At 39.7% G+C, this 576716-nt stretch overlaps 15 protein-coding genes across 21 annotated transcripts; 6 read left to right on the top strand and 9 right to left on the bottom strand.

Annotated features, from left to right (window-relative positions):
- Positions 1-2882: 2882 nt before the first annotated feature.
- Positions 2883-64352, bottom strand: pip5k1ca (phosphatidylinositol-4-phosphate 5-kinase, type I, gamma a). Of its 2 annotated transcripts, XM_042482431.1 has the most exons (18): positions 64016-64352; positions 39434-39465; positions 38495-38581; positions 37508-37638; positions 36109-36226; positions 32522-32674; positions 28007-28306; positions 26451-26659; positions 25173-25256; positions 24485-24533; positions 22793-22877; positions 21526-21687; positions 20647-20788; positions 20393-20425; positions 19998-20117; positions 15766-16030; positions 8190-8279; positions 2883-5922 (listed from the first exon to the last, which is right to left on the bottom strand). In XM_042482431.1, exons 1-18 carry the CDS (start codon positions 64146-64148, stop codon positions 5920-5922), a joined length of 2196 nt encoding a protein of 731 aa, XP_042338365.1. In that variant the 5' UTR covers positions 64149-64352; the 3' UTR covers positions 2883-5919. The 2 variants fall into 2 exon arrangements, with proteins under 2 accessions (XP_042338365.1, XP_042338373.1); XM_042482439.1 differs by lacking the exon at positions 8190-8279.
- A 1168-nt stretch (positions 64353-65520) lies between these two features.
- On the bottom strand, positions 65521-75438 carry gpx4a (glutathione peroxidase 4a). 3 transcript variants are annotated; one of them, XM_042482421.1, is made up of 7 exons: positions 75400-75438; positions 67848-67942; positions 67608-67752; positions 67153-67304; positions 67000-67024; positions 66227-66286; positions 65521-65866 (listed from the first exon to the last, which is right to left on the bottom strand). In XM_042482421.1, the coding sequence occupies exons 1-7, from the start codon at positions 75421-75423 to the stop codon at positions 65834-65836; spliced, it is 534 nt and encodes a 177-aa protein (XP_042338355.1). In that variant the 5' UTR covers positions 75424-75438; the 3' UTR covers positions 65521-65833. The 3 variants fall into 3 exon arrangements, with proteins under 3 accessions (XP_042338355.1, XP_042338345.1, XP_042338348.1); XM_042482411.1 differs by lacking the exon at positions 75400-75438 and adding an exon at positions 71195-71316; XM_042482414.1 differs by lacking the exon at positions 75400-75438 and adding an exon at positions 68599-69169.
- polr2eb (RNA polymerase II, I and III subunit E, b) lies at positions 71546-75280 on the top strand. The gene is made up of 8 exons (XM_042482405.1): positions 71546-71706; positions 73205-73379; positions 73547-73662; positions 73821-73901; positions 73997-74055; positions 74275-74353; positions 74833-74905; positions 75097-75280. The coding sequence occupies exons 1-7, from the start codon at positions 71650-71652 to the stop codon at positions 74896-74898; spliced, it is 633 nt and encodes a 210-aa protein (XP_042338339.1). The 5' UTR covers positions 71546-71649; the 3' UTR covers positions 74899-74905; positions 75097-75280.
- Positions 75439-75694: 256 nt separating the features above from the next.
- Positions 75695-102423, bottom strand: arhgap45b (Rho GTPase activating protein 45b). The gene is given in 27 exon segments (XM_042482397.1): positions 75695-76615; positions 77829-77931; positions 79180-79268; positions 79271-79324; positions 79327-79415; positions 79511-79647; positions 79649-79777; positions 81259-81396; positions 81478-81666; positions 82248-82411; positions 82588-82689; positions 82902-82988; positions 83198-83319; positions 84503-84699; positions 84825-84962; positions 85655-85822; positions 85932-86012; positions 86720-86830; positions 86967-87028; positions 87705-87836; positions 88382-88457; positions 89229-89301; positions 91407-91491; positions 92518-92661; positions 97040-97222; positions 98586-98832; positions 101865-102423. Coding segments are annotated over 27 exon segments (3837 nt in total). The 5' UTR covers positions 102150-102423; the 3' UTR covers positions 75695-76163.
- A 930-nt stretch (positions 102424-103353) lies between these two features.
- tjp3 (tight junction protein 3) lies at positions 103354-138982 on the bottom strand. Of its 2 annotated transcripts, none has more exons than XM_042482384.1 (30): positions 138805-138982; positions 126702-126758; positions 126017-126141; positions 124572-124674; positions 124166-124457; positions 123974-124077; positions 123206-123395; positions 122783-122858; positions 122155-122279; positions 120782-120872; positions 119839-120021; positions 119624-119727; positions 118030-118114; positions 117321-117388; positions 116720-116813; positions 114779-114867; positions 114586-114658; positions 113953-114020; positions 113614-113677; positions 110879-111035; positions 109914-110022; positions 109607-109826; positions 108771-108976; positions 108589-108684; positions 108393-108466; positions 108074-108284; positions 107829-107929; positions 106248-106820; positions 104297-104355; positions 103354-104198 (listed from the first exon to the last, which is right to left on the bottom strand). In XM_042482384.1, exons 2-30 carry the CDS (start codon positions 126747-126749, stop codon positions 104078-104080), a joined length of 3909 nt encoding a protein of 1302 aa, XP_042338318.1. In that variant the 5' UTR covers positions 126750-126758; positions 138805-138982; the 3' UTR covers positions 103354-104077. The 2 variants fall into 2 exon arrangements, with proteins under 2 accessions (XP_042338318.1, XP_042338324.1); XM_042482390.1 differs by lacking the exon at positions 138805-138982 and adding an exon at positions 126889-126922.
- A 6488-nt stretch (positions 138983-145470) lies between these two features.
- si:ch73-63e15.2 (protein strawberry notch homolog 2) lies at positions 145471-223902 on the bottom strand. The gene is given in 33 exon segments (XM_042482374.1): positions 145471-145654; positions 145657-146444; positions 148038-148228; positions 149173-149249; positions 151128-151259; positions 151439-151531; positions 153047-153141; positions 154165-154308; positions 154467-154538; positions 154643-154751; positions 155182-155253; positions 157565-157677; positions 160143-160278; positions 160405-160536; positions 160875-160996; positions 161182-161364; positions 161606-161688; positions 162357-162454; positions 163167-163343; positions 163475-163628; positions 163820-163925; positions 164019-164136; positions 164235-164378; positions 164563-164653; positions 165896-166029; positions 166138-166298; positions 166450-166555; positions 168444-168530; positions 170478-170654; positions 194338-194461; positions 203720-203808; positions 205342-205568; positions 223758-223902. Coding segments are annotated over 32 exon segments (4470 nt in total). The 5' UTR covers positions 205450-205568; positions 223758-223902; the 3' UTR covers positions 145471-145600.
- Positions 223903-229102: 5200 nt separating this feature from the next.
- On the top strand, positions 229103-247681 carry tm6sf2b (transmembrane 6 superfamily member 2b). Its single transcript, XM_042512261.1, has 10 exons — positions 229103-229182; positions 232590-232693; positions 237876-237973; positions 238827-238930; positions 240642-240724; positions 241113-241237; positions 242428-242529; positions 244509-244601; positions 246281-246400; positions 247445-247681. The coding sequence occupies exons 1-10, from the start codon at positions 229103-229105 to the stop codon at positions 247679-247681; spliced, it is 1146 nt and encodes a 381-aa protein (XP_042368195.1).
- Positions 247682-254932: 7251 nt separating this feature from the next.
- On the top strand, positions 254933-266638 carry hapln4 (hyaluronan and proteoglycan link protein 4). The gene is made up of 7 exons (XM_042483824.1): positions 254933-255046; positions 256935-257067; positions 260433-260622; positions 261124-261296; positions 261461-261576; positions 262390-262576; positions 265398-266638. The coding sequence occupies exons 1-7, from the start codon at positions 255044-255046 to the stop codon at positions 265787-265789; spliced, it is 1194 nt and encodes a 397-aa protein (XP_042339758.1). The 5' UTR covers positions 254933-255043; the 3' UTR covers positions 265790-266638.
- Positions 266639-287571: 20933 nt separating this feature from the next.
- Positions 287572-513889, bottom strand: ncanb (neurocan b). The gene is made up of 19 exons (XM_042483584.1): positions 513783-513889; positions 513313-513441; positions 505864-505939; positions 464526-464663; positions 418246-418328; positions 403590-403819; positions 403297-403465; positions 396494-396668; positions 393961-394088; positions 390178-390471; positions 387272-388123; positions 378758-379945; positions 351840-351956; positions 323944-324057; positions 306153-306311; positions 302472-302554; positions 301893-302037; positions 290209-290391; positions 287572-287846 (listed from the first exon to the last, which is right to left on the bottom strand). Exons 1-19 carry the CDS (start codon positions 513823-513825, stop codon positions 287716-287718), a joined length of 4437 nt encoding a protein of 1478 aa, XP_042339518.1. The 5' UTR covers positions 513826-513889; the 3' UTR covers positions 287572-287715.
- Positions 513890-514134: 245 nt separating this feature from the next.
- On the top strand, positions 514135-517199 carry LOC121939279 (nuclear receptor 2C2-associated protein). The gene is made up of 5 exons (XM_042482345.1): positions 514135-514228; positions 514455-514545; positions 515607-515712; positions 515833-515900; positions 516718-517199. The coding sequence occupies exons 1-5, from the start codon at positions 514191-514193 to the stop codon at positions 516838-516840; spliced, it is 426 nt and encodes a 141-aa protein (XP_042338279.1). The 5' UTR covers positions 514135-514190; the 3' UTR covers positions 516841-517199.
- rfxank (regulatory factor X-associated ankyrin-containing protein) lies at positions 517194-520705 on the bottom strand. Its single transcript, XM_042482339.1, has 9 exons — positions 520489-520705; positions 520282-520386; positions 519990-520103; positions 519194-519259; positions 519006-519106; positions 518302-518427; positions 518097-518163; positions 517934-518014; positions 517194-517551 (listed from the first exon to the last, which is right to left on the bottom strand). The coding sequence occupies exons 2-9, from the start codon at positions 520379-520381 to the stop codon at positions 517499-517501; spliced, it is 708 nt and encodes a 235-aa protein (XP_042338273.1). The 5' UTR covers positions 520382-520386; positions 520489-520705; the 3' UTR covers positions 517194-517498.
- Positions 520706-520756: 51 nt separating this feature from the next.
- borcs8 (BLOC-1 related complex subunit 8) lies at positions 520757-526430 on the top strand. 3 transcript variants are annotated; one of them, XM_042482355.1, is made up of 6 exons: positions 520757-520894; positions 521113-521225; positions 522439-522503; positions 522592-522699; positions 523632-523723; positions 525547-526430. In XM_042482355.1, exons 1-5 carry the CDS (start codon positions 520858-520860, stop codon positions 523699-523701), a joined length of 393 nt encoding a protein of 130 aa, XP_042338289.1. In that variant the 5' UTR covers positions 520757-520857; the 3' UTR covers positions 523702-523723; positions 525547-526430. The 3 variants fall into 3 exon arrangements, with proteins under 3 accessions (XP_042338289.1, XP_042338297.1, XP_042338292.1); XM_042482363.1 differs by lacking the exon at positions 523632-523723; XM_042482358.1 differs by lacking the exon at positions 525547-526430 and having other exon boundaries at positions 523632-523829.
- On the bottom strand, positions 523909-529599 carry tmem221 (transmembrane protein 221). The gene is made up of 3 exons (XM_042482366.1): positions 528964-529599; positions 526172-526257; positions 523909-524969 (listed from the first exon to the last, which is right to left on the bottom strand). The coding sequence occupies exons 1-3, from the start codon at positions 529263-529265 to the stop codon at positions 524431-524433; spliced, it is 927 nt and encodes a 308-aa protein (XP_042338300.1). The 5' UTR covers positions 529266-529599; the 3' UTR covers positions 523909-524430.
- Positions 529600-536909: 7310 nt separating this feature from the next.
- On the top strand, positions 536910-552882 carry mef2b (myocyte enhancer factor 2b). Its single transcript, XM_042516854.1, has 9 exons — positions 536910-537064; positions 540745-540816; positions 543345-543548; positions 543780-543908; positions 544506-544695; positions 545939-546087; positions 546232-546346; positions 549480-549591; positions 550780-552882. Exons 2-9 carry the CDS (start codon positions 540763-540765, stop codon positions 551090-551092), a joined length of 1266 nt encoding a protein of 421 aa, XP_042372788.1. The 5' UTR covers positions 536910-537064; positions 540745-540762; the 3' UTR covers positions 551093-552882.
- Positions 552883-558030: 5148 nt separating this feature from the next.
- tmem161a (transmembrane protein 161A) lies at positions 558031-565885 on the bottom strand. The gene is made up of 11 exons (XM_042484146.1): positions 565803-565885; positions 564600-564703; positions 564428-564511; positions 563845-563936; positions 563494-563650; positions 562972-563187; positions 562647-562790; positions 562037-562150; positions 561727-561901; positions 561489-561585; positions 558031-560803 (listed from the first exon to the last, which is right to left on the bottom strand). Exons 1-11 carry the CDS (start codon positions 565803-565805, stop codon positions 560499-560501), a joined length of 1491 nt encoding a protein of 496 aa, XP_042340080.1. The 5' UTR covers positions 565806-565885; the 3' UTR covers positions 558031-560498.
- Between the last annotated feature and the right edge of the window lie 10831 nt (positions 565886-576716).

The following is a 576716-nucleotide window of genomic DNA, read 5'->3' as shown; positions in this document are numbered from 1 at the left end:
CTGTAGATTGAGCAACAACCACACAGACTATGGCAACAACATCCCAAATTTTCAAGAAAGCTGTTTCACAATGTTCTCTGAAAGGCGAGAACGTCAAAATAAGTACATTAAATATTAATTTGAGCAGTGTACGTTCTTCATTGGAGCTTTTACTATTAGTGGTAGTAGTTTTACTATTATCTATTTATTTTATTTTATTAAGTTTTTTTTAGTAGACCCAGGGGGAATATGTTACATTGTCACATCATACACATATTTTATATTTCTAACTTTACATACTAGTTTTATACATTGTAGCATAAAGCACCTTTTTTTTTACACACTTGACATACTCTGCACATTACACTTTCTATCATGAATTTATGTTTTCTTTCATGAATGTATCTGTACAGTTTGATTGCTATAATTGCCCTATTATCACTTTATGTCTGTAAGTGTTTTTTTCTTTTTTGTTATCATGTCTTAGACTAGGATTTGGTACTGAGTTTATATTTTCTATTTTGTATTCTTCACATACATCTAGCCATCAAAATTACAGACTTGATATGCAAATGAAGCTAAATTGAATGCTATAATACAAACTAAAGCCCCCAAAACATTTTTGTTTCAACATTTTGTCATAGTCATAAAATTTGAGGTCCCATTCGCTACCCTTGTGTCCCCTGAACTCTGGAAAGACCCCACATTCATGTGGTTAAAAATAATCGAAAAATGATTTCTCAACTGAAAAAAACTAACAGGACTGCTGGCTAAAGTCACTAGAACTTGAAAAGTTCACAAAAACTTTGGTGCACTAGTTAACGAGTTTAGGTCGTATATGCAAAAACATGCTGTAATCTCCATACTGCATGTCAGTTAGTATCAGTCCACCTAAAGTGACATAGATAAGTTAGAAAAGTGATTTATTAGCATGAGTCAGGTTAAGCATTATTTTAGCAGTTTTAGGGAATGTAGTGGTGCATCAACAAGTCTGGGACAAAATCACTTTGTAGTAAGCCTCAAACTGTTCATCAGAGGATTGTTTCAACGCTCCACGCTTCTTCCTAGCATTAATATTGTTCTCACATTGTGGCTTAAAGCTCATGAATGCACCAGAAGAGGAGGAACAACTTCCAAAGTGAGTAATATTTATGTCCAATTAAACATCTGATGATCTCAGCAACAAATCAATAAAAATATGTGACATGATCTCCATGAACAACAATTCATAGAACTGCTTTATTTTGTATTCATTCTGATTGAGTCCAAACACACACACATACAGCCATCTATTTATCCTCACGTATAAATAGATGAATATACACAGATATACATAAATACACATTTCTGATATGCATATTCATTTTGAAATCATGCTATGTCTCTGCAAAGGACTCTCCCTATTGGATGAAGGGCACACAGCGATTTGAAAACACGTACACGACACAGCTGAACAGTTGGAAGAATCCCTACTGATTTGCATGTACAGTAAAACCCACAAATCGTTCAACGTCTGGATATCTTACAAAGAAACAGCCGTTGCTTTACAGACCATAAATATACAGCAGCTGCATCTCGATAAACACACTGAAGAATATGGTACAGTAAATTATGTAGATTGCAATCATTTCTTGCCCAGCAGCAAAAATAAAACCAAATAAAAATAATATTCTCCGATTCAAATGGAAAATATATTTGTATATCTTTATATATGTATTTATAATTTTATGTACACATTCTCAGGAGCACAACTATGAGAAAGAAAAATAAATACAACAGCACGAGTGAAAAAAATATAAACGCTAGGCCTACATGTAAAATTTCTCAATAAGGCAATAAAACTTAAAAGCTAGACTGTACAAAATATTGCTGCTATGGTCGCCATCTGATGAACAACAGCAAACTGATTACAACTGGCCACTGCACGTCATGGGAACAAACTGATTTTTTAATTTTTTAATTTTACAATGTCTGACGTTGATGTGTCCTCCCATACACACAAACAAACATAAAAAACAACCGAAGATACTGTTTCTGAAGTAAAAAAAAAAACAAACAAAAAAAACTTGCTGAACTTACTTGAGAGTCCTAGGATGTCAGCCACAGAGAGACTACAGTTAACACTAACCCTACAATGACTGTGATTGACTTCACCAACACACACACTTGATAATCCGAAAAGAAACGCTGCCTAAATATCAGCCTGTGTGAGTGGAAACGAAGATAATAACGTGATGCGTGTTTTTATTTGGCCTCTATCACTAGATCACCTTCAGGTCCTCTTTATAAGTGCAAACAACATTCAACCCATTTTACAAACCGCCGTGTCTCACCGAGTCAACACCGCAACGCACTGTGTTCATTCAAATATACAGATAACAGGTACGATATCAAATACTACAACTGATGCTCTACATCTACAAACATCTGAAATGTCCAGTCGATGGATTTCCTATTGTGAGGAGGCAGGAGCAACTGTCACTGATATTTTTCCAGCTAAAATAAAACATGATTTTTTTTCTATTATTACAAATGATTTGTGTCCAAAAATAGAACAACACTGGAAGACGCTGCAATGATGTGAGGGTTACTATATTGACCGAATGTCTGCTGCCTTAGTGTTGCAATTGATGTCTTCTGTTTTGAAGGCGGGAGTCATAATCTTCGGACTTTTCCACAGAAGATGTGTAGTGAAAAAACACTGACTTTACACGGCAAACACGTGATTTAAAAACAAACTAAAATCTGCGGGAATGGAAATATCAAAACAAAAAGTTCTTTGGATGCAAATAATTTTTTTTAAGCATTTCAGAGTGAAAAAAGTACCAGAAAACAGTGAAAATTAGAATAAAATAGACTAAATAAATAAAAGCTCACAGTAGTAAAAGAAGTTCAGAAATAAAAAAAAATGCTGCAAAAAAGTTTGATATAAATAATATTTATATTAATTATTCTGCAATTCAAGATTCTGAATTAAATCTGTATATATTCACTAAAGGAAATGATGCATTTTAATCTTTCCTCTTAAAACTAAACTGCATATATTCACGACTGCTGGAAATGTGACGACAGCAGATGTTGTTTTGGCCAAACGATGGTTATCAACTCCAGTTCTATGAGCACAACAAGAGCAGTCCTACCACAGACTGTATAGAAGAAGTAGGAGCATCATCCAGGCATGAAAAGCGAAGCCAATAAGGAAGTGACTTAAAGCTGCATACTTTCTAATGGCCAGCAGGGGGCGACTCAACTTGTTGCAAAAAAGTGTTCGATTGTATAAAACAGCGGTTCCCAACCTTTTTCCCTTAAGGGACCCCTTTTTTATCGAGTTACCCTACGACCCAAACCAAATGATATTTTTTGATATAATATTTAGTGTATGACAATAACAGTTCAGAACAACTGATGCACGGTACAATTGACAAAAATAGTGAGCACAATTTTCATAAAATGAGGGATTTTAATGAGTTTTAAACAGATTATGAATGCTGCATCAGATATTAGTTTTCCTGTCTCTCTTAAATGAACTTTTAATACTATTAATAATATTTTTTTTGAGTTTTTATTAATTATACATCTTTTTTTTTCATTATTCTGTTAGCATTTTGCTTCTTTTAACTGCACAGTTTTCTAATGCAGGACGAGGCTGTTTAGCAGAGAGCTATAGCGCTATAAGTATAGCTTGTGTTCAGGTCTTCACCGTGACCATAGCCTGTTAGATTTCTTGTAAGTTTGTATCTTGAATAATAATATAAACTTCAAAATAACAACTTTAGTTTCCCTCACAGATATGAATGAATCCTGAGATATAGGCTTACTCTATATATATTTCTAAAAAATTTTCTTACCCCCTTTAATATCAAGAAGGCCTTGTTTCCCACCGGGAAGCTTTGGCGACCCCTGGTTAGGGTCGGGGTCCCTAGGTTGGAAACCAGTGGTGAGAAAGTAAGTATGAAAATTAGATTTTCACACTTACATTCTCATTTGATTTATTACATCAGTAAACCTTTTAAAAATGAGTTTGTGGTCTAAGTTGTTAGTTTCAAGTCTTCTTAAATGCAGCATAATGTTGATTTTGAAAATTATGGTCCCATTTAGTGTGAAACAGATGATGAAGCAGGATTTGCTTTAGAGCATGGCTATCTTGTGATTGACAAATCACTACCACAGCGACCTGTCAATAATGACAAGACGTTTAGCAATGTGTGTCCTCCACAGTTCAGAACCGGAGGCAACGCCCTGTTCATTCCCATGAAAGTTGCTCAGTGGCACATGAAGCCAAAAAAGCTTGATTTCCATGGCATGAAATTAAGGAGATCTTCTGCATTGTGGGGCCCAAAGAGCAGGCGCACTAGAGACTTAAAGCAGCCAAGCAGCTAACCTACAGTTTAGCCCTCGGCTAACGTGAATGGGGATAAAAATTATTTTACTGTACTTCTAGACTTCTGAAATGTCATCGGACTGAATGGATCAAATCCTGATAGTGAAACGAGTCATTTCTCAGGGGTTGGTGACGCTCAAAAAAATGTAACCACTGATTTACAGATGTCTCTTTCACATTGTAAGTCTATGGAAAAAAGTCTTTTTGGGCCCAATGGCATCACCTGACAGACCTGGCAGCTATAATTTCATGATGGACCTCTACAAAAATTGGCTACAAAGCCCGGTGTTGTTCCTGAGGGCTTGGTCCAAATGGACACTTGATGTCAATGTCTGGAAGGGCAAACTCAAAGCTTCAAAACGGTGGTCCACAAACCAAGAGGTGAAGTCACGTTGGCTACATCCACTTATTTTATACAGTCTATGCCTCTAACACCACAGGCTCGACGGCTCACTCAGCACACTGAAATCTACATGAGGCCACAAGTGCTGCTCTCAGGCAACGAAGAGACCTGGGCAGAAAAAGCAGCATTGGATCATAAAAGTTGAAGCCAATCTTGACCGAAAATGCGCCAGATGTTTCCGTTGACGAAGCCAGTTGAGGAGGGGAGTCAGTACCAAGAAGGGTTAACGGGCTTATCCAGGTAAATACAGTTAACACAAATTTCAGTGTGCTGCTCTGCAGACTGAGCCTGTTAGAGGGTTGTGCCTGTGTGAACTAGAGCTGACTGTACAATGCCTATAGGTAAGTATCCGCCTCACTTGGAAGTTATCATGTTTTATTGTCTTATGTCATTGAATCAAAGGGGATTTAAATTGAAAATAGACTTTTTTTTGGTTTAACTTATCATTATGGAGTAAATGTTGATTGCACAATGTAATAACTATAGAATTATGACACTGTCGATGCTTAGATTGGTTTCTGTCTGACACCTCGTGCAATCTTCCGGGAAAATTAAGGCTCAATTACGGCACAAGGGAAGTGCGTCAACCACTGTTCAACCAAAACAGGAAGAGGACACGGTTTTTGTTTTCCGCAGTAATTATTCCGAGTTAACAAAGAGTATCAATGTAAAGTTTAGTTACTATCTTAAGTAGTGGACATGGACAAAGTAACTGTTGTCCTTGAACAGCGACACCAGAAACACTAAAGGAGTTAACTTAAATGTGTCCATGAAAACTTCCAAGTGGGATGAATACTTTTTGATAGGCACAGCGAGTTACTACGGTCTTCCATGTATGTCAAACATATAAGACTACAGCCGTATACGCACTACTGTACGTCACACATACACATTATTATTAAATTGATATTATTTTCATTTTGTCAAGGGTGGAAGGCAGGGATGGTTGGAAATCAGTGATGTTCATCACTGTCAGGATTTTTTCCCCCCTCTCTGGTACACAAGTCACTTTCCCCTTCATTGTGTTCAGTTTCTGTATGCATGTTTTAAAATCCTGGTTCAGACAAAGATCCTGCTGCTACCTCTGAGGTCTGGACTTCAGACCGACGAGTCCTCTCCACTGAGACGTTCACTCCTCTCTGCCAGAGAACGGGGCTTACTGTTGGAGACAGACACAGTCAGTGTATTAGGCATTAGGTGTACACAGCACACACATTTTTACCTCCCCCAGGATGTAAGATGTGTCTTGTCATGCATTACTTTCTCATGATAGTGAAACAGTGAGGGATCTAATTAGAGTGCATTCATAAAATGAAGGGGTAACAACGAAAACAGAATAGGTAAAGTGAAATCTCATAAGCACAGCGCACACCCCTGCAGTAACTAAAAAACCTGGAAGTGGACATCTGTGACTCATCAAACAATAAAAGAGTGTAAGTTAGACTTCCCTGCTGTCTACAGTCTGATCAGAGCCATTTAATCTGAGTGAGAATTATTACGACAATTTAAAAATATCTGCTGAGGATTTAGCGAAATATATGGAATCAACTAAAGCTGTAAGGAAAGTCGAAAAAGTGTCTTTCAGCTTGACTAATATGATACGATCATATATTTAAGGGAAACTTCTGTATTTTTCAACCTGGACCCTATTTTTCTATGTTTTTGTGCCTAAGTATCTCGTGGAAACAACAATCTTTTAAATTGGTCTAGTAGTGAGCCAGCAGACACGCAGGATGCAGTAACGGGACTTAAAGCTGGTGCACTTATTTAATTTCCATCCACTCAAAGCTTGTTTTTGCCACTGACAATCTCAGATCGTTATTATGAGTGTCTTGCAACATTAAAGAAAAGACCCCACAAAGAAATGTTTTTCTGTACCTTTCACTTGTTATGGTCTGTTTTGTGTCCAAGTCCCACTAATTAGAGGTCTTGCTCTGAAATCTCGTGAGAGATGACTTGTTGCAGGAAGAAAACAGTGGAAACGCGAGTAAAAGTTGATTTTCAGTGTCAAGGCTGAATGTTAAGCTGATTTTGACAATGTAAAAAGTCTTGCAGGATTTCTTTGTCTCCTTTAGTGAGAGTTCAATACAAAACAGAACGTAACGAGCAAAAGGTACAGAAAAAAATGGGCTGCACAAATATTTGAAATATTATCAAAATTGCATTATTGGGAAGTGTAATATCCAAATCGCAGGTGCTCCAGTTTTTTTAATAAAGGTAAAATGTGTCATAACACAGACCCCAGCAAATATCACATCTGCTCTATATATTTTTTCAATGAAAGTGAAATGCAAAAATTAAAATCCCTATTAAAGTTGCGACATATAACGACCTCGATATCTGTGGGGAAAAAAAAACATTACATTTTTTTGCATACTGAGCAGCCCATGGAAAAATGTTTAATTTCTCTTCAGGGTCCTTCAGGTAATGTATGATATTCCTGAACGACCTGAGCTTGTTATTGGTAAAAAAAAGATCTTTTATTGGATGCACATTGACAGTGCCAACATGCTCAGAGTGGGCTGGTTCCCCTCTAAGTACAATTTTATGTTTAGATCATATTAAAATTAATATTTCGTAATATCTTTTGTACCATGTGTACCCAAACCAAACTGGTTATTACATGAATTGATCAGGAATGTTGGCACAAAACTTGCTTACAAAATCAGCAGTGTTATGATGCATCTTAGAAGATGAAAAATAAAATGAGTAGGGAAAAAAAATCAATGGTTGATGACACCTTATCGGAGCGCAGTGCGGGGAAATGCTGCTCTGCTGAACAAAGTAGACAAACAGCCTGCGAATCTAAACGTCACATAAAACCTCTGAAGGAAAACAGTCCCAGCCAAAGGATGCCATTTCTTATTTGAATCCATGTTTTTATAACTCTGTCTAATTTGTCAGATTTTACCTGAGGATATATTGCATAATAAATCTAACACTAAATATTAACTCTCTTAGTACACTCAAATGACCTTAAACGCTTAAAATGAGAATATAGATGCGTGTGAGTTTATCGTACATGTCTTTGGTTTGAGCATTGGCTGTAGGGGTCTGGTGATGCATGAGTGTAACGCCTTCACACAGGCCAATGCAGTGACAACGGGGTGTAGTAAATGCTGAGCAGCTTGTTGTTGGAGGGACACAGGATGGCTGGTCGTGGACTAAATGGTCCCGCGAGCTGCAGGTGACCATTTCCACCCACTTTATCAATGAGGAATGGATGCTGTAATGTAGAGGTGGGGACGTTGGGGGTCATCGTGGGCTTTTGACTCTGAGAAGCTTGATCTACATTTACCGTTGAGACTTCTCAACAGATTCTTTCCACTCTTGTTAACCCGAATGAAGACTGAACTCAACTGCTTTTACGCCTCGTCTAAGAGATTTTCCTGTGCTTTATATTTTAGTCCGATGCTTCTCACTTACTGTCTCTCTTTCCCAATCCCCATCTGGCAGGGCCTTAGACTCTGAGCCATAGTGTAGCGGAGAGTACACCCAGGTCCTGTCCTCTTGAGGCTGTTTTTACACACCCAGCACAGCAGAGGGGGCCAAAGGGACAGAGGAAAGGCCAGAGGCACAGAGACAAGCAGCAGGGGCAGGCAGGAGAAAAGACACGGGAGATCACAGGAGAAGAAAAGACAAGACAGGAAATGAAAATTAGGGATGCATATAGGAGGAAATGTTGCTGAGAGAGACATTGGAAAGTGCGAATATCAAGTAAGTGTGAATGTGTTAATTTTACAACACAGAGATGAAAAATTGGGCGAAAAACAGGTTGTAGCAGTACGGAGAAGTGCTGTTACGGATGTAAATATTATGATGGATCTTACTGACATGGTTAAAATCATATCTTTTTTTGCCCCAGGACTAACTCCTGGGAAGCAAGGTGAAGTGTGCAGAGCGAGGGATGAGTCGTCAGCCAAACAGGGAGGATGAGGAGCGGGAAGGAGGCGGAGGAGGGAATGGGAACAAAGCCAGGATGCCAGGACAGTCAGACACAGAGAGCATCCTCAATCAAAGCAAAACACAACAGGAGGATGTTTTTTTTCTCCTTTCCAACAAGCACAAGCGCTCTTTGCATAACGTCTAAAGGCTTCAGTAGGATCCTTGTTATTTTGTTGGTACCGGCCCTTTAAGAGAGGGAAGCAGCTGCAACGCGGTATGTTTGTGACGGAGGTGGAGGTATTGTGGGTTGATGTCTCACACACACATATACACACACGTACACATGTACAAACACACACACACACACACACACACACACACACACACACACACACACTCACACACACAGCTCAGCATGTTGGAGTGTAAAACATAATGTAATAATTTACTGAAAATGCAATAAATTTATACTAATAATCTCAAACATTTTCATTTTAATAAATGTCTGTTCAGCTACTATCTTACCAGCAGCAGCTGCAGTGAGCTGTCAGATGATGAGTTGAGGTTGCACACCTCCAACATAGTAAGGTAAGCAACTCTGTTCACTGTGCCCTGCTGTCTGCAGAATCATGCCAGGTGCAGCGTAAAATCAGATCACGGATGCTCACAGAATGATGGAAAAATCCCAATTATTGCCCGATTTCCATATTAAAACAACAATAGTTTATTCTGCTATCCCAAAACTCTGTGAACTGTTGTGTTAAACCTTTTGCTGTTACCACCAGTAACTACGTGTCGCCAAATTACTCAGGACTGAAATCTCCAAGATTGCCTCTTTAAGTGCATTTTTTTACATTCTGAGGCATTATTACATTTTCAGCAAATTGTTATATTATTGGATACAACACGGAAGTAACACACTATCCACAAAGGTGCACGAAGGAGGCTGTCAGTGAGTGAGGAAACAAATTTAAAAGAAAATGAAAAACAGAAAGACAGACTGTCAAGATGTCTTTTGTTTACCCGCCTCCCACACTTGGTTGTCGTCGCTATTTGGAGAGTAGGTATTGTTTTTTAGTTTCAACACAATCACAAAACACCTGCAGTGAATAATACAAATTATGACAAGCTGCAGAAACACTGTAATCATATGTTTCATCAAACCGACAGCGCCAACGTCGTCTAACACCAGCCGGGCAGAACAGCGCCCACCTACACGACTAGCAACATCTATCTCACTTACTGGCCAACTGGGCTGGCATGTCCTCCTCTGTCGGAAAGGAGAGACCACCCAGGTCCTCCCATCAGGAAACTGACAATAACAGGAGTGTATGGCACAGGGACAAAAGAAAAGAAGATGAGAAGTGAGATGGAGAGGAAAAAAGGAGCGAGATGACATAACACAATGGAAAAAAAGAATCACGCTGAGGTGAAAATGGAAAAGATAGTTCTGACTGTGCGTAACCTAGCAGAGATACACTGGATGAGTCAGTGGTGACAGTTAGATTAACAAGTCTGGCAGCCACTCAGTGTTCACCCCCCTCTTCCATACAACACGCGAGTATCTCACCACTTTCATTATGAGTCATGAGCATAATCACAGGACTGAGAAAAATATCAGAGAAAGAACTAGAGGAGAAGATTTCCGATGCAAACGGAGGGATGTGAAAATTATTTAAGGGAAGGGATGAAACGTGCGAAAAGAGGCAGAGGATGGAGGTGAAGATGAGGGACAGAAGAAGGAAAGCAATCAGATGTGGACGACAGAGGTGAAGGAGAGCAGAGAGCAGATCATGAAAAGTGGATGCGGAGGCTGCTGATAGTGGATGAATAATTTAGTCACGAGTCACTCTGAGGGACCTGTGAAGTGACGACACACACTCACACACACACACACACACACACACACCTGTGTCCCTCTGAGTCTTGAGCAATCACTCCCATCTCACAGCTAAATGGTGTGCTGTGTTTCTCCCAGGAGCTGCATGGTCACAAATGCTGTCATCTCTTGTATAAAAATTTAAACATATTCCCTGACCCTTCTTTTTAAACATACTTTGTAATTTAAAGCTTTGAAAAATGTGGACCACTGCCTGGATGCTCCTGCAGTTTGTCTTTACACTAAACAGAGGACAACAGGACAGAATCATTTGTTACATAGAAAAAGAAATGCAAGTTGTTGGCTGTTTTAAGGACTGAAATTAGATTTTCTCCTGCAAAACTCAAGCTAGCAGGCCCTAGTGTGCTTGGAATCAGGCAGTATAAACATAAGCTTACCAAACCCAATGAACACTTCACCCCCCTAAAATGACCATTTATACATCAATCACTTAACCCGTGTTTTGTTAAATTCAGTAAGAAAATGTTGTTTTTCTTGCATGTTTCAATGTTGAGCAAAAGTTCAAAAAATTTAAAAAATCTTGATAATTGATGTTATAGGGGGTGGCATTTAACAACAGCAAAATTTTACCAAAACATCTGTTTGCAAACTCTAAAACAACTCGTGCAGACTAATCAAAGTCTCATTTATCTCTTAATATGCTCAGTACCTCCCAAACAGACAGCCCTTTATGATTGGGAATTGAACAGAAAGTGGGACTTGTCCATGCAGTCTTTAAAGCCAGACTCCATTGACAAAAAAAGTAATTTTACCTCGCTGAACACAGGAGTTGCTAGTACGTTAGTTTCACTTTCATTTCAGTTCCCCGCTGAAATAGGGCTGTCTGTCTGGGAGGTACTGAGCATATGACGACGAGTTGCCTGAGAGTTTTGATATAGTTTTGCGGTTCTTAAATGTGAACCCTATGACTTCAGAGCACAGAAATTTCTGTTTTTGGATTCTTCATTCATCTTGGAGGCGCATGAGAAAAGTTTTCTTCACACGGGATGAAAATGACACAAATGTTTTTTTAAGGGGTGAAGTATTCCTTTAAATCCGATTGTTCTCTGTCTTCAGCCAGTGTTTGTTTTGTTTTTTTGCAGTAATGGCACAATTGTTTTTCTCTCGCTTACAATCACAAAAGACGTCAATATACAAGCAGCAATTATGTAAGCAATGGATCCTGAGAAAATACTGCTGGGAGACGCTGCTCAACAATGCACATTAATAAAGATTTTTTGCTGGTTCACAGAGTGTTTCTGCTAGCTGAAACTCCTGAAGGATTTAAAAAGCAATTAGAAAAGCAATACAGGGGTATTAACACTGAAAAGTCTCGTGGTTCTTGCTGTTTCTGTGTCAATGTTGTGGACCAGCATGAGAGGCATTTAGCAATGGAAAAAAGCAGGTTGGGCGGCCATGCAGGAACGTGATTTGTGTGGGATGTCAGAAGTAATGATGATGATGGAGATAGCAGAAACAGAGAGGGAGCACAAAGGATGATCAGATGGCGAGTTGGCTGACAGAGCTGCTGAATGACCAAACTGAGTGAAGCCACAGAGATCCTGACACTTACAATCTACCTGCCCACAATCCTCACACAAGGCTGTGTGGATCTTTCATGCTACAGTTTGGAACTCTGTTATATCAGAGCCTTAAGTCTCAGTCCCACTGCACAAAAAAAACATTAACACCCAACTTAACTCAACTTCCTTATTTTAATGCTTTGCAATGCAATGAGAATGCATGCAACTGGCATTCACACCCGGGTCAAATGCCTCTGCAGTAGACACGTATCGCCTCCGGCTCCAATCAGCTTTGACGGTAATAAAACACTCTGGTGAACGTGGTAATTTAAGGTCCTTAACCAGTGAGATGCAATGACACGCCTTCACTAATTACTGTCCATCTTCCCCTAAGCGGCATTTAAAAACCAATCCAAATACATCTGCACCAAGTCTGAAAGACAGACTGAATAAGTAAGATATATTAAGAAAAAAAAACTGAAAAGACCTCTGTTCCTGCTGCTGTCTAATGTTTACCTGCTCTCCTGCCTATCCATGAAGGAGCACAGACACACCAGCAAAACAGCCCCCCCCCCACACACACACACACACACAAAAGCTGACAGAAAGGCAGACTCGTGTAATGCAGTGGTGTATTCACTGGCCGTGGGAATACAACCAATCGCCTATATTTAGCAGGTTTACTCACGTTTGAGTGCACTCACTAATTTTGGTGGAAAAGCAGTATTACTCTAGAGGAGTGTCTTTTCCTTTGTGCCGCTGCATCACGTCCACTGCAGCCAAAAGAGTAGCGTGAAAGTCAAGACCACTCACTCCGCAGCAAAGTCCGAGGACCAAAACGTCTCCAGAAGTACACTGCACAGTACACCAGCAACTAGCCAAAATCTCAAGTTAACTGAGGGGTCTCCGGCTGTTGATCTGAATCTCAGACATTCAGGGGGCAGCCCTGGATCTCTGACAGCTTTTGAACAGCTGATCTAACAACTCACTTTCCCTCGAGGCCACTTGTGACTGCACTGCCTGCAGCGTGTTTCTGTGTAGTTAAACTTCAGTGTCACCTCACCTTATGCAGCGCTACAGACCCCCTGCTGCTGCGTACAGAGGGTGTCCGGCTTTTGAAGCATCAGCCAGTTGGTCACATGAGAGGGCTGTTAAATAACTGAGGGAGCTCTCTGACTAACCTGCTGGCCATTAGGATTCCTCTGTGCTGCATTAGAGGGTGTTTGATTCCTGATAAGAGACACCCAGTAGGAGCACGGCCAGGTGGGAACGTTTCTATCTGTAACTGTGATCACTCCATTCGCCATCCTCCACCTGACACTCATACATTCATTTATAGGCGTGCATTTGGGCACATTTAGACCTGCCAACACATTTATCTGATGATAGCCAGTTGATTTAGTGGTGCAATCCTGTAGACTGAACAAACTCCAAAAGCTTTGGGTGTTATTCACACAAAATGAGCTGCTGTGTGTGTCTGCGGCCTCATATTAGACAGGATGTGATGCTGACATGCTATTATCACTCTGCAAACACTCAAAAATCAGAGTGCACACTGCAAAACACTGTAACAAAATAAATCTACAATTTGGGAAATACTCATATTTGCTTTTTTGCTGTGAGAACATTACATGAAAAGACTGATACAACTTTCATGTCTGTACATCAAATATGAAGCTGATGTTGAAATGTTTGAAAAAAAGAATCCATAAAAAACAAAGTGGACAAGAAGAGGTCAATCTTCTCATGAAACTCCCTGCGAGAGGGCGAATGAGTCTATTTCCCAAAATGTCAAAATATTCCTTAAAAGCAACTACAAGGAACTTTCTTTTTTTTGGCTGATTTTGGTAACCTCTGTTGACAAAAGTGGTAGTAATTCCCAGAATGAGGACTGCATTTCCCATGAGTACATCAGCCTTTTGTCGTAAAGATCCTGGTTAGCGCATGCATTTGCTTGGGAAGCGAGTGAAATAAAGATTAAACTCATTTTTAATACTTTTTCCTTTTTTTAAACACCACTGTTTCCAGGATGTAGAGCAATGAGGTCATGTATCTATATTTGGAGAAACAAATTAACATATTGTATTATTACATGTAAGCCTACAAAACTGTCTGCTTTTTGAAGTTATGATGCCTGACGCCCAGAAACGATCTAAGAAACAGTGTAACATGCCATAAAAAAGAACCAGTGTCACCGTGTTTCTTTTTGTAAACGCTGTCCGACCTAGCAACAATAATGATGAGAGGGGACGGGACTTCGTAAGGGTCAATTCAGGATTGGTTTTGGATCCTTTTACATCCAAAAATGATCTTTCCATCTGCTGAATGACCAACCAATTTTGACTTGTTTTTCATCTGTGCTCGAATGTGGAGACTTACAAAAAACTGCTAATAACCGTGTGAAATAGAAGACATCCGTCAATGGCCTTTGCTCCCTGGAGGAGCACTGTCCCTTTTAGCTTTTCTTTTGTTCTACAGTCCAATCTTTTCTTCTCATCTTTGCTGATCATGCCCCAAATATCTGCCATGACCACAAATTATAACATCAAAAATATAAGTCTGCAATGCACTGCGCAATTTTGTCTTGGGAAATAATAACAATGGCTATTCTGGTCTATGTGCAATAAATTGTTTTATCTGATATTGCAGTATATTGTACCCGGAAACAGATACTAAGAATATCTATAGTTATATAGCCAGTCTTCTCACTGATGGTCTCATAGAGACTGTTTCAAAAGCAGTTAAAAACTCCTTGTAGTTGCTTTAATTAAATGCACCACACACTGCAAGCACACACTCTTATTCCCATACCAGCCTGAGTTGCTACGCCCTTTCTGTGGTCCATCAAGTCAACGCCTCTGTGGGAGATCATACAGCTCAGCCCTATACTTTATCATCAGAAACGCACTGTTTTAATATATCTCATGTCAGCCAATATGCATTGACGCTGATTACATACTGGAGATGATATGATGGCTAAATAAAAAAGGCAAACTCAAAACAGATGAGAGATGATGGAAGCCTGCAGAGCCCGAGAGGTGCCACGGAGAGAAAAAATAAATTTAGATATATTTAGTTCCCTCAATTTGACTAATTTTTTACCTTGTTTTGGTTAATTTGTTTGCACAAAATAAGTATAATGTTTGATTACGTTACATCGAGCAAGACAGTATAATGCTGACGATATAATACACAAGCTCCCAAAATTCTACATAACTGCCTTTAACTATAATCCTTGCAAAGCAAATTTGTCAACGTCTTGATAAATCACCCCCACAATAAAGTAATACTTTAGACTTTACTTTTTTAATTAAAGAGTCTTTCCATATCAACCCAGGACACGTGCCTTACGCAGGTGGCAGCTGGATTAAAATGATTTGATCATCCTATCTAATTTGAGGCCACAAATTAATCAAAACGAAGGAACGATTTCTATCTCAATTGATGAATTAACCAAAATAAGGGAATGAATTAACCAATCTTGAGTCCAGTCTATAGTACAGCAAAACGACAAGGCTGCACAATAGCATCTCAAGCACTCGATTTAATTAAACATGGCCTCAGTTTTTTCTTTTTTTCTCTCCATGGCACCTCCCGGGCTCTGCAGGAGCCAGTCCTAGTGTCTGAGATGTGCTTACTGAGTCTGTGTGTGTGTGTGTGTGTGTGTGTGTGTGTGTGTGTGTGTGTGTGTGTGTGTGTGGAGGGTTTTACTCACAAAGTAGATATCTGTGATTGGCACGTCATCTTCATCATCGACTGAAGCCTGGCTGGTGCACCCTGAGCCGGACACCTGGCTGACCCTGTCCGCCTCCACCACCATCACCTTGGGACTGGATGGGGCTTCTTCGGCTGCCCCGGGAGAAGAGGGAGCAGCTGGGGCAGACGAGGAGGACGAGGCAGCTGCTTCAGGTGCCGACGTAGAGCTGGAGGGTGCTGCTGCAGCCTCTGCAGCCTCGGCGCCTGCTCCTTCCTGGACCTCACTGTGGGAAGGTGGAAATGGGATTGTAAGTGAATAAATGTTGAGCCGGGGATGTCAAAGTCTGACTCTGTGGGAGCTTCTCAGAAAAAATCAAGACAATTTTGCCCTCCAATAATGTTCGAGGAGATGTAAACAGGAGGTGTAATTTTTCCATGGATTCAGTCACGCTGTGGGCTATAATTTGGTTTTTATTTGTTTACATTCTGGCACATTGGCACCATTAAAAGTGAACCAAATTAGCTGTGAACAGTTCCTGTTTGCAATTCACCCGCAGGTGTTCAGACAACTATGAGTGGATTGCTTTGACTCTGACGGAAACTTTAAAATGTGATGACTTTTTTAACGATTTCTAAGCGAACTTATGAACGTTTATTCATGATGAACATTGGAAATATTGATTTCCCTGTAAAGTGTAAATCACACTGAATCCGTTGTACATGTATCATTTCTGCGTGCTCGGACTGTACCGAGGGGCAACCTCTGACGCTGAAAATGAAGCCAAGTGGTTTTTAAGTACTGTAGTCGCCTTCATGCCCTGCCTCATAGCTGCTGCTGCAACTGTTGACTGATTTTATAACTGGCCAAATAAGCTCCCCAAACTACAAAAATGAACTTAATGTTGTTTTTAGAACACATGCATCCGTCCATCTCACCACACACAGTATACTTGGCCTTATGCAGGGGTAGAAAAACAAAAATACAACGTTAATCTTTAAAATAGCATTGTGAAGTCATCTCTGTGTAGTTTAAGGAGTAAATAAACGACCTGGTTACCGATACAGACAGACACACACACACACAGCAGTTGCCAACGAGAGCCATTAATTGGGTCACTTGCCATAAGCTACTTTGCTGCAGGAGGACAGACGAACAGCACCGAGCTATTAGAGAAAACTGGTTCTGGCTAAAACTCAACAGATGTGTGTGTGTGGGTGTTTGTGGTTAGCTGCTTAAGCTGAAAGATTTGCCAGCTGGCTGTGTGCTGCCACAATCCTCTATTGTTCCTGGCCAGATCATCAACTATTAGGATGGATTTGGGCGCATCCACATTGCTTTCTCAGCTTCTGTGTTTGAGCTGAGCTCCAGCGGAGGAAAAGCCCAGCAGCCGGCCGCTGAGGCAAAAAAGCTGAGCTGGCATCTCGAAGAGAGGTACGATTGGCTGAGTTTATGAGGGGGGGTGGGATGGGGGTTGCGATGCAGAAACTCTCTCTTCTGCCCCATCATTCATTTGGATATATCCTTAAAATCTCTTTTGTCACTCTTTATAAATGACCCCCTTTGTTTGTTTACTGCTCTTTTCTTTCTCTGTATTTCTGTTTTTACTTATTTACAACATTTTTATCTTTCTCACTCTCCCATTGTTTTTTGTTTTCTTTTCTTTTTTCTGTAGAGAGATTTTTATTTACAGGCTAATAATAATATACACAGCATAGATGACAACATGATGGCAAAAATATAATCTCACAAACAGAAAAAAGAAAGAAAAAAACCCAATTAGACCAATATAAATAAAATGAAAAGGACAAAATAACGATAATAGGATCACTTGATCACAGTGATTAAAATATTAAGTTGATAGTACTAGTGCATTTAATATATATATATATATATATATATATTTATATATATGATAGGTAGAGCATAATTACAATTCCCACTCTGAACTAAAGCCAATTTTCTCCCATTTTTGTTGTGTTGTGCATTTCTACAATGATTTGTAGCAATATTTTTTTCATAAGAAACTCATTTCACACTGAATTTTTCACATTATCTGGAGACAGTTTTCATCCAGGACCCCTAATATAATTGTTAATAATAAGGCGTGACTTCACAAGAAATGTCCCGGCCAACCTCCACCACCATGCAACACACGGTACAAAAACAAATGCACCTGTTTTTTCTCTTTTTCATTAAAGAATCTACATAATGATTAATTGTTATTGCTAAAAACAGCCACTTTATAGAAAATCTTCAGTTAAAAGATTCTGAAGTAAAAATTGATTGTGTTTTTTTGAATTTTTATATAAAAAAGGTCCAAGGTTTCAAAATGTTTCATCTTCCCTTTGTTTCATTTGCTACTCTTTTTTCCTCTATATATTTCTGTAAATTCAGTCGCACCCTCAGCTGCTCTCACCAGCCCCCTCTCTCCTCCCCGCCAACCAGCTCCTTCCAGACCCTCGGGCCATATGTCTAGCCGCTGCCGTCTCAGCATCAGACCCAATTATTCACTTGGTTTCCCTCTGCAACCACACCCTCATCCTCGCTGACCTAACGAGGGCGAAAATGTGAGCCCCACTTCCATCAGCTCTGTTTGCCTCATGCAGCTCACACATGGCGTTTTTGTATTTGCTGTTGTGTTTTTGAGTTGTGTTTTTGTTGTTTTCATCTTCTGATGCAATTTTACTTTTAAATAAGGCCAAACCAATAAACTTTAATGCTTTGAAATCTGAGTTAATTGCAAGAAATTTGTAAAAAGTACAAGAAAATTACCTAAGTATTAGTCGAATAACAATTTAATAAATAATATACAATTTTTAAAAAAAAAACAAAAAAAACAAGGAAATGACCTAGAAAAATTGCTTAAAAATTATATCATTTCTGTAAAAATTAATTAGTAATATGTAATTATCATAATCATTAATGTGTTTTTTCTTTTTTTTTCTTTGACTTTTGCCTTTATTTTAATAAGACAGTTTAAGCGTGTAAGGGGGGAGAGAGAGGGGATGACATGCAGCAAAGGGCTGCAGGTTAGAGTTGAACCTGCTGCTGCTATTGTGGCAGGGAGACAGCTGCTGTACATGGGGCGCCCGCTCTACCAGGTGAACTACAGGGAGTCCCTTCCCTTGGTTTTAAAAATCATTTCCTAAATTTACTAATTCCTTGCAATTTCTGACACATTTCATAGCTCATTGCCTCTTTTGTTATGTTTTTGAAAGAAATCGCATTCAGGGTTTAAATACTCGTGAAAGGCATCTGAAAGCAGCACAAGAAAAAATGTTGCTCCAGGTTTCAGCAGGTTAATTAAAAAACAGGTTATTATTTGCAAAGTATCAGGTCACCCCAGCTTCATGGGAGCAGCCCCAGCAGGCCTGCAGGCTTGCTGCCCCACTGCCCTACTTCCACTGACGGGTTCCCACATGTCAGGGCTCCTTCGGCCCCGTGTCTGCCTCGCAGTGTCACCCCCATTAAAGAACACACACTGCTCACACACACAAATTTACATGCATGTGCGCACTCTCTCATAACCTAATTACTGTAGAGATGATGCCTCTTCCACAAAGTGCCTGCAGCATTTATCTGAGGACCCCAGAGTCCCATAAACAAATGGGTCAAGCTGCTTTCAGTGTTTCTCTGTGGGCCATATCAGATATTATGTGTGTGTGTGTGTGTTTGTGTGTGTGTGTGTGTGTGTGTGTGTGTGTGTGTATGTGAGAGAGAGAGAGAGAGACACACACACAGGTGGGATGTGCTACTTTAACAGCTGGCTGAGCTCAGGTGAGACACCGGCGACAGGTTATTTATAGTGCGGCATCAAACTGAGTCACGGTGGTGATCGAGGTCATGAGGGACTCATTACATCGCCACAGCTCATCATCCTGTATCGGGGTCACATGTTCACTGTATGACAGAGCTCTTTTTGTTTATTTTTCAGAGAAAAAAAGATCACAGACGTGTGTCTTAGTTATATTGATGGTCTATTTAGTGTATATAGACAAATGGTATATTTAATATATTATGTATAACATATTAAAAGATATTTTCATAATGGAGAGTTGATGTGTTTACATGTGTGCTGAATGTGGCAACATGTTTCAAGACAGACTAACGGCCGGTTTCCATTACAGATTTGCGCAAAATGTGGACTCAAACTGGATGATTCGCTTATTTGTTTCATCATTTTTGTAGTTTTGATGCATTGTAGTGTCTAAAAGATGTCGTTTCTGTTTAGCATCGTGTTGTTTGTGTACCTGGTTTCAGTTGACGGCTGTGGAACGGAGATGGTTGGCTCGCTGTCGGGTCTCTTCAGCTCCACCTCCACTGTGATGGTCTGTTGATCCTCCTCACGCACACGCAGCTCCTCCTGAGTCCTGAACATGAACAAATAACACACACAGGAAATGAAACACGTGTGAAAAAACAAACACAGCCACATCTTAGCAACAGGAAGAATGGGCCCTCTCATAAAAGCACCGACCAACAGTCTGACCTCACATTTTCTTTTCTACACACCCACCACACCCAGAAATGTCTAATGCTGTGAAAACATGAAGCTGGCAACCCGCAAAAATGTGTAAAAACACTACCGTTAATGCTGCCTCAAAAGGTTTATGAAGTGAAAGTAGCATTCATGCTCTCAACTCACCTCCCATCATGGCTGAGAGACTGGGTGTGCCTCCTGGAGACAAAAGACAAAGTGTCAGAACAAGCTGTTTATGACAACTGCAGCAGCTAGCTCACATGCAACATGCAGCTGTGGCTCCTAAAACACCAACATGAGCAACTGCCGACTCCACAACGCACATTTTCTCTGTTTAAACAATAAAGTAATACCCATTGCTTCAATAAAGTAATGTCAAATGTTTCGAAGTGTGTGTGTCTGTGTGTGTGTGTTAGCACCTGTAGCGGGGGTGCTCAGCTGTGTCAGAGGGGGATCTCTCGGGGATGGACAGAGAGGTGGTGGAGGAGAGAGTGGTGGCGATTGATGCTGTAGTGGCCTCTTCAAACGACGGAGGAGTACATGGAAGAAGATCTGGTCGCCCTGGAGAGGAAGGAGGAGAGAGATATACACACACACACACACACACACACACACGTATATTATTTATCTCTGAGAGAGCTGTTAATTTTTATTTTTAGCCCTTATCTTAACTTTTTCGTAAGTGCTGTTCTGATTGTGTTATCTTTTCATTCCCATGACAACAGTTTAACTTGCCTGTTGTTTAGGTGAGGCAAGTTTATTTTTAGTGTGGCATCAAAGTGCAAAAGAAACAGATATAAAAGGACATTTTAACACAATTAAAAACAGTTATTAAAGAGGAAAAAACCTAAAACACAATAAGACGGGTATAAAACACAAGAATAAAAGTCACTCCGAGATAAGAAATGAATAATTATTTGACTTAATTAAAAGAAGCGACAAACACAAAAGTCTTCGGTCTCGTTTTTAAAAGAAATGAGAGCCAGCACACTTGCAGTTTTCTGGGAATTTGTTCCCGATATGTGGCGCTTAAAGCTAAATGCTGCTATCGTTTACAAGACGAGACTGCGAAACATTTTAATGTCAAGTGGACAGAAGCTGCAATCCTTCTCAACGTGAGCTGAACTACATTTAACTCTGAGCTGCAGTGAAGTGCAGAGCCAGTGAAACGTGTCAGAGGCCTGCTGGCAAAGTCAAAACTCCCCGACAACTGATGGTGAATCTGCACCTGTGAGAGACTTTGCTTCCTATTATCTGTGTCTGGTTATGTTTTGTTCAGTCACTGCAGAGTTATTTACCCTCGTCCTCCAGCGTCGGGAAGCTGCGAGCTCCTCTCAGGTCGTAGATGTTCTCGTCTCTCTCAGAGGGCAGCTGGCTGGCGGACCAGGCTGCACCGGGACCAGCACACTTAGGCACCGTCAATGACACACGACCCTTCTTGGATGGAGATGACTTCAGAGCTGGAGGGATATTGTACAATGACGTATTCAATAACTTGGGAAAACAAGGATGCGTGATACGTGGATACTGATCTTTCAGAGAAAAAAGACTCAATAAGCAGTTTACCCCAAAATCACAATTACATATTTTTTCCACTTACATGCGGTTCTGCTTATCAGTCTAGGTTGTTTTGGTGTGATTTGCTGAATGTTGGAGAAATCAGCCAGAGAGATGGCTCACCAAAATACTAGAATTATTTGGCACTCAGCCTGTGGTGCACCAAAAAAACAAAACTCTCTCCAAAAACTGTGATCCGGTTACTCAAGATAATCCACAGATGTTGTGAGCCAATTCACGTAGGAACTATTTTCTTTTTACCAAACTATGAAGGAAGTGTGCATCTACTGCTAGCTCAGCTAGCACCACTGAGCTAGCTGACTCTACAGCTTAACTAAAGAGGACGCCATTAATGTTTAGATTTCGTGCTGTCCTGAGCAAAACAGACACTTACAGCCAATAAAACACTCTGCAACTCACACCAAAGCATTTCTTTACTTTTCTCTTTTCTAAGAAAGCAACTTTGTATTTTGTTTGAATCCTTTTCTGATTTACAGTCTGATGTTATATTTAAAATAAAAATCTCAAGTCATAAAGAATAGAGGAAATCCCAAAGTTTTTAAAGAGTCAGTCTACACAAATCATAGTAACTCGAACCATCAGACTGACATGGAAAAGAGCCGTGTACCAGCATGTGAATTTAAAGTATTACTGAGTGGCTCTACAGGATTTTCACCCTGTGAGGCTGCAGTTTAATAATACAATATAAACTGGAAGTAGAAGTAAAAACTGAGAGGTTTTACGCCTGCCTTCCTCCCTCATTACACAGAAATCTTGGGAAGGTGATGGAAAAGAAAACTGCGCAGGGATCAAACAGATGTTAAACTCTCACATGACACGGAGCAGCGCCTAATAAGGCAGTTAGCTCCTGTATCTGATTTTCCTGTCAAGGCTCGGCAGTAAAAGAAGACAAAAGCCTGGCATCTGACATTTGCGCCTGTGGCTCTTCCCACACAGCCCCGAGACTCTGACTATGTAAGGCAGTGTGTGGACGTAAATTGAACTCACAGGAGCTCTTCTTGAACACCGTGCTGCTCATGAACTTGAAGAACCTGTCGGCGTAGAAGCCAGGCCGGTGGACTGACACCGTGTCCTGAGGGAGAGATTAATGAGACAATCAGTGCATGGACAAAATGATCCGACCGGTGTTTACAGGAGATTAAACTGTCCATTAGTCCCGTTTCAGTAATTCTTTTCTCTAGGTCAAAACCAGCAGACAGAACGACACAGAAACAAAGCCAAATGACAGACAGAGACACAGTCGGACAAGAGTACAGACACGTCTCTGCATTATTTATGTTGCAGCAGGCTGAGATCACACTGCCTGCAGCAGACTGACAGATGACACTTGGTGTTTGGTTGACTGTAGGATGGAGGATCTGCATCATCATCACTGGACTTCACCATGAGTAACATCTTTCACCCAACTGAGGCGACTGCATGGAACAGAGAGTGAGCGTGTGTGTGTGTGTGTGTGTGTGTGTGTGTGTGTGTGTGTGGAGTACCTATTATCATCAGCAGCTGTGACGCACAGGAGCCTGTTACAGGGTCGCTCGCTCTCCCACGTATATCTTGCATATAGGTGTTTTTCCGAGTGGGAGAGTGGAGTGAGTAAGGAGAGATTTATGGGACTGATTCTATCTTGAGAAAAGTCTGATGATGATGTTCAGCGTGAAGCCCCCAGTAGATGTGAGGTGCTTTTTTAAACTTTATCCATTTGCTCATCCTATCACAGGGTGTTCTGACTGTTTTGGTACATTTATGCAACAATGACTTGGCAGTACACTATTTGAAATATTGCATGTATGAGCTGGCAGTCCTCATGGTTCAGGTCTTATCTGTTTATGGTAGTGTACTAAAATGACTGTGATACACAGTCATTAATATAAATATAGGTGCACACATTTAATTAAATAGTAAGAATTTATGTTTGTCATCAGAAGAGTGTGCAGGTTCACTGTGTGTGCGTCCGTGTCTGCTGAAACAAAGGTTGACTATTCATAAAGGTGATTTAATACAAACAAACCTCACTAATCTTTCCGACAGTGAAAGAAATCAATGAGAATGAACTCGTGTATACAGCTATAAGAAAATATTAGCTCCATAAAAGACAACTGTGGCTGCTGATAGGCTTATAATTCACATTCGAGTAACCTGCAGCTCTGCTTATAAAGCTTCAATACACAGATACATCCACAGACATTAACGAGTCCACATAGACTTGTAACCTCTTCAATAACTGTGTGAAGTCCAGGGAGGACAGAGCCGCTGGGCCTGAGGATATTCACAGTTTTAGTTGTGGAGGTTGAAAGAGTGAAATAGAAATACACAGACAGACAAGCTGTTCTTCAAATAAAAAAACAGAGTTCGCCAAACTTGAAGCTAATAAAAGTCCTAGCAGGCACTAAGATCCCAAAACTGCTTGAGGCTGTTTAATGGAGTCTGGGCTTCGCTAAATGTAACTGTTGTTCCTCTGTGTACTCTCCTCAGAGAGGACCAGACGGTATGTAAACAAAACCAGTCACATGTCTGAGTTATGCCGTAATACAAGACAGTTGAGGCAATTTCATGTTTTTTGGTACCTGAAGAATCAGTGTGTTTTAGTTGATACACGTATTGAGAACGAGTGCCTGTAGGAGTGTCTGTACTTTATGTTTCTGACCATCAGTGTCTCTGTGTGACAAGCTATTAAAAACTCACCCCGTCATGAACCAGAGCCTTCCACGTGTGCTCCAGTTTCTTGATTAGCCTGCAGAGACAAAGAGAGGCACAGTTTAACACGGTGACGTTAAACATGTCTTATATATTGGGATCAAAGGCAAATTAATATAGGTGACATGCCTGTCGTACCGTCTGAAGAGATTAACTTCAGTGTGTATGTGAAAAAAAGCCCAACACTGCAGCAGACAGGCACAACATGTGCATAAAGATGAAGAAGATTTATAGCTGATGACCTGTGATGATCACTACTGTGAGTACTGCGACGATCACTACTGTGATGATCACTACTGTGAGTACTGTAACAATCACTACTGTGAGTACTGTAACAATCACTACTGTGAGTACTGTGATGATCACTACTGTGAGTACTGTGATGATCACTACTGTGAGTACTGTGACGATCCCTACTGTGAGTACTTTGATGATCACTACTGTGAGTACTGTAACAATCATTATTGTGAGTGCTGCAATGATCACTACTGTGAGTATATGATGATCACTACTGCAAGTATATGATGATCACTAATGTGAATACTATGACAATCACTACTGTGAGTACTGTAACAATCACTACTGTGAGTACTGTAACAATCACTACTGTGAGTACTGCGATGATCACTACTGTGAGTACTTTGATGATCACTACTGTGAGTACTGCGATGATCACCTGTAGGACTGCAGGATGTCGATGATTCCGATGTAGAGAAGAAGTCTCTCCCCTTTTCCGTTCACAGCCGGGATACCACCCATCCTGAAATGAGAATCAAAATAAATCTGAGATGAAAACTACTACTATATGTTACTATAAAATACACACTTCCTTGAGTAAACTAACAGTAAAACCTGTCCAGTAACAGGAAGTATTCAATGTTTTTCGACATTTTTAAGCATTATTTTCTAGTCTTTCAGACTACATTCATTAATTCATCCCCAGCTAATCTCTGCCTGCCTTCACTTCACAGACCAAAGGTTTTGACCTCTCGTCGTATTGCCAACCTTATAATCTCCGCTGAACCTGAGCGCAGCCTGAGACCTCGCGGCTCGACATCACTGACTGTGTGATGGGTAAATCTCAAGTTTGCCATCAGGCTCAATGAAAGTAGAGCAACCTGCTTCAGTATCACCTTTTTAAGCTCTCAAGTGTTGTTTTAAAAGCTCGTTTCAAATTTTAGACTGTAAATTGCAAGTTTTAAATCTTGTTAAAAGTAAAAAAAAAAAATTTAATAGTTTGGCTGTGAAATTTTGTCTGAGAGTTGTGATTTAAATCAGAGTCCGAGTTGGTAACATGGCAGGTGACCCCAAAAACAAAAGGTAATTCTTGAATGGTATTTTGTCTTAATTTTGTTTCCGTGTTTGGCTTTGTGTGAAAAAAAAGAACGTGAGGGTTGGATTTTAGCATTTAGATGATAAATGTATTACAATAGAATAAAAATCACTTCCTGAATTAGCCTTTTTTTTTTTAATATATAACGTCTTAGTTGGCCCAAAATAAAGACTTAAAATGTTCTGCCTCACCAAAATATTTGAACAACATATGATTATTATGGGATTTGCAGTTTTGGGTTGGGCAGTAAATCTTGTGTCAACAGGTTCGGGCTGCTGAAGTAATAAGCCGTTTATATTTGGGTGGTGGAACAGGTGTGGTGTTGCACTTCGCTGTTTCGGTTCACCGATGTTGAACATCAGACCTGTGCAGGACTCGTTTAAACTGAAGCACTAAAAGCAGTTGAGGTGTCAGATGAAGTGTGAGCATTAACATGAGTGGAAACTGTCTTGATTTGAAGAGGTCTGAGAAATGGATGAAATAATTTCCATTGAAGTGCTCTAATCAACAAAAGGTTATTATTCATTTATATTGCACTGGTGATATGGCAAGAAGTCTGAGTGTCACATTTTTTAACTGGTTCTTTTACCAACCGCCTCTTGACCCTCTGGCTAAACTCACGTGTCGTCGGTGTCGATGGACCCTCCGCAGGCAGCTCCTCCCTGGATGGACTCCATGGCGGTGGAGTACAGGGCCTTCTGCTGGGCCACTGGCCTCTTCTCATCGCTGCCGCCCTGGGAGCCCTCCATCTGCCTCTCCCTCTCCGCCTGGTCCATGTTGTGAACCCCGAGCAGCAGACTGTAGTCCATGATCTTAAAGCTTTCCAGCACCTGAGCAAAAGACACATCCAGATTGACTGACGTATAAATCTGGGTGAAAGCTTTCAGGGGGAATAGAGAGACAGGGAATGAGAACCATAAGAAGTTTATGCAGAAGAAAATGAGCTATACAAACAGTGATGTACACATTATTAAACAATGCAGAACAAGCCAGTGTGTGCACATATTCCCTCCGAGCACATGCACTATAAAAGTAAATGTGAGGTGATGATTTACAAGACAAGGGCAAGCCTGCTACCAGACCAGACACCTTGTTAAACCTGGTGCTCGTAAGAAAGCTTTAATTCATAGTTAGGGATCCTGGGAATGTCAAGCAGTCTCATAAATATCGTATTCTCTCTTTGTCTCTTTCACTTCCATCCATGACCCTCTCTTATTAACCAGGGCACCACAAAATCCTGGTTTATCCAACTCTGTTTCCATTTCCTCTTGCGGACTTTCTACTCTATGTCTCTTTATCTGTGTTTCCCCTCGAGATGCTGCATTACGGCATCACTTCATCCTTCCTTCTATCATCCCTCTAATCCTTCCTGCGAACCATTTCTGCCCACGATCCCTCTCCCTCTCTCTCACTGTCTCTCTTTCTCTCTCTGGAGGATCCCTCTGAGGACTCTTGATGAGGGTGTTATATGGATCCTCCTTCAGAATCACTAAACCGCCCTCAACATCTCCCTCTAAGCTCGTTCTCCCTTCTTTCTGCCATCTATATCGCCTTTCCAGATAGAAGTGGAGCAAGTGAAGAGTCTTTACATTGCAGCTGCAATGTAACTCAGTGGTTCCCAACTGGTCCAACCACTGGGTCCAGATTTCTCCCTAATCATTGGTTAAAGATCCACACATAAGAGAAATTACCACATATTCAATTTTATTTGACCAAATGCAAATAAAATAAGGGTTTATTATAAAATAAAAAAATACATATTGCAAGAATAAAGTGTAATTAGTGGGTTTAGGAGGCATGTTTACTTTGAGGTGATTATTATTTTTTTAAATTTTATTTTTCGCTTGTTTTTCCTTTAAATTTTGGGGTAAATTTCAAAAACATTTGGCAATTTTTTCCTTCTAAAATTTTTGGATTTTTTTTCCCTTTTAAATTTTTTCTTTTAAACATTTTTAGTAATTTTAAATTCTTTTTGGTGATTTTCTTTTTCTCTTAAGTTTTTTGTCAATTTCTTTTTCTCTCAAAGTTTTTGGCTGTATTCAAAGAAAGCATGCCTTCCAAACCGCAGGCCCACCAATATGAAAATCACCAAAAAAAAAAAAAAACCAAGCTATCGCAGTCAAAAACTGTAAAAACAGAAATTATCATTGACTTTTCAAGATGGACCCGCAACTCACCAGGCAGTCTCTCTGTAGGGTCTTGACCAGCGCGTTGTAAGTATCCTGGTCCAGCATCAGTCCGTCCTGCAGGTCTTGCATGAAGTCCAGGTCTTTGAAAGTGGGCCTGGCCTTCTCTCGCTCCTTCTTGGACGCTCGCCTCTTGTAGGTGGAGCCCTTCAGGTCATATTTGAGGTGCATGCGAACCACGCGGGGAAGGACGTTGTTCATCACCACCACCCGGATGTTCTTCCCACCCGACTGGACGCAGTAAAGGCCGAAAAACTTGGGCAGCAAAGTGCGGGGGTTCTGGTTCAAGTTCTGGAGAAGAGAGCAAGAGAGAGACAGAAAAAAGTCCTTAAAAGTCTCAGGAACTGGTTTCTGCTGCTGTGCTTTGACAGGATGTAGAGGCAGGACTTAACATTTGAGGAAACTAATTTGAGGGATTTAACTGCAGATAAAAGCTGGCTGAGTCACCACAAAATGTATGATGACATTTTACAGGATTTAATTTTATAAATGCCCAAGAAGAAGATGTGCTAAGTAAAGATATTTTTGCAGAGGGGGAAAAGGTTGTGATAGATATCTGAAAATGCTCCTTTTTTGGTGTACAAATGCAGGAAAAAGTAACACACCCAAGAGCATGACATCAGAATTTTTCATTTTAGAGATTAAAGGGTTAGAAAATACACAGGCAGCAGGATAAGAGATACAAGTTCTACAAGTAGTTAGATAAACATTATAAAATTCCCAGTGAACACACACTGTCATAATATGGACAAGGTCACATTTAAACTGCAATTACTCTTTTCAGCTATTTTGATATGTAATTAATTGTTGTCATTTCCTGATTTCACCCTCTCGATTGTACAGGTTTTGAAGCTTTTTTTGTGAGATATTAAGCTCAACATTTTTGGGAGTCGGTCTGTTCATCAGACAAAAAAAAAAAAAAAGGATTTGAGGATGTCACTGTTCTATTTAAGGTGAATGTGACAACAATTTTTACCTGCTTTCTAACATTTTATTAACCAAATAAATAATTTATTAGAAGAGAACATAACTGGCAGATTATCCAACGGTGGGAATAATTGTTGCAGATCTAATACAGACATTAAAATGTTAAATCAGACTAAAACCATGTTAATATCATATGAGTTACATCATATTCAATGCAGGAATGGCAGGATGATGACACCCTATATGGATGAATTAAAAAAGAAACAACATAAAAGTGAAACATTATGTAAGAAGGTGCCTAATTTACAATGCATGCAACTGTCAGGTAAATGTGCCTAAAAAATCTAATAACATAATTTCAGCTTTTCAAAATAAATCTACTATTACTTTGCAATCTGTGCAACATTTCTTTCCTGGTTATTATGTGCCTTTTCCCCCGTATTTTAAAGAGAAATCAGACCATTTTACTAAGGATTCAAAGGCTTAAATATTACACCTATGACTATGTTTGCACTGTTAGCGCAACTAGAACTGCTAGTTGCTGCCATTTTGGCTCAGCCACCTCCATGTTTACTTGTAAAGTCAGAGGTGAGAGTCATGTGCAGTCAGTGCTTTGACTGCTCCAAGTATTTTTCTCTTCTTTCGACATGATTCTGCATTTATTGAATTCAAGACTCTCCCCTCAAACACCAGTCTGTGGTGAATATTTCAGTAGTCTCTCCACACAAACGAGGTTAGTCTGGCTGGGTGCTCGGTTAAAAACCTGCTTTGACCTTGGGACCCGGGCCAGCTCAGTCCCATTAGAGAATTGAGGCAAGAGAAAGAGAGAGCGGTCCATACAGCGATAACACACAGCATTCAGGAGAGGAAACAGACAGAGGAGAGATGAAGGATGAATGTGGAAGTATGACTAAAAAGCTCAGCACTTGTGTGAGTGACCTTCAGATGAGAGAAACCGGTGGAGAGAGCAGAAAAATGAGAGAGAGAGATTTCAGAGAGAGAGAAAGAGCATCCTCTGCCCTCAGCCACACACGACCCTTCCGTCAATGTTAAGAGGGCAGAGCGGTGACGAGCCAACAACACAGACACGTGAGCGGGAGGAGAGAGAGGGGAGCACACATGAGCACGGAAAGAAAGGCTGGAGAAAGAGTGGATTAAAACATGAGGCGGGCAGAGCGCGAGATAAAAGGGAAATAAATTACAGTGAGAGCGTCGTAGCAGCAGGGAGAGTGATAAGCCATTAAAACGTGAGAGAAGGCGAATAATAGAGGGGCAAATACACAGGAGGGAGAGAAGTGGCAGCAGTGGAGTCGGTTACATCACTGAGATCTGTATGCTGCCCAGAGCCAGACTCCTCAGCCAGCCCACGACCGTCAGCCAGTCAGCTTTGGGAGACACGAAGAGCTCCACCAATGACGGCCTACGTGTGTTGTGTTTGCTACAAATGCAGATGCACAACTGCAACTACAGTTTGGCGTTAGGTGTACAGCGCTTTGTGGGGTTTTTTTTTGTTGTGATTTCTACTCATATATTTTTACCAATAAATTCTCTAAAGACTTTGAGGCAAATTTTTAAGAGCGTACGTTCTCTTGACCCCTTGAAACCTGGAGCGACATCATTTTTTTTAGTGCTTTCAGATGCTTTTCACTTGGATTTTCTGAGAAATTTGGTTTGATTTCTTTGTTATAAAAAATGGGGGGAAAAGAAAGTTTGCAACAAAGAAATGTTTCACAGTTTGCAGGAAATGAGTAGATTTAGAAAATTATTTTAGAAAAGCTAGTATAAACTGACATCACAGAATCACAGAAGCATTGTATTTTTAAGACTTGTTTCCTTTTTTTTTTGTTGTTTTGTTTTAGTGTTGTTTTTTTTGTTATTTTTTGCTGTTGGTTTTTTTTTTTTTTTTTACACATTTTCAAGTAATTTTTATGTTTGCTTTGCTTTTTCTGGCTATTTTGGGGGTCTTTTTTCACTGCTTATAACTTTCTTCCCATGTTTTTGAAAGAAAAAAGTTAAATTGCTCGATCGCATGATTAGAGCTGAACATTCAAATATAACTCACTCTATTAATAACTTGATATTTTTAGGAGGGGAGGATGTGGTGCAAAATTGGCTTAGGGGACGGGCACACAACAGCTGACTATTACAGCCGTTCTGAAAAATGTGGCAATTTTTTAAAGAAACAAAATTTTTTCTTTAAAAATCACCCAGAATTACACGATTTTCCCAGTAAGAAACTTTAAAATTAGAGATTATCTTTGGATTTTTAAATTTCCGATGGTCATATTTGAAACAGATTCCACGACTTTTCGAAAACCTTCAGGATATATTTAATTTTCCAAAAACTTTTGTGGGCCTGGAAATTGCTATTTGCAAATTCCATGACTTTTCCAGGTTTTTCATGACGGTAAGAACCCTGTAGTCTGTGTTTATCTCAGCGTGGGTTTGATTCACCTGTCTGTGCAATTCGGTGTCTTTTCCTCATTCCACCTGCTCTGGCCTCGGGCAACAGCCCTCTTACATGAGCCTGAATCTCTCTGCCTTCATTAAACTCATTTTCTCAGACCAATTACACCTGCAAAAATGCTTGAGAGCATTTCAGGCTGACGGAAAAGGTCACAGTAAATGCGCTGAGCCTTTAACGACTCTAAATGATTAAATGAATCCCTGCAGTGGTCTTTGGCCGCGGCTGTTGGTGCATGAATAAACACAAGGCTGAAGGCCGTGAACCTCTAGAGGCTGGAATAGTAGCATGGACATACATGGAGCTGTTTGCTGGTTGAGTTCATTCAGACGGTGGAGCGAGTGGGAGGAGGGGTTACTGTTGGTGCAAGTCAGGCTCTGTTATGTGAAACACAGCGGCCAGTCTCTTATGAAACAGCATGGCCCAAGGTTTCAGTCAGAGCTGATCGAGCTGTTATGTCTGCTTTATATGAAAACGATGTCATGCTCGCAGGACAGATTTCCAGGGTCTTATATAAAACTGAGCTCTAAAAATATGACTCATGATAAGAACATCAGAGGTGGAGGTCAGTATTTATGAGTGTGTGCAGCAGCCGCTTCGGACCGAGATACATGAACACTGACGGGCCACCACCTTTTGTTAAATAAGAATAACTGTGTGTTTTCTATATGTGCATTGGCCTTCATAACTGGATAGACAGGCTCAGTGTTTTGTTTGAGTTTGTTTTTTGTTTGTCTTTGTTTGAGCTCCTTTTATGTCCGAGTAATATTTATTCACCATGCATGTGTGATTCCTAACACAAAAACACAAACACACACATACACACACATTAGGGCTGCACAGTTAATCGAATATTAATCAGGATTATGATTTCGGCTTCCCACAATTAAATGAACATGACAGAGATATTGACTTAAGTACAACGTCCCCCCAACATGCAAGGCAGATTGTAGCACAACATTGATATGAAAGCAGTGTAATAAAAATATTTTGTCCCCTTAAATCAATAATTATTGTGATAAATAACCATGATCTCAATACTGATCATAATAACTGATTATCATTTTGGCCATAATTGTGCAGCTCACACCCACACACACACACTCTTTGCTTACCATGTAGTATCCAGGCAGCAGTTTCTGTAAGAATTCAGCCTCTTTATGCATCACAGTCTTGATGATGAACTCGTCGTCCTTCGTAAGATAGAAGACCGAGCCACTCGCTCCCGGATTGGACAGCTCGATCAGTGGCTCATTACATAGGGAGTACTGCAGATGTGCAGGACACACACACACACACACACAAACACATACACACAAGAAGAGAGAAACACTGGTCAAAATATTGAAAACCATAAACAAATTGACAGTTACAAAAAACGGTGAGCGTGACCATCCCTCCCAGCAAGATATTGAAATGTGAGTGGGATTTAAATAAATAAATGGTCTGCATCGGCTAACAAATGGGAAGCTGCTGAATGGTTTGTCGTCTTTGCTAATGAGACAGAGAGAGAAGAGATAACAGTTTAGTTACCGTCGAAGCTTAGAAAATCTGCGTGTCAGAACAGAAGCAATCAGCGGTGTGACCAAATATATTTGCACATTTCCACACTCTAATTTTCATTCAAATATGCAGCCAAATGCTCGCAGAGTGAAGCAACGCACTGCAACACGAGCAGTTGGAAATCGAGAAAGCTTTATTTCAGCTGATACTGATCCATTAAAATTGGAACTTTTTTCATGAAGTAGTACTGCAGTGCTGATGAGCGTCTTTTAAAAACTCCGGTGATCAAACACAAACAACAGCATGCTGAGACACATACACACTATGAAGTGGAGTCCAAGATCAACAGATAAAAAATATTTAACAGGAGCACACTCATCAGGTTGAGACATGCAGATACACACAAAAATGCAGATAATAGCAGAATTATGACAAGAATTTAAGTGGTTGACAGAGAAAAAAAGAGGAACAGAACATGCTGTAGAAGAACAGAGGTGGCAATTACAGATAAGACGCATTTAGATGTCAAATAATGACTGCTTTTGAATTCTTGCTTTTTAAATGCACACACCAGACTCCTGCAGATATGATGGTTAGCTCAGCTAATTAGCCCGCTCTCTCCCTTTTCTCCACTGCTTAAAAGCAAGTAATGACAGACATCATGTTCAAAAAAGGTGAAGCTGCCCTCACCTACCTCCCGCTAATGGCTCACTTTTCAGAAATGTCTCTCTCCGAAGAGCCTGACATTTAATTTTGAAATATTTTTTCACATCAAAACACAGCTGAACAGGGTTAAAGGAAAATGTGAAAAATGGTATGGCTGACATTCGCTGTAACGCGTAAAAGGATGTTTTCATTAATTTGACACCACCAAGGCCAATTAGACAGACAGGAAAGTGTTTCTGTTGATGTGATCAAACAACCTTAAAAGTGATGAAGTTGTGTTGGGAAATAGGATGAAAATGTTTACAATTTCATCTATTAGCTCCGAATTTCAATGTTAGCTGATTTTTATCGTCACAAAAAGGAGTGCTATGCAGATAATGTAACTACAGCATTGTGTTTAATCCGTGTTTTGAACTCTAAATCATGTCTGTGCAAACAAGATGATTGCTTCAGTTTGTTAAATCACATAATTTCTCTACAGCTGCAACCATGATTGGAATAATTTGATAGCTGACAGAAAGAAAATTAACCTGCAGCTATTTAGATAACCGGTTCATAATTTTAGCCATTTTTCAGGCATTTTCCCCAATGTGAGGATGAGAATTTGACGTTTAAAACAGAATATCTTTGGGTTTAAACACTGTCATTCAAATAACATTAACATAACAAAAACATAATGTAATCTTGGGCTGCAGGACATTAAAAAAGAGCATTTATCATGATTTTAAAACAAAAAATGAACTGAGAGCACAATTGGCAGATTCATCTCTAATTAAAAAAATGTTATAGTTACAAAATCTCTGCTGGTAAATCCTAAAGAGTGACATCACATGAAACAGCTGTGAGAAACACTGCAGCTGTGAAAAAGCTGTGACCCTGGACAAGAGACTTAATGAACACCGTTAACAAACAACATCAGCTGTCTGTGAACATCTGCCCAAACAGTGGGACACATTTAACCTGAAAAAGGTGTGCACCATATTGTTATGAAGTGAGTTTATTTGATGTTTCCTCAAAAAGGTGTGCAACAGGCTCTGAGATATGTTTTTACAGTGTTGTGTTAAAAAAACGCACTGCCTTCTAGTACAGTGGTGTTGATCAAGTCAATCAAAAGGAGCTTTACTGGTGTGGGAAACATACGTTTACATTGCCAAAGCAAGTGTGAAATAAAAAAGCTACTGACGTGGCCACCAAATCAGAAAAAGGGTTCCTAAAAGCTCGTACAGGACCATAATTTAGTCTTATTAGTCTGTTTGCTTGGCAGCAGTGTTAAAACATTTTTTGTCATTTTGTTTCCTATTCAAAATCCTGCTTACAGCCAAAGCAGTGTTTCAGCCTGACATGTTACACGTAAATGAATAAATGAATAAATGAGAACATAATACCCAGCTGCTATAGAGATACTCCCAAACGCCTCATTAAGACCTCTATGGTGGACTTATCTATTGTGGAAAAGTGTGGAAAAACTCCCTGAACGTTAGCTGCTCTACGACTATGAATGTATATCATAGTTAGTTTTATTTGTGTTTTTAATATTCTACCTCTGAAAGAGGTCTAAATTTACGATCAGATAGAAATCAGTGCTGCTGGATCTGAAAGAGATTCATGGTCTCCCTTTCAAATAAAAAACGGCAGGCGAACCACTAAGGATGCTCTCTATCAATTCAGCCAATGAGGTTCAGTTAGAAGACCCTGTCCCTGCTCAGGTTTTGTATTTCCAAAACTCCACAATGAGTGCACTGACATGGATGTAGCAAGAGAGAGACAGAAATAAGAGATTCTGTTTCTAAATAAACTAACTCCTACCTACATCAGTGTAACCGGACATAAAATCTCAAAAAATCAGTCTGGTCGTCTGGTGAGAACATGCAAGTCCCCAGATGGCTCGTGTGGACATATGGTGATTGGTGACCTCAGGCTGGCTGAGAGAGACGGGAGAAACAAGGCAGGATGTGGTGTTTCCACGTGGCCAGAGAGCTGATGCATTAAAGATATGTGCACATGGAAAACGCAGAAACACAGACTAAGCAGTGTATGTACATTCTGCGAGACGGCTCAGGGCAGAGCGGTGAATCATGGCGCCTCCAGGTCCGCCACGCTGATGAAGGGTGACAAGCTGCAGACCTCTTATCCCTCTCTTCTACCGTCCTCTCTCCTCCTCTCTGCCCTCTGTTGTGTCGTTTCCTGGCCTTTTTTTCCCTCGCTCAGCTCTCTCTCACCATCCTGCTTCTCATCTTATTAACTCCTTTTTTATTTTCTGTCGCCACATTTTTGTGTATATTTACTTTGTGTTTTTGATCGGCTTTTCCTGGCCTCCTCTCCAGTTCTCCTTACATCCCTCTTGATTGCTTGATCTGATTTGAGCTCATACGACGCAACTGTTGAGGTTCGTAATTCAATTTGCATCTTAGTTATTTAGATCGGTGCATCTTTTTCTTTCATTTTGTAACATATAGTTCTAATATGAAGACTTCCGAGAGAATGCTGAATTCATCTTAATCAATTTAGGGAAACAGACACCATAAAGTCTTACCAGGTAGTCATCCGGCCTGATGCCAAACAGTTCTCTGAAGTAGCGGAAGGCCACGGGGGCGTATGTTTTAAAGCGGAAGTCCGGGAAATGGTGGGCTGGAGTGAGGTTGCTGCCTTCACTAAAGTAAAGAAGAATATCAGAGCACATGAGATGAACAGACAGCAACTACATTTATATTTGTCTTCAAATGAACATCAGACAGGTAGGTTAAGAACAAAATATCTGCAAAATTAAACAATATAGTACTATATGTGCACTGGAAACTATAGTGGTTTATTAGGGCCATTGTTGCTTAAATTAAAGAAGTACAAAGCCGGGGGGAGGGGGGTAATCTTCAGAGAAAAAACTCTGTGATAAAGTAAGAAATATAAGAGAAAACAACTTGGACAGTCTCTAAAATTTAAAAGGCAAATTTACAAAAAAAACTCAAATATTCTCTGAGATTATAAAGCAATACATTTACAAGTAAAAATGCCAAATTTATAAGGGAAAAACACTATTCTCTGAGACTTAAGTGGTAATTTCAAGAAAAAAGACTCACATTTTCAGGAAGAAAACTTGAATGTTCTCAAAGATTATAAAGTCAGAAATTTACAGGAAAATAAATCACAAATTATTTGATCTTTAAGTCACTCATTTACAAGAAAAAAAAAGAAAAATATGCTGTTGTTTTGTTTTGTCAAGGAACCATATCGCTTCTCTTTTCAAGTTTGGATCAAGCTCTTCACCGCACAGATAAAGAATCCCAGCAAACATTAAGACGTCAAATGACCATTTGAGAGTCAAATCAAAATGTCTCATTATCGCTCAAAAATAGTTCCAAAGTAAAAGTTGTTTAAGTGGCCATCAGATAGACGTCCTCACGTGGTGCAACTTCGAAATATAACATTAACAGAACGGGCCTATTCAGCTTTTCTGCTTAAAGTGTATGCACACAGTGTGCATTCAGCGGCACCTAAGTCTTTAAAATAAGTCACCTAAAGTCTTTAAATAATAAGCAAACACTGACTTACATAGGACACAAACCACGGTCTCATGGGTGAAAGTCCTGTGCTTGACCCATTTATCCATCACTTCACATCACAGTGTGGACTGTATAACTTTGTATGCAACGTCACTGAATTTCTGGAAGAAAAGCCCTGAAGACAAACTTCTCCCTTGTGTGATCAAAGACATCCTGGCTCCAAAATATTCAAGTTTTTTTCTCTTATAAATTCATAAGGATTTCTATGGTAAATTTACAACTTGAATTTTGGATTTTTTTTAAAATTTATTTTACCCCTCCTCCCCAGGCTCTGTAATCATTATTTTTTTACCTAAAAGGGCCCTCAGACCCTGTCGTAGGAAAAAACAGCATGTATACAGTATATTTGTGTGTGTGTCTGGCTGCAGTAAAGACCTGGGGAAAAAGATGCTCTCCACCACGTAGAAGTCCTGCATCAACACATCTCTCTCGGGCTTGGAGCTCAGGTTGCCCACTGTGTAACCGATGCCCAGCTGGATGGCACCTTTCAAGGCTGAGGATGTGGTCTGTGGAGAGAGGGAGGTGCGGTGAGTGAAAAACCTGCCCCGTCTTTAACCCTTCGGGCTCACTTTAATATTACACACACTCGTATTGCTCTGTGCACAAAATGCACTTTTCAAAATCTGGCTATAAATATCAAATATTCATTAATTTTCAGAATTTAAACATCTTTAATGCCAGGTTTTTGTCATAATGCCACTATGTTTTTAGATTTAAAAAAACACTTAGTTACTTTAAAATTTTCACAGCCTGGGATATGTCAATGACCTGCAGCAACACTGATTGTGACAGTGCGCCTAGTGGAGATGCTAGCATGTACTTTCTCAATATACAAAATATGGTAAAAAATGACAGACAAATCACAGGTGGAAAATAGCAAAAATTACAAATTCAAAGGCAAACGCCCAAAATGACACCCAGAAATAAGACAATGCAATGCTATGCCATTATGCTTTGATGGTTGTGGGATCAAAAACTGCAGTTTGCATGGCGCATTTTTTGCACGTAACAGTATGAATGTAACAATTTTGTCTACACAGTGTATTTTAGACTTAGTGTAGGAGCTGAGCTGGAAATTCAAAGTATAAACAAAAATACACAATCTTGCCAAAATGTATGTCATATGCATGAACACAGCGAAAATCGTCAAAAAATGAAGAATTAAAAGCGCATAAAATGCACCAAACAGTCCCTAGGGTTAACCCTCACAGTCAGTAACCGATGCTACTAATGAGCTGAAGCAGAGCATTTTAAAATACATTCATCATTTCCTTTTACCATTTAGTGCTTTTAAAATGCAATAAAATCAAGTACATGTTTTTGTAATTTTTTTTATGCAAACCAGAGAATACATAACGGTACCTTCTTGTAAGTAGTTTCTCCTGATGCATCCACCCCTCTGTGGCCAATCTTCTTTCCCTGACCAGGCTGGCCTGAGGATGAGGGCATCTGGTGAGACAAAGACAGAGACTCTTATTATGGGGACAGGTGGATTTGCACCTGTTCATTAACACTGATTATTTAAACATGAAAAAGTGGGGAGTGACACGGTATTCATGCATGAGAGCGAATTCAAGCTTTGATGTGATGAACTGAGCAGAACAGGGGTTCATTTTGAAGCAACATGCACTTTGGTTCCTCTGTTTAAGGATCTTTTAATCAGTGGAACTTCATCAGTCTAACTCAAACTGTGCGTAGCATGAGGTCTGTCAGCACAGTGTGTAACCTAATCTGATTTAGAGGCTGTTTTAATGGAAGAAGCTGAAGTGGATATTTGAAATCTTAAATCCAGACATCCAACGTAAATATTTCCTGTTGTCAATAATGTTCAATGCGTGTTTTTTTGGTTTAAAAGTAGAATTAAATGTCCTCAGTGGACTCAAACTAAACAAACTGTGAAACACTTGTAATGATTGCTTTAACGTACAGTAGAGTAGCTGCAGTGCCAGATGGAGGATTTTATAAATTAGGAGGATTAGCATAACGTGAGCCAAATTGTCTAGCAAAGACAAAGAATACTAAAGCGATATTTAAATACTTTCTGGTACTTTGTAGTCTGTTGATTTTTGTGCCAGTGTTCATGCACCAAGCGATGAAAATACCGTCCAGCAAATATTAATTGCCCCAAATATCAGTTGACCCAAATATAAATTGCCTGAGATGCTCACTTCAAACCGTTGTGGGGAAACGGTTTCATTAGCGTCTGGCTTTAACCAAAAAAGTGGCTGTTATTGATGCAGAGGATCAAAAAAAAGAAGTGAAAAGAGAAGCGGATGATCACAGGGACAGATGGCAGCTCACCTCTGTGATGAAGGCTTTTCTTGCAGCAGCATCTGAGAGAGAGAGACAGAAAAAGGAGACAGACAGAGATGACTGTGTTAGTCGCTCTGAGACGGGGAGGCTCCATTACTCAGCATCATTAGTTTTCTCCGTGACAAAGACGAATGCCAAAGGGTGGACACGGCGGTCCAACATTATGTAATAACAGTGTCAAACACAAGTAGGGGCCTGTCAGCTAGAGGAAGAGCAGGAAACAGTAACGTCAGCTACAAGGGAACAGAGTCCTTTTTGAAGCCCTTTGCTCTGAACATGAGGTGTAATACATTTTTAGCCACGGTGACAGCTCTACACATGTAATGTAAGTGCAGAAAACATGGATGGCAGCACGGGATTTGAAAATAAAAAAATTTAATCGACTGTAACACGCAGTATGTTAGCAGTCGACAGATACTGGCTTTTCAGGGCTGATACCGATAACCGATTATTAGTACTTAGATAACCGATATTTGGAGCCGATATGCATTCAAAATAAAATGAGAATTTTTCTGTCAATTTTTTCATACATGAGAGTCATCCTTTGTCATGTTTCTTTTTTGTCATTATGTTTTGTTATTCATTCAGCTTTTACCAGTCTATCACGTGACTACATGATCATTTGTTACTGGGTCCTGCCGCAATGTAGGCAAATTATTATATTAACAAATTTCTCTTAGAAACAACTATATTTATTCAAGTTTCAGACCAAACACGACATTTTACAAGATTACATTGAACACATCATGATAATGGCATTATTTACCTTCTCTCAATACTTAGTTTTACCTAATAGAGCTTGAACGCATCATAATATAACTCAGTGCAACCTCTGTGAACTGTTAATTTTGGCCACCGGCTGCTAACAGCTAACATTAACTTGCTCTCCTCCTGATGTCCGTGCAGATTTGTTTTTCACAAAGTAGCATTATCAGGGAAACAATAGCATTTTTTTCCCCTGACTTGTCTATACTGAGTTTACGTCGTCCTCTGTCCCAACTGTGTCCCTGGGGAGATCTCTGTTCATCATAATCACGTTTTCCAACATCCCCAAAATGATGGGACACCGTTATTTTCAAGCCCCACTTTTAATGTAAAATGTATGTGACACAACAGAAAAACATCTGCCACTGCCATTGGTATGTCATTTCAGACGATGACAGTCGACAAGACAAATATCAGCCAATACCAATGTTTGGCCGATAAATAGGTGCAATAATAATGACTTTGTTGAAATGGTAGTAAACTAAATGCTCTCCCTCTTTACAAACCTAATATTATCTAAAGTGAAACTTGTTTCATCAAGAGACCAACAAATGCAAACATCACACATTACAAATGGCTGTCTACCAAATCTCATAAGCACATCAGTCTTACATCTGTTATGTGATCATTTTTAGTCTAATAGCAGGATGTAGGCGGCAATCAGAGGACTGTTTTTACCAGGAAGGCCTGAAATAGATGCATAATTATAGAAGCTCTGCATAAAAATGGAGACAATACCCAGGAAGGCAGGAAAGAGAGAACAAAAAATGAGCAAATGAAAGAGTGGAAAGAGACAGAGAGAGAGGAGGAAAGAGGGCTTCAGATAATACGAGTGAGGCAGATTAATTCTCTCTGTTATCTTCACATCCAATATCACAGTCAGACGCCCAGATGGTGGAATTTATAAACTGCAGATATGTCTACAACAGTCTGACTGTTGTGAATAAATAAATGATGATACAAATATCAGTACTGTGAGATAAAATATCCCGAATTAAGCCGACAGTTTGACAGAGCACCAGTTTTTTTGTTTACTTGTCATTTTTCTTTCACTTCTTCTTAATAGATGTGTTATTGTTTATGACATTTCAATCGTTTGGTTTAACAGATTTCATATCTCACTGCTGCTGTAGACTAGACTTACAACTACATAATATGCCTTTTTTCACAGGAGACATTTTGACTTCTCATACGAGGAAAAGCACAGGTGTTACAGACAATGTGATGATGGCTCTGTTACGTCTTACTGGGACACTCGGATGTAACAGTGCGACAGTGAGCCTGCAGGCACAAGACGCAGGATCCTTAAACCTTTACCTACCATTAATTTTTATTATTTTCACTACTATTTACTTTGTTTTTCCTACTCTAGCTTAAAATGTCTGCTAAAAAAAACAGGCCTCAAAAAGTTGGTGTAGCTACTGTAACATGTGTAAGTATACATGCTTAATTTCAAATACTATTTACCACTTTACCAAAGTATTTTCATTTTTTCCTGCAAAACTTGTTAGACCTCCTCTTATAAAGGTTGTTTGTGAGGTTATAAAAATTATGTTTTAGCACAGAGTCAAATGGCTTTGATTGGTTCAAACTGGGAGCTTCGCTGCTTCTGACAACTGACTGTATGAGAAACTGATTTTCTTGTGTGTGTGTGTGTGTGTGTGTGTGTGTGTGTGTGTGTGTGTGTGTGAACGGCAGAACAGTAATGAGTCTTCATGGACTCTGTATACATCTGTAACTAACAATGTTTCAATTAACTAAAACAGGGGGTGATCATAGTTATGATGACAGAGTGCCAATTCAGGGAGCCAGAATTTGATTAAGGGCCGCATGGGAAAAGTGCACTTGCAAGTTACCAATTAAAATCGCTAATTTTAGCAAACAGCACTCGAACTGAAGACAGAACGTCATCAACACTCGTGAGTGCCACTTGTTGCCATGCAACCAGTAGCTTTCTACAAGCTGTCATCCCTCACCTGACAGAAGCCTGTCAGGAAATGAGGTTTGATGCAGAAACTGAGTGGTGTATAAGGAATATACTATGCAGGATTTCCTAAAAAAAAACAATGTCAAGACTCACAGTAATTCCTCTCAATCATTCACCTTCACACAGCACGCATCAGCAGTGCGTGACAGCAGCCTTGCCGGACTGCAGCGTGTGTCATGCTTGTGTTGTTCACACATGCGTTTTTGTAACGTCGCTGCTGCGTCGCTGACTGCTGCTATGAGTTCTGTATTTCCACATTTATAAGCACAAATTTCACTCATTTATGAAATTGTGCAAGCTGCTGCACTGCTAACAACACTGTCCTGCAAATGTTTCAAAATAAAATGCCTTGTGTCAGCAACTGATGGGATTCTGTCCACAGAGATGTTGTCAGAGGGTTTTTATTTTGAAACAGAAGAAGACAGGAAGACATCTTGTATTCTTGTATTTCTTGTAATCTTGTATTTCCTCATCTCTGTGACAGAGACTTTTAAACTGCAGTAAAAGGTGATCTAGAGTCAAAATAATCATCAAAACACCATTTTAACTGTCTATTTCTGCTGACAAACACACACGACGCGTAAAAAATCGTCGAGCCACCGTTTCTCTGGATGTGCTGGAGCTTCTATTCTTCTTTTTACTGCACTGTTTCTCATGTATTCCCTTGTTTTTATTGGATTGTTTATTTATTACTTAGTTTTTCTGCTCATTTTTTGCGCCTCTTGTTGTCATTTATTTTCTGCTGCATTTTCATAAATTCTGTTTGCTTGGGTTTTTCAATTTTTTTAATTTCATTATTTTCCTTTTTTAAGTTTTTTCACAATGATTTCTAAGCCTGTGAATTTTTGACCCCACCCGACACATTTCTCATTTTTCATTTCATGTATGTGTGCAAAACAAAAACTCAAAACAACAAAAAAATCAAAGCAATTTTAACAATCAAAAAAAAAAAAATGTGACAATTATAAGATTAATTTCACTTGTGATTCTTCAACTATGTCACATCAAAATGTCTGCTGAAAACGAGTCACAATTCAGGACAGGCTAAATAAGGATGACGGAAAATGAAACACGGCTGCAATCTTTGGAGGCTTCGGCGTCTAACCAGTACAAAATGAATCAGTCTGCCTCACCAGCTGAGGCACTGGCAGCTAACCTCTATAACCCAGTGTCAGTCAGGAGTGGGATAGCATCTTCACAGCTTGACTCTTGTGTTTGCAGCTGAATTGATAGCCAGCCTCTCTTCTCTCTCCGTGCGCCTGTCTGCCTGCCTCTCGTGGACGCCCATGTGACTGAGCCACAGAATAGCCTGTTTGCCACCCCTCCTCCTGCTCTGAGTCTCTATCTATCTCGCTCTATCACACACGCACACATTTGCACTGGGATGAGCAAGCCAAAGCGTGCCAATGCAAAACCCGGCAACGCTCCCAAGCTGGAACATCCAGGGGAAAAAAATCTGAGAAAAAAAAAAGAAAAACCTGCTGGTGAAGGAATGTTTGCAATGCAGAAAATTAAAAAGGAGGCTCTACTGCTCTTTACCATCCCATACTATTTATTTATGTGTGTCCCTCGGTCAAACTGTGCGGATGCATGGGATTGGCTGGCTGAGTGTGTTTTTTTCACATCCCCCATGTCATTTCCAAATGCCTGCTCCCTGTGTGTACACGTATTTGTGTGTATATCATGTATCTTACTGCAGCCACAGCTCTTCCTTTACGCATGCCTGCACCTGTTAAGACTGCCCTCAAGAGTGTGTATGCATACGGAGGTATATGTGAGGGGGTGTGAGTGTGTGGCTGCTAGCTAAGACTACAGGTTTTAAGAAACAGTGTATGTGCAGTGAATGTGTAAGACTGTGTGTGTCCAAGCACGCGCTTTATCACCCTCCTGCTCGTCTCTGAGCGAACCACTATTGTGACAGTTTAACCAGAAACACAGACTGATTTGTACCCACAGTACGGTACAGTTAGATGGCTGCCATTGTGTTCAGTTAATCTCACTTGAAACAGAGCACTTGAAACCACCATGCTTCCAAAATTCTGTATTATAGAGTACCCCAGGGACGACATTTTTCTGAAGGCCAACCTGGAAGCTACAGCGCCTTGGTTCCCTCGTCAAAAAGCCTGTGGGATTTTTCAGTTGGATTTTGGATCGTTGCAGAAAATAAACTCTGTAATTAACAAACATTTATGATACTTGCACATTTTGTTAAGCAGGATAATCTTCACAAATGAAGACCAACTTCAGGATTATTGAAGCCTTAATGCTGTCGCCAAAGTAAAAAGCTAATGTTAGGCTATAAGCCAACTAACACTGCCTTCATGTCGTCAACACTACGAGGCTGTAAATCTGTGTCCGGCTCGGTTCAGCACGGCTCATCTTACTGACGTTCTGTAGTATCTTTCAGTAACTTGTTAGCAACTGCCTTTTTACAAGGCATGTAAAAGCTTCAGAGTTCACTAGTGAAGTATTTACTAGGGTTGCAAATTTAAGCACTTTCTTCAATCAATTCATCCATAAAATTAGCAAATGATTAATTGTTATTTGTAAAAACATGAAACTTTGCAAATGTTTTTTTCCTCAATTAAAGCTCACAGCAACATATTGCATCAATAGTATTTTGACGGCATTTCATAGCCTATCGAATTATCGGTTAAATTTCACGTTCGTCGATTATTCATTATCATTCTTAGTATTTACTGTTGTAAATACAGTATTTTATGTTGTAGAACAAAACGTGAGAGTAAGGTTTCTGGGTCTTCTGCATCTGTTCAGTCACGTCTATGTCACTGTAATTGCAGGAAAATGACTGTAACTGTATAGGTTTCCCTAATGTTAGCATGTTGCTACATGTAGCTGTGTACTTGCCTCTACAGAACGACTATAAGAGAGTGAAGCAACACTTTTTACAGTCATCAATAAAAGCTTCTAAACCAAAAATTTCACAACAGGACATGTTCCAGCAGGAATATGATCAAAAATCGGGGAGAACTAAACATAGAGTGTGCCTGCAGACCATATCAAAAAATCTCTGCTCAACTCGAACAGGGATGAAACTTTGGCCAACTTTACTATGAACAAAAGACATTTTAACATGTTATATTAGACAGAAAACAAGGAAAAGCATAATAAGTCCCCTTAAAACAACACAAATACGCTGCTGTTTTGATTTCTTGCAATATTTCCAATGCATTTTGCTGTCTTTTAAACTAATAAAAAGCACACAGCAGACCTTTATGTGACCTCTGTGGATTAACACCTCATTCAAATATTCATCTATTATCCCTGTGCCCAGCTGTGTGAAGTAAAACACAGACACGAACACCATTACTACAAATTAAATTACAGCAGAACAGAGATGAAAGAAGAGACGTGTTTGAACACTAAAATACGGGCCACACAGAACTGCATTTAAATTTTCGCCATGTATGATTGTGCCAGACTGAAATGTAATTACATTATGATTACAAGCAACCAATTGCGGCTGCAAGTGACAAAACCATGATGTCCCGCTGCTTTTTCTACAGCGCTAGAGCAATAACATTACAGAAATAGAGGCATAAAGAAGATGAGAGAATATTGCAGAGGAATGTTGACATGATGAGATAGAAAAGTGGGGTTTCATAAGGTACGGACTGCCAAAAGAACTCATTTTAGTATTTGAATATTGAAGGGAAAGAATGATATTATAGAGAAAGTATACTAGAGTTCATTTATAAATATTTCTATGAGGGCTTTTTTTTACCATATATCATGATGATTTCCCTGTAAAAACTGTGTGAAAAACATCTTCAGAAATGTACCTTTACCTAGCAGCGCAGCAGCCGGATGTGATAACATATCAGAGATAACATCTCTCCATTTACCGTTAACAGGTACCCAAGTGATTTCATCCTTGACAATGTAAAGAGGCTTCGAATGAAGAAACGAGGAAAAATAGGTCCTACTCCACCATCATGCTGCAGCAGCAGTCTGTGGCGTCCTTGAGGGGATGGAACAACAAATAGACCCGTACAAATAAATAGCTTCTAGCTGAGACTGTTGCCTAGCCGGACTGCTATGTGCTGGTTTTAATGGCCCACTCTCACACCTGTAAAAGAGTGGTCTATGAGCAGCCATGAGAGGTGAAGCAAAACACAAGCCTATTTATATCATTTTCACACACAAACCTTGCATTTGATGCAGGATATATGGTCACATGATCAGCCGTCATCTGAGCTGTTCATGTGTCACAGTTTAATTCCTACTTGTTGCCACTTCACAGAAGACCATTCATACACCTCGCTGCTAAACCACTGAATCATACCAAAACCTGAACATCTGCTTAACAGAGCTTCATCAGTTCATTAAAACTGTCACCACAGCGTAAGCATTTGAAGTTAAAAATAGCCAGGAGATTTTTGATTCCAATACCACACATAAAATTAAAGTGGCAGGTGCAAAATAAACAATATTAATGCCAAAAACAGCTGTATCAGACTGTCTTTATACTTTTAAACACGCAGCTGAACAGATCAGTAAATACAGGCCCAGTCAAGTGGTAGTGTTTGAAATCTTCCCCTAAAAAATGGGACAACGCTTCAAGACCATGATGAGTCATTAGTGTTTGTCTATGGCATTTACGCAAACAGACGCATTAACGGCAATAGTGTGAAATCACAATGACATTTATCTGAGAGAGATAGAAAAGCATGAATGCTTGCAACTTCACAACTTAAGTTTGATTCTATAAATTAATCAAACAAGTCATCAAATCAACACTGCTTCATTACCAGACCACTGGCAAACGGTGCTTTGTAGGCTAATGTTAGTTATCTGTGCTCCTTCCCTATCAGTCTGTGCAGATATTAGAGCAGTAACCAGTGTAAAAGCGGGAATGTGACATGGAAATGTTTTAAAATGCGGGACTGTCATACACAAATCAGTGATAACAACGTCATCTAGTTAGCTACCGAGACATCAAGACAGAGCTGGCAATTCTCCCTTGTGATGCCTATTATGCACAAATGGACTATGATAAATTGAACTAAGATAATAAGATGGTTATGATCATTTTTAAATCTTTATTAAGGAAGAAAATACATTTCTGTATACTTTTGTTGCTTGTGCAGCCATGTCACCAATGATTTCTCACAACTGGAGGTTTGGAGGGCCATGTAACCCTCCCTCTTTATCCCAACAAGAATTGGGACACTTTACCCCTTGACGCTAACGTGCAAAACTGAGAGGTTCTCTGAAAAACTAATCAAAACTAACCCTAACCCAGGAAAAAAACCCTTGTGTGATAAAGTGGTCACTGCTTATGGATATGAAAGTAATGTAAACAATAATCTGCACGTTGTGATCTGCTTCCACACAAACATATGGTGCTCTGCTTTCTTCTCAAGTGTATAGGCCCCAAATAACACCCTGTCATATGAAGTTCATTCTCTTCAACACTAACACAGTCATTTAAAAACACACACTTGAAACCACTTCTTGTCCAAACATGTTTTGCGATGTGCAGGATAGTGCAGATCCTTGAAGGTCTATTCTTAAAAAAACGTATAGATCACAAGGCATCTCAGGATTCTGCTCTCTTTTCATGGTCCATTTTCATTAAAACCTTAACATGACAGTGTCACTTTGCTGTGACACTGAGCTGTTATAAGAACCTGTGTTACAATCTGTGTCCTGGACTTGAACAGTAAGTAACTGCCCAAAGGTTAGTAAGCAGATGTATAAAAATATCTGCTCTGGACTTGTGTTTATATTCCCAAACACACTCGTGTGATGTTGTATGTTGCAAAGATCTCTGAGGCTAATTGTGATTTCTGATATTGCACCTTATAAATAAATCTGAAAGTGAATTAAAATTACTATTTCTACAGCTGTTTAGGGCATGCCCTGTGACTGGCCTACCATGAACTCTGACTTCACCCATTTGTATTGCACTTTGGGTATAAAATGTGCCATATAAATAAATTTGCCTTGCCTTGTGTGCACACGCACTTTTTCTCTCTCTTGTTTCCATGGAGCCCCAATTGAGGTCAACCAGCATTTTTATGAGTAACGCACGTGAGGCTGGAATCAACAGACAGATGCTGCCGTCCACATGTCCTTTCATGCTGCTGTTAAATAGGGCATTAGCACAGCTACACCAAAACACAGTATAAAATACAATTTACAGATACACATGCAGACAGACTGTACTCTGACCCATTCAATATTAACGTTCTGTTATTAAACTACATTAACCAAAAAAAAAACCAGCAATCTTATATGATGGCTTAGAGCATCTGAGTCACCTAATCGTTAACATCACATACTGTACAGTAGGAAGCACTGATGTGCCACTGACAGCGATGTCCGAGCCTGATGGGATCAATACTGGAAATCCCAGAGGATGAGCTAAGTAAGAGGCCGTCTTTGAGATGATTGCTTGTTATCTTAACAGAGGCTGAGTGATGGCTCTGCTATCAATTGGGTGTTAATTTTTCATGCCACAATAAAGCTTGTCATGTCACAGTGCATCTGACCTGACCTACAGAAAACCAAAATCCATAACAATGTCAAATTTTAAAGAGCAGGGAAATTAACAGGGCACCCTACTCAATACAAAGTGGAGTAAAATGCAGTCAGCTCTTGTGTCAGTGTTTTGCCTGGTACACAATGCTGTGGGTTTGTAATATTATCTCTGACAACAGCGTGAGAATGAGAGGCGTGTTGGAGGAGTTTTTTGTTGTCTTTTGTGCGGGATACTGCTGAAGTTCGGCTGTACGGAGCCGCCCGGAGGACCTCCTTTTTTTTAGAATATGTTAATTCATGGTTAACCTCAGCCTAGTTCACTTCACACAGGAGAGTTATGCAACAGTGATGGCTGCTGTTTAAACTGAGGGAAGGCAAACTGATCCTAAATCAGTGTCATCAGGCCATTCCACCCTTGAGCTCTTGATCTCAGTAGCCAGCCAGCAGGCTGTGGATTTTTCCATGAGGCCACCAGTCAACCAGTGTGGTCCTCATCGTCTGTCTGCGGCCCAGAGTGGAAAAAAACGGAGGAAGTAAAGAGGTCTTTCTGAGTACGTGTGGATGCACACTGGTGTTACGAGTCTTATCAGTGCGGATATGATGTTTACTTGGCACACATGTATAATGACCTCCAGGCTTCTGATAACTCTCTGTTGTCTGTTTCTCTTTATTTTCAGACACCTTGACATCTCATGTGAGAGTGAATGTTTTTTGTTGCTTTTATGCATTTTAACACTATGTCAAAATGTTTCTATCTTATTACGGGAAAAGCAACAAGTAAAACTTGGAGTTTAACATTAAATTTTATACTTTTTAAAGGATTCATTCAACATTTTGTAAGATGTGCTTCATCACTTCCTTGGCATGTTTTAAGAGGAACAATATAACTTTAACGTTATTAAAGTAAATATGAAGTTAGATTCGGGAAATGATGATCTTAGCTTAGCATAAAGATTGAACATGGGGAAAAAAGCTGACTGGCTCTGTCTGAAGTAACAAAACCTGTGTATAACGAACTCTTAAGGCCCGGAAACACCAAATCGGTCTTGATGAACTGAACCATTTAAAAAAAGAAAGACCGACAGGACAGATTCACGACACTAGTTAGCCAGTTAAAAAGTTAAAAGAACAAAGGTCATTTACCGCGCCGGAGTGAACAACAGCACAAAAAATGTTAATGGCTATAAACATGATCTCACCTTTTATAACAAGTTTGTTTCAATCTTAAGTCCTTTTGACTTATGTCATTTGTTTGCTTTCCTAACTTAAAGTTTGTCTTCTCGTGCACTGACCTGAACTGCCATCACACTGATTTCTCTCACTAACGAGCTCCGCCACCGATTCAACATGCTGAATCAGCCGAAAAAAGCAGACAAAGGGCCAACGGTGTGGGACATACCACAGTAGCTACGAGGACAGACAACCTGTTGTAACCCTAAAGTTTACTAACTAACACATTTTGCATTTTGCGGCAATGAGATTGCCAGGAAACCATCAGAGACCTGAGAAGAAAGTTAGCACACCTTACTACCGATCACACCACAAATTTTCATTTTTACACGTCTGTTTGTGTAAAAACAGAAGCTACTCGGGTGGCAGTGGCTCAGTCTGTGGGGACTGGGCTTGCGGACCAGAAGGTGGCTGGTTCAAGTCCCATACAGACCAAAAACAGAGTGCAGACTGGTAGCTGAAGAGGCATCAGTTCATCTGACATCCCTCCAATAATGCATGTGTATAAGTCCTGTTTGTGCATGTTTTTTCAGGCGTGTGTAGGTTATCTGTAAAACACCACCATGGTAAAAAACTGAATTTCCCCTTAAGGGACTTATAAAAGAATGCTTACAATTATTGACTTTTTCATCAAACTTTTGGTAAAAATGCCAGTAAGCATATTGTGAAACCTTCAATTCAAAGGCACACCTGTGCAGATTTTTGTTTATATGTCACAGGATCCTGGTGTTATTCAGAGTAATCCAGCCCAACCTAACCAGCAAAAGAGCCTCTCTGTGTTTGTGTAACTAGGACATGATGAAAGGATGCACCAACACATTAAAAGGATACTCCAAAAGCCCGGCACTAATGTAAACAAACCCAGTGACTCCTAATCGTGATGATGTAGATATCTGTGTGCGCATCTAATTGTTCCAATAATTCCTCTCAAGTGACCGTTCCTTCTCGATCAGTGCGGGGCTACTTGGAAGGCGACACTAATAATTAGGGAGTCATCAACTTCCTAATGCTAAGCCTTTCAAAGAGGCTTTAAGCGTTCCTCGCAATTACGGCACTCTGGCTGAATAATATCCTTACAGCTTATCCTAACTGCTGCTGCATGTAAACACACACAGAGGCAAACACACAGTAACAGACACAGACAGAGATACACACACAAACACACAGTAATGTCAGCTACTTAGAAACTACAGCATAAAGTATGGTTGAACTCTAAATACATTAACGCATCTTAAGCTGGTGTGGTGGTGTCAGCACTCAAGCGCAACCTTCTCCCTGAAATGCATTTCCCCTCAGCGGTCCTCTGAAAAGCCGTGTGCATTGAGAGGCAAGCTGCTCTGTCCTCTGCTGTCAGTGCGTATCATACTCTTTGTACAATACAGTGAATGTGTGGAGGAAGCAGCAGCTGGGGAGGACAGTTTTTCACTATGCCAAGTCATCCATTACGATCAATGGCGAGCAATAGGGGCTTAATAAAAAGCTTCCTGCCCTCTTCTGACTCAAAAGAACATCCTTTTGAGGCATTTAGCTTGAAGCCAGATGAAGAGCAATGCACATCACTGTCTGCATACAGGCTAACTGCTGCAGAGTCGAAACTTAAGATTATTTTCATTAGGGCTGTGCAAAGTTTAACAGTTTGAACAGGCTCAGGAGGACCTTCATTGTGACAGTGGCATTTATATCAATATAGTCAACAAGTTAATGATGCTAACAACAGATCGCAAATGCTGAGGCTGGATATCAAACAAAAGCAGAGAGACTTTTTAAGTTGCTGTAAGCTGTAAATTCACCACTTCTGAGCAAAAGAGAGAAGATAATGGACAAAAAACAAAACAGACAAAGAAATATAAGTTAGTTAATAGCTAGCTAACACAGCCTGTCATTGCATACGAGTTGAATGATGGGAAAAACAGCAACAGTACTGATTTTACATTCCTTGTAATCTGATAAAAACAGGGCAAGCACCACTTAGCTTCTTAAGTCAACAAACATTTGCAGAGCTGTAACAAAAACATGCCACAATCCAAAACAGGCCAGCACCTATCATTTTCAGATCAGGCCTTTTCCGTCGTCTCAGACCTGGAAACAACCCCAGTGAGCCAGCTTGACTGGGTCACCCAGAGACACAAGCAGACAGAAACCTGGATGCAAATCCAGCCAAATCACGGCCACTATTACTTTACTATCACTAATCCCAATCCCATTCTCTCCAGGCTACTAGACTAACTGTCTGGATTATCAGGCTAAAATGGTACCAGTGCAAGGACAGATGGAAGTCAAGAGACTGTCTGTCTGTTTTTCTGGGTTGCTAGTTTCTCTGCTCTGCTTGTGCATTAAGACAAAAACATAGACTGGATAAAATAAGTGAATGTAACTTCAGCAAAGTCAAGCCAATGTGAAAGTGCCTTAAGCCTGCATAGTTTGTACTGGCTAGCAGGGGGCGGCTCCACAGTTTGCAAAAAAAGTCAGTTTGTATAGAAGTGAAGGAGAAAATGACTGTACTTCTAACTTGATTTATTACATCAATCAACGTTGGCCTGAGAACTTTATGGTCTCAATCGATTGTCTCAAGTCTTCCTCAGTTCAGCAAGATGTTCAATTTGTAAATTATGGTTCCAGTTAGAGTGAAACAGACAATAAAAGAGGGTTTGATTTAGGACGCAGCTACTTTGAGATAGACTGACTACTACCCCGGGAAGCTGACAATCAGGATATAGAGGCATAGCAATGGGTATCACCTCTATTCCAAATTTGAGGTCTAAAAACAGTAGCGCACAAACCAATGGGTGATATCACAGTGATGACTGACAAATCCTTGAATAGTTATCCAACATTATTCATTATGCATCAGGGTTTCTTACACATTTATTTGTGGTGGTCCACCACGATTAAAACATATGCTGCCATGTACTGATTTGATTATCTGGAGATGGACCATTCTTTAGGAGTGCTGTTGGTGCATATATACTGTTTGATTATTGATTGGACCACACTCTCTGAGAGCAGAGCAAACAGAGCAGAGGAATGTCAGGCGCAGTGAAAGCGGAACTTAACTGTTAATTTCACTGGGCCTAAAAGTTTGCTGCTCCTCTCATCCATTGATCTGATCAGCTCTGACTGGATCAACAGGTCAAATATCCACCCCCTGAATCAAACTTCTCAAACAGCTGTTAAAGGAAAAAAGACCTCACGATGAGTTCGTGGACCCACAAAAACAACCAGTTATAGAAAGGACACACGAGATAAAGGAAAGTTTGCTGACTACTGTCACACATGAATTCTTATTTTGTGAGAAACATTGATGCATCAATTTTAATTACTTTTTTGTTATTCTCACATAAAGACATTTAAACTTACAGATGGTCTAGTGACTCCAACTTATCTAACATCAGCCACGAGCATGACTGAAACCGTGACAGCGCTAGGAAGACGTTTAAAAGATTAACTGTGAAGATGACCCCCAAAAGTCGAGAGTCAGATATGCCAAAGGAAACTGATATGTTGCAAATCCATCAAGAGCTTGGCAAATCATGTGAAAACTATAAGAAATAGCTTAGCCATCTTAAAAAATGTCCTTTTTTTTAGCTATTATGGCTAATGTGCGACCTGCACACTAACAAAGTGTTTAAATGTCATGTTATGTTTTTTGCATCGACTGATGTCTTTGTCTCTTTACCTCCCCTCATAGAAGTTTTGTTTAATCGCAAATATTTCTTACTGAAGCGTTGATGCCCAAAAACTGGGATTCAGGACAGCCCTGCAGGTAATGGCTCTATATTTGTTATATAAACAGGCACATTTTCCACATTTCTCTGCAGTTAAAACAAATATCTTCTGATAAAAATGAAAACATCATTAAAATGCCACACCTGCCAGTACTCTGCATCTACCTTCTGCCTCCACCACCGAAATCAATCAATTTAGCTTTCAAAGTGACAACGAGAAGTGGCTGAAATGACTGGCTAGGCAATAACTGACAGCAGCTAATAACTCTGGCCTAAATCTCTCCTCCGTTCAGGAAAGGCTGCGACAGCTACATCTTCATTTCACACTGTGGATCCCACTAATGGAACAGGTGGGTATGAAAGTGTAATTTTACCTTGGAGAGGCCTGAAAGCTCAGCAGACTTTGAAATGGAAATTCAAAGTGAGGAGATGTAAAAAAAAAAAAAAAAAAAAGGCGACTTTATTGAGGTGTCTAGCTGCTCAGCCGCAGAATATTAGGAGCACCACACAGTGATAGTAGCATGTTTTTACACACGTCATGGGGACACAAACACGTGCACACACCTGCAGATGTCAATACTGCAGCAATTCCTGACTGTCAGCTGCAGACGTCTACCTGTGTGTTTGTGGGAATGTGATGCCTGCCCACGGTGTGAGTCAACATGAGTCAGTACAAATACACATCAGGGGGAGAGTAGTAACATTCACAACATCAGTGGACATTTCTCCTGGACACAAGGCTGGTGGGGATGTTGTATTGGATTGATATGTCAAGAGTGTGTGCGTCCTATACTCCCTCAGGGAGGTTTTGCTGCTCGTGAAGAAACTGGCAGGGTTCAGTAGCAGCACCCTGTTCTCTGGGCAAAGCTAAAAACAGCTCAGTCCTCTCGGCAAAATCACACACAAACACACACAAGTGCTCAAACTCTTATGCAATTTCAGTATGTTTTTTTCATTACTGAGCTCCCAGATCAGAACCAAGCTTAGTGATCCTCACTGATCCTCAAAATGCAGTCAAAGCAGAGAGAAAAAATATCCTTTTACGGCGAGAGGAGAGGAGAGGAGGGGAGAGGAGACTGACTAAAGTCATGGGAGCGGATCATACAAACAAACAGGTTGGTAATCAGCCTGTGACTCCCGTTATTGCTGAGAGCAGCATCCTCTGCCACTAGTGACTCAGTAGAGGGTAATCTGCTCGAACTACAGAGGGAAAACAGTTGCACAACAGTGAGGGGAACTGTTGCTCATATCTGTACAGAGCGATATACACAAACATACACCTGCAGATGTAGTGTGACATCTAGGGCTGAGTGTAGACAAAAGTCAAAAACTCCTCCTTCCTGTTGGAGCACTGTTGGAATATATATATATGTACAGTTCAGTTTTTGATTGAATTACACTCTCGCAGCACAGACTGTACTCTGGGCACAGACGAAGCAGCAGAGCAGCAGGTGCAGTGAAAGTGAAACTGAGCTGTTCATTCTACTGGGTCTAAAAGTGTGCTTTCACTCACAGAAAGCTGCTCCTCTCATCCAGCAACTTGATCTGATAAGCTCTGATCTGATCGACTGATCAATTATCCACTCTGCATCTCCACAAACTGCTGCTGAGGGGGAAAATAAAAGGAGAGGCTGCATTCACAGACCCACAAAAACTGATACAGAAGGACACGCAGCCAAGGAAAAAAATGACTTAAATTGCTTCATATTCATCATGTGCTTCAGTTTTAACAAGGATAACAGTCTGCTATCATCCACATGCCGTCAGCCATTGCGTTTATCCCAGCATTTGAACGCTACGCAACACAGACCACCTCTGCAGGCTGCAGTCTGAGCGAACACATAGAGTGCAGATCATCTGATGCCGCTGTTATGTAGCAGCCTCAGGTATACGGTTGGTTACTCAGCAAGGCGTACTCTATCATTTACCATCTTACCTACAGAAAGCTGCCTCTCTGTGCACAGTGTGATGCTGAACTGCCTGTGGTTTCAAGGAGAAATCCTTTCCACAGCTACCGTATATACACGGATGAATGCCCGCAGATATACTGATAGGCAGAAAGCAGCCTTGGCCTTTTGGAAAATACAGTGCAGCAAATAACAGTGTGCAGCCGCTGATCTACCTTCAGAGTGTATAGAAAATGAAACCTCTTCTACAAGCTGCTCCCAGAAAAACGGAGGACAGGGAGTCTGGAGAGGAGTGAAGAAAGTATTTTTCCCTGCAGGGCAAGGAAAGCAATAATCACACACTGATGGGATTTTGAAGCAGAACGTGTCACAATTTGGACGCAACACAACCTTGTAACTGTGACATCACAAACTAGGAGGCATCAGGGACAGAATTATGGATGTAAAAGCATAGGCAGCGGTGGCTCCTTTCTTTCAGTTTCTGTTTACAATATGCTTGTAACTACAATACAGGAACAGAGTAATGATGTAGTCAGATTTAATTTATGAGTGCAATATCTAAAAAAAAACAACACAGTTAACCAGCAATGAGATCAGCAAACTTAGAAAAAACATATATGTACTGAAAGAGAAATAGTCATTAAGAATCAATAGTAATTATTATTGCACCAAAATTACTCTGACATTTGTTACAAATTCCCAAAGCATTACAGTATTAAGTAACTCATAAATCTTCAAATCTGACCAACCAGAACAATAAATTCAGCACAGAAACTTTTTGTCAGTTCTTACCACACTGTGTAAAATTGAACATCAGTTGTTTCTTAATAATCATTTTAATCAATTCGATTTTCGAAAAAGCTTATCTGGGGCTTATCTCAGCATCTACTGGGCGACAGGCAGGGTACACAGAGTACAGGCCACCAGTCTATCACAGGGCTGACACACATAGACAAACAAATTAATTACAAGTAATTTAGAGTTTCCGCCTCACCTCACACGCATGATTTAGGACTGCGGAGAAAACCAACACAGACACAGGGTAAACATGCAAACACAGAGAGGCTCCAGCTGGCTAGAAAAGGTTCGAATCGAGGACGCTGTTACTGTGAGGCTACCATGAAAAATTCATATGCAATAATGACAATTGGGGGTTGACCGATATTGGTGGAACTGGAGCCAATTCAGTGTTGTGGAATAACTGCCGTCTTTTGGCCTGAGCGTCCTGAATGTTGTAAGTTACAGCATGAAGAGCAGAGGACAAATGAAAGAGCGTACAGGTCCGAGTGGAGAAAACAACCAAGAGACAGAGACTGCCTCTTGATTTACTGTATACATGTACAATTTATAGTTTCAAGGTTATATTTTTGGTATTTTGCAACTGTGGTACACTGTGTAATTTGTGGCTCATTTTATTTTACAGACAAAGAACTGAGAGATCATTTTGATCAGATTTTCTGAATATCTGAAGGCGAATCATTTATGTTAACATATACAACTATAACTCTTATTTTGTTGTAATTGTATGTTCTTATAATTAACAAATATTATCAGTGTTTCTGTCATATGATCAAGAATATTATCACAAAAATGCCCTGAAATACTGTGATATTATTTTAAGGCTATATTGCCTACCCCTAGTCCACATATCTCTGTAGCATCATGGTACTTAGTGTAGCTCTGCATTACCCCGGTTCATGACTGCTGCAGTGAACATCCCTCCTTATTTCCTCTACACCAGATAGGCTATAGGTGTAATTACTGAAGCAGCCACCATCCAAACTCTAATTCAGTGTGGCTGTATAAGATAACTTTGACAGCTTCATGCTCCAGGTGCTGCTTATGAAATAATAATAGCCTGCGCAGTGGGCACAGTAACTCTCCTAATTGAAAACAGCAGGTCTTTGCCTTATTTCTCCTCTGGGGGAAGGCAGGGCAGTGTGACACTGCAGTCATTTAAGAGTAAAACTGAGCTAGGGCCTAAACCAGTGGCACATATAACCTTTTACAGCTGCAAAGTCACCACGACAGAAGAAAATATAGCCTTGGATTCTTTCTCTCCTCCCTGTCTGTATCTACTCTCCCCCTCACTCATCTTCCCAGCAGCTATCACTCAGAAAAATGAGAAACCCCGGCCAAGCAGCACAAGGACAGACAGAAGCAAACAAACGCTGTGGTGTCTATAGCTCCTGTAGAACACATCCCCCCACTTGCAGACAAATCAGCAGAACATAAGACGCAACTGAACTGCGTCATCATCTGCGTAAAATAATATGACATCAAACAACCTGGCAGAGGGTCAAAATCCCATATAAACCCTGTGCATTGGCCACCGGGATAGAAACGGATACTGGCACTGGCACGCGCAGCCCACAGAGGGAGAAAGAGAGAGAGGAGGGAGACCTTGCAGAGCGAAGAAGGTGGAAGCAAATAGATGGTAAATTCCACAGAAGGCAACCACCCTTTGTGCCTCTGTCAGCAATTCTGACGGGCCTTGCCTCAAGCGGAGGACAGAGGAAAACACAGACGGGCTGATGGATGGGGACAAATGAGAGAGGAGAGGAGAGGAGAGGAGAGGAGAGGAGAGGATTGAAGGTTGAAGGTTGAAGGTGAGAGGTGTTGAGTACGAGGGAGATAAATGCTGTCGTGCTGAGAGCAGACTATAGGGACAAATTACGACGGCCTGCCTGACGATGAGGAGATTTGAATGGTACTAAAGTCTCAGACTGATATTTAACAGCCAGCTGTGACACCCACAAACAGAGTTGTATTCACACAGTCAGAGCAGCTGAGCCGCTGCAATTACACAAGATCTGACTTTAACCCATCTCTCAGTTTGAGCACTTTGACATGAACATCTACAGCAGTGATACTCTTACTCTCCTCTCCAATATGTCGCTAGGTGGCCCACCAAAGTGATTCACACTGGATACTGTTTTTTGTACTTAAGGTGCATAAAACAGTTTAAAAATAGAGCTTGTTTATCAAAACAGTGCTAATGTAGGATCCCTGCAGCTCCCAACAGAGGTCCTATAGCTAAGCCCCTATTGTCCTAAAATCCTAGAAACGTCCTTAATTCCAAGAAACGTGCTAAAATTCTAGAAATGTCCTGTAATCCTAGAAACATCCTACAATCCGAGAAACGTCCTAAAATCAGAGAAACATGCTAAAATCCTAGAAATGTCCTAAAATCCTACAAACATCCTAACATCTAGGAAATGTCCCAATATCCTAAAAATGTCTGAAAAACACAGAAACATGTAAGGCGCTGATGCAACTGGCCCCTGGCCTTCTATCATTTTGCAAAAGTGACCCCAAAACAAAGCAAGGTGAGTGTCTCTAATCTACAAAATCTCTGTCAAACAAGACAAGACCTACTTAGATGACATTTCCATTCATTCCTATTGACCAGTGCCAATGCCAGATTGTTATTATACTGCCACAGAAATGAGCACAATCACTAGGTTTTACTCATATTAGTTGAATAGTCTTTAATGGACTCTCCCCTTTAAGACCCTTTGCTAACAATTGTTGTTTGGGCGTCACAGTGTGAAGCACGCCTACCCCTCCCTGCTGCAGGGTGACAACAGCTTTGCGTCAGACGAGGAGACACTCAGAGCTACTGTAGATTACCAACACAAATACTGAGATCAGGTTAAATGTAGGTTCACCTTTACTGTGCTAATTAATTCAAACAGATTGAATCAAAGCTAAAGCAGTGTGCTGTCTGATAATATCACTCACTTTAAGCTGCACATTTATTGGTGAAATAGATTAATGTGCTGTAATTCTGATTTAAGAATTTGATAGCATCTCCTCTTAACATTATGATTAAAAGAACAGAGTTTAAGTGAGTTTTCCCCAAAGATCTCCAGAACAATTTTGAGGCTTTAAAATACGTCAGAAAAAAACATTAATAAAATCCTATTTCGCATGTCTGAGCATTTTTAAAACTTTTGAAAGATGAATTTAAGTCACTTTTAAACCAATTAAAGCCTTATTTTAAGTTTTATGAATTCAATGCATTTTAAGGATCCCTGGGAATCCTGTACTACATTTCTGCCCATTTATCCCTCTGAATAGTACACACTTGAACTTTAAGCTCACAAGTTTTTAGAGCACATATTGGATGATTTGGCCCAAAATTTAAAGACACATGTTGGTAATAAATATTAAGTGTGAAATCACACACATACACATTTTTCTGTATATTGGAAATTGCATCCCTTTCTGTATGTTTTACGTAGTTTAATAGCTGTGTCAGCAGAATAACTCCACGTTTGTTTCACTGGATGACTTCTTACAAAGTATCGACTAAACAGGCTTTTTCTTTAATGGGACTTTAAGCACTCATAAAATGCTGCCCTAATTGCATATTGGAGCAGCGCTATAACGTTGATGGGCATAATTGAAATATGCCTTGCCTCAGCAATATTTACAAAAAACTACAGCATTAGCCGATTCATAGCTTAATAAAGCTGAGGTTAAATGGGGTAACAAGGTTGCAGATGTTGCTGTGTTAAAAAACAAGAAGCTTAACAGTCAGTGGCATTTTTCAGTCTGATATACTATCCAATGTAATCTCACTACAAATCATATCATGCTGTGAAGGTTAGCTTTTACCATATTTTGACGTTCTTTCTCAGCCAATGTCATGTCAAGCAAAAATACAAAACAGATAGGTAAAATGCTGATTGTCTGTAAACCCATTGACCTGAATTAGTTTGGCAGGGTGGAGGCGTACTCAATAATGCATCAGTTTGACGCTGTTTATCTGGACATGCAAGCTCACACTCTTTATTCAGTAGGGTCTGTGTTTTCCATTGCATGCAGAGGAGCACTGACTGAGAAGGTGCACACTTATGAAATCAACCCGGGTACATGAGACACGTGCCAGTGAGCATGCTGGAAAAAAAGCATCTGCAGCCAAAGGCATCTAAAGACTTTTTCATTTTTCACCATCTGATACAGCTAAGCTCAACCACAGCAGCCCTCACAAGACAGGCCTTTGATTCATGAGCCTGTTCTGAGCTCTTGTCAGAGTCAGCACTTTCCTCACCAGGGACAATGAAACTAAACTATGATGTACAGTGAACACAGGCAGTGAACACGACATGACTGACTGCTGTTAGACTCCAGAGCCCGACATTTAGCTTCAGGCAGCTGTATGCACATACAGACCACATCTATTAGTATTCTTTACAATCAACACTTGGCTATATCAAATATCATTGTAACACTGAGTGGCACTCAGCTCTATGCTGATGATGCAGTGTTTTATCACAATGCTCATTCTGTGAGCTTGGCTATTGAACAACTGCCGCTTGCTTTTAACAGTCCCAACATGTGTTGTTTTAAATGTGTGTGAAACCAAATCTAAGTTGATTTTCAAAATAAAAACCGATTAGCTCACTCCTAACATGTGACCTCTCTCTGTAAGAGGAGGGCATCATTAGGCAGGTTTCCATTAACCCTGACGTTTATTCGTGAAGGCATTTGTAAAAAAAAAAAAAAATAGTCAAACTTGTTCCACAGATTAATCTCAGCTACATAAATAAATCCAGAAGTGAGAAAGCCTACTTTCACACACGCTGCTCCATCAACAGATTTTTGAACCCAAGCAACAGCTGAGAGGAGGGTTTTTATATCTTAGCATAATACCCTCCTCATCTCTCATCACTGATACCCCGACAGCAAATGCAGTCTGTAGCTTTATAATACAAACAGCCTCAACATACAGCAGTAAGAAAGCAGCTAACGACCTCAAGAAACCAGGTTTGGGAAAACTCTGACTGCACTGAAGTGCCTGAGAAAACTCTCTAATTGTCTCCTGAATTACACAATCAATGCATCCCTGTTACAGATATTTGAGAGTTTAAAAAACTGATGTTGGCTTTTCATTTTTTAAACATCAACACATAACATAAACAAGCATTTCAATGTGGATCCTTAAAGTTTGTAAGTCTGTACTGTAAGCACTAAGCAGGACATTTACCACTGAATAAACTTGTGCTAAATCTGGCTTTTCTGTACTGCAGTTTCTTGTTACTTATCAGCCAACATAATGCACACACAATACCAATATGATTAAAAAATAAATAAAAGTCTGCTTATACAGCAACCTGAGTTGAGGTCTGATCATTTTCATAAAATATGATGGTCTCAACTGCTCATAGGCGCTTTAAACTAAACTCATTTCTGCTATGTCAGGACAGGATCAGTGCAGGTATTAATGATAAAATGAATGGTGGCTGAATTCCATTTAGCCGCCTCAGTTTCAGGGTCCCTAGAATTGTGTCACACTGTCATGACATTATTGCAAAATGAGCCATAGTTATTGTTATTAGAAGCTGTGTTTTGGCAACTATGAATGAATAAATGACTATTTTATTTTCGTGTCTGGTCATTTACATAACCCATCCCTCATGGGATTCTTCAGACACATTAACCAAAAACAAACTGACAGTTCTGAGATGTTAACCATCATCCAACAGCACAACACATAGAGACCATCATCAAGCAAAAAAAGACAGAACTCACACAACCAACGCTTAGAGACATATATCAAAAAGACACAAAACACAAACACGACCCAGAGTACAAGATACAATACAAAGATCCAAACAAGACAAAAATACATCTAAATGAATCACTACCAAACCGATCTGAACACTATTTGATCCAGTTCACATCACAAAAGACCGCAGTCCATACAAAACAGAGTCAGAGGGATGCATCAAATGTTACCTTTCTTCTCCATAGCTGAAGCCTCCTACAGACTGTGAGATTTTAGTATTCTTCTAAGTTTAGTGCAAACTACGCTGTGCAACATGCATCTAATAAACTTGGGTACAACGTCACGTTTGATGTATGTATACTGTACGATAACAATGCCTACTCAACAGCAGACTACCACATGTGCCATCAACGGTAATTTGCAAGGACATAGCGTCACTAGCCTGCATCATCCATCTAGTGAAAAGACAAAACTGAAAACAAACATGAAGCCAGCCCTCGTTATAGTGCTGAAGTAAGAGATTAGTAGATGCAGGTCGTAACAGCAGTCACACAGCGCGATGCTCGCCCCCGTTTTTGAGTCACAACCAAAGATATTGCCATGTGCTCTGCATGTTTGGCCTCTTTTTTTTTTACAAAAATATTTAATTAATGTACAATTTTCCATACCTATCAAATCTAAATCAGGAATGCAAACTTAGAAAAAGAGAGAGATGACTGGTTGCTCTGTAGACTATAACCAAACGTGGGTCAAAAACTTGTGTTGGGTGCTCATGGAAAACAGGAACCAACAGGAAGGAAATCCAGGCACCCCAAAAATGTGAGGAAGAATCCCATTAAAAAGCCGTTATTGTAGCTGCTAAATCATTAAAAAAGCCAACATGTCTACTGGTCTTCGTCAGGGCTTTAAAAACAATGTGAACTTTTTAAACAATATTTGTCGTAAATTATGACATATAGGGTACCATAGAAGAAGATCATATTCATTTTCCACCTCATTTAGTTCACAATACTTGCAAATTATTTCATCTTCAATCACACCTCTGGGTCTTTCAGTTTCAATAGATGGTGGTTATATATCACATCTAAGTTCTGCCCAGAGTGATCTCTGACTTTTAGGTGAGGGGTTCTTGACATTTTAGGCTATGAGATGTAAAATGTCAGCTGAAAACAAAAGTCTATGTGTGTTTTAGTGCCGATAACAAGAAAGCACTCATAAAATATATCAAAATATCACAATGTCTGGTCTAACTGCTAAGTGTCTCAGCCTGTCATAGATAGCCACAGTGGCTGCAGCTTGTGCATCTGCCCTCCTCATTGCAGAAATGTGTATTTTCTGGTTCCAGTAAATGCCAATATGGTGGTAAATGGTGCACCCAAATTGAAGCTTTAATGTTGTTTCTGGAGACATAATGGGTTACAGTCGTGTCTTTTTGTTTTCTGCAGTCTGTGGGTGACAGGTGGTGATAAGTCTAAGTGCCGAAGGCTGGGGAAAAGGCAAGAGGAGGGGTAAGAGAAATTTTGTTCCTGAGGAGAAGGTGGTCATAAATCTTAGCTACACCCCTGGCTCTGTCTATATGTCAAACCTAGTAATAAGATGTACAGCTATACTATGCACATATCATATTACTCTTTCAATATCGATTCATTTCGTAGGGTTGCTGAGTTGCTGACTTGACACGACTCTAACTACATTAATGCACCACACACATTACACAGTAAAACATATTAAAACATTAGTGTGTAACTTTACCTGCCTCTCATTCATTTAGCTAAGTTAGCTGCTAGCCTAGCTTACCGATTCCTTGCTAGCAAAGATGAGTCGGGAATTTCTGTCCACAGCATCAGATGCAAATGGATGTCAGGGATATTAGATAAACATTAACGACGGGTATGGTTTATTTTTTTTTTTAAAAAAAAGGTAATAAAGTACCCATGTCTGCGGCGTCCATCCCGTAGCTAACTCCAACCACCGTGTCCCCATCATCGGATGCTGCGGCCCCGGATAGCGGGCTCCCGTCCCTGGCCTCCGACAGCCCGACCGCTCCCTCGGCTGCTGCTTCCATTCAGCCTTCCGGAGGAAAAACAGGCAAGCCCTCCGAATGAAAGTCCCACAGCGGCGGCGCGATCCCGGCGAGAGGACGGGGAAGTGTGTCGCTTGATACGCGGCGGTGTTCACACGGAGGAATATGTGATAGTTATCCACAACGGTCCCCTCATCTGTGCGGTGTTTCCTCACGACGGCGGAGCAGCGTCCGTCCGCTCCTCTCAGGTCCACTGCACCGCACTTGCTGCTGCCTCTGTGCCGCTGCTCACAGGGTTTTGTTGCCGGGCACGGTGGCTCCCTCTGCAGGAGGCCGAGGGAGCTGCAGCCAGGAGCTCAGAGCCTCCTCTCTGAATCACATGCAGAGGTCAGCTTTATTTATTTATTTTTATGTGTCTCTTTCTGTATTCATTTTGCTGGTTTTACTCTATTTATCTGTTCTTTATCCTTCTGATGCCCTGTTCTTACATCCTTTTATTTTTTAAAATGTATCTACTTGTTCACCTATCTCTTTTAAAACTGTTTTTATTTTCTTATCCTTGCTTTATCCCTACTGATGTGATGTGATGTCATTGTCTTGTATTATTTCTTTTTTGCTTTTATTCTTACATTAAAAAAAATCTTCATCCGTAGTACTTAACTTGCCTTTTATGATCTGCCTGTTTTATTACTTTTATTCATTTTATTTGCTTTATACTTGTTGACCATTTGTATTCACATTTTATTCTTGCCTTTTTGTTTGACTTCGGCAGGCCTTTCTCTGTTTGGCCTGACTGTTAATTTGTGGGGTGTTTTTTTTATTTATTTTCTTATTCTCTCTATATATACTCTCTATTTCTTTATTTCTATCTTTTTTGTTCTGAATTAATATCAATATATTATTATGTTATGTTATGTTATGTTATGTTATGTTATGTTATGTTATGTTATGGCAATCAGTCTCCTGGATTTTTTAAAGTAAAATCCTATTCTGTGTCACAGCTATCTCTACTGTGTTTATCTCCCAAGAAAGCACTAATTTGTATCATAACAGCGCCTGTCAAATAAATACGTACTGCATTGCTGTACTTCTGAATGAGACCAATGTCCAAAAGAAAGACTGTGACATAAAAACATTGTTCTGCCCACAAGAACAAATCTCACAGTTTCATTTTAAGCTCTAGCGCTCACTCATAAATGGTTTTCTGACACACACTTGCATTTTTCAAGGTGACAGAAATGGATTTTCTGTCTTTTTTTTCCTCCACCATTTCCACAGAATGAAAGATCACTGAGCACTACAAAATTGCAAAACACAAACACATCTGTTCTATTAGCAACACCAATCTAATACCACATGATATGACTGAAATGTGGATGTTTTCCTGACAGACAATAAACAACACAGACAAAAATACCATTAGAACAATATCTTTTATTATGAAAGAAATGCCACGCATTAATCTACTAAAAGAGTTAATGAACCATTTAGAGCCTATTTCTCCTTCTCGCCACAGAACCAAGTGGATACAAACTTGGTAATCCTCCCAGGAGGTTTGCACGCCATTTTCATCAGGCCTGCTCTGCCCGCCATGCGGGTTTATGAACAGGCCGTCACTGGTCTGGGGTGGACTCAAACTATATCCACTGGTGTTTGGAGAGAAGGAAAAAAGAGCTATAAAAGGCGTTAGGAAGACAAAATGGAGGCATCAGTCATCAGTTAGATGTTTACAAGTATCTGCCAAGATCCTTTTCCACCACCTGGAAGGAAAGCAAGAGAAGCTGACATCAGTTGTGCTAATGAAAATACATAAACAACTGGAGAGACACAACAATATGCACAAAGTGTGTGAGTTATGGCAGTAAACAAATCTTGCAAAGTTTTAATGAATTGTGGACTACAGATGTCAGTTTATATAAAAAAGGTCAATTCAAAAGAAAGTAATCTCTCAGTTTTTCCCTTTTGTTTATTCATTCAACATATTAATTATGTACACAGTGTTATATCTAGTGGTTTCACATGAGAAGATGCTTCCCAGTGTCTCATGGCCTCTGAGGGCAAATATTGACACTGCCACATATTGTTTATTATTGTTATTGTTATTGTATGTTTGTACGTACACTCGGATCATCCAGGGGTCCATATCTCTTCATCACCTGACCCTCTCTGTTGATCAAAAACTAGAGAGGAAGAAGAACAAGAGAAAATTTAAATTGAGTGAACATGAAATTTACAAACTAAAAAAGTACCACAGCTAAGCAAATGGAAGGCCAGGATTAACAAAATCTAGATCATAATAAACAACAGGATTAGGAATCTAGCTAAACTGTTTCATGTGATATGGAAGAAAATACTGAAAGCAAATATGATACACAAAAAAATCCTAAAAATATGTATTCTTGAACCAAATGTTTTTTTTTTATGTACTTTTATTGATTTTATTACTATAATAATAATAATAATAATAATAATAATAATAATAATAATAATAATAATATTTTTTCTTTTTAACTTTTTAAATGTTGGATCGTGAATTGGGATGGGAGCTAAATACTGTAGGTACTGTAAAAATGGATTACTCCATTCTCTTTTTTTCTTTTCTGAGAACTTTATTAAGAGATTTTAGTTGAACAAATAAAGATTATTATAAAAACTAAAACAGCATCAGCAACAACAACAAACATTTTTTTGAAAAGCATTTAGGCTTCCTCCAGTAATTATTTGATACCGGGAAAATATGGTATATTGTTTCATGATGACAACAATATAGATAAAGAACACCTTCTTAGCATTGATGATGCACAAGAATAAGAATAGAAAATTAATTGTCAGCTCTATCAACTCTAAATCTATCATCAATATCTGTCTTTCTATTAAAATAAAAAAAATTTACCTTGGTGAAATTCCACTTGATACTACTGCAGGAGTGGAAACAAATCACATGTTAGGAAATATTCACAATAATTATCAATTGATGTAGAGGATCTGGCTCTTATTCTATCAAAGGTATCATGTCAATATAGTATCAGTATATATCATCACTTACTTTCCCAGGAAGCCTTTCCCATTAGGCTGATCTTTCAACCACTTCCACAAAGGATGAGCATCGTCCCCGTTCACATTGATCTTACTGAACATGTCAAACTGGGCGTTGTGGGACTGAGCAAACTGCTTGATCTGAGCATCAGTGCCGGGCTCCTTCAAAGGAAAACAAGTTGGGAGAAATGAGTGGTCGACTCTATTCAAGCCCTCAGCTGAAGTGTCCTTCTAAACCAGTGAGTAAAAGCTGACTTCATTTCTTATATTATGTTGATTTTCCTTGGTTACATGTTTGTGAATGTCATGGTTACAAAGTGTTTTGTGAATAAACACATCTGTATCAGTAAAAAATACATTATAAGGTCTCTTTTGTAAAACGCACATTCCCAGTGATATGACATGCTCAGTTCACAAGCTCAGACCTGTCCTAGCGTTGCCTTTTATCAAAACACTGTTACACACCTGGTTCCCAAACTGGTTAGAAGGGAAGGCGAGGATGCGTAAACCTCTCTCAGTGTACCTGGCGTGCATGTCAGCAAACTGAGAGTAGTTTATTTCGGTTTTACCTCATTTAGAGGCAACGTTGGTGATGATGACAACATTCCCCCTGAAAATACAAAGAGACACACACAGTGTTTCAGTGATGGCAGGCTTGTGTTACAGGATGCTGCAGCAAAGTTAGGCAGCCACAGATACATTTACCTGTATTTTTCCAAGGAAACCAAATTGCCATCAATATCTGTTGCTGAGAAGTCATAAATAGACGTAGCCGTCTGCCAGTCCTCTGTCGGAGCAGACTTAAAAAAACAAACAAAAAAAACAACTTGAGAAATGGGAGCTTATTTTAAAATACACTTTTATCCTGCTTAATGCATATTAGATAACAAGTAATGTCGCAGATACTGCACAGATATACACATTTACCCAGAAAATATACCTTTAAAGATTCTAAATATCTCATAAAAAAAAAGTTTGCAACTCATTTGAAAATGAAAACAAATATCTCACAGGGGTTCATTTATTTGCACAATAATAATAAGATATAAATTATATAAAATAGACGTAACCTAATTTCAGTGCCAGTGAGGAGGAACACTTATTTGTTCAAAGTCCTCCCCTATTTAAATAACAAAAAAACACTGACATAACTCCTCAAAATGAAAAACAAATAATAAAGAAACAAACAACACATAAAAATACATCTAAAATAGCACAAAAATATTTATACACACACAAGAAAACAGTGATGAAAGAAGAAGAAAAAATAGCATAAATAAATAAAAAATGCATAATAAATGGATTAAATATCATATATAATAAATGAAAATAAAACTAATGAACACATCCAATGATCAACAAAAATTAAAGTTCAACAAAATCTGAAATTGTACAAAAGCAAGTTCCCTTTTGCAATATAAGCCAGAGTTTCCGTCCTACTCTCATTTTTTCTTACCATAGCCTGCAGCAGGACAGAGAAAAGGACAGCGGACCCTATCAGACGCATGACTGCCCTTCAGTAAGGTCCTCTGAAGGCAGGACGCAATCAAATCTGTAACCTCCCTGAGGGGCTTAAGGTGCAACTTCACTGTCAGATCACAAATCAGCTACTGAGAGAGAGAGCACGATCCAGCGTCCTCATGTAAAGAGAGCGGGTGATCATTAACAGAATTGATAGGCTGTGATTCTCCAATAGGTCCCTCTCTGCTGCTGACTAATAGATCCACATCAGAGCTGCACATGAACTGCAGTCCACAGTCCACAAAGTTATCATAATCTCTTCACAAAACATGACTCCTTTTAAAGGCAAAAATTAGGCTGTGTGGGGTTGAGCCTCACGTGGCTGGAGCAAAGGACAACAGTCTGAAGAAACACATAAACTTGTTAGGTAATGACCTTAATATCACGATGAAAAACAAAATAATTACACCAGTAAATCAGCACACGTGATAAACTCAGAAATCTTGCCCCATAAAGTCATAAAGACTGAGCCCAGTTCAGTCAAATAATCATAATCCGAGAAAACAACAGAGTTGGTGTTTCAAGCAATTACAAAATACTAATCCACGGTATGTTTTCTGAACTCAAACAGGTCTGTACTCGCCCACAAAAATCTAGGCTGCAATAACAATCTGGGAATATCAGTACAGCCAAAGCAGTAGTTAGGCAATACACTGATCTGATTTTTACAAGATTATTTCACAGTTTTCTGGCTACGTGGGAATCATGCTTCTTGGCTTGGCTTTGACTAAAGGTTACACCCTATTCCATTAAATCTTTACAGCTGGGCAATGTATCAATATTATATGAAAATTGTTATATGACATTAAATATCATCTAAAACTTTGGATATCACAATATTGGAAATTATGTCTTTTCTTGGTTTTGAAGGCTACATTACAGTAAAGTGACGCAATTTTCTGAACTTACCCAACTGTCCTAGTTGATCTGTTATTTGCTTTTCATAATATACACATTATTGATGATTAATTGTCAAAAATCTCATTGCCTAAATATTTTGTTAAAGTACCAAGTCAACCCTAAAATCTTATTGCAATATAAATATTGAGGTATTTGGTCAGAAATATTGTGATTTTTGTACTCTCCATATTGCCAGCTCTAATAGATACTTTACTGTGCAATTCAAATTTAGAATTAAGCCGCAAAAGATATGTGTTAATGAAAATAACAAATGAAATATGTTTTGAGAAAGAATAATGTTTTAAGAAGTACTATTGTCGATTGACAATATGGAAGATAAAACAAAGATTTCTATGGGTTGTGCAAACTTATTTTTGCATGATAAGAAAAAGCAAGCAGAGGAGTCCCCTTAATATTCATGTAGTAGCCAAACTCTATGTTCAGTTACATACATATTTTTACACATCATGTACAGCTTATTCTAATACAGCTACATTGGGCATATTTAAAATAAGACTTTATTAATCCCACACTGGGGAAATTCACATTACAGCAGCTCAAGAGTCAAAAGCAGGAGAAAATGAAAAAAAAGTGATTTCAGTGCCAAATGATAATATAACAAAAATGCAAGTTAGATAAAATAAAATAATATGAAACTTATATACACCTTTTAGTCATACAGATAGGCCTATAGTTTATCCTTGATTGATAGTTGCACAGGTTATTATGTTGTATTCCTTAATAGTACAATAGGTCTAACATAGTACTTTGCATTTTCTATTCAATGTGTAAGTTTTTGACTGTTGCAGTACTTTGCCTTATTTCCATTTTTCTTAATATATCTATTGTATATTTAATGTATGCAACAAAAAACAAAGCAAATTCTGTGTAAGTGAAACCTGATTTGCAGTAAATCCTTCTCTGGTTCTATTCTGGTTCTCCAATTTCCTATTAAGAGAACTTCATAATTCTTCCCCACACATTTATTTTTCAGATGTATTACTTATTTTACTTCACAAAATCCATATTTTATTACGATAGTTAGTGAAACTTTGTTGCATAAAAGATGCTGATCAGCTGAGCTTAATTTCCATTGCTTGCATAATAAAGCTTCATCTGTAACAGGCGACGACCTTGTGTTATAAAACCTATCAATGACTGAACATGACTGTTGAGCCTATCAGCTGGAGGCAGCAGGCAGATGAGGGTACTGCTGCACAAACATCCGGTTTTACAAATCACATCAGCTACCTCTGTGCTATGTTCACACTTTAAACACCCTTTATTAAATAACATGCAGGAACATGCTAAGATGCACTGCCTGTGTAGTGTTTATAATCGTGCACCAGCAGTATTGACAGACAAGAAAGGATTATAAACTGTATGAGACCGTAGATCGTTGTGCGAAGTCACGAAAATACCGAATGGACATATCGCCCTGGAGACACTAACTTCACCCCCCAAAAAGCATTATTACTTATTTACAGATTTATGCGGTAAAACAGTGGTTACAGCTGTTTCAAACATTTCTGTCATGCAAATTAGAAATCAAAGGAGCACCCACACCACACATACCAAGCAGCTACCATGTAGGTTTACGTTACCGTTGGGGATAAAACAAAGTACAGTACCATCGCCAGTAGTACTCCGCTGGTCGCCACAGCCCCAAAGATCAAAATAACAATTAACGGCCTCATTTTTTTCTAAATTGAGGCCACATTTATTCCAATCAATAGCTCTACTGTCGCTGCTGACTCCGCCCTGCAGTTTTGTTGTGAAACATCGGTGTGTCTGAATACAACCATTCATAGAATTTATTATTAATATTATTATTATTATTATTACCACGGTAGGTAATATCATTATAATGAGAAAAAAGTGTAAAAATTATTTAATAAATAATTTAAAAAAAACAAAAAAACAACTAATCTTTTCCAAAACTCCACCCATACACTACTTCCGTCATCAACCTGCGTCGCTCAAATCGGTAACGTGCGTCGCGTTGTTCACAGGAGCTGAATTGACAAATTAACAAAATAAATAAACTTTCAACTAAATCCAGAGTAAGTGAACCATTTGAGACGATATGGATGACGAAGAAGAAACTTACAGACTATGGAAGATTCGTAAAACCATCATGCAGGTGCGTTAAATGTTTATTTTTCTTTTTCACAGCTTGCTAGCTTAGCATGTAGCTTAGCTGAAGCAGAGGTTCCGCTCTGTGCTGTTGGATACTGGAGGTTTTGTTGATTTGTTTATTGATCATTTGTCTCTAGCTGTGGATTTTGTCTGTGTGATTAAACAGCAGGAAGTGCCATTTAGTTTACAGAACTGGCATTTTCTTTAAAGAGTCACATAATCAAAAAGAAATAATATAGAAATAATAAAATAAGTTAGTCGTAAATGAAAGTAAAAAACACACAATGCTCCTACGTGAGAAGAAAACAAAAATTAACAAACGTGCTAAGGCTTGACATAGAAATTAGTAGTTAAATAACAATGTGACAGAGAGAGTAAGTGTAGCCACATCACGCAGGAGCAAAGTTGTCAAAAAACAACGTACACGAGGAAAAAGTAACGCAGCTCACTTAACGCCGCACAAATTTAATGAAGACAACTTTTCCATCCTACTTGGATCTTCGTCAGTTCAAAATGTTTAAAAAGATGAAACAGCACCTGTATTTGTACGTTATGCACAGCTGGTTAACCGTCTGAACCACTCATGGTGGTTAAACAATTAACAATCAATAAGAAATTACCTAAAACAACAACAGAAAAGGTATAAAGAGAAGGAAAACAGTGATGTAGAGGCTGTATTGCAAAATATTTAACATGTCTCAATTAATAAAAAATATAAAGATTCTTTATTTCACCGTTCATTTTTATATCAGAATACTTTGAAATTCATCATCGGTTTACCTAACCTGTATTAAATTGTATTTCATTAAGGTTGAAGTTAAATAAAGCATTGCATCTTAAATAAAGGTATAAAATACATCAAAAGTAGCAGTAATGATGACATTCACAGTAGCTGTTCTCTTTTATTCAATAAAATAATTCCATATTTTGATAAATTGTTATGTTTTCCACTTCACAATACATGGCAGTCTCTCTAAAAGCCACGTAGTTTGCAGTCTCTTTCAAGCATAAGCTCACAGGGGATATTTGCATATTTTTCCAGAACAGCAGAGTCATTATCCTGACATGAAAAACGCAACAGTCTATCAGCACTGACTGCTGCATAGTGTTGACAAATAAGTTCTTTACCTAAAAAGAAAACTTAGGGGTGTTTACCTAAAATGCATAGGTTTGCTTGTAGGGGAACATTCTCACTCGCCATCTGGGATATGCTTTGCAGATCAAGTTAATGCCAGTAGAGTTTTTCAGAGAGCACTAACCTTACTCCGTCTGTAAAACCCACACCCCAGGACGGAGATTTCAAACCCTAAATAAAGACCTAGCGTCAACCGTAAAGACCAATAATGGAAACCCATACATTGCCCTCTAACTACTGACAGAGGTGGTTTAAAAGCTGGTGTAAAACCCTGCCTGAGCACACTCGCTTTTTCAAGTTTGCCTTTAAATATTATAAACTGTTCTGTCCTTTCATTGACTTAACAGTCTCAACTTTACACCCTCAGCTGTGCCATGACAGAGGCTACCTAGTGACACAGGACGAGTTAGACCAAACACTGGAGGAGTTCAAGAGTCAGTTTGGAGACAAGCCCAGCGAGGGTCGACCCAGACGCACAGACCTCACAGTGCTGGTGGCACACAATGATGACCCCACTGACCAGATGTTTGTTTTCTTTCCTGGTACGTTTATACCTATTAATAGATACTAGGTCTAGTATTTCTTTATGAAGATACACAAATTTTCCTGGAATTAAAGATGATGCCAGAATATAGCCTTTAATGAGCAAAAAATGTGATCTATTTATGGCTATGCCTATGTCACATATGTCTTTGTTTTCACTTTTCAGAGGAGCCCAAGGTGGGAATCAAGACGATTAAGATGTACTGTCAGAGGATGCAGGAGGAGAACATCACACGAGCCATCATTGTTGTTCAGATGGGCATGACACCGTCAGCCAAACAGGTAAACATCTACATGACATTTAACAAACACAAAAATATATACAAAAAAGATAAAACGTGATTTCTGACCGTCTCTTGCAATGATTCTTTTTGCTATTTCACTCTCTGTCTGTTTTGGTTCTTGCTCTCTCAGTAAATTCATTTAATGATTCCTTACAGTCTCTAGTTGACATGGCCCCCAAATACATATTGGAACAGTTTCTACAGCAGGAGCTGCTTATTAACATCACAGAGCACGAGGTAAACAACAGACCGTAATAAATTCCCAAATGATTTTCTGGCTCAGATCTATAGTTACATTTTTGGTTTGATGCATTTTTCTTTGTTTCTTTCAGCTTGTTCCAGAGCACATTGTTATGACAAAAGAGGAAGTGACTGAACTGCTGGCAAGATAGTATCCTTACACACACACTGTGATATTTAGTTATTGAATTTAAGATTTTTTAAAAATCAGATTTGCCTGCAGAAAATGCACTTGGGTCATTTTCTTGGGATTTGTAAGAAACGGCAGTTGATTTAGCTAAAAAACACCACTGAGCTATATCTAGTGTCTTTATGAGACTCAACTCTAAATGAAATGATATATTTGTTATCCCTAACATTTTTACCTCAGTAAATTGAAGGAAAGTCAGTTGCCGAGGATCCAGGCTGGGGACCCTGTGGCTCGCTACTTTGGCTTGAAAAGGGGGCAGGTAAACGTGTCCAATAATGATAATAGATACAAATTTTAATTATTACAAGCGTGCATGGTGTTGTGTGACCTTGGATTGCTTCTCTGATAAAGTGCTTTTCAATAAAAGAGTGTTAGCACTAAGATAGGTTTTTAGACCCCTGATTTTTTACAAGACATGTTTTAGACATTTAAAGGCTTATTCTGGCTCATAATGATTTGAGTCTCTTAGGACTTGTAGCAATGTTGCAGGTTTTCAAACCTCAGCAATTACTTTGATTAAAACAATGTTCTTAGTATTGATAGGAACGGTGTCCAAAGACTGTAATATACAGTACTTTTGTAAACACACCGATTATTTGCATGTAATGTGTCAGCAGCTGTAATTCAAATGAACCTAAACCCATATTCAAATACAAGAAACATGCAGATTGTATTGAAAGTTTGCCCAGAAATCCAACAATAACAGTCCAGTCTAACATTCTGCTTTTTTTTCTCCAGGTAGTAAAGATCATCAGACCTAGTGAAACAGCCGGGAGGTACATCACATACAGACTGGTTCAGTGACAAACAGGTGAGTGCAGTTTGTTACAAAAGGTTGAGACAGTCACGCTGATAAAACACAACCTGTGATTTTAGGTGCATATATATATAAATATGTACACATACACACTTGTGCACAGTGTTGTATTTTTGTACTTTTTGTTTTGAGCTAAGACGATGATGACAAAACTCTACTCTCAACTTTTTTGTTTTCTATTCCAGATATTTTCCCGCCTCTACCTTTAAGAGGTACCGTGAAGGAAGCAGACCGCGTTACATCTCTCATCTCTCATCCATGGATTATTCCTTTGATTCTGACTAGAGTTTAAATTTGAGTTTTTCTTGTAATTACCAATTTTGTAAAATAAACTGTTGAAAAAGACATCAAATGGTTTACACAAGATGATTTAGTTTGCATAGTCTCATCCATTCTGTACATTTAAAAAACAACTACATTTTTTAAACTTTAAGAAGGACATAACTTAATTCTATCTGCATCATACTGTGAGGAGTTTAGAAGCCTACCTTCTTTTTTCTTTTGAAAGGCATGTTGTAGCTGCTGTGGACAGAAACTTTTAGGACTGAAGCAGCTGAAAACCACCACCCACTGTAGTGAACAGTTCCCTTAGTGCCCTCCCAGCTACCAGGGAAGTGAATACATGCGTCACTGAGAATTTTTGCCAGTGATAGCGCCTACACTCATTTTGTTCCTGCTCACCTTTAGTCACTTGTTCCCCATTTCTCTTTACATGGACCTGCAAAATACACAAAGATGATATTAAAGCAAGACTGCAGATGGAATAACAAAACTTTAACAATATTAAAATAAAACGTTTATTAAAACAGACCAAACATCCATAACAAGGCAATACAGGCAACATTCATAAGAGACTGCTAAATTTATTCTTTAAAATGTTAGTGCTGAAATAAAACCAGCAGCACTTTAAAGTGGATTTGCTCTAAAATTCTGCATGTTCTGATATGGCTTGTTACCCTCTTCTCCTCAAGCTTGCAAGAATAAAAGGCTATAAAATACAAACTTTTTATAAACTACAATTTTAAATCACTTGAGTGAAAAATATGTTGTATTGCATCAAACAGCAGTAAGCGCGCAGAAGTTTAGATAGATCAATCGGGCTGCAAACACCCACATACACGAAGAACTTTAATCTTGATGTACACAACACAATAGCGCTCTCAGGTGCAGGTTTAGCTGGATTTTAATTCATAAAAACCACATTGTTCTTTTCACTCTGACCTCTCACACACACACAATGACTTAGATAATATCAGACAAACTCAGGCTCACTGTCCCTGTTTCTGGTCAGGGGTAATTTCTTCCCACACAGACGCGCCAGTGGGAGCCCCGACAAGCTTAAAATGGGGGAGCACGGGTAGTTGTTGTTGGACTGGTTCACATTGAGCTCTGCCAGAGAGGCGCTCAGGTCCTGCTCCGCACTTGTGTCGTCATCTGGGGGCCCGCTGTCTGGTAGCGCAGGGGGCTCTGCTCTGTTGGGGTTGTGACTGTCGGTATCTGCATCTTGTTCCGGGTCGGTTTGGGTTGCAGACTGGCTGGACAGGTCCAGACTGTCCCTGTAGCTCAGCTGGTCTTCGTCCATGCTGACTTCGCTCTCCTGCTTCAACAGTCTGAGGGACAGTGCAGTCCGCTGGCCGCTCTCGTCCAGCTCAGAGTCGGAGTCAGGGAGCTGTTCACTAGAGCCCAGCGACCCTAAAGAACTTCCTAAATGGAGATAAAGAGGCCAATGGTTGCACAGAAGTGAAAAAAAAACTAAACACAGTTCATCCCAAAATAAGAAATACATATTTTCCTCTTAGCTGTTGTGCCTTTTATCAGTCTAGATTGTTTTGCTGTGAGCTGAAGAGTGTTGGAGATATCAGCTGAAGAAATGTGCGCTGTTTCTCAAATATAATGGAACTACATGGTACTCAGCTTGCGGTGCTCAAGGCACTAAAAAATAGATTTGGGTGTTGTTCAGTATAAAGAAAATAGTTCCTTCATTAACTCTTTAACACCTGAATTAACATCAGTTTTCTTCACTAGCGTTTATGAAAGCTGAGAAAATGGATTTGATTTCTTTCAAAAACCTGTGAAAAAACATGATGAGCAACATGGCAAGAAATGTCCTGCAAACTGCAAAAAAGATAAAAGGGGACAAGAAAATTATTGGAACACAAGCTGGGGGAATATATCTTAATATGAGGAAAAAATATGTAAAATCCCTTCATAATTATCTCAATTATTGATTTAAACTTATATTAAAGAAAAAAAAAGTGAATTTGTAGCACTTTCTTGAGGTCATTTCCTTATTGTTGTTTTTTTACTTTTCTTTCTTTTTTTTTTTTTTTGCTTATTTTCATCTAATTTTCTTGCTATTTTTTTTTTTTTTACTAATTTCTATTTTTTTATTGCAACTTCTTGTTAAGTGGTGCGTCGCCCTGCCATGTTTTTTTTAAAGAAATCAAGGATAATGGCTCAGGTATTGCTAACAACAAGGTCTGTGGATCATCTTGAGAAAGAGGGTCATGACTTCTGGAGAGAGACATTGCTGCAGAGTTTGTTAAATGCATGTTTTTAGTGCTTTGAGCTTCACAAGCCGAGTTGCTTGGTTTCATTATAGAAGGTGGAGAGAAGCTGGACATCTGTACAGCTGATATGTTTAACACTAAGCAACTCACACCAAAACAATGGAGACTGATAAATAGCACTACAGGTGAGAGGAAAAAATATGTAGTTTTGATTTTGTGGTGTCCCTTTAAAAGTTAAATTACATTTCAGAGATGATACACGTGTGTATTCCACCTTCTGTACTTTTAAATACCATGAACTCAGTGAGTTACAAGAACATGACTATGATTTATGTGCATTAAAAGAGGAAGTTAGCTTATTTGCATTTCCATCAGTGTGATACAACGCAGGCTTTACGAAAGCTTACCACATCCCTCCTCCATCTTGTCAGATTCTTGTTTATTTGGCTCCTCTCTACCTCCATCCTCTCCATCAGCAGAGCTCCCAATCTTGTCGTCTCCAATACTCCCCTGAACCAGGAGGGGAAGGAAATGAAGAGATCGTTATCACGGAAAACAAAGTGTAAGTGTTCTTTGGTTTTATAGGCTCTTTTCATCATTGACAGCATGTCTAACATGCAAACCATGAGGGAAAGCTGTATTCAAATGATTTTCTGATGTTAAAATATTATTATTATTTCTTTTTGGCTGTTGCGTCTCCACAGGATATGGTCCACTGGATTTTGCTTCTAAATTTATAGGCAGCTTTCATTCGTTAGAGTAAAACTTATGTTTGGTGAACTGACATTTGACAAATCAGGACTCCAAAGGTTTAAATTCTCAACTTCTCGTAAATAAAGGTAGAAAAATCTTAATATACAAAGATTCATTAGCTGGCCAAAAAAATTTAAAAAATTAAGATTTTCGTGAAAAGGGGCAGAAGGGGAAGAATTTGCAGCGAGGACACAGCCTCATAATGGCGCCCTATTCTGTCCAGTGTTTGCCCTCTGAGGCGATCACGTCATCACTTTAGTTCAACTGAATGAAATGCTGAGACAGAAATGCAAAAATGTGACTGTGGCTTCATAAATCAACAGAGACATAAAAAACATAAAACACTGCACAAAGGCTCAGCTGTGTGTTTCGGTGTCCACCACCTACAACACTAAAAAAATAGGATTTAGCCTGACCCCCACACTCTTGGACTTCACTTTGCCATGAAATATGATTAACTTCCTTCGAAATATATATATTTTATATATATATTTATATATATATATATATATATATATATATATTTATTATATATGTGTGTGTGTGTGTGTGTGTGTGTGTGAGTGTGTGTGTGTATATATATATATATATATATTTCTTTTTTTTTTTTTACATTATTGTGTGACTATTTTCCACTTCTGTTTTTTTTTTCCTATTGGAAATTCAAAATATGTAAATAAAATTACACATTACATTATTGCTCTAATGTTTAGCATCGATTTCATGTGGCTACATTTAATAAGTATTTGCTAATGCTGTGCTAAAAACCCTGTTACATATATACATGAACCATCCTCTGTTGAGAAACCTATTGCAAAAATAAATAAAATGGCCTAAGATTGACCATTGCACATGTTAAGATCTAAATGTGTGTATGTATGTGTGTATGTGTGTGTGTGTGTGTGTGTGTGTGTGTGTGTGTGTGTGTGTGTTATTAGATACAGTGCTGAAAAAAAGCTATAAAAAGTTACAACATGAAAATACTGTCACCACACAGAGTCGTACCTGCTGAGTGGAGGTGGAAGCAGAGCGACCGGTTTTGTGGGACTGGGAGGTTTTGGACTGGAAGATGGACGAATAGAAGACTATTAAGGCTCCACGATGCGTGCCTGGTGGGGGTAATCAACCAGAGAAGACAGAGATATCGTGGCCCGGTGGGACGGGGACGCATCAGGGAGGGACCAAACACAATACCCAGGTTACTGGGACTCATCTTGTTGTCATCCTCCAGCTCTGCAATCCTGGAGGGAGAGAGACGGTGAAGGATCAGCATTCAGTAAAGAGAGCCCGGTGTTTTATTTTCCTTTTTTTTTTTTTTTTTTTTTAAATTACTGACTTTCGGAGGTGGCGAATAATGTAGCGCAGCGTGGCGATGTTAGCTTTGGGCAACTCCTTCAAAAGCTCCTTCAGCTTCTCCACCAGGACCAGGACCTCAGGGTCGGTTTCAGGGCCCAGATCCACCAGCCCCTTCCCCCACTGCCGGGCTGACACTGTTGGACTCGGCCTCCTCTCCCTCTGGTGTGTCCGCTTCACCCTGCAGACTCTCCTTCGCCAAACCCATCAGGCTGTTGTACAGGCGGAACGGCATGATGGGCTCCGGCAGCTGGAGGTGATAAAAGTGTTAGAAAGCTAAATTAAGCAGGAACAGATAACCTTTGAAAGGTCCCATAATGTAAAAAGACAGATTTCCATGTCCTTTTTTTAATATAAAGCATGTATAGGCCCTATATAAATACTTCAAAGTATGAAGTATCAAAACACTCAATCCACAGAGAAATACATGCTGTCCATATTCAGAAACTGTGTCTTTATCCCTTTCAAATCCAAAGGACATCACTGTCCACGTGCTGATCTCAGATGCCTTTCAAAAAAGTATTTAACCCTTTGAAATCTGAGCAAACTGGTTTGCTTTCATATGAAAACATGAAAAAAGGCATTGAGCAACTTAACTCAGAATTATTATTTTTAAGCACACTTTTTTTGAGGTCATGTCCTTTTGTTTTTTGTTTTTTTTTTTCACTTTTTAAAAAAAATATTTTTTTGGTACTTTTTACTTCTTTGTATTGCAAATTTTTGAATTTCTTCTTAAGTTGTTGAAAGAAATCTAGCCAATTTGCTCAAATTTTTATGGGTCAGAAAAGCCCTTTAATACAAGTATGACCCTGAAATTGAGCATGCATGGGACCTTTAAAGTATGGAGGTGTGCAAATAACTAGAGCAAAGTTTATCATGAGCAATTTCATTTTAACAGATAATTAAAAGAAGGAGTTTGAAAAAACAAACAAATAAATTAAACCTATAAGCTAACACTTTGTTCAGGTAAAAAAAAATGCAATTTTCACAAAACAATGCTCACTTTTTTTCCACTCATTTTCAAAACTATTTGTGAGTTTAGCAATCAATCTGATGCCTTAACAATTTATCTGGTTTGTAAGAAGCATCCAAAGTCCCAAAAAATAATATTTGTATTAAATTGTGAATGCAAGATTTAAAAAAAAAAAAGGAGTTAAATGATTCCATAAGTTTGCTTTTAATTAATTGGGTTTTTCCCTTACTTGTTGATTTACTATGGAGGGATTTTTTTTCATTTGTTAAGAATTTTTTGTATTAAACTATAAATGAATATACTACGTATAATAACCATAATAATTACATTTTCTCTCTCTGAGGAGATTAAGTTTGCCAGCGCATTACTTTTGCTTACTGCTTAAAACACATTTCCATGAAAAACCTTTTTAAAAATCCTCTTGTTTGATTTCTTTTTGTTCCATTTGCCTTTCTGCGCGCAATTTTTTCTTAATTCTTAACAATGTTTCACCATTGTAACTATCAATTTTATTGTTTTATGCTCATGGAATTTGTGAAGAATTTTGTAAAATTTAGAAAAGTGCTATACAAATAAAGTTATAATAAAAAATACCTTCACTGATTTCAATTATTATATTTAAACAAACCTTCAACATACTGATTTTTAAAGCAATCGTCTCTTGACCATACTTTGAATTGACAAACTAATTTAATAAAGTACCACAAGTCACTTATTGAGCACGCTGTGTTTTACTCGTGCACGTGCTGTGCGTGTACCTGTCTGAGGTAAAGCTTGAGGACGTTGCCGATGTCATGTGGTGAACACTGGGACAGCTCCACCAGCTCCTTGCCGTTCTCAAAGGCCTGACACAGCTTCTCCACACGAGTCTTCACCCCGTTCACCCTGTAGATGCCCTGCGAGGAGCCGGACGACAGTTTAAAACTCCTCTGTGGCAAAAAAGTATCCAGCACTTACACAAACAGTCAGTTTCTCACCTTCATCTTGAGCGCCCGCCTCTCTATCTCAGAGATGCACTTAGTGATGATGAAGGGGATGCCGTCACTGGCGCAGCTGGCGACCTGAGAAAAGTCCCTGCCGAAAAGCTGCAGGCGGCCCGGCAGCTTCTTGTGGCCGCACTGGATGGCCAGAGTCTCCAGACAGCGCTTGTGACACGGCAGGAAACACTGTGAGGAGAGGAAAATGACGTCATAAACTCAGGTATCAGACACTTTAATGTTATCAAAGATTCTTTCAAGATAATTTTAGTCCAAAAATTTTTGACAGATTTTTGGACTAATTGTCTTTTGTAAGTATTGCAGATTAAGTCTATATGTGATTATGTAGGAATATGGTTATTAGAGTCAGTTATGTTAATCTAAATTTTACCAACAGGTAAATGCTAGCATGAAGTAAAAAGGTAATATTATTTATTTATCATTATTTTAATATCTTTATTTATTTATAATATTAATTATTATCATGATTTTAGGAATTTTATTTTTTCTTATAGTGTGGATTTATGTGCTTTTTGACCTGAGCTGGGTGAGGGAATATGTGTTGTTTTTGTTTCGTTTTGTACTGATTGCACTGTACTGACTTTTAAACAACTGAAAAATCAATTAAAAAAAAGACTTGTAAAAAAGTTAGAATTTAAGACACTTTGAGAATGTGAGAACACATCGATAAGATGCTTTGATAGCTGCATAGATGTATCCTGAGTGTCTCCCTGCATGTTGGACATTAGGAGACAAAATGAAGGCCTCACCTCCTCACACTCGGCCCCCTGGAAGTAAACGTAGCTGTCACACTCGCGGCACTTTGCAGGAGTCCGTAGTTTCCTCAGTCGGTGGGTTCTGGCTGCCTTCGACAGGCCGATGTTACGGAAAGGTCTGGTGGACACCACCACATCAGGATCCATGCCGTTCATGTCTGAGGACAGAAACAAACATCAACACTCTCAAGAAAAATCATACAAGACTCCAAACTGCCGATTTGCAGAGAAATACTGGGACAAGAGGACAAATGAAGTGTTTTTTGTTTCTCTCTCAGTCTTGTCCTGCTATTGAATCATCACATCAACACTGATTACAATCTATAAATCTTACTTGGAGATTCAAATGAGGTCACGTTTCCCTCTTTCTCATCTGCGTCCTCGTTGGATGACATTGTTCCAGTGGATGACGTCCGAGCAATTTTACTGATGTCACCTAGAATAAATACACAGTTTCAGTATCACCTCTCATATATGAAGACATCCACACATCCTGGGGAGAGGGAAGAAGTGCTAGAGAGAAACTGAATTAAATATGAATACATATATTGTGTGCCCTTAAGGGTGGAAAAAAAACATGAAATTCTCCGTTATGGTTATTTATGAATGAGATATTCTGGTGGATGTTACTGTGAATCTGTCACTCACTTGTGCTGGCAGTCGGAGACTCGAGGCCTCCTTCTCCTCCAACACTGTCGTCACTCACTGTTGAACCCCACGACTTGTGGCCTTGCCCTGAAGGATGATGACAAAGAGACAGGAATATGGTGAATAGTGAGTGTCAGAATTACAAGTAAACAGCCATGTTGTCGACTGTTATTTACATTTAAAATATGGAATGAAATGAGCAAATGAACTACAAAAAAGCCTGGAGGTCTCTATAATAATCATCTTTATGAAGCTACAGCTCATTAACATCTGCAGCAGCTGCAGGCGTCACTTACTCTTGCGTTGAACCTCTGCGTCTCTGCTTTCTCCAGCTGTGGTGTCCACACTGATGGACGGACTGTCCGTTTGGCTCGTCTGCTCCGTGTTGAAACTGTCATTCCTGGGTCTGTGGCCATGCCTAAGAATCAGAATCAACAGATTTATTTTTAAAAACCTTTTTTGGTAAACACACATATTGCTGAAACTTAGATACGAAAATTGATACCACTGTCATGTTTTCACCATAAATGTGTAGCTGCAGCAACAGTCAGTTCGCTCTGCTGAAGTGCTGAAAAGCGGGGAAACAGTTCGCCTGGGCTCCATCCATAAGATAGTTTGGCTTTATTTTGAACTTTATCTATTGACTATTTATTCATACATTTTAGTTTGTTTCACTGTTTCACTATTTCATATATCATTTTATTTTTATTAGCACATTTATTCGTTATTTTACTTTATGCTGTTATTTTGTCATTTACCTCTTTTTACATTTTGAGTATTTTACTTATTTATCTTTTATTATTACTGTTGTCATTTATGTATTTACTTTTTTTAATCTTTCTATTTATAGGTTTTATTCTGCCTTTGGTGTTTCTTCACTTATGGTGGCGTTTCCTCAGTTCCTGATTTTCTTGTTTTACTGTATAAAGCACTTCGTGTTATAGTCTGTGTGTATGAAAAGTGATTGATTTGTTTTACTTATTGGCTGGACGCAGTAAGGACGTATAAAGAGAGCTGGATATAGTGTTGCTAACTTGTGCATGAAGCCAAAAGAGTTTCATCGTAAAATGAATGGGATATTCTGCAGCATTGGGCCAGTCGAGCTGGCTACTTTCCTCTGCTAACTCGAATAGGAATAAAAACGATTCAATCTTGTGGCTCCTCCGGTCTTTCTAAATGTTATTTGACTGAATGGATCAAATTGTGATCGTGAAACAAACCATTTTGCGGGGGGTAAAAAACATTTTATCTGGTGATTTTCAGATGTCTTTTCCCAAAGTAAGTCTATGGCCAAAGTCTTTTTGGGCCTAATGGCATGGGACGGACCTGGAAGTTGTAGATACACGTGTTAAAACTGGCCTCAAAGCATTCAGGAGGCCTGCATCCAGCAGCAGGCAGAGAGCAGATTCTGTTACCTTTGGGCAAAGCTAGGCTAGTCATTTCCCCATTTCCAGTCTTAATGCTCAGCTAACTGGCGCAGCTCTGTATTTTATGTGCAGATGTGAGGGAGATATTAATCTTAGCATGATGGCAAATGTTCCAAAACTTGCATTTTTTATTCAAGGTTTAAAGATAATTGCAGCTCTGACGGAAGCTCTTACTGTGACGATGAGCTGGAGGGACAGTAATTCTCAAATGTGTACTGAACAGTCGGCTGCCCCGGTAGCTGCAGGTCTCGCACGTGGGCGGCGTACTGCTGGCCCGGGTCATACAGCTTACTGCTCTCACACAGAGTCTGGTAGTGGACTGGCAACGCTACCGTCTGCATGTGCATGAGCTGGTAGTAGGAGATGGTCGCCTGGTGGAGGAAAGAGTTACAACAACATGATGAAAGAGTTTTTATTTGTCAAAAACCTAACAGGAGTATGGGGCATTTTTCTAAAAGAGTTTGACAATAACAGCGAGTTTTGTGTTTGTTCTGACCGAGCGGAGGGTCTGGTCGCTCTGTTTGATGATGTCCTGCAGTTGTCTCAGCACTGTGACCTTTGTGTGCTCCAGCTCCAGCTGCTGAGCGGTGGCGTCTGCTATACACGTCCGGTACGTGGCCTCCGCCTCATCTGACTGCACACAAACAAACACACACACACACACACACAGCACACAATACACAAACTTTTAATTAACTTCCCACGTTTGATTTTTGTCTGTTTTAATCTGTCAGATTAGTTCAAAGAAACATGAGGAGTCAGTGTCAAATTGTGGCAGCTGGATAAATGTCATTTCATTTCACCACAACCACACATGACTGGAAAGGTCTAGTTTTTGATTTAAAAACTATTGATGATGATGATGATGTTGTGTGTGTGTCTATATATACATATATATATATATATATATATATATATATATATATATATATATATGTATAATATATAATGTTTGTCTTTTTTATTATTTCTTGCCTTTTTTTCTGTCTTTTTTTCCAGTTTTCCTTCTTTTTTAAACTAATTTTCTAATATTTAATTTATTTTTTATATTTAATTTTTTTTTTAAGGTTATTTGTGAAAAAAATATTTTGTAAATTGGTTTGCTGTGCTCAATGTGTACAACAGCTTACCCTTTAGGTTTGTTTTTTATTTTTTCAAACAATGTTTTCAAAACATTGGTATAAGAAATGCCTTTTTCAGTCATATGTTAACTTTAAAAACCCCAATAAAAAAGGAGTTAAAAAAATAAAACGCAATTGATTTTTTAATCCACAGTGAAAGCGCTCAACACATTTGCAGCAGTAAAAAGAAGTTATTGATATGAACCTTGTTCCGAGCCTCCTCCTCTACTCGTTTCTTCTTCTCCACAGATTTCGCTGTAGATCCTCCTCCCTCTTCCTCGGCGCGGCTGGCTGCTGTTTTGGCCTTGTCGTACTCCTCGCAGCGGGCCATGAAGGCTTGCTTGGCTTTCCGCAGGTTCACTTCACACTCCATCTGAACAAAGACAAATCGTGTTTTGTCCGAACAATTTCTTATTGTTCATAAGAGATAAATACAGTCTACTGCTAACGTGCGCGCTCATATACAAAATAAAAGGTCGCACCAGTTTTCTCTTTGCTCGAATCCATTGCTCCTTGATCTCCTTCCGTCTCTTCTCATGCTCCTGTTTACGCTGCATCAGAGGCTGCACAGAACCCAAGGAAATGTTTGTGATGAGATTTTACTAAACAAAAATGTTTATGAAACATTGTGGTCATGGAAAAACTAATTTTCATGAAAGATTATTTTTTTTTTACAATATTAAGTCTTCATGTAATTTGGAGCAACCACTCATGATGTGGTGAGACCAATAAAATCAATACTTGTATTAAATTTAAAATGAAATATCTTATTTCCGGGGCCGAAATATTAATCACTGATACAGTATATTTAAGTGAATGGTATTTAAAAAAAAACAAACATTTTCACTGATTTACACGAAAAAAAAAAGACTATTAACTACATTTTAAGTGACCGACATTATAAAACAAAAATATGAGATTATTATTTACAAAAATTTTAAATAAATGCAAATATTTTGTTTTTCGTACACTTTACAGTACTGATAACTTGTGAAAAAAAATGTTAAGCATGCTAAAGAAAAGGAATTAATTTTAAGATAAATCATGGTCATACCATGTGGCTTAAGGTTATGGCCAATTCATCCAGATAAAAATAAATAAATAATTAAAAATAGAACTTAATTAATACATTTCATTTGATTTTATGTGTACATAGCAGTCTTAATATTTGAGCAGCTGCTCAAAATGAATTTATATTTTTTGTGTTTTAAAATTGGCTTTTTGAAAATGTGTGGCTGACTCAGAACAGTGTTTACTGCGTGAGGTTTACCTGGATGAAGGTCTGGCTGTGCAGCGTGTTGCTGGCCTGCTGCAGCCCCACACTCTGCTCCTGGTCCTGCTCCAGAGCCAGAGAGTAGATGGAGAAGAGGGGCATTTGTGGCTGGAGGGAGCAAACATGAAAAGAGAAGGTTTGATATCCAAAATGCTGTATTGCTTTGAGTTTATCCCAGTTTTTAACATTCAGTATCACAGATCATCGGTGAGACACATTCAGAGGTGAAATGAATGATGTTTACATGTGTTATGCTGTGTTTGCAGGACTGGTATAATCTCTGGAGGCCTTTGGCGAACTCAGTTTCTGGTCAAATAGAAGAAAAAAAAAGGACTTGTTAGTTTTTCTACTTATTCGGGCTGCAGCTATTTATTAACTGAAATTGCTGATTAATCTACATCTATTCACAATTCATCAATTAGCTGATACAATGACAACAAAATTTCAGCGATCCCAATTTTTGTAAACCCTGATCTGTGTTATGTATTTATTTGGTTTCAGTCACAAATGCCATCATTAAATTTACAATATACAACAGAATACAACAGGCAAACCTTCACATCTTAAAGCCATGAATAAGTCTTTTTGACTGCAAAAACATCAATTATATTTCTGTTGATTGACAATTTTAAGGAGTTGAAACAATTAATTGATCTTTCCAAAAGAAATATATAATTTATAGAACAAAAAAAGTTAAAATCTTCTGATTCCAGCCTCTTAATGGAGGTTATTTTCTGATTATTACTCCTCTGTGACAGTAAACTAAATATCTCTAGGTTATGGACTAAACAAAACACTTGATGTCCTCTTAAACTTTGGGAAACACTGACTGATATTTTTCACAATTTTCTGATATTTTGTTGACCAACAACTAATTAATGAATCTAATAAACAATCAACTTATTAATCAACAGTTAAAATAATGGTTAGTTGCTGCCGTAATTTTATTAATCCATTAACAGACTAAAGCTTTGGCACTCACCCAGTGAAGTCCTCTTCTCCACGTAGCTTATCAGGTCCTTCATGTACTTGGAAATGGTTTTGGCGTAGAGCAGAGCCGAGTCCACCCCTCCCTCGCTGTTCTGGAGGATCACATCCACTTCCTCAACTCTGCCTACGCATCGACACACAAACAGAGGTCACTCAGTTCGTCACTGTGACAACATGAAGTGTTTTTGCTGATTAGGATTTGTGAGAGGTGAAAAATCTGCAGCCGGGGTGCGAAGATTCAGAGCTGAAGTGATGATCTCCAACATCCTGTGATTATTGTGGTGATGAATTTATGTTTGTCACTTTTGTGTTTCAGCTCGGCGTGGTTGATATTTTAGTTTTTGATACAGTTTGTAATTTTTTCTCTTTGATTTTTCTGTGGAGACTGAGAGACTATTGATGGATGTACCGCAGTGTTTACGTCAGCAGGGGGAGACACACCAAACATCCAGTGCATGGACAACATGTAAAAGCTTTCATGATCCAAATCAAGGTCTGATTGCTACTTTTAATTCAAATAGATGACAGGGAGTACACAAATATATGAAAATATCATGACAATGTAGAATTTTAACGAGACAAAATGATCAGGAATGCAAAGCATCACGAACAGCAGCTGTGAGAGACTGAAAGATGTCAGATTGAGCGGGAAGCAGCTGATGGTCCTACCCATGTCCTGCAGGTCGCTCCTGAACTGTCCCCCGTCCCCTCCCTGGCCAGTTGCAGCGTACAAGTTCTCCATCGACTGCAGAGCATAAAAATGATTCATCACTGACAAACACATCAACCCTCGTCATCAAATGAGCAATTTCTTTTCGTCATCCAGTGTAAAGTTGAAAGTGGAAATCACCTCATGTGCACTGGGATCTGAATGACATATACAAAACTGGATCTCAATTTCACATAATTATTGAATAAACCAAATTAGTTTGATTGTTTCAGGGTAAAAAGAAAACAACATGGAAAAAATTAGCAGAAAAATGGCCAACAAATGGCAAGAAATTAGTAAAATGTGACAAGAAAATGTCTTGACAATTAAATTTTTTAAAAAATATTATAAAAATGGAGAAAAATTCCCAGAAAACTATTTTCCATTATTATAATTTTATATTTAAAACAATGTCACAGGAAAGCAGATTTTTTTTTTTATTTCAGCACCTTTTGGGTAATTTTCTAAACACTATTTTTTAAGTTAATTGTCACATTGTAACATTTTACTAATTTCTTATTCATTTACCATGTCTTTTTAAATTGTTCATTACCTCCATGCCATTTGGAAAAAATCAAACCAATTTGGCCATATGGAAGACAGGGGACCATCTCTTTGGCTGTTCCAATAAATAAACAATTTGATTGTATTTTGCATGAAAGGAATTAAAAGCCCGTCCCATATAGGTGTCTGTCCCATATAAAAGCCTGTTAAATTCAGTGGTTACTGAAGTTTTATGTGTCAGATAACCCCACTATTTTTAATTGTGGGGAACAGAAAATACTGCAGCCTGTGAGATAAACTCACCCTGCTCTTCTCGGTGGGCAGCAGGGAGAGCAGCGTGCTGCTGTCCACCTCTCCCATCAGCAGCTCAGACACACTGAGGACAAACACAGCAGAGACACTTTTACATTTGATGACATGACAGAAGGAAAAACACACTGTGAATATGATATGGAGGTTGATGAGAGGTCACAGTGGAAAGATTGAGGCAGTGACAGGACTGCACGATAAGAGGAAAATATGCGACTATTGTTGCTTACTGTAAATAAACTGATTAAGTGTACTCAGTTCTGCCTTTTTACTGCCTCGGTATACTGCTAAAATACAATAAATTGCTTGCCGAATTTCAAAAAATGGAATAAAGACCTCTCTCGTATTGCCTGCTACACATGCAATCAATGGAAATGTATTGGGAACAAGTATAAGAAAAGCAATATGAGGGTCTCTGTAACAAAATGTTGCTCTTTGTCCCAATAAATTTCCTTTTATTGCAGCAGAAGCAGATAGTGCGCAGAAGTTCTTTGTTCTGTTGAAACTGGCCCATTAGCTTTTGCCTGTCAACTTTCAGGTGGGCACAAGTTTTACATTTGGAATTTAAAAAAAAGTAAAAGGAAATTATTTCCAACTAGGGTTGCATCGATATATTGGTCTCAAGGTGTACTGCAGTATGAAAACTGACAGTTACCTTATCGTGTACTTATCTACTGTATTGAAATAAAAAAAATGCAACTGAATGGACAATCTCATTTTTACTTTAGCTATTTTCAAAAGGGAGACTTTCTACACATCCTTAATTAAAAAATGGTTTCAAGTCTCAATTATTGTAATAAAATGTTCAACCTCATTTAAAGGTCATTGTAGCTGACAATTACGATTACTCTTTAATACTGTGAAAGTGCAATATTTTCTGAGACGGTTATTTTTCTGTGGAAATCTTATACCATTTCTGATGAAAAACTGTTATCTGAACACAAAAGCAACCAATAAAAAGCAATGAATGATACATTTTAAAATGCAGTTTTCATCTGGTACTCTCTTTCATTAAACTGAAATAAATCCGAGTGAAATATCACAGACTTTCACAACAACAATAAAAAAGATATATCGTGCAGCCGAGGGCAGTAATAATAATCTGCGTGTGAAAAAATGGCTGATTTTAAAAATGGAAAAAAAAAAAGAGGAAGGGGCCCTCGCAGCAAGTCTCAGACAGGTAAAAATGTGCAGGAGACAGGAAGTAATAAAAGATGTTAAATTTGAGATACTTTTCTCTCTTTCTCTCTCCAACATTTATTCTCTAAGTCAAAGACTCGTTTTTTATTCTTTAACATATCAGTATTATCCTCTCAAGCAAAAAACCTCCTGACGTCTCATATTTATTCATTCTCTCGCTGTAATACGGGCTAAACATAAAAGCAGCATCTCCATCTTGGTGTTTTTCTGTTCATGACAGAAAAGGAGTCGAACAGAGGAAGAGAGGAGGAGAGAATGAGGAAACAGACACGTCAGACAGATTTCAACTGTCTCTGCCAGCTCACTTCCTCCTGCAGCTCTGTGACACGTCTAAACCCTGAAATGGCACAGGCTAACCTTTGATAAACTGTCGCTGCAATGCACTCAAATAACACATACAAGTGACAAACCGCTCTGCTCCAGGCTCATTTCTTCTAATCATGATATTATTTTTAATGATTAAAAAATATTTAGGTGAAAGTAAAAAAAAAGATTTGATGATTTCGTAGTGGACACGTTTCATAATACGTATGGTCGCCAAGTGTCTGAAAACAAGAGAACGTTTTCACGGTTCATTATCTCCATAGTCAAACAATCTGTTCACTTCAGGTAGTCAACAGCATTTTCAAGTTTTGGTTTTGTGTCATACGGTAAAAGAAAAGAACCACTTCCTGTTTTCAGCTCTGCCTCATGCAAATGTGTCACCATCGCTGCACTTCTCTGTCCAATTCCCAACAACAGACGGCTTTGTGTGCATTGACAAACTCACATTACACACTACCTAACACTTCTGTCTGTGAAAGAGGTAATGCCGGATCAGACACCGTTTTGCATCACTATCATTCTAGTTCAGTCTTTGTAACAAGGACAATAACTAAATCAAGTACCAGCTGTAGTCTCCATATGTTGTTTCTGGGACTCAAAGGCTAGAATTTGACAATCACATATTGTAAAGGTGTATCAGATACTTACTTGCTGCTAAAGGCAACTGCGATGGTTTCAATGGCCTTCTCAAAGTCCTGTTTATCGGCCTCGTTAGAAGCCTCATAGTGGAAACCTGTAAAATCACAACCGGGAATCTGTTCAGGTTTCAGTTATGCTTTAAAACACAATGCTGACCAAAAAAAGTCACATCAAAATATATTCACAGTAAACAACACCACCAAAAGATGTTGGAAGTATTTTTTAATTATTTTTAAAAAATGAGTAAATGTAGTTAGGGCCTGCTTTAATATCACTCTGTGCCCAAAATGCACTTTTTAAAATCAAGCTTTAAAAAAACATTATATATTAATATCATATTCCAACATCTGTCTTAATTATAATAGCAAATATTCACTAATTGACAAAATTTTAAACCCTAAATGCTGGGTTTTTATCATGATGCCACTATGTTTTAAGATTTAAAAAACACGTGGCATCATGATAATAAAAAAACATTATATATTAATATCATATTCCAACATCTGTCTTAATTATAATAGCAAATATTCACTAATTGACAAAATTTTAAACCCTAATGCTGGGTATATTACTTTACTATTCTATTTTTTATTTTTTATTATTATTATTATTATTATTATTATTATTTATTATTATTATTATTATTATTATTATTATCACAGCCTCGGATATGTCAGTGATTAGCAGCAACACTGATTGTGACAGTGCACCTAGTGGAAATAGCATGTATTTTCTCCATGTGCCAAATATGGTAAGAAATTATGTCATCAGGTGGAAAATAGTAAAAATTACAAATTCAAAGGCAAAAGCCCAGAATGACACCCAGAAATAATACAATGCATGTTTTTTATGCTTTGATGGCTGTGGGATCAAAAATTGCAATTTGAACGGGGTTCAATAGCACATTTTTGGCACTTAACCGAATGAATGCAACAATTTTGTTGACATTGTATTTCAGACTTATTGTTGAGCTAGAAATTCCAAATTAACAAAAATACAAAATATTACCAAAATTTAAAGAACGAAAGCATGTAAAATACGCCAAACAGTCCCTAAGGTTTCCTGTCTACATTTGTTGTCATTAAATTTCACTGCATGGTTGCAGGTTTCTCCAACTGACCTTTGACCTTGGATATGAGCTTGCCGGCAGCGGTGAGGATCTCCACGGTGTTGAGCAGAGGGTAGGTGTTAATGACCTGACGCAGCACCCGCAGGACCTCCCCCAGACACTCGTGAGCCGCAGGCCGCTGACCCTCCTTCTTACCTGGAGAAGAGGATGGAGGAGCGACAACAGAAATGCAGTAATACCGGCTATAAAGACCACAGTTTTGGATGTAATATCTCATAAACTACAAGGCAAATGGAAGCCCACCATATTCTAGTTTCCCCAGAGGCCATTCATTTTTTTATTTTATTTCAGCACAGCATGAACTAATATTGATTTGCATAGACTTGTAGCTTGTTTCAGACAAAAAGCCTGTCGTATCAAAGTTAAATTATCATTGTAAATAACAGAGTTGCAAACTGGATCAATCCATAATCCTCAGATGTTAATGTGTCTTTGAATGCATCAGTTAGGGAGACGTCAGTCCAGCTTCCCAAATCCATTTCAGTGGAAGCCCATTTCCCCCAATGTGATAGAAAAAAAAAGTCCTGGAAGTCATTACAATGAGAAACTCTCTTGAAATAATGACTTAGAATTTCAAAATAATTAGAATATTTCTCAAAACTAGAAAAGTGCCTCAGCTGAGTGCAGATCTCCGCTGATCGCGGCCACTCTGGACAGTTTTTGTCTTTCCAGCAGACATGCTGCAGCGCAGGTTTCAGTTGAGACAACATAATTGGGACGATGAACATAATTTTTAAGACTAAAACACAGTCACAAATCTTTGATCAACGTCATCCATAACTGGACTTTTTTTTTAAAAGAGCATTAACTTTGTAGGCTACAGCACAACAAACAAGTAAATTATAACAACAAACACAAATAATTGCCTTACACTGCCTTTGTCTCTGGAATGTACCATTTAAATACATTTACCTTACCCAAAACAGACAAAAGTAAAAATCATTTAACTGTGCTTGAACCATAAGTACTTAAGTAGGCGAGTATCAAAAACAAAATTAACCAAAATCTGTCTATTGTGCCTAACTTTAGTACATCCTAACATTTCACATATGGGTTAATCTGCAGATTATCTCAGCCAAAATAAATTTAAATAAATAAGGATGAGTTTATGAAAATGCATGTCTTTGAGCCACAAAGAAGGCCAAAATGTGACCAAACGCATGCTTTCGCCTGGTGAGACTAATAATTACTGGGGATAAAAAAAAAAAACTAAAAATAATGACTCAATATCTCAAAATAATGTGAAAGTTATTTAGAGGCCAAAAAAGGAGCAGAAAATAAGTAAAAAATTTCAAGAAAATCACCTGAAAATAACCACAAAAGGTAAACACTAAAAACAAACCAAAAAAAAATAAAAAATAAAATAAATAAAAGAAAAATAGAAAATGACCTAAAAAGCACTGGGAAGATTTATTTTATATATATGTATATATATATATATATATATATATATATATATATATATATACACACACACACACACACACACACACACACACACACATACACATATATACAGTATTTATATACATATGTATATATATTTTTTTTTTTTCTTCTGTAACATAATTTTAGATATTAACTATTAGAATGATTATAGTTTGGGGATATCTTAGTTTTCTAATAATCCCTTTTTTAAAACAAATTTTTAGGTAATTTTCTTGTCACCCTTTGACTAATTTCTTGCAATTTTCGGGACATTTCATGAACATTTGGTCATTGCCTTTTTCTCCAGTGTTTTTGAAAGAAATCAAACCAATTTTTTCTGATGTAAAAGGGTCAAATAGCTTATAAGAGGCATCTTAATGCAGCAAAAGTGAATCCAGGTTTCAAGAAGTTTAAAGTTTACTTGAGTGAATTTTCTTCCTTCGTTTTAAAGGAATAGTTAATAGAGATGGTCTTTTTATGTTCTCGCCCAGCATCTAGTGGGGAGTATGTTGTGGTATTTTGCGTATTAAAAGAAAAAATATTTATAATGTCTTATTAGTGCGCTTTATAGGTGCCAGATTTTGATCTTTCTAGTCTTTATTCTCAGATAAGTTAAGAGGCTGTAGCTTCATATTTAAATATAAGAGAGGTAATCAATCTTCTCTTCCAACTCTTGAAGAAAGCAAAAAAGCTAATTTTCCAAAATGTTTGTCTCTGCCTCTTCTGCATAGGATCACAGCGGACGGGGGACGACAGGGAGACGGACAGTCTGAGTACAGACAGACAGGTCAGTGATAACGGACAGACATGTCCAGAGTGTCAGACAGGTCGGGTCAGGCTCCGGTGTCAGCTCTTCTGCTTTGATGTCACTGGTGACACATTTGCAGCCTCATTTCCTCCTGACACACACACACGAGTTTCGCTCAACTTTTATCCGTCTAATGTCGCAAGCTCCCGCTCCTCAGTAGACCTTTCTTCTGATGGAGGTGGCTCGCTCAGGGAGGAGGCCAGAGGGCAGCAGATCCTCCGTCCTCCCACAGCGTGTCTGAAAATGTGTGTCAGAGTGTCTCAGACAGTAAGAACAGAGTGACCTGAACGTTGTGCCGCAGAGGATGTGGTCTCCTCTATTGTTTTGTAAGATTAGAAACTAATTCTGGGGCTGTGCTACATCTGCTTTCTGTGAAAACAAATCACATTACTCTCGAAGTGTTTGGTTTGAGGAAACAAAGTGTGGCCAAGAAGCCACAAGGAGCTCCATATGAAGCGGTGAATTGGATCTCAGTGAGGAGGAGACTCTCTGATTGAGCTCCTGATTAAGAAGAGGAGGTGCAGGCCGCGGCGATGCAGCCAGCCTATCAGAGGAGGAAGTGTGGACGAGGCCCTTCTGTCAGAGGCTATCCATCATGGCTTCCTGTTTAGAAAGCGTACTCTGGGTGGAGAACAAGACAGAACAGAGCCCGATAACGGCCGATGGAAAGACACAAACAAAGAACTTTCTGTTTCACCTGAACCACAAAACTCTGATCTGAAAAAGACAAACTGATGAAACTCGACGCGAAAAAACACCTGTTCTCCTTTGCTCAAACTTTCCGTTTGTTTCAGAATCATTCTGAGCTTGTTTTTTCTTACTCCATGAAGAAAGGTGTAGGTGTTTGGTCATTTTAAGCCTCGTTACATCACACAGGAGGCAGGAAATAAGAAACAGGCCTCTGTAGCATTCTGCCATAATCCGTACAAATGCCTGGACAAACTTTTGCTCCTTGTTCGCACATGCATACTAATGAAATGGATTAAAGGTCCTCCTCCCGACTCATTATGGCCTTCATGGCTAATGAAACATGTATCACTGACTGAAAAGCAAATGTTATATGGATAACATGAAAGTATTGATCCAGCCTTTTATTTGATTTTATTAATTTTATCTCATTTTATTTTATTACTTTGATGTTTGTTATATGACTTTACTATTCTATTTTTAAATTTTATTTATTATTATTATCATTATTATTATTATTATTATTATTATTATTATTATTATTATTATTACCACAGCCTCGGATATGTCAGTGATTAGCAGCAACACTTTGTGACAGTGCACCTAGTGGAATAGCATGTATTTTCTCCATGTGCCAAATATGGTTAGAAATTATGTCATCAGGTGGAAAATAGTAAAAATTACAAATTCAAAGGCAAAAGCCCAGAATGACACCCATTATTATTAAATTATTATTATCATTTTTTTAAAAATTTTTACAGCCATATTTTAACTGTAATTTTATATATTTATATCTGTGTGCTTGTTGGTGGTGGGGTGTGACCATATAACTGCTTTGTCTATACATGACAGATTTGTTTTGTAATATTATTATGAACCTTTTGTTGTGGAAATGATAATAACAAATATGTAAAAAAAAAAAAAAAAAAAAAAAAAAACTGGCTTCCTGCTGGAGACCAGAGTGCGGTCGAATGTCGCTGCAGCGGAAACTCAGCCCTTCACTTGGAGAAAGGACGCCACTTGTGAGCTTGCTTTGTGCACGGTGGCTCCACCCTTGTTTCCCTCCTCCCCTCCCCCAGAAGCGCTGTGCACACGTGTCAGTAAAGAGGACTAAGTGAGGTTGTGGATACCTCATGTCCTCTTCGTGTAAGTCTTGTCAAAATGGACCACAGTGTGCAACACAAAGGGGAAGAGGAGAGGCCAAACAGTATTGTTCTGTCTGCAGATGTAGTAAAAATACACATGTGCACAACACAAAGCAATGACACCAAAAGGAGACAACGATAAACTGTCAAAAGGTCAGAAGACGAACATCATAACTGGCTTCACACGCAAAAAGAATCATGTATTGTCTCCACGGTGGAGAAACAAGCATCATTCGTGTCTTTAATTCTGTGATCGCAGCACGGAGAGCCGACCAAAAACACGTCCTCAAACCTGCACCAGCTGATGATACAGACGGGAGCCCGACTCAGTATGAAGGTGAATATTTGGGATCCTCTAAATCACACATCAGGCCAGTGTCTCTATGGGCTAATTTTGTGTCTGGTGGAAGTTTGAAAACAAATCTTAATCTGCAAAAGAGCTTACCTTCAGCAAGCACGACATCCTTCAGTTTTTCCACAGCCTCGGCAAAGCGTGCCACGTCCCTCAGCAGCGCCGGGATGTCCTCAACCTCGATGGCCGTGCTCTCAGGACCTTCAGACGGAGTCGTGGGGGTCAGGGCCCCTCTGCCCTGGCCTTTAGTGAACACCCACGACTGGAGCGGGAAACCTGAGGAGACATGGAGAGTTATCCATCAAGCAAATGTGACACGTTTCAGTTCCACAATAATAAAAGGGAAATTTTGACATTTTGGGAAATTATTCACTTTTTGGTGGAGGGTTGGATGAGAAGATCAATTCCACTCTCATATATGTCTGTTACATATTGCATAACGAAGGACTACATTTTTAGCTTAGCCTGAAAGGAATACGTCTCAGACAAAATCATATTTGTATATTTCTGAAGAACGCCTCCACCAACACTCCAAAAACCTAGAAAATCCTTGACAAACTGAAGTCATACGGGTCTGCGTTTAACAACGGCAAAACTACATCAAAACATCCATTTACAAACTCACACAACTTGTGCAGTAATCACCAGGTCACATATATCCACACGTATGCTCAGTGCTTCCCAAACACCTGTATTTTCGATTAAACCGCACTATTTAAAAACACTTCCACATAAAGTCATGCATGGAAGCGCAGTGCACCTGGACATTTAAACTTTGCTCAGTGAAATGCAGGAGCAGAGTTAAAGCGCACACACTCGCCTTGGCACACTACTCATGTGCAAAAGTATTTTAAACAGTAAAGTTTTAGTGAGTATTTGGGAAGTACTGAGCGTACAACTGGATAAAGGAGACTTGCATTATACTGTGCACGTTCTGTAAGAGATATTTTGATAAAAGTTTTGCTGTTGGTACACATGGTCCCTGTTTACTTTTCATAAAGAACTCCATTTTTGGATTCTTCGTCCACTGTGGAGGCTCGTGCTTATCAAATTCAATGTATCAACGAGTAACTGATTTACAAATGATCATTTTATAGGTGAAGTATTCCTTTTACAAAATCGACCTACCAAAACCTCAAAATTTCACTAATTAAGACTTTCAACTTTAACTTGTACAAAAAAACCAAAGACTAAAAGTAGCAGTTTTATGGTCTGGACTGTTTCTTCTAAAATTTAACATTTAACATGTGATTTCAAGTCAAATATGTATTCAAATATCTATATAACATATTAGAGAGTTTTAAAAGGTGGGGGTTGGCGAATTTGTTTACATGTGGCAAAGCCAGGGAAGCTGTCCCTCCTTGACAACGTCCCCTCTGTCCCTGTGACACGGTGATGGGTATTTGCCACTTTTTTGTTGACATTTTAGAGACTAAACAATGTTCTGAAAAAGACTAATCAACAAATCAATCAGAAATAAAAACTGCATCCCTGGGACAGCCTCCTTTCCATAGCTCAAGACTTCAACTTGCCCCTTTACATGTTAAAGTTAATATAGAAAGTAAGTAAGTAAGTTTTTTCCTCTAACTTTCTAAATTTCATCAACTCAACAAGGTGACGAAGGACGTATTGAGCTGACCTGCAGCGCTGGCGTGTCTGCTCAGTGCGGTCGGTCTCTTCAGGGTGGACACAGGGGACGGACAGCCCACGCCTTGCATCGCTGCCAGCTTGCTGTGCTGGATGCTGGGGGTCCCCGGGCAGGACAGGGAGGGGTCCTGGAGTCCGGCGGAGGACGGGGTGAGAGTTGAGGATGAGGAGGGTGCGGGTGAAGATAAGAGAGTGATGTCGCCCGCATCTTTCCGAGGCTGCTCCTGAAGGATGGACAACTGAGCGGGAGACAGACAGGGACAGGAAGACATAGGAATTGATGAGATTTTAATGATATCAATGATATTATTGATTTTGCTTCACTATTTGGTCTTATTTTTTTGTTTATCATCTTTTATCTATTATCATCTTTTAGTGGTCTATTTATCTTATTTTATTCTACTTTTAGTTCTTTTATTCATTTAAAATCACATGTATTTTCCTCTTTTAATGATCTACTGTTAGTATAATTATTCAATTTAATTTTAATTTTTTTTTTTATCAGTTCTGACTCACGTCTTTGTATCTTGGTTTTTTTCTTCATCTTCATTTTAATTTTAAAATTTTTATTTTTAACGGATTTGATTCGCTTGAATGGTCAGTTGACGGCTTTGTTGTGTACCTGCAGCTTGTACCTCACACTTTGTGCTGCAAATTGTGCTCCCAACGGTAACGAAATGTGCTACATAAATAAAGTTTTGCTTGCTTGCACATAGGTCTTATTCTTTATTGATTTCCTTATTGTTTAATGATAAGTTTTCTGCACGTAAAAAAAGTAGACAACACACATTTTAAGCATCAGAGCGTCTTCTTTATCACCTCTGAGTGTGAACACAGTGTAGGATCATTTCCCTCTGCAGCTGCTTGTTTGGGAAGCAGCTCGTGCAGAGTGTTAAATACATTCTGCTCCGACAATTTAAGCCCATGTTTCATAGAGATGTTTCAGCACATTTCGGGTGTTTCTACCTTCACTTAAAATGATCATCTTACAGACTTTACATGCAGCACCGACTGTTCGTAAAATGAAGCCACGCTCAAAGCGTTTCTTCCTCTCTGTCATGACACCTTCTTGTTTCCAGCCATGTTGATGCATGACTTTGACGACAGTGGCTACGGACACATGCACACAGATCTGCCTCTATAATTCCGAATATGACAATATTTTTTAATATGACATGGGTCATATAAACAGCATATTTCATTTGGATAATTCTACATTAGGCCTTTTTTCCCAGATTTAGCATCTTCTAATTTTGATCTGTGGTATTATTCGGGTTTTAGGAGCATCATTCGGGTATGTATATAGTCTATTTGCAGTATGCATCCCAATTTACTTTTTTACCTCAGTTGTGACACACATCCTTCTGTCGGCTCTGGGTGTTGTCATGGATACATTGTACACAAACCAACTAGCAAACAGTTTGCAAAGCTGCAGGGTAGAGATGCATGCAGAAAAGCAGAAACACCTGCTTTTAAACTTTCTGGAAGACTTTGATATAAACAGGTTTTTGGATATGTGCAAATATCTCGACAAATACCTTTTCAAGAAGGTGAAGGAAAGAAAGACCACTGGTACAAAACCATAAAAAAATCCTATTTTGTTGCAGAAAGGCAAAAAGACAAGCAGCTCCAGCTGTTCTACTTCTCCACATTTTGACATGATACTTTGCAGCATGTTAATCAGAGTACGCAGAGTTGCATATTCATTTTCATTAGACATGTAAACAGTTTAGTAGGGATTATTTTTTGGCATGAGGATAAAAAACAGACTAGTTTGTGCATGCAAATATACTCAATGCACAACTGTCAGAAAAACGATAAAAGAAGTCAAACTTATTAGGGACGCACGATATTGGACTTTTGACCAATATGCCAATATAACAACTCATTTGGCCAATAAACGATATCAGTATCAATATCAATATATCTGCTTCTTACCACCTAGTTTTAATGACCAAGTCTCTTTTGTGGTGGAGCTTACATCATATTATGCAAACTCTTATCGTGATTAGTAGATGGAGACATGAAATACAATGTTTGTCAACTTACGTAATATTCAATCATTGTGCAAAATAAGAATAAACGTGTTGGTCAATCCTGATTCATTTTAGTCAGGTTCATTTAAAAGCAGATATTGGTTGAAACTGATGACGTGCCGATATTATCATCTCTAATAAAAACAATCAAACTTTGAGGCATTCAAGTGAGGTGAATCGGACAATTTAGAACCGATTCTCAACTGAAACCGGTTCTCGATTTCCATCCCTACACAGGAAGACAGAAAAAAGTCACAGCGATGGTCATGAGCTCGACCTGAACGGCATGAGGCCTTCAGCTTTACTCATCTTTGCTTTTGTGGCCTTAAAAACCCAGCAGCACAGCGCTGTTGTTGGTAAACACACATGAGAAGACTTTCACAAGATCCTGTGTTGCGTTGTGCAACACTTCCTGACTCCAAGCTGTTGTCGGGTGTGGCGAGCAGAGCAGGGGGGTAGAAACACTGAAATGTCATTTACTGTTTGGAATATGAACAGTGATATTTTGCAGAGAAATGACCTTTTCATCTGTCTACAAAACGCATTAAAAGTCATGTCAAAGTTGTGTTTTTGGCTGCGCCTTCCGCCTCATGGTTCACAGTTTCGGCCTTGACAAGTGTATATCGGGCAAAGCCAAGGAGCTCGACCAAAGAGTGCAAACATTTTACGAGAAAAGCATCCCTATACATTTGAAGTTTGGACACTTAAGATGAGGACACACTCACACATACCTGTTTAAGCCATACGTTGTGCTTGTTGGGCAGTATGTCCAGTCTGTCCTTGCCTTTCGCCTCAGCTTTCTTAACTCTCTGACTGGTAGAGTAAGGATTGTAGCTGCTCTTACTACCACGTTTCAGCATGCTCCTTCCCTCCTACAGCTCCGGCTCCATTATAACTAACTTTGAAACTAAAGAGCGTTCACACACATACACACACAGTCACACACTGGACCCTGCCACAGCTTTAGTGGTGAAACCTCGCAAAAGATGTACTTCCTATGAGGCGAATGAGTCAGTGTGCTGTCAGTCACACATCAGAACATGAAGAATCATCATGAACTATAGTTTCTTACAGTCTGAGTAATTTCTCATGAAGGCATTTTACACAAGTATCTAACACACGCACACAATTCCCTCTTGTCTGGAGCCTTCTCTGTAGCCCTGCAGCTGAAGGTCATCTGACACACACACTCACACACACATACAGTCAGAAACCAGAAGTGATGCTCCACTCACAGGCTGGGCGCTGCTCTGCGGCCCGGGGCTTCCTGCTCGGCTCTTCTTCGAGATGGATGGCGTCTTAATGAGTTCCCGTTTCTTCCTGGTGAACATTTTGAGCGTGCCTTTTCCGTCCATCCCGACTTCTTTGAGTTTCACGTACAGCCCCCCCACCCACCCCCCGACTCGCCACTTGGGTGCTCTGCCGCTCGCGCTCAGCGGGAGCTCGGTGCCATCCGGGCCGAGCTTCAGCCACCGTAACTGTCTGTCTGTCTTCCTCCTGCTGCTGCTGCTGTCGCACATCGAGCCGCGCAGGCTCACTGACGGAGAGACAGACAGCTCACCGCAAACTGTCTGTGCGCTCCCGGCATCCGCTCTGCGCGCCGCTTCCTCAACCGTAGGAGGAGGAGGAGGGACACAAAAACGACTTTTCACCAAGTTATGGGAAGATTAATTGTGTTTAAATTACACTTCAGAAACTGTAAACCAGAAGTGAAACGTTCTCATAATTCAAACTAACTTCAGAAGAGCAGCGCGTCCTGACGCAAACCAAACAAACTGTTGCTTTGTTCACATTCACAGTAATCAGTTGGTCCTGACACACGTGCGTCTCCAACATGTGACCTGAAGCTTTTGATGGCAACCTCCCGCCTCCGCGTGCACCTCAGAACATCCAAAGTGCACCTGCTTCATGCATCAAATTTAAAAAAAAAGGATATCTGATGTATGTTGAATAGTCTGCGCCTTTTATGGAAACAGAAGCTAATTATCTAACTAAAATAAAATGTTGAAATCACTGCACAATTTAAGGGGATTTAAAATATCCTTTTTTAAAAAATAATAAATAATTACCAGTAAATCTGCACAAGGTCAAAAAAATAATAAAATAAAAAAGTATAGCAAGTAAAACAACAAAAAGTTACTTAAACTGTGGGAAGCTGGATGAAAACGTCCCCCAACCTTTTAATCATTTTCTTTTTAATTTAAATTTCTCGTATCTTTTCCTCTCTGTCTTTTCATGTATGGGTAGGCTGAACTGTAATTGACTATTTAGGTATATTAAGATCTGATTGTACTGCGCTAGTTGTCTTTTAACTAATACTTTTTTTAGGGTTAAATTCTATTGAAAGGTAATGCATTCACCTGCTTTTCTGAAAGATTATCTCAGCATGATGAGAAAAGTTTTTAAGATTTTTGAATAAATGATATGAAGGAATATGATAATAAGCCTGTAAAACTTTTCATTTTTTCTGGATTAACAAGATCATCTTGTTCATTTCAGAAACGAATGGACTTTTTTTTTTTTTTTTTACATGAAAACTTATCCATTACACACTGTAAAATCAAGACATCAAAATGTTGTGATGAAAAAATAAATAAATAGAGGGCCAAATTAACCCACAAGGAGTTTGTAATAATTTGATGACATTCAAATGTATTTATGAATATTCAGCACATGAGCATAACATCAGATTAATATGAAGTAAATAAAAGAAGTCATGTTACATTTCTGTTCATACTGCGCTTTAGTTGTATCTGTTAACAAATACATTTTAATTCATAAAGTAAAGCACAAAACAATTGCAACAGAATGAGCCTGCTGCCTTTGGGGCCCCTGAGGGTCTCAGCTGATTGCTCTTTTTCCCAGTTTTAAAGATTCATTTTCTAATTATCGGTCGTCCACACAAATACAAGTCATTTTCACATCAGTAGTAGCAGAGATCATCTGTTAGCAGAGTGTGTTTACTTTTGGGAACCCTGGCAAAAATGTAAAAGCAGTATCGAACAAAGCCACATTTGAAGTCAGGAAAACAAAGTTTAATGTAGAAAAATTTAAAGAGGCATTCAAACATTTCATAAACGTGCATATTTCTATGAAGACATATTAGTATGATTTTTAATAAAAACTAACATTTGTTTATATGTTACATACAGTAGCAAAGGACAAACTGATTTGTTTGACATTTAAATACAAACATGATAAGAAATCAGGCACTTTGATCTTAACATTCAGGTGAGAACCTTTCTTTAGATGCTTTAATAATCTGTGAAAGGTCGTAAAAATCTCCAACATCCACTCCTGAGCGAAGCCTCAGGCCGACCAACATCTTCGGCCAAAACTTTTGTTCTGCAGAGAAAATACAAAATGATCCAACAGTTTCTTGGGGAGTGAAATAGTGTCTCTGTCCATGTTAAAATCAGTCGGCTGCATCTTAAATCCTCTATGCAAACTACAGTTCTGTTGCAGGACCCCATTCAATGTCATCCACCTCGTCCTCGTCGTCCTCGGAGCTGTCGCTGCCTCGGATCTGTGTGCGTCTGTACTGCACTGCTTGGTGATGATGTGCTAGTCTATCAAAGAGCAGGAGAGAGGGGACGAAATTAGCACACAGCCTCAGCAGTCTGGCTTTCCTCTTAAAATACCAAAACTGCTAAATAAGAAGACTTACACGATGAACTGAGGGCCCTTCTTCTCCTCGGGTTGTGCCTGTGGCTCCGCAGAGCGAGCCTGCAAGAGACGACAACAAGAACTGCTCTTCAGTTTGTTTTTTTATGATTCTCGACAATAAAAAATGGGTTGAAACTAATTAAAAATAAGTAATACAAACACAAACAGCACTACACTGGTGTTTTTAGATTTCCACATGCATTTACAAATGTTTTCAAAAGAAGTTATTGTTGCATTTATTAGTTTCCAGGCAAGAAAAGCCAACATAAAGAGACTTGAAACTTGCTTAAAGAGTAAATATTTTAGATAATCTTTACATTTGATTTAAAGTTAGATTGTTTTTGTGTGGTAATAATGCAGCTTTGGACATCTTATGGTTGCTGGTGCATTCAATTGCTGCTGGGAAATTCAGGTCTAATTCAAACAGAAATTGATTTTTTTTTTAACAATTTTTTTTTCTTTCTCAGAAGAAATTCTCCCGAACAAGTACTGAATCTCCGTCCAAATGAAAATACAAAACACAAGCGTAGCACTGCCAAGAGGATGTCAAACCAACAGGTGGAGATATGAAATTAAAGCCACGCCAAGAGGAATAAGAAGACGTTGACAAATTAGAGGCCAGAAAAAAAAGCTTTTACCAGAAGACTTCTGGCAGCAGTGACCTTTGTGTCTCATTCTGATGTCACTGTTCATCAGTATAGTGTAACTGTATGTTTATGTGTAAATATGCAAAAAGTCCTGTTAGCAAGGTTAGAGCCGGCATTATTTTGGCCTCGAAATACCACCTCATTTGTGACGCCCTACAAAGGAGATAACGGTGCTCACTCTGACGTCACAAACCAAAAACTCGGTTTTCCCTGACTGCACGTCAACACTGATAACTGAGTTTCTGAACATCTTTATCTTGCATAGAGTTTTACAAAACGTCTATTATCAGTGACCCGAAATACTGTGTACATGTGGCCGAAAGGCCAAAACTCAGATCAAGCTACTTTTTAAGAGATGCCCATGTACACGGGGAAAAGGAAGTCAAAGAAGTGGGCTATCAAACAAGGGACAAAAGGATAAATGATAATAATGATAAAAATAATAATAATAATGTAACTTTTTCTAATTAAAAAAAGTTGACGTTTGACAGCCACCTCTCACATTTTGCATGTTTTTCCACCAGCAGTTATACTACACAGTACAGAAACAGTTATGTAAAGCCCTCTTGGGCTATAACCATAATTATTATTTTTATGATCAATTAATCTGCCATTTTTTCCTGAGATAATCAGTTAACTGTTTGGTCTATTAGATTTTAGAAAAATGCAAATAATGTCCACCACAGTGTCACCAGAGTGCATGTTGCTATATTTAAATTTTTTGTTTTGCCCAACCAACAAATCTTAATATCTCTGCAAAACCCAAAGATATTCAATTTACTATAATAAAAGACTAATAAACCGGAAAATATTTATACATTTGTGGAACTAAAATTAGATCGAAAAAACACACTCGACTAAAATTAGTCGAGTGTGTTGGATTTAATAGCATTTAGCGGTAAGGTTGCTGAACTGAAACTTCTCTTGCCAAGCATATAGGAGAACTATGCTTATCTACCCTAAATTATGGCCCTTTCTAGAGCCACTGTTTGGTTTGTCCATTCCAGGCTACTGTAGAAACAACATGGCGGACTTCCTGGAGGAGGATCCGCTCTGTATATAGAAATAAACTTCTCATTCTCTTCTTTGAGCTAAGTTACACACTAAATAAAACATATTTATTATATTGTATTCCATTCCTGGACCTTTAAATTAATTGATTATGAAAAATGTTGATTTTGTCAATTTACTGACCATTTACTGATTAATCATCTAACATTTCCAGTACTTTTGGTTTGAGGTAAATGGTTTAAATGCAAAGAAGTGCAGGTACGGTGCTTTGAATAGGAGCAACATTTTCTTTACCTGTTGTAATTTCTCCTCGATAGCAGACAGGCTGGCTTGTTGAGGGCTCTCAGCCGGAGCCTCGGCGTATGAAGGCTCGTTTGAAGAGTACCGAGTGGTGGGGTCGGGGGCTATAAAATCGGGGGGCCCTTCTGATGGAGTGGCAGGTGGAACTACATCGAGGGCGCTGAAATCTGAGTCTGTAAAGCTGCGATGAGAGCGCTCTTCCTCCTCAGCAGGGCTGTGAGGCGGGCTGTAACTCTGCCGGCGGGGGGCCCTGGGCTCCGGCACGTGCATCAAAGGAGGGATTTCTCTGGCTGAGCGTGTGTTGTCGTGAGGCTCCACGTCCACGTCGGAGCTGTGCTGCTCAGAGGCGGGCTCAGACGATCGGGCTAAAGCGGCTCCAGCTACTCTGGAGCCTCTGGGGAGCGTGGCTTCGTTGTGATCCCTGTAAGCCTCCTCCAGGTCCTCGTCGGTGTAGGCCTCGTCGGTGAAGGCCTCTCCATCAGTGTCCTCCAGGTCACTGGCAGCGCTGAGGTAGTCGGACTGAGTTTGGTCCAGAGCATCCAAGTCCTGTTCTCCACCTCTCTCCAACTGGACAAAAAAAAACATATTTCAGTCATTAGTTTGGCACTGGACCATAAGAGATGTTCAAAGGGACAGTTCACCCCGAAATCAAATATACACATTTTTCCTCTGTAGTGCTTTTTTTCAGACTACACTGGTTTGTTGTTAGGTGCTGAGTGTTGGAGATTTCGGCTGTAGAGGTGTCCGCCTTCTCTCCAAAATAAAAGAACTAAATGACACTCAGCTTGTGGTGCAGACCTTGTTGTGAGCAGTTTCATGTAGGAACTATTTTCTTTTGACCGGACTACACCTGCCAACTGGATCACCGTGCAAGAGGAAGCATGCATCTACTCACGGATGAGAGGCTCATTCCCATTGCGTAAAAGCACAAGATGTTAACATTAATGGCGTCCTCCTCGACTGAGCTGTATTGAGCTAGCTCAGCGTTGCTAGGAGAGCTAGCTGCATGCTTCCTTCTGTGCAGTGATTTGGTTGGCGGGTGTAGGTTGGTAGAAAGAAAATAGTTCCTACATGAAACTGCTCACATCAAGGTCTGTGGATTATCTTAAGTAACCAAGTTGTGATTTCTGGAAAGAGACATTGCTGTTGAGTTTTTCAAATTTTTTTTTTGGCGCTTTGAGCACCACAAGCACCACAGGCAGTACACATTCCTTTTTTACAAATCTTTTTAAATTTAATATAAATAAATAAGACTTTTTTGTAAGAAATACATTTAAAAAAACAGTACATGCAGTTACATATTAAAATCTTACTCTCTATTAGCAAAATAATTTTAAGCGCATAAATTAAAGTATCTCATGATCCCTTTTGAGCTGATTAAATTTCATAATCAATCATCAACAGTAAATGATTTCCAAAACTGATCACATACTAAATAATTTATTTAAAAAATCCATTAGTACTTGCAAGGTTGTAAATCTTCTTACTGTAGTCGATACTGTAGCAACATACATAACTTAAAACAAAAGAGAAGAAGTGTTTAAATGTGGAAAAAATCAGGTTTGTGTGTCGTACCGTCACTTCAGACACCCAGACAGGTTTTGACTGTTGGTGGCGGATCTTATCTTTCAGACTGTCGTACCAAATGTTAGAGCCGGGCTGCAGGTCAACACGTGCTGCACGAGTCAGGAGAAAAACATGTTGTAAAGTTGTGAATTATTACCAGATAAATAGACAAATAAGAAAAAAAAGCTACCTGTACATAGTCTTATTGTATTTTCACAGATGATATATGCCAGGGACATGTTTAGTGTCCGTACCTGAGAAAAGGTGGCTGCAGTGTTTCCTCAGCTTGAGCGCCTGTGAGTAAAGGCGTCTGGAGCTCTTGTTGGAGTTGGGGCTGTACCTCTGCCTCATGGCCTTGACGTCTTTGCGGCTGTGAGGGTCCAGGAACAGCACCATGGGGTGGTACTGGATGTAGTTCAGCCTTTCCACTGCAGTGGGAGTGATGTCCAGGAGAGGGTGCTTGTCCTTCAGATACGAAAGAGCAAAAAACGGGTGTGAGGGGGAAGCAAGTAGGCAAACAAAACAAAATTGTTGCTGTTTAAAGTGACATTTTTCCATTAAAAACTGGCTCACCTTCTCTGCTATTCTCCTCACAGTGTCCAGTTTAATAACTGTGGAGCTGCTGTCTCCACTGCGAGGAACCATGTCTGCAGAAAAACAGTGTTTATAATGTGAACATCAGATCAGGAGAATTACTGAGAGGCAGAAAATAACTGTACATGTTGAGCATGAGCCTCAGATGAGAAAGAGCGAAAAAGGAGAAACAAACCTGCCACTTCGTATTCATCGGGCATCTCTCTGGCCAGCTTCTCCATGGCAATATCATTAAGAGGACCCATAATGACAATGGGTCGCTTGAAATTAGCTGGAGACGAAAACAGATCGGAAATATTGAAACTCGAGTAAGAACGTAAATCTACGTGACATCATCTGTGTGAAAAACACGCCAACCTTCTCTGAGCAGGACTTTCTCATAGGCCGGGAATTTGCCCTGAATGGTGAGATGCAGCAGGTCGTCACGAGACCGCCGGACGTTTTTCTCATTCTTTTTGTTCCCTCTGAGCCCCCGTAGCTTCCAGAACTCAGCTCTCGGTGCCGACGGCTGCCTCTCTCCGCTTGACCGCTGCGCCTGCTCTATGCTGGCCAGAGTCTCAGCCCTGCAGGAGGTAAAGACAGATTTGAAGTCCCCATCAAACAGAAGCTGATGAGAAAAGGTGCATCTTTAGCTTCTGAACAGTTGTAAAAGCTCCTGAGTGCAGCATGAGTCATAAAACATTTGAAGCCTTTTTGTTTCAGAAGGTAAAAATGAAGGGATTTTGATATAAAAATACTCTGATACTTATTTTTTAAATTTTATTTTCATATTTTTGGCATTAAACAAGAGAGGAAGATCAGTTAACCCAGGGACAAATGATTAAAACTGTGAAAGTGTATTTTTCATTTCGTGGGGATTTTAACCCTTTGAAACCTGGACTGACATCACTTTTTTTGTGCTACGTTCTGACACCAAATGTTCTGCAAATTGCAGGAAATTGTTAGATTTTTTCAAAGCTAGGGATAAATGTACTAAAACTACATCCGTAATTCTCATAATTATTATATTTATTTTACAGAATTATCATTATCTAAGCACTTTTTTCAGGTAATTTCCTTGACTTCATATTAAGTTCCTCATTGCATCTTTCCCATGTTTTAGGGTAAGAAAAAAACAATTTACTTAGGTTTCAAAGGGTTAGGAACTGAATCATGGTTCCTGGTTAAAGTAATAATCTGAGTCTCATCCTCACCTGGCCTGGTTTGGGATGGTGCCTTTATCCATCTCGCGCAGGTCGTTCCCCATGCGGCTGGCCAGCCAGTTTCCCAGCTTCCCGCGGTGCATCGTGTCCACCACCCTGAACACCTCTCCTCTGGTGAAGCTCAGACCGATGGGGCCTTCTGCCTCGTGGTCAAAGTGGGTACGAATGTAGAAGTTGTCTGCCAGGTTGGACTTGATGATCTTCTTATAAACTGAGGGGAGGAAACAAAAGATAAATTCAGTCACTGATTCACAGGAGCTAATAATTATCATCTGCTCAGGTTTAGTTATACACTTACTGTCCATTTTGTGCTGAGTGCAGATTTCAATCCGCTCTCCTTTCTTGATGTTCAGGAGGAAATTTGCAGCCTCTTCTCGTGTGAAATGACCAAAATCCACTTTATTTACCTGAACACACACAAAAAAAGACAAGTTTAAGCCCTAAGAAATTTGATTTTAGAGGGAACTTTATTGTTTACTTTAATGTTCAGAAGATATTTGTAGCTGTTTGGCCCTTTGTGTAAAAGGAAATTTCCCTACGGAGACAGACCTTTTTGTTTAACAAAAACAGCCCAGAAATCTCCATCACCACACTCACCAGACTCCATTTACATTAAAAGTCATTTTAATATTCATAGAGTTGGCTTATTTTCACATCTAACTGAGTGAAATAAGGATTTATTTCAACCAAATCAGAGTTGGTGATTGCTGGAACATTGAAAACAGGAACCAAGACAATTGGCAAAAACAAAAAAAACAAACTTTCAGTGAAGATAATTTCCGGTGCACAGATGTCCAGAGTGGTTAAATTGTAGCCTACTCGGTGGTTTCAAAAATTGTTCTTCCCATTAGTCCCTTTAACACAAAAATATTATTTTTAAATTCCAAAAAACCTATTAAGACCTCTCACAGCTGACTTTTGCAGATTATAGTCTCAGAGAACTCATTGTATTCAGATTTCATCTTAAATTCAAGTAAATTCTAATTGTAAATTCATAACTTTGACTTTAACTCTGAAGCTCAAATGGTGTTGAGATTTGGTATGAAACCACAGCACACATAAAGATTTCTGTGCTGACTCATGGTGACCTGAGTGATGAATATCAGCTGACATAGACATAAAGACATAGACATAAACTGAGCTTTGGAGTTTCCGGTTCTAGATGTTGAAATAAACACTAACCTCTTCATTACTGCTCAGCTTTAAAAAAAAAAAAAAAGTTATTAATGAACTATTGCACCGTGTAGAGCATCATTTCCTCACCTGCATGATCTGGTCTCCCTCTTTCATCCCCTCTTCGTACGCGGGGCTGTTTGGTTGAACTCCACCCACAAATATACCGACATCGTTTCCCCCCACAAGCCTCAGACCCACACTGTTCTCCTTCACAAACGACACTTTGTAAACGTCCGAGCTGTACCTGAGAGCGAGAAGAAGAATTAGAAATAAGTTCATGGCTTTTAAGATTACGCTCATTCCCGACTAGGTTTGGGTGGTATCACAGTATTAGGGTACGCCAGGGTATTCAGAAATACCAAAGATGTGCTTTTCAATACCATCATAAACAACATGCACTCCTGTTTCTATTTAATGCATGGTATCTAGTGCACAGCACGCACCACCAGTCTGCTGTCTCTACTGGTGAAACAGGCAGCTGAGCTGAGAGACACCTGGACGCCTAGTTGTGCAGGAGTAAGTTACAGGACTGTCAACAGTCGGCGGCGAGCAACGGCAGACAGAGTCCATGGGAAATAACGGCATGATTTTAACATCTGACTTTTTGAAATCAGGATTAATTTCAATGAAGCTGGAACTGGTGATTGTTGGAACAGTGGATTTACTAACTAGATTAGCAAAAAGAGTAGCCAAGACAGTTTGGGTGAGTTTTATTTTGTTTCTGTGGAGATTAAGTGTGTTTGATGATGAGTTAATGAGGCAATTAAGCCTCGTCAGTCTTCCAACAATACCAAGAGAAAGTCTACCAAGAGAAAGCTGAATTCAAGCTATGACTAGGAAACAATGTCATTCACCAAAATCTGTTGGATTTTTTGAAAAACAAAACAAACAAACAAACAAACAAAAAAAAGGACCGTGAAGAACCAGGTCTGTACCGCTCAGTAATGTAGATGCAAAGACTTTGGCTAAGGTCTTGACTTAACTAATATAACTAGTAATATCAGTTTTAGTAAAACCTGACTGAACAGACTAGTAATAAAAAAGGACTTCCTTAATAACATCCTAGAGAGTTTCTTGACTCACTGAAACCTTTAATAAGGTTGAATGGCCCTTTCTTTTTTATTGCCATTGAAAAAATTAAAATGGGGCAGAATTTATTGATTAGGTGGAATTGTTGGATTTGCTCTCTGAAGCAGCGATTGTTATTAATTCCTACTGCTCAGATACTTTACCATTAGAGTGTAAAACATGCCAGGGATGTCCATTGATCCCCCTTCTGTTCACTTTGGCCACTGAGCCTCTAGCAGAGCTCATTGTAGCTACCTTAAAGATTAAGAGCTTCAGTGGTGAAGACTGTAATTTTGCAGATGATGCCTTGCTTTACTTTGTTAAGTTAGATACTACCATCCCTTTTCTGCTTGATTTTTTTCCAGCAATTTAGGCACATACCAGGTCTTAAGGTGAACTTCTTACAACCCCAATTTCTTAAAAGTCGAGACTGTAAAATGTGCATAAAAAAAGAATGCATTGACTTATAAATCCATTTTGACCTATATTCCATTGAATGCATTACAAAGACAAGACATTTAATGTTCACACTGACAAACTTTATTGTCTTTTGTAAGTATACACTCATTCTCAAATTGATGTATGCAACATGTTCTAAAAAAGTTTGGACAGGAGCAACAAAAGACTGGGAAAGTTGTTGAATGCTCAAAAAAATACCTGGACCATTCAACAGGTAAACAGATTAACTCGTAACAGATTAAAGTATCATTATTGGGTATAAAAGGGAAATCCCCCATCATGCCAAGATGTAGTGTTTAGGGGCTGGCAGGAAAACGGTCTGGACCGGCTTGTCAAACTCTATGAAGGAGGAACAATGGAGTCATTTGAAGATTTGAAGTGTAAATATTCTTTACAACAGTCTCATTTTTTTCCGCTAGCTAAAAATATGACATTATATACCAAAAAACATACACGCTCCAAATGTGTCTTTCTTGGAAGACATTCTTAAATAACCCAAACCAAAACATATATTTCCTATATTTTCAAAAACATTGGCTTGGATCGAAATTATTCCACAGATCACACTCGAAAGCAGTAGCACATTGATATAAAACATGTTATAGAGGAAAATTTTGGGGCATTAGTTAAAGAAAATACTATTCTGAGTTGTAATACCTATAAAGAGATGCAGTTTAGAATTTCACACAGGCTTCATTGTACACCATTACTGAGCGGCAAGCTTGGTATAGGCTCTTATAAATGTATTAAATGCATTTCAGAAATCAACATACATGTACACATGTTTTGGAAATGTGCAGGGATGCAGAAATTTTGGGGAGAAGTGAAAGATGAAGTGGTTGCCTTGATAGGACAGAATATGGAGCAACACCTCTGGACGACTGGTATAAGGAGATATAGAAAAGTTGATCTACACCCCTTCATGATGATGTTAAGGGATTTATTGAGATATGGCAATTCACCTTGGACATGGTGGACTCCTCAGGACTGGATTTGGTTATAAACAATTAAAAACACTGGAACTGACTTCAAGAGATCCTAGCAATTTGAATACTATTATTTTGTTTGGTGATTTGTGTTTTTTTTCTCTGTATTGTGTTTGTAAGTTTGTAACTCTGCTGTTTTTCTGATTTGTTAAAGGTAGTTCAGAAACTATGAAAAGTGGTTCAGTAAATATTATAAACTAGAAGTGCATGTTATCAATTAAAAAAAGTGTTAATATCTTTTAAGATGAACTGACTAGCTCTATATCTAAGATGAAGATAAACATGAATAAACAAATGAGTGTTACTCACCCTGGATTAGGTGATGGGTAGGAGTCTGGAGGTAGGGAGTAGATCGGCTCCTCTACAGGCTTTGCTGGAAGAGACATGGAAATGTTGAGACTCCCTGACAGTGCAACTAATACATATTTCCTTTGTCGTCAACTAATCCGACTATTTAGTCAAAAAAATGTCAAATGCAGAAGTCATCACAGCTTAAGGTAAAAAAATTTAGAGGGAGCAGCTCTTCTAATGTGCAAATCTGAAACCAGCATAAGTTTAAGTTGAGTTTTTTACTTGGCAATTTACACAAAAATCAATCTGTAAATGTGTTTTTCTGTAAATCGCAGTAGTTTTAGTCTTGAGGCTTACTGTGGGCTGGTGGGTTGCTCTTCACTGAAATCCCAGACCTGCCGGTTCCATTAGCAGTGCGGGGAGCTCTGTGAGGTGGAGAAAACATAATCTGTGATATTTGTGTAAATACACATTTTCATGTAAAACAGCACAAAAGTACAGTGGTCAGCAAGGTAAAACGCACCACAGCGGCCCAAAACATTTCCATTAGGAGAAAGGTGCTGCCGCTTTAAAAACACACACATACGTCCAAAACAAACAAAACAAAACAGAAACTATGTATGTAAATTTATCAAGATAGCATAAACGCTCTCTCGGGTCCAAAATCAAGTTGTTCCACTTAGCACTTCCCCCAGAGGCACGGAGAACTTGTGTTGTGTTGCCTGCATATGCAGCATTTTTCTCTTGTGTGTGTGTTTTTGAGTTTGTGTGTTTCTGACTTTGCATTGTTTCTGTTTTTGCAGCATGTTTGCTCCTGATGTAATTGTTGTGGATTTCTGCAGCACATTTTTATATCTACAACACATTTGAAGAGTATTTATTTTGTATATTTGTGTATGTTTTTGAATTAGCATTGTTGATAAATTGGCTGCAAGTTTCTTCTAATGGAAACGTTTTGTGCCGTTGCAGCAGAAGCAGATGTAGCCGTACCTGCGGTGGCTCTCCTCCCTCTCAGAGCTCCCAGACCTCCTGAGATGTGACAGTTTGTCGGACTCCGAGGAATCTGAATCAGGTGAACAGAAAAAAAAGGCTGTGATCAGGACTAACTTTCGACCTTTCTGCTCTAAAACGTAATATGACAATACAGAGGAGGAGAGTGTGTGACACAGGAGAGTTAACTGACCATCAGGAGGAGGTCTGGCAGGTGACGGGATGCGACGAGGACGCTCCTGCTTCACAGCGATGGCAGCGGGTTTGATGTCAGGCAGGACTCTAATTGTAAGACAAATACATGTAATGAACAATGATGCGTAATTCAACCTTTTTAATGATCTTGTGATACATTACAATAGTGTATAGACTGATTTTTAAATCAATTATCTCATTGAAACTAAAGTTTCTGTACATGAGTGGTTGATATGAAACCTTATGTGATGCAATCTTTGCAGGAAGTAATGTCATGTGCATCAGTGTGTTTTACAACGAGACATCAGTCATGTTTGTCTTGAGCAGATAAACCAGTCAGACATCCTGTCACTATCATTTCACACATCTCCACAGTGTACCTGCGAGGTACATTAACATTTCTCATTTTCAACTGTGCCAGAGTTCATTCTGCACAAAACACTGCAGCAGAGTTTTACTGGTGCATTCAGTGTTTATTACAGTTTTTTAAAATTCTAACTTTTAATAAAATATCTGTCTTCTTTATTTGTTATTTATATAACCCTAATTCATATGACCTTTCCCTGTACAACAATTTCCCAGCAAGGATCAAGAGTTTAACTCTATTTCCAATAAAAGACGTCACTTTCAGTGAGAAACACTTTGAGGAGTCGAGTGTTGACTCTTTACAAGACCATGTATTTTAAGGGTATGTTTTAAGATTTTCCTTATTTTCTGTCCTGGACACTTTTTTATTTGGTGATTTCTCATGGTAGAAAAGTGTCACTTTACTGCATTGTCATTCCCTCACTGCCCTCACACTGCTACATGCAGCTACATGTTGACATTAGAAAACCTTTAATTCTGGCTGCCAATATTGATTTTTTAACACTTTCTGATCATACTCGTGCTAAAACATGTCCCTTTGGGGAGATTTTAGTTGAGAGGGTTTTATTGTGGATTTTTCACTGTAGAAAGGTACTGGTATAGTCATTCCCCAGCTGCAGTACACTGCTACATATAGCTACATGCTAAAATCAGGGAAACATGTAATCTTGATGTTGATTTTGTTACTTTTTCCCTGATTTCCTGCTGGAGCGTGACTGATGAAGACTTTAGTTTAGAAGCTTTAATTTATGAATTTCAAGGTAGAAAGTGCTGCTTTACTATAGAAAAGTCATTCCTCAGCTGTAATGACAGCGCAGAGATACTGAGATGCAGAAGACGTGGAAACGATCAGAGCAAACTGGGCTTTACTGGGAGGGGAACTCAAAGAGACAGGTGATAAAATGGGGCATCTCAGACTGAGGGTGAATACAGATGTTCCATACAGACAGTATGAGGAAAATTACATGTTTTTTGACCATTAAAGCAGATAAACATGTTCTGTTAGCAACCCCAAATACAAGTATGAACCTGAAAATTAGCAGAATAGGCTTTAAAGGGGAGCTACTAAGAACTTTAGTTGACTATCAACAAACTGCAGGGGTATTATTTGATCTGCGTCTGGGTGTGCACCTGCTCAGGTTACTATCAATAGCCTGCTGGTTTACTGTCAACAGAGCTGGTTGAGATCAAATACAGACCCTCAGAGGCACCTGATAAGTTTAGAGTTGGGTTTCTGGTTAGTGCCACAGGCCATGTTTATGAAAAAGTTTTGAGTTATGCAATTTCTGTATGAAGAAAGGTGCTTCTTTAGATGCTGAGATTTGACTATTGAGTTGTTGAATACTATGAACTTATCTGATGGGAAAAGTCTGGCCAACAGAAAAGACACCTGACATGTTGAGTTTTGTGGATGTATTTCCTTTCCTTTTTCTATTCTGTAAAAAAGCCTCCTTTTGACAGGTGTTGCAAATTAGCATCTGGTTCCTGTGCATAAATGTAAAAATTCTAAAGCTTACGTGATGCTCATGTCACATTAAATTAACTATAACAAGACCTTGCAGGTGTCTCTTACCTGTATCTGTTGTGAGTTTTGGAGTTTGTACTGCCAGTAGATTCCCTGCGAGGGACGGATGTGTAACTGTCCTCGGATTCAGACTCTGAACGAGCTGTGAAGATTAATAAATACATTATGAAATCAATTTTATAAATCAACACATCATCTTCACACTTGAACTTTACCTATTAATTAATAGACTAATTATTCATACATTTTAGTCTGTTTAACTAGATGGTATATCATTTTATTATTTTTATCTGTCATTATACTTACAACAAGGCAAACAAGACTTGGAAAAGGTGCTTAAAAATATTATTCTTATGTTTATGTTTTATATTACTCTTACCAAGCTGTTCATTGCCTTTTTTTTCATGTTTTGAAAATAAAACAAAACAAAACAAAAGCTTATGTTGCAAATGTTTAACTACTTTTGAAAGGCATCTGAAATCAGCACAAGAAAAGTGATTTTGCTCCAGGTTTCAAAGGGTTAATGTAATGTGAAAATGTACATAAAACTCTTTAAATACAAACAGCAACACACAGATGCTCCCTTGTCAGAGGTGCATAATGCTCGCCACCCAGTACAAACTTCAAATGAAACAGTATGTACACACACCTTCCTGTGGCGGATCGATCCATCGTGTTGGCTCCACCTCCGGCTGCAGAGCGACATCAGGCAGGACTCTGGAAGAGAAGAGAGGGAGGCGGGAGTGAGGGAAGAGGAAGACAACAAATCTCAGTTACGTTTGGAGAGGGGGGACTCGTGGCTAATATGATGATTATTGATGAGAGGATGAAATATTCACCTTAGTGTCTCTGAGGGAAGCTCTCTCTGTGATGGTTAACTGCTTTGTGACTGATCAAAAGTCAGTAGCATTAATAATATTTCCTCGTCTGGTTTACTATCTATTTTTATGACATGCTAAATAAAACGTGCAGATTTGGGGAGCTAATCTACTCATGTTTGATTGGAATATACGGGTCCTTAGCCACATACAGGAAGAGGGACGTTTTCAGTGTAAGTCACTTTTATTTCATTGATTAACAAAAACATAAACACTTGATACAAAGTCAAAAAAAACTCAAACAAAATCATAAGGCTACAAAATGAGACTTAAGGCACAAAATCAGCAAATCAACCAAAATCACAACACAGACAGAGTTAATTTAAGTTTGAAAAGGTAAATAAAAACATGATTAGCTAATGTTAAAACAAGAGAGGCGTGCACGGTCTGCTCAGAGTCCCAGTCCGTGAGAGCTCGTTGGGTTTCGGGGAGGGGTTTTGGGGGGCGGGGGTTGGAGGTTGGGCAGATGTTCATCTGTACCTGTATCTACTGAGGGAGTCCTGACTGTAGGTGGTGCTCTGCCTCTGGGGACGCCCCACGCTTTCTTCTGACTCCGACCCAGAGTCTGGAAAATGAGGAGAACGACAGTTTTAAAATGCAGCAGATTAAAACAGCAAAAGTATTAACAACAAAAGTAGTATTGCTTTCACTGTGTTGCATCACAAGTATTTTAATTAAAGATATACACTATGCTGGATTTACCTGATAAACAATGTATTGACTCATGCAGAAGTAACTGCTCTCAGTTTTCACTTATGACCCGTTAGAAGTGTGTGGTGGGGTATTTTCCTGCAGAAACTCTGCCCTCTTCCTGTATTTTTTTCTATTTTCTGTGAGTCGTTTATGGGCGTGTACACCCAAAGTGCTCAGCTGAGGGCTTTAAAAAAAGGTAGCAACCAGATGTTACAGATGTAAGGAAAAGGCATCTGAGAGACCCAGGGCTGAAATATAAAAAAAGATAGCAAGGTGCAAAGCTAAACCAGAGTGAATGTGGGGATGGTTTTTAACTTCACTGGCAATCCTCCATTCCTGTATGGCATATCATAGATAATGTAATATATTCAATCATTGTACTGTTTTTGCCTTCTTCCTTCTACCACTTGATGGTGCAATAATTTACAAATCTGACACATAGCAACATCAATGATATACTATGCAGGATTTTCCTAAAAAACAATGTATAGACTCATACAAAAGTAATTTCTCTCAATCATCACTTGTGACCCACTACAGGTGTGTATTTTTCTGCAGACACTCTGCCCACTGCCTGTATTTCCTTATTTTACTTCTTATGTTTCTGTGAGAGTTGCATCTTTTGATTACTTGTCAATTCTAAAAAAATAATTCCCAACTAATTTGACAATCATTCATTGGTTTGAGTATTTTTTTTTATGAAAAATGACTAAAAAATTCTGATTCTAGCTTCTTAAATGTGAATACTTTGTTTTTTTACTCTTATTACAGTTATTTTTTTCACTATTTCTGACAATTTACAGACCAAACAACTAATCAGTTAATTGAGAAAATAATTGAAAGATATATCAACACTGAAAATAATAGCTCCTTCAGCCAAAAAAAACGCGCAGGTATGGTCAGGGCTTTATAAAAGCAAAAAATAAAACAAGGGCTCCTGCATAGTGTACCTTTAATACCATTTTAAAGTTAATATATGTTATCCTCATAATTAATAAATCTTTGAAAAAATTTAAAAACATTTTAGAGTCACTCAAACATAAATTTTGTGATTCTGGTGAAGTTTTCCTTTAACATGCAGAAATTGTAAAATTGATCATTTCAAGCTTCTGTCAGCCTCCACGCTGCCTGTTACACGTGTGTCGTGGTTTGTAATTAAATACCAAAAAAACATATTGCCTCAAACAGGTTGCTGATTACCAACATGGTTTCAAAAACGTTGCACAGAGCACCTCTCATGTTTGCTCTGGCTTTGGCTTTATTTGACCATTGACGCCTTTTCAGCAGCAAGTATTAAAGCAAATATTGTCAAAGAGGTGACAGAAAAAGTCCGGGATGTGAACCATCACATGAAAGGTGGATTGTTTTTGTGTGTACTGACCCGGCAGCGGAGCTCTGACAGGAGAGTTGACCCTCCTCGGTGGCTCCTGGCGAATAGTGATGGGGGAGCCTCTCAGTCCTGGGAGAGGCATGTCAGGAAGAACTCTGAGAGGAGAAAATTGTGAGAAACAGAAAATTTAAAAAAGGTTCATGGTGCTCTGTAATACAAACGGTTTTCTCAGTCAAACTTTGAGTTGAATGAAGAGTTGTCTGTACTTGTATTTGCTGTCTGGGCGGGGGCTCTCTCTGCGTCGTGGAGGGGAAGCGCTGCGGTCAGAGTCTGACTCCGACACCGGCCTGCGAGGGCGCGAGGCGGAGGAGGAGGCTCGAGAGGCGGTCCAGTTGGGGACTACGGGAGAGGCGTGAGGGTTGGGGAGAGTGGACATACCAGACAGAGATCTGCAGAAAGAGAAAATCAAAATATTTCAGTGAATTATTTTTCCATCCAATCTAAAACAATTAATTTAAAAAAATAACGTGCTTTCTCAGAATAGAACCTAACCTCTGTCTTATTAGCATGTAAACAGAAGAAGTGTGAGACTTATTACTGTTAATTCTTAGATAAATATTATTTCATTTGATGTTTGGGACATTACTGTATACCCTTCAGGCGTGCTTTAATATTACACACTCGTATCACACAAAATGCGCTTTTCAAAATCAAGCTTTAAAAAATATTATACAAGTCTATCATTTTCTTATTTGTTATAATTTAAAAATTTTAGTAATTAGTAATTTGTTTTTTAATTTTTCAACCAACATCAGTCCTAATCATAAATATCAAATATTGATTAATTTTCAGAATTTTAACCCTGTATGTTTTTAGATTTAAAAAAAAAAATCTTTTGAATATAATACAAGAAAAACAGATTTAGAAAAAACATGATGACAGCCTGTGATATGATTTGCAGCAACATTAATTGTAGAAGCTGAGTTGGAAATTTCAAGATTAAACAAAAATAGACAATCTTGACAAAATTATTCCATATGCAATGAACAAAAAAAAAAACGAAGAATGAAAAGCACGTAAAATGGTTTATAATCTGTAATTTTTCATCTGGTCACCATAAATGCACATAAATGTCTTTGATTATTCTCATCACATACAGGTGATGTGCACAGACGTTGATTTATTAAACAGAAATGAAGCTGAACTGACTTGTATTTGTTGGAGTGATCCCTCACGTCTGGACTCTCTCTCCTGGCAGGACGTGGAGAGGCACTGTGGTCCGACTCCGACTCAGACGGAGCTGAAGAAACAATAACAGATAGTAACAATCATTATTGTGTTTTTATTGTCCTACTGTTTATTTTCATTGACATCTTTTGGATTTTAATCTCAATGTGAGTCCGGGCAGCTACAGAAATATTAAATATTTGCTAACACAGCATTAAGTCACAGCTCAAGTTAAAATCACTACGGATGGGAATTGATAAGACTTTAAGGATATCAATGCCTCTATCTATTCTGCTTATTGGGCCAGGTCTTTATTGATTACCTTATTTGTTCCTGATCAATATTCTGTGAGGAAAAAAAGTAAGCCTATACAGGTTTTTAGCTTCAATGCAACTGATTTATGATCTGAGTCTGAACACAGTGTAAATGCAGATCAGAGACGAGGCGTGCACGTGATTCAGGCATGCAAGAGCGACACAGTTTTCAGTAAAAGAATAAACATGCTAAGCCTGCCAGCAAGACGCTAATGTTATTGTAACGTTCTGAATGGATAATTAACCCTGATAACAGATGTGCTGCTTGGATTTCGCAGACAGATGTTTCAGCATATTGCTGGTGTTTCTACCCTTCCTTAAAAATGATCATTTTACAGACTTGTATTTTTTTGCAGCCACCTCTTGGATTGTGTCCTGCTCTGCACCATGACTCCTTCTTATTGCAAGTTTCCACCAGTGCAGACCTAATGATTTTGACATCATTGTTTTTGGGTGCTCAACTGTCCATAAAAATGCCAGCATCAATAAAGATATTGAGAAGCTTTTCTGAGGCATACAGTTTGGAGCTGGTTCTTAAGTGGAACAGTTCTCTATTTCAGTCCCCGAAGTATCTCATCCCAAAAATATGAACGTCTCGTCTGAAAGACTATCAGAAAAGATAATATTTTGTTGCCACCATAAGTTGCCACCATCACTTAAAAAAAAGGAGGAACTTACAACCAAAAAACTGTGGTGTAAAAGATGACGGTCCAGGCAGCATCGGCTTGTGCCTTCTTCAGGATGTAGTGACACAATACACCCTGAGGAAGGCGCACGCCGATGCACATTGGTGTATTGGTAATGTTTCTAGCTCTATGAATTTAAGGCCTTTTATGGTTTTCAAACCATCCTGAGTGCCTGGTCCTGGATCTTATAACCACAGTTTTTTGGTTATAAGTTCCTCCTTTTGTTGAAGTATTCCCTTTTATGAGCACTGGTTTCAGGGACACCAGTAGCGCTCCCACTGCCTCTCCTCTGTATCACCATCGCTGTCTGTCTGAGTGTGTGATCAACAGCTTTTTAATTCTCGGCAGGACTGACCTCTGCGAGGGGCGTAACTTTTTGGGGGAGGTCGAGACAAGGTTGAGCGCACCGGCGATGAATCCCGAGACTTGGCTGGAGGAAGTTCAGCTCTCTCTCGCTCTCGCTCTCTCTCTCTCTCTCGTCTGGGCGAAACAGAAAAAAGATACAGGAATTTTTCTGAACCTTTATTCTTAAAATAGCAGATTTATTCATTTTGGTTTTACATTATGAGCTAAAAGAGTAATGTACTGTGCTGATACATGTCTAAAAAACAGGACACAATGCAACGTACATTTTACTATATAATGCCGAGCACCACAAACTGCAGCTAAAAAATATATTTCATGATAAAATATATCATTATATATCATATTACAGTTACTGTGTTCACCACCTGTTGGTTTGCAACACAAACATATCAAACAATAATTGGGCTGTTTGAAAAATGACATGGGTTAGGCACATATTAAACAGACATCAGACTGCCTGCTGGTTACATAATGAAACTAATATGTCAGTGGTGAGATGAGTTTTGACTGATGGAAGAAAAATCCTTTCCCAAAATATACTGAACTGCTATAACATCAAAACTATGACTTCTAATTTACGTTTTCCTTTAGTAGGTCAGTGGGTGTTGTGTGTGTACCTGCGTGTCCGTCTCTCTCTGTTTGGGTGACGGGACGTTCTGTGAGTGGGGATCTCCTCGTCAAGGTCTGAAATGTCTGATGGGAAATTAAAACAAATTCACTTAGTCCATTTATTTTCTTTCATTTAAAAAACTGCCAAAAACAGTATCAAATGACTTGGATTGGGATAAAAGGTAAAAAAAAAAAGATCCAAATGTGTTGTTTAAGAAGAGAGACGTGTAATATGCATTAACAGTGTTTTTAATCACATTTTACAGCCCTACTAACATGTTTTTACCATCACAAATAATAATCGCCATTCTCTTTGGTACTAGTTTTTAGTACTACTTTCACTCTTATTATATACTCTCACCTCAGCCCACTGAATACTCAATCCCTCCCTCCCTCTCTCCCTCTCTCCCTTCTCCATTTCAATCCCTCACCCTCCAGTTCAGAGCTGCTGTCCCGGCGGCGGTCGTCCTCACTGTTGGGGGCGCTGTCCTCCACCTCTGGGATGGTGACCAGGAACTTGCGGTCGTCCCTGAGGACCGTCATGGTCAGTTTGCCTCTGCTCTTCTCCACCAGGTGCTTCGTTTCCAGCAGGGACAGATTCTCCGTCGTCATGCCATTGATCTGGTCGAGAGAGACAAACCATTTAAAACGAAGAACAAAAACTCCTAAAAAAAAGCAGGTCAGTTCTACAGTCTGGCAGCGTCATTGAAATAATTTTAGACCTGATTCCTTTGTTATTATTTTACAGGAAGTGTCCTGAAACATGAACTCATAAACAACACTTTTCTTGTGCTGCAGAAGTATTTAACCCTTTGAACCTTGAGCAAATTGGTTTGACTTTTTTCGAAAAATGGGGAAAAAACACAATGAGCAAGTTGTCAAGAAAAGTCCTACACATTGCAAGAAATTAGTAGATTTGGAAAATTGTTTTAAAAGAGCTAGTTTGTTTGTTTTATTTCATTTTATTGCTAATTTGTAGGTAATCTATTTGTACTTTTTGCAATATATAATATATTTTTGGGTTATTTCCTCTCACATTGCTCGTTGCCTTCTTTTCATGTTTTTGAAAAAAATCAGGCCAGGTGCCAGGTTTCAAATGGTTAAAAAAAAGAAAACATGACTTACAAAACTGTTTGCGTTGAGTTTCCTAACTTTAGTGTTAAGATTAATCATGCAGATCTTAATTCCTTTTTTTATACCTTGAGAATAAGGTCTCCCTCCTGCAGCGTTCCCTCCTTTGCAGCCAGACCTGTGTCTGTCATGTGCTTGATGAAGATCTGACTGCCGAGCTTCAATCCGTACTCTGCAGAGAGACGAAGAATTCAATAAGATATCAACAATCTCTTCATGAGTTTGTCAGAGCAAACAGATTCTCTAGTTCCTCGTCTTACCATCTGTGATTCTCTTTTTCACAAGTGTAGTTTTGATGGGTTTCTCTGCTACATCCTGACGTGGCAGCCTCTTGTACCCCGACGACATCAGCGGTAGTGTGTTCCCGTGCCCGTTGCGGTCAGGCGAGGTGCTGCGGGCGCGATAACGGTAGCGGCTGTCTCGGTTGTCGCTGCCGTCAGAGTAGCGTCGTGTTCGTCTGGGAGGGTCTGCGTCCAGCAGGTTGGAATGGGAGGCAGCACGAGTCGGTCTGGTGGTTGCAGGGATCTGGATTTTTCGAGGACGTTTCACGGTCTGAAAAGACAAAACAACAGAGAGGGCCGGAGATTTAGATCAAAGGTGAGCAGTGATACATCATCGATTAAAAGTCATTCAGATGTTAAAGTTGGTGCTTCCCTCCATACTTACTATGTTTGCAGTCTTGCCACATGATTTGAGGGTCTGGATGGTGAAGTTAGAGTGAACGTTTTCCATAGAAACTCCATTGACCATGACAATCTGGTCTTTGTTGCTGCGGAGCACAAACACACATGTGAGTCTGGTTCTGTTGGAGAGTCAATTTACTTTAGGATTGATTTTAAAGCCTCTGGAAACTTGGCTTGAAATAGTAATAATGCAAACATTTTATCAAAGCTGAGTGTCTCATTAAGTATCTACAAAAACCTGAGTGAAAATAAATGTTTCCAACTCTTAGAAAACCGAGTTCAAACAGCTAATTTTGGGGATAATAGCATTTCTCCAGACTGTGTGGACGCGGCAGATCACGTTTTGATCGACACTTCATTGGATCCCACATTTGTCAACTGTCTCTCATCTCCACTACAGCCATGGAGCAAAGCAGAGTCTGCTGCCATCTGTTTCAGAGGTTTAAATGCTAGTAAAAAGGCATGTGAATGCAGCACAATAAAACTGATGTTGCCCCGGGTGTTTAAGGGCTAAACAAAAAAGATCTATCTTTGAGGGGATGTCAGCCTTTAAAACATTAATCTGAGCCTGTTGGTGGCAAAGACAAGAATGTTTAGTGGACATAAATTGATGATAGGTACAAGCCATGCGTGGTTACACTGCAGCCTGTTTCACCGCTGCTGGCTGCAGCCCTCTCGCTCAATATTGGACCAAATTTAAAAAATGTCATTCCCAGTAGTCACTGAGGCACAGAAACATGGGACAAAAGGGTTCAGGTTGAAAGATACTTAACTTACCCTTCAAGCCCTGCATGGCAAGGCCCCACGACATACATATGACCTGCTGTTCCCATAGCGACTAGTGCACAGCCTGAGCTCCTCAGATAGGAACCTGCTACACGTTCCACTGCACATTTGATGACTAAAGGCGGCCGGATGTTTGCTGTTAGAGCTCCGCTGCTATTGAATGATTTGCATGAGGACTCCAGCTTGTTACGTCAGTATTTTGTTGTAAATAACCTTTGAAGACTTATCTTTATCAAAAGGCTTTCTTATAGTTTTTCCTTAAATTTTTAGGGTTTTTTTTATTCTTACCTAACGAGTTTGACTGTAACTTATTCTTGACTTTGCTCCATTTTAAGTTTAATTCACCCATTCACTCCGGCGTTTTATTTATGGTTTTTAATCAACCATTGTTCTGTAAGTTCATTCATCTTTTATCCCCTAAGTTTACCTGTCGATTTACACACTATTGTGTACTTTATTGTGTTTTATGTGTTCGCTGTAAAGCACTGATAAGTGCTATATAAATAAACTTTTGTATTATTATTCAAACCTCCAGCCTTTTCAGGTAAGTTAACAAGTGTATGCAGACAGAATATCACGTTTTTTATATAAACGGTTTTAAAAGTTTCTGCAGTTACGTGAGGGGGATGGTAGTCAACTTACAAAAGGCGTCCTAAGGCCGGTCCATTTGGCAGCACATCTGACACCACCACAGCTGTATCCCCGTTGTCTGGGTGAGGCTTGTCCTTGCCTCCAGAAATGGCAAAACCAAACCCCACTTTGGGGTCCTGCCATGATGAAAGAATAGAAAAAGGATTTTAGAAAATGACAGCTTGCACATGCTAAACAAACAGACAGTATGCAGGAGAGTGTGAGCATGTGCAGAGAGACAGAGGGAGGAAGAGCACATTCCAGCGGCGCTCAGTCTGAGGACAGTGAAGTCGCAGCCGGAGCTGCGGGGTGCAGCAGGGTGTGTCCCTCTGAATTCCTGCTGGAGTCTGTGCTGTGAAACTGAGAGGTCTGAAGCACAGTCCAGCTCAACCCCCGCACTAAAGCTCTCTCACAACACCCACAGACACGATACTGAAGGTGCCTCTGTGCCATACATCGAGCATCGACTTTCACTTCTGTATTTGTGCAGCACAGAACAAACAACACTGATGCACCGAAGATAAGTGGCCTGCACTTTAAGTTTACTTTAGCTGCTTGTGAATTTAATGTAAAATTTATTGATGTGGAGTAAGAAATTACATCAACATCGTCATCATATCTCGTAACACTTCCACATTTGAAATAAATATAATTCTAAGCACTTTATATATTAAATATTGAACAAACAAGCACTTACTTTGCTCAGTGTTATTGTATGTTGCTCCCATATTGTTAGCTCCTCCATGCCTGGTTTCTGTGAGGAAAAAAACAACACAGAAATTATGATAAGAAACTCATGCTTTAGCAAAGGAATATTTAACTCATCTGTCTCGACAACATTAATCCCAGTTAATTAACAATAATAATATGTTTCAGGTCCTTACAGGGAGGACAGTAGAGCCTCAGCCAAGCAGGTAAAGAGTGTACGACTCAACCTGATCTCGACATGCTCTCACCTGTCTCAATCCTGCCGGACCGGTATTGAGGAGGGGCTACAGGCTGTGTGTGCCTGTGTGTGTCATAAGTCCCTTTAGTGCTGACAGCATATAACACCCGGGGCTTGTTCAGTGAGCATACACACAGAAAAAACACTGTATAGAGGAAAGTAGGGCAGCAAGGAACAGTTATTTTTATTTATTGATTAATCAGATTTATTTTTTTTACATAAATCATATACAAAATGACATTTTGTAAAATGACATTTTCAAAACCTTGTTACTATCATACATAATAAAGAAAAGTGTTTAAAGGAATACCTGAAACACAAAATCATCCATTTGGGAAGAAATCTTTTTTTTTCTCGAATGCCTCCACTATGAACGAAGAATCCAAAAACAGAAAATTCTTGATGAATTAGAGTAACAAGGGGCTGCGATTGGCTAAAGTGAAACCACATCAAAACATCTGTTTACTAACTTACACAACTCCTGGAGTAAAATTCAAGTCTCATTCATCCAGTCGTATGCTCAGTACTTCCCAAACACGTGCATTTTTGGTCAAACATTACTATTTAAAAAACTTCGACTAAAAAAAAGTCTTATGTGTACAGACGAGAAGTGTTCCTGGGCAAGCTTGAAGTTTTTTAAATAGTAAAGTTTTCGAGAAAATGTATGTATTTGAGAAGCACTGAGCATACAAGTAGATAAATAAGACTTAGATTATGATGCATGAGACGTGTGAGAGACAGACCGATGTTTTACAGTTGTTAAATGCGTCCTTTTAATGCAATTGATCACATATTTTTTGTGTTTCTGGATTCTTCGTTCACCATGGTGGCACGCCAGAAAGTTTTCAATGCAACATGGGGTGAGTTATGGTTACAAAATAGTCATTTTGTGGGTTGTTCTGTTAACATTCGAGAGGCTGGAACCAGAAAATGTTTGGCATTTTAAAAGAGGATTATTCGATTATCAAAATATTTGCCAGTTTATCTTCTGTTGACTGACTAATCTGTTAATCTTTACAGCTTTAGAGACAAATATGTCGTCTTACAGTGACACAGACACATTGTGCCTGCATACAAAGCACATTTCTACATTTGACTCTGTAAACACTCAGCTCACTCGGCCCTGCAGGCTGAAATATTAGAGCCATTGTAGACACTCAAGTCCTCAGACTTAAATTAGTTTGAAACGCTTCTTTAAACCACCACGTTATTTCTGTGAAGGAGCTTCATTCATGTCTGTTATTGAAAACTCTTTCTAAGGGCGATGAGGAAACAGGCCTTACTGTTTAATCTCAGACTTTTAAATCTCTGTGGGTCGATTAACCTTCATTTTACATGGGAGTCGCTATTATTAGAGTCACACAAATTAAGGTGCACATGGAAACCACCTGAGAAAAGGTGTGATGACGCAGTGAGCCCTCTCACTGTTACATAAACACTCCTCTTTACTCCGTCATCTTTCATGTGGAGCTGAAACAATTAATCGATTCGATATCAACTATCAAATTAATCGCCAACTAATTTTTATATTTAATTCATCGTTTTTTTTTAAAGAAAAACAAAAGTAAAACTTCTCTGATCCCAGCTTCTGAAATGTGAATATGATCTAGTTTCTTTACTCCTCTATGAACATAAACTGAATATCTTTGGGTTATGGACAAAACGAGACATTTAAGGACGTCATCTCGGGCTGTTTTTCATTTTCTTATATTTTATAGACCATACAACTAAACAATTAACTGAGAATATAATCAGATTAATAAACAATGAAAATACTTTTTAGCTGCAACTCTATGTCTTGAACAAATTTCTACATTTCCGTTCACGCAAACACGACTTTATTTCTTCGATAACAATATTACACGAGCCATTAACTAACACACTAAACCACAGATTTTTACTCTCTGCACTAACACGTTAACACGCCTCTGTGTTTATCACTTTCCACATAGTAGCTCTTTTCACAACTAAAACAAAGCGCGGGCTGGCTGTGGACTATATTTCATCAAGCATGAAGGTTACAGTGCTGCTGAGTTACAGTGAGAACGGGTAAAGCGAGCTACTCGAGTCAGAGACACAGAGATGTATTGTTGTTGTCGAGTGATAAAAACAGTTTGGAGTTTGTTCAAACACTCTGGTAGAATATGCAGGTCACACAACCAGTGCACGGCTGTGACACGTCTTAAACCTGGCACTGCAACACAGACATTTACATCTTCAATACTCACTGATCAAAAACACCAACCAAGTATCTGATGTCCTGCCACACCCAAACACAATGGCAAGAAATAATACAAATATACCTTTTTAAAGCTTTTTTTTTTAAATATTAACCCTTTGAAACTTGAGAAAATTGACTTGGTTTATTTTAAAAACAAAAAGGCAATGAGTAACTTACTAACAAATAACCCCAAAATAAGCAAGTAATTTTAAAAAAAGTTATGAGAAAATTTCCTGAAGCAACACTAACAAAAAAAGAAAGATAAAGAAAGAAGAAAATGACTAAAAAAGTTCTACAAATTTTTAAAAAATTGTAGCATATTTTTAAATGTTAAGTCATAATAATTATAAATAAATAAATTTTCTGGACATTTTTCCCTTTTTTCTTAAAAAAAAAAAAATTCTTATAATTCTTTCTCCAACTTCCTTTAAAGCAAATTTTTCAGATCATTTTCATGTCACCTTTTGCTAATTTCTTGCATTTTGCAGGGACATTTCTTGTCATGCTACTCATTGCCTTTTTTCCATGTTTTCGAGAAAAGAAATCAAACCAATTCACTCAGGTTTAAAAGATTTAATTACTTGTGAAAGGCGTCTGAACGCAGCACAAGGTAACTGTAACGGGTTTCAGGAGCAGAAATCTCACATATGATCACCACAAAAATCTCAGACTCGCTGGTGGAGGTAACCACGAGCGCAGGTGTACAGTGTGTGTGTGACCTGTGAACAGTGGGCTATTTGTTTGACCGAGTTAATCATAAACCAGAGGGGGGAAGAAAAAAAATTACACAGCAACTGACCTGATTGCTCAAATAAAAGCTGGCTGTGGATTTTCTTAATCTACTGAAACCTAAAGAGGTTAATGTTTGATAGTTATAGCTGCAGGGTGTACGAGGCAGCGCGGGCAAAGCAATAAACAGAGCTGAATGTGGACAGCCTGATGAGAAACACATATTTGTCAACCTAAAGGCACAGATTAGCGGAAGATAAAGGTTCAGTGATTCAAACAGAGTAAAGACATCAAAAAAGGATCAAACCAGAACTGGCAGTGGTATTAACTGATATCTGTAATACAACTTAAAAACTGTACTACTGAGAAAACTGAAGGTAAAAATTCAAAATGCATCCACCTCTGAATGTATAGAAAGAAAATATGCAAATAGGTGTCATGCTATCAGTGATCAGTGGAGGGAATTTCCTAAAAATAGGTTGAGATTTTGATCGCCAAAACCAAATCAGGCTTTTAAACCAAGCAGAGCAATGCCTTTCTGCTCTGAAAATCAGTAATCTCAATCACTATGTATAATTATGTCATGAACTAAGACCTCTAACTATGTAGCTGCACTGCAGAAGCTCCTGTAAAAATCAGATGAACATCAAACTGAATTAAGCAAATAAAAGTGAGAAAGGTAAAGACCGACAAAGTAATGTACAGTCTACTGATGTAGGGCTGATATGAGACTAGATGTTGTCTTAGACTTTAGATATCATAATATCATGTAATGTTTTCAGGGATTTAAAGGCTGCATTACAATAAAGTGATGTAATTTTCTGTGCTTATTATGCTGTTCTGTTATTTGCCTTTAGCCACTAACGTCCACATTACTAATGATTATTAATCAAAAATGTCATTGTGTAAATATTCTCTGAGCTACAGTCAACCCTATAATATTGTAGCAATATTTCTACCAAGGTATTTGGTCAAAAATATTGATATTTGATTTCTCCATATCGTCCAGAATTAATATTCTGTCATAATTAAAACAAATCAGACTTTTAAACAAGGGAGAGCAACACTTGTCTGCACTGAAAATCTCAGACACACACGTCATTTCAGTGAATCACGATGAGTTTGATGAGTCACTAGATTAAGTCATCTAACTTTAAAGTTGCACTGCAAAAATCCAGTATTTATTATACTGACTTTAGCCAAAAAAGTAAGAAAGGTCAGGACAGATTACGTAATTTACGATCTACTGGTCTGATTTGGGTTGCACCAAATTATAGTTTTTTTTATCAGTTAATCTGCTGATTATTTCTACATTAATAGATTAATTGCTTAGCCTATAAAACGTAAAAAAATAAATAAAAATTAAAAAGTGGGAAATACTGATTACAGTTTCCCAGAGTCCAATGTGACGTCTGCAGATTACCCCTCAGTCCAAAAACCAAAAATGTATTATTTACTATCATATATGACAAAGGACAGCAAAAAAGTGTTATATTTAAGAAACTGGAGCAAGCAAATATCTGACATTTTATCTTAAAAAACGAATGACACAATCAATTAATTATACATAGTTGGCAATTCCTTTCCTCTCAATCAAGTGATCAATAATTCAGCTAATCGTTGCAGCTCTGGATGTGAGCCTGGTTTACGAACACTGCCTACACTGCTTTCTGACACTCCTGCAGCTTTATGTTCACCTTGCAAGCTCAGAGGAACATTTAGCTGGAGGTCTGAACGCATCAGGGACAGTTTTTGTCCTTTGTTTATTTTTAACAGCTACGCTCAGGCTTTACTATACTGTAAGACCACTAACGCTTTGTGTTCCTCCATCTCCACTTACCACTTGGTCTTTGAACCTTACTTCCATTTCCCACCGGGATCTCTAAGCTGAACAAAACACCTGCGGCCTTCGGCGCTCAATGAACAGCCAGTTCTTTATATTCCATATGGCAACACCAGAAGCAAAACAGTCACAGATCCCACAGTGATCCACATCCAGTTACTTCCAGCTCTGTGAGGATGGTGGCTGCTGTCCAGAAGAACCGCCCCCCTCCTGCTGAAATTATTTGTAATATGACCAGCTGTGTGGCGTTTCTGTCTCTCAGCAGGGAGAGGAGAAAAAAAACATCTCGGAGCGACCTCACCTGGAGCGCTCCTCCCCCACACAACCTTTGCCCACTCTCAGTCACTCTCCAGTGCCCTTTAATAATCGTGGTTTTAAGGTGGAGCTGCAGTGCCTCACACAAATCCCCATACACACACACACACACACACACACCAGAGCAGCAACGGATCTTAAATGTGACATGTAGCATTACAAAAAGAGCCTCGAGTGATGAAAATTAGCCGCTTCCAGATGCTGACATTGGAAATTCAAGGGTGCTTACACAAAATGTAAGCAAGAGGCAAAAAAGTAATCGACCTACTGAACTGCATATTTTCCTACACAATAAAACTGTTCTGTCACTGCTTATTCCAACCATCTGTTGAAATTATACTGACTTTTGCAATGCTAAAGTCATCATGCCCCATGCAAAACTTTATACGTGTTTCCTTGTATATCAACGTGCCTTTCACTTAAGGCTGCAAATTATGCAGACTATTGTTTTTGTTTAATAAATAAAATGTTGAAAAATAAAAGTCATTTATCTTAGGATTCCTCAGTCTGTTAAGCAGCCAAAAAACTGTGGAACGACCCGCCGGAGGAGATCAGGCTGGCAGAATCAGTGACTTCTGTTCAATCACTTCTTAAAACCCATTTTTATAGACTTGCTTTTATGTGAAGTCGTCTTTTTAGTTCTTTTTATCTATTTTACCTTTTTACATAATGTTTTATCTATTTTTTTTTTAATTGTGGGTTTCATTGCTTTTATTGTTTCTTTTTGTTTCTCTGTATTAGTTTATCTTGACATTATTCATCCTTTGGTTTTAATTTTATCCTAACTTTACCTTTGTCTCTTCTTGCTTGTGTTAAAGAGGACTGTTTGGATTTCTGTTGTATTATTCCTGTCTATGTATCCCATTTCTGCTTTGCTGTTTGTCAAAGCACTTTATAAACTCTTTTTTTAAAGGCGCTATATGAAGTTATTATTATATTTATAAAAACCTTCTGCATTCTGTATGATGAATAAGGCTGCCACATGGGTGTGCCAGTTTTATTGCAGGTAGTTTCTTTTTGTTATCTGTGTATTTACTGGCAGATATGCAAAGACTGCACTACTGCAAATGTATATTTTATCTTTTTGAAGGTTCAAGGGATAGTTCTGACCTTTTGAAATGGGACTGTATGAGGTTCTTATCTATAGTCAATGTATGACCTACAATAAATGTCGGTTTGCATGACCCCAGTTTGGAGAAGCAAACAGGAGTACTGACACAGAAGCTAAGCAATGAACTGCTGAAGACGGAGGACAGCAACAAAATACTTCAGCGACCTAAAAAAAATCAATATCTGTTGTCAACCCTATATTTAGAATATTTTCACTGCTTTACCTTTCCACAGACAGCCCTTTCTGACTATGCTTGCGTCAAAGCCACCAGACTCCATTTAGAAAAACAGTCATTTTAACTGAACACAGGAGGTTAGTTAGTTCGTGTTAGTACATGTCTTGGTGACTCCAAATGAACCCATTTAAAAGCTAGTCACACAATAACTGATGACAAAACAACTGATTCAGGCATTAGTGTTCAGCAATGTTAAATTGCTGTTTTTCTCAACGGACTCTGGCTTTGATGAGAGCAATGTAGCAGCTTTAGTTTTCCATCAGAAACTACTGTGCCGAAAACATACATTTATAATGATGCACCTGTCAAACGATCTGTAGGAGGTGATGAAGTTTAAAATACACCGACTTTAACATCAATGTTGCTCCTGCTGTATATGCAAACTAATGAACTGCAATACAAATTAATTAAGACACAAACAAAGACTATAACAACCCAGACAGCACCGAGCATTAAGAGGTTAAAAACAGGTTGTTTGTACAGTATTATGCATCCACTTACAGGCACCACCAGCAGAGGAGGAGGAGGCTCTGGAGGCATAGAGCCAAAGTGCTTCAGAAGTTTCATTCGCTGTGTCAGATTCATGATGAAAACAGTGCTGCTTTCTGTCTCCTATTAAAAAAAACACCTGCCGACTACCTCAGTCACTTTAGACAGAACATGTAGTCTGATGCAGGTCTCTAAATCGCAAAAAAAATCCACGGAAAAAGACCGGAAGACAATTGAAAACTTAAAATATAGCAAATGAAAAGCAACAAATTGACATTCCTCTGCATCCAACAGAGTCCACAGTAACGATCTGTATCCTCAGTTATTTCCTTCCTGACGGGTTCATAAAGTCAAACGGGTCCACTTGCTCCCACTGTCAGTGGTCTGTGCGTGTCTTGGTGAACTTCTTTCCCACAGCAGGTCCCAGTCTGTTGGCTGGGTTTCAGGCTGCTGGGTGCTATGGTTACGTCAGGGGAATGAGAGCACTGGGCTGTTAATAATTGACGGGCTGTTTGCTACACTATAGGTCTGCTTGCTCTGAGTAAAGTTTCCTGAGTTCCTCCACAGGCCCTGCGGTGTTTCAGGATCAGGAAATGACACTGAGGCAACAACACAGAGCTTCGATGGCATCTCTGCTTCATCAGGGACATTTGCGCACGCCCCAAAGCATGGGCGTGCTGCAGAATATTTCTGTTTGACTCTGATTATCAGCGCCCTGCCTCGCCAAGAGTCACAGTGACCCGATTTGTTTACCAGAAGGAGGCACAAGGAGGTGGAGCGGTTGTGTACCTGAGGGGCGTTCAGGAAGTGAGAACAACATCAAACAGCGAATCAAAACCTGAAACCAGGCTTCCATCACAGGTCAGCGTCTGGCAGTTTAACCCTTTGAAACCTGGAGCAACACCACTTTTCTGCAGCTGCTTTCAGACGGCCTCAACAAGAATTTTAACCTTTGAACCTTGAGCAAATTGGTGCAATTTCTTTTTGATAACATGGAGAAAAAAGGCAATGTGCAACACAGACTGCAAGAAATGAGTAGATAAAAAATATTTTTAAAAGATAAAAAAGGTAGGGAAAACTATATTTGTAATTATTACGTATTTAAAATTAAATTACAGAATTATTATAATTTTTAAGCATTTTTTCATTTCTTGTTTTCTTTTTTGTTTTGTTTTTGTTTCTTTTTTTACTTACTCTTCTTTTTTATTGGTGGTAGTCGTTTTTGTTGTTTTTTTTGGGTAACTTTTTGTACTTTTTACCAATTTCATGCTAATTTGGGGCTAATTTCCTCTTTGGCTTCTTATTGCCTTTTATGAAGGAAATCAAGCCAATTTGTTCAGGTTTCAAAGGGATAAAAATAGTAGAACAACAGATGTAACATCCTCGGTTTGGGTTCAGTCAGGTGTAACAGGTGGCCTCTGTTCAGCCGGGGCACCTTTGCTGAATTATTAATCGGTCTGAGGAAAAAAGAGAAGTGCCAGCAACGACTACTGTTCCTAAAACAAACACTTAGCTGAGGTGTGCCCCCTCCAGCAGGTAAACGATCACTCATTCCTGCGTCACGTCTGTTCAGCAGCAGAGCCACCTCAGAGGCCGTTCTGTGTTTCTTGCTTTTTAAAGGGACAGCTAAGATTTTTTTTAAGTTTATAGTGTACTTTTCCATATTCATAGGTTGTATAACATACATTTGATTTCAGTCGGCGCGCCCACAGTTTGGAGAAGCAGGCTGGAGTCAAACATGGAAGCAAAGCAATCTACTGCTGTGGGGGGTCAGCGACACAATATATTTTGGTCACCTAAAAAAAAAAGGTTCCACTTAAAAAGAATCAGCATCAGTTTCAGTGTATGCTATATTTAGCATATTTTCACTGTTTCGCCTTTGTGTCAGATAAAAATGACTGAAAACGAAAATGAAGCTGTTTAATCGCTCCCTTCAAAGCCAAACTCCACTGAAGGAAAAATGGTGATTTAACCCTTTGAAACCAGAGCAAATTGACTTGATTTCATTTAAAAACATGGGAAGAAGGTAATGAGCAACTTAATAAGAAATTGGCCATAATTAACAAGATACTGGTAAAAGGTTTGAGGAAAAATCACCTACAAATAAGTAAAATAAACAAACAAAAAAACAACTTAAAAAAAATCTTTTCTTTTCTCTGTAACATAATTTCAAATAAATATATTTAAAAAGAATTATAAATTAAGTTTTCTGGACATTTTTCCTCTCTGTATTCATCATTCTTTTTTTTTTTTTAGTTTGCCTGACATTTCTTGCCAAGTTGGTCATTATATTTTTCCTGTGTTTATATACAGGAATCAAACCAATTTTCTCATATTTCAGAGGTTTAAATGATAGTGAAAGATGCCTGAATGCAGCATAATAAAACCGATGTCGATCTAGGAGTTAAGGGGTTAATGTTCCTAAACACATTGCTGAGCTGCTGGTCTACCGCTAACTACAAACACTGCGTTTATTTGTATTACTGTGTAACTTCTGTGTTTAAAAGGGTTAGTTTGGATTCACCAAAGTCACAAAACAACACAAACTAACGAACTGACCGAAGCAGCGTCAGACTGGCAGCTTCTGTGAGCTAAAATTAGTTTTTGTGAATGGAGTCTGGCGGCTCTGACGGGAGCATAGATGGGGAACTGAAAGCGTTGACGGCTTCCCCATCAGAGCGAGCTGTCTGATGTAAAGTTAAAGAGGTGAAAATATCCCCACTTTAGCGTCCACTCAAATGATTTCTCTGATTTCTGTTTTTTTTAAGGTGGCTAAAATATGCTCTGTTGCAAACCTCGTCCACAGCAGCAGATTGCTTAACTCCAGTGTCAGACTTCTCCAAACTGAAGGCGCCGACTGAAATCTACTGTATGTAAATCTCTGACTTTGGATAAGCGCCTCATACAATCCCACTACAAAACTAACCATTTCTTTAAGCTTTGGTCACTCCTGTTGGCCTGCCAACATGCAAACTACCTGCTCTGAACTCAGCACATTGTTGTTCAAATGAAAACAGAGGCCTACTTTTACGCTACGAAATAACTGAAATTCACGTAAACAACAACAGATATAAAGCCTTGAGAGGGCTGCAACATAAAGCCGTCGGCGGTTAATGAGGCGCTTTGAAGCTTTCCTTCGTGAGTAGAGCGATTGGAAAGACAAACACTCGAGAGGTTTACAGAGCCCGCAGAGTTGCTGTAATTATACAGGTTTGTAGCTTCCACTCACAGTGGAGTTACTCATGGCATGTACTGTCAACAGTGTTTAAGTACTGCAAACACCCACTTTATAGATACCTGCAGTCCCATACAGATGTTTTCCCCTGGGTTGTGGAAACACACAAACACACACACTGACACACACACAAAGGAAAAGTGACTCAAAGATGCATTTTGAGTCAGGCAACTAACGATTCTTTTCACTGTCGATTAATCTGTTGACTAGTTTCTTGATTGATCAATAACTTGTTTGGTCTGTAAAGTGAAAAGTATCTGTTTTACAAAGCCCAATATAACATCCTCAAATGTCTTGTCAAATCTTTTATCCAAGATATTCAGTTTTCTGTCATACCGGAGTAAAGGAACGAGAGAACATTCGAATATAAGACGCTGGATTCAGAGAAATTTTACTTTTTTTCTTTAAAAAAAATACTCAAACCAATAAATCAATAATCAGATCAGTTGGCTTTAAATTAAGTTGCTGGCAACTAATCGATTAATCACTGCAGCTCTATTCTTTAATAGTTAAACATCGATGCAAAAAATTCTTAATCAGAATTTAAAAAAAAAAAAAACTTTCATAAATACAAGTTTAAATATACAAAGAGCAAATATATAATTTGTGTTTGGTGATTAAACCAATTGGACTGTGAAATGTAAGACAATAATAACGGCACTATATGTCCATCAGTTAGTAAATGCTTGTTAAATAAGAATAGAAATAAATTTATTATGAAGAATATTGATAGGATATTGACAGTGAATATATGAAATAAAATTAGTTTTTGCCATTGATTGTATTATTGCACCTAGTTGAAATAGCATCTATTTTCTCCATATGTCAAACATAGTTTAAAAAATGACGTCATCAGGCGTCATCAAGGCAAAAACCCAAAATGACACCCAGAAATAATAAAACATATGAAGGAAAGAAAAGTGCAGAAAACGTGTCAAATAGTCCCTGAGGGTTACAGCGTCCAAGATATAAAAAAAAACGTATTTGTCCCATTTTAAATCATGTCCTAATTTACCTGACTTCATCCACACTGTCCACAAAAACACACTTCAGAGGACAGAAAGACTGAACTATAGAGGCAAAATCCGAAACTTTACACAAGGATGCATCAGTGTGAAAGCATTTGGGTCACTGATAATCGCTCAGAGGACTGCAGTCAAGGTAAAGGAGGACGCAGCTGTTTGGGAATGCAAAGTCGAAACTGTTGTGAAACTTTCTGACAGGCAGGTAGAAACTTGCATCTGTGGCAGAACCAGAAAGGTGAGGAGGAGAGCAGCTGACAGTCACCAACACACACACACACACACACACACACACAGAAATAATATAAAACATGTAACTGAGCAAACACGTGATCAACAACCACAGCTGACATTTAAGAAAATAACTACACAAGGATAATTAATGAAGCTATCAGGCTGTTAGTGCTGTAAGCGTGCAGTCAGGTGACTCCTCAGAGCTAGCTCCGTGGCTAAATTTGTTTATTTATTCGTTTATTTTGGTCTAATTTAACCACAAAATTGCGGAGTTTAGTTTTGAGTTGTTTCAGAAACACGTTTCACTTCTAAAATGTTTTTCTGAAACTTCTCCCTCGCCTCGTCAGACTGCTGCTGTGGGCTGACAGCCGCGCTTCACCTGTACAAGGAAACATTTGACAGCAGTTGAAGCTAACTCACCTGTAAACTTCCGCTCCGCAGGTGAAACTCTCCGTCACCGCTCACGCGACTCGTCCAAAAACAAAAAACAACTCTTAAACTCCTCTTCAGACTCTCACTTGTTCGCGGTGTCTGTTACAGCAGTTTGAAAACTTTCTCCTCAATCTTCCTGAAACAGGTGAGGAGGTGAGGAGGAGGAGTGGCGTCAACGTCTCTACGTTCACACGTTCAGGTGAGTTTCATGACGTCATCACGCGAGTGCAGCGTCGCTGACAGGAAGTTGGTCCTCCTCATAAATAATTCCTCCACCCAGTTTTGGTTGTGATAAGAGCGTAGACTATAAAATGTAGACTGTAATCATCTCATTGATAAAGTAAAGTAGATGTTTTTAAAATGAATTAAAATGAATATAATAATAAATTAGTCGGCTACTACTGTACTCGTGTGAAAACTTTATGTACTTGTATCTTACTTTATTAGAGTATTTTAATGTCATGACAGTTTGTACTTCTACTTCACTTCAGAGGGAAATATTGTAGCTTTTACTTCACTGCAGTTAATTAAATTAGGATTTTTGCACACAAAACTTAGTCGACTCATTAACTGACAAAATAAAGAATTAAATAATTTGCAACCATTTTGAAAAATTGTGCAAGGAATTTCTGATGCAAATTAAATAAATAAATAAATAAATAAATAAATAAATAAATAAATATAAATAAATAAATAAATAAATAAATAAATAAATAAATAAATAAATAATGGTTCAAGCTTCTCAAATAGGTTATGGGGATTTCCTAATATCTTTATAATTAAAAAAAAATATTTTATTTCTGAGTTAATTTTACTGATTTTACTAATACATTATCACTTAAGCAACATTTTCAATACAGAACTTTAACTCGTAAAACATTTGTTTAACAGTGTGGTACTAGTACTTTTACTAATATAAAGGATCTGAATACTTTCTCCAGCAATGACTGTATTGGCTACAGTGGGTGCACCCCAGCAAGGCTGTGCGCTTTGTGTAGTTGTCATAGTTTCTATCTTAATTTTGACTTGCTTGGCTTTGAAAAAAGAAAAGTACAATGGATGATAATACTTTTGTTCCCTTTTTAAGTAAAAAGGAATTGAAAAGGACTATTTCTACTTTTACTTAAATAAAAGATCAGAGTACTTCTCCCACTACTGCACACATTCCTAAAAGGCCCCTCATCCCTTTAGGATGCATCGCCCCAGAAAAGGTTTTTGCTCGGACACGTTGAAAGTGAAGATGTTTTTCAGACTGACTTTTGACTGTCTGGCAAGAAATATCAATAACAGTCCTTCACACAGGCGGCTTATAAGTCCCCCGGGTCTTTTTTCTGCATCTGTCGTCAATGATTCTTCCAAGACTGTGTGACATTTATCAAATCATATCCAGGTTTAACCCTTTGAAACCTGGGCAAATTGGCTTGTTTTCTTTCAAAACATGGGAAGACGGCACTGAGCAACTCAAAAAGAAATTACCTAGAAATGAGGAAAAAATTAGTGGAGTACAAGAAAATTACCTGAAAAACATATACAAAAAAAAGTATACAAAACAAACAAACAAACAAAAAAAACCCCTAAAAACACAACAACAACACAAAAAAGGACAACAACCTAAAAAATGCCTAAAAATCATAATAATTCTGTAAAATAAATTTAATTACTTAATTAATATATTTATAAATGTATTTCTCTGGTAATTTTCCCCTGGCTTTTGTAAAAAATATTTTCTAAATCCATTTCTCTCATTGTGCTCATTGCCATTTTTTAGAACAAAATTGCACCAATTTGCTCAGGTTCCAACGATTTAAATACTTGTAAAAGGTGTCTGAATATAGGTTTTCAAGGTTTTTTATTTATTTATTTTTTTTTTTTTTGTTTTGGTGTGTTATTTTCTTCATTTTCTTTTCTTATTTAATTCGTTTTGTGGCATGTTGATGGTTTGTGATGTGTTGGTAAAATGGCGAATTTTGTGTGTGTTGTTTTAGTGTTATAAATATAATAAAAAATAAATTTAAAAAAAGAAACTAGTTATGTTTATATTTTTTGTTTCTTCTCTTCAGTCTCTTTTCTTCATGTTAATAGTTTAAATAAATGATTGTTGCCATATGCTGCCTCGAGGGGTGCGGATAAAAGTTTCGGATGAAAAGAAAAAAAAAGACTCCATTTCAGCAATCTTCAAGTTTTTATTTGTTTACAAAGTTAAGATTGCAATTTCATATAGTCCTTCCTTTAATGAGTAGAAAACCTTTTTAAAGAATTAGTCGAAAGGCACAAATTTTACAATATATACATTTGGATCTAAATTATAAATATATAGAAAACAAAAGCACAACCCAGAATAAAAGTGCTGAACACAGTTTTTCTTTTTTTTTTTTTTTTAGAGAAAAAAAATATGCTTTGTTTAAAAATACATACAATCAGTAGCATGTTTTTTGTTTCTTTTTTTGTTAGCAATAAATTATTTTGAGAGTGATAACATGTATGTAATATGCAAACGGTGGAGAAACAAAAAAGATGGTGACAGTATACACAGAACTATCCATCAAAGATCCGAAAAACAACAGGCTTGCAACACTCAATCATAACCAACAAGAAAACAGTAACTTGATTATGCCATTCTTAGTGCAAAATAATAATGATAAAAATGATAAAAGGCCTAACTACGCTATAACTACAAATTAAAATAAAAAAGCTTTTTCTTCCTAGAAACGCGGTCCATATCCCTCAAATGCATAAAGCTTTATTTGACTATAAAACAAAATCGAAGGCAGATCTTTTGCAGACTGATGTTTAGGAATGTGCCTGATGAGGAATATTATAAGCAGAATTAATGATTGTACCAGAAAACATGCTAAAGTACGATGCAAATGAAAAGAAAAGAATTGGATATTTGTGTCTAAACCTAAATATGTCAAACTGAAGGAGAAGGAAGGCTTGGACAGATCAATTGCACATATCAGTATAACCCAGGTGCAAATCGACTCGAAACATCTGTCAGCTTTAACATGAAAAATGAAAAAAAAAACTGTCCACAGAAAAAAATAATGTTTCTTAAAAAAAGAAACAGCCTTTGATCTTTGCCCTAAGAAGGCATAAACATTTAGAATCACCGACATGTTCACAAGGACAACAAACCCATCACATTAGGTCTAAAAAAACATAAATACAGCAAGAGTCACAGCACAGTTAAGAACAAAATAGCACATGTACTGGTTAGTTTCACCACTATTATAAGGAGAAATGATATATTTCTGCTAACGCCCCGCCGTTACACCTCCAATAGGTTTCTTCCTGAGATTGATAAAAAGGTCTGATATCGTCGTAACTTTAGGGGTGGAATACTTTGGTATCTCTCTGCGAACTGACAAAAGGTCTGCGGGTTGGAGATTCGTTTTGAGAAAATGAGCAGAAATAAATCCAGACGCTGTACAGCAGTACAGAACAGTGCAATCTTATTTGGTGGCAGGTTATAATAGAATTTGCTTTATAGTAATCTTGAAAACTAGAAACTTCCCTGACCAAACATTTCGTCGACTACTCTAATAAGCAGGATAACATATCTAAAATCTAAATATCCCTTAAATATAAATAACAAGAACTTTTATAATAACGATGACTAAAACATCAAGAACGCATTGCGCTCGTCCCGTGAAAACTTACTATACAAAGGTTGTATGCATTGTTGTATCCTGTTTAACTAAAAGACTACGAAGCACAAACAGAAAAAAAACGAAGATTCATACCATGCGAAGGTAACCACAAAGCTTTGCCTGTTGAGCGTAAACAGTACGTAGGCGTTTCTGTCACACGACAAATGAATATGGTTTTATTGCTTGTAGATCACTTGAACGTATACCGAGATTTTCGTCACGATCCCACTACAGTGCATCGTTTTCACACCAAGATGACCAGATCTCACAGGTTTAAAAAAAAAAAAAAAAAAATCACACAGAGAACATCACAAATTTGCACCTTTCTAATGTTTTTATAGCCTTGACGTCTGAGACGGAAACACGTTTAAACCTCTGAGACCCACAGAGACCTTTTATTGTCTTTTTTTTAGGGAAGTCAAAGCTTGAAGTATTAAAAACAACTCAACAGTAAGACCAATGTGTTTTCATCAGGGTCATCCACCACAAGCTGAAGTATCTAACAGCCATTCTCATGCTCACTTACATCAGCAATTCTTGAGTTGATGCAGTTCGTGATACAAAATTGATAAACTTTGTTAAAAATCTCTCTAAAATAATAGAGCAGTGGGAAAAAATCGATACAGTATAACTGTGATATTTTTGTGTGGTAATGTTGTACTGTCACACGGACACCAAGTAGCATTTTTTAAAATTATATAAATTATCAATATTATAAATACAATATTATATCAATATTAAAATACAAATTTCTTTTGTTAGACAACTGGAATAATATAATAAATGGCTTTTTTAGTCCACTAAAAACATTTTGCTGCAATAAAAATGACTGAGGTGATATGAACGGACTGAAAACAAGGTTTTCCTTTTGGGACAAAGTTTTGTAGTTAAAAAAGGTCAAACATTGCAATATATTTTATCGCAGTAACTAGGCATATTGCAACACTTAAAATCACGACAATATTGTATTGTGGTTTCACCCCTACAATATACCACATGAAGACACCAAGAACTCAAAAAACATGACAGAAAAATCCATGCTGCTGCAATTTGGCATAAAAAAAGTTCTGAAATTTGGAGATTTCTGTAAGTATTGCAGTTTTCAGTGAGAGAATTTATACTGAATGCAAAAAGCTGTATGAATTTTGCCCTAAACTGCATGGAACAAGCATAAAGTTAGTATGTTAATAAAGGGGAGACTTGTGAGTATCCATCAAACGCTTCATTCAGATCCATGCCAGTGTTTCCTTGACGATATTTTGCCTTACTCTGGAGAATTATTTAGCCCCCATGCATGACTTTGTTGGTACCACTGGATTACTTAAGTTTCATATAATACCAGAATCATCACTGTAGATTTAAAATCAGCCCACTGTATCCTCTTAAAGACAGAAATGATGGTCGGGAGCCTCAGAGGAGTAATGAGAAATTTGTCTCAGACTTGTGAAGATTTTCTTTTCAGACCTCAAGGCGACAAAAACTTGAAATTCTCTGTTATCCACTGAAGACTTTAAAACTAATTTGTTGGTCAAAATGACACAAAAAAAAAAACAACAACAAAGCACTCGAGACTTTCCTGAGAGAAATTCAAAATCAGATAAAACCAGGAGTCACATCACTAAATGCTTAAAAAAAAATTTTGGACACTTTTTTGTTTTTATCCACGCTGCTCAATAATAATCTGTGCCATACTGACCACGTAGCACACTGTCGCATCAACAGGCAGGGACAGGAGGACACAGAAAAAAAGGACGATGCTCTTGTTCTGAGAGCACAGACAATCATAACGAGCACAAACAGGCTTAATGGAGGCTCCTTCCTGAATCCCGCCACCAGCATAGTGTAACACAAACGACGACTGAGGGGACTAAAAGTTAAATACAAATATATCATGTTTAAATTAAAACGAAAACCAACGCTCAAGAGTACAAATCTATACATTAGGCTACACAGATTTTTTTTAAACACTGCATTGAAAGATTTCTCCAAAGGCACTGTTTGCAACAGCAGACTGCTCTTCCTCTCCCTTTTTCCTCACACTAGTGTTCATACAAGCCGGGAGAGAAACAAGAGGGAGCACGTAGAAGAAAAATAAATGAGGCATTTCATGGCTAATCAGCTAAAAGATTTCATCTGTTTGTTTTTCTTTCTTGTCTTCCAGTTCAATCTTTTGTTTCACTCAAACCAAGCCTTGCATACAGCCTTGTTTTAGTCAAGACAAACAGCCATGAAGCGGAGTAACAGTAAAGCAAAGTCTAAAAGATGTGGTTTCAACCGGTGAAAGGCATTTCGAGCTTCCAGCAACTTCACCAATCATACCTCGTAAAATCAGCAGCGGGAGGTTTCGTTAAAGATTTCCACACCTCGACGAATGAGCTTTTGTTTTGACAGCTCGTATGTTCAATATGTTCAGTAAAATACAGTTTTTTTTCACTTCTTTCTTTTTTTCTTTTTTGTTTTTACAGCTGCCTTTTCACTGTGGAGGACACACTTTGGTGCAGAAATCTGATATTGATGGAGCCCGCTAACACAGCCTCAAGCAGGTGAACGCTACGGGTGGATAAAGAGAAGGGTGAGCCGAGTGCAGGACAGGCAGTGACGTGACTATAGGCCCTGAGGGGAGAGGGAGTAGGTCCGAGGGTGCGATCGTAAGACAGCAGCAAACAAGACACAATCTGCTTTAAAAGACAAAACAAACAAACTAACAAAAAAAAAAAACAACAAAAGTCCAGACGAGCTGTTGAAGCTCTTAGTCTTGCGGCCGGTACTTGATGACAGACTTGCGGTCCGGCCCCTGCAGCATGCTGTTCAGAGCCTCGCGAACGTCAAGAGCGGCAGAGTGGCCGTTGGGTAAGGTTAGTGAGTCTGGCTGGGGGAGGAGATAGTTGGAAGAGAAGTGAGGGGAGGAGCTGGAAAACAGAGAGGAGGACGGGGACGGGCTGGAGAAGAGAGAAGAGGAGGATGATGTCGGGATGAGGGCGGATGTGGGCAAGAGGCCGGCATGTGAAACCAGGTTGTTTGAGGCGGAGGATGCAGAGGAAGAGCAGGAGGAGGTAGAGGACGAAGGGCTGGCTTTCTGTGTGGGCATTGGTGGAGTAAGGGGCAAGTCAAGTAAATCTAATAAGTCTTGGTGGTTATTGGCCAGCAGGTTGTGGTTCTGCTGCTGTGGCGTCGTCGCCTGCAGATGCTGCTGCTGCTGCTGTTGCTGTTGCTGTGGTAGCAAAAGAGGCTGCTGTATTTGTGTATTCGCTGCAGTCTGAGAGATCAGAGACTCCAGATTAAAGTCGTCTCCGAATGCTGCAGAGTGTCCCGCCAGACTGTCCAGATTGAGTCCGCCCTCTGTGGTGTCCGGAGAGGGCGACGGTGAGCTCACAGTCAGGTCCAAGATCTCGTCCAGGGGATTCTTGGAAGACAAGTTTGGAGACAGTGTGGTCTGATGGAGTGGAAGTGACGGGTTCTTCAGTTGTGGGAAAGAGGGCATAAAGGACTGGGGGTAAAACTGGGAGAAATTGGAGCGGATGTTGACCGTGTTGGGGACAGCGCCCTGGCTGTTGGTGGTGGTGGAGTTGTTGCTCCAGCTGTTCTGGGTCCTTTGCTGCGTTTGGCCCGGGTTCCTCTGTAAAGACAACAGGGGGAGTTTCTGCGAGGGCTGCTGTAAAGTGGACTGGAGCTGCAGTCTCTGCAGCTGAGAGATGCTCCCAGTTTGAGTCCTTTGCAGAGCGTTTTGGTTCAGTTTCTGTTTGAGGATCTGGCTCTGGACGAGGGACTGAGCGAGGGACTGGTTCAGCATGGGTTTCTGGTTAAACAGATTGGCCAGGAGGTGTTTGTTATCCAGCTCCATTTTACGCGCGCGCTCCTCGGCCAGCCGCTGCTCCACGGCCTGCTGCTCCCTCTCCTTTCTTCTCCTCTTCACCTCCTCGTCCATGAGGATCAGCTCCTCCCGCACACGGGCCACGCAGTTCTCTGGGATCTTAATGCCTGGGAGGGAGGAGGAGCACGGTCATGTCACAGTTATCAGTGAGGTAAATACAAAAAATACTGTTACGCTTTCCACATGCTAATCCACATGTACGCTGCTAAAGGCTAACCACTGCAACTACAGCTTTGGTAAAAATTGATTTATGGCTGAAATTAAAACTTTGGATATCTTTTGATATCTGCAGTTCTCGTGAGTGAATAGCAGGAGTTGAATGGGATTAAATCAAGTGGAAATAAAAGAGTGTTGGTGATTTGGTGAGAGGGAGCATGATGGAATAACAAAGAAATATATACTGGAAACCTGGTGAGAGAGATAGAGCACAAGCAAAAACGGGGAAAAATTGAGAGAGGGAGAGGGGGGCTGCGAGGCAACTTGGTTGGCAGTGTTTGCTTCTGCCTCTCCTGCTTTTGGAGGAAAGTGTGTAACATGCAGCGGAGAGCAGTGATCATCATCTGTGCACTGCATCAGCATGTGCACTCAAAGCCAGGGGCGCACCGAGGGGTGCGGCCTGTTCTGTCAAACGTGTTGAGTGCGAGACGCAGAGCTGACGACAAAGTATTGAAACAACAGCGGGAAAAGAAGAAGGAGAAGTAGAGCAAGTAAGAACGTCAGCTCTTAGGTTCTAATAAATGTTTCAATATTAGAAATTTTTATTTTTCTGGGGTGCCAGGTAGCTCTATTAGTAGAGCGTGCACCCCATATTCAGATGCTATTTGTTTTCGTCGTTTGCTGCATATCATCCCAACTCTCTTTTATCTCCATTTCCTTTCATCTCTGCAGCTGTCCTATCAAAAAAAGTTTTGAAAAAAAGAAGAAATATTATTTATTTTACAATATAAGTTTGAGTTTTTAATCAGCCTCATGCCCAAAACTGCTGCTGTGGTCAGGGGTCAGGGGTCAGGTCGGCTTGGACAGAAATTGTGTGAACTCATGTAGGCTTAGGCCTCATTTTCTGGACCTGATTAAAGCTGTAGTTTAATCTTGTTCTGAAAATAGGGTGTAAAAATTGTAACTACAAAATCCAACCAAAACCCAAGGCAGTAAATAAAGGTACCACGCTCTGCCTTGACATTCTCTCAGGCCATGGATAACCACAGTAAGCATGTTACAGCGAATAGTGAATATGAAAATGAGGAGCATCTGTGATGCCTGCTTCATTACATAATTATAAAAAAAACCCTTATCTACAGTCTTTTCTACATGTAGTGCAGAGAAAACAGACCAGATGATGAATGACCAGCGACTGTCCTCTCACTGTTGGGTTTACATGGATGTCAGGCTGAATTGCAACATGTTGTGTGTTTCATAACTGACAGTTATCGTCAATGTAGCGTTCACAGGAGTTCATGGGGAGGCAAATATGGAATGTGAGCGACAATTTCATTTCCTCAATTTGTCATAATGAAATGTCAGCACTTTAACAGCATCACATTTGACCATCAAAACAACCCACTCATTTTAAAACTCCTTCTTCTCTTTTATAAATGTTTGGAGAATATTCCAACCAAAGTAAAGTGTGACATGTAATTTTCTAAACGCCAGTTAAAATATATATGTTGTGTTAATAAATTTTATCAGGAGGGTATACTAACCGACTTGCTTGTTGTGCTGTTTGGTTTTAAGTCGGACGATCTGCAGGATGCTGGAGCTGGTGATGTCAGACACCACATCAGATACGCGCTTCCACACACGCAACAGCGCACCACACAACATGTGGTACTGACGGAGACGCATGCCCTGCAGACACTCCTGACCTTCCTCTATTTTCTTACACTTCCCATTCCTGCAGACAAGGACAAGAAAGAAAAAGTCAGTTTTTTTATACAGACAACAAAAATACCCACAAATGTCTTGCATGTCCCTCTTTGAAGAAAACTGTATGGCAGGCTGAGCGCATTTTAAACACAGTCCACTGGTCACTTGGTGGTGAGGGCACATGTGAGACTTGCAGGTTATTTCTTCATGACTAGTCCTCAGGTGATCTGTAAATCCCCGGGAATGGCATCTGACCTAAAAACCACCCTGACTGAATCCTAATGAGTTCCAGGCTGATTGGCTGCATTGAACCTTTAATCCCAAGGGACATTGTGGACAATAATTGGCTTTTTATACAGAAATAAGAATTGTTTCCTTTTTTTTTTTAAATTTAATCATTTTAAAAAATCTGTTTTAGATTATGGGGAAATGAAAAAGGTGCCACCTCTACATTTCAGTCACTGGATACCTTTTATGACTCAGCCTTAAGATTCAGAATTACAGATCCCTACAGCACCCATCACTGACATCTTTATCAACAGGTCGGCTGGCCACTTTGAGCTGTGAGGCAGGATCAGCATTTTTTGTTTATCCATCGATAAAGCTTTGAAACAGGTGCTTCCTCCTTATATTTCATCTCTTTTGACTCTAAACTCCCATAAACTCAGTGCTTGGTTGCAGAATAGCTTTTTTGCTCCACATTCCCCAAATGAGAACAGAAGTAGGAAAATGTCATTCTCTTACAGTGCACCATAACATCATCGTTGTCCTGTATTTTTATCTAAATTGCTATTATTGTTCGTTTTTTTTATATGATGTTACTTCTATTTTTCCGGTTATTTGTTTGCTTGTTGATTGTTTTTAATGTCTTTGTTCAGGCTCGGCATCATTGAAAATGAGGGTCTCCCTCAAATTAATTTCTCAAGTCTTAAATAAAGGTTTCAGTGAATGAATGAATGAAGTCCTGCTCACCAGTTGGCATGGCTGCACTTCTTGAAGGAAAAGGTGAACTGGTTCTCCCAGCTGTCCCGGGCTTCCTCGGGAGTCGCCTGGAAAAGGGAACGTACAACGCCAAAAATCAGAAAAGAACTCCATTGTTTGATGCTGCAGAAATAAGCAGCTTTAAAAATACATCTTTATCAACACAAAAGCTTTTGCAATAAAGAGGTGTTTTTAAAGTCCCCCTCAAGACACGCTTTCTGCAAAGATTAACATTTTGTTAGATGTAGTTTTCACACATAAAGAGTTTTTTACATATCTTTGTTATTCTATGCCTTCTCCCTTATTGAAAAATTCAACATCTGGCCAACGACCCTCAACCACGGCTGCTTGCTGTAACTTTAGCTTTCCGCTTTCTCCAATGCTGCTTGTGCATTTTAACCAGTAAAAAACTGACATGCACAGCACGATGGCTAACGTTAGCATTACAAGAAACTTCAGAGAGATTCAGCTATTCTCATTTAAGACTCAGTAAGACTTCTTTTTTTTTAAAATATTTTTGGGGGGATTTCTTCCTTTATTGATAGGACAGCTGTAGAATGACAGGAAATGTGGGAGAGAGAGGGGAAATGACACGCAGCAAAGGGCTACAGGCTGGAATTGAACCCGTGTCACTGCAAAGGCCTCGGCACATGGGGCGCACACTCCAGCAGGTGAGCTGGAGGCCGCCCCAAGACTCAGTAAGACTTTGATGAGTAGTCTATTGTTCAGAGACTTGCAGATGTATCAGAGTGGTAAGCATAGATAGGATTTTATATTTGTTCATGTTGTTTTCTTGGCTTATTAGCTTGTAGGCTAACTGGCAGTGGCTGACACAATGTTTGTGATTATGAAACAAGCAATAATATCTGCTACAATAGGGTTTTTGCTGCCAAAACTTTTACTATACTAATGCAAACTTTGCACTCTGCACTGACAAGTCGCTCTGCCCTGGAAGTTTCAGGTTTCTTTGCTGGTGTTAAAGTGGTGTGATAAAGTCTGTTACCTAATTGAAATGTGCTTCCAGTATTAGACAGTGATTGGCTTTTGTATTAGTGTTGTGGCTTATCTAATTAGCCAGGCGTATGTTTCAAGCTCAGTTTTTAAGGAGGTGCACAGACATTGCCCCCTTTAGTAAAGTGGAAAGTGTGAGTACTCAAGTGTGAAAATACCTCTACAGTGACAAACAAGTCAGTATAGTCAAGGTCAGACATTTTTGGGGCCATAAACAGAAGAAAAGCACATTTTTGAGTGGAGGGGGGATTTAACTTTCTACCAAAAGGCACATCATAGTTTTATCTCATTTATATTCCTTTACTGTATCAAGGAGAAGATAACTATTGTGTGCAGTGGAGGTATGGTAACAGGTCTTAAATCATCAACCTGTAGGAGACTGGGTTCAGCTCTAATAAACTACAATAATATAAAGGAACTTTATCATCCCCATCGAAATATACTTTCAGTTTCTTATGTGGCTCATGTTTTTTTTTGTTATCGAGTTCAAGAGTGATATATTGTCCCATTGTTTAGCTCTAGAGTGCCTGGTTCAGTACTCCTCTCCAGCCACAAGGGGGCATTAGACTCCATATATTTTTTGCTTTGCATGCTCTGTCAAAGCACTTTGTAAACTCTGTTTTAAAAGGTGCTATATAAATAAGTTATTATGATTTATAGTATACTCCAAAAGGCAAATGCAGATTGAGAGAAAAATGTCAGTTCTAAACATGTCCAGCTCAAACTTCAGTCAAACCTTCCCCATATTAAGGAGATGTTTTTATTTTTAGACCTTTTTATTGTTGTCTTGAAAACTTAAAACTCAAAAGACAAAATTTGTGACAATATAAAGAAGCTGAAAGATGACCTTTGTCTTACTATGATGAAGGTAAAGATGTGTAACAAACACAACTACAAGCCTAACTGATTCATCGACACACATTCAAGCCATTTACCTTGCGGTAACGCTGCTGCAGGTTGTCCAGACTCTCAGGGTGGGTCTGCTTGCCAATATTCGGCTTGTAGACAATGAAGTTCCTGCCTCTTCCTTGCTCAGCTAGCAGCACACATGGGTGGTTACCTCGCAGCTGTGGAGAGGCCGCACAGAAAGTAAATTATTTGCATCTTCTTCGGGACTAATAAAATCTTTTCAGTGAACATCCATTGTGTCATCACATAACTATTCTGTATTAAATAATAAATCATAGACATACAGTGCCTTTTACAGTAGACAAGGTTTAGTTTTCTTATGATAACATGAACTCACCTTTACGGACAGGTAGAATCCCTCTTCAGGGCCGCTGAGCTTCAGGGACCTGTTGTAGGCCTCGTCCCAGGGCATGCCTCTGTCCACACTGATCTACAGGGACAAAAAGCATCAGAGACTAAAGCATGTGCTGTGAAAGAGGAGGAACAGAGCAGCTATGCAACCGTACACTGCTGTCTTAAAGCTGTGCTGTAGTTAAGACGACCGTAACTGAGACCAAGTCATGACCAAGATCAAAGACAAGACCAGATCAGTGTGAGTCCCACACTGTATGACACACCAACAATAAAATGTGGAACATGCAAACCATCAGCACTCCTTAGATTTATCAGAAAGATACACATTCCCATGAAAACACCCATGGGAAACAAATGATGATTCCTCTTCATGCATCTCTTTGCATGCATATTGTGTATTTGTGTTTGTATGAGAGTACCATGAGAAATGGTACACTCGTGGCAAAGCAGAGGAGAATCTTAAGTGTAGGAATTTCCCTCTATTTTCTAGGAGCAATTACGAAAACACACTAATGAGCTGAAATTAACTTCTTTATTCAACACACCTATTTTTCAAAGGCAATTTACTGATATCCCTGCATTTGTGGTCTTGACCGGTCTTAAAACAAAATCCTAAGTCTTCTTTGTGTGAGACCGAAGTAAGAGACAAGGACCGATCTCTAGTACTTAACTTAAAGGTGAGACAGACACTTGCATAGACACCTAAAATTACTTTTTCTAACATTTATTTAAAAACACACAGTGAATAAAACTCAGTGTCTAACAGTCATGCATGTACACGACACACTCTCTCTTTTTAAAAACTGGTCCTAGCTGTGCAGCTTCCTGCTTGACTGCCAACTTTGAAAGTCAAATGCAGGTTAGTCTGCAGCCGACAGCTAAAAGCAGAAGATATCGGTAATTATCCTGTTCCCACCTGCCACTGGTGTCTACATGGGCCCCTCAGCCCTGGGCTAAGCCTGTGTGATAACAGTCTCACTGCTGGCAAAGTGACATCAATCATCACATAATGCAGAGGTAGCTACTTGTGTTACATCTGGGACTGCAGGTTATGTGGAACACATTTCACAGATCTCTCTGTATGCAAAAAATGTGCAAAGAGCAAACCTTGTCACAAAAATCTTCATGAATTTGTAGTCGCTGGTATTTGCTACCTAATCTGTGAAGATTGCTCAGCTGCCATTGAACGTGAACTTTTAATTGCTTTGGTCTGCTGGGAGCTGACAAGTCCGACTGGATTTAACTCAAAAGAGAAAGAGCACAAGATTTGCATTTTTAGGCATCATGTATATTCATTGAATCACTTCTGGTTCGTGACGTGCATTGCCTCAAGATCAGCCTGGGCCTGTAAATTTGTCTGTCTGCTGCCCTTCTGGTGGCCGCTACATCAGGCCACACTATATTGCTCATGTGTTCTTAGTTTGTGCAAGATTTCTTATTTTGGATCCTTTTAAACTAGGGCTGGACATTGTAGAGTATCTAAAGATATGATGCAATAATAAAATTTAGTTGAGATGTTATTAAAAAAAAAAAAAAAACAGATAAAAAAACATACATATATATACTTCAATCACGGTTATGAGGTGCCTACCTTATAGAGAACGACCTGACCATCCTGAGGGTTTCCAGCTGTCAAAAAAGTTTCCTGCCTCTCCTCATAGATCTCGTCGTTACCCGGGGCAAGGTCTGTCAGAGACACAAGAGAGCCAAAATAATTACTCACATTAGAAGATCAGGAGCCATTTTTCTTTTTAAATGAATCCCTTAGGGGCCAATCCAATTTAAGGCGTGTTGACAGACAATTGAAGAAAGGAAAATAAACTATAGTTAGTGTTTTGCAGCATTACGGATGTAATTTATTAATAAATTATATTGTTTTATAGTTTTTTTTGTATTGTAATGTGTCTTTTTGATACTGTTTTTAAAAAAGCCCTCCAATAGATCCTTAACAGTGATAGGAGATACTCATCTTGTATTTTTATTTTTGCTTAGGATTTGTCATCAGGGCTCGAAATACTTTTTTTCTGTGTACGTGTAATTGTTAAAAATACATGCACCATTGTTTTAAAGGTAATATTTCATGTATTTGTCCGTCTTTCTACAGCCCGTTGGCATGGTCAAGCAACATTTTTTTGATAACAGTTCAAATATGAGGAATCTTCAGTGTTATGATGCAATTTCAGTCTTTTTTTTTTAAACTGCAAAGTAAAATAACTTTTACATGGTCATAGTCAGAACCATACTGAACAGAAAGAATTTGGCAAACCTCTGAAGGAAAACATTTATTAATTAAACTTAGAAATGTCAAAAAATGGGAGCATTTTAGCGTGTTTATTTGAGCTGATACATGTTGTGTAAGATATTATTGCTACAATGCGAGTCTTTCTCCTTTTTGGCTGCTCCTAGTAACTATATTGTAACAGCGCCAGTAGACACAAAATCCAAGCAGCAGCTGGATTAACTGGGTTTTACACGCTGCTGCTGTTGTGCTGTTTACTGTGAATGTCATGTTCAATGCACAAGAGCTGACAGCCCTGAACAGTTACATGAAACACTGCATGTCAAGCTGAGAATTAAGTGCACAGCTCAAATTTCACATGCACTAGCATGCACATGGTATTGAACCCTGTTTATGTTTACATTTTGGATTACAAATTAAACTGCTTTGTAAAGTCATGCTGTGTTTTGAGTGACACATGACCTCCATACCTAGGATTCCCATGTCATATTTGCCCTCCTTCTTATCCTTCTCGATTAGGTAGTCAAAGTTGTCAGTGAAGTATTGGAAGAGACAGTTCTGCTTGTGAACCTCGAGGCCCAGGATGCGATTTAAGAACTTGGTAATGCTGCAGTCTGAAATAAAAACACAACACAAAACAGTTAATACAGCTGATTTTGTGGTGACAACTGAACAGAGAACAGCTAACTAAAGTTTGAAGTAAGGGGCCTGGATCGACATACTTGTCTTATGAATACTGCCTTACAATATGGCCTAATAATAGGTACTCTACCTTTCTCAGTACTGATCCCAAAGCGAGGCTCTCTACAGAAGATGCCTACATCCATCATTCCGAGCTTCATGTCTGAAATAAAGAAAAACAAAGATGTTTTACTGATGAGTCACACTAAACTTTGTGCTAGCAAAGTTGTTTACAGATACTGACAATCAACCAAAGCTCAAACATACCTCTGAAGAACATGGCGTCACCCCCGGGGTATGCTTTGGGAGGGGGCACTTTGTTCTCTATGTGGCCAAGGATTGCTTTGGTGATTTTATCTAGAGCCTTGGTACCATACTGCAAGAGAGGGGACATAGAATTGATATACAAAGTTTCTGAAAGGGTTCATTTAGCAACTTTGCAATGCAAATTAACAGTTTAAAAAAAAGAAATCTTGTATACCACTACAAGTGAGAAAAACCTTAAATAGCTAAAGGGTGGGTCTATTGTGTTTTGTTTTTTAGTTTTTATATCATTCTGTATTTTCCCATTAGTGTTCCTTCTGTATTTAAATACAAACATTATATTCTTAGCAAAATATTTATTTATGTTTTAAACTAAACTACCACTACTTCATGCTCTAAAGTATGTCACTACTTTTTGCTAAAGGCTGAGTGGACTTTTCTATTTGAAAAACCAAAAGACAGACCACCCTTAAAAGAAGAATTATGTTTTGACACTATAAAAGGTCAGAATTTTATTTTCAGAGGCTGTTTAGTTTGCTTACCTTGTTCTCAAAATTGTACTTGCTCAGGTCTCTGGATTCTGTGGCTCTTCGGTCTCCATGAGTTAATGCACCCTGCAAAGTGGATTAGCAACAGTATTATTATTAGTATTAGCGGTTTTAGGATTTACAGCCTTCAGAGCATCATCACACTAATGCAGATAGACAAAGTGACGTGGGATAAACCTGTGTTTGCTGCTGATCATCCTTACACCACCTGACTTCACTGCTCTACCTTGGCACGAGCAAATTAAGTTGAAATTTGTGTGTGGTTATACAGTCATTTTATGGCCATTACAACCACACATTTTCATGGATAACATTTAAAAAGCTTTTCCACGACTTTTCAAAGACCCATACTTTTTTTCTACCCTACCTGCCCTGCATTTTTCAAACATATCAGATTTAAACTCTATTCAAACATAATCTCAACTAGCTGGCACACATGGGACAGAAGGAAAGTGGGGAGAAAATTAAGAAATAAACGTGACGGTGAACAAAACGTTGTCACACACTGATGCATAGTAGAGCTACGTTATGCCAACAGCTACAGAAAATAAACTTGAAAATTATTTTAACTAATTCCATGACTGTTCCAGGCCTGAAATATGTTATTGTGAAATTCCATTCACAATCTGCAGACAACACCTTTAATTACCAAAAATCTACAACTATGTAAGGCAAATATGTTTAAAATGACACATTAGTACAAAATCCCGGTCAAAGAAGCAGGAATTCAACCTGAGATCAAACTCTTTAAGGTGCAAATACATTCACTCTGCATCATGTGCAAAAAGCAGCAGCATATGAAAGCTTCATCACATAAACACAAACCAGATAGTGTGACTCCACAGCATGGTTTCTGCCTAATGTAACAAGAGGAAACACATGAGGTTGAGGTGTGAAATGAAACTATTTCTTCAACTGACATCATAAGATAGAGAGAAAGCTGGAAGTGACTTCTTTTAAATCACTTAAAACCCATTTTATTGACTTGCTTTTATGTGATGTCGCCGGTTTTAATTGATCTATTTTAGTTTTAATGTATTCATTTATTCTGTCTTGATCAGATTTATTTCTATTATTAGGGCTATTATTTCTGTGTTTACCGCAAATATTTTTTGAATTGTATTTATGCTTATTGGTATGGGTTATTATTGTTATTTTGTTTTGTAATTTGTTTCTCTCTTGTTTAATTCTAGTTTAAATTTTGTATGAGCTCGGCATTATTGTTTGGCTCTTATAGTTACGTTGCCACTGCGGGAAACCCTTCAAGCTTCTGCTTTGCTTTGTTTGTCAAAGCCTTTTGTAAACTCTGTTTTTAAAGGTGCAATATAAATAAAGTTGTTGTTCTTCTTATTATTATAGTTATTATTATTATAATTTTGTGCCTCAATAGGACTTCATGCTACACATAAGTGACACAGATGGAACATAATTTAAACACAATCTTTACTTAAATTTTAATGCTGGGTTTATCTAAGATCTCAGCCTGTGTTTGACTGTTTTCCGTTATTGAAAATAAACCATGAGGGAGGTAAGGGAAATTTTAGAAGAAACAAAATCAACAGCAGACCAGCATTGTCGCCAGCTGCTGGCTCTGCCCACGCTGAAAAAAATGCCTTGAGATACCAAAACAAAGGGATGCCTTTGCCAAATATGACTTCACTGCTGATCTGGAGTCTGCCGGTTACAAAGGTATTCAGCAACTGTTTGTGTGTGTGTGCATTTGTGTTGTATCTGGTTCAGGCAGGCATGCAGGCGAGATGTGACCTATTCTTGATGCGGATTTACCGAACACGGCTGGCAAACACATGAAGACTTCCTGGAACCTTCGTCCTGTGGCACCCCGCTTGCCGTTTTCCCAAAAGAACTGTCATGCTGTGTCACTATGGAAATAAATGACTGCTTGTGCTGAAATGCATTGATAATTATGGAAAATAAACCTAGGGTTATAAATTATCCAGACGACCTCCTTTGCTTTTTCTGCTTATTCAGTTTTCCGTTATTTAACTGGAGAAGGGAAAGACCCGGAATCTCTTGGGGTTTGCGGAGAAAAGTTGGTGTAACTTCAAGCGAACCAATAATAAAAGAGACTCTATGGAGAGCTTCGAGGTCAGGGAATACCCCGGGATACAGGAAGGACAGAGAGTGAGGACCGGGCGAAGAGACACATAGCAGAGTCGATGGCAACCCGGAGCATGACAATCAAAAAACACAAAACACAGATCCTCTCTGTTTACAGTAAAACAATTCCTCTTACACAAAAAGATGAAGGATTATTTTCCTACGAGACAAATTCAAAACAGTTAAAAGGAAAAAATGTGCAAAATAAAAAGCAAATACAACACCCACACAAACACTTCTACAAGGCTTTGATATTTACCAGGCTCTCTAGTCTCTTAGCCACGATGGAGGCAAAACGTCTCTCCCCGGCCAACTCTGAGATGAGAAAGATGTACTCTGGGGCCGTCACCTGATTGGACCGATGGGTGCGACCTGGAGAAACACGGAAAATATTATAAGACAGAAATTATACCACAAACAGGGTTGCCACGCATTTTCATGGAAACTTTTCTAAACTTTTTCATGACTTTTCGAGGACCCATAGCATAAATTTCCTTGGTCATTTATAACATATAAATAACTTAATGGACAGAACTTTGAAGTGCACTGTATTTCAATTCAAATATTAATTATTCGATTGTATTCATTTTGACAATAAACAAAACAAGATGTTTCGACACATATTAGAGTTTTGATATATCAACAGCTGCAGAAAATAAATTTGCAGACATGTTGCATTATGTGTAAAGATTATCTAAAAAGGATTAATACCATGACTTTTCCAGGGCTTAAAAATCTAATTTAGAAATTCCATTTTATTTTCTTTTTTTTCCCATTTGTAATGACAGTGGAAACCTTTAAGATTCAATTTTATATGTTAAATACATGATTAAAATTAACTTTTTTTTTTTTTTACATTTAAAAACTGAAAAGTAAAGACAGAGTTCACATAGCAGTCTTTGCTCCAATATATATTTAATCAAATTAGGTAGCTTCATGCTTGTTCCTCTATCACCTAAAGATGCCTGAAAGGCGACAGTGAACAGAGATGATGAAGAGATGTAGTTGTTTGCAAATACCAACAAAGCAAGGATAAACCACAGATCTAGCGAATACAGTCATTTGTTCATCTCTAGAAATGGTAGAAACTGGTCATACCAGTGCAAAATCCACAAATAAATAAATAAATAAATAATTCACTAAATAAATAAATTCATTCATTCAGCAACTCAAAAATTCACTTTATATGCCACCATATCTGTAATGATTTTTTCACCTCTAAAATTGGTCTTGGTTTTAAAAATCCCACTTGGATCAGGCTCTAGAGAGAACTGAAACAGTAAAAGAGATGAAGGCTACAGCCCAGGTGTAGTTTCTTAATTCCTTTAGGCCCAAATCCATAATTTTACAACCATTTTAACAATTCTGATGGATGAGCAGCTTGTGTTGTGCTTGTGATGTTGTGGCCAAACAGAAATCTAACCAGACATATAAACTGACTGGGAAAATCCTTGAAAAACAAGGTAATCAAACCCTTAGATGGTCTGAAATAACACCATACTAGTATAAGCTGATGGAATTAATTTCACCAATGTGTCTCTGGTTTCAACAGACTTTTATCAGCACCAACAGCCAGACAGGCGAAATTCCTTCTAACACAGGCTGCTTATTAGGAGCAGAAAAGAAACAAGGGGATATTCTTGGTGACAGGATAAGATCTGCAACATCAAATGAGATCTGATCTGATCTGAAGCTAATCTGATATTTAGACTCTGATTTCCCCTCGAGGATCAATAAATACTTTCAGAGGAGATCCCCTGCTGAAACAGTCTTATTCTCTATCAACCCAAAAAAAGAAACTTTCCCTGAGGTTTTTATATGGAGTTTGAGGAGAACTCCTTTGAATCTCTTTTGAGGAAATAAATACAACTGTCTGTGTGAATTTGTACAGTGTGTGTGTGTGCACTAACCTGCCAAATAAGAATTAAGCATTTCACACTAAGCAGGAAGGCTGCTAATGAAAAGAATTACTTAATCAGTTTGCTAATTACTGAAAACAATTTATTCATCCACTCCTCTGTAATGGCGTGTGTGTGTGTGTGTGTGTGTGTGTGTGTGTGTGTGTGTGTGTGTGTGTGAGAGAGAGAGCTGAAGCATAAATAAGACCTAATGGATGCAAACACACAGAGTTTATTTTACTAAATCCTGGTGCCTTGCAGCAAACTGATACTAAATATATCTACTTATGTAAAATGACAGGTGAAACAACTGCAACCCTTTTTAGACCATGTGGTCTAAATAAAGGCAGCCACAACCTCATATTACCAGCAGTGTTTCAGTGAGACAAGACAACATTTGTTCTGATTTGGAAATCTTTGACCTAAACATAGCAGTGGGGGATAAAACCAGGCAGGGCCCCTTTGAGCCACGCCCTTCTGACCTTGAAGGAGGAGCTACTCCTCTACAAATTTCTCCTCAAACAATCCTGATACCCTTTGACCTACTGAGTTGCTGCATGTTTGGGCAAATATGTAGAAACCTGTAAATACTAGAAAGCTGAAGTTACGCACAGCAACTAGAAAAGTCCAGCCTGTTACGTCATGAAGAGCAACAGTAAAAGAATTTACAACTCATTGACAAGTAACACTACTGGAGACTTGTAAGGAGTACATTTTAAGACAGACTTTAAGGTGTGTTTGATATTTTATGTTATGGTAACAATAAAGAATGTAGGGAAATGATACACTTACATGTAACATCCAACAAACAACAGCTTTGAATTCATTTTGTCACAAAAAGCCCCCTGTCAGTTTTAGTGAGAATATGTGTTTTTTTTTTTAAATTCTCAAGCATTTACTTTTGAAAGACTCATTGTACGACTTCATTTCCTGACTCACCAAATTGCTGAATGGCCCTGTCTGCACTCCAAGGCAGCTCCAAGGTCATGTGGACCCTGCGCCTCTGGTTTTTCACTCGCTTGTCCGCCTGCAGGGAAATCCCGGAGCTGGCTGCCTCTGAGATGATGGCCACGAACTGGAGGACAAAGGTTTGGATTATTAGTGGAGATCTCATTAAACAATGTTTATGAAGCAATAAATTTCTCCTAGCCACAGATTGGATCATCAGTTTTCATATGAAGGGTCAAGCAGTATAACCGACCTTCTCTGCGCCCATGAAGCGATCTTTCTCCTTGATGTTAATGTGGTCAATGGTGAGACCCTGCTCAGCCCGTGACTCGTAACGGACGCTGCCATCAGGACGCCGCACCACTCGACCCTTACGACCAGTCATCTGCAGAAAAAATATTAACCACATTGTCATTTAAAACATGTTTTGAAAGACATTTTGCCTAAAAAAATAACAGCATTGTTTATTTTTGGTGCGTGTGTGAACACTGATTTAAGTGGTGACAGGTGAAGAACATGCAACCTGCACCACTTAAACTTATTAGATATGAGATTTATTACAACTTTAGTAATATCTGCTGCCATATGCTCACCGGAGCAGCTCCAGTTGGAAATCGGATAAGATAAATATCAATTTCCATAGTTGTAAAAATGCTGAAAATCATTGCTTGTAATTTGTCAACCGGGCCAGAGAGTTTCTATTTCAGGGTCTGAGCTTCGTACCTCTGAGACTTTATCTGGTCCCCCAAACTTATCGATGAGCTCGTCCAAGGTATTGAGAGGTAGTTCTTTTCCCAGTATGGATATTTTATTGAGGAGGCCCTGCTTCATCTCCTCTATCCTGGCTGTGAAGAGAAAGCAGGGGAAATGTTATCCACGTGACACTGATAGACAAGAGTTACAAAAACAACGGAACATGAAAGTTAGTTTCACTGTCTAGACATGCATACGTTTGATCCAGACTGGACACACCTACATTTGCTAAAATATCTTCCTACTGTAAACACAAAAAAAGAACACATCTCCATACCTGTCTGACAGCTAGTGTGGTTAACAAAGATGACATCATCGTTGTCTAGCAGGGAGTCTGGTGAAGAATTTGAGTCTGTGTCCATGCCATCAGAGTCACTGCTGCTGTCATCGCTGATGTTGATTACACCGCCGCTGTCCACAGTGTGCTTGGGTACCTTGGGCTGGCGACCTCGAGGCTTCCCTGATCGTGAACCATGACGCAATATTAGAATGAGAAACAAGAGATGACACCTTTTGTCAATGAGAGACAAAGACAATGAAGGAAACTGCAAGAAAATTGCCAGATGGTGTGCAAACAAGATACACACAGATAAAACAACACTTAACTGTTAACTGTTAAATTAAAAGGAAGTTTGAAAAACAGAAATGGGGGCTATTTTGAGACTACTTTAGGGTATGACTACTGCATTCTTGTCACTTACGTTTTCTCTTATTCCCTGGTGCCTTTTCCCTCCTCTGTTTCTCTGAAGGAAAATGTTTCATCACGAGAGACTGGAATACTCCCCTACAGGAAAGAGGAAGAGAAAAGGAGAAACTTTTATTCTGACTGCAAAACAAAGAGGAAAACACAGGACAGTTGTGAAAGTTCGACACTCCATATATTCCTATTTGGCCTCATTATATCTGTCAGGTGTTGACAGGCTGATGAACATGTTTTGTGTGAGCTAATACACTCAAACCTTCAGGCATGTCTGCTGCGAGACGTTCAGGGTCAGGCAAGTTCAGAACACTCATCGCCTCTATCCTCCCTCCCTTGTTTTTTGCATGAGCCGTTTCATAATTAAATGGCTGATAATAACTAAAGAGACTGTTTGGTTTAATTGAGGATAAATGGTGAGGACTTCTGGTGAGGATTAATTATTTATCATTTTAAAGAATGTAGGTGATGAGGATGCCTTCGTTTTAAGATTGGCAAATCATTTGGTAGTTTTGTAAAACAACAAAGTAAAACAGAGGAAAACACAAACTGAGATAACTTCCGGTAAACAGACAGTAACCTGACACACAGGGTTAAAAGTATCAGAAAACCTTTACTGTTTTCCTGCAAAACTTTGTTGTTGCCAGTAAGAATTTAGCTGCTCAGACAATGAAGTCGTTTTAGTGAATACTCTTTTAAATAAACCTATTAATGTAAAAACAATGGTAAAAACAAACATATTCCTTTTTACTTACTCTGCTGCGGAAACAAATCTATCAAGATGCCCGTCATTCTCATCCAACACTTCTCTGGTGCGGGACTCGCCAGTAGACTGCAGCCCGATAACGATGCACTGTGGTGGAGAGAAACAAATACACATCAACAACCAAACAGGTCTGCTGTGTTACCTAAGTAAAATCAGTCATGGACTAATTCCTGGCATCATGATGCCACAAATTATGACATCCTTGAGGAAATAAAATGCACTCAACTCAACCTGTGTACAGGGAAGTGCCAAATAAAGGCTTTAAGGGACAGTTCTCCCTAAAGGCTAGGTGAGCTGGCAGTAGACGCATGCTTCCTTCTGCGCAGTGATACAGTTGAAAGGTGTAGCTCAGTAAAAAAAAAAATACCAACATGAAAATGCTAACAACAAAGTATGTGGGTTATTTTGAATAATCGGGTTAAAATGGAAAAAGACACCTTGACAGCCAGTATCTCCGACACTTGATAACTTACATCAAAACTAAACTAGATTAATAAACAGCACTGCAGGTAGTATGTAATATGAAGTTTTGATTTTGGGGTGAACTGTCCCTTTAATGAAACTTGTAAATCCAGTGACATTCAAAGCTCTGCTTTTCCTGTGCAGACGAAGCAAAGTATCAGCAAAACTATGCTTTTACAACAGCATTCATTTACTAGAGGAAAAGTAAGTATTTTGTCCTTAAAATTCTCACTCCGTAACACAACATCTATAGAATTTCAGTTCCTGCTTGGTCAGTTAGACTCCTCCAGATTAAACATACTATATGACTCAGAGTTCAAGAGTGTGTTGTACTGACCTTTCCAGCCTGCAGCTCTTTTTGAGCCAGCTCCACCAGGCAGCGGACCTTGGCAGCGATACAGAGGTATTTGAAGAAGCGCTGGTGAGCTGACCAGAACTGTCCCCACAGAGACTTCCTGCTGACCAGGCCCAGCTCATCAGCTGCACGCATGAACACCTGCAACGCCTCTGCCCACTGGACACAGATTTAAGATGTCAATAGTCATTTTAAAGTATAGTATTTGTGTTTTTTTTTTATTTTATTTAAATCTCACATACAACACCATAAGCATGCACAAAATTAACTAGCACAAGCATGACACTCACCAGTTTGGCAGCTTTGTTATAAACCAGTTTGAAGTCATTGTCCAGTCCGATCTCTTCAATGCGGAAAGACACCCCTGAGAAGCTCAGCTGCCTGGCAATGTACATCCCGCTCACTTTCATGTCCATGGCAACAATCTCCATGGCACCGACACCTCTGTTTACAAACAGCACATAAATTATTAAAAATAACTCAATCACGAATCAACCAGCTATAACCACAAACTGATTGTAAGGTATTTTCCAGTAAGTGCAGTGATTTGAAAATATGTATCCACATGATTGAAAGGCTCTCGAAAAACATATTACCTCTGTGGGAAATTTTGCTAAATTTCATCCTATACAAACCTCTTCTCGATGGCGTGCAGGAAGTCATCAAAGGTTCTGAAGGGTGTGCCCTCACCCCAGATTCCCAGGCGACTCATATAGATCATGTTCTTTGGCTCAGAGGCACCTGGGGCAGAGACGACAAAAATATATCCTCTTAAATCCTGGGTTGTCTTGCATGTAAGTGCATTAGTTTGTGCTTAGTTATGTGTCAGCCTACCTGTGGCACTGGCGTACACCACTCTGGCCGACCGCAGTTTGTTTTGCAGGTCAAGCACTGCCTTGCCCATCTTTGTAGATGTGGCATTCTTGGCTTTGTGGCATTCATCAAAAATAATCTGTAATTAAGAAAGGTCAAGGGCAAGCAACACAGACATGGAATAGCAGTTTGTGTGAGAAAACTATAAGATACAATGCTGTTAAAATGAAAGGATACAACTCCATCAAAGTCTGGCTTGCACCAATCGAGGATCTGTTTGATTCTCGTCCGGTGCTGCCCTCCTGCCTGGCTCTCTCCAATCAGCGCAGAGTAAGTTGCAAACAGGACTCCTTCTGAGGTAGCTGTGTCTCCATACTTAATCTATAACAACAAATCAAACATTCAAAACAGGGGAGTATTAGCAAGATATGTGTGAACATTTACAGAGCCACACTGTCACCAGATATAGCTCCTTTCCTTTTCTGCTTGAATGCACATATACAAACAGTTGCCAAGAACAAAACTCGTTCTCTCAGTATGTTGTGCTAATTCCACTGTGACTCACCTTGTTTAAGGCATGCACAGGAATATTCGGTGCATCTATGTCTTTGAGATCTCTCTCTGCATCAAATTTCAGGTCATTGGATATGCTGAACCTGAGGGTAGAAGCAGGAAAGTCAGTAATTCAGTCAGCTTTTACACAGACTATCCCAATGTCTAGTTCACTCTACAGGACTTTAGCTCTGGGCAGCATGGTGTTGCAGTGGTTAGCACTGTTGCCTCACAGTAAGAGGGTTCTGGGTTTGAATCTGCCAGCTGGCTCTGACCCCTCTGTGTGGAGTTTGCATATGGGTTTTCTCTGGCTTACTCCCACAGCAAAGACATACAGGCAAGATTAGTAGTGACTCTAAATTGCCCATAGGTGTGAATGTAAGGCCTATGAAAGTCTGATGACCTGTTAAGGGTGTACCCCACCTCCGCCAGTGTCAGCTGGGATAGGCTCCGGCCCCTCACAACCCTGAACCTGCATAAGCCGTTATGGATAATGAATGGCTGACTTTGGTTTTCTGCAAACTGATAGCTTTTGGAGTGCTCTGAAGCATATGTACTTGCAAATTGGAGCTTGAGCGCTATGTATAAATTTGTATATATTCAAAGACTGGGGTCCTTCTGTGTACTCGTACACTTTAACAATCTAAATTCAAAGGAGCAGGCTGAGAGGCTGGCTGAAACATTGCAGACACTCCCCAAATATCTAACAGGCTAAATATTTTGACCTATCAGGTACTTTGACTTATCAAGATTAGAGTGCAAGACACAAGTTAAGGACAGGGATGGGTGGCCCTGCAGTGCTTTTCTAAGGTTTGAGTGTGTGTGTTTGACAGAGAGAGAGGGAAAGAGAGAGGATGAGAAGGTGGAAGGTGGACTATTGCATGCATTTTTTCTGTACGCCATTGGCCTAAAAACTTTCACCTCAGACCCATGCATCACATCACATACTCTGAAGGGATTCCTCCTCATGAAAGATAATGTAGTGCATGACCCATTCACTGGTCAGTTATGTAGTTTGAAAGCCACAGTGAGTTCAAGATTCCCGAGAAGAAGACGTAGCGCAACAGTTCAAAGATAAGACGACTTTAGAATTTGTCTGGTGTGAACAAGCAATTCTTTACAGTAAGAACACACTTCTTTTAAACCACTGTGTGAGGTTTTAAGGTACTATGCTGTTATGGAGCACAGAGCTAGCCATTGTGCCAAACTTATAGGGTGGGGGAGGACAGTTGTGTAGTGTGAGCTTTGCTTACATGCTCAATACATTCTGATAGAAAATTGGACACAAAAATCATATAAATAAATAACTGAGAGAGAATAATAACAGAGTGGTAAATCTGTCTCACCATAGTGCTTTCTTCCTTCCCTTCAGGTAGTTTTCCAGGATGATTCCTGCCACAGTGCGTCCTTTTCCGACCCCTGCCCCATCTCCAATCAGAAAACCTGCCCTCTGTTGGTTCTGAAGAATAACCTCATGTTGCTGAGGGTGCACAAATAAAAATTAATGCGTGAGCAAAGATCACCAATCATTCATAGATTGAAAATGAATAAGTACTTCATGTTCTGTGTGTATGTGAGCCTGGTGTACCTGGCAGGCGTAGATGATGGCCTCGAGCTGCAGAGCGGACAGCAGGCCACTGTTAATGGTTGACTCAGGGATAGAGAGAGTGTATGTGATGTCAGGAGGAGGGACACTGGATAGCGTGTTGGTCTCCACCACTATGTCAGGATGAGAAATTCCTATAGTGGCTGAAGAGAGGAAAAACAGAACGGCAGTTTAGAGAGGGGAAATTTTACAAACACATTAATAGCAAACTGCTTGAGTGTCATGCCACATTAAGAGGAAAAATGTGGATGAATTCATCATTAGTAGATGTTGACATTCAGTCTAGTGACCTACATTTGGAAGGTCTGTACTCAGCATATGTGTCTACATGTCCCAGTTCCTCTGTTTCCTCTTCCTCAGCATCCTCTTCCTCCTCTGGGGGTGACTGGGTTCTCTGAGGCTAGGAACACCAAAGAGACTTTAATAATGTAATCCACATTAATAACAGCCACATATGGGAGTTATGCTTCTTGTTTCAGCTTGTTTCAGTCAGGGGCAGGTGAGCAGTTAGTAAAAGGTTGGCACAGCACATCTAAAGCTACTTATCAGAGAATGTTAACCAGTCAAACAGTAAAATAACAAACAACATTGACAGGTGTGTAAAACCAGCTGAAGCAGGATGAATAAGAGCTTGAAACATGCTTGTAACTGTAGAAAAAAGGGTGTTTTACATATTCAGGCAATGTCAGATTAATGTTATCTGAGAAACTGAAAATGCAAAAGGGTCCCATTTTGACAGACAGGTTTATACCACAGTGCCTCTGTTCTTGTCACATAGACTATTCACAAAGACAATGCAGTGTATGAAATAATCCATTCTTTTTGCAATGTGCATTTGCAGAATGTCCAATGCATCCAATATGCAGCAACAATTTCATCATCTGTGGCAATACAGACATGCCAAAGAAGGCGCAAGCAGTCTCAATTATTATATGCTACCGCAATGTCAAAATGTGGCCCTCAGTCTTAGATAAGTGGCATGTTATGCTGCTATGAGAAAACTCTTAAGTCCTATTCGCACAGGACTAATATTACCTGAAGACCTCATATGAGTTACAAATTACCCCCCCATGTCTGTGTTTCATGCAGCATAGTCGCACGGGATAGGTAAAGTCTGTATTTCACTTGAATTTACTGACATTATGCCCCCATATGATGCCCACTGTCATTACTAAACTCCACTTTACACATAACAGAAACAATACAAAGCACTACTAGCTGTAATGTACAGTGTTAACCTGCTTTTTTCTTTTAAATGTGGGTTGACCCTTGAAACTTTAACAAATTAGTTTGATTTCTTTGGGGAAAAAACATGAGTTAAAAAAGCAATTACCAACTTTGCAAGAAATGTCACACAAATCGGAAGAAATAAGTAAAAGGTGACATGAAAATGACCTGGAAACTAGTTTTAAAAAAGGGATGGTTATTTGACAATTACCAAGATTATAATAATAATAATTATAATCGTGTATTTAAAATTATGTCACAGAGAAAATGCATACAGAGATATTTTTTTAAATCTCTTTTTCTACTTATTTTTGAGATAATTTTGTTGTCACTTTTTTAAAACTAATTTCTTGCTCATTTTTGAGCCATGCCTTTTAAAGGTTCTCATTGCCTTCTCGCAATGTTTCTGAAAGAAATCAAACCAATTTTCTTAGGGTTCAAAGGGTTAAATAAACAGAACCGACTCTGCTACACATTGTCACAAGTGATCCATCTCATCATCTTTTGAGATTTTACTCTTCTGATGGATTTGAACTTGCTTTTTCAGCAAATGAGTCTTCATTCCATGTAGCGAAATGAGCCTGCTGCATCCAAAACGCTGTCAGAAATTTCATTTATAATTACTAACACAGCCTCCATAATGCTTGAACGGGAAAGAGGTAGGAAAGACATGCAGAAAAAACAGAAAACCTTAATACAACTCCATATCATTGATCCCCAAATTCGCACAGGACTAATACTGACACATGACCTCGGTGTTTGGTAAAATATGGTAGGTAATTAACGTTGGAAAGTTTACTTGAAAAATTACAAACATGGCAGACTCACATGAATTAAGATCATAGACATGTTTTAATTATCACAAGTAACCAGAGGTAATACTAGACCTGTGCGAATAGGGTGTAAGCCTTATCTTGTGTTGCAAACACAGAGGGCAAAAGCACCTGCACCTTAGACATATAACATAAACTAAATGCATTTTTATCAACTGCCCATAGGCACATCTAGTTAGAGAGTTTGGTTTCATTTTAAAATCAGACTGGAGAGGTCGGTGTGGCTACCTGGAATCCTCCTAAAGGTGGTGTGCTGATAATAGCAGTTATATCATCCAAACTGGCCAAGCCATGAAACCTGCTGGTGCCATTCAGCTGTCGACAAACATAAAATGAAAAAATATAAAGACAAATGAAAACAGTGCCAAATGCATAAGAAAAGAGTAACAACAAAAAGATGAGTAATCACTGTATGTGTGTGTTGTGCATATAAAATTGTTCATGAGAGAGTGTGGGCACTTCATGGATGTCTGATGGAGCAGCACTCAACAAAATGCAATTTGTCGTCTGGCGGTGAAAAGCCAACGACAACAACAACAGGCAGATATAGCTGAGTGTGTCTGGGAAACATAATGGATGAAATGAGGGCAGAATGAAAAGGAAAACATAAAAGGCTTTCAGAAGGCAGGAGAAATGAATGTACTCTGATTCATATCAAAGAGATATCCTTGGACCCGTCTCAGTCAAAGACGACTCAACAGCAGTGACACAAGCAGGGATGGAGGATTAACACTCACAAACAAAGTTGCTCGTCTTAGATCAGTGACTTGGAGACCATGACATAATACAGTTCAATGAGTTTCTTTGAAGGGCCAGCCCATCAAAAGGAAAGACGATTTTATTATTTACAGCCACACACAGATCTCTGTAGCAGTAGTGATAGTGGAGAAACTATTTTTTTATACCACTAAGAAAATAGTAGAAATATTTAGAGAAGAAATATGTTTTGAAAATGAAATAATGTTTTTACATTTCGGTGCACTCTAAGTGTAACTATAGACCAATTCACACTTGACAACAAATACTCTCTAAATGGGTCACATTTTATTTCCTGTTGGAAGGTTTTGCAGTCTATGTGAGTGACATCAGCTGACAGGAAGTAAACATAAACCCAAACTGTTGCCTAGAACTGTCAGTCATGACAAAGTGTGCTCCTCACATGCTCTGCATGCAATTTCAAAACAGCTGGTCACAAAGGTTTGCATTTATTTAATCTATTTAAGTATTTAAATGGCGTGAGCATGAAGTCTTTAACTCAGCACTTTCTCACTGTTAAAATTACACAGGTTCAATTTTTGTCAATTGTTCAAGTCTTTGTAAAGTTAGTGTGTTTTCACGATGTTACAAATTACCTAAGAGTGAAAGCCAAAAAGGACAGCCAACTTGGTCACACTTTTGTCTCGTTTGTAATACACGACTTTAGCCCTGATTTTCCGCCTCCCCAAAGAAGCTTTCTGAGAAAAGTCCCAGAACAGAAGCAAATTGAATTGAGCAGTTTGTGTGAACTATTTGAAGAACTATTTGAAGAAGAAGAAGAGGAAAAAGGCTATTTATAGTAAAGAATAATCCTATTTTGTGAAAACATGGGCCAACGACAACAAGAAAATCCTAGTAGTAGTTTGGAGACCAGACAAACTAAAAGATCTTGTAGTGTGATAAACACTATGACTTCAAGACTCATGAATTCAAGAGAGCAAGTTCTGTATTGTGAACAATACAGCGATCTGACAACTTTGAAAGTCGTGTAGTGTGAACTAGCCAATATACTGTAGGAATAAAATTATGTTAAACTGCTGTATAACGTTGTACAAAACTGGTTGTTATGGAGAAAAGATTTAAGTACTGTGTCACACTTATGAAGGTGTCAGAGAATGACAACTTTATAAAAGCCAAGTAAAGACTTATTGTATTAAGTATCAGGGAATAATGATTTGTCTAAAGCTGAAACAGAGTTGAAGGTGTTGGCCTTTGGTGTATGAACACAAATCCAGCTCCACCATGAAAGTCCCATCTGAGAGCGAAAGTTGGCTGAGAGCCAGAACAGGACTAATGTTTACAGAGCAAGAAAAACACTCTGACACTTGCTTCATAGTTCCTAGTGTCCACCTTACCCTGTACAGACATGCGTGTGCAGATATTAAAAAGTTTGTATGACATAGTAGCTGTAAGATGAGCTGTCGGTGTGGTAATCAGTATTAGTGGTAATGACCTGTGCTTGTGCGTGTATGTGTGTGTGTGTGTGTGTGAGTGCTTGCTACGGACCTCTAGCTGGCTCTGTGCTGGTGTGGTGGTGGTACTAGTGTTGACGTCCCAGAGGGTGGGCACTGTGTTCAGGTTGTCTGGGCTGATGAAGGGCTGGGCATCAGCATACTCCGACAGTGAGTCAGCCGGAGAGGAGAACAGAGAGTTTGTGGAGAGGTCATCAATGCAGGACAGATCCTGAAGGCAGAAAGAAGAGAAGGGGTTAAGTTTAACCTCTGAAACAGTGAAACATATGGGGCAGAGTAGCGAGTCAAACTGATTGTCTTAATTCTAAAAAGAGTTTAATATTGTGAAAGTGACATATAGATTACCAGTTCAAGTCCTAAGTCTTTGCAGCCTTTGCAAATACTCCCATTAAGCCTCATGGGAAAAGAAAAGACTAAAAATCAGATTCAATATCCTATATATAGCAGATACAACACGCAGGTTGTGCAGCAGATTAACAGTAAGTGTATACCTGATAAAGAAAAAAAGGTGTGTGGATGGGAGTGAACTACAGACAATAAAGGTGGCCCATTCATTCTGGATTTCAGCCAATACTGCACTCTTTTGGGAGTAACACGAGTAGCCCAAACAAAATCTAATCACACACAGATGTGTGAGAGCGAGCACGTAAAATAGAAAGCGAGGGGCAGGCATAATGAAAGTGCTTGTGTATGTGTGTGTCATTTCAGCTATGGCTGCCTTCCAGTCGCCCCTCTATTCATATCCTTTCCAAGCCATTAGCATGCCATGTTCTTTAACTAGCCTCTCACAGGCACCCCCGGGCCCCCTGAGACTTATAAACATGGATGTGGGGAGATAGGGATTGAGTGATGACGGGGGAGGGAAGAGAACACGGTGGACAATGACAAGCTGTACAGAGGAGAAACTGTTTTTAGAAATGGGAGTATGGATGTTCGCTTTATTGTGTGGTTGTCTGTGGGTAGTCCTCACTGTGTGCGATTGTGTGTATGTATATTTATACTCAGCAGACCATGTGTGGAAGTTCCCACACCCCCATGTTCTGACTACACCCTCAAGAGGACCATGAAGCAGCCTTGAATACTACAAGAATACAATGTTTACCTCACTTTAAAGGGATAGTTCCACACTTTGGGAAACATGCTTATTCGCTTCCATGAGAAGACAGATATCTCTCTCGTGTGTATGCTGTATATTTGGATGCACCACCAGCACCCAGCTAAATTAGCTTAGCACAGACTGATACTGTTCCTGGCAAAGAAATAGTCCATCATGTACCTCCATAAAAGAGTACTTATTTTACACTTGGATTTTTGTGAGGATTAAACAAACTAAATAAAAGGTATTTAAAGCTTCAGAAATGCTGCTAGGCAAATTTTGTTGCCTTTAAGTAGAGTCAAGCTCACCGTTTCCTCCCATTTCCAGTCTTGGTGCTAAGCTAACTTAGCAAGCTGCTTACGGTGCCTTCATAATAAGCACAGACATGCTAGCTGTATCAATCTTTTCATCAAACTCACAGTAGGAGAGCAAAAAGCCCCAAAAACCTTTCCTTTAAAGCTAAAGTTGGTAACATGTAAAAAAAAACTGTCACCATATTTACACAGCATTAAACAAGACAGAAAAGCTGGGGGGAAAAGAACAAAATCATATCCCTCTGCCTGCTGTATTGCTTTGAACCCCATCTAATGGCCTTATTGTATGTGAACGAAAACAATCAATCAGAGCCGAGGAAACTCTCACACATCTGCCAATCGTGTCAATCACGGCTTGTGAACTTCAGTCAAATTGTCAAATTACGTAGCATTGATTGAATATGACTCAGGATTCTGTTAATGCATTGCCTATTTCTTGCCTCAAATGTTTTCAGAAACCTATTATAGTGTACTTTTTCACTGTAAAATGAGGTAGTTTGTGACCAAGCCACCATGTTGTATACAGCTGAATGGGAACACCAAACACCACTCATCAGCCTGACCAGCTTTTTCATTTTACAGGTTAACAGTACTCTAAAATATGTTTCTGAAAATGTTCGAGGGGAGAAATACGCAATGCAGTAACAGAATCTTGATTCATATTTAGTCGGCGCTGCCTAGTTTGACAGTTTGACCATAGTTCACGGAGTGACTGACATGACTGACAGCTGCATTAGAGACTACTCGGCTCCGATTGGTTGGTCTAGCAAATGGCATCAGAGGCAGAAGGAAAAGGGGGAGGGACATGATTTTTTTTCACAGATTATCCGTCTCATGAACTTCTTTCAGGATGTAGTGACAGTTTCAGCAAATATAACACAAAGTTATTTTCATAAAAGATACCAACAGCTTATTAAAGGCCTGGCTGTATGTGCTGTAAACTATTGTGTTAAGTAACATGCAAGCAAAGAAAATATTTATACAGGTAGATTACACATCTCTGTAACTGTCCTGCATTTAAAGATGCTTACATGGTTTTGTTACAGCACCTCGACATTGACACTTTCTCAGATAAATGTACTGCACAGCCATAAGCAGTGATGAGTAGGGTTGAAGCACAATATGTTATCATGACTGAGGGTGACTTTTAAACAAAAAGGAAAATCTTTGCTGTGAAAAGTGAAGTAAAACTTTTCTTGAAACAAAGATAAATGAGAAATTGTGATGCTGCCGCAACCTCAACAATATGCAGCTACTGATTAATACCGAGAAGCTGTGCTGACTTCTGTCATAGCTGCCTGTTAGCCATTAATCACAGCTCAGCTGAAAATGTTTCACAGGCATGAGAAGACAGGACGTGGATCTCTTAGTGTTAACATGACTAAATCATGCGGGAATGGAGCCTAGTGAGGACGGTAAACAGCAGGCAGACACACGTGAATATTTTTGCCCTCTGACGTTAGAGAATCAACTCGATGTCCATTGCGTGTGGATGTTTGCGTATTGGAAATAGTGCTTTCTCAAGGGCACAGCACTCAGCTTATCAGTGTTTGCTTGGAGCTCTACGAGTATGCCTTTCTCTTCAACTCCCTCACTCTACCTTTCTCTTTCCTTTTCTGCCTCTGTGAGTGTGTGTGTTTGTGTTTCCTGAGGGCAAGATCAGGCTTGAGCTCTGAAAGCAGGCTCTCCAAAGTTATTCTGCCCTGCTGGCAGCTGAGTGGAACCAACTGCCTTTTCTAGGGTGACACAAGAGGGGAAGATGTAGAGAGGGTCCCTGTAAAATATCTCTAGCACTCCCTCACACAAACCTGTCACTTTCTACCATGTTTCCTTAGTCCATTTTCTTTGTTTATCCTATCAGCTGGGTGTCTTCCCATCCCATCCTATTCTGTCTCACCCCTTGCTCTCATCCCTCCATTTTTGGCTCTACTGGCTGCGGATAGATGAGTAAACAACAAGGCTCGGAAAAAAAGGGACACTGTGTCACCAGAGGCATCATTCCACAGAAGCATAATGGTGGAAACACACAGATGAGCACATAGACACATGTATTTCGCCATGGGAAACCACTGCTGTTTTTTTTTTCCTGCAGTGAAGTAAATCACAAACAAAGATAAAAAAAAAAAGTTAGAGGGGATTTTTTTGGTGGAAAAAAATCTACTTCATCAGATTTTAGATGAAAACAAATCTTAATTTGGATTAAAATTACAGTGATGAGCTGTCATAATAGCTTTGCTTGTAAAAAATGGTTATGGTAATGAAATACCTAAATGACTTTTATGAGCCGAAGCTAGTCCTAAATCCATTTTGGTTGCAAATATGCAATTTGTATTTAGACCCAGAGGTCATTACTCTGTGTGACATTATGCTGTAACTTCTAGGTTTTCCGCATCATGTAAATTCATGTAACAGAGCAAACTGTGTTGTTGCTGCAGTGTTGTATATAAAAAGGACCAACAGTGCTGATACAGAGAAAATCACAGAAAACTGCAGCAGGTTGGTCGGTGCTAACCAAGACGTGGCCGACCTCAGTACCATGCTAATCGAGTTGTTAAGCAGAGCGTAACAGAGGCAGCAGTGTTTGTCCCTCGGCAGGCCCGTACCGAGGGCTAGTTCATCTACTGTTCCTAAGACTGGGCCCTGCCGAGCAGAGATAAGGCTTGAATTCCAACTGCTCTGATGGTAATCAGGCTCCCTCCACAGCACGCAGCCATGCAACCGTATAGCTACTAATCCTGCCTCTCTCTCTCTCTCCCACTCTCTTTTTCCTCTGCTACACATTAAAAAAAACATCTGAGTGTGTGTGTGCTTCTTTTAAAATTGTTTTCTGGGAATTTAATCGACTTGAATTGAAATTTCTGAGAATAGGCAGTAGATATGTGTGTACATGTACACAGGAGAACATGTGAAAACCCATGTCAACGTGATTTTACCACCCTTTGGTGTGCATGTCACGTGTTCCTTCTCCCACCTCAATTTCTCCTTTTCTATAAATACTAAAGCCAGCAGCATATCCTGCCCCTACAACCCAGTAAAGTTGAAACTATATACAAATACCATCATCCTTCCGACCACTTGTTTATAACATGGTGCAATCTAAACAACCGTGTACTCACATGAATATACTGTGAGAAGCTCTGTATAGAAGCTTAACACACATGAGCATGTGCTGTACATTACATCATGTATCCACAGAAGCGGTAAATTGTATTTCACTGTCTGGATAATGACAGTTGTCTGTCTGCAGATGATTAATAAAGATACATGGCAGCGAAAAACTGCAACAATAGTGCAGAACTGCGGAGATCCTTGATGGTTGCGGTTGAAGGTGGTGGTTATCAGCTCTGAGAATCACAAGTGGAAAAAATACACCTCTTAACACAAACCACCCACTAACAGCTTGGCTTCATCATCTAATAGTCGATTTATTTGCAGTGTGATGAGTAATCTGAAAGTGTCACAACATACCCCGCTAGTTTAAAAAAAAAAAAATCATGGGACAATCATGGGACATAACTGCCATAAAGTGCATCCAGGCTGAAATAAAAGTTAGCAATTATAAAACGATGAAAGAGCATTTATCTGTACTGCTCATGCAGTTTCAACAGTGGTTTCAGAAGAACTGAGTAACAGCCATTCCTGATATAATGACTACAATGACACTGGTTATGACACAGCCTCTATGATAAGGTCAGGCGCTACCATACAAGGAGGTCTAACAGCCCTATCTTTGTTAGCCTTATAAATATAATTTCCATGGTGTGTGTGCTTCTCTTTGTGTGTACATGTGGTGCCTTACTATTAAAGGAAAAATGATTTCTAATCACAAATCCCATCATCGCTAGGTGTGGATCATAACATGGACCACTTGTATGGTTTATTAGATGAAAATCTTTCCAAAGCACATGTCCTTAAAAGAATATGTTCAGAGGAAGCAGCTTGTGTTTCTAAAGAAGCTTTATTATGGCCTCTCAAATGAAATAAAAGGTCCAATGTGTTGGATTTAGAGGAATATATTGGCATAAATGGAATATAATATAAGAGTGCTTTCTTTAGTGTATAATCACCTGAAAATAAGAATAGCAGTACTGTTGTTACCCTAGAATGAGCTGTTATAAATACAGAGAGGGTCTTCATCCATGGAGTCCGCCATGTTGCATTGCTATATTTCTACAGCAGCCCTGAATGGACAAACCAAACACTGGCTCTAGAAAGGGCTGTTAGCATGTTGGTGCTGGCCGCTGTAGTTAGCAGCCCCTCCATGACAAGCCAAAGACTGCTGAAAACCAAAGATTTTTTTGTGAAATTACTTTATTCTGTGATTTGACTGGTTTAAATCACCTGGTCCGTTAGTTTTGGAGAGGAAGCCAATAATTTATCTCATGGAAAACCTCCTGAACCTCTGACTCTTAAGTTATAAGTGGAAAGCTGGTTGATATCTGCAGGTTGCAATCTGCAGTTTTCACCACTAGATGCCTCTAAATCCTACAAAGTGTTCCTTTAAGGATAGTTGTCTATACCTTGGACGTTATGTAAAACTGTTTCATCTGTTTGTACCTTTTATTGCTGCCAATTTTTATACAGCCAGATCTTCTATATTGTCATTCTAACTCCAGTGTTGCCGAGGGGGAATATATGAACAACCACATGCCTCCTGTGACACACATGGTGTTGCCAGCTGCTACTTCTTACCAGAAAGTTTCTTTGGCATGTTGAAAATGTCGACAACGGTTCACATGTCATCATGTTGTCGCCATTACAAACACAGCGACATGATTCCTCACTGACTTTCCACCTACAAAAAACCCCAAAATATTTTTGCTGCAGTTCATAAAGCCCAAGGCTGAAAATTTCTTCAGCTAAAATGAGAAAGAGATGCCCTTTTCTCCCTTTATTTTACATTATCACTACATATTAAAGACTAAAATCCCCCGTACTCAAAAGCAAACGTCAAGTAAGAACTACCATGTACAGTCCTAGGCCACATCTGTTAAACTTAACAACCTGCCTCAGCGCAAGGCCAGGCCGAGGCCCCAAGCAGGCAGGCAGGCAGGCCAGACACCGGGCTTTCCCCTCCCACACACTGCCAGCTTTTCCAAGGCCAGGAAACAAGTCACCCTGTCCTCCCACTTACCCCACACACCCACATATATACACAAACACACACCTCAAACGACCTCATCAACCCACTCGTACGTTTCTGTCATCACTTGCTAATTTTTCTCCCGGTCTTTTAAAATCCATCCCTCTTGTTTCCCATCTCTGCCACCTTTTCTCCCTGCCCTTTTAGCCTCTCATTGTGTGTTTGTCCAAGTTTTCATATTCCCACAGAATTCTGCAGCAGGAAGATGAGCTATTTAACTCAACATTTTTGCTAATACATATTGTTAAACAATGACATTTCAAACACCATTATACACCATTGTGAAAATGCATACATAAATCTATACCTGCTTCTCTACACTGTAGCATTTCCTGACCGAGGTCAACTACAATCAAAAATGCAAAAGTGCATTTTCACAAAAAGTCGGCCTATGGTCTCTTAAGTCAGCAACGATCACACTTTATGTACTGGGTCTCTCTTTATTATTCTGTATAGCTTGTAAATGGTCTCTGATTCTGAAAATGTTGCTGTAACAAAAGCTTCCTTCACACTACCTGTTCGAGGCAAAATTGTCATGCTGTTATGCCAACTTACCATTCTGTATCAATGTACGACCAGAAAATGGAGGGGCAGAGTTGTCTCGCCTTTAACCAGGCAATGAAGGTATTGACAGCACAACATCGCGATCTATGTAAAACAGACAGCCGGGTGGATGGGACTATAAGTGAGATGGATGGGATTTTCTGATGTGTGTGACCCACCGCAGGAGATTTAAAAAGCAGCTAGCTGCAGTTAGCAGCCAACTCAAAGAAGAACAGCAATAGATAATGTGCAAATGGGGAAAAAAAAGAGATTCGGGAGTTCCTTACTCTCCCAGAAGAGTACAAGGCCAGTCGTCATATTATGTGATGATTAGCCTTGTACTCTTCTGATGATGGATGATAAATAATTGTTATTGCCATGTTATGCTATTGTTATTTTTAATTAATAGCTGCCGATGACTACATTATATTTCACACTAGAAGCAGATACTCTTGTGATAAAACCTCATGCCCTTCGTGCCTTTTTGTGTCTACAATACCAGCATGCTGTCTAAAATCACACACTGAAGCAGCATGATGTGGCTGTTGTTTGGTGTGAAAATGCCAATGCCGTGTAAAGAAGAGACTTTGTGGCAGCTCTTTAGCTTTATCTCTGTGTAAAGAGGGCTAATAGTAATACAATGGGAGTGGTGTGAGCAATACCAATTATTTTGTTATGTAGTTAGTGCAAAATGACAGTAACCCAGTTGCAGTGAAAGCTACGGTCGTGGTGGTGGGAAGGACCACCTACCCCACTCACTTACAATCAGCTGACTAGAACAACCCCCACCCATGACGCTCCCCTCTGAGATCAAATGTTGACCTTGTCCATGCAGTCAACAGAACCTGATTGATGGCCTCTGTGTGTGTGTGTGTGTGTGTGTGTGTGTGTGTGTGTGTGTGTGTGTGTGTGTGTGTGTGTGTGTGTGTGTGTGTGTGTGTGTGTGTGTGTCTTTTTATGTGGCAGGTCTGGGTCCTAGAAATGAAAAGCCACCGCTGGTGTCTCTCTTTCTGTCTGGATTATGTTATGCCAAGCTGTCTGCATGTCCTACGTCGCTGACATATCTGTTGGGCTGCAACTTTAATAGCACAGCTCGAAACTTTTTTCTTTTCCCTGACAATCTTACAGATTTGAAGCAGACACTTAACTTTTTTGGCAAATTAGCTCTTTCATTGACTTGCTATTGTGAAGACTGGTAGCAGTCAGACGTCTTTTTAATTCAGTATTAAATCAATTTGTTGCGGTGTGCAGTGGCTAAGAACACCAAGCCTTTTGTGGACAGTATGTATCCCAAAATGACTCTAGAAGACACGCTGACATAAATCAGCTTATCCTGTCGCAGAGCTTTGCTCGGGGAGCCAATTTGTCAAAAAGCCATTGTGTTTTTATAAGTACACATGGAAAGTTTTACATCTTGTTTTGGACCCTTTAGTCACACAACATCCAGCCAAAGAACACATTCAAACACTTTTTAAAAGTCCTTCACAGACAACTAAATGTTTCAGGTCTGGAGAGCTGCTCACCACAGTTTCAGCTGTTTCACAGACCACAAACGGCTCCACTTAGGACTCCGCCAAGCCAAGATGATGTTAAAAGCCCTCTGACAATATTATATCAGCGTTTTCTACTTAATTTCAGTTTGTTCAGAAGACCGAAGCTGATTCTACTTGACAACTGTACTAAAATTAAATTGGCAAATTTTATTTTGAGGGATGGTCTCAGAAACAAAAAGAGAGATAATCAATTTTCATCTATATATATATATATATATATATATATATTTATATTTGTGGGGTCAAAAGAAAATTAATTCATCAGTTTTTTCTTACCCACAGACAGTTACGTCTAACCTATCCACGACTGAGTATTGAAGGCCAATCAAAGCGGCACGGTCAGTCCAGCAACCTCCTGACAGGCAAGCCTTCATGTCGTGCCAAGTCTGAGTAAAGCAAGCCAGGGAGTGCTTGCTGCTTACAAGCCTCCTGGAATTTTCCAGTGTTTTCATATGTTCTGGAAAATAAAAGGATGCCATGTCATGTGTCCCTGCTTGCAGTCGATGACGGAGGTAGTTCAAAGAGCTGTTCTGCTTGTTGTGTGTTTGTAGGAGAGCATGACAGTTACACTGAGCTGACTAGTAGAAAACTAACAAGGCTCTACGATCCTCATGGATCTGCCGGCAAATAAATCTATCAGGTAAATTCAGATTCTGTCTCAGGCAACAAAGAACAAGCAGAATTTAACAAGGAACAAGTAAAACAAGCTGAGAAAGTAAGAAGAGTACAGAGGAGAGAGACAGAAAAAGAAAGAGAAGCCATGAGAGAGATTTCATCTGTTAGGTATTTGGTTTTTTGCCAAGAGGAAGTCACCCACAGAAGGGTGCCATGAGGATGACTTGGCATTCACAGTGGCATGGCTCAGTCATTTAAACCATTATTATGAACTGATAATTACAAAAAAAAGGCCGATAAGAACTGACATGAATCAAAAAAAAAAATTGGTGGCCCTCTGAAAAAAAATTGTGATTGTGAAATGAGATAACCTAAGAAATAGAAAATGCAAAAAAAAAATGACTCACGTGGTACATTATGTTACGTGCCATTAACTTATTGCATGTGTGAGCCTGTCTTCTCTCAGTGCGGAGAAAAGTGGATATGAGGAGGGGTGTTGACGCAAGATGACGTCTCAAATACGCAGAACTTTCAACATACCCCAGACAACACTTGCAACAGGGGCATATGTTGTCATTTGTTGCAGTCATATGCAAAATTGACAACATGAATAACTAAGAATGTTAAGTTCTGAGTGAAAAAATGTGACTGTGTCAACTGGTTGTAACTTAAATAAGCACTAATTGCACACAGATAAGAAAATAAACTATCCATAAAGGACAAAAAAAGAAACTTGTGCAGATGGTTTTACCTCTGTGACCTCATGTGCTACAACCTGTTACAGTTTTAAGTATGTTTTCTCAAGTTGATATCTGCATGTAAACTAGTATTATAAAGTGCAACCTTCACTGAAATTTAAAGTGAAGGTTCCTGGTTACAAATTTAACTATATCCTATGTCTACCTTCTCTATGCGTGAGACCATAATTAGATAGCAAGAAGGTTCACAGCTGATGAAACCAAACATCTTAGTTAAATATTCACAGGTTCTTCTATTACCTCAAATAACCTTTGCTCCTTTCTGTCTTGTGCGTGACACCCACGCCCACCCATGCTTTAACACACCTGTGGTCAGTGGACTACTATCATGCTGTGTGACTCAGGATGGTGGGCTCGTTGCCCATGCGTTGCTGAGTTGGTTCGTAGCCAAGAATCACCAGCCAACTGGAAAGGGTATTTACTCATTTACAACCATATTCCCTAATGACAAGTCGACTTAACTTTGTTGGCTCAGAGTCAAACTTCATATGTTTTTATTCTGACTATAATGTGAGTGATCCTGAGTTAACGGGACCCCCAAAAACAGTTACAACCAATATTTACTGAATGTGTTTCACAATTTCAGGTGAGACTGGGAATGTGCTTAAACATCAGTGTAGTTTGGTAAAAGAACAGTGATCAAAACAATTTTCATCACACAGTAAAACAGAGTAGTATGACATCCCACCAAGAGGGAAGCAAAAAGATGTACAACTATTCAGTAATTCTTTATGCTCTGACTTGACTTTTTTTTTTAAACAAATGTACTGAGCACATCATATAAACTATAAACCCACTGAACCTTGATTTGTTTGTTTAACATGTTTGTCCCTATATGGGACAAACAGGAACAAGAGTAGAGAGAAAAAGGTGTGACATGCTAAAAGGTGTGACATGCTAAAAAAGTCTCTGCAAAATCAAACCGGGAAACTTGCAATTACAGGATACTACAGTAGGCACGATATCAGATTTTCACTACATGATTATCATGGCCCAAACTGTTGCGATATATACATAATTAAAAATAATAATAATAATAATAATAATAATTCTATCAGTCAAATTTGGCTTTAACTTTGTTAATTGTGCATTTTGGCACTGTTTTGGGTGAACGAATTACAATCAAAATATGAGTATGGGGAGGTGGAAAGAGAGTCATTAACCATAACTGTGCAAAAGCGTTCAAAAAAAGCAATTATTTAATTGACAGCAAAAAGGAAACCAGAAGGCATTTAGGGAAAAGAGGCAAAGCGAGAATGGAAAGAAACGGAAATGACTGAAGAGTCACTGGATTCTTTACACAATAATATGAGTATTATTTTCATAATATCAGTATTTCATTTTTAAATATTGCGCTTATTGTCAGTACCAGTATATCACGCCACATATGCAACCATTCAGCTACAGGACAATAGTTCTTGCTGGTAACACAGCTTGCAATTTAAAAACAGGAAATTTTGAACTCACGTCAAGGAAAAAAAGGACAACAATAAGACATTAAGGACTGAAAAGTTTAAAAATTTACACATTTTGCCGTCACTAGAGGTGACCATTGATGCATAAAAGGGTGCACGAAATAATTTGTCAACAGTAAACTTGCACTGCTACGTCTTCATCATTATGCAGCGGCTGTCCTGTTTGCTGGACAGTCAGACCTGATAGACTTACTGCATCTTGACTCCTGCATGAACGTTTTTAACAGCCAGCAATAATTACCGAGAAATTTTATCACCCTGTTATGTTTTCTTTTTAGCTTTATTCCACTGTTGCAATTACACATTGCACTGATGTGTGACACATTTCACAAAATGCTCCAGAGACAGTTGTAATCATTGCTGACAGTTAGATATTGATAAAGACGTTTTGCATGATAAAGCAAGGCGGCAACCTTTAATTCTCTCCACCACTCATCACCCCCCCCCATCCATGCTTTCACTCATCCTTACCATCATTGTTTATTCACTTCCCGTAAGCTGCACGCCTAGGTCATGCTTGAGGTTTAACGTAATACCAGGAAACTGACAACATGTGCCCACCAAGAGGCTGCCATGCTTCAGCCCTGGTCTAAAAGAAAAGGTTTGCATTTTTTCTTAAACAATAATCAGGAAATTTGCACTTACTGTGTGACTGTAGCTTTGGAAGAAAAATACTAACTTGGCCTGCTGAAGTCTCATTTTAGTCTCAGGTAAACTTTGGAGTGCAGTTTTGCACAAAGACAGGACAGTGACTTTTTTTCCATCATCTCTCTGAGTGGCACTAGCAGGATATTTCTGAATTGCCAGTGTGAACATGAGTCCATATGGAGCACCTGTGTATTTTTTTAAAAAGCACTTAAAAATTGTAAACCTATCCTTAAAGAGTGTAAACCGGATTTTGTAACATGGAAAATGCACACTGATAATAATATTGATGTATGACTACTAACAGAGACATGCCAGTCAGCTTTTCAGAGAGAAACTAACTGAAGCAAATGGGCCCAGGCTACAGCGTCATCTGTGACTTGAACTAATGTCAAAAAAGGACTACAAAAAACCTGCCCTTCAGCTGCTGTGTACTTTTTTTATTTAACAAAAAAAACAGTTTTAAGCACAAACTACTTGAAACCATGATTATGTAATTGCTAAGATTTTTGTGTTGAAAAAAAGATGCTGACGTGGTGAGATTGGCTAATCAACTTCATCAGAAATTCAGAGGAAACGGGTTTAACAAACCTCACACCAGACATTCGATCTGACCTTCGTTCCACTACCACTTAGCAGTCTAATGAATGACAAATTAAAAACACAACGCAGTTCTATTTACAGCACAGTACAACAATGGGCATATTTAATAGCTGTCCAGTAAACAGACGAGTGCTATTTAGCCTGACAAGATATCACGTTCTCGCACTTACTGGAAGACAGCAAGGAGTGAGGCAGACAATCATTTGTCATAATTCCTGGCTGGGAATGAGAAAGGCGTCCAGGGTGACTGACCGGCAACTTTGGTCTGCCAGCAAGAAAATTCACAGCCTGACTTGATTACGGAGGAAAAGTGCAAACTTTTAACAATGGACCCAAATAAGTCTAGGTTACAGTCTTACAGTCAGGCAATTTTCTTTTATAATAAACAACAGATGGGCTGGTATTATATGCAGATGATTAACAAGGAGAGTAGATTTAATTTCTATTTTCTGTAACAAGAAGAGACTAACTCTACTCTTAAACAAAGTGAATGGAGATCTCTACTGAAAAAAAAAACTGCCTAGTTGAAGACAAGCCTCATGCGGCCTTTCTAAGTGCAAATGAGAAACAAATTTTATTTTGACATTGATATTACAATTTGATACAGTTCAGGTCTGTAACTTGCTACTAACTTTTCAGTAAAGTGTAATATGTTATTTTAATAACAGATTACTTGCATCATACAAAACAAATGCGGCTAAAATACAGCAAGTAGAGTTTTTTTAAAACAAAGTATAACACTAACTCTTGATGCTTTTTAGAGCCAGTATTACTCTGTAAGACTCCACTGTTGCACAGATTCCACTGAAGAATACTGTAACAAATTTAACTAATGTACTGTTTAAGTAATATGGTCGTGACACTGTAAAACAAGGGTAGGATGCTAGCAACTAAAGCCGCCAGTAGTTTACTGAAATCTTAAGGGAAAATAAGTTACAGTGTAGGCCAAGATTATTTCTGTAGACAGAAAATCATAAGTGAAAAAAAAAATCAAATGCCTGCCTCCATTATGATAATACAGAAGTATATTCTCTAATTATTTTGAGGAAGTTAAACTTAAAAACAGACGTAAGTGGGTAATTATGTACTTACAAGTCATATCTAGAAGTTCCTTGATAAAGGCAATAAACCTCTTCACACAAGCACCTTTTAGTTCCTTATCGACCAGTTTTCAATTATTGACCGTAATATCGAAAATAAAAAGTTGCCAACAGAAAAACAGCAAGTCTTAAAACAAACAGACTTGATTCAGGGTAATGTATACTGAAAAAGAAGCAAACAGTACCTTGGGAAGTGGTAGTCCCAGCTGTGAATACAATTTAGTCCAGAGCTGCATGAGAGACATGGGTCCAAACGCTGCAGTGGGGGTGGGGGGGGGGGGCAAAATGCACACACACATACACTCCTGCTTCACCTTGAATCTCTGAATGCGACAGCCTCTTCCATGTGTTGCTCAAAGTGTTCACCGATACAGCTGGTGCACTTCCACCCAACAGTGGACTCTCACTAGCTCTTGCACAGTTCCTCTCTGCTGCTTCAACACACACATCTGCCTCTGCCGCAGGTACGCTCTGGGCAACGAGCTCACACATACAAAAAAACTCTGTTCCTCTCACAGGCGAGTCTAAAACATGCTTCCTGCTTCACCAGGACAGTCAGGTATTTGCATAGAGGGCTTAGTCATAGTGATTGTGGACTAGTTCCTCACAGCTCAAAAAAGGTGGTTGGAGAGTGAGTGAGAGAGCAGAGGAGGGGAGGGGAGGGGAGAGGTGGGAGAAGAGGGAGGGAGGAGGGAGGAGCTTTCAGGAAATGATGCTTTTGTTGGTAAGTGACTAGAGTTACTGGCAGTCGGGCCCATTTTACTGTACATGGTGTAACTCAACCGCATTTGTAGTGTAAACAGTATTGCGCTGTGGACCTGGCCGCTCCTCACACCCTGCTGCTTACCGCTATGTTTAATGGGCCTGGGACACTATTTAATGATTATTATATTTAGAGACAGACTCCCTGCCTGGCTGCCTGTCTTACTCCATACTCTGCTTTTTGTCTTTCTATTTGTCTGCACAGGCTCAGTTTCAAGGCTGCTGTTCTGGTAATGATAACTGATTAATATAATGATTTATAGCTCAGAGGTGTAAGGAAGCAAACAAATGGTCCAATTAGCTAATTAAAGTAGCGTGTTACTTCTAATAATGCAGGTGCAGCTCCCAGTAGGCTCGAACTGTCAAAAATTCCTGTATTATTTCACCTCTTATGTGCTAATCAACACTGAAAGATATCTGACAACCACATTTATAGTTTCCCCAATGGAGCTATGCTAAAAACATTCTTGACAGCTTAAGTAAGAAGGAGGCACATCAGTGCAAGCTGCGAGTTTGGCTTTTCAAAGGGTCTATCTACTTCTATCTGAGTGCAATTATACACAAATACTGCATCATAAATGGCCATTCCTGCTTACTGGAACTAGGGTCACAATTGTTGAAAAAAGATTTTTCTGGGAATCTGGTGGCAAATGGGGTCATTTCAGCACATCCAAGATGCTGATCAAAGACTGTGTCGTAAGATTTGTCTTTGAAATAGACAAGCAATGTTAACTGTTTAAGAGCCGGTCCTAAATGAGGAAATTGTGGTATTTCAAAATAAAAATAATGGGATTTATCTTCTTCACAGATGAAATGGAGGGGTCCATTTGTACACCCAGCTTCCAGGAATATGTGATATCAAGTCTGCGTGGTGAGGTACTGTAATGTCCATTTCTGCTGGACTGAAGGGAGGCAGACTCTCAGAGACCGAGTGGCGCCTGTCCATGGTGTCATCATTGTATGAGTGGGAATCCTCTGAATAATGTGTGTGTGTGTGTGTGTGTGTGTGTGTGTGTGTGTGTGTGTGTGTGTGTGTGTGTGTGTGTGTGTGTGTGTTAGTGGGACACAGAGGGTCAACAGGGGAAGAATGAATCATTGATGAGCTTCTTTTGGATACTCAAGCACACAAACACACCTCATCACATCACAGCCTAAAGAAGGAAGGAGCCATGCCCGACTTCACGACAGCACACAAACACAGCTGGTAAACAAGCGCTTCCACATGTAGTCTCATTATCACATGCACAGATGCACTCCTGATGTTTTGTGAAATCCTGGTGATGATCACAATGCCGCTGCGTAGGACCATATACCAGATGTTTGTATTAGATTTTAATAACTGATATAATTTCCATTTATGACTCCAGCTTTTATTGATTCCTTGGTCCATTTTTACTTCAGTTGCAAGTGCTACAATCAGCTAATCCTGGACTATGTACATCAAAAAATGATACATATGGTACCTGCGGGGTCCCTACAGCTTAAGGCAAGTTAGATTTAAGACTTTTTGAGCCTTTCAATGCCAAGTTTAAGACCAATTTCTAATCACCAAAATTTAACAGTGACAATTTTATTTTGCCCAAATGTTTATTGTAACAAAAACATGATTTTTTTGTATATTAAAAAAAGTTAAATTATCTTAGCCAATGTAGGAAAAAATAACTTTTTAGGATGGAGCACATTGAAGCGATAAATGTATTATTTTAATATAAAGGTCTATCTATTTAGTTTAACTACAGAAGTGGGAAATATATCTGGCGTTTCTGACCTGTTTTCTGTACGATTTTGTGTTTCACAATCTGCATGTGAGATTCCACTGCTTGGATTCACATTGCAATGAGTTTAAGAAAAGTAATTGTTGAATCAATTGACCAAAAATAAGAAAAAAAGAAAAAGAAAAAAAGAAGATAATACCATTTTTTGTTAGATTTTACAAAACAACACCAGAAAAAAAGATGTATGAATTCAATGCCTTTAAAGACTTTTTAAGGATCTGCAGGAACTCTGAACTGTGCCGTGCTGCAGGAAATACTTTGCTGTGTGTTACTTGTGACATTATATTGCTTTTGTACAGTGAATATAGTTTGCTACCAGTGGTAATGTAGAGAAGGAATAAGGCTTTGTTACATTACTTCTGTAATTTTCAGGAGTATCTCTACTTTACTTGATTTTTATATATCTTTCAACTTATACTTCTACTCCACTATATTTCCCAAATAAATTGTATTTTTGCTCTACTACTTTTTCCTTGAGTATTTCAGTTACTAGTACAAAACAAGAAAGAAAGGGGGTAAGGCAGGAAAGGACTGACCAATGAAAGACTGGGAGGGAATTAAATTTTTTTTTTCTTTAAATCCTATTAGTTGTAAAATAAAAAAAATAAAAAATGACTGTTTTTTGTCGTGTTATGTACGCTCCATTTTTAAAGTAATGTATGTCATAATTCTCTGAATTCTGACAGCTTGCTTTTTAGATAACAGCATGTACTTTCACTGTTAATACTAAAGTACATTTAATATCATAAATTACTTTTGACAGTAGTACAGAAAATAGCATATATATTATGACTTTAACTCAATTAATATTTTAATAGATGGCTTAAACTTCTACCAAAGTAATTTTCTGTTAAGTTATCTGTACTCTTAGTGTAGTATGGTTTTCAGATACTTCTTCTGTATGTTCTAGCATAACATTGTCTGACACAATGCGTAATTGGCGATATAAACAAATCTGCAGTAGGTCTAAACTTCACTTTTAAAAATTATAACACCTGAGTTATTTGATTAAAAAAAAAAAAACAACAACAACAGGCTAGACAGAGGTAAAATCATCCAAAGCTAATCTAAAACTAAAGTAGAGAAAGAGTAGGGTGGGTAGGGTGGAGCAGGCAATCCCCAGGCAAAACACCGCACCTATTAACAACCCTTCAAATTAACCTTTGACTTCCTCCTTTAAACTAGGCCATTGAAATGACTGTTTGAGCATCTCACAAGGAAGTAACAAAAAAATACCTGTTGAAAATAAGTCAAGAAAAACAAGATGACCTTCTATTCCAGTAAAATGAAGCCCAGAGGCAAATGTAGTTTTGGATATATGTACATGCATTGTGCTTAATTTTTAAATAAATATGTCCTTGTATTTCAGCCTGGTAAATGTTGAATCTTTAGAAGCAATTCAATTCTCAGGAGAATTTTAGGTTTAATGGGTTTTAACTTGGCTTATCTTTGCAAAGGAGTATGTAATTATGGATCAGCTATAGACAGGGGCAGAATTTTTGTTTTTTAGCACTGGACACATATATAATAAATGGGTTCTTATACAGAACTTAACAACACTGGCAACACAGTAATAATAATAAATGGGGGTTTAGGGTCCTCCCTCAGAACATTTTGAGGTCAAAATTTTACCAGAATGAAGGAAATCAAATGTTTCAGCATCAATCTGTGCCTTTTCTGCATAGACTGACAGTGGAAATTATATCAAAGTAGCCCTCTGCTACTTTGATATTTATATTTGGAGGAATAAATACACATGTTCTAAAAACCAGACTAAATATATGTTTTTCTTCTGCCCACGAGTGCTTTGACATTCTCCCAGGTTTAACACAGAAACTGTATGTTAGGATATTGTCCTGCAATCGCCTTTGATAGAGGTACTGCACTTAAATCTCTAGCTGGTCTGCGGTCACAGAATAATGATGGATACCCATTGCTCCTGGATGGGTTAAAGGCTGAGGACACGTTCAGGGTTTTGGGTATGTCATATTTAGCAAATAAATTGATGAAAGTGAGTGAAAAGATCTGTGAAGGCACACGTACGTAACAAATCAAATATCAACTCTTTCTAGAAGTGTATTCTGCACGAGTATGTGTGAGTAATAGTGAAAGGAACCGCATAGAGAAAGAATGAGAGAATGTAGCAGGAGATTAAAACTGTGAATATGCCTAAAGGTGCCTTACTGCGTATACACGTGTGCGTACGGTATATGAATACTATACAGTACATGTGTTAATCTGTGTGCTTGCAAAGTGCTGTTGAATCTTTGTGGTTAGCCAGAGTGGTTACTGAATGAGTTCTGTTTTTGTTGTCCTCCAGTAAGTCTTGATTTCATTCTGATGCTCCTCATAAAAGTTCACATGGATGCACAAATGACTAAAATTAAGCCAGGACAGCTGTGCACGTCACTGTGGTAAAGTGCACACTTCTCTTTCACTTTTTTTTTTATGGTATAGGTAGCACATCTATTTGTCCATTACGTCCTGTAGTGTGTGCATAGTCAGCATGCTTGGAACAATTATTTTACTAAAGATTAAGGATACAGCTGCCTGCCATTATTTTTTGTATAGAATAATGAATTATGTAGATCAGATGAAGCCTCAATTTGTTTTTGTCAGAGTTTACACTGTTTATCTTTATTCCACTGTGCTCAAGATGAGGGCTTTGATAATGTTTTATTTTAGGGGTCCTTAGTTTCTCACTTACTCCCCGGAAAGGATTAAATACAAACATGAATTTAATAAAGGATTAAACAGAACTGTTGTTTCAGGGGGAGTTTCCTGGGAAAGACCTTGCAATTTGGTACTAATATATCAGACAATCAATTAATGTAAACTGTATGTTTTTAAATAAGTCCCTAAATATTTTATAATCTGCAAAATATAAATATCTAAAGTAAATAAAAAAATATATAAACATCTAGATAAATTGATGTCATTGATGTTGGTACAAATGAATTAACTTATTTTACTACATTATTATAGATTTGATGCCTTGCTAGAAAAAAAAAAAAAACAGGTTTTGGTGGAAGTTTTAACTGGGACATTATCTGGCTCCATAAAGCACAATCCAATTGTCCAAATCAAATAAAAACAAAAAATGTGAGAGGCCATTTGTACTGTGACCATGTATTGTATTTCAGTTATTAGCTGTGATACATTACAATTGACTGATAATATGAGGATATCGAGTCTCACTTGGCAGTCTATTAATTCTAATACAAACAAACATTTGGCTCTTGTTTTGTAAGTTACCAGCAATCTAGAGACAGATATCCTGTCTACGTGCTCCAAACATGCGCTTCCTTATAATATGAGGATATTCCAACAGAGCGCTGGTGAACTGCATAAACAAACTGCAACACCATACAAAGCCATACAAACTAAAAGAGGTTTACTAATGAGTCTACAGCTGTAACTCAGACAATATAATGGCTGAGATAAACACGGTAGTCACCTGATAAACTAAACAATCACATCAACAATTCCATCCAATCACACATGCCTCAATGTTTTCTAGTGTCATGGTTTAAGTGCAAAGAAAAAAAAAAAAATCCCACTCTCTTAGTGTGGATAAATAAAAGGGGAAAAAATGCATGTCATGGTAATGGAGGGGGAAAAATGGAGGATGAAAAAGGGGTCTGAGTGTGAGGTGGAGGATTAGTCATGATGACCCCGTGACTTACATTTTCTCTGCATGCCTCACATGGCAGGGAGTGTCCAAAACCAGAAAGAACAGCTGAGAAAGCACAACACAAGCACAAAACGTCTCTCACACTCAGCCACCATAACATTCCACGTCTCCACTGCCGGGAAACCAAACTTGCTGCTCATGAATGCACCAGCCGTGACGGAGCTCATTTAAACTAAACCACAGAAAAATGACAAATGTGAAGCTATACGTTTCTAAATATGTAGACAGATGAATAGTTATGGCATGTATAACATAATCATGAATACTTGTAATTACTTGTAAGGAAAAAATCTATAGCCAGACAGGCTAAAACAGGCTGTTGGAAAACTAGGGAAACCCCACGTGAATCACGAAATCCGTGCCAGTACTACAACGCACGTGAGGAGGATGATACATCACTTTCTTGGACATTAAAGCCTTAATGTGTAGCCTTTGTTCTTGAAGTTTACTCATTCAAACATTTTGAAATAACCCTAAACATTCATCTTTTTTCTTTTCTGTGGAACCACTGCTCTCACTGAAGATTTTCGGGAATTGTATATCTATAAAGGTGGTTACAGAAGTGAAACAAATAGTATACAAACAAGTATCAAATGGGTATCAAATGCTGAAAACCACTAATATTAAATGGAAATATACTGTGATTATTAAACTAAAGTGACCCTTGATGTAAGCATTAGTTAACATTCCTACTCAGAACATACAACAGCTACAACAGAATAAATTTTAAAATAAGCCGTAAGCTTTTATAGCTCCCTTAGGCTGTGACTCTGTAGCCTCCAGAGAAACAAAAACTGAGCTTCTACACATAGCAGTTCAAGAAAAGCACTTCCCTCAATGCCAAATTGGCTCATTTATAGTATTTTGTGCTATATCTGATAAACAGCACTCTCTTCTGCATTAGAATCTATCAAATGTAAAATGTATTACATTTGATTTACTGCAATGCAATCTTGTGAATGCTACATTTAATGTTTCCAATAATATAGCAACCTGCAAGAAGAACTATGTTTTTTCTCCTAATTTGTCAGAGTTTTAAGTCTGTTTCACACTGTCTGTTCAAGGTGGAAATATTGCACCAGTATGCAGCCTCACCATTCTGTACAATCGCAAAATGGGGGGATTGAGTTGGCTCGCCTTAAAGCTGGCAGCGGAGGTATTAACAGTGTAAAATCAACGTCTGTGTAAAAGGTACAGTCGGCAGGACAGGACCAAGGACGGGATGGTGTGACATTTTGAGGATGTGCTATGTGCAACCCGCTGCCAGGAGATTTAAAATTCAGCTAACTGCAGTTAGCAGCTAACTCAAGCAAGAAGTAGAGCAACAGAATATCTCCACAATTTGATCTGCGTAAAAAAGGCTTTGATTTTTGCTCCACATTTGCTGGGTTTCATTATCAGTAATGTGCATAGTGTTTTTATCAATAGAAATTTATCTAACCTCAACTCTTTGAAAAACAAATACATAAGGAGACAATATGGAGACATAAAATCCAGATCAACGGTAATTCACACTGATACTATGAGAACCATTTTGAACTTTTCAATGACAAGCATTAAAAACTTATAATCAGGGCAAGAAATGCCTTTTCCCTTGCCACTGCTGTCACACCACCCCCTTCCTTATTATTTACAACTTTGTCCTCATGTTGCACCAAGAAAAAACAAGATAGCTATACCCTCTCCACAGTCAGACGGGCTTATTGTAGGGAGGGATACTGCAAGTCTGCTAGGTAACCCATGACAGCCCTTCTTTAAAACTCATCACCATAGCATATTTTTTAATATGGCTCCATAATGGCGCTCATCAGCTCAACCCAAATAGGCCTTAGATTAGAAACTCACTGGTCTGTGTCAGGCCAATTGGCTCTTATTCATACAATTCTAACTATAAGGAATTGGCTGGACGGACACAAGTGCACGGAAATAGAAAATGCAAATGATGGATAGTAATCATCTGGAATGGTGAGGTAAATATATGAGTGAGCTGCAGCCTGCCTTTAAATGTCCAGTAAATGAGTTACTCATCCTGAAATGAACAGCCTAGTCTTATAGTGTACCTTCCCACATTGGGGATAATCCCAAAGACACTCAAATTACTAACTTAAAGAACTTAAAAAAAAAAACACAAAACTTTCAAGCAACATATTTCACTTTTTGGACTGATTCCAGGCATGACTGAAAATTACTCTGGATTTACCTAACAGCGATTTTCTGTGTATAGAAGTGTAGAAGAATGTTAAATTACAGTGTTTTATTAATGACATGCCTTGACAAGAATGGGGCAGGTACTGCTGCAGTCGTCTAGACAACAGTAGCCTTTAATCAGGCTGCTCTATGGTAAATTAAGCAGAGCTGAATACACATGGAAGACAGGATGAAAGAGGTGGGTGGGAGGCACAGTCCGTCCCTCTGATAAGCAAGCAAGAGAGGGACAGATGGAGACAGCATGAGAATAAAAATTGTGTTTGGGTACATATTGGTCCGTGTAGGCGGATACAAATGTGCCAACATCTTAGGGCTCGGTATCAGTACTCGGTACCTCTAAGGTATCAACTGAAAGAACTCTGTACCAAGTGGTATCAAAGCATCTTCCGCCAAACAATACCTGCATTCGATTCTCTCCGCCAGGCCAGCTGACTTTCTGTTTCAGCCATCTCCAGAGCTGCTATCCTACCTTACGAATGCTCAGTTTAACATCTGCCCAGTGAGCACAAGCTACACAGCTGCTGCAGAAGCTAACATCCAACACAATGCTGTTAAACCATCCCAAAAAACGTACAATGACCTTGACACATGCCAACTGTCATTAAACTCCTTGATAAAAAGCCTTGTGATGCTAATAGTTAGCCCTGTCACTGTGTGTGTGCTGCGGGATGACTCTTATAGCAAACACTCAGCAGCAGCTGCAGCTTCAACATCTCTGGTCATCAGATGTCAAAACCTTAATCCAGCAAAATATCATTGTTCAATGCATTTACACTGCATGTTCAAGGCAGGAATATCACACCATAATGCCGACATGCTGTTCTACATATAACATTCTATCGCTGAAAAGAGGAGCAGTGTGGTCTCATCTCTGAGCTGAGACAGGATGTAACCGCCCTATAATGAGGTCTGTGTAAAATGTAAAGCCAGAAAGATGTGACCATGAGCAGCACAGGTGTGATGTTGTGATGAAGCGTTTATGTGTGCGACCCACAGTGGGACATATAAAAAGCAGTTGTTAGCATAGCTACTAATTCAAAGGAGAAGAACAGTGGTCATTATAGGACGCACAGGACAAAATCAGCTGCCATATAACAGAGACGATAAGAGATTGTGATTGAGATGTTGTACCTTTGTCATTATTTAGAAAGTACCGCTGAAGCATATATTATACGTCACACTAGAGGCTGATGCTTGTTTGTTAAACGTCATACCCATCATGCCTCTTTTGATTGTGGAATGGCGGGATGAAGTGTATAATCCCAATAATGCCGCCATCCTTTGGTTCTCTGTAAAAATGCAAGGACGGTATAAAGACGGGACTTTATTGCAACTCTTTAGAGTATTCCCTTTCTAAAAGCAGCTAATGTCTAATAATGGCTGGCTGGGTTGTTTTATACGAAGACAGAGGTGACATGTCAGTATACAAGGTGCTGTAATACTCTGCTATCATTAAAGGATTGTTTTTATCGCATACACAACACTCCATTCACATTATGGGTATTGAATTAAGACCTCCATTGGTATTTATACTGCTTTAAAGGTACTGGTATCGTAATTTTTTAAAACAATACGTAGCCCTACAATATGTATAGATATACGAAACAAACCTGGGGGAAGTCTCCATTCCGAGGGAGGTTGAGGCCGGAAAAGTCCACGTCAGAAAATCCCGGGTACATGTCCATGTGCATATCCGGAGTGGTGGTGGTAGTGCTGCTGTTCAAGTGGTATTGCCTGGAGGGGGGAGGAAGAGGTTTAGTTTGTTTAACAGAAACATCTCCAAGCAAAACTGACACATGCTGTTTTTTTTTCACCCTTATACAGTTACACAATTTTACACCTTCCAACTGCCAAGCACAATTTGGCCTTGTATTGCTGTGCAAAATGCAGCTCTGAAAGAGGCACTGAAAAGCATCTCATGTGATCAATTGTCACAGTCAGAACAGAGGATGATGTTTTCTCAGGCTGAGTACTGTAATATTTAAATGTGGAGCTCTAACATGATACTGCTGCATGACATAATGTTGTCAGCAAGTCCATCGTATCATATGAAGGTTACAGGTGAAACACCTTCAGTTTTCTTTGCCGACGTCGGTTTGAAAATGTAATTAAAGAATGGACTGATGCCAGTGGAGTGAAGCAACAAGCTGTTTTTAAATCAAAGAATCCAGGTGTTCAAATCCAACAACGTAGCAACTTATACTGTCAAAGTTTCAAGAGGGATAATTGAAACACATATATCAAGTTAGACAGGCAGAAAAGCAAGAGGTTTAGTAAGGTGAGAGAGAGAGAGACAGAAAGTCAAAGAACAGCTCCTACCCGATTTGAGGATCCAAGCTCTGACTTTTATTAGTACCAACCATTCTCCTTGAGCCCAGTGTTAATATGAAACGCAGGTACACAGACCTTCTAGTCCCAACATGAGCTATTTTCAGTTTCTTGATGAGTGCAAGTCATCATAACGCAACAGCCAAATGCACAGTTGGTGGTGGACACTGACTATAAATGAAAGCAAAACTAAACCTTTGTAAAGGTGGAACTGTAACTGTTCCCTCCCACCCTCCCCTCATCCAATCATGTGCCAGGACTCAGGCTCAGAGGGATTGAGCTCGGCCAAAGCTATTCACAGGATTTGGCTCTGGGTCCTGAAGCATGGGCCAGAGATCAGTGAGACTGATTGATTTAAGTTCAAAACACACCAAGAGGATGAAAGAGAAGCCTTTAGCCAGTGTATAGAAGCCAGTCTACGAAAACATGATTGCTTTGCTTTTTTGGGGTTAAATTTTCCAAACAACACGCAGCAAAACTCAATATTTAACCAAGGCCATATTGAAATGTTTTTGTTGAGTATCTGTTTTCAAAATTCAGCATCATTTTTAGATAAACATAAATATCACTGTGTTGTAATGTAAAAAGCATTTTTTTATTTGGGTTTTAAATCTTAAAAAAGAAATAGAGATCACAAAAACACAGATGTTTCTGAAAAATCACAAACTATTTGGGATATTTGCTATGGTTCGGTTTTCTGTTATCTACCAAATAAAAAGTTAAAGGGATATTTCATAGACAGTATATAGCACACAGTAGATGTCAGTTGGCACAACCCAGTTTGGAGAAGCAGGCTGGAGTATGACACGGAAGTGAAGCAGTCTCCTGCTGTTTTTAGCCACCTCAAAAGTCCCATAAAAAAAAGAGTAACAGTTTAAGTGTAGGCTACATTTAGATTAATTTCAGGCCATTACATCACTTTCCTCAAGACTCCAAAAAATAGTGATTTAATTGCTAAACGCAGGAGCTGCTGGTCAACCCTTCATTTGATCATATAGTTGGTTTGTGTTGTGTAACTGTGTAATAACACAACATAACTAACAGATTAAAGCTGCAGTAGACCAGCAGCTGCATTTATTTCATTTTTCTCGATGGAATCTGGTGGCTTTGAAAACTGAAGCGGTTAACGGCTTCACCATCGGGACAGGTTGTTTGACAGAAAGTTAAAGTGGTAAAAATACTCCACATATAGCATACATTTTTATAGCATATATTTTAGACTGATACTTTTTTTTCAGATGTGAGTTTTTTTTTAAGTGGCTAAAATACATTCTGCATAAAATACCCCATTTGACAGCACTACATTGCTTAGCTTCCTTATTGCCCGCCAGCCTGTTTCTCCAAACTGGGTGCATGCCATCTAACATCGACTGACTGACTATGGATAAGTATCCCATGCAAACCCACTTCAAAAAACCCAAACTATCCAAGACCAGTGTTTAGGATTTAGTGGCATTTAGGGGTGATGTTGCAGATTGCAACCAAATGAATACCCCTCAGCAAATTTGCATTACCTTTAACAGCGAAGGTATGATCCATCCCTCTCTCCCCCTAACTGGCAAGTACTTGTTGCCTTCGTCGGGTGGGTTGGTTAGATTTAGGCAAGACTAGTGGGGTTGGTTAGGGTTAGAGTATAAGCATGTCAGAATAAGCCAATCAGAGACTAAATGAGGCAGAGCCAGGTGGGTAGCGCATTTTCCCTCCTAGGAAATGCAAATCTGCTCCCCCTCCTCCCTCTCTTTCCAAGCATGCTCTTCACTTCAACGTGAAAACACAAAAGATGTTTTGTATTTGGTTCATCTGTTCTGGGCTACTGTAGAAACATGGCAGTGCAACGGGTTAGACTCCAAGGAGGAGGACCCACAACCTATGTAATTATCGTGAGCTCATTCAAAGGTAGCAAAACCACAATGATTGTTGGTCTCAGGTGATAATACACAAGTGAAAACATAATTATAGATATTAATTCAATTTCTGTCAATAAATCTCCCTAAATCTTATACATTGATCCTTTATTTGTGACAAGAAAATTAGAAAAAAAGACAGATTAACAGCTGTAATCATTACGAATGATGAACATAAATTAGAAAAAGAAAAGACATCATATAGCACAGGTAATATCTGTTTCTCAGAAATATAATAGCACTGTGAATGGTTATTGGTAATAATCATCCAAACTGGAAATCCCCTTCCTGGCCCTTCAGCCAACAGAGTTATGACAGTGATATTATTACAGCAGAAGTCTTGGCAGGACAGCATCAGTTGCTTTCCAACAACACAAAGCTGATCGGGGGCTCTCGGCCAAAGGAGCTGATTGACTTACTGTTTATATGCATGGAGTCTGCCCATACTACGCAACGTGTGGCTGTGTACAGAGCTTATTTTGAACCTTGTTATTGTTTCACCATCTCATATTTTTGGTTAAAAACATACAACATAGACATGTAACAATGTCATTTTTTGACACTAAAACCTATTTTCTGATAGCCAGTCTGCTTTATTTGTTGCAACTTCATAATATAGGGACTTAATGTTTTGGAACTGGTGAATGTTTCAAACATTATAATGTGGGTCAGTCATAAAGTTTTATGTTGCGGTTTATCGGAAATGCATACAGTAAGTAGCAACTAAGCAACATCCTTTCAACACAGTAACACCTACAGTGGGACTAACAACATGGAAAATAAAGCCAAAAATCAAAATAACAAAATATTTCTTTACACCTTGTATTAGCAGAGGTAATGCATAAATGTAGGACTTGATCAGGACACAGATTCACTTCAAGTGCTCTAATGATAAGCGACAGATATTAAAGTGAAGTTCCACCCAGAAATACATTTATGTATGGATACAGAGAGTAAACTACAAGGCTACTATGTCAGTTATTTTGTGGGTTAAGAATTGAGAAAAGTGAGAATTACACCACTTATGCAATGCACAGCATCTGAATGTTTTTTAAATTTTTTTTATTTTTTAAAAATTTGTCCTTAAGGGTGGATTTTACAGTTCAGATTTAAATTCTAAAGCAGTTTGAAAGACCATGAGCTCCTACACTTAACTCCAACTTCTCTTTCTTAACACAACAGAATCATGAAGTCTCATGCTGTTAACAGTGTGCAATAAGTGAACTTTGACTCATAATATCAGGAAACACTTCAGACTGACTGCAGGCAGTATTAACAGTAAATACTGAAGAAAATGCAGGCAGTAGGGCAAACTAAGAAAGAAGAAAGGATATTAAAATCCCAGCCTGAAACTCAGTTTCAAGCATGAAAAAGAAAATGGTAAAAGACAGAGGCTCTGATGGTTCCCCTGCAAATCTCTTTGAAATGTAGTCGATAGGAAGGAAATAATGTTCAGTATCAGTAGCCCTATTTCATAGAGCCACCTTAACCTTAAAAACTGCACTCGAGTCTTCATGATTCATAACTTAAGGGTTGGTCATAGACAATAAAAAATAAACAAGACATAAAAATAGAAGCAGATTTGTGGTCTGTTTCTTATTCTTCTGATGTAAACAAACACTCAGACTCAGCAGATCTCACCATACTACCACAAACTGTTACTGTTGTTTACTAAAATGATTCAAAACAGCAGGTCTTATTTTCCCTCTTCCAAATGTTTATAAAAAAACTGAACAAGAGAACAACAGGAAACCCCAACATATTTTAGGCAGTTTCTTAAAATAATAAAAAGTTTAGACCTCTTTACTGCATTACACCAATCTTATTTTTGTAAAACAGTGTGGTCTGTAAGTGGTAGACAATGACATATTTTATTGTGAATATGAGGATAAGTTGCTGACTTTCAGGGTGTTTGAGGATTTTAACATCCAGACCAGAAGACAGCTAGAAAGATAGGTAGAAGAAAATGGTTGTGAGAGAGTTTTTAAAAAAGAGAGGAGAAGAAACGAGAAATTTTGATTGATCTACACTTCTCCATGTAACTGTGTTAACTCTTTTCACTGCATCAATCTCCAACATACCTGCTGATTAACACTGCTGAGTTACGGTGGCTGAACAGCAGTTTTTTTTTCTCTCACTAGAAACATGCGTCTGTTGTACTTTTGGATTTTCATGTTTTTGAATTTGTTCCTGAAGCTGCAGCAAGTTTCATCTAATGGAAATGCTTTTGGTCGTTTCATAAAGTATAATTAGTCATTACTGGCAAGTTTAAGGTTCACAATCACAATGGTTGCTGTGTGGTTGCTGTGTGGTTCTTTTGTGATTACACAAAATTTATATAGCAGATCGGCTGCATGTGACTGTGGCTTGACAGTGCACACAATCAAATAGGGCCTGCAACCAGATCAGATACTGGCTTCCTTCACATGGTAATGAAATGATAGTCACAGTGGTAAAAGAAAAGGCCATCAGCGAAGAATACTAGCTATTAGTGGAGGACACATAGTGCAACAATCTTTCACTCTCCCTGACACTGAAGGTATACTGTGCAGGATTTCCCTAAAAAAACACAATGTATAGACTCACGCAGAAAAAATACCTCAATCATCACTTATGGCACACTAGAAGTGTGTGGCAGTGTATTTATCTGCAGAAACTTTACCTGCTGCCTGTATGTTCTTATTTTGCTGTGTTCAGGGTGTTCCTGGACACAAAGACCGGGTGAAGTCGGGACTTTATGAAACTGTAGTGGTCAGTTGCCAGACTGTCGTTTGCAATTGCCTGAAACAAGTTACTGACAACTCCTGCATAGATACATTTAAAGCTATAATAAGAATAACACGGTAGCCTATTTTTTCTGTGTTCAGCTCATTGAAAAACATAGAATCAAATCAGAAAGACAAAACATCCAATGGGGTCTGTGCTATTTTACTGAGGTTTATATGAGTGTGCCACCACCAAATACAGTGACACAATAGCACAGAACTCAGCTGGGCTGGGATTGTGACCTCTCCTGAGCAGCAAGGCAAGGGACCATGCATTTATCCTTGCCACCAAGATTGTAGTGCATTGTTGTACGGACAACAGCAAACCCTCAACTACTGTATGTCTCTCCTCCCACTGTGGTGACAGTTCGCCAGTGCAGAGTGGCACCCCATGCTGTGTGCCAACACCAACCCAGACTTTCTAAAGAGGCCCTATTATGCTTATTTTCTGAATCATATTTGTATTTTGGGGGTTTACTAGAATAAGCTGCTTTAATTTTCAAAAAATCCATCATGTATCTTATACTGCCCTTTGCTGCAGCACCTCTGTCTGAAACAGTCTGTCTGAGCTTATGTCCTGCCTCCCGAGAAGCCCAGTCTGCTCTGATAAGTCAGCTGGCTCTCTCTACACACATTTTATTCTATTTGTTACATTGTGATATCTCAAAGTTACAGAAATATAAAAAAAAAGTTAAAAAAAAATATATAAAAAACAATAAAGAAAAGCATAACAGGTCTCCTTTAAGCTTTTCTGGCCTTTCACCCCATTTTACAAGTCCCTAAATTAATGGTTAAAATCATTGTATTTTAATCAAGACTGAGCAGTATATCAGCACTAAAATATAAATATAAAAGCTACCCATGTGAGGTCCCAGCCCCAAGTTGAAAAATGGCCCTTTCATTAAACACAACAGTAACACACCAAGTCATGCCCATAGAAATGAACAAACACCTTTTTGACACGGTCTCAATAAAAACTGAACATCAGCGTTGTAACCTATAATAGACCTGTTCCTGTTCCTGACATTTTTATCACTGCACATAAGAATAGTCTAAGCTGTGCAGAGGTGAGTGAGCACATCAGTCAGTGCTTTAATCAAAGCAAACAGAGCACTGGTCCATTCACATTTCCAGTCACTGGAGCCATGTGATCTATTCACTCCTCTGCTTGTTCTCAATGACCATGTGAGAAGACAACTACGGGATAAAAAAAAAATCAATTACATCAAGACTGTGTAGCGCAAGTCAGTCAAATTAAGCAGCAGCCTGACGATCGTGGAAGAAAAGAGTGATGCTGTATTAACACCTTTTCAAACAACAGGATGTTCTTGCAAAATGAAGGCCTCTACAACAAAAAAGAAATGAAGTCACAAGATGATAATCAATTGCACTGGTTTTGTTATGGCACACTATGACTTTAATCATGATATCTGTTAATTGTAAGACAGAGTGAGAGAAGGGTCCCGTAAAACTTGCTTGATGTCAGAAAACTCTACTGTGAGTGAACTTGAAAACCACAGACCATGCTCTCGCGTCATCTGCTGCTTGAACTTTCAAAGAAACACTGCTCAGACAGCAATAACAATACAAAACGCTACTACTTGAGCAAACACTTCCTGAGTTGTGTTCAGTATGACACAGGTTTGGTGATGACTACAGCAAGTCATTTAAGAAGTTTTGGCTCAAAGAGCATGAAATCTTTTCTTTAAAGCAAGAAGTTCCTATCCATTGAATCACAAAAGAGATACTACACGTATAAAAGCCCACACAAATTTCAGATATAATCTACACATTACTTGTGTTTGCATTGCAGTTTTAAGACACTGATAGTCTCACTCTTTTGCTTACATACTTGTTCTCACTGTCTTGTTTTTTTTCTCTCCAGTCTTGGAGTCATTAACATGTTTTTTAAATGTCAATAACATTAAATTAAATTTCCATCCCTTATTAAAAACACTTTTCACAAAAGTAAAGTAAAAAGTCAGACCAGCAACGGAGCCCAACTAATCTAAATGTGTGTAAGAAAATGCATATTGACCAATTCAGGTGACGGCTAAGCTACATCTTTTAATTACACCGATTTTTTGGGGCATTGGGCTGCCATCGTTGCTATTTGTGTGCACAGCAGCCCTGTGGCTCAACGGATGCAATGTAGACATAGACAGGGACTGCAGCTGCTCTGTTGACGTGCTGCTTACGCTATGGCTGGTAGACAAGATGTTGCACAGCCTTTGAATTACCCATGCTCACACACACACACACACACACACACACATACATACACACATACACACACATACACACACATACACACACATACACACACACACACACACACACACACACACACACACACCCCTTGTGTGGGAGAAAAGGGACTAACATCTCCCATTTAGTGGTGAGGTCATTACAACAGCAGAGTTGCAAGATGTTGAGATTAAACCCACCAAAGTACGGGTGACAGCAGACCACCCACCACAGGAAATGAAGGAGGTCTGATAAAGGAGACCATCCCTGGTGACGTGAGCTGGTGGTGCAGTGTAAGGTTAAAAGTGATGTATTGGCCTGATTGAGTGTCAGAAATGTAATAACAGGATTCAATAATCTAATTATTTGTAATAAGTTGACATAAGAAGTGCCTGAAACACTTGAGGCCTTATTCAAAAACTTTAATCCTTCATAGGGAGGACAAAACTTTTACTTTAGGATTAGCACAGAATTACGGTGCAGCCACATTTTTTTTTACTGCAAAACATCACAATAACCACTATATAGCCTCAAATTTACTTAATTAAGAATGACTCAGCATCATTAACATTAAGCACCGACTAAGGTTGTGTACTGTTCACATTTTAATTTATACTGGTATGTTGAATTCAGTGCCGGTTCCCAATGGTACCCTTTTTCGGTCTTCTGTAATAATGAAAAATGACTCTTTTAAACAAGCTGCAGGGGTGAAGTACTACACTGAAATGCAGCTCTGTTTGCTTGTTTTTTAATCAAATACAGAGCTAATCTTCTGTCTCTGTCTGTCCGCTTATATGTGTGTGTCTGCTCGTCTAGCAGTGACAGTCAGCTATTACTTAAATAATATAGGAAAAAATATGGACTAGACGTGGACACTATCTTGGCAGATCGTTGTCTTAGCTCACTGGGAAGCCAATGGAGCGGCTGCATAGATCCATGGCTGACTTCCTAGCTTCGGGCTGTGGGGCACTTTCGGCACATTCATCTCTTGTTTAAAAAAAACAAAACATTCGCACCCAAATGAGTTGAACTGAAATTTGGCACAAATACATTGATTACACTGATGTAAGCTAATTTGGGCGGCTCAGTTAAAAGTACCAAGTGCGGTACCCAACCCTAGCACTGACATTCACTGTTATACCTCAAAATCTCTTAACATAAATGTATACTTTGTGACTTTAAAATCTCAAAGAACTCCAATTGTAATATACTTACTTTCACACGATACACCACTCTGAATTCATGGTATCTGTCCTGTATAATATCAACATAGTGAATGGCTTGATTTTTTTCTTTGCAACTCAGTTTGTGTATCCTAATCAGAAGGTCTATAAATAAAGGGGATGTTAAATAGCCTGCCATATGGATGTCTCACACAGTAATACATTGGTCAAATATGTACACCATTAGCAAAATATCTTTATGACAACCTCAACAAACACTTGCATAATCATAATACCTACATATAACAGTGAAATATCTGAGAGTCCCGAGGCTGATGGGACATTTTTGTTAGGTCATATATGAAACTCCTGTGGGTGTTTATTACCCTATTTCAGCAGTTTGCAGCCCTCAATCTAAAGGCCACTGGCTGCTGTATCTGTTATGGAGCATTCTTAGCCACCATATATTAACTCCTGCACAGTGCAAAATGTTACTTCTCTTGTTCTCAGCTGATGCACTGTCATTCTCAGCTCATAATAAGGCCAGGTATTATCAACAAATTTGTGAGTTAAATTTTCACTTACTGGTTTCCAGATTGCATAGGGCAGTGTATGCTGTATCCAGTCGGCTGAGAGAAGGATCCCCAGGACCCAGAGGAGGCAAATAATGAACTCTGAAATAGAAAAAAATGAAAATGTCATGTTACAAAGAGTCATAGAAATATAACACTGAATATCTTAAGCACATCAGAGCTTTCTGTAATTGTAAAAAAAATATAGAAAAGAACAAGTTCTTTGCTGTTCATTCCTCCAGTGATGAATATTTTGGCAAAGTGAACAGTAAAATTTAACTTGTAACACGCTTTATTTGTTATGTTTACAATTCAGTACAAGAAAATACCAACATCAACATCACACTGGTGCATCTTGCCATGCACAATATGAAAAACTTAACATCAGAATCAGAGCGCCGTTTATTCCTGCCAAGTCGGTTTTAACATACAAGTAATTTGCTTTGGTGGATTAGTGCAATAGACAAGAATAAATATAGTATGACAAAATTAAATGACAAAGTCCTTCAAAAACCACAACCATAAATATAGCAGATAATTACAATTTAAAAAATACTATGAAAAAATGCTTTCCACACGCTCCTAAGGATTACAAACCACATGTAATTGATGACAGAGTACTCTGATTTAGTTTTGTTTTAGTTTAACTCTATAGTGTAGCCGTATTTTTGCTTGTTACCCCTAGTGTTTTATTTACAGGCAAACAACTTCAGTTTTAGAAGCTCAGGTTCTGGAAACTTCTCTTACATTTCTGTCACTACCCCATTACAATGGGGGTAAATGGAATTTTATTAGTGGTGCTCAAAAACCATTGGAACAATTCCTTTGGTAGCGATAACTTCCACTTCAAATGGAAACTTAACCATGTGTGATTTTCAAAACTGTGAACACCAAACAACAAAAACTTACTCACCAAAAAACTGAAGTGACAGTGGTAGTGTCAGATGACTTCAATATAAAACATAAAACCAACCAATGTGGACAACTAATAGAAAAGTAGGTAAATTTGGGTGACATGACCCCTTAATATTTGGTCTCATCTACACAGGAATTGCAAATAATTCACAAGCAGCTGTGTCTTGCAATTAATACCACGCGTAGGATCACTTCCTTTCTCACACATTTCTAGACTGTTCTGCAGAAGTCACACACACCAGCTCTCAGATGTCAGTAAATATTTGAGGTGTGGCGTCAGCTTAAGTGTTTTACTCATGATGATGCTAGATATGAGATAGTTGCAAAAGTGTATTGAAAAGGGCCAGTATTTTCAGCCTAGTTTAACTTTGTCAGGATGCCATTCAGTTACTTAAATGCTAGAATTAATACATTCAAGTACAATCTTTTGAGATTGCTATGGGAATCCTTGACGCTTTTCAGGAAATACTCATATTTTCAAAAAAAATGTTACACATTTACTGTTAGAAGAGCATGTCAAGCTATAAGTAAACTTCAAAATACTGACACAAGTAATTAAACTACCATGTTTTGACTTCTTAAAAAGTGAGTTACCATTAAAAGAGATAAATGAAACTGCTTTTGTATATGTTGTACAGGCACATGGACATGACTACAGTCGAAGTTAACTGAAAATGAATATGGCATTTATATAAATGCAAATAAAATCCCACAGCATACCTCCATGTTAGAGGAGGCCACAGAGAACATGTTGCTGTCCAGCTGAGGGCCTTCTGGATGCAGGTAGTTCTCCCCGTCCATGGCCAGCGCTGAGGGGAGGGTGGGCATCAGACCACAGCTTCACACATGACCACCAGCTGACTTAGGCTATGTACCCTCCGACCGCCACCCAGGTGCTGGCTGTGTCCGAGATAGTACTTCTAACAGGGGCAAATGCTTTCCATGACCTGAGGAAGACAGCAGATAGAAAGGGATGTAACGGAGAGCGAGAGAGGGGGAAAAGAGAAATTAGAAGAGTTGCAGGGAATCTGTTCCAGCAAACACAGTGATCGATACCACGTCCAAATTGTGGATGTGTACAAAAGAATGTGGAAAAAGTAATTTATATAAGCAAATAGGAGACCTCGATGGCTGGTATTTAACGGAAAATCAGTACCAAGGCATGTGGACCAATGAATATCAAAGTGTGGGAAATCTCAATTCCTTTAGAGCACATCCTAGTTCCTTTTTCCACCTCCAATGACCTAATTAAAGAACGAAACGAATGAACGAAAGAGAAAGAGCTGTAGCATTTTTCTACAACGGAAGGAAATATAAGTACACTGATGTAAGCTGATTATTATAAGCTGAGTTAAAATGTTGTATAAAAATTTAAGTTCAACTAACAGTGAACATTAACCAAACAAATAATAAAAATAGGTTTTAGGTCTTAAAAGAGCATAAGTCTGCCATGGAAAACTACAAACCCATACAGTTATTTTCCAAGAAGACATTGTTTCAGATGTACATACTTACTTTACTAAAGAGTTCACCACGTTTGAAAATGAAGAACTTAATAAAATAAAAATACAAAATAAGAAGAATAAAAATGTGAATAAATGGCTTGCAGTGTTAAATCAGATTTTAAATTATGAAGCAGGTTGGCCTTCCTTCTCAAGACTGTCACCACACAAATTGAACTTCAATCCTATTCATAATGCAGTGTGAACTTATATTTATTGATTGACAGCACTCATTAGCTGGCTGTCATCTGACATCACTGAAGGTTCAACATTCATCAGAGGACCAATTAAAATCGCAGCAGGAGGTCCACAACAGAGCTAAAAGGCTGGGATGCAAAGGAACAGGCCTATTTCAAGTATAGCAACTGATAATCAACATATACAGGGCTACATTTTCATGAATAAAATGTCAATACCTTTATGGCTTTAAGGATCCATAAAAAAAATCCACTAAAAATCACAATGTATAACATAAACATTGTTCGATCGAAAGATTGCAGTGCAATTTAAAAGTAGTGGGGCATAGGATAGGTATGGAAACCTTGGAATTCATGACCCTAGATTCTAAATCATACTGTCACAACATTATTTTTCTCTTATTCAAACATATAAGATTCAAACTCTTTTCAAACATCATTTCAGGCTTCTGGCATTCGTGAAGGGAAAGACCGAATGCAGGAACACAATGAAGAAACGTACATGATGGTAGACAAGACTGTCACGCATCATTGCATATCATGTTATGCCAACAGCTACAGAAAAAAAATCGGCCGTTATGTTCACAGAAGGCTACTGTAAGACCTTTATTACAAATTCCAGAACTTTTCAAAAACATTAAGTGGATTTTACTTATTCCATGACCTTTGCAGGCCAGGTGAACAAGACTGTGAAATTCCATAACTTTTCCAGGTTTTCCATGACTGTAAGAACCTTGCATAAAGTGTTTTTTTTTTTTTTTTACAAAATATCCAGTCAATATTGTGACCAGTACAAAATAGTCTTTGTTGGTGCAGATCATGTTATATATGTGAACAACCTAGCCCGAATGTCGGTACACTTGAGCTGCACGCAATTATTCATCTTAACAATCATAAAGTGTAATCAGGTAGCACAAGACTGCCTCTGTCACACACAGCTATGCGTGTGTGTGTGTGTGTGTTTTACACAGGTCAAGCTATTCACGTCCGATATAATGACTGGTTAGACGAGCTGGACCAGACTGTCTGGACATACGCAGAGGGCTTCCTGCAACGCTAATGAGCCACTCCAGTGTCCCTTTCTTATACAGACACATACCCATACCCACGCACATACACACTGACGGGCAATTTGCACTGGTATTTTAAAGTAGGTAAATTTATATCATTTTAGTCATTTTTTGTTTACATTTACATTACAGATGTCCCTCTTTAATCTGTCTGAATAAATTAGACACACTCCCCTGTAATTGGGAAGCTGACCGCAATGACCTACTTTCCTCTGATATGGTTTCACACAGAGACCAAATCATTCTGAGTAAAAGGCTGGCAGCTTGTGCTTCTGCTGCTTAACACTGAGGTTTTTAATGACAGTACAAATATAAAATATAATGTGTAGTCAACTTTAGCACACCATTGCTTTATGTGCTTGGACAATAGATGCATTTCTCTGAGGTACATGGCAGCCCATACTGTAAACAAATGATTCTAAATACGGACAAATAAAAATCAAAAAATGCATTCTATGTTACTTCCAGGCTAAAACCTTAACCGATATCCCACAGATCTCTCAAATTTGACTGCTGCATCAATCCAGTCCCTCAGCACTCGACAACGCATGTCTGTGTAACGTCAGTACCAGTCCCCTGCTCCAGACTAATCAAACTGTCACGTTTCTTTTCCCTTTCCCTTCCTTCATTCCTCCCTTCAGTTTGCCCCCAATCTGAAACATGGGCCAGACGTGTTCACTGGGGACAAAGCCGAGGTAATAAACCCTAATAGAGTTCATGAGGGTCTAAATAAGAGGACCTTTGTGAGTCCGAGTGTGCGCATGTGAGAGTGAGAGAGAGAGAGAGAGAGTGAGACAGAGACAGAGACAGAGAGAGAGAGAGAGAGAGAGAGAGAGAGAGAGAGAGAGAGAGAGAGAGAGAGAGACCCGACCCAACATTTTCACCACCTTTACAGCCAATACACACAACAGGGAGGCCATTTTACCCTCAAGCTCTCAGTGTGATACTACTATACCACTACTAAAGTGAGGCAAATGTGGGGAAGCCCAACACAAAGAACCAACTGGCAAACTTTCTAGGCAGGAGGTCTTAAGCAAAAGGATATCAGATAGCGCCTGTATGTGTATGGACAGCTTCCAGCCCCTCGAGGTCCAGATAAACGCAGGACAGGAAGACAAGTCAGCTCGGGGCAGTCAGGGGGAGACTTGTGAGGCCTCTTCGGTGTTGCAGAATTGTGCTTAATGCAACACCCTAAGGAGGCTAAAAGCTTAGATGCATCAAAAGTTCTTGAGCATCTTGCCAATATATCTGGGTCAAAGGTCCTGTAGTCCTTTCAGTACAATTTGCATAATGTGTTGTATCTGAGCTGAGTTCACAATCCTCCTTCAATCTGCTTTTACCTGGCTGTATCACACTTGAACCAAACAACAGACGAACTACTAAAAAAAGAGAAGAAAAACAGTGAAAAAGAGAGAGCATGGATTTAAATGGATGATTGAAAGATGGAAACTAAACTGAAACTTAATTTTGTTACTATACCGAATGTCATTCTGTGTCATTCTATTAAATTTACCAGTTTAGCAGTGACGTGTATAAAACTGCAGTTGTAGTCTCTGAACACTTACATGCAGGGATTATTCTGTGGCAGCAGTCTCAACGCACATTCAGTAAAGTTCATGTAAGTCACATATTAGTGTATGTGGGTATTGACAAAACTAAGAATTTATCTATTAATACATATTGATTCTGAATATTTGAAATGTTTCAACAATCTTTTTCTGCAGGTGCCAGCTACACTACAGTTTCTACAGTCATTCTGTTGTTTTTTGCTACTAACCAGGAGGAAAAGTTATTGTTTTCATGTTGTAGCCTTGTTATATTCCCTTCAGTAAATTGTTTAAATTGTATGCAATGTCAACTTCCCTCCAAGGATCAATAAAGTATTTCTAATTCAGATTTATTGCTGGATATTACAATAACATATATTGTGATCTATTGAAATTTATCACCATTTTTCAACTGCCAATGATGTCCACCAAGGAAAACTTTGTAGTATAAGTATCCTTTTAAGATTAAGTTTTCAGTCTGTTTATCTAACATCAGTTTTATTGCAGTAAAATGTTTGGACTGTGAATTGAAAAAAGCTAATTATGTCATCTTTTAGTATTTATCTTGTAGGCCACCAACTGTTAAATTTGTTTTTGCATTGTAAATATTTCATATAATTGTCATCAGTGTAGCAATACAATATTGATTATATGCTGTATAAATTTTATCACATACCCCTTGAGATTTTCCCTGTGGCATCCAAAATGGTACTGAATATAGATAATTTCTAAGGTACTGTATTGAATTTACAAATTCCAGTATTGTGACAACGGTAGTGCATGTGAAAGGCAGCATACAGTGATACAGTAGTAGAAACAATAGTGAGAGTAGTGGTATATAGTCCTCAGCCGATGAAATTATTTACACAATAAGTGTAATCGCTGAGAACGTACAAGCTCTCCTGATAAGTCTGAGCAGACAGGCACTGTCATCCCCATCACCCATAGCCATGTCACTCACCACTACCATGCCCGTTACTGTCTCTTAGCAACAGAAAAATGCCTGCCTTTTGCTGTTGCCTGTTACCGTACCCCCACCCCTCCAGCAAACCTCTGAGGATAATCAATACTGATCACTGCAAGAGTGGACCCACATATCTCCTTCCTGTAAAGCCTCTCATTACCGGAAAACAGCAAAACCCCCTACTATTCCAAACCACCACAGAGAGGAAGAGGGAGGTGATGAAGAAAGCTATCAGTAGGGAGACTAAGGCTGGAGATATGGGAGAAAGAAGAGAAAGAAACCCACTGCAGCACAGGGGACACAATAAGTTTATTCATCAATAAGCGGCACTTAAGTAATTTTTACAACCCTGCCTGGTTACTTAAAAATGTCTGTGTCTTTCTGTCAATATCTGGATTTATAGCATAGAGAGGATATCGCCATTTTAGAGTAACACACAAAAACCTTTGTCATAAAGCAGGACACAGACAGAGAGAGAGAGAGAGAGAGAAAGACTCTGCAGTTTAATCGGTTAAATCTGTTAATTACTTCAAAGGTTACTGCTGGTTTTTGTACAACCCCCTCCCATGTGTGTCTCCCTCCATCTCTCTCTCAGTGGGTGGCCTGGTGCAAAAGCTCACTGCAGGGAGATTAGGCCATTTCATGATCAGTAATTGTAAAATCTTTAAAATCTGAAATCATTCACTATGCACTGAGCATGTCAAATACACAGACTGACTTGTGTGGGCAGAAGGACTGAAAACATGGAGATTTGGTGACATTGGAAACAGTATTTCCAGCGATGCAGCCACATATTCTAGGCCAGTTGGTTCCCCTCGGCTGTGTGAGTCACTGTGCCTGTCTGTCAGCCACACAGAGGTTAACGAGCACCATGCACGTCACTTCAAAAACACAAGATGTGTGTTTACTATGAGTTTTGTCTATAACTGCACCCAACATGTGCTTGCAAGGTGAGAAGTAAAATGTAGTTGGAAGGACCGCCTGGATGGATGCTGGTGGCCTTTAGTGAGTATCAGTGGTGGCCAGAGCACATGGGGATCATCCAGGGAAGTGTGACTTCCCTAAGCTGCTAAGTCACGAATTAACGCTCACGAGGGGAACAACCACCCTGCCTGGCGCGTGTGCCACCTCACTCACAAATGTACACTCACATGTAGACTGTTGATATATAACTGCACTTCCACATACATAAAATGTACTAGTGTATGTGCACAAATGATGTCATCAGGTTGTCTTTCTTGTTGTGTAAAATAAATAATTTATTTTGTGTGACCAGGTCAGAAAACACATGCATGCATGCATGGGCTATAAAACACTCGCATGCACGCATGTGTCTAATTACATACGGTGGCAAGGGCAATGTGAAAATCTATGACAAAGAGAAAAAATTATTTTTGCTTTTAGCATTATCCTGCTTTCTTTTGTCTCCCCGGTTAGTTCATTCCTTACAGAGGACAGAATATGTGTGTGGGACAAGCATTTCTCTTCTGTGGCATCACAGAGAAATGCAGGCTCTGCCTTTAAACCTCATCGCTCTATATCCAGTGTATATTGTGGCCTCTTCAACTCTAACATGTATTGTTTTACTTCCAGCTACACTTGTTTCATTGCTTTTCTTTGGGCCTTTTGCTAAATCCTTCTTAAGGTGCTGGGAAAATCCTTCAAAACAAAGCTTCCTCTTCAGGGTGCCCACAGTAGATGTACACACATTTCTCACTTCCACTTTAGCATAAATGGAAGTAAACTTGGGAGTTTATACTTTACATGTGTGCAACTGATCTTAATCTCAAGTCAATAAATTTGTTGCTTACAAGTGTGCAAGGTCCAAAATCAACACCTACCAAGCACCAAATGTGGGTGGATTTTTCGTATGGCGAGTAAATCTCAGATGGCTATCTGCTACACTGGCAGGTTAAAGTTTATACCAAAATTGTCATGTATTAAACTATGCTAAAAATCTCTGCAGCATTTCTGTGTAATTTAGGGGCGCCCTGCTCTGCTACTTCTAACAATCTCTGTATCTCTCTCACAAACACACACCTGCACCGGTGTGCTGATATCTGACAATCACAACAATCACAAGTGCTACTAACTCCGTGGCATTGTTAACCGTACAGGACATCGGCTCATCTGATTAACTATCATTTGCAGCTGCTAAGTAGCGCTGCACACATACTTAGACAAGTTATTAAATATTACAAAAAAGCCCTGTAGTTTGATCCAAGACAGCAATCAGCCTCAGTAACAGAGCTGTACTTTCAGTACGCATGCATGTGCAAGAATGCATGCATAGTACACAAAAGTTTCTCGTGTATCAGTCCTCTGCTGGCATCTGTCTTCACGACTTACAAGACTGCTGACAACGATCATTCAAGCCAATGCACGAAACTCACTCATCACCAATCTGAGTCCATCAGCGTCACCAGTAATCAGGTTAGAAATGATCAAGGCCCAGCTGCTTTACACCAGAGCAGCAAGGGGGCTGTTAGTTGGTTATGATTGCAGAGACTGGCTGGATTCATTAGCTACTCTGATGAAATATTCATAAAAGGAACAAGTTACTTCCCAGGGAAACGCAAGGCTTTGTCATTCACAACCGCCTACATTATTAATTAGCACCTTTTTCAACACAATAGGCCTGGCCACAAGCACAAACCCACACACATGCATGACACATACCCTTACGCACATTAATAGAAGGACATAGACATTAGCTACCAATCTGTTCCTGTTCCCCTCCCCACAAACACCATTTCCATTCAGTATCACAGACATTGCCATAAAGGGGGCTGTGGACAGTTCAGTGACCGGGTAGGACACTGGATGGAGAATAATGATCGAATGACAGTGTAACCGAATCTGCTGTCTTATCAAAAGCCGGGAAATGGAAACAAATTGGGTTTTAGGAGCCTGTTGTTATTGCATTTCGCCCGTTCAAATATTTATCAAAGAGGCTCTCTGGTCTGGGACAGCACGCATGGACCACATTGAACAAACAGGCAGTCATTTGAATGATTTGGTCTAACTGAATGGCAGGGTTCAAAGATTTAGTTGCTTACAAAGGAATAGCGATTAATCTTAATTAGATTCTCATCAGCCTACTCCAAGTGGCTATTCAGCACCATTTTGCCATGATGATAAATATCTCTGTGCCCGCAAACACCAGCTGAATGAAACATTAAAGCAATTTATCCATAATGGAGGAACTTAATCAAGCTCTCGTAGCTCAGAGGATGCCTTTGTTGTGGGTAAATGAAGAAAGAGGAAAGAAAGGTGAAGGCAGAAAGGAGTTTGACAATCAAGGCCGCAGCAGTGAAGAGCAGAGAAACAGAAAAAGATCACACTGGTTTCCAGTGGTTTGATGACACTCATTTTAGGAGCAAATCCTTCTTCTTTTACCACCACCAGCAGCAACCCACCAGAAATAGATCAAAGGCTGACTAGATCAGAGAGAGCGCGATCCACTTAGCTGCCTCTTTGCCCCGTTTTCTTCTGACATCTAATTTCCTTGGAATAGAGGGATGATGACACATGCTAGCTGAGTGCAGCTTCTACACTTTATTGCTCTTGTTTAACTAGTTAGGTGAACAGACAATAGCTTATTTTACCTAAACAAACTTGTATTCAAAGTACTACTGAATACAGACGGCTGGACATAGCCATTTGTTTGTGCCTGTAATTACTGTGCAAGCATTTGATTTTGGATGTATTTTCTCACAGCTGTATGCAGGTGTGTGTAGGTGTGTGTATTTTTCATCTGTGTTACTGTCTGAGCTGATGATGTAAAGAAAGAAAAGGAACCAAATGCAAAGCGCTAACTTTAAAAAAGGGGAGATAAATTGTAAAATGACAATATTATTGGATTACACGAAATTACAGTTAAAGATCTAGTGTGTAAAATTTAGGGGGATATATTTACAGAAATGGAATATAATATAATAAGTATGTTTTCTTTAGCATAGAATAGCCTCAAAATAAGAATTGTACAACTTTTGTTACCTTAGATAGAGCCACTTATGTGCATAGGGAGCAGGTCCTTGTCCACAGAGATCATGTTGCACTGCCATGCTTCTACAGTAGCCCAGAGCGGACAAACCAAACAGTGGCTCTAGACAGGGTCATTTGGGGTTCGGATTCTGCCACCATAGTTAACAGCCCTTCTGCAATGAGCATGTAGGAAAAAATAGCATTTTTTTCTATGTAAAACCTCTTTATTCAGTATTTTTACCTATTTAAATTCCACTGTCCCTTAGTTTTGAAGAGGAGGAGATCTCTGTGGATTTTTCCACTCACTGCAAAAAACTCCTGAGCACCTGGATCAGACATAAGGTGAGCATACATAAGAAGGTGCTGGGATAGCATCGGAGAAACACTTTTTTGTAACATGAAATTACTTTATTAAGTGTTTTTACCAGCTTTAATCACCTGGTGTGTTTGATTTGAAAAGGAGGAGACCTCTGCACATGGGGAGAAGTTTTGGCAGTCCTCCCTGTTAGATGCCACAAAATTCCACTAAATCTTCCACGCTGCTCCTTTAACTCTCACAAAATGCTTTGTTGCCTTTTACTGTAAAAACATTAGCCCAGAGACAAAACTGCCCCTGTATTCTTTTTTTTCTTGTAGTAGATTTGACTTCATCTCTGCACCATATACTTCCCACCTTTAGGCTCTATCAAATCAACCCTTTCATATCTTAGAATTGCCCTTTCTGCAACCTCTCATCCCCAAATTGTTACCATCCCTTGCCCCATATTCTCTCAGATACACTGCCTACTTTCCCATTTCCATTACTACCCCTTTTTCTTCTCTTTAGTGGTAGCCTGTTGTTTCCATATTTCCATCACAATCCCTCTCTTGCCATGTGATAGCCATGTCCCCAATTTGCTTATGCTCATTTTTCTTTCTCTCCTTCTCACCCAGTCTGACCCCCAGATGGATCCTGCTGCTGATTGGAGGCAGCTGGTTCCCTGACTCTGAATCTCCACCCCCTGCCCACCGCTCTCAGTCTTGGTTGTTCCGAGAGTCAGTCAAAACACCAGGGGAAAGCTATCAGATGCACATTTTGCAAGCCAACAACGAAGCACAGGGAAGCAGAATCTGGACTCCTAAAACGAGTACAGGATAGGAGGCTTTCTCCGGCACTGACTGAAGCTCATCCTGAAATGGGAACTGGAGCAAACCTGCGTCTCAGAATCTAAATAGCTCATACTCTTTACATAAAAGTTACATCAGCAAATAATATTATTCCATCGTGCTGAAAAAATACACAGGAGAGTGAAATTCTCTAAATTGCCACTAAAAGTGTTTCAGTTTTCTGACTCTGCCCTGCCAGACAGTCCTCTGCCTCCTCTGCTGTGACCTCACTTCTCTGAGAGGCGTGAGAATATTGCACCACATGTGCAATGTCAGGGAGACTGTCTGTGTCTGTCCTTCTGTGCCACTTTGCTATGCTAACATCAGTTCAACTCAGTTCATCTGTCTGGAATCGACTGAGACGGTTTTGATACTCTTGAACAGTGAAACCACCGCAAGCAAATAAACCATGCAGAAAATAAGCCGGACAGGCACAATTCGTTCTTGAAAAATGATGTAAACGTGATTAGTTGGGACCAGAGAGCAAGGAGTTCAACTGTGCACAACCCATTCAGTGAACATCATGGTCACAGACAAATTTAAGTAATCTCTCTGTTTAACTCTTTAGAAAGGGTATCACCATCAGTTTTGTCTAATTCAGATGCCTTTCACAAGCAGTCTGGTGCCTGGAAAAATTGGTATAATTTCTTTTGAAAACATAGAAAAAGTGCAATAAGCAACTTGGCTAGGAATGTCTAGCTGCAGACAGATTATTAGATATTATCAAAAATAGGGAAGAATGTCCAGAAAACTATATTTATTATTTTTCTGATTTATTTGTTACAGGAAAAATACTATTTTATTTTTTTTCTTGTTTTTTTAAAATTATTTTAAATATTTTTCATTCTTTTTTGTGCTTATTTTCAGGTAGTTTCCTTCTTCTTTCTAACTTTTCAGTAATTTCAGTAATTTTTGTTGGCAGTTTCTTGTTAAGTTACTAATTTCCTTTTTCTCATGTTTCTGAAGAAATCAAGCCAATTTGCTCAAGTATCAAAGGGTTAAAGTTACTGATTTTCTTTGTGTTTATGTAAATAAGTTAATATCAGCTGACATATTTTTTTATTAATTTCCTTATCGCCTAAAAAAACGTGTATCAGTCTACCTATTCAAGTAAACAATATGACTTTTATAAGAAATCTGAATTCCAGTATAGTACTGCATTATCCTATGCCAGTAAAGAAAAAAAGTGTGGTAATGCTTGCCAGGACTCATTCTCTTCTGGCTCTAATCCATTTAATCTTCTCACAAATCCCACCTCCATATCTGTGAGGGATGAGTTGAAGACAAGGAAATACTCACTGTTGCCTCTCTCTCAAAAAAACACCACACCTAAATCCAATCAGCCCATGTCATGACCGATTAATTGACCAACTCTTCAAGAACAAAGGTGAGTTAAGACAAGTAAATAAACCCAGCTGCCAACAGCGCAAATACATATATAGGGCAGGACGACGCAGTTCAACATTTGGCAGAGGGCTGAGATTAAGCTGAACTTGCTGGGGGAGAAGCTGTGCGTCAGAATGAGCTGACCGATACAGACTGACTGATGTTTATCTCTCTCTAACGGTCACATTTAAAATAAATATCCTGGGGATCAATTTATTGTCAGTTCTCTCGTAAACAAAGATAGCAAACATTTACTCATTCTGCATTGCCTGATAAACTTCACCAAACCGTAAGCCTTAGGGTATCCTGTAACATCTTTGTAAAAGGACTGTTACATTTCAAATGCAAGTACATTTCTTCTTCTTAATAATAATAATAATAATAATAATAATAATAATAATAATAATAATAATAATAATAATAATAAAAAAGATTTTATTTGTAAAGCACGTTTCATTTGGAACAATTCTCAAAGTGCTACAAGATCAAAGCATTGGCATAAAAAACCAGATAAAAATAACCAAAATAAAACCATATTTAAAAGTCATAAAAAATAACAGCATGAGCAAGTAAAGCAATCAGCAAGAAATTACTTAAAAGTCATAATTTCTCCTAAAAAGGAATGTTTTAAGGCCTTTTATTCCCTATTTTGTAATGTCTAAAGGACTCTGTGGCTATAAACGGCCTTTCTGACATTTCTAGACAACAAATTCCAAATAATTAAAAAAAACAGTTAGGGACTAATGTTTTTACAAGTATGGCATGCTTTATCAAAGGTGATGTGTGCAGTGATCATATCTACTGACACTGTACCCTCTCACCAGGCAACAATTACAGTGGTGGCCAGTGATATTACCGCGACTGCTTCCACCCTCAACTTTACTATTGTTACTGTACACCCATTTCCTCAACAAGGCATATCTGACCTTTCACTCATTTTAAAGCACCCACATTACAAAGACTTTGTAATGTGGGTGCTTTGTTTATCTGTCTTGTTCCTCTCTGATCATGACTGCACCCACAGTCCCTCACCAGCAACAGCTTCATGCCTGAGGCCACAAGACTGTTGAACTCCTCAGCTCATCATTCTTGTCACTGTCACTTTACATTATATGTCACTGAACCTTTTCACAGTTTTTACAGTTTTGTTGTGTATATACATTTTACTATGGCACATTCTTTTAACATCGTGTCTATTCGTGCAACTTTGGATTTATATCACTTACTTCAAATTTTAATTAAGTTATATTTTATCTTTTATAGATTTGCTATGACTCCTAAAACCTGAAAATGAGTTGGCATTTCAGCACTCCAAAGTCCCTTGTCTCGAAGTCAGTGGTTATTTTTTTGAATGGGTTTTTGATTTGATGCCTGAAAAAAGAAGAATTTTGAGGCTTTTGTGTGTTTTAAAATAGGCGGTTGCAAACATGTGGCTAAATGAGACTACAGAGCACCGTCACACTGTGTCGAAAACAACTTTACAGCATTGTTGTGGTGGTGACGTGAGGTCATGCGACCATAGTGTAGTTCATTTACAGCTTACCATTAGCTTTTTGCTTCTGGCGACTGCATTTAGGCTTCAATAATCCTAAAATTGGTGTTCATGTGTGAAGATTATCTTGCTAAACAAAACTTGTAAGAATCATAAACATTTGTTTGCCAGAGAGCTTATTTTCAGCAATAATCCAAAATCCAATGGAAAAATCCCACAAGTTTTTAAACCTGTGTTTAACTTGCATTACTTTATATCCTTATATGTAGATACTCTTTTTGTTTCTACTTGTATGATTTTATTTTTTTTAAATATACATATGTAAATTGTGGGAAAAGACGGTGGATTTCCGAATATTTTTTACCTTAAACAAAATTGAACTCACAGTATTATAAACAATAATGATCTACAGACTATGTGTATGAAAACTTTTTTTGAGAATGCTGGAATCAAATGTGCATGAGTGCTAGTCAAGATACTGGAATTTCTAACTTTGAAACAGTCCCTTAACAAACAGCAATATTCAATGCCATTTTTGAAACTGCTTTGAATTTGACATTGAGGGCATACAAGCTATTTTTTAATTCAAGATAAATATAGAAGGGTATAACATGACTATACTAAACATCAACGATAAGACAGAGCAAGAAAGCACAGCTGGTATCAGTATCTGTACTGCTAGAAAATGAGTAGTACTGAAACTGTTTCAAATATTCAGAATCAATATTGGTATTTTTGACAACATCAGACTGCACTCAAAAATAATTAGACAAAAAATAAAAGATGAAAACATGCTCATTTGCAAACAACAAGGCCTACATCAAAACTTATCCTCCATAATATACTGGAATACAACTAGTGCTTTTACATTCATCACAGGCCAAACATTAGGGTCAAAAGGATCCCATGTCCGGTGACCTATATCAACAACCCGTCCTGAGATCACGGTCAGGTTGCCCGGTTGAATAGGGTCAAAATAGGATAAAACACATTTGATGTATTTATCGTGTGTCACAGAGTTTGGGCTCTGAGTTTGCTATAAGAATCCCATGCAGGCAGGACAGCCATGTGTTGGAAAACATTATAAGACCGCTCTGCAACAGATGCAGCTCCAAACATTTTACAGTCCCTGTTGTATGTCAGCCCACGAATAACTGTTTGTTTCTTCCTTCTCTGTTTATCACGAGGCTGGTTATAAATCCACTCTGATAACTGAAACAATGACATACAAGGTATTTTATCATCCATCAACACAGACTCTAATATTTCTCTCATATTTCCTTCCTGGATGAGTCCCCATTCTGCAATCATTGTTTGCTTTTCTAAGAAGGATGTTGACACACTTTTTCCACAGAAAACCATAAGGCAAAGCAGAGAGGAACGCCAGATTGTGGCAAGCTCTCCTGCATTTCAGTCATCTCTTTCAGAGCTCTTATGTGGCTTGGGAAAGATCCACATAGCCTGCAGGTCTGGGTACTAGTTGGGACCTGGGATACTCAAATAGCCCATTGTGAAGGACCTGTTTGTTTCTTGTCACAGAGTAGAAGTGAACACTTCGGCCACATATTCCCAACAACCGTCACTTGTTCTTTCACTCTCTTCTGACCAAAACATCCATGTTATGTTTAATACATGAACTATTATCTAATGAAGGCCAGATTCCGGGAAAGCAGGAACTGAATCAAATGTATTACCTAGCCCCGATTCCCCTCCTCCACTCCGCATTTTTCACTCTCACTCTAATCAGCCCACGGGCCATAAATTAGATTTATCACTGGCACCAATTGGAGAGGGGAGAGAAAGGGGCTAGCAAAGATGAAGGCAGAGGGAGAATGGAGGCCAAGGCACAAAGAGCAGGGGGCATGAGCCACGGCTGATCTGTGGATCACAGCTGTTTGAGCTCACACAACCACTGAGTGTTTCAAAAACTAAGATCACAAACAAAAACAGTCTGCTATTTACTGCCAACAACATTTCTGAAAATTAAAATGTCAAATAGGGTTGCCCCCAAATCATTTGATATTAAGTATCTAAAAATTATATTTACCTGGATAATACAGCTGCACAATGCACACTTCAAGTAGTTCAAAGTTATTAAAATGACAGTTTTTGACAGTTTAATAGCTTTGCAATCTTTTTTTTTCCAAAACAACAAAGTAAACAAGCAAACAAACTAAAATGTGTCTTTAGAAACTGCTGTCAAATCCACCTCGTGAAGCACTGTAATAAAAGTACAGAACACTATAAATGAGTTATATAATCACAATTCCACTTCAAATTAGTGTCATATCTTAACTTGAAAATTCCCAGTCACAACAAATAAAAATCAGTCACAGTTTCACTTATTACAGCATTATAGTAAAACTAGTTCACTAAAAATCAACAACAGAAATTTAAAAGCCACATGAAGTGGCAAGAAGCTCAAGTTGAAAAAAAATCTGTTTCTACTTATTGGAATAGTAGCATCACAATAAAACCTTAATATCTGCCGCAGACCTTGCTCTCTGTTTACAACACCTGTGTGACGTGTGAAAAAAGAGTATGTCATTTCCTGCTGATAATTATCCAAATGCATTTATATATATACACATTTAGAAGATTTATAAACATCAACATCTCAGAGGATATATTTTAATATACATAAAAGTTATCAGACAAACTTGTTAATCCTGCTTTGTGAATACCCCCATGCTCTCTGTGTATCATCCTCGGGCTCAAACACAGTATCAACAGATCTGGCATGTTGTGACCCTCAGAGTCCCTGCAGGGCAGACAGCCATCAATTTTCTGACACAGTTGGAAATTAGAAAAGAAGGATCTGTGCAGCACAAATATGCACCTTTATTCTCACACACAGGCTCTATTTGGAAGTTACCTTTGCTATGACTGCTCTTGCAGCCCTGGACACGGGGCTGGCATTTACACAAATCCTTAAGACACATCAAAGTGCACTGGTTGCCAAAAGAAGCTATATTTAAAGTGTGAAATATGTCAACTATTTTGTGAATTACAACTAGTTTGGTTACAACAAAAGACAGAACAAAACAAAAAGAGCACGAGCTGACAAAGACATTTTCCTGCCTGAAGGGTTGTCTCTAAGTACAGCCGTCGTACTTAGAAGTTCTAGTCGTCTAGATTGTTGGCAGGTTAAACAAAAAAGGAGCAGTGAATTATGGTTTTAAGCCTGTATTTCTGCTTGACTATACAATAGTCAAACAGCCTGCCAGTTGCTGTAAAAACTTATTCTGGGAGGGAGAGACAGACCTGGCTGTAAGAGGGATTTGACAGCAAGCAACACCAAGGCCACTCACCACGTCACTGGGGTTAAGGTCACTCGAGTAAAAGACGGGAACCTACCATGTCATTCACTTTACAAAGTAGTATCCCTCAAAGGGAGGGGACGGGAGGTGTGGGGGATATGACATAATTAGAAAAATAGCCGGCCACCACAGCATCCTATCCTGCTGTGTCAAGGCTTGCATGAGGCCTGACTAGCCTTGGCTGCAGGCAACAGACACACTGGAATCTAAAGGGGGAAAATTGCAGGAAAGGAAAAGAACTAGAGGGGACAGCTTTTCAAAGCTGTTTTCATTTCCTCCTGATCGCTTCACCAGTTTTCCAAGTCACCAACAAATAACCCATTATGTTTAGTTTCTGTCACATATAAAGCCAATATTTTTAGATGTTTGTTTTTCTAATAAAACATCTAAGAAATTCAAGAAAACATCATGTTTACCCTTAAGTTATAGCAGTCACAACACGGTGGCACAGTGGCATACATGCAGTATAGCCACCTCTTCCTCGTGAGCAATAAAATCTTAATGTGGTGCATACACCGCTCCAATAATGTGTAACTTAAAGGGGGAACACCATCTAAATTAAGAATTCCAAAATGTTATTTTCATGGCCTAGGAAAGTTCAATCAATATTTGTTAACATGAGCTACTCTCTCTCAAAGCCAGAAACCAGAGAAGCAAGTCTTAAACTTGTGATGTCATAGGGTAGAAAGTCTCGAGCTGCTATTTCGTGTACCCAAAGAATAGTTTTTTTTTTGTTTTTATGCCCATATGAGCTTTATTCTAATATAGTGTTCTCGGTTGTGAAACTGAAAATGTACCCTTATGTTCTGGGTGCTCTTGGTGTCCAAAAAATGAGTCACAGGTCCAATCTTAACGGACCGTAAGTGACTTAGAAAGTATAAGTTGTAAAAAAAATAGACTTTATTTTGAAGTTCCTGGAATTTCTGGCACAGAGCTTTTATTTTGAAGTGCTGCATCTGTTTATTGTAGCAATATGTTGTATTTCTTTGTGCTCTAAGCCACTGTATTGTTTATATTTTGTGAAATAAAATTTAATATGTGGTATTAATCATATGCCTGGAGCTTGAACTAATGACTAAGGAGAAATCTGGATCCCGTGGTTGGGCACCGTTGATTTAGAACATCCGTCCTAATTCATTTTCTATGGAGCAGCTCCTGACTTAATACCCTATGACATCATAAATTTTGAGTTGTAACAAATTTGGGACAGAGTTGTACACAATAACTTATATTTATAGACTTTCATAGATCATGGGGAAAACATATTAACTTTGAAAATGGACGTAGTTCCCCTTTAAGTAAAAAGCATATGAGGATACACAAGAACTGTATAATGTTTACAATTAGCTGCCATTGCACAACTGACTGCGTAGCCGAGTTAAGTTTATTTTTCCTAAGGATACGGTCTTACTGACCTACAGTTACAACGTTACAATTTTCTTTCTTATTTATGTATGTAATGATAATACACGACAGAAACAAAGTGAGACTATATCTCAACTAACTTTCCAACTAACTCAAAGTGGCCTATGTAAAACATAACATTGCCTTACCTGCAATTCAACTCGAGTTAGCTAATATTTCCAAGTGTGCGCATTTAAGTGCGTATACAATGACTCTAAGCAACGTTTTCGCAGATCAGATATCACAGTAAGCCGAAATGTGGCTTCTTCTTAAGAAAGGCACAGACAGAGACAAAGTGGTCTCCGTTCAGCACAAAGAAAGGCAACCAGGGCTTTACGTTACAGTGTTACAGCCACTACTGTTAGCTTGTCCATCGACAAACGATACATTTAACAAGCGCTAGCAGGAGAACTAACGTCGGCTACAAAACATTTCTCGACTGCCCACTTCTATTTCTCGGGCTAAAAATCACAGAAGGATAAATATAGCGATATCGTACACTAATTTGATGATACTAAGCATACTTTGGAGAGCCAATTGTGCTAGCTAGGTTAGCATAGCTTATAGCCCTTTTCTGACTTTGGGTATGTTCGTTTTGTACATTGCCTGCGTATGTTATTGGATTAACGTCGCTAACTAGTGACTTTGTTGCAGAAAACCTTAAACGATTTTGTGACACTATTAAGTTTGCGAAGCAAGCATACAAGGTACCATACTGTAAAAGTAACGTTAACATGCAATATTTTGATGTGCAACAAAACTATCACAGTTGCTGGTTAACTGATATCAACGGCATATTACTAGCTAGCTACGTACTAACTAGCTAGCTTGTAAAGCTGTTGGCCTTTCTTGACGACGGCACAGTAATGCAGACGTAACAACAAAACAGCGTATCTTTTTTTATTTCTTGCCACCCCATATTCTTATGGTCTCAACTCATTCCAAGTTTGCCGATAAAGTCGCTTTTGATAACGCTAAACTAAAGTCAACGGCTGAGGAACCGGCGTAGCCCGTCGTTAAAAACGTGCGCGCCTAGGAGAGGCTGCCCAGGACGCATCTTGTTGTAAGGCATCTGCCGATGTGTCGCTCGCCTTATCACAATATCCTCAAATTACACTTACCGTTAGTATGTTTATGATTCTCAATCCAAACCCCGAGCACACTAGTTGATTTTGAACGAAGACTCGCGTCAAAGTAAAAGAAATAAGGGATTTTATCCAACTTGTTCGTCTTAGTTGTTTTCCCCACTTCCTGATTGAGACGGTGCCATTTTGAATAGCGAAAAATATTTCCGCCACTGGCGTCACGCGTCACAGTGCTGCTCGGTGATCGCGAGCAGAAAACAGCCAGGCCATAAATAGTTCATCACCCGAACCAATGCTGCAAGTTACAACAAATAAATACATAAATAAGATGCCAGATCAGACGAGAAATTAATTACTGACAGCTTAGTTATTGGCCTTAATTTCAACGTATTATTAAAAAAACGATAAACTAATAGTCAGTGATGTAATGTAACAAAGTAATACTTTGTTACAGTAGGCTACTTTGGTATTTTTGCACTTTACTTGAGTTTATATATTTCTGTCAATCTACACTTTAACTCCACCACATTTATCCTCAGCATTTTACTTTCTTAGGCTTATTACAAAGTAGGGAAGGAAGGGAACTAAGAAAAAACCCAAATGTGTGCTTTAAATCCTTCAAGATTAAAAAAAAGAAAGAAAGAAACTAGTTTTTCCTTAGTGTAATATAGGCTCATATAATTTATTTATTTTTAATTCTAACTTTTTGCTCTTTTATTACCAGCAATTACTTGAACTTTTACTTTAAATATTTAAGTATATTTAATTTCATACAATTACTTTTTATACTTTAGTACAGTAAATATTACATACTTTAAGATGTTTACTCAAGTAATATTCTAATAGGTGACTTTAACTTCTACCAAAATAATTTTCTGGTAAGATATCTGTACTTTAACTCAAGTATAAATTTCAGTTACTTCATCCACCACTGCTAATAATAACTAGCCCAGAAAAAAAGCTTGATTAGATATAATATTTACAATTTGCCAAGTTAAATGTTAAATCTACCAGGTCTACTTGATGCCAGTTAATATTAATTAGCCCATTTATAAAGTGACATATCTTAAAGGATAAATTGTTAGTTCAACTCTACCCTGCACATGAAAATTATAGGCAGTGTTATGATTTATACAATATCATACATGCCTGTGTGTATGATTTAGGGATTGTACTTTACTTGTCAGAGGGGGTGACTAGGGTGTGCCTCCGTTTTTGTTGTTGTTGTTGTTGTTTCTGTTTTTTGGCATGACCCTCCCTACACCATAATTAACCATATTTCAGAGATTCTTGCTATGGTAAATTGTAATATTTTGGAGGTTTTTAAAGAAAACGTGCTTTTCAAACCTACTTGTGGGTTTGTGGGTTCTGAGGTTATTTAAAATATATACAAAATATGGACATCTCAAGTACAATGTCTCTCCCCTAAGCCAAAATAAAAAAAACATCCCTAGTGTTTAAAAAAAAATTCAAATGCCTCCCCTATTTTGCACCATTCCCTCTTCTCTCATAATTAACACACAGTCCCTTAGCCTGTAACTGTTTAAGGTTTTTTGAGGTTAATTGAGCTACTAAACTCTAGAATATCTGAAACTTGAGTCAGGCCTTTTCTAACAATCATCCTAATTTTTTATTTATTTATTTTCATTTATAGACAACCTATCCTCTGATTCCCTCAGTTAAAAAATAAAATATTATGGTAAAACAGATATTCTGGCACAAAATCTAAGTTGCTTTAGACAAATAAAAACTTTAATTTCCATAAATAAATTAATCTCACTTTTTCTCTCTTTTTTTAATATCTGGTTTTGTGAGGTTTACCAATTGATGTATTTCACTTTAGGAGGCCATGGGTTTAAATTTAGCCCACAGTAACCCTGCTGCTACTGCTACCACTATCGCACAACTAATGATAGTAATCAGCAAAGCTAATGACTAACTAATGAAGTGTTCACTGGGTAAAATCAGAGATCACTCAGGAGAGAAAGCATTACATAACATGCATAAAATAGCATATGGACAAAGTAATACCAATGCAAAATAGAATAAAGAATTCCAACAGTGCATGGATGTCAAAAAAGTAAGATTAAACATAGGAGAATATGGTAGATGACAACAATCTTTTGCATAAAAAGACCCATGGATTGACTAATGTTATAAGCCTGTATTCTTTTGTGAGTATTATTTTCCGTGCAACTGAAATCTGAATATGGCTAGTTATTTGGCCTTTTCATTTTAGAAAATCACTTGAACTACTTCCCCGCAGACAGTTATTAGCGTATTTCATTTTAGATGTTAAATGGAGTACATGTTCATCTTCCTCCTGCAGGTCGCTGTCTCATTTTGGCATCCATCTGTCCATTCTACGTTATTGAACGACAGAGCTGGAAGAGCTCCAGTTGTTTCCAGCAAACACACATTGCCACCGCTTTCCTGGTATAACAGTCCCCCCTTTTCCCAACAAAGGAGAATGGTGGGAAGCAAAGGGAGGTGTGTGTGTGTGTGTGTGTGCGGGTGTGCGCCCGTGCACATGTGTATGCGTGCATGTGTATGTGCGTTTGTGTTCAAATATAAGGTACTGTTGGTGAAAGATACTGGAAGGGTTGTGCTTTGTCTTCCCAGTCTCATATTGTTGTATTGTGAAACATCAGTAAGGTGGTGGTTGATGATACGGCACGCAAAAGCAGCATCCTGGTTTGGTTTTTTTTGTTACACCTTTTTTTTGCAATTAGCCCATTACTGAGGACCATTTCAATTCAGACAAAGAAGTGTGATCTTTTGTTGCTTCACTGTATCAAAACTGGTTCAACACAATTACAGCAGGAACCTGTGATGCACCAAGTCCTGACACAATTTTCAAAGACATTTCTGATATAATTTTAATCTTTTAACTAAAAAGCATAACTGAAGTTAATATAAAACTACCTGTAATTCAACTAGTAAGGAGTTTGCTCTTTTAGTTTGAATTTGGTGCACCCTACTGGAAATACATTGCAAACACTGAGTGAACTTTTAAGTGGACTGGATTTTGATGTTCTAAGTGTTTGAAGCAATTGAAGAACTGAAGTAGTAACATAATCCAAGGGCTGAGAACAAGCACATGAAGCAGAGCTGCAGGAAAAATAAGGATTTGCCTCTATTGAGCAATTTCTATTATGACTGCAGAAAGCACAGCAGAAATATTTCCAACTTCCTGTTCACTGCCTGCTATGGCACGAACAGAATGGCCTGTAATAACTGTGTTCCGGACAGGACTGCAGAACTACTTGGTCACATTTTTGCCTATTCAGCTGCTGTTCATTGTGACTCTTATGTAAGTTAGTTACTGTAAATAAGACAGTGCACGCACTTTCAGTTGAGGGGACCACAGACATACTTCTTTAAAGAAACATGTTTGTTACAAAACACAGTGGTGCCCCAAAGGTGGGGCCAGGGGGGCATGGCCCCCTGATACGATTGCTGCCCACCCCCAAACAATCCCAGGCAAAATAACTGAAGGCCAATATTGATTTTTAAAGAGAAAGTTCACCCAAAAATGGAAAATTCAGTCATTATCTAGTAGATAACGGCTGAATTTTCATTTTTTTAAGGTGAACTATCCCTTTAAGAGGCTGTCTTACAAAGCTAGTGGCTTCTGAAGTAGGCAACCTAATGTTCACACACTGGAGCACCTTGCTATGTAAATAGTTATGCTGTTCTCACCAGAAGCATATTTCTGAGTGCCGATCAAGAAATGACTGCGCTCTAACAACACGTAGACTTCTGTCTCTGTTTGCTTGTGTGTCTGTTTGCTTGTCTCATTGACAAATATGTGGAAGCATGGGATGCATATTTGATCATTTAACATAATTTATCTCATATCTAATATAACCTTTATATCATACATATATATCATGCATAAAAGATTATCAGTGTTTTTTCTGGCCAGATTTGCTTGTGGCTCGTGTAAAAAAACAGACCAAATGTCAAAACTATCACTGCGATTGTGTGCCAGCCACAAAGCTCTGGCTTGCAGTGAATCCAGTGCTAACAGCCCCATTCTTGGGCTGCACTCCACGGAAAATCCATGTTTTATGACGCTTTTACATCCAGTCTGAACCAGGTTAAGGCTTTGATTGGTACCAACAATGTCCACATAGCTTCCTGAGAACTTGAAAAAATGGTGATGGAACAATTAGCATAGCAATTATGTACTCATTCAAATTTCAGCTGTTTATTTGTCTTTTTAAAGAAAAGGGACAACCAGGCTATCTGAAGAATAATGAATAACATAACATTTACAGATAGCCTACGTAACACATTTAACCAGGATTTTTGTGAAACTCAAAACATTAACTGTGCTGGTATAAGTATATGAACATCAGCTAGTTATTAACATGAACTGTAAATTTTTCAGTATGTGTTTCTGTAACTCTCCATGTTGGCGTAGTTTTCAATTAGCCTATATACTTCAACAGCATGATCAGATTCCTGAAATTTAACTATGGTTTTTGTTCTGGTGTGCCTCCCAAAAATTTGCAGGGGCCCCATCTGGCCACCCCTATGAAAAAATTCTGGAGACGCCATTGACAAAACTGGAACTGGTAGTTAATTTCAGTCATTGTAAATTACCCATTTATCTCAATTTTCTCATTTTTTTTAACTACCCAAATGAAAAAGTGGAATTTGACAGACGGGCATTTTCATATTTTTACAGTGTCTATAACTCTTGCTGGATTAAATAATTAAAGGGGAAGAGAAAAAGAGTCCACAGAAACACTTTTTCCCCCCTCTTCACTCCCGATGCTTAATGCCCAAAAGCTAATCTGTCACATCCGCACAATCCATTTTACCATTTGTGAATTTATCATAGATGGCACACAATACCCACATTTCATAAAACACAACATTAAGTGCTCTGTTGAACAGGAATCAGTATCACTCTGAAAGTGTATTGCTGCATAAAGTGGAATGTAGGCCTATTCACTAATACGACTTATGTAAATCTCTGACAAAACCAAATTGCGTAACTTTCCCCCCAAAAGCTTCTTTGTCTCCACTTCATTATATTCCCAGTAAAGGCCATGTCTGCTTCAGGCCAGCTGTAATTTGATTAATCCACCGAAAGGGTAGCCAGACGGTAAGAGCCCGCTCTGCTTCTTTTCCCATTCTATTCAAAATTGCAGATCTCATATGGGATTTTAATTCATGACATTCATACGATTTAATTCTACTTAAAAGATTTATTCGGTTTGTTCCACTTCTAATAAATATTGATGTCTTGGGATCATCTGAATATTGATTTGATCAAATATTAGTGTTGCTACTGCCGGAGCAGATTTTATTGACTTAAAACTGATGTTGTATTTTGCAGGGAGGAAAGCTGAGCAGCTTTCGAAGAGATGGAGACCTTTGTCTTTTTATTTTCGTTTTCTGCCCTGGGCGTTCTTTATGCCATGAACACCATTCCTGAGTTTCAAGAGTAAGTCAATACATTTACTGATTTCTTTTTGCACAGTCTGTCTATACAGTTTATGTCTTGTTAAAGTCCTCACTTTTCTGTTGTTGTTTTTTTTCGAAGAGAAAACATGTAAATTATTGCTATAAAATTAAAGCTAAAACTAATATACAACCACAACATATACATTATTAACTATAATTCATAAGTATACAATCACAAATTTTACAACAACATTAAAAGGGTATAAATGTGTTTTGTTGCAAGTGATCCTTCCATAGGATGCCACACAGTATACTTTATCACCACTAGAGCACACTGTAAGCTTAAGTTACATTTCTGTCTGTGTTCGACTGCCACTACCTCATAAATCCTTGATCACCTTGAGCTCCACTAATTCTGCAATTTTCAGAGTGTACTTGCCAGTTGCGTCTTTAGTTGCGTAAACCCTTTCAATTATTTAACCTGACATTTCTTGGAGGGGCAAAAGAATGAATAGGGAGCAAAAAGAAGTGAACAGAATATGTGAAGATAATCTGATGTGATGTTGGAGATAATTACTTTTCTGAGCTGTGAGGGGTAATTTTCTTATTCAGTGATTATATTTTTATTGGGAAACTCCCTTTAGAGTATTGTCTAAGGTTGATGATTGTGTACTGCATCAGAGCCAGTGGGAACCCCCCCCCCCCCACACACACACACACGTTATACTGCAAGATATTTCTCATTTATGACAGACTTTTACACACCTCCTGTGTGAATATCTTTGCTTGCTCTTTTTTTTTTTGAGTGTGCGGACATTGACAATCAATACAGACTACACAGAAGAGTTTGATAAATTGCTCTTGACATACAATGTGCCTTGTGCTCTTCCACTCTGCAAACAAACAGTATTGTGTGCATAAATCTTCCTGTACTGTTGAATTGGAGAGGTAGCGAGGGAGCTTCCCTTTGCTCTTGCAGCATTTGTTTTCCTTCTGTGAGCACACATTGCGAGTTTTCCGAGGATGTAATGTTGTTTACCAGGAGATACCCCAAGCACATTAATCTTTTCCAGTGCAAGGCAGCTGTACCTTTGACCAGTAAACATGGAGGGCAGTGCTGAACTAACATGGCCTTAGCTTGCTGTTTCCAACACCTCTGCCTATGATTGATTAAACCTTTGTACAACTGTGCTTTTAAGCCACTGGTAGGTATATCAGCACAGCAGCATGGGAGGTGGAATATTGCAAGTCTAGAGTATAGCAAAGGGAAGTTTTAGTAATATATGCTAACATCATTCTGTAAGTTTCCCATTAAGGAAAAAATTGATAACCCGATAAGACTAGGAAAATAGTTAAAGTTGATAAAAAAAAAAGTTCTATTCAAGGCCGTAGCCAAGGAGTTAACATTTAGACATTTTGGGAAGGGGGGGACCAAATCTGGCCCCTGAGAAGAAAAAATCTAAATTTGAGACATAATTTTCAACTATATTATATTCATAAGCAAGTGCAGCTACACAGTATATTAAAAGCTACTTTACTCAGACTTTACATGAGTTTTCTGACAAATATAACAATGAAGACATAAAGTTAGCCAAATACGCCCATGAGCCGTGTTCTGCTGGGGTACGGCAACACTATTTAAACAATACAACAAGAAAATGACCCGAGCGTTAGCTGCGGAGGATTATTAGATATTACCAAAAATGAGAGAAAAAAGGTTATAAAATTACATCATATAAATACATTTTTTAACCTCTTTCTTAAGGTCATTTTCTTCTGGGGTTTTTTTCTTATTATTTTTCTTTTTTTTCTTTATTTTTTTTTAATTCCTTACTTAATTCTGTGCTATTTTTTGTCGAGTTGGTCATTGCCATCTTCCCATGTTTTTGAAAGAAATCCAGCCAATTTGATAGGTTTCAAAGGTTTAATCAGGCTTTTCCCATGCATTATTTGTACATATACCTAAGAAAAGCATGGCACCACAATTTGTATAATAGCCACATAATCATGACACAGTAATTTATATATGTCTCATGTAATATGGAAGACTGCAGTCATGTGATCAATGCGCTGATTAGAGTAAAGAATTAAGATAAGATAAGATAAGATAAGATAATCCTTTATTAGTCCCACAGTGGGGAAATTTCCAACATTGCAGCAGCAAGGGGATAGCAAAATAGCAAGATAACTGTGCAAAATAAACTATATTAATAAACAAGTACAGAGGACGACATAAACAAACAATATATACAGTATACAGTATTTACAACGCCGAGAAACTCAACAGTTAAATAAAGAATGTAAGTAGTATAAAGATCAAAATACCCTTGGGTTGGGTGGTCTGTGGGTGTTATAGTGCATGAATTACTTGAAAATTTGTAAAAAAAAAAAAAAAAAAAGGAAAAATTTACAATCAAGGAAATAACCCCTTGGAAAGAGCAAGAAAAGAAAAATTATAACAATTCTGTAACCTAGTTTTAAATATGCAACTATGATAATATAAATTATAGTTTTCCCCTAGACATTTTACCATAGCTTTTTAAAAAATAATTTTCTAAATGTACTAAATTTGTGGAAAATTTCTTACTTAGTTGGTAATAGCTTTTTTTAACCCGTATTTTGGAAAGAAATGCATTTTGCTCAGGGTTCAAAGATTTAAATACTTGTGAAAGACTGAAAGTAGAACTCAAAAAGTGAGGTCGCTCCGGGTTTCAAAGGGTTAAATGTGCTTTGAACAGTTTATTACTGACTACCCTTACAAACTCAATTATTTATTATATTATTTATTTATTATTGTTATTATTATACAGGCTCAATTATTTGTATTATTTGTTAAAATAAAATAAAATAAATATGTGCATGAAAATGACATGGGTCATGAATGAAGGAAGGGGGGCACGTATGAGTAGGGCCCAGAATTTGGTACTACGTCCCGGGAAATACCAGCTACACAGATTCTGAATTTCCTTGCCAAATGTTAGGACCCAATTATGCTTCAAACTTAATATATTTTTCAAAAGCCTCGATTAAAATAAGACTTCTCCTTGTACTAAAAGTAGATCAGCAAGGTAAATCCAATGTGACACTGCCGTCTCACCAGGAATCTCCAGGCACACCGGCAATGCCTGCCTTCGCTCCCTCTGGGTGCAGTGCATCTATCACACAGATTTCTCCTCACACTTCTGCATTATTTCTCCCTGTGCTAGCTAACTCTGGGCAATGTGTGATTATTATTCTCTCTGACTTCCCATTCATCATCATTTACTAATTTAGCACTGCGGAGAAGACTGGGACAACTTCCACAGGAGAAACTAATTAGCAAAGAGAATGAAGCAGAAAATCAGAGGGAGATTGGTGTCTAAAAGTGCAGAGAGTGTCCGCAGTTAAATTGTGGACAATGTGTTGTTATTTTTCTTAAATAACACTGAAATTTCTCTTCTTTCACAGGCCTTATGTGATTTTGGAGATTGGTGTTGCTGTGCTGGTGGTTGTGTTCCTGTTCTACTTCCTCATCACTCGTGGCAACCCACCTAAAGACGTCTTATTCTTTGGTAAATAATACGACTATGTGCATTTCCCAACTCACATGCAATATACTGTATTTCAAAAGAAGAGAGTTTTACAAAGGTTGAATTGTATGTAACATGAATCGTACTGTATTCGATGTGATTTCACCTGATATGTGGAAAGCAGCTTAGACTGATCAGGCTCAGAGCTTAGCAAGAATTTTCTGAGGCATGACCATGGATGGATTACTAAATGGGCACATGCCCATGGACTCAAAGTGTCAGCAGCCCCCCCCCCCAAGCCTTCACCAACAAAATGCCATTCAAATGAACTTGTACTGACCACAAAAATGGACTAAACAACCACAAAAAGACACAAAACGACAACAAATAGATGCAAACAATAACAATAAAAGAGATAAAACCACCACAGAGTCAATGTGTCTTGCACCTGTGTAGGAGACAAGGTGGAAACCCTTGCATATCTGTGACCAAGGACCAACGGTCTCAAAATCCGGCCATGCTTAAACCTCTTGCAAGCTGAGGACCTTCACAACCCTTTGTACACATTTACTGAAACCTTTTAGCTGTTCTTTTGAGAATGAGTCCTTGATTGACCCTGAAGTAAAATCACAGTTACTAGACAATGGTCAGACAGGAGACGACTCCATGGTCTCTGCTCCTGTATAAAACCATTCACTACTGAATTGCAAGGATGACTTTTATATTCAGGTTTATCATGTAACAGTAGCAGCCTGTGCAGCTTTTAGTTAAGCTTCTCAAAAGTGATTTGTGTCATATTGTTCCTCGTTATATGTATAGCTATCGGTCAAATAAGTTCGCCATTTTTAAGTCAAGAGTTTCACCCCCTGCAACCACATCCCTGCAGCCAATGCCAGGGGCTATGCTAGTGGGATAGAAACAAGGTGATGTATTGGTAGTCGGTGCCCAGGGCGATGCTAGTGTTGTGCAGGAGAACCCACAACACTGAGGACAAAGCCGTGGCAGGCCCGTCTCAATGATAGAGAGCCGTAATCCCCATGCTATCTCACCTGATAGATGTCAGAGATAAACCTGGTCGTCCTGAGGATTACAGAGACACTGAAACACGGGAGAGACAAAACGTGTGTGTGGGCAGCTGTGTGCAAAGAGTGTGTGAAGGACAGATAGGAAGGATGTGATACAGCAGTTTAAGCCGTGGTATCTGCAGAGAGATGCCCGTGTCACAACACAGTGATTTCTTTTATAAAAGACATTCTGCAAAAGTCCAGGCAGCAAATCAGAGCAATGGCTTTTACAGCTGCTCTTTATGGACTGATCCTAAGTGTAAATCACTGATGCAAGTGTGTGCTTTGTCCAACACTTATCTGTGGATGCTGCTTTTTTAGATGCATGGATGGATTGCTGAAATTGAACTACTGGGCAAAGGTCCACTCAAATTAACATGTACAACAGACCAGGAAGACACTTACACTGACTACACAGAGACAGTAAAAAGTAGTAAAAAAGAGATACAAATGAGCTGCAAAGACACATAAAATAACAAAACAGGGCAAAACATCCACAAGGAGACACAAAACGACTACAAAGTGACATAAAATGAACTAGACACAATAAGACACAAATGACCTCAAATAGATACACTATGTCCAAAAAGACACCAAATTACCTCAAAGCGACACAAAACAACTACAAAGAGATACATATTGTCTACAAGGAGACACAAAATTGCTACATAGTGAAACAAAACAACCAAAAAAGGCACCAAATTACCTCAAAGAGATGCAAATTTAACTCAGTAAGACACACAATTACCTCAAGGAGGCACAGCAGACTACAAAGAGACACAAAACAACCAAAAAATACACAAAGTCACCTCAAAGAGACACAAACAACTACAAAAATACCCAAACCCTTGGACACAAAACCTTAAAATGGATGCAAAACCACCACGAAGTCAGAGTGTCTGGCTCCAATGTAGGAGAGGTTGTGGGGCCCTTTGTTTCTGTTTCCAGGGGCCTATTGTCTTATAATCCAGCCATGTTTAGATGCTCTGTTTATGTTCATCCCAAATGCGTTTGATAGCACCAATGCATGCTATATACTTTCCATCCAAAGTCATCAGTGGAGTCAGTGTATGCATATTGAATGTCCCCAAACAGTCATACCTCCCAGACTGGTTTGTACAGTTGTAGCCATGGATGAAGGCTCCATTGCCTTATATTGTTTACCTCTCAGTCTGCCATCATGAACTGTGCAGCTGACACCAGTCCAGGCACCATTTTTCCAGTCGTTAACAGTCCAATGGGCATGTTAGCCACAATGAGATCCTTTTACAGTTTATCATGGACAGCAAAAGTACCCCTGTGTGTGCCCAAGCTGGTTGTTTCACTCCACAATTATATTGTGACGTTAAATTTCATGCTGTGCTGCACACTGATGGTGACTTGTTATGGTTCGAGGCACCTGATCATCTGCTGAAAAACTACAACATGCTGTGGCTAATGTTTTGGTAAGATGACGTCTGTCTTTGAATGTGCAACAGTGAGATTGCTGCATTCAAAAAGTCCACCAATAGCACAAACCCTCCTCCTGGCACCCACAGTGACCCTTTTGTCAAAGGTTTTGAACAAACCTAAAGCCCATTTCTATTAATCAAGTCCCGTAATCTCAAAAATCTATAAATAGAATCAATAACTGCACAAAATTTAGTTGCAAGACGTTAAACCAGAACCAGGACACGTGATCACATCACTCCTGTTTTAGCCTCTTTACACTGGCTTCCAGTATGTCAAAGAATAGATTTTTCTAAATATTTTTATCATATTTCACGGCTTCTCTTCCTGTTATATCTTGTTAGTAATGTACACGCTGGTACAGGCTTCGAGATCCTTGGGCAGAGGTCTTTGTCTGTTCCAGAGGCAGGACTGAAAATTTAAGGGGACAGAGTATTTGCACTGTGGAATAATCTGCCTGAGGAAATCAGGTCGGCCGAGTCAGTGATCTCTTTTAAGTATCTTCTTAAAATATACTTTTATCACAGAGCCTTTCCTGGTTTTACTCGAGTTTAAATATTCTTTGAACTGTCTTTAATTTTCTCAGTATTTATACTCCAAATAGTTTTTTAGAAATCATTTTTCTTTTAAAACCTGTTGATTTTATAAGTTGCCTGTTTTATTTTTCTGCCTTTTTAACACTTTTTTTGAAAAGTGGTTAATAAATAAATATCATTATTATCATTGCTTCTAGATAAGCTTGAAATAGCCGCCCACAGATGCAGTAGCAGAAATTACCAACTCGCTGTATTTGGTAGTACTCACTGTTTTGTTTGATGATCCAGGGTGCTTCGGGTGTCAACTGATTTGCAGGAAGTGTGGAGAGTTGCTGGATGAGGCTAAACTGATTTGTTTGATTGTTGCTTCCAAACAAAATTAAAAAAAAAACTCAAACAAACATTCTCCCAAAATAAACAGGCCTTTATGACAACAAAATCAAATCAATGGGGCGATAAATGCATTCATGAAACAATAAAATCTAAGATTTAACTAAACACACAGCAGTTGAAGGCTGTATCCTCTTGGTATCTTCCCTGCTTAACTAATTGAGCACACCTGCCTTTAATGTGAGGATCCTGGCATGCCAGGTGATGCATTCAAGTGGAAATAGTAAGGGCTTGCTAGAAATGGCTCTCACAGTTATGTTAATAATAATAATAATAACAATAATAATAATAATAATAAAAAGAAATCTTTATTGACTACAAATTTGCTTTGGCTTCACAGAGTGGTTAAAAACGCATCATAGATAAATTACAATACATGCACCAAATAACACAATATGCAAAGTACAGAACACAATTTTAGACAGACGAAAGTGAAAGCATTTCCCAAGAACGTTTTCACTGAAAATTTGTTTATGCATCAGGCTGTTGCTAAACTGAAATCGTGCTGCTGTGTCGTACATAGTTCCACTGCAGATGGTATGAATTTATGAATTTCCTGAAGTTATTGCATTTGGTATTAAGCACTATATGTTTTTTTTTTTGTTTTTTTTTTGCTGCAGTAGCTCTTTAGTATTTTCCTGAGGGCAGTTTTATGAATTCTTAAAAAAGGGATGAACAGGATCAGACATAGTTTGACAGGCTTTTTTGTTTCATCTTCATTAAATATACAACTCAGTTTTTCTCCTGTTTCTCAAAAATGTTACTGGCTATATTTGTAATACTGGACATTTATTTGGTGCCCATACCTTGTACATATTAAAAGTTAAAAAAAACAAGACTTCTGTGAACAGTCTCTAAAATATTGTTACGTATATTACATGAATCCAGTTTTACTGATTAGATACCAGTGCTACTTTTTAAAAATTGTATTCTGTATTGTATTATTGTATTATATTAACTTAAAAAAAGAAAGAAAAGAAAGTCTGTGAATCTGGAATCGGGGTTACTGTTATGCAAACTTGTTATATAGTGATACATACTGTATGCAAATGATATGGAAGGGAACACTGTTTCTGTTATTTTAGTGCTACAGTGTGGGCATAAAGTAAAAACTTCCAGCTCTCAAACCATTTTGCAGAATGTCCACAGGGATTAGAACCGTTGATAAAAGAGTCTATACCAGCCACTGCACCAGCACGGTCAGGATTTTTTTTAGTGTAGAGTATTAGTAAGACCCATATGCCACTCATGTGTTTGTGCAGCTCCATAATTTAAATTCTGTCTTGTGGACATGGCCTTTCAGCTCTGCTGGGCTCTTAACCTGAGGACAGAGGAAGGCTGTTCACTGTGGACTCAATATAAATATGCCTGCAGTCTACCTCACTGCTCAAGACTTAATTTTCTCCACATGCTGTCCCATAAATCACTGACTAGCCAGTTGAAGGGAAATATCTTGGACTAAAAAATGGTGAATTAAAAAGCTGGGAGTTGGACAGAACTTTCGGGGACGCGAGGTACACTGTATGAGTGTTCATTTGGGTGACAAAGCAGGTTGAGCTGAGACTTTTGAAATCAGTGGCTTCTGAATGACGTTTGTTCAAAGCAGCTTAACATGTCAAGGTTTCCTGAGTCCTGCAAGGTTTTCTTTGGGTCTGATTTTGATAATGTACAGTCATAACAACCGCCACACACCTGGCACAAAATGACTTATAAAATCGGACTTTCTTTTAAGTCCATTATCAGGCAGATGCTTTTAAATCTTCACACTGTTCCTCTTCTGTGCAGTTTTTGCTGAATTTTCCTTCACTTGTATCATCGACCTGACAAGTGCCTTGGAATATGACGGCATTATCTCCGGATTTATGGAATTCTACCAAAAGACAGTAGGTTTCTCATTCCCACTTCAAAAATGCTAATGATAATTTGTACCTAGTGGACAAATTCCTGGAACTATATTATTTCCTCTTACCTGTAGTGTTATTTAACAATCTGTATTGTTTTGGAGTGAGCTACCGAGTGTTGGATATATCAGCCCTAGAGATTTCTGCCCTCTTGCCAAAATAATACAACTAGACAGCACTCAAAGCATCCAAAAAATACATTTGAAAAATTCAACAGCAATATCTCTATACAGAAAATATGACCTTGCAGTAGATGCATGTTTAGCCAACAGGTTCTCTACCATCAACACAACACTTCAATTTATGAATCACTCCCTTAAGTTTAGGCAACAAAAGTTAGAAAAACACATGGTTTGGTTTAAAATTAGTGCAGTTGTGACTAATGTAATATAAAGTCATGTGGCATACATCATTAATGGATATCAGCACACAATGTTGTATCAAAACCTCCCTATGTGGAAATTATAACTGGAATTATAAAAGGGTGCCTCTGTGCATTGGTGTCTAAAATTGAGGTCTGCCGACAAAGCAGTGGTATATGTTGTATTTGGAGTGAAAACAGGCTGAGTTGACGGGTGATTTTCGGCAGAAGGAAAATAGTTCCTACCTGAAACTGCTTACAACAAGGTCTGTGGATTATCTTGACTCACCAGGTCATGATTTCTGTAAAGAGACATTGCTGTTGAGTTTTTCAAATGTATGTTTTGGCACTTTGAGCACCACAAGTCGAGTGCCATCTTTCTCCATTATATTGTAGAGAAGGCAGACATCTCTATGACTGATAGAGGTACATTGGAGAAATATGCACACTATCCATGTATTGTCTGTGTTTTAGGGAGAGCCCTATCTGGGGACAGCCTATGCCATCATGATGTGTTACTGGGATGGAATAGTTCACTTTGCTATGTACCTGATGATGATCAGCAGGATAACAGACAGGTGGGTGATGCCAAGTCAGTTCACACCAAGCTCATTCATCTTGCTCTCAATTTTAAAATGCCTGCCTCAAATAACTACACAAAGATTTTTAGCACCCTGCAACTACATAGGAGGCAGTGGAAGCTGTGTGTCTGAATGCAGCAGTAATACAGCACATTTCAGCACTAAGATTAAAATTTGCTGCAGCTGCATGATAGGCTTCAGACCTGTTATTTTCATATATTTAATTTTCTGAGAGAAATAGAGATAGAGATTCACGAGTTGCATTTTTCACATAAAATTCTCTTAGTGGCCTGAATAAAACAGTACTTTTAGGAATGAGAGGGTCCTCTAGAGTGAGTTAGTCATAAAGTGCAGTTAGTGAGTTCAAGAGTTCAGAGCGAGCGCTGCCTTGGGGCAGGTGCTCATGGAAATGAAATCATCTTTTAAACAATACCAGATTTTTTACCAGTTGGAGGAATTGTGCTGAGCTTTGTATCTCATATATGATAGTTTTATTATTGTGGATCAGTTGTGGAAACGGATATAAAAATGTGTAAGAACAGATTTTTAAAAGCATTTTAAATAAGATGATTAACAAATTCAAAACTGAGGTATGAACAACAGTGTGTACATGAAGGTTTTGTTTGGGACTTTGGGTATATACATATATTATGTCTTGTTTCTGTCTTCCATTTTCAGTGTATAGAGCTGAGGGGAACTGTACAAAGTAATGTAAAAAGGGTAGGTATAATCTAAGGCTTCAACCTACACCAAAGGGGGGCAAGCTTTTTTGACTGGGGTCTATTGGAGAGGAGAAGAGAAGATAATTCTCCCACGCTGTGCTATTACTTGCAATATACTTTCAAAATGCAATGAATGAATAAATAAAGTATATGGTAAGTTATAGGGCTGTGTCCTTCACATATGGACTATTTTCTCCTGCACACTTGTCTACAAGTTTTTGAAGATGTGCATGAGCCTGCACATTCTGGTCTATATACAGAAAAACATAAGGAGTCAGGGGCCAAACAATACATGCAAACATTCTCAACCAGTTACATGACACATAAAAATCTGTATCTTTCTAAACCAGAAAAGCTCAAAATGACTATGTAAGACGAGAAAACAGTTCAACGTTTGACATTCAAGTACTTAAATGGTGTGCCCTCATATTACAAAAAGTATTTATCTTCCATCTCTTGAGGCCCGCCACCTGTTTACTGAGGCAAAAGTTTTCATCGACTAGTAAACAATCATTGTAGGTAAAATAGTGACATCTAGTGTTCAAATTAAGAAGTGCAAAAGCAGGACTTGTTAATAATAGTTATTCAAAATGGCCGGAGATCATATTTAAACTAGGCTGTGAAATGTACACACAGTGCCATTTTTTAGAAATATTCTCAAGCCATAATCCACATTATTTTCTTTAAATTTTTCAACGGACCATATTAAAGTGGGCAGGGGGCTGCTGTTGTAGTTTTATCACCCCTGGCCTACACCTTTTCAGTCAACATGAACTTTCTTTGGTTTGTTACTGCTTCAAAGGTAAAGTCTTATTATTGTTTATTTATTCTTATATGGGTATTTGAACTGCATAAGTTGGAAAATGACCAAAATTAACTAAACTTTTAGAAGGTTTTGTCCATTACACTTATCACACTGTGTACCTTTTATCTTACCCGCCATCTCTTTATCAGTATAATCACCTGTTTTTCGGTTTCTCTCCCAGGAAAGCGTACCGTACCCTGGGTTTGTTCTGGGCTGGCTCTTTGTGTGCCAACATGAGTGTGTTCATCGCTGGGATAGTGGCAGGTGAGCCTCATCTCCAATTCCCCCTCTACCAGTCCCGCCATGACAAGCGTTAATCAAGTGAACATCTGCACTGCCGTGTACCATCAGTGTCACAGTTCAGCCTGCCAACAGAATACACACACGCTCAGTGCCTCGCCCGCCGTCACAACCCACAGAACAAAGCAGGAAACAGACTTAAAGCATCTGTTGTTGGCATTTCAAACTGCATACATGAGCATCACGAGATCAAACTCATCTAGAGGCGATATGTTGTACACTGTTGTGTTATCACAGACACACTGCACTGTTTGCTTTTGCCTGAAGCTTGATTACAGACTTTGAGATGTGTGTGTGTGTGCGTCTCTGTATGAGTGAGGAAAATTTGTCTCTTTCTGTTTCTTTTTGGCAGGTAAATATGGGTCAGAGATCCGTCCAGCTTTCTGGCTCAACTTTCTCTTCCTTTTGATGCCTGTGTGGGGAGCCATCACATTATTCACCAGACCCAAGGACAGACCGCTAATCGGTGGATACAATGTAAGTCTAACGCATGAATGGTTAGACCTTGGTATGAATGTGGAGAGGGTTAGAGCAGCACTGTTTGCTGAATGTATTTAATCAGAGTAACATACATGGCAGTCCAGTTGCATATGATGCAGACCATGAAAGAGGACAAAGGGCAGCCAATAAAAGCTCAGATAGGCAGTTTAATTTTGATGTTGCTGGGCAAAAATCTCATAAAAATGAACATATTGTAATTCAAGTGGTCTGAAAGAACACGAGGCATTGGCTCCGTTTTTAGGTTTAAGAAAATCTAGCCTGTGACGGATGCCAATCACAGGTCACAGAGGGCAGTTGTGAACTATGTTCACACTGTCAAACGGACCTGCATGTGTATGGAGCTTTTATCGTCATTTTTCACTCAAAGTGCTTTCATGCTACAAGTCATATTCAACAATTCACACGCACATTCATACACTGGTCGCTGAGGCTATCATACAATGTACCACCTGCTACTCAGTTTTTAGCCAGTCACACGCACTCAAGCATTGAGCGAACAGCTATCAGGATCAATTTGGGTTTGAGTTTCTCGCCCAAGGATGATGCCTTCTGATTGGAGGACGATTCGCTCTACCTTGGAGCCACCCTCAAAATAGGAAGTGCTGGTCAAACAGAAATTCTCTTACAGCACGGCCTATTTCCAGCCCATTCTCATTCTGAACTCATAAAATAGCGCCACTTTGTCAACGTGTTTGGCTCTTTTGACTGTCTCCCTCTTTACCTGTCGGTTCGTAACATTAACCACTGGCCACTGTGTGACGTTGTTGAAGTGGGAAATTTGTGTGTCCACCACAGCAAAGGATCCTAATCAACTTTCAGTTGTCACTGTTTCTGTTCACCACATGATCGGGATGAACAGGTTGTAGGCATTTCACATATTTCTGTTGTTCCAGGTTGCTGCTGAATGTGTTTAAATGTTAAGATCACCATATCAGCTTAAATGTTGATGATATGTGTATGTTGTGTTTACAGATGGTTTCCTTTCTTCCTCAAGTGGCAAAAAAATCACTTATGTCAGGTTCACGAAACCCTGTAGAGATACACATTAATCCATTCCACTCTGTAAAAACACAGGTCTCATTAAAGTGAGCATGAGAGCACGCTATGAAACAACGACCTTGACTAACCGGCTCTAAACGGTGCATTGCGTTGGCTTCTCCCCACAGGCCCAGCACGCTCAGAGCATGAAGCTGATCTGGCGTCCCTTGGATCTGATCCTGGTGCTGCTACTGTTAGCTGCCATGGCCTTCACCGCCCTCAGAGGACTGGTGAGTGCAAATCACATCCATGTTATAGACAGGGTGAGGCTGTAATGGTAGTTTTAAAAGTCCAGGGAGTGTTTAGGATTTCAGTAGAGTACATTAATTTTGCTTAAACAAGCAATACATTCACCTAATTGAGCCATATGGGTACGTTATTTATTTATTCTCTAAAAAGGATCCAGTTTTAAAGGGTGATGATATATTTATTGTCTATTTTAATATAATTACTGTACTACGGATATTATTAGATGAACAGGAATAGTTTGACATAGTGAGAAACACTTTTATTTGCCTCCTTGCCAAGAGTTGGTTCATGGGATTGATATAAGTGTTATGCCTGTACGGTGAGTGAAGTTACCTCCGTCAGCTGGTTAACTTAGCTCAGCACAAACACTGGAAATAGGAAGAAACAGCTCGAGGGGCTATATTTTCTAACATGAAAATCTGCCTTCCAGCACCTCTAAAGCTCACCAATTAATATGTTACATCTTGTTTCTTTAATCTGTATAAAACCCAATGTGTAAAAAAAGAAATGCTGTGGTTTAATTAGTGAGTTTTAGAGGTGGTGGTAAGCGGATTGTTTTATCTTTGGATATAGCTAGATTAGATGTTCAGTTTCCAGTCTCTTCACATTTACTGGACAGACATGAGAGTGGTATTTATCTTTTCATCTAACTCTTAGCAGTAAAGCAGATAAAAGTACTAACCAAAACTATTCCTGTTATGTTCCCCGATCAAGCTCAGGGGCTGAAAAAATGAAATTGAGGAAAAACGAAAACAGCAAGTGAAAGTTGGTGTAAAAACAAAAGTTATGTTTTGTTTAAAGAAAAGAAGGGGAAGTAAAACTGTGCAAACAGAGTATTCATTCATCTAACAAAAAAAACTACTTTCTTCAAAGAAAGCGACACAAATGAATTAAATGAGTGATACAAAAAATATACAAAAGTTCACCACCCTCTCTCCACAACAGGAGTAAAGATCACAGTTTCGGGTGCACTGCAACTTTAGTATCTTCAATCTGCACTCACAACACATACAGCACAACACTGTCACCACCTTCAGTCCTCATATACTGCATGTTCCTGATCAGCCGATTAAACACAGGTGTGCTCGACAACTCTCTGAACGACGAGGGGGAGGGGAGGGTGGCACCAGCAGAAGCACACAAAAAAACTATTACTTTAACCATATTCAGTGCATCATTCTAATTCCCAGTTACAATACTAAAAATCCTTGTGTCTGTTTGCGACATTGTCAAATTGAATTGCATTATACTGTGAGGCGTTCCCGTTATCAAAGATGGGCACAAATACTTCAAAAAGTTTCATATTACAAATACTTGCTTATCAAATGTATCAAAATAAAACACTGGTTTAAGAACATAATTCATTATAATACAAGTAATTGGAATTTAAATTTGAATATAAATTATACACAAAACATTTTAGGCATTTATTAGCCTCAGTATTGGTCTGCTCTTACCCCCCAAACTACTGAGAAAATTAACTCTGCTGGTTTTTCACATTATAGATTTGAAGTGGTCAATTGGGATATCTTGGATGTGGGAGGCTACGAATTCAGGAATGCATACTGGGAGGTCAAAATGACCACTGACTGACTGGGTGACCTGCCAATTAAAATGCAACTTGGGGAACTGAATCAAAAGTTCAGTGTGTGTAACATGTTTTTGTTTTCTTATAATGAGTCATTTATATTTACACAGAGAGTGGATCCTCATCCACAGAGTCGCCATGTTGCACTAGCATTTATATATTTATATATATATTTATATATATCCTTCATTTTCAAGAGCGAGCTGGCCAAAAGGGCAGCGTTAATTATTGTCACAATACACAAAATACAAGCAGACAAATACAACTGTCACACAAATTCAAATAAGCAAGCATAAAATCCAGTCAAAATCAAACACAAAACCCAGCTGAATACTGCCCATCTCTGCCTGTTATTTGGTCTCCTCTCTGTAGGTGGCTCTGGACTCTCCACTGGAGGCCTGTTCCACGTACCTGAAGCACTATGAGCCGTACCTGAAGGATCCTGTGGGCTACCCCAGAGTGATGGTGAGAGCTTTTTTCTCTCTCTGTCTCCTCACTCAGCCTGTGTTTTAAATAACCAGCCACATAATGGACCTCTGCTTTCATGGATATCACTCTGATTGTGCTGGAGGCTTGCCCTTATCTCCTGCACTCTTTTAGCTCGCAGCTGATTACAGAGCCATTTTTCATCATTACAGCTACAATGAGCGAGGGTTGAGAGGCCAGCGCATCTTTGTCTCTCTCTTTCATTTGCGTGAGATGGATAACAGATTATTACTGCGACAGGCGGCGGGTCTGCTTAGCTTTTATTTTTCTTCTCCTGACCCCGCTCAGCTGCGGGTTTTGTTGTGTTTTGTTCGGCGTACACAGCTTTGTCAATAGGTTATCCAAAGACCTTGTCGGGGCTGCAGTCCGGTCACAATTGCAAGTCATTGATCAGACAGACGAACTGCATGCTGAGAACTTGATAAGCTAATCCCTCTCTCAAGCCCCCCCCATCAGCATCTCACTGGGTGGGAGGAGAGAGTGTGTGCAGCATGTGAAAGTATGCTGTGGCCTTTGCAAATCAGTGTTTGTGTGTGTGTGTGTGTGTGTGTAGCATTGCCTCATGGGTGCTTGTGTGTGGGTGTGAAGAAATGAAATGAAGTTGCACAGGGTTGCAGTGTTTCTGCACCGACCGCCCTCTTTATTCATTGATGATGATGAACGATATGTGACAGATTACCGTGGCAGCACTAAAAAGACATTTCAACAAAAGACTGAAGGGCATATATGATTGGCTTTCAGGCCTTGGGCCGAACTCATTAGAATTCATCTAGACCTCAGAGCAAGAATGAAAAGAAACAGTTCTGTGGTATAATTTGAGGGTTTCTTTTTTTTTTTTTAAGTAGAAAACTGTCTTTCATGCGCCAAATATTTTAAGTTGAAGGTCAAGACAGTCTCTGTAATGACCATTGTGTGGGGGTGGTGTTTTGTGCTGAGGGTGCAAATTTATGTTTTAAAGACTGCAGAGCGGAGAAGTGGCACCCCAGTACTGCGCTTTGGAGAACAATTTGGAGATACTGACACTTTGAGTATTTCCATTTTAGGAGAGCTCATTTTACTTCTGTACATTTCACATTACAGTTATCTTATGACTGCAGTCACACTGCAGAATAAAATGTTACACTCAACATGAGACAAAGGTGATAAAATGATGCACTGTTCGTTGGACGTAATTGGACCGGGTAACAACTGGACCATATAAAACATGAAAATACTGTTAAAATTCTCATAAAAACGTTAACAATTTGATGCACTTCAGCAGAGGTGTCACACATTCAGTGCTGTGTTTATATTTCACAGTCAAAGCAGCCCTCCTCTGTATTCAGTGAGAGTAGCTGAAGTGCAGTGCAAGCCAGAGGAGAAGGAGGATGTACTGTATTAATTGTCTGCTGGATTGTTGGTCAGGACCCAACAACAACAACAACACAGACTGACAGTGATGAAGTAGAAAGTCCTTCTAGGCACTTTTCAGTGGATCCATAATCCCTTTATGCAATAATATACTCCAACAACTACCTACTGTGCTGTGATATGCAATATGTATGTATAAAATACAGTCCACATTCAAAATTTGGAGGAGAAAACTTTGTTAATGTTGACTTTTGTAAGAAATAATCAATCGATCAGTTACTTAAGTTATCACTTTTGTATCTTTTCAGATGCTACACTTGTTCTTCTATGCACTGCCTCTGTTGGGTGCATTTGTTTACGGACTCCTCAAGCCTGGATGCTCATGGATGTCAGACTGGACCGTGTTCTTAGCCGGAGGCATGATCCAGGTAACACTGCAAAGACAAACAGTCGAAATGCGAAACCAACACGTTCTTATCCCAAGTTGTCACGTATTGCAGCTTTGTCAGTGGACTTCCTCGTCTACATATGACGGTCTAGGTATCCCTCTGCATCTGCTGTTGACGTTCCAGGATCTCGAAAAAAGCTGGTTATGTTTAGGCAAGAAAAGTACATGGCAGCCAATGCTGAGGTCATCAAAAGGACATGCTCAGGATTAGGCAACAAAGACACTGATAGTTGGGTGTCGGCAAAAAAGGCACATAGATAGGTGTCTGGCCACGTTCTCAGCTACCGCCTCCACTGGTGTATCATAAAGGTGGCTTTTGGCATCGGGATCTTACGCCAAAATCACTGCAAAAGTGTTGGTATTTGACGACTTCAGATTGAGAGCGGGCTGTCACAACTGGCTCTGTTTAGGATGCAGGTGTTACACACCGAGTTTGTTGCATCACATTAAATTATTTGGATAATTACTGCCTCTGACTGATTAAAGTAAAATTAAAGTAAAGTTTAGGTCATGTCTGACACTTGTTGCTGCAATTAAACGCTTTATGGTGAGCTTTCATCCTGCTAATAATCACCTGGACCACATTGATCCTTTGAAACGTCTGTTCTGTGACAACAAAGCTACTAGTGCTTTCTCCCGTACGAGCCTGACAGAAAGATTAGAGCTATGAACCATGAGGAAGCACTTGATTAAAGACTTGTTTAGAAGCGGTTGCAGATACTCTGTTTTCTCAACAGCCAGCTTCTTAAGTCTGTGCATCTCCTGTGCAATCGGCTTATCTCCCCTTTAAGGATCCTTTTCTGTATATTTTAGCGGTAGACTAATGACTGTGGAAGTGAAACTCAAAGTAACTCATTCCCTCCAAATTTGTCCTCTGGGGGGTTTGTGGAAGGAAACATTGAGGTTGCCATCAGTGCCAACAGCTTGCCATCAGTGTGAATATAGAAGAAAATAGTGGGTACAATATGCAGTATTAGTATGACAGTGTAGTCTAACGTGTCATGCTCTCTGTGTCTCCTTCCAGTGCCAGTGGGCCCACATCGGGGGGTCCCTCCACCCTCGCACCACAGCTCCATTTCGCATCCCAAATGATGCTTTCTGGTCTGTGCTGGCAGCTAACTTGCTCTATGCAGTCACCCCCATCCTGGTGGCCTTGCGGGTTCAAAGTAATCCTTATTTCTTCCTGAAGATCGCTCCCTTTCCCGGGCAAACAGGTTTGCCAAACAGCGAGGAGAAAGATACCAAGTACAAAGACAAATAGTCACTCTTTCTCTTCACTGACCTTTGGAGTTAATTACTTAACCGATGATTCATGAAGACATGTTTTATTTCAAATGCCAAAATACAAGATTATTTTGCTCAACATCTTTGGATTTAGTCTTTATTTTAATGTTTGCTTCCAACACTCTGGTTCCTTACGTCACACATAAAAACTGCTGAGTCTCAGTGAGGTTGGTTTGTATAGCCATGTTTTTAGCCAAACTAAAACCTAAAATTATTTTATGGATTTCTGTGACTTTTATACAGACATTAATGGTATGGTCCCACACAATCATTGTACGTTTCTGCAAAAGACCAGAATGTTTTTGCACATTTTTTATGCAGCACATACGTTGAAACTAAAACCACAAAACTAGAAACGCAGTGACGTCTTTGTAAAAACATAATTGCTTTTTGTGGGACTATCCCTGCTTGGGAAACAGTGATGGGTCCTTAAAGTGCCCATTTTTGACAGCTATAAAGCTGCTGGGAAATCAGCAATGAGGTCCTTACAAAACACCCATGTTTTGGGGCTAAAAAGCCAGCTTGAAAAAGAGCAATGAGTCTCTAAAACACGCATATTTGGCGTCTAAAATGCCTTTAAAAATACCGCAATGACTGAAAAACAACCAGTTTTGTTGCTTGTCAGGCTCCAACAGTGGGTTGCCGTTTGGCAGGTGTCTTGTTAAGTGTCATGCCATCCACGACAAAGTCAGTTCATATACTGCGTCACACTAGACATGTTTATATGGTACGTACAAAACACGCAAATGTAACGTATTCATGGTTTGCAGAAACCTACAATGATAACATTTTCTTCTGGTGACTGGGCTGTTTCTAGAGGATGAATCCGAATGAATCTGACTTTTCCTCCAGTTCCACCATCAGGTCCAAAATTTAAGTTGTCAATATTAATTTGTCCTTTGGTTTATGTCTGAATACCTGCAAAACTAATGACATACACATAAGCCTCAGTTGTTAGTGATGCTTAGCACATTTTAGCATGCTAATATGCTAAGCTTAGATGGTGAAACGTTATACCTGCTGATCAGCATGTTTATGTTGTCATTGTGTGCATGTTAGCATGCTGCTGTAGGTATTAAGCTCACAGCAGCACTGTAAGTACAGCCTCTCAAAGCATCCAACATGGAAAGACTTTTAGTCTTATTTAATAGCATATACAACCTGCTCGCTGTTCCTTTCATGTGATGAGTGAGAAAAAATGAAATGAATGATCATTAAAGCACATCAGGTTGTGAAACCCATCCTAACCTTGTGTCTCAAGGACTCCAGCTAATTGCATATTGATGGTTGAAGCAGCAAGCTGCTGGGATTTTATAGGTTTGTTTGATGGGTGGGACCTTTAAAGGACGGCAAACTGCACCATAAGATAAAAATCATCAAGGCATTTAGAGAGGAGAAAAATATCTATAGCAGCTTATGATGCACTGAAATCCACAAAAGTGGAAAAGAAGATTATAAAGTGTTACTTTTAAAAAGTAAATAGCAGGTATCGTTTTGAGTTTTCAAGGTTAGCGCTCAATGTATATTATATAATATATATATACACGACCACTCTGCTCTGTGTGCATCAGGGGCTTCAGTTTTCTCGCTCTTTGCAGGTAAAAGTGTTGTTTCATAATTCAGACATCTAGCCTGACATTGGAACCACTTCAATTTATGATTCATTATTTAGACTCCTACTCAGAGACACTGTGCACACATGTAATATCTTTCCCGTTACACTTGTTTCTACAACTCTGCTCTATTCTGTCCCACAATGTCACACGCGGTTTAGTTTGCTGGGCATCGATGGCTTGCAACTGGCACAAAGATAACAGAATAAATCCCACAGCCATTTGTATGAACCACAGGAGCTGTTACAACAGTCTCGAGGGGAGCTGATGAAAATACTGCAAAGCATCCCCTGTGCATTCAACCCAACAGGAAAGCGTGTGGCAATTTTCCTCACTGAAGTTTGCGAGCATGAATGAATGTAAGAAATTGGACGTGACTCTTTACCTGCACTAAAAGGCTTTAACACAAACCAGTGAATGTCATAACAAGTCTCCATTTTTACAGTGAAGCAGAGAGGAGATGAAAGCAGTAGAAAAAGTATTAAACAGTGTAACCTGTAGTCTGCCCAAAGCTATAGTGATAACTGTGGAATATGTTTTCTATGAAATACATGTATATAGTTATTCAAAAGTAAATGTATCAATTTACCATTCATTTCAAAAGTTAAACTCTGAAATATTCCAACAGCAGAGACAGAGTAAATAATTGTACTTAAATGACATTGTCTGCAAAACTGACTTACTCCTTCAGTTTTATATTGACTGCCTGGTGATTGGCAGTGTTGGCTGCATGTTCCTCTGAATTACTTTATAAACCAGTATTAGCATACTGACTTTGGCAGGCATCATGCTGTTTCTTCTCTCAACCCTTTGAAATTCTGGATGGACATCAACCTTTCTTATGTTGCATTCTGATGTCTTTCACATGTATTTCACTTTTGAAACCTGAGAAAATAAGTTTAAGTCTTTTCAGAAACAAAAGAAAAAAGGTGATGAGCAAAGAAATTGGTAAAAAGGTGACAAGAAAACACCCTGAAAATTAATGTAAACAATGAGAGGATATTAGGCCCCAAAGAATATTGGAAAATTAAACAAACAATCATTTACTTGTTTGTTTTGTTGTTGTTTTTTTAACTTTCCTTTTCTTGCAATTTTTAGCTCATTTCTTGATAAGTTGCTTATTGCCCTCCTCCTATTTTTTTGGAAGAAATAAAGCCAATTTTCTCAGGTTTCAAAGGGTTAAAGGAACAGTGTACGAGATTTAGGGAGATTTAGTGGCGTCTAGTGCTGAGGATTGCAGATTACAACCAGCTGAAACTTCTCCTGGTTAGAATTCAGAAGGTGCAGAAAGTTAGCGGGAGCTCCAGAATAGCAGATTAGCTCAGAGAGTGTCGACAGACGATGAAACTGAGATTTCCAAACTGTTACTTTATTCTGCAGTACTTAACATTGACCATACATGCCAGGTCTCCATGGCACTAAATCCATTAATCATATGTGTGCAGGTGAACATAGAATATATAACCTGCACCTAGCTCATTACAGCGAGAGTCCTCTGGAGGGGTTATCTGTTGGACTAGAGTCACAACTGTATGCATGTTTCCATAACACATAACGTAACAAAACCACTACAATTTAATCTCTAGTCTCTTTTGGTGCAGACATTAATTAAAAGGTGTATATTGTTTACGTTGCAGATATCTTGCAGTATGTTATATAACTGTAATATTTGGAAATATCCACATGTTAGCCCACACACGTGTGAAACAGACATTGTGGGAGTTTGAGTGCAGAGGAGGGAGACTTGATAAATCCACAATGTGCTTGCTATTTCCGCTGGAGCCACCACAGATCATTACTCAGAGCTGAGTGGCAAGGATGTGTCAACATGTGCTGTAGAAGGTAATGTATACTTTAACAGCAGCTCTTGTCACTCATTTGCTGTGGTGAACACACACCGCTGCTGTCTGCTGCCAGCCTATCTCAGTTTTTAAAAAAGGCAGCTTTTCTCTTTCAGTTTAAGGAGGCAAACAAGATGCGCCTCTGCCATTCTGCATTCTGTCTGATCCTGTGTGCCCATATTGCGAGCGTTTCATCCCTTCTCCACTTACATTCCTTGATCCTGTTTGTTTCTTTTCTGCTGAGTGATGCTGCTGTGTGCTCGCTCTGTGTGGGTGGCCCAGTAAATAAGTCTGCCGCTGCTCTCATCATTGTCTTTTACAAAGACATCAAATGATAGACTTAGGCTTTTGTTTTGCATAAACAAACACACTGAAATGACCACCAGGCAGTGAGTGTAAGAGGTTTCTCTGGCATTTAATTAGAGGAAAGACTGCAGAGACCATTGTCAAGTCTGCGGGGACTTTTCTTAGTGTGAAAAGCAAATGACTGACAAAATAAAAAGCAGATTATCAGCACACAATGCAATGTAGTTGACAAACACTGAATCCATCAGCCAAACCTTCTCAATAATTTGCTTTGGATTCAGTTCAGTCATTTAAATGAACCTGCAGTGTTTCCCTGACAGAGATAAAGGGGGTTATTTACGTGGTTAGATAAAGCTTTTTAAAACTGCAGTGTATCCCTTGTCTCCATTCCTACCCCATCAATAACAGTAGTCCACTCATAAGTAATTATCCCTCGTACTTCGCTGAGCAATAGGCCAACAGACAGACAGAGGCAGACTCATTTAATTCACTCTCCCTCAGCAGCTTTTTCATGCTGAAGTGTGCCATCGCCCCTGTTCGCACATGCTAGCGGTGCATTCTGTGTGTGTGACAGAGGCTTTAAATCAAATGTGGCTGCTCCAAACAGCTCTGTAATCCCATGATGGGAGTCACAGGGGGATCTCTGCTGCAGATGTCTGCTCGGCTGTTCAGACGGCCCCCAGAGATCCGTGGCTCTAAAAAATACAGCTAAACAATTCACACTGCAGTGATGGAAGAGGTACCACTTCATCATGAAACATCTTTTCAATCAGTGCTCTAATGAATGCATGACATCACTTAATTTAAAGGATTAATTCATGGCATAGGATGGAGTCACAAGGGTCCACATTCATGAATAAGTGGTATCTATTCTATCCACCTATCCTCTAGGATCTAAGTGGCTATTAGGTATTGTATTGATGTCTTACATGGAACATAATACATAATTTGTACTTAGTGTTACTCTTATCGTGTGAAATCAAATAAGCCAAAACAACTTGCAAAAAGTGAGCAGTCATGTCTGACCACTGATTCTGGTTGGTCACCAGTAGGGGAGTGTGGGATGAGATGAGCCAGTTTTACTTAAGGGGTCATTTAAGTGAGAGTATGAAAGTAATGTTTCCAACTAAAATGTGAACATATATTTAAGTATACGGTACATTCCTGGTAATAATCACTGTGGATCCAAGATAAACTTTCATATTTACAAAAAAAAAGTGGCCTCTTAGGTCAACTTGCTCCAGATGAGGGAGATGCTTTGCAATTCTTTCCTCTGGATTTTGTTTGGACAATTGGGCTTTTACATCCTTAAAATTCACTCCACTATATCACTGCTAATAGACCTTTCTGGATATTCTCAGTTCATTTTTTGTGCATTTCATTAGAGAAAATAACCTCCCTCTGAGGTAACAGGTAATCTTAGAAAAACCCTCAGTGCTACAACAATATTAGAACAAAGTTGCCTGGAGGGTATTTCTCAACTTGTAATAGATTTGTAGGAGGATAATCTTTCTCTGCTCTGCTCTGAGGTCCCTTAACTGGAGCAAGGCCTTGTGTAAATCCTGCAGATGCAGAGCGAGGAGAAAAGTTTGGCTAATTTTGGAGTAACCAATGCATCATTTAAGATGACGTTAACCAACACATCTAATCAACTGTTAATGTCTTTGGAAGCATCCTGCTGGCTCAAGCCTGAAAGCAAGCTGTCAGTGTTAATGTTGACCTTGAATTTCTCACTCTGACAAAGCATCGCTTATTCGTCATCAGTTTTTTATTTTTTTTATTTTAGTGCTGCATCTCATGGTCTACGATGCTCCAGGGAGAGCCTGGGCAGATGTCTCCAACTCTGGGAGTCGCTCTCACAGTGAAGCCACACAGGACTGCAGTAGCTCAAGCAGCTGCACAGCAGTTGACAGGTCCATTTACTTGTTCTACAAGACTCAAGTCAAATTGAATCTCAGCAGTTCAGTATGCAATAACAAAGACATCAGCAGAGCTTCATTTTTTTAAAAGTTTAACACAAAGTGCAGCCGCCTAATGCTGAGTGTCCTGTCTCCTCTCATTGTCAGCAGCTGCTATCATCTCAAGAGCCTCTCTTGTGTCAACATCATTGTAATGGAAGGCTCTTGTAGAGTCTGCACCACATGTCCATATGGTCCTTAAGAGAGACTTCAGTACTAGACATATCAGTGATGACAGTAAATCACTAAATAATATATCGATTAAAAACTACAGAAATTAAAAAAAAAACCACAAACACACAAAAATAAAAAGCATACAAAACAAATCCATATTCCCACATGGATAAGCACCACAATCTACTCAGATCTTCAAGCAGCCGGTTAGCTCTCAGACACCCATGAAGTGTGTAAATGAGTCAAATGCACATGGTTTACTTCACTATCTGTCCAAATCAGCAATGTACTCCAAGAAGTCTCCCCACATATTTCTTAGTCCTGTCCATACAGCTGCAAGAGATTTGTTCATATGATGCAACTTTTGCAAACTCTGTGAGCCACTCCTTAAAAGAGGGCTCACTTGGTCTCTTCCAGTTTCTCATTGTAATTTGCCTTTCCACCATTATACTGGTCTGACTCAACAGTGACATATAGTTTTTGGGTCACTGAGAACATACAGCCTCAGGCAATATTTGAAGTTAGTCTGGGTTATAGTGATGCTGTTCTTTAACACCTTATTCCTCTGGTGAGTGCAGGAAGAGTTAAAAACATGGAGGGTTAAAGACAAAAAAAAAAACAAACACAGAAATTTGTTTTGGATTTCACATTGTTGACCTGACATATTAGAAGTTTAACAAAAGTTTAAAAAGTCTGGAGGATTCTGTGGTCATTTTGAGTGTCTTCTTGGTTAGTATGTATTCATTTGAGTGCCATTTTGCAGGTAAAGGTCTGGGGGCCCCTGACATGTTGGGCCCCATTCATTAATCCATCGGGAATGTAGGCTACTTCCACCACTGCTATTGTTTATTAATGTTGATTGTTGTACTTATAATATATATTGTAAATTTGAGTTGAAAGTCTATTTTTTATTACCTCACACTTCCTCAACCATAAAGTTGATTGGGTGAATTAGATTTGTCTTAATAACATAAATCAGTTTTAATCTGCAGTCATAGCCTCCATAATAACAGCCCCTATTATTTCAATTGGTCTTTAATAGCAACAATGTTCCGCCTGAAACTTAATGAGGTTTCACTGCATTAACTGCAACAAACTGTGTGACACTCAAACCAATAAGTGATCTCTAATGGGCTTCAATAAGCCACAGAAACACATTCACAAACATTAAATCAGTGTGAAATCATTGCTGTGATTGACTTATCCACACAGCCTGCACAAGCAAATGTGTGCTGCGTCATCTGAAGACTGCGGGACCCACAAACACTGGTGGTTCCCCTGCAGTGCGAGAGATCAGCGATGGGACTGGGAACAGAGGAGGAGAGAGGGAGAGGAGAGAGAGAGGTGAGTGCTGCTGCTGCAGAACAACATTTAGCCTGGCTGAGGAGTTAAACGGCGCGCAGCGGCACATCTGCTCCATCCAGGCATTAATCCTGTTGTGATAGCCATGGTAAGTTCACTTCTGTGCTCCATTAGTGCGGCTCTGCTCTGCAGTTCCCTGTGTGCTGCGTGGGAACTGCAGGGATGTTCTTTGGACTAACCTTGAGAAAAATGATGCAGCGGGGCTGTTTATAGTGCGCAATGTGCATGTAAAGTGGCTGCTTTAGTAACTCTGCTTCACTGGGGCCTGTTCAGATGTTATGTACTGCAGCAGGACTGTTTCATAGGAGGCGATTATTCCCTGGTGACACTGACAATGCAGACCTCTAGCAGTGCACACAGCTGCAGCATACTGACTCCTGCATTTTATTGTTATGATGATTTCATCCACAATGAAGCCTTACTTATGTATGAGAACATGTGTTGAGATTTTGTATTTGCACAAGGCTATCTGCTTTGCAATTCATCACAGATTTATGCAGCACCACCTCTCATGCTGGGTCAAAATACACACAGGTCTGCAACTGTAGTGCTCTGAGCAACCACTGCACACTCATCCATACGCTAGAGAGTTTGTAAAGATAATTAGCAAGACCAAAACAAGCAGCAATAGCTTCCAGAAGGAAGTGATTTCAGCAAGGTAATCCTTCATTGGTCACTGCAGGGGAGATTATTTTCATACTCTGATGATGCTGTTTAGTCTGTCTCTGCCCGCCTTAATGTCTATATCTTATGTTATTCTTTTTCTTCGGTAATTGTGATGATTTCAAGTTTACATATTTTCCTTTGTTTACTATTTGCCCCCTACTGAGCCAATCCTGTCTCCTTCAAAACTTTTTTAAAATACTTTGTTTTTCTTAAACTTGCACTTGGCAGTAAAGATTAAAAAAAAGCAAACAAGCTTTAAGTTTTGACTATCCTGCGTACACTATCTCCACTTTTCATACTGTGATTGTGAGCCACACAGCTGGCGGTTTAAAACTGCCATGTGTAGCAGACTGTGACTTGAAAGCATGACTCTCACTCCAAACGCAGTCAAGTCACAGTTGGCTAACCTGATTTCCTTGTTTTGAGAAGGCTGAACTAATGAATTAACTGCAACTGTTTTGTTTTTGCTCACTTACCAGCTGAACTACCCAATATTTTAACATATAAAGTGTGAATTCTGTGGTGGCATTTCAGCATGCCTGAGAGGATTTGGATTTTTGGATTTTTTAAGTTTTTATGGGTTATATCTTATGTGTGTTTAGCATCTATTCTATACATTCCTGAAAACATAACGCAATTTAAGTTGGAAACAAGGTTTTTAAATGTGTGATTTGGATGATTAGTACTGATCCATGATATAACCTATACTTATATGTTGTGACCATTTCAATTTCAACCTCTTGAGCAGTTGAGATCTCAGGGCAATTGGATGTTAAATGTTTTCTATTTGAAAAAAGTATGAATTTAGATTTGTCTGCATTAAAACAGCAGCTTAAACTGAATTTAATGAGAATGAACAGACTGCAGGTATTAAAGAGTGTGCTACTGAGGAGGATGAGCTATATATATATATATGTGTGTGTGTGTGTGTATGTATCTATGTATGTATGTATATATCATCTGCATAAAATGCGGAAAGCAGCATTTGATAAATTGTCACAAAGATTATTTACATAATTGGAGAAAAGCACTGGACTCAGTATGGAACCCTGGGGCACACCTACTGATAGAGGAAGGAAAAATAAGTTTGTGCAGTAATTTCTCACAGAATTTTTTATTGCCAAAGTTTCCACTGCCACTGAGTTAAGTCCGTTGTTTCTGACACTGAAGATGTCAAGCTGTTGTCCTTGGTGCCCTTCACCTTTGTATTTTTAGGTCTTGATTGTGCCTCTGCAGTTCTACTGTCTGGTTTCTCCATTTTTCGTTTAACCTGTGAGAACCACAATTTTCTGTTGTGTCCCTTCCTGCAGTTCTTAAAGCAGCTGCGGCCTCTGGCCTTTGGAAAAATTTCCTTCGTTGTTTTCATCCTGACATCTGCCCTCTCAGTGACCTCTCTTCCTGCTGACATAGACAAGGGAAGGAGAAAGGTGGTGCACGTGCTCGGTAAGAAAAATCATTCCTTTCTTGTTTCTCACAGCTCACAATAGCAAAGTCAGGACCTCTTTCTTCTGCACTGATCTGCATAGCTGTAACAGCATGGGCTCATAAAATATGATACACGGTCTGCAGCAGTCACCTTAAAGTTATTAACGATGACACCTTTGAAACCAGAGGAATCCTCTCCTTAAAGGGACACCTGACCCCCAAATCAAAAACACACAATTTCCTCTTTCCTACTTCTTACTCTAGATTGCTTTTGTGTGAGGTGCAGAGTGTTTGAGATGTCTGCCTTCTCTCCAATATAATTGAACTAGATGGCACTCCGCTTATGGTGCTCAAATTACCAAAAATTACATTTGAAAACTCAACAGCAATGTCTCTTGAAAGAAAACATGACCGATTACTGAAGATATTCCTATTCCTTTAAGGCTCACCCAGGGTTTAATGATTCAAAGAAGGAAAGGAGAAAACCAAAACGCTCGAGCCCTTAAAATAATGAAATGAAGGATTTTAAAACTCTATTTAAGAATATGCACAGAAACACGGGTAGCATTTCGAACAGCAATCCTGGAGCTAACTTAGTTGCTCTAACTCTAGAATACTAAACACTATCAAAGTTGTTAATATGCCATCTTGCACTACTACCATGTATTCACTCGAGGACTGTAGTACATTTCTAACATTTTACTGACTAATTAATGACATGAGGGATTAAATTAATCGACTGTATGAGACCTGGCCGTCCATTTTTATCTGCAATGTAGAGGTTAATAGACGTACATTAGTTCTTGTGTTAGAAGATATTCTCCAATGACTTACTTCTCTCCCTGCCTGCTAAATTAGCATTTTATTCTATAAGGTCTCCTTTATAAGACTCCTATGCATTATTTTTAAATCTTTGTATACAACAGCCATTAGGCAATCATGATATTATGGAGTGAAACGTATATTTACGAGCAACGAAAACGTCGCAACAGCTGGTATTTTTTGCATTTTGTGGGTCTGTTTGTGTGTCTTCATGGCAAAATGTGGTCCTGGTGACTCTTATTGTGGTAAGAACTACTACAGAAGCTGTTTTAAGTATTTTGGCACATGTTCTGTAGACAGATTTTTGTCAATGCGTAAACATTGTGCTAGATGCAGTCATGAAACCTTACAGTTCTGTAGATGAGATCGCAAAGAAGACCGATTTAGATTAGACTCATAGACTGCAGTGACGCCTCGCAGACAGTCACTCAAGCAGCTCTGCTCTTAAATATGTGTAACTTTAGGCCTTAATAAAACTTGAGCTGGTGAGTTATATAAAAAATAATCCCCCCATAAAGTTGTCATTATTGTCAAAATTAGCTATCGAGACATTTTAACTCCAGAGTTTTTGGGGATTTACTCTGTTTTGGAGCCAGCCTCAAGTGGCCAGTAGAGGAACTGCATTTTTTTTTCATTTCTGCATCGACTTTATTTGTCAACCTCAGAGGTTGCTGCTTGTTTGCAGCTGGTATCAAAAGCCTCTGGGATATAATGACATAGTGGAATGAAAGCATATGTCATTCTGAAACGTAGAGGATTGCAAGTCGAAAATTGCATGAAATGGAAAAAAAGTTCAATAAAGTACCTCAATGTTCTTCTTTTTTGGATGCTTGGGGGCAAAAAAAAGTCAACAACAAGCTGACAGACACAATTCGCATCTTTGTTGTCTTGGAAAGTCATTATGGCTTATATGTTAGCAAACAGCTGCCTATTTTGACATTCACTACATGCAAAACTATAAATTCAAGTCATACAGGCACTCTTTTTTGGGTCTTTTTTAATCACAACAGCTTCTGAGAAAAATATCTGGGCCTTTAGAAGTTTGACATTCTTTTCAGCAAGTCCCTAACGTTGTCTGCTGTGTCTTGTGCTGAGCAAGTAGCATATACAGAGGTTTTATTCAACAGCCTCATGCTGCATATAAGCTTCCAGTTTCACCATGGCAGCGTAACACATGTAGAGATGCACACAATCCCATCTTCAGATCCCATCTCTCCTCACACAGGCGTTCTGAATATCCAGCAGGAGTCACTAGTTACATGGTGTTTGTGTCAACATCAGTCTGTTGCAGCATTGGGAAATAATGTGCGTAAAGTTTTGATTAAACACCACTTTGCTTTCACGGCTGCTGGTGATAAACAACTTTGCAGAGAGCAGAAAGCAGTGACATGACTAATTGCTGGCTGGCATGGATAATTGTTGGTGCCTTTATCTGGTCACAACATAGCAGAAAACCTCTTGCAGCCGCTCATTAAATGTTTACACCACACTTGTTGGGTGTGTAGTCTTTGGCTGCCTGGGCACACATGCACAGACAATGTCTGAGCAAATGTCTGCCAAAAATGCAAACTAGGTCTTGTTATTGCCCATTTGAGACAAGAGACCTGTTGTTATCATTAGTCTCAGGTCATTTTGGTGAATTGCTCTTGGCAGAGGTTGAGGTTAAGATTTGGAAAAGGCTAATCTGATGAAAGATCCGGGCAGAGGAGCGAGTGAGCTGCACACTGGACTATTTGACCAAAAAAGTGTTCTCCATGATTGATATGCTGGATGTTGAGGCTCTAATGTGACAGCAGAAGTAAACAGCACACGCTTTATTAGCTGACACTGATTCAATTTTGCGGATGGCTCACTGTGGTTTCGCTTACGAAGAGAAACAAAGATTTAATTTTTAGGTTAGAATAAAAGTTGGAGGTATGGGCTGTGTCAAGAGTGATTGCAAACAGCATTACACAGTCTTGACTGCACAAAATTCTTTATGCAATTGCTTACATCAAATGTTTTCTTAAAAATGATTTCCCTATAATTTAACAAAATAGCATGATTCAAATGGTAGTTCATCATCTGTATCAATGACATAAAAATAATGAGAAAGCAGCAGGCGTCTAAGAAGTATTGATACACTTGAGTATTGAAATTATATTTTGTGATACTGTATCAATTCTCATTATTGATTTTAGGTTTAGGAAACACAGGGGACAATATTTAGAACATGTGTATTTGTCTCCCATAATATTATTTTTTGCATGTTTTTTCTTATAACTTGTATACTTTATTGCTGCTTCTTGTTATGCCTTCATGTACCTTTTTTTATCTATGTGAAGCACTTTGAACTTGATATATATATATATATATATAAAAATATATTATTTTATATATATATATGTGTGTGTGTGTGTGTGTGTGTGTGTGTGTGTGTGTGTGTGTGTGTGTTCATTTTATTGTCTTACTGCTTTGCTGTGTGGCAGTTTGTATGCTTCCAAAAAACAATATGATAATGATGTAAAAAATATGTTAAAAAAAAAAAAAAGTAAGTTAATTACGTTCTTTTACTCCCACAGAGGATGACACTGGAGCCGTGATTGTGCAGACAGCTCCAGGTAAAGTGGTGACACATCGCGGTGGCTCCATCACTCTGCCCTGCAGATTTCACCACGAACCGGAGAACACCGACCCTGCTCGCATCCGGATCAAATGGACCAAAGTGACCGATGCACTGCAGTTTGAAGACGTCTTTGTGGCACTTGGAAGGTAAAATATGCATTTTTCAGTCAATTACTTTGTATCTATGTTCAATGTAGTCAATCTAGTTTTAGTCCAATCTAATAAATGTTGATTTAACTGATTGAAATGTATTTTACTGCCCTAGACTATATATGCTTAGCACTTGAGGTAGAATCATAAAAGATTTTATTGATTGTTTTTATTATTTTATTGGTTAAAAAAAACCCAAAATACTCACAATAAGTTGGTTGTGGTAAATTTCCATTGTAGGAAAATCATGACTATCATGTCTAGCAGCACCAAAAAAGACTGCTGTGCAACCAACAATGAAAGAAACCAGCCTGCAAAAACAGGCTGCATACCAATATTCACAAACCCACTCATATAGCATAAAAAACATACATTGCTCTTTTCAGCAAGCTATAAAATAAAGGATGCCATATAAAGTCCACCTTTAAAACTTTTATTATTCTCGGAGAAAATATAATATAATATACTTTAACATAACTTTTTGTCACCTCTCCTCAGGCAGCAGCGTGCATTTGGATCATACAAAGGCCGTGTGTTTTTGGAGCAGGCGGGACCAGGTGACGCCTCAGTGATCATCCAAAATGTCACTCTGGAGGACTACGGACGCTTTGAGTGTGAAGTCACTAATGACATGGAGGACGATACAGGATTCGTCAACCTCGACCTCGAAGGTCAGGGGTTTAAGAACTGTAGGAGATTTTGATGATAACACTAATGCTTGATTGACTCTTGTGTAAAGTGTCGGCCACAGAGATAGATCAGTTCACATGAGATAAAGGTGAAATTCATACAGTTTACAGACTCCCATTCAACAGTCTGTTTGTGTCACCTGTAGGAGTGGTGTTTCCCTATTACCCCCGTGAGGGGCGCTATAAGCTCAACTACCACCAGGGGGAGGACGCCTGCAAACAGCAGGACGCCATTCTGGCCTCTCACGCTCAACTGCACAAGGTGAGCTGCTCCTGTGGTTCATATGTGTCACACTTAAAGCAGATCAACCATTTAGACCCTGGATCAACATCAGTTTTCTTAAGCTGTGTTCAGACGCCGTTCACAAGCATTTAAACCTCTGGGACTTAAATTGGTTTGATTTCTTTTTTAAAAAATGGGGGAAAAACAATAAGCAACTGTCTGGAAAGAAATGCCTGGCAAATGCAAAAAAATTGTAAAAGGTGACAAGGAAATATCTTGAAAATAAGCCTTGGGGAGATTATTAGATATCGTCAAGATTTATAAGTATTATTTAAAATTATGTTAAAAAAATATTTATTTTATTTTATTTTACTAGTACTTTCTTGAGGTCATTTTCTTTTTTGTTTCTTTTTTTTGTGGTAATTTTCTTCTTGTTAACTTTCTCATGTCATCTTTCCCATGTTTTTGAAGGAAATAAAACCAATGAAACTCAGGTTTCAAAGAGTAAAGAGGCTCCGGTGGATATCAGTGATCACTAATAAGGATTTATTAAAGCAAAGTAGATCAGCATATTCATTTCTCTCTGTTAGTTGTATTAATGCACTTACTGGCAACAACCCTCAGTCATAAACTGCTTTAGAGTGAGTCAGTAAGTCTGAATTTAGGAATATGCATATGACCCGAGCAGACATTGGACTGCAGGCCCATCCTTCTATTTAAAATAAAAACATGTGCATTTAAGTCCAGAGTAATAGAGTTATGTCAGGAGAGATAAACCAAATTCTTTCTCCTCTTAAAAACGTATTTAATCCCTCAGTATGACCCACTAACGTACATTATCTCGCTCCACAGGCCTGGCTGGAGGGACTAGACTGGTGTAATGCTGGATGGCTGGAGGACGGCTCAGTCCAGTACCCTATCTCTCATCCCAGAGACCAGTGCGGCCGCAAAGACACCCCCGCCGGCGTTCGTAACTATGGCTACAGGCACAAGGAGGATGAGCGCTATGATGCCTTCTGCTTCACTTCCAAGCTCAACGGTGAGAAGCAGAGAGAAAGATTTAGGGTGGCGGCCATCGGTACGTGTGTGCACAAGCATGTCTGATCAGACACACTTTGTTGTCCATCTTCATGATCGTACGATTAAATACGAACATCCGACTGAGTATGTGACTCATGACTGGAAGAGAAAAAGGCAGTGGCAGAGCTGGATTGTTGTGGTACTGTATAGAAAGAGGATACGTTTTGGACGGTGAGGAAATTAGGCCCATGTCTGTGATCTCCGCCTGTGATCTTGGCAGCCTGGGGCCATTGGATTTAGATCAGGCTGTGTTGATTTTGTCCTGCGAGGGCCACAGTGTCCTCTGGGCGCCAAGCATCGTCTTTTATCTACCAATTCTTTGATTTACATAACATCCCCACAGAAAGTCTGCTAGTGTCTCTCTCGGTCACACACCTCCAGGTTCATATGCTCAAACTAACTTGGGAAAGTCAGAGGCTAGTGTAGTTTTTGCATCATGAAAGTTATTTGTGATACCGTGGGCGTTCGAACAAGTCTCCATGTGTGAGGAGAAAAAGGTCTAACAAAGGGTTTTTACTTCATCACTGGATTATTGTTGAAAGATACGAGGATTCAGTGTTTAAATAATTAATATTAAGCCATTCTTGTTATTTCAGTTTGTTATTTTTGGGAATATTTGTATGATTTTTGCCCAGAGTTAGATGAGACTGATACAACTCTGATTTTTCAACCTGATCTGAATGACAGGTGGGGCTGACTTTCAAATAATATCACAATATTTTTAGGCTATATCGTGATACACAATATATATCTCGATATCGCCTCCAAACTACTGTTAACTACTAAAATACAAATTTATTAAATTACTACACTAACAAAAAAAGTAGCTACTGCCATAAACTACTGGTATAATAAAGCTTAATAAAATACAGTTGTAATGTTAAAGTAAAGTATTAAGTTAAATAAAGCACTACTATAGTAAAGTTAAGTATTGTTCTAATTAACTACATTATAGCAGAACCCATGGTGCTTCTATTTTGAAGGACCCAGCCCGTCTCGGGCCGGAGGTGTTGATTTTTTTGCTGTGGACATGAAGGATCCGGTCAACAGCTGAGTGTTAGTGTAAGCAGAAAGTTACACTGTGACTGCAGATTCGTCCACTGCGAGCAGGAAACAAACTTTAGTTCATTGAGTGCAAATATATCCAAGTCGCAGTGATGCTCCATGGTTGCAAATTGTGACTAAATAGCCACGATTGGAACTATGCAGATAGAAAAACACAAAGCCTCACCTACTTACATTACCTCCACTATCACTTCTTAAGTTAGGCCGTTTCTGCAGCGCTGTTACATGCAATGATTAGTCTCTGTAACCTGAAAACTAACATCTCTCCAGTTCATAAATTAACAGTATGTGCAAGTCAGACTGGTGCGCCATGGCTGCAAAATGTGACTAAAGAGTCACGGTATGCAGCTCTGCAAAAGCCCTGTTTTGTGTGTGTGTGTCTGTGAGAGGCAGAGAGCCCTAGCACTCTGCTGCTGCTGATTCAAGACACACAACAGATGCTGCTGTCTAAAAGCCAATTATTTCTAGGTTTGAGTTAAGCTAATTGTCATTTTTACCCTTTTGTACAGTTTTGCAAGGATTAAACAAATGAGATATAACATATTATGTAGTTCGGAGGTGCTGGTAGGCACATTTTGATACATGCAGACAGAGACAGGCTAGCTGTTTGCCCCTGATGCTAGCGTTTATGCTAAGCTAAGCTAACCAGCCTCATATTTACCCCACACATGAGATCTGTAGTGACCTTCTCAACTAACTCTTGGCAAGAAAGTGTATATGTGTATTTCCAAAAGTGCCAAACTGAGTGCCACCCCAAAAAAAATTCAGTTTGGAAAAACTTCACTCTTGTCTGTGCCTCTGTGACATTTAAAAAATAATTAAAAACCTCTTATGCATTCTAAAAACTGAAGAGGTTTTTTTTTATCATTATTATCGAGATAGAAGAGGATGCTCTTCATTGAAACATAAACAATTTAGGGATAGTCCAAACTGGAGGAAAAAGCAGTGCCAGTGCTTTTGTCCTCAGTGAGAAAAAAGGATAGTATGACAGAAACCTTAAATGATTGCACACGGCTTCCCCTGTGTGTTAATTATTGTGGACAGTCTGTTGTGGGCAGGAGGTTTCAGCAGTGGTCGTGACCGATGCTGTTGCTCAGTCCAGCTGGAAGGTATTTACTGAGCGTCCCCTGGGGAAATATGAGACAATATTCTGCCTCTCTAATAGCCAGCAGTCACATAAACAAGCATAAAATCAATAGCTGAGCCAAGTGCAAACCTGAGGTTGCGGACATAATTTTCCTGATAGCAGTTCTTGCTGTTTGGAGGCTCTTTATTCGTGGTTAGGTTCTTCACTCTTTGCTTCTTTCTTAGCAGAGGCTTTTCTTGTGATTCAGTTCAAATGAAACAATTCAGCCAATCAGGACACCAATTTCTTTAATACTGGCAGGCGAAAAAAGTGTCCCTAGAGGCGGGATGAAAGCAAAAATGGAAGCGTTTTAAGAGTGATTTTGAGTCAGAGTATTGCCTTTCGATTTTGAGCAGCTGCCCAGACGGTTGCTGGAACGATTTGATATTCTGAACACAGTCAGACCAGAGGAGCCGCGAAAACTGAGAATATCTTCCCTCAGGGCTCGGCTTGTCTCTGGGGCTTCACTCTCTCATTCACTCCTCTCTCTCGTTCTTTTTTTGCCCTCCTGAACAATGCTCTGTTTTCTTTCACCTTTTCACACGTTCCTACAACAAACATTCTCTCCTCTCCCTCTACACCCCCGCAGGCAAAGTGTACTTCCTCAAACGCTTTAAGAAGGTGAACTATGCGGAGGCGATGAAGGCATGCATTCGAGACGGCTCAGTGGTGGCCAAAGTGGGTCAACTGTACGCAGCATGGAAGTTCCAGCTTCTGGACCGCTGTGAGGCCGGCTGGCTGGAGGACGGCAGCATCCGTTACCCCATCGTCAACCCCCGCTCCCGCTGCGGAGGATCCCAGCCAGGCGTCCGACACCTGGGCTTCCCTGATAAAAAATTCCGCCTGTATGGGGTCTACTGTTTCCGCAAGAACAAGGACGAGACAGCAGGTGGTACCGAAACGACAAAAAGCCCTGCAGATAGTTTGACAAGAAAGAAGAGCAGTAACAGCATCCCCATGAATGCCACACGGGTGATTTAAAGTGGGAAGACTGAGAGCAAGACGGGGGATGCAATTTTAGATTTGACAGCAACAACTGTCGCCTAGCAGCCGACTCCATTCATCGCTTTCAAAGTAAAACACTCACAGACAAGATGTACTCATTTGCAGATTTGCCAGAGAGAAGAAGCGAGGCTGTGTAAAATTAAGGGTGACATCTTTATTAGGGTGATTTTCCTTTTCGTCACCAGTCAGTCAATCATCTTAAGGAGTGAGTGTGTTAGCACATCTGTCGCTGGAAAAACTGTGAGGTTAAACAGCAGCTTGATCATTACTCAGGCACACATCACATCAGAGAGTCTGCCATGGGTGTTCTTGTTTACGTGTGTGTGTGTGGATCATAATTTGGCCCCCGCTGTGGCTCCTGAGCTCATGTCTGAACCAGAATCCTAGTGCCAGGGTGAAAACATTCATTACTGGGTGAGACGGGATCATCTGCCCGACTGTACGGGGGGAAAAAAATGCTGTAAGTTTTGATTGTAGCGAGTTTAATTGCCTGTATCCGGGTGCCACGCTTGGTTAGCAACCCTCTGGCACAATGCGAGACATTTTCCTCATTAACGAAGACCTGGCAATCTCATCATCAGAGCTGAACAAGTAGTAAATATTGCACTGGCTCGAAAATATTTGCACTTTAAATACATAGAGCTTTATTTTATGATAGTGAGCATGCACTGCTTGGCTGAGAGTAGCTGCTAAGGCCGAATAAGCATAAATAAAAAGCTACAATAATTGCTATTTACCTCACATACTGCACTTCTAAGCTACCCGGGCCACAGATTGCACTATAAATGTTACACGCAGTAACCTTTATTACAGAGTATGTTTGCCATGACAGAATGGATGAATGTTGTAGGAAAAAATAAAAAGTCTTGAAATTGTTGTGTCTGGGTGCAGTTTTTGTTTTTTTCTTTATGAAGAGATCTAACAAAAACCTAATTAAATCAGCAGAGAAATGTAGCAAATGCACTTCCATACAGGGTGCAAAGGTTCACTAAATGGTCTGATGAATTTAATGGACATGGACTGCTTTTATACAGTGCTTTTATCCAGAGCATTTTTTTTCACACACACTAATGGCAGCGAGCAGCCATGCCTCGCACAGGCAGAACCATGGTGAGCAATTGAAGGTTCAGTTTGTTGCTACTGTAGAACAGATAGGGAATCAACTCGCTGACCCTGAGTTTAATGGACAAACCACTCTACCCGCTGAGCCACAGTCGTCCAGTCTGTCATTCTACAGTGTCTCTAAAAAGTTAATGTCGGGGATAAACATTGACACCTATCGCCTCTTTCACACATAGTTTCAGGTAAATTATTGGGGGAATCTTTGATGCACTGCTAGTGTTTTTCACTGTTCATATACGCACTACATTCAGGAAAATTTCCATCTTGCACCCATTTACAAATGCAATGGCAATGCTGGAAAAGTTGGGGCAAGGGACAGTTAACTCTGCGATAAGAGCTGCATTTTGTGTGTGAATACAATCAACAGTAAGATCTTTTTAAGCATGAATTTAATTCATCCAAAGGCATATATTCATGAAAAATCCCTTTATATTGTAACAGTCTATGATAACATGCAGGACTGCAATATGGATCAAAAATATGCCAGCACATCCCGCTGCACAAAGTGAAGGAGAACAGATTACTCATAGTTTTACAGGTTAAGTCAATCAGAGCACTGCTCACATATCCGAAACACACAGTATTTAACCTCAAAAATACATCACAGTATTTCACTTCGGCCGCGCACGGACAGACACACACACGCACGCACGCACGCGTCCGCGTACACACACATACTCACAAACAAACAAACAAACAAACACACAAAAATCATCATCGGCATTTACGGAAGCCAGCAAAAGTGTGTGGTCTTTAAATTATTATGCGCCCAAGAAAATAAAAACCGGGCCATCAACACAATGCGCACAGCAGACCAGAACATATCCAAATGCGCATTTTAATCCGATCCAAAAGGCCAACCTGCACAGCACAAAACAACACAGCCAAATACATTTTTGCAGCAAAATCAGCGTAAAATAACTGCCCAATAGTGTTATAAAGCTGCACGGCGGCAGCTCTTAATGGAACAGACACTTTACCTTTGCTGGATTTGTGCTTCTCTTATGTTACTCCAAAAGTGGATTGGCGCTCAGGGGTTGATGAGATAAAGTCACTCATGAATGCATTAATGTCCAAACTGTCCGAAATGTCTGTGTGCACGTTCATCAGGGAAAGGTGCGTGAGTCTACCGGAAACTGACCTACAGTAGCCTACGTAACGTCCGTTGACCATGATGCTTAGAGTTATTTTAATTAGTAGTAATTATTCAGTGTTTCCTTCATTTTTTGTTAAATACCAACAGAAAAATAATATTTAAAATTCTATCCCCTTTATCCCCTTTTATTTATTTATTTATTTTTTAATTTTGAAGAGAATGTTGTGATGTTGGCCTGTTCCAGCAGGGGGTGCTGCAGCACCTGCACCACATGATGTATTATAGTGAGGTCACTTCCCACAGCCATGACCTTTGAACCCTGTGCAAACTGGTTTTATTTATTTCAAAAACATGGAAAAAAGTAGAGATACATTAAAAAGTAGCTGGGGAAAATATCCAGAGAACTTTATTCATAACTATCACAATTATACATTTAAAATAATTTCACAGAATTATAAAATAATGCAGTTTTTTTCATGCCATTTCCTTGTTTTTTGTGCGTGTGGTTTTTGTTGTTGTTTTTTTTACTTTCCAGTTTTTTGTTTGTTTGTTTTGTTTTGTTGTTTCTTGTTAATAATTTTCAGGTCATTTTCTTTCCTTTCTTTTTCTTTTTCTCTTCTTCTTTTTTATTTTTTTTATTTTTATTTTTTACTAATTTCTTGCTAATTTAATGGTCATTTCTTGATAAGTTACTTATTGCCTTTTTCCTGTGTTTTCAGAAAAAAATAAGTTAGAAGTTAGGGGTGGTGGGATTTGCTTGAGGCGCTCTTTGGCTCGGCTTGACAAACCTTGTAGGTACAAATACCAACTGATGGTGGACCAAGCTCCTACCTTCAGTGACAGAAACCATCTTTGGGAAAAATGTATTTGGCGTGTACTTTGAGTTTTTAGTTTGGCCTGTGTCCCAATCACTAACAAGGAGTCTACGGTTCAAACAGCACCAAACCTTAGTAGATGATACACACTTTTATTTGCCAACTGAGACTTAAGATACCCAGTGAGCCTCAAGACACTTTATTTTGTGTTACATGTGATCCTCATTAATATTTATGAATCAGTTGTGTGAGTAGGAATCACAGCTGATGAGTGATGAATGTTTCGCTCTGGAGTACATGTGCTCCGCTCAGCCTCGTGTGCTCTAGTGTTTGCCAGAGAGAGAAACTGCTGAGCGGTGAACCCGACTATGAGTGGGAGCATGTTGGTGTTGTGCCAACACGGCAGTGCAAACCATGTCATCGTCATAGCAACTGGCAGCATGTAATTAAAGTCAGGTTCATCGCAAGTCCAACATCATGAAATACGAGCTGTGAGTGACTAACTTGACCTGTGTGAAAAATCACATCTGTGATTTTATTGACAGCTTTGTGATTTTTTTCTCTTAGATATTTAAAGGCGCTGACATGACCTTGATGATCAAAGCTGATATTTTTAATGATTCGATGAGCGCTCTCACCAGCCCCATTAGTCTGTGTGCTACTGTGTGAATGTAGAGTCACAGCCACTAAATTAATAAGCAAAGTCCTACTTGATGCACTATGACATTTATAATTTATGGAGGATTACGTATTCTACATTTCAGCACCAAAGTAATTTAGCTATTTTTTATGCACTCAGGATTGTGATGGTAACCATCTCAAATTCACTTTACATGTTATATAGCTGGGAACTCTCAATAGCAGCCACTTACCTCACATTTTGACTGCCAGCGCTTTGGCGAACAGAAATGACAGATCTGTGTGCTTTAGTTAACAGAAATGATAACAGAAACCACACAATCCACAGATGGTGAGCTCAACAGGCCAGGCAGTAGACAATCCTCATGAGGCCGAACATTAGTGAGGCACTGGCCTTGATTAAAGCTTCTTCACACTCCCTTTATTTAACGACAAGAGAAACATTCGACGTAAAGACGGAGAGAAAAGACAGACAGGTAGAGCGACGCTGCAAAGACGTGCTGCAGAGATGTGACTGAACCCTTTAAACGAGTTTGCTCAGAAGATGACAGCGCTGTCTTCATTTCATCAGGCCTCGGCGTTGCCGCCTTCTTTCTGAACATGAAATGAAATTAGGTGACCCTGTAACAGCCGAGTGCTGCTACACAGTAAATACAAAGGGACGGGACTGCGCTGGCTTTTGCTCGGCTCTCATTTATCAGCTTGTGACAGAGGTCAGGGCCTCAAAACAGGCCACAGACAAAGTCACAGAGGAGGGGGTTAAGTCACAAAATGTGAAATAGAATGAAACAGGAGTCACATATATTGATAAAAAATGAATTTAAAGGCTCTACAAATGCTGTTGCCGCACTTCACAGGTGTTGACACTTCAGCTTGATTAGAGCTCTTCTGCACAGACTGATTGACATCTTTGATCCACCTGTTAGTGTCAGACAAATCACACCTTTGCCTTCCTTATAGATTTGGTTTTTTACAGCTGATATTTTGACTCTTCACAGCAGGAAAATTGCAGGTGGATCTAATACCGTTAATGACGGCTCCTCTCCGTTTGTCAGTGCTGTTAGTTCCACCTGTGCCTTCATGCACGATGACATACAGACAGTAAGGGTTTTTTTTTGTCATAGGAGTGCTTCGTACTGTGGCTGAGCACAAACAAACAAGCAAGCAAACAAACAAACAAACCAAAACACAGGGTATTTCAGACACAGACAGACTTTGGTGACCCCTAAGCCTTAACCTCATCAGAGGTCTAATCAGACACAAAGTTTAAACACCTGTCTGGGTTAGCAGGACCTTCATGTTGTGAAAATTGATTCTCAATATTTTATTTTTTTGCCAGAGAGCAATTTTATATTCGAAAAAGTACAACTTTGCACCGCACCCCAGGTGCAGCTACACATATTAAGTTCACTGAGCAAAAGAAGGTAATGAGCACATCTGACTCAACTTGTAAAATCAAAATGTGTTGCCCCAAACCTGTCTGATAGACATCTTTATTACACCTCAATCAATAATGACAAACATTGGTGGAATAGAGAGCAAAAATTGATTCCCTCAACCCAAACAGATATGTGCTGCTGGTTTTTGAACTACAGAGAGGGGAGAAGGTGACCTACACACAAGACTTCACTTCTTCTTTAACTAGCTTTTTAAAAGTTTCAGCTCAGGCCTGTTTCATCAGGAGCAAACAGAAGCAACATTTAAGAAACCCCTTTATTCATTTCTACAGAGTGTGCACAGAGCGTCTGATTGGATGATTCAGTGATCAGACTATCATCTGTTTCACCTGTGTCTCCACCTGTCCTCACTTTTTTCCCTGTCTATATCAGCACCATCTTGTGGTCTACTTCAAAGCCACAGTGTGTTCACTGTAATTTAACCCTTTGAAAATGATTTCTTTCAAAAACATGGGGAGAAGGCAACAAGCAACTTATGAGAAAATGACCCCAAAATGAGCAAGAAATTAGTTAAGAGTGACAAAAAAAAAAAAAAAAAACTGAAAAAAAAATGGAAAAAAAAAAAAAAAAAACCCTGGGGAAAAAAAACAAGAACAAACAAAGAAAACATTCTGGATTTTTTTAAAAATATGATTTTCATTTTAAATATAGTTCTCTTGAATTTCTTTTTAAAAAATAATTTTCTAAATATAAAAACTCCTGCATATTTCTGGGCATGTCTTGCCTAGTTGCTCATTGCCCTTTTCCCCATGTTATCAAAGAAGAAATCAAGCCAGTTTGGCGGACTTTAGAACTGATAGATAAACTGAGAAGATGTCCCTGGTCTTTTTTTTACCCTCAACTCTTAGGTAATTTAATCTTTTGAGTTAAGGTTCGAAGAAGACAGCCTTACACCGGCATCATCACTCTAGCTTTTAAACTCAGCCCAGTACAGCCTCTTAAAGACAGGAACGTTAATCTGTGATTAACACTTTTTTTTTTAATATAACGCAATATGTATGGGCCTTAATCACGTCACTATTAACGCATTAACGTCAATAGTGAGACAGCTCTACTTTAAATACTTGTGAAAGGTGATGTTGATCTACGTTTCAAAGGGTTAAAAAAAGAAAGCTGAAAGATAATCCACACAATCTCCAGCATTTTGCACCCAAATATCACTTACTATAAACTTAGTTTATAAGAAAACACCTGAGATCTTTTGTTTATGAATCTAAAGTGTTTCCTGCTTGAAAAGTAATTACTCCAGATTGCCATCTCATTTATGGCGCTTCACTTTTTCTAAGCCTTGAAAGCACAGACCACAGCTGGTGTGGTTTTGTCCCTGAAAACATTTTGCTATAAGGAAACCTAGATTCTGTCTCCTGATGGCAATTGTGTGTTCTGAGTTTCCCATTGTTGTCTTGTTTTTCGAACATACACTAAGCCACAGGCGCAATTCAGTATGTAAATAACCTCACAAGAGCCAAGAGAAATACTATATGCATACATTCATGTATAAAAACTAGAAGCTAGCAACCTCATTGCATATAATTCATTGATTCATATCCCATTAATGTTTTAATAAAGAATGTCCTCATTAAGATCTGAACTTCCTCCTTTACAAACATCTGAGCCGGCGAGTCATTTGTTGACTGTGCACATTGCAGCCAAACACGGGGGCAAAGCAACGCTTGCAGATTATCCCCACAGGAATTAACTTTTACTTTGCATCAGACCTCTGCATTGTTATGATTGAACACACAAACAGACGCCACATCCATACAGCATTAGCCCGTGGGAAATAGCTTCTGAAATTACCCCATCTCCCTAAATGATCTCCCTTAATGCCTTATGCATTCTGTGTGTAATTCAGCTGCAGCATGCTGCTGCTGATACATATTATGCATTGAAAGCAGTCGGTTTGTGGAGATGGGTAATTGGCCAAATTGTGAGAGGTTCCCCCCAGAGTGCGGGGCATATTAAACAGGCAGCAGTGTTGAGTTAATTGAAAGCGTTAACCATCGAATGGAGTGCACTGTGGCTAATGAATGGGAGAGTCTGCCCTGTCATCCTCTAAAGGAAAGTGTGCTTTAGTTTTACCGCCACAGTCCAGCCTCCATCTTTCCATTAGCTGTGCTCTTTGGTGGCGAGCCGTCACACTGGTTTACTCGCAGAGGCTCTTTCAACAATCCAGGATTTGGTCGAAAGAGAATAGTGGGAGGTTAATGAAAGAGTTCAAACCATTTGTGTGAGAATGAGGCTCTGTGTGTGTTTGTGTGTCTGCAGGAAGAGATGAAGGCAAGGATACAGCAGAAACACAAAGTCACAGGGAAGGACAGAGTGAAAGGCAGGCAACACAGAGAAGATGTGTGGAGGAGAGATTGGTGGGAGAAGGGGAATAAAATGAAAGCGGAAAGATAAGAGGAAAGAGGTTGAAAAACGTCTGGAATGCAGAGTGCTGCAGGAATGCAGGAGGACTCGAGGGTATTTGGTGCTGCAGCGGCATGCGGAAATTGACTGGTCAGTGAGGCATTGTGGTCTTGCAGCGGAGAGAAGGTATTGAGTGGCTCCAGAAGCACACAAACTCCTGAACCTTATCTCACCTTGGTCACAAAACCCCCCGTCCCACAACACCTACAATTCACTTCACAGCTCTTGTGCACTTTCATCTTTTAAGGAACTTGGAGTGACTTCCCCGAGGAAGCTGCAGGAAAGAGGCAAACTTCTGACCTTAAAAAGTGTTGAGATATTTCTCAGTTGTAGTATAATACTTCCTGTTTAGCATCGGTATCACACATCTTTCTGATTTCATATCTCATGAGCTCATTAGGCTTACCTCATTGCATTTGCTTTATAGATAACCGTAGTCCACAGAACAGTTGGTAGTCTGGACCGGCCTGGAGCAGGAGACATGTCATTTATTCATTTGCACATGTACATGCAAATGAAAGACACATTTAGTTAAGACAGGTTAGAAGCCAAAGGTGGCTTTTGGAGATATCTCCCCCAGTAATCAAAGAAAAAAGAAAAAAAAAAGATAAAGCCAGTTATTGCATGATTGATCAAAATACTGGAGGTAGGCTGTTCCAAAGAGAAAATACCTTCACTTTTCTTCTTCCAAGGTGTGAAAGTCCAGTTATGAAGTAGCATTGCTATCACAGTGCTATTGCAAGTTACAAGCAAAAATCCTGCAATATGTCACTCTAAAATGTGGCAGAGTAGAAGTGGGGAAAGTTGCTTAAAATTGAAGTAAAAGTACCTCAAAGTTGTATAGTATTTGAGTAAATGTACTTAGTTACTTATGTTAAAAGCAGCTTAGTAAAGCCAGGTTTCCAGATCGTCAGTTGAGGTTCATGTAACAAAACGCTGCACAGTGTACACACAGCTGGCAGAGCAGAATGTGAGGGTGACGGTGTATGAAAAACCTGGCTCAGACTGATGTTTGTGCTGGCTGTGCTCCTCAGGTCTGACTCACACACACACACACACACGCGCGCGCACACACACACACACACACACACACACACACACACACACACACACACACACACAGACTGTAAAAGAAGCCGTTAGTGAGCCGAGGCGGCGCCATCTGCAGCCGTCATTAGGGCGGCCGTGAATGCAGATTCACGGGCGAAGCTATTCGACAACCTGGCCGCAATAAAGATGAGGAAGATAAACAGGGTTAAGATGCACATTAATCTTTTTTTGATTTGGATAAGCGGCTTGGTGAGGAGACAGAAGAAGAGTGCGCTTTTTTGCCTGCAGCCTCTTACGTTTGTGTGTGTGAGATAAAGACAGACAGTAATTCTGGAAGGAAAAGAGGCAGAGCAGCTTCGGGGTTAAGTAAGAGACTGTCAGGCATAAGATGATGCTTAAACCCCCCTTGTTGCTTTTCATAATCTTCTTGAACTTTGGCAGCGTCATTAGGAGATAATGCAGGATAATACCAGAGATCCCCATCGATTGGCCATGCCTGCCAGATGAGCCCGATATCGACCCACGAACAAGGTTATGATGAGCAGTCTTTCCATGCCTCTAATTTATCTGCTTATCTCAAAGTTCCAAGAATGAGGACAAATCTGGAGTATAAATAGTTTGTTTTTATAAGCTGTTTCATTGGTTATCATGTTTAAGTTTTTGCAAGAAAGATCTTTCACGGAGACTCAGCTCAGAGGGCACGCCGGTCCTCAGCGCCAAACTTTTTCAGGACATAATGTCGGTGATAGTTTGGAACATTTCTCCCAGTAACAAATCTGTAACTTCCGCACAGCAACAGAGGAGAGCTGAAGGTCACTTTCAGCCATGAATTTAAGAGAAGCTCCCCGGTAAGCAGCCTTAATGAGCAGCGTCCTTGGAACTCACCGAGCTGAGCGAAAAACATCACTCAGCCAGCCAGAACAGAGGGAAAGGATGTAAAAGAGATGCTATATTCAGTGTGATTGATTGTCGACAGAAAACAGAACCCAGCAGTGTGGCTTCTTCCGGTGTTTCGGAATAATAATGAAATGAGTGAGTCACATATCAAAGGAGATGAGAGGAACGAGAGAGAGGGAGAAAGAGAGAGAGGGAGAGAGAGGAGGTTGCATTTTTACAGGAGACAGAGCTGTGAGGCAATGAAACCATCCACTGATAAGAGAGGGGACTCATATTCAGCTCATCAGAGGAAGTTCAGGTGAAGTGAAGGTCTCCGAGGTTAGACAGTACAACAGTAGGCGTATTCACAAACTGTCTGCTGCCAAAACAAAAACTCTCTCTTTCTTTCTCCTTCCCCTTTTGCCCTCTTCCCTCCTTCCTCTTACCTTTGATCCCTCTCACCTATTTCCCTCCCTTCTCTTCCTCCCACTCCTTTTCTCTGGTGCTGCTGAGGGATTTGCCCTCGGCGACCTGCTCTGTTGCTTTAACTCCAGGCAGCAGATTCTGAAATATATGTTTAAAAAAATGTGAGCAAAATTGTATCCGTGTTATTGATATCTTGGTTGCGGAGAAAATGTTTTACCTAATCCAAGGAGATTCAGAGAAACAGCTCCTCAACACATGAAGGTCAGAGAGGTGCAGATTGTTCTCCGGCTACAGAATCCGCAGCTCGGAGTAAAAATACTGACTCTCTCATGTGCCAAAGAACACAATGATATCCAGAGAGTACACTTTTGAAAGATGGAGAGAAAAGTGAATTTTCACGAAAGAGTAAACTCCTAACATTCCCGTTGATACGTGTGGAGCGGAGAGGACAGCTGCCCTTGGCTAGATCACTAGATGAGTTTTTTTCACCTCTTAATCGTTTCAGATTGTAGGCCGTCTTGTCCTTATTCTTGGATGTTGTGTTTTCAGTAGGTTAGAAAACTTTCAGGGTTTTTCATTAGAGATTGAAAGCAAACATATGTGGTACTCTCTTAGAGACTCAGCCTTTGTACAGATAGCTGTAGCTTCAGTAAGATTCAGACATTCTGTTGAGCTGAGTTTGATTCAATAAAGTGTCACAAAACTTGTTATAAATTGACACCAGACAGACAGAAGATACAGTAGGCGCGTTATGCGAGCGACAATGGAAAGGCAAGCCCCTTGTGTGGGAGCAAGTGATAGTCTGGGATTTCACAGAGGAATTGCAGATTCAAAACTTATGCGATGAATTATGCGATGCAATAACACTTCTTGTAGCGCCTGCTGCATCACGCCTGAAGGAGCCAGTTCCTACCAACGAGCACATAGTCATAGCATCATGTGACCTTTAAAAGCGAATAAAAATGTTTCCATTGCAGTTTTGCGAAATATGGCTTTTTCAAATGAAATGCCCCCTTATGTGAGTGTGAAAACATTTTTTTGCGATAACTGTGATTTTTTTCGAAATCAAAGTGTTTCCATTTGGCATATTTTGCATTTACATTTTCAATTTTTTCGCAGTTTGAATAAACATTATAAACATTGGTTAAAGGGGAAAAAGTTTGGGGTTGTTTACTTTTATGTCGAGAGTTTAATGAAAAAATCTCATATTCAATGTAAAAATGGAGCCAAGGTCCAATTGTTCAGAAGTAACCTGATCAGATTATTATAAAGAGAGATATTGAAAAAAGATTTTGAAATGGGAATGGCATAATCCAGTCTTGGTTTTGATCTGCATCAAACCTTCAGTATGTGTTGTCCCAAACGTGTTAGTTGGGATACCAGATAAAAAAACAACAAAAAAAAACATATGCCAAAGGTAAAATTTGAAGGTCGGTTTAATCACATACTGATTTTAGATAAATAATAAGAGCTTTGCACAAATAACCACTCTAACAAAGACAGATAACGGATCCAAACAAGGGTTTCCTTTAATGATCATTTGTCTTGTAAAGAATATAATACAATGACAGGACTGGAATTCATAAGAACATACATCAATAAATATGGATAAATACTTGTGGGCCACATCCACACAGCCGTCACAGCTGGGCTCAGTCGCAGTCGTATTGTATCTGTGTTCACAGTCGACATGAACACACAGGTAGCTGCAAACCGAAGTGTTGTGCAGGGAACAGAGCCAAAGAGGTGATATTCTCTCTGTAGGGTGAAGTATCACCTTGCTTCTGGCTCTCCTGCAGACCAGAGCATCTCTGTTTTTCTTATGCAGCAGTTTAAAAACAGCAGTGTGTGTGAGCAGAAGTGAGAAATTGCGAGCGCGAGATGGGCTTTGGATCCACTGAGGCTGTGTGAATATGGTCCAGAGAGGCTAAGCAACAAACACACCCAGAGTCTAAATGGATTTTTCTTTAAAAAAGGAAAAGAAAAACCTCAGAGTATTTACATCACAGAGGAGAAGTGTTTGTCATTGATTCCTGCTCTGCGTTTGTCTCTTTCATTTCTCATTCTCTCACTCTAACATCTTTCCATTCATGCATCCCAACAGAATGCAGCCGCTTTCTCGACGATGATAAATCGTCTAAACATCAGACGCAACGTCACACAAACACCACGAGGGCTGTTCCTAAGCCGTGAAGAGGTGATGCAGCAGTCCACAGGTGGAAAAGGGTTTTAAAAAGTCTGATGAGAAGAAGTTAATGATGCAAAAATATGCAGAGACAGCAGCGAGCTATGACAGTCCGTTTTACGTGTCATTTAGAAAACATCCAGCGGTCAGTCGACGTTACTGTGCTGTCGATGCCATCGACAGACTTAATAGGAACTCAAGACAGACAGCCTAATCATGAAATCAATAGTCTGTCTGTGTGTGACTGAGGACAACAGCCTCAACTGCTCTTATCGGGTTGTCTTTGCTGACGAGCGCCGCGTTTAAATTCAGCAGGTTTACAGTCACGGACAGTCGTGCACGAGGGAAGATGCTCGGTTTTCTCTCAAACAAGCCACAACTGTCACACTCTCTTTACAATAATTAATGGAGCAAATTCAAAATGAAAAAACACACAGTGTAAGGAAGGATAAAGTAACAAATTTAAACATGGTTTAAATGTTTAAATGTTAGACTAATTAGCTACACCTGGTAAAATCAAGTAGATGTCACAAAAATCTGCCGCAGTGACTTGCAAGAAACGGTTCTGGACACATTGAGTCAAAGCATACTAAGAATTTCAAGAAATTAATCCTCCAATGTCATCAAGCTGAATATGTACTGAGCAAGAACAGGATGTTCGACAGGCAGAGCAACAGTAACCAAACGGTCAATTGCTACTCTTGTTTTTTAATAATAAATGCCAACTCCTGATGCCTGTATTCATTTTTCTGCCTTGCAGGTACTTGGTTTTAACTTTAAGGACATCTCATTAGCTCTTTTTTGTTGCTCTTTAATATTCAGCTTCATACTTTGATATTAGGTCGGAGTTCTTTCATCCCCTTTACTCTCACCTTGACAGATTTGTTTGTTATTTTGGGTGAAAAGAACATCATTATTGTGTTTATGAATGCTGCTGCAACCACCTGCTGTTGCCTTTGAGACACAAGTCAAAGACAATTTCCTCTGACTTTGTTTGTATCACTCCCCTCACACTGATCCAACCAGACGCACACTTTCTCACAACATATACAACTAATTTAACCAAACTTTGCTCTCATTGCTACAGTTCAGACAGTGAAATCAAACAGTCACAGCTACAAGCACACAGACATGCAGAGAAGCTCTCCCCTCAATCCCTTTCTTATCCGATCTCTGCTGATCTCTGACGACAGAGAGTGAGGGGAATGACTCGGCTACAATTAGGATATGTGGCCGAGCCTAAAAGGGGGCCTACTGGCTGTGACGTTCAATGCTTTGCCCGCTGCTCTCCCCTCAGGCGTGGTGCTCGCTGCCGAGCCGAGACACAGCTGGCAGCAACCTCTGTTACATCACTCATCTTCACAATTAAGCTCACAATAATAAGGCCTCATCTTTGTCTTTCTATTTGCCCTCAGGGCTTCCACAAGAAAGACCAATGAGGGGAGGGGAGAAGGGGTGAGGCGAGGAGATGAAAAGGGGGAGTCAAAGGCAAAGAGAGAGACACATACTTCAGAGAGAGAGGGTCAATGTGTTTGAAATATGAACAAGGAAAAATGAGTGTGTGAAAATGTGTGTTTTTCCATGAATTCAATTGTAAAAGCTTTGAGTGTGAAAGTGTCAGAAAGAAGCTGTAAGAAACTCTGGCACCTTCGAAAACAAGAGCAAGAGAGCAAAAATATACCCAGAGGACGGGCCAGAAGGAAGCTGTCCCCTTACAGAGACAACACACACACACACACACACACACACACACAGCCAAGAGGGCAATTATATTTTGGACTGCTTGGTGAAAGTTTAACAAAAACAGAACAATATCAGTGGAAAATCTATTCACACCAGGGATGTCACTTTTGGTTAATTTTGCTTCTGACAGCCCAAAACCCATTAACCAGTTAACCCCGGGGCACACTGCATCCATGACGACTACCTCGCTGAACTGTTGTGACTCGCATGCTTGCCGTGTTCACACCAACAGCGTTGTTGCTGCAGTGCTGCTGCAGAGCTGCCTGCTGCTTTAACTGCTGTATTTCCACAATTAAAAGCCAATAGTGTGCAAGCCACTGCACCGTTAAAAACACGGTCTCGCAAATATTTCACAACAAAAAACCTTGTGTCAACCACTGAAGGGACTCTGTCAACAGAAATATATTCATATTCTGTCATGTCTGTGACAGATAAAGAAACTTTAGTGAAAAGTGGTATAATGTCAATACGACTATCAAAAGGCCACGGCCATGTCTATTTTTGATGAAAACCACATGCATCACGTGGAAAAAATTTGCAAGCCTCACATTCTTTAGATGTGCAACAGCTGGGCAGCAGCCGAGCCGCGCCTCAGCAGCGCAGCTCATGCGGACAGTGTGGGTACTCTCACCTGTTAACATTGAGATACTCAGGAGAGTGTAATGCCTCGTACAGTTGCCCCATCCGTCAAATGACAAAAAAAATGATGTCCAATGTAACATTATCTTACAATAAACGGCGTGCTTTGTTGCTGAAGTGAAGCTTTTCTAGCTGAGCCGCATGCACCAGTCTGCCACACCACTAAACACTGAACAGGACTGATTCTTTGCGTTATAATCCAGCGTTGAACAGGGTTGTCTTTTTGGAGACTTTGTAAAATAACTCCACGATGGTAAATCAGACAACCAATGTCTTTTCTTTTTATTTTTCAGTATTTCTGTGTTGAAAACAGTTACTGTTGTGGTTAGCTGCCCACACTAGCCATCCAAGATGCCTTTGTTGTATGGATGTATAAAGAGAACTGGAATCAGCATTAGAGGTGGGCCCTCATCCATTTCTATGAAAGTTTCTCACTGGCGAACGATGATGATAAACATGAAAGCTTGATTTCTGAGGTATGAAATGACCCAGATCTTCTGCATCCTGGGGCCCACAAAGCAACTGCACTAGAGACTAACAGCAGCCAAGTGCAGCTGAGCCACTAACTTCTGTTTTAGCCCCCTGCTAACATGAATGAGGAAAAAAGGAATTTACTCTCGAGGCTCTTAAAGAGTTTTGAAATGTTATCGGACAAAATGGATCAAGTCTTGATGGTGAAATGAGCCATTTTGGAATTATGACACTCCAAAAAATGAATCCACTGATTTCATTGGTTGCGGCTGACTGAAGCAGCATGTGCAAGGAGGGCCCAAATGCAGGAGAGCAGGTGGTTTCAGAGAAGGTACTTTAATCAAGGAAAACAGGACGGGAAAATAAGATGACCGGGCAGGCAGGCAAACAGGCAGGAACAATCAGCAGAAGAAAAAAAACCCATGATCTCAGAGAAACCATAAGAAACATGAACAGATGATCCGACAAAGGAACTGGGCAGGTAAAAGTAGAAGACACTAATTAGGGGAGTGAGAACAGGCGAGCAGACTGCAGATTTGTGAGGGACAGCTGAAACTAATCAGGGCGGTCAGACATGACACATGAGGAGTAAGCCTACAAAATAAATCAGGAAACAGACTTAATATGAAAGAATATGTTAAAAACAACAGAAACCCCCAAAGCAAAGATAGCAGGACACCAAGGATCATGACAATGGCATCACCTGACGGACCTGGAAGTTTTAATTCCACTTATGGCAACAATATACAACTGACATAAAAGTCTGGCACTGTCCCCGGGGGGCTTGTTTTGTCATACCAATCAAAGTTAACCCATAAACAGTTAATTTTTTAAAATCTCTGATTCAGTCTAACTTGTAAAGGACAGAAGTTTAACATAAGAGTGTGATGCTTTTGTGCTAAGCCTAAAAATCTCTGTAGAGGCGGATAAAAAGGGACAAGACAAGATGGAACAGCAGATTAAACATCAGTTCAACAGATTCCCAATGAACTGTGGTAAACTTCCCTCCATCAAACCAGTGCCTGTACCCCCCTCCGGAGTTTTTCTGGCTCTGTCTGCTGCTTAAACTACAAAATGTACTTCAGCAATTTTATATTGCCACCACCGCAGACAACAGAGAAAAAGAGTATCAAGCTGAAACAAGAGACTGTCTCACTCCTCTTTCTGTATCTAAAAGTCGGACTGAAATCTGATCAAACAGTAAACTAAGCAGCGCTGAAAAATAAACCAAGATACTGCTGCTCAGTTGCATATTTCTCATCTAAAATGTTTCCAGAAACATGTTTTAGCTTACAGTTTAATTGTTATAAGAGCTCGTCGGCCGCCATTGTTTCACAAAGACCAGTCCACATGACGTCACCCACCAGCAGGTGCATTTATAGGGCGGCTACAATGCTAAGCATTCTGGTGGTTGTAGGTTTTCTACCTATTGAGCGAAAATGAATGAAACAGTCCGTTTTTCTCTGGTTGTTTAGCACCAATTTCAAAATTACTGTATTTGCGTCTTTCTACTGCAGAGACGGCCTTGTTTTATCTGACGACTGGGCTTGGCCAGTATGTGATATTTCATACCTTTCTCAAATTTTAATGGACAGTGTATAATGGTATAAGTGCACGTCGCTTACCGCCCGTTCCCCGACAGTGCTACTTACTTTCGTTTTTTCAGACTAATAAATAAACAATAGAAACCCACAACATGTTTATAAAATAGTACTCTCACTCCTATTTTCCTTTTTAAACAGAGAAATACAACTACACTTTTGAATTAAACTTTCTCTGGGTCACAGAAGACTGATGGCTTAATTGCCTCTAACTCATTACAAAACATGTCATTCAAACTTCACAAAAACAAGATGAACAATCTTGGTTACTCTTGCTGGCAATTTTGTTAGTAAGTCCAGTGTTTGGTAAAAATAAATCCCTTATTTACCAAGTTAGATGTTGCAGTTAGATGCAGTTATTCCCAACAGTTACTTACTGCCATTGCTGGCTGCTGGCTGTTTACAGTCCTGTAACATCTCCCTCCACCACTAGATGTCCCCGTGTCTTTTAGCTGCTCAGCTGCCTGTTCCAACAGTAGAGACCACAGACTGAGCTCTGGTGGTGCGTGCTGTTAAATAGAAAGAAGAGCACCTTTATTTAAAATGGTACTGAAAAAAATACGTACAGGGTTTCTAAATACCGTTATACTTTAAGCTTTGATACCGCCCAAGCCTAGCGAGGACCCTCTTTATATCGGTAAAATACTTCTGTAATTAATTCAGTTTTATCCAGTCTTTTCTCCTCATGCTCTCTCTTCCTCGGGCCAAAAAATTCAGTCTCTCAGTTTATCACTTTTTAGAAAGTTTTTAGCTCCTGTCACAAAGCCGAACCTTTACACAGCTGTAATTACACTGTCTCTGGGCATCAACTCTGATCTGAATTACTGTGAGAGGGGCTTCTGTCTGCCCTTTCATCCAACCACCCGTGCTCAATCCATTTTCCCGGACAGACAGAAAAAAAGAGGCCCGCTGTAGCCTGACATCTAAGAAACGACAGGGGTTTGACGGCTATGACAGTTCTCCGGTCTCCTGTCCGCCACCCTAAACCTTCCACTGGCTGTCCATCAACCAAAGCCTTCCCTTGTCATCACAGCTCCTCCGTTCTGCAGATAATGCAACTTGTTAATTAGGCATGCGGTAGATTAATTAAACTGATACAGAGGTGGAGGTTCACTTGTCTTCTGTGTGCGGAGGAGAGTTGTCATTGCCAAGGTGAGAAGAGAAAAACAAAGGCAGAGAATTAATGTGCACAGGATGGATTTTCTTACCTCCTCTTTATATAACACAATCCTGCTTTAGTATCCTTTTTACAAGATAGAGGCTGCTGAAAAACACAGAGGGTAGTCCTTCGCCAATAAAAAGCTGGTTAAACTGAATTTAGGTCTTTTGCTACTTTTCCATTGTAAATAGACGGTGACAGTGAAAAGAATGTCGAGTGAGGGAGATAAATGAAAAGCACTAAAGTGAGAGGCACTGAAGGAAAAAAGCAAGAACAAGAGAGAGGAGCATAAAGGATAAAAGTGCTGGAGTCAGTGTTCGGGACATAATCCCAGAAGCTCCAACCTCAAGTGCTGGCTTTAAAAAACACCAATTTAACCTGGCAGTAAAAGGGGAGGAAAGGAGAGCAAAGCGCTTGTTCTATCTGTCCCAATCCCCTCTTTAAAGCAGGACATGCAGTGAGCACAGGTGTGAGCAGCAGCGAGACTCAGTCTGCCCCAGAAATGGGAAGCCTTAATCTCTGCTGACCCTCTCTATCATCATCCTCTGGGACCTCAGCCACTGTCAACATCCTCAGTCACAAACACAAACACACACTGAGATGAGAGAGTTCTCGACATCCCAGAGTCTTCTGCCTTACAGAGTTCCCCGTTTACGCAGCTTTGACTCATGATCCGACAGTCGTCAACATTAATCTTTAGTTTTTGCGCTTGCAACTCATCCTGGTTCAGGAGGCTGGTTCTGTCAGAGAACGCTGTAAATTTTGTTATAACAATGGGTCAAACGATTTGCGAATGGTTATGCTTTTAGCGACAAACCCACAGAGAACCCGACTCTGTAGCTCCCTGCATTTTAGCCTCTTTCATCATTTTTGGGGGTTTTAGGATGTTTTACTTTAATGTTTTGATTCACCGCTCTCATCAGCATTGTTTCACTGCGAGATAAACTGAATGTTCACCACCCACCTATCAGTATTGTGCATAAACATGCTAAAAGAGCCTGCTCATATTTTTGGTGAATGGTGAACTGAAAGAATCGGTCTGCAGCTTATAAACCTGTTTACTCTGGTGACAGTTGACAATGCTTGTTCTGCCAGCATGCCAAAACACCCTGTTTGGAGAATTTTGCCTTCAGGGCTTTCTGCCAGAAAACCTTTTTTGTTAGGTTTAGGAAAAAGATTGTGGTTATCATTAAAATGAGCTCACACAACCCTAACATGGCTAGTGCTTATGGCACTTCAGACAACACAGCTGTTGGTTCTGCTGAGGCCACTTCACATGGATATTTGAAGGTCTTTTATGAAGAAGTCAATACAGATTCCAATAGAAAAAAATCTCACATTTATATGCAAATTGTGCTCACTGAGTCTGAAACAAGTCACATCGAGTCTCTTAAGCCCTGAACACAACTAGACAGCCGAAACACATTGCTGTTCACACCTGTGCCGATCATGCATCTCCAGCTGTCCACACTTTGGTTAGCTGCTTTGTGGCTTGCTCATTCCTCACATTAGCAGTTGTGTCAGTACAGCTGGAGATCTCGCTGTCTGCAGAATCCAACACTACTCCTTCTATAAGGAAAACAACGGTCATGCAAAAGGTGTTACTGAGAATTAGCGCACTGTCACCAAAACAACCACCGTGTCCTGCACTGATGATGTGGTCCTTGTTGAGACACATCAGGACGGCGTTAGCGTTTATACTACAAAAGATATGTGGTCAAATAGGTCCCAGACCACCTTGGCAAGTGGTTTGAGTGAAAATGCATCTTGGTGGCCCTTTAGACCTGTTTCCCAGCTTTGATCAGATCATCCAAGACGCGTGTTGATACCAGGTCTAAACAGGGTGATTGTGTCCGAACAGTCTTGGATAATATCTGCAAATGAATGATGATGAAAATATTTTATTTTATTAAAAATAGCAGAAATGAACAGAAACTTGTTATTTTTTGGGACTGGGAACATTCTACTCGATAAATATGAATGTGAAAGAGTTCAATTTAATCTGTGTGAACTGACCTTTGAGCCAGCTCTTGTGAACTGTGAACGTGCACAACACTGCTGCCCAAAACCAAACAGAGGACAGACACAGCTGACAAACAGCTGGTGAACAAGGTGGAGCGTTCAGCTGCTAAAGGGCAAGATATTCAACTCAGAAGTTGGCTGATAAAATAAAAAATAAAAGGTGAGTGAATACTGGACTTGCATTTGTTAGATGTCTGATCAGTGACACCTAGTGAATGCTAATGTTACTCCAAAAATCAATAAAGCACGTTTAAGTCTTAAAATCAGAGAAGTTATTGCAAAAATGTTGCCCCTATTGGTGCGACGCAGGCAAATCAAACTAACTGGTTAGGATTCGGAAAACTTAGAAAATACATAATGGTTAAGGTGTTGTTAGATTTAAACAAATAAAAGTAGTTTGATTGTGACAGATTGACTTGGTGAAAACAAACCAATGTTGACGTAGACAAGATGGGCAAATCTCCACACAAATGCAGAACCAATTTTTTTTAAGAAAAAGTTATGAAATATTGAACATTGGTGCAGACTTTGCCAAAAATGCAAATAATCAGGCTGAAAAAATCAACTTTGTCAGTCACTCTCTTAGCATAACGGGTTAAAACAACAGCATACGTTTTTAACTGCTGTGAAAGAATTAAAAATAGCGCTTTATTTCTGTCATTCAAGCTGCAATTCCACCTTTGGCCACAAAGTGGGTTGCCATGGCAGAGTGGCGCTCTCCGTGTTTTTTATTCCTTGACTGGGCAGAGGAAGAAGCAAGTCAACGTAATTCATGAAGTATTTTTATAGAAAACTGGCACAGGTAGTGGGTGAATAAGACAAAGGGCTTTGTCAGTCTCTACCTGTGGCAATTCTCAGCAGCCACGTGCAATTTCAGATTTACTGAGCAACCCATTAAGGAGAAAAATGGATGCAGACGGACCAAACCGATGGATGGAGTTTTCCTCATATTATAGTACGATGACATAGATGTTTATTATGTACCCAAACTCTACGCATGGACTTGTCAAATCATGTGCTTGTCATGACAAATAAGGGGTCTACTGGATGGATAACCTGCTCCGTCTCTCTCTGAATCTCTCATGCCTCCCTGACAGCGTAATTTCTCCTCATCTAACCCAAAGATGCAAAACTCTGCTGATGAGTGAGGAGAACTTGGCCCTGCTGCATCACCTTCATTAATTCACAGCACACACATTCTTACAGCGACACAAATCATAAGAAAAGGCAAACGTGGGATTGCTGAGCTGAGTCGAGACAAACTGACATCAAAGGTTGTGATTAACCCTTGAGAGCGACAGGGATGGATGTTTGACACAACAAGAGCGGATTGAGATTGTTCCGACACTTCAGAAAAGTGACTGATGTGTAATGAGATGTGATGAAACTGAACTACGTTCTCCATTTTCCTCTGGGTTTTTTTAAGCATCTGATCTAAAGGAACTGTCTCAACACTGACAAGAAGATACAACGCTAACAATCAAATAATTCAATTACAACTGCCTCTGATTCAAAGAAAATCAATTAAATCTGTTTCAGAGTAACTCGCTTAAAGTCAAGTACAATGTCTTACAAAGAGCAAACCAAAAGCAGCGGAGTCAAGAAATAAACACTTGTAGAAAATAATGTGTTCAACAGACAAAAGGCTCAAAGTCAACAACACGGATGTCTTCCTTGACTCGTCTGATTTTGATATTTTCAGCGATGTCGTCCCTATATATAGTTTGTTCTAAACCACTTCTCTCCGACGAATGTTCGGTGTGGATCTCAAAGGTATTTTTTTTTCAAAAACAGGTCAGCGTAGCCCCATGTTTCAGGTCGTCGTTGAGCTCGGAGGGGGAGTAACTGGGTCGAGTTAGAGGGTCAGTGAGAGACAGACGAGAAAGGAAAACAGAGAAAGGAAAGTAAAAAGAGTACAAAGGGATTTGTTGTTGTCCCGGTGAGGCCCGGCAGCACCGTGGCAGGCCTCAGAGTTGACTATGATACAGGCTGACTCAGAGAGCCAGGGGTGGAGCGAAAGGCAGGGCAGTGCATTGCGGGGAGGAGGAGGAGGGGGGGCTTGGGCAGAGAGTTTTGAGCTGTAAAGTGTGAAGGAGTGTGTGGGGACGAGAGGAAGGGACGACAGGGAGACAGGCAAGTTGGCAGCAGAGAGGAAAAGGAAAGGAGGGTGGGATTATTTCTTTTTTGGTTCAGACGTGGGCGTGGTTGTGGCCCAGCTCTCCTCCGTGGTGCCCTCCCTCCCTGTGGCCGTGCCTCTTGTGCTTCCTGCGCTCCCTCCTGCCCTTGTGGTGGTGGCGCCGGTAGCGGTGGGCTCTCCGGGCTGGTGGAGCAAACAGAGCGGAACAGAGAGACGGTGAGATAAAAAGAAAAGGGCAGGCGGTTTATTAAAGAAACCGGTCAGAAAGAGTGGAGAAACTGATGTGAGAGCGAGATGAATCACTAACAAGCATCAGAAGCATTCAGACAGATCGGAGGGAGGTGAAAAGCAGGTACGAGACGAGAGAAAATGGGATCAAAAAGCAGGAAGGTCAAAACGGCGTGTTCTCTGTAGATGGTTTAGCTGTTTCCACCATGCTGAGGGAATCTGTTTTATCTCACTCTCAGTACACTGGGCGCCTTTAGCAAGAGCACACGGAGCTAGCCACCCACTCACAGCCGCAGTGTAAGCTTGTTCCTGGGGTGTACTGCCAAATTAGGTTGCTCTGTCCCTTTCTGGATTTTGCCAACAAAGACATGTCATCTGCAATGAGTGATAACGACACCATAACTCTGGGCCATAAAAACAACTCTGTCCACAGATAAAGAGTCGAAAGGAAAATATATTTTTTTATCACGCTCAACAGAGGCTACATTATTTCAGTGTTTCATCATTAGTGTCACATCGGGAGCTGAGTGAAATGAAATACAAGGCGAGGTTTGTTGAATATTTATACATATCAACCTTTTATATTGCCCCCCAAAGAAGAAAGAAATCATGCTGAAAAGTTGCGACATTTATTCTGTCTATTCTGTCACAGTCAGAGTGAGTCATTTAAAATCATTGTAGGAACGCTAAAAGTTTATTCTAAGGCTCAAAGGAGATGAGGTGTGTGAATGCTGCATAATAAAAGACTGTTATCTTTGAATAGTTTAACCAGGCACAATCTAGGGGCCCAACGAGTCAGCAAAATGTCATTCAGAATTAAAGGGACACTTTGGTATTATAGTCTGGGACCTGTTTTCCCATGAGTCTGTTAAGGGTAATTTTGTGTCATATTTGGTTGCTTTGCAGTTGTTTCTTGTCTATTCATAGTTGTTTTATGTATCTTTGTGGTTGTTTTGCAAAGTATAAAGTTAAAATTTAGATATAGTTACTTAATTCTGTGAAGCTGACGCAACTTAAGAATAACAAGTGACATTACTTTGTTCTTTCTCAGTGTTAGCAGCTTCAGTAAACCAAGTTAGTCTGACTTAACTTGATCATGACAAAGAGTTTGTTCTGTTTTCTTAACATGTTTAAGAAGATACAAATATAATTGCCTTGTTTGCAACCATGAGAATACAGATATATTGCACAGTAAACTTGGTTAACCATTTTCACATTGCAACAATTTCACAAAAATATGTAAATACAGCTAAATTTCTAGTACACTTAACACTTAGATTATTATTATTATTATTTCAAGTAAGATCTACTCGTCAGCTTTTTACAGTAGTCGACACAAAAATATGGGAAAATAAGGTCCTGGTTCAAAAACAAGAAAGTTTCCCTTTGACACATACTGACCAGACAAAGACTAAAAATGAACACAAAGACAAAATAACAAGAAAAATGTGGAAAGCAGCCACAAAGAGACACAAAAAGACTGAAAAGAGACACAAAATGACAACAAAGCAACAAAAAACAACCAAAAATAACATTTTAAATTTACATCAAAGAGACAGAAAACAACCACAAAAAGACACAGAACCCTGAAAAGATATAAAACGACCACAAAGAGATGCAAAACCACCACAAAGTCAATGTGTCTTCTTCCTATGTAGAAATGGGACTTTTTGCCCAACTGTGCCCAGGGGCCTATTGTTTCAGATTCTGCCCATGACTGTTATTAAGTTAGATGTGAAACTGCACAAAAATAAAAGGGGACTTCAAAAATTAAATTTCACTCCATCTAAAAACCTTTATGAGAATGATTATGAGAATACTTGCTGCTCTTGCACAAGTGTTTTATTATTGATGCACAAAAGCTCATCATTGATACGTATAAAGGTCATATTTCTCATATTTCTCAACATTTTTAGTTTTTAGCACACATCCATTGTATTTTAACGGTCAACCGGTTGCGAAAAAAAAAATTGTTTTGAAAGTCTGGAAAAAAAATCACCTCAAGCATAAAGCACTTCAAAGGAGATCCTACCACTTCTGAGTAAGCCCAGGGGATTTCATTTAGTCTGCAACCACAGTAATCTTTTTGCTTGCAATTATTAATAATGAGAGCAGGGATGGCGAGCCTGAATGCGCATAGTGACAGCAGCTCCCGAGGGCAGCTAATGTAGGAGGTTCATCTCATGGACCTACGGTGGTGTGCATGCTAAAAATAAGAAAATGTAAATGTGAGAAATGACCTAACAAATAGAAATTCTGCTTTAAGTCTTGTTGTCTGCCGTCCCGCTCTGTGAAAATCCTGTCGTGTAAAACTTACATTTTATGCAGATGATTTTAGGCCGGTCCCACTTGCCGTTGGCACGACACTTAGCAGTGGGCACGTGGCGCTGCAGGAAGCCGTCGGCACACTGGTAGCGCACTACCGAGTGGATGTCATAGTGGGAACGCTTCCGACCAATCAGGAAGGCATTATCCACGGTGGGAGGGGCTCCGCAAAGTACTGCAGGGGGAAGGAAAGAGACAGCAAAACACGGATTATTAATCAGATGGTCCACTTCTGTTCATATCCCCTTGTGTGATAAATATATTTATTTAATAATACATCTTTTACCTTGATTCCCCTCATCAGTGTGCATGATTAAAACAGTTTAATGTCCCTAATGGTTTTCCATATTCATTGTGTATTCTGACTTCTGACATCTCTTCGAAAACCACTCGCAGCACAAACATCAAAATGTGGATTTAGTGTCCGCAGGACAGCATGTCTGTCCAAGATTGGCGAGTGAGTGGGCGGCTGTCAGAGCAACACAGCATTTCAGACACATAAAAAGTAGAATGAGAAAAAATGTTTACACAAGCTGAGATGGAGAGAGGACTGACACTCTGGTCAGAGACTGACAGGATGGACAAGCCTCAGGGATGCACTCAAACAACTTCACAGATATTTTAACTCTCCTGTCAGAGGGTGCCAGTCTCTCCAGTGGAGGTAGCAGGTGAGGGGAGTCCCTACATGGCAGCTCCGTCATTCAACAGAATGTGTACAAAAAGTTTTGAGATTTTAGTCGTCACCTTGAATTACCATTTCATCCATTATAATCTTAAATTTCAAACTGGCTATGTTGACAATAAAACTTTTACTAGTCATTACTCTGCACAGCTGCTAAAGCACTTATTAAACAGTCAGAGGTGAAAGAAGCTCTATTGCTAGTTTAATGCACTGATGAGATTTCAGTAAAAAAAGGCTTGTAACACTGAAGTAATAGCTATGGCTTTTAATCTCCACTGCAGTGGTTTCTAAAACTTTTCTGTCATCTTTATCAACTGCTAAGACCCGCTTATTAGTAAAGCTAGTAACAAAATGAGCCAAGTGGAATTTTATTACGAAAAAACATGATCAAAAAAATGGCGGTGGTCTCAAGGGAGAGGCATGTTTAAACAAACCACACCAGAAAGGCCCTCCTGGATGTTCCTATGGTAGATAAAACATGTGCACTGTAAAGTGCCATTTCAGAGAAAATATGATAGGTGCCCTCTTGGGTGCCATTCTTGAAGAGAAAACATGATGCAGTGCCCCTAGAGTTCCCTAAAATATAGGAAAACATGATAAAGCGCCCTCTAGAGTACACTTCCAGTTGAGAAAACATGATAAATTGCCCTGTGGGCTGACCTTCCAGTGGAGAAAATTTAATGAAGGTCCCTCTAGGGAGGCTTTTTAATTAACCCCCCCCCACAATGATGTAACCTCTAGGCTGCCCTACTAGTGGAGAAACTATGATGTGAAGTGTGCTCTAGGCTGCCCTTTTATTGGAGAAAACATGATAAATTGCCCAACAGGGTGACCTTCCAGTGGAGAGAACGTGATGAATTGCCCTCTAGACTGCACTTCCAGTGGAGGAAACATGATAAATTCCAAAATAAGGTGTCCTTCCAGCAGAGAAAACATGATTAAGTGCCCTTAAGGGTGCACCTCCAGCATAAAAACATGATGAAATGCCCTCTATGCTGACCTTCCTGTAGAGAAAACGTTATGAAATGCCTTTTTGGATGACCTTAAATAAAGAAAACACAAACACAATCCACTCAAGGGTGGCCTTAAAACTGGGAAAACATGATGCAGGGCCATATAGAAAAACTACAACTTAGAAAGTTTTTTGCACGCTGGTGTGCAGCTGGTCCCCTCTGACAGCCTGAACGTGCAAGAATCTGAATTGCTTGCTTCTTTTCATGCATTTTCCCATTAGTTTCTACTGAAACTGCTGCCATATTTACAGGGAGCTCAAGATGAAAATAAGCTTCTTTATATTTGGATTTGACTGATGTGTTTGTTTGATGAGCATCCCCAGTTTTCTTTTCTTCCTCGTCGAAAGTCTGTCCATATTTACATGATGTTCTGCTTCCTAAATAAATTATGCGAACCTGAGTCTCGCCTTGCTAGAATCAGAGTATTTTTTTGTCATTCCAAAAATGATTTTGAATCATACAGCGTTTTTATCACAGCAGAGCAGACATTTGGCTTATCATAGCTGGAAAGCTAATGATGTTAACGGCGGCCCTGCTCAATCTACTATCGAAATGCAGCAATTAATCAAGTCATTAGTTACACCTGTGTTTGCTTATCGAATGTCTGCTGTGAAAAAGGTTTATTCAACTTAAGTTTCGCTTCATATATTTCTCTCTGCTATCTTTGTGTTTAGACAGTTTTCGGTGTATATCACCTCTTAAAACTGAGCACCAATGTACTGTGACTGTGCTTGTTTGTGAGGGCTCCAGTAGTGTTGCTAATTCATTACACTAAGGGGTTAAAGTCCCTGTTTCTATTATTTGTCAGTTACTTTTTTTAGCAACATTTTGAGAGGGAAACAGTTAGCAACAATTAGCAGCAGAAAATTAGGCACTCTGTATGACATATACACTGATTACCGAAAACACAAAAGCTGACCACCCACACACTGTTGTGGACAAGTCCCCATTACAACAATACTCCCTGATGGCAGTGACCCCCCAACCCCACCCCAGCAGGGCAATGTGCCACAATGCACTGCAAAAAGTGCTTAGAAAAGGCACAAGGAACATGAGAAAGAGCCAAAGACGTCGCTCTGGCCTCAAAATTGAACTCATCCCAAGTTGTCACATATTGCAGCTTTGCACTGGACTTTCACGTCAAAATATACTGTATATTAAAAAAAAAATGTTTTAGGTATCATTCTGCATCAGCTGTTTATTTTTTGAAATGTGGTTATGTGTGGGCAGCAACAGCACATGGTAACCAATGCTGGGACGTCATGAACGCACATGCTGCCATGGATGGTTAGGTTTAGGCGTCAAAGTCACGGACGGTTAGGTTTAGGGGAAGGAGGCACATGGGAAGTTGTAGAAAAAAAACACCACATTCAAACAAGAAGCAAACACCAAAATCCTGCATCTAAGTCTGCATTTATGGGACGCACCCATTCCCCCTCCCGCCTGCCCTATGGATGCCCTCGAACACCTGATATTATGTCATTACCGGCAACGGTTCAACCTGTCGCCATGCTGCCACGTCTCCACAGGTGAGCACCAAGTCCAATCATATTCAACGACCCATTACATGCATATCATCTGCATTTTAATGGATATAATGTCCAAAAACAATTCAGGATCCTTCTACAGCTGGAGCCCTTTTCATAGAGAAAATCAGAGATGACTTAAGGTTTATGAAAATTTGTGTGAGTTAGAAAAAACTTTCTGCCCAAATCGAAGATACTTCTTTCGCCAACACCAGTAACCACCACTGATTTCACTCCTTGAATGTGATTTGCACACTTCAATGCCAAAAGTGGCCATGAGAGGATTTAATCAGCAATCAGAAAATGTTTACAAACCCTCTTAATCCCCTTGTCCTTGTCCTAATACCTCTTAAATTCTTAATAAGGGAAAGCAATGTCATTAACTCTGATGAAAGGTTTAATGCCACATTTACAGTTTAATGTGTTGTGGAAGGAAGGGGGCAGAAAGCCTTTTCCTCCCCACTTGAGACGATCACACACTCAACACAAATGGAAGGCTAAAAGGTAGTTTTTCCATTAGCCCTCACCTATGTACACTGCTGAATGATTTCACACTGCGGGACTTTGCGGCAAGCAAAGTCAGAATACAGTGAAGTAGGGATAAAAGAAAATGTCACTAAACTCAGTGAAGGTAAATGGAGCCGTGACTTCATTGGAGATGCTGGAAGCCAGAAAAGGTCTTTTGCAGAATAAAGCCTTAAGGACGTATGGGGCTGCTACTGAGAGGGTGGAACTAGGTTTCTTAGAAAAAATCCCACAAAAATATACTTTTCAAAAATACTCCAACGCTGCTTCAATCTTAAGCAGTGACTTAAATCTTTGAAATACAAGTGTGGATTTATGGTAAACCACTGATTGTTTACGACTAAACATTCAGCAACTCCTGGCATCTCTGTGTGTGTCTGACAGCAGATGAGTCACACGCACTGGCAGACAATAATTTTGCCTACATGATTATATTGGTTTTTAGAAACTCTGTATAATATCTACACTCTCTCCTGCTGTGGGTTGCTACAGGCAGATTTTAAAGTTCCCGATACTCTCAAGGTGCTGGCTATCGTTAAAGCTGCACTAATCAATACTTTTATATCAATAATGGATGAACTGACTGTGTGTAATGTGGAATCTGTCCAGATATTGCTGAAGAGAAACGAGTAACTGCAAAAGCTGAGAGAAACCCACACAAATTTTAAAATGTCGGAGCTCAGAAAGCAAGAAGCAAAAAAGAGCGCTCATTTGTGTGTCTGGACCACAGTTTGGAAGAAGAACAAAGGGACAAGTCTGAAAAAGAGAGCAAATGCAAAAGTGTGGGTGAAGAGATGGAAACGAAGGAGAAAGAGAGATACAAAGAAGAAAGCCTAAAAACGAAGAGAAAATAAGAGGGGAAGCTGAAGAGAAAAGATGATTTACTTGTGCAGAGCAAAAAAGGAGTGTTTTTTCTTATCATAATTATGTTGCCTTCCTGATATTCAAAATCTAGAATAAAGAATACTGTATGTGAAGCTTACAGATGACACAGGTTATCATTTCCAGCAGGTAATTTAAAGTATTTTAGTTAAGCTGATGTTAGAAGCTGAGAGGAACACATATCCTCACTGCCAGCTTGCCAAATACTGACGCTTGGTAAGTGATCCTACACGTCAAAGTAAGCGGTTACATGCATTTTGTCTTTTCAAAAATAACTTCAGTTATCACAGAAAATGTACAGATGTACACTTTTCATCAGGTAAATGCACAGAGACAGAGCGTACTTAGGTCCCTTCCATGCTGGAGGCAATAATGATTCATTGCTCTCCACTGACTTTGTATTGTGTGAAAATGCCTCTTTGTGTCTTAAATCTGTGAGCAAACAACACAAAAATACTTAAAAGCTGCTGTGTGATTGAATGCACTACCAACAGGGTAAAGAATTCAGAGCCAAGTTTTTATTAACTGCCGAATCAAAGAATGAGCTTTTGATGAGCAATAAGACATGAGGCATCAGCAGGGAGATGTAATAAGATGTAATAACTGTGGGATCCTGACACTCCAGCCCATTCAGATTCTGAACTCAGAAAATATCATCACTTTTACAGCGCTTTTAGTGTAAGTCCACAACGCCAAAGGGCACCTTTTGCATGCACAGGAAATACTGGTGAAGAGCGTCACGTGAGAACGCGGCTGGACAAGTCACAAGTCAGTCGAGTAAGCCTTACATACTCTGAACTGGTCAAATGGCATCAGTCAATCAAATAGTTGTAAATGTTAAAGTATTTGACTTTTGACCATTTAGGGGGGTCATTTCAGTGACACATGGCGCCCTGTCTCTGTATAAATATGTTTGAAAAAAAAACTTCATTTTTAGGTTTACTTCCTTAGGTTTAGGCAAAAAAAGTAGAGGCTTAGATTTAGACACCCCCCCCAAAATAAAATAAAACAACAAAAAAACCCAGTTTGGCTCAAAATATGTGTGTTTGTTACAAACATAATTTAACTCCCGGGTGAAAGTCCTGTGTTTGCTTGACCCAAACACCTCCCCTCCTGCCTACCCTATGCAGAGTTCCTTGCACTTTATGCTACAGTTGTTGCTTCACTACCAATGCTGACTAAGCGACTGAGGGGAAGACTGGGCTAGAGAGGAAGTTACTCCAACATGCAGGTTACATACAGTGTGTATGCTTGAGCTTTATACTTGAAATCAGCCGGTTTCTAGAGGTACTTCCTGTCTCTGTGTGCCTGTGTCTGTGTGGCAGGGGGTAGTCAGTGTGAGTTAGTGGCATGGGGAGAGCTGCAGACAGTTAGATGCTGGTTCCTCTCAGCACTCCTCCATGCCCTCAAAGCATCTGCACACCTACTGGCAATCCTGTTCGAACGAATCAGAGAGACATGAAAGTGCATTCCCACAGAAACACTATTGGGAACCAGTCTCACATAGAAACAGTAGATGTGGACGGATTCAGTTGTGTTTATTAAATAACAAACTGCAGGAGTTGTTTGCGTGGATGTTTGCTGAGGTGCCACTGACAATCAAGACCACCTGGCAGAGAGACGGACAGGAAATAGTGATGTTTACACTGTATACACTGCAATATAAAAATACTGCCTGGCTTAAACAAATCTGCCACAGACCAGTGTGTCTGTACTTTATGAAATAATTGTGGTGGTCTAGCCTATGTGGAAAATGCTTTCTAAGCCGCAGGGGATTTTTCTCTGCAGTCCCGTGAGTGGCCGCTGGACAAATTTGGCTGCAAGGCCAAGAGGCTTTCCTGAGGGCCCAGTTAGAGAAGTATCACCCCTGCCATCTAACTCTTGGCAAGAAAGCTGATTTCCCAAAATATCAAACCATTTCTTTATTAGTTGCATCTTTATTTGACACTTGAAAATTCCCTCCTTTCTAAGGATTCAAAATTTCTACAGAAAACCTCCTGGCCAAAGCTTTGTGCAGACACACAGAAATCCTCTGAGGTGTGTTGGGTTGTGGACTTCTGCTCTGTCCCTGCACACACCTCCCCGTGGAGGATGTAGCTATCTGTAGCAGTGATGCCTACAAAACGATAAGACAGGGTCCCTGTGGGGAGGTATGCTGCTGCTCAGGTCGTGTTGGTGAAGAGGACCATTGTGTCCTCCTTCCTGTCTCTGACTTTATTGGTCGTGTTCACCACTAAACACAACTAAACAGAAGAATTATTGTTACACTGAAAACGTAGATAAGAGTTCAGCTCTCAGTGAAACATAGAGGAAGTGTGTGCACGTATTCAGCACAAACACACACATACCATCCTTCCCCAGTGGCCTCCTCACACGCCGGTGAACCTGCCCCCTCCCAGTCCCTTCTGAACTAAAATGTCAATTGCTTGAGGGGATTTTGCACTACACTAGCTACACACACACACACCTCAAAACTCTATGAACGAACACACACACACACACACACACAACAGCAAACATGCACATAGTAGCTGGTTGGGTAGTTTATATAGAAATAAAAATAGTTTTCCACCTTACTTCCAAAATACATTTCAGCAGTGACAGCCTTACTCTACACATTGTGTATCCAACAATGATCACATTACACATGGATGGACACATCAGCTGCTGAAGGCACTGACGACAGCCTATCATCTCCCAAAGCACTCTGAGAGTGCGCTGAGTATGTCATGCAAAATTAGATTTCCTGTCTCTGTACATAATAACCCATCAAAATATTGGAACAATTTTATAATAGTTACATGTCCTGTTGTGGGTAAATTCCCTCTCGTACTTGCCGGAAGGGCTCGGAGGCAGAAGATTACGTGACTCTCTTGTAAGTTGAATACAAATTTAAGTAAAAAAATGTGCCACAATTTTTAATGAAATCTAATTTTTACCACATGTTTTTTGTGAAACAATGTTGATCCAGTGATCAAATACTGCTACTGAATGTAATGGTCAACCCTGCTACTTGTCAATATAAAAGGGCAAACGTCATGCTCGATCAAAACTTTCTGTTTATATATTCTTATGGGAAGATTCTGCAATGTGTATGTTCTACAGACCTCAGATGAAGTTTAAATCATCTGAAAATATTCATACAACAGAAGATTAAACTATAGCAACACAATGCATTGGTGGGAGAAGTCAGCCTAGATTTTTAGATATTCCCATTTGCAGATACATATGAGTCTGCACACCACCTAAGTCTGGTGGGAGCTAGCTGCATCACTCCTTCAATGATAGCATGCTCCAGCGATGACGTTTTCCTGTAGGGTGAAACTAACAATGCCCTCATCAAGAAGCCTATGGGATTCTTCCATTGGATTTTGGATCATTGCAGAAAATAAGCTCTGTGTTAGACAAACATTTATGATACTTACACGTTAACATTTATGATACTTACACGTTCACAAGTCAGTTACCAGATGATTGGTGCTGGGCTATTGAAAGCAAATTTAACCAAAAATGACATCCCTAAGCTCAAGGTAAAGATTTCCAGCAATTTACGATGCACAAAATCAGAGGCATGGCCCAATTGGCAGATAGAGAAAGTTCAATATACTGTACAGTTTGTGTGATTAATGATTGGAAGCTCGTCTGAATAGGTTTGACAAACAATATACATGATGAGTCCTGCTCTGTTCACAAAGATCTGACCATCGTGTCGCCTCTTTTCAGTTATATGACAAAAATATCGTCACCATCTGCATGACACATCGCCCTGAGTGGCCCCTGCGCGACTGATTGAGGTGTCTGATAGGCTCGCGTGGCGCTGTTATCGCCTAATCAGGCCCAGGAGCTGCTGATGAGCAGGCAAACAGATCACATGTGAGCTGTGAGCGTTAGAAAGCGGGCGGAGAATACTCAGCATGGAGCTGACAAACTCCACTGATAAGACAAGACATTACACGGGGTTACTCTGAATGAAAGAAGAGGCTGACGGGAAGGTGAGGGGAAGATGAAAAGACGCTGGTGATTGTAGCTGACTGATTAAGGTCAGAGGTGGGCTGGATTTTGGGGACTTGTGACAGTGTGCATCAGAGGTGGTGCAACACCTTGCATTTGAGGGAAATACTTTTCCTTTCATACGAGAATAGAGCTGGGCGTTTCAGGAGACGTGCTCGCTGCCTGATGCTTTAGAAGTATGCTCTCCACGCTTGTGGCCTGTGATGACAAACCATCTGTTAAAGCACATTTAATTTGCTTAAATTAACATAATGACCATCAGTAAGGCCTTTAAGGCTTTTAATGTTAGTGCTCATCCAATATTCAGTGATGATGAGGAACAATGAGGTGATTTTATTGAACTCTACAACAGAGATGTAGGTTAAACACACTCAGCAGGGACAGTCCCTTAATTCAGGGGTTACCATGAAACCAAATATTCTCACACTGAGTCCGCTTGTGAACTTTTGCTGCATCTTCTTCTCCCTTATTTCCTGCGATCTCTCTATGGCCTGTAATAAAAACTTAAAATGCCCCCCAAAATACTTAAAACTTACTGAGTAAAGATTAAATTTAGCTGATGATTAGCTGACTAATACCCTCATCTAACTTCAACATTTATATCAGCTTACAGATTAAAAAAGTTTGTTGAAAGTGAAGAATAAGACACATTAATCAAGCAACTTTACATCTACTTACAGCGAGCTGTAGGATTAACCTTTAAAGGGAATCATCAGCTAAATTAAGCATTCCAGTATGATATATTCATGGCCTGAGAAAGTTTAATCAATAGTTGTGAACGTGAGCTACTCTCTCTCAAAGGCAGAAAACAGAGAAATAAAACTTGGGATGTCATTAAGTATAGAGTCTGGAGCTGCTCAATAGACATGGGAGACCGATTTTGTGGATGTTTTGTTTGTTTTTATACCAAAAAGAGCATTATTTCATTGCAGGTTCATCAGTTCTAAAACAGAAAATGCTGATAACAGTGAAAACAGGCTGCAATGTAACTACTTAGGGCCATTGTGAATTGTGAATTTACGTCCAAAAGGAAAATGACAACATTATGTTAAATGATTCCTACAGAGATTGACCTTTTTGTTAAAGAGTGAGATCCTTTTTGTTTAATCAGAAACAGCCCCAAAAACTCCATTTGAATGAACAGTAATTCAAAGATACACCATGCAGGATTTAAAAAATGTAAATGTATCTGAAAAATGCAGAGACTCATCTCAAACTAATTCCTCTCAGTTATCACGTATGACTCACTGGAAGTATGAGGTGGTGTATTTATTGCAGAGACTCTGCCCTCTGCCTGTAAATAAATAAAATTCAATAAAATAACTAAATAAATAAATAAAGTAAAGCAAAATAAAATAAAGTAAAATGAGTTGTGGGTTACAAACACTCAGTAGAGGCAGCCCTATAATTTAAGCCGCTAACCATAAAACCAAATGTCCACAGTTTGAGTGTGCTTGAAGACTGCTGCATTGTTGTACTTTGTTTCCTGTTGTCTCCCTACTATCTACAATAAATAATTAAATTACCCCACAAAATACTACAAACCTTTCAAGGTTAAATTTAGCGAGGTGACACACCAAACAAGAGTGAATCAATGCTGACTTTTGCTTTCACTGGCGAGCCTGTTTTCAAACAGTAACAGACAATCCTGAATATTGTACCTTTAATTATAGTAAAATATATTTTATTTAAAGTTGAAAAGCAATAAAACTCACTCAAGTTAGATAAAAAAATGGTTAGGTAAAAATATGCTGCTTCTAAACATGACAAATGACTGTTTATTCAAATGAAGACTTATGTGTTTGGCCATTGTGATTTCAGGGCTGTTTCTGGTTAAGCATAAAGGATCTTGCTCTTTTATTAAGTTCTATCCTTGTAAGGACCTTTTCCATAATGTTGTCATAAACTATCAGCCTATCAGTTAGTTGGCGGTGTGACCGTACCCAGAGTTGGTAGATTTCAGCCTGTTCATGGCTTGCTTAATACTGAACCAATATCAACAGTTATTGTTCTTATTAGTTACTTAGATCCAAAATATTACCTTTGAGGTAGTCAGATGGTGTAAAAGTTTATGTTCACAAGCTAACTGCTAAAATAATAATAATTGCCCTATCCAAAACTCCAGGAAAACTTATAAGCATACTGTGTCCCAGTATTTCTCTAAACCTGCCTGCTAAACTCCCATCTACAAAACAATAATTCTGTCTTCTTGTCGTCGGTCTTAAGTCTGACCTGTATGCAAATGAGTGGCAAAAATAAGCTCTAATAGGCTCTCAGCGGAGCATGTGGTGGCCTAACTCTGGTGCCAAGAAGGGACAGCTGCAACAGGGGACGAGAAGAGGAGGTAGTGGCGTATATAAAAACTTAACCAGCCAATAAGTTTGCTCACCTCATTTTGCTGAGTTTAAATTTCCTCAACATAAAACAGAGAGTGCCTCAAGATGTGCTTTATCTTACAAAAAAAAACATTTGGCAGAGGAAATGAAGCCGAGATATGAAAAGTAGTGGAGAACTTTTTAAAGTCGTGCTGGAGGATGATGAGAGATGGAAGGAGGAGTGTTGGTGAGCAGTAATGAGTGCGAATCTGAAGGACGTGGACTGATTGAAGAGGTTTGGTGCTAATCTCTGCCGCGGCGCAGAGACGTGCATAATGTTAAGTGAGACATAGGATGTTCAGAATCCCCCTGAAGGAACATGTGGTGCCAGAAATAGGCTGTAACGCTTACAAGCTGCTTTACATAAAATAAAAAAAACAGTTTTAAGAACACTTTTAGACTAAAGAACTGACAGCGAGGTTTGTATCTCCTTTGCCCTTTTTTCTCAGTCTCACTCTGCCTCCTTCTATCCTGTTCTTCACGTCTCACTTTTTAAATTCGATGTCTCCTCGCAGCCTCCTTCTACTTTTCAGTGTTCCTCTTTTACCTCCTGCTACTCTCTGCCTCCTTCCCTCTCTGTCAGTCATCCTAATCACCTGTTGAAGTCGCAGCGTCCTCCATGCCGCTCTCTCCCCTCCCCTCCTCCACCTCGTCGTTCTCACCTGTTCCTTTCTTGCAGACGTACGGCAGATTGTAGTTGCAGGGCACGTCATTCCATTTGCCGTTTTCGTGAGCAATCATCACCACGCAGTCTTCTCCTCCAGCAAAGAAGTTGTCTGGTTGGTTTTCACGCCAGTTCTCATATTGCTGCACAAAAAAACCAACAAAAAAACAAACTATTAGACAAACAAACCTTCTTTTTCAACTCCAATTAAACATATTTTTCTTCACACCAAACACTGATCACGCATCTACTTTTTTCAGAAGAATCAATTCTGTGTAGCACATTATTTTTCTCCCGTGATTTCATGTTTTCTTTTTGCCGTTGTGATGTTTTTGCATGTAATAACAGAAAATGAGAAAACAACTCTTAATGGCGCAAAATTCCAGTCTATTCCATGAAAATCTTAAATTAGAGGTGAACAGTGAAATTACTTTGTTGGGATCACAATGGAATACAAATTTATGCTTTTTTTTCCCAACAAACTGCTTTTCAGGATGTTTCCAGCTGTGAAACAAAGCACCTTGTAGCCACTGCAACAGCTGGGAACGAGACAAAACACACACAGCTGGTTGCTCACCAGGTCCATCTTGTCTGTCCACTGAAAGTCGTCCTCCACTGTACGATCATTTAACCCGATCCAGGTGTTGTCGTGGCTTAGACCTGCGTAAGAGGTAACACACAGTAGAAATTAATACAAAGAAGGAAAACGGGTATGCACATACAGTAAACACAGACACAAAAAACAGGCACAAAGTAGTCCAAGAAACCTAAAAACACAATAAATTCTAAAAAACTGTAAATATATAAATGAATTCCTTTCTGGCACAGTCTCACACAGTATCTTTCACAGAGACATTAGTCAGGCGTCCTTTCAAATGTAGCCAAAATTTGAACCAAATTTCTAGATAATCTGCAAAAGAAATTGCTAATCTACTACCGTTATGCAAATGTTAGGAGCACTTCCTTTTTATCAGTAAAGCCTCAGCAAAGCCTGAAAACTTCATTACAACACAGAAACTTTTTTCCCTGAATTTACAGCATTTCCTCTAGAGATTTTGTATGTGCAAATTAAAAATGAACATACAAACAAATGGATTTAAACAACATTGTTCTGTGGGTACAACAAAAAAGCATTCATCTCTGCAAAATAGGGGTTTAAATCCCTAAATGCTTTAAAAACACAGTGGAAATTGCTTTTTGTGACCTCAGTTGCAGCGATCAGCTGCTTACAAAGAACACAAAGCTCCAACCAGAATCATTACCACACAAATGCTGTGTAAATAATTTGTTTAATAATGAGTACTCCACTTACAGTGTTCATTTTGGGTCTTTTCATAAATGACAAGATATGGAAAAAACATTTAAAACTATGATAACTTTATCCTTTCTAACTTACTTCTGTGATATTTTGCTTAACCTGTCTGCTTCCAGTCCGTTACCTGAGGCTGGTGCTGCATGCATATTTTAATCATGACGAGAAAAAGAAAGTAATTTTCTCTCAATAAAGAAAGTAGTCTTCTCGCTTATTGCTGCTAGCAGGGTTCTCACGCATTTTTACCAATGAATTTTCAAAACTTTTCCACAACTTTTCCATAATATTTTACCCTGTTTCCATAACTTTATTAAACGTTTAAAACGGCCTGCCTGGACAGGCCAAAAGTTTTGCCGCAAAGCCTCCATCCATCTCAGCGTGGGTCTGCCTGTCTCTTGAGCCATGTATTATCTTTGTCATTCTCAGGCCATTAACTCCTTAACACCTGAATCAACATCAGTTTTCTTGTGCTGCATTCAGATGTTTTTCCACTAGCATTGACACCTCTAAAACTTGAACAACTGAACATTAGATATTATCAAAAATGAAGGAGAACCATCTGGAAAACTATGTTTAGAATTCTCTAAATGATAAATTTAAAATGATGTCACTTTCTTGAGGTCATTTTCTGTTGATGATAGAAGGCATTTTATTAAGAAACGTTGCAGAACCGTGTGGTTACAATGCAGGAGCTTGCAAGATTTCACAAATGAGTGGAATTTGTGCTTATAAATGTGGAAATACAGAACTCATGGCAGCAGGCAGCCCTGCAGAAGTGTCACAGCAACAACGCTGTGTATGAACACCACAAGCGTGCAACATGCTGCAGTTCGGTGAGGTTGCCGTCACACACTGCTCGGGCACGCAAGCTGAGACACACACTCTAACGTCGAAAACAAAGGAGGCAAGCCAAAAAACGTTTTTCCCGCCTACACATAAACACTGAAAATTGATTTTCTGAATATGCGTATGTGTACGGGTGGACTCAGTCCTGGAGCTGAACGGCAGGCGCAGCTGAGAGATCTTCCGTCTTGAACAATAACGGAGATATACTGTTTCTGTCCCTGATGCACTGGTGATGAGGTTTTTGTTTGTGTGAAAGGAAATATCACTAATGGTGTTTTGGGTTAATCTCATTTTGTGTGTTTGGGGGCGTCTGCGTGCACTGTTGTATAGGCGTGTGCATGTGCATGCACACATGTAATGGAATTTCAATCATCAGTGTATCTGCTTAACATCATTACCAGGCCCATTAATCTTCCTAATGGCTCTGATCCCCTTATTGCAGGGGTGGAGACGTCCATTTTCGAGGCAATTAAACACACTTTTTGGTAACTGTGCGTCTGAGGAAGAAAGATGGGAGCTAGACTGATGGCGCTGTCCTGGCATCTGTCCGAGACAGAAGGTGGATCCACCATTACATCTGATTGCTGCTGGTGATCTGGCCTTATTACAGCACATGTGGCTGTTCACAACCAGGGGGTGAAAAGCTAAGAATGAGGAGATGATAGCATTTACAAATAATTCAGGACACCATGCTTAAATTAGCATGTGGGTGGACTTTGCTGCACATGACAACCATTGAATATAACAAAGAGTCACAAAATCTTTTTTTTTTCAAAATACAAAGAAAAAACTGCCCATGGGATGTCAAAATGTCACATCTTTTCACACAGATCAACACAAATCTAAATTCACTTCCCTTTATGTCTTTATACTGGTCTTATTTTATCCAGATTCAACATACTGACACTTGCATTTCCTCCACTGGACACAAACGCAGTTACCTCAGCCACTGCGGGATATTTTCACCTGTTTCAAGACAAATCACATCCTAAAACAGAATATGATAGTATATTAAATGCTCTGTCACAGACACTTACATCACAGCCTATAGCACCTCTCCATCGCAACAAATGGCGACGTTCATTTATTTGGCTGAACAGACTCGGCTCCTGGGGGTGTTTTTCAGTGGGGAGCGCAATAAACCCCTTCAAGGGCCGTTCGGAGCAGAAGCAGACAGACATTTATCACTGAGTTATGGAATACACATAACAGAGGAGCTGCCATCGCCAAGTATGGTAATAATAAGGTAGAAGAGAAAATATCAATCAACAGCTAGTAAAAGCAGTGTGTAGCAGGCAGACAGCAGAAGGAGAGCTGGTGAGATTATAGAGGCTATGTCACTGTTATTACTTAAATTGAGTGGTGATTGGTGGTTGTGAGAGTTGCCAGATATTTCTGGAGTTATAGAGCTGTGAAGTGGGAAGAGCCACTCCATAACTGTATTTTTAATGACTTAAAATTTAAATTTGAACGTTTTCTCTTATATGTGAAGCTCTTCTATGTCCTCAACATAGGAAAAAGAACACGAGTCTCCTGGATAATTTCACAATTCTGTGTTCATGATCTGGTGTCAAATTCAGTTTCAGCTTGTGTTTTGTCAGCTTGTTATGCTGGACGCTGCTGTTGCTTTGAGAAAAAGCTAGTCAGAGGTGCAAGGCAAAATTGTCGCTAATTCAAAGATTGCAATTATTAAGTGGTACAGACAACTTTTCATCTGTTGTCATGTCAAAACATAAAGTGTCCAAGATTCGGATTGAAGATAAGTGAAGATTGAGAAAAGTGCACTTGGTAAAATGCAGTTCTCTTTCAGGTACGCAGCACATTTCAGAAGTGTCCCAGAAACTATTTTTTTGCATGTTGCAGAGAGCAGATTGCTTTCTCTTGTTAACAGGCACTATATGTGAGATATAGATATGATGTAATTATGAGGATGAATGTGATTTTAATAACAAGTCGTGGGAGTGCTCCAACTAGCAGCTACATAACATTGCAGGAAATTACGACTTATCTCCCTCATTTAAGACTTCCTGCTGTGTAATCTGTTTAGAAAAAAATAAAAAAAGAACTTAGTCTGCCCTTGCCTCCCCGACCTCCACCCACCTCTGATGAAGTTCTGCTCGGCCAGGCTGTGGATACTAGCCAGGTGTCCGCTATGCTCCCTGCAGTCCTTCTCGGCGTCCTCCCAGGTGTGTCTCCGGGTGAAGTACCTGTAGCAGTGACCATGAAACTTCCTCCACGTGTGCTCGCAGCCCTCGGTGTCTGCAGGTGGACAGAGGGAGGTAATTGAAAATGACAAAGATTAGTCAATGAGAAATCCATTAGAGAAGAAAAATGCAGGCTTTTTTAATCATTAAACATCCACAGCCAACAGGTGCTAAAGAATAATAGCATTGCACCGGAAAGGAGTAGGAGGATTTACAACTATGCACTTTATATTGTTGTATTTCTTTTGTTTGCACACACAGCAAATTCCTCCAATCTTACAGCACAAGACACACATTGCTTCTTCTTCTTCTTTTGCCCTCCTTCTTCCTTTCTTTCCTCTCTACTATGTTGCTTTAAGAACCCCGTGTGACACTCCTCTCCATCTCCATCCCTCCATCTCTCTGTCTGTGTCGTCTTTTCTTTGATTTGACTTGGACTTTTAATCCACAGCAGAGGCAAGCAGGCGGTGAGACAGCTTAGACCAGTGAAAGGGCGTTTTAATCTATTCAAATGACAACAATCCTTAGAAATTGCTTCCAGTGCACAGCGCTCGCCTGGTAATTAAGCCCTGTCACAGTCCTGTCAGCACACCGACTCTCCCTCCATCCCTTCCTCCCTCTCTCCCTTCATCTCTCTCATCTATCGCCCCTCATCTGTCTTGGGGTTAGCTGTGCGACTCAGAGCTGTACATTTCAAATGTGATGCGTGTGAGGCGTGCTGGATTGTCTATGTGCAGGAAGATGTCGCTGTGCAAATGTGCATATATCTGAATGTGTGGAAATGTATGTGTAGTTGATGTGGCTCGATCTGTCAGCTAAGCCACCCCTGGTCCCCCCCGCCATCCACACCCCCTCCTGTGCCCCCCTCTCTCGCTGCAGTGTGAGGATCAGGGAAAAGGCCTCAGCTTTTTTCCTCCAACAAATGTGAAGCGACACCAGTAAATTGCGCGCTGCAAATTGGGCCGTATGGGGCCCTGCTTAGTATGCAGAGAGATGCAGTTTTGGCCGTGAAAAGAAGAGGAAGAGAGGAGAGGAGTCCATTATGAAAGCCCCTCTACACTGTAATATGAAATAAGCACCTCGAAACCTTCATTCTGCATTGAGAAAGTAAGTGCTTTTCATACTGTTAAGCTCTCCCCCATTCACTGTGTTGTTCAGGGCTCTTTCAGGTACAATTCTGTGAAGTGCAATGACACCATTTCGACACATGCACTGCACTGGGTCTCAGCAAGACTGCCTCCTCAGGTGATCTCCTTAAGCAAGGTTTTGCAAAACTATCTCCCTAAGTCTGCCTTGCATTGATATATTTGCTAATTTAACATGTATTTCCAAATATTCTGTCTCATAGCTCCGTGCATATAGCTCAGAAGCTGCACACGAACGTGCCTCCAAAATGACAAACTGACAGTGATGATGAGCAATGTGTAAGAAATCCCAAAGTGTATTCAACATGTTAAAATGTACTTGTATCTTGTGCTAAGAAGATCAATTCTTGTCTCATGCAGTAAACATTAAGTGCTGACAGCTCCAAAATCAGATACAGACGAATGTGAAACCATTTAAACATTCACACATTCATGTTGGCTGCAGAGAGAGAGAGAGAGAGAGAGAGAGAGAGAGAGAGAGAGAGAGAGAGAGAGCAATGAAGAATAAAGAGAATAATGTTTGCATATATCTGGGAAATTTATGGAGGCAAGTATCTGTCCAGTTTTTATCACTCTTTGATGCTCTGGTGCAATTCAGCACTATTTGAAGCCCATCATTCATCCACTGGCCTGTCTGACATGCATTCACTCGGCGATGTGCAGCAGGTCCGAAGGAACTGGAGTCCTAAATATATAAGATATATATCCCACTGTTACAGTGAGTCACAGTAAAATGTTCACTGAAAATGCATTTCAGTTGTTCAAGTGAAATACAACTATAGGAGAAGCCATTAAAAATTTATAATGGACCCCTTGTCTGGAATGATTCCTTACTGCAGCATTGTTTGTTCAATTCCCTTTTTTATAAACGTTAAAAAGAAATTAAAATCCTTTTGTAACTTTAACCAAAGGGCTTTTGTAGCTTAAACGTAAGCAGGCTGTTCTCACAAACTGTACGTTTTCCTACGAAAATTAATGTACCCAAATCTGTACATATTCCACGTATTTGAAAGGCTGCGATCACGTCCAGACTTTATCCTCGAGACTTCCACCTGGAGATGGGCGTTATGAACTGCGTGAACTTTGAGTCACTTTAAGGTTTGCCCTCGCCATGTTTGTCTTTCTAAACCTAACCTCCATACCTGCGTGTTACATTACATTACATGTCTGTATGTTAAGGACGTCATTATCAAAGTCATTATCAGTTCCAATGATATCTTATGAACTGCTGTGCATGCATTTTTGAAGGATATCATACGACCTGTTCAAGAGAATATGATGACCTAAGAAAGGAGTCTGGATGTGAAGCTTCTGAACATAATGCAGGCTGCTCTGACGTTGCCACAATAACATCATTTAAAAAGCAATTTAGTAACATACACATGCAATTTCAAGAAGACTGTCAGCACTGAAAACTGTTCAGTGCTGACAGATGGCTGCTCATTTACTTCTTTTTTTTTTTTTTTACTTGTTTGATTTAGATACTTTAAATCAAAATATACAGGCAAAGAGTTTGCATGGCTGCTTGTTCATAACAAATTTAGCTTATTTTGTTTTGTAGAAGAAAAATCTTTACATTTCGCAATGTTAGGTATCCAGAATGTATCTTTCAGTACCTGCTGTACTTTCATACTGATATTTAAACATTTCAAATGATATCTAATTGAGTAAAAATGTGTTGACTGATGTGAGGAGACTAATGGCTTACTCTTAACAACTGCAAAAGAGGCTCCTACATGCACAAGACACGGATCAAATAATACTCACAAATAATTCGGAGCATTTCTTTACATATGAAATGAGGATTATCACACCACAGACATTTTGGGAACATGAATCCATGTCAGTCACATAGAAATATGACAAAACTGACACAAAAAAACACTCCTGTCATTCATTTGATTACACTGAATTTACAGAGTACTTACAAATGTGTTTAGTACAAATCTGTCATACACAGAAAATACAGTAGTAAAACACCACCTTGATGTTTTAATTTAATACTGCTACTACTAAAGTACAGTATAACTTTTAGAAAATGCATGTTGAAAGTAACAAGCACTTGATCATACACCCTATATTTTAAAGAAAATGTTGGCATTGTACATTTCTGCAAACCACATATATCTCACATTTGTACATCTAACACATGTCATATCAAAGTTTCTCAAACGCAGCACTTCTGATTACGTGTGTGAGCTGAATTTGTCATTGAGAGGTGAAGATCATGGTGCATGGTGTGAGACCTGGGTGAAACGCCAGGCTGCAGATCACAGTTTGGGACAACAAACAATAAAACGTGTTATTTTTTAACGAGACATCAGTGGCAGTTCCAGCTGTGATTTTGCCCTCAAAACCAGGTATTTGAAGCAAAGGTGTGATCTTCTCTTAACCATAACCGAGTAGTTTTTGTGTCTAGAAATAACCACACATTAACCACAGCAATGTTGAAGAACAAAGAAACATAAGACTTTCAACATATCTGCCACATAATAATGTACAAATGTTGCATATCCATTGTTTACAGAAATGTACAATGCCAACATTTATTCCAGTGATTGGGCTGCATGTCTTCTCAGCAGTGTTAGTTGCTCTGATGATTTCTATGAATGTAAATGTGAGGAATTGCTTCATTACTTTGCCTGCTCAAGTTTCTCCTGCCCGGTTGTCTGAGGATTGAATCTGATGACCACAAAACACGCTAATGACATGAAATCCAATTAGCCACTTTAACCTTTTCAGCCTCCTCTGGGTGGCTCATTGGCTCCTTGATTCACACTTTTGCCGTCATTGCAACATAAACCTGGGTTTTAACTTTTGTGTGCCTGCCCTCTTCATTTTGTAACAGATTTCTTTTCACAATGCACAGTGGGGAACGCTAATCTACTCATTCTCCTGAATGTGAGCACAGTGTGTGGAGATTATGCCGGGGTCAACTCAATCGCTTGATACAGAGAAATGGATACATATTAGTGAAGTTTAGCAAAAATGGTTTCATTCAAAACTTTTCCATTTCTTGGAGATGAGTGGAAAATTCTTCAATGCATAAACTCAGCCGACACTAGGAAGGTTACCCTAAAAAATAATCTAAAATGAGGAAGATCATGGATTTAAGAAAAGCGACTGGGAAAGGGACAAATGCATTCCTAAGAATGTCAGTGTTAATATTCTTATTGATTACCTGTGAAAGATCTCTTATTACAGGTTAAGTTCATAACATTCTTTATAATATTAGGCTTATGGAGGACCACAATTAACCTGTCACTCTGCAGGAACCACTTATAACTATCCATAATTCAAACAATCTCTGTCTTTCACTGCGCCTTGTTCCATCCAGATTGTAGCCCTTTTTTATACCCTAGCTCAGCTTGACTTGGTTTGACTTGGCGTGTCCACCCGGCACGGAAGGCATTTGCATCTCCAAACAAAAGAGCTACTGTTGTCGGAGTTTATGAGAATGTTTTCAGCACTGCATAAATGGACACCAGATGCCCATCTCCTCCAACTTGCTTTAAATTTCTTAGAATCATAGTGCTATTGGAGCACACCAAAATAACACTCCGATTGAAACTCTAACACATTTTCTCAGGACCGGAACATCCAATCATCAAATCATCAAGATTATTTAATATCATAAGCCAATAAAAACAAATGAAATGGTTAAAGTTGTCGTATCAATATTTAAAGGGTGTTTGATTTATGCATTGAGTAAAATGCAAGAAAACATTCCACCTTAAAAGTTTCTGACAGCCTTTGAGCAGCACAGTAAATCTTTTTTTTTTGCATGCATATGAAAAAGACATCATTCTTCGAGAGTTTCCTTATTTTCGTTACAAATAATTATGAAGAAGCCCATCTAAAGCTACTGCAACACAGTTGGAGGCTGTTATGTGCGCTCTGGCCTGACTTTGGAGCTGATCCATCTTTGGTAGAATCGGCACAACCCAGCTTGTTTAAACTATGGACTACAAAATAATGATCTTAGCAACTGTTACGTCATCCATTGGTTTTTGGACTGAAGTCTTTTGTTCAGCTTTTTGGCTATCGCCATCTTGGTGTTTTGGAGCCAGAAGTCAGCATATTTGGCTGAGTGGTTGGAGCTGTGGATGACTGAAGGGTGGATCTGACTCATAGACTGTAGCGACGCCTCCAAGACAGCCTGCCATTCAAAGGCTATGACCTTAAATACACGTAACTTTTGGCTTTATGTAGTGTAAATAGGTGCTTTATATAAACACTCCCCCCTTGTACAGTTTTTGTGAATATTAAAATTAGCTATGGAGGGGAGAAAAGGCTTTTTGCTGCAGGCTGTAAACATTTCTACCGAAAAGTTGAGCATTCAAATACTGGAAATCTACATGGATTTACTCGCCCCTGGAGCCAGTCTCAAGTGGCCGTTAAAAGAACTGCAGTTTTTGTCATTTCCACAGTGGCTTCATTTTTCAGCCCAGGAGGTTGCCGCTTGATTTAAAGTGGAAAGGCAAATCTATGTGGCATTGTTTGACTCGGGGCAGTCAGAAATGCCAATGGAAAACAACTACTTGATTTTGGCTCTAATAAAAGGGCAATCCTTTTTCTAACTCATTAATTTAGCATTAAGCCTTGTGTGGATTTTAATGTGGAAATATGGTGTTAGTATTAGAACACTAGTGACCGGTGTAGGTTGTTTGTTCCAATACCAAGAAATAAGTCTTGATCCACATGACTCTCATTAAAGATAATTTTCTCCCAGGTCAGCGGCAGCATTAGAATCAGCGTTTTGCAGCTCACTCCTCCCTTTTGCACAGACCGTGTGCTTCTAAACACAGATTAGTAAATTAGCATTAAGCACAACGATGTTACGACTGTTATCACTGGTCTCATGGGACCAAAAATCAGTCACTGCTGCTGTTATTTTCTTTTGCTGACTACTAACTTTACTCCGTCATCAGAGCTGGAAGCTGCCTGCACAAAATGTTTGCCACATGGCAGCTGGTGCATTGTTTTAGTTTTGGGAGAGGGTCCAGTTTGGCTCATGATGGTGGACGATGGGTTATTATCTCCAGGAACAGGGACAGGACAGTCAGGGTAGGTGTCACACAGACAGAAATAGACACCCATAAATATGCACGTTTATAAATTAAACATACCTGCCTTCATAGAGTCCGCAGCGAGTCTGTTCTGCATGTATAAGGCTAACGCAGGCCTCATTCAAGCCATTTAACCAGGAAGTACACACAAAAGTGCAGACTTGGTGTCATGTCTACTCTGGATTTACAAACGCATCTAAAATAATTCAATGTCCAAAGAAGACAATGAATTAAAGACAAACCAAGTGCATCAAACAGAGTAAGAGTGGGAGGACAGAAAAGAGAGACAGAGTAAGAAAGTGAAAGAGTCAGAAGCAGAGAGAGAGAAAGAAAAGCAGAGATGAAAAGTAAACAGGCATGTTTTCTCCCCCTCAGATCTTCAACCTAGTCTCTGCTGATTTCTTCTCCCACTCGCTGACAGGGAGGCTCAAAGCCCGACATCACATCAACCTCTTCAAATATTTAGACATTACTCAAGTCGTCTTCTTTTTCCCGTTTTCCCTCTGTCAGGCGGGGAGGAAGAGGCAGGGGGTATGTTTCAGCGATTAATATTCTCACAGACTTTAGTGAACGGCAGTTAGGAAATAAAAGGCCATACACTTCCAGCTGACTGATTGGCTCGTTTATCCACATCACCAAGTGATATTTCCACTGCTTCGCTTTTTTAGATCTGCTGAACGATGAAACGGGTGAAATGTGTGTTTGCACGTGTGTGTGTGTGTGCTGCCATTATGCCTTCTCCCCGTGTGACTCTTTGAAGGCTGACAGCTCAGCGTGCCATTTGCAAGAGGGCAGATGACAGCAGTCCAGAGAGAGAGAGGAAGTAAGAGTGAGCGTGAGAGAAAGAGAGAGAGAGATGAGGAGGAATCTGCTGATATCCAGTGACAAAGGTGAGAATGTGAGAAGAATGTGAGAGCGGCTGTGAAATTATTAATGGCTGTTACAAGTGCAGTGTTGATTAATGGAACATCTTAATAGTGTGATTCTCACAATTAAGAATAATGGATGTTACAGTAAAACAGCCACAGAGCACAACATGAATGACTGATGCCAGCCTGAAGGCTCATTCTGCATAATTAGCCCACAGACGTGTCTTTGCAGATTAATGCTGATGGAGGAGGCAGAGGTAAAAGTGAGAACAGCGCGGGCCTGCACAGTAAAACAGCAACAAGTCCAGTTTGTACAAACAGACACAGTGTGTAATTCATGCAAAGTGGCAATTGACATTTTTGTATTTTCATTCAAGGGCCTGAACAGATGTATAAAGGGGGGAAGTTTTGAGCTTTTAACACCTAATTTCCTACATTCTGGTCAATATTTATGCACAGATTTGAGGTAGAAATGTCTTTAATTTGGTCAAAATAAAAGTCTTCTGCTACTTTTATGATTATTGGATTGGTGGGAGGGGGCTGTGCTATGTGCTCTTGGTTGTCAGCCGGCCAATGGTATATAATACATAATTCAATTAAGATACTTTTTTTTACTTACTTACTTTTTTTTTTAAATCTGAATGAATGCTGAGTCATATAAAATATCATATATATAATTTCTGATCAAACTTGCCAGATGTTTTTTTTTTTTCAAACTTTCAAACTCCGTTCAAACATAATTTCAGATAGCTGGCAGACATGAGGGGAGAGACAAAACACAGGGAGAAAGTTGGAAACACGTACGTGATGGTAAACAAAATGTTGTTGTTCCCTGTGGCTGAAACGCAGGTAAAGTTCCTAAGTTTCAAAAAAAGGTGGCAAAAACTTCCTGTAGTGGAAATAGCCATAGAACAACTGTTAATGAAAGACAAAAGGAAGTGTGATAGTACAAGCCCGGCTTATTAACTTTGCAATCAGAGAGCAAAGAGTTTTCTTGGGAATATCAGAGAGAGGAAGTACAGAAGCGTGCTAAACCTCTAGCACAGCTCAAAGAAGTGTTTCACGCCGCTCCATCAGAAATGTTCATTAATGCACAGCAGAGGAACACAGACTCTCCTCTCTCCCTCCATCTCTTCCTCTCTTTTCATCTATTGTAACACCTGCTCTGATGCTTCCTCTCTCCCTTTTCACCACTGTATCTTTTCTTTCTGCCTGAACTTCCTTCCACACAGCAGAAGAGAATGACAGTTGCTTCAGGAACATTGTCTAATTAAGCACCTTGAATGAGAATAAATTACCCCTTCATCTCTCCAGCTTTCCTGTTTGGAGTGAGAAAAAGTGTTGAGCACAATAGCATATGGAGCTAGACGACGCTGTTCTTCCATTCAAGTAACCTCTGCCAGGCTTAGGCAAAACTTCAGGGATATTTTTATGTGTGCACCTGAGTTTCTGTCTGTGTCTCTCTTTTCGGGAGACTGTTGTGAGTGAGCCAAACCAACAGGCTCCCTCTCTTCTCAGTCTTGGCACGTGTCCCTCTCGACATGTTATTTGAATGCATGAATCTTCATTAGCAATAATAGCTTCTAAAGACCCGGAGGATGCACAAAAATTAATTTTGAGCCGAGCTCTCTGCTGAGTGGCCAGTTTAGGCAGCTGCAGCAGTCGGGGACGGAGCAGAGAAGCATCACAGCTTCCTCTCAGCCGCTCAGTCAACTCTGAAAGCCGATGCTGAGTCACTAAACCACCCACGCCAAGAACAATGATATAAAAAAAAGAAGGAAAAAACAAACAAACAAAGAGCCAGGGACTATCAGACATCAAACAGCTGCTTGTAGATCACAAGTTCAGCCAAAGTGCTCAGTGTACTGTGGCTTAACAAGAGTGGAGAGAGGAGATAAGCTTGGAGTGACATATCTAATTGACCAATGGGATTTTAAGAATGAACATCTCTCTGGCACAGAAGCAATGGCTTGATAAGTGCAGAGAGATTGACACTGATGATGGTCAAAACCCAGGCTGAACCCAGATCATTAGAAACCTCTATATCAAGCAAAAGTACCATAAATGACAGAGGCATACATGTGATACGATCACATGCTACTACAGGATATCCCTCTTCAAAAAATTCAGTTACCTTAAATGTATATTTAAAATCTAGGTAAAATGAAATAATATCACTGTCTGTCACTATATTTGAGCTTCTACTTGACCAAACTTTGGTGCACACGAAATTAGGAAATTAAATGAAGAAGTTATCACTGAAACTCTGAAAGCTGCAACAATGTCACAGATGGATGATGACATGATCGGGGCAACAATGACACATATGCTTAATGAACCACCTGAATTGGGCTGGACCTGCAACTTTATGCATTACAGTGGCATGATTATCAGGACTGAGGACTGAAACAAAGACAGAGTCTGCATGCTTAGTTTGAGAGAGTGTGTAAGGCAGACTGTTGCATAAAATGTTTCCATATTAACAAGTAGTATTAATATCTAACTGTGCTTTATCACTTTTTGACCGACTTGTGAGAACCTGTGATATTTATATGACGTAACAAGTAAATAAAATCTAAAACTAAACAGCTCAGTGCATGTGAGCAGATATTGAGTCTGGACCTACTGAATCTTCACAATGGCAGCACCAAACTTGGCTGCTAAAAAGGGTACGACTTTGCTCATCTTGCAGCCTACAGGTGATGTTATAGATAAATTAGAATGTTATTTTTTGAGCCTGCAATGAATGCCATTAGCACCACTGCCATCCGCAGATAAACACATCATCAGGCTCAGTTGTTGATGACTGACAGCCACAAAGGCATTGTCCATCAGCCAACCCACACTAAAACCCAGCCCCTTCACCAGACAAGAATGCCAGCACTGGACAACTCTGCAAATAAAACAACAACAGTGCTTTTTGTTTTCTGCATATGAAAATAACTAAATGGTTAAAAAAAGATTTAGCATTGCCCTCAGTTCAATAGAGGTATAAAAATCGATGCAGCAGAACCAGAGATATAAACTTTTTCAGTCCTTGCATCCCTTCTCCTTGACAAAACCCGCTGCCTACATTACCCACAATACAATAATTCCTTATAATTCCTTGCTCAAGAGATGAGAAGCTACGAAAGTCCGGTAAGTTTTCAGACTTGTGCCTCTATTGTTAAAAAGAGCTTTATGAAACTTTTTTTTCATATATGAAGTAGTTATCTCAGTAAACTTCCCCTTTAAAATGAGGGAAGAATTATGGTTATGAAAAATGAGCTATGATTGAGATATAGTTAGGGTTAGGCACGTAAAACACTCAGGTAAGGCTTAAATTTTGTGGTAATGGTTCATAAAAAAGTGAAGTTGATTAGGGCACGCCAATCTCCAATCTCCTGCAAAGTCAGACATGCCCTAAATGACAGATGTGTCATGCACAAGTACTGAACAGTTAGACCCAAACCATGAATTTTTCAATGTGGAAGCACTTCCGAGATTCAAAATTACTAGTAAATTATCTTCACTGTAAGAACATACGTTAGAGACAAGGTAGAATAGGAGGTCAGACAGAAAGTGCACAGTGACGGAGTGACTGCATCTGGAGCTTTCTGAAGCACCGCTGTTCGTCAGCTCAGCCTGCTCTCCTCCTCATTAGTCTCAGTGTGTAGACTACACCGTATTGTCTGCTGCCTGCTTCCAATCTGCAGCACTGGTGTTGCTGTTGGCGTCTACGTACTCAAAAGTCTTCCTATCTGTCTGCCCCAGATTCACCCGCCGTCCTCTTTGGGGGGAAGTTGTGCTCTACTTTTCTTTAGGTTTCCTGTAAGGCTGTCTAGTTTTTGTTTTCCTGTCAAATGACTACTGTGCGTCTGAGCGTGCGTGTGTATGTGTATGTGTGTGCCAACAGTATCTCCTCACAGTAGAATGAGTAAGCCATCCTGCCTGGAACACTGGGACTTATACAGGATTTATATTGGTTTCAATGGACAGCTGTGGTGTATAATGGTCCCACTGCACTTCAGCAACACGCTTCTCGGCCAAACTCATCAGCATGCTCGCCTGTGTGTGTGTTTGCTTCTGTAAATTCAACCAGTCGCCAGTCACACTTGCCTGTAACAGGGGGAAACTGGGGAATGTAGCCCTTTTTTCCCCAAAGGTCAAATGAAAATGAATAAATATTAATGTTGATGTATGGGATCAGGGTGGAGAAGATGGATGACGTGCTGTGAGTTTAGGGTGAGAGCGAACACATTCCTCACACGAAGCAGCAGCCTTGGGATTAATTAGCTCCACAACCCCTTTAACGCAAGCTTCCTCTTTCCAATTTGTAGATTATTAGTTCTGTTAGGAAACAGAGGGGGAGGATTATTGTTTTATTTAGCGGGTTGTTTTGTAACTACGAGTTCTTGCACAACGCTTTAGTTTCAGTGTCGGAAGTGTTTGACTGGCGTCTGAGCTGCTGCTGAATAAACATGGAGGGAAAAAAAAATCGTTTGATAATTGCAGGGTAAAAGGTAGATGGAGTTTTGCTTGTTTGCATGTGTGGCAAATAATGTATTAGTGTGCCACCAAAGTAGAAAAGAAACAGAGCAAATGGGGATGTTTGTGTGTGCTTTTGTACTTCTATTTCTGCGAGGACAAATGTAAGTTGTAGACTGTGAGAAGTGAGGAATATTTGGGGAAGTGGGGACATTTTGGCAGGTCCTCGTGTCTTCAAACAGCTCTTTGAGGGTTAAGACTCAGGTTTAGGGCTGGGATTAGGCTTGTAGTTGTGATGGCTATGGTTGAAGCATGCATTATGTCAATGAGGGTCCTCACAAGAAAACATATGCGAATGTCTGGCTGTGTGAAGGTCTGTTAGCTGAAAGAGCTCAAACTTCACAGCTTCAAGAAATGTTAAAGCATCGCACAAACACACACAGATGCACTCACATAGTGCCACAAAGAGATACACACACAAACACACTCTCAGGGAGTGACAAAACGTCCTGCGGTGCACCGGAGATGAGAGGCACAAAAAGATGCAAGGAGTGCAGGGAGTGACAGCAGAAAGGTACGAAGAGAAAAGAGAGAGAAAAAAAGGAAGACAACATGAAACAGAGGTGTCTACAGTAGTGGAATAGCAAAGTAACAAATCCACACTCTTACACATGCACATTATGTCGTTTTTCTCCCTAGAAAGACGGAGGGAAACGAATTGGGAAGTGAACGATGGATAAAAAAGACAGACTGGGGGAATGGAGCTGATGAGAAGAAACCAGCTAATGCTTCCTCCGTCACTTTTCACTTCAGTCAGGCTGAGAAAGATTTGGTTTCTGCCTCCACTGATTAGGCTGCGAGCCAAAAAAACGGCAGGACGGGCTCAACAATCAGTCTCAGTGCAGGGATGAGAGGAGAGGGAAACAACTGACTGACGTCTCTGTTACTTTAATCACAGCTGTCTTTTCTTTTCAACAAATATCCATTTATTTTTGATAAAGAACTGCTGAGAAACTAACTGAAGGAGGAAGGATTGGTTTGTTTCTCACATAAAGGATTATAGTAAAATATGAACTAGAGTTGTATACCACCATGAACCAGTTACATTGCAAGTACAGTTTTTAACCATGCCTTTGAAAACGTGGCAATGTGGATTTATCATATTATTTTTTCAGACATTTGCGTGAAACATTAGTGATCTGACCTTTGATCCTTGTACCAAAATCATATAATTTCATTTTTGAGTCCAAGTGGACATTTGTACCAAATTGTACATTTGTACCAAAAAAATCCACGAAGGTGTTCTTGGGATATCAAAATTCAAGAGAATGAGACACATGAGGTCACAGTGACCTTGACCTTTGACCTTTGTACACCAAAATATTATCAGTCCATTTTTGAGTTCAAGTGGACATTTGTACCAAATTTGAAAGAAATCCTTGAAGGTGTTACCACGTTATCACGTTGATATCACTTCAAGAGGATGATACTAATGAGGTCACATTGACCTTGACCTTTGACCACCAAGTTCTTATGAGTCCATTCTTGAGTCTAAATGGATTTTTCCAGTATTTCCTAATACATCACGACAACCCAAAAACATAATGCCTCCAGCCATGGCTGTCACGAAGGCATATAAATGCTGAAAACTTTATTAATGACAAAAGAATATCACCAGTTTCTAAAGCTCTTGAGTTTCAATTACAGACAAAAACTGCTGTAAATCATCTTCCACACCAACAACAACAAACAAAACCTGAAAAATTGCAAAAATTGCAGAATGAAAAGCCATTTCCTCCTCTCGCTCTCTCAGTGCATCTGCTGGAGGACTTCAGCCCCGTCAACTCACAATTATTGACTCTCAGAGGGGATCACCATGGTAACAGGCCAGAGGGAGCCAACAGCGGACCAGATCCGCCCAGCATCTGTGGCTCATAACGCATACACCTGGACATGCACACACGCACATCCAAGAACACACAGCAAATGAGACGGAGCAAACCCGGCCACTTTAGTGAGACAGGGACCAATTGGATGACATTTAAATGGATGGAAGCCTCGGCGGAACGAATGAGTTCATTTCCAGCGTTCGTGTCACGGTTCTGACCCCCCCTCTGGATATCAAACTGAGATCATAGCGAAATGGCAGAGCGACGCCTGTTGCGAATTGTACTTTTCACAGCTGAATCTTATATTTCTGCGAGCGCCGGGCAGCAAGAGATAAAAGTGACAGGAAAACAGAGACTTTAGATTTACACAATCAGACCTGCTGCTCCCAATCAGGCGTTAAGGCAGCGACGCAGCAGGAGAGGAAATGTACGCACGGCTTCAGTGCATGTCAAATGAGAGGTGCACTCTGTACGTGTGTGTGTGTGTGTGTGTGTGTGTGTGTTTGGAAAGAAAAACACCTGATAGGGTGTACATGTAATACAAAAGGCTGGTAATATCAAAACCTGAGATTTTGATTGATGAAATGTTTCTACTTGTACACTTCAATAATCTGCCTTGATTTAAAAAAGCTTTACATTTAAGGTACGATTTAAACTGCCTGAAATACGGCTGAAAACAGAACCGCATTCGAATTCATATACTGCACAGTGTCTCTGGCTTTTTTTATTTTTGTGTTTATGTATGATCTGCACCACAGGAAGGCATGAATATTAAAGAGGCAACCATGACCGCAGGGAAATTACAGAAAGCCGATACCAGAGTTACATTTGCTGTGGTGAAAGATCAAAAAGAGTTGCTAAGAGTTAACGAGTATCTGAAATACTGTAAGATTAAACTGGCACTCAAATGATTTAGTATTGCACTTCAGTAAAGTTCGTGGACTTTTTCAGAATCCTCTTGTGACTCCTCGTATTTATCTACCAACATTTAAAGTGGGCCAGACCCCGAGCGACTTTTTTACCCTAGGACGGTGAAGACGTCACCTGCCCTACTCTGCCTGAGGGCCCGTACTCCTACTTTTTGTGGCCCTCAAATCTATTGTTTACAATATAGACATGCAGAAGGTGTGCTCAAAGGCAAGAGTGACGCCATGGCAATGAGCGAGCGTTCCCAAGTGCCTGTTTTCCAGAGCGATAGCTGCCCCCTGAAATAAACCAACACATTGTCTTCCCAACTCAACAAATATCGCTGCTTGGTCAGTGCTGTTCAGATCTACATGTAACGCACTAGGTTTCCTCCTGCGTTGTTTGTTGACGTTCAGTGAAGGCGTGTACATTTCTGTTTGTTAAATGCATTGTGTCTTTTCAAAATACACTTCCGTTTTCACAGGAAATGTACAGTTTTAACCTGATAGATGTGCACAGTCTTTTTCAAAATAAACTTACAACCTCAGTAACACCTCATATGTATATTTAAACTGTGGGGTTTGCTGGACACATCCATCCTATGGAGACTTTTCCAGCTGCTTATATTACTGCATCATACAGCATTTCAAACTGATGCTGTCCAGCAACGTACCATCCTGCCACAACAAGTGCTGTATAGCAGACCATCAATGTATCAGACTGCCTGAAAAGTTGCTGTTCGATATGGGAACAGGTTGGACAAGCAAAGTTAAACTTTTGCAATGCAGCAATGTGCACTGCATGTCATGGGAACAACCAATCACAGACACCACATCTATTTCTTTTGAACCTAATACACATTTTAAAAAGCACACCTGGAAGAGGCTCCAAACTTCTGATTTCAGAGGTCAAAAGTTGCTGTATGTGTCCTGGTCCTTACTCTGCCTCTGATTGGTTTATCCCAACATTCTTACCCTAACCGATCAATCTCCTTTTGCCGTAACCTAACCAACCCAACAAACAAACACAACATGTATCAGCCAATCAGAGGGAGGATAGGGTGGGTCATGCCTTTGCTATCCTAGGACAAAATGAATAAATTGTGACGTCCAGGCTGAGTTAGAGAGTTTAGCATTAGATGCATAAGGATGTAAACAAAGGTGATGAAAGGATAAGCGTTTTCACGAGTCACCTCCAGCAGAGGTGTCACAGTATAAGTGATGTGTGTTGGTGAATGCTGGTTTGATCCAAACTACTGATGCTCAGCCAACAAACCTGTGCACACAAAGCAAAGTCAAAATATCTGGAAGAGCTTGCCAAACCTATTTTAGTTTCTACAGCATTTACAATATTCTGCTTTAGTCTGCTGCTTCTCTCTTTACTCTCTCCTCTCTCCATCGATTGCTCTGCCCTCAAAGTCCCACAACAGATCTGTAAAAAGCAGGGCGTGACTCCGGGAGCCAGACACATATAAAAAAAATTTTAAAAAAAGACAGACACTCAAAGTCACAACTCTTCTGAGAGCTGAGGTCAAAGGTCACGCTGGACCAGTGGAGTCAAACTCACTCGTGGAGTCAAACTCACTCACTCACTATGTAATTCAGTGCAGATTCCTAAATTTCCCTCCTCCTCTCCCTCGTTGTCCCGCTCATCCTCTTAAAATGTCTTCTTAAATCTCACACTCTCTTCATCTCTCCAGCTGTCTTTCTTCATTTTTAGGGCTAAATTTTTAATTGTGCTATTTTAAATCTTATGTTTTAAGAGATGTAGAGCATTGATGGTTAAAAAGGAAACTCTAAACTCACACATTTATTGAATTACCACCTTATTCGTGTGAACTTATTATATATTTGTGTTTTTTCTATCTGGGAATTCATTGTTCATTTTTAATAATGAAAAACTAAAAAAAGCTGAAAATCACATCAGGAAAAATAAATAATTATGGTGAAAATCTGATTTTTAAAAACACCCTTAAGGTAAGCAACAATTTGACAGTTTAGCCATTTCATCAGTTAATCTGGCACATAAGAGGCAGCTTATCTCATTACTGCAATGTGTATTTCTAGAAGTGTTTTCTCAACTGTCAGTATCAAAAAGCCTTGTTTACTTGGGGCAAAAAAAAATCCACAAAACTCCTCTGAATTTGTGAAGAACACAAATATGGTTGTAACTAATGTACACATGCATTACATACAATTTCATGCCAAAATCTAATTTTTCTTTCTTTCTTTTCTTTGAAAATGTTCTCTGAAGTTTGTACATGTTGTTATGTTTTCCCAGTGAATTTCCCAGTGAAATTTTGGATATTTTGGAACCCAAAATATCGATAAGCATTAGGGGATCGTCTAGGACCAGGGCACTGTAGTGCTTAAATTCTAGTTGAGACATTTCAGTTAGGTTAGGTCCGCTTTGTTTTAGGTCACAACACCGTCTTTCTCATTTTCTTTACCTTTTCCTTTCTTGTTTTCTAAGGACGTCTCATTTTATGGTTTATCAATGTGAAACAGAAAAAGTACGGTTATGTACAAGTGTAATGCAAAGTATTTAGCAGGGTTACACATTTATCTATCTATATATGTGTGTGTGTGTATTCCTCATTTTGTTATACTAATACACATATGTTTATGTTTCTTCAAAAATCACTAAAACAATGTTAAAAAAATAGGAAAATTTCATTAAAATGCGCAAAAAAACTCACACACCCTAATATATACAGCAGCAGCTTGTTTAACTCTGCATTGTTTTCCACTGACATGTCGGCCATGTTTTCTCGTAAGATACAGTTTGTGAGCAGCCTCCTTTGCGGCCTCCTTCTCACAGGGGAATTCCCATAATGAGAGAAGAAACCAGCTGGACGCAGGTGTCCTGTATAAACCTGATACATTATTCCAAAGGGCTTTCCTCTCCGTCATCCTCCACCTCTTTGTCTACACTCGCATCCTCTTCCTCCCACTTCCACTGCCTCCTGACTCCATTTATACACCCTCATTAACTCCATCTTCCTCAACCACGTTGTTTTCTCTACACCTCTGTCTCCACATCCTAACATCATCTCCTGTGCCACCTCCTCATGCTCATCTCCCTTCCCCCTCTTTATCTCCATCCTGCTCCCTCCACTGTCACATCATCTTGCTTCTCTACCTTCTTTGTCTCATCCCTCTCTGCCTCGTCTTCCCCCTTTATCCATTTTTGCCATCTGCTCCTTCTACGTTCAATCATTTCCTCCATCCTCAGTCAATCTATGTCTCCCCATTTTCTTCTCCCTCTTTCTCCACACTTCCACAAAACACATGCCATTGTTGAGAGAAATGAGGAACGCAGAGTTTTCATCCACATTGTTACCTTTCTCACAAGTAGCTCCCCCGTAGCTGGGCAGACAAAGACACACAAAGGAGTTGATCTCATCGATGCAGGTTCCTCCGTTCTGGCATGGATTAGACTGGCAGTCGTCAATGTCTAGAAGGAGAGAAAGGGGGAGAGAGACAAAAAGGGGGTGAGTCAGGCTTGGTGCAAACATACACACGCTCACACACACGCTCAAAGCACTTTGGAAACGGCTACTTTTTAAACTACCTTCCACAGCTTTTCACCGAACAAACCCCTGAGAGATCAAACTTTTGGAGAGATTAGAGGTGTTTCTGTGAAAGTTATAATTAAAGCGAATTGATTGAACTTCATCAGCAAGCGGTTTGGGATGCACTGAAGCGCATGATGCTAATTGCAATGTGTTTGCAGGACGTGCTGCAGTTCTGCAATAGTGAGGCAGAGTACGGAGCAGGGAGGAAGGTAGAGAAAGAGAGAGAGAGAGAGATGTGGAGATAAGAGACAGAAAGACATTCAGTCAGATGAGCCTCCATCTTCAACAACAATACTGCCCACACTGGCTACATTAACATGTTCACCAGTATTCCCCATTTATCCTGAATATGACAATATTCTGAAATTTGATGTGGGTCATATAAACTGCACACTCCATTTAAATAATTCTGAATTAGGCCATTTCACAAATTTAGCATTTTCCAATTAAGACAAGTGGGATTTGGTGGTATTATTCAGATTTTAGGAGCATTTTTTGGGCATCTATACAGCCAATTCGTCTCAACGGGGGTATTTACTGCAGTTGGAGACACAGGGCCTCTTATCTGCTTATGGTCGGCTCTGTGTGTTGTCATGGATACATGGTACTTAAAGCAAATCGTCAAGCAAAGAAAAATACACATTTTTTCCAGTTGGAAGAAGAAACACATCTACTTTGAAAGATTATGAAAGACTTGGATATCAACAGGTTTTTGGATATGCGCAAATATCGCAGCACCAACCTTTTCAAGAAGGTGAAGGAAGGGAAAGAGGGAGTCCGACAAGTGCACTACCACCCGCGAGTGTTAGTGAAGTATTCATCTTCGTTAACCATGTTTAAATCTTAGAAGGAATACTGTTTTTTTCGGAATAAGGGCAAAAACTGGACTATTTTGTGCATGTTAATGTACTCACTGATTTACAAGTTGCCTTGCTAATAGCCACAAAAACTGCATGCAAATCCATTTTAATATGTGCAAAAGTGACCAAAAACAATGAAACCACTAAGTCTCTTGGATGAATTTTGAAAATCAAGTTTAGCTGTTTGTGAACACTCACATGCAAATTCACACATATGCACACACATATTTCGCAGAGGCGTCGCAGGGGTGAGAGTTTTCATTCTGTTGAAAAATGGTAACTGTATTTCTCTGGCTGGTCAGGGCCTGGGGGCAAAAATCATTAAAACTGCAGCTGGTATCCCACAATCCTCTGCCATCACAACAACTGAGCGAATCCCTTGGGCCTTGGCAAGAGGTCATGGGAGTGGAGAAGAAGTGAATGGAGAAGAGGGGGAGGCAGGAGAAAGTCCGAAGAACGTAGAAAAATGTGGGTAGAGAAAGATGCTCAAAAACACAGAGAATAAAGGAGATGTAGTGAAAGCAAGGGGCGAGGTGATGTGAAGCCGCGACTCTGGGAAGTTGGCAAGTTTCGGGGTTGGATTACAGCAGCTTTGCAGGCAGACAGCATTTGGGGCGGAAGAGTCTGTTTGGATAAAACAGCATGACAGCTTCATAGCTGGTGCCCCGCTTTGGGCTGGCTGATATTAAAGGCTGAATTTGATGCAGGAGGTAGAGACCCCGCCAGAGGAGTCAGGATGAGATGACATTTCTGTTGGTTTAGCGTGTCGTCACATATCCATGTATAACTTCTCTGTCTGCGTGATTCATGATGGGGTGGAAAAATAAAATATAAAAACTGAATAGAACAACACAGCAGGGATACACACACACACACACACACACACACACACACACACCACTGCAGGATGAGAATTTAGAGTGTGGCTCAGATGATTGTACATCAAAAGGGGGACCAATCCAAATTTTTAGGCGCAGCATTGCAAATCAATTTATATCTTTACATCACTTTATAGCTAATTTTACACACAAGGAGTACCACTCAGCCTGTGAAAACAGTTGCATGTCTTTAGTGGCTTTAGATAGAAAATAAAGTACAAAAAAAATTAAATCATAGTGATGTCATTAGGGTTATCTTAGCTTGAGCTTGACAGTTTGATTTTTTTTTTTTACAGAAGCCTAAATTTTAAATGGGAGGTATGGACATTTAGGAGGATTCATAGTTGCACATTGGCTCTGAGCATTTATACGTTCAATGGTGCGTCTGCCATTACACCCTCAAAACACTAGTTGGCGGTGATGTCTCCATAACCGCTGTAGAGTTTTTGTGAAGTACAGTTAAGTTCAGCTAGCACACATAAAACAAACATCAACAGACAAAACAATTGTCTTGTGCTAGACAAGTGTGTCCTGCATATATGTCCAACAGGCTAACATTATTAGCACACAACATAACATTTTACATACATAAATTAGCCCGAGTGGCTCGCAGACTTTTCATGGACTTTTCCTTAATGGATTTAAATCTTACACAGGACTTAAAATTCTATTCATTTTAATTGACATTTGACATTGCATTAATTAACCTAGCAGCTGGCTGCCTTTTTCCTCTAGTAATATAAAATCTGGAACAAAAGCAACTTTTAATAAACATAACATTACAAAATTCAGCATGTTAACGTAAGCCTATGATATTTCCCATTGTGTAAATTAGCCTAGCTGCTAGTGAACGTCCTCTACTCACATGAAAGCTGGGATGAATCTCACACAAGACTTCAAATGGTATTTTGTGCAAGCTTTATGTCTCCTCAAGGTATTGTTTGTTATGAAATAAAAGTAAATAAGAGCTTCGTTTTCATGGAGAGATATGATTTTCCGTTTGCGAAAATAGACGTGGCATTGATGCAATGCAAGTACAAACCCCACTTTCGATGGCAGGGAGGGTCAAATGAAAGATGGTATTGAATTGCATTATGGTAATTGTAGGATCAAACAGGATTAGAGCTGAATTCATACTAAAAATCAGGATATCTCAGCTCCCGATGCTTCAATTTTCAGTGTTTATTTATTTATCTATTTCTTGTGTGTCCCTCAGCTCTAAAAAAGTGTAACACTAAATTCATGAGTGACCCAGAGTCAAATTTTGTTAAATGATAATGGTTCAGGGACGCATGATTGACACCAGTACAATAATTAAAAGTAAATAGTTGACTGCAAGATTACGGATAAATCCGGGGGTCACTGGCTAAGAAAGGTAGGGATGATGAATAATAATGAATTGAATGAGGTGTCCTGTACATCACAAGCCTTTGAAACAGTGTAACATATTGTTATTTGAGAACATTAAAGTTTCAATTTACTATTGTGACCCAGCAATCACCACCGAGCGAAAACATTACTCTGCAGGATTGTTGGCCAATTGTTACGGTTAACCGCCATCAAACAAGAGGCCCAAGTCTCTGAGGCGCTTTGCAGTGAAGAAAGGCCACGCTCAGTCAATGATGGTAAATGGTGTGGTGTTGAAGTTAAAGGACAAACTGAAGTATTTTAGTCCAACCAGGCATTAAGTCATAGAAACTTGTCAGAGGCAATTAAACTGCCTGCAGGAGTCAAACACATGAACAGACAATACAGAATAAAGAAGTATTTGGATGCAAATTTCAAGTACAGCTGGACAAAACAGCATAATAAGACCCAAAAAAATCCATATTTAATATGACTACATGAATACAGATTACTGAATGGACCTCTGATGAACTCTATGTAATTAAAAAAGGATGTATGATGAGTGATAGACACTGAGAATATCCCTCTACACTGTGAACCAACAGATGAGCAGGTTGCCAGTACATCTGTTTGGAAAAAAAAAACAGCTATGGGCCCTAATATGAGCCAGCATCTGGCCTCATTAAGCACTGTGGCACTCGGGTAAGGAGTGAAGGAACCCGCTGGATTTTTAGGAGCACTGGGGTCAGTAAAGCACATCTCTAAACATCAGCTATTAGAGGTGCTACAATAGGCTGGTGTCAAAGGAACCAACATAGTGGTACCGTAGACTGCTGGCATACACTGACCTTCAACTGGTCAAGTTTACAGATGGTCGATGACTATATTGACAATTGGTAAATATATCAGTATCTGATTTATTAAACTCTTTAATATTATTGGTAGGAGAACAATAAAAAGACACATCTGTAACAACAGCTGCATTTACATGCACACTTTTTCCTCAGTTGTATTGAAATCAGTAGGAGGAATAGGAGGAATTTGTGATTTGTGATATTACCAAAAAGCTTCATTCTGTTGAGTGGTGTGTTTATGTTGTCTTTTGTGTAGGAAGTGGGCTTTTAATTAATCCATATATCTCTCGGTATTCACTAATACTCTGATATGTGATTTTTTTTTAAAATCTGGAGATAAAGACCCCTTAAATTGTCTGGAAAATCAGCCACTATTAGTCCAGATCCTGCCTCATTATTTGAGCACAGGATGTTCTCCACTTCCTCATTATTAAAAGGGAATATAGACTTTATAGAAAAAGTTTACTATCTTTTCGAGTTGACAGAGTTTGTCCTTTCGAAAAATCACTTCCTTCTTCTGGCAGAAAGTTATGGAATCGGGCATGTCTTCTTTCACAGGTGTATAACCATGCCGTCCTTTTTATGGCTGAGTAACTCGACCACTAAAATAATATACCATGTTTTAATGCATGCCAAGCCTTGGCTGAAATATCGATTCTTCTTCCCAAGCCTTTATTACCCTCTAAGTGGACTCTCTTTCTCTCTGCTGGACTCTTCTTGGCTAAACCCACAAGGATTCATAGCCGTGAAATTGCTGATTGCAGTTGAGGTCTCATTTATAAAACAGAGAAAGAGCTGTTTACTTTTTATTCGGCCCTAGTATTCACAAACGCCATGGCCGGGGCATAAATTGAAAGCGTAAATCTCGCTGTTGTAAAGTAGAAAAAGACCCTTCAGAGGTGGCAAAGTCAGAAACAGAAGTGTGTCAGGAGGGTGATGGAGTCGATCTCGGGCTGGACGTAGCTGCGGTTGAGTACACAGGTAATAGAAATTTTATCTGATCTATTGGACTGACAAATAATCCCAAAAGGGAAATGGGGAAAGGCTGACCCAGGGCCTTCTCTCACCCGGTTTCAGTTTGCTCTCCGTCTTTTTCTGTCTCTCCGTCTCTTTCTCTGTCCCTTTTCAATTATTCATCCACTGGTTTCGACACATGCCAGCAGTAAGCCTCCAGATATTCTGTCAACCGACACCACCCCCAGTTTGTGCGGCTGCTCTCTCACTATCCTCCCTCATATTCCTCTATCTCTATTTCCCCATCCTCCATCCTCGCAGTCACCAGCTATCCTCAGATACACACAGAGAGGCGGGGACAAACAACAAGAGCAGGTTACACATTTATCCTGCAATCAAACATCACCATCCAAACTATGTATTTTTCAATCAGCGCTGAACCACATTTAATCCTCAATTTCATATTTGTGTCTCCTCTGCCATTACGTTAGCCACCATCAACTGTTAACATTCATTTGCTGCCTCTCCTGACAGACTCAAATGAATAATGCTGGCTTAAAGAAAAGCTGGTAGTGTTGCTAGTGTGTTAGCTGCACCCAGCAATTACCACGGTGGCTGGCACCTGTTTATCCCTCCATCCATTTCTCTGCCAGCAGATAAGTGGAGCACTGCTCTCTCCGACTCCCTGGAGATTGTGCTAGTGCCCAGGCCTGATTTTGTTGTACTGGGGAGCGAGCCAAAGAGTTGCAGACACACACATACAAATGCAGTCACACAGACACACACACTGCCACCTGCTTAAGTTGGATGGGTCTCTCATTAAGCCAGTTGGGCAGAGTGGACATTGAGTGGGCTTTGAGTGGACAGGCCTGCTGCGCTTGGGCCCTGAACGCTCAGTTTGAGTCGGGGTGAGCTAGACACCGACAGACACTAAGGGACAGTGTGTTGTCACTGCCATATGGTGCACAGGGGTGACAATACAGTTTTAAGAAATATTTAGATTTAGCATGAACATGTAAGTCCAACATCCAGTCAAAAATGTTTAGCTCAGTGCTAGTCCACTTGGATGTGTAAGTGATTTGATGAAAGGGGATGTTTTCTCTGTTGTCAGGTAACATATGAGGTTGAGATGTGTATGTGTGGGTATCATTTTTTCACTAGTTTAGAAGCCAATCAGGGTCCAATATGCAATTTATACAAGTTTGACGTGGGAAGTTGTAATCCTCTAGTACACATAAAGCGAGAATGGACTTTTCAGTAAAGTAATGGTATGAGCAATGTTACACTATGTATAGTTAGTTAGTTAGTGGATTAGTTAGAATTACAAGACAGCATCGCAATACAAAGCATGTGTCATCTTCCAGTTTTACACATATCAGCAAAAAAGAAAAAGTATGCACAACTATGATGTCACTTGTGCCAGTTTTTCTTTTTTTTCACAGTCTCAAACTTAAAACTGTATAAGGGCCAAACCGTGACTTCCTTGACTTGCAAAATTAGCTGCCAGAAGTTATCCGTTTTTTCGGAAAATGCACTTGTGGCATGAGAGTGTGTGAAAAGTGTCAATTGCTTGTGTGACATCATTAGGGGAAGGAGGCACATGGTAAGGTGTAGAAAACAAAACAAAAAAATCTCATTTACATGGGAAACGAACACCAGACCCATCCAGCAGCCTTCCATCGCGCCATATAGGCACGCTCGTGCTCCTTATATTACATCGTTACAGGCAACGTTTCAACCTGGTGCCATCCTGCCGTGTTTCACGTGCACGTGTCAGGTTACGGGTTACGTTCGGCTGTGCACTAATGATATTGAGGCGGCAGGTGCCACCTGGCTGTCCGCTGGCGTAAAATAAAAAACGTTTCTGTCCAACCGTGTTCTTAGCTGACACCGCAAAAGGTGCCTTTTGGTGTCATGCACTTACGCCAAAAGCACTGACGGAGTTCGAAATGAAAGTGTGCAGAAGTGTCATGGACCTCTGCCGGCAAATAAAGCAAGAGCTTGTGACGCTTGCGGCATGGCGGGGGGGGCAAACATCATTCATGTGCACATACTGCCCACATCAGGAAAATTGAAAGTCTCTCTCTAACAGCGGTGGCAACTCAAATGCAGCCCGTGACTGTTAGAAAAAAACCCAAAACAAAACAGGTGAGGCATACACATGTAATCAAGACACAGATATTTAATGGAGGTTGAGGGAAATCGAAAGCCAACAGCCTGCCTCTAAGAAGAGGGATGAGAGGAGGATAGAGTTCCTCAGTGTTTATAAAGATGAAATCAAGCTGTGCAGTTTCACAGGACGCCAAGCGTGCTGCAGCGAGCTGCAGCGAGCACTACTTGCAGCAGTAGACTGACAACCAATCATTGGGCCTTGGCGTCTGGCAGCCCCTGTTCACCGTGAAGACGTGGGTGTGGTTTCATCTAAAGTGGATTGGAAAAACGATAAGACGCAGCCGGACGATGCTGTAGAGGTGTAAGATTGATAAAATCAAGAGTTTTTCATCTAAGTTTCGACTAAACATTAAGAAACTCTGACATGACACCCTGGACTATAAAGATTATAAACTCTACAATTTATGGTCGAAAGAAACTAATTATTCTTTACTTTCAGTGCTCAAGTTAGGGTTTTATGAAGAGCAACTTAACAGGCCATGAACACATAATTTTCTCAATTAACTTCTCACTATGACTCATTGGGTCCTACATCAACACAGACCTTATCTGCCAGAGTTTGAACACTTGTGGTTATTTTACAAAAAAGCTTTCTGTATTTCTGTGTTTTTGAGAGTTACACTCTTAATAAATAATGACCAAGAGTATCTTTAAAGTATGATTGTGGCTTACTTGAATATTAAATGTAATAGAGGAATACTGAAGATGTGAAACCAAGTATACAGGAGCTTTAACACCTACTAAAAAAGATGTTTTGCTGACCTCCAGCGAGTTTACACCCCATTTTGCTGCAGAGATGTAAAAGGACGGGTCAGTACACTGCCACATGTATTTAAACCTTTGAACCCTAAGCGAATTGCTGTGATTTCTTTCAAAAAATTTTTTTTTTAAAAGCTAGGGGAAAATGACTGGGGAAAACAGAAAGAAAAAAAACTAGGGGAAAAAAACTATATTTATAATTATTCATAATTACATGTTTACAATCATGTTACAGAGTTATTAAAATATTTTTAAGCACCTTTTCCAATTTTTTTAAACTTGCTTTTTCATTTGTAACAAATTTTCAAGTCATTTTCTTGTACTTTTTACTAATTTCTTGTTAATTTTGGGGTCATTTCTTCCCTTGTTTCATATTACTTTCTTCCCATGTTTTTGAAAGAAATCAAGCCAACATGCACAGATTTCAAAGGGTTAAAAGAATTACCCTTACACATTTTTAATTTTTTTTTGCACAGAGGAAGCCATTTTTAGTTCACTGATGACAGCCACAGTATGAAATCTCTGTATTCTTATCTGTTCTCCTCTTGCTTATTAAAATGAACTGAATGCCGTCTGACTTCTTTTGGTCATCTTTTTGATTGTGCAGCAGTGAGTTGTTTTGCAAATGTCCTATTCTCTCCTCCAAACACTCATAAATATTCACCCACTACATCAAATGAAAGGAAATGTCAAAGCAAGAAGCATTTGAGATATTTTTTACTTGGCATTTGTTGGCTTTGACACAAAAATAGCTACAATTTCCTCCGCACAAGACTTAAGAGGTTCTTTCTGAATGTGATTTTATGTGATTGTTGTTTCTGTGTTTCGACAGTGCAGTGCAGAGAACAAAAATGCTGGCTGCCCATTTCGAATGCCAAAACTACTACAGAAATCTATTGAAAAGGTCAAGATTGCAGTCATTTTCTTCGTCAACCTAATGACTGTTTGTGAGCGCTGGTTGAATTTAGGACTAAAGGTGACCTTTTTTGGAGCTATTTAACATTTGAGGGAAAAAAGGAGTGTGTCCCATTTTTGCAAAAAAGTGCAACTGCATTGGCAAATTGTGAATAAAATCTCACAAAAAAGTGCTTCATTGTGTGAAAAGATGAGGAGGACAGCAACAATAAACAAATTAATTGTTATGGGAGGAAAAAAAAGCATAAAATAGAATAAAATACATGTATTACAATTGTGTTGATTTGTTATTCAAGTGCACATGTACAGATACACACGCAGAAGGTGGACAGTAAGGAAATCTCATTATACATTATATATTATCTCTCTGCATGCACCAAATTTCTGCTGATGGCGAGCACAGGCATATGAAAGCCAGCCGGTTTATCCTAACAGACCTCGGACAAAAGCACATTTTTCTCTGTGGACTAAATGCCAGCCGCACAGATCAAACAGCAGTCTGATCAATTACACAGAAAACCTTTGAACCAGTAAATGCCACCTGAAGACTTCACATCTGACAGGCTGGCACGGAGGGCACGAGGGGACGACATTAATGCGACAGAGGAAGACTTTTTCTTGGAAAAAAAAAAACGCACATTCGTGGGGGCGCCCTCCCAATAACTCTATCAGTGACACACACCCATACAGACACACACTCTAGCAAACACACTGGGTGGCAGTCTGCCCCCTTATCGACCAACAGCAGTGACAGATCTGGTCACTCTTTCTACATTCGCTTAATTGCCTCCGAACCAGAGCCGACATTATGTAAAAATAAATTGACATGACATCCTGTAGAATTGAGGCTTTGAAATGGAAATGTTTGTCACACAAAGGTTTGCGCTGAAAGGCTCTTTGTGTTTGTCATCTTTCATTGTGCGAGACCCTGGATGATTGACTTCCTTTAGCTGGCTGAGGGGCATTGACATTTCCATGCCCTTCTACAAAGATGGATACCTTTCTATTGAACCGCCGCTCGTCCAAACAGCATGCCCACTCAATGGACCATGTTGCGTCGTGTCAATAACTATAACGCTGGTGTGTGCTGTGTGTGTACAGCGGCATTAATGAGCGTAAAATGTTTTTTTCGTGTTTGTGTTTAAATGAATGTATGTGTTTGTTTGTGTTAGGATTGTGTGTGTGTGTGTGTGTGTGTGTGTGTGTGTGAACAGCGCAGGAGAGAAAGTGTTTCTAAAGCACACTCATTGAATGTTTGTATTATTTTGTATGTGTTGGCACAGCACATTGTGTGTGTTTGCAGACTGGCTATCCACAGCTGCAAGCATAAACTTGATGTGTGAATGCCAAGTTGCCACAGAGAGAAAGTGGTGCTCCTGCCTCCCACTTCTGCACAGGTTACCTCCTCTCATTTCAAACTCTGTCACTTCCTAAAATATTTTCGTCCCTTTTGCCAACAACAACTTAAAGCTGCACTAATCAATAGTTTGTATTCCCAATGGATCAGATGAACATGTGTCATGTGAGGGGAGTCAGAGAATTATTACCTGACTCTGCAGTTCCCCTCAGCTCTATAAAGTGTTTTCACCTGTTTCAGCCCACTGTTTTGGCTCTCTGGACTGACACGTTAGTATTGTGATTGGTCGACTCTGTTTCTAGCAGCAGTAAACAAAACTTAACCGTTCCATGCCCAATACAAGCAGCAGACAGACAAAGTTACCGGCTAGCTGTGAACATAGTGGAGCATTCAGCCCCAAATATCAGACTTACATTCACCATATGGCTAAAAACACGAAGCCAAATGAATGCAAACGTTCCAGCTGACCTCCGACCTCGTTAGATGTTTGGTTGAATTGAGGTTGTGATGCACCCCAGAGTTACAGTAACAGTATGATGCTCTAATGTCACACAGCTAATTGGAGGTGACTTTAACAGGAGGAAACACAATAAAACATTTAACTTACTTCTGTTACTATTGTGAATTCTTCTTGTACAAGTTTATCCCGACATTCATGACAAGACAGCTACAGACTGTAAAATCTTTTAAACTACAAGTCTAGACAGCACTAAAGTCGGGACCATCAAACTGTACTGGAGCCAATAGCTCAGAACACTTTAGAAGCCATATTTGCACACGATTTACTTCGCACAACCTTTCCTTATAGCAGCTGAAATCTCCGTCTGTAACTGCCTTGTCCAAAGATACATTTCTTCTACTATCTCAGGAAAAAAAAGATGTTGGAGCAGCCGAGGTTTGGGTCTAATAGGTGCTAATTCGAAGCCTTTCACTTACAAATACCATCCATATGCTGTGCACTTTACATTGACTTAAAAGATATGAAATCGTGGTAATATGAGTTTCTAGCCCATAATAATTATAGGATTACTGTGAGGTAAGAAAAGAATTATGATGAGGATAATGTAGTCCATCCATATTATTCTTAAGCTCAGAGATACTAGAAAATGATCCTAGAACATGATTTGAATATAGTTTTTCAAAAGTGGTCATAAAAAAGAGAAGAAATCTTACAGATAATACAGTTTCACCATGCTGGATTTCCACTTTTGAGGAGCTGTTTAAAAATGTTAGCTGATATTTTTGTTTAGCAAATAGAGAGAATGGTTCGTAAACTATGATATGTACCGCATTATACATGCAGACAAAACCATAATATGATGGTTGGCAAAACAATCTCACTTCAAGGTCCATTTAGTAGCTGTTCGGCAACTTTTGATCATATCACAATGTTTATTAGCAGATGGAGTTTGCGTCGGCGTGAATGCTACAAAACAGCTACTAAATGGACCTTGAGGTGAAATTGTTTTGACAGCTGCTGTTTCCAAGTTTGAGACTGAACTCTCAGTCTCCACTTTTAAGGAAGAGAAATTCTCAAAGTGTTTGGAGAAAAATGGAAATTTGAACATCTATAATCCATGACAGATGGGTAATCTCCAGTGAAGATTATGTGATGTGATTTAAAACTTCACAACAGCTAACAAATGAAGTTTTCAAGGTTAAAAATGAACACTGGTGTCCAAAAACAACACAATTAACTTTGTTCAGTATTTACACGTTTAGTTAAGTTTGCTAAGTATATACAGTATGTTTAATGTAATATGTGATGCATGTATCTGAATATGACTGTACTAAGAGGTGGGAAGCTCCAGGCACCTTACATTTCAATCAAATTTTAATTAACCCTGTAAAACCTGGAGCGATATCACTTTCCTTCGGATACTTTTAGGTGCCTTTTAGGTAATTAAACCTTTCAACCCTGAACAAATTCCTGGGATTTCTTTCAAAAGACAAAGAACAACATGGCAATAAATGTTTCACAAATTGTTACAAATTAGCAGTTTTTGTTTTTTTTAAGCTAGGGAAGAAGAAACAAAGAAGGAAAGGAAAAACTATATTTACAATTTATTTTCATAATGACATATTCAAAATTCTGTTACAAAATTGTTATAATTTTTAAGCCCTTTTTCCAAGTTATTTCTATGTTTATTTACTTTATTTTTATTTATTTATTCATTTTCATGTACCTTTTACTAATTTCTTGCTAGTTATTGGGTCATTTATTCTTTTGTTGCTCATTGCCTTCCGTGTTTTTGAAAGAAATCAAGCCAATTTGCTGAAGTTTTAAAGGTAAAGAGGGAAACGAGAAATAGAACATGAAGAGAAAATGAAGAATTAACGTTGTGGGCAACAAAACATCCCACATCGATGCATTTTTAGAGCGATGTTATGCCGTGAGGTGCTGAAAATTAATCTGCTGCTATTTTATCTCACTGTAACAATTTCATAATACACAACAACATTCCATAACTTTCCAAAACTTTCAATGATTCTTACTAATACCATGACTTTTCCAGGCCTGGAAAAATGTTACTGTGGACTTCCATGACTTGTCCAGGTTTTCCATGACTATAGGAACCCTGTGTTCAAACAAACTACCCCTGGCTGAATTGATAAAAGTTGTCTGAATATCTATAATCTGAATATAATAAATATAACATCTGAATCAAACCACATCGATCAGGTTTAAAACAACGACTTCTAGTTTATGTTTATGCAAATTGAGCCACACACACACACACACACACACACACACACACACACACACACACACACACACACACACACACACACACACACACACACACAGCCAATTCCAAGTACAGATACGGTCACTGATCATTAAGTTGGTTGAAAAGATGCAGATAATAGTGAACTCGTCACTATTTTGTCTATCAAGACATAATCTTTCAAGAGAAAACCAGAGTGCATTTAAGAATCGATTTTCCCCCACAACCAACTGTACCTGTATCTGTGAGCACTTGTGTGTATTGGTGTGAATAGATGTGTGAAGTTTTTGTGTCTCTGTGTGGTTGTGTGTTTATGTGTGTGTCTGCGCTTGCTGTATACTGTAGAGTCTCAGGCCTTCAGCTGTGTTTGGGTGCGGGTGGATTACAAAGGGATCAGGATCAGCAGGGAGAAGAGGAAACAGACAGACTACACAGCAGCTCTGGTACAGCCCAAGGCTCTGCGCTGCTCTCCAGAGAGCTCAGTGCAACGCTGATCAACCTATCAGAGGATCCGGCGTCTGGAGAAAACTCCTTCATCCTGGGGTTTTCTGGTGAAAATAGAGAAAGTGTTTCATCCCTTTTACTTGGCGTTAAGATGTTAGGATGAGCAGAGATACGCTACCTCACCACTAGCCCCAGACGCAATTACATCTTGGAGCCTTGGCGATGCACTGAGAGCCACGCGTAGGCAATGATCCAAATCGTCTGGGTTTACCAGATTTTCTTGTGCATCGAGGGGAAGCGAGCAAAGTGAGCCTTAAACCTGCCTTGTAGACATTTCCAAAAAAATCACACGACAACATGAAACAAAAAAACAGCAAAAACATTCATCTTAATTCATGTATTGTGATGCGGATTGTGCTTGCGTCCATGACGTGTGTGTGTGTGTGTCTGTGTGTGTGCCAACAGTGTGTTTCAGACAGGTCCTCGCTTTGGTTGACAGCGCTTCTGCAACATTCATAACAGCCTGGGAAAATGTAATGAGGTAAAGTGTCACAACATCTCTCATCGCTCTGGTAGCCCTCAGTTCTGACAGTCTGACTCCACTCACTGACGCTATGTGTGTGTGTGTGTGTGTGTGTGTGTGTGTGTGTGTGTGTGTGTGTGTGTGTGTGTGTGTTCACTGGCTCCATCTTCAGTGTCTGTTTATATTTTGTGTGGGAGGGGGCCAGTGGCCAGGAAAAAGAAGCCAGGGACACGAGAAGCCAAGCAAGCTGCCACAGTGCCAACAGTATCATACAGCCTCAATCTCTATTTCTGTCTCCTCGCAGAAGGAGAGAGGAGGAAACCGGAGATAGCGCAGGACTTTAAAATAACAGGAAATAAAGAATAGATCCTGCATTTTAAACTTGCCCTCTTTTTTTTTTTTTACTCTCCCTTCATTTCTCCTCTTTATTCTTCCCTCCACAGTCATTTCCTCCTCCTTCCTTCGCAGCCTTTCATACTTCTTTTTCATTAGTCACTTCCGAGTCTCTTCACCTTCTATTTTCACTCGCTCCCTCTGGAGATCTCTAAATGGCAAGTTTATCCTCCTGTGCCCCTTGGGTCTTACCGGGCTAATTTCCTTTGAGTCAGGAGGGTTTACAGGTGTCCCTTTAGGGCTCCTGGTGTTAGCGGCGGCAGCGTCCCTCTGGGCCACGCAGGGTTTGGCCTGTTCCCTGACAACTTTATCTGCCCGAGACACCCAGAGTGTGATCATTAACACACCTCACCTCGGCTTAAAGCAGCTACACCTCTATCTAAAATGGACTGCACATGCTGTTACGTTCCACCGTTCCTCCTTTTTCCCTTTCTTTATTCCATTTTGGCTTCCTCAGACTTCCTCACTTTCTTCCTCCTTTTACCTCCCATCCTCTCCATTACCTTTTCTTCTCTGCTTCCTTTCCTTATCTCTCGGTCCTTATTTCTGTGAGCGTGCACACTTAAAAAATACAATAACTCTTAAAGTAGAGCAGTTCCCCAGAGGGGTGAATGACAGGCTATTCTCTGCCTCCTGTCGCTATTTCTGACATACTTAAAGAGGAAATAGTAGAGTGGAATTATCTATTTTTTCCTTAGTGCTGTCAGAATCAATTAATCACTGACAGTGAAATTATATAAGGATGTGTTTCTGAGTACAGGGAGCTCTGAAGTTGAATCTTTAAATCTATTTCTGAAAGGAAATGGCTCATGAACAACACAAACGGCCTCGGGTAAATCTTAAGGAAGAGTTATTTACTGTTTTTCAGCTAATTTGTGTTTGACAGTCGATCATACTCGCGCCCGGTCAACAACTTGATCCTCATCTTTGCTCCGTCTCATTCTCTTTCATGCTTTCTTGCTTCATCGCTCTCTGTCTCATTTTTGTCTCCTGCTATTTTATTTTCTGAATTTCTGGCCCGCTACCATGGAGATAAGGGAAGAAATAAACCTTTGTAGTGCTGTATTAGGTCACTGTAGTGAGTGCTGTATGTGTACATGTGGGTGTATAGACTGTATACATGTGGTCATCCATCTGTGAGGGTCTATACGTACTCACAAAGATAGAAAGATGAGACATCCAGCAAAACTGAAAACATCTAGCCAAGTCTTAAAAAGGATCTCATAGTTGTAAGACTTAAAAATTTTATTGTGTTTTTATAACTAATAGTGCTATTTTGATTTCAATTGCAATAATTTACCAGCAGTCATATTTGACTACATTATATTAGTCAATTTAAGTTAGTAACAAGCAAAATTACAGTTATCTTGTCATTACATGCATTCTACAACATATTCTGAGAAAATATGTTTATTTATTTATTTATTTATTTATTTTTTCAAATAAAGGTGCAGCAAAGCTCACATTTATACAGATATTACATTAGTGGTATAATTAAATCTCAAGGTGCAGGGGGGAGGAAGGGCTGAGGTTTGGGGACCTCAGAATTGCATTTGCAGATGATGTGGTTCTTTTGGCTTCCTCACACTGTGAATACCAGCATGCACTGGGGTAGGGCTGAGCAATTAATTGCATTTTATTTTAGGGTTAGACTACTACTGCTACTCACAATTTTTTAAAACAAAATAAATAAGATTGCAATAAAACAATTCTACGCTGCACGACGAGTCTACCGATGTCACACCTATTTTGTCTTTTATTTTGTAAAATCAAGCGCATAACTACAGTATATGCGGTTGTGCTCAGCCCGTGCACCCAAAGGCCAAATCTAAGTTTCAGCATGAGTTGAAGACAGTGTCATAACACACACCGCCTCTCCGGCTGTTTTTAAACTCTGGTGTCTCATGTTGGTTTCAGAGTGCGTGTATAGCGAGACAGAGCGTGAGCGACAGAAGGGCGAGAGCTAACGTGTGTGTTTGTGCCGGTACTGGAGACAATGACGCTGCAGCGACTGCGCTGCTGATATGAAACGCAGCAGCGCAGTGAGTGAACAGTTGAGGCAGTTTGTCAGTGAATATTGAAAAATTGGAGAAAAGTCCATCTGCTGGTCTCTTCTGAGTAAGGGAAACAATTATTGGTCCCAACTCAAAATGTATTTTGCTGTTATACGCTCTATACTGCTGCACATGTAAAATTATATTAGTTGGGTTAGGCTTCATTCATTATGTGAATGTGAACAAACTACAATCATTTGCAAGATGTGTTACACGGTCATGGCTGCACCATAAAGCTTTCATTGTTTTTCAGTTCAGTTGTATTTAATGTTAAAAGCGTTAAAGTCAAACATCAGAGTTAATGTTCAATAAATGCACAATGATCTTGAAACCAAAGTGTGAAGTGGCTGGGAGGAGAGTCAGCATCTCCAAGTCTAAGGCCTTGGTTCTCTGCTGGCCCTCTGAGTTGGGAGAAAGTTACTGCCCCAAGCAATTTAGTTCAAGTATACAATCACAATAATGGTGGCCCATATAAAATAGAACATGTATAAATGGAAAGCATTTAATTATGGTCTTCTATTATGGATTTTTTTTTTTGTTGCATGATAGTTCGCCAACTATTAAGCCTTTTCGCAACTGCAGACCAGATTTCACTGCACATTTGTTTTGCGTATCAGGGTGTAACTTCTCTTCTATTGAACCTCCTTAGGGGTCTGGCACATTGTTTACATCCATATTTGCTAGCTAGCAGTCTTCTTCTTCACTGCCTTTGTTGACAGATTGCTACATTTGTTGCTGTATTATCACCATCAACTGTTAATCAGTGGAACAGCGTAAAATGGCATGATGTGCATCATATTTTATTGCATATGTGATGCAAACGAAATATGGACCCACTCATGAAAGCTCTGCTAGCGCTACTAGTGTTCATAAAATCAACAGAGTGCCTTTTAAGGTCCACAGAACCGTTCGACCACATGTGTGCATTGCTGCATGAATGCATGTGTTCATGTTTTTTTCTGCGTCTGCACTCTCATATGTGTATAGCATTATGTGATCCATATTCATACTTGATGATATAACTTTGTGCCCCAGTGTGCAAGTGTTTGTGTATCTGTATGTGTGTGTTGTTGTTGTGTGAGTGTTTCTGGAACACTGATAAGACCCCCCTGTGTAAAACCCAGTTCCCGGTCTTCATGGGAAATCAATTTGTCCCGCTTTCTACGTGGCCAGCCTTTATATGCTTCACTTCCTCCTACAGCTGTCACCCAGTGTATACAGAGTCACTGCCTCTATCCATCCAGCACAATACACACACACACGCACGCACACACAAACACGCACACATGCTGAGTTAAACCAAAGACATATCAGACACATACATGCATATTCATTTACTGTAACAAACGACTAAATTACAAAGAGGAGTGGTAAGGATGAGGTACCTCAAGGTGGCAAGTGTGTCAATGTGTGTATGGAAGTGTGTGTATGTGTGTGTGTGTGTGTGTGTATTGAACAGAGAGAGGGAGAGGAGAGAGGAGATAGAGAGATAGATGGAGAGAGAGAGAGAGAGAGAGAGCGAGAGAGAGCGAGAGAGAGAGAGAGAGAGAGAGAGAGAGAGAGAGAGAGAGAGAGAGAGAGAGAGAGAGGTGAGTCCTGGCAACTTTGCCAGCAGCTCATTAATCTGCAGGTGTGTTTATACCAGAGAGATACTGCATGCACTCACACACACACACACACACACACCACACACACACACACACACACACACACACACACACACACACACACACACACACACACACACACACTGCAGCTCATTCTCATTCATCTCTGCACCCTGTATGTCCTTTGTTTCTCATTGTCCTGAGGAGTTTGGAGAGGAAGGAGTGTCCACGCTGATTGAAAACTGGGCAATTACGCTGTCCACCCGTCTCTTATATAGTGTGAACAGAGTTTAACAGCACACTCGTACACACCTGCAGGTGCTTGAGGTTGTATTTATTTGAGGCTGTATCTGTGTGCTTTCATGTGTCTGTGTTTGGTGCTGAATTTCTGTGTCAGATTATGACTGCATTTGGGTGTATTAACCAGTGTCGTGTGTGTTTGTGTGTCTCTTAATGTGTGTATGACTGCTTTTGTGAATGCATCAATTTATGTACCAGAACATGAGTCAGCTGCAGACTGAGGAGCTTCAATCAGGCACTCCTGGCAGCATTAGCGGCACTGGGGTATGACTATGGGTGGTGGTATAGCTGCAGCGGTGGTGGAGGGCACAGCCAATCATAATGCTGATTGAGGAACCCGATGGCGTGGATGAATTAATGAGGCGTGTGGATACGGGCTGAGCCAGCCAATCATAACCCTATAAGAGCTCCTCAGCTGCCGACAAACTGTGACAAACTGCTGGTCATCAATCACGCCAAAGACACATTCTCCGCCATTTGCACACTCGCTGTCCCATCCAGCCTCAAGCGCAGTTCATCTGAGTCACTGTGCTGAGTCATATGTTGTTTTGTCATTGTCAGTCTGCTTTAGTTGTCTAGAAAAATAGAATATTTCTACAAATTAAAAGAAATTAGTAGATTTAGAAAATCTTTTTTTTTTAAATAGGGAAAAATATATTTTTTAAAATAATTGTCAAAATTATGTATCTAAAATTATGCTACAGAATTATTGTAATTTTTAAGTACCTTTTCTGAGTCATTTTTCTTGTTTTTTTTATTTTTATTTTTTACACAGTGCCCCCATAACCCCGCCTCCTCTCACATGGTCTTCTTGCCATTTATCTTATTTGCTTGATAGCATATAGTCTTTTGCAGCACGGTTTTGTTTTCTACAGTTTCCTTATTGCATTTTGAATGTGTGACAATCTCAGAAACTTTTGAGCATGTGAAGTACCTCAACAACGGTGTTTGTGTTAATGTAAAAATCTTAAATTATTGTTAATGCTTACTATTTTCCAATAGTAAGAACAGTCCTAACTAATAAAGGAAGAGTTACTGCCATGTTATAGCCTTGTTATATTTATCCTTTCATACAAATCTTAAATTAAATGCCCTCAATGCCAAATTTGCCCCATAGTATCAAAAATGGTATTGGATATGGATATGTTTCAACTCTTGGCATGGAAGAGAGTAAGTGCAATTTTTCCAGATTCTTAAACCACTTCAGCTGCCGGCATATCAGCTGAAAAGTAGAAGAAGGTAGAAAGAAGGTAGAAGGTAGATCCAGTTACCGATACATTACTAGAAAAACTATATTTTAAGTTAAGGGTGTTGCATGCTAATGAGATTTACAGGGGGTGTTGTTTTTCAGTACAGTCTTTGGTACAAAAGCACAAAGGTGCACACTGACACCGAACCTCCTGAAGGTGTTTTGCTGTGAAAACAGAGTATTTTTTTCGTGTAAATACCATAATTTCCATACTCAGTATTTAAGCCTATTATCATCGTCTGTTCCATATGTGAGCAATCAAACTGCTCATCGTTCTATGAATCACCGTTTTCTGATGGTGCATTCTGTCACCCCCCCGGCCAGCATCGGATCCAACATTGCAGGAAAAGTAGAAGCCAAGAAATAGCAGTAAAACTCAACAACGTATTGACGTAAGCACTAGAACTTGGAGGATTTGGAGCCAAACACATAAATCCATTCCATCATTAATGAAGGACTGAATGGGGTGTCCTGGGGGGAGCAGCATGGCAGTGCCGACCCTTTCCATCTGTCTTCCTCTACATACCCTTGCAACTCACCGAGAACCTATCTATCTGCAGCTTTCTTTCTTTCTTTCCTTCTTGCCCACACTTTTGTTACACTTCTAGCTATAAGTCAACTTTATTGCAAACACCACCTCCAGCTCTGAGCATTTCACTTTCTGCTTCAATTCATTTGGGGAGTCAGCTGACAAGTATCTCAACTGCCTGTGTGTATCTATAATTAAAAAAAAACACACCACTATCCTCATCCACAGCACGTCCTTTTCCATTCCCTCCTCCTTGACCTTATCGCTCAGATCTGTGGTCACACTGGTAAGGGTGGGTTAGGGGCCGGCGATATTAATAGCCTCAACCTCATGAATCTTTCAAGCTCAATCATATGAGCTGATGCGAGAGGAGTAGGTCTCAGAGGATGAATTAGTTAATACAGAAGCCCAGCAGGGGCGTTTTTCTTGGCCTCTTTAAACATGAGTTATGCATTAGCTCTTCATGTGGTCTTGGGTACATATTGGTTTTATATAAGATGGGCCCAAACAGGTGTGTGTGTGAGAGAGAGAAATAAAAAAGAAAAGAAAAAAGAGAATATATTTTGTGCACACCCTTGTGAGCATATTTGGCAGTTCGAGTATGCAGGTGAGTGAACGCGTGAGCTTGAATAAGTTTCATTTTATGCATGAATACAGAGACATTTCTGTATGAATAATTGTATTGGCCTTTGACAGGGAAATTTGGAGCAAGAGAGAGAAAGAGACGGAAGCACGGAGCCAGAGAGGGAAAGGGTAGGATAGGTGAGGGGTTGCAGGAGCGAGAGAGGAAATGTGGCAGCAAAATGAAATGTGTTATGTGGGAGAAATGCTGGGGGGCTACAGGTTTGTTTTCACCTCAATCTCTGCACTGTGGAACAATTTCAATACTGTAGATCTTGCCAAAGAGAAATGTGCTGGAGGAGTTAGAGAGAGGGAGGAGAGGAGGGCAGGAAGATGGACAGAACAGGAAAGAAATTTGAGTAAAAATCATAAAAGGGAGACAAAAGAAAATTACAATAAAGGAATAATGGAGGATTGATAAAAGAGAGAGTGAGAAGAAGGGTGGATACACTATAAAATGTGACAAGTTGATTTTTCTTTAAATAATCTTAGAAATCGATTGCCTTGAAGAAGGAAACTAAATGTAAGTATCAAGTTTAATTTATGTTTACTTTATGTTAGGGCTGTCAAATGATGAATTATTTTAATCACAATGAATTGCAGAACTTCTACAGTTAACTGTCATGATTTTTGATTGTTCATTTTCCATTATGACAAGGTGAAGAAATTCTTACCAGATTGTCTTGATTAAGAATCAAATGACAGGAAAAAAATCCTCCGGAGTAGCATGAAGTGGGTATGTCTGTAAAGGGGAGACTCATGGGTACCCACAGAACCCATTTTCACTCAGATATCTCGAGGTCAGAGGTCAATGGAGCCCTGTGAAATGACAGTGACATTTTTCCATCGCCAAAATTTAGACTATCTTTGGGGCATTGTTCTGCCCCTTTACTCAGAAGCTAGCTTGACATGCTATTCCTCAGGTCTTCTAGTTTTATAAGATGCCAGTATCATCACTCTTAAACCTCTTAAAGTAGTCTAGTTCACCCTCTAAAGACAGTAATGTCGGCCGGCAATTAATGCGATTTTAATTATGGACCTTGATTGCATCATGATTAACGCCTTAATGCAGAGAGTCCTACTTCATATCTAAATGCTATGTTTACTTGAAATTTATCTGTATTTAATTTATTTTGTGAACTTGTCAGGTTTTACAGTGTAAAAGAGTGGAAGACGGAGTCAGAGGAATAAATGTAAGGAAAGGAAAAGTCACATTTGATAAAAATGTACGGGGAGAGAGTGAGGGAGGAAGTGGGAGAGAAAACTCAGATCTAATCACCATGATTGGAAATGAGGGCGGAGAGTTTTGGGAGGTGCAATAATAATAATAATAATGAAAAAATGCATCAGGTGTGCCTCCTGTCGAGCAGAAAACCAACTCGAGGACATTGCTGTGTGCACTGATAGAGGATGTTGCTATTCAATTTATTTTGCTGAAATTGACCTGGGAGCTCTTCAAAAACACCTGTGAATCTGACTGAATGCTGCTGCAGGTTTTTCAGTGTAGGTGTGTTTCTCCACCTGCACTCCAGTAGTTGTTTCTGACTGATTTGCTTGAGGAGATGAGGAGGTATAAAGCAGAAATGGCTGATAAAGGCTGAGAAAGATGAGTGAGTCTGCCGCTCAGGTACAGTTATGTCCTGTAATTTAACATGCAAACGATGGAGAAAATGGAGGAGGGGAATCCACACAGGGCCATGAGAAAGATGGATGGAGAGGAAGAGGGACAGGGGTCGAAAGACAGGATGAGGGAATAGTGCGATCAGAGTAATTTCCTCCTTTTAAGAGGATCATTTACCGTTTTGACCCCCTCAAGACATTCTGTATTCAAAATCCAAAAATCACACTTCAGCAGCAAGAGATTGTGATTCTGTCGTGAAAAGCCGCGTAGAAAACATAGCTTTTTTGACTCTATTTGTCGGTTAATCCAGATGCATACAAAATGCTCGCAGCTGCTTGAAATGATTTACCTGCCTGCTCTCTTCCTTTCTCCTGGCTGACTGATGGGCTGATTGAGGTCTTTCTGAAGAACAAACAGCAGTCGAGCAGAAATGATTTCCCTAACTCCTGCCCCACTTAGAATTACAGTGATTTGCTGACCCGTCTTCAGCAATAGACTGAGACAGGTTAATGCGTTTCCTCTACAACAAACCACATTTGAACTAAACAGAAATAGCTGCTGCTGTCAACAAGAATGAGATTTCATCTTCGAGATCTGCAGAGGAAAACAAAACGGACACAATATAAATGTAAAACAAGGACGCAGATGAACCTTTAAAACAACTCACTCAATGCTAGCGACCTCATCAATCTATTTCTGGGCTCTTAAATCTCAACAAACTGAAATGTACTTTTTAACCTCGTTATATAAGGTTACTAAGGGAAATGAGTGGGTATAAAGAACTTTAGAGAACAATACTGTCAAGGGTCCATATCAGCTTCATTTATATTATTGTGCTCAAATAAATAAATAAACCAAGCTAAAATTATTTTTGCTGACTGTACGGAAATGTTATCAGTGATACTTTTGACTATGTCACCGTCTTGATTTATCTCCAGTCTTTGTTACTGGCTCTGGACACCCACACAGGAATTACATGACATACCCAAACTGTGCAGTAACATCAACGATGATGTTGAAAGTAGCAGAAGAGGAAAAATGCTCAAGTACAAGACAAAAATAGCAAGGCACAAACGAGGTCTGCGCACTGCTGGAGACAGTAGGCTGGTTGCAATTGTTAATTTTAAATCCGGAAAAAACACCACTGACCTGGTATTTAGATTTAGACTAAGGTGCTGGAGTTGAATTGTTATCAACAGTGAAAAAAGCACATCTGCCGGTTCAAATGCGTGCAAAAATCAAGCTTTCACAAGCTTTCGGTCAGGGACCAGAAAATAAAAAGCTTGCCTTGACGAAGGTCTCTGACTGAGACATGATTTTTACACAGATTTGAGTGTGCAGATGTGCTTTTTTTTCCACTGTTGAAATTGTGAATATAAAATACGCCTGAAGGAAACAGGTTCATTTCGAAAAAAAAGTGTTTACACTTGCATGAGGTGGTATTTCAGGCAATTTGAAAAGCCATATTTTGCAAAACGGCGATGGAAAGACTTTCATCGCTTTTACAGCTGACATGATGTATAACAAAGAGTCACAAGACGTTCTAAAGAACATGGTGTGGTATGTGTCGACGGAAGAGGAGACCAAGATCAGCAGGTGCTTCAAGAGCTGTTATTCATCGCGTAACTCTTCAAAAGTTGACCGGATCATCCAGACATTTTGAATCCACAATTCCACTGTGAAATCGAGGATTATCACCTCCCAGAAATCCTACATACGTAACTACTCCAACATATAGGGGGCTTGCCTTCCATTATTGCTTGCTTAACACAACAAGTAGCATCTGATTGGAAATAATGAAAGCTAGTGTGATGGCTGCAACAGAAATAAGCCTGCTAATGTTTTGAACATCCATCACCATCACGGCAGAGTAGAGGTCGAATAACATTACTCAATGTAAACGCAGTCATCTTGCAATTGCGTTTCATCAACATTTCAAAAATATCACTTAAGTTTTGCACAAATATATGTGGAAAACCCACCTAATGTTGCCAGAGCAGCAAGACAGAAAGACACATCACTGCTCACCTGCTTTTTTGCGTAAACCACAAGAAGCATTGCAGACGTTAGGCCTGAAATATTCTGCTATTTTATCTCGACATAATCAGAGGAAGAGTAGAAACCTCCAGCGCAGAGGTGCACTTTGTTTACATCTCTGTTTTGGGCCATATTTTATTCTCTCATATCTGTGAACAAATGTTCATTCCAGCTGTGGGGAAGAAGAATATAATTCATTATTGTATCTCAACACATGGCCATCAAACTGACAGGCTGTGTTGTGGCTCATTAATCACTTATACTGCTGCAGGATGCAGACTTAACCAAACAGTCCTGCTGATCAATCGAAAACAATAACCTACGCTTAGATGTTTAATAAGCGTGCTACACATTATAGTCTGCGTGTCTTTACTGAGAGCTCTGAATCAATTTAGATTAAGTCGGGAATTTAGATAAAGTGAAGGACTTTCTAAAGATGAGGATCTAGTGGAGCTGGAGTGCTACCACTGAGATGGCCGTGGCTCCTCTCTCTTCCCTAAACTCATAAATATTAACTACAGACCCACAGTGGAAACACAGGCCATCAATAATGCAGCTCTCAAAAACGCTTCTTCCCAAATAATTGCAGCTACAAGCCAAGTCCTAGAGACAGCCTCTAAGGTGCGTTGCAGCTGTGGTGCCTCATTTTGCCTAAATAATCATTTCAGGTCGAGAGCAGAAGCAGAGCAGGAGATATTGGTTTATATGTTTCTCAATAGGCTATAATGGGGCTGTGGTGGATGTATCTAAACTGGTTTGAAACCAAAAGAGAGAGCGAACGACCTTCAGTGAGTTGGTTAACCATGAATGATGAACTGAAGGACACAAGCTGCGGATGTGAACTGCAACACAAAAATTAAAGCCCACTTCCCTTACAGCCTAATTCCTCCACAACAGCAATGTGTTAAGTTGGTAAAATTGTGGTCAAGCATTTGCTGTAATAGGCAATTAACCTTTTTGCCTTTGGCCGTAATTAATATCAAAAACATCAGATATGCAGCTGTTTGGCAACATAATCAACATCACAACACTTTGGTAACACTAGGAAAGGCAATTAAACACTCCTGGGAGAAGAAAGCCGAAGGACAGACACGCAGAAGTAATCAGTAAAAAAGGAAATATTTAATGAATGTGCTTTCCTCCCGACATTTAGGCTAAGATGTCATAATTTATTTGAATTGTTTCTACAAATAAAAAAACATTAAGTTTTGTCTCATTTAATAACAAATCAAATTGACTGCAGCATATCATTACAAACTGCATGTGTGTTTAATTCAGGCAGTTAACATGCATTTGTCACAAATTATTGATCCAACGCAAGATTGTTGATTGATTTCCAATGGTGTTTATGCACAGGCACACCTAAACGCTGCATAATATGTACTTCTGGGTATAAGAACTAAAGGTTATTGATAATCAGACCCAAGACAATATGCCTTACATAACCTCTGACCTCTGATCTATGACCTTTTTCCATAAGTCACGACCCTTTAAACCTTAGCTATTGTATTTGTATGCATGAATATTGAACATGCGGAGTTGGAGAAGTCGGATTAGCAGGAGGTTTAAGGTGCTTGGCGCTTGTTTCTAATTCAGGAAGTCCAGGAAAATAAATTCTGATGGTGTGTCTGTTATGGATGCAATGATTGTGAAATTCTGGGCTGATACTGATGTTAAAAATAACAATAATGTGGCCGATAGCCGATGCTGATATTTTGTTGCAGCCTTTTTACCTTATATAATATCTCATAATTCCCTCTCTAACGTAAATAGCTGGGAAACATCAACACATTTCTTTTTCAAACAACTGTATTCATTCAAGCTTTTACACCAAAAAACTTTAATAAGATTACATTGGAACGCATGAGAGTGTTATGATTTACCATCATTTAATACAGATTTTTATTGAATCGAACTTGAACGCACCATAACGTAACTCAATGCAACCACTGTCAGCTGTAGTTGCGGCCACCAGCTGCCTACAGCTAATATTAACTAGCTCTCCTCTGGCCCTTTCATCACTGATTTTCACAACATAGCCGTATCAATGAAACAATAGGATGTGCAGATAGTGAGTTTACTGGGTCCTTTTGTTCCAAGAAAGGTCTGTTCGTAACAAACACATTTACTATTTTTCTTGGCCGATGGGTACTCGTCATCTCGTCACACAGCATTGAGATCTCAGAGCCCATTTGCAAAACAGTCATTGTATTTTTCTTATACCTGCTCACTAATATAAGTTTTTGGCCTTTAGCCCTGCTTTCTCGCTGGCACAAAACAGAAAAAAACAGAAAAATATCAGACACAGCCATCAGTGAATGCTATCTTATTTGCTGATAGATACCAATGATAGCCAACAAGGCGATTAATGGCCGATACCAATGTTCAGCAGATAAATCAGTGTATCCCTAACATCTGTCTGATGACTCTTTTAACTTAAGCTTCACAGTACTTTTACTCAAATAAACTATTTGATCATAAAATCAGGACTGGCCTTTGATTTACTCCAAGGCCTTAATAGACACAGCAAGTGGAGCTCAGTGCTCAAAACAAGCTTTGGAGAAAAGGCAAGAAGCAAGAAAAGCCTTGAAAGCCATAAATGTAAGACTAGAGTTTTAATTGCCAACATTACACCACAAAAAGAGTGCTGCCTCTGAATTCAATCTAATATTTACTACGGTTCAACCCAGGGTCCTTTGGCCCGGACCCAGAATCAATGTGCCAGACTGAACGCCATCGACTTAAACTTTGGACCAACTGTGATGTGTTACAGCTCACTCTAACTGAATGAGGTTCGTGTTGCTGAACGTCTACAAGTCTGCTTTGATATTTTCTGCCAAAGCCACATCTATTTCTTCTTGTCTTTATTTCCCTGTTTTCCCTCAACACTTTAATCAGCTGCTCCATCCCTCACTGATCCTGATCAGGGCTCCTCTGTGGCTCATATGTCCATGCATGTCTCTTTCTCTCCCTCTCTCTCTCTGTTACACACACACACACAAATACAATCATTTTCTGACAGCCACATTCTCCCACCACACAGCTGAGAGGAGAGATGAGCTGCCAAGTACAAGCTAAAAAAACACACGATTATACACACACATCTGAGTGCCTGTAGCACATTTAGCAAACCTCTGTCACAACTGGCTGACCTGCAGAATATGGATATTCCCTGTTCACTTTCACTCAGGGATCCTGATCCAAAACTACCGGACCTGACAGGACAGCCCCCCCTTCCTTTGCGTGCATTTTGTGAATCCTGTTTGGAAACAAACCCCACTTTGGGAAACTCATCTGTGTTTTCCTCCTGTACTCCCTGCACAGTGGAGTACATCTGGTAAATGTTATGCCAACATATGCCTGTCTCTCTTTCCCGTATGCCACAGTGACACAGCATCTGCCTGCAGCTGCTGACCTCTGAGGTCTCCCCGCTCAGCCCCGACCGGGCAGTGACTCACCGATCTCGCAGCTCTCTCCAGAGAAGCCCTGAGGACAGTAGCAGCTATAGCCATCACCTTCCTGCAGGCAGCTCCCTCCGTGGAGACAGGGGTTGGTCTGGCATGGGTTGTTCTCCACTGTAAAGACAGACAGAGACAGATGTGGATTTATAATTCATTTTCTACAGAGAAAGAGCATTACGAAAGTGCCTCGAATGTTGACAAACTATAACAGGCAGTGAGCCAGCATAATGCTACTGTCATTATCCTGGCTGAGCCCATCCTCTCGCTCCTCTCTGACACAGACAGAGAAAGAGTCGAGTGGGCAGACGATACGTAGACTCGACCCGATCTCTGTGACTTTCTGCAAGGTGACGGATTGGCTGTTGTTGTGTCTGTCGTGCCCCTGTTTATCATGACTGATGCTCGCCAGGCGAAGGACAATGTGCTGAGTCGACCCCCTCCTATCGTTCTCCTGTCTCTCATCCCAGGTCCTACTGATGAGCCAAGGTCCTCATAAATTAGCTGATCATCGCCCGGTCATGCATACTGGCGCGGGCACCTATTTTTATGGCACATTATTGCGTTGCAGAGGAGGTAATAAACACATTTTACGTTGCGGGGCTATAACTCTATGCTGCTTCATGGGAAACATTTTGGTGGGTGAATGACGGAGATTGAGGAGATTAGGTCGTAATTATTGCTCTTATATTTTAGGATGGGACGCAGGGAGGAGAAGAATTTGACAAGGACGGTTAAAGCGCAGAGCGGGCGTCAGGATTTTTTTATTCTGTGTGCAAAGAAGGACTGTGGGGAACTGGTGAGACTAAGTGTCTTTTTATTATCCAATCCTGATAGGACTGCAGCCCCTGACACAATCTGTCAGGCCATCTAATACACTGCATCTTCTCCATTATAACAGCCAGACTCACATAATGATGTATGAGCAGAGAGATGCTGTGCAGAACACATAATGCAGCTCCCCTGAAAGTCTGGAAAAACTGTTATTTGTATGTGTCAGTGTGTTTATGCATATGTGGGCAGGCATATGTGTGTGATTTTTTGATGTTTTTCAGACCCTGACTCATTGCATGTCGGTGAGATATACAGTAACGTGAGTGTGTGTTCAATTTCCGGTGAAACGGGGTGATAGACTTCCCCCGCTGCAGAGAGGCTGCTGTTGATACACGGGGCAAAGGAGATGATGGAAAGGCTGCCTTTGAAAATACATAAAAGTGATTCGCTGAATGAGAAAAACCATTAGAGACAGGCTCGTTTCTTAAATCAACAGCAGAGAGAAAAAAAACAACACTGTACGTGATTTGAAAACATACATTGCTTAAAGGTTAATTATATACTCATAGAGATGGTAAAAAAAGTGCTGAGCAGTGAATGACATGGAACATAAAAAAATGAAAACACACAGGATATGGTCAATGTGTGTGCCTGGTTATGTCAAAAAAAGTCAGGTAATGGAGGAGAGGAAATAAAGAAAATAGGTGAATGAAAGGGGCTGTGTGAGTCATTATCGAACCATCCGTCCTTCCATCGGTGGATAATACCAGTGTACATGTAACACACTGAGACCTTTAGTTTGAGTTTGAGTGAGTCAGCACAGAGTCAATAATGTCTCACACTGCAACCATCCAACAGCAGAAATACATCATGAGATATATATTATGAGATATATATTCTTGTAGTAAATCAATGATAAATGATCAGTGTCAGGAAGCAGCAATGCTACAAGCAGTACCACTAAAACTATGTTAGCATCCAGAGGAAAGGGAAATTCTAAATACAATCTCCTTTTAGTCCAGCCTATTTCTCCCAGACATAACTGAGCTCAATTTAACATCAATAAGAGATGTTTATCATTTTCTCATACTTAAATTCAGCTCCTGAAAAACAGCCTTCCTCTTGTCTCAGCCTGATCCTAATTTAAGATCTCAAAATGTTCTTTTTCTCTCTCTCTCTCTGCAGTAATCTTTATTTGTCTGCAATAATCAGCTCTTCAGATAACAGTAAGATCCAAAAGAAAACTTGAACAAGTCTCAACTCTGTATTGTATCTGTTCTCAGAGTTGAGAAATCTCTGAGAAACCTATAAGCACACGAAAAAAAAAAAACTCCTGCTGATTTATTCTTTTGCTCCTAATTTCTCCTAAGGACAGGTTTAGCAATCTTCAAGTGAAAAATAATGAGCTCTGGGAGCTCTTTAACCTCCGAGCAGAGGACGAGATCAGCCGCCATATAACAGAGAAGGTAAATGATTGTGACTGACATGTTTGCTGCCGACGGATATATTATATGTCACATTACAGGGGGACACTTGTTTTTTAAACACCATGCCTGTCATGCCTCTTTTGATTGTGGGATGCCGCGTTGCAGTGTATAATCACACACTGGAGCGGCATGTTGCCGTCGTCCTTTGGCTCTGTGTAAAAGTGCAGGGGAGGTATAAAGCAGGGACTTTGCTGCAAACCTTTTTTGAGATCTCTGTGTAATCAATAAATCAATCAATATTATTGTATTTCTGAGTCTAATTCTGAAAAGAAGCTAGTGTCTCTCCGTAGGTCCACCCTCCCCCTCCCTATGGATGCTTACTTGCAGATTAAGGACCGTTAAGAGTCACCAGTTAGAAGACCCAAAGAGATGAGCAGAAAGTACCGGTGGGACAGTTGGCAGCTTCTAGGCTGTGCATTGTAATTGTAGTCCAAACTTGGGTTGTGATGTATGGGTTTCGGTAAGTCTCGCTCCAGTATGTATTAAAGGTTTTTTGTTAGTTACTTTGTATAATATTCTTTTCTTCACAAAACCATTTGTTGTGTCATTAAATCAGTTACGCTTTCTTCTTTTTATGGTAAATAGTTGATTCCTTAAACCTTGTTTTATAGATATTAAAATATTAATTTTTGGTTCATATACTTTATACACACTTCGCTTTGATTCTTTCATTTCCTGGGTTCATTTTTGTGTTACTCCCCTCATGCCCTGGACCCCCTCTCTGACGTTACAGCTTCCAAAGAAGAGTAGCTTATAACTTCATTAGCTCCTGTTTCCAAGTAGCAGCATCAAACAGGACTGTAAGGCCCTGCAAAGAGTGGTTCGTTCGGCTGACCATACTCTGTGTGCTGCTGCCTAAAGGATTTTTACACCAAGTGCTACAAGAATAAGGCCAGGAGAGACATTAAAGATTCCAACCACGTGGATAGCAGCCTATGCTCCCTGCTGAGGTCGGGAGGAAGGTACGGTTACACCAGGCCGGCACTGAGAGGCTCACGTAGAGCTTCTTCCCTCAGGCCACAAGGATCCTAATGAAGACACTGCATCAGACTGCCCGTCCATATACTCACTATTACAGTCATTTGATGCCCAAACTGTAGGATTCACACATTTCATTAAAACTGAATTTTATATAATTTCATGTGTCAAATAAAGTGATTGACCGATTTATTACCCAACGCTGTAAATTATGATAAATCAAGATATTAACCTGCTCCCAACAACACAGAAAATACCCAGTGTGTCCTCTATTGTTGCTTCTCATTGCTGACTATGACTGCATGCTCAAATTATTGGATTGCTGTTACCACATATTCACAGCTTAACTTTCCACTCCTTTCTGTCGTTACATCAAGCAGAGACGGGGAAAAGCATGTCACCAATATCAGTGTGTTTTCATGAGGGAAAATAGCTTAAAGTAGGAGATTATCAGCATGAACCTGAATCTACTTTCACTGTTGCTGTCTGCAGCGGGTAAATTAGGTTATGTATTATGAAAAGCTATTTTGACTCAAACTTGGCCTACGCGCACTGTGGGTGACAAATCAAAAATATCGAATGCTACAATTTTGGAAAATAGGCTTTTCAAGGTGGTTTCACTTTTCTACAAAAACGCTCACCGTACCTTCAATTCCAGGTGGCCAGTTTCTCTAATCCACTGTGAAATTCAATGTCTTTGTGACATAAACTCCATACAATGCCACCTTCAGGTGACATTGTATGGAGTTTCAATGTGTACGTGTGTGTGTGTGTGTGTGTGTGTGTGTGTGTGTGTGTGTGTGTGTGTTGTGTGTCTACAAGCAGAAGGTACAATATATCATACTATAAATTGGACATCAGCTAAATCTGAAGTCAAACATGATGTAGAGAAAGTTAAATTTGTTAAACTAAAAGGTAACTAGCTTTGTTTAGCAGAGTAACATAATCGTTGGCTCTAAATCAGAAATAGCCTCGATATTGATTATGTACAGTTGTTATAGATTTAAGATTAAATTCTAAAACAAGCTTGTTAAAAATGAGGAGACGTTTAAATTAAAGCCTCAAAAGTCGACTCAATGGTGGAGCTAAAAGAAGAATCAGGAAATCACAACAGTCTTTAGGATTTGCCCTCTGGGGTACATAAAAGTCTGTACAACATTTTGTTGATCCATTATGTAGATGTTGAGATATTTTATGCAATAAGCAAAAAAAAGAAAAAGACCAGCTAGTGTTTTTAGAGAAAAGGTTTTGGGATCACCAAAGTCATAGAATGTGTCTTCTAAGGACCATGAATGTGAAAATTGGTAATTGGCTAAAAACAACAAGATTGTGTTAATTTTAATCATGATGCTCAACTACTTAAGCAATAAATATATTATTAAAAAACAGCAGTGAATGATGATAAAATCAAGATATTAGTCCACTAATACCTACATGTAATTAGCACTTATAGATAAACTTTACCGATTTTCAGCCAGCTCTGTGTCACTGCACTGTGGACAGTGCGTGTTGATGAATAATGTGCTGTCACTCCCCCTCATTTGGTGGAGGAGGACAGTGAAGAAGTATAATGAGAGGGGCATAACACTGGCCAAATGGTGGCAAGTCAAACACGATCCTTCTGCATGCACTACAGTGACACAGTGCACTTTGAAAATCAAGTTTTCCATTTTTCTGCCTTCCAGGTCCTGTGCAAGGCACCTGCTAAATGTTAAAAGCCACAGGTGTCAACGAATTATGTACCCTAATAACAAATTACCCCAAAATAAACACCAAAGTTCAGTCTGGTCACATCAAAACCAAATGTCAGATATGCAGAGGTAAAGATCAGAGGCAAGAGTTTTTAAATCCTTATACCGAAGTTGGCAACATCTCAAAACTTCCCAGTATGCTTTTCAACCCCCTTTATGCATTAATCTGCCTGAGTCACACTTGTACTGCCAAAGATAACTCTGACATGCGAGTATCTCTGCATACTGTTGCGGTATTAAATCTCAGCTTCACAAAACGTCTCTCCACTTTGAGTCGCAGCCCGGGCGGACATGTATCTGCTGCAGTGGAACAGGCAGTGTTGCACGCAGTGTAACTGACAGCCGAGGGCCAGGTCATCAAGTCGCCTTAGTGAGGAAGCCTTCAGTAGCTGTAAGGCCAAACTTCTCATGACCATTCTCCAGTCAATCACACCATAGAGGGGCTTGTGTTGCTAAAACTGCACATTGCCATCGTGAAAAATGAGCGACATATCTTAAGAAATCATCAATAAGCTCCTTAGGATTTAAGTGGATGCCATCACCAACTGATAGCAAAAATTAGAGCATAACAACTGTGCTTTTTCATGTGCTCCGGCATGCATGCATTTAATGCCTTCACACCGCTATAAGGCTATTACTATTGGTCCATTTTCTCCTCAAAAGAAACCATTTATTGACATAATTTGACCAATTCCAGCGAAATTGCCTTAATGATGAGATGAAACGGACTTTTCCTCAGCTACCATCCACCAGCACTGATAAATGATGGCTGTGGTAATGCAGAAGGAGAGCTGAGCTGCAACAGAATAGGACATTGATCCAATCTGCAGACAATTAGTAACGACTTATTACACACAAATGAGACTGTGTTCTTTACCATCTGTCCACAAACAGTAGCCTGCAGCCTGACTGCTGACATCACATGTACAGTATGCAGAAATGAAGCAGCACTTAAGGATTGTGTGACTCCGGGAACAGCTTGGTCCAAATAACTGTTCTGCATGAATGCATGAACACACATGGAATCTTGACATGTAAAAGGTAACTTAAATGAAATGTGATTGGTTTGGTGTTTAAACATTAACACTGGGGTGCTGGATGACATTTAGCCGTTTGTGTGTATGTGTGTGCAAAGATGTGAAACTAAGAAAATTAATATGTGAGTGAAAAACAGATTAAAAACGGCATGAGAGGGTGAGAGGGTAGGAGGAAGGAGAGAGAGACCCCGGTCTTGGGAAAAGAGGGAAGGATACAAATTAAAATTTAGTGTAGAGAAGCACAAGTTGAGAAAAAATGTCAGCTAGGGAGGGACAGAGAGTCACAGAGGGAGCTATCATACATTTCCTCCTCTCTTAATGCTTGCTGCTTGCTTATGATTAATTACACACTGGTCTTAAAATAGGTCGCGTCTTCTATTCCTACTGTGTGTCTTTCTTTTTCTGTGCAAAAGACAGAGAGGAAAGGAGAAAGAGAGGACGCTGAAGTCTGAGAAAAAGAAAAGAAAAAGTGTCTGTGTAGTGCTAAAATTTATGAAATAGACATGCAGATATGCAGACATAAAGAAAGAAAGCATATTATTAAACTCTGTTATTTTAGTAATATTAAAATGATAATACATATGGATTTTTCAGTAGTCTCTTTTCTAAAATACAACCAGAAAATATGTATAAAATAGTCTCGCTAACTCTTTAAATCCTGAGCAAATTGACTTTTCTTTAAAAAACATGGAAAGAAGGCAATGAGCAATTTAACAAGAAATGACCCAAAAAATTAGCAAAAAAAGAAGTACAAAGTTACAAGAAAATTACCTGAAATTTAAAAAAAGAAAACATAAAAGTCTAAAGCAAGTCTGATCATTTTCCTTCTCTATCTCTCTTTTTTAGCCAAGGTCATTTTCTTGTCACTTTTTTAAAAAAAAATTTATAATTTGCCTAACCTTTCATGCCAAGTTGCTGCTGATTTTTCAAAGGTTTAAATGCTTGTAAAAAGCATCCTAACGCAGCACAAAAAATTGGTGACAATCCAGGTTTCAAAAGATTAAAAAGGCAGACATTTCAAAATAAAACGTAAACAGACTAAAATTGAAAGTATTTAGTGTGACCTCCCTTTCTTGGGAAGTCTTGAACTCTCTTAGGCAGACAATATGATATTGTATTTACACCAGGTTGTATTCAAGAAGTGTCCAAAGCTCAGTATTGATTGTTTTAGCTACCAACTACATGTTTCGCACTAAATACAGACTTAAATCTTTAGAAGTTGACTTTTTTGATGTTTAAATACATCGTACATGTTTTCTGTATTCTATCTTAAAGAGTATATAGAGTACATATATCCTTGCATGAGGTCATCTTTCGGGTCTGAGCTTTGCAGTCTTACTAATAAAACACAAAATGTGAAGTCTTCTTCCCCGACATTAAACAGATTCTGCTACATCTCTTCAATCCTCTGCAGAATTTCTTAAAATATGTTCTCCTGTGTGACATTTTACTGCTCCATTGGGTCATCTTAAGTTTTCCCTAAGCCTCTCAGGAGGGAGATTATCTTAGCCTTGTAGCACATTTGGGAAGCTACCCCCCGATGTCATCACACACACACACACACACACACACACACACACACACCCTGGATTTAGAACGGACCACAAAGGGGGACTGCGATAAGGGAAATGTCTTGCATCCCATGAAGTCCGAAGCTGAGTGGTTAGCAAATTCGACATAATGGAATCCTGCAGAAAAGGTTGTGCTGACAGAAACACTGAACTCTGCAGGAATAAACGTGCGACACACACCCACACTCGGAGCAAAACTGCACACACACGCACTTACATTTACTGTATATACACCTGCTTATCGCCCACCGCGTTGCTGTGCTTGGACTCACTGAACCTTGTAATAGCTTTGCTGAGACAGAGATCATGCCTTGGCCTGTTCAAGTGTTCCCCCTCTATGAGCGTGATAAGCCATCACCTGGGCCCAGCAAGAGCTGCCCCGTTAAAATTTAATGCAACAGTACATCCCTAAAAGGTACTGAGGCGCACAGAGCAGTTAGAGCCATATGGGCCGCTGCGCTAAACTGCAAAGTATGGGCTTAAATGCAGTCGTTGTCATCATCACTGTGATGTACTGTGAAATATTCATATTGTCAGTGGCATGATGGCTACAGTGAACATGTGTTTTATGCGTTTAGTGATGATACAGAGCAAAAAAAGGCATGCATAATGCATCAGTGTAAGTGGCTCTGTCAATGCTGAATTGCATCTCGGACGGTTTCAACAGCACATTTAGAGCCAGCCTAAATGAAGAATTTTTGGCAGATAAGCAAAATGGAAGCAGTCTCTGTCTGTCTTTTTGTCCGTCTGTCCTTCAATTTCCTCGACAGCCGTTCATTTGATCCACCTCATACTTGGCAGGTGCATTACTGATGACCCACAGCAGTGTAGTGTTGAGTGCGAGCTCTTCAGATCTGTGGGACACTTCCGCCAGAGGTGCACGCTGTGTAGTGTATTAAGAGTGGACCTAAGTGTTACAACGTCACATGGCATGCTGGGTACAGCTCGCTCCCTGTTGCTTGCTACATTTCATTCAAGACCAGATGAAGAGAGACAGCCCAGAGATGTGACACTGTAGCAAACTCAAACATCACGTTAGCCATGTTACTTTCAGAATGCTATTGCTATTACTTACTTATAGCCAAGCTGTGACTTCATTGAGGATATAACATTTTTGTGTGAGATGATCCAACCAAATGATGCACGCATGCATGCAAATCATGGCAGGTGCACTGCTCAGGACACAGGAGGTGCAGCGTCGAGTGCAAGCTCTTCAGATCTACAGGACATATTTACTAGCAGTGTGTTATGTCCACTCTGTGAAGCGGATTGAAAGGGGACCCCTATTAAATGTCACACTGCCAAACAGCATGCCGTGTACAGTTCTCTCTACGTATTTCACGACAGTATATTCAACAGCACATGAAGAAAAAGAGCCTGGAAATGTTACATAGTAGAAAACTTAAACATTTTAGGTATCAGCGATTGCCACAGCGAGCCACTATTTCTCTCTGCACCAAAACATCAAAAGTGCAGAACCTCCGTCCAGTGCGTCTGGGATCTGCCTCTTTTTTTGAGTCATGTATTATATTTGTTGTTAGAAAACCTTACATAGTTAAACACGCACTTCCTGGGCATTTGTGGATCAGCACATTGCTCGCACTTTAAATTATATTTAATAACAAATGGAACATGTTTTATGCAAGGTTAGACATGTTTTAGGATTTTTAGGTACATATTTGAAACAACAGCTGAAATAATATATAATTAAAACTATTTGAAAAAATACTCTGTTAATTCCAAAGTATTTCCAGGCCTATAAAACAGTTTTTCTATTTCTAAACTTTTCAAGGACTTTTATGACCGTGGGAACCCTATTTAAGAAATCACTCAAACTGATCGATTATTACATTAGTTGGCAATGAATTTAATAGTTGAGAACTAATCAATTAGTCATCGCAGCTCTCTTGAGTTTGAAGTTGTTTTGATAAGCGGTTCTCGAGAGAGCTGTAAGCAGCAAAACTGAAGGCCAAGCATTCTGACCAGCCACACTTTGACCAGGCGCTGCACTAGCTCATAGTATCTCACATGTATCATTTATGTACCTGCTGAAATCTGAAAACACAGAGATGTTACTTCAGTATAGTCCAAGATCGATTATAGCAACCGCTGAATCATTTATTACACTGTGTGTTCAAAACAACAGCAAGTACAACAGGTCAAAGTTGAATCACATAGTTGTTACATAAACTACAATGACGGAAAGCTTGGGTGAAAAAAAAACCTCTCTTTGTCTAAAGGAACTAATCTGTTGTATTTTATGATTAGTTTTTGGAATATTAAACCTCATACGATAGCTGATAGTATAGAGACAAACAGAATATGAGGGGAGAGTGAGAGCGATATGATATGCAACAAATGGCGATATCAAGCCAAGGATGTTAGGGTTATGTGGAATACTTCTTAACCATTCGGCTACCAGTGCACCCAAACCCAGGTGCACATTTTCCTTTACTTGTTTGACTTCTTTTTTAGCAACGTCTCCGCTGCAATGACAGTCACTGTTCTCTAAGTCGTCTGTATGACTCGAGTGACTCCAAGTTTCCATCTCTCCCTTGACAGGATGGACGGAGGCGGACAGACTCACAGGTAAGAATATGATCCATGTATCAACGTGTCCCCAGACAGGCAGTCACTCACTGCAGATGAGCTACAATTACTGCCACGGCAAGCTGAATACACACCGGGGGAAATATGAAACCCATTTCTGCTGAAGTATAGATAACACCTCTCTCTAGCACAAAGATGCAGACCCCAGTCCAGTCTCAGATTACTTCAAAGTGATTGATTTACAGAGGTGAGCTACATGAGGGCGGAGAGGGAGGGCAAGGAGGTGGCAGAGGAGAGAAGAAGAGACGGAGAAAGAGATAGAGGTTGCATTTACGTGTTGGTGGAGCTGTTGTGGTTTGTGCTGATGATGTCAGTCTGCAGAGTCCGACAGTTCTAATGTGTGCAGAGGCTGACAGTCTGCGGCGAGGGGTATTACAGCAAACTCCTCAGCCGTACAGTCCATGAGGTCATGCACACAACGGGGAGGGTCAGCGCGCCTCGACTCCCAAGCTTCCACCTCTTCCTTTTAACCCACTGCACCAACTGTCACTCAAAATCAGCAGCACTAGGGATGCACTGATTGTGAAATTCTGGGCCCATACGGGCAACAACGTATAAAATAGCAATGTGGTCTATGGCTGATAACCTGGGTTTTTTTGCTGTTTTCCATGCGAAACTTGAATTCAAGAGGTATACAGTTGTATTTCTTTTTAACATTTTGTGGGTTTCTATTTTTTAGCAATAGCAACATGCTAAAGCGAGAGTTTTCTGCATCAATTCATGTCCTGATTGGCTGGTTTGTGAATGATGATTGTAACAACAGTCACAGTAAGATTTTGGTAGAAGGATTTTGGTCCTACATTACTGACACTGAGAATTATGACTAAGTCTATTTTTTGGGGCTCAAGCTCAAGATTTTATTATGTTTAACCAAAAAGCACACATTGTAAAAGGGCTGTACAGTATATGCAGTGATAAAATCAATCTGGGTGTGTCGGGTGTAAAGACCATAAAACGACTTCACTATTAATCCAAGGGGTCACATATGATATAAAGTCGGCGGCTGTAAAGAATAATAATGTGCACTCTATTGATCTCCCACCACAGGGAGATCTGAGCACCCGTTCTGCTGCTGAGCGTTCCCCTGTTGGCAGGAAGTCAGCGCTCAAGGACAACTGACAACTTAGATACTTGCCGAATCTGGGCTTGAACCCAGCTTGACCACTTGAAAGGCTGCAGACACTACCTTGCATCCTTTGGGAGCTCGTTCACATATTGGAGGGAAGGTTGTGAATAGAGCAGGTGTAGCGATGTGATTACTGTACCGAGCCTGGGTAGAGCAGCCTCTGACAAACTAGGATTGATGAGCGCTGCAGGGGAGGGAGCAGCTATTTCTGTCTGTCTGACCACATGCGGTGCCCTGCGTCTGGCCGCACATACGCACCTTTGTGTACGTGTGTGAGAGTGTATGTCTGGGGTGAAAGGGCTGAAAACAACACTGGATCTCGGCTGCAATCTGTAAACATTTCATGTAAGCCATTACAGTACAGCATTAATAATTACTGAGCATGCTGAAAGCTGCAATCAACACTGGATTACTCAAATGACTAAGATTACATTGCCAATATATTCAACTGTTCCAAGTAATTATTTATTTAAAGGGTGCCATTATCAGTTTACAGTCATATCTGTAGGTATAAACCAACCCCACAGGTTTATGCAGCAAAAAAGAGGACTATGGCTATGCAAGGAAAAAAGATTTTAACTGTCTTTAGGCTTAATAAAAATATAAATGGATGAGTTTAAAAAAAAATTACAACCCCCGTACAGTTGTCATACATACCCTAGTTACAGAGACTTAAATTGTTTTTTGTTTGAGGCAGTAAACTTGTTCAGTTCTGCTGTAAAGTTGGTAATTTTAAAGTGGAGCCATCCTTAACTGGCCATTTGATGAACTATAGTTTTGCAGAATGAAAGTTAAAGAGACGCAACAACTTTTTTTTAAAAACAAAACAAATTCGAAAGCATTAATGATTTTTGTATTTTTTTACATTACTCTGTTGTTTGTCGCACAGCGCATTATGACTTGTTAAGAACATCAAGCTCAAAGTTTAGGAATCTGGACTTGCGTGTCTTGACCTCAAACTTAAAATTTGAACTTGATTGCAAAAACTTGAGACTTCCTTGGGACTTGCAAAACTTTGGCTTGGTCCCACCTCTGCAGTCTATTAATACTTTAAGTTAGAATATACTTCCACATACAAAAAACAAAATTCACAGAGGCAGTTTCAGATTCTATTTGGATACAGAGTCCTTTCTGGTTTCAGCTTCACCTCTTTTCAACTGCATTAAATGTTTTCCTCCTCTCTGCACAAGCAAACACATACACACACAGACAAGCATGCACATACACACACAAACTATGAAAAAGCATGACACTTGCAATTAGCTACAGTGCCAGAAGCCTGAGACAGCAGAAAGCAGCCGATGCGCTCTTAGTGAGCACCTCCTGAACTGAGCGTCACACTGAATCAGGAGAGGAGAGGACCGGGGAGGAGCAACATGCCAGCAATTCAATATAGCCTGATTCGGCGGGCCTGCACGGCGAGACTGACGAAGAAATTGAGGGTCTATTGTTACAAGAGCGGCACTTGTGGCGTCTCCATTCGTCCTAAATAAATTGCATTATCTGGGCTGTCAGAGTGGCAAGAAAATAATCCATCCTGGCTTATCATCACAAACACATTCCATCCACCTTGGATATTTTTTCCCTCTTCTCTTCAATGTGTCTTTGCTCTCATTTTCAGGGCTTTATGAAATGAGAATATTGAATCAACCACTATTCCTCTTTTTTAAATTATCCAATAATATTCTATATGCACACAAGATGGAGAGAAGGGAGTAATAGTTACTGGCAGTGATGGATCATGAATTATTCATAATGTGGCTAACATGATTACTGAAAAGAACACATATTGTTACATACAGAGGTATGCCACAGTGCACTGAACATGCATGTATGCTTGATTAGTATGCCTTCAAATTAAATGAGGGATGTATACACAAAAGAAGGCTGAGTTCCTGTCTCAACAACAATACGTCATGTGGATGTGTACTTGAGCTTTTCATCGTGGTGCAAAAAGCAGTGGAAGAAGCACAGAGACAAATGTTGGGATTGTACATTTCTGCAAAACACAGCTGTGTTACATTTGAACATTTCATAGGAATCATATCACCATTTGTCTGATCAGTTCTGTGACTAAGTTCTTATTAATGAGCTGACTTTGCCACTGGGAGGTGGCGCAAATGGTGGAGGGTGTGAGACTTATAGGCAGACCACTGTCCAACAAACAAGGCCAGTTACTTTGTAGCAACACATTTCCAGCAACGATTGTGGCACCAGAACTGGGTATTTTGAGCCAAAACATAATCTTTTTCTACCTTAAACAATTCTTTTTACTGCCTATAATCAACCACGAGTTAACTGAAGAGTTGTTGAGACTTGGAAAAAAATGGAAAGTTTTAATGTCTCAATTTCATAATAACATACAAGTGCTAAACATTTGAGGTTTGCAGAAAACTATGTTGCCCATGGATGGATTTCTGAACAGGCCTGCCAGGCAAAGACCCAGGCCCCCCTGGCTTTCATCAGCAAAATGTTCCTCAAATTAACAACCAGGAAGATACACAAAATGACTAAAAAAAGACACACAATTATCTTAAAGAGACTCAAAACCACAAATAACGGCTGCAAAGAGAGGCAAAACAGCAACAAAAAGAGGCAAAACCACCACAAAGTCTGTGCCTTGCTCCAGTGTAAGAGAGCAGGTGGGGCTGTTTGCATATCTGTGCCCAGGAGCCAATTGTCTCATAATCCAACCAGGACAAAGCCAACATTTATTCTGGCATTTGGGTTGGTTTTGACCTTGAAATGCATTTTGCCCTCAGGTTTAGTATTTTTGCGCCCTGCACAGCAAGTATGGTGAAAAGAGTGGGCAGTGAGGTGCAACATCAAAAATACAACTGTAAAGTGATTACAGCTTGATTGTGGTTAAAACAGGCTGCGTTATGAGTAATTCTTTCTGTTATCTGCTATCTCCCTAAAACCACCTGAATGCAGCAGGACAGTCTGCATCTGTGTATCTGCAGCTTGAGAAGAGCCATGTCAAACTGCACAGAGATCCACTTTTGTTACCTTGAAAAAAGCACAAACAAACAACAACAGGTTGCTGTGATACAACCACACAAATGACCTCAATCTGCAATGCAAGAGTTCATCTCTGTTTTACATTAAGACCTTTTCAGCCAAGATTTTTCATTAACACAGTTTTGCTTGTTTTCTGTGTTTAAAGTGTCCTTGGGTTACATAAAAGGTACCCAGAATCACATTCATTAGTATTATTATAATGACTAGAGGGAAAAGCACACTGAGCACAAAGCAAAAAGTATCCCCTGATTTTTAAAATGCAATTTTTAATGGCAATAAACTGCAATTACTGTACCACTCTGACTGTGTGATTGCTTTGGTTAAATCTCAGAGGGATGATTCAGGAATCAAGCAGTACCTGCACAGAATAGTTAGTGTAGATCATTGTGTTGCAGAATAAAGCAAAGCATCATGGAAAAATAATCAGCCAGACATTAAATACCTCCACAAATATAACTACAACTCAAAAACATGCATTATCTACCTTTGGCAACACATGCATGGTTCTGTGTTTTTGTGTTTTGTGAGTCTGTAGCTTACAGAAAATACAATTTCCCTAATTGGAAAAGCTGATTTGCACTCTTCTCTTCTCTCCATTTGAGTGGTGAGTCATTTTCATCATGTCCCAGTGTGATCGGCACCACTGCTTAAAAAGGATGAGCCCAAGAATGAAACTGGCTGAGATGATGAAGATAAATCGCCAAACCACACGCATTTATATTCAACTTCTCCCAAACCACCGTGATCTCAGCTTGTTCAATACTGCCAGCTTGGCAGTGGACCTACATGTCACAATGTGACACGCTAGCTACCTTTCTGTGGCAGTTTTGGATGTTCCCTGATGACAGGTCATTTTACACTTCTCGTATGTGTTGATCCTTTCAAGAGTGCACCTCTGTTTTCACAGGAAATGTAAAGTTTTTGTTAGGTTTAAGTTTAGGCAACAAGAGCACGTAGTTATATTTAGAAAAAACACCATAGCTCGCCCTAAAATGAGCAAAGCAGTTACTTGTATCAATGATGATGTATATTATGTGATATATGTCATTTCTATGGCATGCCACATACTGGCACACTACGTTTTTATTAAAATAACTCCACTGACTTTCAGATTCACTCAGGAAACAAACAGTGGGCTCCCGGGTGAAAGCCCAGAGTTTTTTTGACCCATCCACTCCTCCTACCTGCAAATTTGGAAATCCTAGGATAGCATAGGAATGACCATATGACTGACTAAAACTGGTTGCCTTCGTTGGTTGGATTGGTTATGGTTGGGCAAGAGGAGTGGGACTGGTTTGGGTTAGGTTAAGAATGTCAGGGTAAGCCGATCAGAGGAGTTACGCAGAGTTTGGCAGGCCTTATCTTCACTATCCTAGGATTCATAACTCCACCTCCTGCCCACCTACGACTGACACGAAGGTTGACTTTGTGTGTCGGTTTCTGACGCAGACATCCACTGATAAAGCGCTGGCATCAGCCTATTCTCATTCCAAACCTGTCAAATACTGTTGCTTTGACAGTGCGGCCACATGATACGCCGCTGGACAGAACCAGTCGCAGTGTAAGCTAATGTGCCTCCTTGCCTTATAGAGCAAGTGGGAGGCGCAGTGGATGAGTCCAACAAACGTCTGACTTTCATTGCTTCCCATCTGAATGTGATTGGGGTTTTTCTTCACTATGTGCCTCCCTCTCCTAATCTTAACCATCCAAGCCAGCATGTGCGTTTTTTGATGTCCGGGCATTGGTTGCCACGTGCAACATAACCTCGTGCAGCATCACCCCACCACGTGCTTGTGTTGACATCACAGTGGTGGCTGCATGCCAGAACATGAGGGGCAGATGCAGAAGGATACCTTGAGTGTCATATGTGTTGCTATTTGACGAGTTGTGTTGTTGCCTGTCAAAATCTGCTGCCACACGGTGCGTATCATACCACTGCAAAAGGTATCTCGTTGCATTGATATCTGACATTGGCATTATTGACAAAGTGGCAGTATTTGACGAGTTGGGAGTGAAAACAGGCTGTCCACGTATGCCTGGACACACCTTGACTGACCTTGCACACATAACAGAGCATGTTGTGCAGTTTGTTGCAAATATGCAATTACAAAGAGCCCTAAGTAAGAAAGAAAAAGCAGGACACACACTCACTAACAGACTGGGGGTCTCACACTCCCTTGCCTGCATTTTCATATTCCACTGTGGTTACCATCAAAAAGTTGCTCTGACAGCAGAGCAGCACTATTAGCAGCTCTGGGCAGGAGAGTTTGCCTGGAGACCTGTTTAAAACTCAACAAAGACGAACTACTTTACATGACCTGACCTCACGGTGCCCCTGCCGGCAGAAAGTCTGAAAAGAAGCTTGCTTCCCAAAAATTCCCCCAAGCCACCAACTGTAACTTGCAAACATATCCGTTTTCTTTATAGTTTCTGTAATTTAAACCTTCACATCCACCACCCCTCCACTTAAGAAACCGTCCTCTCTTTGAGATGCTTCATTTGTTTACCCCGTCTAGAAATCCTTCCTGCTGGGACAGATCTGTGGGTGTGTCTGACATGCCCCACATGAGAAGGCCCCTCGACCCGCTGTGGGCCGGCTCCTGCGTGATGCGTTGTGACTGATGCTAGGAGCCAAACACCCCTGCCGCTGCTCCGCTCTGCCTTCAGTGCCGGCGAGAGCGAGAGAAGTCAGTCAGGCAATCTGGCAGCTCAAAAAAAAACCCCAGCTGGGTGCACTCATCGTCTCCGCTGCCATTCCTCTGTAGCTAGAAAATACCTCAATTTGAAATCACACATTTCACTGTTAACCTTGATGACAGGCGGCTCCATTTTTTGACGGCGTGCGCCTGCATGTGTGACTGGCTGAGTCTGACTGCAAATGGAGAATGAAAGCAGGGAGAGTAGCATCTCAGGGACACTGCTATTCAAATCTTGTTGGGTGTGCTACAGGCGTAATAGAAGCTCCATTTCCACTGTGTCTGCTGAGCAGTTTCACATCATAATAAATCTATATCCAGATCCTTCTCGTTTAGAGGTAATAAAAGCAGCGTGTTGGCACGGAGAGAAACTGATCTGAAAAACAACACGGCTGTGTACTGCTAGTTTGTCTCCATTCTTTGCCCTCTACAAGGGCAGACCAGCTAAATACAGATAGAGAGATGAATTATTCTTTCAGTAACAGGAGACAGATTCTGGACGTCTAATCTGATAACACCTGAATGCTTCATTGTGACGGTTAACCACGACCAGGTGAGCGCACAGCCACACATTGGCTCCACACACAGGATTATATTCCTTCTGACAGCACCCTGCCACGCTCTCTGTCTCCATCCATCTCTCCCATCATTTCCCAATTGGTGGCGCACAGAGGTGATGTTGTTCAGCACTTTATGAAACTCTACACACCCTCAGGGGCCCTAAGGCTGTGCCTGACAATAAAAACTCAGATAGGGATTCATCGTGGAAGAAGAGGGGAAAAAAACAACCCTTCTCAGTAAATCCCTGTCTGTGTTTTTAATGGGGTGACATATGGCTCGGCAGAGGTCTTCTCTTATCTGGTTTACAGAGGCGGCTAAATGAAAATGACTACAATAAAATCAGAAGCGATGACGATGTCTGAATGCCTGAATGCTCCAACAAGCAGTTGATGGTTTCATCTGCTGTGTGGCTGAATGTTTCACTTTGAAGTTTTATCCCTCATTAAGCCACTTGGTTTGACTGTATCCTCCCTAAAAGCCAGTTGGAATAAATGCACCCCATGTTTGACTGGTGCGGGAATAGCACCGATTATTGTTAACTTCCAATCTAAAAATGCAAAGTTACGGAAAGTTGAACATTAGAGAAAGGCCGCAAATTCTCTGGATACAATGCTTTGTGCATATCTGAGCAGAAGGCGCTGCACCGCCAAAACAAATACATGATTAAAAAGCATATGTTGTGCACAAGGAAAATTGGAGCTTCGCATCCATAGTTAGTGTTACTGAAGTTAACACAGCACTTTGGTCTGCCACCCGACTGATCTTTAGAGGGCTGTGATGTGCGAAAATATTCATAAAAACAACAACAAAACTTGTTTTGCAGTTCTGCTGCGGATCTGCCACCAGTAACAGTCAAGAGATTTAGTCATTCATCTGCCATAATGGGAGCTCTGGGTCATACAATCTAGAAAATAAAATATAGCAGCCTGTGTTGGGGCTCCTAGAGGCTGAATAATCACCAGGTTTTGTTGTGGCAGCAAAGATAATAAAGCATTTTTATGATGCCGTAAAAATGCCTGTTTAAGACAGCTTTTCTGTGTTTTTTCAGGCTCACTGCAGAATATTAAAAACAAAATTTTGATGGTGCATTAGCTTTACAAACATTGCCGTTTGTTTCATTGACTTTTACATGTATAAATCAGCAATTTCTATTCCCCAAAAAATGGCAGTGTACACTGATATTTTTGCTTTAGCTTTTCGCCAGCTGCACAGAAAATCCCTCACTGAATTATTTAGTCCCTGTGTGTTTTACTTTAACAGTTTAAAAACCAACAGCACTTTGCAAAACAGCAAATATTTGCCTTTCATACTGCTGTGATGTTCAATGACCTTTTCCAGGCGCAGCGTATTTGACTTAGTCTATGGAGAGTTTTATGAGCGGCTGTTCTTACGCACACATGTAGACAGCACTTCTTGAATGCTAAAAACTGCTGAGAACAAATTAGACATGGCAGATTCAGCATGATGTACAACCTCATGACGCACATCTGGACTTCGTAAGGACTTCTGTCTCTCTCCCGCCTCCATTTTTTAAATTTTAATCTCCATGCTCTCCTTAATCTTCACTCCTCCTCATCCACTGCTATTCTCTCTGTGCTTAGTCAACATTATAAAGGATTTGTTAGCTTTAATTTTCAAAACAATCTTAGCATCAGAGGTGTTGATTTGCCATTCCCATGTTTGCTTAGCTTCTAGCCTTATATACTATCTTAATGTCTAGACAGCCACGGGTGAATGTACACTATGCAGGGATAGTCGGTTGCTGTTCGTAAACAGTATCGATCGTGAAAGTAAAAATAAAAGCCGACCACTTACTGGCGTTTCACCCCACTATATTTGCGTTTTTGCAGCGCTGTGTCTGCGATTTTGCAGATGCATGCAACTAGTTGCTACCTTTTCATAAGGTCACAAAGTCATCTCCACACTGTGCCCAGGACATCTTGAACACAGCAGAATAAGAGGACAATGGTAAAACAGTGGGTAGAGTCTCTGCATATAAATACACCATCACACACTTCTAGTGGGTCATGATTTAGAGAAAATACTGCACAACATTTTTTAGGAAAATCCAGTGTAGAATATCATTAAAGAAGCCACACATGCGTGTCTGCATGTTAGACCAGCTAATCCCAGCTGAAGTTACCTGTAGATCATGGATTCTCAACTTGCTTTGCCCAAGAGTCACTTTTGGAAAATGACAGAAAGCCAGCGGCCAGTAAATAAATAAACATTACTAATATTTATCATTGCAAATATTAAATGAATTGCCCGTTTTCAACCTTTCGACGTTTGCTCTCTTCACTCATCGTTGCCAAGAGGCAAATGGAGTTGCAGCAGCCCTGTTTGGGTCAGGTGTACGCAGAGGCGTTTCTAGTTAGATTCTAGTTAACACAACACTTTAGTCTGCCACCCGACTGATCTTCAGAGGGCTGTGATGCGCTAAATTATTCATAAAAACAACAGCAAAACCTGTTCTGCTGCGGATCTTCCACCGGTAGCAGTCAAAAGAGTTAGTCATTTATCTGCTATAATGGGAGCTCTGGGTCATACAATCGAGAAAATACAATGCGCCTGCCTGTGATCAGGCTTCAGAGGCTGAATAATCACCAGGTTTTGTTGTGGCAGCAAAAGGAGGTGCAGGTCAGGCGTACACAGGGTTCCTACAGCTTAGGGCAAGTTAGCTTTAAGACTGTCTGAAACTTTTTAATGCCACTCAGAATTTTACAACAATCAAAACTGAAAAAATAAATAAACATGAACCAAGATCAATTACTTAGAGTTAGGGAAAATTTTGCTCAAATGTTTAACTCGGTATAAATCATGATTTATTTTTTTTTTTTTTTGTTATTGTTAATGTTAAAACTTAAGTGATTTTAAACTTCTATAATGGAACAAGTGAAAAACAATGAATTATGTTTTACCTTTATAGGCTAAAATTCACTAAATTATTTAAATAAATAGATGTTACCAATTATTTGGAGATTTTTGAATACAGTGTAAAAAAAAAAGAGACGAGGTTATAAACATCTTACTCTTCATGTCTAAGCATTTTTAATACTTTTGAATGACTGATTTAAGATATTTTGTTACCAATTTAGGGCAAATTTAATGCCTCTTAAGATTTTTCTTGAGTTTTTTAAATTATTTTGGGGCTTTTTGCCTTTATTTGACAGCTGACAGCTGAAGCGTGACTGGGGAGAGAGGGGATGACATGCAGCAAAGGGCAGAGGCCGGACTCGATCCCGTGGCAGCTGCAGCAAGAACATAGGATCTGTATGTGGGGCGCCCATCTTTAAAGACTTTTAAAGGATCTGCAGGAACCCTGAGTACTCAGGGGCATTCCTGGGAATTGAGGACATTCAGGGCTTGGCCCAGACCTCCGTTGGGGGTCCACCTTTATTTTGATTCTCCTTATTTAAATTCATGGTACAAAAAAAATCTCATTGTGGATCAATTTATTTACCACCTGACACCCTATTGTGGCTGTAGGTTCAGTACCACTGCTCTAGAGGAAACAGCGGGGCCTGGTCTCTGGTTGCCCCCCACTCCCCCACCCCATCTGCCAACTGCTTTATCGATGCCAGCCCTGTTGCCCCAGGGTTAAACAACACATGCTACAGTAACAGGGTCTCCATTACCCGCAATATCAGATCAGCATCGCCAGCAGCAGTTTAGCTGGGACCACAGCTCCCGACTTAGAGGCTAATCTTAAGGTGCTGGCTTTGCGTGGGGAGAATCAGGAAACACATCACCAGCTTAGCAAAGTTGTCATCCATGTTGGCACCGATTACATGAACATGAGGCAGTCTGAGGTCACAAAGAAAAGCCTCGCAGGATATGACTTTGCCAGTAATATGAGTCAGCGTCGATTGCTTTCTGTGAGAGCGGCAGTGGTGAGATTTTGCTGTTTTTGTATAAACAGGGTTTTTGTTTTTAAAAGTGGCCTTCTTTAGCTCCGACTTAACGAGAGCGGACAGCCTTCACCCTGCGGAGAAAAAGGCACGAGCATTTTTTCCAGGAATACAGACAGGTGTTTTCAGAGAGCCTGACAGTGCGGACTTAAAGCGAATTCAGTGGATTTTAAAACGCATTATCATTATCAACATTCAGCGATGTGCACAAAAGGGCTCAGTGTGATTTCTCACCACAGCCTATTTAAGCTCATTTTCAACACTTTGGTTGCTTCGTTATTCCCCTGGTTCACTGGATACAAAAAGCCGGTGCTCAGTCAGCACAGAGTGGTGTGTAACGACATTTCATCCCACACCACGATGGAGCCCAGTGTCCCTCAAGGCTGTTCTTTAACAAATCCCATTCATTTAATATGCAGCAGCCAATAGCACGGGATTAGATTCAGCAGGAGTGTTTGATATGGAAAAATGGAGGAATTACACCATGAAAAGAAAGAAAAAGGAGAAACTTGGATACAAGAAGCGGAAAGCAGGATGGCAGATTAGGCAGTGGATAGATTTAAGGGAGGTGGCTCTGTATTTTAAAAGGCAGTGACGGGGATCCTGTCGAGGCTGAGGATCGTACGGGGGACAGATACGGTTAGACGGCAATTGACAGCCTTGTGGTGTACCACATCGGAGTTCAAGAGGCTATCAAAACATTATGCCAGCGAGAGTCATAACAATGACCAGAGGAGTAATAAAAGACATAAAGTCAGGGAGACGGTTAGCGAGGGAGAAAAAAAAGCATGTAAGGGAGAGACAGAGAAGAGAAAGAAGGAAGAAAAAACAGATTGGAGACACAAGGAGGGAGAGGCAGGAAAATCAATAGGCTTCTATATGCAGCAGCGAGAATGTGCCCTCTTGCTGCTCCAGACAGCCTATCCAAGGACTCCAACAGCCAGCAGACAAACTGAACATCTATCCACAGACCTATACTGATAATATGCCACCCCAGCCTGCCCCTGTCTCCATTTATCTCCCTCTTCCCCCACCCTTCCATCTCCAAATACACACACACACGCTTCAACCTACTGCCCCTTCTCCTCCAAATTTAACACTCTAATTTGGTTGAGGGGCAGGCTGCTGCGTTATTGATGTTGCCAGAGGTCTGATCCATCTTGAGCCCGGGACAAGGCTTTAGTCAAGAAGGCAATAACTCAGAGGCATCCTGTTCCCTGTTTGCCAGGGTATCAGACTGGCATTGGTAATTTAAAGGCTGGATAGACAGCCATTACTGTATCCGCCCCGCCTCGCTCCGTCACCCTGCACGGCAGGATGCGGGTGCTCTGAACCATTGGGTAAATTTCCACGCCTGTTGGGATTTTCCAGACTAAAAGCCACTTTTGTAACTTTTCTTGAGGTGTTACAAACTTCACTGAATACTGACATAAGGATTATACAATATGGAAATGAAGATATGAGTAATTAAAAAAGAAATAAAATGAGACGTGTTTACTTTCTCGCAGTGTTCGCAGAGGAGGATTAAGACTTATTTTGTGTGTGTGTGTGTGTGTGTGTTTTATGTGATGGCACAACATGTGGGGTGGATTATCGAGGTTTACTCCAGAGAAAGCTTGGCATGCTGGTGCTTCTTCACATACATTTACTTTTTGTGTGTGTGTGTGTGTGTGTGTGTGTGTGTGTGTGTGTGTGTGTGTCCACCCATCTGTGTGGGTTTAGCTGGAGGCCAGAGCGATGGGGAATTGGAAAGCTGGATGTTGCGTTATATACCAGCGTCTTATCACTCTGATATATGGCCAAATAGGACACAGAGGAGCTGAGAATGGCCTGATAACAAACAATAAATGAAGATTTGGAAGGTGGTGCAGAAATGTAAAGAAAGAAAGGAGGAAGGAAGGGGAAAAAGAAGAGGAGAAACAACGTGCTCTCTGGAGGCCCATGGGACTGTGTTAGTGTAGTCTCTGATCATTGATTAAAGAGGTTTATGTACTCCCACCTACAGCATCGTAGAGGACACACTCACCCCTCTCTCCCTCCCCAGAGCTGTCCATCCCTCTGCCCTTTCCCTCCTCTCTGTATCTATCTCTCTGCCTTAATGTGCAGACAGCCATTCCTGTAATTATCTATGTACTATAACTGACAACTACGAAAGGTCACTCCGAGGGAGGGGCCTCCTGCTTCTAATCACTCAACAAGAGCAGGGCCACACAGTCCATTCAAATGTCACTGTATCAGAAATACTGATAAAGATGAAAAAAGGCACTCTTGTACTCCTGTTTTCTTTTTAATTTCCTCTTGTAATAAACAACCTTCTATTCAATCTGAAGTAAGCCAGTGTCCCTGAGCGGCAATTACATGAACCGAAATCTTTCTCTTCTTGAAATCTCAATTACATGTTCACTACTTCAAGTGATAAGCTCACTGTCATGGTCATGTTCCACATTTAGCATTCAATACAGCACTGCATCTGTGCAGAGCCTTTGTAAAGTTATTGCTTTTCAGCTGCCCTTTCTACTGAAACCACAGTTTTATCAGAATATCTTCCTGCTGTTATTAAAGGGAAGATGTCCAATGTTTCTGGGAAAGACGTACATATATGTACTACTCCGACAATGGTTTTGAGGCAAGTGGCGCCTGTCATAGATACAAAAAGGGCCCCACCACCTTTCCTACAGAGGACAAGACACAAAGACAGTGTGGTGGTTTTGCATCTCTTTTCAATCGTTAAGCATCTTTTTTGTATGTGTTTTTTTTTTACTCCTTGTGGTTAATTTGTGTCTTTTTGTAGTCTACCTCTTCGAGGTAATTCTGTGTCTTATTGTGGTACTTTTGAGTCCCTTTTTTAAGATTTTTTTTTAGGCATTTTTTCCCTTTTTGATAGGAGGAAAGGTAACAAAGGGACAGGTCGTACAGGTCAGAACTGAAGCTGGGCGATTGCAAAGGCTTCAGTCTACATGGGAGGCACTTGACCAGGTGATCTAGAGGTCACCCCACTTTTGTGTCTGTTTGAGGCAATATTTTGACTTTTTGTTTTTGGCTGTTTTGTGTCCATTTGTGGTTTTTGCCTGTTTTTGTTATCTTGTGTCACTTTGCAGTTCCTTTGCATCTCGTTGTGGTCTTTTGTGTCTCTCTGTAGTCATTTTGAGTCTCTTCCTGGTTGGCACATGTTAATTTGAGTGCCATTTTGGAGGTGAAGGCCATAGGGGTCCCCTGAGACTTTGGGTCCCTTCAACAGTGACCAGTAGGCCTGTTCAGTAAGCCATCCATGCCAGTTTTTTTCACACAAGAATTCTGTGGATTTTGTGGCCACTAAGCTTGCATAAATATGACAAAAGGAAACTGTGTAATTCTCAAATGCATCCCTGACTGCGCTGCCACCAAACAACATCTCAGACTCCTGTGCTATTTGTACAGTATTTTCTGCATATGTTTAGTTCAAAATTTGCCTTTCAATGCAAATGAGCCTCATTATGAAAACACTCCAATTCACAAAGATCGGCGGTAACAGCCACACACAGCTGCAGTAAAATCATACATGTCTTCAGAGAGATGATGATAACTGAATTTATAAGGATGTGAAGCCCAGACTTTCTAGACTGCCTGAAGTTTTCAGGAAAGCCTCTTTCCCTTGTCGACTATGACTTGTGGCTTGCTGTCTGAGAATTTAAGAATTTTCACTTTCTCTCTGTCATTAATCTTCCCTTTGTGCTCTTGGTGCAAAGGCAACATTTGTACATTGCCACATTGATAAAAAAAAAAAAAGGAAAGAAAGAAACTGTACGAAAAAAACGGCAAAACTTCATGTGAGTGTTTAAGCCGTAATAGCATTAGCTCGATTTTCTTTAGGAATTGGACTTTGGGACAGGGCAGATAGCAACATCAATGGATGTGCAATTTATGGCGCTTTTAGCGGCTGCAATCATAGACAAATTGTTGAACAGGCCTATCAAGCCAAAGTGTCATGGGACCTCCTGGGCTTTCACATGAATGTGATGTCAAATTAGCACATACCAACCAGAAAGAGAATCAAAATGGCCATAAAGACGCACAAAATTTCAGAAAAAAAGACAAAGAATGTACTCAAACAGACACATAAGCCACAAGGAGAAGTATGAGTTTCTTGCTCCTATGTAAGAGAGGTGCTGGGGTCCATTGCCTCATTATCTGCTCATGGCTGCAACCCAGTCTGAAAGTTACCTTAAAGCACATGACAGATTTTAATCTGCCAAACATATTGCAAAATGCTTACAAAATTTCTATGGAAAGAACTAAATTTCTGCATAACTGAGGTGTTAACATGAAGTGAATATATTCTGAATAGGCTGTTATACTAATGACTGCAACAAAAAAGGCTTCATGTAAATTTATCTCTACCAGCTCTGACCGCTGTCATGACTTATGAGGAAAAGTTGTGCACTTTTCTGAGCAGGATGACTAATGATCCATGTCATAATTTTGAAAATGTATTTCCAAAACCCAAAAAATAGCAGATGCACTGAGCCTCGGATGACTGAGTGACATTACATTGGCAGAAACGTGCAATAAATATTGCAGTCATTACAGACGGATACATTAAACATAAGCAAACACATTTTTGGTTGTTAAGATTACAAATTCAGACGAGGAAGAGACAAGCGGTCCTCAGAATATAGTGTTTGTTATGTTTATTTAGTCTGTTGTTTTCTGCCACAGCAGCAGGTCCATTAACTATCAAAAGAAATCAATGTGAGCACGCTGAGGCAAACAGCACGGACACCGCTATCATTGTGAAGTTCGGGGATGGAGTGCGAGACGGGAAAGTTGAGCCGGCCAGGAGAGAAAGAGCCGAGCGCACATGGACAAACTTGAAAATGAGAACAGAGAAGCGACCGGAGTCAATTACAAGTCCCATCTTGTAGTTTGTGTCTACATTGATTTGTTGGGGACTAGGATCTCTGCGTCTCCCCAGTTCACCTAATTGCACTCACTCTGACCCGCTAATTACTTCACTAAGACCTAGTTGGTCTCACCTCAGCGCACTGCCTCGCTGTCTGGAGCTGTCTCTCCAGGAAGGGAGGGCAAGCCTGGATTAAGAATGCATGATGCGTGTCAGAGCGGGAGAGAGGCGAGATGTAGAATGAAACAACAAGAGACAGACACAGTAAGGAAAGAGAGGTTTATATGTTTGAGGTGGTTTGCAGAGGCCGTGAACTCGGGCGGAGGGCATTCAGCAGCGCTAAAACGATGCCGTCTCTGTACCGTGTGTCACTTCAGGACAGCGATGGAGTGAGTGATGTTCCTGTCTCACACTGAGCTGCGTACATAATTAAATAAATGGCTACTGATTAAATAATCACTCATAATCATGAAGATAATAGTGACGGTGAAGTTCATTCAACGGGAGCTCACTTACCTGATGGGATCAGCCCGAACGCCCAGTTGGGTACGAGGATGCCGAAAGGGTTGTTTGTGTCTTTTGTAGTTTTGTGTTCCTCCGACTTTGTGCTCATGTCTTTGAAAGGTGTCCACCGACTTCCAACCACGAAAGACTCCGACACTGCCGACCTTGATTCCATTTGTGTGGCGCCGACGTTGGAGTCTGACGCAAACGTAGTCAACTGAATGACTCCCGTAGAGGTGTGAGATCCAGGTGCTGGTGTAGCTGTGAGGTGCGGGTCAGGTGTTGTTTTCTCCGTCTCTTCCTGAACCCAAGATATAGAAATAGAAGACTCCTCAGTGGTGGTTCTCTCCGAGGAATTTTCTGTGGGGGTTGCTGTCGTGATAGGATCCGTCCTCTGCGTGTCTCTGGTTGTCAGAAGCTCCACTGTGGTCACCTCAGAAGTTGTCAGCACCTCCATACGTGCTTCAGGTGTGGAAGTCACAGCCTCATTTTTGTTTGTGTCTTTGCTGTTCTTCCTAAAAAGAGAAGTGAAACCTGAATTTGAGCTACTTTCTTCTCTCAGTGAAGGAGCAGAGGAGAGGTTCTCAGTGGGCCGGCGGATGTAGAGGATCTCCCCCCTGGCCTCCTCTGCTGTGTGTGGCTCCTGGGAGCCCTGAGGTGGGGTGGTGGGCTGCTGCACGAGCTGCCACTGGGACAGAGTAGTGTGCTCTGCCACAGCTACAACCTCAGTCTGGCTTTCGCCGAGTGCAGACTTTGTTTCAGGACTCTGCTTGGTGTCCAAGTTGTTGCCTTTCAATCCAAACCCACCAGGAAAGTTACTCCCATCACTGCTCCCCTCGATCTCCTTCTCCTCTCCTGACGCAGCTCTAGCAGCTGCTGGCGAAGTAGCATCTTCTCCGTCCTGGTCCCTCCCCAGACCTGAGTAGTTCTCCGGGATGTCCTGTCGAAGGGACGTGGGCAAGGTCATCACTTCGAGCGGCCCTGCTTTAGCTTCCATCGGCTCCCAGTTGGGACGTTTACCCACGTAAGCCACATTCCCAGGAGGGCCGAGCTTGGAGGCTCGCATGGATTTGATGGCCCATCGAAAGTGGCTGCTGGGGGCGGGAGCAAAGGCGGGGCCTCCTCGGGGTCCCTGAGGGCCGGATACGTTGACATGTTCGCTGGGTGGTGATCTCTCGCTTGGACCTGATGCAGTGAAGTCTACAGGGAACAAAGAGACAGAATAGACTAATTAATATGATTCCATAATGAGAACGGGGAGGACGGGGGTGGATTTAATTTAATGCATGTGGAATTAGCAATTAAAACTCAAGCCTGGCTTATATGAGCCCTTTATAACTGTTACAGGGAGCTCGGTTTCAAAATGATGAAGTCTGCTAGGATCAGCGCTGTGATCACTGCCGGATGAGCGTTTCTGCGTCACTGATACGTTTTTTCTGCACATAATCTTTTATTCTGAGCCCACACCAAAAAAACAATTTTTACTCATACAAACCCAAAAATATCAAAACTATCCCTCTAATGTACTCAACTCTGAGTAGAAATTGTGAAGAAACTGAAGGAGAAACTAAGACCTCATCCATTTGGATTGTGTGCCACCTGTTCATGGCTTTTCTCTTTAAAATATGTATTTAAGAATGAAGAAGCAACAACCAAAAAAGAAAACATCTTTAGGTATTATGGCTAGACATCATTAGGAAACGTCCCACCAAACTGTCCTCACATTTTAATTCAAATATTGCCAAATTCTGACTGGTGCGTGGCTCTAATGTGTCATTGCCTTTTTCTAACAGATGTAAAATAACACAAACAGTTCTAACTTTGAAAAAAAAGTGTTTTTAAAGCATCCTATTGGTCCTAAACCTGAAGTATAAAACTTTCTTGAAGATATCTCATTACATGTGAAACCCTATTTTCCCAAAAGGTGTCTTACTGCCAAATAACCTCCAGAAACAGTCACAATTTTTATCCAGTTCAATAAATTATTTACGGCTACATATATTTTTTATATGCAGAAACTGTCACATTCATAAATATGCTCTTATATTCATATTTCAATTGGGCTTTCTCTTCTCTACAGGCTCCATGGTGACTTTTTATGTATTAAAGTGTGTAAAAGTGTGTGTGGGATTTAGGGGGATGTAGTATTGGCAGAAACAGACTATAGCTGGTATGTTTTCTTTAGTGTATTATCACCTGATAATAAAATGTCATGTTTTTGTTACTTTAGAATGAGCTGATTATATCTACAGAGGGAACAGATCCTTGTCTACAAAGTCTGAAACGCTGCACCAACATTTTCCTACTAGCCCTCTGCGACAAGTAGAATCAGAAAAACACAGATTTTTTAAACTTTAACTTTATTCAGTGTTTTTTACCTGTTTAAATCACCAGCTCTTTTTGTTTTGGAGAGAAAGAGACCTCTGTGGATAATTGTGGTCCCAGTAAAAACCTCTTGAACATCCGGATCTTAAGTTATCAGAGATAACTCGTCTCATGCCAAACAGTGACGGAGGAACAATGATTTGTAACGTGAAACTGCTTTATACTGTATTTTTACCTGTTTAAATGACCTAATCTGGTTGTTTTGGAGAGGAAGAGACCTCTGGAAAAATACTCCTGAATGTGCGGATCAGAAATAGAGTCAGCACACATTTAGTTATCACATTTAACAGGTGCGCAAGCACTGGGCGAAAACACTGATGTGTAACGTGAAACTACTTTATTGAGAGTTTTTATCTGTATTAATTACCTGGTCCATTTGTTTTGGAGAGGAGGACACCTCTGCGGATAATTTAGCTCCAGTTAAAAAAAAACTACTAAACGACAGTTGGTTGCAATTTCCAATCCTCGTGGCCAGGCACCACCAAATCTCCATATTCCAGCATGTGCTTTTGCAAGTTTGTTAAAGATGTATACATGCAAAAACAGTATAAAGTATAAATTGTATCTGGGGGTTGGTTTAACCTTTTGAAACTTGGAGTGACATCTTTATGCTGCTTTCAGACGTCGTTCACAAGTATTAAAATCTTTGAAGCCTGAGCAACTTGGTGTGATTTCGTAAAACATTTGCAAGAAATTAGTAGAGTTAGAAAAAAGAGGGAAAATGAAGATTGGGAAGAAAATTGTATTTATCATTATCATAATTAGATATTTAGAATTATGTTTCAAAATGATATTTTTAAAGCACTTTTACAAGTTAGTTTATGTTTGTTTTTTAAAACTTTATTTATTTAGTTTTTGTTTTGTTTTTTTACTGATTTTCAGGTAATTTTCTTGTCTTTTTTACTGATTTTTTGGTGTATTTCTTCTCTAGCTGCTTATTGTCTTCTTCCCATGATATTGAAAGAAATCAAGCCATTTTGCTCATGTTTCAAAAGGTTAAATTTCCCTCCTTTCCCTCTGTGATTTTATGCTGTAGACAAAGTGTAGTTTTTGTTGAACTGAAAGTAGCAGTTAGCTGTGATTTACTGTGACTTGGATGTTTTGGGCTCCTTTCCTCACCAGTGGAGCCGATCTGTGCAGCTGCTAAATTTGCTGGAGTTTGTAGACAAAAACGGGAGCCTCATGGAAGCCCATAAACACACGTGTGCACGCACGCAGAGACACACCAAAAGGATGGAAGGATGTATTCAAAGTAATTTCACACTTCTCTTCTCTGTCCCTGTTTTCTTATTCCCTGTGGATTCTTTTACCCCAAACAGCCTCCTGCAGGGACACACTCGCCTGTGGTGGGAGAAGCCATGTGGAAAAACGCAGGAGCACTTGCAACTCGATAAGAAAATGACTTGCTCCACAACAAGCTCCATCTAGACCTGTTTATTTAGATGAAGTGGCCCACTGTACCTTATCAGCTTACAGCTTTCAACCAGACACTGTCTACACCATCAATAATTCATCCTGTCTGCATGTGTGACTCATGGCTGCTCTTTTTTTTTTTTTTTTTTAAAAGGGCTGCACTGCAGTCGTGTTACTGAGAGGCCCAGCTTGTGTTGCCCCAATCATCATCGCTCACCTCGCTTTGGCTGTCCTCACTTCAGTTAACATGTCTGAAAAGTACAGCAATACAGCGGGGGGTGTGCAACACAACCCAGCACAACAAATTACCACGAGAGGAAGAACATACACAAATATGTCCATGCATAAAATATTAAAATGTGCGTAAATTATTCAGAAGGTCCGCTGTTGCCTTATGCCCAAGCGAGGTTTATGAGCCCGGGGTTCATTTCCATAAGCGCCATGTAGACCGGCGTAATTGTCCTATTAATAATCCAAATACCTAATTACATACTTTTACTACACACGCTGATGAAAGTGAGAATAATTAAACACATTCATCTGGTTTGATCATCTATGTAATGACCCATGTAATAAATAAAATTAGACAATTAGGCATAGGTTTGGATGATTTGAGCAAGTTCGGCTCTGACACTGTAAATCTGCTGGCTGAGAAAAAGCCACAGCTCAACGCCAAAAAGCAGCAAAACAAACTTATAATAAACCCCATTCAGACGGTAATTGTGTGCTTCCACTGTGAGTGGTTCTGCTGTGTTGACTCCACTTTACTGGAGTAAACGGGCTGAGAGAATCCCTCGGGTCACGCAGACATGATATTAAATTGTGAAAGCGGAGTCTGACAACAAGAGAGACAGAGAGAGCTGGCACCGATGCCACCTCAGCCCATCTGCAGATATGGCGTCTAATAAAAAAGACTGAGGAGAAGTTATTGCGTGGCCATGTGAATCATGTCAGGAGCATCTACACTGAGTGTCAGAGCACACTGTCTTCCATCGCATAAATTCGGTCTCCTGGGTTGACGTGACGGGTGTGAAGCAGACATGCGTTTCCCTGACAGACAGCCGGGACTTGCACGTAGAGCTCATTCAGATTCTGCACGCGTTTATTGGAGCCACATCGTTCAACTAGGAGCTTAACAAAATTCATTCAATAAAATGTTCAAAATATTTTGATGCACAGGGGGGATAATTTAAGTCATCGCTCTACATTCAGAGACCTTTTTTCAAATTTTTCAAAAATAATTTGATCCAATACTTAAATCTTTTTTGGATGAGCCGTCTGCAGTGCAAAGCTTTACACACAACCCCCCCCCCCCCCCAATCAAAGAGGCAACATGGCACCATCAGTTAAGGAGTGTTGAGATCTAAGGAATAGCCTGCGGTGTGCAATAACAGAGTTAATTCAGCTCACTGATGCTAGTTTAAAAAGTGACATCAGTTGGGCAGCTTTCCATCACAGCAACATTAAAGAGAGAAACGACTCATCCCCTCCACCACCACCCCTTCCATCTTCCTGTTTCTTCCCTCTTCCCCGCTCCACTCATCCCCCTCTTGTGTTGCTCATCCTCACTGTAGTGATCATTACCGCCTACCTTCACAGAGCCACGGCCTAATTGGCAGAGACGTAGATGGAGGTGAGAGCGAACAACGGTGCAGCCCAGCCTCCGCTTTAATTGGATACGGCTGTGAATAATGCATGCAGACTAAAGCTCGGATTTTCATTAATACCATGGGGGCTGGCATCGGTTTTCAGGTAGCACAGCAGTGAGTGTTTATATTAATAAATGCGGCAATTGGTAGGTGAGAAAAGCCTATCACCTTTATTGAATAATTCTTCTGGCTTACGATGGGAGACTCTCTTAGCATCCTCCCCTTTAGCTGATGCCAAGGATGTGTTATTTGTGGTGGCCATTAAAAGAAAAGCTGCCTTCTTTTACCCAAGGCGGTTCACTCTCTATCCGGCTCCTTTCTGCTACATTTTTCTCTACTTTTGGCCGATGATCAGTTTCTGAGGTGTAATTTGGCTTTACTGCAGGTGCCTGGCTCCGGTGGTCCAGCAGACTTCCAGTTGCGAGCCGTTCCTCTTATCTTTGGTCCACCTTTACCCCTGCAGTTACAAGCTAGAGGAAGTGATTTTTGGGTTTGGTGCCAGGGTGCTTTCAAAGAGACATGAACGCTGACCGGGTGACCTTTACTACCCTTGTGTGTTGCAGCGCATCATTCCTGAGGGAAATTCACTCCACTGTGGATGTTAACTGTCTGACGGCGCCTTTCGGGTTCCTCAGCTCACACACTAACTAACAGTGGACCCCTGCGTTTGTCAGGTCTTCTCATACTCCCCGGAGCATTTCACTCTTTGCTTCTGAACACAGATTTCTTCCATCCATGGCCCAATCTCATTTCTTAATTTTTAAACTACCCCATATTTTCAAGGGCCAACTTGCCCCTTAGATCCAGAGTCGCAAAGCGTCGTGTTATCGTCCCCTACAAAATAGGACAAATCTTCAAGACTCTAATACATCATCACTAGCTTTTGATGCACTTTATATACACAGATGGGACAACTGTTGCCGGACATTGCAAATATGCACGCAATTTGTTCACAGCTTAAGTTTTACACAATGAATCTATCAGACAAGTCATGAATTGTGTAACATCATTACCAGTGCACTAGCGTTGCTATGTAGGCTAACATCAGCCAGCTGTGCTCCTGCCCTGCCAGCCTGCACTGATATTAGAGGAGCGGTAACAAGGGCAGTAACTTCGCCACTGGACTTAAGTTCAATTTTGTCAATTTCTGTGGTGGGGGAATGAGACATGGACATGGAGAAACAACATTAAACTAACATAATACAATGGTTATTGGAATTTTTAAAAATCTTTTTTAATGGCAAAAAAACATTTGTAAATTTCTTTAGTTGCTTGTCATAGATCTATAATAATACCTCGATACCGGATGCCAAGATGGCGCCTTTTCATTCCAGTGGAGTTGCTAAAACTTCTGGGTTTAATTTTTCCAGTATGTGGCAAACTAAATGTTCACAGTATAGTTTTTCCCACTGGTCCCGCCCATGTGCTCCCTCTTGGCTCATATGCTGCGTTACAAGTCGGAAGTCGATGATTCTGTGTTCATTCTCATGCTTTCTAGTGCATCTGCTCGAGAAAACATGGATGCCTGCAGGAAACTTATGTTTGTTTGGCTAGCCTCTGAACATCTGAAGTACTGAGGACCTACATGAGCTACCAAAGCACCAGACACCCCAACTCCCATAGAAAACATTTTGGCTCTTTTTAGATCTTACTGTAGGCTACACACACATTCATCGATGTAGGTACCTAACAGTGACGTGGGGAGCAGGCTAGTTGGCTACTACATGCCTTCAAAGAATTCGATCAAACACAAATGAGCTGGTTGGAAATGGAAATGCTGCTATGAAGCTGTTATAGCACGTGTCATAACAGACACTTCATAAAAGTTGACAAAAATTGACAGGTAGTTCTGTATACCATTCACCGTGTGCACAGCTGTATTGCTTTTACATCAACACAACCGACTCCGTCTACATGGACATTACCGAGTTGTTGTTTTGGAATCCCGACTTGAATGGCTGGTCCACTGAACCAGCCATTACTGTACTGTACAATGTAAAGCAGTAGACTTTACATTGTGATGACATCACAGATTTTTAAAACTCTTTGCTCAGCTCAAGGAAAGTTTTACAAATGTTAAACCACCATGGCTCAAAAATTCAAAATAAAAAGAGTAATTATTGACCTTGTTTGAAGTTTGGGGTTTCCTTTTAACAGTTTTACAGACGTCTCTTTTTTTCCCTTGCAATACAGCAAGCAGCCACCGGAAAATATTGGAAACAAGGCTGAGCGCTTTCTTAGGGGTCTGTTGCTTGTAAAGCCGAGGATTTCTTACAACACTTGGTTTGAAGTGTGCCTCTGAAAAACCTCTGTTTGGAGAGCCATGTAGTACTAACACGTCGTCTTTCTCCTCTCACCCAACAAGAATCAGGACACCCCAACCCTAGATGAGAACGCACAAAACGGTGGGGTTAGGACTAAGTGGTAAGGGTAAGGGGTTTATTGGGATTGAGCCCATGTCTGGTCACGTTCTTTTGTTTTTCTCATCTATTTCTTTAATATATTCTCCACAGCTAATGCCAGTCATTTTTTTAGTCTGATACTTCTTTAACTCCCTCAAAATAAGCTGTAATTTGTGATGCAGGTCTGCTTTGTTCTTAACAAACATTACATATGCAAGCAAACCCTTTTATTGCAGAGTGGATTAAAATGCAAGCTTAGCCTGTACTCTCTCTGACAGCCTGTACTGTAAACAAAGCACTCTGTCGATAAATACGACAATGGAGGCAGAGCGGTCTCCACTCCAACAATGTGCATTACTGTACGTGGTGTGCCCCTTTTGTTTGTTTGCAATTACTGTTTAATATAATCTACAGCGATACTTCAAATTGCCCTGAGGAGGAATATATTACAGCATACTCCAGGGAAAAGACAAGAGAGTGGAATAGAGAGACAGTATAAAAAGCATGACATAAACAGATCCTATGCTTATCAGCGTCATTTAAAAGCACCAGGCCTTCATGTGAAAGAGGAGAGTTTTAATTGACCCTTATCTGTATTTTAATTTCATACTCTCTTATTGGTTTTCAAGGTTAAAGGTGAGCTAAAATACACACAAAAATAAAATGAGAATTCATACCGTTACTGCTGGATGGATTGTTGTCCGCAGGTGTGCTGGAGGCTCGTTGTCCTGGCTGAGTGGTGGTGTCATTTTGCCCTGTGCTTTTGACTGCAGGCACTAATCGGACCAGTGGCATCACCTCTTTCTCCTGCTCAGACAGCCCTTCCTCTTGATTCTGTACTCCACTGGTAGGAGTCCTGAAAGGAAAACTAGCACTCCTGTGCTCCAGAATGGCATTGTCCATGCTCCCCTTGTTTCCACTTGGTTTTGGTATACTCGGGTTTCTGCTGGATGCTTCTCCCTGCGTTTGGTTCTCTCCTGCTTTTTCCTCAAGCCCTGAGAGCGCCTTTTCTGCCTCCACCTCCTCGCCTCCTCTCCAGTACCTGAAGGGTCTCATCAGAGTGTTAACAAACTCAGCCAACACACTGTTACTAGTCTGAGGCTGAGGAGTGGAAGAAGTCACGGAGGATAATGTTGATCCAAAAGAGGCAGCGTCTTCTTCTTCGTGAGCAGAACCTCCTTGGCTCTCCAGGTTTTCGAGGTCAGAAAGGCCCATAGTGTTGCTATTCTTTGGGCCAGACTCCTCCTGGCTGGGTTGGCTGACTCTGGGTCTGTCCTGTTTTTCATCCCAGTCTTCCTCCGGCCTTAAGTGGATGACAACGTGCTCTTCAGAGATCTCAGCAGAGTTGTTGTTTCCAGCAATGGAGCGGACACTTTCGTTGTCCAAGTCAACCAAGCCTGTCCAGGTGGAAGTTTTGGAAAAATGCATGCTAGGCTGGGCTTCAGTGACTGAGGAGGTGGCCTCTGCTGCTGGGTTGGGTTGGAACAAAGCCTGCGCCTCAGCAGCCTGGACTCCCGCTGACTGGTGGGCTGCAACACACAACAGACACATTTCAGAAAAAGCAGTTTTTCACTCGACCTGCTTTATCTGCTCCTGCACAACACAGCTCTGAACTCACTTTACCGCTCTCCTCCTATTGCTGAAAACCTGTTATTATGACTCACACAAGATTAAATTCAGAGCATGCTGCACAGCGTTGGACTCAAGTTCTACCATGTGTGGTTCTAATTTTTCTACCACAAAATCCAATAATTTTCAAATTAAGAAGCGCGCATACATCGTGTTCATGCCATATTAATGAGATTGCATCGACAATATTATTTACACGAGCCAAATTTATGCCATCAAACAAAACATATTAACATTTTAATCCACTTGTAGCAGTCTGAAAGACATCATTTGTTATAAATATTAATGTAAATGTGCATAAAGCTTTGCGATGTAGAGGTTCATCTATCAGCTGTTTGTTTTGACAAATGCACTGCTGCTCTGCTCTCATGCTGTTCTTGTTTACTTTAAATGATTGGGTTATGTGGATGTTTTGCTTCAATGAAAATTTCATAAGCTGACACTGTGAGAGATGAAAATGTCACTTTTTTTTCCTCCATCCGTGGAGATCCAATTGTCAAATATCAGTCTGGAGTCTGTAACAATCAACGAAAGCCAGAAAAACAAAAAATAGAATCATGAGCCCTTTATATACCGCTTGTGCAAGGTGGGAATATCACTCCATTATGCTGTCTCGCCATTCTACATAAAAGGTACAAGTGCTTAATAAGGCACAGAGTTTTCTCACCGTTAAGCAGCCATTTGAGGTACTAACAGCGCCAAAATGGTCTCTATACAAACAGAACAGCTGGCAGAATGGGATCATGGGCAGGTGTGTCCTTTCTGATGACATGTTATGCCAACCTCAGTCATATACTACCACTTTTGCAGTGATTTTGGTGTTTGATCATGATGCCAAAAGCCACCTTTCGTGGCTATATGACACCCTGACTGGCACCTTCAGCTAAATACACAGCCGTACAAAATCAGTCACAGTGTTATGATACGCCGCTGAATGGCCAGACACTGCATAGCATCTGCCGCGGCAGCTTGGTATATGGACAGGCGTTGTCAGTCCAAGATGTGTCCAGACAGAACCTGTCAGATATTTTTCACCAGCTAATCCCACCATGTGCTTTTGTTGATGTCCCGGCATCGGTGTGACTCGGCACTGGAGATTTAAAAAGTAGCCGTTAGGGCTTAACTCAGAAAGTAGAACAGCGGGCATAAATAACCACAAATTGGGAAAACAATGACGTTCCGGAGCTCCTTACCCTTCGAGCAGACTATGAGATCAGCCGCCATATAACAGAGACAGATTGTTATTTGTTAATTAATTTGTTAATTGTTCTTGACATGTTATGTCGTTGTTATTGTTTATTGTGCTGAGAATGTTTTATGTCACACTAGAGGCTGACGCTGTTGTCTCAAGCCCGTCACATCTCTTTTGTTTTAGCAATGCCAGCATGCTGTCTAAAATCACACCCTGGAGCAGCATGAATCTTGCGTTGTTTGGTTCTGTAACATAACTTAGTAGTGGCCCTGTCGCACAATCCCTGTACAAACGGTTGTATGTTTGATAATCCAGGACATACACAATATCAACGAACAGCATGTGGTGTAAAGTCAATCTAAAATGATGATCAGACTAATGTATTCCAGTCTGGGTTGGCACATGATAAAAGAAAAGGTCAGACAGAGTCACTACAAACCCCAGTTGGTCTCATTCATGCTCTCACCCTTTCTGTCGTTCTTCCTTTATATCTCACTTTCCTCTCTGCTGCTGTCTTTCTCTATCTCTGTCTCTCTCTCTCTCTCTCTAAGGCTTCACTCCCCACAACATACAAGCCCTCACATCCATCTGGAGGGGGCACAAATGTCACACAATCTCTTCGCAACTACTTCATGTGTGACACAAACATGTTGTGCTAATTAAAAACCAGAATGGAAAGCAAGTCCCCAGACCCCTCTGCCGTTGCCATGGCAATTATCACAATGATGGTGCACCAATTTATCATCACAGAGCCGGCAGTACCTCGGTAGCAGTAGGCGTCGTACAGAGCTGTGGTGTCGGGGAAACCAGTGCGGTTGGGATTGTTGTAGACGGTCCGCACCCCGGGCTCGTCTCCGCCACAGTTCTTCCGTGGAACATTGATAGGGTAGCGGGCGCTGCCGTCGGCGAGCCAGCCCGGGTCACACTGGTCCAGGCCGGCCTGCCAGGCGAGGTAGAGCTGCCCGACAGTGGCCAGCTGGGCTCCAAGGGAATGACAGTGGGTGGAGGCTGTGGCCAGGCTCAACTTCTCCTGCACTGTGGAGTGGAAGACCTCACCTGGGAGGAGACGAAGGAGAAGAGAGACGAGGAGTTCAGCACACTCAAGTCAAACCTTATTTGTAGAGCACATTTTAAAAAGCTGACCAAAGTGTTGGACAGGAACAAAATATTAAAACAGAAATAAAATTTCTATAGTGTGAGCAGTTTTTATTTGAATAGGTAAGCTGCTCCAGAATTTAGGGGCAACAACTGCAAAGGCTCAAACGCAACCATTTTTGTGTCTTCTTCTGGGAACATTTAGCAGCATCTTATCAGTCAACCTCAGTGCTCTAACTGGAGGGTGAGGATGTTATAGTTCTGCAAGATAAGGTGGTGCCAGACTGTTTAAAACCTTAAAAACAAGCAATAAAATCTTTAAATTTATCCTAAATGGCCAGGAAAGCCAATGAAGGGAGGCCGATGCTAGTGTTGCATGATCCCATTTTCTTTTAAGAAGAAGAGCAACTTTAATACGTACTGACTGCAGACGAAGTGACAACTGATCTATACCCACACACACAGAATTACAATAGTCTTGGCGAGAGATAATAAAAGCATGAATAAGTCTCGCAAGATCTCTGATAGAGAGATATACCGTTACCTTAGCTAAAAGCCTAAACCGGAAAATGGAAGGTTTGAAAGAGCTGTCAAAACTCACACCAAGATTTTTAACAAAGGGTCGACTGTGAGATGCTTAATAAAAAAACTTGCAGAGGTAACCTGATCGTCCAAACATGACTGTCTTAATTTCATTAATATTGAGGAAAAATTTAGAGTCATCCAAGTTTTACATCATGTTAAGTTGAGCAAAGGCTCTAGAGAATCTTTATCTTTTGTTTTTAAAGACAAATAGATCAGTATCATCCGCAAAGCAATAAGTTCAGTGTGTTACAATGCATGGTTTACAGACTGAAGGCATTTTAGCCTTCAGACAATGATTGTCTTTGCTAAGTTGGCCTATGATTTTAGGTTTTTGACAAGTTCGAGAGTTTGGTTGTACAAACTGATTAAGTTACATTTTTGTATGTGCGTGTTTTACATGATGCGAACAAATGAGTCCCACAGTGTCTTCTTTCTGTCTTTAAAGGCATTAAGTTCCAGTCATTTTCTTCTTCTCTTTCATAAACTCTGACAAAGTAATAAGAGGTGGAGACTTGGAGTTGTGTGATAAAAGCAAAGTTTTTCTAGCTATGCGTAAGAATGCACTTTATTTTTTGCATAAAAGCATTAAAAAAGCATGAGTAATTCAAAGAACTGACTATATAAAGACAGTTCTTTGAATTCAAAGCAGCTGAAAAAAAGGGATCTAAGAGAAAGACGAACACACAGACCGTGACTGAAGAAGAAAGAGAAGAAAGAAGAAGCTGAAGAGAGGTGGGGCTGATGTGGATTAAATAGTGATGCAAAAATAGGGCCTCAGCGAGCCAGACAGAGAGCTCAAAAGGACCACCATGTCTGTGCAGCACAAATAAAACGTATGATCAGAAAATTCACTGGCAGTTCAGTGTGTGATGAAAAAAGCATGAGCAGGAGGAGTGGACAGTGGGGACGAGAAGTGGAGAACAGATGGAGTACGATATGAGGATGCAGGAGATTTATGCTGAGAGCAAAGGAGGGTGTTGCTGATTTATTGAACCAAGATGGGGGGTAAAGGGTGGAGATGCAAACAAAAGAGGAAAGAAGGAGAAAAGGGGTTAATCTGAGGAGTGAAGTCTGAGATGAATATAAAAGATGATGGAGATATTTATTTGAAGGCTGGTGAAAAGCTCTTAAATAATACTGATTTATGATGAAATAAAAAAAAATTGGACAGAATAAAAAATACTCTGATACAGCAAACTAAACCATACAGAAATCTAGTGATGTAGCATTTTTAAAGAAGGTTGAAGTAGACGGTTGTGTATGGAGCCTAATATTTCAGCTTCTGGTTGTTGTTTTCTTTTTACAGAATAAGTGAGAAAACACCAGCTATGTATCAGCTTGTTATTTCAGTTTGATTGAAGACAATTATCTGCTGATTGTTTAAATCAGGTTGTTAATTTCACATAATTATATTTTAACTGCTGGATACAAAGTCTACAGGTGGTATCGCAATCTTCGCTGCTCAGCATCTCAGTCACATACAGGGCGTTCATATCTATAAATAGCTCTGGTACTGTAACTATTATGCTCAATAACAGTTGTGATGGTACCACCTCATAACAAGTGACCCAGATAGTCTAACCCCTGTGGTGTTTTTGATGATGCTGTTGAAAACCTGCTGTGTTTGTGATTGTTTTTAAAAATATGCAAATGTAACAAACCGTTAACATATCAGTCTGTCCACTGTTGCTGACTTGATTGTAATGTGAATGTAGAATATGTGCAGTGTTGATATTTGGCATTTATGCCCTGACCCTGTGACACCCCATAAGCAAACTCTGAGCTCAGCCCAGCAACGAGTGGAGAGTGATGGTAATAATTTCCCCCTCGGGAACTTAAAGTCAGAGTCTACAGGTGGATGCTGGGCGGTATAGATTTGGTTTATACTTTACTGCCTGAATTCAAATTTTTACATTTAAATGAAAAAAAAATTAAAAATCAGATTCAGGTGGACACATTGGTAATTAGTTATTTGTTAGGGAAAACCAGTTAAAGTGGAGGCAATGTCAGACTGAAGGTGGAAACAGAGTGAAACAAGTTCTGGCCGATTTTAAGCATACAAGATAGTTGGTTTGATATATGGTGAAAAGCATTATCATGTATGAGTGGGCGTTAGGTCACGAGGTTCGCCTCAATAATGTCACATATCTAAGGATCAGATGTGGAAGGAGCAGCGAGGGTCGAGGCTAGAAACTGTAGTTGCTTGATGATCTTAAAAATTAAATAGTGGAAGAACGAAGGCCTTCAGTTGTGTGGACATTGATAAAAATAAACATCTATTTTCATCCTCCCTGTAGGTATAAATCCAAAACTTCAACATTTTGATTTGTGATAATGGGTTTTATAAATAATATCAACTTGACTTGACTGTAGTTCCCCTCAGTTCCTGCTTCTGTTCTTTTACCTCTATTTTTGTTTGGCTAATTTCAGGTAATTTTCTTGTAACTTTTTACTACTTTCTTGCACATTTTTTGGTTATTTTTTAAAGTTGTTTATTGCCTGCTTTCCGTGTTATTGAAAGAGATCAAGCCAATTTCAGGTTTCAAGGAGTTAACCGTATTTGCAGCTTATGTCAGAACAGAAAAAGTGCCTGTGGCACTGCATATCAAAAAATAAGGTTTTAGGATAACACTACTGACCCACTTAGCTGATGCCTGCAGGAGGTTGTAACATGACAGCTGGACTCAATATTGTCTCTCTTTCTCCCTCTTGCTTCCACAACCTCTCCTCTCTTACAGCCCTCTTCCTTTCAACGCTAACAGAGTATTAAGTCCTGGCTACAGCGTTCTCGCACTGCACACCCACGGCTTAGTGGACCCATGCATGACTAAACCCAAATTTATGGCCAGAGCTCCTGACTCCTACCTTGAAGCTTCTTAGCGAAGCAGTAGACATCAAAAAGCTCATCAGGGGACCTATCGCCGTAGTTACGGACTCCAGGTGAGTCCTCCCGATCACCATAGCAACCGGGCCGAGGTGACTGGATGGGATACCTGTGGAGAAGACCAAGAGACGGGGACAGACAGGGCGAGAAAAAGAGAAATTAATATAGCCCGGCTGTGAAAAAGGCAGCCACAGACAAACTCGTCTCCCCGGAGATGAGTCTGTGTTCACAAGCATACAAAATAAGATGAAAAACCGAACTGCACTTTTATCATCTCCTGCCCCGAATACAATGATTTTAAGCATATCTTCCTCCCAGAGATTACCCAAATATATTACCGAAAGAAGAAGGAAAAGTAAACACACAAACATACCCTCTGAAACTGGCTGAAATGCCAAAGCGAGTCATTCAGTGACATTCACTACATGTCACAACAACCTCAGGACAACAACTGGAAAGCACTTCAGCAGATAATATCTTGCGTCTTTTAATAATTCTGCCCTCAGTGCACAGCAAAATTGTCCTTCATTTTATTTAAAATTGTTTCAAAGTGTGTTTAATGCTCTGCCAGTAGAAGAACTTCGGCAAGCTTTAGAGAGAACAAGGTGGCGGTAAAAAGTCAAGGAGAGGTTAAAGGAATCAGGAATTCCTTCAGTGGCTTGGCATGCCTGTGGGGCTGAGAAAACAGCGATCTATATTCAGGCTCCAACTGAGCAATTATTCCACAAGAACATTGATTCCAGCAGCACCAGGGCACAGGCAAAGAGGCTGATTAAAAGATTACGCTGGGCATTCAGGGACTTACCAAGTACTAGGACGAGACACACACAAATGCACAAACTCACACAATGAAACATACATGCAGGAAACACACATTCCTGCACATAACCATAGACCTGCAGTTCTTATGCAGCGACCTGTTTTTCATCCGAGGAAAACAAGAGAACTTGTAGTGTCTCTGGCCTCAGCCTCTTTTCTTTCTGCCTGGTGGCTGATGAAGAGATGGCTGATGTCTGTATTTTTTTTCACCGTATTAATTGGACACTTTCCTCCTGGCTGATGTGCAGTCGGAGCCTCCTGGATCTGGACCAATTAGATAACTCCCGAGTGAAAACAACAGGAGTGTAGGACGGAAGGAGAGAAAGAAATAGGAGAAGGAAGCGGCGCCACAGGAAGGTTGGGAAAAAACTGTCAGGAAGACAACAGTCAATCTGCTCGACTAGTGGAGCAACAGCGATTTGAAATTAAAATGTAGATATGGCGAGCGCTGTTGAGAGACGAGCTCTGACTGGTAATGTTGAGAGGGACGTTATGAAAGGTGGCAGGCTGAGGCGCACGCAGCAGCCTGACAGACAGCTCAGAGGAGGCAGATGTAGTTAACCGCCTTTCCATTGTGCAAACAAGCAATTAGGTCCAATTATGTTGCTCAGTTTTGTGTTTATTAAAACTCCCAAAAAGATCAGAACGACTCACTCGCTGCCATGCTTCATACTACATACTTCATCAAGTTCTCTGGTTTCAGGCATATTTTTAGTAGCAGAGTGCATTTATTTTCGTTGTCATGCTTGATCGTGTGGCAAATCATAAAAAATATTAGTCTGAACCAACTGTCTAATAGAGATTTTAAAATAACAGCCTGTTCCAACAAACAAAAACTGTCAGCAAACCTTGCTACTGTGAGCCCAAGATTCAAATGCAGCTGCAATACATGTGATACTCAGGTGCTATAGCAGTAATGTGCTGTCGCTGGATTTCAGATTTTGTTGGCTTCTCAGGTTTCATTACATTCAACCCAATCGCCAGAATAAATATTAGCATTGACCTTTTCTGCAAACCAGATATTTGACCTTCTGTAGCGAATGCGTGGAAACTGTACACTTCATGTGTGTTTTTGTAAAGGCATAAACACTTGGTTATAGTTAGGAAGATTTCGTTTTGGTAACATCACCGCTGGAAATGCTGGTAATGTCTCGTTAAAACACACAGTTTTGGTAAAACAACTGCCGCTGAAATGTCACCAATGACTCGCTTAAAAACACCCAGTGTTGGTGCCACAATTGCCACTGGAAATACAGCTGATCTGCTAAAAAACAACCAGTATGTTTGTTTATTGGTCCCCACTACTGGTCTGTACTGGTCTCTTTCCAGCTGTCTCCACTTGGCATCAGCAACACCTGCCATCCCCTCCACCTCCTGATGACAAATTCAGCTCATATGTACTCAAAACTGTCACTTAAGTGATGTTGATATGATACAAAGGAAATGTACAAATGTAACAAAAAATGCAACATTTTTTTCTGGTGAGTGGGCTGTAAAATAAAAGGAACAATCTCACAGAATTTAAAAATGCACAGGCCTAACTTACTACTCTGTTTTGCTGCCAGAATCAAAGACACAGCCCTGCATCACAACAGTAACCATAGTGACAGGAAATAGTGTCTTCTTGAGTAATGCCAAAAGCAACAAACTAAAGATTGTCAACCTGATAGTGTGAAGTACAGTTAAAAACCTCACCGTACAGTCTGGTCAGACAGCCAGCCGGCATCACAGTTGTCATATCCATCAGCGAAGGTCGCCTGCAGCTGGCCGGGTGTTGCGATGACCGCTGAGTTCTCCACACACACTCTCTTGGCGTCAGCGAAGGATAGGGCGTATCGGTCATGAGGGGCCCGGTAGTGAAATACCACACCTGGAGCACAGAGATACGACGTGTGATAGCAAGCAGGGAGGATACTCCGGAAAGTAATCGCATGAATTTACGACCTGCAACCTCTGGGTCACAGAAATATTTATGAACTGCAACCTTGGGCCATAAAAACATGCAGACGCTCACAGATACATAAACACAGAGCCCTCTAGACATCCACATCATGTACTGACATTGTTCCATCTGTGTAGGAGGGAAACTCCGGCAACCAGGTTCAACAACCTGCGTACGTGAGTCTCATTTGCATCCGACAGTCTGTCGGCTTATCATTAGAGAAAAGAGATGTTGCCCTTGGATACAGTGGATGACAAACAGTGGTAATGTTTATTTTACTGCTTTAACAGTACACACACAATGTCACCCTGCTGCCACCACAGCCTGCGCCACCGCACTTGTGATGGAAAGACAAAGAAGGCAAACATAGAAATAGAAATAGGCTGCGTTCAAGGAGACGCATATATACATGCTGAACCACAGAGACAGGAAGAGATGGTGAGAGGAAGACAGAATTACAAAAAAAGAGAGGGAAGGAAATTTTTTTAAAAAAATCAACAGGCAACAAAGTCAGACACAATTCCCATAGCTGTGAAAGGGGCATATATTCCCTTTAAATGGGAAAGAAATAGCTTCAGAAGTGTCCATCTAACGTTCCCTCACCTCCCACCTCTGCCTGCCATTCATGCAGTGCTGCTCCCCCGAGGAGCATCTAGCGACATAAAAGCCAGCGGACGTCAGGCTACTAACACGACTCCTTTATCTTCACCGGCTTTGTCTGGAAGAGTGACAGAGATTCCTGCGAGATGGAGGCCTGCATGGCAATTTGAGCGTGAGCACTCCAGGCCATGGGCGAAGAAAGCAAGCGGGGCCATGTGTGTTTGTGTGTCACACGCACACACAGAGACACAGTTCCCACAATCCCAGCAGTCCATCCAGCCATTCTGTCATCTTGGTCTTATTTGCCTCTTCACAAAAATGTGGAGCAAAAATTCTCTCTTTTTCCCGCTCTGTTTCGTTTCTGCTAATTTCTCAGTTTTCATCTTTTCTCCTTGGAGGCTGTGGGAGCTTGTCCAAACAGAGATGCTAGCTCACTGGCTAATGCGTACACTAGAGAGACAAATGGGTTTCCTCTCTGTAAGGGAAACCCGGGCCAATTCAACATGAGGGCTGAACGCCCAATACCTCTTGCCTCTATTTTTACCCTCTGCATCTTCGCACACAGTCTCCAGAGAGAGTGAGAGGAAGGCACCATTTGTGGGAAGGCCCCATGCTTTATGACTGCAGGCTGCCCCCATTGTAGCACTGTTGAGCAGTTGGTGTCCCTGGGCAATACTGTTGAGTACTGTAAACTGCCTTACAACGTATATAGATTTACTTTGTTTGACCCTTTGAAACCAGAGCAAATAACCTTGATTTCTTTCAAAACACAGGATGATGGCAATGAGCAACGAAAGTTATCCAAACATTTGCAAGAAATAAGTAAAAAGTACAAGAAAATTACCTGAAAATTATTTTTTTTAAAAAGAAAGAAAAAAGAAGAAAAATATCTTGAAAAGATATTTAAAAATGTAAACATTTCTATAAAATAATTTAAAATATGTACTTATGGTAATTCTAAATCTAATTTTTTCCTACTTTTTTTTCTTCTTTTTTCCCCTGTACAGTTTTCCCTAGCTTTATAAAAAAAAAATATCTAAATTTAATATAAATAATTTTCTAATTAGTTATTGCATATCCCAGGCGTAGGTGTAACACTCTTTGGAAAAAAATAACATGTTTTTGGACAGATTTGTCCAAAAACATGCCTCTGTAAGACATTGTGTAAGCTCTATTGAGTACTAGAGCATGACATAGCACAAATAAGAATCTGCGTAGAGCTACACACATTAAAAAAAGTTTAGAAATGTATTTGCAAACTGTAGACTTTAAATGTTCTATGATATGCACACTATTGTGATGACATTTATTGCAAAATATAACCTTTTTTTATCTGCAAATTATGTCACCAAAGGAAAAAAATGTCAACATCTGTGTTATAATAACATGAAGTTTTAAGATAAAGTTTTTGACTTTTTTTATTGCAACAAAATATATCTAGCTACCGAATAAGCAAGTTGTTTTAGTAGTTCTTTTTGCTACCTTAATAATTTCTATCATAAAAAAGTTGACACATGACGTCCTTGTATCGGCAGAAAATTACCACACAAAATATGACGATACCATGCTGATTTTCCCTCCAATCCCCTAATGTGCTGCAATAAGGGCATGAATATCTTTGAAACAGTTTAGCTTTGCAATTATAAGGAACTTTTCTAAAACATCTTTAGCAGAAGTTGTGTGAACAATAACAAAATGCTTTTTACTGTGCCAAGTGTTGATAAGACTATATATTGTCCTCACACCAGCTAATGGTGGGCAGCGATATCTCACCACAAACAACGGCTGACACACGCTATCAGTGGCACTGTTCTCTAATTGGTGAGACACAGCCAATTGACCAGTCAATATGTGCCAAGCGAGAGAAAGGAAGAAAATGGAGGCTAAACAAGGAGCGAGTAGGACAGAGGCGGCAGGGGAGAAATTAAGAGAGAGATGGCAAAGAGAGGAAGGACATCTCATCGGGGCTTTGGCACACACAAATTAGTCTATTAGAAGAGCAGTGTGGATTAATATGATATTGATATAGCTGAGCAGTATCAATACCTGCTAATTAATACGTTAAGCACTCAGTAGAATTAGTGCGAGGACGGCTGTGGTCTGCCATGTAGCGTGACTGCCAATTAAGACTAAGCCCCGGAGATGGCTAGTCCTCGCCAGCTACGTAATTGGTTTCTCTCTGAAGGAGTGGTTTTCATAGCGTGTTAATCGATTGGCCAGGAGGGGGAGGATGCAGAGTCTCCCAAGCGATGTGACAGGGGTCTTGCTCACTAAATGTAGACTGCTCTCATGGAGGAACATGAGTTGTCCCGCTTGAGAAAACCTTATTGAAATACTGAAATCATAAAAAATAGAGGCCTGCAGAAACATACACACATGCATATGTGTATGTGTGTATATATTAACATCTGGAAGAAGTGGAAGAAGTATTCAGGTCTTTAATGAAGTAAAAGTACTTCGACCATCCTGTGCAAATACTCTTTTAAAAGTCAGATTCCTGCATTTAAAAAGGTATTTAAGTAAAAGTAAGTATAATTAGGAAACTGTACTTATGGTATAAAAAGTAAAAGTCCCCAATATAGAAAAATCACCTTTAAAAAAAAAAAACAAAAAACACACACACACACATCAAAAAAACTCAAAATTAGGAAAAAACTAAAATTATTTTAAAAAGGAAGAAAAAAAATCAAAATTATAAAATAATTTTTAAAAATGGGGAAAAAAACACACAAGAAAATGCAAGATACACAAAAAAATCAAAAAATAAACACCCAAAAACTTGAATGAATAAAAGAAAGGGGGAAAAATCTTTTTTTTAAATAGAAAAAAAACACCCCCAAATGTAAAATTAGTTAAAAGTTCAACAAAAAAAAAAAAAACAAAAACAATTCAATGTTTATCAAAATATTTTGCAATTAAATTTCTTTGAATCGACTGATTAATCAACTACTTGTCGCATCATAAACTCTGGTAATTTAATTTATAACAAAAAATAATATTTTACAAACTGTTTTTATGCAAAAAGGAAGTTTAAAGGAACTAAAGCTGTCAGATGAACATAGTGAAATAAAAAGCACAATATTTCCATCTGAAATGTCATGGACTAAAAGTATAAAGTAGCATAGATGGTACCTGAAATCCATACTTAAGCTCAGTACTTGAGTAAATGTACTTGGTTACATTCCACCACTGCATCTGAGCTATGTGAAGGCAATGGATCTGTGTTATTCTCAGAGACAGACGATGAAGCCACTGTAGCGCTCTGTGTCTTGGTAATAAAAAATAAGGTTACTAGGCCTTCAGAGCTGATGTTAGCAGCACTAGCACAGATTTGTGGAAGTGGCAGCATGGTGTACAGTGGCTAATGCGTTCCCTGTAGTCATTATGATAATAGCTTATTATTAAAAATAGTGAGCGACCTGGAAAGAATCTGATGAAAGCTCCGCAGCTAAAACACCCTGACAAAGTAATTACGGTTCTACCACAGTGAGCTACCTCAAGGTAGTCTGATAATTCCACAAATACATGTGTCCTGGATATAGATTATGCAGTAAATGGTTTGCCTGTTTAGTTAAGCCACCGAGAGCCATCCAAAGCGCTCAGAGTAACACTATTTGACAACACTGCTGGGTTCCTTCCTTATTGGTTTCATTAGGCTTTCAGTGCATGAACAGCACCTGAGTGGCCCAGGTCAATGATGTTTAATGTGTTCTAGTTTCCTTTTTTCCTCCACATCATCATACATTCTTCACGGACAGTAAACAACCCCGGGTGTAATGGCTGTATTAGCCTGACACGGAAAACAGGGTCATTATTATTCATAGTGGCAGACCTTGAGAGCCAAGAGAGAGCAGTACACAACCAAAGAGTGGAGTGTTGATGCGCTCAGACGGTTATTTGTGTAGGTGAAAACAAACATAATACCCGGAATGACATAACTGATGTTAATTACTTTGTATATCAGCACCCATCAGCTGATAGCAGCGTTACTGAATCACAGAAATAATCAGCTTTATGAGGGTAGTGGCAGGTTCTTGCTTGTTCGCTGTTTCTCTCGCTGATCCAGTAATGCTTTAGTGTTTTGCTGTCCAGTGTTAACACATTACAATATATACACAGAGAAAAACAAACCATGTTATGGGTGCTTGCTTGCTAAGTAATGACAAAAAGTAGATTAAACTTTCATTAACTCAGAACACATTTTTGTCACTGTTAATGTCATTGCACCTCAGTGCAAATGTTGAAAGGCTTGGCTAGCAAAACTGCCTCGACGAGGAATTTCCGCTGGGGACATGCCATCCCCCTGATTGTTTTTTTTCCAAAAATAAAATAAAAATTTACAATAGAAAAATCAGTCTTAATACACTGTTTGTCCAGCCATCAGATTCTGGCGACGAATGGGAAATAAGCCGCTGATTTTGCCCTGATAAACTCAAAAACATGCAACAGAGGGGGAGCAAATATAGTCATTACCAAGCACTATGCAGAATCTAGCATGACGACCAGCTTAGTTATTTCCCTGATTTTTCCGGCTGCTGCAGGAACGCCCCCCACCCCCCCTTTCATTCTGTCCCCCCCCTTAAGAAACCAAAGTTTAGTTAAGCCCTTGCTCTTAAATAAACATAAAAACATAAAATTTCATATATTTCATTCAACAGCATGAAAGGTACAGAGAGGGGATGACATGCAGCAGATGGCGGAGGCCAAAATCAAACCTGCGGCTGCTGCGGCGAGGACCTAGCCTCTGTACATGGGGCACACGCTCTACCAACTGAGCTCCTGAGCCCCATAGTTTAATTTGAAATGTCTGTTATGGTTACTGGTCACGGCTGTGTTTGCGATACACCGCCTTCCCTTCAGTTAAGTTTTAGCTTCTGCAATTAATTTGTAATTTCATGCTAACCACAAGTGATATTAAGCACTACAAATGTACAGCTTTATGGCCTGGTGACGGGCAGAGTATGGTGCTATCTAATTATTTAGTCAGAAATCTCTACTGCTGGGAAGTTACAAGTGTTTTAATGTCTAGCTGTCTGACCAGTAATTGCATGTTTCTTCAAGATGTGAACCAAATCACTAGTTTCTTTGGATTATTTTCTTTTTTACATTGGGCAAAATATTCCCATGCATGTGTAGTGTGAGCAGTTTACAGTTAGCTTCCTCTATCCCCCACGCAGAATGTGACTTCAGTACAAAACAGCTCCCTTAAAACCTTCACTTATTAAAACCGAGATGATGAGCCACTGAAAATTGCTAAATTCTCACCTACAAATATTTCACAACATTCATACTGGCAGCAAATTTATGACAGTTGCAACACTTCTTTCATAAGTGGTTTGAAAGGATTCATGCTCTGCCACGACCAGGTCCAGACTAATTTTAGGATGTCAGTTTGAGAGTCTGAGGTCCTCCTCAGTATTTTTCCCCCACATCTGAGGAGGCAGAGGACCAACTACCAGGACTGTGTTGATCCAGAGCAGCATCTGGCAGTCTGTCTAAGCTGCTGTAAGATATTTTATTGAGTTTCTTTCATTATAATGCTATGAATAAATCTGAGTTCTCTCGAGGAAACACTTATGGAGTGGAGATGTCTACTGGGCTTTTATTGTGAAAAGTAAGAACGTAAGGAGCTGTGACATGACATCCTTTACGCCTAAAGTGATTGGTAGACGCCTTTACGCATGGCTGAAAATTAACACGACTTTTTTGACACATAATGTTCATGTTCAGTGTGAAAATTCTCACCAAAACTGTGAAACGTAATTTCTTATGTAACAAATAAAATATGTAAAGATTGTATTAAGAAATTAACTCACTGATTAAAAGAAAAAAATAATTGTTATAAATGCAAAAACAAAAAGTTTGAAAAAATATGCTGATGTGAAAATTATTTGCACACTAAAAAAATGCCATCGGTGTGTAAATTTCTTGAATCAGTAAAGTGCCTTTTACTTACCTGTGACCTCCAGAGGTACTGTGTCCTGCTCGTCACTGATGCCCACCACGACCTCACAGCGGTACAGACCAGAGTCGCTGGAACGTAGCCCTGACAGAGCGAGACTGGCGTTGTAACGGTTCTCATTGTAACCAGGCAGCGTCACACGACCCTGGAAGGCCTTCTTCACCTGAGGGAAGAGACACGGGAGTGAAAATGAGACAGGAAGAAAAACTAAAACACCACTTTGCAATTTTTCCATAAAAGCTTGACACTAAGTCTTTCACAGTGGCCGCTCTCAGCCGTTATCGCACCTTGACCACGTTGTCTTTGGCCACCAGGACCGACTGTTCCTTCTGCAGGCCGTCTGAGCCTCTCTGGCCCCAAACCTTGGTCCACTTGATCCTGGGGGGCTCATGGGATGAACTGGCACCGGGACGGAGAGTGAAGAGGCAGGGGAGGAGAACGGTTTTGGACAGCTCCTCGCTAATGGTCTGATGGGTCACCTTCCTCATATTCACCACAGTGTCGGCGCTGGTTAAGCCTGAAGAGAGGAGAGGAAGAGGAGAGAAGAGCAGTCAATGGTGGCTTGTAAATGAAGCCACAGACATTTTTTTCTCATTACTCTGAAAAGGCGTTAGTTAATTGCTTCTTGTAGAAGAAAACATGCTCTTCTCTCAGGTTCCTTTGTTCCATCAGATGCTCGGGGTTGTGGAGTGAAAGGGAAAGAACAGAAGCTCATTGTGGCTCTGATTATCGGCCATTGATCCGGTAAACCATTACTGCGCTACCTGAACAGCGGGAGGCAGGGCTACACTGTGGAGGGAAGATATCAAAAGTCCTTTTATAAGCCATGCATCAAACCTGGATGTGCATTATGGAATCAATATCAACCACCTCTTTTCAGCTTAAAGCATCACCACCATCATAGGCATATAAAAGTTACTTTCATCAAAACATCTGATGACAAAGAGAAAGGGGAAAAAATCCCCAAAAAATTCAAAGTGCATTTAGAAGAGCTCTGGTTTTGTTCTGCAAAAATTCTGCAATATTCTGAGTTTTTTATACAGTCACATCATACATTATCATTATACTCTAATCCTGTGTCACCTTGCCTGAAAAGACAGAGCCGGCTCATTTACATCACAGAGGTAGATGTGAATTCCACTCTTTCAAAACAGTAATACAGGTTATCGTCTCTGAGCTCTCTCTGCTTCTGTTTATCCACTGTGCACCGTGAGTGAATGAGGTTTACCTGTAAAGCCTTAAACCTAATCTGATTCTTTTCCAGCTGCCTTATCAGTCACAATTCCCTTTATTCTCGCTACTCAGAATCATGGAAAAAACATTCCACTATGTTGAATTTAATTTGCCCCAAAGCCAGGCATCAATGCATGCATTTTCAATCAGCTAGCCACTTTCTAGCCACATCAGCAGCATGACTCCAGGGCAGTGATACTCAGATTATGTCCAACAGGCCAAATCCCAAACCGCAATGGGGTGCCGGATGCCCCTCAACCATTTTCTAATTCACAATAAAAATAAAGTGATTCACACTGGGAATTGTTTTTGTACTTTTAGTTTAAACAGGGTACCAGAGTGCATACACCAGCATCAGAATAGAATTTAAAAAAAAAAAAAAAAAAAAAAAAGTGCCAGTGGAGGATCTTCACACGCCCTGACAAAGGTCCTAGCTAAGCCCCTAATGTCCTAAAATCCTGGAAACATCAAGTAAATCTTAGAAACATCCGAAAATCCTGGAAATGTGCTCTAATCCCAAAAACGTCCTAAAATCATAGATATGTGCTATATTCCTAGAAATGTCTCAAAATCCTAGAAATGCCCTAAAATCCTAGAAATATCTAAAAATCCTAGAAACATCACAAAATCCTAGAAATGTCTTAAAATCCTAGTAATGTCTTAAAATCCTACAAACATCCTAAAATCCTAGAAATGCCCTAAAATCCTAGAAATGTCTTATAATCCTAGAAATGCCCTAAAATCCAGGAAACGTCTTAAAATCCTACAAACATCCTAAAATCCTAGAAACATCTTAAAATCCTAGTAATGTATTAGAATCCTACAAACATCCCAGAACCTTAGAAATGTGCTATATTCCTAGAAAGGTCTTAAAACCCTACAAATGCCCTTAAATCCTAGATATGTCCTAAAATCCTCTGGCATGTTTGGCTGTGACTGGCTACTGTCCTCCTGTCATTTTAAAAAGTGGGCACCAAGCAAAGCATGTTGGGTATCCCTGATTGAGGGGCAGAAACAAACGTCTATTGTTCAGTCCAACTCAGTCAACTGCTGGATTGACTGTCATGAATTTAGACATCTGCAGTCCTCAGAGGATGAATCTTAAGGACTTTGATGATCCACTGACTTTTCATCTCACGCAACCACACAATTGACATTTGTGGTTCTGAGTGAAGCAAGATAAGATGAACAGACGAGAACGAAAAATGAAAGATTGCAAGAACAGAAAGAAGCACTCCCTAGGTGGGCGGAACGGTTGAACGGTAGAGAAAATGAGCCTATTGATTTCTTTTCATTAGCGTCAGTTTCCACTGCACACTTTGTGTGTGTCCCGCTCCACTCCCGTTTGACTGGATGCATGTTAAAGTGCTACTCGCTACAGGGGCGGCCCCTCCTGTCTGTAATTAAATGGCAGATTGGTGGAACAATGTTTTTCCAGCGGTCACAGACACACCGCTGCGCAAGTCGCTCTACCCCTCTGTCCCTCTGTCTGCTCTGTCATTTTTCTCCCCATCTCCTGTCACTCTTGTTCTCCTCCTCCACCCCCGCAGAACGACCACCTGCCAGCTTTCAGATGAGCATTTCAGTTCTCCACTGTTTTTCATCTGGAAGTCTTATTTTTGTTTTATCTTCAGCCTATAGATAAAGCCATACAGTGTTTTTTTTATTTTATTTCAAAGATCAGATTTTTCCCATCAGCATGCTGAGAAAATTTATTCCATGATTCAGATCAACTTTGAATCAGTTGCCTTATCTATGATTGCCAATTTTGCTAATGGTGGGTCTACTCTATGTGTGTGTGTGTGTGTGTGTGTGTGTGTGTGTGTGTGTGTGCTGGAATGCTCTCACAAGTGAAAGAATCTCATCTGTCATTTGCTATTCACGGAGACCTGAGCGCACACACGCACTTAAAACACACACATCTTTGAAGCCACCATTTTTCATCCCTTACTGGATGGTTAATGTGACATTGAGCACACACAAATAGCAGGCGTGTGGATTGCTGTCATTGCTCATTCCTGCAGCCGTTATGCTGTTGCAGTTGCTCAAGCTAAGAGGCTGAGTGCCTCTACCCTGATAGCTTAACATCAGCCCTCCCATCACATTTTCTCCTCCCTGCAGACGCATGAACACACATAAATACCCACTTCTCCCCTTCTCCCAGTGACATCGCCTCAGACAAGCGCTACTTGTCCGACTCCCTCGCCAGCTGATCTATGTTGCTCTGCATGGCAGCATCAAACAGGATTTGTGCTGAAATGGCCTCTCGTTTCGCACTCGAGAGGAGTTCAGGCCGTCGAGCGAGGTGACCTGTGAAGAAAAATGCATGAGGCTTTCAAAGGCAGAGGGATAAGATGAGAGGAGAGGGGAGGTGAGGGATAAACAAGTACAGCAATGTGGGTCACAAACAATGACTTCCCTTATCAGATATTTCTCCTGTAAGAAAAAATCCTCCTACAGGGGAACTATTATGTTTTTCCTTTTTTTCTGTCATACAAATAATGTTACAGTGTAAGTCAGAAACCTGGCACATTGGCTTGATTTTTTTCAAAATTATGTGAAGAAAGCAACGAGCTACTAAAAAATGACCAAGAAACTGGCAAGAAAATAGTACAGCACAAGAAAATTACCTAGAAAAAAAGACAGATTTTCCTATAGTTTTCATTTAATTTTTTTTAAATTTACTTATTTCTTGCAATTTGTAAGACATTTCATTTTAAAAAATCAAGAAAATTCAAGAAAAGTGATGTGGATCAGGTTTCACAGGGTTAAATATGGCCAAATTTTCAAATAATGAGGTAAACATATTTGAAAGTAAAACTTGTGAGCAGATGGTTAAGGTGGTTAGGATTAGGGGAAGGACGAACATGATCAGGTGAAGAAAAAAACACATTCAGACGGGCGGCGAACACTGAGCTCATGCGTGATTGTTGATTGTTACTGGCAGCATTTTAACCTGACGCCGTCCTGCTCCGTATCATGCGTACGTGATAAGTTCGCATTCTGAAGTGGCGCCGCCCTACCATGTATCCTGCTGATGCCGTCCAGCCATCTGCTGGTGTATAATGACACTACGACCGGTTCTGCCCGGCCACATTTACACAGAAGGTTGCTTTTGGCATCTGGATCTTACGCCAAAAACACTGACAAAGGTGGTATTTGGCGATTTGGTATTTGGCGAGAACAGGCTGGTAAATCGGTCGATATATTTTTTGGAGAGTCAAAACCCGCATGTAATGACTTGTTTCACTGTAAGGATTAGATCCATAGAGTTCAATAACATTTGAAAAAGTCGAGAAGAGCCAAACAATTCAATTTTAGCAGAGTGATAAACCTGAAAAGTCTCTATTGCGCCTGCTCTATTGCCCACAGTGGGGAAGCAGAGCTGATTTTCCTGAGGAGGCAGTTGACAATTTTTGGCTTAATTTGTCACTGTGCAACTTTCATTACAGCATGGAAATGACTGTTACGGGTAAAGTGGCACTTTACTATCAAAAATCACCAATAAAAGCTTCGAAACCAAAGTCCTCAAAATCTAATATCTTCCAGGAATGTGATATCAAAACAAATAATGGCACACTTCTTCACTTTCACCAGAGCAGGTGCAATTTTTTCTAATGGTTCATATCTCACAGGATTCAAATTCTCCATTTTATGAACAAAGGCACTCTGCATTCTTAAGTGACTGCATGTTCATATGGCAATTTTGTGAGTTACACAACATTGTTGACTACAAAGTGGCTCTCAAACTTTGCAAAAGGTGTAGGTGCACAGGAAAACGGATTCTCTTTTGAATTTGTTTTACTTGATCGAAGCAGCGATGTACTTTTCTCTCCAACTTACAGAGGGGAAAAAAACAGATGCTGGGCAAAAGATGAACAAGCACAACTGACTCCAGAATAACAGTGTAGGATTGTGAGCGGTGGAGGGAAGCAAGGGAGGGAAAATACATAAACAAAACAAAAATGGAAGTGGTAAACGCCAGAGTCATGTGTAAGGGGGAAATTGGAGTGATGTGATGTGGAAAAGGAGTCAGGAGGATGCGAATGAAAAAGTAGAGATGCACTTTTGTGATTCAAACTGACATAGTGACACATTCTTGCCTACACACACACGCACACACACACACACATATTCAAAGAACACATCTTTCATAAGAGGCTATCAGTTTCCACTCCCTGCTGTCACTCTCTTTGCTTTATCCCCCTCGAGGATGTGGCACTCATCTTTGTTTACCACACACTCACACGTTTGCCCCTCCCCTCCAAACAAACACAAACACACATAGAGACACACGGAGTAACACACAGTCCCGGAAGACAATCAAACTGCAATTTCTAAACCACCTTGCCGAGAGCTTGCTCGAAACAAAAACAGGCAAATTTATTCTTCGGCTAAGAGGCATCAATAATGTTTAATCTGCACGTCGGTTTCTTGCCAGGTTCCACCTGGATAAGCACCATTTGGGTAACATTAAGCTACTTATGTTGCCAATAGCAAGACAGTGCCACAAATGAAGCCAGCCAAGCTTTACAATCACATTCTCTCTTTTCACTCTTTCTGTCCACTTTATTTGGACAAATGTTTATTTTTGTTTCCCTGCTGGTGCTGCAATTTGCACAACTAAATCAAATGAAATCAGTTTCAGAACACCTCTTGAAAAGACTAAATTACAATGTGAAGAAGGCCAGGTGAAAAAAACATGAAAAAAAACATTGCGCTCTTTCTCTGAAGAAATGAATGGAAACCAGCGAGGGCACCAGTGGCATTGCTATATCAAATCTGCATTTAAATGGAAATGCTATCAAGATCTTACCCCCAAGAGGCTGCCTTTTGTTTGGATATCTATTTGTGTTTCCTATTGCTCTTTGTCACCCTTTCTTTAAACAAGGCTCACAAGGCTTTTGAGTGATGACTAGAATTACCGCCTTGTGGTTGTATGCTTCCACGAACCAGTAAAGTTGCAGTTGCAGTTTGCAATCTTGCCTCTGAAAACATGGATGCTTCAGACACGTCTTCCCACCCGGCGGCACCGAAGATCTATACAATCAGCACAGTTTGAAGGTGGGCACCCAACATTACTGTCACCAATTCAGTATCTGACCAAATGTGTCCCCTTCAGTTCCTGACTTATGACGCTGAGTAATGGCCAGAAAAGTGTTTTGCAGAGATCATGATGTCACAGTGAAGTCGACATTTGACCCTTTAGTTAATCATCATTTGTGTGAAATGTTGTATGTATGTTGTTTTATGTTATAACTAGTATACATACTGAGTTATGGCTAAAGATATGTTTTGTGAGGTCACAGTGACCTTTGACCTTTGACTTCCAGATACTAATCACTTCATCGAGTCGCAGTGGATGTTTGTTCCGTATTTGGGGAAATCTGCTCAAAGTGTTCTTGAGATATTAAGTTCACGGGAGGGAGACGGACACAAGGTTACAATGACCTTGACCTTCGACCACCAAATTCTAATCAGCCAAAGCCTCAAAGCCCTTTTGGGATATTGCATAATGAGAATGAGATGAACATTCGCAGTGACCTTGACCTTTCACCAGCAAATCTAACTCAGTTTATTTTTTTAATTCAAGTGGACGTTTGTGCCAAATTAAAGTAAATTTCCTCAATGTGTTCTTTAGACGTTGTGTTCACAAGAATGAGCCAGACACAAGGTCACACTGACATTTCCTTTGACCACCAGTTTCTAATCAGTTCATCGTTGAGTCCAAGTGAACGTTTGTTACAAATTTGAAGAAATCCCTTGAAGTTGTTCTTGATGAAATGCTATCAAGATGGATGCAAAGTCAGAGTGACCTTAAGACTTGACCCTTGACACCAAATTTTGAAAGAGTTTCTTATTGAGTCCAAGTGAACATTTGTGCCACATTTGAAGAAGGTATCATGGTGTTCTTTATATATCACCTTCAGGAGATTGAGATAGATGGAAGATCAAAATGACCTTTGACCACCGAATTCTAATGAGTTTATGCTTGACTAAGAGAGGATGTTGGTGCCAAATTTAAAGACAAATCCCCTCAAGGTATTCTTGATATATTGGGTTTACAAGAATAGGACAGATGGACAGACAGACAACCCTAAAACTTAATGCCTCTGACCATTGCCAGTATAGAGGCATTTAAAAAGAGAGGAAATACTGATGCTGAATGTCAACACAGAGCAAGAATAGTGTGCTCAGTAAAACCCATTGGATAGTAAAAGTCCAAGCCAATGTGATGGCACTTTGTTAAATGTTAACAGGCAATCTTTTATTGACCTCGTCCTGCGTCTTTGTCTGTCTCTATGAGTGTTGAGAAGGGCACACCGTGGGAGGACACGCCCTCCACCTTCTCCTGGAGGCTCGACTTCCGACGTCTTGCAACACAGAGCTCAGGTCCTCTTATTTTCTTTCTGCTGGTTCACAGCGGCATCAACGTGTTGGCCCATCTGTCTTCACTTTAGAGATGCTCCCGAATTATTAAACACGGTCGGAGAGCCTTTATGTGGCTGGCACAGAGCTGCACACAGACACGGAGTGGGCGGTAATGGCATTTTCACTGTAATAGAACACAATTGCAAACATCATTCCTCGTTCTCTCCCTCTCTTTCTTACTCTTTCACCATCTCTTTTTTTCCAGAGGTGCCTGCAATGGGCTTCCCAATGATAAAGGCCCCCATTGTCTTCGATTTGCCCAAATTCGACCCGTCAGCCTGCCAGTCAAGAGCTACCGGGACTGATCGAGTGCATCCTCTCCTGTCGTCGCCACTCCGTTCCTTCTGCCTGTGTGTCAGCTGATTATGTGTTTTTTGTGTGTGTTTGTGCAGAAGTGTGTGTAGGTCATAAATCATGACAGATGAGCTGTCTGACAGAGGCTTGCCGCTATTAGTTGATCACTGTGTTAAGAAATGACAGTTGAAACAACACAAACAGGACTGCAGCGGGCTGAGGTCAAACTGTTGTTGTTGTTCTCAGAGAGAGTTGGATTTAATCTGGAGCATGATGGATGTGGTTTAAAGAATGAGGGCAGTACAGGAGAAACATTTTTAATGGACTCAGTGGTAATGCTTTTACAGGTCTATAATTATCTTATGACCTCCTAGAAAGTTCCCTGAAAAGAAGTATATCATTTTTTTTAAAGGAAAAAAATAGAGGAAACATTTATTACTGTCTCCATTTTTGCAACAATTAGTATCAAATTACAAAATGCTTAGTACTCCTTTACTTAAAGGCTCAGTGTGTAGAGGGATAAATATTGGTAAAAAATGAAATACAAGTATGTTTTAGTGTATAATCACCCTAAAATAAGAACTGTCTGGTTTTCGTTACATTAGAGCGACCGTTTATTTTTCCACAGGAAGCCGGTCTTCATCTACAGAGTATGCCGTGTTGCACCGTCATGTTTCCATAGTTGCCTAGAATGGACGAGCCAAACATTGGCTCTACATAGATCCATTCATGTTTGTTTTTGTTTTCGCATCACATAGTAGGCAACCCTTCCTCAATGAGGACTGGGCTCAGAGCTGGTCTGCGACAAGCTGAACAGCATCAGAGAAACACGGATTTGCAATATGAAACTGATTCATTCAGTTTTTTTTATAGATTTAAATCACCAGAACCTTTTGTTTTGGGGAAGAAGAGACATCTGCGGATAATTTCGCTCCAGTAAAAACCTCCTGATCACAAAAAAGTTGAGCACACACACATTAACAGAAGCTTGGCTAGCAGCCTGTTTACAATTGGGTATTTTTACTGGTTTCTATCACCTGGTTTGTTTATTTTGGAGAGGGAGAGTCCTTAGTGGATAATTTCGCAGTCAAATCTCCTAAATAATGAACACTGAAGGAATCTTATCAGTTTGTTGCAATCTAAAATCCTCATCACCCGATGACACTAAATCTGATATACTGCTCCTTTGTGTAGAAGTAGTAATATCACAGTATACATATACTGTTAGAAGTAAAGGCTTTGCATTCAAAATTTTACCTAAAGTATCAAAAGTAAAAGTACTCATTCTGTGGAATCACCCCTTTGAGTGTTTTATATTAGTGGATCATTATTAGTAACACACAAGAAGCATTTCGATGTTGCAGCTGGCAGAGATGGAGAAAGTTTTAACTACTTTATATACTGTGTGAACTCCTGGTATGTTAATCAGTAAAAATATATCATATTTTATTTGACAATCAAATATTTTGCAACTCAAATCTGAATCTGACCATGCAAAGTGACCACAGCTGTCAACAAAAAACAGAAAAATAAAAAGTATTTCCCACTAAAATGTGGTTGAGTAGAATAAAATGGAAGTCATTCAAAACTGATTCTTTCCAGGAATCTACCCATGAATTTACAGTAATATATTAGCTTCTTTCACTCTTTTTGTGTCTGGCATGATCCCAGTAACAAGACTACATTTTAACTACAGTACTTAACAAATCTCTTATACAATGTAGATGACATATCGATAAATATCACAAACCAAAAATGAAATAAAGTATCTGTTGAAATACTATTAAAAACCCCCAGAAAAAACGTTTTGGAACAAGTGGGAAGAAAGTGAATCATTTTTGCCTTCTGAGATTAATAAAACATCTCAAGGGAAGCGGCAGCAAGTGTGGGTTTGTTTGTGTGCGAGCGGTCGGTCTAACAAAACTGCTCGCTGTCTTTATTGTTTTGTTGCAGGGACGTGCAGAAATGCATCCTTTTAAGAAAGACCTTGGATGACGCACAAAGAAAAATGGGGAAAACAAGGGACACAGAGAAAAAACATGACAAGAGTGGTGGCTGCACTTTAAACTGATATCTTATCATTTAGAGAGACTGAGGGAAAGACGCTGAGGCTGCCCCGACCAAACCCCAGAAATGATAACCATGGCAACAGAGGCACCACAAATGGAAAAAAAGGGGGAACGAGCTTAGAGTAAAAAACACACACACACACACACACACACACACACACACACTCACACAGAATTAAGTACGTGCTTTGGGGGTGGCCTCTTCAAAGAGCAGATCTGAGTCCATGTACTGTATAATGTAAACTGAATGAGGGGGGAACTGGTTTCCTCCTGCTTTTTCCACTGTGTTCAATCACTGGTCTGTGGTTCACTGCAGTGCAGCTGCCGTTTCTCCACAGGAACTACACACACTCTCAAATATGCAAAGATAAACACACACACACAAATAAAGACATAAAGTTATAGTCAGTACACCAGCTGCACCAAAAAAATCCTCACTGAGGCTTCCTCTGTGTGTGTGTGTGTGTGTGTGTGTGTGTTTCACGTGTCTGCACATTCATGTTGCCTGTCTAGGCACAGCACGTCTACCAGGCGGACATCACGCAGGTTTCGGGAATTTTGTCTCCATGCTGACATTTTCTCGAATAAGTTCTTCTCCTAGAGGCATCCCTCGAACTCTCAGCAGCTTCCTCCTTTTCTATTGTGCTCTGTCTCTCCTCTCCATGCATTCCTGGCTTTTCTTAACTTTCTCACTCTCCTCCTTTTTAACCCCTAACCTAACATTTAAACAAGGTGTCATAAGTAATATAAGCACTTCACCTGTCACTCTTCCCTCCTTGTTTTTTGGGTTTTTTTTTTTTAACTGCAATTCCAAATTTCACAATTCCCCCACCCTTAGTGCACACTCTAAACACCCCTTTATGATCCAGTGCGCCTCCTCTCATCTCCTCATCCTCTCTTGGTGACAAATATTAACCATCTCCCTGCAGCTTTCTCCCTGTCTGAGCTGACTCCTACCAGGCCATGTCAGGCTTCACAGGAACTCCACGCAGTCTGCTGCCGTGACTAATTTTTGCACCCTCCGAAGCATAATGATACATTTATCTCGTGAGGCACGCAGCCAACATTTTAAAATTCATAAACACACATGCACGCACAGGAGTGTTGTACAAAAAGGCAGGCATGTCACGCTATTATCAACACACACACATGTGCAAAAAGCTCCCCCCTAATCTGTCCCATCCCCCCACATCCAACCCTCTTTCCAATGTCTGGGCTGTCAAGCAAAGTGTCACGGGGTGAGCTTTAGTGCCAACCCTCCCTGTAGTCCTCTACCTCCCATTGACTGTTTCCAGAGTCGCTCAGCCGAGAGAGAAAACACCAAAATGCAGGAATGGAGAGACACACAGCAGGAGCAGGAGACGTTAATGCCCTCAAAACCTAACTCCTCTAAAGCAGAGGCAGGGAGTGTCTACGTGCATGACATACACACTCTGAGAGGCACATGCGAGTGCGTTATCGGGCTCCTCAGAGATGCTCTGTGTGGGCCACAGTGCGTGTTGCTCGGCAAGTTGGCTGCATAAACTACCTGCCAGATGTAACCTGAGGGTTTTTTCTGCACCGACGTATACACACGCAGAGAAAGACAGAGGAGTTGGCTCCATTTTCATCATCTCTCGGCCTGTAAATGTGAGCCCTGAGTCACAGTGAGGCTTCGGTGCCAGGTCCAATAGCTCCACAGAAGGCAGAAACAATACAATACAGGGAGGAGCAGACGGTCGGGGAGGCCACAGAGAGCACTGATGGGGGCGTGCAGTGTGTGCTACATACACACAGACACATGCATCTACGCACCAATATAGAGCAGGGGAGTACAAGGAGAGTGAAGAGGGCAAAGAAGGACTCGGGAATGTGAATGCTTGTATCGCAAACTCTTCCCTGCAGAGCTCTGTGGAATAGACAGATAAAACTGCCATACAGACAGATAGGGGGGCTGCTGAGCGACCACAGCAGACATACAGATAGATAAATGACTCAGACTTTCTGTGTAAGTCGCTGTAAGACACGGAAGCCTCTATTACTTCCTTTTCATAAGCCCTGTTACATGTTTCCCTGTCCCCCTCTCAGCAAAAACCGTGGGTTTTTAAAAAGTCAGTAAAATGATTATCCAAACAAATGCAAAATGTCAAGTCTCTCCAGAGTTTGGATAACTTGCTGACACATAATGAGAGGATTAAGATCCTAAACTCCAGCTTTTTTGGCCGAATCAAAGCGAATTTTAATGAGCTCTGCAAATACATATTAGAAATAAATATCTCAGAGATTTAACGAAATATCAAAATCGCTTCCCCCCTTTTAGAAATAGCTAAGAGGATGAATGGGAGCTTTGGAGATCTCTGATTTGTTTTTCTCCTTTAAATCTCATCTTTTCGCCCCCTTCTTGGAAGTGCAGTTGGGGTAATTATAAGCAGATGAAATGAGAGGAATAAGTGGGCTCATTCCTAAGCTGTGAAGGTCTGCCAAGTGCTTAAGATATGAACGCAGTTACAGAGAGAAACGGAGAGGAAAGGGCAGACTGATAGACAAAGAAAATGTCAACAAGGAGATCCATGAAGTTATTCTGCTGGTATCCACACTGCTGCGGTGGGCTGCCCATCATGAACTGGGACCATTGATTTGTGGGTAGGTGGGACATCATTTTGGTGACTTGACTGTCACTTGATTATAAATACTCATTTGTTTTCAACTAATCTCTATAAGCAGATTCTGCACTTCTGTGTAGAATCTGAAGGCAACAGGGCAGGATTTTGGTATCAGATGGTTCGGGTTTCCGTTTGTAGTCAGACAGACAGTCCCGAAAAGAGAGGCAGAACACATTGGCTGGTATGCAATCTACCAGAATGCACTGCTCAGCAATGAACCAGTAAATGCTCCTGCTGGTTGGTGACATAAGGCAAACTCGGATGTTTGACACAATGGCGGCTGGCTGGCGAGAAACAAACATGTTACAGTTGAAGGGTACGCTAAAACATGTTTCTGAAAGCATTTGAGGCAAGAAATATGCAACTCAGTTACAGAATCTTGGTTTGCATTTGATCAGCGATGCTTAGTTTTGGTTCTCACTTTTTATAGCCTCCGTTTTCACTGTGCTGAAATCATTATGACGCCCACTACCTGTTCACAAACTCTGGCGAATACAGCTAAACAGGGAGCTAAAATATGGGGCGCACACACATGCTCCACACAAATTAAAGTAAATGGGAATGCATCTCAAAAAAACATACTTTTCACAGGTGCCACAGCTGCAAAGAACAAATCTGTCCTTGCAACTTTAGCTGGGAACCGCAAAATTGTACTTACGTACAGTACTTTAGTTAATGTACTTTCCACTACTGGATATTTGGCAATATTATAATAAAACAGATGTGAAGATTGGGCTTTCTACCATCTACTATCTATCACATACTCCCAAAGTGCATGGAGAGGCTAGAGAGTCTGAAGGAGGGCAGTCTATTGACAAGAATCTGGCTTTATGATATGTATAACCTTCTAAAGGTAATTGCAATATATACTGTAGCAAGGCGATATATATTGCAATCTAAATTAAAGAAATAGTGGTGCAACCTTGTTAGACTACAACACTGCTAACTAGCAGTCGTGAGTTTAAACACAACACAAAGTAAACCGCTGTCACTAATCTTTGCATGTACATTATTATATAAAAAGTGTTCAGTGTTTTGGAGAACTGATACAGTATAAAATCGCAATATTAAAATTTTTTAAACCCCTAGACTAAGGAGGTCAAAACTACAGCAGCACAACTTTATCATGACACTGCATCACAATTCAGTTGTTCTTTATACTTCAAGTGTATTATTACTTCAAAGGAGCTATAGAAACGCCTACCTGAGACTCTACTTGTTCTGTGCAAATACAACAGTTTGAGCAACGTTTTACAAGATCCTACACCAGTAGTTTCATTCTAAACAGTTCCTGGCTTGGAGGATAAAGGAGAGTGATTGCGTGCTGTTTGGCCTCCTGGAGGTGATGTAGGTTTTGCTTATCTTTGATTGGAAGGACATGCTTGATTACCTTTATCACACATCACTCTGCCTCTCATCTAGTCCCTGTGCTTCCCTCCGTGCTCTACTACCAGGTTTTTGAGCAGATATATTCATCCTAGTTTAATTGCACCGGGGAACTCATTTATCACATGCTGTACACTGAAGTTGGTACGTGACAGGAGGTGGATCCGAACTCGCAGAGGGGACTCTGAAGGAGATCAACAGGACGGTTGCACAAGTTGTATAATTTAGAAATTAACCTTTTGAAAGTTGAACAAATTGGCTTGATTTCTTTTAAAAACATGGAAAGATGGCAATTAGCAACAAAAGAAGAAATTACCCAAGAAATTAGCAAGAAATTGTTAAAAAGAAAAAAAAAAAGTATAAGAAAATTACCATAAAATAAAAAAAAAAAAGAAATATAGAAAAAAAAAAAGTTATAAAAAACCCACAGAAATGACCCAGAAAAAGTGCTTAAAAATTATATTGCTTTTGTAAAACAATTTTAAATATAAAATATTTAAATAATTCTGATAATTGGAAATATAGTTTTTCCCCTAGCTTTTTGTTTTTTTCCCTATATGTTTCAACAATTATTTTTTAAAGCTACTAATTTCTTTCTATCTGTGAAACGTTTATTACCAAGTTGCTCATCGGCTTTTTCCCATGTTTTTTTTTTAAAGAAATTACAGCATTGATTTGTTTTTCACTGCTGCTGATGATAACTATGAATTATTTGGCACACTGACTATACATGGAAAAAATAAGACCAGGAAATATTCACAGGCTCCATATCATCTGGTGAAAAGTTTGGTCAAAGGTTCGTCTGTGCACACGGTTATACGGAGTTATGCACCACGCACACAGCAGGTCAGGTGACGGGGACTGCCCGCAGTTTAATGAGGACTCACCGCAGCCCGCAGTTTGAAGCAGAAGGAGGGCCAGCAGGGGCTGCAGTCCACACACAGGCAGTACGCCCTGCATCCTGCTGCACCTGGAGACAGAGATGAAGAGAGACGGAGGGAGTGTGAGTACACAAAGGGAAGTGAAAGCAACACATTGCCCTTGTGAGGCTCGTCTGATCCACACTGTGTGCTTGGATGAGTCACCGGTTGCAATTCTTTTTCATGAGATTTTTTCTCCCTTTCTCTCAGCGAGGGCCTGAGGATAGAGGGCAGTCGATTCATTCATTTTAATTTGATGTTTCATAATGTGGGAGTGATGAAGTCTTCTGGAGCACTTTGAGACTGTAGCTGTGATTAAGGGCTTTTTAACGGCCATACAAATAAACTCGAATTAATGTGACCATCATCTTTTTCAAGTATTATAAAGAAAATACGCTTCACAGCATTGTCCCCAATGAAACTTTAAATAGCTCCGTTCCTCTGTTGTATTTGTATTTCTATTCAGGGTCACAGGGTGGTTAAACCTATCCCAGCATGCACTGGGGAGAAGGTAGAGAAAAAAAGACTGTCTGTGGTAGACTGGCAACTTTCCCAGCGTGTTTTATAGACACAGATGCTCACTTTATACCCGTGCTCTCCAAAACCACCTGGCTTGCATGTCTTTGGACTGAAATCTGCACTAACATGGAGCCAACGGTGCTAAACACTGAGCCACTAACATCAAAGTTATCCAGGTGATAAAAGAGTTGACTTAAGTGTCGTAATTTTAAAGGTTACAGTATATTTTGGAGCTGCTGCCTTCAGTGTTTGTGGCACAAAATTCAGGATAAAGTTTACCTTTAGACAAAAGCTTGTTTGTTGATATGTGGTGTGAAGGATTAACAGACAATACCACCTCAGCTGTGTGCAGAAAACAAAAGATTTTTTTTGGAGCAAAAACAACTGCACAACAGGGAAAGATACTGATGCATTTCAACAATAGAAACAGCCAGATAAGAGCACGAGAGCCAAATCTAACATGATGGACCTCTGGGTTCCCTTGTTACACACGGTGCGCTGAAAACTCTGCCGAGCAGAAAGATATCAAAGCGGCTTCGACGCTGTGACATTAAACATAAAAAAATATCTTTTATAGAACCAGGTTGACAGGAGTCGTCGTCGTATGGTATGTCTGCACAGGTTTATTTGGACAGATTTTATATTTTTGTGAATTAACAGGGGAATTGAATTCAAGTCCTACACTCAATATTGGTTTTTCCTCTAATTCTTTAAGGGAATTGACTTATCTTGATGCAGAGGACAGAAAATAGATTGTGAAGTGACTACCTCGGTGTACATCATTTTTTCTTTTTCTTTACCAGAACCCTTAAGAATTATCTGTGTAGCTGTCGAGCAAGTGATCACGGCTAAAGTAATTTCCTTACTCACTTAAAATCAGCGTGTTTATTTATATATATTTGGATATCTGCTAATATGTGTTTCACAAAAGCCAAGGGGACAGAGACCAAATGAGGTAGGTCAGCCCCTGCCCTGGGGCCTGAGAAACCCTGAGTGTAAATAATGAATATGGCATCTCTGGAGACGCGGTGGGCCGAGCGGACCCTGCGGGCAGAGGGGAGGCTGCGGGGGAGGAGGGGGTTTGGCGGCTGGTAGCGGAGATGCTGGACACAGATAGCCAGTGTCAGTTACAGCAGCGCTGGTCGCTCTGACTCAGTCTCAAAGGTACAGCCAAGGACAAAAACACTGAGCTCATACCAAATGCCTCCGCTGTGCTGAATGGAAGCTCATTTAAGAGTCTCCAGGCGTTTGGTGTAGATTCATATTATTTGTGACAGATAAAAGTCACATAACTTCACAAAGCATTCAGTCCTTGTAAGGCATAAATATGAACTGCTACCAGTTGTTTTAATTGTGCCATTTGTTAAAGGAATACTTTGCCCACAAAATGATCATTTTTACATCAATTTCTCAACTTGTGTTATGCTGAATTTGTGAAGCAAACTCTTCTTGCGTGCCTACACGGTCAATGAAGAATCCAAAAACAGAGAAAATTCTTAATAACCGAAGGGGGGCCAGGTTAAAAAAATGACAAAACTATATCAAAACACCTGTTGACAAACTCTTAGACAGCGTATGCAGTATAACCAATGCCCAATTCTGATCTGTTTCCCTTTTTTCAATTTTTTCACCGCGTGCTTACATCGACTCTTAAAAGTGACTCAAATCCAACATCTGCATTTACACCTGCTTAAACTTTACTTGTGCTTGAAACAACATGCATGCATAAACAATGGTTTAGTCCGCTCGCATTGCGACTGAAATGTCCTCATGTACCTGTTTGTTTCCATACAAACCCTTTATTTTCACCTGAACTGTTTCTCTGCCCCAAAGGCTTAAAAGACAGGAAACTTCTGCATTTGACCCCTGGCTTGAGCCCTTGTTCTCAACTGTTGTATTTTCCGCTTTCAAAGCACATGTAATTACATCATTAACTCACGATGCCGGGGAATATCCAACCTGTCTGCTTAGACTACAGAATTATTTGCAGATATCTGAATCATATCTGATTTATTACCACATATGAATGACGCCTGAAACCAAACTGAGAATATCTGATTTCATGTGCTTTTTTTCCAGCTTTTACATTCATGATACACATCCAATCTGTGCCACATGAGAGGAAAAAATTGTAATTGGGTCATTTAAACCGTGAAGTGTAAATCCAGCCAAATGTATCCAGTCCAGACCCAAACACATGCATTTACACTAAAAGCTTACAAGCAGTTCTGCACAGCAGTAGCACACCTGTGCAAGAATGTACTCTTCTGAGTTCAAAACATGCGCTTGCCCAGGTGTGCTACTCCTCCATGCAAGAGACTTTTTATGCAGAGGTGATTTTAACAGTAAGGTTTTAGTGAAAATACATGTTTTTGGGAAGTACTGAGCATACGACTGGATAAATGAGGCTTAAATTATACTGCACAAATAGTGTGAGAGTTTGCAAGCAGATGTTTTGATGTAGTTTTGCTGTTTGCTGAAACGCAGCTTTCCCCTTTTACTCCAATTTATCAAGAATTTTCTCGACTATGGATTCTTCATTCACTCTGAAGGCGTGCAAGAAAAATAAAATTCAGCATTTCACAGGGTGAGTAGCCTAATCGATATATAGACGATAATTTTGTAGGTGAAGTATTCCTTTAATATGTTTCTTGAGTGCAATGTAATAAGTTATCTCACATCTTTTATCCTATTTCTAAACGTAAGACTATTTGTCACCTTAGAATTATAAGTAGCTATTTTACATTTTTGTCAAAGTTGAGTTATTCATATATTCTTATTCTGAGACAACGTAATAACAAGGTCTTTTTTAAGTTATATGCATTTTGGATGTTTTATTTGGGAAAAAAAGGTTTATATCATTATTGCTATTTGGAATGCAAAACTTTAAAGCTCAATATCTCAAAACAGCTCTGAAAGCAGATATAATCTCATCATTATAAGCTGGTGTTTTGTTGAAGTATAGTATTTGAATGCAGGGCAGCTATTGCTAATGGGCCATTTCTGAGGATATTTCTCTACGGTTTGTTTTGAGCTTTTAGAGGGCATCACAAATGTTTTTACTGTCTGGTTGCACTGGGGGTGACATGGTGACCCTTTAAGGGTGGATATGCTTTATATAACTATATAAATTGTCACATCAGAGCACTCCTCACACTTCAAAGAAGCATTTTTCTTGCCAAACTAGTGAGTCAGTGGAGAGCTTAGCAAGTTTTGCTAAGCTCTCTATGAGTTTTGATTTAATTGTGTGTTTTTGTAATTTTGAAGGCAAAGAGGACATAACTCAAGAAGTCTCACAACATGTTAAAATTATTGGATTTCTCAAGGGCAGGGTCAGAAAAAAATTGGAAAACTGGTGGAAGAAGTTGCTTTAGCAATGCGTTTATAAAAAACTGTATCCAAAGCCTGAATTTGGCATGTTAAGATTATTTCATGACAAAACTAAATTTGTAACCTTTGTATCTGAAGCCTTCTTAATGTGTTTCTTCGTGGTGGAGAAGAAACATTAATATCTTACAAGAGAATGAGGGCTCTCTGACAAATAATTCACATTATCCGATTCACGGGGGCTGCCCTAATTAACGAGGAGATGCAGAACAGCCTTGATATCGCACTAGAAAGTGAAATCTGGTTTATTAAAAATGAAATTAAATGACAGTTTGAGGTGTTGTGGTGCAACTTTTTTTTTATAAATCGCCATATAACAAATTGGATTGTGTTGATACAAAGTGCGTCCACCAGCTTAGTGAATGTCTTGCCATGACTTTTCTCTCTCTTTCTCTTCAGGTCATCAATAGCAGCTACTCATGTTGGGTCAGGTTCAGAGCTCTGTTTGCTGTGACCATGCTGTTATACTTCTCCCTTTTATATTCTGCACCCATCATCTCTCTAGCACACTTACACTGCTATTGATCGCTCCTTCTCTTTTTTTTCCACACTGCTTAATTTTGCCTCCTCTTACACTTACTGTACCATGGCTGCAATGAACAGTAGAGGTGCAACAGAAATCGCTTTTTTTTCTCTTTTTTTTTACCATACCCCATTTGCCTGTTATCTATTGCCTCATCTAGGAGCACAGCAGCAGTTAATATTGAGGCGCTGACCTCTGTGTTGCCAGTTCTTTGCCATTCTTCACGCTTTTTTCCTCACCTAGCTATTTCCTGGCAATCTTGCCACAATAGGACTTGTGTGGGTGTGTGTGTGTGAGGGCGTGGGTGTGTGTATCATGGCATGGGACAGGCAACATGCTGTGAGTGTCCTTTCAAGACAGCAGCTCTCCCGAGACAGACCTGACATTACACACCCACATAGAGTCTAAATTCAGCTGCTGACACAATAGCCTGTACATCCACAGTTTGCAGAATGCCTCCTCTATTGGATGTATACAATACGGATGGGCTTTCAGCGCTTGCTTAGACCCTGTCCCCGAACAGCGATTGTCCAATCACAGCCTAGCAACCGTAACTATGCACAGCAGGAGTGTCAAGCTTTGGTTTTTTTCACATGCTGTAGTGTTGTGTGCTGGGTTTTTATAAGAGCCATACTTTTTTATCTCCAGAATTTGGAAAGTGTTTTTTTTTAGCACCTATAAAACTAGAATTTAGTGCAATTTTGTCATAATTAGCACATTTCTTGAGTTATGGCAAAAAACATGTTTTGTGAGGTCACAGTGACCTTTGACCACCTAATTCTAGAAAATTCAAGAACTTTCCACATTATGAGATATCCCTTTTGCCTTTTGAGTACGTCACGGTAAACTTGACATAAATACGGATGTACTGATGCAAAACTCAAAAACATAACGCTTTCAGCATGGTTGCAACAGAGGCAGAAAAAATACGGAAAAAAAAGGGCAATAGTGTGAGGCATAAACTAAACTGTTTGTCTCTAATGTAATATACCAACATTAGCATACCTGCTAACTAACTTATTATCTACCTAAAAATCGAATGCCTCATGTGCAATACCTGTTCAGGACTAAAACAAGTATGTGGAAGCCAAATTGCCGTTATATCATAGATTAGAGTAACAATAATGACTTAGCCTTCTCTGTGTTTGGATTTAGTGCATGTGCACACAAGCACCTCCAGTCAAACTTGCTTGAGATGGCATTAATCTGCCAAATTCAATCAATCAATCAATCTATCATTCATTTGTCACATGGAATTATACATGGTACAACTCCAGTGAAATATGATCCCATTAGCTCCTTTAACTTGCTCTGTAATTAACTCCTTTTTGAGTCTTACATTGCTGCTGGTTCATGTTTCCGGATGGTTCTTGTTCAACAGGGTTTCACGTTGTTGAATATTTAACCGTGCACAAATCACGACACCAAGAAGATGGCTACATGGCTACTCAACCTCAACATTTGCAGCGTCGCTCTGCAGCGTCGCTCTGCAGCGTCGCTCTGCAGCGTCGCTCTGCAGCGTCGCTCTGCAGCGTCGCTCTGCAGCGTCCTGTAAACGGTGCCTCGCAGTGATCAGGATCAGGACAGCAACTCATATTCCCACCGTCACACCAGCCTTATTCACCACGAAGTGCACGCATCCGCCACTTATCTCGTCAATATCCTCTGCTCTGTCAGATTGGCAACATAAAAAAGAGACTCCTGGTTGAGAACACGCTGTCCAGGATGTTTCGGTGAATCAAAGAATATCACAGTTTCTCATATCCCGTTGGAAACTGATGGGCCATGGAGGTCATCCAATTTCTAATGTTAGTGTCAAACGGGGTTGTATCACAGTTTGTGACACACAGCCTCTCATCTGTTCATTATCCGCTCTGTGTTGTCGTGGATACGCTGTAAACAAACCAACTCGCCAACAGTTTGTAAGGCTGGCATAGAGATGCATGCAGAGGAGAAGCACACCTGCTTTGAAAGATTACGAAAGACTTGGATATCAATAGGTTTTATGATATACGCAAATATCACAATACTGACATTTTTTAAGAAGGTGAAGGAAAGAAAGTGAGTCTAACACGTCCACCACTGGTAAGAAACTGTGAAAAAAATCCTATTTTGAGCAAAATGACAAGCAGCTTCTGTTCTCCTTCTCCATATTTTGATGTGATAAGCGACACATTAGGGCACTTTAATCAGAGTATGCACGGCTGCATGTAAACAGGAGTGTTAATGGAATTTTCATTTTCATTAGATATGTAAGCAGCTTAGTTGAAATATTATCTTTGTCAGAATATAAGGGACTTTTGTGCATGTAAACCTACTCAATGTAAACTGCATAATATGTGCTGTGCAAGAAATAAAAGCTTGGCAGGCATAGCAACACTAAATCAGGTGGGTGGGGCATTGCAAACAGTCAATTTTCATCCACTTCAAGCGTCAGTGCTGTTTTATAAACAAACACCCACAGCTGTACCTGCATGATCTCCCACTGAGACTCAGTATATGAGAGCTCCGACTGCGTGCGTAATACCAGCCGCAAAGATCCAGCCAGATCTCAACATGTCAGACGAGTGCACTGTTCCCTATCCAAGCCCGTCACAGATACTGTAGATGTGGCAGACAGACAGCTAGACGGTGACGGACAGACAGGAGGACAAAAAGAAAGACATAAAAAAAAAGTACAGATCCAAGCTGACGCATTTCAAAGTCAAAGACCTTTACAGGGCCCACCTCAGCCTTTCATGGAGAAATCATGTCCAACCATCTGTCATCTCATCTTAATCTCACCTTTTACCTCATTCTGTCTATCCGGATTTGGAAAAATGTAGCTGCCAATCTGCGTCTGCCACCATCTATATCCATGACTCGCTGTCTCTTATGTGTTTTCTCTCCATTCTTTTTTTTTTTGCTTCTCTCAAATTGTCCCGTCACTCTTTCCTCACCATGGTGCATTATTAAGAGGGCTCATTAATCACTCAGTCTGCCTGCCTGTCTGTCACTCCATCACACTGCTGTTGTTCCTGCAGCACACACTCTCACACAATAGTGCTGGTTTCACAGGGGGAGTAAGTCCCATCAATGTCTGTGTATAAGTCCCTTAGAGTGAAAAATGAGGCTAACCTTCGAGTGACAAAAGATTGTTTTCCTTCCGGGGAGGATATTACCAAGGTTTCAGAACCTGCCACGCTGTGTTATACATAAATGACTTCAGCGGTTCACATTTTCTGCACTAACGGGGGCCGCTTCTGTGTTTGCACCTGTCTTTGAGCATGCATCATCCTTGGGTGGTTTCCTTTGTTGTTTGGGAGTTACTGTACAGAATAAAAGCACTTAAGTGAAAACAATGGCTGAGTGGGTGGCTATATTCCATCTTATAAAAGCTGTATGAGGTAGAACAGCAGGACGCCGAAGGTCTCCAAAAAGACGGAAAAAGTACTATGGGCCGGAAGACAGCACGCTGTGCAAGAGACAATCCAGATGAGTCACTGATAACTCACTGAACTACTCAATTACAATCCATACAGAAAGGGGAATAAAGAGAGGCCAGATGCGAGCGAGAGAAGAAAAGGTAAAGACAGAGGTGGTGAAAGGAAGTAAAACAGGTGGTGGGACATTGAGAGAGTGAGGTAGTAAAGGCAAGTGTGAAATGAGATGGTGAGACAGGAAAAGGTACAGAGAAAAGCTTATTTCAGCCCCACTCAAATGCCAAGCCTGAGTGGGTGTGGGGGGAACTTGAATCTTAAGCAGCCATAAATTTCCCCTGATGCTTTGCTGAGGCCTGCCGCTGTATGTATACGCTTGGAGGGGAATGGGAGCTGGAAGACCAATGTGAGGAAATATGGCAAGGCTCCCAAAAAAAAAGAAGAAATTGCCATCAGATTCAGAGCCCACCATATGGGCTCAGACACATAGCGTAAGCCAGAGACACACACACACACACACACACACACACACACACACACACACACACACACACAAACAGTGCATGCTCAGGAAATAACATTTTCCTCACTGCCTGAGAGGCTGAAGAAGATGCAGGTTATGAGGGAGGAAAAGTTGCAACAGCTCTGCATTATAATGAAGTCTGCAATATTATGAAAATTGAATATGCATCGTACAAAACACCTATGGGAATGCAAATTTACTTATGCACTTACAGTGTGATGGAAGTGTGAACAACACGGGTAGATGCCCCTGTGAGTACACACATGCATGACGTGGTATGGACTCATTAGTGCATACATCTGTGCATACATCTCATCTCAAGGCACAGATGTATGCATTTTGTAGACGATTTGTACTAATTTACAAATTTTTCAATGCATTTGATTTGCTTCTGTTTTTTATCTGTGCTGGCAATAGCCAAGGCCAGAGGTATTATGTTTTTGGGTTGTCTGTGATTATTGTGACTGCGATTTCTCAAGAACACCTTCAGGGAATTACTTCAAATTTGGCAGAAACAACCACTTGGATTCAAGAATGAACTTATTAGAATTTAATGATCAATAGTTGAGGTCACTGTGACCTCTGAAGAAATATGTTTTGGCCATAATTCTTGAATTCATATAGTAAGTGTAACAAAATTTCACACAAATGTTTAATGGGATTCAATGAAGTGACGATAGTTTAAATTCAAAAGGTACCTCACTGTGATGTCACAGTGCAAACTGACATACAACTATTTGTGAGTAATTCTAGTTTGTTACAGTGTTACATATTTTTCATTGTTACACTGATTCATTTTATTTTATGCAAAGCACTTGGTAATTGTTATTCTGAAAGGTGCAATACAAATGCTGATTATTAATGCGCTGTGTTGTACATGAATGAGGAGCTACTCGTGCTCACATGAAAAGGTGCAGTTAATCAGGAGTTTGGCAAAGAGGAATGGAGGGATGAAAGGAAGGAAAGGAAGAACGAATAAAAGTAAGTATGAGGCTGCTCTTGTTCCAGCGTTATCGCCATGGAGCTGAAAAGCGCTGTCAATTACAGTGAGGAGTTTGACTTAGGCCTTCACACACGCGCACCCACACCCACACACAGTGCATTTATTGAGTGCTTCTGGTGGACTGATGTGTGTATTCAGATGCTTTTCCGCTTTAATTCTTCAATTTTAAATCAACACGATGGTCCGAATGGCATAAGGGAGAGAGAGAGAGGCTGTGTAGCACACAGTGCTGACCGAGCGCCACCATACAAAGCGAGGGTGACATTGCTGAGCACCCTGATGGTGCAGTGTGGGAATAAGCTTCAGGGCTGCCCAGAACTATATAGAAACCCATTACTTACAGCTGAAAGCCACCCAGGTCTCCCTCATTCATACAACGCACCCACCCAGCGAGAAACCAACACAGCCAGGCACCCTGTTAAAGACTGCGCTGGAAGCAGAGTATCACCCATTCCTTTCTGTAAAACATATTACCTCGCTCCCGATGGCCAGAGAAGGAGAGCTCATCCTACAGTACATGGGACTAAAAAAAGGGCAAAAAAAAAAGAAAGGGAATGATGTGGAGAAAGAGTGAGACACTGTACTTAGAAGAGGGAAGGTAATGGGATAGAGAGGGAGGGACGGAGAGGGAGAGATTCCCCTGAAAAATGAGGTGACAGAAAGCTTTTTACGTGCAGGAAGGGTGGCCAGGCAATTTTCAAATGTCTGAGACTTCTCATTTGCTGGGCTGCAAAGCCACTTTATACGGTGGCAAATGTTAAACTTGTTCTGGGCACATCAAGGTCCCCTTGGCCGCCTGCTTGTCTTTGCCTGGAATATAAATGTGGCTTGAGACGAGGGTACAGGGGGAAAATAGTTTGGACACCTTGTACACAAGAGTTTAAAAGGCAAAATACCTTCAGGGTTCACATGGACAAAAAAATAGTCTTAGCCTACGCATATGTTTATGTGGATTTGGACGAAGGACAAATATTTGAATGTAGGATGCTACATGCTTCCCTTTTCAGCTTTTGTATGGCATATTTATATTTTAGTATGAATAGACATTTTAAGGCTCCCTGCAATTGGTGATTACTGAACTAATGTTTTTTTTTTAATTAATAGGTATTTAATCTGTTAAATAATAGAAATGTGAAAAATGCTCATTACAAGTTCCTAAAGTCCTAGGCCACATATTCAAATTGCTCTCTTTCATTCAAAATAAAACAGAGAAAAGCATGAAATCATCACATTTTCTAACCCTGAACCATGTGAATGTTTATATTTTTTAGTTTTCCTATGAGTCCGCTACTTGAATAACAGACTAATCTTTTCCACACTAAAACATTTAAAGTAACAATTCACCCACAAAATGATCATTTGTATATCAATTCCTAGTCCTGTGTTACAGTAAATTTGACTTTGTTTTTCTAACATGCCTCCATGATGATCGAAGAATCCCAAAACGAAGATAATTCTTGATGGAGTAAAAGGGATCCATGTTTTATCTCATGCTCAATATTTCCCAAACACTTGCATGTTCACTAAAACCTTTAAAACACTTCCACATAAACAGTCACATACATGGACAAATAATGTGCCTGCAAATGCATGTGTTTAAACTCTCATTTTAAACAAGGCCAAGATGTTTTAAATAGTAAGATTTTAGCAAAGATGCATGTGTTTGGGAAGTACTGAGCATGCAACTGGATAAATGACACTTGGATGCACAAGTTGTGTGAAAGTTTAGAAACACATTTTTGATTATATGTATATTGTTTTGCTACTGTTAAACCTGGCCCCCTTTTACTCCAATTCAGGAGTTTTCTCAGTTTTGGATCCTTCACCGTGGAGACATGCGAGAAAAAAACAGTTTACTTAATGAATTCAATATAACACAAGGTGGGTAACTGATATACTGTTGGTTATGCATTCCTTTAAATTATCCTTTATTGAATGACAAAACTAATTTTCAAATGTAAGCAAAGCAGGATGTGTCTGATAAATGAAAGATTCTGTGAAAATCATGTAAATTGAAATGAAATGATGTAAAGACAGCAAACAGAGCCTATAAGTAAATGTAGGTGAATCTGGTTTACCCATGGCTGTTAAACCTGGACTGGATACAATTACAAGGGGGCGTCACCACTCTAAGTTATATTGGTACAATCTTTGTTGTGGTTGTTTCGTAATCAATATTGTTCACACAGTGCAAGCAGACACACGGCCTGTGGAAGTCACACCATGAAGCATGAAGACAGTACATAACGATGGCTTCTGTGACCGCCCCCGGCCACTCAATACAAGCTGCTTCGCATCAGCACACATACACACACACATTCAAATGCATACTGTTTACAGATGTATGCATTTGTGGTGAAAGGATGTTATCAGTTTATTACAGGAGGTCAGGACATATTTCACTGAGGCTGCCAGGGTTTCCCTCTCTACACTCCCCTCGCTCTCTTATTCTCTCCTCTTTATATTATTTCCTTTTTCTGTTGCTCTGCTGCAGCCTGCATCTCTGCATTTCCACTCTCTTTCACTTTGCTTTACTGTCTCCCTCTCTCTGTTTTTGTCTTTCGACAGGATCCAGGGATGTATGGGATACCGTAAATCCTCGCTGCAGGCTCCAAAGACTCCTCTGTTAATCAAAGTCAGTGATGCAGGGACACTGAATCATGCAGGGGCAAAGGCCTAGGAGCCGGTTAGTAAACCTGCAATATCAACACTGCACCAGATCCCCCATCAGAATAAATACAGAGGCAGCCTATAGATCAACGAGATCGTATTGTATGTGTGGTGTCACAAGTTCATTGGGGCTTGGCTTTTGACCTGCGGCCATATAAAAAATGTCATGGGAGGTACACAGAAGGGTGGAGCGATAAGTCAGTGCCTAGATTTATTGTCTTTTAGTGGTATCGCATCATGATGATATGGTCATATGGATTTATGTAACAAAAACCCTGCTGTCCAAATTAATAATTTGTGGAAAAGAGTAAATAAAAGACAAGAAATGTTATTAAAAGGTTTGTTTTACAGATCTGAGTTGTTTTATGTAACAGTTGAACAGAGTTCATTTCAGATGAGATTTTGCAAACATTTGTCATATTGCCATGTGAGTCTACTTATAAGCACAGTGGTGCTTTTGGCTAAATGCAAAGGTAAGCAGGCAAACATGGTCACAATTAAAATGTTAAAGGGGCTCTATATGATATTTAGAGGATTAATTTAGCATCAAACTCACATTTTGAGTTATGAAAAGTCAGTATCAAGTGCGGTAGTAAATGAGGGATGCTCCCTGCTTCCCTTGTCTCTTCCCTTGGGGGTAAGTAGAGACATATAGGGCTTTATACAGTTAGCATCCACAGCAACATTTGCAAATTAGTACTAAGTACAATGTACTGCTATGCAAGTCAACAGTTTTGCAGGATGATTTTTGACCTCACGAGAGTAATGCATTGAAAAAATGATTACAGTTCATCTTGTACGGTCCAAGAATGACTGCAAAATGAAACAGCGATACATCCAATTACTATCAAGACTGTTCACTAAAAAACAAAAATGTCAACCTGCTGTTGGTATTAGAACAAAAGTCTGAGGCTCAGCAAAGACAATAGGCTTAATTCACTGGGTAACATAAATGTCTGCACAAAATTTCACAACAACCCATCCAATAGTTGTTGAGATATTTCAATCCAGACTGAAGTACTGGAGCGACCCACAGACATCTCTGGCAAAGTCATCTGAAACCGTCATGCTGCTGGAATCATGTTTTCATCCCGTAACACATGCAGGATGATTCATGATACACTCATGAACCCGGAGCAAAAAGGTTAACCATCTATCACCGCCATCTCTGCTGTCAAGTCACAACGCCGTCTAATGAGAATATACCATGCATGAGCTAAAAACAGCAGATACGACCTTCCTCCTTCCACATTCTGCCACATTCCCTCCATGTCTTACATGTTCCTCCACCCCAGTCGTCATGCCATCCAGCCAAACTGAGACACCAGACTAATTAACAATGGGATGAGAGCTGCCTGTCATTTAGGGAACTCATCTAATCTTCTCCTGCGTTTTCCCCTACATAAGCTGAGAGGCAGAGTGGGAAATGAGAGAGGAGGCAAGGAGTGGAAAGTCAAAAAAGGAGTGGATAGCTGAAAATCATGTATTGATGTCAGTGTGTTTGAGTGTGTGTGTGTGTGCATGCCTGCATGTTTGTGTCTTTCTATGTGATTTTTACTCCACAGTCCAATATCTCAGCTCTTCAAGTTCCAAATTCCATCCAATCCACTTATATTGCTCATTAAATCATCTCACAAACAGACTACATACTGGGAAGCATATGCGTCTGTGGCCTCACTGTCCTTAACACACACACATACAAACACACAGACGCCCAACAAAAGCCCAGTGGCGGGGGTAATGTGTGGGTTTGATGTGCAGTTAAATCAGTCTGCATCTCATCAAAATCACAGCGTCAGTGACTGCCAGATACAGACATCCATCTGAGGCACCTAGGAGGACACACGCACGCATACACACGCACACACACACACACACACACACAAATCATCAAGTCACCAGGATGCAGACAGACAGATGGTGTGTTTGTATCATGTTCATGGGGGTGGGATGCTAAATCTCATCCATCACTGTGGCCACCTGAGAGGGAGCCTCTGAGCCAATGAGGACCCAGACAGACTGGACCGTGTCCACCTTCAGCGTAGCAGCTACTGGCTGACTGACAGCTAACAGCTAAACACTCTGGCTCCAACAACAAAACACAAGACAGGATGACAAAAAAATTATCATGTTGCATTATCCTCTGATTCACAGGATATAGCAGACTGTATACCGGTATATCAGCCTGCCACTGGTGTCCTGTTTCAGACAATATTTTCCTCCCCTTCCACCATGATACTGTTTTTAAAACCCCTGTCACTACCTGAAACAATAACCTCTAAGGTAGCAAGCTACACGCTGAAAATGGCAGGTTTTGATGAAAATCCTAACCATGGCTTGGTTAAAAACAACTGCTTTTTGTGGCACTATTCTGGTGAAAAAAACTGTCAAGACACCCAAATTTGGTGACTAGAGAGCCATGGGAAGGGTAGCAATGATTCGTGGTTTTGTTGTCTGTTGGTCTCAAGCACTGGTGTGCAGCTTGTGACACATCATCCACTATCCCGTTCACTCCTGGTTACAAAGTCGGCTCATACACTACACTTTTGAAACGTTGATATGATTCAATTGAAACTAATTTACAAAAGTTATTACAATTTGTCCTGAGGGGGACATTAATGTGTGTACAAAATCTCATGACAATCCATCTGACAGCTGTCAAAGAATCTTATCCATGAAAACAAACCTTATGGTGGTGCTAAAGGAAAAGTCAGGGAGTCATCAAAGTAAGTAGGAGTCATCCTCTGAGGAACATGATTGTCTGTACAAAATTTCATGGCAATCCATCTGATAGTTATTGAGATATGTAAGTTTGAACCAAAGTGCTGGCCCAGACAGTCCACATTGCAATCTGCAGGAAAACTACATTATAATTTCAACACTCTGCCTTAAATAAAAACTGTAATTTCAACTACACAATATGTATTGACTTGATCCTATTATAAATAGAATAAATGAGTGAATTGTGTGTACTGATATGTGACTGAAGGATTTCAGGGCTGGAAATGTAGAGTGGAGGTAATCTCAGTCTAAAAATGGAGTTAAGGAGGAGAGAACTGATTTAACAGGTAGAGAGACTGACAAATATGAGAGAGAGAAGAGTGACGTGTGAGATGTGTGATTAGACGCTGACAATGAATCAGCTCTGACAAAAAACATCAGATTGTGGATATGGGGTGAATGGTACGGGAAGGAAACTGGAATTTGGAGAGAAAAATATGCAGAAAAAAAAAGATTTTAAAACTGATGAGAGATGGAGACAAGATAAGGAAAGTACAATGAATAAATTGAGCAGAAATTGGAATTGCAGCGGCCAGAGAAAAGAAAACCCGATTTTGATAGAGGGAGACGGAGAGAAAAAAGAGCGTGGAGGAAAAAGACACTGCGCTGTGATAACCGTGTGGGAAAGAGAATCGAAGTGCGGGAATGAAAGAGGAAAAAATCAAACGCTCAAAGCGCCAAGAAAAGAAACGCCGGGGGGAGAAGGGAGGTTGAATAGAAAGCAAGCACGCTGATAGTGGCAGTAGCTTCGGCGTGCTCTGTGCTTAATAAATATTCACGCTTAGACTGGCTAATGAGTCTTGAAAGTCTGCAGATGTTTCCAGTATCCTGTTAAGGGCAGCGAAACAGAGAAAGTGCAGCTAAAGTGTAAATAAAGAAGGTGAGGAGGGAGTGTGAAATGCTGGTGGGAGTGCAGCCACGGGAGATGCGGAGAAGAGGAACGACTGCGGGGAGAGTTAACACACCTCGGTGAAAAAGAAGATAACAGGAGAAATTGAAGAAGGGAAAAGAGTGATAGAGAGCAAGAGAGGCTGTCAGGGGCTTGATGGTGCAGCCCAGCTATTTCCAGCTTTATTACTAAGCGCCATGGTCCAGTCTCAGTCCGAGCACGATTCGCTGCTCTGAGATGGAGACAGACTGGGATCCCCTAGGTGTATCGATTCTCAGGCTTGCTCATTTGGGAGAATCAGAATTGATGAAACCTGCCCAGGGCCAAGGTTTATTTACTTATTCATCTGGTTCCTGCTCCGGCCCTGGCCCCATCTGTCTGAGAATATGGGGCTACCTGCTGGGGCCCAGCAGCTCGCAATGTCCAGGCATGACAACTAATTTGAAGGCATGTATGTGTGTGAGCAAGAGGGAGAGATACTGAGATGCAGTAAGCCACTTGCACTGTACAAACGCACCATAAATCAAGACAAGGCAGCCAACAGAGTTGACATTTCACAGAGGGGTGTAGTTAAATTTGAGGCGCACTTGATTGTTAGTTTTAGGCTGTTTTTGCAATGTCATTATGAGTCAGTCAGACTACTACCAGAGGCATCAATTTTAAACAAGCTATGCGCTTCACTCCCCGCTGCAAAGTTTACAGTCTTTAAATTGTACGCTGTCATCATTTTGGTTCTCAATGGACAGCGGAGATTTCCAGAGGCTTCTTCTCACTTTCACACCATCTCCACATCGTGACACTGTTTTACAGGCCACTGCTGCTGGTTGCTAGTTGTGTAACAATCCATCGATCTTCACCAACGTGATGGTTCAATGATCAGCAACCCAGTATCATTGATGCAAAATATAAAAATTGATCCATTTCATCATCTCTTGGATACACCTTTAATTTGAAATGTGTCACCATCAAACAGCGCCAGACAGAAAATGGCAAGCAGCCAAGAAGAAGACGATGAGGGCGTAATGAAAAACAACAGCAACATTAGCTTTTCTGTTTCAACAATGTTGGGCTGCATGTAGGATGAAATTCAACTGTGCTGTTCTGTCAGGAGATACGGTGACTTAAACCTGCGGTGAGTGAGGAAAAAGTATAGATAACATGTAATTTGTTGAGCTATGAGTCGAGGAAAAGCTGCTATGCTTATATATGCAATATAAAGAAATGCTGAAGCCAAAAATGGGTGACTGGGAAAAAGCAACCAAATTTGACAGTTACTGTGGATCCTTTTTTTGATCTTTACATTCCCTGCAAAATGACATAAGTTAGCTGCTCAGCCACCATAAGTCTCTTGTGCTCTGTGGGTCTCACTATGCAGAGGATCTGAGTAATTTCATCCTGCAAAAATTTAGGGTTTTTTTGGCTTCAGGTGCCACTGGGCAGAAACATTTATTGTAATGAATGGGCCCCTCCAATCTTTACACGTCCATGGTAGCTACAGATGATTGTTTTGTGCTGCAACTCAGTTTTGCAGCCTGGAGCAACATTACATAAGGCTAATGTTCAAAATCAAAAAATACATTAATAAGTCATAACTAGCAGAGCACGAAATATGTTTTTGGATTTGTGAACGATTCCTTGTCATAATCGCAGAAGAACGCATGTAGAAATAGCTGCTGTGGCATGGCGTGTGCAGCACATGCATTCCCACACCACCTAATGTTAGACACTCATGTGGCAAACGTGCAGACAGGAAATACTTTTTCCAACCAGAGAGAAACAACCAGATTAGGCGTTTCCATAGTTATTAGGCTTTAATATTTTCTTCTTGAACACGTTATTACTTATGAATCTTGTATTCTATCTCTGCTTCTGTCTATTGCTGCTGGTGCTCTGCATGTCTACGTGTTAGTGTGTGTCATTGCTTCATGCATAACTGTTTGTCCTAAAAAGCTGTATGCTGTTGATTCATGTTGTGTGCATGGCTATGTTGTGCTAAAATGCTGCACTATTGTTTTGTACTGTTGTTCTACCGTTTCTTGCTACTTCCCATGGCTTTGTGTTCTGTCTTAGGAGTTCCTGTTTGTTATAGCTGTTGCTGTCTTTATGGTGTCCTGCTGCTGCTGTTATGAGAATTTCAGCATTTCACAGGTTTCAAAACATCTTGCCAAAGGATGACAGCTGAAAATTAGCCTGATGGCTAACACTGGCACATTCACGGAAATGTTTCTTGTTTGTTGTCCTTATACCATATCCTCTCTCCCTCTAAACTAGGTTGAATTTCCTCTAACCAGGCTGGATTGAGCCAGTCCCTTCTGATTACGGTGGTTACTTCAGGCACTGTTATTGTTAATAATGGTCCATGCAAACACATCTTGTGTTTCGTTAACCTAAAGTGTACAAAAACCAACAATTTACCATCTGCAGGAGGTTTTATGCCAAACTGTTACTTATCTGGTAATGGTTAGGGTATTGTAGTCTTTAGACTTTGGGTTTTGTATGGATTAAACAAACTAGATGTAATGTGTTAATTAGTGAGCCTCACAGGCACTGGTAGGTGGATTTTAATTCAGGCTATAGCCGTCTCTCCCTGACTCAGTGTTCATGCTATACCGGCTTAATGTACAGACATCAAAGTGGTATCAGTCTTCCCCTTTAACTCTCTGCCAGGAAGCGAATAAATGTATTCCCAAAATGTGGAGCTATTGCTGTAAGCTTTTGCCTTTATCTGGTGACTAGAAAGGCAAATAAACCGTAGCCCTCATTCAAAGTAAACAAGTGTTTCTAAGCATCTTGTTAAAAGGTTTTAGTTCAATGAAACTCCTCATATCTCCCAGCCAGACAGTGTGTTTCCCCGCAACTTGCTATCTCTCCCAGAGCCCTCCCAATCCTTCCCTCCCCTCGTCGCCGCCCCAATCTTGTAAGCTACACAGACTGCCTGATAATTGGATTTGAACAGACAGTTCAAACGGCGGCGTGACATAATTAGCGACAAACCTCGGAATCAATCTCAGGCATGGCGATCATGTCTCTGGCCTGGCAGGACTGTCTGGGAAAGAATGCATGATATCAGTTTTGCACAGTTTGAAGCTTTTCGTGACACCTGAAGCGCGGATGCGTGATGTGACAAATCGCTAAGCACCCTCGTGTTTGGATCAGTGAGTCAGTGCTTTCGTGTTCATGAATGCACATTCAATTTGTGTTTGCCCTCTGATCGAGACAAATATATTTGTGTGTGTGTGTGTGTGTGTGTGTGTGTAGACAGTGATGAGAAGCTCTCAGAGTGTGAACCAGATGTAGCAGAGCATCGATACCCCCCTCCCCCATCCCCTGAGACAGGAACAAAGAGGCCAGACAACATCAGGCAGGCCTTTGATCAGTTCAGCTCTATCATGTTCCTATCAGTAATTGACAGCCCTCAGATCACGGATGCTTCCACTGCAATGTGCGCACATGAAAAGTCTGCATGTGCTCCGATTATTCATATGGCCTGTCCTGTAAACAACAGGCAGCTGCTCACAATGGGTCTGATTCATGAAACCTGAGCATAGGGGATGCATCAAATATACTCAAAGTATTACGGCTTTTTCAACGTGTGATGTGTAAAATCACTTAATCGTGAAAATCAAGTATACATATACATATATCACGTCAATTTTAAAAGTCACCGGTGTTTCGGTTCTCTTGCTCTCTCCTACGGCTCACTGCCTCTCACAGACACACACACATACACACACGAAAAGCAGGGCTTTTGCAGAGCTCCAGACTGTGACTATTTGGTCACATTTTACTAACACGGAGCACTACTGCAATTTGCAAATACTATTAATGTATGAAGTGAGGAGAGTTTAGCTCTTTTCCAGCTTACAAAGAATAAATCATCACATTTAACGGCAACGCAGTAACAGTCTAACTTAATGAGCGGTAGTGGCGGAAGTGAGCAGGTGAGGCATGTGTTTGTATTAGCAGAGATTCGATCGTGACTATGTATCACATTTTGCGACCACGGAGCACCTGTGCGACTTGCAAATATTAGTGATATATGTCCTGGAGAGCTGTTTGTTTGTTGCCCGCTCACAATGAATGAATACTCATGGTTAAAGGAGCTGCGGTATCTCCTAAACTGTTGACCAGAAGCTTCAAGTCCACAGCAAAAACATCGACACTTCCAGTCTGAGAAGAGCCAGGCTCTTCAAAATAAATCACCATGGGTCCTGCTTTGATTTATTTAATTATAACAATACATTTTAAATTTTCATTATAAAAGTACTTTATTTAACTTCCTTATAACAGTATTTTATTAAATGTTATCATAACAGTCCTGTATTAAACTTTATTTTTTGACAGTAGCTTTATTTAACTACACTGTACTATATTTAACTTAATTGAAAATGCTGTTCATTATTTTTTTTTAATAATTAACATTTGTTTAAAGAAAATTTAAAAGTTTTGAGATGTATATTGTGTATTGTGATGTAGCCTTAAAATATTGCCATAATGTTTTAAAGCCATATAGTTCAGCCCTGCGTGAGCAGAACAAATTTGTATGTAAACTGTATGCAGAAAGACAGTTACATGTATTCCGGCATCCATCAATATGTTAGTAGCTCCGATCTCTTCTTGGGTACTGTCAAAATCTACACCTGCCTCTGACTGCTATTAGTGCTTCTGTAAATTAGGAATTCACATTAATATTGCTTGTCATTATTAGAAATTACATATTGTGCTCTGTCACAAAAACCCTAATTAGTACTATACCAATAGGCCTACATTATATTACATTAACATAATTTAAAATGATATAAAATGATATAAAATTTTTTAAATATTAAAACGTATACAAGCTAAGAGCTGGCATGCTTCCTTGCACAACTTCTCTTCCTTCTGTCACGCCTTGAACACACTGAATGCATGAACAGCGTCCGTCAACAATGCTGCTAGTGTGAATACTACAAGTGTGCATTATGCAGCATTTCAGCAAGGTTCAATGGTGATGCAGCGTGCAGATGATGATCATCAGTCTCCGCTGCATGTTAGACACTTCTCTCCCTCTGCTGGGGAAGACCAGTTTAGGGTTTTAGTACCAAGGTGTTTTATGTGCAAATCTACTCAGAGATATACTGACATTTCATGAATGAGACCCAATGTGTCGATGTGGCTTTTATTTGAAGAGTTTTGAGTTGGCTGTGCAGTGCTACACACTCCTCTTTCCGCACAATCTCCCTTGTGGCCTTATCACCCGAGTTAATGTAATGAAACAGATTAGCACCTGCGGCCTAACACTTGACCAGGGAAAATTAGAGCCAGCCATAAAGTGCTTATTCATCTCCACTGAATCCACCTTCAGAAGTAAAGTCAGAGAAAAAATGAACGGGCCCCAGCCTGAATGTAAAGTAATAAAGTGATTAAGTTTCCACTGCTGCTTTATTGGAAGCAAATCAACCTGCTTTACAGTGGAGAACAGTGTTGGCAGCCTGTAAATTTGATCACGTTTATTATATTATTATTACTCCTGCTCAAGAGAAGTGGAGAGCAGCTTTATGATTTTTTCTCTGTGAGCTGACTAAATGAGAATGATTTCACCAGTGCAGAGCTAAACTAATTCATGCACAAATGTCGTTTCTTCCTGATGAGTCAACAGTGTCGATGTGTTTTCCCAATAACACTTCACACCATATGAACACACAAACAGGTGCCAGAGAAAAGTGCACAGCTGCTGAGTTCCTAATTTAAAACAATTTAAACTAAACAAATAAAAAAAAGAAAACCTGTGTTAATTGTGTACAGTCATGTTTAATTCAGCTTCATGACACGCCACCGTTTACGCCGAAATGTAACTTGTTCTTCTAATCTTGTTTGATAAAAGCTTAATGGTCCTTATTGTTGTTCCACAGTATTGGTGCTGGAGTGCGGAGCTATTAGCCCGTCATATATCAAGCCCTCAGTGTCATGTGTAATGGTAAGTGTTTTGAACCGACTCGCTCGTGGCAGCATGAATCTTCCTGAAGGCTGGTGATTATTAATGGCAGTGGCAGCGCAGAGCAGCCACCTTCAATCACACTGCAGGTAAATCCTGCAACAAAGACGGTGGCAGGGAAGAGCCTTTTAATTCCTTTTTCACCAGGAATTAATCAGCCGCGTTTCTAATTTCTCACCCGACCGATGTTAATGCCTTTCCCGTGTGATAGTCTAAATAAGAGATTAGACGCCACATGCCCGCACAAACACATGCACGCCATTGAACTGATGACAAACGAGGACGCATTTGAATATCAGAGAGAAAGGGTTCTAGCGTGCCAACGTAACCTCCTCCAGCCTGTACAGTAATTACTCAGAGCTGGAACACAAGAGAAAACACAGCCGGGGTTTATGAAGCATCCGAGGAGGAACGCTGCAAGAAAAGGAGCACAGGTGAAGGAGCTCAAGGAGCCCTATGAAGGAAAGGAGGTAACATGGGCAGATTATGGGACAATGGGCCCCTGGGCATGGAAATGCATAAGACCCCAACACCTCTCCTACAAGACACACTGACTTTGTGGTGGTGTTGTGTCTCTGTAGTCATTTTTTTGTTTGTCCGTGGTCGTAAAATAGCGCCACTCTGTCAGTGGTTTTGCCGTAAGTGTGCAAAGCCAAAACGCACCTTTCGCATGCACATGCACATGGAATGCCACTGAACGGTGTAATGCAGCTAAACAGAACGGGTCGTGGTGTTACTATGTGCCAGCAGACGGCCAGACGGCACCAGCCGTGACAGCCCAATATGGGTTCTACAAACCCGGATATCGATGCAGGATTCCAGTGTCCAGTTCAAGTTTGGTGCCCCTCAGTGTTGGGATGAGAACGTGTTGTCCTTTCCATCTCTTTGTGGTCATTCTGAGTATCTTTCTGGTCAATATATGTTGATTTAAGTGGCATTTTGCAGGTGAAGGCCAAGAGGGCCCCTGACGCTTTGGTCACCTGGGTCTGCACCCAGTAGGCCCAGTCAGTGATCCATGCATAGAAGGGCAGAGTAGAAAACAGACGGAGTGGACTGAAGAAGTTGAAGAAAACTTGAGAAAGTTGGGGATGATTTAGGGGGAGAGGCAGTGTGTAAAGTTAACACCATCTTTCTCCTCTTTATCGGGCCAACCTGATGGGACAGAGATGCAGGGCGGTTTCCTCGGACCATCTGTTACATGAAAACCCAATCGGACACAACAGCCATAGACGAAGAGCCCTAGAGAAACCAATTTCTCTGCATGACGCCCTACTTATTGGGCTGTTTGAATTAGCCATTCATCTCCCTCCTGCTATCTGTATTTCTGCTCCTAAATATCTTCAGAAGCCTTACGCCAAAACACACCAAGCAGGGCGAAGTGTGTCGTCCTGCGAGCTGCTGTGCAATGGCTATGGAAAACTGCAGAGGTTTCAATCAGAGATAAAGCATGGCCAAACTAAAAGTTGGGGATAGTTTAACTTTTAGCGATGAATACCTACAGCCAATCAGTTACTGTGACTCTTGTGGCATGTTGACCTATTTAACAAAGAATTTCTTCACAGGAGTACGACTCTCAACAGAAAAATGTAATTACTGTGGCGAGCTGCACTTCACTGCTGCTTTATCCTTCCAGGATAAATGTAATGTTTGCCCATCCCTCAACACCTTGTTTAAATACCCAAAAAACAAAACAGGTTATATGTAATTTCTTTCCAAAGCGAGCCATATCAGTGTTTCTGATCCGAAGTCAGACACTTTGTATGCATAACTATCCACAAGAACCTACTTAAGAAGTTTTGTAGCACTTAAGCTTCATCAGGATACTTTAGGTTGGACAAGTAGATAGGCATCAGTTGCATGACCATATAGTATAGTTAAAACGCTAAACTTTAAGAAAAACATGAAAGGTTAAGAAAAATCACCATTTAAATATTAAATTTATTTCACATCACAACGTGCGCATCTTGTCTGCACAAAGCACACTAGGAAAGCCTAATTTACATGAGCTGACAGCAGAAGTTCAGCAGCAGTGATGCAGCCTGAGGAAAAAAAAAGAAAGACGAGCAAGAAAAAAGGAATAATGCGAGACGCATTTTCATTCATTGACGTAACCAACACATGCTGCACCGTGCAGTGATTCCCGAACCACAGATTTTGAAATGCTTTGCAAAGAGCGTAAATAAAAGCTTTGTGTGATCTCACTTTGAGCAAATTTGAGAGACTTAAGTAAAATGTAAACTTTTTGACAGTGAATTAGTTTACTCCAATAGCACTTGAACAATGTAGAATCATTTGATATAAAAACATTCTGCAGTGACGCTGAGTTATGTAAGCGACATTATCAATGACGCCAGACTACACAGCAGCAACAGCAAACGGCAAAAAGGGCCTTCACTTTGAAAAAGTTAATAAAAGTCATCAAGAAGGCGCATTAAACCTGTAAAGGTTTAAATAATGAAGTCTATCTGATCTAATCAGTTAAATGTTTCAGAATTTGGTCAGTTTTGCACATCACTAATGTGAATAAACCGCAACTGAGACCAGACTTTGTTCAATAAAGGAATATAATACAGGATTTTCCTGCAAAACAAAACAGCCTGATCTCACTACCAGGTCGTCAAAATGCCCTGCTCAGGAAGTAGCGTCTGAGGGAGAGGCACCGAGCTTTCCACCAATTCCAATGTAAACCCATCAACGTCAATATTTGACACTCAGTGCAACGGACGGAGTTTAAAGACCATGAAAATCAACTCAACGTGGGTGGGAGATAAGGCGGATGGGTCCAACAAATACCAGACTTTGACCCAGGAGAGCACTGCTCAAGACCAACCAACCAACAGCAACAATATCAGCTGTGCATTTATAATACTCAAAACAAGATAATTTTGGCAACATCTGCAACCCTTTTCCTAATCATAACCAAGTAGTTTTGCTGCCTAAACCAAACCATGACCCTTTCCCTTAAACAAGAGTTTGAAAGCTGTTTCCATAAGAGAAAAACTTTCTTACCATTGACCAAACATTGACTTTTTGTTTATGCATTTATGACATCAAGGTTTTGATGTCCTACCCAGCAGTTTTTCAAGGTCGCACTGAAGTACCTACCCCTGCAGGGACGGTTCCTATGGTGGAGACACGCACCAACGGGCAAAGCCCCGTAAAATCCCGGATAATGTTACATAAACATAATATCTATACATTTCCATTATTGGCACCACTTTACAAATATTTGCCTCACGTTGACATTCACATTAGCTTTACGTTTGACACTTTACCTACTGGTTTCTGCTGGTCTGCTTATCTTGACAATATCCTTTCATCCACATCTCTCTCTCCATCCAATTTCCTGCCTGGTTCCTCCCTCTCTGTGGGAGCACTGATGAGTGTCTTGGCAGAAGAAGAACCAATGAAGGTCTCACTCCAGGGGCCTGTCAGATTTCTCCTCAAGGGCCACACACACACACACACACACACACACACACACACACACACACACACACACACACACACACACACACACACACGCGTGCACGCACGCACACACACACACACACACACACACACACACACACCTTCATACCTACAGTGAGGATGAGCGTTACTTATTTCGTCAGCACAATTAAATTTGACTCATTGTTACTTTATGTTCTCTTTAAAACAACACGGTCAATACTTTCCTGCCCTCCCTCCTCTTTCTCTCTCCTTCTCTGCGACTCCAGAGACCCGCAGGTGTCAGCGCTCACTTCCAACTCAACACTTAATGACTAAATTGGAGCAATTAATTACCCTGATCGGTGATGTTAACCTCCACCTCTCCCACCTGGACTCTTGACGCGGCAAACAAACCGCCCGATTCTCACTGTAGCCGTGCACTGTGCTTGCTATTTATCCTCAATACTGCAGCAGTCTTCGAAGCACTGCTTATTCAACTTAATGAGAATTACCTTGTATCACACAAATGGGAAGATAGAATAGTAGAGTTCAGACACAGGTCTGGTATTGGGATAGAGATGAAACAACAAAATATGATTGCATAAAACTGGATCAACCTTGAATTTTATAGGCTACAATAACTTCTCCTCTCCTCTTCTCTCCCCTGACCTCTCTCCTGGCTCACTTCCCTTCATCTCTCCTGCACCTGCAGCAGTTTGTCAGGCTGCTTTGGCTAATTACACATCTCATCACAACCACACACAGCCAGAGGCTCTCTGCAGTCCTCGTGCATTACCACTGTAGTGGGACTTTACAGGCATGATCTGCCATTCTGACAGAGGAATCATGCATCCAATAAGAGGTCCCACTACAACAACTGGAGCTAATTACCCAAACGCTCTGTAATGACCTCCAGAAAAAAGAAAAAAAAAAAAAAAAACACTTCCTTGTCATAATTCACAAGCAATGATGGGTTAACCCTTTGAAACCTGGACAAAGTGGCTTGATTTCTTTCAAAAAACACAGGAAGAAGGCAATGAGTAACAAAAGAAGAAATAATAAAAAAAATAGCAATGAAATAGGAAAAAGAACAAGAAAGTTACTTGAAATTGGTACATTTAGAATTAAATAAAAAGTTAAAAATACAAGGCAAATAAGACTTGAAAAAAGAGCAGTAAAAATTAGAGTAATTCTATAGCATAAACATTTATATATTTATAATTATAAACCCAGTTTTTCACAGCTTTTTTTGTTTCCCTACGAAAAAAATATACTTAAAAAAATTATAAATAAAATATACTTAAAAAAATTATAAATATAGTTGTTCCCTGACTTTTTCTTGTTTTCCTAGACATTTTTCCCTTTTTTAAGTTTTAAGCGGTAAAAATTTTATTATTTCTGTAGCAAAATTTAAAAAAAAAAAGAACTTGCAACTGCTTCGGCGAGGACACAGCCTCTGTACATGGAGCACCCACTCTGCCAGGTGAGCTACTGGGCGCCACATTTCCTACCTTTTTTAAAAATAATTTTATAAATCTACTAATGTCTTGTAATTTGAGGAACATTTCTTACCAAGTTGCTCATTGCCTTTTTGCCCCATGTTTTTGAAGAAATCCCACCAATTTGCTCAGGGTTCAGAGGTTTTAATACTTGTGAAAGACATCTGAAGGCAGCACGCAAGTAACGTTGCTCCAGGTTTTAAAAGGTTAAATATCGGGGTGATATTTTCAAACGTGTGTTTATCGGGGAAGCCTGCTCTCTCCCTGAGCTCATACCTGGTAACCTGCCACCGCCCATCAAGCCCTGATGGATGCTGTCCTGTCAGTGCAGCCAACTGTTCATGCAGTGACTGCCTCTCATCCCTTCATTCCCCGCCTTTCCCCAGATGCAACGCTGGCAGCCCAGGGACACATTTTAATAGCGGCTTTGCACATGCTCAATTGATTTTTTTAAAATGGTTATGGAGATTCTAAGTCACTCTGGTTATTGAATATCTACTTTGTAGGACGAGTCACATGTCTTCTATACCAAACTGCAAGTTTACAGTAGAAGCCTTTGAATCACAGTTTTAGAAATTTTAAAAAATGCTTTCTCTCCTTTCTGTGTTCTCCTACTGATTCTTTGTGGTGAATGACGGCAGGTGAATTGGCCCGAGGAAAAAGAGAAACTCAAAGGGAAAGGCAAAGCCCCAAGGAGTGAAGGATGCATTGAAAAGGAAAAAAAAAATCAGAGAAGGGGGACATATTTTCCAGCCTGTGGTGTGGGTAATGTGTTCCTGATGGCAGTTCAATCTCAGTGCCGTCTGCAGACTCTTCACACACAATAACTTGAAGAGAAAGTGTCGGGATCAGCTCACAACATATCATAACAGCCTAACAGTTAACAGAAAGGGAGAGGGAGCGGTTTGGCATCACATCACAGGGCAACTCAATCACAAAAAAAGATGGTATTTTACCTTTCAGCAAATCACAGATATGTTACATTTGCATGTTATTTTGTAGCGAATATATTGAAACTTTAGCTTTAATCAACATCATGGTTAACGTGGTTAGGTTTTGGCACAAAATTCATTATGATGAGAAAATTGTTTTGGCTTAAAATGTTCCACTGTTCCAGCAGTAAAGGCAGCAATGTCTTGGTAAAAAACAACTGCTTTTTGTGGCACTGTCTCTGCTGGAAAAACAGTGACAGGTTGTCTAATCACACCCACATGATGGCTCAAAAGCTGCTGGAAATACAGCACTTGCTGAACACAAGCTGATAACCACAGCTCGCGACCAACAAACAAAACGGGATGCATCTAAGAATATCACTGATGCATTTCCATCTGTTTTTAGGCTCCTAAAACAGGTGTTTTGTAGTGATTCAGATGGGATAATAACCTGAAAATTGTTTGCTCTTCACATGGGATAATAACCTGAAAATTGTTTGCTCTTCCCTGCCGAGGCAGTGATATTATAAAGGGTGGGTATGTTAAGCCAAAACATGACCTTACTGTAACCATGACTGTGGTTTTGTGCCTAAACCTCCCTGCATGTTGACTACAGAAAGTTTCAACATATCCTCTACAGAGTCATGTGCACCTGTCATTTGCAAATATGTAAAATGCCAAAATTTCTTTCTGGTTCTCGGGCCTCAATACTTCCTTTTGATTTTTCACATTGAAGGTATTCAAATCTTCCCATTGCTGGCAAGCTTTTAATATGGAAAATTAAAGGGAGGTCAGGAGAAAAAGGGAAAATAAAAACTTGTAGCGATCGAAAACTCCATACTGTAAATTCAGCTGTTTCCAGTCTTTAAGGAAGCTAACCAGCTGCTGACTTTAGCTTCACATTTAGTGTACAGGCATGAGAGCGGTATCGATCTTCCCATCTAACTCTCGGGATGATGGAAACAAACGAGGTATTTCCAAAACAGTTGGAATATTCCTTTAAGCACACAACATAAAGCACAAAATGTGAACTGGAGTTCTGCTCTGCACTCTGGAGTCTTTCCGATGTTATTTAAGTTGATTTCTCCCCAACTCCCCGACTACAACTTGCCAGGCAACATCTTTTTATCTTTCAAATTGTGTCTTTAAAATAGTAAAAAGATATGGGCTGTGCGGATATGGGCCGGACATTTCCTACCCAAGAATATGTTTCTCCTCATCCACCCTGACAGCTACAAGACCACAGAAGAATACCTGCTATCACCTGACAAGAAAAGAAGCGAAGGTACAGTAGCCAAATGTGCCATGGGGCCAGAAAAATACTACTTCTCTTAGGCTTACACGGAGGAAAAAGGGTGTGAACGGTGGTGCAAAGTGTTGTGGTGCAGCGTGTCAGCACAAAATAATGCAGGTGGCCGTCTTGACATACTTCATATGGCATCAGTGGATTTGAGATTTGGTAAAAAGAAGGAAAGTGAGACAGATGGGATTGGGGGCTGTGGATATTTTCCTGGTGTTATTGTTACACAAGTACTCTTTTATTGTGTGATATTTGTAAGAAATAAAGGCTTTTGTTTATAATGTCTTGTTAATGTTATGTTACAGACTCCCCCGCAGCGTTAGACACACTCAAACAAAGAAACAAGATGCACTGAGACAAAAGCTACGAAGCAAAAGGTTCCCAAGTTAACGCTACGAGCTCCTTCCATGCTCATATTTTACGTCGGCATTGTATAATTAATGACAACGAACATGAAAGCCCAGGCCGCTTCAACATAATGAGTCACAGAGGAAGCTAGCTGCAAACCAAGGCTAGATTCACACCCAGAGATTTTTAAATGTTACCTGAGGGAAAAAACTCCAGCGAGGCCACAGACTGAGCAAAGCCACAAAGGGCATCGAAGCATGGACAGTCTTAAGAATTGACTATTTTTAAAAAGCCCCGGCGAAGACCCGCACTGGTTGATACATGTTGGATCTTTTAATGACTTCGCCAACAGCCCGCCACAATAAAGGCTTTTTATCATCTATCATTTGCTCTGCTGAGACAGTGATTGGCTGCAGTCTGGCCTCCCTCCAGGACCTTTAGGAAGGAAGATCATGGCCGATCCTCCCACCACAGACAAAACTCTTTGAAACACTTCCCTCTGGCAGAAGACTGCAGTCCATGAAGACCAAAGCCTGATGCCACAAAAACAGCTTCTTCCCAACAGCAGTATGCCTCATCAACAAAGTTTAGGACCCCACTGGCACGGTTTCTTACCCGTTCCCCCCACACACGGACACTCAGCATGTTTCCATGATGTTAGAAAAAGTATACTCCTTCATGTATACAGTCCAATAGGAACCAGCTGAGAGGGGGCATGTCACCACCTACTGACATACTTCCATCAGTAAATCGGTTTTCCTCCGGTGCATGTATACTGGGACAGGGACAGCAGTCCAATTAAATAGCCAACTCAAGCTAAAACATAGCTCCACTGAACTGTGCATGTAAATAAACTGACTGTCTATATGCGTTTCATTAATGCACATCTTGGACTATTATTTCTCTACCATGCACATTTTCTCTGTGAACTTTTGCACATCCCCTGAATAATAATATAATAAAGGAAATCCTGCATATAGCTATATTGTACATATTTGTTCTGTTGTTCAGTCCCTGCAGGATTTCACAGGCTGTTTTGGTGATCTTCTTGGCCTGAAATGCTAAAAAAAAAAATGCAATGCATGTTGTGAGTTTTATAGGTGTTTTTTGTAATGAAATTACGAGGGCAAGGGAAAAATATCTGACATGGATCTGTTAATCTCACAGCGACACTGAACCGGCTCAACCATGTCGTGTAACACATAATCAGCCGTGGGGTAAAGTTAGTCGAGACATGCCAACAGTTAGCCCTGTCACTGTGTGTGACTCTGTCCCAGGCACAGAGGTTCAGTCTCACAGCTGTAATCTCATGATAAGCAGAGAGAGAGGCTGTGCGAATCAATATGCTGCACACGGCTTTACAATGAAATTAGATTAGAAATAGTCAAATTTGTGGTGGAGATGCAGGGATTGGACTAAATCGCAAGATCACATTTGCAGGGTCTGGCTGAATTTGCATTATTTTGTTGCAACACACTGGAGGGACTAGTTAACATATTCTTTTAGCATCTTGTTCATATTTATATTGTGATGTTTCTATTCAATATTTATGTTTTTGACAATGCAGCACTTTGCCTTTATTTTCATTTCGTCTTAATATGAATTTTGTGTCTTTAATGTATGCACCAAACACAACGGCAAATTCACTGAAAGTGAAAACCTACTTGGTATTAAATCTTATTTTTATTCTGATTTTTAATATTTCCTTCTTTGTTTAAATATTTTGGAGTGTCTGGGTTGCCCTCCTGTTTAACCTGTTCTTCTATGTTTTGAAAGAGCAACCGACACTTTTTTGATCTACATTAAAAGAGCAACCACTCATCTCTTTTTCTCCACCTTAAGAATTTATTTTTTCTTAGCTGCAAGCTCATCAAAGATGAGAGCCTAACCATGAACTTCATGAGTGAATCCACAGTTTTGATGCTCAAACAGTGCGTCTTTTTTCTTTTCTTTTTTATTGCCAGACCCCTACAGTTACATTGTTGTTCCTGTAAGGGCGCCTCTTCTCTGAAGAAAGAGGCGTCGGCAAAACTAATTTAACTCATCAAACAATGTTTACTGAGAGAGGAAAAAAAAACAACAAACACCTGGCGCTAATTCAAAAATGCACTTCCACGCAGAGGCTGAGCGGAGTGACGGGGGGCCGGAGGGAGCTTTGTTGAAGAAATGATGAGCCGGAAGGTTTAATTGAAAGGAATGGAGAAGGGAGGAAAATATGGAGCTGTGGATAAATGGATGAGTGGAGGGTTGATGTAGCACGGAGAAGTAAAAGAATATAAAACATCTGTTAACTGAGGGCGACGTGCTGACTGAGGAAGTTGGCACAACAAAGAGATCTCTTGCATTCCTCTAAAAAAAGAAGTGTGAAAGTTTTTGATAGTTAGACGAAAACTTTATCCAGAATGACCCATTAGCAAAGTAAATTCTCCAAACCCCAAAATATAGTTTATAGTTTGTGTTTCATTTCTTTTTCTTTCTTTGTGGAAAAGCAGTAGAAATTGCAGATTGATTGGACACCTTGGTGGAGACCTTTGTTCCTCTGTCAGCTCTCCAAAAATACAAAAAAGCCAGATTAATTAGGTCTTTCATAAATGTGCATAGATTTTACACTGTGATTTGCATAAAGCCCACAATTAATGGCAACAGGAAAATCTAAATCACAAAGTGGCTGACAGTGACACCGTGTTTCCACTTTGATTTCCAACTTTCTTTTAAACTTCTTACAGTAAACACACACAGTATCCCACCTCATTGTCACACTGTGCCACACAGATTTCAACCCAAACTACTCACCAGAAAAAAAGGGGGCATTGTATCTTCCTGTAAACCACAGATATGTTTTTACATATACTCTAATGTAGTGGGTACGATGAAACTTTAAATTTTAACAAACTGAGGATCCCTCTGAGCCCAGCTTAGCTCCGGTGTTTTTTACGGAACGTTTATCAATAAATCCATGATGACAGATCCGATATTGCGTGTCTTCCGTCCACACTTTAATAATATTTCGATGACAAAAGTATATTAGCATCGATGCTAAACACCATATTGGTTTCCCATAGTTCTTTTGGAGGGGTCAGGGGTTTGTTTTGGTCTTGTCGTCCAATTGGAAGACAGACAGACGCTTTGTATCCGGATACGTATGCCACACGTCATCTGACGCAAACTGCACTGTGATTGGTTTAATCCTGCTGAATCTATCGCTCTGTGTTGGCAGCGCCTCCTGCATCAGAATAAACGCAGGTTATTATTATTCTTATTATTCTTATTCTTATTATTCTGATTATTATCATTATCATTATTATTATCATTATTATTATTATTATTTTATCATCATCATCATTATCATTATTTATTGTTATTATTATTATTATTATTATTATTATTATTATTATTATTATTATTATTATAACATAATGATGATATAATAATAATAATAATAATAATAATAATAATAATAATAATAATAGTAATGAGATCAGGGTAAATCAGGAGACAGTGTAACAAGCAGCAGGGCCTGATATGGATGTAAACTCTGTGTTCACTGCAGGCAGAGCAGGCAGGAGGATCAGGGCCCTCTCTGAAGTGTCAGGAGTGTGATGTGGCCCTCTGCAGCATCAAAGAGAGGAGCTGCTTTGCAGAATGGCACAGATAATGGGATACACAAACAACTGCAAACCAAAAAACGATGGGACTTTTTTTGGAAAAGTGTGTCCATTTTTTGAAGTATAATAGTTTTAATTTTTTCACTTTGTGATGGGAGATTTATCACTCAAGATCTGTACAATAAAATTTCCATCTTGTTTTTTCTTCTGTCTTTATGGTCTCATAATTATTTGTACATTCAAGTGGCGTCACTGCAATATTCTGATAGCCCAGGGTGTCCTGGAAAAAAAAGATGTATATAAATTCATTGTGCATTGAGAGACTGAGGTTTTAAGTGCATTATTACACAAAAGGTCCAGGTGAACCAAAACTAGGTAAAAACGGCTTAGGGCTCAGAGGGTTAATGTGTGGTTAGTTTTAGGCACAAAAAACCCTTAGTTATAGTTAGAAAAGTTAGCGTTTTGGCTTGAAAATACCCAGTTTGTGGGCAAAACAGACAAGCTGCTGTTTCATTAAAACACACATTTACTTTTTGTGCAACTACCACAGCAGGAAATGTAGCAATGTCTTTGTAAAGAGTAACTAATTTTCAAGGCACTATCCCCTCTGGAAAAACAGCACGGATAATGGCCACTTGTGGGCTGAGAAGCTCCTGAAAAAAGAACCACGGGACCCTAAAAAATAACACGTTTGGTGTCTAAAAGCAACAAGAAAACGGGCTGCAGGTCACTAAAAAGCACCCATATTGTGAGACTAAAAGGTCACAAGAAAAAGCCATGGGTTTAAAAAACACCCACATTTCCTGCCTAAAAAAGCCACTGGACACACAGCAATGAGTTGATAAAAAATGTTTTTGTTTTTTGTTGGTCTCACAAAGTGGTCTGCAGCTTTGCAGGCGTCTGGGCTGTTTAAACCTGTATTCCTCGTGTCCGTCCAAGAACTGCTGAGACATTTCACTCTAAACCAAAAGATGTTGTTGGTGGTAGAATAAAAGTCAGGGAATCACTAAAGTGAATGAAACTAAATGTTTTGGAACCCTGCATGTACAAAAGTTTGTGCAAATCCATCATATCGATGCTGAGAAATGTGAAACTGAAAGCAAGTTGTCAAATCCAAAATTTGAAACTGCTAAAAATGGGAACTATGTTTTTTGAAAATCGTGGCTGGAAGACAAACTATCCAAACATGGAGGTTGAAAAAAAAACAACAACAACCTTAAAACCCACCTTTTCAAAAAAGCCTACAAAACCTGTCTTCCACTGCCTCCCTAAATCTAAACAGTAATATCCTCTACATTTTGTTTTTATATTCTGTTCTTGTATTGTATTTGTTCTTCTGTTTCATGTCAGCATCTTTCCGTATTTTTGCTCTCTATTTTGTATTTATTTTCTTTTTTTGAGTACTTAAAATAGTGCTTTATAAGTCCTATGTATATAATTATTACTATTATTATTATTAGTGTAAAAGCGATATGTAATTTTGGTTATTCTGATTTAGAAACCTTTGTAGAGATATGTGCAATAGCTGACAGAAATCTTAAATACTGGACCTGCCATACAGAAATATATCAAAACTCCTTTACCACTTTACAAAAAGAGTATAATCAGACTAAATGTTCAATCTGATGGATCACTGATCTCTGACTTTCATCCCTTGCAGCAGTGAAACTAGTAGCTGTGGGAAGGTGGGAAATCCATCTACATACATACTTTTGACCAGCTTTGGGAGATGGTTGGCAGCAAGCTTAAGCATACATGATTTGTAGTTAACAGACTCACACATTCAGAACTACTGGTCCTTTAAAGAGTTTTGAGCCACATCAACAGAGCCCACTCTCCCCAGTGAAGCCACCCTCGCTGACCTTCTGAAAGGTTCCGCTCTGCCAAAGAAAAGCAAACACCTCATTTATCTGGCGGCGAATGCAAAGAGCAGATGCCACAGGAGGCCCAGGGAGCTGGCAGTCAGATCCACGACTGTGACAAGATGAGCAGCCTAAGCCTCTAGCTTTAGGAAAAGGAAATAGCTGCTAGAACATTCACCTCTGCTGGATGGTACGCAGGTGGGCAGCTTAACAAAGCTCAGCCAAGACATATAACCAGCCAGGACAGGGGACACTCAACACAGAGTGAACTAAAGCACCTCCATCTAAAAAACACCATCTATAAATGACACTTCAGAGTCAAATCACAATCTTGAGAATTCATTTACAATGCTAATTTCAGTTTGCATTTTAAAAAAGTGCCATTAATCCTGAGCCTCTTCAACAGCAGCGAAAGCACCAGCGTGATCGAGAGAGAAACAGCAGCCATTAAGGCTGTTTGTAGTAATACATAAGAAACGACAAAAGCTTTGATTGCATTCGGTGTGAGGTGATGGGTTGCTGAAGACGCTGTCCTGTCTGAGATCCTGATTAAAAATAAACAGCACAATCAAGGAGCGTGATTGTGGGATTGGCCTCTTGAAAGTGCAGTTGTGACCTTGATGTGTTGCATTCAAAGAGAAGAGGAGGAAAGAATGGGTGATTTCCTCATGTGGTGATGTTTATCGCACTATGTCTACATCTAAATACATGTACACACAGTCAGTGAAGAGAATCCTAAACAATGAGCCGCTGTGAATCTTCACCTGCCACTTCAAATCTGCTCCAAATTCAATGTGTGCAAACTCTGGCTGTTTATATATTGAAAAGACACATAATGACCTCATAGAGACACTTAATGACCCCAAAGACAAAAAATACCTTCATAATGTGGCACCCCGCAGCCACATGAGTGTAGCCTGGCTACAATAAGATACAAAATGACCTTAAAAAGCAACAGAACAACTTTAAAAAAGACACAACCACCTCAAAGACGCATAATGACTATAAAAGACAAAAAGTGACCTCAAAAGGACATAAAACAGCCTCAAAAAGACACAAAATTACCTTAAATAGACAAAAATGACTTAAAAAATGAAACAACAATGAAAAGTCACAAAGAGACAGAAATAACCTCAAAGTACACAAAAATAATCTCAAAACGACCTCAATGACACACAAAACAAGCTCAAAAAGACACTAAATGACCTCAAAGAGACAACATGACATTATGGTGACACAAAATGACCTAAAAAAAAATTACCTCAAAAAGACAAAAACTTTCTGTATAACACACATAACAACCTAAAAAACAACACTAAGGGACCCAAAAGGACACAAAATAACTTCAACAAGACAACAAATTACCTTGGAGACAAAAAATGACATCAATGAAACACACAATTACCTTAAAAAAGACACTTCAAGACCTCAAAGAGACTAAAACTGCCTTAATAACACACATAGTAACCTTATACACACACAAGGTGACGCCCCAAAAGACACTAAATGACCCCAAAGAGACACAAAAAAAACCTCAGAGACAGTAAATTACCTCAAAGTGACATTAAATGACATCAGTAAGACACAAAAATGACATCAGTAAGACACAAAATGCCCTCAAAGCAACACAAAATGATCTCAGAGACAAAAACTACCACAATAACACACATAATAAACTCAAAGACACACACAAAATAAGCTCAAAGAGAAATAACCTCAAATGATCTGTGTCTATATTGATAAAACACAAAATGACCTCAAAGAGACACAAAATAAACTCAAACAACCTAAAATTATCTCAAAGAGACTCAAAAAGGAGCTCAAAGACACACAGAACAAGCAAAACAAAATGACCTCTGACTGCAGCTTAGAGGTCATGTCAGTCTGACTAAGGCAAAAACTACTTGTATGACACACATAATAACCTAAAAACAACACTAATAGAACACAAAAATGACCTCAAGACACAAAATTACCTCAGAAAGACACAAAACAACCTTAAAAAGATGAAACCAAAAATTGCCTCAAAGAGACACAAAACTTAAAGAATACAAAATTATCTCAGAGACTCAAAACATCCTCGAAAGGACAATAATTACCACAGAGAGACCTAAACTACCTTAATGACACAGATAACAGAGTAAATTACCTAAAAGAGACAGAAAATTACCCAAAAAAGACAGATCTATGTATGTTCACACAAGTCAGCGAGGAGAACAGTGAGCTGCTGTGAATCTCCACCACCAGCCACTTTAAATCCACTCCACATTGCTCTCCTGCCACCTCAGCGCTAAGTGCACGAGTGTGTGCAAACTCTGTGTCTATAAGTTTTAAAGCTGCAAAGTGAAGGTGGGCGGTGTAAAAAAAATGTTTTCCTTATAAATCACGAGGGAGCTTTTAAAAACTGCTCAGTGCAGCGGGGAGTATTTCTCTCTCCGTTCCCTCTGAGAACACCTGAAGCACACACAGCTTGACTGCTAATGGCAAAGTGCTAAATCACAACACGCGCCGACCGTTTTTTGGATTGTCTTGCAACTCTCTGTCTTGCGCCACCATGCTCAAGAAGACAAAACCAAAAGGCATGCAGAGTTGAGCGTACACACACAGACTACCCACTGAGTGCTAAAACATCCACTCCACAGCTTTGACCCTTCTGGAAAAGCGTCGGGAGGCGGCTAATGGATGCTTGCACATGCCTCCTCCACTGCTGAGCTGGGTGGTTTGACGAGGAGAGGAGAAAACCTCAGCTTTTTGAGTGTCTCCCTCTGATCCCCACTCTGTCAAAACAATGAAGGTCACGCTAAGACGAGGCCCAATTAGGGCTCGGCCTCAAACGCCTGGGGTGTCTGCAGCCCCTGCGAGCTTAGAAAAGCCTTGTGTTTTTCTGTGTGTTTTGGAGGAGGGTTTGCATGTGTGCATGACCAAATCGGCAAGCGAGTGGGCAGTCGAGCATTATGAAAGCGCACGTACATTAAAGCAAAGAAAGGAACATTAGCGGAGAGAGGCATTTTACTACAATTACGCCTTCAAAAGGCAGGCAGCATTTTTTTTTCTCTGCTGCTCTTCACAAAGCCGATGGGACACTAATGTAACGTGTGGAGCGAGCAAGTAAACACAGATAAGAAGACTCAGAGTATTATTATCTATTAATGAACGCACTCACACACTCACACACTCACACAGTTACAGTAACCACCTATACGGTGACAGACAGCGGTCAGTGATCAACAGCTAAGCCAATAGTCCAGTGCAGAGAATGATCCATCACAGACAGAAGTCCCCAATCAATCTGGAGCCGGACACTTGAGGGTAGCAATGCTCTCAGACGAACCTCTCTATCACACACACACACACACACACATACGCCAAGTCTCCAGCTCGAGGTGCCTCAGCAACAGTTCTGAGAACAGTTGCCAAATTTATCAAAGAGGTCCGGGAGCAAACCAGAGGGCTCGAGCACCACTCACCAAGGGTAATTATCAGAACGGACAGGCAACCTCATTAATTGCAGCTGTGAGGGGAGAAGCCTAGAGACAAGTGGGCAGAGAGAGGACACAGGGGGGACATAGTTCATCGTGGTTTAACGTTATGAAGGGTCCAGGGAGATGAGGGAGGGACGCAGGAAGCCCCCATGAGGATGAATGCAGATTTGTTTACCTCAAATTTACACAAAAATAAAGAAAGGAACACACACACAACTAACACAAATGATTAACCTAACTGTCCACAAATTAGCAAGATATTAGTTATAGGATGTCATTTTAGTAGCAATAAAATTACCCAAAAATAAGCACAAAAAAGGTAATACAAAAAATCAGGAGAAATAAGAATTAAGAAATAATCATTAATTTAAAAAAAGTAAATTACCTTTAAAAAAATGCTTAAAAAAATAAATGAATGTTCTCATCATAACTGTAAATAGAAACTGACATTTCCCTTGTTTAATTTGAGAATTTTCAAATATTTATTTATTTATTTTGCATTTGTTTATTTTTTTTTTTCTATTTATTTATTTATAATTTTTTTAAAGGACATTCCTTCCCAAGTTGCTCATTGCCTTTTTCCCCATGTTTTAAGAAACCAAACCAATTTGTTCTGCTTTCAAAACTTTAAATTCTTGTAAGAGCATCTTAACGTTGCACAAGAAAACTACTGTCGGTTTCAAAGGGTTAATATCATTCCTTACTGACTCATGATTGAGTGACTGCAATGACGTCTCTTCATTTTCAGCATTTTCCACAATATATTGTCTTCTCTATTAATTTTGCAGTGTGACACTTAATTACAGTACAGAACTGGTTACCACCCCGACAGTTCATTTCGAACTTGCCAGAGCAAAGCAGAGCAGAGCAGCTAACCACCGAGGGGAATTCGTCTGCAGAGCTTCTGCACAAAGCCACAAAATGGTAATTGTTTAACAGCATGGTGCATTCAAATGTGCAACCACAAAAAGTGACCTCTGTATTCAGTTCGGGTTATTGGCTGACCATGTGACTGACTTGGTTTTCCTCCTGATTTGGAAAGCAAACAATTGTATTTCTTTGCTTCTTCTGTGTTGACAAAAAGCAGTGAAAGCAATTTGAATGGAAATTACACTTTAAAAAGCGCCATTTACTTGTGAACAATGTAAGAAACACTGGGGAAATAAATGGCCTTCCACAAAAATTGTTGGTCCGTTTACACACTATGTAAAAGTCCCACATTAGAAACAGTCCTTGAGCAAAAGTTTCAGGTACTTACTTGCTCACACAGACACAAACACACACCACACACACACACAAACTCTCACCTGCACATCTACCCCCTCCCCACTTCTACCATCGACTCTAATGCCTCAGAGCTTTGAAGGCAGCACGCTTCATAGCTCCATGTAAAAACCACTTTGGTGGAGCATTGGCAATCTTATTACTGGCTGCAAAACGACCAGCGAGTCTACTGGCAGGACATCTGACCTGCTACGAGCCTTACAAATTCCATATTAAAATCAATTTGATGGTGTCTCTAGTTTTTCATTCAGCACCCCAAGGCTGTGTGGAGGAGATGAAGTGAAATTTTGGTGAGGAATCGGAGCCTGATCAGGACTCAGTAAGAAATAATAATTTTAGTGATATTCATTTTAGAGAGACTCTGACCTTCACCTGCAAATGTGAACTAAAATTAACACATACCAACCAGGGAAAAAGACACAAAAAGACCACAAAGCAAAACAAAAGAACTGTAAAATGACCAAAAAAAATACACAAAAAACACGAGGAGAAATATTATATAACAAAGCAAAAGGGAAAAAAGCAGAGAAGACAAAGAAATACTTCAAAGACAAAGAAAAAGCATAATGGACACATAATGACCTCAAAGAGACACAAAATGACCTAAAAAGATGATAGATGGATAGATGGATAGATAGATAGATAGATGGCTCCCACATTAACCTTTTCACTCTCTTTCTCTCTCTGTTCTGTGCAGTACATCTCTGGATCCCACTGACCCGTCCGCTCACACACACAAACACACACTTACAAAGGTGCTCGCACACAACTGCACATTTACACACACACAGGGCAAAACCTCTGAAGGAGAATATTTGCTGATATCTGTCAGGTGGCTAAACTGACATGGACTGAAAATCCCAGTGTCACATAAAGGCTGAGTTTGGACACAATTGACTAAGTCCACCTGGTGAGGGCCGCAGGTCAGCCAGCTGCTGCTGCTCTCTGTGTCTGTGTCTCCGTCTGCCTCTCATCCGTCTGAATCTTCACTGATGGCTCTTTCACCACAGTGCATGTTGAATTTCGTCATGCTGGGCTAGCTGAATGACTCTAGGGATAGCAGTGTCAATCTGATGGTCTACCACTTTGGTCCGGACTGAAACATCTCCACAGCTGTTAGACTGTGTATATTGGTAGAAATGAAACATGACATAATAAGTATGTTTTCTTTAGTGTTTAATCACTTAACCTTACAAAAAGCTATGTATATCTATGTAGGGAACAGGTTATTGTCTGCGGAGTTTGCCATATTTCTATGGTAGCCCAAAAAACACAAATGCAGAATGAACTCTGGGCACAGGCAGAGCACAGTGAAAATGAAACTTAACCTTTCATTGCTCTGGGTCTAAAAGTTTGCATTCACTTACCTCTGCAGCAGCTGCTTCTCTCATTCATCAATTTAATCAGTTCCATGCAGATCAACAGATCAATTATCCAATCCGCAATTAAAGCTCCTTAAGCTGCTGCTGATGGAAATAAGAATACCTGTGCTGCGTACATGAACTTGCAAAAATGACCAAATTTATAGAGGGGACACAGAATGATTCAAACACACACACACACACACACACACACAAACACAAGATAAATAAAAAGAGGAAGTTTGTATAATCATCTGAAAATAATAATGAGTTTCATACGTCTAGGCTACACAGGGAGCACGCCCTTCTCCACGGAGACTGCTATGTTGCAACGCCATGTTTCTACAGTTGTCCAGAGCGGACAAAGCAAACAATGACCTTAGATTGGGCCATTTGCTTTTCATGTCAGCAACAATATTTAGTAGCCCCTTCTGGACAAGCCAAACAGCATCAGAAAAACGCTGATTTTTAATGAGAAACTGCTTTATTCTGTAGTTTTACTGGTTTAAATCACTGGATCCATTTGTTTTGGAGAGGAAGAAACCTTTTTGGATGATTCTGCTCCCAGTAAAAACCTTCTGAGCAATGAACACTGAAGGTATCCTAACCGGGAAATCATGCTTGGCACACAGGGGAAGTTTCAGCTAGTTGCGATATGCAATCCTCACCACTATCTGCCATTTAATCCTAAACACTGCTCTTTAAGTTTGTCCAGATATTCACGGCTCACAGAGGATGTGGCCTAATGACTCCAGTGATCCCCTGATTTTTCCTCCAGTGCCACCACAAGGTTTTCATTTATTGGATGTTTCTGTCTGCATCTGGTTTTATTAGACGGTATGAAGCAGCATGATCAAAATAAATAAGACTGAGTGATGTGAAAACATTAAAAGGCAGTATTACCACAACAATAAAAATCCTTTAAGAAAATATGATTCACAGCTCTGCGCCTACAGCGAGACAGACTAGAGGATTAGAGGAACCTGTTTTTTCTGGCTGGTATACGGAATAAAAAGCAGAACTGATTTTTTTTTCCTTAACAACAAAATACACCAACAGCAAACCTTTTGAAGCCACAATATTTTACAGAAATTATGCATCGAGGCATTCTACGCATAAAGCCCTTTCGGCATTCAGTGCTTGTTTGAATAACACAAAGGAGGGAAAGTCACATTGTGTCTTACTTTGTGCGGCTAAAAATCATTAACTGATATCAACAGCAAAGAAAGTCAAATACTGCACATGCAAAACACACACCAACAAAGCAACCACACAAAAAAGAAAGCCGGCGTGCATGGATCAGTCCAACCTGGGTGCAAGGGATCAGAATTAAATTAATTCGGCAACCCCAGAGCTAGATCTCTGATTAGTGAGGAGAGCTTTATAAGTATCACACTGGTGCCTCGGCTTCATAAATAGCCCTGCTGTGTTGGATCCAGGCAGGTGGGAGGGGTGAGGGAGAGGAAGACAGACAGAAATCACTCTGTAACAATGGCCTCTCCTCTTCTACCCACTTACAGTAAGTCTGGCTTTCTTTTAGCTGTATTTTCCTTAGATCCGGGGCATTCCTTCATACATCGACAAATTAAAACTGAACACTTGCGCACACACAACAAAATGCGCTTCTCCTCTGGGACCCTCAGCACACGAGAGTGGAAAACAATGGCCATCTGTAGGCCTCCCTGTTCACCAGCTCATCAGATCCTGACAGATAGAGCCTGTACAGCAATGATGCCAACATTAGATACTTGATATCCATGATTGATGCGTCTCTAAGTATGTGTGAAGAGGTGCCCTGTCGACTTTTTAGTAACCAGGCAAGAAAAGCTATGACAAAATGGGCAATGCTTCAGGAGCTGTCCGGTGCTGAAACCACATAAAGAGCCCACAGGGAGCTTTCCTTTTCCTGAGGATTAACTCAGACAGGAAAACACCAGCATAATGTTAAAACAAACAGCTGTGCGGTGTTTGCCTCTCCTTCAGGGCATTTCAGGGGGTGACTGATAGAGATGTGATCTAATTCGCATCTGCTGACACGTCGCCTGACTATAACAAAGGAGCCATCGCAACCCAACTGGTGAGACAAAGGAAAGGCCAGGAGAGGAAAGGTAGCAGAGAGGAATCCACACCCCCCTCCTCCAATCACTGGAAGATACTCCACTGTGCCCCTGTCATTAATTCAGCAGACAAAAACTGTTACCAGATGTCGTTATTTATTTATAGTATTTAATAGGGAAAATGCTTCCTTTGAATAATACATTTGGTGGGAGAGGGGTGCAGAGCTGGGTTTAGGGAGGGGGGGTGGGGGGTCTTTGATGAATATTCACGAGGTGTGCGTCTGGAGGGATTGTGGTAAACTACCTTTTTTTTTTCAGCCTCTGTGCCTCCTGGGCTTTGTCTGCACTGACACTGGCCATGATGGCCCCAGCTGCGCTGCTCATTTGCTTGGCTCTAGCTGGGGCGGCTAGTTCAATATGGCTAATGCCAGACTATTATATCGTTAGCCAAGGCAAAGCTAGCAGCGCCCCACTTCAGGCTCTGCTCCATCTGCTTGGCAGTGTCAGGTTGGACGACGCGGAGCTGTCGATCAAGTAGATTGACGTCCTCCGGCGGGCAAAGGTACAGCCTTCATTAAGCCCATGAAACGACCCTGTGACGGGGAGAATGGAGGTGGCGAGTGGAACCTCACAGGCTCTAATGCATGTATGCAGACAAACCTGAACTTCAGACAGTACAAAGCACACAGACACACACTCGATCATTTATACAAACAGAATTGAATATGTGCGTAGGCTGCTGTGAGTGTTTTCACTGCTTAATTGGATCAGGGTTATCTAGGTCTGTAAATTAGTCTCTCTCTACAGGAATCTTCCAGCATCCCTCCCACTCTTTCCACCACGATAGCCAAAAAAGCTGCATCCATTTGTGACAAATACAGTGAGACGTCGGCACTGAACTTTCAGCACACAAAAAAATCCCACTCAATAGTAAATCTCTCTTTTTCCACAGCAGAGTTACGAGGATTAAAGCCATTAGCCAAAGCAGCACAACTGACTCATAGCACCAAACACTTCCAACTATAGGATTTGTAGCTGGAGGCCCTCAGCAGTCAAACAGCCCTAACTCGAGCCCAGAGATCCTCCGTACTGATACTGTGCAGTTGCTTGGCTGCTCTCCCTTGTTTCATCTCGAGCCAGGGTGGCTTTGTTTGTTTTAAGCGTAGCAGAAGGTTCATTGTGAGAATATTAATGGCTTACATTTGCAAAAATCCCTGTTAAAATTCACAGTTTCCCATTCACTCACTTGGACACTACTCAAGTGCAAAATTGAATTCTGGCCCATTCACGTCTTCCGCTACAAGTGTCTGCACTAAGCGGAGCGCAGCCAGGCAGAAAAGGCACATTATTGAAATATGTGACAACACAACCTTGTGCTAAAAGCAGATAATTCTGTAAAATTCTGCCAGCCTGTTACCTCCTTCTCTTTCTTTCTTTTTCTCTCTTTCTTCCTCCTGCGGTGTGATGACAACATTCCTGAGCTGCTTTTGGCCTTGACCACAGTTGGAATGGAGCCACTGAGAAGCAGTGAACCTCTTTCTGAAGGAATATTGTTCATCCATTGTAATGCCTCATCACACAGAAGATGTGAAAATGGGGGCAGTGAACTGGCAATACCACAGAAAGGAACACCTCTTCTGAGAACAATGGCATTAACAGCAGAGCCCGCAACCCAGAGCGAATAGAGCGATAGAGTCCAAGCAGAGCGAGACGAAAGAAAGAAACAGATAAATGAGAGGGGAGAGAGACAGAAAGACAAACACAGAGGCCTTCTACAATATGCATGAGAATGCAAGAGGCAGAGAAGAGCAAAAATATCCAGCAGAATGACTTAAAAGAGGAGTTAAATGTGGAGCCACATCCTATTAGAGCAACAGGAGCTGATATAGTTCACTGACACAATTCAGAAACCGGGCTGACCAGTAGCTCACACATACACATATATATAAAAAGGAACCCACATGGCTGCTCAAGCAGTGAGAAGGGAACATTTTCTCTACAGTCGGTCACAGAATGAAAATGAAGCTTCTGATCTCTGTGGTGTTGCTCTGCATCAGCCAGGAAACAGAAGCTCCTGATCCATCAGCCACTGTGTCTGCACGTTCTGGTCCAGGGCACATTAAGGATCACTCTGCCAACGCTCAGGCCAAATGCAAGCTCACACATACGTTGGAGGTTGGTAAGGGAAAAATATTAGCGTAAGAAACATCAGTTCTACCAAAGACAGCTTGTAGATAGTGTAGCCCTGGACCTGTGTGTGCAAATACCACACACATAAACTAAGAGCAACACACAATAAGAAGCTACCAGAGAGCAAGAACAGGAGAGAAACTAGTAACCATATCACAAACTGCAACCCTCGCTGCCATCCTCTATCTGACACACTGCCATATGCTTGGAAAATGAAGACAGGCACACAAAAGTTTTCTTTTCCACCCTCGCCAACATCCCCAACAACTGCAAGCTGGAGAGGCTGTCGTACTTGGACCCTCCTCCACTTTGATCAGTGTGCAGCCTTGAGGTGCTGCTCTGCGGCGGCAAACTTTCCTCCAACAGGAATAACTGAGAGACCCATTTGAGTGTGAGTGCCATCCGAGATAATGTCTCGGGTTTCCCCTCTCTGGTTTCGCTGACAGCGCTGACAGCCCTGCCTATCGACTTTCACCCGGGCCAACAGCTCCCTCTCTGTCCCTATCTGCCTCACCTGGAGGCTTACAGCGGGGAGACAAGGAGGTTTTTACTACGAGGGGATAGACTGATGGTCACACAGATCTTAACCCTACAGTGACCTTGTTAGACTGAATGTATTGTTAAGTTTCTCAACAGAAGAAGAGGCTATATTTGGAGGTTATATTTAACAGATGCAGCATAGCTGGACAGTCATGACATCATGCAAACCAACAGAAAAATGACAAAAGGACTACACTTTGGCAAGACAATATGTTTCTTATAAAAGCCTTATTTCCTTAAGTCAAGTGATAGGATGAACTTGGTTTTTTTTTAAAAAAGCATGAATTGAGAAAAAGATAATAAATAAAAACAAAGGTGTTTTACAAAATCAAACAAATCAAAATATATTTCCAACATTGGATATCATTTCTGAAAATCAGCCTTGTCTAAGCTTGAGCCAAATAAAGTGGGTTGGGTTTTTTTTTGAGTGAATGAACCGCACTCTTTATAATAGCCTGTCTTTATAGTACACATATATTTATCATCATTATCTTTGAACAGTATTGACAAGCTTATCTCCAATTCATCACCGACTGTAGTGAACAGAAGCTGTGAAACACCCTTTTTCTTGTATATGTGGGAGTACAATACCGTCAAAATTGACTTTGCATGCTAAAACTGTAGTCAAAATGCCCCAAAAAAAGCAGCTTAAAGAACTCGCCTTCACCTTTCGGGGTCCAGTCCACAGGAATGTAGAGCGATGCAGTCAGTAGCCTTCAAGCAGGAGCGTCGGTCTGATACGGTGCAGGTGGTACAGCGCCACAGAGAAGGAGAGCCGAAGCATCCAACGGCGCGTAAAAAGCCCCTGCAAGAGCGGGTGAAAACGAAGCAGCTGTGAGTGTCGGGTAATGGGAGGCAGAGACCGGGGAGTCACCGGTATTTTATGCATGCAATGGGTCTCGAGCGGGGTGTCCGCGCTTCTTCCGGAGACGAGCCGGGGCAGCAGCAGCCGATGAGTGGAAGAGCGCCAGAGTGGTGCTCACCTCTCCAGCAGCTGAGCGCTACTGAACAAAAGAGTGCTCCGCAGGCTCTCTATTCAAATAGCAGGAGAGGGGTGGAGGGGGGAGGAGAGGAGGGGGGGGCGGGGGGTTTCTCTTTTTCTTTTTTTTTTTTTTTTTTGTCCTCAGGTTGTAAAGACCACAAGTATCTGCACCTAACACCATCTGACACCAAAACTCAATCCAAAAGCGCCTCATCTAACCACATTTTCGGGCTCAATGTGACTGATGATGACCCGCTGGTGTGTCATTGTTTATTCTGAGTGATAAATGATCTGATGTGGGACAAAACACCCACACAGCTATTAGTCCGGATCCCCTGCTGTAATTTATGAGACAGGAAGGGGAGGGAGAGGGGGGGTTTGCTCAGAAAGACGTGATTTGGCATCTCAGCTCAACTGTAGGGCCCATAATCCCGTTTTGCTTTTGTCTGAGAGCTGTAATTAACAACCTCAGGGATAGAATTACCTTGTTTTGGCAGCGTAGCAATGACCTGAGATTTACTTGCAATGGGCTAGCTTAGTCTATCAAATTAGATTAGGCTAATGCTCAAATTGCCGAGGATTTAGTTGGCAGGCTTTAGCAGCAAACCTTGTATCAAAATTTTCACCTGAATGAGAATTTGACCTATATGGCCCACTTGTATGACACTAAGATTAGCTTCCAATTCAGCAGATAGATTTCTTATTTTCTGCAGAAAACCAGAAATAGAATAAATGTTTAAAAAGTCGTAAAGAATTATTCTACATAATATTTAGCCTCTGGCATAATCTAGTCCAGTTTTGACCTGTCTAGGTATAGTGGTTTTTGATTTGGACCTGGTTTAATGTACTCAACATGTGAGAAAAGCAGTGAAATCTACTGTTTATTTTCCTTTTTACAAATAGAATAAAGGTTTTACACATGTGAAACTGTGTGTTAAATAATCTTTAGCCTCTCTGAGATTATCAAATCCACATTTGACCTGTCTTAGTGGTGTTTTTGTTGTTGTTTTTGTTTGTTTTATCTGGACCTCGTCTAATGTGGTTAAAAAAAAAAAAATCAGTGAAATCTACCTCTTATTTGCTTTTTCACAAGTATAAAAATGGTTTAACAAATCTGAAACAATGTTTTCAATAATATTTAGCCTCTCTGGGACAATCCAGTCCAGGTTTGACCTGTCTAAGTATTGTGGTTTTGTTTGATCATGACGGGTCTAATGTGGTGTACTTTTGGAAAAAAAAAAACAAAAAAAAAAAACAACAACAGTGAAATCTTCCCTTTTTTGCACTGTCACAAATAGAGTATAGGTTTCAAAAAATTGTGTTTTTATTAATCTTGAGCCTCTCTGAGATAATCTAGTCAAGATTTGATCTGTCTGGGTATTGGGGGTTTTGATCTGGACCCAGTCTAATGGCGTCAACATGTGAAAATGGCAGTGAAATCTACCTTTTTTTGCATTTTCACAAGTAGAGTAAAGGTTTCAAAAATCTTAAATTCGGTTTTAAATAACCTTTAGCCTCTCTAAGCTAATCTTGTCCAGATTTGACCTGTCTGGGTATGGTGTTTTTGATCTAGACCTGGTCTAAAGTGGTCAACATCTCCCCTTAACAGCTGAATCAGAAGCTATGTATCGGAAGCTTACCTTAGCATCATCCTCCTTGTCTTCAATACATTTCATGGCAGTTAACATTAAGGTTATTATGGTCCTTGCAGAATGATGCCTATAGTCATTTATAAAAATGTGCAATAGTGGTGTTGGTATACACTCATATGCAGAGTGAGTGACCCACCGCTTTGTTGCATATGAAGAATAATGATCCCCCACGAGACGTTGAGCCCCGTGCAGGGAGATTAACGCTTTGTTCAGCAGTTGTATAATTTAAGCAGAGCTCAGGCTGCTTTCATTATATTTTGTTGGTTTAACAAAAAAATACTTTTTTTTATTATATGCAGAGTATTTTCACCATAAGGCAGCAGTATACTTTTCATGACATGAGAGGGGATGTTGTAATGAAGGTCAGTGAATGGGGAAGAAGCAGTGCTTTCCTGCAGCGTCTCAACACTCAAGGAGCTGTCCATGGTGCTGAGCCGTGCAGCAACACTAAAATCAGGAGTGGAAAGCAGGGATAGGGTTACCCGGAATAAATCGAGGCCACGTCACTCCAAGTGCATGGTGAAATTCATCCATCATCTTTCAACTTTTTTTTTCTGTTTTGTTTTTGACATACAGACTGTAAAACATCTCACCCACTATAGGAGACATGACTAGATCAAGGCAACCAATTTGTAATAATGCCATTTGTCATTTAAAAAATCAAACATGAGGAAACATCAATCACTTTTTACAAAACGTGCAGGAGTTGTAGCACAGTTTGTTCCAATTATGGTTGCAAATTGTAAGCACTTTTCTAAATCGATTTAGGTAAAATTAACAATCAATTAATCGATTAATTGTTATATGAAAAAAAACATGAAAACTTGTGTCAAACAATACTAACTGTATTTTTCCTCAATTAAAGCTCACAGCAGTACATTGCATATACTTCGACTGCAATGCAGAGCCTATCAATTAATCGATTAAACTTCACATTCTCTATGAAATACTTAACAACCAACTGATTATCGATTATTGTTATCATCCCCATTTCCAATATTATATTATTGATTGATCATGCACACATCATACCATCATGGATTTATGAGACACCAAAAGTACCACATCATTGATGGATTACTGAACAGGTGTACTGGCACAAACCCAGGGGCCCAAAGTATCAGGGGGCCCAAAGTATCAGGGGGCCCCTTGGCCTTCATCTGCAAAGTCACTCAAACCGATCAAAACCACAGCCACAAAGAGGATCAAAGAAACTTCAAAGAGACACAAAATAAATACGAAAAGGGGGTTAAAATGAAAAAAAAGAGGAAAAACGAACATAAAGTCTGTTTCTTGCTCCTCTGTTGGAGAGGTGGTGGGGCCTTTTGCATAGCTGTGCCGGGGGGCCCATTGTCTCATAATGTTAAATGGACCTGCACCTTTATAGCATTTTTCTAGTCGTTTGACCACTTAAAGCGCTTTCACACTACAAGTCACATTCACACATACATTCACACACTGGCGGCTGAGGCTACAGCACAAGGTGCCACCATTCATACACAATCACACACTGATGGAACAGCCACCGGGAACAATTTGGGGTTCACTATCTTGCTCAAGGATACTTTGACATGTTGACTGGAGGAGCCGGGGATCAAACCATCAACCTTGCGATTAGAGGACAACCTGCACGATCACCTGAGCCACAGCCATAATCCCCCCATGTACCAGACTGGTAAAGATTTGTCAGACAACAACAGATCTTCTTACACATATGACGCCACCAGAGAACTTTGTCCTCTGTCTGCAAATGAAATCCGCTAAAAAATGTTCCCTTTCTGACATATATCAACTAAACTTTTTAATTATCACCCAACCAGAAGAACCCATCAGAAATGAAGGATGTTACTAAAAAAGTGTTGCCTAAGATATCGTAATACAATGAGCTATAACACTTTAAATTGTCTTGTTTCTTCAATCTCACCCAGATCACATAATAAACAAAGCCTTTTCTCTCCTGTGAGACACTTAAACCAGCCTGTTTTTACAGCTAACGCTTAAGTGCCTGAACATAACACATCTCACACAGAAATCTTTGACTCTGACATGTCACAATGAAGGAGGGTTTCAGTTTCTGAAAGTGCAGCAAGGAGGACCCAAGATGACGAGTCCTGATGATTGTGGTCCTCTGAATTTTTTAGCAGATCCAAATGTCCTTTAGACCTGGTACATGGTACTGTATATCACAAACTGTTTAAAGGGAGATATTTGCACATGAATTAACTCAAGCGCTGGTGTATTGGAAAATGTTTAGTATGTATGGAAATGTTTATTAAACATTGTTAATTATTGTTAAATACTCTTTACAAAGGTCCACGGGGACTGAAACATTAGTATATCCAGTAAATACTGATGCTGAGAACGAGCAGTGTTTAGGATCTTCATATTCCTATGTGAAGTAGCTCAATAAAATAAAAGCCAGATCTTCCTTTTCTAAGATGTTAAGAAAACAAGAAAGGGTTAAAAGTGATCAAAAATAATCATGGAGTGGAATTTAAAAAATAGATGATGTAGATCTCATCTGGAGCTGCAACAATTAGTCGACTTATTGATTAAAAGATTCACAGAAAAATAACTGCCAACTATTTTGATAAACGATTAATCATTAACGTAATATTTAATGCAAAAATGGCAGAAAATGCTGTTTTTAGCCTCTAAAATTTGAGTTCCTGCTGATCTCTGTTTTGAACTGAACATCTTTGACATGTTAAGACATCATCTTAGATCTTGAGAAACTGGGATGGACATTTTTCACAATTTTCTGACATTTCATAGACCAAACGATTAATAGAGAAAATAATCAGCAGATTAACTGATAATGAAAATAATCATTAGTTGCAGCCCTGACCACATCTGACATTCGCCATTATGTAAACGCGATGCTGACAAAGTATACTTTGAAACTGAAACTTTGTTTAAAGCTGTCAGCATGTTCTGACGCCCTCAGGTCCTCCAGCTGGCTGCTGTAGAGGGGATGATCACTGCACTAAAAAGCCTCCTTAACACTGGTATTTGTCCTGGCCCAGAAAATAGCAAAAATGACAAATAACGGAGACATCTAGACAAGACTTATCCTACAAGCACGGGTACTATGTGTTCAGGTGCTGGTCCCCTTAGTTATTTTTAGAAAACGAGCAGTTTTTTAAAGTATATTATAAAAATAAGAGCAAATAAAGCGACTTTAAAACAGGTTTAATGTATTCTCTTCTTCAGGCCACAGTCAGCACTTGAAATGCTGCGTTTTATATGGTATGCAGTTTATTCAAAGCTTTCTTTAAAAGGAGACCATTAGTGGAACCTGGTAAAGTTAAAAGCATGCTTAAGTTATTCAGTGACTGACCGTGAGAAAAAATTCCTGTTTCTAAGAGAGCACAAGCCGGTTTAAGGATGCAAATTCAGATTAGGATAAAAATCATACTGTGACATTAAACGCTGCCTGTACAAAGCAGTGCTACAGCTCATAAGCCTGTTCTTGAGCATCAAAGTGAACTTACTCCCCATAAAATAAGCCCAAACACAAACTAAGGATACCGTTGGCCAGCCACAGTGTGACGTACCTGACAGTATAAGCACACAGCGCTGTACAGTAGAGCGGTGTCACAGAATATCATTTGATTTAAGATGAGATGAGAAAACATGAGACGTGACTTTTGATGATCACTGTCGGGAGAAGACTTTCAAAGACGCAAGTCATCACTTTGTGCAAATCATCTGATGTTTTCAGACACTTCATTGATGGCGTAATTGCTGTGCGGCGGGGACAGCTGAAGTCCTCCTCCTGTTCAAAGCGGCGCATGAGAGTTACACTCAAACTAATGTTGGCTGCATGCTTGAAACTGACTTCGGCATTAAAGAATAGTTGAAGCCAGACAGGCTCTCCAGTGGGCTTGACACCAAAAGGACTGCAGCGCCACAAACCCTAAGCTCGTGCTTATCAGATCTCTCCACACACAGACGCTTCAAAAGGGCAAGGCCTTTTGAAGATGATGGTGATGGCGATAGTAGATATGATGATGAAGAATACTGAGACAGAGCTTCCTTTCTCTCTACTTCTTGTTCTTACTCTTTTACCTCTCTGCTTCTCCACTTCCCAGAATGACCAGAAGGCAATCAAACTACAAACAAGAGAGTAAACAAAGAAACGGCTTATATCGATCCCTGGGCTTGATAGCTCTGGGTAAATGTGTTTATCTTGTGTAGCCACTACATTATACTTAGATTAAATACATATTTGATGTGGTGGCTGGAGCTATAAGCAATGCTTGGAAGCATCCTCTGGCAAGAGTTTATTACATTTTGTTAATACCTTAATTAGGCAAACCATGAGAGAAATTAATCCCTGGAGATTTGGCTTCATAAAATACTGTCCAGCCACCCCTGAAACCCAGCGGAATAATTAGGCACAGCAGAGGAATGTGTTTCTCCCTGAGCGGATTTTGGAATAAAGTTTACTCCTACCTCCTCGTTGGAGGCTTTTGTTTTCACAAAGATTCAATTCTGAAGGCGTAACAATCAAAAAAGCCCAAATCAGCTTGAATGACAACAACAGAGCGCTCCACATCCAGAGTAACTCAATGAAAATACCTTAAGATGCACAATGTGGGCGAAGATCTTTAATGTATGAGAACAAAATCATCAAGACAATGTGCGACAAAGCCATAACATTCAGTTATAATAAACATAAGATATATTTGTTATTGTATATTGGCTGCCGCTTGTTTTATGTCTTTGAAGGAGTGGAAATGAATGAAAAGGTCAGCAGACATGCAGACTCCCAGGCAGACTTCTGCTGTTCAAGCTTTATATTTACTTTGTTTTTCAGTCTCTAAAGCTCCGTCTTCTCTGCGGCCTCAATTAAACATAACAAATGTGTGACCCAGACCCTGACCCAGAGTGCAAGATAACCCAATGAATGAGCTTTATCTTTAAAACAATTAGTTGAAAGCACAAATGACTCAATGTGACTACAAATCAAAGAGCATATAAACTGCAAAGCTCTTCGAGAATATAATCAACTTGATATTAACACCATTAAAAGTCTACAGATGTGCTAGTAGCTCTGTGAGGTTGAAGCACAGACTATATAAAGAGATGGATGACATTAGAGTCCCCCAAAACATCACCCCCCCTAAATGGTTGGCAGCATAAACTAAGAAAAATCATATCAAAGATGGTTTCTGACCTTTTAAAAAAGTTCTCTTCACCCTGATGTATGTAAGTGTTTTTTTGTCATTTAAATTAGTTATTTAATGCTATAAAAAAAAAAGGGACATCAGAATTGACAGTTATGTGTCCCAATTGGTGTGCTCGCCTTCAATGGCACTGCTCCCGATTTGTCGGACGTGTGTATGGTTGGAAACTTAATACAGCTAAGATCTCTAATAATAATACATCTTTTTTATAAGCGCCTTTCTCAGCACTCAAGGACACTTCACAGAGATAAAACAATTACAATAAAACAACAGATAAAAGCTACACAGAGTATAAAATGGAACAATGCAATTACACAGAGTAAGCAATCTTGAACAGGTGAGTTTTGAGTCTAGATTTGAAGAGCGGAAGAGATTTAATGTTTTGGATGTCCGGTGGGAGTGAGTCCCAGAGTTGTGCTGAGGCGGGTGGGGGGCACAGTGAGGTGGATGGAGGAGGAGGATCTAAGGGAGCGGGAGGAGATGGCGATGTGGAGGAGATCTGGCAGGTAAGGAGGTGCAAGGCTGTGGATGGCCTTGAGTGCATACAGGAGGATTTTGAATTCTGTTCTGAATTTATCCGGGAGCCAGTGGAGCTGCTGTAGGATCGGGGTGATGTGGTGAAATGAGGGGGGTTTTGGGGATGATGCGAGCGGCTGAATTCTGGACTAGTTGAAGCTTATGCAGGGATTTGTGAAGGAGGCCGAGGTGACGAGGTCGTGAACAAGGATAGAAGTAGAATGCAGAGTGACAGAGGGGCGGAGACGATTAATGTTACGTAGATGGAAATATGCAGTCCGGGTAATATTATGTATCTGGGATTGAAACAGTGAGCTATCGAGGATGACACCCATACCCAGACTCTACCGACCAGACTCCAAATAATGTCAAGAGCGCAAGAAAGCATGAGCCATATCCAGGATATTTGCCCTCATTTTTGTACAGTGGGAGAAAGTGGAGATGTGTCGTCCATCTTTATATACAGTCTATTGGTTAAAGTTAGGAACAGCTTTGCTTTGTGCAAAAGGCTAACATCAGCATGCTTACAATGACAATGCTAACATATTGATGTCTGGCAGATATACTATGTAAAAAAAATAAGGTTTTGTGTTCCAGTGTGCTTAAAAATTGCCAATTAGCCCTAGAGAAAGCTGAGTTTGTTGGAAATGTCATTACTTTTGCAGATATTTGGTCATCAGCGAAAGCAGTGGTTTAGCAGAGGGTTTATGCAGGTACACGGCGTACACCCACCTCTTTTTCTAACTGTTTACAAAAAGCATTTGGAATAACAGGACAGTATACCCTCTTAAAGTAGTACACCCACCTCAACAACTACCATTACACTACTGAAGGAAAGTATTGAACAAGTTAAAATTTTGACCTTATGATGATGCTGAAGGAAAGGTTAAAGTGAGAGTTTGGGATTTTATGAGATACTTATGTACAGTCAATGTTTTACATACAGTAGCTGGCGGTCTGCACACTCCTGGTTTGCAGGAACAGATGGGACGCACACCCCGCAGGGGTTGGATATCAAAACGCGTTTTAGCCATTTAAAAAAAAAAAAAAAAAAACAACATAAAAAATACAGTGTCCGTCTAATTGGAAGCTGTATTAAGAGTTCTCACATGGTGTGGGATTGCGTAACAGCTGTTAAAAGCACTTTCTGACCCAAACAGCTGACCGGGCGGGGGATGAGAAATGTAGTGTCAAAGGAAAAGGCTGTATGACCGCAAGGTAAAGTGGTGAAAATACTCTGATTATAGCGTCCACTTAGACTGATATTGATTTTTTTTTTTAGGTTGGCCTGTTTTTAAAGAGCCATTTTGACATTAACCCCTGTGTGGTGCGAATCCTATCTGTTTCTGCAAAGCGCGCTGATCGCCAGCTACTGTATGTGATGTACATATCTCATACAGCCACACTTCAAAAATCCAGTATCGGTATCAGATCTATGACAATCCATCCAAAATTTGTCAAGACATTTCACTCAAAACCACAAATTCGTACCTGATTAAGGCCATTCCCTTTCACTTAACTCAAAAAAGAATGAGGTACTTCTATTTTACTGACTTAAACACTCAAATTACAAACATACTAGGTTAAAACTCCCATCTTATTACTACGCAGTCTAGAAACCTTGGTGTGTTATTTGACAGCAACCTCACTTTGAACAGCCACATCAAATCCGTCATACAGTCATGCTTTTTACAACTTAGGAAAAATTCTAAAATTAAGGCATTTCTGTCTAATAAAAAGCTTTAAACCGTCATTCAGGCTTTTGTTAAATCACAGCTAGATTATGTCAGGTCCCTTTTTTCCATCTTCAATAAAAAGTCTCTGTCCTCCCTACGATGAATCCAAAATGAGAACACATCACACCTGTCCTGACATTTTTGCACTGGCTGCCTATTAGTTTTTAAGGTGGATTTTAAAATTGTACTTATAACTTTTAAAGCCTGACATTTTAAACCCCCATCTGCCATCACATTCCCTGAGGTACTCCAATGCTGCTCTCCTGGTGGCTCCTAAATCTAGACACAAAAACAAAGGTGACAAATTGTTTGCCATCATGGTCTCCAGACTTTGGAAAAAACCTTCTAGAGGAGGTTAGGATGGCTCCATCTATCACAACATTTGAGACTGTTCTTAAAGCCTTTCATAAACTTTGTTTTGGAAACTAACATATACATAGTTTACTATCATTATTATTATATTGTAATTAAGTAAAGGGATCACAGCAAAGTCATTAGGATGCATCCTCTGGGGACTGTGAATATCTGTACCAAACTTTATGGTAATCCATTCAATAGGTGTGGAGGTATTTTAGTAAGAATAAAAAATGTCAACCTCCTGGTGGCAATAGAGGAAAGGTAAAGGGATCACTAACATCACTAAGAATAATCACCTGGGGATCATGACTATCTCTACCAAGATTCATGGTTATTCAATCATTAGGTACAAGGCAGATTCATTAAATTAAAATTTGTTGTTAAATCCTGCTACATCTTGTGGAGTCGAAGGAGGAGTTTAGGATTCTCACAGCCTGGGAAACGAAGCTGTTTCGTGGACTGGTGGTACAACAGTCGATACTTAGCACGATAAACAGTCAATAGATGTAGTGGTCAAGATACGTAGAGATATTTAGTAAGAACCAAAAAAGGTCAACCTCATTGTGGCACTAGATGAAAAGTCAGCTAATCAGCAAGGCAGAATTCATCCTCTTGGACCGTCTGGACCAAAGTGGTGCCCCGACCAACAATTACCTCCCATTGCATTGAGTTTAAATTTGTTACAGAATACAAAAACATCTGCTGCAGTCAACCAAAGCACTCTACTGCTCCTAATTACTCAGAGAAATCCTTGCATTTTGGGAGAAAAAAAATTGTATTAAGTTACATAACCATCCTGAAGAACTGATGCTAATCGTTTGAAGGGTAGAATACAGACTCACAACATCTGCCTTCATTTATAGGAAGCTGAAATTGATGCGCATCCAGGCTGGGTAAACAAACAAAATAAATGGTGGGCGAGTATTTAAATACATTTGTACACGTTAGAGAGAGGCTGAAAGATCCTCACTGAGTGGATTCCACTTCTTGATTCATTTTTCCAGCAATAAAACACACACACTGGCAACCCTGCACAGCTAACCATTTCTTTATGCACATGATGTGGCCTTAAGCTTATTCTGTGTTTGTACTTGTGATTTTCTCTGGGTGGTTTTCCTGCTGAGTACCAAACAAGGTCAATGAAAAAAGCAATAACACCAGCTTAAACACAGCAACAGAGAGAGAACATTAAGACAGGAATCATTTCAGCACGGCCTGCTTCAAGAAAAGTGTCAATGAAATCGATAATTATACTAAAATAGGTGATTGGTTTGTCATTCTTATTGCAACATTACACACCCCAGTGCAGGTAGAATAAGGTCCAACTCAGTGAGCATTTACAACAATGCAGGAAAAGGATTTTGGGCTCTGCCAATAATTGTAGCCATTTAGTTGTTTTGTTTTTTTCAATTGATTGCTGGCTTTGTCGATTCCCAGGTGAGTTTTCGTAGTTAGCAGCATTTGTAAGCAACTCAACGGAGGGAGAGAATAAGAGTGCATAAAAACAGTGCATGTGTGCGTGACAAAGGGCAGGTCCAGAAAAAATGTCAATGAAATCGCTAATTATACTAAAATATGTGATAGTTAGTCATTCTTATTGCAATATTATACACCCAAATGCAAGTTGAATAAGGTCCAACTCAATGAGCATTTACAACAATGCAGGAAAAGGATTTTGGTCTCTGCCAATAATTGTAGCCATTTTGTTGTTTTGTTTTTTTTTTGTTTTGTTTTTTAAATTAATTGTTGGCTTTGTCAATTCCCAGGAGAGTTTCATAGTTAGCAACACTGGTGAGCAACTCAACTGAAGGAGAGAATAAAACGGATAAAAACAGTACGTGTGTGTGAGACAAAGGGCAGCTTCAAGAAAAAATGTCATGAAATCGATAATTATACTAAATTAGGTGATTAGTTTGTCACTCTTATTGCAACATTACACAACCCAGTGCAGGCTGAATGAGGTCCAACTCAGTGAGCATTTACAACAATGCAGGAAAATGATTCTGGGCTCTGCCAATAATTGTAGGCTTTATTTGTTGTTTTTAATAAATTGTTGGCTTTGTCGATTCCTTCGAGAGCCTCGTGGTTAGCAACAGCAGTGAGCAACTCAACAGAGGGAGGGAATATGAGTACGTACAAACAGTGCGTGTATGTGTGTGTGTGTGTGTGTGTGTGTGTGTGAGACGAAGGGAGGAAAATGTTAGTGTCGTATGTGGGGGTCATTCGTCGTGCCAATCCAGACTCTGCAGCTCATTGTCCCAGAAATAACTGACTAAAGCACTAAAAGGCAATCAACAAACTGCACTCAGCCATTTTCCGGCTTGAAGGGTTAAATTACCTAATGATGAAAATGAGAGAGAAGGATATAATAAGGGTAGATAGTGAAGGACAGAAGGATGCAGACAAAGAGTGGGGGAGACGCTGGTGGGGTGTTGAGACAACGGCACCAGGAGGGCTGTGAAGCCCTGTGTAAAAAAGAAGAGTCAGCAGACCAGAGAAGCCGTAAATGAGGGAGTAATGAAGCCGTGCAGGTGGGGGCAGGTGATCTATAATGAATGAAGCTGAGAGGGGAGGAGACAAGAGGCTGTTAGCTGGGGCTTGATTGGGCTATAATAAAGAGATGACCAATCAGAGAGTCCCCTGTCTGACCTGGTGGAGAGGCACAGAGCAGAGATGGTTTGGCTTCATGTTTAACGATGTTCCCAGGCAGGGTATGAGTGTAACACGATGCAGGGATGTATTAAAACGGATCTAAAATAGTGGCTATTGGTGAAAGAGAGAATTAATATCCAGCTTTTTCCAACCAAAACAGTTTATAACAATATCATACTAATGAGTTTTTGTTGGGGTCTTAGTATAAATATACAGGGGTGAAGATAATGCAATTCTGCACTGCATAGTGCAGCCTTAGATCCAAATCTTTCTGTTGGCTCAGTTTTTTTTTTGTACCGACTTTCGATGGCTATACCCGGCTAGTGAACTCATAGTAAATGTAAGTCATAAGTCTCAGAGATTGGGAACACACATACAATTTTATGAGGTGGTCATAAGGCCTGAAACTACCACATCAACAGCAGAAATCAAAAGGACAATCTTTGGTGCAAATTACTCTGATACTTTGTTGTACGTGATGAACATTATTTGCGTTCTTTACTGATTTTTGGACTTAATTTTTTCACTCAAATAATATATAACATGTTTTCAGGAAAATATGATTAGGGATACTATCTAAATGTCTGTCTCTTCTGCAGCATGCATGGGTGCAGTTGCTTTGGCTCTCTTGTGCAATAACATGCTTTCTTTAGTGCAATAACAAAAGGTAGTTTCTTGTGTTTCAAGTGTGCAATTAGTAAAGAAACTCTGGGGAGTGACGTGAAACTTCATATTTTGCTTCACCGTGTGCCAAGCTGATGTTATCTTGCAGCCTTATCAAAGCAATTACATGCTAATGAGGCTTAATAGCATCAGTCATACCGCAGTGATGGTGGCCTCCACGCAACAAAAGAATTACAAATACACATTTCTATAAAACATCAGGTAAGGAGTTTTCAAATGTATTTAAGAGTGCTGCTGAAACACTTTGATCAACACTGACAGATACCATAAGTGACACACTTATTGCTGCAGACAAACCTCAATTTCAAACAACAGCCGTGAGCAGAGAGACAATATCACGATCAAAGGCTGCGTCCTGAGGCCCGGGTGTATTACAAACTAAAGCACAAGATGTTTAGCTTCAACATCTCCGTCAGCACTGACACCAGAGACCCCTTCATCTATTGAGAACAGCATATCCTCGCTCTGTTTCATTTCTGTCCACCTCTACACTCTGTGCTATCATCTCACTGTTTAAAAGGTGCCTTGTCGCACAAACAAGCAGAGGGAGCGGGACCTCCTCATCCTCCAGCACACAGCCTTCAAATGCACAGGTGCTGACTGTTACAATAAAACAGTAAAGAGGACGGTTCGCTGAAAAAGCCAGCTGTAAATGTGTCTGTCACGGTCCACAGGGCTGGGAACCCAGGAAGCTTGGTGATAAGACGGTGACAAGATCCGACTCCAGCGTTGCAGTTTTCTCACAGAATATCAGCAAACTCGGGTCTTATTTGCATAAGTGTCGCCTGCTGCCCAAAATGAAACTACTTTAGGATTTAATATATGTATGATCAGTGGACATTTTCCTGCATTTGGTTGTGCAAATTGTTTTTTGAAGGGATTGCAAAGTAGCAGCTGTTGTTATTGAAGTGAAGTTATCTAAGCAGTTTGCATATTTGAGTCCATTAACTACAAATCGCATATGTTTTACATCACTGCCGACCAGATTCTAAGTATTTTTTAGACTGATTTCTCTTATTTAAGTTGATCAGTTTCAATTAATTTTAATGCGCAATTTTTTTTTTTTTACCAGGAATGAAATAATGGAAGCCACCATTGCACTTCGACAATGTTAAAATAAACTCGACTGTAGTTTCCCTCAGCTCTACAGAGCATTTTAGCATCTTTCAGCTTATTGTGTCAGTTTTTGTTTCAGTTTTATGGCACATAACTTCACCATTTTAGTTCACTTTCATCATTTTCATCGACCACTTCCAAGCCAAAGATTTCTCTAAGCAGTTGCTGGAGACTAAAACAAGGCTAAAGAGAGAGTAAATACTGAATTTACATTTGTCAGGTGACCTGAAATACACCTCAAAATGAATTTCAATGTTGCTCAAAGTCTGCTGGATGTGTCGATAAGCAACTGTTTATGAATTACAAAAACTTCATTGTCCGCAAATGTGAAAATTTGACCTCAGTTACATCATAAAATATATAAAAGACATGCCCTGAAAACATAAAATAAAAAAACGACAACAATACATTCCATGTAAAAAGTATAAAAGTAGGTCTCAGTAATACACACTTAAGCAAATATAATTTACAATAAATAAATATTAATGTAGCATTATCATGCTGTGCCAAAAACCTAGAGCAAAGTCTCAGAAACACTACCTAGTACCCCAGGTACTACTCACCATATCATTTATCACTGTATCTTCTAGACTTTTAAAATGTTATCAGACTAAATGGATCAAACCCAGATAGTGAAACATAGAGATAGAGTCATGTTGCAGGGTTGTAATGCTCAAAATAAAAATACAACTCTGTGCCCAATGGCACCACAGAACCGATTCGGGAGTTGTAATCCCACTGTTTGGCCACTGTGAAGATTGGTGCACGTCCTGGGTGTTTGGTCTTACCGATTAGCTAATCGCTGGCATTCTGCACTGCGCTCATACAGCAGCACCGCTGATATCTGGATGATGGTGTCAAAGAAACATAGCCCCCATCCACAAGTTTCCTCCTAGGTTAACACCATTAGCTTTGTCTGCACTTTTGCATTTGTTATCTCTGGTTATTCAGTTAGCACTGTAAACTGCCAGGCTCCAGCTGAACCAAATCCATTTGAGAAACGGGTGCAGACAGTCCCACCCCTGATATGCTCTGAATGCCACATAAAGCTCATTTAAGGCCAATATGTGGAAAGACACTGTGGCAAACAGCAATGCACCTGCACAGTAGTTTGCATTTCAGGTAATTACCAAATTTGCATAATTCTTTCAACAACTTTCCCATTTCCCTATTTGCAGGTTTGATTACTGACAACAGAGCTAATGAATGCAGTGCCTTTTAGTAGCTGATTATCAAATCTTGAATGTCAGAATTTCCCAAAAAGCACCACCAAGATTTTTAAAGTGGTCCATGCTCCCAAATGAATAACTACACAAAAATAATCAGAGTGTGACCAGAAAAAAAGGTGCGGGTGACTAAATGTTCACTGTGATGGATTGCCTATCTCGAGCAGTTTCTCAAGTTTTAAGTCTAATTTACACAGCGTGCCGAAATGAGGGGAGACAAGGCTGGAAAAGCTGGAAAGCAGGAAATCAAAGTAATGGTTTAGAAAATGGCCAGCGGTAATGTTAAGTATACATGATTTGCATTTAATGGGCCAAAATGTGCAAAACCGCCGGAAAGGTACCATAGTTTTAAACTTTTATATTTTATTATCATAAAAAATCTAGAGGTAGGATTGTTTCTCACACTGAAACAAAGCCTCACTGAGCCACCCTGAAAACAGTGAGTGAGAGTAACACCATGTCTTTTAATAGAGCCAACTCCTTTTCCACAGTCAGTCAACAGCACTCCTGTTGCCCTGTTATAAATCAACATAATGAGGCATAAATCAGCATTAATTAGCATATGGGTTACGGGCACACAGTAAGATACATAATTGCACATGACATATATTCTCCATTATCGACTCGTGCAGAGTAGCAGCAATCACCACCTCATCTCTCCCTCTGCCTCTCGCCAGCTCATCATTATTGGCAATCAGTGTACTGTGCAACTTCTACAAATCGCCAGCGCAGAGCGCCAGACCGGCAATGCCCGCCACAGTTTCATACTGCAGGAGACTCATCCACAAACACGACAATGGCTGTGATGAGGTACAGGGCAGGAACGTGATGACAGGGAAAGAAATGGCAGAGATAAGGAAGTCAACATCTGACTGTATTTAGCATTGTACTGAAAAGGCTGGATGTAGTACAGTTAGAGTCTAATGGAAAAACAGTGGCACAGAATCAAATTTACCTTTTTCAATTTTTTGTTGCTATTGTTCTTCTTTTCAACACATGATGACTATAAATTATTATTTTATTATTGTTGTTGTATCATCACTACTATTATTATTATTAGTACTAGTAGTAGTAGTAGTAGTAGTACTAGCTTAATGTTTTTTTTTTATAATAATATATATATATATATATATATATATATATATATATTTTTTTATTTTTTTTTTATTTAAGTAATAATTTTTTTTAAAAATCTAAAAGGACAGAATATTAAGTTAAACAGACAGAAAAATTAAATAAAAACAGTTTTTGGCATTATAAAAGGTACATTTCACTAAAATGCTTCAATCAGCTGTAGTATGTTCCTCTAACATCTGTCTTTCCTACTTTCTCTTTCTCTTTTATCCATTGTTTTCGCCAGTGCTCTCTTCACCCAAATCCCGCCTTATCTACCCCCACTCCCCAGAGAGAGCTCTAATCCAGGGGGGCGTTTCGAGTGTCGCCAGTCAACAAGGAAGCAGTTCTGTCGGTGACGCTCGGCTGCTGGACGGCAAACACACAACCCGTAGAGGCCCAGCAGTGATCTGTCTGCTGAAGCGTCTCCAAACGCCTCTCTCAGTCTGCCACTCGGCATAATCAAGCTTCCAAACGCAGCACACCGTCCCTGCACCCCCTGGCGTGGCTTTATCTGAAAAGACAGCATGTGTAGATAGACTGGCGCGGGGAACAATTTGTACAATCAGGGGCCAGAGAAAAAGAGTGGATATATTTCAGCCCAGAGGCCTGCTGTCCAGCTGTAGGGCCCCTCATTCATTTGGGATTGGGAGGCGGTTGGCTCTATTCATCTGTTCACTTCAGACTCTATAATTACCTCGTGCATATCATTTCGCTCCTGCCCTCTTTTTCCACTTCTCTTGCATCACTCTGTACTTTTCTCTGACCTCCAGCGATTCCTGCTACTATTTTGTTTCCTACTGAACATAAATTAACTTAGAGGACACAGAGTCAACCAGCACTCGTTGTTAAAATATGTAGGGCTGCCCCCTGAAAGTCTAAGATTCAAATCATCAGTCAGAGATCCCCAGTTGACTGAGACTGCTTCAAGACTTTCTTTTTTTTGCTAGTCAGTGTGTTGTGAAGTCTGCTTCTGGGGATGTTTTGGTCCCCTGATTTTGCTGCAGAGTAAGTGCTCCTTACTTTCACACAACTCTTTGGAGCAGAGAGCTGTGGACATGCAGGCAGCAGCACAGAGGGGGAGAAAGGAGAAAGCTCTGCATAGAAGTGGTGAATTTACAGCTCACAACAACTTAATACGACAAAGTCTCTGGCTTTTGTTTCATATCTATTGTTGGCAAATGATGTTTTTGCACATTTATGAGTCATCGTTAGCGCCATTAGCTTGTTTACTATATTATGTAAATTCTGCTGTCTGAATGAACATCCCACTGAGCCTGTTTAAACTTAAAAACTTTATACGGAGAACAAAACCAATCGTCAAATATTCATATTGAACAGCAGAAACAATTTAACTAGTATAATTGTTAGTTGGGTACAGTCCTCAAATATGATGATATGATGATGCATGCACTGTAAATAATCTTTTTAAAAATACAGAATTTTATGTTTACTTATCCCTTTACTTTTCCCAATAAACACATTTTCCTGTACAGTCAAAGTTATCGAACTGCACTGATACCCAGCATCCCAAGCTGCACATTATGTAAAACCAAATAACAGTGCTCCATTAGTTTCCATAGAGAGAAGCAGGCGAAATAATCACAGCTTCCTATGCATATTTTAGCATGAAAAGCATGCCTGGGGCCATTTGAATTTTCTTCTTCTTCATGTTGATCTTTCTTATGTCTTCTGGAGTCAAACCGAAACAAAAGCGCAGCCAAACTGCCTTTTTATGGTGATGCTACTGTTAAAGAAATGGTGATCATGCTGCTACAGTAACAGATGATGTCAGAAGTCATATGCATCTGCACCAACGATGGCATTTGGAAGTAAAGACATCTGCTAAAATGAGCTGTTTATGCACAATTACAGAAAAACTTCCTCTGATCTTTAAAGTATGTTATGTAAGTATGACTCAAACAGGATATTGTGAACACAAAAAAATCCACGTCAAACAGCAGTTTGGGGGCAAACATGCAGCCTTTTTTGCATTCTTTCAGAGCGTTTCTTCTGTCTATTCATGACATTTCTAATAAAGGTGACTGTGCTCGCTTGCACCAGTATTGCATGTCATTGTTATTCAGCTCTTGTATCTTCCTCTGTGGTGTCATCTTTTTAACTGGGAAAATATTCAATCCTGCAAGTCAATGTGACCCCAACTGGTGCACAAAAATGTCCTGTATTTCTTTCGTCTTCAATACTAAGCCAAAACTGAAGCCAAAATTAATATAAAACAACAACAATTAATACAAAATTTCCAAAGTTGACAAGGCCATCACGTTACTGTCGTGCCCCAATAAATGTGCTCACACCAACACATGGAGAGAGCCTACTGGTGGTGTCTACCAGAATCTCTATTTAAATAATGGGCCGAGCTGAGCAGAAGTCGTGTCCATATGGTCGCCTCCAGCTTTTCCTCCCTTAATGATCTCATCGGAGAATAAATATCAGACGCTCGCAGGGGGAGAGTTCTGGAGATAGAGCTGTGTATACTTTCTTAGGGAGGGATTTATGCCACCGTGGAGCTCACAGGTTCAATAGACACCTTCAGGAAAACAGGTGTAAACCGCTTTAGTAAACAACCACTCAAAACATTAACAACATTTTGTCCAGAAACCTGTGCATATATACCCATCAATTGAGGTTTTTGAATGACTATATTTTACTGTCTTTCTCACACACACACAGTTTACGTACCTCATCCCACATCTTCAGAGGTGACATTTGTTAGAGATGTTCCTTTTTCATGCACCTTTTTCCAACCTGTCAGCACCCCTTATACACAACCTGTGAAACCCTTTGAGCCTGAGTCTGACGTCTTGTATATGTGAAGATCTGAGAGAGTTGACAGTTAAATTTCTGTGACTGATGTGGCTGGTTGCAAGGTTTGTTTTGTTTTTTTTTTTTTTTTTTTATACTATGTGCCTGGAGTATTAAATGTACTGCTAATAGCATTATAACACTGTCCCTTGGAGCATATGTGCCACATATTTTTGAAAACTGTTAAGAAAATGCCTTTAAAACACTCCTTGACTTATTCTAAATTATTATTATTAAAAATCAGAAATAAAACTTCAAGGCACTCTCTTGAAATGTTAAAATGCCTTTATTTCTACAGTAATGATGAACCTCAAAAACACACACCTTCGCGTTTCGGCATGCAAGCCTTTGTCAGGGAGTCAAACAAAGGCTTGTATGCCGAAACGCATAGGAGTGTGTTTTTAGGGTCCATTATTAAGAGGTTACAGAAGTAATATTTTTTAAGCCCTTTCCCTAGATTGTTTCACTGATTTTCTTTTCTTTTTTTTTTTTTACTTTTGATTTTGACCTTTGATTTTTTATTCATTTATCTTTTTATCTATTTTGTATTTATTTATATATATTTTTTACAAATTTTCAGGTAATTTTTTAGTACTTTTTACAAATTTTTTTTTACTAAAATTTACTGCAAATGTTATAGGGTTAAAAACATGAAAGCCCTAACTCATTTAATTCAGCCAGAGACTTTAGCATCAAGGAGTTTCTTCAGATACTTCAAATTAAGGGACTATTTTATGAAAAGTGAAGAATGACCTCCGCATATAAATTTCATAATTAAACTTATCATGGATGAACACAGCCAGGGTAAACCTTTGATCACCTGAGCCTTTTAGTAAACAGAGGAAGCCCAAGGCTACACATTAAAAAACAAATGGAAATCAAAGCTAAATATTGAAATTATACGCAAAAAACGGTACAAAATGTATATAAACCAAGTGTAGAGAAATTCTTACAGCTTAGATGCAAAACAGACAACAGTTAACAATCCAAAAACCATTTCAGAGACTCTGTGGCAACCTGGAGGCAAACTACAGTACACTCATGTTTAAACTAAAGGCAATCTGGGGCAATGTAAATGCAACCATAAAAGCTATTATGCGTAGTGATGCACCTTAGGAACCTTGTAAACAAAAAGAGGCAGAGACCATCACCTGGCAGAGAGCCAACAAAAAGGCTATAAGATGAAAATAGTTATGGAAAATGGCTTAATAACTTTCTGGAAATTATTATAATGGAAGTTTAACCTCTATTTGGTGAATCAAGCTAATTTCTTTTTTTTTTTTTAAATCTTTTATCCTTTAATAGATAGGACACTTCAAGCATGAAAGGGGGAGAGGGGGTGACATGCAGTAAATGGCCCGGGCCAGAATCGAACCCGCGGCAGCTGCAGCGAGGACACGGCCTCTGCACGTGTGATGCTGCTCTACCAGCTGCCCCCAAGTTGAATATTTTTAACAGAAATTTGAAAAATTGGATCATGACCACATGCTGAGCAACTTGTTGTTGAAGCCAATAATTTGATTTAATTATTCACTGAATAATTTGGTTTTGTTCATTAAATTAACATTAAGTAAAGGAAATGAAATGATGAATGATGTTGAATGAGAGAAAAAAAAACAGGTTTAAGAGTGTGAAAGTGTCTATAGATAAATTACCAGATGGGAATGGGTCTGTTTTAGGCAGAAACAGAAATCTGGCAGATCAAAGTCCCTTGTCATGTTAATGCAATATACACAAAGACGTATTACCGGTTCAGTGTGTCGGATTTAAGGGGATATATTGGTAAAAATGTATAAGTATGTTTCTTAGTGTATAATCACCTGAAAATAAGATTTGTTGTGTTTCTCTTAACTTAGAATGAGTCGTTTGTATTATATCTACATAGAGAGAGGGTTTGTTTGTTTGTTTGTTTGTTTTTTTATTTGACGGTAGTGTTTCTTTTTGTTTGCTTGTTTTTTGGGGTGCTTGCTTGTGTGTTTGTTTTTTGTTTTGTTTTTTTTGTGATTTTGTTACATGCTATTGTCAGGGCCCCCTTCCAAAAGCTATAGATAGCTAATTTGGGGTGTCCCTTTCAAATGTTTTTTCTCTTGTATTGTATTTTATTCTGTACCACTGTGTTCTCTGTCGTGTGATGAATAAATGATAATGAATCTTTACCACTTGATGTGACTAAATCCACCTAAATCTTACACACTGCTCCTTTAAAGGGTAATATTAATATAAACCGCATAGAAAAATCTAAGATTATTTATCATAGTCACCAACCATAACCATCTAAATTGAGATTATTGTATTTTGAAAGCGTGAGACAAAAGACAATCAAAAGGCAAGATGGACAGAGAGGGATAAGAGGCAGAGAAGAAGCTTGAGGGAGGCTGAGAGGGCAGAAAGGAAAAAAAAAAAAACAAACGCCGCTGGCTGAGAATAGAAGGTGGATAGCAAAGAAACGCTGCGAGGAGAGGAGACGGAGGATGAGTAAGAGGGTGGCAGGGGACCTGGTTTGGGGAAGCAGAGGGAGAAGAGGAGGTAAAAGGCAAAGAGTTAGTGAGACAGAAGTGGCAGAAGGGAATCCACAATCCAGGTCCACTGGGACCAGCACTAGTCTTTGTAGTCCTGTCCTGAAACAGCCACAGTGTTGTGTGCGTGAGAGCGAGTGTGTGTCTCCCTGACTTGTTAAACTCCAGACAACCTCAGCTTTCTGTCAAATCAACATAGCTTTAATGTTGCACGCAGAGCCCTTTTTCACACTGTGTTTCACCTCATTTTAGCATTGTGTTATCATCAGGAGAGCGGTCTGGCATGAGGTGTTTGTCAGGGCGAATTAAAATGAGGGAAAGAACATGTTGTGTTTACACAGTTTAAGTCTTGGTGCTTTTATAGGCCCCAGCTAATGCAAATACTTACATACGATGTTAAAGAATTAAACAGTTTAGGAGCTGTGATTTGCTGCCACTTGAAAAATGATTTAGCTTTTGCAAGTAGCCACATTTCATTACACAGACCCAATCACTTTACATGTCTCTCACTCTTTTATAAGAGAGAACGCAGCAGGTATTGGCAGCACACCAGTGTGTTTGGATGTTGTCATATCCTTAATTGACCGTCTGCTAAGTCCCGCGCCCTTAGTTACTGTTGCTATTCGTGAAAAAATACTTTCCATTCTCTCACAGAAAATATGCAGTTTACAATGATAACAGGGGCAGACTGAACTATCAAATTTATTAGCAATATTTGAAACAACCTTGATTGGGGTTACTGGGGTTAGCGAACAGAAAATTACCCAAGTACGTCAGCTGTGTTCAACAAAACGTTTTTGACCACTTAAACTGCAAAAGCTGCAAGAGTCTATCTGCCTAAAGCCCTTGTCTGGATGTTCAATTAAACCAAATAACATCCCAAAAAAACTTTATCTTTAATGAGAAAGATTACGACTGGCATTCATGGTGGTTGTTTTGCGCGTTCTTGTAGTTATTTTGTGTCACTTTCCAATTCCTTTCCATCTCTTTTTGGTCTTTTAGTGTCTCTTTATTAGCTTGTGTTAATTTAATTTGTGTAACATTTTGCAGGTGAAGGCCAGGGGTGCCCCCTAACATTTGAGCCCCTGGGCCTGTGCCTAGTTAGCCTGCTCAGTAATCTGTCCATGGGAACAACTGTTATGCAAGAGCAAGAATAAACTCTGCTGGCAGTACGGTAGGTACACTCCAGCTATCAAACAAGAAGAAGAAACAAAGTGCATATCAAGCAGTCATAGCAGAACTGTTTAGGGCTAGAGGTCATTCATTTAAGCTAAATATATTGCTATTAATAGTCAAATTGGCTGTCACTGTAGGCGTCTTTTCATCCAATCCAGCTGATTAAAGGTGGTACACAAAGCAAAGAAGCTCATTACAGAAGCTCTGCTCCCACAACAACATTATCATGCACACACACACACTGGCAGCAACCCTACAGACAAGTTGCCAGAAGTCCATTAGTCTTGCACAACAGTTTTTCATTTACTGGCAAGGAAAACTTGTCTGTGGCTGCTGCCATATACTAGCATAAGTTTGTGTCTCATTTAATATTGAATATTGAGTCGGAGAAGTGGCTGATTGGTACCACTAGAAAATCAGCTGCTTGAAAATTGCCACAAGACAGCTGCAATGCGATGTAGTTCTTGGCAGACTGAATGACGAATCAGCCCGACACAGAGGAGCTGTGACAATAACTTGAAAGCTGGTGTGACTTTCACACGCACACACAGGGCTCACACATGAAAATAAAAGTCTTTTCAAGGCACTGCTGTCAAAAATACTGTCATTGTTTCTACTTTACATAAAGTCTAAAAATATGTCGAAATATGCTGAATAAAATGATTCCAGTGGTTTCCTCTGTGTCTTATTTGTGGCGGAAAAAGCTGTGTAGAGTAATTAAACGTGTATGCAATCCTCCATATGAACGACTGTACTCACCACAGGGGGCTACTGTCTGGGCCACATCATTATCAGACTTCAAGTTGAAAAAAAACACACTTAAGACTTAATTGAGTTTAGATTCTTAATTGGCTCCACCACTGGGGGTAATTAAACAAATGGTTGCTTTGAACAAAGAGTTTTCATTGGGCGAGAGAGAGGAGAACCATTCAGCATCTGTTTGTGAGAAATATTAAAGAAAATGCTGCACAAGGTTCCTTATGTGTACCACACACTAGAACAGTGGTTCCCCGCTGATACAGCCACGAGGTCCGGATAAGTTAAAGGTCCACACATAGATCACAGCACGTGGGCTTAGAACACAATTAAATATGACATACATACAATAATAAGCGGACAACAATGGCTGGATGGATGGACATTGCAAGTATAAAGTTCAATTACTTAAAACTTCATACATAAACTGCAACCAAAAAGGTGCATATTATTTCTTTAAGGTCTGTGACATTAAAACGCTGCAAAGGCACAGCATGTTAATAGGCCAAACAATACCAAGACCAGGGCAATAAAATAGTTGTCTAATAGCAGGAAATTGCACTTTAAAATCAAAGCCATGTGCCAGAAATTCACTATATTTCAAAATGAAGTTTTTTGTTTGTTTTGTTTTTTAAACTTGAGATGTTTGCGAGACACTTGCAGTCCTTATAGAATGGATTGTCCCCCACCAGTTGGGAACCATTGCACCGGAAGTGTGTTTTAAAGACTTAAGTCTCGCATTCTTATGTGACTTTTTTCAGTCACACACTACAAGATTTTGCAAAGACTGCAGCCACTGTAGGGTCACTATTTGCAAGACTACAACTACATTCTTTTTGAGATTATTTCCCATCCTGCTCCTGATGGAAAACACCAAACTCCCTTTAGGAAGTATATGATCTTAACATGCATAACTCTAGAAACACAAGACAAAAGGTGTCAAATATTGACTGACAATTCTGCATAAAAAAATCTATAAAAATCCTCCTCTATAAAGATAAAATGCATTTACGTACAACTTTACATTTTGGATTTTGTCGCAGCAACTCTCCACCAGCCTCCGTTTTTTAGCCGCACTATTTTAGAGGGGGAAACCAACTCTGAAGTGCCAAAACTTCAGTTCCTCAAAGGCTACTTGAGGCTGGCTCCCAAGGCCAGTCAATCCCAGTAGACCCCCATGTTTAAATGCCCAACTTAACAGCAGAAACAAACATGTTTACAGATTGTTTTGCGCTCTATAGCTAATTTTCTTGTCTATGACTACTGTACAGGGAGTGAATTTTTTTATAACTCACCCGTTTACATCTAATTAAACCTTAAAGGTATGCATAATTAAGCGTGGATGACTCTAAATATATCAGGCTGTCTGCTGATAGTGTCCTTCTCTGTCAGATCCACCCCTCGTTCCTCTTTGCTATACTGAAGGCTTACAAAAACTAAAAACTTATTATTAGCATGTTTGATTTTGTTGCAACAAGGCATGAAAAAGACCAACATAAGACATTTTGGACTGCGTTTTAGGACCATGTCAGGGCTCATATATACTTCCTCTACGTATGAAAATAGATATGTCAGTTTCAAATGTTGCATAGGTCATTGCTCTCATACTTATGATGGCATAGATATAGCCAGAAGAACAAGGAGGAGGTTGTCATAATGTAAAAATGACCCATGCTTTTAATGGAGACCGCCTTGCAGATGGGGGTGGTCTATGAGGCCTTTTAATACATTGCAACATGTGGAAGGAGAATTCTTTTTACTATTTGTTCCATTTCGCCATTTTTTAAACGTATTTGTTGTCTCCTACAGTCATAGCTCCTTTGAACCAGGCCGGGCTTCCCCCACAATTTCCATCGGTACTGCTCCATTTCGTTCTTATCTGTTATCTTTTAGAAAACGTGCTGGAACACAGCGAAATGATTACGGACCGAAGGTTCAATCGTTGCCAGGATACGTATCTAACATTGAGCATAAATGAGCCTTTTCACTAAACACTCAACTGAGGTAAAGCTCTCGTGATTTTATTCAAAAATTAGAAATCTGTCCGCAACAGTGAAGTCGTGTGAAAGGTCAGCATTAGCTGATTTTTGGGGGAGTGAATTGATTGCCTCCATTATCAATGTATCTCTTGGTGATGATTTTTTTCCAGTAAGTGGGAATAGCGACGCCACTCTTTGGGCAGACTCCCTCTCTGCTGTTATATCTCTGTCCTCTCATCCTCTACCTCTGCGTGTTTTATTTATTTTCTATTTATTCGACTGTACAAAGCACATTGTTGAGCTGAAATTATGGATGAAGTCTCTTTCAAGATGGCATCTCATGCGCTGTGTACTGCTCTGTTTGATGTTAGAAGAGGAGGACAATTAAGGATGTAAGAAACTTGGTTTCTCTTGTCTTTCCTCTTTTCTCGCGCTCTTTATCTGTCGCTCATTATCCTCTCTCTAGCACATACACACTGTATAAACAATATGCAGCACTCAGATCAATTCAGAACAACTGATAAAATGGTGTGTGGCATCATAGTGTAGATATGTGTTTTTGCTGTCTACATCCATCTGGTTTATGTCAAAACACATACATCCTGAATGAGCCAGCAGCGACAGAGTAACAGGGGCCGTGTCACTGCTAACGTTTGCTAGCAGACACAATGAGTGATCTTAACAACTTGATATGCGTTTGTCTGAGCTGGAGAAGATTCACAGCAGCACGTGCACTAACGACATCAAACTGCATATATACATCCATGATCAAACTCCTGGAACCGGAGAGCTTTATCACATTCCTAACACACATCTAAAGCAGTGCCATGTCCTTGTGCACATAAAGAATGAGAGAAAAGCACAGATAGGAAATTCCAGGTATTTCATGATGCTGCAATTCGATTAGGGAAACAATTTTCACAGCATTTTGATGGATGAATTTTGTTCATTCTTTTTCTTACTGTGTGACCACATTCACAACAGCACAGCAGGATTCAAAGTTTTTGTTGTCATTTTTTTTCAGGGATGAAATACTTGTCCAGAGTTTTTGCCTGCCACTAAACAAATTGTCTTATTTATTAGCAATTTTCTGAAAACATGATATGCTGTGGTAATCAGTTTTGCAATTACCTGACTCAACTCTGTTCATAAGCACCAGCAAGGCCCAAGAGGAGGAGGAGTTGTCGGCAGGCCTCTCGGCTGCAAGCGAGGTGCTGTCAGCTGCTGTTACGACGACATTTTCGGAAACTTTACATGCCTTTGAAAAAACATCCATGTTTTATCTCCCTTGCTCTCACACTTGCAGCAAACTGCAGGATACATTGTTGGAGTTTCATCCACATCCTCTGACGCCACCCTACCAAACTGCTGTTTCCAGGATAATTGAAATGCTCACTCATGCTTTAGCTCATAAACGTTGTCTTTATCTGCAGCCATTTTCTCGCAAGTGCCTGATCAGTGATGCACATGTGAAACTCACAACAGAGGTGAGAGGGAAGCGAGATCGCTCACTCTTTAGCTACCTTCTTCTTCAGCTCCAGGAAAAAAATTATGTGTTTAATTCTTTTTTTTTTACCACTTACCCAATCAGGCAAGTACCAAATGTAACATTTAACTTTCCCAGGAGAATGGAGCCATCCTTATTGTCGAGCCCTGCATAATCATTAATATTGGTTATTCAAGAAGTCTGATGATTTTATTGCCATTATCATTTATTAACACAACAGATGCAGATGAAGTTTATACTTGCAAGTTTGTTAACAACATGCTACACTGCCCTCAAGGTTGCATACGTATGTTAACTTAAAGTTACTGTGTGTTAAAGTTTTATGCATGTCAATTTATTCATGCAAGTACTTGTTATGGCTAAAGTTTTCTTTGTAGACGAATAAAATAATCCAGTGTATACCAGTGCAGTCTGTGAGTTGCATTCGAACTATTCATCTCAAGTTTCTATTACTGATTTGCACAAAACTTAAGCCATATTTTTTAAATGTCGATAAACACAATTGTGGGATGATCTGCTTAACTTCTAAAGAGTTACACAATGCAATAACACCTTGAAGCGCCTGCTGCATCATGCCCGACGGGGCCTACTGACAAGCACATCGCCATAGCATCATGTGACCTATCAAAGCGAAAAAAGTGTTTCCATTGCAGTTTTGCAAAATATGCCTTTTTCCAGTCACCTGAAAAAACACCTCTCGCAGCATTAAAAACTTTTTTCAAGTTTTTTTTTTTCAAATTGAGGTGTTTCCATCAGGCATATTTTATATTCGCAATTTAATTTGCACAATTTGAGGGTTAATAGAAACCCGCCTAGAGTCCCAAAGTTGGTTGAGGCGCCAGACAGAGAAGCTTAGATCACAACACACAGAGAGGCAGCTCCGTATGCCATCACTCCACTATATCTTCACATAGGAAATATAGTTTTGTTGCTACACTAATGTTGTGAATGTCACAGAGCCTACAGCTCCTTTATTGTTGTAGCTGTGTTTGCACTGTGCATGCTTCTCAATAAAGCACAATTTTAAAGTTCCAAGTAAAGAGTTCTGGCCATGCTGAATGGTTCAGGACTCAATCACAATACATTGAAGAATCTATTATTTTTCCCTCCATAACTCACGGCTGTGCCAAGTCAATGTGTGTATGTACTGTATAGAGGAGAGAAAGAGAGAGAGAAATAAATAGAGAAATGAGCAACAAAGAAAGCCCAAAATTGGTTTTCCTGTCCAATCCTTAAACCCTGCTGCTATAGAAACAACCCTGCAGCCCAGCTCACAACTGTTGGAAGAATCACTAATGTAAAAAGTGACTTTGCAGACAGTGTTAGTGTGAAGGATTGTGCCCATCAAATGTATAAATGACCTTCTGGGCAAATGCTTAAAAGATTAGTCAAATAGCTGATAGGCCAATTAAACAGAAAATAGCCAACAGCTTTGATAATTGTTTTGTTGTTCTTTATCAAGCACTAATTTGCCAAAAAATCCTCTGATTCCAGCTTCTCAAATGTCTTTGTTTTATATCAGTGCAACTGAATAGGTGTGGGTTCTGCTCAGCAAGACATTAGAAACTCTCACCATGAGCTGAGACGAGTTTTTACCTGATTTTTTGGCATTTAAAGACTAAATTATGGACAAATTAGTCGATAATGAAAATAATTCTTCAGCCCAAATCTGAACTACCGATGAAACAACTAACTCAAATACCGATGACTAAAAATGTGCTTCACTAAACGGTTGAACTGAACATTAAAGGGATAAAGTGAAGGGCCCTGGATCTATTCTGCAGCTCTTTGCAGCATGCCATCCTCCCTCTCTCTACCACCTTCCCTGCTGGCGTAGCTGTCCTATCAATAAAAGGCAAAAATGCCCAAAAATTAACTTACAAAAAAAAAAGCACTTCAAATTTAATTGCCTTCCTGCTTTAAATGATGTCATTGTCATTAATGTCTCAGTCTGTTATAGAGAATAAGAAGCTATTCTTGGAAGTAATGTTCCCTCTGGGTGTTTTTACCATGACACAAAAAATCCCCACACATAAAGGTGTGCAGACAGGTGGCATTTATAATCAAACCGAGTGCAGGCAGGAGTGCACACTGGAATAGATCGCTCGTATGTGTGATTTGCACAAAGTTAAGCTAGCTCTATTCGGGTTACTGGCCCTCGTAAGGTTTTTATAGGTTGTACATGAGCAGAGGGAAATGGCCTGTGGCCGAGGTGATGTGAAGAGGAGATAATGGACATGAGCCAAAAGATGCCATTACTCTCCTCTGAGCTCCAATTATTTGACAATGTTCACTGAACATCTACATAGTAAAATGTCTGCTGTTGGGTTGTTAGTGTTTTTATGGCATTTTGGTGCTTTTTGATGGTGTAGTGAGAGAAGAAGCAAAGACATGAGAGAGAGATAAAATTACTGGAAGCTGGTATTGTGCCTTTTTACTACAGATGCACATATGATGCACATTTTTCGGCTCTACAGGAGTTTCACAAAATGTTATTACTGTTGTTATCATTGCTGCGGTTTAAAATATTTTTTTGCGTCGCAGCATGATCATTTAAGTGTTGGTGGGCTGGTTTTAATATTAGAGCACATAAACGTGCTTCTCTCTGAGCTGTAGCATTAAGCTCAGTCTCTAGAGAGGTAAAACTGCAAATCAAATTTCTCTTTATAATCTTATTCACAAGTAAAGAGCGTGGAGTTCCAGATCCAACTGTAATGTCTTTGCCTTACTGTGGACTAAGCAAATTCTTCACTACTTCCTGTAGATGTGAGGTACATCAAGTTATTTCTTCTTCTTCTTTTTTTTTTTTTATCAATTTACCCACCGTCCACATCCACCATCTGGTAAATGGGCCGTGGCTGGCAAATATAGCAGTTTATTTTCATTTTACTGAGTTGGGAACTTATTTCTACAGATAGAGAGAAAATCATATTTCACCAGCAGATCTCAGTCCTGCCTGACGTTGATGTATTACTTTGGTCTGGAGCATTCCCATTCACTTCTCACGTAATTGCGTTTAGATTCCAGCACCTGCATACTGGAAGAAAAATCTGAAATGTAAACAAACCAGAAAAATGCAATTATTCGGTTTTGAAAATGTGCCCGAGGGGGCTCGTATAAGATAATACTGTCTGAGACAATAACATGTTGGACTGCGGGAGAGCGACATTGATCATTCGTCGTTCAGCTGTGCTCAAAGAGAGCATTCATAAAAATCCAGCCTTAACTGTTATGCTGTAGATATGTGCCTTCAACCTCTGCCAGCTTATATAATAGTGAGCAATATCACACTTTTGGTGATAATGCGTGTAATTCTCTGCTGGTGTTCGACAAACAAGAATTTTCATTCCTGACGTAATTTGTTTTTGACTGATTTTTTCAGCATTTTTGCCTTTTTTTTAAAGTGTTAAGGCAAACAGGAAATGAGGAAAGACAACAAAGGTCAGCAGCCAAAATTGCACCATGGATGTTGCGGTACCATGCCCCTTAATCATTGGGTACCATCAGTGCATCCCAATCAACATATTTTTTTCTTTTTTATAAACATTCCTACAGAAGGTAGTAACACGCTATTAAAAATTACTTTGTTTCACAAGGTTTATGAGCTCAATATAGATGATAAGTGATACTAAACTATTTAAATTTAATATGATAACATGATTTAATATGATATGATGAATAATTTTTGTTGCAATTAAAAAAAAAGTAAGTATTTCTAAATGTTGATCATTTTTAGAAAAAAAAAAAATCAATACACCTAAAGGAAAGTTACATGCCACCCAATCATAAATTTCCTTTGGGCGTCTTCTTGTTATTGTTCAGACTTTTCATAACTTTTGTTGTTTTTAAACATTTGAAGAGGTTACTCGTGTGGCTGCTGTGTTGCATTTTTTTTTGTCACAAATAAATGCATCTTGCATTGTGTTGCTCCACAATGTGCACACACACAATTAATCCACTTTAACTTGCATCCATGAAATAAGTCCAAAGAGCTAGTGAGGTTGATTTTAATATCTGTGTAAAATTGCTTTTATTCTTCATGGAGTGGATATGACTGAAGTGCATATCTCCAGTGTTAGCTGGCGGTAATGTGCTGGGCATCACAGTGGTGGAAGTGGTTTACACTGTTGCCTCACAGCAAAAGGTGCTCGGTTCAAACCCTCTGGTGTCCAGCTTCCTCCCACAGACCAAACACATGCAGGTTGATTGGCAACTCAAAAAAAATGCCCTTAGGTGTGAATGTGAACGTACATGGTTGTCCGTCTCTGTATGCCAGCCCTGTGATTGACTGCAGACCCGTCCGGAGCGCACCCCACCTCTCGCCCACTGTCAGCTTGGATCACCTCCAGCCCCCGGCGACCCTCAGGATTTGTGGGTTTTTATTATCCATGCGACTCTAGGGATGGCAGTATTTGTCTGTCAGTCAGTCCAACACTGAAATGTCTCAATAACTATTAGATTGATTGACATAAAATTTTGATATTCAAAGGATCCATTGTGACAGCTTTGGTGATCACTTAACTGTTCATCTAGCGCCCTCATCAGGATGAAATTTTCATTTGACCTGCACTTTGTTTTCTGACCAAATAACTTCAGAACTAATGACAATCTCATCATCCTTTGCTGCACTTTGTGTTTATTGGTAGTTAGCATTTACATACCAAAATGACTGCTGACCAGTGTTGAACGTTTCTGGTTGAAGTCCATCTGGGGACCTTTGTTGCATGTCATTTCCCATCTCAACTGTTTTCCAAGACGACATAATGTATATTTTACATAATGTTCTATATGTAAATTCCTGTTTGTAAATTTGCAAACTGTTTTGCTTGCAAATTATCTTGCTTTTAATTTTTTGTATTGCAAAGTGTTGTCTTTTAATGTTTTACCATCCAGGGACCGCAAATGCAAATTAACTATATAGCTAACTCTGGCTCAACAGTTGTGCTGTGCAAGGTCTTAACTAAAAAAAAATAAAATAAAATAAAATAAACTCATTTCATCTCTCTACTGTCAAATCTCTAATAAATGCATAAAAATGTCCCCCAAAACTCTGATGCTTATACAGCAGAGTCAGCACATTAGGACACAGGACTCAGTTATGTAAGGAGAGGAAGCACACAGTATGAAGCAGATCCAAACCCCCACAACATTATTTTGGCTGTAAATTTTCTGGTTTTCTTTTAAGAAACAGCGCGAGCGGTCTTGACAGCATCGCCTTGAGTGAAACTCTCAGCCAACTGGATACAACACAAGGCAAAGAGACACACACACAATGTTTAAAGTAGAAGACAAGTAATTAGCCGTTCCCTCATAGATCATTTCCACTCACATTTCGAGATGACAGTTTTCCAGTGCAGACCCTTTTGTTGTCAGCACTTATAAATCCTCTTCCAATTTAATTTAGAAAAAAAAACAAAAAACAGAAACACAGGTTACCACTCAGAGAGAGGAGCAGAATCACATCAAGGAAAGCAATCAAGAATCATGCAAGACCAGTGGATGTTGTGGAGTTTTGGTATAATGCTGCCTAATTAGTAAGTGTGTGTACAGACTGTCTGACTTGAAACTTGATGAGCTGGCTTCAATTAGCTTCCTCAAATTTATAATCGAAATCAGAATCCCAGTGTTCAGCCAGTAAAATAAATACCTCTCCTATACATGAGTGTGAATAGGACGACGCACATAGAGGAAATGGATTCTAAAACGTAGAATTTGAAAATCTGCCAGGAAGATATACACTGTTCATCTTCAGAGAAGATAGGGTTGCCAAAGATCGGAGCCATTTAAGTGCATATAAAGGTGTGTAAGATTTAGGAGAAAATATTTGCAGAAATGGAACATAATATCAGATAATATAATAATTAGGGTTTTTTTGTGCATAATCACCTAAAAAAAAGAATCGTTGTGTTGTGTAAGATGTGTCCTCATCTTATGGAATCACCACATAGCACTGTCATGTTTCTACAGTAGCCCAGAAAGGACAAATCAAACACTGGCTTTAGTAGTGTTGTAGTCCAGACCATACTAACCGAGACTAAGAGTTGAAGGAGACAAGAGTGTGCCGAGATAAGACCAAGACTTTAAGGGGCCGAGACTGAGTCAAGACCATGACTATATATATGATATATATGTGTGTGTGTGTGTGTGTGTGTGTGTGTGTGTGTGTATAGTGTGTGTATACAGTATATACATACACACACACACACACATATATACATATGCACACATATATATACACACACATACACACACACACTTACAGTATATATATATATATATATATATACAGAATATATATAATTATATATGGCAGCCACGATCTTGACAAAAAAAACTACAAATGACTTACATGATAGGCTGGATTTGAAGAAGTGTGTTTTAGATCCAATCACAGTAATTATGTTAACAAATAAATCCATTGTGGTCTCGACCAGTCTCGATTAAAAATCCAGAGTCCTCTATGTTTGAGACGGAGTCAAGACTGAGTTAAAATGTGTTCGATTCCAAAACAGGACCGAGACCTTCTAAAAGTGGTCTGGAGACCAAGACCGAAGCCAAGAACTACAACACTAGGCTCTGGATAGGGCCACTGGCGTTTTTGCGTCAGCCACCGAGGTTAGCAGCCCCTCTGCGACAAGCACATACTGATTTTTTATCATGAAACTAGATAAGTCAGTGTTTTTACCGCTTTAAAAATCAGCGTATCCATTTGTTTGGAGAGGAAGAGACCTCTGCGGGTAATTCGGCTCCCAGTAAAAACCTACTGAATGTCTGGTTCTTGTATATCAGATACTAAAATGAGCACACATTATCAGGTGTTAGACTTGGGGACCAGCTCCCAGTAAAAACCTCCTTGACAATAAACATTGAAAGAATCCTAACCAAATTTCAGCTGTTTGCAACCTGCAATCCTCACCACTGCTACTAAATTCCCCTAAATCTTACCCACTGCTCCTTTCACTGTTTATCACAGCAGTAGGACAAAGTTTTTAATCTTTAGTGGTTGTGGTAAACAAATAAATACACACAGGACTTAAGTAATGCTACAAATTGTGTCCAATAATGAATTATAGGCGACTGACCATGGACATAAAGTGACCGTCTGAGCAGATTGTACCTTTTCTAAAATAGAAAACTCTCTATGACTCTCAGAGTATCCATTTGCTCCTATTCTGTAAATGAGGTGTGCATTTGTGTGATCAAAGATTAAACAGCACAATAAACTCTTTGTTCTGCCCTGTAATGAGTGACAGCAGCAGAATCCAGTTAAACAGCCTGACCTGCCTTTAAATAGAGATGCAAAGCCTTTTATGTGACATCTAATAGCCGTACTCATTTTATGCTGGATAACCTCCTGTCACTATTTGGTAATGCAACACACAGCAAGTGTTTTACAAGAAACGATATCTGGTGTAAAAGCTCCAAGTGCTTGCAAATGAGTTCTACTTTGCCAAGCAGTTAACTGAATGGAGTGGCCCTCTGCCTTCCTGCCATCGCCGCACTTCTGTAAGCCTCACTGCGTCAGTAACAAGGTTAGTTGTGCTACTTGTGCAATACAGTAAATCTCTGACTAAGTGTTCTGCACGGTGACCCGAGATGGATGGATCTCCGGATTACTTCCCCCCTGGGATAACTCATTTGCTTTTTGACGCAGTAGTTAATTAGGCTTGACCAAGGACTCCGTCTCTGCTGGCCAACTAGCAGAGCTCTGCATACAGCCTGACCTGATCATAAATAATGTCTCAAGAGTCGCTGCTGGTCAGCTCTGCTGGAGATATACGGATTACATTGTTGCTTTAGGAGATTATGGGATACTCTCTCAGTTAAATAGTTAATGTGTAGGACTTTGCCTGTTATCAGACAGAATTGTGAACTTGTTACACTCCCTTTCCATCTTCAGTCTGACACTGCATCCACTCTTACAGATTTCAGATTTAGCCAGAGACTAATATATTAACTTGCTGTGAGCTGTAAATTCAGCACTTCTAAAACAGCAGTCTCTTTTTCCCTCCATGCCAAGTGTCTCCTCCGTGACGCAGCTGCTTGAACCAACGAGTATCATGAAAAATCAAGAGTGCTCACTCCGCAGTAAAATCTGGAGAACAAAACATCTCCAGTACAATGAGAAGCACAAAAAAAAATGTCTGCTCGACTTAAAGCAGTCTCAGTTGACTGAGGCGTCTGAGACTGATCACTCAAATGTCTGACTTTAAAGGGGCAGCCCTACTACAGACCTACATATCTGACCTACAAACCTGTTTTGTCAGGGTTTTAAGGGTGGAGTGAAGATGAGTAAAGCAAATTATGATGCCATATTGAGATATTGAGAAGATATGTCGACTTAGAACAGCCTCAATTTGTCTATTTTTCCTTGTTAATCCTTCCTTGTTTCCTTGTTATTGTTATTGCTATTGGTGTTATTACTTCTCATGGTTCCAGGGCACCACTCTAATAGTTAGTCATCGCTCAATGTGTTTTTTTAACCCTTTGAAACCTGCATCAACATCATTTTTCTTGTGCTGCATTCAGATGCCTTTCAAAAGTATTAAAACCTTTTAACTCTGAGTGAATTGGTTTGATTTTTTCAAAAACATTGGAAAAAAAGGCAATGAGTAACTTGGCAGGAAATGTCCCACAAATTGCAAAAAAAATAGTAGATTTAAAATTAATTTCTAAAAAAAAAAAAGCTAGGGAAAACTATGTTTCTGATTATCAAAACTATATATTGAAAGTTATTTTACAGAATAATTTTAACTTTCAAGCAGTTTCTTTTCAGGTTATTTCCCTGTTTGTTTGTTGTTTTTTGTTTTATTTTACTTTTCAGTTTGTTTTTTGTGCTACTTCCCAGGTAAATTTTATTGTACTTTTCACTAATTTCTTGCTAATTTCTGAGTCATTTCTTCTTAAATTGCTCATTGCCCTCTTCCAATTTTTCTGCAATAAATCAGGCCAGTTTGACCAGGTTTTAAAGGGTTAATAGAGAAACTGCCGTTTCATGACTCAATGCCGGACCAAAATCAGTCAACTCGAACTCAATGGAGTAGGTGAATTCAAAAGTCTCAACCGAGACAAGAATTAAATACCATGTAGGGGTGAGTTTACAGAAATGAAAATTTCTGTGCAAACCGTGTAGAGGAACTACGGTGGTCAAAGTGAAAACATGCATTTGCCTACCTAGAGCCAGTGGCTGGTTTGTCTGTTCTGGGCTACTGTAAAATAACATAGTGGACTCCATAGGAGAGGACCAACACCTGATATAGATAGAAACAGCTTATTCTAAGGTAACAAAAACACATCCATTGATCCATCTATCCATCCATTTCATGCATTTTCATGTGCTCATCCAAGGTTTCAGTCGCAGGGTTCAGCGGGCTGAACAAGCTACCCCTGACGTATCCTCAGCAGCACTCCCAGCTGCTCCTGGGGGATCCTGAGGTGTTCCCAGGGCAGATTAGATATATAATCCCTCCAGCATGTTCTTTGCCGACCTCGGGGCTTCCTACCAGTTGGACGTGCCTGGAAAACCTCTAACTGGAGGCATCCAGATAAGATGCCCAAACCAAATCAACTGGCCCCTTTTGATGCGTAGCAGCAGTGGCTCTACTTCATCATATGCCTGAGCTCCTCACTGGAGTTGAGCCCAGCAGTTCTACGAAGGAAGCTACTTTCTGCCGCTTGTGTCTGCAATCTCATTATATTGGACACTACCCCAAAGCTCAAGACCATAGGTGAGGGTCGGAAAGTAGACCAGTAAGTAAGTCGAGAGTTTTGCCTGCCAGCTCAGTTCCCTCTTCACCATGACGGTGTGAACCCAAATACTTGAACTCCTTTGCTTTAGGAAACAATTTTCATTTTCAGGTGCTTATAAGCTAATGAAAACATGAATATTATATAGAATTTCTGCCAATAGAGGCCTGTACATCCTACACTCTCGACCTTTGACAATTTTTTAAATACCGTGTCATTTCTCCTTTTAGTGCAGAGGGATGACTGTGTTTTTCCAGCCCTACCTGTCTATTTGGTATCGCATAAAAATAAGCAATCAGGCGGCGCTGATTCCATTTGTGCACATGAAAATGAATACGGCTGCCTGCTCACTTGCATATGGTCCAGCTCTTTTTAATGCAACCTTTATGATAGACATCTCCCTAACAGTTGCGTAATATGCAGGGCTCTTCTAATTTAAAATATGCATCTATTGTGAACACGGTCAAATGGAAGCGCTCTCCTCTGCCAGCTTTAACATTAAAGGACCTGACAGAGACAGAGAGAGGGAGGTGGAAGGAGGGGACAAGAGGGAGCTGTTGAGTGTCTGCTGATGGGCTAACTCAATTTCAGGGAACACAATGGAGCCAGAGGCTGATTTCCAAAAGGCAAATTGTCATTCTGAGCAGTATGGCACCTGTCTGGTGAGTTCATCTCCTGTGCGGTGGGTGTACCCGGGGGAGGAGGCCGGGACCAGAGGAGAGGAGCACATTATGGCGGGGCCTCGCGATGGGAGGGAATTGAAAGTGAAACTGTTTGAAATGCGTTTGAAATGCATTGAAATTAAAATCGGGCAGGCTCTTATGGCAGCCATTGGAATCCATTCAGAAAGGCCCTCAATTGGTTTTGACCAGACTGAGAGGGTGAGCAGGCGGGGATCGAGTCAATCGACCCAGACAATGATGCTGTTGCCGCGGTGACGGACCATGGACCCCAATACCCAGGACTTCTGCCTCCAGTCCTTGTACTCCCTACCTCCCCCCCCCCCACCCCCCAATCCCCACAGAAAAACACCCACACCCTCACACATACACACCCATCCTCCACCTCTATTATTTCTCCATCTTTCAGACTGTGGGTGTACCATCAGCTGCAGCCCCCCCCCCTCCTCCTTTGTGCAGCGCTCCAATTACAAAGCTGTCTGCACAGATTAAAGAGGCAGCCCATCTGACAGCAGCTAAACACTTCAACATACACACACACAAACTGTGCTGTGCAGGCAAATGGTACTCTGTACTAATCTAACCCCATCAGCCTACAGACATCTGCACATGTACACCTCCTGACTGCTCTACTGCTCTATAGCACAACTTACACTCTCGGCCACACACACACACACATCTGTCAGCCCAGCACACTTGACCCTATCGACGATATGCACACACCTACACACAAAGCACCCTCAAGCAAACAGCAGGTGTTTGCCGCCGCTGTCTGTCACATCCACGAAGAAACAACAAGCCATAATGAGAACGGGAGCTCCTAATTGAAGGTGCCATCTTTTTTTAATTGTTGCAGAAACAATTTGCCAGACTTAAATGAGGTAGCTGTGCATGTTCAGGTGTCTACACAGTCGTGGCAGTCTGAAAGGTTTATGCGGCAGCTCATGTCCCTGACCTCGCTCTGTGGCAGGTACTCCGACGCTGAGACGCGACCTCAAGAGCACGGGCTAATCTCCTCTTTATTATGGTCTTTTTATGTCCCCATCATTCACTCACCTGTCTCCTACATCATTATCTACTTATGTGTGAATTACTGCCTTGTGCTTGAAAAAACAATTTACCCCATTTGCCCGTCAATTTCTTTAACTCTACACCACTAAACGTAATAAATCACGGCCAGATAACAAGTAAAGGTAAATCTGGAGAAACCTTAATGCTTCTGCTATATTCAGAGGGGTATAGGATGAAATCTTTTATTTCGTTTGAAATTACCGTATCCGAAGGACTACTGTGGCATGATTATTGCAAAACTCATCTTTAATATATTGTATGTATAGAGTACAGACATTTAAATCTGAGCCCTGAGAGTCTGAGTCAGGGAAATTGCCTCTACTTTTTCTTTTGAACATACTTTTTAATATATGTAAATGTCTGACTGATGTTTTGTTTACCTGGATGACTATATGTGTTTTCTCCAGGTGTTTAATTTGCTTACTGGCCATTTTTTTGTGATCCTCTCTTGGGATAATTTACCTTGCATTTATCTATGCATATTGAATATTGCATATTGCATATTTTGTGATGCTGGTTAAGTTCCCTGATTTGTCTTAAAAGTTGTTTTAAACCTGTTTTTGGCCACCTGGGGGCAGCATGACATGCTGTAAACACAACGCTAATGGTAATAAGGAGTGCACACAGAAGAAGTATGCCTACATCACGAGTAATATTACGTATAACGTAATATTCAGAGGCCTAAATTTGATCTCTATGGAACAATTGGTGATAAGCAAATGACTTTTATTAAACTTGCTCACAACCTGGCATTGGCAATGTAAAGGACACAGACAGAAGACAAAGTCTCACTTTCTCGTTCCCGCAGGGCAGATTTTGAAAGCCTGTTAGCTGTTAGCTAACTTGCTCATTCTGAACAGATGCCTGTGAGCCAACCCTTGAACTCTAACACGTGATGATTAAATATCACATGCTCGCCGGCTGTCAACACTGCCATGACAACGATGGCAAACAGGGAAACGATTACATTGAAGGCTTGATCTTGGGCCAGGATTGCTGTGACGATCTCCAATTAGACTTTTTTTTTTTTTTTTTAAGTAGGATACATACACTGCATTACATTGCATTATTGCATTATTGCATTCCTAATATGAGGTGTGGGCTGGGTCTGGATTGACTTGCCCTGCGGTCCAGATGTGGACCGGATTCTGGATTTTGAAACTGTCCGATTTAGATATTTTCAGAAGCTTCTCTCACTGTCTGCATGCAGGTATGTGAGAAGGCTCCAGGGTGTCTATCAGAGCAAAACCTTGTAGATGTTCAGACTCAAGTGTTAAACAGCTCTATATGCATGTGAAGCACACAACATAACACTGAATCATTGTTCTGTTACTTTAAGCTTTTGGCATGGCTGTGTCCATGCTTACATGCTGTGCTAAGATCTTCTCTGACAACAGATTTGTGTTGTATTAAACATATATTTAAGTGAGATCAACTTTGGCTCATCGAGTTTATTCTATTATTCTTCAAAACGAAGACTAACAATGAGTACAAGTTTTTCCACATCATGCAGTTAGCCAGCAGGTCCCCATAGACCCACAAGATAACAACTGCCAACTGCCGACTGCCAAAATGCCGAATTAGAAGCTTCAAAACAACAATCCACAAACCAAAAAGTTATGTCACGGTAGCTTTGTCCATTATTTTGCACAGTTTCGGGCCATAAAATCAGAACAAAGAGCAGAAAGACACTCAAACACTTGGTTATGAGAAGAACGGCAGAGTTGGGAGATAATTGGCTGTGAGTCCATATGAGGCCTTTCAAAGTACACATAGTATTTTTTTTCCATGGTTATGAAGTGTGTGGGTCTTTTTAAAATGATAAAATGTATTTCCATCTCCGTTATTATAAAGCAAATAGGCCTGTTTAAACTGTGTGGGTTTGGGGGAGGGGAGTCATTAGGTACATGATGTACAATGTGAGTGTATTTATGTTCACAAGCGTAATTATACAGCATTATTTTTACATTGCGACAGTATGACAACTACAACAAACCAGTATTAATTCTTCTTGTTATGAAGTGAGTTACTACAGCATATAATACTGCACATTCAACCTCAGGGGTTTTACAATAGCTGGCAACAACCTTCCTTTTTTTATTTTGTTGTGAGTTTGAGTCTGTTTAGCTCTTTTCATCACTCACTGTCTCACAAATAATTTTCTTACTGCGAGTGCTTCATCCACAGTATCAGGAAACAGGATTTTGAGTTTCAGGCAGAAATTGTGTGAATAATTAAAATATACTTATATATAAGTTTTTGTGCAGACAAGTGCATTGTTGTACTCTGGAGAAAGTAGAGACCGTTTGGCCTTAATCAGCTTCTTGTGGTGGTAAACCTGAATTATATCATACCAAACCACTAAGATGCAAAGGGATCTCTCCGTAAGTCATTTGACATCAAATACTTAGGAAATCAAATACCATTGCCCCATACCAGCCTTCATGATCCAGCCTGACACGTAAAACAACTGACAAAAGCTGTCAAGTGCTCTCTGATGATGTAGTGCGTTGCCTCTTCTTACCTTGAGAAAACAGGGGGAGGAGGGTCTGTGAAGTGCTGCTCTGATGCTCGGCTGCTCATGTTCACAAGGTGTGTTGCTGCGAATAAAGTGAGACAAGGAGATTAAGAGGATGGGAGGTGGGGTCATGCATGCAGCTACGCTAGCCCGCCGGAATACAGAGTACGTGGATTAGTCCTCCTCCTCGTCTAGACAGCGGAGGAGAGGTGAAAACGGCGATGCGTAAGACTTCAAAGAACAAAGAATATGTCTGTGCGGCAACACTTGTGTAGTCTTAAATGTCACCGCTACTGTATGTAACTAGTGTTTAATTGCAAAAATCCTCCAAAAAACACTCTTTAAAAATAACAGAATGTCATAGCTTTTGCCAATCCAACTAATTTTTCTTCTACTGTTTTAGTCTTATGAGTGAAATTCCCTCAACCACAAGATCCCCTGCTATCCCTCATGACAAATCCCTGTGACCTCACCATAAAATGATACGCCCCGGCTTCTCTTTGCACTGTGGTCTCCTGTGAGCGCCCGCAAGTGCTCCAGTCATTACTGAAGGCCTATTTCCTTGCTCCCCTATCAGAGACTTGGGCATGCCGTTGTGGTGGCGAGGCTGCAGGCTGAGAGGGGTGAGCCAGGCATGTCCTGTGGGTCTCCAACCACATCATGAGCAAGCAGGGATTCTGACCGCCCGAGCATGAAGCAGAAGCAGCCACACTTCATAAATCCTGCCCATCGCAGTGCTGCACATAGAAGGGGATGCAATGCCTGAGGGAACAAAAGAATTGCAGTTCTTACATGCTGTGTTCAGCTATAACGTGTAGTAGTAATGGACATACACCTGCATTATAGCCTGTTCTCTTCAGGCGGCACAAGCATTATGTTGCTATATCTCGCCTTAGTAAACAAGTTCTGAATATTCAAGCCAATAGAAACTTGTGGTCTCTCTTTGGTTGTCACCTTATATTGCTCGAATGCAAAATTACAGTATATTCTCTCTAATTCTGCCAGCAAAGTGTGTCCAACATCTCGGACACAACGCTAAGCAATTCCAAGGTTTCCATTATGCTCCAGTCATCCATCAATCCTTCAGTAATTTAAAGCTGTGAAAGCATGCATGTCCACCTTTCCCCCGCCTGGAAGAACAACACAACACGGAGAGCAGACTGAACTCACTCAGCGTTCACGCGAACAGAGCTGCAGATGACGAATCAAATCCGGCGCTCCCTCATTGTGAGTGAATAAATTACAAGTGATTGTGCTTTGTAATGAAGGCAGCGGAGCATATTGTGCAAATGCTCTGGTTTTTAATGATTTAATTAGAGAACCTCACTCAAACTGGAGCAGAAAATTTCAACACGGAGATGAGCGAGGGAGCTCTGCCAGAAAATGGCAGTGCGACTCAAGATCCAGTGTTAATTGCTGCAGCAGTCGACAGATGTGCCTCACGTTTCTGCCCATTTCCTGCTTTATTAAAATTAGTTGGACCCCAAAGAACGCCAAATGTTGTCTTCCTAAACTAAATGATTTACGACCGTTAAGCGGCTTCATGTCAGTCTAATTTCCGACATTCTCTACCCAATTTAGAAAGGATGCTGTCTGTAGCCTTAGGCTGCTGAGTGTGTGCTAAATCATTAACTACAGCTATCATCAGATACAGATTTGTCCCAAAATGACAAATCTAACAGGTGCAGCTTACATCAACCAAACTTCCCTTTCAGTTTCACATCTATTTTGCGTAAGGGTAAGATGGGTATTTTTCCTTGTTTTTTGTGTCTCAGGGACTAACAGGAACAACACTCTTTCAGATTGGTCAAGTATTAAACGAGGCCGCTGCAGCCAGCAGCGTCAAAACCAGTTTCAATGTAATCCCTTTGTTCAACTTTAAATCTTCTAAAAGTACTTGTTTTGCCACTGGCGTGTTTAGTTTATTATTCAGTGTTTGTCAATTCATGGAGAGGATCCCTACAGAGATAGATTTTCTTGTTGGAGAATAATAGCCTTTTTATTTCACCAGAAACAGTCTCGAAATCAACATTGTCAAACCCACCCGACTCAAATGAAATAAACAGTAGATTTATCATTGTGTACCACACATCATTCAAAGTCATAGAAGCAAAATAATACTTACTAAAGCCAGCTTTGTTCATCTTTCCACTGTTCCAACGATCACCACATTTGGTTTAGTTGAAATGAACCTCAATTTACCACTTAGATATGAAAATATGCTGCCACTGTACACCTTAAAATTACTGTTTCTTTAAATGAAGTCTGGTGTGTTTTTCGTTAAACAAAGAGGTTGACCTCTGTCAGGATCCTTGCCTTTAATTGTCAGACACTCATGCCACACTGCCCACGTGAGCAGCGCCGCTCAGGTGTGGCTCAGCTGTTGCTAAGCTGCAGACCGTCTAGAGATTAGAAGTCTGGCCAGTTTTTTTTCCATGTGATGTGTGTAGTTTTAGCAAAAACACGATGAAAATTGTCTTTTTAGGATCATATTTAGGTACCACCACCTTTTACTACATTTTCATTGTCTATATCTGTCACAGACATGAAAAAAAAATATATTTTTACCTCTTCCTGTTTCTGTTTAAAAATAAAAGTCCTCTGACAGCATTTTTTTGGACAGACTTGTTTTAATTGTTAACACACGGCTTTTTATTGTAAAGTATTTGCAGGACTGTGTTGTCGACAGTGCAGTGGCTTGCACGGCTTCACAAATTAATGGAGCACAAGCTTTTAAATGTGGTGATATTAAAGGGCTGGTATCTGAACATGTCAATTTCAAAAGCAAGCAGTGGACATGAATTGATGGGGCTGCAGGGATTACGTTGTAGCATTGCAGCCAGTGCTGCTGGCTGCTGCACTCTCACTCAATACTGGAACTGAATACTCAGTTTGTTGTTCCCATTAGTCACTTAGACATGAAAACACGGGGAAAACAGGGTCCAGGTTGGAAAATACTGAAGTCAACTTTAAGCTTCAACACAACACCAGTGACTAAACGTAGTATTTCGCACCAGCTGACTCCCCATCGCCCCAGAATGTTTAATCTTTCTAGGCAAACTTCTCTTTCATCAAACTAAACTTCAAAAAAGTTTAATAAAGTCACAGAGCCTGTATGTCATATGGATCAAAAGGGGACAGCTTGATGTGCTGTAGTGCTGCCCCTGAGCCCAAAAGCTGTGTCCCTCTGCTGACAGCAGCGCAAAGCATTAATCATCCAACTCATTAAGACAATCTGCACAAGTGCCCACAGCTCATAAACTCTGGAATAGACCATGGTGACTGTTTTACCTCCTGAAGCATCTGCTTATTTATTTCTCAATACAGCCAACACACCCATATTCCCATTTCAAATGACAAGGAGCTGTGGCTGTTTATCTCCTCTTCATTCAGATATTGTTTCTCTTCAGGTATCTGTGAATAATAAAGAAAATCTTGATTTTCAATAACTTTGGTAAGTAAGGAATTGCACCGAAATTGCAGGAAAGAAATCGATTCTTAACAGTGATGCACTTCTCTCGATAAGAACACACTATTATTGTGAATAAAAATGAAAGACGTATCTGTTAGGAGTGACGCTGATTCTGTTGCCAAGGCTAAAGAGGATTACTGTAGGTAAACTGTAGGTAGCGTAGCTTAAATGCTCATCATTTCCATTACATAAAACAGAAATATGTATGTGCAAGGCTTTGTTGTTGGTGCTGAATGAGCCAAGAAATCTCCCACACAAAAAGACAGCTCAAACAATAGTACGTTCCAAGGTCCCCAGTTAAATAGACAGACATTTCCGATGCTTCTCACACTGCTCCTGATCCAGGTACAATGTGCATACTTTTCAATGATACAATATTTAATGGTCACAATGAGGCTGTGAAAAGATTTCCTGCTCACACGGACAGCCTCGTGTTCTCCCAAGGCCCCATCAAAGAGACCACTATATACATTTTAATGTACTATTATACCGTTTATCAATTGGTAGAGGCTTTTTGTAATTACTCAGAGTGAGAAAATGCACTGGAGAAACTTTAACAAAGACTTTTAAGAAATACTGTGTAAGGTTAAGAGGTTTCATGTAAAAAGTTGGAGGAATCATCTAAAAATAAGCAAAGTTCTTTTCTTAAGAGTGGTGAGAAATCAGATTTGAACAAACTTGGACTTGATAGCCTGAAGGTTACTTGTGCAACTTAAGTTGCCATGGTGATGCGTGCAGCGTGAAAAGTGAGTCCCTGCAGTGAGACCAAAAAGCCAGCCCGAAGTTAGTTTTCTCGCCGCTAATCCGGCCTCATGGGGCATAACCCAGAAACAGAGGTGACAAAAAGTCAGAGCAGCAGCCGTGGTGAAAAAAGTGACGGCCGAGGGAACATGAGGATTTAAAGCGTATCAGTGACAGAGGTGGAGATAATCCTCTAACAAGCTCAGTGAGGAAGAAAGGACAGAGGTTGACCATGAGATGCTGGAGCGGAGATGTAAACAACAGCAGCTGTTACCTAGAGACAACAAATATAATCAGTGGATACTTTGGTAGCATGTCATCAACTGACACCAATAAAGAGCCTCCTTTGAGCCCATCTTGGCCCAAGTTAAAGAAACAGTTTGACACTTTGTGAATTACAGTATGTTCACTAACTTTCTCTCGGTGAGTTAGATGAGAAGATCAACATCACTGTCATGTCTGTGCGTTAAATACAAAGCTGCAGCCAGGAGTCAGTTAGCTTAGCAACGGGTGGCAACATCTAGCCTGACTTAAGGCCCAGGCACAGTAATCTGACATCAGAGGACTAACGGCAGCGAAAGCCGCCTCACCGTGTCTGTGTCTCTGACAAAATGTTGCATATGAGCACGTCACGTAGACTACAGCCACCGGCCAATAAGCACGTATGTTTTGCGCCCGCATCAAAGGAAACACCCCCATACCAGCAGACGGCGGGAGTCTGTAAGTCATTCAAATAGGGAAACGTGACATTAGCCAGTTATCACATTATTAACACAGTCGAAATTTAAAATAACAAAACACCGGTGAACAAAAACAAACCATGACGAAACATTTTAGCTCAACAGCTAAAGAAAAACACTCCTACCTCACATCACAAGTTTGTTTCAACCTCACTTCCTCTGGATTTTAGCCTTTTTTTTTATAACTTTCCTTAATTCCATGTCTCATCGTGTGCTGATTTCATTCACCAGCACGCTGCGCACTTGCCGTGCTTGCTCCAGACGCACCAGTGTGAAACTCAAATACTGCCACTGACATACTGATGCATCCCTCTTTTACAGTTTCCCTGCCTAAAACCAGGAAATGAGAGGACAAATTTGCACTCCAAGTTGCTGACAAGCAGCTAAATGAGGCTGCTGATATTTAATTGCATATACTTACAACGTACAAGGTAGATTTATTATTATTATTTTTATCATTTTTCAAACATAGTTTGAAAACTCATTTTTATTAAAAAATGAAATTAAGATGACTTTTTTTTTTTTTGATTTACCTTACTTACTTTATTTCGAACATATAAAAATAATGATAATAAATAAAATACTATGCACAAAAACAAAAATAATAGTGAAAGTATACAACGGATTTGTAATAAATTCACATTTCATGTCCAAAAAAGGAGAAGCAAAATGCTTGTCTAGTCCTAACCTTGTTTCATTCTCACCGATTAATACACAATCATAAATCACAACAAATAAGGCTTTACAGCTTGTTGCGGTGGCAACGTTAACTCATGCTATCCTGCTGTAGTTCATTTATAACATAACTTTAGCATTTTATTCATGGCGATTCCATTTAAGCTTGAAAAATAATAAAAGTGGTGTTCATCTGTGACGATTATCTTGCTGAATAAAACATTTAGGTGTCATAAACGTTTGCAACAGAGCATTTTTTTGCAATAACCCCAAATCCAATGCAGAAATTCCACAGGTTTTTTGACAAGGAAACCAGGGCGATGCCAACCTCCACACCAGCCTACACAAAAAAACGTCATCTCCGCAGCACAAAAAAGAGCCAACGCTGGTTCTGAATGCAAATGCTGGCTCTGCTTGCGGCCCAACTTGGCCTCATTAGCACCCCACATGGGTAAAACACACTTGGGACCTTTATGGATCCAGCAGACAACATTTCATGGTCCCTCCATGCCAGCTCATCATTCACCCGTGTGAGGCCCACATGGAAATGTTGGCCAGGTAGGGGTCCAAAATGGCGACAGGCCAGAATTTGAGCACCTGGCAAATTAATTGTTGAGGCAGCATTTCTGATTAACAGCTCCACACACCTCCCAACAATATACATTCACAGATACGGCACAAACATTACAGCAGCTTTAAATCACGATTTACACTCCACCTGACTCAACAGGGGAACCGTAAAACCAAACCTGCGGCGTGATCCACCGCTGTAAGGTAAAGGCTCACAAAGTCAAAGTGTGTGTTTGGCACGTGGCTTATTGCAGATGGAGAGCTCCTGCTGAGGTTTTGTCACGCGCAATTTCCACGGAGGCTGGATTTCATCAGGTTTTGTATTTCAGACCTATTGATTATCTGCAGTGAGGGGGGCACTGTGACAAAACCTCAGCAGGAGCTCTCCATCTGCAATAAGCCACGTGCCAAACACACAAGCACACACACACACACACACACACACACACACACACACACACACACACACACACACACACACACACACACACGTTTGTTCTGCTGTGCTACTGCTCCCCTGCTTATGAAAGACATAAATATACTGAGGGACTGTTCTTTATTTATGAGCGTGTCAGGGTGGCTAGAATGTGACTTCATTTTGTATGTTTTTTGGGGGGTTTTTGTTTGACCCTCCAAGAACCTAAAAATATTTTTTTCTTGAGCCTCCCTGAGTGACTGTCGGAAAATGCATGACCACGGCTCCACCATAAATTAGTTATTTGATTTCAAAAACGAACCCTTTGATGTATAAACTTAAAACTTGAAGATGAAATCCTGGAGTTGAAAAAAGCTTCAATGTTTTTTTGCACTCTTGTCATGAATGTTGGTTAGTTCATGCAAACTGTTATTTTTTTTTTGCAATTTGAAATAAAACATGTAGAATAAAGTGATTTTGATGACATTTCACTATTTTAAACTCATATCTGGTTGTTTTTATATGATGGATGCTGAAATTTCCGACTTCCAAGCGTTCCAGGTGAACAACAAAACGTAAAGAAAAAACATGACAGACAGCTATGAACTGGTGTTTCTGCGGCTAGTCTATGGACTATTGCACCATCAGCGGGGCCGCCTCCTTGCACATACGAGCAAAACAGGAAAAACTACACTTAAGGTAACAGATGCCGTCGTGTTACAGCATTTTATATACCCAATAACACTTGCAACATATTTTGAGAACAATTTATATGCAAAACAGGTTTTACTATATAATAGTAGATGTATTATGTTAATAAAATACATTAGTTGATTTCTTACCATTTACAATTTGCGCCTCCATGGATACTGCCATTGTTGTGTTACGTGAACGCTGAAATTCACAAGTAGAAACGAACAACAGCTTCGAGTGGCGGTCCATTGTACTTTTTCCAGTAGGAGGTCGGAAGTCTGGAACAGAGCATCATTTTTGAGTTTTATTACTCATTCCTCAATGAATAAGCCTACAAAAACAGGTATTTTAAGTTGCATGCCATTCCCCTGAGAGAAAAAAAAAACACAAAAACTATTTGATATGCCTCCCCCTTTTTTTGCACAGCCCCCTCTACCCTCACAAATAACGAACAGTCCCTTACTAATAAAGCTCATGCTGGCATTGGCTCTTTTATGGGATTATCCAATCTGCTGTGAATCAACAAAGTCATTCGCAGCTTTATCTCAACACACATTTAAAGATGCTTCCTCCATGATGTTTTTTTGGAAGCTTCCAATCGGTTAGCAGATCAATTCACCTTTTGTGAGGCGCACATGTGTCTGTAGTCCTCTCTTCCTCATCGATTCTTATCTCCATGACCTTTGCGTCTCGTGCAGATATCACTGCAGGTGTAAACAACACGGAAAAAACAGCACGTGGCGTTTTAGTGGCCAGACTTTTGGGTACACAGATTAGAAAGAGTCGAATTAACTTTAATGTTTTATGCTCTTAATTATTCATTTTGAGCCGTCGGTGAATTTAGATGGAGATGAACGGATGTTTACCTTCAGTTTTTGGGAGCAACGCCGACATTTATTTTCCGGACGGAACGCGACCCCCATCTTGTGGCGGGAGGAGGAACTGCCACCGACTGACGTCACTGTCGCAAAAAAAGCACAGAGTAGCCGCTTTGCTTTACGGCAGTTTGAACTAAAAACATTTCGACATGACATCTTCGTTAATTTGCAGCGAAACTCAAAGCAGGTAAATAAAAACAGCAAGTGAGTGGATTTTATTCATTGAAACAAAGTTAAAGAACTTACCTGTCAAGTTTTAGCGGCTGTTTCTTATTTACTACAATACAAAAACGACTCGTGGATGACACACGCTCTGCTCCGTGTCAACCTCCTGTTAGCTAGTGGACGTGTAAACTGGATTTAAACTGGCTGTTAACTGGGTTTAAACTGGGAATTTCTTACTCCCGTTTCAGGGTGAGTTCAGTCCTGAACAGAGACGTGAAGCAGTATGGGAAAAAGTACATGTTTGACCGCAATGAGGAGACGTGCTGGAACTCGGATCAGGTAAAACTGCAGCTCCATGTGGCATATTTATAGTATATAGTATGTACTGTATACTAACTGTCGTAGTATTCTTATTTTTGCACTTAATATACATGAAACCGGCATACTTAGTAGTTTTATACTAACGGGAAATTATATTGCTTAAACTGTGGCTTTTGAATGCCACTGTAACGTACACAGTTTATACTTAACCCTTTGAAACCTGAACTTTTTTGTTTTTTTTTTTTTTTTTTTTATTTTTATATAAAAAAAAAAACAAAAAAAAGGAAAAATGCAATGAGCAAGATATAAGTTAACAAGATATAACCCCAAAAAATAAGCAAAATATATTAAAAATAAATAAATAAATTAGGTCTACAAGAAAATTAACTAAATAAAAAATGGAAAATACCTGAAAAAGTGCTACAAATAAAATAAATTAGTGTATGTATATATATATATATATATATGTATGTATATATATATATATATTATATATATATATATATATATATATATATATATATTATATATATGTATATGTTACATCATTTTAAAGTAGTAATTATAATAGTTATTTAGTTTCCTGATATTTTTCACTATTTTTTATCATTTTGTAATGATTCTCTCCCCTTCTCTCTCCCGCTCACTCTTTTGGCTAATTTTCAGACCATTTTCTTGCCAGCTTTTATTAATTTCTTGCAATTTGCAGGATATTTTTGGCCAGTTTAAAAAAAAAAACTGAGTCAGTGTCCTTGTATGTATGTGTACACACTTGTTTGGTCAATAAGCTGATCGTAATTGTGATTTAGTTTTCTTGGGATGTTCCTGAATGCATTTTATGCATTACATTGTGGGAGATTAGTGTACGTCAACAGCACACTCACAAACAGCCTTTTTTTAGTGTACTTACTGACTGATAAACATATATTTAGACATTTTTTTACCATGTAAACACACCATGCATTTCAAAACCTTCTCACTATTCGTTTGCAGTATGGAAAAATGATACATACTCAGAAACTCCCTGAATGATAAACTTAACATATCATAGTCAGTCATCAGCACCGTGTCTTTGGCAGGGTGAATGTCAGTGGGTGTCTCTGGAGTTTCCCCAGTCAGTCAAAGTGTCAGAGTTGAAGGTCCAGTTCCAGGGAGGCTTCTCAGCAAAAACATGCAGACTAGACGGTAAAACTCAGATATTACATTTTCAACTTCTAGCCTTTTTGTAAATTATTTCCTGTTGTCATTATCTGTCTTTTTATTTAAGTGATGAGGTGAATCATTTTCTACTTGTGCTTCCTGCAGGTTGTTCAAAAGATGGAGCTTTTACAGAGATCAGCCATTTTTACCCAGAGGACAACAGCTCTCTTCAGATATCCTTCAGTGTTACTGTGCAGCATCTGACTGATAACCATGTATTTTTTTTTAATGCAATGCCACATAGGGGAGCGACATTTTCTTTTGTCTACAACACAACATTAATCACAAGTAATAACAGTAGCTATAAATGTGACTTAACTCTTCATTCAACTGTATTAATTATAATTACAACAAATAATGAGAGCCATAAATAATCTTAAACGGGGGGTTGACAGTCACCAGGTGTTTACAGGTGTTTTTTATTTTTATTTACTTGGTTATTTAATATGTATCTCTTTCCTAGTATATGTTCATTTTTTCTGTAAATAATAATGAAAAATAGATATTTATATTAAGTATGTGGGTGTATGTATATATTGAATTAATTTCAGTATAGGTTTAAATGAACAAGGAAACTGGTTAATTAAAATTCAATGACTTATGGAGAAGGGGTGGGATTCTCGATCCTTTTCAAATATGTAAACTAAGTCATCATGTGTTTGACCATTACGGTTGCTTATATTACTTTTTTGTATAATAATTTCTGTTTCTTTTATTACATGTTCGAAATAAATCAAAACGTAATCAGATCAAAACTACTGTATCAGACAGTTACATAATACTAAATGTAATTCTGCTATAATACATTAAATTCAGCCTGTCAGGCAACACCAGGTTTATTACGGCAGCTGAAGCTCTACCTGTCACTCTACCAACACTATGAACACAGCGTGCTTCCTGTTAGCGTTCTTGATGGTTTTATAATAAGCATCAGACAATATTTTCCTGAACATGTTTTGCATCTTATCTTGTTCTTAACTCCACACCCACAGCTTTCCCATACAGGAGGCCCCTGCAGTGGACAAAGTAAAAATAATGTTTGAGAATAGTGCCGACTTTTTTGGGAGAATAACTGTTTATTCCTTGGACGTCCTGGGGGAGAAAAACTTGTGACCTTTTTTTTTTAAATTCTCTCGTGAGAGAGGAAGTGACTCCTGAGCTCAGGACGCAGTTCGGTGTGGTGGCACTTGGGAAACATGTCATCTGTTCCCTCACCTCTCGAGCTGATGTGACTGTGGCCTTTTTTGGTATGGACGCTTTCAGGGATACGCCAAACCACCTCACTCTTCGTTACTCACGAGGCTTAGTGCGGACTCTAATCGAGTTTTTATTGCAAATTTAATGGGTTTGTTGTGATTATAAAAGCACTTATAATCACACTACATGTTTACGTTGTGCCTATAAGTTGAAGCACCATTCCAGTGGAACACACAGTATGAAAATATTGTTTTTTTATTAAAAGTTGTTTACAATCCTTTTTGTGCTGTCTTTCTCTCAAACAAAATAATTCTGCTGCACAGCGTAGCATTTTAGTCCTTGTTTGTACAAAGTTTCTGCACATTGTGATACAACGTACACATCAGTGAAATAAACCATTTCTAAAATAACAGAAGTACTTTTACTCAGTGTAAATGTCTCTGCGTGTGTACCTATCTGTTACCATGACTTGCTGTTGTTACACGGGTTACTTTGTCATTATACTACCAGTGATGGCTGGTTGTAGATCTGGCATCCTCAGAAGGTTATTTCCAGTTATTTGTTCTAACTAGTGTCATGTTGGTGGCTTGTAGAGCTTCAGGATATGGTCCTCTAACACTTTCTGAACTGTGGAAAAAAAAAAGAAATGAAAATGTAAGATCAGCAAGAGATATTTTACATTAAATAGATAGTTCACATTTTTTTTAAGTTTGTTTGTTTTTCCAAGATCCCCATTAGCTTTTGCAATAAACAGTAGCTACTCTTCCCGGAGTCTCCGTTATTTTCATCAGCAATATTTCATGAACTAGATCTCATAAATACGCATCCATATTATTCATACTCACAATACGACTAAACACATTACACCATTACAACAATCAACACAAACTCAAAGACCATCTACGGATAAGTACCCCATACAACCCGACGTCAAAAAATCTAAATTATCCCTGTAACATGTTGTGAAAAGAAAAGGTATTTGTAAGGAATCAAAAAAAACAATACATACTCTTTTTGTGTCCCAGGGCAACAGCTAAGGCCATCGGACTGTACCCAGAGTCCGATTCGATGGTCATGTCGGCCCCTTTGGCTTAAAGAGAGTATTGTATGTTTAATTAGAAAGCATTCAAACTGGATGAATCAAAACTTAACATGATAGAAATGTAATGTACCCAAGAGTGCCTCCACACATTTGATGTGGTTCCCTCGGACAGCGTAAAGAAGAGGAGTCCCACCATTCTAGGAAGAACAAAAATACAAAAATGTCATTAAAAAATGTGACTTTTTCAAACATCTTAATGTGTGTTTGCTTGTCATAACTAGTGCATTTTATGTGTTTGTGATGACATGTCAGATATAAAAAAAGTCATGATGTACCCAGTCATATGTGTCAATGTCTACTCCGTGTCTGAGAAGAGACTCGACAATGTCCACGTAACCTCCAGAGCTGGCCAGAGTCAGGGCACTCTCTCGCTCTCTTGCAATTGTTTTGGGGTCCGCGCCCTAAAACAAAAAATATACATATATATAAATAAATGACAGTGAGATTGTGCATTTTCTCTTAATCCCTTGAAACTAGATTGACATCACTTTTCTTGTCCTGCGTTTGGCCATCTTTTACAAGTAATTAAAGCTTTATACCTAAGCAATGTGGTTTGATTTCTTCTCTGATAACATGGAAAAAAGGCAATGAGCAATTTGGGAGGAAATGTCTTAAAAATTACAAGATTTTGTAGATTTAGATTTTTAAAAAAAAAAAAAAAAAAAAAGCCAGGTAAAATACTCTAGAACTATATTATAAATGATCAAAATCAAATATTTAAACTGATGTTAAATAGTCATTCTTTTTTAAACACATTTGTCAGGTTGTCCCATGTTTGTTTTTTACTTCTTTGTTTTGCTAATTTTCATATCATTTTTTATCTTTTTTATACTAGTTTGCTATGTTTTTGGTTATTTCTTCTTAAGTTGCTCATTATTTTCTCCCCATGTTTTTAAAAGAAACATATCCAGTTAACTCAGGTTTCAAGGGGTTAATGACATGTTCAAGTCTTTCTGGACAGCAGTCGCTTACTTCTAACCTTTTCCAGGAGAAAATCCACCACTGCTTTTTCCCCAAACGCTGCTGCCCACATGAGAGGCGTAAAGCCCCGTTCATCCTGTTTGCTGAGCAGTGAACTGTCTGCAAAAAAAAGGAATCGATATTTTAACAATTCAACGGAAGGAAAATTTTGATTTCTGTTACAGTGCTTGATGACAGATTCCTCACCTTTACTCAGGTGTGCAGCCACTTGTGAAACCTCGCCTTGAGCTGCCAATTGGTGTATGGACAGAGCTGAGGAAAATAATAACTTCATTTGAGAGCTAAAAATAAAATTTATATCAATTCTGCCATATCTACATGACATACACAGGATTGAAATGCCATTTCCCCCAGACTTCCAATGTAACCACGCAAGTACACAAACAAAATAATAAAAATGTGTAAAAAGTAGGTAAGTACTAAATAAGGTATTATAAATGACACTTAATCAGAAATCAGACACACTTAATTGATCCTCAGGGGAAATTATGGTTCATTACAGTCACTCTGATGCCAGCATAGAGTATTAAAGCAAGTAGAAATAAGTACAAGTATATAAAAATAGAAAATAGGAATACAGTAAGAGTAAACAGTTAGCACATTATGTAACAATTTAAATATTTAAAATAAAGTAAGTAAATATGTTGAGTATGTAAATGTGTAAAAATATAATTGTAAAAAATACAGTAGTAGACAATTAGCACTTACCTGTGAATATATAAATTATTATATGGATATTGTGCTGTGCGTGAAAAGTGTGTAAAATATAAAACATAATACAATGCAATGAATAAAACTAGTATGTAAGTTAAAAATATATATGAAGGAAAACACACAAGCAGAAACTTCAAGTGCAAATGGGAAGCGAGGGATTATTTCAGTTTTGCAGTGAATTATTATTTTGCCAATGGGATGAACACTGCGAATATAATAAATAGTTGTAAATAAATCGAAACACCAGAGCATATTTGCCAGTACTTACAGTCTAATGTTGCTGGGCGTACTGTAACCTCATTCCCACGCTGCCTGTTGGTCAGAGTGGCAGAGTGGTGAATGAACAAACCCTCTTCATCCACATCCCTGTTTTCTGGAGACACTGGATCAAGCAAATAAACAACAAACATGTGAGTGTAAGCAAAATATCCACTGCTTACTTGTTTATTTTAAGACTCCAAACATCGTGTGATAATAAAAACAAAGATAACACATTTCAAGAAAGTGATCACGGACAGGAAACTTATATTAAAAGATAAAAAATGAAAAGCCACAGATACCATTGGACCTCTCATCTCTGGACTCGGAAGGACAAACATTAGCGTTAGATGAGCGATTATTTTGGTTTTCTGCAACCTCTTCATCACCTCTGGCCTCCATGATCACTGCAACACAAAACAACACATCAACTGCTGAATAATGTGGTGCTGCGCTTCACAAAAAGTAGCCAAAACTAGTTTTTAAAGCAAATTGCATCGTCCACTCACCACATCCAGCCTCACAGTCTAATTTGCGCTAACTTCCTTTTGGCCAAACTGAAAGTAAATTAGTCGCGCGACGGGTCTCGCAGACCATCGAAGTAAACCGAGACACATAACTTAAAGCTCAGTTGATTAGCTATTTAATAAATCAACTATTTTATCAAAACAAATGAAGAAACGTTTGATTCAACCCGCGTAACGGATCACGGCGCTTGGTTGTCTTTAAGGAAGAACCGATTTTTTAAACAGTCGATATTTCTGTCCGGGAATAATTTCGTGTGGCACATGACAACAAAAACACGGAAGAAGCGAGAATCAGCTGACACAGCTCGCACACACCTGCGCCGTTTCTGATTGTAACAACCAGCCAACACAATGGAGGACCAGGAGATGCAACTAAAAGTTAGGAGAGGTAAATATTAGCCAGATAAATCAGCAAACAACTTACCTCATCATTGCCTCTCAACGCAGCAGCTAAGCTAGTAGCTCTTAGCCGCTATGCTAAATCGATGCTAGTATCGTGTTTACATCCGCCTTTCATGCTGTTGGATGCTTTCCTCCGTTTTTATTTTATTTTCTAACACGTCTCGTGTATGCTCAGGATTTGTCTGTCCCCTTTTGACTCTACAGTGACGGATAAGTTCACGGAGAGCATGTACGTGCTGGCTAACGAGCCGTCAGTGGCTCTCTACAGACTGCAGGAGCACGTCAGACGGTCGCTGCCTGAACTGGTGCAACACAAGGTATCCAATCTGTGGCTTATTGTCGGAGAAATAAAATAAATGCAAACTGCTAGCAAATTTAAGGGAAAATAAATCGTAACATTATTTTACATCGTATTGTTGTTATTTTCGTATCGGGAAACAAACAACTGTGAATGCCAAATGCCAAATAATGCACACATTAAACAGCAAAAACCTCACGACATCTGCTCCTTATTAGGGACTGTCCGTTATTTATCAGAGTAGGGGGTGGCTGGGGTGTGACTTAGCTTTTGTTTTTTGGTTTCCAATATCATGTTCCTCCTCGGAGATACGATTTTTTTCTCCCCCGAGTTTCCCTGACTGGGTGGGGAAAATTCATGACCATCTCTTCATCATAAATCATCATATTTCATATCTGCTTGCAATAATAAATGATGCAATGTTGGATATTTTTAAAAGAAACATGCTTCTCAAACCCTATGGTGGATTTTTGTGGTTCTGAGGGTATTTAAAATACATTTTAAAAAATATGACCACTTAAAGTTCAATATCTCTCCTCTTCACCACATCAAAAATACCCCCTCCCCAGTGCCTAAAAATAATTGCAGTGCCTTCGTCATTGTGCACCACATCTCCCCTTCATAAATAACCAACAGTCCCTTATTATTTCAACTTTATTTCAAGCATCAAAAGCGTTTGTGTAGAAGTGGAAGTTGTTATCCCAGACTGTCTGCAGATACTTGAAATATATTGAATGCATTTTTAAAAATTAGACCTTTAAATAAATTAAATAGGCTTAAATCTGAATTTGTTTGGACTAAATTGTAACAAAAAAATTACCTAAATTAATTTTCTTTATTTCAAAATGAGTCAAACTCCACTGCATGAAAGCCATGATTTTTGATGTATGTTTTCTTTTTACTTTGCACTTATTGTTGGCAAACTGTAGATTAACTTAATTAACTTTAATAACCACAAAACCCACCTCAGCACTGACTACATATACACTACTTACCTGCAGTGGAAAAAATATTCTCAAATCTGCTTAATCATTTCCTTGACAGTCTTAAAAAGTATTAAATTTAAGTGTCCTGTAGACACCCTGCATTCACTTTAGGGAACAGCATTAGTCATGAAGAGCGTGTGTTTGGTTGCAGTTTTCAACAGCTCTGGACAGCAACCAGTGTGTAACATCGTTATACCCTTTGTTTTGAATATTTAGTGGTTGTATTTTCGGTCATTTCTCACACAGACAGACATGCAGAGCTGGGAGGAGCAGAGTCAAGGAGCCATTTACACTGTAGAGTATGCATGCAGGTGAGGAGAAGCACAGACCTACACATTTACAGAACCCGCTGTCATGTCATGACTGTTAACACTTTCATTGATTTGTTGGTTTTCGCAGCGCCGTGAAGAGCATGACGAACAGCAGCTTGTATTTCAAAAACATCGACGGCCTCCTCCGTCAAGCCATCAGCATGAAGGAACAGATTAGCAACTCTCAAGGACGCAGGTAGGAGGCAGCAGTGAACATGCTGACTTAGACATGGAGGTGTCCAGAATATAGGGAGGTGAAGTATGATAAACAGTCTTCAGATTGAAAAATTAAAAAATGTGCAAATTTAGGAGTGCATCAACATTTGTTGAGCAGTGAAGTTAGCTCTCGGTTGCCCGAACTCAACTCTTTCATAGGTGATACATTTCATTTTGTTTAAAGCTGCTTCAGAAATAATCCTTCCAACACTACGGTGCCTGGGGGTTTGAAAGATTGAGTGTGACAAAAATAATGTAAAGCATCTCTTCAAAACTCAGGGCCTTTATCTCTCAAGCATCAGGGTGATTTAAGGGTGTGTGCCAAATACCTTTGCCTGCATCAAGAATTGTTTCTTCAATCATTTGACAGAGAGACAGTCATCATCGGAGGTGGTTTTCAAACAAATAATTCTCTTTCAAAACAAAATCTAGTCTTATTTATTAATGTCAGCCTTTGAAAAAGCCAGAAATAAAAGAATACTTTTTTCGGCCATGCCACCTATCCTTACAAAAGTGCCAAAGAAGTACTTGTGGGTCATTGTACTTTCACATTTTCCAAAATCTTTTTAATTGACTTATCTGATACTAAAATGAGAGACATAAGTGACTCAATTTCTGGAGTTTTATGCCATTTGCATTTATTCTTTGCTCCTCATCAAACCTTTGTTCATTTATAACCTTTGTTTCCATTTGATTTATTTAATCCTTCATTTATAATCATTTGTATTGGTTAATATTTTGGCTTAGGAGCTAAGAGACCTTGTTTTTTTGTCCTTTCTGTTTATTCCCCACAATAACTGCAAAATATTCTAATAATCTGAACTCTTTTTTGTAGTTAGTAGGAGCTTCATTTTTTCTGTTTTGTTTGTCTGTGCTTATTTTCTTTTGTTTCTCATTGATCCCTGCATGAAGCTTACATGATGTGAACCCCTCTCCCAGTCCCCTTGTCTCTGCTGTACATGCCCCTTCCACTTCCTCATGACCTCTGGACAGAGGTGTCCAAGGTTAGTAGTTCCTCCAGATATAATATAATCAAATTCAGGATGTATTTTTGACATATTGTATGAAATGTGCATTCAACCAACATTTAAACTTAACAGGTGTTTTTTTCTGAACATTATTTTAATGTCTTTTAGTTGTCAAAAAAAAAAATCCTACTTTTAAATGGATATATATTTTCTAAAAAAAAAGTAATTAATTTATGGTTGATATAAAATAATTTTGAACCACACACAACAAAATACATCTGAATATTATGCACAATTATTTGGCAAAAAGCCACCATATACAGCGGAATAAAGTATTCACAGTATTACAATGAAAGCTATACATACTGTATGCCAGACCGATACTTGGGCAACACTGGTGTGTGTGTGTGTGTGTGTGTGTGTGTGTGTGTGTGTGTGTGTGTGTGTGTGTGTGTGTGTGTAAAGAGATTCAAATCAAGCTCATTCATACATAACACTATAAATTATACAAAATTTGTCTCCATTTGTTTTTCATAATAGTAAAAATGCTTCATAATCTGAACAGTTGAAATCAGTTGATAAAGGTGAAAACTTGGGTGTGTGTTTAAGTCCGAGTCTCATGTCGTTTGCAATCAGTCAGGCCGAACACGCTGAGTGTAAAAAGTCCAGTTCTACATGTTTGAGATGACACTTGTGTCATCAGTCCATCAGTGTCTTTAACCACGAGCTCAGCTACCTTTATGTCACACAAGGGTGGAGTCTTTTGCAGAAATCCCTGACTTGCGTGCAAGGACGCTCCTCATCTCATTGTTGACCCCGTTCCAGGGTTTCGTCTGAGCCTGCAGTAAACCGGATTCAGTAGACAGGGTCCTGTGCATTCGGGGACAACTGCCACCGCTGCTGTAGCCGTCTTTATCACTAGCATGGCCCTGGGAACCCGCGGCAGGGGAGTACTGCTGTTGCTGGTATTGTTGTTGTAACGGGTTGCCACATTGAGGGTAGGAGACCGGATGCTGGAGGTGAGACTGGCTGCGGTGCATGCGTGGTTTGTCCACGCCTATTTTGAGCTCGCAGTGTCGGGAGACGGGCGTGCTGCTGCTTCCGTGGTCGTTCCGGAAGAGGGTGTCGAGGTGGTCGGTGTGATAGCGCTTGGCAGTATGAGAAGCTTTGACCAGAGAGTGGATCACAACGACCAGAAGGATTAAGATCCCAGAGGAGAGTACGCAAGCGCTTGCAATGCCAGTCTCCACCTCAAATATGAGGAGCATAAAGATGGACATAGCTGCCAGGGAAGAGAGGAGGGCGTTAGAAAAACAGAATTTATACACACAGAAACACCAAATGACCAGTAAACAATCTCTCATCTTAGAGCTGGGATTGCGATATCTTCAATATTATTTCAATATTTTGAAATCTCCTCTGAACTACTGTAGATTACTAAAATACCAAATTATTAAATTAACTAAAGTTGCAAAAAGTTAAAGTAGCTATTGTTGATATAAATTTTAATAAAGTGCTGTTTTAATAAAGTTAAATAAAATAATCTTACAATGAAGATTATGATTAAATACTACTAATGCTATGGTGCTCCATGGTCACAAAAACACGTGCTTTGCCTGCTCGGTCACTATCGCTCTGTTCATCTGCGTCATAACTTCAAACAAAAGACCTTAAAAGTTATTTTTTACTTCAGTCTGGGTTTCCTACTAATTTCCTAATTCCTCATTTATTTTTCATTTTCACATTACTTTTTCCACATCACAGCAATTTGATGCTTTACAAAAAACATATCATATTGTGTTGAAATGACAGATAAAAGCTGGCTATTCTTAGCTGACTTGTTCTATGTTTATCTCCAGGAAAAGGACCATGGACTCGGGCATGCTAAAGGAAGGGGGAGAAAAGCACAGTTCTGGGATGTGACGTGACTTCCTGAGCAGGCGGTGTTGCTTCTACAGCCCTTTGCTCTGCTGCGTCTTGATTGAGGCTGGAGTCGGGTCACAGGGGCGACACCTCCTCATCACAATGGAGTGACTGCCTCCAGTGACCCCCCCAGTACAAGCCGCTCAGTGGAACAGAACGCCACAGCGCTGCCAGGTTCAGCATTAAAAACAGTTAAGTCATGGACGCCGCTCAAAGAATGCATTGTTCTCGTGGACTCGCTGGACGGACCAGAGAGAGAGCAGCCGTGCTGGGTTTGCATCTGCTGTTTAAAATCCACTGCACCGGCAATGTTTTGGACACTAGTTTTTAAGGTTTTTGTTAGTTTGTTGTTGAAGGCTACAGACTAAAAAGTACCCTGCGTGCAACTTATAACTTACATAAGTTAAGGACAAGTGTGTGTTAGAAGGCAACAACAGCTGCCCAGTTCTAAACTTCATTTCAGCTTTAAATATATAAAATGTTAAATGGGCAACATGATCTAAAACAGAAATCAAGAATCTTACAAAAAATAATAATAGTGTTTTTGTAATCTGTTCTTACCTGTTAAGTAGACAGAAACCCCCAGGCAGAACAGTCCGATTGCCACGTGTCGTACAGCTCTGCTATCCAAAAGGAACCAGTCTGCTCTGTGGAAACAAATGTCATATGTTCAGTATCATGGCTTACACTGCAAAATTGTCACTTTCTCATCAGTGCATGAATGAAGATGAATTTTGCAACAATTTCTATGTTGACTGTTTTCTTTTGTTTCGTTTTATCACAACTTTCTTTACTACATAATAAAACTATCTTGACTCTTTTTATAGTAAGTTTATGTCTCAGAACGACAAGTCCTAAACTGTTCGATTATTTCTAGGTATTTTGTAAAGCTCATTATTATTCACATTTTCTTGGAATGTCCCCTTTCAGTGGGGAGGTCCCGGGGTATGCTGTTGGGATTTGTAAACTGACGTGGGAAAGGGCCAGCTAGAGGCCGTGCGCTGGGTGCATAATGAGAGGAAGGCCATTGTTTAGACAGGATTCATAGGGGTTGAGAGGTGGGGGGCGGCCAACCGCACTGCAGCACGGGCCTCTGCACTCTTACACATAAGGAAGGCCCTTTTATACTTGTGAAACTTTGTTTTCTTTTAATGAAACTTAATGCAGCCGACTAGGATCTGCTGTGGTTTACCGAGAACAATTAAAGAAGATTGTGTGGGCATCAGAAGAAACACATAGCTAAAATGCTATTTTCCTCTTATAGCAACTGTGTGCACTGACTGTGTGACCAGAAAACATGTTTGTAGAATGCAATGCAGTTCTGTAGCCTTTTAATAATTACCTTTCTCAAAGCGTTATGTTTCTGAAAGGCATTGATTGAATTCAGGGGTTTTATTTGAGGCTCCACTCTGTGGTGGTTTTATTTTGCTGTGCCTTACATTGAAAGTTTGCTTATTTACATAAACAGGCAAACAAATCACAAACTTTAGCCTCAAAAATTAGAAATACTTGAATTAAAATCTCTCCGGCACCAATTTAAAAGGAAGTTTTCCCTTGGCAGGATTTATCACATAATAGCTGTATCAGATTGCAGTACATAACACAGGGGGAGGTTTTTTTCTTCCCCATCATTCATTGTAATTAAAGAAGTAGTTAAAGTGAAATTATCCAGCGTTTGCTTAACAGTTGCCACGGTGACCACAAGTGACACTTACAGAATAGGGGGACCACGGTTGGTTGGCACACTTTTGACTCTCTGCCCATTTCTCTGGCATAATTTATGTAAAAATATTCTAACCAACAGCAAATGACAAGTTAATGTCTCAGCTAGGAATCAATGAGTTTTAATGTACACAAACATTTTTTTTAATTAGATTATTTGTGATTAAAGTCATATTGTGCATTTGTGCCAACCAGCCCGTGCAAGGGGTTGGCTGGCACAAAGTTAAAATTTCATAAATGCAATAAAAAGAAGCTACCAATAGAAACAATATGAACATTTATTACAAACAAGTCCCAGAAGACATGATAATTTAATTAAATATCTGCCCACTTGTATAATCAAACACTATTTGGTGGTGGCTGTGGCTCAGGAGGCAGAGCAGAAGATTCGATCCCTGGATCCGTAGGTCCAGTTGTCCAAGTAAATTTGGGATAAAATACTTATACTTTTACAGCCACATTTGTCTCAACTTTGTGATGAAAATATGTTCACCAGGCAGCTATAATCACTCATTACAAACTTTCATATTGTTTTAACTTATTCAAAGTGTTTTTGAGTATCATAAAACTAGAATGTACCATAAAAATACAATGCATTATTGGTATTATTATCATTAGTAGTAGTAGTAGGAGGAGGAGGAGGAGGAGGAGTGTTATATCAAAATGTTGACATAGCTGATTTCTTGTATATTAACTAGAAGTACCAGTTTTCCAATATCTTAAAATAACACTTACATTAAGTCACCTAAAACTCTTCTTTTTCACTTTCCACAGCCTCCTACAAAACTGAAATGTTACCTTCACAGAAAAAGTTAGTGCCTCAAAGTCAAATGTTTTAACATAGGCCTAGTATGGGTGCAGGTAAAGAAAGGAAACATTTTCATGTTACATTTTCTTTCTATGACCTTAAAAGGATCTGAAAATATCCGTGTGCAAAAAGACCCCGTTCTCCCCTACTATCAATGCTAAGATGCAGTGTAACAGTAACATGCTTGCCAACATTAGCTAACAATTAGTCACTTAAGCTACTTCCCTGCTGGAAACAACAGCTAAAAAACAGCTTATGCTGGTAGGTGGTTTCAGTTGGTTTTAGCTGGTTGAAGATGGTCATAGATGGCCCTGACCCAGTTCTTGCTGGTCTTTGATGGATTAAGCTGTGCACTTTTATCTTTTTGCATAACATATGACAGTAGACTTCACTGACTTATGTCATTTGCTTTTCATATTTCCCCCTCATGATACTGTTATTTCCCCATACCTAAGGACATTCATTTATTTGTAGGTTTATACTAGACCACTTGAGTTAAGCAGGAGAGGATTTTTTTGTTTATAACTTAAGCTTTGTATTTGTAAGCGAAGCAGTTTGTCTTTTTTCTTTTAAAACTCACAGTCTTACTGTAAATGTCGCTTTCTTGCATCGGTGGTGTTTTTGAGCTGCGTATTAATACTGTAATTAGATGTAAAGCGATTACAGGTGCGATTAAAGGTGAGCCAGCCTATCAGAGCTGACCGGAACTATCTTTTTCTCAACTTTACCAACAGCAGTTAAGTACAAGTGAGTGAAGCGGCGCACAGCAGGTGCTTTCTTTAAACTCAAAGTAGCAAAGGTGCGTTTCATGCAAGTTAAATACCTTTCAGTGTCCTGCTCTCCTCTGCAGACCTCAGTTGAGAAGTAGCTGTGGAGGAGACACACCACCACAGAGCTGAGCTGCAGGGTGAGGGACAGCGCGGACAGCACGGTGGACACAGGCAGCAGGACGGCCCAAATATGAGCCGGGATGATCGAGGCGGTGGACGGGGGAGACTCCTTCACTGCCGTCTGCTGAGACTGAAGCTGGAAAATCAAAATCACCGATAAAACTGACATAATGGCCGATAAAATCCCCAGTAGACACAGAACTATTAGAGACCGCTGGCTGTACTTGAGCGTCATCTTTATCGTGAGTTTCTCCAGAGAATAAAAAGTTCCCCCCTCTCCTTAAACACACTTCACCGGCGATCCTAAACTCAGCAAAACTGCGCTGGCATCGCAGTGTGAATAATTTTTCCTCAGTCCTTTTCAGGATGAATAGTTTCCTCCCCGGCGTGGATTTTTGCAGCAGTTTGCTTGTTGTGGTCGAGCGCCCTGCTGCTCAGTCTGAGCATGTGATGTGCTTTAAATCCCCAGATTAAAAACTTCGTAACAACAATGGACTTTTTTCTCTTGGATCCTCGAAAACAATGCGTGGACGCGCTCCTGGGAGAGGCAGAGCTCACTGAATACACACAAAACACCGAGGCAGGACAAAGGAGTTTAAAACAGTGCAGCCTCACTGTGCAAGTTAATAAAGTTGCACCCAGTTATACACAGTTTTTAGATAATGTGTCAAAAAATATACTGAAAGCATTAACTTGCGGGAACTGATCCAAAATAAAAACAGCCTTTAAATTACTAAAAAAAAATGTCCTTATGGATTGAATGCCATATTTCATTGCATGTGTAAATAGATTAGCCCACTTCTTATGATTGGATGTATCCTCATAAAGTGATTAAAGGATTATGATAGCTCTCTTCAACAGGAAATGCTCACTTACTCACATGCATTTAATAAAATAAAGTAAAATCAAACATGCATCCAAGTCCAGAAATCTAAATGTTGCTCCTGTGCAAGAGACCATAGTAGGTGTGCATTACAGCCAACTTTTAAGGAATTTGAAGCAGCAGCAGCCACCTTAACTAACCCCTCTTCATTGTAGAATGGCCCTTTTATTCTTCATCCAGCTCCTGAGACTCTCTGAATCTAATTAACTTTTCACTAGTTGCTGTGGAAACATGCACACTTGAGCAGGGATGCACTTTTTTTTCATTGCACCCACTGATTTTTACAATAAACTACACTCAAGTTTGCTTTTATGTGCATATTGCAACCATATAAAAGAATAAGTTGCATGCTAAATATCAGCCTTTTTATCAAATAATTTGTATTTAATATGAACAAAATCCACTTATTTTACAATAAACAACGCTCACCTGTTCCTTTACTTTTATGTGCATATTGCAACCATGTAATAAAATCAGTTGCTTTTCCAGTGTCTGCCTCAATCCATATCATTTCTATTACCTTTATGTGTACCATTGCAGGACCGGAAACACCACTAGTCACTGTAGAAACATGCGCACTTTAGCAGGGATGCACTTTTTTCATTGCACCCACTAATTTTACACTAAAACAACACTCCCCTTAGCTTCTATATGTGCATTACAACAATGCAAAAAAATAAGTTGCATGTCCAGTATCTTCTTCATTTGACATAATCAGTGTTTAATATTAACTTCATTCATTTATTTTACAATAAACAACACTCACCTAAACCATAACTTCTATGTGCATGTTGCAAACATGTAATGAAATAAGTTGCATGTTCTGTATCTGTTATTTCATATAATTAGTATCTTTAAATAAAATTAATTCAGATTTATATTAAACATTCACCTATACCTCTACTTTTACGTGTAAATTGCAACCAGTAAAATAAGATGCATGTCCAGAATCTGCTTTATTTCATGTAATTAGCATTCAATATTAACCTCATGCACTTACTTTACAATAAACAACACCCACCTAAACCATAACTTCTATGTGCATGTTGCAAACAAGTTGCATGTTCTGTATCTGTTATTCCATGTAATTAGTATTTTAAAATAAAATTAATTCAGATTTATATTAAACATTTACCTATACCTCTACTTTTATGTGCAAACTGCAACCAGTAAAATAAAATGCATGTCCAGAATCTGCCTTATTTCATATAATTAGTATTTTATATTAACCTCATGCACTTATTTTACAATAAACAACACTCACCTATACCTTTACCTTTATGTGCAGATTACAAACATGTAATAAAATAAATTACATGTCACCTATTTGCCTGAATTTATATAATTAATATTAACTTTTATATGTACCAGTGCCCCAAACACCACTAGTTGTTGTGGAAACATGTACACTTAAGCAGGGATGCACTTTTTTTCATTGCACCCAGACTTTACTACAAATAATATTCACCTTTGCCTCTGTCTGCATAGTACTAACATGGAGTAAAATAAATTGCATGTCCAGAATCTGCCTTAATTCGTATCATTAGTATTTAATATTAACTTCATATGCTGGACCGCAAACACCTTAACGTACCTAAAGTCTGTGGCTTGTGTTACAGAGGACTTATTGTTCTGTTAGAGGTGGGGGGGTGTTGTAGTAAAGGTGTAGCCCTTATTCTGTTGAGATGTAGATAAGACTGCAGCTATAAAGGTACACAATGTGAACAATTGCTCTCGCACATGTATACTGACCATGGAGGCTATTTCTGAATTCGACAGCCTCACCACATGCTCTAAAAGGGCCACGGCTGATCTTGTCGAAAGCAGAAGTGAGAAGTTTCAGGAAAATGAAAAAAAAATGGACTTGATACGGAAAGTTCTCGAAGGCACCTTTATCTCTCTCTCTCTCTCTCTCTCTACTTCACCTCTCTTGCCTTATTAGTAATATTTAATAACTGTGGTTGTGATTTGGGCCTGCAGTCTGTGGCTTGACACTGCGTTTAGAAGAAATGTATGAAGACTTGCGTAAACAGCAAGCTAAGGAAAGATAGAGTGTAATTTCCCCTTAGTTGCAGGTGATTAACTCGCTGTATTTACAGATGGGGGTTGGCAATATTCTCTGTTGGACTGATTGAGCCCACGCAGATGAATCCTGGAGGGAAAGGCTGTGGCAGTCTGCAGGGATGTTGCTAACTATTGCATCAGATGCACAATTTGAGTTACCTCTTGGGGATCTCTGAGTGTGTGTTTGCACGTATGTATATATGTCTATGCGTTGATGTGTTTGTGTGTGTGTATGTGGGACAGAGAAACAGAGTTGTTGTCCACACTTCTACAGATGATCCGTGCTAATAAATTTGTCGCTCTATTATTTTTAGGAGTACATTGTGTCACCTCCCAAAAATAGTTAATAATGCAGCACATGCAGTGATTCAGTTATTACTTCTATATATATCTATCAAGCTGACAGCATGTCTGTTTTCCAATAGTGTCTTTGCTTTTGAGCATTTTATCCCTCCTTTTTTTCTCTCTGTCACACTGTTTACTTTCATCAGTGATACGCAGAGAAAACACAGAAATATTGTATATAGCAGGTGTATTCATGGTTAATTTGTGAGGGTTTTTTTTAATAGTTGTTATGCACAGCAGATGAACATAGTAGTGGTAATAACTTTTCAATATGATTCAGTCTAATACAGCAGCCTTGCCACAAATACACCTCAACCCCTATGACGCTTATGTTAATGTTTTTATCTATTTATTTATATTTTTAGGGTGATTTTTTGGCTTTTGTCGATACGTCAGCTTCAGTGTGAAAGGGGGGGGGGGGGGAGAGGAGATGACGTGTATGCACCTGCACACAACCAAACACACACTACTGAACCTGTGGCCGCTGCAGCAGGGACATAGCCTTTGTACACTGGGTGCTCGTTCAACCCGATGAGCTAATGGCCACTTCATATTTCTATATATTTTAAAGTTATCAGAGTTGCTGATTGGACTCTGGGGCTGTAACTTGTGGTTTTGTTTGAACATTTAAAGCCTATTGTTAGATGTTTCTGTAATTTTGTCAGACCCTCAGGGCTGCATGTACAGAGGTGGACTAAATTACAATTATATAGTTTCAGTTCACAGCCTTTGTTAGGCTTCAGTCTAATAACCAAGTTAAAGCGCAAGCATTTGGACTGATCTAATCAAAACAGCAAATTTAACCATGATTTAGGGGAGCGAGAACTGTGACCTGATTATCTACTGATGATACTAAAAGACCAATCATATAGATGTTTGACATCTAATTAATCTGAAGGGATTTGGTGAATTTACCAAAGGGCACTTCAGCAGAGTGAATGTCTGCCAATACCTGAGCCTTCCTCCTTTGGTTTAAAGACTGTGTCTGTTCACACATAAGGCCACTCTAATGTGACTTTTTTTTATGAAGTGATTGATCAACATCAGCTTTGTTATGCTGCATTCAGAAGCCTTTCACAAGCTTTTAAACCTCTGGAACCTGAGAAAATTGGTTTGATTTCTATGTTTTCCTTTTTAAAGATTATTTTTGGGGCTTTTATTGCCTTTTAATGGACAGGAGAGATTTAAGTGTGAAAGGGGGAGAGAGGGAGGGGGCGACATGTAGCAAAGGGTCGAGGCTAGAACCAAACCTGTGTCCGCTGCGGCGAAGATACAACCTCTATATATGGGGCCATTGCTTTATCCACTGAGCCACCAGGCACCCCGGTTTGATTTCTTTAAAAATATGGGGAAAAGGCAATGTTTAACCTGACAAGAAATGTCTGGCAAATTGCAAAAAATTGTAAAAGGTGACAAGAAAATGACGTGAAAATTAGCTAGAGAAGATTATTAGATATGATAAAAAAAAATCGGAAAATGTCCAGAAAAAGATATTTCTGTTTTTTATGATTGTTTGATGTTTAAAATTATGTTGAATAAAAAATTATTTTATTTTTTTAAACATTTTCTTGAGGTCATTTACTTGTTTCTTTATTTTTTTTCTTCTTTTTTAAAAATTTATTTTCAGGTCATTTAAAAAAAGAAAAATAAAATATATATATATATATATATATGCATGTATATATATATATATATATATGTATGTATATATAATTGTATTGTCTTGCTTTTTTTCAAATTTCTTGTTGTGTTTCTTTTTGCTTCCTTCCCATATTAAAAAAATAACAATAATAAAGGCACTCGGGTTGGTTTCAAAGTAAGTATGATGACAACTATGAAGTATTGATCCAGTGATCCATTATTGAACAGCACTTGATGTAAACCAATATCAAAATGGCTCAGACATTGGTGCTTTAAGAAATTAGATGCAACAGTTAGTTTAGTGTTGTTACTATGCTGCCATACAGACTATGTATCGCTGTTTAGGGGTCATACTATAAATACCTTACGAAATGTTTGTTAACCAGTGATCATGTCTCCTTGGCTCATGGCCTTTTTTATCTACAGAAACCACTCATTAAATTAAACACCATGACGTCTGAACTGATACATTTTTCAGTCATCACCACCTCTGCCTGTTTATGTTCCTCTTGAATTAGATATGGTTTTTAACACAACATGTGTTGATAATACCAAAGAAGAAATTGTACCACACGAGTATTTGAGTCTCACCACAATCCCTAATCATTGCTATGGGCTGATTTTAATTAAAATGTGTCAAAGTTTTATTAGGAAATCAACAATGCTGCCAGTCTGAGAAGTGTTGGTTTCCAAAATGTGGATCCGAAAAGGGTCCAAGGATGCACTTAAAGTGCTGCTGGGACATGTTTGCCTATAGCGGGCGTTCTGCCAGAGAGGGACTTCTGCCAAGGCAAACTTCTCCCATGTTTGCTTTAGATGATGCTCATTATATGAATAATGGTTTAATCTTCAGTCATAACATTACCAGCCAGTTATGTTTTCATTGCACATTTACATTTTTTTTCTCTTAATGCCTATATAAACCAGGGACACTCAACTTGCTGTGCCCGGGAGCCAGACCAGGAGACAATTAATAAACAAACATTAATAATAATTATCAGATGAAATTAATAAATGAAGCAAATCCAGTCGCAGCAGCCCCACAGACGTGAGGTGCACACGGGGGTGTTTTTGGATTTGGTCATATTCGGAGCCAAGTTTGGACCTCTAAAACATGTTACAGTCTGGTACAAAAAAACCAAAAAAAACAGTTTTGGTCTTTGTGGTGAATTTCCGTCTCCATGACAGCTGTACAGGGGCGAGTTTTTCTATATAACTCACCCCTTTACAATTCATTAAAGTTTAAAGTTACGCATATTTAAGGGAAGGCCACTTTGAGTGACAGGCTTTTTGCCAATAGTGTCCTTGGCTTCTCAGTCAGACACACCCACATCTCATCCAAATATGGCCACTTCTTGCTCCAGGAAACCAAGATGGTGCCAGCTGCAATGTTGAACTCTAGGTGCCTTCCAAATCGCATACTTTTTTCTTTTTACTTTTAGTAGGTACTATGGCTGCCCTTGCAGAGTATGCACTGTTACATGCAGTATGCACACAATCAGGACATACTACTTCTTCATAATACTGCACCCTGAACTTTGACCCTCTTTTTCATATAACTGTACCATGGAAATAAAACAAATCGCTCAACTCAACTGAGACAGAGGTTAACCCCTCTGTTACTGTTACTGAACAACATTAACTTTTAACTTTGAAGTTATAACTGCATACATTTTGGATTCTATCATTATATATTAATTTTATTAGCCTACATTTGCATTTCTCTGTCATTGTTGTTGTCATTTGTTTTTGTTAGTGGTTTTCAGTCTGGTTGCGTTCTCATCTGATGCCGTGCCCTGGTGTATCATGCAGACACAATAGGTGGCTTTTGGCTTTGGGATCTTAGTGAAAGCACTGCAGAAGTGGTAGTATTTGACAACTTCGTAATGAGAATTGGCTGGGCACCCTATGGAAGGCCAAGAAATATTGAACATGGAAAGCAGGCAATATTAGCAAAATATTAGTAAAAATTAAAAAATAAATCAATAAATTAAAAAAAAAAAAAACAAGCACAAAAAAGAAAAAAATAAGGAGCAGGAAATAACCTGGAAAAAAGTACCAGATTAAAAGAAAAGTAATATACCGAAATAAAATTAATATATATCATTATCTGTTATCTAATTTTAAATATATAATCACATAATTCAAAATATAACTTCTTGTCATTTTCCTCCAGGTTTTTTTGTTGATAATTTTGCAATTATTGAAGATAGAGAGAGAGAGAGGCAGAGAGAAAAAGATTAGCTCATTTTTAGATAATTCTCTAGTTCCCTTTTCTTGCAAGCTGTAGTACACTTTCTGCCAAGTTGCTGATTGGATGTTTTTGAAAGAAATCAAAGCAATCTTTGTAGATTTTAAAGGGTTAAAGGGGCTTTCGGGGACTCAATCTTACCATATAGTTGATATCTGCTCAGTATAATGGGTGGTTAAAGCAGCGGTGAACAGGTTAAAGACTCACCTGATCACCGCTGCCTTTATTTTACTTCGAAACTCTGCACTGCAACTCTTATTTCAATATATGTGTTTTTATATTTTTGGGTTTTATCTGTTGTTTTCCCACTTGCTTTTTTTTAATCACCTTTTACATGCTTCTTTTATAATGTTTTAAATGTGTTTCATTTCCCCCTGTTGTCGTATTTCAATGTTCTGTGTGAAGCACCTTGAATTGCCTTGTTGCTGAAACGTGCTATACAAATAAACTTGCCTTGCCTTGCCTTGTATTTAATCGCCTTACACATAAAAAACACAAGAGTGTGCATCCTGGTGTTACTTCTGCTGTGAACTCGCTGACAGCCTTGAGTGTCTGGTGCGTCTGAAGGCGGATGGGAGGCGGAGGACTGTGTCCAATGGCGCGGCGGAGGAGGCGGTGTACGATGACAGAGGGAGGCGGGCTGCAGCAGCCAGCTGTTGGAAAGCAGCGCTCCTCAACCATCCGCTACTTGTGCACCAGGTGAATATCTCTGCATTAGCGCCGCGCCAGAACACAACACTTCATCAAGACATCAGTGTGTGTTTTCCTATCATCGTACTTGCGACTTTTCCTGTTTGTTTGGTCTCGCGCCGGCGGGTGAAACTCAAAGAGAGAAGGAGCACGCGAGCAGGTGAGATCAGATGTTTCTGAAGCTTTAGTTTTTTTTATTATGTGTTGTTACTGCTTCCTGTGTTGACATGTTGACATGACGCAGCTGTGAGTAAAGTACCTGTTGCCGTGTCATTGAAAGCAGCCTATAGATGAGGCTATATTGGACAGGGATGCTTGGCAACTCGGGGACAGACAGGCTATTCTTAAACAGTCTATTTTGAATGACGTCAGCAATTTATCAGGGCCTAATTAACTGCAACCATTTTTTTTAAGCTTTGTATTTTTACACTTTTTATTTTTAGCGTCCAATATGTTGCCATGCAAAATGAATAATTTGGATATAGTTATGCAGACACGTCTCATGACTGCTGCATCTTTCTCATCCCTTCAACCTGTTGCCCTCTCAGTTTGAAATGTGCATTGACAAGCTGTATTTTGGGGGAGCATGATCATTCAAATTTAAATCTGAGTTGTCATTAAGGTGTTTGTCACCTTCAGTTTGAAACAACTTTAGAAAATCCTGAAAAACTTTCATTTCCCTGTTCGTGTAAAGATCAAATGTTCTTGCTCTCACTTGCATGTACTCTATTCGGGCTATATCAAGGCAATTCAATTATCTCCTGTTAAAATTAGACAAATATTTCCTCACCATGACTTTGCAAAGGCCCCTGTGAGCACATGAACTGTCTGACCCCTAAGACGCCACACATGGAGATTCACACATTTATTTTTCCTGATATAAAAGTAACATTTTTTTCAGCTTTGAACACAAAGAAAAAGGGGGGGTTCTCTTGTTAAAAAGTGTTTCAGTTTTGGTTTGCCACAAACTTTGGCAATCACCTTTTTTTCATTTGAGTTAGTGAGAATTATGTATTGGTTCATGCAAAATTTGGTTACAGTTTTGGGCCTGGTTTCACATTTTACCAGCTTGTCACGAGACTTGGTTGTGACTAACAGGTGTGATGAAAATGACTTAAACAGCAAAACCAAACAACTCAGTTAGGTGTCATCCACACGTCTGCAGTACTGCTCAGTATATCAATGTAGTGCAGCAATCATACAGCTTCTCTTTTGATTTTATAAGCAAAACATGTATAAAAAAACTTATATTTTACAACAGCAGCAAAACATTGGTGCAGAAACATGCTTAGAAAGTAAACAAAACTGATCATTCTTGCAGTTTTTTTTAAACTCTAACTTCATGCTTTGATTAATCTGGCATTTATTTTAGCCCTATCCAAACTCTACAAATGATCTTGTGGGATTGGCTGTTACAGGAATGTTATTTGCCACCCCAAATCATCAGCTTCTTTGGCTGATACGCATACACGTGTTTAGCATGTTTTTGAAACATTATCAAGCCATCGTGCTCTAAATGACTCATGGAAGGAAAATCATTGAAGCAGAACCCCCAATACGCTACAAAATGCCCTACTTATTTCCCTTCTCATTCATGCATACAGTTCACTGCTGTGAGAAAACCACCAGTGCAGTGCAGTCATTTGAACCGATAAAACCAATTTAAATGATCTTGTCTGTTGATGCACCAGTTTTCTGTGAATGTGCACTATTGTCTCAGCGAGGTCCCCGGTGATTACTCAGATGCTCCCGGGGTATGTCAGAGAGCAGAGCTACGGTGTGCTGCTGCTGTGTGTGTCAGTGTTTTCCACTGCATTGCCTCTGGGAAGGTGTCTCACAAAGGTGCCGTCTTTCCCTGTAGAAGCCTGAGCCCCAGGGGCAAGTGTGCATATGTGCAATTATTGCAGGACACAAAGCAATTCTGTCTTATTATAGCAGGTTTGGCACCAGTAGAGAGGTAAAAAAAAAAATAATAATAATAATACATAAATAAATATCTACTGTTTAATTGAATTTTCACATTTTCTCAGCAATTACATGTTCAGGGGTTGACCTCAGACATCAAAGGTCACATAGGTGTGCATTCACAGACCTCAAATGGCAGTTGTCGTGCGGGAAAACATCCAAAATTAGCTGATGTGCAAGACTTTTCCTGCCTGTCTTGGCCTTTAGGTCTTCAACAAACCTACTAAACCACAGAGTTCTGTAGCAAACTCCACGCCATTTGGCAGCTATATTTACACTTCCAGTCGTGTGTTTTACAGGGCAGCGATAGTCGTTTTGCTTGTATCTGTGAGGAGAGGAACTCTGTGTAAAACCCCTTAGATAAAGATCTTTCTGCCCTGTTTAGAACACATGTCCCACTTCCCTCTCTTCTCACCATTAACGTCATTAATCTTGATGCGAGGATAAATAGTCTCACTTTTGAGAGATCAACGTGATGTGAGTTCAGTTTCTGTGTTGTGGCTGGAGCTGTTTGCTACACAGACCAATACTTGCTTTTGTGGTCCTAAGCGCAGCTCAGTGTGCCTTGTTTTTACCGTCGAGACACATCAGTGACGGGTTTATCTGCAGCTGTCACTGTTGAGGTGTGTCTTGTCTCTGCAGTGTGTTCAGCCCAGTGGATATCACAGGACTTTATAAGGTAATAATGAGGGCAAAGAGGTGGATTCCTCCAGAAATGCCCCAGATGCCTGTGTGCCAAGCTTACGTTGAGGGACAGCGGGCACTTTAGGGGTCGTGGGAACACAGGCGCCATATCCGCTCAGGCACCATCAGGAGGGACAGGGGACTAAATATAGAGAAGTCCGATACATGTCCAGTATTAAGGGGGAAAACCAGTGAAAACTGCTCTGGGGTTTGGAGAAGATCTGTATGGTCAGGTCACGAGTCAAACCACCACTTAACGTAGTGACTGATGGTGGAGTGTAAAATGGAAATAACTCAGAAAAAGAGCAAATGTATGTATGCATTTTGATTAAGTGTTTTTTTTTTTCAAAGTTTGCACCAAAGTCACTTCACAGCTGTCACTGATAATGCAAAGAACATCAATCCAATGGTTTCTCTATAGTGTCCAGCTCTATATGGTCAGGGGCAGGGACAGGATCGGGGGTTTTCTCGACCCCAAAAAAAAAAAAAAACTGCGGGTGTGACTCTCAGAAATGGACATTCTCAAGCCAACTACAATCCATCCACATCTTTGCCTTTTTTTCTGACCTGGCTGTGCATGAGAGAGGAGTGGGTGGCTTTTAGCTTCAGCCATCTTTCAAAAACACACCGTTTTCCCTTTGACTGTTTGGTTTTTAGCGATTGCCTGCTGAACCTTTAAAAGGAACTATCAGCTGTATTTTTAACCCTGTCTCTTGGGGCTGTGCGGTGCAGGCGAGCACTGAGCCGCTGGCCCGGGGGTAACCCATATTGTGGGGGTGTCAGACTGTGTGGACTGCTGGCCCCGGCAAGGACCGCTCTAACTTTAGACCGCATCGCCTCATGGTGGTAAAAATAAACACCCTGCCCTTACCAAGGGGAGAGTGACTTGAGTCACTTAAACCAAACGGCTGACATTTTCCCACCAGAATTATACAAGTGTGAAGAGATAATTTAATTTATGTACATCTGTAGATTCATATACTCTAGATGAGAATAAACCGTTCAGTGGCGGCTGTGCACAAATTTGATCCTCAAGAAACATTTTTTACGCATCTTTTTTTATATTTCTTGAGCTAAAGAAGAAAAATGATGAGTAACTTATTTGTTGATGTTTACTGCTCCAATATGAATGCAAATAACACAAAGACTTGTATTCTGCTGCTGTAACACTGGTGTATTTTGTTTTTACAGGTGTCAGACGGCAGAAAAATGGGAAGAAAGAAAATACAAATTTCTCGTATTCTGGACCAGAGGAATAGACAGGTGGGCAATATTTTTATTTATACATCTTAAGAATCAAAACCATAAGCTTTTTATACATGTATACAGGAGGCTTGCCTCAGCAATAATTGTATGTTGGTCATTTTAAGGCCTGTTTGGCAAGGACGTAGCACCAAATTCTGGTACCTATAAATTAGCAGTCCCTATGGGCCCCTCACCTTCTCTGTTGATCCATGTCTCTTCATGCACCTTTTGACCCTTTTTTCAGTTTGCTTTTTTCACTGTCCTTTCTCCCTTTTCTATTTTGGAACCCCGATTTCTCTTTCTCGAGGAAAGATATGAGCAGCATTTTGCAGGGACAGATTCTACTGCAGGGGTGGACTAAACCATTTTGTGCCTTCAAGGGTTGAGAGGGGCCTTAGAGAGCTCCCACTATTTTTTCATACAAAGCTCAGTCTTTCAACCAATTGATTCAGCCAATTTTAATTTATTTTTCGCAATAATATTTAGAAACAGTGATGTCGTTAGGTTTGGTCGGCCGAGGCTTCAGCCTGGAATGCTTTATAAATAGCCTTGCATCTTTATATATCGGCCAAATACATATTTATCAAAAATCAGAACAGACCTAATTATAAAAACAAATTCCTGAATCTGTCATTCTGTTCATACATGTACTTGAATAAATTACTTAATTACATTCCACAACTGTTAAAATAAATACAAACATTTCATAAATTTTCTAACTTTAGTCAATAAATATTTATTGATAGCATTTGTAAAATATTCTTACTCAGTACTAACTGGTAACAAATACTTATTCCATTCACAGTTTATAATTAGGCCAACTCTGGAAAGTAAAAAACTAACTTTTAAGGGTGAATAAGGTACCAGAGTGCATAAAAAAGCATCAAAATAAAGTTTGTTCATTAAAAAACAAAAATATAAATATATATATACGCTGAGGGATTCCCCTGGATTCCCCTAATGAGATCATGGGCTAAGCCCCAATTTTCTCAAATTCTAGAAATGCCCCTATTTACATAGAAAAAAAAGAAAGCAAACAAGACCAAATTGTCATTCCAGGCTTTTGGAGGCCCCCCCTTCGGTTCGGGCCATCAGTCCCACTTTTCCTCATAGCACAATGCCCCTGCTGTTTGAACATGCTGTACATGTTAGTAGAAACAGTATGTACACATCAGTACCTCATGTTTCGTGCTACGTGTGTGCAGGAGATATTGAAATGTGGCCTAAAATTGTCACATAATGCATAGTCCAGGCTTTGAGTCTAGCAGTGCAGTGGACACACACAAAGTTATACTGTTTTGGATATAAAAATGCATTTTTTGTACTGTGAAGCATGCAAGAGGTAGCATTCAGAGCTAATATGTGTATAAATTATTTCTTAATACTGTAAGACAATAATCTAATATCACATTATGATATCTTGAATGATAAGAGACAGTAAGTGGGATTATTGTTACATTGTACAGTACTTGCAGCATGCATGCTTCATTTCTTTGATTTGCATATTAGGGGCAAATCGAAGCCAAATAGGTGTAAATGCAACAACTGTGAGAACTCTGAGTTAAAGCCTGCTGCTGTAAATGCAAGAAAATCTGAAAGATCTAACAGTAAAAGTGAGATTTCTTTAGGGCCAAAGATCAGTAATGGCACTCTTGCACTTTCACACAGAAGAAAATGGATTGAGCACTCTAACAGAGCCAATATGGTTAAAGTCTAAAAAGAAGATGCATTTGACAGTACAGTACAAGAAGTTTTTTTTAAAAATCATTTTGATGGGATATAAATCTGATAAGGCCGATTATATAAACAGCGCAATGTTGACATCAACTCAAAGGCAGAAGTTACATATATTTTTCTGAGTCGCCACACACTGAGGTAATGTCAGTGCCATACTGCAATGTGACAGAAGTACTCACATCATGCTCTATTAATATTTAAATCAGTATGTATGAAAAAAAACACATCAAACGCTCACAAGGAATCAGTGTAGAGAAAAAGAAAAACGCATTAAACTGTGCTCAGAGTGTTGGCAATTTGTTTCTCATATCTGATCTTCAGGACTGAATGTTTTTTAGCGATAAGGTTTGTTTTTTGGGGAGTTTTTCCTTATCTGAATTGAGGGTGTGAGGATAGACAGTGTTGTATGCTGCACAGATTGTAAAGCCTTCTGGGACAAAGTTGTGATTTTAGGTCGTGTAAATGTACTTGACTGTCAACACTGGCAGAATTTGCAAGCAATCAGTTTGGATTTGTGTGTTATGCTTTTCTATTAAAAAAAAGCAACGTTTTTTCACCTTTAGCTGTATTATTTTTAAACAGCAATGATCATTAATCTGATAACACAAAAAGTTTGTATATTAGGCTGACTGTATGGTAACTAAGTCGGTAAAAAAAACAGCTCCAACGTACTGACTCAGTGAACTGTCAGAAATGTTTGGGCAAAAATATTTCCACACATTTGATTTATTTAAATACTTAAGATGCATATATTCTGTCTAAATCATCACACAAGCATGACACAACCATTTTGTGTGTGTGTGTGTTAGGTGACTTTTACCAAGCGTAAATTTGGCCTGATGAAGAAGGCGTATGAGCTGAGCGTGCTGTGTGACTGTGAGATCGCGCTCATCATCTTCAACAGCACCAACCGCCTGTTCCAGTACGCCAGCACAGACATGGACAAAGTGCTGCTCAAGTACACCGAGTACAGCGAGCCACACGAGAGTCGCACCAACACCGACATACTCGAGGTATGTGCAAGCTGCTATTAATGGAAATGACAGAGAAGCAAGATTACACATTAACAAAAACACAGAATTATGTCAGAGCAGGAGATATTTACATTAATTTCAGGTTACAAATTAAAAATATATATATTATAGTGTTGTATTTTGGGTGAAGAAACTCCATATGTTGCTTTTTTAAGCCTTCATGCTTTCACTGTGGGTGATTTTCCATGTGCACTTTCTGTTCTGTATCAGACTCTGCGTAGGAAAGGCCTCGGTCTCGACGGCTCAGAGCTCGACAGTGAGGAGAGCATGCAGGTGGCTGCAGACAAATATCCTCTGAGTGAGGGCATGGATCTCTCTGTGGCTCGCCAACGCTTCTATGTCAGTCCACACACACTTCTGCTATTGCACAGTCACCACATCACATGCAGAGCTGACCCAAAGTTAATTTGTTTTCATATGAATTCTTCTTATTCTCATTATTTTAACGAAATAAAACAGCTCAAAAGGATTAAAATACACAGAACACACAACACAACATGACATTTTTCTAGAATTAATAGAATGAATCACAAAATATATTACAAAATGAACACACAAACCACCCACCCTAACCACCCAGTGCGTCACTGACATACATAATTGGTCTTGGTTGTCAACATCAACACCCTCCACCATAAACAGTGGATACAGATATTCAAAACTCAACAAGTAAGACGTTGCAAAACAAGAAGAACAACTCAAATACATACCTTGTCGATGCATATATGAGAACAGTGAAACAAAAAAATGCAAATCTCCACCAGTTGTTGCTCATGTCTGATGGTGCCCACAAAGTGTTTGCCCATTTTCTAATAAAGACATCCAATCTTTCGAACTGTTCATTTGAATGCTGTCACTCTTGCCAACTCTGCAGCCCATTTTCAGACTGTCACTTTTAATTCTGAAGCTGTAATTAACATGGATTTTACTCTTCAGACCCCAACGCTCCTCTCACCAGAGGCCCAGTTCCTGGTGTCTGCAGGTTGTGAGAACGGCTTTGCCAACTCCTCTGGATCCAGCACAGCGTCGCATAGACCTCCGGGATTTAAAACTCTGAGCTCGAGACCCGGCTCTGCCAGTCCTGCTGCCCCACACACGCACTCTGCATTCATGTCTCCACACTCAGGTGAGCACATCTGGCTGTTTAACACATTTTCAGAGCCATTGTAATTACAAATGATACACAGAATACCCTGCATACGATGGAGAGCAACCTATTCATGTCATTATAATGTATTATGTGTATTTTCATATAATTTATAACATACGTTTAAATGTTTAAAATTGGTAAAAATTATATTTCTATTTATTATTATTATTGTTAATAAATAAAAATCATACATTTATAAAAATCCAATGACCCTCAACTGGATAAGGGGTTACGAATGAAGAATGAATTTTAAAGTGAAGTTATTCTGAACTTATCTATCCAATTTCCTTGATGTATTTAATGTACTTTTTACTCATTTACAGTACCATTATTTGACTTCTGTGTGACTCAGTCCTAATAAAACAGCTTCATTGCAACATGAAATATACATAATGTAAAACAAATATGACACTCAGTATGAGAAAATGATTACTGCCACCAAATTAAAACTCTCAACTAAATGGAAATATATTTTTTTAATATACTGGTATCAAAGACAGCAATTCACAGTTGTCCATTTAAAAATTGGCACAGTTTCCCAGAATGTTTCCAACTGTTACCTTATTGAGCAGTGAACAATTTTCTGCTTAAATTCAGATTTAATATATTGGCATGATGATCCATTTTCTTGCGAAAAGCTTCCTCAAAAATTCACATGTATGCTTTCAACCTTCTGTGCAGCTGGCTGTGAACTCACAGGAAGTGTGTGTGTATGTGCATTTGTGTTCACACTAATCCACACACACAGTCGGTCTGTTTTGTGAAACTGGTCCTCCACCAGTGTAACAGCGGCTGTGACCAGTTCTGTGGTTTCTATACAGAATGTATCACACCTGCCAGTCATGTCAGCCTCTTTTACAATCTATAACTATTTGGGCACACCATGATGTCATTAGACACTGATCGTTGACAGTGTTTTTAGATGTATGAAAGCTGTTTTAATGATGATTTACAGGGATGTTTTCAATGAGTTCAAAATGGATACATTAAAAATATTAACATGAGCTTGTAAACGATAGCTGCCCCTTGTCCTATAAAGATCAGATACCAATTCAAAGGTCAAACTAAAAGGAGAAGTACAATTTTATAATTTTATTTTCACACTTCTGAGCAGATGCAGAGAGAGGTGAAGAATGTATCACAAAGAATAAATTATTCCTCTGTGAGTGAAACAAGCTCACATCTCTTTTCACTTCCTGCTCCTTCTTTCGCTGTGCAGGTATCGGCTACTCGGTGTTCTCTCACGGCAACCTGAATCGAAGTCTAGACATGAAAAGCCCTCCGCCTCTGAACCTGGGTGTTGAGAACCTGCGGGGGGATGCTTCTAATCAGGGCATAGGGGCCACACGTGCTAACCACAGCTCTGCTGTAAGTGGTTACTTTCCAGTGTGATCAGCACTTACAGACTCAAACTTCTCACAGTTATGATATTCATACGCATGCAATGATGTCACTCTATCACTACAAACTTGAGATTTTTGGCTTGAATATTTTTCTTTTTCTGTTCATTAGAGGGGTGTCTTGTACCAGGGCCTGCACAGCGGAAGCTCAATGGTAGCGATGGGGAAGGCAGGGCTGCTGGGTCACAGTTTGGGAGGTTACGGCCTTCCCTCTCCTGGAGCCTCTGGTATGTCTGTTGTGTATCGCCTTTCCTTTCTGACTGCATTTTTGCTGAAAGTTATATGAAAAGATCGATACAACTCTTGTATCTGTCTGTTAAAAATTAAGCTACAACAAGCAGATGGTTAGTTTAGCTAAGCATGAAGACTGTAAACAGGCGGAAACAGCTAGCCTCGCTGTATCCAAAGGAAGAAAAATCTGCCTACAAGCACATACACAAATATCAATTGCTGTGTCCATGACTGTATAAATAATGGATGGAGCTACCATGATGTTATGGCTATAGACCAAAATCATCTTTTGTATCAGGCTGTAAACATTTGTATTCCTGCTGTAAAGTAGAGAGTCCATGTGGTGCTTCCTAAAACAACAGGAATGAGTTAGCATTTCGGCTCCTCTGGTTCCCTACTCTCTATATCAGTGGGTTTTCGATTGGGATTTCGGTTAGAAGTCTGAAATAAGGTCTGCGGTTAAAACAAGCTTAAGAGACTTTCACGTTTTGTTCTACGACATAAAATTTGATAGTAATACTCCCCTCGCAAACTTTGAAACTTTTATGCATCTTGAAAAAGACACTTGCTAAAAGTGGCTAACGAAGCGAACATAGTGTATGCGGTTCATTTTAGCCTAGCAATAGCTTTTTACTTCTGGCGATTACATTTTGGCTTCACAAATCCTGAAAGTGGTGTTCATTTGCGATGATTGTTTTGCTGAATAAAACATGTAGGTATCATAAATGCTTGTTTACCACAGAGCTTATTTTTTTGCAATGATGTAAAATCCAAATGGAAAAATCCTATAGGCTTTTTGACGAGGGAACCATAGCAACAATAGCTTCCGGGATGGCCTACAGAAAAACGTCATCCCTCGGGCGCTTTATAAACGACTCCAGTGACCAATTGCTGTGCTCCGCCATCTAGTGGCACCGCCATTACTGTGGTGGCAACTGACTGCTGACAGTGACAGCCGTAGATTCAGCAAACAACAATAGAGTGGTGAAGTAACGAGTCCTAAAACACGGAGTCCGTTAGCCTTTTAGCACTTCCGATTTCCTCGTCTTAAAGTCCAGTAAAAAGCCTTAAATAAGGTCTGTGGTTAATACAGGCTTAAGATATTTAGATGTTTTGTTCTGCAACATAAAATATGTCCATATAAACCCGATTTTTGAATTTGTAAGGTTTTACTCGCTTTTAAAAAAGGCGGTTGCTAATAAGTGGCTAAATGGGACTACAGTGTTTGTAGGGGATGTTAGACAACATCACACCAGACACAGAAACTCATTAAACCCACCTGTCCGCCTTTACAGCTTTACAGAGCCGCACTCGAACTTAGCAACAATGAACATTAGCTTTTTGCTTCTGGCGACTTCATTTACGCTTCAAAACACACAAAAGTGGTGTTCATCTTTGAAGATTATCATGCTAAAAAAAATGTGTCATAAACTTGTGCTCGTCACAGAGCATATTTTTGGTGAAAATCGAAAAACCCCATTTAAAAATCTTGTAAGGTTTTTGACAAGGGAAACAGTGTGATGCCAACTTCTTGGCTGACCTACAAAAATACATCATCCCTTCACCACTCTATTACGTTAACGTTATGGTGACAGTAGCATGGGTAGTTGAATTGATGATATTAGGCAGTACCTTACTGATAAAGGTACTTTATGTGGTTGGTGATGTTAACATTGTTAAAATTTACATATTACATATAATCAAGTGATGAAGTGCTGTAATGTAACTTTCCTGAAATTACTAGCTAATGTTAGCTAGCACAATCAATCAAAAAAGTTGCATTACTTTATCTACCATTACACGTGTTCTGTTTGTGATGCCAACCAAATGATGTTTACTTTGTGGTTATTAGGTTGCCCTAGTTAGAGCAAATTATGTTATATTTCACAATAATACCACAAATAGTTGATTGAGTTAATTTATTATGTGCAACCACTGCAGCCCTAACACGATGTCTTAGCCCCCAGTAAGCAGTGTTAACTTAGCTAACGAAAACCTATCGTGCTGCTGTTATTGGGAACAAAGTTCTTTCTGTTAATATTCTTGACCCTCTCTTGGCGAACATCTTGGTCCCCTGCACACCCAGGGAATCGTATGTAGACTGTACGGTCTCAGACAGGGGCAGTCTTCATGAAGTAAAGGCGTGTGTATTTCGCATTTAGTTTTCTTTCCAAAGCTAAAGTTTGTCACTACTGTTGGAGCAGCTGAGAACTGCACGGATTCTTCCCGAACTCCTAGACATCATTTTCAAAAGTAATGTTTCACAGAAAGTAAAGGTAAGAATAGAAAATTATACACTTCTCAGTACAGCTTGCATTCAAACATGTGCGGGAAGGAGGGAGATGCCACCGCAGTAATGGTGACTTGTTTACTTCCGGTACTTTCCCGGATTCGTGTATAGTTTAGCCAGGTGCTGTAATAAAGCTTAAAATGAATATAATATAATTGATGTCATTCAATGATATAAAAATCATTCATTGGGCATTTTTCCTTCACTTTTTTGAAATAGGATTCCACATCCGTTAATCTTTTCTTTTTTTCATCTTTCTTGTTTACCGTCTTTTTTGGTGCTCATAGTGTCAGTAAAATGAACGACTAACTAGCTAACACTGTGTGTAGCATGTCCATATTAAATATTTATGTTTGTATACGTGATCTAAGCAGCCAACTGATGTTAACTCCAGCAGGTAGCCAACAACCGTGTTATACATCCAAAGAACTTTTATGAAAATGACCTGCATGGCAACCAGATCAGGCCTCTATTTGAGACAGGCCTTTATTAGTCCTGAGGTCTCGCCACACCGGGCTAGTAAAAAGGACTGGGCGTATAATTAATTAATGAGTTTTATTGCCAGGCTAGCTGTTTCCTGAGGCTTCAAAATGGCACTCCACAAACCAATGACTGACATCAAGGTGGCTACGTTATATATTATATTTAAACAGTCCATGTTACAGACATGACTGTGGTATCAGTTGTCTATTCTAACTGTCAGCAGGAAAGCAAACAAGTGTATTTCCTAATGTCAAGCTATTATCTGCTAATGAAAATAATCTATCCTATAATTCAGAGTTTGGTTTATTACAATCCATCCTCTTTGTTCATCTTTCAATTTATATGTTTCTTTGCAGAGTATGGCCAGCCTGGTTTTTATCACTCTGTTAGTCTACAGCGAGGAGCAATGAACCCCTGGCAGCCTCCACAGCCGCCTCAGGAGCCCCATGGGCCTCATATAAACCCAGGGTAAGGATATTAATCCGTAATATGGTACCCCTGTGAGGATAAAATATTGAGTCATGACACAAAGTTGAATCTGCTCACTGTTTTTTTTTTTTTTTTGCTTTGGCAATGTTTTTTTAATTCACTCTTTCTGTGCATCGTTTTGATCAATCAGATCTTCATCAGGTGCAAAACAGCAGCAACAATCACCATATTTTAAATGCATACCTCAATATAATGGTAATCATCAGCTCAAGGCGACCACATATGTGACTTGAGAAGACTGTGACCAAATTAGTGACATCTGCAATAGCAACTGATATGCAAAACAATATGATTAATAGTCAGCGACAAAGAAAAAGACAAACATTTATGAAAAAAAACCAAAATATAATTGGAAGAAACTGAGTTGAAAAAATAGATAAAACTAGAAGTAAGTAAATAACAAACAGCAGAAAAGGAAAATTTAATGAAAAAAAGAGAAAATAAATGTTAATAAAATAAAAACAACAGAAAAAAAATACACAATGAGTGAGAAATAGATAAATACATAGAATAAATAAATGAAAAGAATAGGAAAAGGATAGGGGGAAATAAAGACAAAAGAAGTATTAGGAAAAACAATAAAAAAAAATTGATTAAAAATAAAAAATAAGATAAGATGAAATAAAAAAGAGGTATAATAAAATATTAACATAGAATTTAACATAAGTTAAAATTGAGTGTAAAAAAAAACAAAAAAGAGGATGAAAATAACACTAAAATGAAAAATAAATAAATGTAAAAATAAATGTTTATACATAAAAATAATTCTTTCAAAAAAGTAAATATATAATATGATATGTTATAATATAATAGAATACTTTCAAACTATATGCATAAAAACAAAAACATAGTAATTGAGTGTGGAAAAATACTGCTGAGGTTTTAGATCATTTTCGTCATGAAATATTATAATATAACAATATTTGTGTATATTCTCGGGTTACATCTTGTTCCTCGACAGGTTTTATTTCACTTAATGTTTTTTACATTGTGGGAATATAGCTGCATTGCTACAACTGTTTAATTCACAAATCTAGATGAATATGCCACATTTGCAAACTGCCTTTTTATTGATTTTAAATACATTAAATTGTCATCATGCTGGTCCTGATGCATGTAACTGCAGAACTGATGTTCAATTTCATTTTTTTGTCTTGTTATTTTCAGTATGTCCAGTGGAGGGTGCTCCTTCCCCTCTCAGTCCTGCTCCTCATCCTCTCCACATCTGCCCTCCCTCAACCTCAGCATCAAATTGGAGCGTAGCTCTCCTGAGCACATGTCCTCTCCCACCTCCCCTCCTCTACACCACCTCAGGCAGCACTCTCCAATGAGCAACCCCGACTCGGCTTGCCAAACCCCTCCAGAAGCCCGTCCGGCCAATGAGGTGAAGGAGTTTCCTAAAGCCGGCTACCCACAAGACGAAGAGGAAGGAGGCCAGGCGCTCAGGCAGTTAGAGATAAGTGATGGGTGGCAGAGATAGCTGGCTGCTGCAGTATAACACCATCTCCCATTCAATCAGCTATCTTCCATCAAAACCAGTCCTCTCACGCACGCGCGCACACACACACACACACACACAGATATAAAACACAGAAGATAGCGGGATGGGGTCGATTTGTCCCCATCATCCCAGAGAGGAATGCCTCTCTTTGTCTCCTCACTCAGAGCTGGTCTCTCCTTTCTCTGTATTGTTTGATTGATCCCACGAGGAGACAGACGCACACAGACATTTGCTTTTTGTTTGGTTATAGGTTATATAGGTTTTCTGCGTGGAGCTAATGTGAATCAAAAATACAATCTGAAATGTTTTGTTCTTGTTAAAGTTAGCTACAGCAGCACATCGGGACCAGCTGAATTTCTCCAAAACAGTCTGACCACATATCTGGCTTCAGGGGTCTTCAGTGTTTGATGTAGGTTTGGAAAATTTTCTGTACAACTATATTTCACTGTCTTGGTATAAATGTTACAGTGAAGAGCAAACAACAAATGGAAAATGACTCATCACAGCAGCCAGAAGAAACCACTGAGTCTCTGTGTCGACCTTTACACACATTATGGCCCTCTTGTTAAATAAGCTTTAATGTTTTAGCCTTTAGCTAAAAATAGCTGACATGATCTCCCCACAGAAAACCAGTTAGATATCACCCGTCACTGGAGCCTCGGCCTTTTTTGAAACACATTTTAAAGGATGAATTTACATCTTTTTAAGTCTGTCTTAAAACAATTCTCACACACCCATATGTACAATTTAAGTTTTTGTGTCTGTAATATTTACTCATGTCCATACAGACAGCGAAAATATCGTTTTATAATAACACTGAAATATAAGAATGCCCCATAATGGCCAAGTCCTTGGCAGCTTCCCGGGTTGAAATCCGACTTCCGGCCTGTTGCTGCTTGTCATCTGCTCTCTCTCCTCCTTTTCCTCCAGCGGCACTATCCATTAAAGAAAATAATAGCCCCAAAAATAACCTTTAAGTTTAAAAAACCCAAGGAACTCCTCAAAAAAGATTCTTCACACGGGGGCGGTGCCTTACGTCACCCGTCTCACAGTGTTGTGTGCCTGATGCTCGTTCTTTTCGGCTTGCTTCAGGTCAATTTTTGGTTAAGCTTGCAAAAATGTAACTTAAAATATTGTTTATTAACCTAATCTTTGCTGTAACCCAAACGTTAGACCCACAGAGGACTTCATACCTAACTATAACTTCAAACAGCACAACTTATTTTTTTGTGATCATCGATTTACAAAGTTACACTGAGATTTTTGCTCCCTGTACTGCTGCATGACTGCAACCGTGACAAGTCGTCCCTGCAGATTTTCAAATGACTTTAAAGGGTCCAATAATCATTTCTATGCAGATGAGTGGTCTGTACAGAAAACATTGTAGTGTGTGGCATCAATAAATGACCAGCACAAACAGATTTACAAGGCAGACTATTAATTTCCATGCACATGTCTGAGAACATATATACCATATATAGAAAAAAAGGAACAGAATATTTTGTTTGCCTTCAAACATGTTTTATTCAGTCTAATTTGTTGAACACAGAAAAAAAGAGGAGTGTTATAGGTGCTATTTGGATAAAAGGAAATATGTGACCAAATAGGGAGGGAGAGTTTGGACTTGTAATTTGCTTTGTCAATAAATTATGACCAAAAAAAGAAAGACAAAAAAAGCCAAGGCATACTGCTTTGTTAAAAAGCCTTTAACCCTTTGAAACCTAAAAAAAATGCCATAAAATAAGACTATGAGCAACTTAAGAAGAAAAGACACATTATAGTACAAAATTAGTTTTTAGTTTTTTATTAGTTTGCACCAAAACAAGCAAAGTTTTTAAAAAAAAAATCCAAGAAAAGCAACTACAAATTAGAAAGAAAAAAACACAAGTAAAGTTTAAAAAAAAAGTTGCAATCAATGCACAGCTGCAATCAATAAAGTGAGTGACTCCACAGTACCAAAGTGTTCAAGACCTAACAAATTCATCGCAAACAATATATAACATCAGATATTCACATAATTTCATACAAAAACAGTGATATAAAATAAATATATTGTGGTGCATTACACATGATTCCTTAATTTTTCATTTGATGCTTCACTAAAGTTGAGTAAGTAAGTAAGTAAGTGCCTACAAACTTTTATTATTTGGTCTAGTTTGCCTCATGTTCTGAAGTTTAGAAATTAAATTTTCCCTTTTTTTGCCAATCAGTCTATTTATTTTCACCAAACCCAAATAGTTCAAGATTTCTGCTCTGTGTGTTCTTCATTCTTACAGGTGCACACAGGTTATCATATAAAGCAGCATTTCCTCCAATACCACTTGTCCTTCACGTTTTAGATCTCCTGCTTCAACGCAGCAGAATTAACGATCAGCCGGTCGTCAAGCAGCTTCAGGTGTTCATAACGATCATTTGAGTCAGCTGTGTTGCAGCTGGGAAACATGCAGGACCAGTGACGTTCAAGGCGCGATATGGGAAACACTGATAAGTAAGAACATGCACTCAGAGCACAGGTGTGTTTTTAGGGAGTCTCCAAAGTCCATAGTCATTATTCTTCAGTCAAAAGTTCATTTAATAGGGCTGCAGAGGTCTGAAATGTAGTTGTTTTAGTGTAACGTTCCTTCTTTGTGTTCACCCACTCAGTGTTTAATCGCATTTAGTGGAGAGCCAAGTGGTCAAATTTCTTTGCAGAGTACAATCTCATGCACTACATAGTTGCAGATTTTGCAGTGAGCACATCCCCCTCAATATTTAGAACATGTGCATAGTGTCCCCACCCAAATAAAAACATGTAATGGGCAAACAACTTTTTATTTTGACAGAATGAAAGACACTTACACTATAAATTGATGCAAAAAAATCAGAGAATGCAGAGAATAAAGTGTTTTATTTCCTTTTGTACAAAAACTGCTCCAGATTGAATTAAAATGCATTTTTAGGAAGAGGACTGTAAATTTTGACCCCCATGCCTTAGTTTACATTGAAATCACATTAAGCAGGGAATCACTTCAGTATGGCCTGTATGGACAGCAGGGACAATAGATAAGATTATCCTTTATTAGTCCTTCAGAGGGGAAATTTGCAGTGTTACAGCAGCAAGGTGGATAGTGCAAAAACAAGAAGCACCAGCAAAAACAAAATGCAAGATACAATGAATAAGTGCACCGTAAAAAGAGCAAAATAATAGTATACATAGAAGCACAGAAAAACAAAAACTGTTTCAACAAGCACAAGGATGTGTGGGTGTTGCTTTGAGACAAAAATACGAAAATTTTATCCTAATCCTTTTAACTCTGGATGCCAGTGTCTCTCTTGGCTTGGCTGATATTTTTTTTCAGTGGGAATTTTAAAAATGTCTCCTTTTTCTGTCTGTTTGCCAGCCTGTAATTGTGGATAGGCTAAACTTTAGTTGTACTATTCCTCCTAATCATACTATTTTCACATTTTTTACTTTACCCCATCAATAAAGTTATGGTAGTCTACTTCAACTAAAGACCAAAGAATTGAATTATTGTCTCTATGCATTGCAATCAAATACTGCAACAGCCAAAGACCCTTTGTGTTTGTCAAATTTGATTTAAATAATATAAAAAAATGTATAAGTTATTATTTGTGAAGGGCTTTACTTAGGACGTGCATAATGTAGATATTATTGAGCTTTACTGCTGTTGTTGTAATATCAAGAAATAAAATAAAAATATATGACACACTGTGTAATGAAACAATATTCATGAAAACCCACAAATTATGTTTTCTTATTGAGGAATGTTTGCTTTTTCATTATATCTGTAAATTTACTTTGAACTGTATTTTTGTGCACTGGATTTCTGTGTGTTTTAGTTTTGTGTATTCATGTTTTTTTCTCTGCAAAATATACTTCGAATTTTTGGGGTTCTGATGCATTTCTGCTTATTGTCCACAAGGGGTCATATTATTTCACAAAATTTGGATATGGATGAGAAAGTGTAGAGCAGGGGAGGACCAGCCTTAAACTATGTGGTGATTAATTATCTAATGAATCTCTATGACAAGACACAGGTTCAGAGGTTCACCCTGAAGACATGCAACAAATCCATCATGACAAACTCTGCAGAGATACTTGGTGGAGGTCTTCAAGTTCAAGTGCTGCTGTGGAATTAGCTTTGTCATTTTTACGTGCATTAATACGAGCATGAAGAACCAAATGATCAGTATTCTGATGTTTTTCGGGGTTGTGTTTTTATATGTTTACCGAATGCTTCACTAACATAACAGAGACAGATTTTTATTTGACATTTGTTGTGATTCCTTTTGAATAAAAATGGTTTGATTTGTACAGTTGCCATTCCATGAATTTTATTTTATTTTTTTATTTTACAAAGGGTATTTAATTTATCATCTTTCTTTTAAAAAAATGCGACTCTTTTGCCACATTATTTTTTTCATGTACATTCAATCTGAAGACGGATAAAAAGACGTCCGCTGTGTGGCTATCAAGCTTTCATGTGTCCATTTATTTGGTCTTATTCACCTCCGTTCCGTCTTTTGAACACACACACTCCCTCATTATCATGTCTGGCCCCTGTCAGGCAGCTCACCACGCAGCCACCAAACGAGAGGAGCAAGAATGGACCACTTAAAAGCCTCTGGACCTTTATGTCTTCAAATAAAATACATTCGGCACACACACACAAAAAAGGCTCATTTCCACAGCTGGTTGTCTCTCAGTAACTATGCCAGAATGTTTTCTTGTATGCCTCCACGATGGAGCAGAGCAGCGGAGAAGAGCCCCGGTCCTCCTCTGTCGTCTCTCCTCCCTAAATGAAAAGAGGCTCTCACTAGGGTCATGTCTGGTCTGCTCCCCTGAGACCAGGCCAGGCCCAGTCTGTAGGGCATGTCTGGGCCCTGCTCTCTCTCTCACACACACACACATACACACATATATCCTGGTTTCTATAGCAACCACAGGCAGCCATGGCCGCCTGACTTGGCCTGCTGTAGTCCACAGATCAGACTGAAGGGGCCCGAGGCCTCCAGCACAGATGCACATAATTAATGTGATTATATAGATATGTCAACTCTGTCACCTCTCAGTTCGTTAGGCCGGACGCTCTCACAGACCCGCGACAGGCTCCGAGAGGAGCACAGCTCCACTGGTCATGCTGGGTGGGATCCTCTTTAACAAGTATAAAATCCTGCATACAAAATTGACTTTGCAGTAAGTAACAGTACAAAATTATAAAGGATTCATTATACAGAAAGGCACATTTCAAAATCATTTATATTACAGTTATAATCATTGATGCATTAATGTGCACATCACCTTAATGTTGCAACTGGTGGAGTTAATTTAATTTACTTTATAAAGGGGTCTGTTAATATATGACATTATGCCCTATTTATTAGTTGAATTAATGTTTTGTATTAAAAATCACAAAAGTAAAAAATGTGTAATATGTACAGTAATTATACAATATTTAAAATAATAATAATAATAATAATAATAATAATAATAATAATAATAAATAATAATAATAATAATAAATATAATATAATGATAAGCGGTTAATAATAATTGCATTTAATAATGAAATAAAATTCCATAATTAAAATAATGAAAAACAATATGTCATAATGTATTAATTTATTTATATTTTGTATTAATAATTTGATTCTGCTTTAAAAATTAGTGTAGAGGGGTAAAAGCTTTTGCCTTCAAAGTAGTATAAAGTAGTCAGAAATGGATTCATGTACCTCAACACTGTACTTATGTACAGTACTTGAATACTGCTAATACTAATTCTTATACTAATACTAATACTAACACTAATAACACAAGGAGACAAAACAATAACAAGTTTAAAAAAATAAGTAAAATAAAAAATAAAATGATAATAGTACTAGTGGACATAGTAATAATAACAAACATTTTATGATAAATAAATAAAATAATGATAGCAGTAGTAGTCATAATAATATATATACCACTAGTAATGATCGTAATTTTAATTATGAATACATTAAGAAGTAAATAAATATATAATAGCCGTAATAACACTGCTAAACTACTACTGACAATGCATTACAAGATGTAGTTAAAAACAAGTAGTATGTGTCCAGACATCATTAAATCAAACAACTCAGTAATTTACATTATTAAGTTAATGAAAAAAGCTATAAAATCATTATCGAGGTAAATATACATAGTCACTTTTCAGCACTGCTCTTGATACACAACATCCCAGTGCTATATCTGAAACAGCCATTATATATGGGACGTCAGGACTGTCAACCGGTACCCTCCCAAATTTTTCCACTTGGTTTTGTGATCATTGATGTCCTTCAGTGAAGCACGTTCCAGTGCACACAAAAAGACAGCAAGGTGGCCGTCCCTACTCAAACTGGAGAGCCTTTGTGGCTTTTGATTGGTCGTGGAAGTCAAATGATATCGCCAATAAATCATGTCAACTTTCAGACAAAGAGCCTCTCCAGCCTCACTCTGGTGAAAAAGGTCACATTCCTTAACTGTTACACAACCGGCATGTAAATCTGAATGTTTTGATAACGTCAGAAAGCTTATAAATCTAGTTTGAATGTTTATTGGCTGCACTGAAAAATGGGAAAGATTTGGAAGATCTCCAGAAAATGTACCAGCTCCTGTGGCCAAGTTGGACATTAACAAACGATATTTCTTCCCAGACTCTTAAAGGGGCATCGGGTTCATAGCAATTATCAGCGATTAAAGAATGATCTTCTCAGGAGGCTGAGGGGTCAGAGATCAGGACCCGGCACAGCGGCGAGACACTCCATTGTCATGCATGATGTCTTTTGTCAATTGGCGCAGCAACTTTTAAAAGGAAATGTTTTATTGGCGGTATATCTCCCACGCTCCTCGAGGGAGAGCAGAATTAATTTGGAACATCAAACTGACAAGAGACTGAAAATAATAAAATGTTTTATTGAGCCAAACAAACTAAATGTTCAGATTACAGCCAGGAGTTTGCACACCATGCATTCAGAAAATCTCAAAAAGCAACATTTTCATTTGAAGTTCACAGTATAATGATTTCAGAGCATTCTATTCAAATACACTATCTAAAAAAAACACACACAAAAAAATCATAAAATGTACAGAATAACATCCATCTGTATCATTTCTAAATAACAAAAGCTATTTGAGACAGTGCATCATAAATAAATAAATAAAATCCACAGACTGGTTTAAAGTAGGCTTCAGTTAATCTTAACATGTACATGACTAATTGGCAATAAAAACAGCAACAAAAAAAACCTAAAAACTGAAGCTAATAGAGACACTGCAACTAAAATGTTGCCAGTAGTGTTTGAAAATAATAAAATGGATTTGGAGTGTTAATTTCATCTATAAGATTCTAATCATTTGAACAATGATTTGGGAGAAAGGAGATTTTAAACTTTACTCAAAATCCCAGAGCTCCCAGGCACTTAGGAAGGTTTAGATAAAAGCAACGGCTCCTAAATTCTTGGCTGATTCGCAGCAAGCGAATTCGCGTTAAGCTGCGTTTAATTGAGGATGGATCAGAAGCTTTACTACGCATTTGCAATCAAAATGTTACGGCAGAAAAAGATAAGAAAAAACCTTTTAGCACTCTTGAATCGGTTCCTTAAGGACAATGAGTCCCTCACAAAAATAAAACGTCTTATCTACACAGGGATAAACACTTACCCTGGTACCAATTAAACATCTTAAATGCAGCATTCAATAATGTTCTGTTAAGAACAGTTCAGGTAACACTGGCATAGATACGTCTGAGAAGATGCAGAAAAACAATCTGCTGCAATAACTGGATGATGACCAGAAGCCTGTAGCACATAGAAAGATCGGTGAGTTAGCTGCATATCTTCGGGCTTAACTATTATTTTCTGGTATCACAAAGCAGGCTCACTTTTAACAAAGATAGATCACCATGGTGACCTGAGCTGCACAGCTAACCTGCTCCAGATAAAGTTACCTTAAGAGAATCAGATTAAAACCTGTCAATCTGTTTGTTCACTGAAGTCATGTTTACATGCACACAAGTGGTCCACTATTATTTTGAAAATTAAAATACCCTGAATTTGATACAGGTGATCCAAACAGCATATTCCATTGCTATTGTTACGTGTTTACAGCGCCTTCAGAAAATGCATCTCACTTGTGGTTCTTACTGTAGTTTGCGACTCAGATCTGTGTGTTTTCAATAACAAATAATTTGCTGGTGAAAGGATGGATGCCCCAGAGAAAAAAAGAAAAAACAGCATTTCTGGTTAGAAGAAGAAGCACATCTACTTTTAAACAGTATGAAAGACTTGGATATCGTCCGATTTTTTGACATGCACGAGCATCACAACATGGACTTTCAGTGGGTGGTTGAAGGAATGATAGAGGGAGGCTGTTTGCATAGTTGCAACAGTCTGCCACCAGTGGAAAACTCTGAAAAAAATCTATTTTGATGCAAAGAAGCATACAAAAGTGGCTACAGCTGTTCAACTCTTCCATATTTTGACGTGATAAACAACAAGTGAGGGCACATAATTCAGAATATGAATGGCTACATGTAAATGGGAATAGTCATTTTCCTTTGCCATGTCAACAGCTTAATGGGAATACTGTCTTTTTTCTGAAAAACGGCAAAAATGGAACATTATGTGCATGTAAATGTGGTCAGTGAGACAAAAAAATGCTACTAAACTAACTTTTCTACACTACTGAACATGTTGAAAATGCCAAAATATTGTTTTTAAAAAAAGCTTAGTTCTTATGCTTACTTATAGACATACTTGGAACATTTCTTAATTATTCCTGCCTTTTCTAGATTCTACTCGCCTTTTGCCAACACATTAGCATAATTTCCCTGTGGGTGTCTCTGTCATATTAAGTACTCCACTCAAGGTTCTTTTGATGTTGCCTCTAATTAAAAACTGCCTCTTTCACATGAATGCACCTGCAGCTGGATCAGTAAACGCAGAGCTGACTGAGCCAGGTAATAACCAGCTTTGTGATACCAGTTATCTTGGATTGTTTACACCGAGTAAAGCCAGGTAACCCAAAGAGAGCCAGACTAAGTTGAACTTGCTTTGTGATACAGACCGTGGTTCTCTCTGTACATTTTTGTAATTGATACCAGTAGCCTGCTGGTCACAAAAAGTATTATAGCAAAAAAAGTAGCCAGTATTGCAACAGACAGTGTCCATCACCTGCCTCCTCTCAACAAACCTCAATCAAAACTTCTGTTACAGCCACATATAGGTGCATTCTGTCCACAGTTGTGTATTTTAATGACATGTCCTCCTAGCTGTTGATATGCTGTTGCAGAAAATGCCTGCAGACAGCAGAGGGCTGGAGCTGCATTGCAGGTGACACAGTACAGCACTCTGTTTCCCTCAGTTAGTTCTGCATAAGGTACTGGTGGAAGTAGATGCCAAACAGAGAGCTGATGACCTGGCAGGCAGCCACCCACCATGTCAGGAAGGCAAAGAAACCTCTGAAGAACAGTGGAGTGAGGACAGAGCGCAGCGCTGCAAAGGTTGCTGTCAGGTGTGCCACTGTGGCCTGGATGTCCTCCTCCATGTCCTCCACGCCCTCTTCATCTTCATCGAGGCCGCCAGGCAGCACAGGCGCTGCTGTGGGCATCACCAGCGCTGGAGTCACCCCGGGCGTCTGCTCTGCACCCGTTCTCCAGGAGAAATCCCCTAAAAGATTGGTGAAGATCAGTCAATATTTTGATTTTGAATTTCAATTAATGAGGAAAAAAATTAAAAAGTAAGGCACTGAAATAAAGCATTACTTGTTTTGCTTCACTGACACTAAAACTTGACATTTACTGTGGATGTTACTGGACTCTCATATCTGTCCTGAAAATGTGCGGCCATACAGCCGCTGGTTAGCCATCAAGGTTAGGAACAGCTAGCATGGGTCTGTGCTTAACAAAATCCACGTACCGGCATCTCTAAAAGTCCACTAATTAAGATACTTAATTTGTTTTATCTGTAGAGTAATTACAAGGAGTTAATATGTACTAGATTTTTTTGTGGCTGGACAAAACAAGGCCGTTTCCTTGTTTCCAAAATGTATACTATTGGAACGAAAGCTAGCAAAATTGGTCAAGCAACGAGTGGGCTTGTATGTGTGTTTGTTCATCTTTTTACTGACAGTTATTGGTTAGAATACAATGAACTTATACTATCAGTCAAAATGAGTTATCTTATACAGCCAATAATGCTGCTTTCATATTGCAGTTGCAAGCAATTTAAATGTTCAGTGCTCCAAATTTTCCCTGGCTGCTACAGTGGCAACAAGTTACCCACATTTGGCAGGTGGTAGTTAAGACACTGAATGCAGTGGTTATGATGGTGGTGGTGTTGGTGTTTTACTTACCTAGTGCTTTGAGCGCCAGTGTGGAAAAGAGGACGAGAAAAATAGGGACCAAGTACTGGAGAGTAATTACAGTCAGGTAGCAGAAGATACGAGTAACCTGAAAAATAGCACATTCACTCTCAGTGTACAGTTGCAGTTTCACTTCTCTGCTGCCCATTTAACCTTTTTCTTATGTAAAAACTTCTGAATTCAAAGTTAATGAGCTAAAATTCCACCCTTAATTTTTCAAATATCTGACCTTCCTCTGAATGTCAATAGCAGCGATGCGTCCCGCCTCCTTCTTCATCTGCTCCACCCACTTCTGAGCCAGATTGAGGTAGGCCTGCAGGTGGTAACGAGTCAGCGCCAGCCGCAGCACACACAACACCACGATGATCCACAGGCGCATGCTGTCGAATGTTTCACTGGAAACTCTGCAAACGTCAGATTGCAAAAGAATCAGAAAAAGTCAAAAGTGTCCCGTGGAGGACGTCTTGCATTGGTGGGCATGTTTTAAGAATTTAGAGATTATTTGTGGATAAAATAAGCAAATATAAATGTGTACTCACATTGTGACAGAGGTTTTTCCCATAGGTGCATTTGCCAGGAAGTCACGTGCAATAGGCTTCACCCACAGGACCAAAACAATGACTGGAGACAGGAAACTCATGTGCAGCAGAATCCTGCAGGAAACAAAACAGACTGCTAATACCCCTTTAACACCAAAATTAGCACATAATCGAAGGTTTTTTAAATGTGTTAAATCTGCTAAAAAAAAGCGATAAACTTCTTTGCCCACCACCATTTGATGAGTACGCCTTTCTGTTGATTTTCTGGTGTGTCACATTCAATGTCACAGACAGCAGCATGGAGGCCGGTGAAAATGCCACGGTAGTTACTTCTTTTCAATATATGCTTTGATATTTATTCTCTTTTTAAAATAATATTTAAGTGCTGTTTGGACAAAGAAAGATTGAATTTGATCAGAGCTGGAGCCAACAAATAGCTGTGGCTCATATGTCCCAGAAATGAATGCCAATTGTAACATTTCCAAATTAAGACAAAAGCCAGATGCTGGTGGGATTTTTCTTGGTCAACTGGAAGTGGGCTTACGAGAGCTAAATACTACAAATGTAATATTTTAACGTGGATTACATTGCTTGTTGCATCAGATCTTACTGAATGATTGGGCGGTCTGAGTTCATCTGTACAGCATCAAGATGAGTCTGAGCCAGTCGCAGGCCGGGGAAGGCCAGGAGAGCACCGATGTAAGCACAGACTGCAGCCAGACCGAGCTTCACCGTCAGTTTAGTCACCGGGATTCTGAGGAGACAAAACAACAATCAAACGTCACGCAACATCTTGCACAGACATTTGTCAAGTTAAGTCTGTAACTGACTCATGGATCTTAACCAAGATCTCTTAATCATTATTATAATTAACACAACTTCCTATTTTAAAACAACAAAGTAGTATCTTATAAATTGTCATTACAGTTACTTACGACCAGTCAGCATAGCCCTGCTGTTTGGCAAAGATTTCTAAGTTGTCAAAGAGGCTGGAAAAGCCCGACTCCAGGCCGAACTCCAGGTAGTCCTCTCTGACCACCAGCACCAGCATGGCCACGAGCAGAGACAGGAAGCCGAAGGCAAGGCACACCGAGCGCTCGCCGCCCTCCTCAGAGCGAAAGTAGTGGCTCATCAGAGTGTGAAGGGTCTTTCTGAGGGTTGTGGGTTAAATTAAAACAAACCATCCAGTCCAAGACTCCCCATATAAGCCCACTTTATCTTTATATATTGACTAGTTTAAAAATTTAACTTTTCACCACAAGTCTGTTAGATATCAATAAGATATCAGAATTTTACAAATGTGACTTAATGCTTCATCATGTTTGGTAATTATTGATGCTAAAAGTTACTGCAAGTGCAGAACAACACTTGATTTTTATTTTTATCAAGAATAAATTTGTATTGATGTTTAAAAACATATCTAGTCATTAAAAAGTGACTTTACAGCTGAAGGATACAGACTGAAGAGAACGGTCAAGACACACCAGATGGCTCCAATGTTCACCTCTTTGCTGGCATCTACAACGCTGTAGTAACACTCAGTGAAAAGGAAGACACCTGTTGCATAGACGGCAAAATCTACCAGCCACTGGTACTCCAGGAAAAAACGCAGCACTGAAAGTAGAAACAGGAAGAAAAACATGAATAGGCCCATAAGATTAAAACGATGATCCATACATTGTTTTGAAGGCAGGGGTTAAAAACAAATGTAAGTTCCGTAAATGTGTTGTGAATCAGTAGCTAAGCTTGAGCAGCATTTGTTCTTGCACAATGTCACTGTGGTGTAGATAAAGGAGTGTTTATTTTACCCAGAGCGTCTATGGTGTTGACTGGAGCTTTCTCCAGGTGAAGGTCGATGTCTCTGGGTACAGTGAGAGGCTTACTCTCCCCATTCTGTCTCCTAGAAATAAAACAAAGAGGACACAAGACTATATTAAGTAAATAAGGATCTTTTGTTGATGAGTTTTACATAAAGTAAAAGTAAGAAAGACAAAGACCAGCTTCTCTGGTGTAGCACTTTATTTCAGGGTATTTTTTGCGATAACAATATTCTTAATGATGTGACAAATCACTGAAAATATTTATTTTTCATTTCAAGAACATACAAATACAACAACATATGTGGAATAGCTTTAGATGTCAGAATGAAGATTCAAATTTTCACTGTGGAGCCAGAATCAATTTTGCTTTCATCCACGCTTGTTGTTATAACCGCATGATATCATTGTGTCAGAATAAATCAGAAATATTCAAATCAGAATATTGCCATTATCATGATAAAACTTTTTCTTGTTATCAAGAACGATGTGATATGGCACACCTAGTTCAGAGTGCAAAGACCACTTTGTTGTGGCTCCTTTCTGCATTATCATACCCTCCCCCGACTCCCACCTGTCTCTCCTGGTTTGTTTGGGCATCTGCTTCCCGGCCAGCGCACACAGCTCTCCTTCTGACGGGTGTTTGAACCGGAACAGACTGCAAGGAACGACAGGCACATGTATGTATACAGCACACAACACATTATTGTGTTGAATGTTTAACCTGATCGTAGGGGTGATAATACCTGCCACTGCAGAGGAGCCAGCGTGCAAATGAGCAGTGTGGAGCCATCCTCTGCATGATGCTGGCAGCCAGCAAGCTGACCACCAGCTGAATCCCCATCAGCGCCTGTCAGAGCAAACACACACACAAACAGACGTTTCAACCTTTAACACGTGGATAATTTCCTTATGCTGCATTCAGACACATTTCACAAGCACTGAAACCGCAGAAAATTAGTTTGACTTCTTTTGAATGCATTGGGAAAATGCAATAAGCAACTTGGCAAGAGAAGTCTTGCAAATTGCAATGAATAAATGAAATAACATGAATAAAAGATGGCAGGAAAATGTCCTTAGAATTAGCTGGAAATACTATTAAATATTGGAGAAAAAATATATTTATAAATAATGTAATTTTACATATAAAATGAAAAACATATTTAAAGAAAACAGATTTTTTAAATGATTTTTTTCTTTTCTTTTTTTTAAATAATTTCTCAAGGTCATTTTCTGGTGCGTTTTTTTTTCTATCTTTTATTTTTTTGCTGCAGAGTTTAAGGTAATTTTCTTGTGCCTTCTTGCATTTCTTGCTACCCCCCACCCCCACCCACACACACATACATACATACATATTTCTTTTTAAGTTGCTCATCGACGTCTTCCAATGCTTTTAAAAGAACTGAAGCCAATTTGCTCTGGTTTCAAAGGGTTAACTTCCATCTTTGGACATGAAACAGCTACCGTTATGTGTCAGTAGGTAATGCACTAGCGGGTCAGAGAGTAGCAGAGCCTTGTCTACAACTGTGACAGTCAATCAGGACAGTGTTTCATGATGACTGGTTACATAATTCAAGAAAGTTTCATGAACGGGTTGTTTTTGCTGCAACAAAGGTTAGTTAAGTGCACATATCACAGGCTGCGCTAAAAGCTAAGTCACACGCCATGCTAAATTGCGAACAGTAATAGATTAACTGAGTTCAACAACCTTAAACATAGACTGTGTTGAAACCTCCTGCAAAATGAATGAAAGTTAGCAAATGGCTATCGTGCTAAATTTAGCAAAACTTCACCACCTGTCAGTGCTGCTGCCTGCGTTAGCGAGCTAGCTAGCATTAGCACACTAGCTCTCACAGTAACCAGCACAATGAGCTCACGGGCGGATTTTGCAGCAGGCTGTTGAAACTTGTACCTACATGACAGTGTGCTGGTTGTATGAATTTACTTACCATCTTCTCTCTCGAAAGGAAGACGCGGTTAAAGCCAGAGTAGCTTCTTCACATGCAGCAAAGTCTTGACAGCTGAACCTACTGACATGTGAAACTGCTGAATGTCCCGGATGTAGTAGTGGAGCAGGGCGCTGCCTTCAGGTGCTCCTCATAAAGCTCTGTAAAACAGAAGACTCGTCTTTTCTACCAGCAAAACATCAACTCCTGCTGCTGTCTCTACTCGGAAATGGTGAGTAAAGTACATAAGCATTATCTACTGGAGTACTATACTTTGAGTTACTCTGTGTTTCATACGTTGATACATAAATTGACGTAACGCGAGCTAAGGTCTTTGGATGGTACTTGTGTTCTTGTGAAACGTCGTCGGTTTTAATTGAAAGTGTTTGACGCGGCTTTTTTTAAAAATAATCTTATCTTATTCCCGTTCAGAAGTGTCATAACTCTACTGAATTAGATTATTTTATTAGGGAAATGACGAGAGAGTTTATAACTCAACGTGTGGACGGGCATTACAATGACAAAGGTGAAGAAATAAACAGTAAACAAGTGATTTTTAGCTAGCTACCTGAGAGGTAATCGAGCTAATGTTGCGTTAGCTACGGTGTTTTGGGCTAGGTTATCTGAATTTTATAAATGTGTATAGTTACACACTTAAGTTATATAAGTTTATCACTTACAGTGTGGAAATGTAAAAGGTAAAGAAAGGCACAGTGAGCAAATAAATTTTAGCCAATGTTAACACTCCTAACTTATCTAGTAAATGCTAGCTAGCTAGCTTAACTGTCGAGGGTTAGCTAACGTAAACGTTAATCAGCGAATTAGTCAAAATGTATAGAAAATAAAATGATGATATATTCTCTTGTCATGTTGTGCCATGAGTAATGGCTCATAAATGCAGTACATTCAACCCTTAATATCACTTATCTCCAAGCTTCAACTCAACAAATTATCGAAATGTTTAAACAAATGTATGTTTTGTGACAGGTGCGTTGATGTAACCACATTTTAACTGATTGAAAAGAGGTCTTGATGTTCAGGGTGAATATTATAATAATATAGCATTAGTTCTCACTAACGTGTTTCTTTTTTAATGTTATTTTGGGGGGATTTTTTTCCCTTTGTTGACAGGACGGCTACAGACTGACAGGAAATGGGGGAAGAGAAAAAGAGGGGTAATGACACACAGCAAACCTGTGCCTCTGCAAAGGCCTCAGCATATCAGGCACCCAGGTGAGCCACAGGTCACCCCTCACTAACAGTTATTAACACACATGTTCCTCTCAGATCACGTAAACTGTCATTTGTAACAGCTTTTGTATGTAATTAGGTACTTGTTTCCTTTGTCAATACTACTATTACTATTACTACTACTACTACTACAATTTCTCAGTTTTGAGATCAATGAAGTATAATTATCTATCTATCTATTTATCTGCTACTACTACTACTACTACTGCTCCTTACAGTTTTGTGCCTGTCATGCTCTGGATTGACAGTATTAACAGCACTGATCTTTAGGTTTCTTTAATGTTTTTTTCAGTCCAAGGACCCATTAGGGGCTGTACTTTATTTATGTAGGGGTGTGGCTGTGGTATATTTTTCCTTGAGCCTTCCCAAGTGACTAAGAGAAAATGCATGACCCTCCCTCCAACATAAACAACCATATTTCACAGTTTGTGGCCATGATGAGTTGTGTGATTTTGGGTTCTGAGGGTGTTTTATACAAATACAACATACAACTATTTAAAGTTGAAAGTTACTTTCCTAAGCCAAATCAAAAGATGTAACTCCCTACCCAGTGCTTAAAAAAATAACTGTTTTTTTTATTTCTGTATTGCAAATAAAGCGCCATTTTTCAGATGGGATACTCAGGGCAGATGGAAACAAATAAAACTCTTCTACACTTTTTAAAGAAAAAAAATCTTGTTTTTACATTTGTCAATAGTCAGTATTTAACAGTTATTGATAAAATGATTCAACAACTGAACATTATTTAAAGATAAGGCAGTAAAAGACAGTAGTGTCCTTGTGCTGTCTGTGTAAATATGCATATATTTTTATTAAGGTATGATGCTTCTATTAATGAAAAACAAAATGTGATTGGAATTGGCCTTAGTGTGATAATACTCCTGCAATGGGGGAGGTTGACCGATATTGACTTTTCAGGGCCGATGCCGATACAGATTTTTAGTATTTAATGAGAATGGTAACCGATATTTTGAGCCAATGTGCATTTACAATAATAATGAAAATATTTCTGTCAAATTTTGTAATAAAACAAACTCCAACACAAAACTTTATTTAATGCCTTTAGCAAAGGTTTAATCAAAACTGAACATTTCACCATCATATACAGCATGTTCCCTGCAACATTTAAAAAAATAAAATTCAGTAAAAAGTTTAAACACTTTGTTAAAATGTTTTTAAATGCCTAACAAATGAACACAACCAACAAGAACATCTAAAATCTTACTCTCATCGGCTGTTCTCAGCTCAATATTACAGTATTATCAATTTGTATAAAGGCAGCTGCCATATGGAACAATATTTTCATCGCCTGGTTGTAATACTGAAAAAAATGTTATGAAGATATTGTTAAAACTACTTAAAATCACAATTTTTCCACAATATTACAGTTGAACATACATTTCTTTTTTTTTCGGAAAATTACTGAGCAAATTTAAAAGTTAAGACATACTATCTTTCAAATAAATAAAACATGGAAAAATAATGTATATGTAGACTGTTAATGTATCCAGCAGAGCAGATTTAATTTAACCAACGTGCTCCTACTCCTCATCTCTAATTAAAATGTAAAATGTTATCCGCTTTAGTTCCTTGTTCTTCCTCAGTACCCCTGAACACCTCTGTGAGATCCTCCTAATGATAATCTCCATGTTTCATGCTTCCACCATCGTGTATCTTAACATTTCATTGGATGAAAACAAACATTATGCAAATGTTGAAGCTTAACTTCTCAGATATGCTCCTGTTACTCTCTGTGTTGGCATTAAAACACACCAGACACCAGGGAGGTTGGATTTTGATGTAATCATGAAGTAAAGTATTATTTTTCCATTCAGATGGATAAAAATAAAAAAAAGAGCTTTATGTTGTTATCTTAAAACCTGCAGACAAAGTGTGTATCTCTGTAATTTGTTGCTGTATTATGTTGTACGATCTCTGAGCTCCAGATTATCATAACCCATGAGGTGTTTGGGGAGTATTGTGGTGCAAGGACGACAGCTACGGGTGCACTGATGCATCCTCCGTGTGTGGTATGCTTGGTCACTCAGGATGGGAATGGTTGTCTACACACACACACACACACACACACACGCACACACTGGCCTGTACATGCATTATAATGTCAGCTCATCCTCTGTAAAGCGGAGGCCCATGTGCCTCCAACAGTGCCGAGTGTTTCCAGCAGCACGCCCTCCAAAAGATCTTTTTACCCCAAACCATTCACCACATTCAAATCTGTGTTTAGCATGTGCGTCCATGTTATTTGGGTGGTCCGCAGAAGTTGATTGAATTCCTATTTTTCTTCTAATTGGTGGCACCCCTTCTGCTGAAGATGTGTCTGATCCTTTGCCCCATGAATTTGCGCACAAGAGCATGACATTTCAATGAGGGCTGTGAATCTGATCAAATGGAGCTTTGTGCGATGAAGCAACAGCTTCTCTGGTGGGCATGTATGCACCAGTGGGCAGGCATCTGTAAACATAAATCACACAAAATTAGTTGTTCGGCTCAATATCAAACTCCATGTGGTGGTTTGATCCTTTTGCGTATTGCTGATCCAACTCCAGCCGATACCCCGAGGCAATTAGTTTGTGGCATTCTGAGCAAGGGGGAATGGAGTGATCAAGTTTTAATTAGGAATTCACTTTTGCATACAGTATTACCTTTAAAAAAATAAAGGTGCTTGTTTCTCCATCTCTTGCTGAAGATAAAATTTACGCTGTCTGTTTGGACTGATCTGACGAATTAGAGCATTTAAGAATTTTATGACGTCTTCAGGTGTGGATAGTGCAACATCAGGAGACGTGTGTTGTTTCATTTACTGAAGAAATATCATCTAACACAGGGGAGACCAGGGACAGTTGTAACACGGGACGGCTGTAACTCTTTGTATTCCTCCAATCAAAAACAAGCCAGAGTCATGAAACTGACTCAGGCTTATTTAGATTTTCTTTTTGCTTACAAGGAAGAGCCACAAGAGAAACTCGCAACAGCAAAAGTGTTTTGTTTTTTTAGGAAAAAAATTAAGTTTTCTATCAGATGTATTTTTTCGATATTGCCCTGAGATCAAATGCTTAGGAAGGCATTTTATTGATCATTAAAATCAGTGTTTTTATAAACTAAAAATAAAAACACTAAAGTGTCAAACCATCAGTCAGGCTAGTTCACATGAGATAAAATGACGTGTTCTCATCCCAACTCATCAAATATTACTGCTTTGTACACGTCAGAATATCATGTGCTATAGGTACCCTCTTGTGTCAGTTTTGGATGCTCAGAGCAGGTGTTTCAATTTGCGCTCAATACATTGTGTCTTTTCAAAATACATTTCCATTTTCACAGGAAATCTACAGCTTCTGTTTGCTACATGAATACAGTCTTGAAAATATAAAATACCACACTGAACAGTCCGTGTTTAGGTATTATTATTCTTTCATTTTCTTCCATATTATTGTATTATTGGGTTTATGTATTATTATTGTTCATGTTGCTGTTGTTATTAGTTTTAGTTATTATTATTAATTATCAATTTTGTTTATTATTATTAATTTTATTTTAGTTTAGGCAGCAAAAGTCCATGCTTAGGTTTAGACCGTTACTAATGTAATATAACATCATGTGACATATATCACAGTACATGACGTAACATGCTACATGAACTAGCACACTAAGTTGTTTTAAATATAATTATTGAATAGTTTAGTAGTATTTAGTATTAAGATAATTATTTGTGTATATTTCAGACATGTTGTTACAACCATCCCTACAACCATCCCTACAACCGTGACCATATATAAATCAACTTTGCAACCTGTAAGCCTACATATTTCATAAAACCACTTAAATGCACTGTTTCAGAAGTTACACACTGAAGCTTATAATATATTGAATTAACTATTCCCGTGTACATGATTTTCATTTATTGGGAAAATTGCGAAAATTGTTACAGCAGTCCCTTGTCTCCCCTATTTTTTCACATTGGCCATCAGTCTCAAGCAGAAAAAAATACACAGGAATAAGTGAAATATTCTGTACATTTGCTCAACATCTCTGGCATTGAACTGTCAGTCACGCTGTGAGAAGAAACGTCTCTGTCTGGGTGGAAAAACACTTCCATAATGATCATCTTTGACACAAATGCTAATCCCTCTGCCATGTTAGCCATCTGTGGCTGAAGTGGAGGGGCAGAAATTACTGAGGAAAATGGACACAAATAAAATGCTAATTCACCACGGGCTACAAGTGGCTCCCCTCCCTCGGCTCAGCTCGGGGGGCCTCTCGGTTCCCACACCACTTCCCTGTGTCTCTCCCAGGGTGCTGCTGGGATACCGGCGGCTGCTCCGGAGCCCGCAGCAGGGATGCAGCCCTCCCATTGGCTCGTCTTTGTTTGCCCCCATGCATGGTATTCATCGGCTGATTTGAATATATGCAAATGTTGCAATGGTGCCCCGTCAAAGGAAACTCCCACCACCACTGTGTTTTCCCCCCTCTCCCGTCTCCCTTCATTTTCCCCGCTCTTTTCCTTTTTGTCTCTTATAACTGCTGCAGTGTGGGGGGATAGCTGTGGGAACCAGCAATGGAGAGCCAGATCTGCTTTGTCACAGGGATTTATTTAGTAGCCAAACTCATGACTGTTAATTACCAGACACAGAATATCATAAAGAGGAGAGAAAAAGAGACTGTAAAGGTGAATCACTGGTAATATTCTACCCTTCACGTTAACGTCTGTGCTGTACAAAATCAAACCAGATATCACGACCATAAATAACAGCGCCAGTCAGACGTTTATGTCTCTCTATTCAAGCCTGCAGCATGTGTCATGTTGCAAGCAAATTGATGTCTTGCTGATTACAGTAATACAGGGTTCCCACAGTTATGAAAAAACCTGGAAAAGTCATGGAATTTCGCAATCACGTTTTCAATGCCTGGAAAAGTCATGGAATCAATGAAAACCATTGAAGGTTTCAGAAAAATTAAATGTTTACAATAATTATCAGTGGATGATCTTCTTTTACATGACCACGTCATGTAACATAATGGCAAATGTATTTATTTTTTGTAGCTGTTGACATAATGTAGCACTAGTATGCTTCGATGTGCGACGCTTGTTTACCATCACGTATGTTTCTACATTTTTTTCCCAGCATTCTCTCTGTCCCTCCATGTATGCCTGCTGGCTAAAATTACAATTCTGGGCAGGTAGGGCAAGGAAAAATAGTATCATGGGTTCTTGCAAAGTCATGGAAAAGTTTTGAAATTTTATCCATGAAAATGTGTGGGAACCCTGGTAATAGAGTACTCCGGGGATGACATTTTTCTGTAGGTCAACCCTGAAGCTAACGTTGCCCTAGTTCCCTCGTCAAAAAGCCTGGGGAACTCCATCAGATTCTAGATTATGTATAAAATATGGTCTGTGGTGAACAAATGTATATGATACTTACATGTTTTGTTCAGCAAGATAATCTTCACAAATGAACACCACTTTTATGATTTTCCAAGCATCAGTACAATTGCCAGAAGTAAAAAGCAAATGTTAGACTATAAACAAACTACACTATGGTGGCATGACTTAACACCTTCACCACAACGAGGCCGTAAAATCGTGTTCAGCACGGTTCGGCACGCAGACGTTCTTTAGTCTCATTTGGCTGCTTGTTAGAAATCACCTTTTTTAACACACATAAAAGCTTTAAAGTTCACAAGTGCACTGTAAAAATAAACTGTATGTTCTAACATAAAAAGTTAGTCCAGGCTGCCTTAAAATTTTAAGTTGACTGAATTTGAGAAAACAAGTTGAGTTAATTTTGTAATGATTCAACGTGTCCTCTCAAATGCAGTCTTAAAAAATGTAAAGCAACCCGGACATTAGCTTTTATGCTAAAACAAATAGTTTATGTTTACAGTGTTGGGTATTTACTGTATATTTTCTATCGTAGAACAAAACATGAAAGTCTCTTAAGCTTGCGTTAATCACAGACACTATTTCAGGCACCAAAAACCCGTTGACTTCAAGACAAGGGAGGCGGGAGTGCTCAAAGGCTCACTCAATTCCAGGTCTTTTAGGACTCATTTCTAGGGCGCTCTATAAGAACTTTACATATTGTGTATATTTTGTTGGTTTAAACTTGCAGCAAAAGCAATAGTGTTGAAGTCTCATCTTTGTACTTAAAGCCAAAATAAGACACAGCTTAGTTTCATACAGACCCCCTTTTTTGCAGCATTTTTAGACTCTGCTCATTAACATTGCCTCTATTCTTGAAAGTGACATTGAGTCAATGTGCATAATACCAGGACTCTTCATCTGAAGCAACTACATGAAATTCAGCCATCTTTTGTATCATTTCCATAAGGGCTGGGCAATTTGGAAAAAAATATCAAATTTCACAATATGTCTGACCAAAAATCGCAACATCGATATCATTATAATATTAGTGCTTTTACAAAATATTTACACAATGAGATTTTTGATCAGTAATCATTAGTAATGTGGATATAATGACTAAATGGGTAAAGGCAGATTAAAGAACAGCTAAAATAATCTGGCAGAAGTTAAGAAAATTACATCACCTATTGTAATGCAGCTTATGAAACTAGGAAAAGACTACACAAAATCTAAAATATTGTCTAGTGTCATATCATGATTTTGACTGATATATTGCCCAACCCTGATTTCCATGTGTTTGAAATTGTCTTCAATGTAAAAAAAAAAAACTACAAAACTACAAAAAAGATATATATCTTGAGTTATTCCCGTAGTTGTTATTTTTAAAAAGCCATCTTGTGTGATGTCACAGCTGCAGACACTCCTTCCTCTGTAATAGCCTGCATCACAGTAAAACTGTGCATTTATGAAATATGATTGTTAATGTTGCACACTCACACACACTCCACACAAATGAAGCCTATATCTGCATACAGGCTTCATATCTGCATACTCACTCACTGTATCTGTCTCGTCTGTTCTCCGGGTCCAAACAGAGGAGAATTAGCTGGGCCTGGCTCTGCTGCTGTGATGTGTTAAGCCGTCACTCTGGCTCGTCCTCACACAGATTCTGGATTTGGACGACATGAATCGTTGCACGCTTATACTGTAATTACGCAAATGTATGCTGCTAATTCTATTTCACTGAGTGTTCGGAGCATAGATGATCCCAGGGATGATCCAGCATGCACAGATGGGCAATGTACATGCACACAAAGGCATGCACAAGTGTCATTGGCACCTAAAGAATTGCCATAGGCTTAATTTTACAATATATCCTTTCCCCCTCTGTGTCAGATGAAAATATGTTTACACAGCTTAAATGAACAAAATATTAGACATTTCTCTGACACTGACTTGCAGCCCCTTTATACAAACCTCTACTTATTAAGGCTATCTTTGATCTTAAGAATCTCAAACCTATTTTCTTCTCAAACTAAATCCTCTGTCATAAATACATATATATATACTGTATATTTTTCATGCTAATGAAATGTATGGAATAATGACTTTTATTTTTTTATTTTTTTTACTGGACTTATCATCCTCATTCTTCATGAAAAAAGCTCATGTTTTGTCAATCTGACAAGCATGGGAAGGACTTTTGACAACAGTGTCCATTTATAAAAAGCTGCTTACCAGTGCTGAATTTTACAAAACACATTTTAATTAAAGTAAAAAATGCCATTGCATAGAAATAGTTTTAATTGCATTTTTAATATTTTAAAACATTATCCAAATTCTAAAAATATATAAATGCTTATATGAATCTATTTATTAGCAGTCAAATCTCTTTTTGCTCTAGATAGCCTATTAGTATTTTTCGTGGACAATCTTAACATAATATAATACACATGAGCACATAATTTTCTCATTTTGTGTTGAAATATTTTTTCTGAAAAATAAAAAAGCACTTCAAGTGTAAATATGTCTCCTTGAGAACCGATGCATCGACATAATAATAATTAATAAGCTATATGTGTAAATGAGTTTGCAGGCCTACAGTGGAGCACCTCCCCCAATGAATTTGCGCCGTGCATTAACCTGTTTTGAATGACAATCGCGGCGCTGCGCTTGAACTTGACCGGCGGAATTGCCTGGGAAAAGAGGCGCGACTTTGGCCCTTTGCTCCTCTCCTTTATGGAGTGGAGGCTGTTAAGACTGATGTCAGCGCTCATTAGCATAAACTTCAGCCTGTTCCCAATTAAACCAGGAAAGCAGCAAGAACACCAGTCTGTTTGCACATGGCGGGGAATGAGCCAACATCTCTCTCTCACACTCACAAACTCTGAGCATCAGAAGCTGCTGCAATGTAAGTTGATGTTATCTTTAGTTGAAACAGTGTTTTAGATTCATTTTATTTTATTCATTTAAAAAAATGTTTTTTTTTGTGATTTTAAATTATGCTGGAATTGATATTCAGGAGTAACTCAGATTTATGCCATTTTTTGTAAATTCCTTTTATCTATAATTTTTGCTCTCTGTTCATGAATATGAGGCTTATTGATGTGGGAATGATGATGTTCACATGGCACCTGCAGTTTGTTTCTTGCTTCTTGCCTGCAGGCCTTAACGTGTAAAAAAAAAAAAAAAAAGAAAATTGCTGCATGGTTTAGCATTTTTTATGTCTTTTATGATTTGACGGTTTTATAGGCTACCAGGAGAGGTTTACCTGATTCCTTATGCGCTGCTGCCCTGAAAGCCTTTGCATTAGGCCAATTGATCATTTCTGCTGAGTGTATCTACAGTGTATTTGATCATTGAACATGCTTCATACGTTACTGGCAAGCTGACAATATGAGATTTTCCATACTCACCTGTTTGAGAATTGTAACTCCTTCATTAGTTTTTTGGGAACTGGTTTATAATTGCAAAATGACAATTGAGGTATTATATGAGCTTTAAAAAAATGCATTTTTTGCAAGTTGTCTTACCATTTTGATACATTTTTTTGTAGTGTGAGAAATGCAGTTTTATTCTCAATGAAAGTGTCTCCATTCATGCTGTTGTGTCTGGAGCAGATTTCATTTCATTTATTCGTTTTATTTATGCAGCAAATGAATTAACCAAAGGTGTGTTGTACTTAGAACTGACTTGACTTAAAAACTGCTTTTTAGCAGGTTCTTGTTTAGCGGCACAAAATCTCATTATAGTACAAGATATTAACAGAAACAGTCAGCAGAGACAACAACAAAACATAAACAGCTACAAAAATACAGAAAGGACTTTAGTGGCGTGAGAAAGATGGTGAGCAAAATGAAACAGCACTATTTGACTAAGGAACCCAATAGGGCTTTACATTTTTATAAGCATACGGGCAGATAATGTTGCTCCAGTTGCATAAATAGCACCAAGAAATTCAATTAAAATCATAGAGAGCTCCAGTATAAGCACCTGCTGTTCTTGTAATGCAGTTCAAATCATGGGGGGCATTTTTCTGCTGACAAAAATGCACCTCTTTGCAATGTTTAGTCCTCACAAGGATTTATATGTGATAAAATGATACTGCAGCTGGATAATATGCGTCAGATGAATTTTACTAAAAGATCAAAATTGTTAATGTTTCCCAACATTTGTTTGGGAGGTTTTAAAATCCTTTGAAATGCCCAGCAGTATGAGCAACCTCCATTATCACAAAATAACAACTTATCACAATTAACTGCGATTAGGTGCTAATTTGGGGT

This window comes from Plectropomus leopardus, chromosome 3 (assembly GCF_008729295.1).
Source record: "Plectropomus leopardus isolate mb chromosome 3, YSFRI_Pleo_2.0, whole genome shotgun sequence".
Taxonomy (NCBI): Eukaryota; Metazoa; Chordata; class Actinopteri; order Perciformes; family Serranidae; genus Plectropomus; species Plectropomus leopardus.
Note: the sequence above shows the minus strand (reverse complement) of the source record. Positions and strands in the feature narration are given on the sequence as shown.

Excerpts from the sequence above, each read along its gene's own strand:
- pip5k1ca (XM_042482431.1), bottom strand. The coding sequence starts at position 64,148 with ATGGAAGCAGCAGCCGAGGGAGCGGTCGGGCTGTCGGAGGCCAGGGAC. Across the intron at positions 32,675-36,108 it reads TCAGGCCGGATGACTACCTG|TACTCCCTATGTAATGAGCC; the intron begins GTAAGACTTTAT and ends GCACATCTGCAG. Across the intron at positions 8,280-15,765 it reads CAATCACAGATATCTACTTT|CCTCAAGAGGACAGGACCTG; the intron begins GTGAGTAAAACC and ends GTGTAAAAACAG.
- polr2eb (XM_042482405.1), top strand. The coding sequence starts at position 71,650 with ATGGATGACGAAGAAGAAACTTACAGACTATGGAAGATTCGTAAAACC. Across the intron at positions 71,707-73,204 it reads TTCGTAAAACCATCATGCAG|CTGTGCCATGACAGAGGCTA; the intron begins GTGCGTTAAATG and ends TTACACCCTCAG. Across the intron at positions 74,354-74,832 it reads TTGGCTTGAAAAGGGGGCAG|GTAGTAAAGATCATCAGACC; the intron begins GTAAACGTGTCC and ends TTTTTTCTCCAG.
- tjp3 (XM_042482384.1), bottom strand. The coding sequence starts at position 126,749 with ATGGAGGAGCTAACAATATGGGAGCAACATACAATAACACTGAGCAAA. Across the intron at positions 123,396-123,973 it reads AGGGAGACCTTATTCTCAAG|ATCAATGGCATGACGACGGA; the intron begins GTATAAAAAAAG and ends TCTCTCGACCAG. Across the intron at positions 114,021-114,585 it reads AGGGAGGAGAGCCACCGCAG|AGCTCCCCGCACTGCTAATG; the intron begins GTACGGCTACAT and ends TCCACCTCACAG.
- tm6sf2b (XM_042512261.1), top strand. The coding sequence starts at position 229,103 with ATGGAGACCTTTGTCTTTTTATTTTCGTTTTCTGCCCTGGGCGTTCTT. Across the intron at positions 232,694-237,875 it reads TAAAGACGTCTTATTCTTTG|TTTTTGCTGAATTTTCCTTC; the intron begins GTAAATAATACG and ends TCTTCTGTGCAG. Across the intron at positions 242,530-244,508 it reads TCACCGCCCTCAGAGGACTG|GTGGCTCTGGACTCTCCACT; the intron begins GTGAGTGCAAAT and ends TCCTCTCTGTAG.
- hapln4 (XM_042483824.1), top strand. Across the intron at positions 257,068-260,432 it reads AAAGGTGGTGCACGTGCTCG|AGGATGACACTGGAGCCGTG; the intron begins GTAAGAAAAATC and ends TTACTCCCACAG. Across the intron at positions 260,623-261,123 it reads GTCTTTGTGGCACTTGGAAG|GCAGCAGCGTGCATTTGGAT; the intron begins GTAAAATATGCA and ends ACCTCTCCTCAG.
- ncanb (XM_042483584.1), bottom strand. The coding sequence starts at position 513,825 with ATGAGGAAGAGAGGACTACAGACACATGTGCGCCTCACAAAAG. Across the intron at positions 396,669-403,296 it reads AGTACCTCTGGAGGTCACAG|GTGTGGTATTTCACTACCGG; the intron begins GTAAGTAAAAGG and ends TCTGTGCTCCAG. Across the intron at positions 351,957-378,757 it reads GTTCGGGCTGATCCCATCAG|TGGAGAACAACCCATGCCAG; the intron begins GTAAGTGAGCTC and ends CTGTCTTTACAG.
- LOC121939279 (XM_042482345.1), top strand. The coding sequence starts at position 514,191 with ATGACATCTTCGTTAATTTGCAGCGAAACTCAAAGCAG. Across the intron at positions 515,713-515,832 it reads AAAAACATGCAGACTAGACG|GTTGTTCAAAAGATGGAGCT; the intron begins GTAAAACTCAGA and ends TGCTTCCTGCAG. Across the intron at positions 515,901-516,717 it reads AGGACAACAGCTCTCTTCAG|AGCTTTCCCATACAGGAGGC; the intron begins ATATCCTTCAGT and ends CTCCACACCCAC.
- rfxank (XM_042482339.1), bottom strand. The coding sequence starts at position 520,381 with ATGGAGGCCAGAGGTGATGAAGAGGTTGCAGAAAACCAAAATAATCGC. Across the intron at positions 519,107-519,193 it reads GGCTGCACACCTGAGTAAAG|ACAGTTCACTGCTCAGCAAA; the intron begins GTGAGGAATCTG and ends TTTTTTTTGCAG. Across the intron at positions 518,428-519,005 it reads TGGATTTTCTCCTGGAAAAG|GGCGCGGACCCCAAAACAAT; the intron begins GTTAGAAGTAAG and ends TTTTTGTTTTAG.
- borcs8 (XM_042482355.1), top strand. The coding sequence starts at position 520,858 with ATGGAGGACCAGGAGATGCAACTAAAAGTTAGGAGAG. Across the intron at positions 520,895-521,112 it reads GCAACTAAAAGTTAGGAGAG|TGACGGATAAGTTCACGGAG; the intron begins GTAAATATTAGC and ends TTGACTCTACAG. Across the intron at positions 522,700-523,631 it reads AGCAACTCTCAAGGACGCAG|CTTACATGATGTGAACCCCT; the intron begins GTAGGAGGCAGC and ends CCCTGCATGAAG.
- tmem221 (XM_042482366.1), bottom strand. The coding sequence starts at position 529,265 with ATGACGCTCAAGTACAGCCAGCGGTCTCTAATAGTTCTGTGTCTACTG. Across the intron at positions 526,258-528,963 it reads GGAGAGCAGGACACTGAAAG|AGCAGACTGGTTCCTTTTGG; the intron begins GTATTTAACTTG and ends TTGTTTCCACAG. Across the intron at positions 524,970-526,171 it reads GGTTTCTGTCTACTTAACAG|CTATGTCCATCTTTATGCTC; the intron begins GTAAGAACAGAT and ends CTTCCCTGGCAG.
- mef2b (XM_042516854.1), top strand. The coding sequence starts at position 540,763 with ATGGGAAGAAAGAAAATACAAATTTCTCGTATTCTGGACCAGAGGAAT. Across the intron at positions 546,347-549,479 it reads TCCCTCTCCTGGAGCCTCTG|AGTATGGCCAGCCTGGTTTT; the intron begins GTATGTCTGTTG and ends GTTTCTTTGCAG. Across the intron at positions 549,592-550,779 it reads GGGCCTCATATAAACCCAGG|TATGTCCAGTGGAGGGTGCT; the intron begins GTAAGGATATTA and ends TGTTATTTTCAG.
- tmem161a (XM_042484146.1), bottom strand. Across the intron at positions 563,188-563,493 it reads TTGACCGTTCTCTTCAGTCT|AAAGACCCTTCACACTCTGA; the intron begins GTATCCTTCAGC and ends CACAACCCTCAG. Across the intron at positions 562,151-562,646 it reads TCAGACCGCCCAATCATTCA|GATTCTGCTGCACATGAGTT; the intron begins GTAAGATCTGAT and ends TGTTTCCTGCAG.